General features: G+C 36.0%; 1 protein-coding gene and 1 long non-coding RNA gene across 5 annotated transcripts, besides 16 other annotated features; one reads left to right on the top strand and one right to left on the bottom strand.

Annotated features, from left to right (window-relative positions):
- Window positions 44,950-45,491: an enhancer, noted in NCBI's record as "H3K27ac hESC enhancer chr8:116680959-116681500 (GRCh37/hg19 assembly coordinates)". NCBI's record gives its function as "activates a minimal SCP1, AML or CMV promoter by ChIP-STARR-seq in primed H9 embryonic stem cells {active_cell/tissue: H9 hESC(primed)}" and the evidence as "EXISTENCE:reporter gene assay evidence [ECO:0000049][PMID:30033119]".
- Window positions 44,974-45,133: a silencer, noted in NCBI's record as "silent region_19472". NCBI's record gives its function as "represses an Ori minimal core promoter by ATAC-STARR-seq in GM12878 lymphoblastoid cells {active_cell/tissue: GM12878}" and the evidence as "EXISTENCE:reporter gene assay evidence [ECO:0000049][PMID:35858748]".
- Window positions 45,248-305,727, top strand: TRPS1 (transcriptional repressor GATA binding 1). 4 transcript variants are annotated; one of them, NM_001282903.3, is made up of 7 exons: window positions 45,248-45,678; window positions 90,465-90,608; window positions 94,163-95,091; window positions 109,221-110,350; window positions 126,619-127,222; window positions 295,771-295,893; window positions 299,139-305,727. In NM_001282903.3, exons 2-7 carry the CDS (start codon window positions 90,593-90,595, stop codon window positions 300,198-300,200), a joined length of 3,864 nt encoding a protein of 1,287 aa, NP_001269832.1. In that variant the 5' UTR covers window positions 45,248-45,678; window positions 90,465-90,592; the 3' UTR covers window positions 300,201-305,727. The 4 variants fall into 4 exon arrangements, with proteins under 4 accessions (NP_001269832.1, NP_054831.2, NP_001317528.1 ...); NM_014112.5 differs by having other exon boundaries at window positions 90,465-90,622; NM_001330599.2 differs by lacking the exon at window positions 90,465-90,608.
- Window positions 45,604-45,653: an enhancer, noted in NCBI's record as "active region_27824". NCBI's record gives its function as "activates an Ori minimal core promoter by ATAC-STARR-seq in GM12878 lymphoblastoid cells {active_cell/tissue: GM12878}" and the evidence as "EXISTENCE:reporter gene assay evidence [ECO:0000049][PMID:35858748]".
- Window positions 46,634-46,753: an enhancer, noted in NCBI's record as "active region_27823". NCBI's record gives its function as "activates an Ori minimal core promoter by ATAC-STARR-seq in GM12878 lymphoblastoid cells {active_cell/tissue: GM12878}" and the evidence as "EXISTENCE:reporter gene assay evidence [ECO:0000049][PMID:35858748]".
- Window positions 47,791-47,880: an enhancer, noted in NCBI's record as "active region_27822". NCBI's record gives its function as "activates an Ori minimal core promoter by ATAC-STARR-seq in GM12878 lymphoblastoid cells {active_cell/tissue: GM12878}" and the evidence as "EXISTENCE:reporter gene assay evidence [ECO:0000049][PMID:35858748]".
- Window positions 55,767-56,061: an enhancer, noted in NCBI's record as "tiled region #6921; HepG2 Activating non-DNase unmatched - State 24:Quies". NCBI's record gives its function as "activates a minimal TATA promoter and a strong SV40 promoter by Sharpr-MPRA in HepG2 cells {active_cell/tissue: HepG2}" and the evidence as "EXISTENCE:reporter gene assay evidence [ECO:0000049][PMID:27701403]".
- Window positions 148,790-149,346: an enhancer, noted in NCBI's record as "NANOG hESC enhancer chr8:116577104-116577660 (GRCh37/hg19 assembly coordinates)". NCBI's record gives its function as "activates a minimal SCP1, AML or CMV promoter by ChIP-STARR-seq in primed H9 embryonic stem cells {active_cell/tissue: H9 hESC(primed)}" and the evidence as "EXISTENCE:reporter gene assay evidence [ECO:0000049][PMID:30033119]".
- Window positions 202,898-204,620, bottom strand: TRPS1-AS1 (TRPS1 antisense RNA 1). Its single transcript, NR_186605.1, has 2 exons — window positions 204,497-204,620; window positions 202,898-203,174 (listed from the first exon to the last, which is right to left on the bottom strand). It is a non-coding gene; the product is annotated as a TRPS1 antisense RNA 1 (long non-coding RNA).
- Window positions 261,803-261,882: an enhancer, noted in NCBI's record as "active region_27821". NCBI's record gives its function as "activates an Ori minimal core promoter by ATAC-STARR-seq in GM12878 lymphoblastoid cells {active_cell/tissue: GM12878}" and the evidence as "EXISTENCE:reporter gene assay evidence [ECO:0000049][PMID:35858748]".
- Window positions 286,325-286,374: an enhancer, noted in NCBI's record as "active region_27820". NCBI's record gives its function as "activates an Ori minimal core promoter by ATAC-STARR-seq in GM12878 lymphoblastoid cells {active_cell/tissue: GM12878}" and the evidence as "EXISTENCE:reporter gene assay evidence [ECO:0000049][PMID:35858748]".
- Window positions 293,924-295,756: an enhancer, noted in NCBI's record as "VISTA enhancer hs919". NCBI's record gives its function as "enhancer in: limb[10/10]" and the evidence as "EXISTENCE:transgenic organism evidence [ECO:0001131][PMID:17130149]".
- Window positions 491,418-491,547: an enhancer, noted in NCBI's record as "active region_27819". NCBI's record gives its function as "activates an Ori minimal core promoter by ATAC-STARR-seq in GM12878 lymphoblastoid cells {active_cell/tissue: GM12878}" and the evidence as "EXISTENCE:reporter gene assay evidence [ECO:0000049][PMID:35858748]".
- Window positions 495,733-496,565: an enhancer, noted in NCBI's record as "OCT4-NANOG-H3K27ac hESC enhancer chr8:116229887-116230719 (GRCh37/hg19 assembly coordinates)". NCBI's record gives its function as "activates a minimal SCP1, AML or CMV promoter by ChIP-STARR-seq in naive and primed H9 embryonic stem cells {active_cell/tissue: H9 hESC(naive and primed)}" and the evidence as "EXISTENCE:reporter gene assay evidence [ECO:0000049][PMID:30033119]".
- Window positions 496,566-497,399: an enhancer, noted in NCBI's record as "OCT4-NANOG-H3K27ac hESC enhancer chr8:116229053-116229886 (GRCh37/hg19 assembly coordinates)". NCBI's record gives its function as "activates a minimal SCP1, AML or CMV promoter by ChIP-STARR-seq in naive and primed H9 embryonic stem cells {active_cell/tissue: H9 hESC(naive and primed)}" and the evidence as "EXISTENCE:reporter gene assay evidence [ECO:0000049][PMID:30033119]".
- Window positions 501,088-501,697: an enhancer, noted in NCBI's record as "OCT4-NANOG-H3K27ac hESC enhancer chr8:116224755-116225364 (GRCh37/hg19 assembly coordinates)". NCBI's record gives its function as "activates a minimal SCP1, AML or CMV promoter by ChIP-STARR-seq in primed H9 embryonic stem cells {active_cell/tissue: H9 hESC(primed)}" and the evidence as "EXISTENCE:reporter gene assay evidence [ECO:0000049][PMID:30033119]".
- Window positions 501,698-502,307: an enhancer, noted in NCBI's record as "OCT4-NANOG-H3K27ac hESC enhancer chr8:116224145-116224754 (GRCh37/hg19 assembly coordinates)". NCBI's record gives its function as "activates a minimal SCP1, AML or CMV promoter by ChIP-STARR-seq in naive and primed H9 embryonic stem cells {active_cell/tissue: H9 hESC(naive and primed)}" and the evidence as "EXISTENCE:reporter gene assay evidence [ECO:0000049][PMID:30033119]".
- Window positions 504,483-505,027: an enhancer, noted in NCBI's record as "OCT4-NANOG hESC enhancer chr8:116221425-116221969 (GRCh37/hg19 assembly coordinates)". NCBI's record gives its function as "activates a minimal SCP1, AML or CMV promoter by ChIP-STARR-seq in primed H9 embryonic stem cells {active_cell/tissue: H9 hESC(primed)}" and the evidence as "EXISTENCE:reporter gene assay evidence [ECO:0000049][PMID:30033119]".

Raw genomic sequence — 511,431 nt, 5'->3', positions numbered from 1 at the left:
GCTCACTTTGAGCATGTTGCTGTTGAGGTGCCTGTTAGACACTCAATTGTTGATGACAAGTAAGCATTTGAAAACATGGTCTGGTACTCAGAAAAGGGTCTGAGCTGGAGATATAAATTTCAGATTTGCTTTTATGGATAGTAATTGAAGCCATGTGAATGTTGGAGATTGTCTAAGGAGAATGTGTGTAGAGTGTGCAGGAGAGAAGCCACAGGACAGAGCTCTGAGAAACTCCAGGGTCTGAGGTCAGACAGAAGAGGAGCTGCAAGAAAAAACAGACAGAAAAAGTGATCTGAGCCACAGAAGAAAACCAGCAAAGGAACCCATAGAAAAGAGATTTTGGAGGAGAAAATTAATTAGAAGTGCTGGATTTGGCTAAGAGGTCAATTCAGTTCTGTGCTTTACAGAAGAAATGGCACTGAGTACTCTGAAGACTACCTTAGCCTCAAAGAGCTAACCAGTGGGAGAAATGGGCATGTCGTGAACTTCCAAACAGAGTAGAATGCATAAGTGCTTGTTAGTTTAGATGTAGGTGTTCAGAGAGTAAGCAGAGAAATGATGCTCCTGTCCAAATGATTTTGTAAAACTAGTTTTAAGAATTTTAGACAAACTTCGTGTTTCAGTGAATTTTCAAGGTGCTCAGTTTAACAATGATATTAAGAAAAATCTATTTTCCTTCATATGTGTGTTGTTTGGCTAGTACAGAGCAACTATGTATGACAAAGAAGAAAGGAATAATTTCCTGTTCAGGAATCTGAGAGTTTTTGACCCTGGCCCAACAACTTAGCTACACACTAGTATATTCAGGGAAGAATTTCAGGATCTGTTTCTTCTACAGTTGGCTTTTCCCCATCCCGGCCACTTCATAGAAATCCAGGAATTTGGCCTTAAAGAAAATTGGACCTTAAGGCAAAGGAAGATATTGTTCTTTCCTCTTCAGGGTGACAAAATGGCCCATCTGTTAAAACGCTTGGCAATAGCTGGGACAAATGTCATAGCCACTTAGTAATTCAAAATTGGAGATAATTTAGACACATCATAATTCAGTTATTACTCAAATTATAATTTATTATTTAAATATTGTTCCCAATTTTTATACATTCTATATGTATATTTCTTACTTCAATAAAATATCACAGTTCATAATTTAAACTTTAAAAAGAAATGAATGAAAAAGCTCTTTTGGTGTTGTATTGCCAATTTTCTCCAAGTAATTATCTGTCTGATGAATTTGGCATTTGTTTTCTATTCCTGATAGTAAGCATGTTTCGTGTGTTTGTTTGTTTTTGTTATTTTAGGAATACCTTTGCTGGGAGAATGCTGGGAGTATTTTTGCAATTTTTTATTCATACTTTTTAATATCTTATACTAAAAAATGTCTCATGCTTAACAGCAATGATAGTATTTCTTTAAAACTATTTAATTTAGACTATTCACTAACTAGGATGTTCCCTTGTTCTTATGACAAATTGAGGAAGCCTTACTGACTATGATTAAAATTCCCAAAGTAATTTAAATACCTTGAAAGACTTCCCTTGAATATACTTTGCTTGCATCTTACTATATAAAGTAGTAGGCAAAAGGCCTTTTGATAAACCTGCTGGTATCAAAATGCTTTCCCAGTCCGTACTCTGCTTCTTAGATTTCTTAAGCATGACACTAAAAAACTATTGTTATAATCTAAAGTTTATAACATTGAAAGTTTTTTAACATTAACATTTTAGCAATTTTATAATTTTAACAATTTATAACATTTAAAGTTTTGAAAGAAACATTTAAGAAAAGACTAGTTTTCTTGGGCATAGATAGTCGATTACTTCATATAAATGGTCCAAATTTCTTTTTCTTTTTTTTTTGAGACGGAATCTCTCTCTTTCACCCAGGCTGGAGTGCAGTGATGCAATCTCGGCTCACTGCAAGCCCCGCCTCCCGGGTTCACGCCATTGTCCTGCCTCAACCTCCCGAGTAGCTGGGACTACAGGCGCCCACCACCACGCCCGGCTAATTTTTTGTATTTTTAGTAGAGACGGGGTTTCACCATGTTAGCCAGGATGGTCTCGATCTGCTGACCTTGTGATCCACCTGCCTCGGCCTCCCAAAGTGCTGGGATTACAGGCGTGAGCCACCGTGCCCGGCCAAATGGTCCAAATTTCAAGCAAATTAGACAAGCTTTTGTATTTATAGATACATACATTGTACCAGAAGCTGTAGATCTGTAAATTTTGATGAGAGTCCACGTTAGGTGGCACTCCAGGGTCTTTCGACATGAACAAACCAGGAATTAAAATTTATTTTCTTCCTAATATTCTGGCAATATCCTTTCTGTTTCTCTGAGAAATGTTTTATTGCCATTTCAGAGTATCTGTCATGAGAGTTTATATTTATCAGCTTGCTTGGTGCTTTTAAATTTAATCCCCATCAATTTTCTCACCAGAAAAAAATAGCCATATTCGTAACATCCCACTCTGAGTTTGACTCACATGTCAGGGATTCAACACATGTGGTTTTCTCTAGGCTTCACTGTTTTTGACTCAATATATAAAGAGCTGAAGGAATGCAGGTGCCAGGCGTTAAGCTTTACTCAGGAGAGGATGCTAAGAGGCAGTCTGGAAGGGGGAAGCAGCACAGAACAGCCTGCATGAGATGATCCAATTTTTGTTTTAAGGGAAAAAAAGCAAGGAATATTTCTATGTGTTTAAACCTTCATGTGACTAAGGTAACGAAGTTGGAGGTGATAGTCGTCAACCTTCCCTATATTTTCTACAGTGCTCAAATAGATTTTATAAAAACATTATCACTAAAAACTCTTATTTTCATTTTTGAGAAAATTATGTACTCAGCTTTTTTTTTGGAAAAATGTTTCGTTCTATACTAAGCTTGAAGATTGAATTATAAGATAATTTTGAGCAAGAAGCAAGGTCTACTATTTTCTTCCTGTGGTTTTAACGTTTTTAAATGGCTGATATAAACCTGAGTTGATGTGTGAGTTTTACAATAACAGATAGCCAAGTCGATCCTGCATATTGATTTTACAGATTTTAGTTTTCAGTCAGATTTGAGAACACATACCTTCCCTACAAATTTCAATGAAATTTCTGCAACATTAATTCATGTGTGCAGAATACAGTCTCTTAAACTAAAATTTCCCTCCAACATACAGACAACTTAGAATATTCCGAAATTAACATAATTAATTCCCATCACTCTTGTAATATTTCTCCTGTCTTTCTTCCCATTTCTTTTTATCTTTCTCTTCTTCTCACTGTTGCTGCTGAGTATTCCTAAGGAAACACTTGGATAGAATGGAAAGAAATTCAGGTTAGACAACTTCGACTTGAGTCATATCTCTGCCACTTACCAACTGAGTGACCTTGAATATCAATTAACCTCTCATGTAATTGTCTTAGCTTCCTCATTTGCAAAACAGGGAAAATAGCACCTGCCTTCAATGCCTCATTGTGTGGTTGTGAGGATCAAATTACAGGATATATGTACACTATAAAGTAGCATGGAAAGGAAATGTATTCCTATGATTATTAATATTATTTTTAGTCAGTTCAGAAAGGCTGAGATCATGTATCATCACTTTAATGCCTTTATCTCAGGCCATAGAAAATAAATCAATGAGAATTTTCGAAACTAGGGTTTTAGGAGCATAGGTAGATGGTCACAAGTGTCTGAATAATAAAATAACAGGAAGTTGGAGAGAAATATGAAATATGTGAATAAAAATGCATAACTGCAGACACAAGTTGTTTTTAGTTTAGCTCAAAAAATTTCATGTTATGTAATTGATTTCTTTCTCAGTGTATTAATTTATAAAATGGAGTTAATATCTAACTAAAGAAATTGTTACACGTGTACATGTGAAAAGACCACCAAACAGGCTTTTTGTGAGCAATAAAGCTTTTTAATCACCTGGGTGCAGGTAGACTGAGTCTGAAAAAGGAGTCAGCAAAGGGAGATGGGGTGGGGCAGTTTTATACGATTTGGGTAGGTAGTGGAAAATTACAGTTAAAGGGGGTTTTCTCTTGCGGGCAGGGGCAGGGGTCACAAGTTGCTCGGTGGGGAGCTCCTGAGATTCGTTGTCCAGAAGGAATGTCACAAGGTCAATTGATCAGTTAGGGTGGGGCAGGAAAAAATCACTATGGTGGAATGTCATCAGTTAAGGCAGGAACTGGCTACTTTCACTTCTTTTGTGGTTCTTCAGTTGCTTCAGGCCATCTGGATGAATACGTGCAGGTCACAGGGGATATGATGGCTTAGCTTGGGCTCAGAGGCCTGACAGAAATCATGAGTGTACTGCCCATAGTATTAAATAACTTAGTCTTACCATCATTTCAACAGATTAAACCCAAGAAATATCAATTGATTAGTGAATATACAAAAGATATTGCACTTGGCAGATACAGAAACCACTCAGATAAATGAGACGTAATGGCTGGACAAATCATGCATTCTGAACGGCCGATGATACAAGGACACAAATAAATATGATGCAAGATGAAAAAGACAAATATATGTAAGAGGGTTCACAAATAAAATGCCATGGGATTCAAAGAAGGGAGGAATCAAAATCAAATTTGATTGTGTCAAAGTTCAAAAGCTTTGTAGAGTGTGAGATATTGATTTGAGTAGTTTGGTTTAGGTGCAGTGAGAGTTATTATTGTGGCATTGGACGTGGGACTCAAAGGATTTTTATGAAGAGAAATAAGAGGAGAAAGTACTCATTTGAAATCTATTGTGAATATATTGTTGGCCATGCATCATGCAAGAAGTTGGGACTATAAAGATGAACAAATCACACATGAGCTCTCTTTAGGGAGGAAGACCAGAGGGAAGTGAGCATGAGCATCATGCTCAGTTTGGTGGGAGACAGAGGGGAGAGGATAAGTTCAAGTGTCCTAGAGATCCTGATGGATATGAGGACATGTTGAAAAGGTCACAGAATGAACAGTCGAAGATTAAAAGACATTTTTGGATATAGGTATGAAATATCTAGAAATAATTGTTGAAAGCTTAATGCGACAGCAGAGTTCAGGATGAAATGAGAGTGTTTTAAAAACGCAAGGATATGGTGAGGACTTTATATAAATGTAAAATACTTTATATTTGTGCTTTCCTTTAATCCTTACAATAGCACTTAAAGGTAGGTACTACAACTCTGACTTTACAGGTGAGGAAGCTGAGGCTTTGAAAAGTAAAATGACTTATTCAAAAGCTATTACATTCAATAACTGGCAGGGCTGGGATTTTAATCCTGGTGTTGACTCCAAAGTCTGTAAAATTGACCTCTGCCTTACATTGAATCCCATGGAGAATGGAAGAGAAGCAAGCAGAGAGAATCGAATCTCAAATCTTTGACTCTCAGCACTGACCATGTAGCGTTCACTCATTTTCACTACCTGGATTTGGTAAGAAACTATGCAATTCATTTATTTGTTATTCTTTGGCTTATTCCTGCAACAGATTTTTATTATGCTGTGCAATATGCGAGGTAGTTAGATATGAGATCAATAAGGCAGAATATTTGTCTTCAAATAGCTTAAAATTTAGAGGAAGAGACAGACAGGTAAGTAGGCTGGTTCAAGGCACCCAGCTAAATGCTACAGTAGGAGCGAAAAAGAGAATCTATGAAGCCAAAAAATGAGAGTCCCTGATTCAGTCTCGGAGAGGATCAGGGACAGCATGCTAGAGGACCAAATGTAATGAAAAAGATGAGGAGGTGCTAGCCCAGGGGAAAGTAGTGGAGGCAAAGGTGACAGACATGGAGGCTGAGAATATGTCGGGTATTGGCAGGCCTTTAAGTAGTTTGGTACAGCTGCTGGAAGCTGGTAGAGGTATCCTTTGTTGGCTGCTGGTGGGGAAAGAGATGGATTCTAGAGGGATAACCAATAACTGGATCATAAAGAATTGCTCAGTCTTCTGGAAAAAAAAATCTACACATTACCGATAGAAGTGTAAATTTGGCCAGGTCTTCAATATGTTGCAAATGTTTAAAAAGTTTTATACCCTTTGATTCAGATATGACACTGCTAGAAAATTCCATTAAAGAAAATAATTTGAAATGTGGACATAGAATCATATACAAAGTTATCCGTTGAGGCCTTATTTATAATACCAAATGATATAAACCTAAATGTTCAACAATAGATGTGCAGTTGAGCCAATTATGGTGCTTTAATATGGCTGTTGCTATTATTATAACTTTTAATACACTATATATATTAATTACATAGGTATTTGCTATAATAGAGAGTTGATCCTCGTTATTCATGGATTCTCTATTTGTAAATTGATTTACTTACTAAAATTTATTTGTAACCTCCAATCAATTCTCCTGGCACTTTCATAGACATTTGAAGACGTGTGTGGAGCAGCCAAAAAATTGAGTCACCTGATGCACCCATTACAGCTGAGGTCAAACAAGGGGACAATACGCCTTCTTGTTTCAGCTCTCATGAAGTAGAGAAGTGTCATTTACATGCTATACTTAGTGCCACATTTTTCACATTTTTGTGCTTTTTCTTGGTGATTTCACTGTTTAGAATGTTCCCCAAGGGAAGGGCTGAAGCACTAAGTGCAAGTAGGCTGTGATGTGCTTTATGGAGAAAATACGTATGTTGGGTAAGATTAGTTCATGAATGAGGTACAATTCTGTTTGCCATGAGTTCAATGTTAATAACTCAAGAACACATATTAAATAAGTTATCTTTGAACAGAAACACACATGAGCGGAAATAAACAATACATAAGATTATATATTGACCAGTTGATAAAAATATGGCTGGTGGATGCAGGAACTTGACTCTATATAGTGCTTCAGAGTTTGCTAATCCAGTGTTCATAGCAACTTTATAGAACATAATTGTGATATTGTGATATAATAAGAAACATATATTTGGTCTTTGACCCTGGGTCCTGGCATAAACCCTTGAAATATTCTGAATAATATGGACTAAAGGAGCTTCTTTTGCTATTCGTAATAAACCCCTTTCATCCATACCTGAGTTTATGCTAATCCGATGACTCTTGGTGGACCCCCAGATATCTTCAGAATGGGGGCAGTTGCCAGAGGAAGCAACCATGTGATTAGAGGGTTGGAACTTTCAGCCCTACCTCTAGACCTGTAAAGAGGAGAGAAAGACTGAAGATTGAATCAATCACCAATGGCCAATGGTTTAATCAATCACGCCTACAATTGGAACCTTCATAAAAACCATAAAAGATCAGGCTCAGAGAGCATATCCAAATACCTGGAGAGTGGCGCATCCCATCTCCAAGAGGACTAAAACTCTTATGTTCAGGACTCTTCCAGACATCACACTATACATACCTATACACTATACATACCTACACATCACCCTATACACCCTATATATACCTATACATCACCCTATACACCCTATGTACTCTTCGTCTGCCTGTTCATTTGTATGATTCCTAATATCCTTCGTAGTAAGCTGGAAATTGTGAGTAAAGTGCTTGCCTGAGTTCTGTGAGCTGTTCCAGCAAATTACGAAACCTGAAGAGAGGATCATGGGAACCTCCAGTTTATTGCTGGTCGTTAAGAAGTTCAGATGGCCTGGACATGTGATTGGTGTCAAGCTGATGCAGTCTTGTGGGACTGAACCCTTAACCTGTGGGGTCTGGTGTTAACTCTGGGTAGTCTTTGAAGAAGGAAATTGTTGGACACCCAGGTGGTGTCCAGAGAGTTGGAGAATGAGTTGTTGGTGTGAGGAAAAAACACATATTTGGTGTTAGAATATGGATTGAAATTAGAAACAGATCTTAGTAGCAATAACTAGCACAAATAACAACTGTATACAGACACATATGACCCAAATATTAATTAATTTTGTATTTTTGCATTATAGAATAGTAATTTTTTAATCATCTTTGGTAATATTGTATATGTCCTATATTCCCAATTCAGAACAAAACAAAATGGAAACATTTAAATAAGCCATCTGTTTTGCTTTAAAGACATATTAATCTCAATATGAATGAATAACACAACTAAATTACATTTAATTTATATTTTAACCCTGCTGACGATGAGCAGGGGGATATAGCTAGAAAGCTCTTGTTTGATATTCTATCTAGGGGAAGGTGGGACAGGATTCAAGAGTCTCTTAACCTTCTTTCTGTGAAGAAAGCTGAGTTACAGGGTCACCACATAAGATCATTTGCCTGTATCCTCACACTCCTCTATAAATTATCTCAGCCATTGCTGATGTCATGAAACTTAGTTGATGACTATCTACAAACTTGTTTGTATCTCTTGGGCAAAGTCCATGCAGGAAGGGTGATTTGCTGAAGAGATAATTTGAAATATTTTAAAGATAATTCAGAGAAAAATCATTTTTGCCTTGATTAATGCAAATTTGTGAGATAGGCTGGAAAATAAAATCAACTGACTGGAATAAACTAGAGAAAACATACACATATACAAGTTACAATGGCTGTGCTTAAAATCCAAGCCATATCCCCCAGCAGTGGGATTAATCAGAGGGTTCCTTCAAGGTCCTACCACATGGACACAAGCAGTAGATGCAGATTCAGTGAGTTCTTCTAACCATCTACGGATGACTCTTTATCCTTGTTCATCTAAGCAGCAAACGTCAGGATGTCGGTTGTACAGCTAGGATCAGAATGGCCTGGTTTGGATTAGCAATACAGAATCCTGACAATGAAACCACAAGGTTCTGGAGGGGCCTGCAGTGGGTCTATGCACAAAACATAGCTCATAGGAATAAAATAAACTGACATCCTTTTTTTGTTTTTTGGGTTTTTTTTTGTTTTTACCCCTTTTGCAGGAGTGCACCAGTTTGGAGGCTGCATTGGAGGAAGCCTGCTACTGGGCCAAATATTGAAAGGGGGATTCCCTCTGTCATTTCTATTGAAACTATAAGCATAATTCCTCAAGCACAGACTGTCTAAGATACCTTGAGTTATTTATTAATATTTAAAGAGGTTATTTGGCATGAAGCATGGGTTGTAATTTTTAAAGGAGCTGACAACAGAATACATTTGTTAACTAGAAAGACATGTCTAAACTTTGCCAAAAGAAATACTGTGTGCAACAAGCACATTTGGTGAGGAGGGTGTGTGTTTTTTCTCCGGGTGCATGTGTGTATATGTGTGTGTGTGTATGTGTATGTGACTTTTTGTGAGTCTCCTCAATTTCCACCAACACATTCCACCCCCAAGTCTTGGACCCATTTTTGAATGAAATCCTAATGATAAAAGAAGGAAAGACTTTCAATGACCATGAAGACTTATCCCCTACCTGCTCCTGGGGCAATCTCTTCTAGTTTAGAATTAATAGAAGACCACCCCTAGTGTTCTCCCATCTACCTTGTTTATATTTTGTTCATTTTCTTCAATTTAATGAGGTGATGAATAAATGTGATTTTACAAGGTAAAAGGGACTGTCAGGGCTAGAGACTGGAGTTCTCTGTTCATTCATATACCAGGTAAGGTACAAACAGGCAAAATGCAAATCTGTCTGTGAGTAATCAAAAATTTAGCCTGGGGGTAGAATCTAGTTAAAAGAAGGTAGTTAATTTTTCCTCCCTGCTGCTTTATTCCCCAGCCTCTTCAGAAGGGGAGTTAGAGTGCTAGTTACTGATTTGTTTCTTCTTCCAGACCACTGTCCAACACACTTTAACTTATTTCTCTTGCAAGCTTCTTAATATCAAGGTTTTCAGCATGCACTACCAATCTTGAAGTTTTGTCAATAGCAAGTAAATACAAATCAATATTCTATATACTTGTTTTGTTGAAAATGCTCGGGAAACAGAGGTATCATAATTAAATATAGTTTAAAGTATCACGTCTAGGGATTCATGCATGCATGACAAAAACAGAAAAATAAAGGCAAGGAAATGATTAAAGTAAAAGTCAGGAGCGCGGTTACATTTGAAGAAAGCAAGTGTCTGTGATTAGGATGGAGCACAACGAGTTTTTAAGTGGCTGATAAAGTTCGATTTCTTGACCTGGGTTGTCGGTGTAAAGTGGGTGTTCACTTTATAATTATTCACTAAGCTCTTTAAAAACATTAAGTAAAAGTCAGGATAGTTGTTGCCGTTGGTTGGGAGGGGGGACCGGAAAGGAGACTGATGGGTACCTCTCAGATGCTGGCATTGTTCTGTTTCTTGTCTAGCGTAGTGGATATATGAGAGTGCTCAGTTTGTGAAAATTCTCCAGCTGACTACTTAGGTGCACTGGTCTACGTGTAAATTATTTCAGTCAAAGTGCAAAATCAAAACTAGACTTATCAAAGACTTTAAACGATTGTTAAAGTTTTGCGCCAACTATGTTTCTGCCTCCTGTAAATATCTTGGTGACTAAAACTAAAAATTTCACTCCATTTTCCTGAACTTTTCAGTGGAAAAGTCTAACCAACTATCAATAATACAAACTTTCCTGACGTTGGGGGATAGGGGTGGAGAGAGGAATTTAGAAGGTGAACTCAGAGCAAAACAGTTTATCTAGCAAATGCCATAAAGACTTCCCAAGGCTATGACTTTCCATAAATAGAAAACAACATCGAAAAACTCGAGGCAGTAGGTCAAAATAAATATATAGTAGCTTCTCAATCTTTGACCTTATATGTGTTAGGATAACCAAACAGCACTCAATGAAAGTGTTTGGATTTGTTTTTCAGTTTGCTGATAGAATTTTTCTTTCTACAAGTCTGTAAGCTCCTGTTAGGACTGAAGCCAACAGAGATATTTTAGTAGCAGAACGAATATATGTATATTTTATCCATTGAGGATGCTCCACACTGAAAGTCAGAGACCACTTAGGATGTAATCTAATCTTTTTAATAGCTGATAAACGGAACTGAATAGCTTCTTGGATGCAACATAGGTGGAGCAGGTTTGAACAGCTGGCACTCTCCTTTTTGTACATGTCCATACAAAGATGAACATATCTTCTAAAATATGGTATTGCCACAGAATCAAGCACACAGATTAGAAGAAGCCATGTTCTGATTTTTTTCCCAGCATTTTGCATGATGTGTATTGAAAACGGGGTTTGTCAAAAGCATAGGAACAGCTGTGAAAGACTTACTTGAAAAAAGTGAAAGAAAAAGAGAGAGAGAATTAGAATGAATTAGAATTAGGTAAAGTGAGTAGCTGCAAAGACTATCGGAATGATAACAATAAAAGATGTGGGAAGACGTTCTCCGGCGTCATGAAAATTAACGTGGGAAGATTGCCTTTAATCATCACCTAAACTAACAAAAAGAAAGGGCAACGATTTCTGAGTGACAAGAAGAAGGTGCTCTTTCTCTGAACCAAGATTACCATGTAGTTCCTCAAGAAAAGCCTGGGTGAAGGTAAAGGAAATACAGTTTAGTGTAACGTCCCTTAATTATTTACAGATGTTTATGAAACTCCTAGTTGTCTCATCTGTTCAGCAGGGGGAAAAACATAAACGGAAAAGCAGAGATTGTGTCCCTCTGTCTGCTATCAATTAAATCATCAAAACAAAATTATCATTCAAGTTACAATGTATCATTTCACTTTTAGAATGTTTGGGGGGGAACCGTCTATGAAACAGAAATCTGTAAACCATCAAAGCAACAAAGCAACTTTAAAGTTCAATAAGCAGTTTGTTCATGCATGTTTTAATCTAGTTAAAAAATGGAAACCATGTTCACGTGGTCAAAATAACACTTGCGTCAAAGGAGTCTTTGAGGTTCAATCCACTGAGACAGGCAAACGATTTTTGTGAAACCCCAAAATATTTTCAAGAGGGGAAAGGGCTCCCTAGAGATTGGAATACGGTGGCATTGGTGGAATTTTAATGTGGGAAAGTATCTAGCAATAAGGCAAGCTTGTTAGAGGGAGAAAATATCAAATGTTCAACTTCCAAATGTGTTCTCTTCAATTATTATGTAATTGAGAACTGTTTTTTATTTTCTATTAATATTTGGATTGTATTGTTTTCTATCATGCATATGCTAAGCTTACTTTGTATTAAGTTCTATGTTATTGTGTCTTGCCATGTTAAAGTAATTATCTGTCTCTACAAAAGAGATTTATTACCTTCATGAATCTGACCATACACACATCTTAAATAAATTAATGAACTGACAAACAAAGAGTGTCCCATCATTCTAAGTAGCTGACAACATTTAAAAAGCAGTCACATCGCAGTAACAAACATTTTAAAGCAATGGGCACTTTTGGAAGAGCAAAGGGAAATATTTTATAAATACTTATTTCGGCAAGCATCCTAACTGGATCTAAAAGTTAATCAAAGATCCATGCTACTACTATATTTTTCTAGAATACTGTTGTGTTACTGTGCTTTCAGTTGCTTTCTACCAAAAGACCATGTCACCCTGCTGTTTCTCAAGAAGCAGATCTCTGGATTGGCTTAGTAACTTTATCCAAAACATACTGAGCAGTTTGATTTAGTAATTTGAGACCAGGTATGTGGATTTTATTAGAGACGAAAAAAGAGTATTTGTTTATGGAAATGTGTAAAGTATTGGCAAAGAAAACAAACACTAGATAACCTTTAAGCAAAAAGGTTTATTCTGATACAATCTTTTTAAAAGACTGTATTTCTTTTTTCAAATAGTCTTTTGTCATATTTGAAATTTAAATGTTAACTAATACTTAGGACTGCCAAATTGCCTCCCAGTCCCCTATAGAATGGAATAGGATTAATTCTCTTTGTTTATCCATATTGTTCGTTTGAAGTTTTAAAAATAATTGCTAGAGAAAAACAAAACTGAACATTTATGATGAAAAATTATTTTGACCTGATAAAAATTTTATCATAATTGAAATATAGGTAGATAACAGAATTCTCTATGAGCCAGATTACTGTTATGGTATGTTTCCCTCACAGAGTTAGCAAAGTGCATTATTTTCTTATTAAATTTTAGATCAGTAATATGGATACATAAAACATTTAGCAGATTACAGGATCACAATGTCTCATTTTAGCATTTCAAAATCATCCTAGGAAGCAGGAATAGCGTTCATTTCTGGGCTTCACATATCACAAGGTTTTTAAAAAAATATTGAGACAAGTGTGCTTGGCTAAGTTTTACATCTGAGCAATTCCCAAACAATCATTTCTGAAGTTTGGCAATTATTATTATTATTATTTTCACTCTTAGGAAACAAGAACAAAACAAGGTTCTTAGGAAAGATTTTGAAACCCCATTCAAAGAGGACTTCTAAAGAAAATGTCACTACAAAGAGTAATTTCTCTAGCACAGAAATATCTTCAACGTTTTGTGATTTCCTGACGATGGTAAGAGTGTTTGTTAAGTTGCTGGGTTATTTCTGAGTGTTTTAAAATATATTTCGTACAACTATTTAATATGTCAGACACACATGTCACAGACTGACTACCTAAACAAAACACTGACATCCTCCTAGTGAAGTATACATAATACTTTTCCCTAAGCCACTTTACACAATTTTAAAGTTTTGCCTTCAATGGATTGCCAAGGCGTTTCTGATTTATGAGGACTATTGGATTCAAGCCGTACACTGAGTTTCTTTCTAAAAGGCAAAGCTAAATACTCACCATTGTACTTGAAAAAAAAAAACCCACAAATGTTTGTATATTTAATTTTAAAATAGCATAATTTACCTAACAATATTAATAATATTCATTGCTAGTATGTATCTGTTATATCTTTTCATGTGCTCATGAGAGGAGATCTTGAAATGTAAGTTTTTGATATTTTCTGCACCTTAATATATAAGTAAATATTGCTTGCAATTAGATACACTATAGTAATTACGACCTGTACCATGTATATTTGTATTTTATCATTATCATTATTCATTACCACCACCATCAACATCATAACAAAATGTTCCAAGTCTTTGCTGTGTGCAGTGCCCTGTGCTAAGTGCTTTGTCTGCATCATTTCATTTCTTTATTTGGCTCTATCTTTCAAGAAAATGTCATAAGATCCGCACCTGATCTGCAATATCTTAATGTGAAGTTGACTTTTGGTGGGGGAATTTCACCTGACAACGTTGATCAACATATTTATTGTTGCTATTTGAACCAATGGAGAAAATACCGTAATAGTTTTATTTTCTTGTTCTTTCCAATACCTAATAGAAAAAGAAATACTGGTGGGAGGAGGGAGTTGCAGGGAGGTCCAATGAAGACGATTGCATTTGGAGAAGGTGGAAGAGTGCTATCTATTGGAATGGAGAAAATAGGATTTTTAAAAATATTATATTTATTCTCATTACTACTTTCTTCTTATATGTAGAAGAATGCAAATTATTGTGAATGTTATTCTGAATGAATATTCAACAATTGTATTACTCGCAGTAACTCAAACATCCACAAACTGGGTATTTTGAGGCCTGTTTTAAAATTGCCATACATTTTCCTTCCCAGTAAAAGCTAGTTCTTTAAAAAGAAAATAATCCAATGTCAGCATATTTTCTTTAAACTGTGGGCATTTCTATTTTGATTGTTGTGTAATTTTAAAAGAAAGACAGTGCCTAAAACATACAACTGTCAGTTTATCTTTCATGTCATTTGATACTCCTCTTTAGTTTTATGAATTCATTTTTCTTGTATTCCTCCACAGATGAAAAAAATTTAAGTTGAGTTTAGGCTTAATTTTAATCTTTGTGCAAAAAATAGAACCTTTTAAGGCTCCCAGCCCAACTTTTTAAAAATGTTGATTTAATATTTTTAAGGTAATTTAAAAGCAGCTACTTATGAAAAAATTTTATTACCGAGGATAGTTTTTCTGTTACTAAAATTTCCTGATGTAAATCTCAGTACAAATAACTTTCTAAGAACCCTGTTTTTCCTTCTTCCCTGCTGCATTTTTATCGACCATTTTGTGTCATAATGATACTTCATAAATATTCTTGGATAAAAGGTGTCAGGTAGATGCGAATATGCTTTAAATTCTTCTTCCCCGAAGCGAGTTAAGCTAACATTACTAGGTTTACAAGTCACCGAAGAGGGTCATTTCTAGAATTAAGTTGTTTGTGGTACGAGTGGGTGCAGATACTCTGACCTCTCCCATGCATTTACCATTTCAACACTCCACCAAGAATTCTTTCCAATAAGTCCAGCTTTGCCAATGGCTCTTCAATAGGTAATTTTATATTAATGTGTTTCGAATAGAGTGCAGCCTTGTCTTCAACTTTCAAAGGGCCCAGAGTAAACATAAATACTCTACTAAGTAGCCTTCAAGAATATTATAATCCTGTCATGTATCAGAATGCAAACTCCACCTGAACAACCAATTTTAAAGAGACTGTCATTAGGAAATTGTTTTCCTTACAAAAATTTAAAGTGGGTCAATCATGCTTATTTGAATTCTACGAAGTAGTAAGAATGGTTCAAAGAAAACATGATATCTACAGAAGACAAGGAAAAGGAAAATGAAGCTGTTTCTTTAAGATAGCGATGCTCTTTGGGGGCAGTCCTCACCCATTTGGAAGAATGTAATGTGTAGACAATTAAAGACTGTTTCACCTGTAAAATTAGAGGAATTCAATCCTTAAATTGTAAGAGCAAATTATATAACACATTTTTTTCCATTGCAAAAAAAAAAAAAGGCAGTGCAAGTCTGAAAGTTATATAAACGATCATTTCATAGAAACTGGTTTGGTTCATATTTGTGACACATGTCATAATTGTGCTAAGAGTATCAATTGTTTCTTAAAAGAATTTTCAAAACCCCATAACTGCACTATCTTAAAGGGAAAACTTGATATCTCAGTTATGTAATAAGGGTCATTTGTCCGTAAACCTAGTTTATCTTTACATTTTTACCTGGGGAAAAAAGACATTAAAACCAACTGAATTTGCCTACGTGCAAACAGCTTCGAGAATAAAATAGTTACTTTTGAAAAAAGGAAATTCAGTCTGCCTGTAGAGAAGCAAGTGTAGCATATTTTTTTCCTTCTTCTAATCTTTCCACAGGTCATCAATCACAAATTTTCCCCGGTATGTTGCCGAAGCAGGGAGCAAAATGTGCAGCCGCCGATCTACCAATAGGGCCATTTCCGTACCTGCACATTTTAATAAGTCATCCAACACAGTCAGAAGGAAGCCCAAACTTTGTTTTTTACCTCATCTGTGATTGTAGCTGACATCAGCATGTTTTAGCTGAATGTATTACGCATTTCAAATAAGACGTCTGCATATTCAAAATGAAATAACATAGTTTAACATTAATACCACTTTTGCAGGAAGAGATGTTATGATATATTCTGGAGATTGCAATAAGCTGCATTTTTTATATATTTTTTTCCCACAACTCATTACTATTGAATTAACTTTGCGGCTTTAACTAGCGTACCTTCCATGTGTCTTTATGTCTTCTCTTTTCATAACATTTGGCATTTATAATTATAAATTTGTTCGTCAACATGGCATTACTTCCAGGTAATATGATATATTTTTTTCTATATTTTCAGATAATAAAAATAGGATATTTCTTTAAAGTCCATGAGCAAAATGTGCTATAAAGAAATAAAATTTCTAATTAATTTATTGAATCATTCTCTGCCACTGTTTCTGAAAGTGGTCCAACGCTCCAAGCTTATTCTGTAATTTTCCACTAAAATATGATGGCATATTTATATTTTGCCTGAAAAGGCTGATGTACTTTTGAAAGTAGAATGTAAAAAAATTTAATATGTTCAGTTTAACTCAGCAAACGAGTACTGAACATGAAGTGTATAGAAGCACTATCCTAGGCACAATGTATCACGAAGGTGATCAAGAACTTGTTCTTCATTTTAAAAAGCTTACGCTGCAGAAACAGGAAATAAGCACATAGACAGAAATTTCTAGGGACATGTGGGGAATAAAGAGTGAAGATGCTGCATATCCAAGAAGGCTTTCTGGAGGAAGAGGCACCTAAGATGAATCTTATAGTATAAGTGCATTAAAATCTGTGAGATGTTGCAGGATGTCTGGACCTAGGAAGCCAAGATTTTGATTGAGAATGCTTGAGAAAGATTTTAAGCAGAAGATATGGCCAATTTTCCAGTTCATTCTAGAATGAGTGTAAGGAGAGACTGCCAAAAGAAAGCAAATTGGAGGCAACAAGATGAGTAAAGAGATAATACCAAAGTGAGGTCTGCAGACAGCAGCATGGGCATAACCCAGGAGCAAAATCTGAGGCTCCCGCTCCAACCCTACAGAATCAGAATCTGTTGTATCAAGATCCTCTGGTTATTTGCATGCCCGTTGAAATTCAAGGAACACTTATCTAGACTGAGTGGGGCTAAGTGATGGTTTGATTTTAGGAATTATTGAGAAGAGTGAATCTAGGCCTGGAAGGGTGAAAGTGGTGTAGGTATTCCATTAGAGGCTAACACACTAAAAAACAATAGAGATAAATGTAAATGACCTAGTTTGTATTCAAAGACTTCACAAAGGAAATGTGGAGTAAGAAACAGATGAGAAGAAATAAGGTAGGGGAGATGATAATTTTAATTTTTGGATGGGAAAAATAGGAGATCAGCAATGGGAAATTCATCAGGTGTTTGGGCTTACACAACTGTAGATCCCAGAAAAGGTCTGGATAGAGATGAAGATAGGAGAGCCATGCATCTGTTTTTTGGTTGCTAAGATCAGGGGAGAGGACATGATCATATGGGGAGAATATGTTGACTTAGAAGAGCAGTGAGATGCAGAGTTCCTGAGAACAACAGGGACTGAGAGAAGAAATAAAGGGCAGTCAAAGATACCGGAGGACATCCAGGACATGTGGAGCTGAGGGAAGAGACTGTTTCAGGAGAGTGTGTTCAACAAATTCCAATGCAGCAGGGTTCCAAGAAGATTTATGTCCACTGGATTTGGCACGCGTTTTAGTTTGAAAGCAGGAATATTAATTTCTTAAGGTGACTCAAATTCATACATAGTCTTCTGCTAGATAGCTCATATTACTTTTATAAGTGAAATAGAAATCATAGCTGAGTCGGAGTCAAAAAATGCACTCTATATTGGTGGTTTTACTCAACATTGAATTTTCTCTCTGGCATTGAAAATTGCATTAAGTTTCAGTGGAATTCCCTAAGATGAGCACCTGATGAATCCAGGTGCAATGTAGCATGGTAGCCTGAAGATCCCTTGGAGAGTAAGTCACACTGTAAAGGTTAATTTCCTGGCAGATTAGCTTGCAGTGCAGGATTAGTTGTAGGAAGTGTGATCATGAGTGCAGGCTTTGAATTCAGACAGCTCTGAGGTCAAAATCCGTTTATGTCAATAACTAGATATGCTTATTTTTTCTCAATCTTATTTTGAGCATCTGTAAGATAGGATGAATAATGCTTGTGGAGTTATTGAATTGAGAATAAACACATATTTTTTATGCATACATATATGCATGTACGTATGTAATTGAATTGAGATCACGTGTATACACACATACACACGCACGCATGCACGAAATTGCATTTAAACTATACATAGAGAGAAGTCCTGCCATATAGCAGATTGAATAACCCATCCCTTCCCACTCCTGTGAATACACACTTATTTTGTAACTATTACAGAAAGTTAAGTATAATTTAAAAATTACTATCCCATCTCAAACTTACTTTAAAAATTGCAGTTTGGGTAATTATCAAAGAGGCAACAAAATGCTTCAGAAAAATTACAAATATTAGGAGTTCAGAGACCAGGATGAAAATTTCGCCTTCATAATTAATAGGTTGAGCAATAGTTATTTATCTAGCATACATGAATAAATTTGAATCATGCCCTGCATAATGACATTCTGGTCAACCATGGACCACAAATACTATGGTGGTTTTATAAGATTATAATGGAGTAGAAAATTTCCTGTCACGTAGTGATGATCCTGACTCTGTGTGTGCCCAGGCTAATGTGTGTATTTGTGTTTTAGTTTTTAACAAAAAAATTTAAAAAGTTAAAATAATATTAAATTTTAAAAATAGAAAACAAAGCTTATAAAATAAGAATATGAATAAAGAAAATGTTTTTGAACAGCTGTACAATGCATTTGTGTTTTAAGCTAGGTGTTATTGCATAAAAAGAGTCAAAAGTTTAAAAATTTAAGACTTTGTTAAGGAAAGAAGTTACAGTAAGGTAAGATTAAGTTAGTGTTGAAGAAAGAAAAATGTTTTTATAAATTGAGTGTAGTCCAAGTGTACAGTGTTTAAAAAGTCTACAGTAGTGTAGAATAATGTCTTATGCCTTCACATTCACTCACCACTCACTGACTCACCCAGAGGAACCTCCAGTCCTGCAAACTCCATTCATGTTAAGTGACTTATACAGAGGTACCATGTTTTCATCTTTTATACCATACTTTTACTGTACCTTTTTTATGTGTAAACACACAAATACTTACCATTGTGTTACCACTGCTAACAGTATTCAATACAATAATATGTTGCACAGGTTCATAGCTTAGGAGCAATAGGCTATACCATCTACCCAAAGTGTATACAATCTAGGTTTGTATAAGCATACTCTAGGAAGTCCACACAAGGACTAAATCACCTAATGATGCATTTCTCAGTATATATCCCTATCATTAAAGCATGCATGACTATATATATGGCACACCTATTATAGATCAAGTTCTTTGGTAGGAAAGGCAGAATGTAAATTCTATGATGAAAGGAATGTTTTCAGTTTAATTTATTGCTATAGCTTAGCATACAGTAATGACGCTCAAAATTTATATTTACTGGGTCTTTAAGAGTATTAAATTCTAGTTGTAGATTTGAATTATTGTAGACCTCAATTTTCTCATCTATAAAATGGCATCTAGAGTCCTTTTCAATTTCATAGCCCTGACTTTTTTTTTTTTACAGTAATGGACAGAACAAAAGAGATAGAAAACTGGATATATATGTCATAACAGAAACAATTAAATTGTCCATACAGTTAATATAATTTTTATTAGGTTGATGGAACAGGAACACCATGAATAGTCTATGTAATAATTAGATTTTTAGTGACCCACTGACTTGCTAAACAGTCAGTATGTATTTTGTGCATCTGTGATGTGCTAAGCACTGACGAGGACATAGTGGTAAAGAAGGAGATGCAGGCTTTACAATCACAGGCATACAGTTAATCTCTTCTATTTTCCTTGTGCCCAGTGGCATTAGATGTGAGATGGCCTGCAGTCAGTTTGTAATCATAGTACAGAATGAATCCAACTAATCTACCCTAGGGTTAGTCCCATTTCCCTGATTTCTTACGAAAATACAGCAGTTTGCAAAAGTTGAATTAATACTAGAATTATGTATTACTGACAACTATAATGGTCAGAGATAAACAAAATAGATTAAAATCTATTATTGTAGCATCAGCAACCTGACCAAGTAGGGGAAAATATGCAGGCAAGCAGAGAATTAAAAAGAAAAGTAAATAAAACTGCATAGAGGTAGATTCACAAGGGTGGGGAAAGAGCAAGGATGACATAAGTCATGTTGACAGCCTACTTGGACTGAGCCTGATCCAGAAGAATGTCTTTGCAAGCAACGGGTTTAAATCCCATGGGCTGTTGGTGAATGTTTTGTTGTATTTCCTGGTGTCTGGTGATAACCCCTTACGTACATCCCAGGAAGATATTCATCATTGTGTGCATAAATAAGCCTTTCTATAACTTAACAGCCATCTCCCTTTCTTTTGTAGAAGATATTTTATTATATGTTTAGAAATATTATAACTATTCCTACTGGTTGTGCTACTATTTGTTTAACTTTGCCCCACTATGACAATTTTTAAAGTGTTCTTTCAAACTTTTGTCTATTTTTGAAATATGAAGCAATATTTCTGTATATTTCCATTTTTAGAGTAATCATTATCAAGTTTGTTTAATTTATATAGATTTTCCCTTAAAAAATGTTAACAGAAATTCTTTAACATGAGAAACCAATATTAATATTACCTTTGTTTTTGGTATAATAAGGTCTTGTGTGCATTATTAATTTATCTTTAAGAAGTTTAAGTTTTGCAACTATTTTATCTGAAAATACACTGTTTTGGCAGATGTTTATATGTAAAAATAAAGTCATATTTCTCTGAAACATTAGCACTTTTAAAGCACAACTCAAAATGTTTTTATATGTATGGTTAAAAAAGTGATGTAGTGAAAGTGTCTATTTGTATGCATAGCTGCTAATTAATGTTTGCTTTAGACGGAGAGTCATATATAAATGTGTACATATTGACATGTATTTAGTATAGGCAAACCTGTGTAAATAAATCTATTTAACCATATGTTAAGCAATCAATGCATATTATCTCCTAAATACTAAAAAGAAAACCCAAAATGTCCTATAACCAGTTTACAAAGTATTTTAAGGACCTCAAAACCCTGCTTTTTAGTTTACTCCAGGATCGCTAAACCTGAGGAACAAATCTATCTTTTACAGGGTCGCATATCCATATTGCCTTCATAGAACTTCCATTAATCCATTATAAAATCTGCAAAAGGTTTACGAGTACACTCTTTACTATCTTGCAGAATATTCTTGAAAAGGAGGCTTTTCAACATTCAAAGTTTAAATCACAAAAAATGAGCATATTTGCTAATAAATCTCAAAGACTTGATTCTGAATCAAGTTTTATTCTTCAATTTGAAAACAAACCTGTCTCCTGATTTTACAGCAACTTACCAACTTTAGAAGTAAAGTAAAAGAAAATAATTTTTAGAGATCCTCATTTCTCTTAGATGGAATAATACGAAATGTAGGTTTCATCATGGATTTGTCTATATGCTAACTCTTTCAGTGATTTCCACTTTAGAGAGTCCACAGTGACCACAGTATAAGAATACCTAATTCATACCCTAATTTTAACTATTAAGACTTTTCATTATTAATAATCAAAATGGTAAAAAGAAAAATAGGCTTTTGTTGTTCTTGTTAATATTGCTATTTTGTTTTAGAACATGAGCAAGGAAGGGTTATATTCACTGCTAAGAAAAGAAGTAATGTTAAGAAACAATAAAAATTAAGCATCAGTATTCAACATTTTTTCCAGCTTTTCTATCAAGAAGCATGATCTTCAAACTGGTGAGGTTAGAACAAACATCATTATGAGGGAATGGAATTCCAGAATAGATGAGGAGATAATGGAAAGTAGCTAGCACTTCAAATGAGTTCAGGTCTCCTTATGAATAACATCCGGTAGTACTGAAAGAACTTGCAGAAGAGATGATGAAACCACTGTTGGTAATCTTTAAGAAATCATTGACAACAGGAGAGGTGCCAAAAGACTAAGATATGAACATGTCCCAATTCTCTAAAAGGAGAAAAAGCACATTACATCAACTACATGCTAGCAAACTTGTCAACCCCCAGTCAAATTCAAGATTATATTATCAAAAAGATGATGTATAAGTAAATGGGAAAAATGCAGTCATTGCTAGAAATTTTCATGGGAAGCCTAAGGATGAATATTGCCAAACTACCTCACCTTTGATTATCATTACAAATCACAACACGAACACAAAGCAATATGATATTTTTAGATGATAAAGTGATTGCTAGTTCCGGATGAGTGAAAATGTATACATCAAAAGCCATGGGAAAAGGTCTTGAGGTTTTTAATTGTCAAGATGACCAATATTAGCCAATTGAGTGACAAGTATTACAAAATGGGCCTATCACTTTCAGATGAAGGAAAGCAATATTACTATTGCACCTACAACTGATCAGAGCTCATCTGGACACTTACTTGCAATTTTTGTGGCACTAACATCTGGAGAATATTGTCAAACTGGAGCCTGTCCGGAGATGACCCAGGCTGATGAAGGATGCTTCAATCACAGTTGCAAACCACTGAGGGATTTAGAACAAAGAGATTGAAAGAATTATCTTTAGTGATGTAAAGGAGAAGTACATAGCAGAGAACAGATTGTTTTGAGCAGGTCCAGAATCCGCAGCCAGGAACAATTGGTGGATGTTGCAGGAAACCAGGGAAGGGGTTTCTTTCAATTAGAAATACCAAAAAAATGGATCCGCCTGTCTTATGAAGCAATCATTTTCCTGTCACTGGGAGTGTGCAGGCAGAGACTGAACAGAACAAAGGGATTTCTACATTGCTTGGGCAATTGGTCATGTTTTTAAGCTCCTTTGAATTCTATGATTATTTGATTCTAAGCATTTCTAACAGCTGCGTATTATACATGGGAAAAGAAAGAAAGAAGGAAGGAAGGAAGGAAGGAAAGAAAGAAAGAAAGAAAGAAAGAAAGAAAGAAAGAAAGAAAGAAAGAAAGAAAGAAAGAAAGAAAAAAAGAGAAAGAAAGAAAGAGAAAGAAAGAAAAAGAAAGAAAGAGAAAGAAAACAAAATATGTTGAACAGTCACTAAATATTACTAAAGGTTTATTGAATATAGTAGTTTTCATTGCCACAGAGAACTACATTCAGATGTCATCATACAATATATCCCTAAAAAAAGCCTTATTTAAGTTTCTTTTTGGCATAGGCCCAACATTTATGTCAGCTTAATGGACGGACCCTATATATATATAGAGGTGGTATTTTTATCTGATTTGTTGTTATAAAAGAAACATGCTTAAATTGTATACTTACACAAGCTCGGCATCACTTTCCCTTTACTGGCTTAGTTAAATAGAGATTGCTAGATTCAGAAATGAGCACTGGGTTGAGGATTCTCAGAACCTTTTCTGCTAAAAATTTATTACCAAGAAAGCTGACTCCCAATTAAAGAAAGTAGACTCCTATGTCCATGGTTCCTGACTATATTCATGGCTTATGATGATATAAAAATATAACCATGTTTACTCTCAGGTTCTATAAGCTATTCAAATTCAGCCTATATAGTAAAATATGGCTTGAGAAGTTGTATAGCTATAAAATTTTTGGACTCCAAATTCAGGAAATTTATGTCAGTTGAAGATGAAACTTTTGAAATGTATATTCAAATCAATATACTATGGGCAAAAAAGAAAAAGAGTCTAAAATAGAGCACCTCCTTTAAAATGCTAGTACTTCAGTGCATATTTTATAGGGAATGGTGAGTTTTAAGCTTTGGGGGAAAGTTAATTTACTGGTTTGAAAGATGTGAAGGTTTTCCTTTAAAATTAAAAAGAAAACAGTTCTATTGTGTATTACAAATCTTGCTCACTACACCATAAGCATTTAATAAACTTGACTATGGACTGATAACATCAAGGAATATTTTGAACATATGCAAAATATAAGAGACTTAGCTAACATGATTTTACATGTTCATTATATAAGATTCAATATTTGCTGAAGTTAGGGAGAGGTAATTTAATCATGATAGTGGAGTGCTCATAGGAGGATTATATTATAGGCAAAAGGTACTATATGTAGTTGGATAGAAAAAAATAATATACTGCAGCAAACCTCACGTATAATACATTTCATTACAACAAGAATTCAGACCTGTCAAAGGGTAAATCATGGCCCACCCACCTATTCCAGCTTTAAGACCTTCAAACTATATAAAGAAGAAAGAAAAGTTTTGCTGTACTCCTTTGCTGTTTATTTTAGGTATTACTTTCAAATCCTATATCCAACACAATAACAAATTTCATTATTGTTCAAAAATAGGAAGGGTTACTATAGATATAACTCTGTAACTAAACTAATCAAACTATAAATAGAAAAAATAATCCTAAGATGTAAAGACTTAAAAAATGGCATAATAACATAAGAGCAAATTAGTTCAAAGAAAAACAGCATTGTGCAAAAGAATTCCAAATGAAATAAAACATAAGGTAATACATTCATATTTCAGTAAAACATTAATTTTTCTTCCCAAATAACACTTGTTGAATTAGTTATCCAGCAAGAAAAATTACATGGGAGAGAGGCCAAAATACAAAGAAGAAGCTAAGTGGCAGCCTATTTTGTTACATAAAGGTATTTAAAGAAGATTACAAGTACATTTTCCTTTCTCTTCTTAAAGATGGGAGAAAGTCATCTATATTAATGCAGTTTAGATGCATGCCAACAGTTTATTAAATTGTCAACACTAAGAAGCATTTTAAAATGTGAATATGCCTGAAGACTGGAAATGGTTACCAAAATAACGAGATAAATTGAACAAGTATGAAGCAAGATATCTGTGGAAGTAAATGAAAATACACTATTTCGTTGTGAACTTGAAAATTACTTAAGAATTGTCATAGATCACTGGCTCCCTTCCTTGGGTCATGACCCAAATTAAGGATGCAGAGGGTCTACAGAAGGGTCAGGAAGAATCCTCAGGGAAAATGTGTTCCCAACCTCCTGGATCAAAACAGAATGGTGAAGGGGAAGGAGGTATGTTTTCATTCCTCACCCCCGCCCACCAGTAAAAAGAAAATAGGAGGAAAATCAGGTTGCTTAGGAGTCTTTTTCTGGGTCACAGCAGCAGGGCTGAAGAACAGGATTTACAAATCAACATGGCATAAATATCTTTCACTGTAGAGCTGGCTTGCATCTGCACTCCTCACTGCCTACCTGGATTGGGGGAGTCAGTGGCCTATGAAATAGTTTATTGCAATAATTCTTGTTATATATTAATTTCAATAAAGCAAATAGGTGTAACTTTTTAAAAAACTCCTTTAGCCTGATCAGTAAAGACAATAATAACCAGTTTATACCTTCCTTGAGAGAAAATAGAGAAGCAGGGAAGTAGATGACAGAAAATGATGGTCAGCAGTCAGTTTACAAAGAACCATATGGAAGTCCAAAAATGAAACAGAAGTGCGCTCTCTCTCTCTTTCTCTCTCTCTCTCTCTCCAAGATCCAGCTAAGGAAATTTGGGACAATTTTGATTTTTCAAAATGAGAGCCAAAAACAACTAAAATAATGAAGCTCCAAGAATACATTAGACAAAAAAAAAAAGTGTCATTTAAGCTACAGCAAGTGGAGCCTGCAGACAGATTAATGTGCAGCGGAGTCAGGTGATTGGTAAGAATAACAGTGTAACTACAATTTTAAATGTAGCTTGAATATATAGAACTATTTCCAAAAGATGATCATGTAAGAGTGCATACAGGTTTTGTAAATGAGCAGCAAAACATTCATTTGTTTAAAAGACGTTTAATGAGATACTTAGCTTAGACGGTGACTTAGTACTACGCTTTCAGAAAATAATCACATTACCAGTTGGTACTTCTTCAACAGCTAAGATTTTTATTCTATTTACACTAAAGGGAGAGGTAATTTCAACCTGATAATTTTCAGCTCTGAAGTTTTATTTTGCATGCACACTGCCAACTTGCAGACCCTCTCAGGGGTTTGCACACTATAATCAGGGTTGCAGCATTCAACACCCTTTTCCTATAACAATAAAAAACTCTCCATACCTTTTCAACTTGTCACGTTTGCAGTGCATTATAGAATTTAAACAAGCTTTGAAGATGAAAAAGACTGTACACAATGCTTAAGTGTTACTATTATTATGATTATGATGATATGGTCCACAAGATGTACAAGGGCATTTTGGGATGAATGTATTATGAGTCACAAAGTTGCAACTGAAGACAGCTGTTTGATTGCTACTTGAGAGAGTAGAGTTGAACAAGCCTGAATATGGATGATCTCATTTGGTTTTATAAAACTAAACAGAGCACAGGCAGTTAGTTGGATAATATATCTCCAAGGGAAAGAGGAGTTAGGGTAATTCATCTCTCTGTTGTAGTACATATCATGTTCTTCCTTATAAACTCCAGATATGATTTCTGTTTCCCAAGGACAGATTATCTTTGGCATGGCAACCTCACTTTTTGGTCACAACATGTAAGTTTTCATTATTGTTATATTTAAAAACTCTAATTATATTAATCATTTTCTTGTTTCCTTGTATATCCCACTACTATACTATCGTCTTACATTATTGGTATTTGCCTTTACCATTTACCACTCCCATGGGAATAAACAAAAGTTACTTAGAACATTGACTTGTATTCATGAGCTCCCATGCTACTGTAAAGTATGGAGAAAATATATTAGCTAGAAACTTACAACCCATTTAATGATTCAAGACACAAGGAAATGAAAAGTTAAATAATGATATAAGATTAAGTAGCAAGAAATGTCAAGGGTATCATGGTTAATTATCAAATATGTCTCATAGAGAACTGTAGATTTAGGCATGGAGTCTATTACAGTATGTTGGCCTGGACTATAAAGGTTATAACAAATAAATGGAACTTTTCCAAAGTCATATTGATTGAAAGGAGAAGGGTACAGCATTTTAGACTGGAGGAATGCTGTAAGAAGTCACAGGGCTGAAAAGGAAAAGGCATTTTTGTGGACTGGTGTGGTCGGAATAAAGTGCTCATGAGGAGTTTCTGGGAAAAGAGTTTGAAAGTTTGCTGAGAAAAGATGTGGGCAAATGTTGAGTCTGGGTCAATAAGATGAAACTTCATTCTGAGAGCCTAAGAAAGCAAATATCACGTGTCACATCTAATTTACTGTTTGATCAACAGATAGATTGATTTATAGTGGATGTCCTGAAATTTGTGTTAACAAAGATTATGATTGACTCTGGATAGGATTTTCAAGGCAGAGCTGGAAAAAGTATTATGAATATGGTGGCCACGTGTGTGTAGAATTCATGCTGGCTATTCACCATCTTTGAGTTAAGTATTGTGGAGTAACTGAAGATTGTGATACAGAGGAAAAACTGGAGTACAAAATTTTAAATGTACAAAATTTAAAATGTACAAAATTGTAAAATGTACACTTTCATTGAATAGTCTTGTCAGCCTTGCAGAATCTGGATGTGTGGAAGCTGGGTCAGTGAGCCAAATAGATCGTCCATCTGGGTGAATAATACAGCAAAATGGAATGGGAGGGAGTTTGATAAAGATTTGGCTGGCAGACTTGAAGAAAAGAAAATATAGTGTTAAATTATTCCTTGTAATTATGATAGTATTTGACTAGTAATATTTTTAAAAGCAGATACAAATTTTAAATGACTTTGCCTAAGTAAAGAGTGAATGTGTTACACATTCTTGCCCAAAATGTATTACAAAGGGTTGAGGAGGTAAATCCCTAAAAGACAGCAACCACTATGCTTTTGACAGCAAGCAGTATAGTAGTGGAAGCTCTGTGAATATTTCTAAATGAAGGTTTCTACCAGAAAGGAAAGTATTCATTTGATTTTTGTCCAGAAGTGATCTAACATACTATGTGAAATGAAGTCTTTCATTATCAGAGCACATAGCTCTTTAAAATGTAGCCTTTCAAGTCTGTAAGGGTTTTTACTAGGGTGTGACACTTTGGATGGCACTTAAGCTAAGTTAGGCACCAAAATATGTCATTGGGGAAGACTGTATCAATGAGGAATTGGTCAAAAAAAAATCCACCAAGCAGAACAGTGACACGAATCCTCCTTCCTCAGAATTAATCATTGAGTGTGCCCTACATTCAGTATTTGTCTCAAGTAAGAACCTCCAGAGTACAAATGGCCAAATTTACCCATCATATAATGTTATTTTGTCTAGAAATAGTTATCAAAAGCTTAGTCACATGTTTCCATGATATGTTTAAATTTATTTCATTTGTAAGAATTTCTTTTAGGGGGAATTTTCAAGAATGCTACTTGTGTTAATTTATATTCTAGTTTTAATTTGCCAACCATTTAAAGATAATTGTCAAATGTTGGGGGAAGAGGTATGCTACATGATATATGACTTAAAAATCAAATCCTGAAAGAGATAACTTACTTCTCGAAATGCCTAACATATCTAAGAATCGCTTGAATTGATATGACATAATCTAACATAGAAATGGATGAGAAAAATAGTATAGGAGCTATAACTTGGTTTTATTACTATTTTTTTTCACCAACTAGTTTTGTGCCCTTGATAAAGTTACTAAATATCTCTGGATTTCCATTTTCCTAGCTGTGAAATGAAGAGATTAGACTCGATGCTCTTTCACATAACTAAATTTTATGAGACTTTGTCACATGGAATATATGTAGATGACCAAGTAGACTCAAGAGAAACTCTGGAACTTTGGTTTAGAACCCCAGAAACACAAGGAAGTCTAGAGCTACTGGTTGACTGCTTTCCCTGCACTGCTGCATTACCCCACTGACTGTGGCACATAGAGAGGAATAGTAAATGTCAACTTGATTATAGATCCCTAGCAACCCTGGAAGATCTAGGGTAGCTTCCGCAGATGGTAGGAAATGATACAGCCCTGCCCATTGCCTCCAAGTCTCTTCAAAGTTGTCTAGTTCCCATGGGCACTTTCGTGCCATGCTGGTAAAGAGATAATGAGTACTTTTGTTCTGGAGATGATTTTGGCAATAGTTATCAGAATGGAAAATGTGTATACTCTGTATCCCCGTAATCCCCCTTCTCAGAATTTGCCCTAAGAAGATGATACCTAAGTTGCGAAAAGCTCTGCATTCAAGAATATTCATGATACTGTGGTTTACAGTGGAGAAAAATGGAGAGTGATCTAAAATGTAAGGGGTGGATACTCTAAGCAGCCATTAAAAATAATGGTGTAAATGGAATGAAAAGATGCCCACAACATCTTATTAATTATTAAAAGGAAATTAGAGGCTAGATGCCTAATAAGTCATTTATGTAAAATTGTATACATATATCTCAATGGTTATAAATGCATTGGTATGATTCAAGGTGGTTTTTACATTATTTTGGGGAAACTTCTCTATAGGGTTGAAATTTTCAAAATTAATAGGCTTTATTGTTTTAAAAACAATAAAACGAATAAAGAATATTGTGGCTTTTGGTGAGCTAAAAGTGAACGGAGAACACCTGGTCAATAGCTGTGGCAGTTGTGAGCATTCTTTTTGTATCATCTTTAAAATTTGGAATGACTTTTTAAAATAGAAATATCTTTTTAATAGAAATATATATTAAATTAAATATCTATTTTTAAAATAGAAATGTCTTCAGTGTCCAAAATTACAATGTCTGCAAATGTGAGTAAATACTCATTGTCACATTCTTACAACTGGTTCCTGAAGCTAGATAACTATCATGTCTTATATCAATGTTATTAGGATAACATTGCTCTAGTTCTTTAAAAAAATTGTTATTAATATTTTTTAAGGTAGTACATTTTGTCCTTCCTGGAAGTTCATTGTAGTATACATTTTTTTTTTCTCACCTGATGAACATTTAATCCCAATTTTCACTTTCTGGTTTTTTTTTTTTTTTTTTTTGAGACAGAGTCTCACTTTGTCACCTAGGCTGGAGTACAGTGGCATGATCTCGACTAACCGTAACCTCCCCTCCCAGGGTTCTAGTGCTTCTCCTACCTCAGCCTCCCGAGTAGTTGGGATTACAGGTGCCTGCCATCATGCCTGGCTAATTTTTTTGTATTTGTAGTAGAGACAGGGTTTTGCCATGTTGACTAGGCTGGTCTCGAACTCCAGACCTCATGTGATCCACCTGCCTTGGCCTCCCAAAGTGCTAGGATTACAGGCATGAGCCACCACACCTGGCCCACTTTATGAATCTTTATAGAGAATAAAGAAAAAAAATTTCCTTTTATAGAAGCTAATCATGTGAGATATTTACTCTTCCAGCATTCCTTGGGGTAAATATAGCCTCCACCATCAGATATTCCAGCACCAGACCTTAATAAGGAGTTATTACTACAAGAGAGAAGTGAAGAAGAACATTCTTTCTTTCTTGATGGCAGCAACAGTGGTGGCAGCTGCATGGCCAAGTTTCTGGAGGTAAAAGTGTACAAACGTCACATCTTGAGTTCAGTGGTAGCAATGGTGGTTTCTTTATCAGTCTAAGTCTGAAGATAGTTTGGGGTATTGTTTCTGGAAGGTAAGCTTTGTGTTGGTTCCCACTGATTGTTTCAGCTGCAGGGTATACTTGTAATAAATTTATTTTCTTCTTAATCATCTAGTCTGCTTGCAGCCAAGGACTTTGCCTGATACACTCAAGCTCCTCTGCTTCCCACCCCACCAAATGGACATTCAGACATTCATACTCTCATCTTTACCTTCTCTCTGACATCGTGGAGGAAATGAACCCTTCTCTATCCAAGGAGGATGTACCATCTGTCACCTACTTAAGGACTTGGCGTCTCACATTATGCTGTTTCTCCAGTGTTTCATCAGCCTCTCTTTTCCCACAGGCTCTTTCCCCTCTGTAGACAGGCTTACGCATCTGTCATCTATAAAAAAATGTCATGTCTTCACCCACACTTGCAAGGAACTCTAAGCCTCTGACTTCTGAATTGCCAAACATCCTACTATCTATGCATATTGCCTCCACTTTCTCATCTCTGATTCATTCCCCAACTCTCTTCATTATAATGTCTGCCCTCATCATTCCACTGGAACATATTGTAACCCTCTGACAACCTAATGCAATGTAACCTAACTCATGTAACTCAACCACTTAGCTTTCTCTTTATCTCAAAATACTTTTCTTTCTTTGGATTATTTGACTACATCCTTTTCTGTGTTTCTTTCTTTAACACTGGTTGATTCTTCTCAATCTCCTGTGCTAGTTGAGAAGAAATCTTTGTCTGTATGTGACCTCTGAAGTCTCAACCCCAGGTGCTCATCTTTCCTATAACTGTGAAGTAATTGATGTAATATATTTCCATGGCTTGAAATGCCATTTGTATGCTGATGACGTGTGTGTGTGTGTATCTTTCCTTCCCAGATCTGAATTCAAGACTTGGATTTGTGACACAGCATCTTTTCTTGAATGTCACATTTGTCTGACTAAAACCTGTTTCTTTCCTCATCTTTTTCATTCCACTAAATGGTATCACCATTGTTTCTCTGTTTCCTCAAATTGGTATACTGGAAGGCACCTTGAGTCCCCATTTTCTCTTATCTCTTACATCCAGTCGTTCACAAATGTCTACCAATTCTGCAAGCAAAGTATCTCTCAAGTCTTCTCACTTTTCTCTACCTCGTCGGGCATCACCATAATCTCAACCTAAGTACAATACTGTAACAACCCTATACCTACTCATGCTTCAATTCTTGGTTCCAATCTTTCCCTGGAAGATTTTAAACTGTATGAGAGAAAAATTCCTGTTGGTCCTGAATTTCTTGCTGTTATCCTATGCCTTATACATTGTAGATGTTCAATAAATTTTGTTGAATGAAAAACTCAGCAAATCAGTCAATATATTAGATTCAACTGGCAACAAGATGATCACAAACTTGTTCTGGAAAGCTGAAGAAAATCCAGTGGATAGTGAAATAAATTGGATTCAGATGCTTTATAAATAGAATTCCTAGTATCACAGCTGCCAAGAAAATACTTAAGTGCTAAACTCAAATATTCAAAGTGGTGGACTGAAAGGTACATTCATGTTAATGACATTGTAATTGATCTCATTTGCAATGTAAATCCCTCTTGCTTAAAATAATTCAATACCAGGAACTACAATTAATTAACTGATTAATTAGCAAATATGTATTGAGCACCTATTATATGCCAGGTACTATTATGAATGCAGAGAATATAGCAGCAAACCAAATAGACAAAAACCCTGTACTTATGAATCTTATAATTTAGTTAGAGAGACAGACAAATCAGATAAATACATAAAACTCAGAATATATCATAGAGTGATATGCACCAAGGAGAAGGAACAAGGCAGGGAAGGATATAAAGTGCAGCATTTTCAGTTGAGTAGCCAGGGCAGCCGTGATGAAGTTGACTTTTAAGTACATACGTGAAGTGAAGGAGAGAGCCATGGGGATACTCATGGGAAGGGCATTCCAAGCAGAGGGAACAGCAGGTGCAAAGGCCGAAAGGAGAAAATACGTTTCCATATTTAAAGAATATTGAGGAGACCAGTGGCTGGAGTGCAGTGAAAAAAGAATAGGGTAATGAGAAATTCGTTTAGAGGCAAAGTGGAGTTGGGAGTGGGATTTTTTCTGAGTTACAGTGAAGGATTTGGATTTTATGGAGAATGATGTGAAAGGCAATTGAAGGGCTTTGAGTAGAGGTGTTTGACATGATGTGGCTCAAGTTTTAAGAGGATCACAAAATGTATTTCACAGTTATTAGCCCATAAGATCTTTTGAGGGATGCCAAAATAAACCAGGTGCAAAAATATAGAACTGGTACAAATATGCATTACAGCCATGTGCTTTGGAGCGTGTTAGTTACATGACTTCTGGTAGTTTGGTCAAATTATAAAAATTAAGGAAAATTGATCAAAGATAATGAAATAATGAAATAATGCTCAAGAGTACTTGCAATAATTGTATATCTTTATTTTAGAAAAATTTATTCTAGGCCAGGCACAGTGGCTCACGCCTGTAATCCCAACACTTTGGGAGGCCGAGGTGGGTGGATCACAAGGTCAGGAGATCGAGACCATCCTGGCTAACATGGTGAAACCCTGTCTCTACTAAAAATAAAAAAAATTAGCTGGGCATGGTGGCGGGGCTCCTGTAGTCCCAGCTACTTGGGAGGCTGAGGCAGGAGAATGGCGTGAACCTGGGAGGTGGAGCTTGCAGTGAGCCGAGATCGCGCCTCTGCACTCCAGAGCCTGGGGGACAGAGCCAGACTCCGTCTCCAAAAAAAAAGAAAAATTTATTCTAAAGATTAAAAAAACACTTGATATAAACACTGTATATAGTTGGCTAATTTTTAGTCATTGAAAATATTATTTTTAACTTAGTGATATACTTTACTATATCATTAGCACATTACTATCACTAATGTACATTAGTAATATACATTACTATCACTAAATATAAAAATAATATAAAATATCTTATATTTTCTTAGGGAAACTCTGGGGCTATACTGCTTGAATTTAAATCCTAGTCCTGCCACTCACCAGTCATGTAATCTTATGTAAGTAACTTATCTCTCTGTGACTCAATTTCCTCACCTCAAAATGGGAATAATAATAGTAGCTCTCTCAAATAGTTGTTCTGAGAATAAAGGAGCCAATAAGCATAAAGCATTAGCACAGTGCTTGACACAGGGTCAATATCCTGTCATCAGAATTACTTTTGCTACTGTTATTTCAGTTGCTGATTTTTAAGTTGTTGCATTTAAGAGTGGACAGTTCTATGAAAAAATATTTAAGGAACATTTCATCGCTAACATTCTATGATTTTATTTTATTTTATTGATTTATTTTTTCGAGAAAGAGTCTCGCTTTTGTCGCCCAGGCTGGAGTGCAATGACGCAATCTCTGCTCACTGCAACCTCTGTCTCCCGGGCTCAGGCAATTCTCCTGCCTCAGCCTCCTGAATAGCTGGGATTGTAGGCGACCACCATCATGCCCGCCTAATTTTTTTGTATTTTTAGGAGAGACGAGTTTTCAGGTTTTCATCATGTTGGCCAGGTTGGTCTCACACTCCTGACCTCAGCGGATCTGCCCGCCTCAGCCTCCCAAAGTGCTGGGATTACAGGTGTGAGCCATGGCGCCCAGCCACATCTGTGATTTTATTTGGACTACAGTAAGCTAATGTTCCTTTTTGCCTCTCCACACAGTTTTATTTGTATAAGCAAAATTCCATACATAAATTGGAAATTACATATTAGAAAGTGAAAATAATGCAAATATCTTACTAGTTTAACTGAATTTATAAATTTGGCATCACATACAGGGTCTAGATACCCTTTGTTTTAGTGTCTCATTCATTGTTACACAATAACCTTGTTTTAATATGTGCTGTGTTTTTAGGTAAACATAAAATAGACACCACCAGAGCCACATTGCAGAGAGTGTAGTGAGTCATAATGAAGTATGTTGTAGGTCGGTATTTAATCACTGTTAAAACTGATAACAGAAACATCAGAAACATCGCTTGAGATTATGTCTGCTTGGGCTTTCTCAGGTCAATAATCCTTTAGACTTCAAAACTCACAACATGTATGATGTGTGTAATCATCATTTGCCTACTTAGGCTAACACAAAATGTCTAAACTTTTGATGGAACAGGTTTTAATCTGTGCTTCGTCATTTAATGAACACTAATCACTTCCTATGAAATCTTCATTTCTACATAGATCTGAATTCCTTGATCGTCTTCATATGGAGCCTTTCAAATACCAAGGATTTATCGATACATTGTGATAAATGTTTTGACCCGTTAGCCTATTATTTTTTTCAGTTCATTTTAAAGGGTATTTACAAAACACCAGCCGTTTATTAATATGATAATAATAATCTGTGAAGTCAAGGACATATGCAATTTAAGATTATTAAATAAAACTGCTGTTTAAAACAAACACATTTCCTAGAGCTTGAGAGAATACCAAAGATGCTGCTATTGTTCACAGCAGTTATTGAAATTTGTCTTTTGGGTATGTTCACTGTATTTCAAAATAATTTCTAATATCTTCATGTCTTTGCCATTTGAGGGTAAGTTTGATGCTGAATTATTGTCAAAAATTACCAGAGCCAAGTCTGGCAAGTAAGATTGGTCATCAATCTGTACAATGTCATTTTGGGTAAAAAGTATAAAAATCTATTGTTTTGAATATTATTGAAAAGCATTTATACATTTTTAAAAGTTTCATAATATTATAGTTCTGCATATCAGTATATATCTAATAATACTAAATTAAAGTCTGATATATTCATCCGAATTCTCTTTGATACCAATTCACAAAGGCATAAGCCACAAAAAAAGAGCATAACTGGAGAACTCTGGGGGTTATGGCTGACTTGAGGTGTGGCATTATTAAGGGGTCCAAAACATGCTGCAGAACCCAGAATCTGTTTCTCAATGTGTACGCTCTGCTTTCTCTGAATTAGCTCAAATTTTCTGCACCAAGACAAACCAAAGAGCTCCAGCTTTACATCTTGTCAGTCCAAGTGCAATGCAATAAAAAATCCAGACTTTCTCTCCAGTTGTCCTCCAAATCTTCCTTGCCTCCAACTGTGTAAAGATCCTCAGTGTCATTCTCTGATAAACTTCCAGAGGAAACCAGTGTGCTATTGCCAAGGAAGAGAGAATGAAAGAATGAATGTTGGTGGCTAAAAAGTAGAAAGTATTCACACACACACACACACACACACTCATAATTGCATGATTAAGTGTTAAGCCAAAAACCATTGGTTCAAGTCCCAATTCTCCCACCATAATGAAAGTACAGTTGGGCTTGGACCGTTGACCCAACTAGTTCTACACCTGACTGGTAGCCCTTGGCTATGTTATTGCTTATGACTCAGTGTCCTTATCTGTAAAATGAGGATAGTAGTGATATCTCATAGAGTGTTTATTAAGATTGACTAAATTAATATATGTGAAAAATTTGGAACCTGGCATATTGTAAGCACCACATAAGTGTAAACCATTATTATTACTTAGGAGTGTTCTTGATCATTCCAGTCATTTACTGTCGAAGACTCAGTTCCTTTATTTGTAAAATCACTGTAACATTGTAAAGTCAACGTTCCACAATTCTATGCTTTCACAGACATTTGGATGATTCTTATCCTCTAGAATCATCTTTCATACAGAGACTTTGAAGAAGGAGTCCTGAAGCCCAGCATGAAAAAGCTAAATTTCAACATGACCTCAGTAGAAATTACATAACTTTTCTTTTATGGTATTCTGAATGAGAAAAGAAAACCACTGCCAAAAATGTGGTTAAGAAATAGGTACCTTGTTAGAGTAGCTTATAGTTGAGTTATTAAAAAATCTTAATAAAGCAGAATGATCCTCAGCTAAACTGTATCAATAGAGTATTATACTGGATATGTGATGAACCACTGAGCAACATTTTAAGTTTTGTCTAATGACATTATAAAGAAGCAGCGCATACTACATAGTATGCAGCATGGGAAGACCACAAGGTTCTTACCTGTAGCCAATCTGTTCCACCATCTTTACAATACATTCCATATGCAATCTATACAAATTGTTCAGATGCATTCTACAGAATGGATTGTGTCTAGATGGCTACTTCATATTCATTTGTGACTCTTGTGGTCAAAAGATAAAATTACCTTTAATCACTTAATATAACATCAAGATATGAAATGCCACTGTCTTTTTAAATAAAATAAAATAAGATTTGGTTTGAAGTACCTTAAATTTGTGCTGGGACCCTGTTAGATTCTAATGCAGAGCAATTGGAAACTCACGACATTATTGAAGCAGTAGTTGCAGTCTTCATGTGTCCTCGTGATGGGGAGAGATAATAGGAGATACGTTTCAATTATGTTTCCTTGTTTAAAGGGGCTCAATATACATGTAAATATTTTTATGAATATGTATGTATAGTGTCATGTTATACTGCTGGACTAGTTAAGTAATTGGAATATGAGTAATTCAAGGATCTTGCTCAGGACTGCTTTCAATAAAAGAGTTCAAGAATATTGAGAACAAATTAAATAGTATTATTTAAAAACTAAGTATATGATTGTGAATAATTTTTAAAAGTAATAAATATTCCCATTTAATGAAAAGGTATTTAAATGATCATGTAGTGACCATCTGGCATGCCATTGGCATGCCCCTTATCAGAAAAGCTCAGGTGTCTTTGGGAGGGGTGAAAAATATAGTTAGAAGTCTCAGATATTACCAGTGTTCTCAATCTCTAATTTGTGAATTTTTTGAGGCTCAAGAAATTCCCCTTATTCCCAGGACTCTTACCTTGTTTATCTTGCTAACTTAATTAGCTTCGGACTATGAGTGTCCGTGCTTCTCTTTCCAGACAGAGCTGTCTCCAGAGTCTAGACTACAGCAAATTGGAACAATTGCCCAGGGCTCTGCTCTGCTGGGGAAACCCAGCAGCTGGGACTGCTACAGTAGATTTGTGAATACTTGCTACAGAGGACAGAGCAGGGATATGGGTGAGTACAATGGAGCCCAATTATTAAAAACAATTAGCGAAGTATGTAGAGCATCCACTACCCTCAACTTTTGCCCACCCCCTGAAAAGGCAGTGCCCTACGCATTGTAATCCACTATTAATGAACTCACCCTCCATACCTCAACCACCCTCTTCTCAACATTAATTCATGCCTTCATATGTTAATTCAACTAACATTTATTAAGTCCTTACTTTGTATCTTCATATTTGTAACGGATTATTCAATACTTATCATAGTCAAAAATCACTCTCTCTCTCATACGTTAAAAAGTACAATAATCACATGGTCTGCTTATTAAAATTGAATTCTCTGGTCAAAGCTCTAAGGATGCACATTCAGTAGGTGAGGCCTATCCATTGTATTTTTAAATACCCAAGATTCTTTATGAAACTCTTAATTAGATCGTAACATCCACAACGTAGGAGCCATGTCAGCTCATTTACCACTGGGGTACCCAATATCTAACAGTGTCTGGCACACAGGAATTACTCAACATATAATTGTTTGTCTTTACTGAATTAAATTATAAAAATGATGCTAGACTGTAGGGTGCAAAAGTGATTTTATCACAAGTCCTCTATGTCAATAAGAGTCCAAGCAGATAATACAAGGCACACTCAAAGGAGTAATTAAAGAGAATTTAATGAAGGGTCATTTACAGAAAGGTATGAGTAGGATTAAGGAAGCCAAAAAGAGATGGTGAAACACCCAGGGCCTAGTAACAGCCAGAAGTAGCTTCAACCCTCAGGACTAAAACCATAAGGGGAGGGACTTATTACTAGAACCCTATGAGTATAGCCATGGAAGAAGGGCTGCCCAATATGAAAGAAAGGAGACAGGGGGATAAGTACACTGATTATCTCTCTTCCTGTTCTCTGATCTAATGGTGCTCTTGGCCAAAACCCCCTGGAACCTAGATGGCAAGGGAGATCAGGCGATAAAGTGCTCCTTCTCTCATGGCACAGAGCAGAGTGAGAATGTGGAAAGTGCCTTCCTTCCAGAAACTGACAGTTTACTGTCTTCTAATTAATGTAGAGTTACTGATGAATGAAGTTTAGAGTGAAAATAATAACTAATACTTATCATGTGATCATTTAGCAATGCCTATGTGGCTCTTGATGGAGCAGTCAATTCAACTTGTCTGGATGTACTGAGGGTAAGTTAACTGTGTGACCACCAAGATGGAATGCCAGCAAAACAGGGGTTTTCATTTGCCAGATGCTCATGCAGTCCCAGACACATGCCCATGTATACACACACAAACATGTGCTCACACACACATACTTCCGTTAGATTCATAGAACATTATAATGGAATCTCTGCTGGAACCTGGACATTTGGGTGTATAAAATTAATTAAATGTCACATAAGCTTTTGAGAGTTTAACATCTGCAAAACTTGAACAGATGGAATTATGCTAAGACGATTCAATATTTTAATGGTAAACAAGAGAGAGAGAAAAAAATACTGTTAATGTCTAAAGAGTTTGCTTATTCCTACCTCACTGTTATAACTTTCTTAATTCATACTCCTGGCTTCTAAAACTACAAATAATCCCTTCCCATCTAAAATTTATCTGCTTTCAGCCTCATTTTCAATACTCCTATATTTTAATGCCTTGGATTTAAGGATCTTTTAAGTCACTATTTTTAGAGCAACATGGAATTATAAACCAAAACTTAATGATAATGAGGACAATATTTCAGAAGAGGACAAATGTCTCCTCTGATACATTGCCAAAAATATGTAGCTGAGATGAAGGCCACCCAGAAGTTTCAATTAGTACATGATGCATCAGCCCATGTGTATGAAAGAAAGAAAGAGGGAGAAGGAGGGAGAGGAAGGGAGGGACAGAGAGAAGAGAGAGAGAGACACACACACAAAGAGAGACAGAGAGAGAAAAGAAGAAAGAGAAAGAAAAAGAAAGAGAAAGGAAGGAAGGAAGGAAAGAAGGAAGGGAGGGAGGGAGGAAGGAAGGAAGGAAGGAAGAAAGAAAGGGAAGGGAAGGAAATGAAAGGATGAGTGAGCCACATAGAACATTTGAAACCTGGCCTCAAAGGTTTGTTTCTAGGTAGAATTTAAAGAGGTTGATCCAATCTCCAAAATCAATTCAACAGATGTTATTGAGTAACTATGATTTCATGATTTTCTGCCCTCAGGAATCTTTCAGTTTAGCAGGGGAGGGAGATAATTCAAGGAACAATATCATAGAAGTCACTGTGATGAACTGCTACTTAGAAATGGAAGCAAATTCTATAGAATCTTAGTTCTTGCACTGCTGATTATGATTTGGAATTTGATGAAGGTTATGAAAAAGGCAGAATCTCAGTTTGACCTTAGAAGAAGAGAGGATATGCACATGGAGATTTAGCATAAAAGTCTCTTTAAAGCCTTCGAAGTGAGGTGGCTCTGTAAGCATAAGCCAAGACGTTCTGAAATGTTAGCTGTATCTGGGGAATGGGGAGTCAATCAATGATTGAGAATGGTCTGTGTGGAAGAGTTGAGTGAAGAATGAGGCCAGAAAGCCATTTTGGACTAGGTTATGAAAGAACTTGAAGCTTTTGGGGGTTATTCTTCTGGCAGTTGAGAGTTATAGGATTTTTGTCATAAGGTCATGAGGGGTTAGAGTAGGGATGACACATTCAACTGGATGTCTTGAGAAAGATTTTAACTTTTGGGTTTGAGAAGGATCCATGTGGATGAAAAGAAAGGTGGTAACAGGTACAAACACCTTTTAAAAAGAAGCAATAGAGGACTAGTAAATGATTGGATGTGGGGCTTATGGGAGAAGGTATTGCCAAAATCCTGAGGTTTCTGGTCTGGATGACTCAGGCCTTGAACAGAGATAAGGTTTGTCTATTTCCTTCCTCCTTCCATGTTGTCTGTCTTTATAGTCTCCTCTTTCTTAATGATGATATTGGTCATATTAAATTTGAGTTTCTAGTGGATTATTTTAGTCTGAAATTTAGGCAAAATCAGATGTTGAGTTTGGTTATGTACAACTGAGAGTTTATTGCGTAAGTATGGAGTAGTGGGTGGGATAAGAGTGCAAAGCAGCAGAGGATAACGGAGCAGGGGGTAGAAATAGGAAGAAAATTGGAAAACACCTACTCTTCAATGTCAGATGGAGAAGAGTTGAATCTGGGTTAATTCAGATGTAAATGTTCTCTCTTACTTGAAAGAAAGGAAATGAGTTCAGCTATTTCCCATAGAGATTTGGTCTGAGTATACAGCACTGAATGATCTCATTTAGTTCTTTCAATCCAGTGGATAGTATATGGTTGGACATTCATAAAACCTAATGAGAAAGCAAGAATCAATATTTTTATTCTGGGATTGACCCCGGTCAGAGATTGTGTGTGTATGTCTCTCTGTGTGTGTGTCTACACCTCAGAAATTTGTTTCCCTTTTTAATTAAATAAAGCCCATGTTTGCTGGCTTTTAGGGTGGGCTGCAAGGCCCATCTGTTTAACTAGGCAATTGCCTGATATTGCAGGGGGAAGATTGGCAAGTGTAAGTGTGAGTTTGAATACCAGATACAGGCTATTTAAAGCTGAATTTTTCTTTAATAAATTCACCCAGAGGTGTTCAGCAATAGGTAGTTTGGAAAACTACCATAATTTGTGTGGAAGAGTATGTTTTTAAACGTTGATTGCCGAGTGATTGTGGGAAGAAATAAACTTAAGGTAGTTCATCTCTGATAATGCCTCTGTTCCTTCAGGTCTTACCGTGAAGGAAGGCAGAGTATTTCAATAATTGCTTTTGATATGCTGGAAGGTAAAGGGTCTTCCATTTCACATGGGGTAGGACTAACTTGAAAGCAAATAATACATAAATGTTTTCTTGATAGTATGTGTTAAAGCAGTCGGCATTTAGGACCAAGGGTTGTCAATCTTTGAGGTTTCTAAAAGGAATTGCAATTTATGACGTGTTAGGGTAAACAGTTGGATTACATTTCTGAAATACGTGTTCCATCAGGTAAAATCATTGTGATTACAGGCACTGGAACTGTAAGTAAGTAGTGTGCTAAAAGGTTGAAAATGTAAAACAAGTATGCTTGTGCTTAACTACTAATCCCTCTTTGTATCTCTGCTGAATAAACTACAAGAAAAGGGGGGAAAAGAATGTTTAAATAATAAAACAGAAAAAGTATATTATAGTATGTCATTTTGATAAATAATATGCATTAATAATACAGCTTGAGGAACTGTTTCATCAGTGCTAAAGCCACAAGAGAAGATTCCATAATTCAAAGAATTATGAAAGATTATAAAGAAATTATTTTAATTAAAATGTGCTTCTTTTGTTTGCTTTTTTCTTTCTCTTAATATCTTCTTTATTTTCTGGTGTGTCCTATAAAAGCACAGGTTGTCTTTTTAATATCCAGTCTCCATTGTTCAGAAATGCGTTGCAAATAAGGGAATGGTTTTAAGAGTTTTGCATATGTTTGACAGCAGAAGGTATTAAATGTAAATAAATCTTTAATATTTCCCTTAATTCAGTTTGTGCCATGCAAATGTCAGGACTAGAAAAACAAATCAACAAACATTTCAAGGAAAACAATATACGTAACTTATTTTATACATTAAAAACAACTGTCAAACAATTATGACCTCATGTATTAGTTGGTTGTTTTGAAATATTCCTACTAGAATTAAAAAATGCTATGAGGGCCTTTGAGCTTAAACATATTGTGTCAATCAAGAGCACATGTAATGTATCTAAAGCATGAGGTAAAAATTTTCTTCATAAATTATTTCATAAATAAATAAGTAATTTGCTTGCAAAAGTTTACAAAAATATTTGAGCTTTTATTAAGTTCTCTACAGATCCTTTGTGGTTAATGTAAATGAATTGATACAGACAGCAGTTTGATCTGCTCTACTCTAACTTGAAATACAAAAAGTAACATGAAGAGATTCTTCATTTCTCAGGCAAACTTCAGCAAGATTGAGTCCGTGAAACTTCATTCATTAAATTTTTAAGTGACCATGAATTTGTTGGCTTCAGTACCTGAAGTGTAACTTTATCCTTTCAATTAAAAGACATAATTCACCCTCAGACCTTTGGCTTTAACTTTTCATATAATATGTAATTTTGGGTACACTTAATAGTCAAATTTTGTATTATTACAGGTGGAAAAACACCAGCCATCTCAAGGGCTTTGTGCTTGCAAAAGCATGTAATTTCATTTTTTTTTTGAACCAATTTAATCAATGATTGTTTCATGTGAATAAATTTACAGTCTTGATGATTGCCTTAGATTTGTGGGTGATGGAGAGGAAGATCACTTCCCCTTTTAAAATGTCATCTAAATCTTGGGGAGCAGAAGGAGATTAGGGGCCTAATCCTTGTGATAAATTGTACTATTTAACTTTGCTAAGATGCTATAGCCTCAGATTTTATCAGTTAGATACCAGCTTCAGCAGTTTTAGGTGATATTAACCCTTTCAATACAAAACAGTCTTACTGTTCGAATACATATTTCAAAATTGATTTAATATTTTTAGTTAGTCATGGCTCAAGAATGTTTCACTCAGATCCTTATTTTTTTCCTTTAATAAAAATGCTTCTCACTGTGCCGTGCATATTTCCATAAAAGTCAGCAAGTTAATTTATGGCTTAAAAAAAGAAAATAAAAGGTCTATATTTAATATGTGAATACATTTTACAGTGGAAATTGGTGGTGGACAGTATTAAATGACTCCAGTGTGGAAATATGCAGGTGGTCATTAGTAGCTGACTATGAGATTTACTGAAGATTTTGATATTAATTTTCCCGGCATGCAGTACTATATATAAATCTAACTCTGTTCTCAAATTAATTTAAATGGATGATAACATATGAATAACTCCAGGCATATGAGGCTCATTGTCTTCTCTCTCCTTTAGGAAATATATTGTTTGCCTCATTGTGAAACTGTATTTTGACTACTTTTTCACCTGACTAGTTTCTCTATTGCAAAAGAATTATTGGTTTTCTACTCATAAAGAGTGTATGGGAAACGGTACCAAAATACTTCTGGAATAAATGTGCTACAAAAAAAAAATCACATATCTGCTTGACTAGGTATATTAAATAAAGACCATAGAGAAAAAGGAATAAGGTTCTAAAAGCACCTACTTCAGTTTTAATTTTTTAAAATGATTGGCTTTTTCACTTCTGATAATAGTATGTTTGGAAAATATACCCATCTTTTCTCTAAAAAGATGCAAGAATCATTTAGTGAAAAATATTTTGGAGGAAATTACTTCATCTTCGGCTCTCAGATTCATGATTGTACCTAAGATTCTAATTTTAATCATTTTGTAGTTTGGAAAAGGAAAGATGCTTCTCCTTTTAGCACAAAATTACTTTAAACTGACTTTCACCAGAGGAAAAACATGCCACTTAAAGTCACCCAACTGAAGAAAATGAAGTCCAAACGCCCAAGAAATGTTTACTTTGTTTTTAACACCTACTATACTTTGAATCCTGTCATGGTAATGTTTTATGCATTGTTGATCTTTAGAAGTCAAAAAAAAAAAAAAAAGCTCAATCCAGTGAACTTTATGTTGAGGCAATTTCTCTTAATAATGAGAGTATATGGAGATGTAAAGTAGGTAAAAAAGAATGTCACGCTTAATTCAGAGTTCCTTATCTGCTACTAAAACCCAAACTGCATGTATTAATCTTGCAGCATTTGAATAATGTTCCCATTTTGTCTGTTTTGTGGTACCCCCTTAAAGCACCCATTGAGTTTCTGGCTTCTCTTTAGCTCAGAAAACCATAGCAACCTCAGTCCGCACTTCTCCAACTCAGGATAGAGTTCAAGTTGTTCTCCTCAAGCCTTCTTGCCGTGAAAATCGTGGGGAATCCTGATCACCAACTAGGTGTCCTAAGACTTCTTGCCACAGATAAAGGGCGGGGGAGGGGGCGCACACGCACACACACATCCTGCGTCGTTTAATTGGGAGAGAGAAGGGAAAGTAACAACAGAAAAGGTAAAAGGACTTTGAGAGTTCTTTAAATTGTTTCTGTTAGCATCTCTGAGTGTCTGGGGAACGTCGGTTTGGCGGCCACGCACTGCCCCCCACCTGCCCCCCACTACCCCAAGGTAAGTCCTCGTCTTTATCACATTATTCCTAACGCGTTCGGATTTTTCCTCCTTTTCCAGCCCGCACGTTCACAGACGGGAGGTGGGGGAGGGAGGAGGGGGGAGAGGCGGGGCGGGAAGGTAGCCGGGTCCCTGCACCGCGCCGCTCTCATTTGCGGCGCTCCGACTCGGGCGAAGTTCTCGCGCAGCCGGCTCGCCGCGGCCGGGGCCGGTCCCGGCGGGCGGCGGCGGCGGGTGCTCGGAGCCGGGCGGGGCGGCGGCGGCGGCGCGGGGACGCGCGCTGTCTCTTTAAGGGAGCTCGGTCTGGGGTGGCGCTTTCCTCCGCGAAGGCTCCTTTGATATTAATAGTGTTGGTGTCTTGAAACTGACGTAATGCGCGGAGACTGAGGTCCTGACAAGCGATAACATTTCTGATAAAGACCCGATCTTACTGCAATCTCTAGCGTCCTCTTTTTTGGTGCTGCTGGTTTCTCCAGACCTCGCGTCCTCTCGATTGCTCTCTCGCCTTCCTATTTCTTTTTTTTTTTTTTAAACAAAAAACAACACCCCCTCCCCTCTCCCACCCGGCACCGGGCACATCCTTGCTCTATTTCCTTTCTCTTTCTCTCTCTCTCTCTCTCTCTCTCTTTTTTAATAAGGGTGGGGGAGGGAAAGGGGGGGGAGGCAGGAAAGACCTTTTTCTCTCCCCCCCGCAATAATCCAAGATCAACTCTGCAAACAACAGAAGACGGTTCATGGCTTTGGCCGCCGCGCCACCATCTTTCGGGCTGCCGAGGGTGTTCTTGACGATTAATCAACAGGTAAGGAGGGGAGGCCCGAGCGGGCCGCGGGGCCGGGGGCTGCGGGGGGCGCGGGGGGCGCGGGCGCCCCTCGGCCGGGCCCGGGGCGCCGCGACGCGAGTGCAGCGCCCGCTCGTGTGCGCGCAAAATGTGGGCGATCGCGAGCGGGGAGCCCTGGGAATTAAAAGTGACTTTCTTTGAAAAAAAAAAAAAAAAAAAAAAAAGCAGAGGGAGAGTGTGCAGAAAGCCAAGCGCAGGCTTCTCGGGTTTCACATGCATTTTCTTTCTTCCTTTTTGAGCGTGTGATTTCTTTCTTTCTTTCTTCTCTTCTGCTCCCTTTTTCCCCCTTCCTCTCCTCCTTTTGGTGGGTCTGAGGCATCTGAGCTTTGGAAACCAGCGACTTCAAACTGCAGTAGCCCCTGGAGTCAGCAGGGTCAAGTTCAGCCGCCGGGGAGGAGGAAAAACAAATCCCCATTTGCCAAAAAAAGAAGTTTCAGGCCGGTGCCCCCTCCCCCTCGCAGCCCCACTCCCCCTCGCTGTCTCTTTCTGGCTGATTTTAATTCTCTCCTACCGGGCGCAGCGGAGGAGCTGGAGGTGGTTGGACCCGAGGGGCCGCCGCCGCCGCCGCCACTGCAAGTTTTCTGGGGGCTCGTGACAAGCGGGGCGCAGACTAGGCACCAGCATGCAGAGTAGTAAGTTGGGCGAACTCGGGAGGGTCGGGAGGGTCTCAGAGACGGGCCTCCGTATGGTCTCCAAAGTGGGAAAACAGCACAGGACTGCCTTTGGCTTTGAAGAGTTTGCAAATGCAGGCTTCAAACTTTTTTCCCTTAAAGGCCCAGCTGGGCTCTGGAGAAGGCGGGTGTCGCATCCCTTGGTGCACCCGCCTCAGAGCGGCTCAGGACAGCTTGGCCGAGCGGTCTGTGCCCTGTCCGTACCATGTGGCAGGGCCTTGCAGCCCGGGCGCTTCCGTAGGGGCTGAGGAAGGGGCAGACTTCCTCTGCGATGCGGTTGATGCGCCATGTGTCGCGCGGGTCAGGGGACACTGGCCGGTGATTAAATGCCTGACAGCGGTGGGACATCCAAGCGGACAGACGCTTTGCCTTCTGTCTGGTTCCTGTTTGGGATCTAGAGAAACGCATCTTTGAAAGGCCAAGGCAAACATCGCTGTCCCTCCAAATAACTCCAGGATTATAGGACCCCAGGAATAATTTGAGGGTGAGGCGGCGGTGGGAGCTGTTTGAAGTGTAAAGCTGTTTTTGTGGCTGGGAAAGCTTTTTCGTTAGTACCTGTCTGAGATGGTGGTGTTTCCCCCTTTCCCCAGGGAAGTCAGCAACTGTTTTATGGCCCCAGGACTCTAAAGCAATTTAAGTTAGAGGGTGAGAAGGACTGGTGGGTTTCAGAGGGAATCTTGGACTTATTAAATTTTAGGACCGGCTTTACTTCCCTCTATCTTTTTAGGCCTCATATTTGATGCTTTGAAAGTTTTTTGAGTAAGCCATTGATCTTAATGATGAATCTAAATTATGATAGAATATTCATTCTTATGCCATTTTGGAAAATCACGGCTAGAGTTTAAGCGAGGTAAGTGAAGTGAGAAGCTCAGCGGAGGAGTTAAATCTGAGACAAGTTAGGCCTATTCATTGAACTTTTGTAGATTCATTGAACTTTTGTAAACACACCAGGTGAACAGGAAAGGAAAGGGTCTGGGAGAGATAATAAGTACAAAAGAAAAATACAGATAGGGCCTGAGACAAAATTACAAAGAAATGATAACTCTGGGCCTGGTTGTTGGCTAAAACTTGATTGTTCAAAGCAAAAATAAAATAGGAACCTTCCAACAATTCTTCAAAGTCCTCCAGCTCTGAAGCTAAAACCTATGGATCTTGCTGGCATCATGTTACTTTCCTGCTGGTTTTAGAAAAAGTTGATCATTTAGAAAAGGCTGCCAGAGTTAAAAATGCAAGGGACAGCAGAGGAAAGTCATGCGGGCAGCCAGTTCTTGACGTGGACAAAATGAGAATGAAAGTTTCTGAACTCACTGTTGTGAAGTTTTACATGCCGCTCATTTGCTTAGAAGGCTCTCTCAGATATTCCACCAGTTAACGTATAAAAGCAAACAGGATCTAAAATCGTGTGGGCTTTTTTTTTTTTCTTTCCCCAAGTATGCCAGGGTTGTGAATAAATACAGGGTTTGTATGGGAAGATGAAGCGTTTCCTGTAAGTTCTGATGCTGACAGGACAGTCTGGAAATGATACCAACATTTTGAGGATTTTTTTTTTTTACCTTTAAGTGAAAGTTTATTAATGATATGCTTAATCTTAACAAGTCAAACATATTCTTAGAGTTTCTCTCTCCTTGGATTTCATAACTTCCTTTTAAAGCTACACCTTTGGATAAAAACATCTCTAGATTCAGTTCAATATACAGGGCTAGTAACATGCTAAAGTTTGACGATTATTTCTGGATGTTAATAATGTGAAAATAAAACTCCTGAGGGGCAAATAGAGCCTTAATACCAACATTATAACTTGATTTCTCTGAATGTGAGGCCTTCTGAAGCTTCATTAGTACTCTGTTGGCGAAGTATTATTTACCACTGGCGAGCTGATGTTTATGGCTTCCTGATATGTATGTTATATGTTAGGATATATATGTGTAGACTGCTTTTCCATACATAATACCTAAGTCTAACACTTTTCAAATAAGTGGTGGAAAGTAGCAAGTTACTAACACAAAGTTTGTCACTCCTTTGAATTCTAGATGCTGTAAGGGTCTGTGCTACTATTTAGGTTTTGTCCTTTGTCTCTTAAAGGTAACGTTAAAGGTAAGGAGAAAAATGTCATAATAGCTGTGAAGTCTGAGCTGAATTTAGAACTTAGCATTTCGATGACTAATATTTTAAATGATTTTATAAAATTTTCTGCATACGTGTTTGAAAACCAGTTTAGGATCGGAATCAGTGTGCTAATCCGAAATAAGTTACACATACTACTACCATATTTTCAGTATTATTTAAGTCACCTACCACTCCTGAGTTTATTCTGATTTACATCATATAGATCTCTTCCTATAAGGAAATATTCATTCATAAGGAAGACCTTTAAAACAGGGAAATGCATGCATCTGTAGAAAAGCAGCTTTTACGATTCTAGTATTTCAGTGACGGTTCTATTATCACTACTATTATTAGATGTATATGTGTATGTGTGTACAGACATACAACCCACAATATGTGATTAATGATGTGTACATTTTTATTAAGAAAGCAACCAAAGACTGTAGATTTTTATAAACGCTTGTCTTACCTTCTTTGTTGTAAATAAACATTACTGAAAGTTTCCAGAGGACTTGCAGCAAATTGTTTTTGAACTAGAACTTTATTCCAAATTTGAAATTGGAATAAATGCTGATAACTGACCTTTAAACATTTTTCATAACATGAATATTTTAGAATAATTATATTTTAACTTCAGTTCTTCTTTTGATAGCAACAATAATGTAACAACACTATGCTATTACGTGTACAACAACACAGACTTTAAGAAAGTTATGGGCAGGTGTCTATAATTGATTTAAAGGAAAGATTATTTTTGTAATAAGTGATGAACTTAAAATGACTGGCTTACATTAAAACATATTCTTATTAAGATTTCTCTGGTGTGTAAAATGAAGCCATTCATTCAACAGGCTGACAACTTTCCACTTGGTATTTGCCTTTCCTTAATTTAGTTTCCGCAGGACAGCTAGTGTGGTAGTCTGCATCTGTTTTTAGCAGGCATAGAAAACTATAAACTCAGACAGTTCTGTCCCAAATATTGCAGCTCACAAGTTACAATCAATTTGATAAAAACCCGCAAGTTTTATGGGCTCGTATTTTGTTGTTCATCCTTGCTAGGTCAAGCTTTCAGGTAATAGGTTTCTTTTTCTCCCTCTTTTGCTGATGATAACTGCTAATACCATTGATAACTAATTCTGAGTCTTGTTTACTCATTTATCATCCTTATTTACCATTTGTTGAAGTTTTGGGAAATTAATGACAGCATACGTAGACTTGCGTTTACTTTGATGGCTTATCTGTGAAAATGACATTTATCTTTTGTTATTATACAGAAATAAGTAAATTCTTTGTTACCATAATAGTTATGATTTATGGAATTTTTGAGTCCCCCTTAGATATAGCATAAAGATGGTCTTCTAGCCTTTGCCAAGTAGACATTTAATCTAATTGTTTAAGAGTGCTTGTCATGTATAGAAAAGACTAACATACTTTGCAATTATTTACATTAAAAATTATGTAGAGGTTTGTTTTAGTGTAATTTTAAAAATAATTTGTCTCCCAAAAGCTGTAACCAGTGGATTAAAGTAAATAAGCTAAAATACCAAATCTTGTTTTATACCATTGTTCTATAGCAAACAGTGCTGCAGAGGATGTAACTACTTTTTAAAATTTATCCTCCGATGTAAGTAGGGCCAAAGTCATTTGTTTGTATAAAATATTCTATTAATTATATATGACCTTTATAAATAATATCTTCGATTTTATTATTATGATCACTTTTTGAGCTATCACAGTGCTCAGTTGTTCTCCTATTCCTGAGAACTGAATTTGGCCTTTAGTTTGGTTTTCTGATGGACACAATAATGTAGAACTTGACTTTGGTTAGAAAGAGATCTTTGAGCTTCAGGAATCTCTGAAGGTGCAGTAGGATCTACAGGTGAAAACCATTTGAATTGTTAAGCATTAGTTAGGTGAAGAAACTCTACTGGTCCCTGCAGCATATAGCAGCTATTATCGTAGCGGTCTACTTTTTGCTATCCCAGTTTTTTTTTTTTTTTTTTTTTTCCTTTTCCAAGAGCACAAATCCAAATAGCAAAAATGAAGGTGAAATTATCTATGTACTTCAAATTTGGAGCATCATTTGAAATCATTTTCTGATTCTAAGCTATAACTGAAATACAAATATAACATTAAGACACCCCAAAGAAGACATTAAGGATACACTTGTCGTTCTTAAGTGTGTTTCACTAAAAATAATAACAAAAAACTTTTAATTTTTAAAATGTTTCTAGCTTTTAAAAACCTGCAGTAAATACTTTACAAGTGGCTAGACACCTTCCCTGGTGGTTTAGTTTATACAAGCAGGAAACTTTCTCTCCTACTCTTTCTCTCTCTCTTTCTTGTTTTCTTTAAACCAACTGACGTAATGCCAAACTTTGCTTTAAAAGAACAGACAGAAGTAATTGGTAGCTTTTAACTTTTAATAATGTTCTGGATTGGTTTTAGTGGCCAAAATGCCATTTAAAAAAAAAAAAAAGTTCAAGTAAGAACGGGCTTGTGGCCTGAGGAAGAAAGGCTCTGTTGATGCAGTTATTTTTATTCTTGTTTTTCAATCTGTTATTAAAAATCTTTCCTGCTGAGCACTGCTGGATTTCTCCAATTGCTCTTTGTGATGGCTGGTGCATTTCAGGTTACCGTAACTTAAACAGTTTTTGGGTTTTGGGGAAAGTGGGTATTTGCGTTGCATTATTTCTTTCTTATTTGGAAAAAAAATCCATTTGTTTTTGTTTCAATGGAGATTAATTAATTAAGGTTATCAATGGCCACAGGTCAAAGAATATGTTTATATAACGAATGCGACACCTGTTAGCAAGAGCCTAAAATGTGGAAGTTTAAATGTGACATTAATCATTTTTATGTGCAGAGGAAGGAAAATAGATGAAACTTTACGAAAATGCATTTTTAGATTGAAAACATTAATTTTAAGGGTCAGTGCGTTTCTACAGGCAGCTCTTTTTTTCTTACAATTTTAGATGATAATTTTTTAACCCTATTTATCAAACAGTATTTATAGTTTCCTTTTTTTTTTTTTTTTATAAATAGTCATTTCTTTCTCTCTGACTTTGCACAGGCAAACAGAACTTTCTCCAGTTAAGAGACATCTTGGTGATGTTGATTGACATCAGGGCAACTTCAGAAGCTGGCAAGTAGGAAAATCTTTTTAGGGGGCAAAAAGATTTGTGCTAGTGTTCTCTTCCTTGGGAAAAGACACTCCACCCAGAAATTATTGGGTTTAGTGGAAGGCCCTCCGCCCCATTCGGTGGCTCAGAACTAAGTACTGTTTCGACTTTTCTTTTGTGAATTGTTCCTGAGGTTTAAATCTTACGGTTACTTGTCGTGGACTTTGCTTTTAACCCAAATTCTTCCTGATAGATTTTTTTTTTCCTTCTTTACCTAGAGCACATTTAAGGAATAATATATATAGTGAAAATTAAGTGTCACACAAGGAAGAGTACAGTCTTTAAGGCATTTATGACTATAAAAAGCATTCCGCAAATTTGGGGCATTGAAGTGTTCTCTGCTTATAAATTTGACAGTTTTGATTTACTTGATATGTTTCTCAGTTTTTCTTGCGAGAGTTACAGACTCTAGTTCAAATCGTAGGCATTCCTTTTTTGCTTATGGCTTCTTTAGTTAAAGATTTGTTTGGAAAAACTTTAGGAACTTAATGTATATGTTGTTCACATCAGCATAGTGCAAGTTTCTTGGAGTAAGTCTAGATTCATTTTATTTATTACAAAGTTTTCAAACATACATTTCATGTTATGGCTGCATCTGTTAATAAATTTTTATTTAATGAATTTTGTTTGTTGCTTCAAAAATGAGGAAAAGCAATAAAGTTTAGCAAGAAGGAAATAAGGCAAAGGGAGGTGTTTAGAGTTGCAGTCCCTTAATATCGCAGATTGTTTACTGGTAAGTGGTGGGGAGGGGTTGGTGGGAGGTTTTGTGGAAGATGATACCAAAAAAAAAAAAAAAAATCCATCAATTGCGCATATGCTCCCCTCCCCTTAAGGTTTACTTAAACAATATGTTTCGATTTTGCCGCAAACCATTCTGCACTACTTCTGCTCCAAGAATCCACCACTATCTTGGTTCCTGAGAGATTAAGGATGATGTTTTCTGTTGTATAATGAACAGCAGTATTATTTGAACAAAGGTAACACTTTTTGATTTGTGTAATTTTTTAGTAGCTTGTCATAGGATACCTATAATATGAGAGGAGTTCTAGCAATGTAATTGCCTGCAAATGTTTGAAGTACTCACGATAGCTTTGCTATGTTTGAATTATTGCCAATATATGTGCATGCTATTATAGGTGTGTTTTATATGTGGAATGTATGTAGACCGATAATACTTAGACACATCTTGATGGTGGAATTTAGAATGCTAACTATTAACTCTGTGCTTGAAATGTGAATCTTTTAAGGAGTTAACATGACCTACATTATGAAGTCTAAAAGTTTGAAATGAGTATGGAGTTTAAACATAATGAATCAATTGTTATCATAATACTTATATCTGCTCTGAATTTACTAAGGAATTTTTTTAAATGAAAAAAATTATAAATCAAAATGCCACCTTTCAGTGTATTGTAAGAAATGCTTCTGAGATCATTTTTTAAGTCTCATTTCTGTTAAGAGGAGCAGTTAAGGGACAGGACTGTTTGTGAGTATATCACTTTATGGGCTACCACTTTATAGTTTACAATTCTATCATCTCAAAACGTTATGTAGAAATAATATGGAACATGTAAAGACTCTGTACTATGACCCAATGCATTTTTCCCTAGGGTGATGGATTCTGTGCGTCACCCAAATGTGATGCTATTTGCCAGGCTTGTAATACTGGTTTTGAGGGTTGATCTATGTCCTATTTCATCAAGCAACACAATACAACAACTTTGGTATCTAGGGTAATTGACACAGTCAAAATAGTCTCTGGAAAACATTCCATATACTTTTAAGTTAAGTCAGAAGTTAATGTACATATTAAATTTATTTAACATGAATAAACAAATGATTTATTGTTAGCTATTTGTCTAATATACTAGATAGTGTTAGAAGGAAATATACAAGTATTTACAGTTTATGTTCCATTTCTTTTTTTCTTTTTTGAGGGGAGCATGGTTCTCTTGTTTGCGTTCATAATAGCTTTATCTGTTAATTACTTTGTATTCATGATAGTGAGTAGTATAGTATCATAAATCATAGTAAACATGTTTATATTATCTGCTATATATGTCCCAAGCTTGGAAAAAGCATTAATATTACTAGTTGTTAAATTGAGTATTATAGTAACCAGGAATGAATCCAGTACCGTATAAGACAATAGATAAGACATCAACTGCTATTTAAACACTAAAAATACCTTAGCTGTAGAAAAAGAAAGATCAAAAGGATTTCAGAGCTGTTTTTACTTGTAGAATTTGGACAGAATGTATAAAGCTTACAAATCAATAAACATTAATAATATAACATGTGCTTCCTGATTAGATTCTACAATACAATGTGAATTGCTATTTCAATTTCTCTACATATCATATGGAAGATCAGATATGTTTATAAATAGTGTAAAAATATATGGCAGAAATTAGTTTGTGGAATCTAATTTCTCTATTACATGATACACTTCATGTACAAAGGGATCAAGCATTACTAATCTAGTGTTAGCTTTTGCTCTCTGAGCTATGCAGAAGTGGAATATATGAATTTGTGGCTTCATATTAAATAAGTGCGTACATGTACATGCAGGATAGCTATAGTCTCACTTGCTTAGAATGTTTTTACATTACAGGCACTACATGGAATTTTAGCATATTGCATATTTTTTGAAATGACTTTAGTCTTTGTAATGCCCATTTTAATTACTTAATGCATCCCAACACCTATTTGAGGGTTAATTTAATTGTAATTTTGGTTCTGAAATGAGAGCATGATAGACAAAACAAATTAAAAACCAAATTCTACTTGTGCCTACTTTGTGATGTCATTATCTGCACATCATCTTTAGCTTTGCAAGATGTGGAAATAAAATACATCAGCCCATTTTCTCTCAATACTCTTAAGTAGCTCTGAACATATAAAAGTTCCTAAAAGAAAGTTTTGTATTTGTTTTTGCTTTGCTTTTTGATGCCAAGTTAAGACAGGTCATATATATATTAATTTTAATCAAGGCCCATATTACTAAATTTTTCAATACATATTCATCTCTTTGTTGTATGATTCATAATTCTTTATCGATTATTTTTTGATATACCTTTGAGATCTTTTAAAATGATATGTTTTACCTGTGTTTGGCTGCTGAATTTTTATATTAGTAATTATATTTAAATTATAAATTAAAAAATACGGAATATGTTAAGCTGTCTTTAAATTAATATTGGAAGTATACCTTTTTAGAAGATTATTGCAAAATTTGCTCCTCAGTTCTGCAAACTTAGGGAAGTTTTAGAAAATAATTTACAAGTAGTCAGTAAGTAGTTACACATTCAAGGATTGAAAAATATGAAATACTATTTTCTGTAGCTTATAAACCAACACTAAGAGATGTTTCTCCTTTGTATTTATAATGCATTTGAATTACATTCTTTGGATGTATGATGTGGTAAATTACTGTAAGAAACTCACTGTCATCTAAACCTCAATTATAATAAACTATTTTACTCTATCCCATCACTGTTTATTCTATTTTTAAAGTCCCGTTTTTAAGAAAACTTGTGCTTTTGAAGGAATGCCCTCATTATTTATAACATATTTTGCTTTTTCTTTTTACTTTGATAAGCTTTAAGAAAGCTGCCAGTAAGATGATTTTAGGTCATTGGTAAAAATAATAATGTACACATTTTATGTGTAAATATGTGTACACAATCTTGCACCTTCACTGTGTCTAACATTCAGCTTTTTAGTGTTATACATATTTTTATTCAACATTACACATATTTGTGTACATTTAGTGTTACACATATTTGTATTTAGTGTTACATGTATTTGTGTACATTTATGTACATCATGTACTTTTTACTCCCAGAATAATTCAGTATATCACTGTTAGCACATAATTATGGACATACATATTCTTCTCACTTCCTGAACGATTCAGTGTGTCCTTGGCAATACTAACACTTTAAAAATGAGAGTAATAATGATTAGAGCTGGAGAACTGGGGGTAGATAGTAGTATTAGCAGGTTTCCCTCCTTTTAATTTTTCCCATTTTCAGTTCCTTCTTTAAAAGAGAGATGTATATATATCTGAACAGAAGGGGGACTAGGATACTGTATAATCCATGATAACATAAGGAACGGTTGCTGCATATGGCTTTATTTATATATCTCTGACATAGAAAACTTTGACCCCTTTGCCTGTTGTACTTGGGAATTTTAGATAAACCCCACTGGGGTCACACTCATCAGTTCCGGCTTTGCGTGACTCAAGGCATTCTCTAGCTTCTGGTGCGCTACTGTGCTGTTTTCCTTCAGGAGTGGAAGGTCCTGTAAGTTCATTTGGCATTTGGAAGCACAACTAGATTTCTTCCTTTTTGAAAATCCTCTGACTGGGTTACAGAAGAGTAAGCAGAGATCATGGGCAGCATGATGTCGTTGATTTTAGGATGCTAAAGAAAATTATGCTGAGACCAAGCATGCTTCCTCTGGCTTATTCTGCCCTGCTTTATCATCATTTTTTTCTTTTTTTCAACTTCCTACCCCTCTTCCCCCTACACTGTTTGGGGTCTAATATTTTAGTTTCTGGAGGAGTAAGGATTTGCCTTCTCAGTGGAAAAATGTGTAAGCTGCAGGATTTTTACCTACCTTTCTTTATAACTTTTCCATTCTGGGGACAGTGTCTAAGAAGAGGAAAAAGCTTACATACTTTATTTTATTTTATTTTATTGTTTGCTATTGAGTAGGAGTTTGCTATTCCATTTCTATGTGGAAATGCGTTGCATGGAATTAAATAAAGTTGTATAATTTTGAAACAATTATAAGCACCAACTGTGACATAGTTCTGGCTTTTAAAAAAAGTCAATTTTAGTTATGCAGTACTTCCACCAAACTCTCTATTCCAAGTTTATAAATGTGAATTTGACCATTCGACCATGGATGATGCTTGAAAGTCATGTTTTCTGGATTTAGGGCAGAAGAATACTTGAAAGATTCTCACCATCAGTATGTTTTAGATTCCCAAGAGGTACAATGCCAAGTGTCATGTTATCAACTCTTTGAGGTCTACAGTAAGGAGTTTACTTGTTTCTGGTAGCTTATAAATTCAATAACATCAGTCACAGGCTTCTTAACGTATTTATGAGTTGAGCTAGTGTAGTTCAATAAATGATTGTACTTCCATCAAGTCGAGGGAGTAACGCAAACTAGAATAGTAGCCATCTATTAAGGATAGTTCTGAGGTTTGGAATTTGTAACTGATTTTTAGGAGCTACGACATGAATATCATATCAGGTAGAAATACTCAGAGTGATCACCTTTTATGAAAGTTAGTTCTATCTTTCATGTCTAGGAAAATATAACAGTGAATGTTTGCTTTTTGTATGTTTTGTCTCCAAGCAGAGGAAACTGACAGTTTTATGTTTTAAGTGCCGAAAGTTGTTTTTGGCTAGGCAGTTCCAGAGTTAATCACTGGGATGTTAACTTGAATTTTTGTCTTTAAAATGTTTTAGATTTTTAAAACGAAATATGCTTCCATTATTTCCAAACTGACACCTTGTGTTCTGGATTAGTTTTTAGAGAAATGTTTTCCAAATTCTCTTGGATTACTTGAAGTCCATTGATTTTGAAATATTTAGTTTAGTTTTTTTCTTTTAAAGCTTATCAGAAAGTAGAGGAAGTACTTTATCTTTTCGGGGTTTTCTTATTCCAGAAACCTTGTTATTGCCTGTAAAATGCAAATGAATTTTGCACTTATTTTGTTTTATTTTCTCTTGTGTTTTCAGAAATGTTTTGATGCATCAGAAATTGAGAGATCAGTGATTTCAGTTCTCCTGTCACACCTTTTTATGATAAAATATTTTGGTCATTTCTAAGGAGTAGTTAGAGGGAAATCCTTTCATAAATCATTTTCACTTCAAAAAAACAGTGATGTTGGAAAATCATATAGTATTCTTTGTGATTAGTTGAAAATTATGAATGGTGTAAAATAATATGACATTTAATTGTTTCTCATTTAGACATGATGCATTTTATATCTCAAAATTTGATGGGAGGAAAAAGAAAAAAAAGAACTCACAACTTTTACCAGGTTTGAAACTAGCTTAAGATAGTTCTGTGGAATTCTCCAAAAGTGATAAGAAAATTTAAAATACTGCCCAGACACAGGGTTAAAAATTAAATCTGTATGTAGAGTGGAGACTTTAATCTGACATATTTTAATGTAAAGACATTTTAGAATAAAGAAAGCTTTCTCTGGTTTTGTCGGCTGTTTTTGTTTTTCGACTGCTTTGCATGAGACGATCGGCATTCTTAAATTATAATTATGTGTAAAAACAAATAAGCTGCTACTGTAAAAAGTAACAGCTCTGCACATATATCTTGAATACTACTAGAAAACATTTTCATTAGAGGAATAAATGCATTAGGCCCTAAATAAATTTAAGATACCAAATTGCAAACTTAGTATCTCTAATACATTACCCATGCTAGTCCCTGCAAAGTGGAATTGATTCTGAGAGAGCTCATTATTTCCGTTGCTAGTAGAGTGTATTTAACAATATTTTGGTGTCTCCACCGGTAGAAATGTGGACATTTCAACCAGCTATCCCCTTGTTTGGTTCCTGTGATGTCAGGCAAACATTTTGCCAAAATGTTTGGTCCGATGTAATCACATCGGTGTTGTGTAATTAAGATAATGTGCTGATTTTGAATCTTGTTAACGTGTTATTTTGAAAGTGTAATTTTAAAAATTTGCCCATTTGGAATACAATAGAAGAGGCAGGATGATGTTTTTAGATTTAATTCAAAGCCTCTATGTACAGATAAATTATGAAAAGTTCAGTAGCTCTTTTCATCTTTTCCTAATATGGGAGAAGGTGGGGGTTTATTTTCATAAACACCATTGTAAAAATAATTGATGAAATGTTTTTTGACAAAAGATCATGTACATATATATTAACTTTCTGAGCTAACAGAATGTACATTTTATTTCATTAGGTTACATTAATAAAACCATGTACAAAAACATACAAATGGAAGAATAGATGAAATCACCTCCCTGGAATCAGATGTAGGGTAAATGGTGTAGTCTCTGAGATGACTCTCTTAGTTCTGTGATTTCACCATAAGAGCTGGCCCCCATCTATTCTGCTTTGGACACATTGTGCCAAAGTGTACAATGTTCAGCTTCCCACAAAAGGAGAAAATACGGGTTTAGGCTTAAGATTCTTCTAACATTCTGTTATGGAGAAATAGACCTTGGCCAAGGAAACACTTCTTTTCTCAATGATGGAACTTTCTTCAGCTGGTCAGTCTAAAATCTGCCATTCAAGTTTGGTTTTACTTCTTTGTTTTTCTTTACTTCAGGTATATCAAAGTGAACATTGGGTCATGTTTTATTCTGAGTGACAGAACGGACTTGAGCTACTATCCATTCTAGCATGATCTTATTTTACAAACAAGAAAACTGAAGATAAAAGTGACTTCCCCCTACTTGGTTAAAGGACTGAACTAGAACTTGGGTCCGTTCACCATCCTCATTCATATGTGAAACACTAGGTGATTTTGATGTTTGCTGAGGAAATCTGCCCACTGTTTAAGATTCATTAGTCTTTATTTTTCCTTTTGCACATGGATATGAGAATAGAATTAAAATGTCATTTATTAGGATGCAGTGAGAAATTGATGATCATAATGAATCAGTTGATATATTCACATTATTTCTTTATCAGTACTTTAGATATGGGCATCAAATGTTTAGAAGCTATCACAGAAAGTTAAAGAATTACTGTGAAAAATCTAGGCTTAATGCTTTTTTCAGACACCTTAGCAATAGTAATGTTGGATTCATTTAGATAAAATCTAATTGGTACTGAAAAACTGCTTATGAAAATGGTCACTAATAAGAAGCTAGTTTGTATTACTTTTCCCTTTAGCTTAAAGCAGCTTTAACATTTATCTATATAGAGAGTAGTATTTTTAAAAATAGTCCATTTGAATTAAGGATATTTTTATCTTCCATGAAATGGATGTTTCTTTATTCATAACAGTCATAGTTCCCTTGGCAGGTTGAAAAACTGTAGATGGCATCTGTGAGATTAGGCTTGAAATGTGCAATTAGTTATTAAAATCTGGCTGGAAAAACCATAAGTGGTGTTTTACATAAACTCCTCAGCATTTATAAAAAACTAATGAAAGAAAAATAAAAGAACCTCATTTATTTTAAATACTTTCCTTATGAATCCTGTCTTTTGAATGATAAATTTCAACTTCAAATGTAGTGAAAATAATTTAAAATATACATTTAATGCCTCTATTTTTCTTTTAAATTTCTCAACTTTCCATTTCTAGCCATGACTTCACAGTACAATATGGATGCCATTTATGTTTATTGATTATAGTTAAGCTAATTTTAATCATACTTTGTTGGAGTGGAAATACAGGAATATTTCTCTGTCTTCTTAGACTTCTGAGGTATTTTACTTAAATCCCTTGTTTCTTATCTTTCAAACCTAATAGTTATATTGTATAGTCCAAAGGGTGAATGCCCACATAAGTGAAATTCACACATTACAACCCCAATGCTATTGTCATTTTCACCTCTGGATTTTAAAGAATTGTGGTAAATACCATGCAGAAAGATGTTGAACCTAAGACAGCCCCCAAGCTCTTTCAGAGCATAGCTCCAGAAGTGTCTTTGAAATGCTGGAGGAGGTGGAGGAGGAGGTGTGTCAGGCCCTGGAAACCGCTGGGCTGGTCCAGGGTCTGTATTTGAACCCCGTTCAGTTCATCTTGAGTCGCAGGGTGAAGAAGACATTGTACTTCCATTTGCATGGATTTTCCGCTCTGTCTTTTAGCCAGAAGGCAGCCTTGTCTTTTTTGTTTTGTTTTGTTTTCTTTTTTGGTTGTTTTGTTTCTTTAATGTTTCTTTCAGGTGAAAAGCCTTTTATAAATATCTTGTAAATAGTTATTCCTTTAAATGAAACAGTTTGCTGGTGGAAAATAATCTTACTCATTCCGTCAGATATAATCAATTAAATCAGAAAACTATAGAATGATCTTTGACATTAAAAAGCAATTTTAAGATGGGTTAAGGAACTATTTTGACTAGTATGCTGATCATCCCACGTAAAATCTCTTTCTTGGTGTGGTGAGCATACTATATGAAGAAAGGCTGAAAACTTCCATTATTATTACATAATCATCTGTTTTTTTCCTCCTTGTCCTGTGGCTACTATCTCTATATAGCAAAATTTATTTTTCACCCAGACTGTGAATTATAACTTACCATTCATTGTATACCTTATAGAACCATAGGAAACCCTATCAGTGCTTATGAGCCTTAGTTTTTCTTAATGATTTTGTTAATGTTATTTATTTTTTACATAATTCTCCCCCTGTATGTAAAATATCTCGTTTTCTTCTTTGACTTTGAGAGATTGGAACCTTTCCATGTACTCTTGGCATTGCAGATCAAAATAAGGCAAAATAGCTCTTATTCTGGGCTTTGTTTATCAGAAAACACCGTTTTTTGTTGGTTTTTATAACAGGTGATATCCAGATAAGGTTTAAATAAGATGAGTTGCTGTATTTTAATGTTTATTTCCACCTCTTAAGGGATTTGCCCTCCTGATAAATCAGTATACACTTAACTGTATTTTAATTCCCCTGAATCACAACTATGCTAATGTAGTCACCTATTTTGGAAAACTCCTTTTCAGACATTCTTTAAACTATTTTATACTTGACCTCATGAGGCATATTTGTGAACACAGACTATCGTGGATATTTTATAGAAGCTAATTAAATAGCATTATCTTCTGGCTATTTGGATTATAATCCAGTTGTAGATTGATTACGGACCATTCTTGGAATCTAGGAAAAGTCCAAATGCAATTCTGTAGCTTATACATGGCTAATGAAGCTGAGAGATAGATTAGGTTTTAAGCAAGGGATGGATTTTAGGTAACAACAAATATTGAATATGGCTCCTTTGAAAGTTTAGAACAAGACAAGGTAAAACAAAACAAATGGCTACTTTTTATTTATTTCCAGATGGATTTCAACTTGCAGGTGACATGGCATAAAGTCAAAACGTTGCTTGTTGAGATTTATTAATTAGAATGTTTTTAAGTCAGATACGGAGTTTGTTCTGTTTCAGATAAAAGAGAAACCTACTCAGACATAAAAATAACCTCAGAGTGGAGAAAATATTGAATCCCCAAATCTGGGTTTCATTTCATGTGAATCTCCATTTCTCAACTAAGCGATATCTGCCAAGGCGCCTCTGTTTGTTGACATTGCTGTATTGAAGTCGCCAGTAGCCTCATGGAAGCCAAGCCCCAGTGGTCTTTCCATCTGACTGCATCTCTCACGTGAATTGGATGCTGTCAGCCATTCTCTTGGGTATCTCTTCTGGCTTGGCTTCTAGGCACTGCATCTCTGCCACACTTGTTCTAGTCTATCATTGAATGTTCTCTTAATCTATGCACTTTTCTTGGAGGGTTTTATGCTTTTAGGTTTTTATCCAAATGAAATAACTTCTGAGCCTTCACCTCTAGACCTAACTTGGTTCTGAGTTCCCATATCAGTGGCCTTCAGCCTCCGTAAGTACTTGCTTTTAAACTTGTTTATCATCCTTAATTTGGCATTCAGGACCCTTCAGTTTGCCCCCAATTTACCAGTTCCAAATGTACTACATCATGTGTCTATCCTTACTATAGTGCTTTCTAGTCCTAGAACATTCTCACACCGACTTTTGTTCATATTCTTCCCTCCTTATGAAATGCCTTCTACGCAACCTTAACTACAGGGATTCTATCTGTTCCTCGGCATGTTCACTTCTGTATTCTTCTTCCTGAAACGCTCTACCTCCGCTCATTTAGGTTAAAACATCCCCGCCTTGTGCTCCTGTTTATGTGTGGCTTTAGCATAGCTCATACCAGAAGCTACCGGGCATCATGAACCTGAGGAGAGTGAGAGCATACGTAATTCATTTTTGTTCCCTTTACAAATGACTTGGATGCAGTAGTTCTCAAAAGTGTTGCATTAAATAGGAACATAGGGGAAGAACACTTTGGCTGGCAACATAGACTTTCAGGTACTGAGAAAATTGTGAAATTGGTTTGTCAGGTTTCAGAGGAAAATAAAGATTATCTGGTATTGCATAAGTTCTAGATGTTTCTTGATGTTTGCCCTAATATATCGTTCCTAAGGTAGGATACCACTGGTTGCAACGGAGTATGTTGTATTTTGCAGTGTGCTTGCAAATCCTGCCTTTTATCGATTAATGTCATTTAGCGAAGTGGGACAGTGTCAGTGAAACTAAGGCAAAGGGGAAGCCTGAATTCATTTGAAAAGTATAAAAAAAGGAGAACACAGGCAGCCTTGTACTTTACTGATATTATATGTGAGACACTATGAACTAATCAGAGATGCAAGATGATACATGGTGTGTCCTTAATTGAGGATAACAGTGTTAGGCTCTAAGGTCATGAGTCAGAAATGTGCCTTTTTAACGTCCATGTTTTGAATGTTCTCAGGCCCAAAGGTTGTGTTGTGATGTTTGAGGACAATGGCTTATGTCTTGGCTTCAGGATGAAAGTTACTTGTAAGTGGGCCCAATGCTTGCATGCTGAGGGGGCAAGGGTGATTTAGAGTCAGGAGATCTAACATGAATATTGATGAGTAGGGTTAGGAGCTGAGCACAACCATAGGTAATGTTGCTTTGAGATGCCCAGGTTTATGGCAGCAAGAGGATATTGGATTCCTCTTTGCTCAAATATTTTTAATATTCACGTTTCCCTCAGTGATAGCCAATCAAGTGATAACTGAATAATAGCTGCTGAGACGTTTTTCATGTTGGAACAACAATGCCTCTGAGATTTCTTTGAATGTTTGATTTTTACTAATCACTTTTAATTTCATCTTAAAAGCCTGGGAACAATTTTGAAGTTTAAGAACTTTTTTTTTTAACTTAAAAGAATTATTTTATCTGACAATTGGGAAGTCCCTTTGATTTAACATTTAACTCTGTTAAGCACCTAAATATTACTTTAAACAGCTCTGGAAAATTAAGCCCTGCTATTATTGTACATTCCCAATCTCTATGGACATGGGACCATGAAGGAGAAATCAAGGAGATCTATTTAATGAATTTCTTTGCTTCTAGGACAGTTCATTACTTGTAGGACTTGCACTTATCTATGCCTTCTTTAAAAACAAAACATTCCAAAGCTTCCTAGAAACCTTAGCTAATTGCATTATACCAACATGCTTTTCTGATGTCACCTTATGTCTGTAAGCAACTTTACAAATCCTTTGAAAGAGATAGTTGGATTTTTAAAAGTAATATCTGCTTGGATTTTGCAAATTAAGCCACAGTAGAAACAGTTTCACTGTAGAGTACATGCTAGTTAATAAGTAGGGGTTTTTAAAATCCTCTGTACTTTTCCACAACTGAAAGGGTGCATACTTTTGGTTGAAAGTGAGTAGGCGAAATTTAGACCTGCTGTTCTGGTAGCCCTAGTGGCCATTTCATAATCCCTGATATGATTGTCCAGCTCTCCTGTTTGCTAAATGCAGAAATAGAGGAAGGAAATGGATGTTTTGGCTCCATTAAAATGTTCCTTATCAGACTGTATGTAGGAGTGGATGCTGTTGAAGATGCCTCTATTGCCAGCTGTACAGCATGTGTGCTGGGCTAGTTTCCTGGCTGCTAAAGCTGCGTGGTGCCCTTTAATGATGGGAAGGAGGACATTAAATGTGTTGGGCTTAGTGTTTTCACTTGTGAACATCAGGGAGCAGAGGGCATGCAAACTTTGCCCAAAGGCTGGACACGGTTTGCATAGAAATGAGCTGCGTGTAGTAATAACTGACTTGGTAGATGCGCAGCTAAGCACTGATTACTAAGTAAAAGTGAGTGCAACCTCAGGCCATAGGTGAGCTAGGTTGACCAGGGAAAGGCTGCGTTCCAAGAGGTTCGTCTTCCATTGGGGCCGCCTTAAAATGCTGATCCTGATTCACACTGGTTGAGCAGTGTGCTGTATGTTGTCTTCACTTGAGATAGAAACTGCTGTCATCTTTATTTTATAGAATGGAGAGAACTGGGTCTCAGGAAAGTATAATAAATTGCCTAGGCTACAACAGGTAGCAAGTAGCAGAGTCAGGATTTCAGTCCAGGCAGCCTGGCCCTAAGAGCTGAGGCTCCCTCTACTTTGTTTCTTATCTGGTGGGTGAACAAGATTTGAGTTGCTGTATCTTCCAAGGTAGTATTATAATGGTATTTCAAAGACTAGCTGACTTTTTAATGTTAACAGTGTTCCAATTTGCTTTCTCCTTAGGCCCTAATTCATTGTCAGAGATAAGGCCATCACCTTTATATATGAGACATTTAAACAAATGTTTTTAGTAATAATTCAGGAAACATACAACCGGTATTCTTTCTGTAGCGATATCTGCAGTCTCTTGTTATAAAAAGAACTCTATTAGTTTAAGTAACTGTCTCTTCTTGGCCCCATTACAGTAAAAAGTCTGTGATCAGCACCCTCTTGGAAGGGGAAGTTGTTGAATGACAGGGATGTGGTACTGTCCTGATAATCCTATGGCTTTGTATTTCTTAGTTTATTTATACTCCTGGGTAACTACCCCTGCTCCACATGGAGTATTGACAGCTTTGAATCTGAGGTAGCTTATGTGTGCTACAAAGACAAAAAAGAAAAAAAAAAAGAAAGCGTGGTTTGGGTTAGACTTAAAAAAGTACTTTCATCAGTTATTATCCAGCGTGTCTGTTAGATTTTTAAGTAATTTATATTTTATGAAAGAGCTTTAAAGACGCAGTGTGCTTTAGTGGATAGTGTAGCGAGAGAAATAAAATAATAATAATAAGGGACATTTTCTTTAAAAAAATTTTTCCTTTTGTTTTTAAGAAGAAAAAAGAATCAGAACTGCAGATCAGGAACAGAAATAGCATTCCATTTTCTTTTCACGGATTCTGGAGCAGCTACGGTGAGAGTGAGTTGGCTCAGTCTGGGAAGGAGGCTGCTGTCTGCGGCCCTGCCTAGGCGGCAGCGGCGACACAACAGGAGCTGCGTGTGTGTCGCTGGCGTTCGCTCTCGCAGGAGCCCCGGGCCTGCGGCCGCCACCACGCGTGCTCGGCGCCCGGGCTGTGGGCGTGTTATCGCAGGAAGTCCTGCGGAAGCAGTTGTGTGCGCCCGTTCCCTCCGGTTACCTCTCTCATCCTCGGCTGCTGCGCGGTGCCTGCAGCCTCCCTCTCCTCCTCCCTCTCCAGCGCTGCCTGCCCTGCCAGCTGCGTGGAGGCCGCCTCCTGCCCGCTTCTTCCCACTCCCTCTGCCCTGTCGCGTCGCATCCCCTGGCCAGCCTGCCCTTCTCCCCACTTCCCAACTTGGCTTCCTCTCTCCATAAACTCTCTTTCCTCTTGTCTTCTCTTTTGCTTCCTCTTTGCTGCCACCCCTCCTTGATTTGACGCTCTGATTTCCTCTTGCCAGATCCCAAATTGGGTTCATCAGCAGCTACTCATCCTTAAATCTTATTCACCTGTGATCATTGGGCAAACTGTAAGAGGCATGAGATTAATGCAAAAAAGGGAGTTCCTTACTATGGGAGGAAATCTCTGGCTATCAAAAAGTCATGCTTTTTTTTTTGTCACATATTAAAATTAAGCACTAATGTAAATACAAAAAAATTTAAAATGATGGCATAGGTTATTAATGAGTCCAGGAATAAGGCAAAGAAGGACAATCTGAAAAAATAATCTCAAATGAATATAACAAAATTGCCCATTTTTTATGGAGATAACTAAAATTGTGATAAAGTACTAGATTTTATTAATGAAAATATTATTAGTCTTTAAGTTAGTCATGTACTTTGTCATATAGCGTTTTCAAGGAGCTGCTTAAAGTGTTTCTGATATTTTGAAGTATATTTACTTACACAAACATTCTTGAGTAGATGGAAGTGTGTGTCTCATGCATTCTCAATCAGAAACTATAAATAAAGTCACTTAATCAAAATTTACCTTATGTAATAGTTTCAAAAGCACATGAAGCCTTTTGGAGTGACTAAGGCTATATATGTATATAAGGCTACTGTATTTTTAGCATTCTGGGAACTGAGGCCTTTATGTTTTTCTTAAATTATGAACTTTAAGACAGTAGCTATACGTGGATCCCTATCAAGTTTTTGCCTTCTTTACATCATCAAGCTTATTTTTAAATTAATTCTTGTTACGGACATGCTTTTTATACCCTCTGTATTAATTTCCTTTTCTAGAAGTCCATATTAGTAAGGCCATATCATGAAAATTAGTATTTTTAGTAGGGCTGTTCTGAAATTTTTCCACAAGAGATATTTTGCAATGACTGAGCTATATTGATTCATATAATTTGTATCCAACTGCTTCATTTTGCCTTGAGATTTCCAGTGTACCTAATATTAGGTAAAGAAAATAGTTGATATATGACTGGATGTGAGGTGGCCATTTTAACTTGTAGGTGACAGGATTTATCTCTTGATTTCTTCGTTAATTTTAAAATAAATAAACAAAAAACAACATAAGGAAGTTTAGATCCTTCTTTTTAATTTGTAACACTTCAACTTCTAGTATTGCTTTCTGTAGGGGAGAATTTTTCAGTTGATAACATGAGTTGATTTCATAAGTTATAGTATTTAAAACTAGAGATGTTTTGTCACAAAAAAGTTGTCCCTTTAATATATGATTTAGCACGGCAACTCTTTTTAAAGTAATATGTTTAAGAGAAAACCATGACCTTATGATAAAAATAATACTAAACCAATTATTAATAACTACAGTTTGCCGTCAAACGTCTTAGCTAAATAATTACCTTATTAGAACAAAGGTATTGAAAGCACAGCACCAGAAACACTGGCTTTAATATTCAAGTAATAAAGACTTTAGGTCCACCATATATTTTTCTCATGGCTGGAGGAGCAAGTCCTAGAGTATGGGGGGCATACTTATTACTTCAGTTGTCATAAATGTGGATCACAGTATTTTCTAAACTTTTTGTTTTATTTTGCATTTTTCTATAATTTGAGCACTTTGACCTCTTTTCAAGTTTATTTGTTCTCCAGATATGTACAATACAAGTTAAAAGAAAGTTCAGTCATCACAGTGCCTTTTGGGACATGTGATTGTCTGGAATAGACTTCTGTCCAGCTATGGTTAGAAGTCCCATAGGTTGTAGCTATGTTTTCCTTTTTGTGAAGTGGCTCTGTTGGAATAAAACCAGTCTTAAAGTAATTCTATAATTTCTCTAGAATGCAGTCTTCTCACCCATAGGCTGTGAGTAGTAGTACCTGGGCACAGGTTTTGGGGGGAAGAATCAGTTTAGATAAAACATGTAAAACAGGTTTGGTGAATGTCAAACGATTGAATATTTATTTCTATAAATAATGATAATGATTGTTCTGTTTCTAATCTTTGTAATTTCTGTGTGTCATTAACTATGGGAGTGCTTAGACTATTCAAAATAGTATTTCTAAGGCCTTATTTTATTTTTAATTTTAACAATTATATTTAGGATATTTACGGACAGGAACAAACTGAGCATTCTAGCCGTCAGCTATTGTAGAAAGAGTGGCATTATATTATCCCAAAAGGCTAGCTCAGTGTCATCCTTTGGTAGAATACATGCCTTAAATTCAAAAGCTCTGTTATGTTTGAATTTCAGTTCTATAAGCTTTGGTATTCAATAGTGCCGAGTTCAAGGTCTAAATTGGAAAAACTTGCAAGAAGTATTTTTGCATTGTTTTTTCACATTGTACATCTTTGCCTTGTTCTTTGGGCCTTTAATGACATGTGCCATCATTTTTTAAAAATATTTGTATTAGTACCTAATTTTAATACATGATTTAAAAAATATGACTTTTTGATACCCAGGGATTTCCTCTTGTAGTAACTTTTTTGCATTAATTTCATGAAATTTTTTCCTCTTCCTCAAAATGAGCACACAATTCCTCTTCAAAGTTAATGACTGTCTTATTTTTCAGTAGGTTGTTTTAATTTTGAATACCTCAGAACCTTTCTTGAGGGGTAGTATTTTAGAGATAATGTTTTGTGGTTCTCACTGGATATTTTAGAAGTTTTATTTTGATTATGTGGAATATATCCTACATGATCATAAGCACTTCGTTAATAAAAATGGTTTGTTATTACTGAGATCACCCAGTTTTTCGGCAGGAGAATAATAAATAGAAGTTGTGTGATTCCATAGCCACTGTAGGGTGTACTCTAGAGCAGAGTGATTCTGGGTTATAACCACATATCCTAAATTTCAAGCTAATAGTGTGTATGTGTGTGCGTGTGTATATATATGTAATTACCTCGTTTTATTGCACTTTCCATTTATTACACTCCACAGATGTTACCTTTTTTATAAATAAAGATTTGTGGCAACCCTGTGTCAAGCAAATCTATCAGCACCATTTTTTTCAAAAATATGTGTTTACCTTATGTCTCTTTGTCACATTTGGAAAATTCCTGCTATATTTCAGACCTTTTCATTGTTATTATATTATATCTGAGTTGGTGGTCTGTGATCTTTGATGTCACTATTGTTATTGTTTTGGGGAGCCATGAATGGTACCCACGTAAGATGGCAAACTTAATTGATAAATGTGTTTGTTTTGAGTGCTCCACTGTCTGGCTGTTCCCTTGTCTCTCTGGTGCTCGTTGGTCCTCCCTATTCCCTGAGACATAATGATTTTGAAATTCAACCTATTAATAACCCTACAATGACCTCTAAGTGTTAAAGTGAAAAGAAGGGTTTCATGTCTCTCACTTTAAATTGAAAGCTAGAAATGATTATGCTTAGTGAGGAAGGCATGCTGAAAAAGAGAGAAGCCAAAAACTAGGCCTCTTGTGCCACATGGCCAGGTTGTGAATGCAAAGGAAAAGTGCTTGAAGGAAATTAAAAGTGCCACTCTGTTGAACACACACATGATAAGAAAGCAAAAACAGCCTTATTGCTGATATGGAGAAAGTTTTAGTGGTTGGGTAGAAGATCAAGCCAGCCACGACATTCCCTCAGGGCACAGCCTAATCCAGAGCAAGGCCCTCTGTTTGATTCGGTGAAAGCTGAGAGAGAGATAAAGAAGTTGCAGAAGAAACGTTTGAAGCTAGCAGAGGTTGGTTCATGGGTTTTAAAGAGATATGTCACATCCATAACATAAAAGTACAAGGTGAAGCAGCAAGTGATGATGAAGAAGCTGCAGCACATTATCCAGAAGATCTAGTTAAGATCAGTGATGAAAGTGGCTACACTAAACAACAGATTTTCAGTGGAGACAAAGGAGCACATTCAAAGGACAGGCTGACTAGTTAGGGGCTAATGCAGCTGGTGACTTGAAGTAGAATCCATTGCTCATTTAGCATTCCAAAGATTCTGGGACCCTTAATAATTATGCTAAATCTACTCTGTGGAGCTGTGCTCTATAAAAGGAACAGCAAAGCCTGAAGGATAGCACATTTGTTTACAGTATGGTTTACTGAATAGTTGAAGTGCACTGTTGAGACCTACTACTTGGAAAAAGATTCCTTTAAAAGTATTACTGCTCACTGACAATGCACGCAGTCACCCCAGAAGCTCTGATGGAGATGTACAAAGAGATGAATGTTATGTTCATGCCTGCTAACACAACATCCTTTCAGCAGTCCTTGGATCAAGGAGAAATTTCAAAATTCAAGTCATTATTTAAGACATACATTTCATAAAGCTATACCTGCCATAGTGATTCCTCTGGTGGATCTGGACAAAGTGAGTTGAAAACCTTCTGGAAAGGATACATCATTTGAGATACCATTAAGAACATTCATGATTCATGGGAGGATGTCAAAACATCAACATTAGCAGAAGTTTGGAAGAAGTTGATTCCAGCTCTCATGGATGACTTGGAAGGCTTCAAGACTTTAGTGGAGGAAGTAAGTGCAGATGTGGTAGAAATAGCAAGAGAACTAGAATTAGAAGTGGAGCCTGAAGATATGACTGAATTGCTGCAATCTCCTGATAAAACTGGAATGGATGAGGTGTTGCTTTTTCTTAAAGATAAGCAAAGAAAGTGGTTTCTTGAGATGGAAGCTATTCCTGGTGGAAATGCTGTGAACATTGTCAAAATGACAAAAGATTTAGAATATTCCATCAACTTAGTTGATAAAGCAGCATTAAAGTTGGAGATGATTGACTCCAATTTTGAAAGAAGTTCTAGCGTGGGTAAAATGCTATCAAGTGGCATTGCATGCTACAAACAAATCATTCATGAAAGAAGAGTCAGTTGATGTGGGAAGCTTCATTGTTGCCTTATTTTAAGAAATTGCCATAGACACCCCCAGCTTCAGCAAAGACCTCCACTGAGCAGCTATCAACAATGAGGCAAGACCAGCAAAAAGATTACCAATTGCTCAAGACTCAGGTGACTGTTAGTATTTTTTAGTAATAAAGAATGTTTTTAACTAAGTGTATTTTTTAAACATAATACTATTGCCCACTTAATAGACCATTGTGTAATGTAAATGTAGCTTTTATATGCACTGGGAAACCAAAATATTCTTGTGACTTGCTTTATTGCAATATTCACTTTATTTTAGTAGTCTCAAACTGAATCTGTAGTATCTCCGAGGTGTAGTATCTCCGAGGTGTTATATATATATAACGTTAAATATATATATTTATATATATATATATTTTTTTTCACGAAGTAAGCATGCTTTTATTATCAGATAAAAACATTAACCAAATATGTCTTTTTGGGGAATAATAAAAATGATTAAACTTACTAATGTTTTTGCTGGGGTTAGATTATCAAAGCATTTTTTTAAACACTGACACAGTCATTCATATTTTCTAGGAGAAATTACCATGCACCTTTGGAGTCATTTTTTGATAGAAAAGGTGTCCCTAATTGAGAGTACCAATTTTAAATTTTTGTTGGCAGGTGCTGCTATTGAATTGTATTTGGATTATAAAATTCACAAGTTTCATAATTGGAGGCTTATGGAGTGTATTGATGAGATGATTAGAATTACTCTTTTGGTTATGTAAGTTTTTAAATAATGGAAGAAGTTCTAGAAATCATACAAAAATTTCCAAAATAAGACTTTCAGAGGCTGTGAATGATACTGATTTTCTGTCATCTTTGTCATTTAAACACAGTTCTGTATTATTTTTTTGCTCAGCAATAAAGGAGTCAGTAGGTCCATCTGTGTGTTTCTGTTGGATTCATATCGGATATATGACTATTATGTATGTAGTGTCTTGAATGTGTATGTGTGTATATATATATATACACACAGGTTTCTTTTCTTTTTTTTTTCTTTTTTTGAGATAGGGTCTTGCTGTGTTGCCCAGGCTGGTGTCCTGTGGTGCGATCATAGCTCTCTGTAGCCTTGAACTCTTGGGCGCAAGGGCTCTTCCAGCCTCAGCCTCCTAAATAGCTGGGACTACAGGCACAAGCCATCATGCCTTTGCTAATTTTCTAATTTTTTGTAAAGACGGAGTCTTGCTGTATTTTCCAGGCTGGTCCTGAACTCCTGGCCTCAAGGAATTCTTCCCATCTCAGTCTCCCAAAGTGCTGGGATTACACATATATTTTAGACTTTGGAAATTAGGAAAACTGAAAATGGAGTTTTGTTTTGTTTTGTTTTGTTTTGTTTTCGAGACGGAGACTCATTCTGTCACTCAGGCTGGAGTGCAATGGTGCAATCTTGGCTCATTGCAACCTCCGCCTCCCAGGTTCAAGTGATTCTCCTGCCTTAGCCTCCCGAGTAGCTGAGACTACAGGCATGCGCCACCATGCTCAGCTAATTTTTTGTACTTTAGTAGAGATGGGGTTTCACCATGTTGGCCAGGGTGATCTCGAACTCCTGACCTCAGGTGATCCACCTGCCCTGGCCTCCCAAATGAAAATGGAGTTTTCATTTCCATATATCACAGTTGTTTTTCAATATAGGTCTTCAGTGACTGGAAGCCATTGCTATAGGCTGGTAATTTGATAACCCATTTTTGAAATGTATTTATTGAGCTCATTGTAATTCAGTATGCCTCTGGTGAAAGGCGTGGGATGGTATAGGTTGAAAGAATAATCTGTGGTTGTTCCCTACAGAGACGCTGCTGCCCCTTTTTGGGCAGTCATCTTTAACCTGGCACCCACTAGTGTATTTGCTAAAATGGAATATTCCAAAATTTAAATGATGTCACATTTGAAAGCAATGCCAAGAAACAATGCGGCAGTTTCTAAATTTTGTGAAGCTAAAATCCCTGGTTACAAGAAAGAGTACATGTCACAGATGAGTAGTTAGTAATGACTTCAGTTTAGCAGGAAAAGAGCAATTCCCATATGCTGATTCTAGTCTCATAACAAAGAATGTTATAGAAAGATTGCACAGTATTTAACAAGCTGTGAGTTAATGTGACAGTGTCGGTGTATCTAGTTCCAGAAGGATAATCACTTTACCATATTTCTTCAAAAATATTTTAAGTTATATTCCAAAACAGAAAACCAGATACATATGAATCCAGACTGTTCCCTGCAACACCTCCCCACCCCCAAGTTAGGTAGTAAAATCAGGTTTAAGCAATTGAATTGCTTCCGACCTGCTGGCTGCCAAATACCTGAATAAATGTAGAAGTTCCATTGTCAGACTCTGAACCTCAGAGGCTTACCTGTTATATAAGGGAGAGTGGGTATAAATGAGAGTGTTACATCTTGAACTGTAATTATCCAAAACTTAGTTTTCAGCGCTTCAGTTTACCTCTAACCAAGAGCCTCTCCTAATTTGAACATAGACTACGCCCTTCAACACTTACGGATACGTTAGGAGTTGAGAAAATTAGGTAAAGTTGTATTGCTTTCAGTCCTTTGGAACACATACTGGATACAGGCATTGGTACTGTAGGTGTGTTAGTTACCAGCAATTCATTTCCAGGGTTTTTCCCAAAGACCTGCTGTTTTATGCGTGTTCATATTAGTACTATGATTTGCTTATTCCTGTGAACACGAACAACACTGACAGATAACAGTTTTGAACAGTAGACCTGTGTCTTTTAAAAGCTTAAAACTCCATGCACATCATTTTGTCGTTGCAAAGACTTCTAAAGGCAGGCATGGGGAGGCATTGTGGAGTAGGGAGAGGATATTATGTCCTTCAGTGATTTAAGGAAATGCATGTTTTCCATCATGAAAGAAAAGATAATCATTATCAAATTCAGAGGAGATTGTTTTATCATTCCCATAATGAACCTGTGTCTCTTTTACCAATTAACATATAGATGGATATTAGGAGAAACCAGGTTCAGGTAGAAAGAGGTACATAAAATTAATAATCCATCACGAGGAATTTCTGCAAAGTGCCTTTTATAGAGAATTTTTTTTCTTGGAAATTTTTGAAATTATCAAGTATAAAGTTGATGCTTAAATTATGTTTTAATCTTTCTTAAGACTTTCTCTGGATGCAGATTATGGAATTAAGGTGTTTTGATACTGTGAAAGTATGTGTTGCTAATACTGTAACATACTGTACATTTACTATACTGTCAATAATATATGTAACTACTACTGAGTATTGACTACTTTAAGAAGTTAAGGTCTCTCAGTTTGTCACAAGAGACATTAGTCTTATATCAAGGGTTTACCTCATGAAGTGACATAGGCAGGCGACTGACATTCCACTACCAGTATTAGACTTTTTATTTATTTATTTAATTTTTGAGATAGGGTCTCACTCTGTTCCCCAAGCTGGAGTGCAGTGGCACGATCTCAGCTCACTGCGACCTCTGCCTCCCAAGCTCAAGCAATCCTCCTGCCTCAGCCTCTGGAGTACCTGGAACTACAGGCATGTGCCACCACGCCTGGTTAATTTTTTTTTTTTTTGTAGAGATTGGGTTTCACCATGTCACCCAGGCTGGTTTCCAACTCCTGGACTCAAGTGGTCCACCGACTTGGCCTTCCAAAGTGCTGGGATTACAGGCGTGAACCACCACGCCTGGCCATTATTTGATTTATACTGTATTTTTAGTGTACAAGCTGTTTAAGAGAAACATTGATCTTAAAGCATAAGAGTCAATGATTTTGAAAAATGAAAACAAGGGAAATCTGGTCAAATTTGCTTTTATCCTTCCACCCAAAATTGTTTGGCTGCCTGCATTTTGTAATCATATAGTGATTGACTGTTGGACATCGTGGCTCACACCTGTAATCCCAGCACTCTGGAAGGCCAAGGTGGCAGGATGGCTTGAGCCTTGGAGTTCGAGACCAGCCTGTGCAACACAGGGAGACCTCATCTCTACAAAAATATATAAAATTCAATTAACCCAGAATGGTAGTACATGCCTGTTGTCCCAGATACTTGGGAGGCTGAAGCAGGAGAATTGCTTGAGTCTGGAAGGTCAAGGCTGCAATGAGCCATGATCATGCCACTGCACTCTAGCTGGGACAACAGAGCAAGACCCTGTTTCAGAAATAAATAAATAAATAAAATCATATAGTGATTGAATTGATCTGTGCAGAAAGTACCTCTTTCTCCCAATGGATGCTGGCATCTTCATTCAGTATATATAGAGTGGCCACTTTGTGTGCTACCTGTTAGCAGTTTATAGTCTAATGGGGGAAGGATAGGAGGAATATAAGAAATTATAGCACATTGCATTTACAATCTATTTCAGTATACATTATCTTATTCATTTAATTTGTACTCTCTTTTCTGTTTATTCCCTTTAAAAAAAACTTTGTAAAATAGGCCAATTATACATATTACTGTGGGAATTAAGAAAGTAAAGATGTGAGTAAGCTCAAAAAAAAGGGTAAAAACCCCGCCAAAACCACTGTTGGTTTTGGTTAATGTGCTTGCATAATCCTTTGAATCTGTGTCTTTCCTGAGTGTATGTGTAAAACTCTGTGTGTAAGTGTGTATATTTCTGTCTGTATCCTGTCCAACTTTGGCAAAGGGGTAGTTTTGCCCAGATTTGCTTTTGGAGCTAAAAGGAGATCTCTGCCCACACCTTTTCTGTGAGGTCTGTTACCTCACACTTGAGAACAATGTCAATTTTTGGGGCCTTAAAGGCAGTGTTGGCTTCTGCCCAAAGGTACCTTCATGACCTTAACACAAATTCACAAATCAACCTATTTTATTCATTGCACTCATGTCTTCGGGCTCTCCACTGCAGAGTCTTAAAGGAATTGTTTTGGAATGGACACAAAGATTACTAACCTCTGTGGAAAAGTACCCTGACTTTACAGCGTTCCTACTTCAAAAACAAACTCTGTCTGGATGGCAAGTCATTGGGAGACTTGAGTGATTACCGGGGAGTTTTGGTGTAAAATGGAATTTTAGATTAACCTTTAGCACCTAAATCTGAGGTCTGTCAAGTCTCCGTTTTTATAGATCTGACTTGAATTAAAGAGGTGTGTTGTGTTGAAGCCTTCCTGGCCCTTATTTTAACTACTGATTTACATGGGGTGTATAGTGGGGATCATCACTGAGTTTTGACCAAGTTCTGGGAAAGCTCCCTGTGGGACTGGGAAAATCTGGCTCATTTTGGAAAACCTAAATTTATGTTTTTAAATAATTTGGAAAACCTGGTAAAATGCTACAGGTATAAGAACTTAAGAATTATAATGGATCAGGATAAACGGGGCTAGAATAAAACACTAAGTACAGTCAGGCAGTCAATGGAAACAAACAGATGGGTGTCAAGAGCTAAGTTAGTGAGTTGATCAGCTCTATTTTTGTCTTTTCAATAAGTTTCATGAAGCTTGTTCAGCAAACATGAGTAACTTCAATAAGTTCATGCAGCAAATATTTATTAAGCAGCACCTACTCATTTATGGGATACTGTACTAAGGTGTGATAATATCAATATGAATGACAACAAAAGAACACTGTCCAGGCAAGAATACAAATAATGTAACAGATAAATAAAATATTGATAGTCATAACTCCAATATAGCTATATAAAGATGATCATAGCACATAAATTCTGGAAAAATCCAGTATCATTAATGTCTCCATTAATGTATACCAGTCACCCCATCTTTTTATCTGAACCTGTGCGATATTTCTGGGGTTTTAAAAATTCCACTTCCTTTTACGATCAGAGTTGAAGATTTGTTTTGAAACCCATCACTTTTCTTCATTTTCTACCTTTCCCTTCTTCCGTCTACATGTCACACCACATCTAGTTTAGTTTTCCTAATCTCTTCTTTTTAGAAACTTCAAGTGGCTTCCTGCTTTCTCCAAGTGGTCCAGCCTCATCAACTGGGATTCAAGATTCTGTCTTATTAACCTTGGCAACCACGTCTTCCATGTGAGCCATTTGGTTTAAACCTAGCTTCTTCTCTGTTTCTTGACATATGTTAATATTGTTAGCAACCGTTTGTTTCTCTTACTCCTGTTTGCTGGAATCCCCTTTTCTGTCCCCTGTAGCTGTGCAATTCTTACTTCTCTCTCAGGATAATCTTCACTCTCATCTCTGTTAACTGTTTCCTCTGCCATTGACCACGTTGGTTATTTTATTATGAACGAAAGAAATAATAGAAATATTAATAAAAGATAGCAAACATTTAGTACTTACTGATTACTTTTTTGTGTGTGTTTTTTTTTTGCTTTTTTTGTTTTGTTTTGTTTTTTAGATAGAGTCTCACTCTGTTGCCCAGGCTGGAGTGTGGTGGTGCTGTCTCGGCTCACTGTAACCCCCACCTCCCAGGTTCAAGCGATTCTCCTGCCTCAGGCTCCCAAGTAGCTGAGATTACAGGCACCCGCCACCACACCCAGCTAATTTTTGTATTTTTGGTAGAGAGGGTTTCACCATGTTGGCCAGGCTGGTCTTGAACTCCTGGCCTCAGGCTATCCTCCTGCCTCAGGCTCCCAAAGTGTTGGGGTTAAAGGCGTGAGCCACCACGCCCAGCCAAGTACTTAACTGATTACTTTCAAGGGAATTTACTGTTTACACTGCTCATTTTGGTGCTAAATCATGTCTCCTCCTGTATTATTACTGAAATGTTTAATGTGAGCCTTGTTTCTTTAACAAAGGTAGATTATTGCTTCTTAGAGAGCAATAATTTTCTCTTCGAATTTAAATATATGCCCAATAAATACATAATATATGAATAAATTAATTGATTGGATATTTTAGAAGTCTGAAATGCCCTTGCCCATAAGAAGAATGTATGTATGACATTTGGGGTTGCATTGGTACTTTATTTTCCAGCCTGATGGACAAGAGTGATTTTAAAACCATCAATGCCTCTGCATCTGTGGCGCAGTAAACAGGAACCCTATTGGAAATTAAATGTGTCATCTTGTGCTTCATAGCCAGACTATTAAGCTTTTAGGAAGAGATCAATTTAAAATAAATTATATGTATGTACATATACATTAATATGTAATATATAGAATATAATGATTATATTTACAGGGTTATATTTAATTCCTGATGATAAAAAAAGGACGATTGGCATTATCTTATCAGAAAATGAAAAAATGCATCAAAATCAGACAATATTTTAAAGAAAAAATTTATGTCATTTCAGTAATGCTTTTTTACTTGACATAATTATGTAGGAAAACTATCCATAATCCAGTAGTAAACATTATGTATGAAAACTTGATGTGAACTTTTGTCAATACATATGATACATTATTATCTAATGTTTTCAGGAAAACAAATTTTCTACAACATTTATGTGTTAATCTTTTATTTCCTGGAATTGAAAAATTTAACCAAACACCACAGAAATTGCTAATACCACTGAACTTGTCTCAGTTCCCTTAAGAAGCCACATTCTCTCTTCATCTGGGCCTTTCCCAGGTCTCCTGCCATTTCTTCTGTTGGAATCACTCAATCCTCTCTTTTCACCTGGCCAGTTTTTGCTATCCTTGTTTGTGTTCTTCCTTTTTACCCCCAGAACCCCTTGTTGTTATACCAAACTGGGATTAGTCACTGCTCTTCCTTGTTTATTTATTTCTTTTCTCTAGGTAGACTATAAGCTCACTCAGGGTAAGTTTCTTCTCTGCCTTGTTCACAGTTGTATCCTCAGCACCTTACTCAACACTTTACTCAATGCCTGACACATAGTTGGCCCTCAGAAACTATGTTGAATGAATAAATGTTACGTGAGTTTTGACTTAGGAGCATCAGTTATCATATCACTTGGTCAGTTTGCAATATTTGCCCAAAAATAGGATTTAGTGCAAAATGAGTGCTGATGCCAGCAGATATCTTTGACCTTGGTTTCTGGGGAAAAAAAAATTCTCATATCAGCTTGTTTGGATAATTGCTTGCAGAGTTTCCATGAAAGGGAAGTGGTAGATGCACAAATGGATAAAGTGTAGGACTTTTTGACAGGACTAACTGCATTCTAACTTATTGCATCAAAGACTATAGCAGTCATCTCTCAAGCAGTATTCTGGTCATCAGAAAATATTCTTGAACAGTGCTATCTTTTAACTGGTTAGCACTCTCCAAAGTATTTCATGTGGTTTTTTCACTGTTCATACCCTGGACTACATGGATTACCTGCCAGGGTTCATCTATTATTTTAGCTTACCTGGACTACATTGGTGAGACTTCATGAAGGAGAATTCCACTTTTATTTCAGTAAACCAGGGCAGGATATTTTGGGACCTACAACAACCTGTCTTTTCTTTCTTCTTTTTATCTTTTTTTTTTTTTTAACCTAAGAAGATGGTAAACACTTAGTAGGCTGCAATTTTCTTTCTTAATGACTGTCATAATGTCTCACATTTAATATAACTTGTTCTATTTTGATGTTAAAACAGGGCATTCTTAATGTTACAACAGGATTAAAAGTACTGTTTGGTACTCTCATGATATGTTAACTCTTTTACGAAGTCATTTAAATAACAGTATTGTATTTTCTGAATAGCACCCTGGTTTGCAGGCTCAATAAACAAGTTATCTTTAGCAGGTATGAAGATGGTGATAATACCACCAGATACCAGTACTGTTTAGGTGAAATCTGTAGTAATTTGCTTTTGAAATAATCAGGTAAAACTGTTACTATGAAATGCTGTTTTGCAAAAAGTTCAAAAGACTAATGGATGTGATTAACTTTAAGTTATCCTATAGAGTGCTACTTTTTCTTGGGTATTATGTTGCTTCTTTAACAAACATCCTTTTCTTTCCATGTGTAGGCTTATTTCCTGTAGAGAGCAGTAAAACATGTAAAGCATTATTCATGCTTTGACTTCTAGAACATGTAAAGCATTCATAGATTGGGGATCAGTCAACTAATTCTTACTTTGCTTAAACCCAAAGTTCTCAAGCTTGTTTAGGTGACTGTAGTCTTGGACTTTGTGATTCTGTCTGAGAAACTCCGTGGAATAGTGTTAAATTATCATATCATACAAAGATGGGGCAAATTATGTGCAATAAAATGTGATTGTATCATATCTGTGTGTACCTACAAAACAAAGACTAAATGCCACATGAAATAGTTTTAAGGAATAAGATTTTCAAGTTTTCTTAGCACATTTGTGGGCTGCCTTTTTTTTTGTTGTTGTTGTTTGTTTTGGTTAGTTGCTAGTACACATTAGAAGCCATTTGATACTAGAAGCCAAAGTCTTAAGAAAATATTAACCAGGCATAAAGTTGAAAACTGATGGCATTGTACCTATTAACTTATGTTTTTTATGCAAAATAAGAAACCACTCATCATTATTCTGTTTGTGAGATGGGATACCTCGGTCTACTGATATTACATAGATTTACAGCAACCACCTTAGATGAAGGTAGAATCTAGCACACACTTCATGTAAACACAGCATTTATTCAGCCTTATAAAAATATTCAGAATTTTAGATACATGAATCCTCTGAAAAAACCACAGTATTGTTTTATTTGCTCATCTGTTCCCTCCGGTCTTCTTGGGTAAGCAGGTTACCTTAACCCCCTTTCAGTTCCAGTTTCCTCATTTGTGAAATAGGACTACTAAATAACTATCAGGCTTTTGGTGAAAACCAACTGGGGAAATTACGTGAGCCAGTAAGCAAATGGCTGGTCATAATAAGTACTCAAGAAATATTAGTTCTCTTCCACCTTTATGTAGCTTGTCTTTGTCATATAATCAAGGTAGTGCATCCTCATGGAACATTTAATATCTACAGATGTGTGTCTGTGCTTGTCCTTCCACCACCACCACCACCAGCAGAATCACATACAGAGTTCTTATCCTCTCTTCTGTTTGCCTGTCTCTGATTATCTTCACCCCTGTTAGGGTGTCTGTTGCTTTCTTCTCTTGTTTTTGCCCTTCATCTCTCTTTTCAAACCCCTCACCCTTTGAAATCCCTTTTGTTCAGAACGCTTTCTTTTCAATTTCTCTTCTCTTCCTTCTTTTACCACCTGTTTGCCTGCTGGGGCACATCCTGGCCCTTTCTCCCGTACAATTCAGCCTGAGGCGTCAATGACCCATTCCACTCCATTGGATTGCTTGATTTGCTCATCAAAATATCGCAGCTCAAAGGTTTCTCTTCATTATATTACTCCATGCTCTCTGCAGAGCAACTGCTGTTTCACTGAAAAATCGCACACACACTCTTAAACTTTAGCTGAAAAGTGCACAGATCTTAAGTCTGTAGCTCAATGAATTATTACAAAACAAATACACCTGTGTAACTATCACTCATGTCAGGAAATACAATATTGCCAGTACTCTAGAAGCCCTTTGTGCTCCTCCTGGTCTCTTTCTTCGTCCTCCAGGAATCAGTCACTCTCCTGACTGCTAAACACTTTAGATAGTTCTACTTGTTTTTGAACTTTACACGTGTCCATATACATTGAAAGCATGCATTCGTTTGTGTCTGCCATGACACACTCAGCATCATGTTTGTAAAATTCATTCATGTTGTATGTAGTTTGTTCATTTGTATTGTACCATAGTATTCTGTTGTATGAACAGGTATTGTATTTTATAATCATATGCCACAACTTTAAAAAATCTATTCTACTGCTGATACAGATTTAGCTTGTTTCCAGTTTGAGAAATTCAGGAAGTAATACTGTGAGAATTGGTGTGTGTGTGTGTGCACGTGTGTTTGTGTGTGTACGCGCATTTTAAAATTAAACTTCTGGTTTTGTGTCCTTCTGAATGTTTTAAGTTTCTTGGCGTCTAATCCAGATGTTTGAGGCTTTTCTGTATTCTTTTTATGTTCCAGGCTATTCTCTTAAAAGATAAACTATTTATTTTTTATGTATTATGCTACTTGTATAGTATATTTTGAGTTTTGGAATGTTGGAGAATACAGAATGAAAAATTTGTAAATAAAACATATGTATATATAAGTGCATATATTTATGGTAAACATTATATATTTAATAAACCTATTACATACCATATGATGTTCATGTATAAAACATACATAATCATCCAAATATACAAACATGCAAATTCATTTTACTGATTATGGTACTCTTATTATAGAATTATCACTATATAGAGAATGTGCCACTTTTTAATGAACTTTCCTCTGTGTAATCAGTCTACAGATATTTTTGATGTGTAAAGTTACACAGACATTTATGGAATCTAAATCAAACCAACATGGCTGTGATTTACCATTTTAAAAAATAAATTCAGTAGTTCTTATGTCTCACGACTTGTACATTTCTTGATCTGTGCCCATGGACCTAGAGCTATGATATCTGATTCTTTTTTCAGCCGAAATAAGGAGAAAATTAATGCCTTGATTCCTTGGATGTCGTGATTTGGTTTGTTATTATGTTGTTGAGACAACTTTAGCATTTTTCTAGCTGTTAGTTTCCTGAGCCTATTTAATATCAAGAGATTCAGACTTTCCTTGAAGACAAAAGCAATATATAGAAATTTCTAAGTGTGTCAACATCCATCCATCCATCCATCCATCCATCCATCCATCCATCCATCCATGCATCTAATAAGAACGAGTGCCTTCTGTGTCATAGGCCTGTCACTGTGAGGAAGGGCATGTTAGTATCACTTGGCTTTTTAAAAACTTGCATGTCCCTTGTGCCAATATGCTATTATACTTTATTCCTCTGCAATAGTCACCATCATAGTCTGCTAGTGCTGATGATGGAAATGAGCCTCAGATGTGTTGCACCTGGAAAAAACTTGAGATCACTGATGAGATGTAGCTATTTATATATATTGAATTATTTTATATCAATATTTTGATTAGTATCACATATATGAATGGATAGCTGTTAATATTTTGAATTAACAACAATGATAATATAAATCATAATATATTTTCTGGTTTGAAGAGTTTCACAGTCTAGAGGGGTAGCCTAAAACATAAACACATAATTCTGTGTGAAGTGGCAGGTACCTTGAGAGAAGATATGCACAAGGTGCCACATGACAGTGGAGAAGACTAAGTTTTGCTTGTGAAAATTGTAGAGGGCTTTGTAGAAGTGAATCCATTTTAGAGGCATGTAGTTTGGTAATGTTGGTGATGTGTTAGGCATTATGAGGCAGATTCGAAAGTTAGGATAATCTGGTACTCTGTGAGAATATTGGGAAGATTGTATATTCATTCACTTGACGTAACTATAGAGGCAGACAAATATGTTTGATAGCAGCCTTTGTAACATGGCGTCTTGTAGATTGTGTTCTCTTGTAAGTTTCTTAAAATGTTATCACTTTTTGCATTGGTTAACTGTTGTTAAAGTGATTATGAGAAATGCATTGGGAAACCAAGTGGTCTTTAGATTCCTTCAGACCCAACTTGTTCATGTGCTAGGTCTGCACCTAGACAAGCGATTTAACTTCTCCATGTCTTAGCTGCATTATCTGTAAAGTGTGAATGATAATAGTACTTAAAGGATTGTTCATCCAAATTAAAATCAAATGAGATAATGCACTCTTGGCACAGTTCCTGGCTCATATAATAAGAACATGAAATATTTTTTATTAGCTAGAAATTCAGGTTAGAATATGTATCAACACTGAAGATCATAGGCCTTAAAAAAACCTACCTCTGACTTTTGGTTTCTTTCAACATTCAATTAAATTCTGAAAGAACTATTTGTAAAACACCTGAACCTGGAATTATATATGTGTATTTCCCTTACTCTGTTATGATAGGGGTCCACAACAAGATTGATGGAGAAACTAATAATTGGGGTGCAGATGGTGAAAATCTTTTCTAAAGGTGTGTGTGTGTGTATGGCTCTGTGTATGTTTAGATAGATTCTTAAGTTTATACTGAATTTGAAAGTGAAGATTGACGAGATTGCCTATACAAAATACTTAACAAGTGAGCTAATTTCTGCCCGAATTCTGTAGTCTTACTCCTGTATGTCACATCACTATTCTTCCTCTCATATGTGAATGTGTAAAATAGAGGCTGTGTGGGATGGGTCCAGAAGGAACTTGTGGTCATCCTCTCAGGCTTGAATCTCACCACTCTATCTGGCTTTGTGTTTACAATTAATTTAAGTTTAATTACCTGTTTCAGTTTTACTTTGACATCTACCTAACCTATTTTTTGCTTTATTTCTTTCTTTCTGATCTTTTGTTTTAATCTTTGGGGGTAAAATAATGCAATAATGATAAAACAAAATTCAAAAGCCTGTAAAGCTATGGGATCTGCTTGGGATTTTCAAGGGTGAGATAGGGTCTATAATAGACATGTGTTTACTGATTGTGACCCCAGGCATTGGTTTTCTGTCCTTCATTGTTAGGATAGGTGGATCTGGGGACACAGACTGAGTGGAGTGGAGAAGAAAGGATTTATTAATAATCAGGGAGGAGCATGTGGGATAGATCTGAGGTATCTGCAAGCATTTGAGAACTACTGATTGTAACTATATGAACTGAAGATGGCTCAGTGCAATCCTGGGTCTTTCCACATTCCATATTTAATTAAAGGCCTTTGCCATATCTTGGTTCCTGGCTCAATTTTAGTCAGATAAAATTTAAGTTATTATAAAATAATAACAAATTTGGCATATAAGGTTTTAAACTGATCACGGTAGCTGGACAGCATTAGCAACAATAGTTGAAAAAATAGAGCTTCTTTATGCAGTGATATCTGTATAATCTATTTAGCTCAAAGATAACATTGAGTTTATATCCACGTATGTTTATGAATGTGTAATTTGGACACCTGGGATTTTATTGTATGTAGATGTTTTATCCGTTCCCTTTTTAAAATCCAATGTTCTATCTGTAATGCTCTGCCACTACACATTCTTTCAAAAAAATTCTGATTCTAAATCTTTAATGATGATATGCCTCAATCTTCTTTTAACATAGATAGCTCTTCTGGAAAAAAAACAAAAAAACAAAAACAAATCCTTCAAAACAGCCCTCTTCATAACAAAACATCTTAGTCTTTTTGCCAAGTTAGTGAAGGAATACTGGTTTTTTTTGTTTTTTGTTTTTTGTTTTTTTCCTTAACTACGCGTGCTTTAAAATCTCAGTTAAATTTCTTCCTTGAGCATTACTTTCTTAGAGTGGCCTTTCCCACTGTGTTCATCAGAACATTAGTTTTGTTGGCTAAATGGCACTATGTGACATAAAGCCAAATGAGATTGGGAAATTTCAGTCTAGATTGGACACACGTCACCCTCTCCAATCCCTAGGACTTCTTAGAGCTGTAAACGCTAATGTACATTGTGGATCTCTGGGAGGGATATGTATTATACAGTTTCCATTAAACTTAATCTGACCAAGGAATCTCCTTTCATTTTCTTTTTTTGAAGCTAATATTATGGGAAGAGTCTAGAGACAAGTCTTGGGTTTCTTGTCATCTATGCTTAAACAGTTACCGTATTAAAATCCCAGGCAGAGCTTAGCTAAACTTGCAGTGAGCATGGCAGAATGTTCTGAAATACCATAATATTTTTTCAGAAAAGGTTCTTATAGTTGAAGCTTTCTAAGCCTGTTACTTATCCAACTCCAAATTATGAACGGATTATATGTTTACTTTTTTTGCCCATATATAAAGCTTTTCATATCCTAGAAGTCAGGAAAAAGTTATTTAATTTTATTATGAGAAGTTGCTTTCAAGTATATATATATTTTAAGATCAGTTTTCTTTGGAACATTTCTCCATACTTAACAAAAGAGAGAAAATGACTCCTGTGTGTGTGTGTGTGTAATTTGTTTTTGTCAGAGGGAAAAATGATGCTAATTAGGTTAAAATAAGGAGTTGGCACTAAATAGGGTGGTAGCTAAACCAAATTTTGTATTTTGTACCAAATTTCTAAATCCCTTTTGTTGCGTGAATGGATTAGCTGGTTCATTGTAATGTTTGTGTTATCTGTTGGATATGTCTATGGTTGTCCTTAGTCCATTGGTTCTCAGATGGGTGCAGGCCATTTAAACTGCTCCCTGTGGTAGAGTAGGAGTGAGCCTAGTGCTTTGTGAGTTGTTTCCTAGTTTCATGAGGAAGAACTATTGCATATGAAGGCACAAAGTTACTTCCCTTCATTTTTAGAGATACACACACATGCACATGCACACATACAGAGTATATTACAGGTATAAGTTCTCAGTATGTCTTCATAACATCTGGTTTTAATCTTATATTAAATTTGGCACTTTTAATACTACTAATAGTAATAAAACTTACTGAATATACTTGGCTTACTGGTGCTGTGAAGACAGCGAGCATTCTAATTGCACTATGTTATCTTTATGGTAAGCATCTATTAGATTCACTATACTGTATATGTGTGTCAGTTTACCAAATGGATTTGCAGTGATTGACACAGATTTATTAAGGGAGAACAAAGAAAGCTGTTAGTTATATTGGTGGATTGAGTTAATAATTGAGATTTTCTTTTCTATTGATTAACAGGTAGGAAAACAGAAAAAAGCAACATTAGTACATAAAAATATTAAACTACCTTTACTATTCAATGATAGTTTTCACCAAATGCTGGCAACATAGTCAAAGACATTCCTACAAAGCACAGCACTCGTTATTTTTGTTATGAGTGAAAATCTAATTTACATATAATAAAATGTCAATTCACATCATAACCATCAAGATAAATAGAAACATTTATACTCTTCGATGAGCTACTCTTTTTGAATTTAAGTGCTGTGCTTGGCTCTTTGCCCAGAGACCAGTTGAAATAGCCTAAGTTTAACAGAGAAGTAGGGATGAAGTTGAAACTGACTTGTGTGCAAATGTAAAGTCAGATTGGCCTATGTGAATCAACAGTTGTCATTGCAGATATTTTAATTGTGTGTGTGTGTGTTTTGAGAGGAAAACAAAAGGAAAAACTACTTTTCTGCAGGGAAACAAATGGTAACATTTCTCAATTTGCACAGTGAAATTATGATCTTATTCCAATCAGGGATTTTAATACATTTGCCTCTCACTGGTTATGAAAGGAAAAATAATCAATTCCCCTTGCCTTTTGAGGCTCCATGAGGTATTCTTGCTCTATTTTAGTTTCCCTAGTTAGTGAAATAGGTGCATTCTTTTTATATATATACATGTGTCCTACAGTGTCATTGTGACTATAGCCTAAAGTCTTTGAAAAAAGAAAGTTTTGTAATTTTCTTATAAAAGTACAGTGGTTAATGCATTTTTTCTTTAACATGTATTTGGATATATGAAGATTCATTTAGGCAAATAGGACATTTATTACTTACTTACCACACTATCTCCTTTTACCTAGACAAGTGCATTTGAAATGAGATATTTAAAATCTAGAGAACATAGCAAGATGAAATAAAAGCCTAATAAAATGTGTTTGGGCTAGCATCAAAACCTTTGAAATAGGATATCTAAATAATGTGCATTTTATCTCAGAGGGCTTTTGGTTAGTTCTAGTGTCCAGATGACTATTAATGGGCTTTTGTGCTCTGAAGCATATGTTAATAGAAATGATCATTTTGGATTAGTTTGATGTGAATTAATAAGAGATTTATTTGGTGGAAGTTGTTTGAAGGTGTTGACATTTAAAACTCAACAAGATTTAAGATGTTCAAAAATAGCTTTAAAAATTTGGGAACAGTCAATTCAGAGAGAGCAAATTAAATAGAAATGGATAGGAAAGAACAGGATCTGACATTGAGTTTACGAAGTTTGAAGCAGTTTATAAAAAAAGCGATCTACCATTGAAGTATTGCCTTGGAATCTGAAGAAATAGAAAACATCTAAACTCCTTCAGTGATTCTTGAGTTTGTGAATTGGATAAACAATGTTCTCTTGCATTTTATAGTTCACTTAAGCAATCTGATTTTGATCTGTATATATGGAGTAGACAGGATTCAAGTGTTTTTTTTTTTTCCCTAAACCAATGAGCAAACACATATGTTCTTTCAAAACTGAACTGTATACATTGTTCATATGGAAGCTATCTAGTTTGCTCTAGGCCCAAGATTTGACCTTCCTTTTATTTTGCTATCACTTGCTTAATTCTTTAAATTCTTTGTGGGGACTTTTGATCAAAAGAAACATTTTTTCTTTCTTTTAAAAGTTTTTTTAAAAATAAAAGCTACATGAAATGTGTAATTAATAACTCAGTACTCTTATGCTGATGTGTATACAAGCAAGCATGGAAGAAAACATACTTTTTAAGGCGAAGACCATCGATGACTTTTCTTTTTGTGTTAAGCTTTGATTTCAAACAGTTGAAAAGTTTTATAAGCTGGAAAAACAAAAAGAAAATGTCATCTGGCATTACATATTATGAAAATAAGAACTGTTACTTATAATTAAAAATTATGCGCAACAAGATTTGAAACTGAGGTCCAATTACAGGATCTTGCCCTCCTGATTTTTTAGAGTCTTGTTCAGAATGTGATGTGTGTGTGTCTGTACATATATATGCACACACATATTTGTTTATGAAATTATATTTAGAAAGATACTCAGAAGTGTCAGTTTTCCTTGAGGAGTTCCTTATAGTCATTTTCTTTGCTTTTTAAGCATATCTTTCTTTCTTAAATTAATGACAAATAATAAAATTAAAGTCATCTTGCTTAGTGTGTTTGGCACATAACTGAGGTTGGATATATTTACTGAATGAATGAATATTGGGGGAAGTGAGAAATTGAGGCAAAGATAGGCTTCGGTGGTATTTAAACCACCCTTGGCGCCGGTGGTTTGCTGTTCTATAGTCTTTCAGTGCAATTGGGCAAACTTTTTAAAGGTAAAATTGAAGTGCTATTAACCGGAACTATTGTAGAGTCACAGAGGTGGGGGAATTTTAGAAATAATTTATTCAAATTCCCTTATTGTACAGGTAAAGATGGAGGCTCAGAGAAGCAAAAGGACTTGCCCTTGATCACACGAGCAGGTGATTTAAATCAGGTGTAGAAACTGGATATGCAATTTCCATACGATTTTTACTCATGTTTTGATTCTTTACTTTGCTTAGGGTCAAGATACTACAAAGAATATAGAATTTATAGAATTTACACCTCTTACCTTCAAAGAGTTTCTCATCTAATGGAAATAAATTTTAGTTCACCTGTGTTGAGCTGATGCGTGATCTAAGCTCTGTTTTTAAATTACTGTGATAGTTGATTTATTTAGTTGAATAATTTATTTGATTATCTATTGCAAGGTTAGTTGGAGTAAATATGTCATTAAATGTATGCATGTATATATTTATATATAATATATGAAATATAACTAAAACACTAGTGGTTAATTTACAGTATCTAGATAATGATAGAAAACTCAAATCCCTTTTGCTGTGAAGGTGCCCTCTTGAGAACATCAGTCAGTCTTTTACAGGAGAAGATTTTTTTTTCTTATGTATTTAAGCACTTTAAATAGTGAGATAAAATAGTTAGAATTATTTTTAAGCTCTAATGCTGATTATTTCTACTGCATAAATCTGTCTAAATTATACGGTAACAGAAATAGTGCACTCCTATTTTTATAAAAGTAAACACATTTTCTAAGAAAGCAAAGCATTTAGATTTGTTTTATTTAGAAGGAAATACGGTTAATTAAGAGTAGAAATTTATGATTTTTACAGATGGAATGTCTTATATCTCAGCAATGAAAATTAATACAAATAGAATATTTTGGGAAAGCTACATATATTTTTAACCTGCCTAAATATCTTGGCGTATAATATGCATTCTCATTATATGGGCTGTTCAGGTGGAGAATAATGTAATGTAGGCCTGCTCACTATTACATAGCCCCAGAGGTCAATTTTTAATCTCACAATTAAATAGAGGACTTAAAATAGCAATTTTGAGCTTTGCTGTTCTCCTTTAAATTCTTTACCTCCTCTTTCTCAACTTCACTTTTAGCCCATCATCTAAAATGGCAATTCATAGTAGACTTACTCTAACGGGCATTTTGAACTTTTCCAGGGGTAAGGTAGACTGCATGAAGGATATTGCTATGTAGTAGGATGATAAAGTTTAAAATAGAGTTGCCAAAACTAATGACTGTGTTCATTGTTGTGATTACGTATTTTAATTGCTTTAAGATTTTCCCTATAAAAGCATTTGCTGGTGTTTACAAATTAAGATCTTTTATCCCCACCCCAATGTAGTTAAGTATTATGGTCATTAGGGTTGAAGGGGTTTTAGAGGTTAAATAATTTCACCAACATCACAGTCTGTTATGAAAATGACTTATGTCCTGTAACCTTTTATATCATGTTCCTCCTTCTCTTGTTGCTTTATTAAAACCCTGGGGAGGGAGAGGATCTTGCTCCAGATTTGCTCATGCTTTTATATCTTTCAGGCAGCCTATGATGCCAGCATATTAATATATTTTAGGTGTGATACATGAAAATATGTTTACATCATTTAGGAAGGAAAATTTTTCTTTTGCTTTGTTTTGCAGATGTACAGATCAGCTCTCAAAATGTCTTCTGTGTCTTCTGAGCGTCTTCTAAGACAATTGCATTAGCCTCCTGCTAGTTGACTAATAGAATTAATAATTGTAAAAAGCACTCTAAAGCCACATGCCTTATGAAGTCAATGCTGGGTATGATTTTACAAGTATGTGATCTATTTTTTCAAGTGAAAATGTTAACTGGAAAAGTTCTTGGCACACAGTAAAACATCGTGCAATCTGTTATTTGTCTTAGAGATAATAACTTGAGGGTGGCTATAGTCTTATGGTATCTAACTTACGACTCGCTAGGGGAGTTTCTTCCACTTAGAAGTATGACAAATGTGCTTATATTTACATAATCTGTCACTCTGAAAAATTACGATGATATAATTCCAGTAAAATTATTTCTTCTATAGCTACTTCAAAGTATAGTCAACTAAATTAAGCACATTTTTTTAAAAAACAGCAACTAAAGAACATGCCCCCGCCCCCACAACACAAAATAAAACCCAAATGACCTTTCAGAGATTTCTTTGAAGTTTTAGCAGTTTAACAGTCTTTGCAATGTATATTATTAAGGGCTCTATTCAGCATAAGGAGTCATGAGTCATAAGTGTTCTAAGTATCTGTTCTTGGGTAGAAGAAGGAACTGAAATTTTAGAAAGATGATAATTTAATTAAGTCATATTTTCTCCCAGCCACTAAAGATGCTGGTTGAGTAGTCTTTAAACTATGACCCATTATATCTCTTCAATGTAACAATAAATCAACTAGAGCTAAAGCTTCTTTTTGTTTTGAAAAATAAGTTAATTTTTAAAATACTAATGTATTTAGATCTATTCACTTTTAAGTATTTTATCTTGGTTCCCTTGCTATTTAAAATGTTGCCATTTTCCTAATCGCTCACCCTGGCGTTAACATATGGGCATAAACCATTTTCTCATCATTTTGATGGAAGGCTAACCTTAATGAATTAGATTATTTCTTCCTCATTTCTTTGTGAGTCCTGTCTTTTGATATAGGATTTTTATCTTTTTTGTGTGTGTAACCTTATTCATTTCATTTAGGTGATTCAGTGTTAAGTTCTAGTCATCTTAAGAAGAAACTGTTAAAATAGAAATGATATAGTTATTCAGTAAGGGAAGATTATATTGTAATAGTTAGTGAAGACATTATGTGTAATGGAAAAAATTAACAATCAGGAAATTCTGGAGGGAAAGGTAAGAGAAGTTGTATCAAACCTTCACAATTTTATGTGTAGGAATGTTTGATTACAACCTAAAATATCCTTTTCTGTAGACCAAGTTAAAACCATGCATATTTTGCTCAACCTTATATTTTAAATGATAACTAATTTTTTCAGTTTGCTCATTTAGTCTTTCTTTCCCTGTTTTCCCTTTATTGACTACTAGTAAAATTGCCCTTCGGTTTTCTGCATATTTTCACACATTCCCAGGGCTTCTTTAGTCACTTCTGACAAAAGAATACAGGACTCCTAAAAGGTTGACATAACACATAAGACATTGAAATGCAAACATTAAAAAAAAATAGTTTACCAGTGTTTCCTTTTTTAACAGTGGTTATCAAGTTTTGTTAATTTTAGGGCCTAATAGAATGACACCAAGATGGGAAGCTCATATTCCCCTTCTTTCCTCCAGAAGTCAGTCAGGTTTACATTGCCTCAACGCCAACACTTTCACTTGAAACTTCACTCTTCCATCCTATATATGTAATTTTGTTCCAAGAGGGAGCTTTTATAGGTATTTGGCGAATAACATTATTGATGTGTAAGAAGAACAGTGTACTTTCTTTCTTTTTGTTTTTGTTTTTGCTTTTGTTTTTTTTTTTGAGATGGAGTTTCACTCTTGTCGCCCAGGCTGGAGTGCAATGGCATGATCTTGGCTCACTGCAACCTCCGCTTCCTGGGTTCAAGCAGTTCTCCTGCCTCAGCCTCCCTAGTAGCTGGGATTACAGGCATGCACCACCACACCCAGCTAATTTTTGTATTTTTTTTGTAGAGATGGAATTTCGCCATGTTGGTCAGCTGGTCTTGAACTCCTGACCTCAGGTGATCCACCCGCCGTGGCCTCCCAAAGTGCTGGGATTACAGGCGTGAGCCCCTGTGCTTGGCCCAGTGTACTTTCTTAAGTACCATTATGCTATTTTTCACATTATTCACTGTGGCACATTTTTACTTTATAAATGATTCCTTATACTCTAGTGCACTATCCTTGTTCAGTGATTCATATAAAAATTTTGCATGACCAGCTTTTCAGAAGCAAAGGTACACTTGTCTATCCAAAGCCAGTGTGGTACTTCAGTACTTGTGAGAAATTATAGATGAAAATGACTAAACCTCATGTTATTAATTTAGATTTTCTCAGCATGTTTTGGATAATTGCGGTATAACTAACTGTTAGTCCTTATGGCGAAGTCAACTAACAAAGAAGTCTTGTTTAATCAGAATGTCACAGGTGGAATTTTCCAAGAGACATTTGGGGTGATGACTTACACAGCACTCGACAGCTTTTTAAGCTGAGTGATTAAGAAACAGCAGCCACGGAACCCAGTCCTCGACCAGCCTTTGTTAATGCATTCTTTAATTGACACTACACAAATTGTTTCTTAGTTTATTTTATATTCTTAAAGTTCTGACTCATTCTACTCCAGCAGAAGAATTTGTTCCAGTATTCTTCTTTTGACCCCAGTCACTGATGTCACTAACTTAACTTGAGAGACATGGTTGAGCTAATGTGTAAAGGTGAACCATAGCAAACTGCTAATATTTTGCTGTTTTGAACTACACAAGGACAATGTCATATGGTTCAGCTTAATCTTCTTTCTTAGTCAGTTTCCAGTGTGCTCCCAGTGGTGGAACAGGTACTGTTTTCACCAGGCTGCATATGGACACCCAGAGCTTATTAGGTTCCCCAGCATGCTGGACAGAGTCCTAGGAAAACCTGATCTGACCACTGTGATGCATAGCAGGTCTTTCTTCTGACTTTCAGGCAAGCCCCAAATGTGGCTCAAAGAAATTTGTTGGTAGGTCAGAGCTGGAACGTTTGTCATCCTCCGCTTCCTGAAAGTGATGAGGCAGTTTTCACTCTGTTTATAACATAGCTGTTTCTGTCTTTTTGACTATGAAGATATTTTGTTTGAAACTATATTTACATCCCGGTTACATAGGGTAACAATATCGAATTCCAATTTATGTTATTTATGTATACATATATGTACCATATAAATAAATGTGATGTATTCTATAACCATAAACACATATATGTATTTTATAAACATAACATGTGTACATGTTATATATAATATAGACCATATATAAATATATAAGCATGCATATATATTGTTAGCTACAATCAAAGGAAGAAATTGGGCAAAAATATATTTTCAGGAAAGAATAAGTAATAGGGAGGGTAAACCTAGTAATAAAAATAAATCCTTCATTATTCCTAAAACCACCTTAAAATAATAAATGAGCCAGTCTTGGTTACAAAAGTAATTCTAAATGTAAATTGTTTGTTTTAGTCTCAACTTTTTGCTGTTTTTAGAATGGGTTTTTTTTTTTTTCCTAGAGGAAGCATTTGATTATGCACCTTAAAAAACTCACATAAGTAAAATATTCCAGATTCAACTGTATCTCTGTAACTTTCAGATAACACTGTATCTGCCTTTTCCCTTTATCTTTGCAGATATGGTCCGGAAAAAGAACCCCCCTCTGAGAAACGTTGCAAGTGAAGGCGAGGGCCAGATCCTGGAGCCTATAGGTACAGAAAGCAAGGTATCTGGAAAGAACAAAGAATTTTCTGCAGATCAGATGTCAGAAAATACGGATCAGAGTGATGCTGCAGAACTAAATCATAAGGAGGAACATAGCTTGCATGTTCAAGATCCATCTTCTAGCAGTAAGAAGGACTTGAAAAGCGCAGTTCTGAGTGAGAAGGCTGGCTTCAATTATGAAAGCCCCAGTAAGGGAGGAAACTTTCCCTCCTTTCCGCATGATGAGGTGACAGACAGAAATATGTTGGCTTTCTCATCTCCAGCTGCTGGGGGAGTCTGTGAGCCCTTGAAGTCTCCGCAAAGAGCAGAGGCAGATGACCCTCAAGATATGGCCTGCACCCCCTCAGGGGACTCACTGGAGACAAAGGAAGATCAGAAGATGTCACCAAAGGCTACAGAGGAAACAGGGCAAGCACAGAGTGGTCAAGCCAATTGTCAAGGTTTGAGCCCAGTTTCAGTGGCCTCAAAAAACCCACAAGTGCCTTCAGATGGGGGTGTAAGACTGAATAAATCCAAAACTGACTTACTGGTGAATGACAACCCAGACCCGGCACCTCTGTCTCCAGAGCTTCAGGACTTTAAATGCAATATCTGTGGATATGGTTACTACGGCAACGACCCCACAGATCTGATTAAGCACTTCCGAAAGTATCACTTAGGACTGCATAACCGCACCAGGCAAGATGCTGAGCTGGACAGCAAAATCTTGGCCCTTCATAACATGGTGCAGTTCAGCCATTCCAAAGACTTCCAGAAGGTCAACCGTTCTGTGTTTTCTGGTGTGCTGCAGGACATCAATTCTTCAAGGCCTGTTTTACTAAATGGGACCTATGATGTGCAGGTTTGTACTTTGTATTGTCTCTTTGTACAGAAAAAGTTATTAGAAATGAAATGTGAATTCTTATATTCATGTTAAAACCAAGGTCCCAGTACCAGACAGGTAGCCTGCTAGATCTAGCAGAAGAGATGGACACACTCCATAGCTACTTCATACAAGTATATTCAGAGTTGTCTAAAGACAACTTTTAGCCTCTTATTGTGGAAAACAATCCTAGCATTTTTTTAAATTTGGGAAAGTCTTTTCATGGAATTAGCTAAGCTTCACAATTCTGGGCATATGTCATGGTAATTTGATGTTTTCACAGTCTTCCAAAAATGTTACTAATCTTTATGGTTGCACATGATAATAATTCATGCCTTGTTCCAGTTTTAGATTATAAGGCTTTTGCTATAATCTTTCTTTCAGTGAGGATATTTCCTGTATCTTGGATTAGGATTTGATTTTATATTCATCCTGACGGTTCATATTGATGGTTGCAGAGATAGTCCTGAAAAGGCAAAATAATTGCAAATGAAAACTGGGATATAACATTTTATGTTGATTAGAAAGAAGTAAATGTTATTTTAAGTATTAGGGACAGCAGAATGACCTTGGTAGGGGCCAATAAAGCATTCCTTTCTGCATTTAAGGAAAATGGCAATAATTTATGAAAGCATTTAGTAATAATTTAGATTTTTACTTTTATTAAAAACAGCCTACCTTTTTGTTCTATCTTTCTGTCTTTAGTTTATGGCATATGTGAAATGGAAAAAAGAAACTGTTACCATTTTGAATAGAACGAAACATGGAACTGAGTCTAAATAAATGTATACATTTAATTTTAGTAATTTTAGCATAGTCAAAATTCATGGTCAGCTTGAGAAAGTGTATTAGTTTTTGTTACAGTTTGTAGATTTTTATTGTATTATAAGGCCAGGGGGATTTCAAAACATATTAGCTTTACTAGTAACTTTTTTTAGGAATGATTAGAAGTACCCAGAGAACTAATGAAATAAATCCCTTAAAATATCAGTCATTTTTATCCACTTGATAGCTACAGCTCATTTGTCTCAGACCTCTCTATTGACCTAATACCAATTAAGAAAAGCAGGCAAAGAGGTTGTAAATAACAGGTAGTGAACATATTTTGCAATACTTGTAAGAAGAATCAGAAGAGAAATTTCCTGGTCCTTTAAATGTCAGAATGGCAATCTTATCACTTTAAGGGAGATATAAAGAACTCTTAAAACACCAGTTTCATCTTGGTAAAGTTCTCTAAAAATTCCATCTTAGTTTGTGATTTTCCACAGATAGAATTATTTCTGTGGAGCAGCAAATTAACCCAACATAGTTATTATGCATGAAAGCTACATGCTTTGAACTGCTGTCTATTAAAGATCATTTCACTGTCTTATGTCAGATACACTCTGCTGTCAAACTATGATTGGGAAGCAAATACTTGTTTTAGATAAAAGGGTTGGAAGTGAATAATGTCAGTATGTGAAACAGTGTTTTATAATTAGCAAGTAATATGAAGTTAATACCTGGATTTCCGGCAGGCGTTTCAGTCTGTTCACTCTAGGGACAACTTCTGAGGGAAGCTGATCTAGGCTGTCAGGGAAAACTCTAAAAACGAAAATTACTAAGGCCTATAGTTTGGAAGAATTCAGATTTTTAAACACACTTCCATTTCCCCCAAACAGTTATTTGTTAGGTTCTTAGTTATTTATAGTAAAGTTTATGTTTGGGTAGAAGGAGCTGGACACTTTTCCTGGGCAGTGATTTTAGAAGTAAAACAGATGTGTGAGCTATCTGAGTTTGAACTAATAGAACTAGAAATAAAACAGCTGATCCTAGACTATGCTGTCTGCTAAATCCTTGCAGCACACACCGAGGAAGACAAAAAGTGGTAGGAAAGAGCATGCAGGAACATAATCTTGTTAAGATAATTTTTTTCCAAGATAAATAATACTGTTAAAAATAGAAAAAAGTAATCTGTGGCAACAGCGCGTGATTATTTCAAACAAACAATTGGATTTTGAAACGCATCTAAAGGGTTAACTTCAATTTGTGAGGATAACACTGAATATACTTGTAGATCGAATGCTAATCTTGAATGCTTTGCACATATGCCAGATACTGCTGCAGAAAAATGTCTGAAGATAAGTAACTTATTAGTATCTTCATGCTGAAATAAATATTGAACAGTTTTTCTATATGCATAAAATGAATAAAAACGCATCTGAAATTTCCTTTTATACCAACAAGTTTATGTTACTGAAATGCTATTTGAGAGATTCTTTCCTTGGTGGTTAAACTTCGTGGAGGCTAAAAGCTGTGGGAGATAAAATGCTGACTATAGAATTTCTTTAATGTAGTTTTGTCAGAAATATATAGTAAGTTAATGGCCTGTGTGTATTCTGATAAAAAGATGTTGGTAAATATGAGTATTACAGACAATCGTTCAATTTTAGGAATTATATATAAGTCCATAATTTAAGCTAATTGAAGTAATAGATGAAGAATTCATTAATCCTTTTCAATTAAACTTGCTTTTTAAAAAACATTCAGAACAGTTGGTGGTTAATGATAGATTTATGACATTTTAGGCCAAAAAAAAAAAAAAAGTAACAGAAGCCAAAAGCAAAACACTGAAAGAACTCTATGGCTTTGATCTATATTTTGGTTTGACATGGATGGTTTTAAATAATTTGAATGGACTTGAGAGCAAATATGAGATATACAGTTGGGAAAAGAAGTACATAATTTAAACAAATTCGAAGATTTCCCGGTTTAAGTGCAAGTTATTTCAAATATACTTGGAGGAATAATTGAAATTTAGACATGCTTGTGCTGATAATATCCACTTTTGTATAAATTAGATCACAAATGACTAAGTCAAAGAATTACAACTTTGTAAAAATACTGCCAAATAACAATGTTTCTTTGTGCTGCATAGAAGATAGAGCCCCAGCCGGATAATGGAGGTCACTGTAAATAGCCATCAGAAAGCCAAGACTGTCCTTTCTGAGTGTGGCATTTATCAGATTCTCCCCCCAACACCTTGAGGTAGCATGCCCAGTCCTAAAAGCAGAAGACATGTAAATTCTTTACCAAGAAAACAAGAGAAGCTATAATGGCTAGCTTAGAGCTAATTGATTTGACCAGGATGTTAGTTTTCCAATTTTTCATTTATCCAGCATGTTCTATCAGTTGTCATGCTTAAATTTGTAAAAATCATAGATGCAGCATGATTGGTTAGCTTTTCATGTAATATTTACTATCTGTATTCGGCCATAGAGGCTCACATGGAGACCAATAATACAAGAGATCGAGTTCTTAAAAAAGTAATTACAGCTTCTTTCTTTTTATTTTTTTCTTTTTCTTTTTGGAGATGGAGATCTCACTCTGTCACCCAGGCTGGAGTGCAGTGGCATGGTCTCAGCTCACTGCAACCTCCGCCTCCCAGGTTCAAGTTATTCTCCTGCCTCAGCCTCCCGAGTAGCTGAGATAACAGGTGTGCACCACCACGCCCAGCTAATTTTTTTGTATTTTTAGTAGAGACGGGGTTTCACCATATTGGCCAGGCTGGTCTCGAACTCCTGACCACCCGCCTCGGCCTCCCAAAGTGCTGGGATTACAGGCGTGAGCCACCGCGCCCTGCTAGCTTCTTTCTTTTTAATCTGCTTTATTATGCTTATATTTAAACCATTACTGAATGGAGGCCTGCATTAACAACGCGGCCTTTGCTGTTTCATTAGGGTGTAATGCGCTGTGCATTGGGTGTTTGCATCATCTTTATTGGGGAGCTTTTAGCCCTCAGATCAGGTTATAAAAGTAGGAGTCTTGTCAAGTTGTGCTTCCCACGGGAAAGTGTTTATGCTATCCCAAGTTCAGATGCTTATGATATATATGTTGCCTTTTCATATTAGTGAATTCTTTTTATTACTGCATTATTCAGGACTTTAAGAAGGTAGCTACTGGTTTCCAGCTATTAAATTTATTTTGGCCCTTAATGAAATTCTAAGGCTAATAGAAGAATCACATGATTAACTTACCAAGTACTGTCTTATGTTTGAGCTAGGAGTGTTACATTTCTGTGTTGTAAATATTTTTATCAGAGTTGCACAATATGTCATGTTAGAAGCAGGAAGAACAGATTTTAGAGAGAGGAAGTCATCCTTTGGATTTGTATTTTCAACAGATTTAATTGTATGAGTTTATAGATCTTTAACATGTATCAGTACAATCGTTTGAGCAGGGGATTACAGTTTGGTTTGAAAAAAAAATCAGAGACCATTAATCTTACTGTGGTTTATTTTGACTTGTCTTGAATTTTACTTCTAAACATTTATTTTTTGCCTTGGCATTTTCTTTGATCTGGAGTAGGAGGGAAGTTGTAGATCTTAGCAGGTTCTGTTTCTTTGTTTTTCTGAGTTGAGGACAATTGCAGTTTAGAAAAACTGGTGAATGAGACTTTTATCAATTCAGACTGTCTATAGAATACAGAATGTTTGGCATATGAACCCACACTTCTTTTTCAGGACTGTGTCTCCTTAACAAGTAATAAAGTGTGCAAAATAAGACATATGCTCACCTCAAGGCCATAAAGCAAGGCAAAGTTCTGGTATTTACCAGGTTATTTTCATCAGTGGAGATGGCAGAGCTAAATAATGTAGCCACCCTAGTAGAATAGTTCAACTATCATTACTAATCCCTTTACCTGCATGACAGTTAAATCTTTTTTGGCCTTGTTCATGACAGTTGGTATCATCTTTGATTTTTGGTTTATTTGTTATCATTTAAAGGAACATGTATAATTTTGTTGAATATCAGTATTTTTCTCTATGCAGAATGTTTAGGAGAATAAATTGTGGTTATCAGTGGATTCAATCAAATTTAGCATTATTCAACTCCTAAGAAAATCTTTTACCTCTCCTATGGCCTGCTCTGCTAACCATCTCAAGTCAGGAGGTTACTCAGTGTTTTTTTATTTCTTGGATCATTGTAATTACAGCATACGTGCAGCTGTTAGAAACACAGATATACAAGTAGTGTGCCAATACGGGGAAAGTTTGGAGAGAGAAAGTTGTTCTGTTTCATTTTCTGATTTCCTTTGTAGAGTCTGATTCTGACAGTCATTAGACCATAGATGTCTTGAATTCTTCATCAGGCGATCCACATTTGAGGCAAATGTTATACGTTTTCAGAATATCATACAAACCCTTGTTTAATTTTAATTGAAAGTCAAATGTAAAATTTATTTTTCTGTCTTACATTTAAGTTGATTCATACTTCTTTCATCTTTTAGTTTACATAATCAAAATTTGTACAGATCCCTTATTTTTTTCCAATTTTGGATTCACATCTAATAATAGCTAAAATTTACTAAGGGTTCTTATGTGTGTATGTGGAGCTCAGTTTTTTACATGTATTAATGAACTCATCTTCATAATAGCCCTAGAAGTAAACACTAACCTTATGTCCATTTAAAAAAATAAGGAAACAGCATATATTAAAGTATCCTGCCCAAGATCACAGAGTTGCATAAGTAGAGAGAATGGGATGTAAACCATGATAGACAGGCCACGGAAGCCTGTCTTCACAACCACACTGATATATGGCCTGGCCAAACATGAGTCTGAGTTTACTGCCAATAGCAAAGCAATAGAGGGTAGGCCAATTGCATGTAAGGGAGGAGATAGAAGACATAAATCAGAGCTCTTTGATGCAGTCTCTCTGAATGAGGTTGATTTTGGGGACTTGGGTGATTTCTTTGAGATTATCTGCTATCTGCTCCGTGTAGTGTAATGCTACCTTATTTGAACTTACTAAGCTTCTATTCGAAATCAGTAAAAAGAAAATTAAATTTGCTGACTCATCTTTTTAAAATTACAGTGATTCCTTTTCCCTGGTACTTTTGCTGCAGGAATTAGTTCTGGTAGAGCGAATAAGGTGCAAATTTTGATGTAATCAATTAAGGATGTAATGTTTGATCCCCAAATTAAGGGACATTTCATCCAGGTGTTTGACTTTTTTTGTACTCCCCTCATTTAGAGGACTTTGTTTTAGGAATTTATTATTTAAATGATGGTCTGAAAGTTGTCTTATGCTCTTCTAGTTACCAGGCACAATTTAGGTTGTTTTTTTTCCATGCAGATTACATGTTAAGGAGATACACTCCATTCCCATTTATGTCCTCCAAGGCTGTGTAATTAAGGTTTTATCCTCCGCCTACATTCAGTGCAGGAATGGGTGTGGAAGCAGAGAACAAATCAGAATGCCTTTAGAGTGTCCAATTTGAGTGTGCTGGATTCTCCAGCTGTGCTTGGAGCTGTGTGATTTCATTGAATTCAGAAAGCAATAGACGGGTGGGACATAGTGAGGAGTTTGGGAATTCACAGAGTCTCCTGGCCTAGCATTTCTCCTTTCATGTTTAGTTGAACTGTTGATATAAGATTAAAGAATGCCTGCATCCTTTCATGTGTCCAGGAACATATCTGGGAATCTTATAATAAATGATGGTTTGTTCCAAGACCTGTTTTTCCAGCTGATGGGAAGCTCCACCTTGGAATTCATTGGCACTTCAAAGTCAACATATGTAAAAGTGAAGTTCCCCACAACAACTTTCTTTTTGCCTCCTTTCTTCTTTACTCCTGTTTTCAGCTAAGTCAGGCTGGAAATCTTGGAGTTACCTTGGATTTCTGTTTGATATCACGCCCCAAACACTTGAGCAGTGTGTCCCATTGTTCCCTTCTTTATTCTTTTACTGTCACTTCTTTCAAGTAAATCCTTATTGATTTCTTTTCTGTTGTTCTAGCTTTATCTTCCCTTCTTGTCTCTTCCTTTCCCTTCTCTTCTCACCTCCTATTCTTTCCTCCTCCTCCTCATCTTCCTCTCCTTTCCTTTGATTTCTTTTTTGTGCTCTTTCTTGTCTTCTTCTGTTTTTATTTCCTTCCTCATTCCTTCTTCTTCCTCCTCTCTTTGGCCTCTTTTTCTGTTCTTTTCTTCTGTCCTCCTTCTTTTATCTTCCTTTCTCCTTCTCTTTTTTTCATCCTCCTTCCTTTCTCTTTTTTTCTCCCACCCTCTCACCTTCCTTTCTTTCTTCTTTCCTTTAATTTTTAAAAATTCTGTTTATTGATCAGTTGTCCTACATTTTATAGCAAGTATGGGACTACTTCTGTTGAAAAGCATATCATCTAATTATACTTGCTTATGTAAATATCAGCTCTCCAATAAGACATTAACTTTCCAGATTAAATCTCACTATTCTTCCAGAAAGGATAATAGTAAGAACAAGGCTAGCACATTTATATTACTTATTACATTTATATTACTTATTACATAGCAAGCACCGTTATGTACCATATTCCATTTAACGATTTGATAATGCCTCGGCCCTCCTCAGTATTTCCTGAGAGCAGCTTGCATTGTCTTACTCTCGCTGTTGATTTTACTGGTTTTGTTTCCTTCACCTGAAATGCCCTTTCATGATCACTGCCTTTGAGGCTAACCTTCACATATCAGCTCATCTGTCCACAGCTCAGTTGTTACTTCTGGGAGCCTTTGCTGACTCCTCAGTCTGGGTTAGGGGCTCTTCCTCTGTGTTGTCATGGAACCTGTTACATGTCTCAGCAGAAGCATGTTTTCCATTGTTGTTGTCTTTTTAGTTGTGAGCTTTTTGTGCTAAACCATAGACATGTTACGATTTTTGACTATGTCATTCTTTTTGTATTTCCAGTGCTTGGCACATAGTAGATGTGTTAAAACAGCAACCTTCCCTGGAGGAAGGATGTTCTATATTTTCGGAGATTAGATTTTCTCTTTTCCCATTAAGATGCTCTTTAGAATACATGTGCAATTCTGACATATCTCCATTATGAACCAGCAGCACCTGCAGGTTGGATGCTGTAGAGGAGTGCTATGGGGAATTCACTTAGCTTTGTAACCCACTTGAACTGCATTTTGTCTTGTTTATTTTTCCTATAAAATATTGTCTTCCAATTTATTAAGATGGACTTTTTTTTTTTTTTTTTGATATGGAGTCTTGCTCTGTTGCCCAGGCTGGAGTGCAGTGGCATGGTCTCGGCTCACTGCAACCTCCGCCCCCCAGGCTCAAGCGATTCTCCCACCTCAGCCTCCCGAGTAGCTGGGATTACAGGCACCTGCCACCACATCTGGCTAATTTTTGTATTTTTATTAGACACAGGGTTTCACCATGTTGGCCAGGCTGGTCTCGAACTCCTGATCTCAGGTGATCCGCCCGCCTTGGCCTCCCAAAGTGCTGGGATTACAGGTGTGAGCCACTGTCCCCGGCCTATTAAGATGGACTTTAAGATTTATTGGTACTCTGTCATCTGAAATACCAGATAATATAGAAAAATTAATTCAGAATTATACTGAGTAAAATGAGAAAACCAGTTTAGGGTAAACTGTTTATTGCTATTATGCAAAAAGCCAATAATAAAAATCTGCATAATGAGGAATATGCAGTATTTTCTTCTTCAATGTGCCCAGTGTAGGAGTTTGAGTTTTGGTTTCCCCTGTACCCTCCCCTGCCGTTGGTTGGCTCTTGTATTATAAATCCAAATAAGGGAGTTGTTACAGTGTCACTGATAGGAATAAACCTCAGAAATAAGCTATGGATGGCATGAGAGTCAGATGATGCCATATAATTTGAGTTGTTATTGAGATTCTGAAACATTTATTCTCCATCAAAAGTATATCACTGAAGCACACTCTATATTCTAGAATGTTTTTTTGAAGCACTATACATGCAGAAAAATTCCCGATGTATATAAGCAGATTAATTCTGGCTGTAGTTATTTTCCGCTAAGATCGGCCCTTACAGACTTTTTTCAAGTTATTCGAAATATCAGTATTTGAACAGTGATTTTTTTTTAACAACTTAGCTTTTTATTTTTAAGCTTTTACCTCTTTGACTATCAGCCCATAACCTCAAGTTCTCTTAAATTAGTACCCTTATAATTGTCTCTGTTGCTATCAATTATAGTACTTGAAAATGAACCACAACTGAGAAGAGGTTTGTGTTTAGTTCAAACAACTCTTTCTTTGCTGCGTTGAAAATAAGTACATGTGTTGAAGTGTCATTTTAAGAGCTCTGAGGCTTTAAGAAATATTTTCCTTTGACATATTATTTTAGATATTATTCTTGTTAGCTTTTGCTCCATATTATTGGGAGGAAAGAAAGAAACTGAGATTAATGACCTTGAAAGAAACCAACCCTTTTATATTCTTCACTTCTACGGTAAAACATTTTTGTGTGTGTGTAAAAAGACATATGTAAATAAATTATAAATGAAAGCCATGGAAAACACTTCATGGAAGGAATAGTTTTTAAAACTAGGGCTAAAATCAAGTATAAAAAGCCATGCTAGTCCTTAGTCAGTGAAAAAGACTTTAAAATACTCTTTTTTGTGCCTTAATTGTTTTAGGTGTTTTTATATAACTTTAATTCACAATCAAAGGACTCCATAGTCAGTCATTTGCTTGTGGACAAAAGATGCATTTTGTAGTTTCTTGAAGAAGGCCATGTATGCCAGGTCAAGTCAGTGGTGAGGGTGCCATGAAGTACTGTGGCCAGCGAATCTCAGGTAACTCAGGGGCCTTGGTGAGACATTTTCATCTGCTTACATCTCCCTTCGTTCATTCATTCAGTCAAAATGCATTGAACTCCTGCTTTCTTCTAGATGTGAATAAGACTATTCTTGTAGCTCAAGAAGGAATATAAACAGAAGTATTATCTTAGTAACAGCAGATTGAACCTTTGCATTTACAGCTAAGAATATTGATAGTGACAAGTGTGTGAGTTTGTCACTGAATGAATTTACCACTTCCCTTCTATGTAATCTCTTTATCCCATTTGCAGGAAAAATTTACTTGAATGATTCATTTTATTAAATAATAATCCTACCTATGCACATGTTACTGTTGAGTGTGCTATCTAATATGGTATTCCCTAACAAAATGTGGCTATTTAAATTTTAGGCTGGGCATGGTGGTGCATGCCGTAATCCCAGCATTTTGTGAGGCCAAGGCAAGTGGCTAGCTTGAGCCCAGGAGTTCAAGACCAGTCTGGGCAACATGGCAAAACCCTGTTTCCACAAAAAATACAAAAATTAGCTGGGTGTGGTGGCATGTGTCTGTTGTCTCAGCTACTCTGGAGGCTAAGGTGGGAAGATTCACTTGAGCCCAGGAGGCAGAGGTGACAGTGAGCGGAGATCGTGACATTGCACTCCAGCCTGGGTGACAGACTGAGACCCTGCCTCTAAAAAAGAAATTTTTAAAATAAATACATTTCAGTTAATTACAAATAAATTAGTGAAATGCTGAGAAAAATATATGAAAGTAAATTTAAAAAACAGTTCTTCATTTTTACTAAGCCTACTTGTGGCTAGTGGCTACCATATTGGCCAAGGAAGGCTATGGAACATTTTTATCATCTCAGGAAGTACTATTGGACAGCACAAATCCATAGTTCTCACTTGATCCTCACGATAATCCTATAAAATGACAAGTTGTACAGTATTGTATCCATAGAGGCCAGGAGACTAAGGTTCCAAGAGGTTAAATAATGTATCTTTTCATAGAACTTGAGCTAGAGAACTTCCTCTAGAAGCAAATAAATACAGGCAGATGTAAATACAAATAAATAAAGGGTTTTATCTACAATTTTTAAATCTTACAATGTAAGTATCTTGAAGGCAGAGATGTTGTCTACCTCTTCAATATTATATGCCTAATATCTATTGCAGAGTCTGACACAAGCCGAACACTTAGTTACTACTAATTAGAGGGATAAATACGTGTAGTTTTTGGCCCAAACAGAAATTACAGTTTAATATAATTGTAAAAATTTGGATGTCTTTACCAAAGGAACTGCTGGGTTTAAAGGGTTATAATTAAAGTTCTGGTTAGTAAAAGAAGGAAGTTTGAAAGCTCTGCTCTCTATTCTGCTTGCACTCTCTTTTTAGTATAGTCACAGCTAAGAAGCAGTAAATTTTCCTACTCCGTGATGGATTCAGCCATTTGAAAAGTTTGCAATATTCTATGAACGTGTAGGCACTGTTTCCAGACAATAAGTTTCAATAAACCATTGCTGAAAACACTTATTTTGCATAATTGTTCTCACTGTGTATTTGTTTTTACCCTAGAAAAGAATAGATTTAAAATAGCATAAATGGGGCATGCAAATAAAATGAGTATGGTCAATAGACACCAGTAGTGTCTCCTAAAATAATAAATTATGTTTTATTGTAGAATGGCATTTAAATGTTGTATGTCATCTATATTTCGCTATGACTTGAGTGTACATCTACCAGTATAGAAAGTATAAAAATTGCCACAAATAGAGCTTTTAGGTGTTCTTTTTGAAATAAAAAAGGAATAGAACACTGTCATTATGTTTTCCAAAACTGCGTTTTAAAATATGTGATTCTAATATTATATTAGCTTTTAATAATATATAATACTAATATTATTTACCGATATTAACCAAAAACGCAAATATGTGACCTATAGAAGTGTCATTATTGTTCTTGCCATTAAATGAGATCCGTGAGTTTTCATTTTTTAGCTTGGCTTTTGAAAGAGCAGTCAATAGTATGAAGGTATTCATTCTTCAGCATAATTAAAATATATAGCCCTTAAAAGCTTCTTAAATAATGAAGTTGGCACATTTTCCCTGGGTTTAACAAAAAAAAAAAAACACATCTAGACACGTACACCAACTTCAAAGACCTAACTCGTTTTTTATAGCTTAGTTAATCCTAAACCAAAATGCTTTACTGATAATTTTTCACAAAGTTGCCTTCTTTCGTAGTCCCTTCTCCTGATAGTATTGATTCGTAGCCTGGGTTTTCTGACTTCTTAGGTTGTTTTTAAATAACAACAACCTTTTTAGTATGTTGGGATGCTTAGTAATAATTTAAATCCACTTCAGAATCATATGTTTAGGGATTTCTTAAGTATATGTATGCTCTTTGTTCAACCCTTTCAGTGTGGTCATGGCACATGAGGCTTAAAGATTGCAAAATCAAAGAAATAGTGATGATGCCTGGTGGTTTCTTGGGAATCTTGGGTCAACAAGCAGAAGTTCAAAGCATTTTATAATAGGGAAGCTTGGCAAGGCAGATGCAATGTGAAAGCTTAAACAAGAAAATTTTTATCTCTAGATTTTGCATACTTTCTTTCTTTGCCTGTGTTAAAGAAGGGGATACATCTGAATTTATCCCTTTTGAATCAAGTTTAAGTTCCGGAACAAAGAACCTGATTGATGGCTATCCATTTAAATATATATATGTATTTTTTTTTTTTTTTTTTTTTGGCAAATGAACCTTCTCTTTACCTCCAGTGAATTGGGAAATATATGTAGAGATTTTTACAATATTATGAATTATATTTCAGTATTATGAATTATATTTCAGTGCAAGTTTTAGTTGCTTTAGTCACTTAAATGCTAGATTAGAGTGTTCTGTGCTGTATCCTTGAGTGTATGGCTTTGAAACCTCTCACACCATTGAATGATTGTCAGGTTGCTGCCTGGAAGGGTGCCCCATTCTTAGCTTTCTGGCTGGTTGATGCTCTGTCATTGACAGACTGAAATCTATGTGATTGGGGTTCTGGTTATAGACATTGCCTAATGTGAAATATTACATCCTTTGATTAAAGGCTGTGGAAAACTTCTGTAAGATCCTATCTTAATGTACAGTAAATGTTGAGTTGTTTATATATTAATGCACATTTCTTAGAACTATAATACTGGACATAAATTTGGAGGTTGCCCCAGTTGAAGAAGCTATTGGCCAGAGAGATTAAGTAATTTGATCAAGGTCACATCTCTTTTTAATAGCAAAAAGAATACTTCAATCTTAGTCCTGTACAATAGAGGTACAAACATATCTCTCAGTGTACTACAGCAATATTATTTGCATTTCAAATAGAGCCTTTACGTGATTTTGAGATGCCTGAGACTTTTCTCATGCAGTGATTTGGATATGAACAGCGATCACACGTGTCATTTTTGAACAGCTGTTGAAGAAGGCAGAAGATGATTATGCCACTTGCTTAATATATTACATCTGGTTGCTGGGAAAATTTAAAAATTCCCTGGTGGTTGGAAGAGAAATTGTTTTCCCTTTTTGGAGTATTTCATTCAAAAAACTCTATTTTAACTCTGAATTTTGGCTGCTCAGTGGTGGCTTAATTGTACTGCCTATTGAGGTGCACACTGAGAATGGAGGAAGGATTTTATGCAAAGTGCCCTTTGAAGGCTTTCATAGTCCTGATTCCATGTAATTTCATAATTTGGGAAAGAAAGCAGAGTTGTAGTGATTTTTTATGGTGGAATTATTTTATTTTACCATTCAGACATCATGACCTACTCATGTGAGAAGTTGGGAGCCCTTTGCAATGAAACAGAACCTTAATCAAATAAGGCATGGAAGATTTTTCTTTTTTTTTGTTTGTTCTAGATGGGGAAACATTCAAAATTCTTTATTTACACGGTTCTTCTTTGCTAGTATTTCCTGCATACTCAATTCATCTTTTTGTTTGTTTCACTGTGCTTTAATTATAAGCCATTTTGGGTGGTCATTGGAGCACCTTTATTTTACCTAAAACAGAGACCTCATCTTTGCCTGCAGCCTCATTGCTGTAGGAACTGAACAGAATATTTCCTTGGAGAACATCTGCATTGAGTAATTTTTGAGCAAGTGCCTCTAGTTTTGACAGTAACGCTTCACCTTTTGAAAAGAAATCCCATGTGATTTGGATGCTTCTGTAGGAATGTGATTTGAAGGAGGCAATAGTAAAATGTACTGTGTTGAAAATTGTTTTCTTAGTTTAAAAAATGTATTATTAAGTCTTTCAAATTATAGTGCATTTATTACTTACCTTCACCTGTTACTTTGGCCTACAGTGTATAACATAATGAGCCTCTCAAAGAGTAGCTGTTGAGAAATGAAGAGTGAATTTATTTGGCTCTGATTATTCAAGTGATTTCATAATAAGCAGGAGTACTATTGTATTTTTTGATGTGGAATACTTGGCAGTACCCTCCCCCTCCCCTGCAGAGGGCCCATTGAATTAATGACACCTTGGAAGTAAAGTCCATTTCTTCTGTTCTCCAGGTGACTTCAGGTGGAACATTCATTGGCATTGGACGGAAAACACCAGATTGCCAAGGGAACACCAAGTATTTCCGCTGTAAATTCTGCAATTTCACTTATATGGGCAACTCATCCACCGAATTAGAACAACATTTTCTTCAGACTCACCCAAACAAAATAAAAGCTTCTCTCCCCTCCTCTGAGGTTGCAAAACCTTCAGAGAAAAACTCTAACAAGTCCATCCCTGCACTTCAATCCAGTGATTCTGGAGACTTGGGAAAATGGCAGGACAAGATAACAGTCAAAGCAGGAGATGACACTCCTGTTGGGTACTCAGTGCCCATAAAGCCCCTCGATTCCTCTAGACAAAATGGTACAGAGGCCACCAGTTACTACTGGTGTAAATTTTGTAGTTTCAGCTGTGAGTCATCTAGCTCACTTAAACTGCTAGAACATTATGGCAAGCAGCACGGAGCAGTGCAGTCAGGCGGCCTTAATCCAGAGTTAAATGATAAGCTTTCCAGGGGCTCTGTCATTAATCAGAATGATCTAGCCAAAAGTTCAGAAGGAGAGACAATGACCAAGACAGACAAGAGCTCGAGTGGGGCTAAAAAGAAGGACTTCTCCAGCAAGGGAGCCGAGGATAATATGGTAACGAGCTATAATTGTCAGTTCTGTGACTTCCGATATTCCAAAAGCCATGGCCCTGATGTAATTGTAGTGGGGCCACTTCTCCGTCATTATCAACAGCTCCATAACATTCACAAGTGTACCATTAAACACTGTCCATTCTGTCCCAGAGGACTTTGCAGCCCAGAAAAGCACCTTGGAGAAATTACTTATCCGTTTGCTTGTAGAAAAAGTAATTGTTCCCACTGTGCACTCTTGCTTCTGCACTTGTCTCCTGGGGCGGCTGGAAGCTCGCGAGTCAAACATCAGTGCCATCAGTGTTCATTCACCACCCCTGACGTAGATGTACTCCTCTTTCACTATGAAAGTGTGCATGAGTCCCAAGCATCGGATGTCAAACAAGAAGCAAATCACCTGCAAGGATCGGATGGGCAGCAGTCTGTCAAGGAAAGCAAAGAACACTCATGTACCAAATGTGATTTTATTACCCAAGTGGAAGAAGAGATTTCCCGACACTACAGGTGAGGCATGGGGGGTGGGGTCGGGAGGAATATACAAATAAAATAATAGAAAAAATCCATAGAAAGAGGGCTGAACCGGGAATTGTTGAGAGTGATTCCAATGACTTGGGGAAGTTATAGGAGAAGACCACATAAAAGTTCATCACAGATTTGCAGGTGATATAGTTACAGCTGTGATCACTGTAGATTTTAATTTGGTTCCTTCTTTTGGACTGTATGCTCATGTTTCATACTTGTGTTATACCATTTACTGATTGTCTTTTTAAATTCACAGTGATTCTAATAATGCTGATGAGTTTACTAATTTACCGTAGTCCATTTATTTATCCTTACTAAATATGACTCCACATCCTATATTTTTTTGACAGAGCTAAATGAAAGATGCTATTGTAAATATATCCTATTCTCTATTCTGCAAAAAAATTTTGAGAACCTGTTGCTCATTTTTATTTTAAAATGAGATTATATATTCTTCTGGCTTTGAACAATTCTGCAACATCCTTGTTTAGCATACAAACAGTAATCTAAAGGTGAGAATTTTTGTACTATGTGTGATTTTGGATGTAGACTTGCTCCTCCAAGCAGGTAAAACTGCTTGAGTTATTCCAGATTCTTAAATGGATGTGGGAAGTTTGTGTTTTCCTTCTGCTTTCACTCTATTCTCTTTATAAACATTAACTTTCCCAGTTAATCTTTTATAATATCTAGAGATAAGCATAGGATATGTATCTTTATTTCATGTATGCATTCATTCTTTAATTAATTGATTTCAAAAATCCTATTGTACCAGGCATTGAATATACAAGAGAAGACATAGTCAGTGCCCTCATGGAACTTACAGTTTAGTAGGGAAGATGAGACACTTAGATGATTACAAGAGTAATAAGTGTCATAAAAGATGAAGTACAAGGCAGTGTGTTTGAATATAATGATAACATAACCTAATATGGTAGATTAGGAAATTACTTCCTCGGGAAGGAGCATTTAAACTGAGACTTGGTTATAAATAGGAATTAGTTCAGCAAAGCATTGGTGGTACCCTGCGTTTAGGTATTATTTAGTGCTCATTGGGTACTTTCTCATTATTATGCCTTTCAGCATCAAAGTAGAAAGCTTTACTTACTATACCAATATGCTAGTCTAAAAATCTATTCAATTTCTACATCCCATGATATTAAACAGTTTCTTCCACTCCTTTTAAAAGTTTTGTGTTAGTGCAAGTGTGTGTATGTTTTTTCAGTCACCAGTAATGAAGCAGTTCATGTCCAACAATAGGCTCATAATGTTAGATGTTAATTTGAAGGGCATCCCAATGTTCACAGTGAATCAAAATGTTCAGAAAACACTTACTTGAGATTTACACTGTTTAATTTATAAGGTCAGCCCTGGGAAAGACACAGTCCTGCATCAAATATGTGTTCACACTTGCAATGAGTGTTTCTGGCTCCTCTGATGTTAGCTGCATGTTAATTTATTTCTGAGGCTCGCAGACATCAGCTGCTTTCTGAGCTTTACTAGCGTGGATATGTGTGTATGTGCACATTGTGCATGTACATGTGTTGAGTGATGTAAAAATCAGATAGTCCATTCTTTTTTTGAAAAGGACAAGGACAACTTTTTTTTTGAGAAATCTTCATGATTTTCTTTAATCATGAGGAAACCAGCCAGAACACACACACATCTTGGACCTGCACACCCACGTATGTGCGCACACACACACACACGCACACGCACTCATTCTGATACATCTAGATACCAGCTCAGTTGGACAAGTGGTTTTTCTATTGATGCAGCTGAGGCATTGCTTGAGAATGTCTGGGAAAACAGGGTTTTCACATGCTTTAGGTAAACAAAATAATCCCCCAAGAAATAAAATATGAATAAAACTATTACTGAATAATGTCAGAATTTAGTTAATATTCAGTGATGAAAGTAAGCTCTAGAGAAAAGAGAACTATTCTTTTCTTGTTCACCACTGTATCTGCACGATTTAACACAGTGGCAGGATGCCTAATGGGAGTTCAATGAGTATCTTTATGTAAATGAGATCCCTGTGAGTTTTTGACTTCACAGTAGTTATGAATAAGCTGAGATTTCCAGGTGAGTTACATTTTAATGCTTCACTATTATATGGTCTTGGAACCCTTCTGAGGACCTAGGCTTCCATGCCAAATGACAGTTGTCTGTTCATTTTGACCTTAAGTCAACTTCTCAGCATTTTATTAGCTAAAAATTGAAATAGCACTTGTCCATAGGGCATTAAAATATTCTTGCACTTATGTTTAAATCCTGATATAGTTTGGCTGACCAGGGATCCTTTAAGGTGCTGAGTAGTTATCTCTAATCTGTTTCTGAGTTCTTATAGAGATATTTGAAATTTGGAGCCTTACAATTTCAGAAGTCACAGCTTAGTAGAAAAGATAAAGAAACTCGACTGAAAGCTGAACAGTAATAGTGGCCCCAGAGATGTGAAAGAACATAGTCACGTGGATGTTTAGAACTTGATCTGCTATCAAAGCATTTTCTAAAAATGCTCCCCTTTTAAGATAAAATAAGAGGACAAGTTTACCTTATCACGTAGTATCTTTATAATTTAATTTGTTTACTCAGATTATTCATGTTGGGAAACTTCTGCCATAATTCTGTGTTATTTCTGTGAAATATTCTAGGCTTTTGAGTGCTTTATATAGAAGACTTAATGGTGTAGTAAAAATTAGCATAAGCCATGAACTGTATAATATGTGAAATCATTTAGCTATAAAATGACTATAGCTGAGAAGCAGAAGAGTTTATCTAGAGCTCTGAGTGAAAAACCTCAGTGTCGATTCTGTTGCATGGGTGCTTTCTTTAAGAGCTAAGTTAAACTTGGTGGAACTGCAAACATGATCTAGTCAGCAACAGGGACTTAGTACATTCACTTAATGTTTAGTATTTACCTATAATACCCCTAACTCAGACTATAACTGGGTTATTATATTCCACCCATGAATGGTTTTCTCACTGCATTTCTTTTATTATTTATCATTTAATTCAACTGTGTACCTGCTCTCTATTAACTGCTACTTTTCTTATCAAAATTTTCAGTGTTATAACTTAGGTTTTTGGCACGAGTAGGAGGATTACTTCCCTACAAAACAACTATACTAGATAAAACATATTTTGTAATGCATTGCCAGACTTCTACAAAGTAAGAAAAATTTTTGGAGCCTTTGTTCTCCCTTTCATCAAGAGTGCACTAAACACAGAGTAGGGAGAAGTGAAGGGTAAGCTTGGAATGTGAGGTTACACTGAGGGCAAATGCCAATGTCGATGTTGCATTTGATCTGAAGACTAAGCCTGGAGTTACTCATAGAGAGAAGGGGACGAATCTGAGTTTTGCTTTAAGCTTAGATCTTAAAGGTGGCTAGGATTTTTACATTAGTTCTTCCTCTGACTTCTGGCATAATTAAACACAAATTTGTCTGTAGAAAAGTACTCCAAATTTTACCTCCAAGATATTGATAGATGCAGATAAATCTTACATGAGCTCACTATTACGAAAATTCACCATATGGACAGGAAAATAAGCCATCATGTGTGAAATCAGTAGAAAACACAAATAATAGATGTATATACCCAGTCACTTCAGATACAGGAGTTTTCAATTATAAAATACTAATAAGCATTCAAAGATATGAATGTTACAATTAAAAAATCATCAAGCAACATGAGACTATATGAACAGGCACTTCGCAAAAGAAGATATTTATGCGGCCAATAAACATATGAGAAAAGCTCATCACCACTGATCATTAGAGAAATGCAAGTCAAAAACACAATGAGATACCATCTCATGCCAGTTAGAATGGAGATTATTAAAAAGTCAGGAAACAGATGCTGGTGAGGATGTGGAGAAATAGGAACACTTTTACACTGTTGGTGGGAGTGTAAATTAGTTCAACCATTGTGGAAGACTATGTGATGATTCCTCAAGGATCTAGAACCAGAAATACCATTTGACCCAGCAATCCCATTACTGGGTATATACGCAAAGGATTATAAATCATTCTACTATAAAGACACATGCACATGTATGTTTATTGTACCATTGTTCACAATAGCAAAGACTTGGAACCAACCCAAATGTCCACCAATGATAGATTGGATAAAGAAAATGTGGCACATATACACCACGGAATACTATGCAGCCATAAAAAAACGAGTTGGTGTCCTTTGCAGGGACATGGATGGAGCCGGAAACCATCATTCTCAGCAAACTAACACAGGAACAGAAAACCAAACACCGCATGTTCTCACTTATAAGTGGGAGTTGAACAATGAGAACATATGGACACGGTGTGGAGGGGGACATCACACACTGGGCTTGTTGGAGAGTCGGGGGCAAGGGGAGGGAGAGCATTAGGACAAATACCTAATGCATGTGGGGCTTAAAACCTAGATGACAGGTTGATAGGTGCAGCAAACCACCATGGCACATGTATACCTGTGTAACAAACCTGCACGGTCTGCACATGTACCCCAAAACTTAAAGTAAAATTAAAAAAAAATCAAGATCACCAAAAAATTAACAAATAACATTGTTTTAATTGAGAAATATAACTCTCGAAACTTAAAACATATGGATTGATTAAACTACATATTAGACAAAGAGAGCAAATGAATTAATCAAAATGAGGCATTAGACAGAATATTTAAGAGAGAGCAAGGAGGGGCAAAATATCAAAGACATTTAGTAAGATATGGAATATAATGAGCTATTGTAACATACATCTAATCAGAGTCCCAGAAGAAAGAAAATGTACAGAATAGAGAGTAGGTAATCAGTATTTGAGGAGAAAATGGAAAAAGATTTTCTAGAACCAATGAAAGACATAAATACTCAGATACAAAGAAGCGTAGCATACACTAAGCAGGATGATGTATAGGAATAAATTCAGTTACACACACATTGTAGCAAAAATGAGAATGCCAAGGCAGAGACATCCTTAAAAACAGCTGTAGACTAACAAGAAATCGACTACTCAGAAAAGACATTTAGGTTGGCAGACTTTTTATTAGCAACAATGGAAACTGGAGGAAGGAGGAATATTATTCAGAGTTTGGAAAAAACATCAAATAGTCAACCTTGTATTTTCTGCCCATCAAAGCTATCTCCTAAGAATAAGAGCAAAGCAAAGACATTTTCTGATAAGTGAAGACCAGGGAAACATCTGAGCAAATCCAAACAAACATTGCCTGTCTTGTTTATGTAGTTCAAAAAGGAACAGACTAGGCAGGGCACAGTGGCTCACACCTGAAATCCCAGCATGTGGGAGGCCAAGGCTTGAACCCAGAAGTTTGAGATCAGCCTGGGCAGCATACCAAGATCTCGTCTCTAAAAAAAACAAAAAATAAAAACATGATCTGAGTATAGTGGTGATTACCTGTGGTCCCAGGTACTCAGGCGCTGAGATGGGAGGATCACTTAAGCCCAGGAGGTCGAGGCTGCAGTAAGCCATGATCATGCCACTGGCCTGGGCGACAAAGACTAAGGTATTGCTTAGTGCTACTATGTAAGTTTGAAGGGAAAATGACTAGAATTAAGGTATTCTAAGACACCTGAATTGTTGGGAGTTAGCGAGCTAGGACTTTGTTATACATACTTGGAAAAATTTAAGGATAACTAATGAAAGAATAGGAAATGAATGCATAACTTCCAAAACTATAGAGGAGAAAAAATGGAATGATGAAATAAAGAACACCCATAAAATTCAATCAACTTTTTAAAAAATGGTGAGAAAATATGTGGGAAGTGTTAGACATGTAGACATTTTAAAGTAAAATCTATAAAAATTGTAGATATCAAAAGTCTTAACCTGTGTCTGTTAAACTTTTCCACTGAAAAGATATCAGATGATGTAACTGTATCCTGCATACTGTATATACACCTGAAACATAAGTCTCTGGATGTTCAAAAGAAAAGAATAGACTTAGTTATACCAGCAAATATAAACTAAAGGAAAATTGAGGTATCTTTATTAATCTCATACAATTTTAAGAATTTATTACAAATAGCCTATGGAGGAAAGAAGGGATCATTGCATAATAAGAGGTTTAACTTCTTCAGAAAGTACAATGGTTCTAAATACATAACACATAAATACAAATAAGTAAAGCAAAAAGTGATAGAGGAACTACAGGGAAAACATGACACACCACACTCACAATGATAAAGTTTTAGGAAAATTCCTTATTAAAAGTTAAGCACAAAAAATTTTTCAAAATTGAAAAGATTTGAGCAACAAATTATCACACCTGATTTGATAAAAATATACAAATTCTGTACCAAACAATTAGAGAATGTACATGCTTTTGAAGCACATATAGAGCAGTTCTAAAAATTGAGACATATTAAGCCAAAAAGAAATTAAATGTCAAAAAAACAGTATCTCATAGAACATCTCCTTTGACTCAGTGCAATGAAATGAGACCTCAATGACAAAAAGCTAAGGATTGATAAAGTTATACAGGGCCAATCATAACCAAACAAAAAGAAAGAGATCCCTTTATATCCCTTTATTAATCTCAGAAAACATAGATTTTACGATAAAACACCTTATGAGGGATAGAAATGGTCGGAACATACTACTTTGGAAGGCAAATTTGGCAAAATTTGGCAATATCAGATGTTCATATTCCCAGTGACTACATAATTTTACTTTTCAGAAGAAAACCTTTTCATAGGTTTGCTAGGAAACGTGCAAAAATGTTCATAATTGCATTTTTTAGAAAGAACAAAACAACCAAAACAAAGTCAGTCCAAAATAAAAACAGGAAAAAACTCTGATTGTCTTTCCAAAAAAGATTAATTTATTTGTAGAATTTTCAAGCAGTGGAATGTTTTACAGTAGTGAATTTAATAAATGACAAGTGACTACAACATAAATGAATCTTATAAGAATAATTTTGACGGAATAAAAACAGATGATAAAGACAAGTCACAGTGGGATAGTGTTTTATATAAATTCAAAAGATAAAACTATACAAATTTTCATGTTATATGTTTATGATATACATATGAATATCATATGCATGCATACATATACATACATATGTGTACATGCATGGATAAATACATCTGAAATATACACATACATAGATGTATGTATACATACATATGATATATGCACATAGATATATGTATATATGTATGCATACATATAAGTATATATGTATATGATACTCATGTATATCATATACATATACTCTACTGTACCATAAATAGTACTTTCTTTATCATATGTAATCATATCTATATCTATCCATATAGAATCTCTTCCTCTCTACACACGCATAGATCTCGATTCAGTTATGTAAAATCACATTCTATGATTCTGTAATCGCTTCAGTTTTTAATTTGTTTGCGAACTTAGATGTAAATGAATATGTGTGTGTTTATTTATTTGTATGTCACTAACATACAGTGTACAGCTTTAAAATTAAAAAATGCATCAATTCTCATCATTGCCCATGTCAAGTAAATATATGAATGAATGATCAATCTCACTATTAAATAACTTACTGTGAAAGAACTACTACAAACTCAGTAATATAATTATGGTCTAGTACAAATATTAAAATGTTCATTGTTGGCTAAAATGTGGAAAACTACACACATATTTTGGTAGTGTATGCGATGACAAGACTGTGTATTAGGAGATTTACGAATGCATTTTAAAATTTTTAAACAGTGCTTGCAACTTCCAGACGTAAAATGGGTAAAATCAGACTGAAAGAGTTGACATTGGTTGCAGTAGGTAGTCAAATTAATTTAGCTCCTGCTCAATCTCTATCTTACATTTAAATTTGTGTATGTTATGTGTCATATTTTTAAAAATAATACCTAATAAATCAGTTGCTTATAATACCTTGAAATAAACATGATAGTTCAATTAGAAAATACCCACTATGAGACAAAAAGTTACCCAGGATGTTATAGTTCACCAAACAAACAAACAAACAAACAAATAAAACCTCACAAAGCAATATTACCTTTATTTGTATACATGATTTATTAGAAATTTCGGAACTAATGCTTCTGAATACTATGCAAGAACAGTTATCAAGTCTTGGAATAAGATACATTTTAGCCACAGTTTCAATTCCATTGACATTTGTATAAATAATTTCCTATTCCTTATTTACTTTCTATTTTATTGAAAGACTTTCTACATGAACATTTTGTAGGGAATGTTTACCTTTTGAAAGGGGATTCTAAGTTTGATTTTTAAGATATGGTGTTAGTAGTGTTTTTTCTACCACTTGAAGATGTGAGCACCTCATCCCATGTCCCCAAAAGCCAGTTACTATTACTGAGCAAATCCTAATCAGATTATTTCAACTTAAAAATGCAAGATGAGTAAACAACATAATTATTTTCATCCAGAATTTCAATTTTTCTTGGATTATGTTCTGTAGACTATTTCTCCTCTTTTAACTAGTTTACAGTTCTCAAGGACTGACCTAATAATCCATCTGTAATTCTGTTTTTGTCTTTGTTCCTGCTACTCTCTTCTCGTTTTTCATTTTATCATTTTACAGTGGCAGTAATGCCACATGCCACTCATTGTAGACATTTATAGCAACAATGCATATATTACAAAAATGACTAACTTTATTAGATTTCAGACCTACTTGAACTACATTTAAATTTAAGTATTTGAATCACCTCCCTTTTCCCCACTTCTGTGATAATTTATCTGTAGTTGTTTGATTCTGTAATAACCAAAAAAAACCTCTGAAAGTCTAATCAATTAGTATTTATGATTTATTCATTTACTTTGATGCTTCATTTAGTCATTGAAGAATAAAAACTGTGGTTAAAATTATTCATTGATTGTCTTTAAGATTTAAAAAAATTACTGAAAGTAACATGCTATTATCTAGTAAAAAAGAGCTCTTCAAGTGATGACATAAATCTCAAGTTAACATTTAAAAGAAAAAAAACAAGGCATCCCTCAGCTGCAGGGTTGGTTTATTATAAAAATAAAAATATTATCAGAGCATAGTAAAGGAGTAGCATCTTTTAGCTGATTTTTTTCTAGAAGCATTCCTCAATGCTTTATGAATTATGAAAATAATTCATAATATTCTCTACTAATGAATGAAATACTACTATTGTGAATAAAGACTATTGTGCATTGAAACATGGAAGGATCAAAAAACAAATGCTTTTTTATGGCACATGAAAATTCTATAAAGTAGATAAGAATAACATTTTTCACAGAGGTTCTAAGTCACTTGAATTAAATACAAATTTGATCTTTTTAGGCAATTTGATGTCGTTTGCCTAGAGAGAAAGCATGATTTAGTTTTTTAATCAAAATTTCTTTGACTTGCCTCCACATTGTCGAATATTGTATGGGACACAGTGAGATTTTATAAAAGTATGTCCCAAATATTTTATGCAGCATTCACTAAAATATTCATTTATTATCTGAAATTTAAATTTAACTGAGCATTCTGTGTTTTATGTGATGACCTTGTGCTTATGCTAATGAGATCTATAAAATGACATCTTTTTTTCTCAGATAATATGAAGACAGTGTTTGCTGTCAGTGTGGCAGGAGGATATAGCATTTAGATTAATACAAAGCATATATTTGTAAAAAATTTGAAATTAGTTTGGCTTAATGTACCCAGAGGTTTTAGGAGTTTTTAACTAATGAAGGGTTTATTCATAGGATCACTCAAAATATGCCATCTGCAAAATATCTGTGTACATCTTAATATTTCTCTGCTGCTTTGTGACCCTACATATTAAATCCAGCATCCTGAACATCCAGAGCTGTGACTGTCCATTTCTTTGTTATTAAGCAGATACTTACTGTCAATCTGGATGTTTTGTGATGAGGGGAATCAATAGATGTGTGAGCTTTGGTCTCGACCTTAGGGTAATTACATATACTTGTAAAGTGAGGCATATGTGATTTTAATCACATACCATCTGTGATTAAAAAAATTGAAGAGGAATACAAGGATTTAGAATAACGAAGAAGACACTAGATTTATTCTTGGATTGAATCATTTGGGAAGTCTTTATGGATGCGGGGGTGGTTAAGTTGGGTCTTGAGAAATAGAGGAAAAATTTCCTGAATGTCTTTGAAGTTTTCATGTTAATGCTGATGAAAAGAAAGTGCATTTAGTAGGTTGGAGGAGAGTCCAAATTAATGTACTTTCACAATGACTAAACTTTTATTCTTGAGAAAAGTTTTCTTTTACTGGGGTTTATTATAATCTAGTCTTATTATTTGGAAGTGTGACATTACATTGAAGATCTTGTCAGTTATTATTGAGAGACTGATACATGTCAGAAAATATGCTCAAATCTTTTAGGTACTAATTCCTGAACAACCATTGCTTTAACTATCAAATAACGTACGTGAAACAGTAACCATAGACAAGAGCAAAAGTATTCTATTTTGCCTTCAATATTTTTATGTTAATTAACTCTTCTGTGCTTCCACTTCTTTATCTGCAAAATGGGGTGGAAATATATACTTTGTGTTATTGCTGCGGGCAATATATGTAAATGACCTGGCACTAAAGAATATTTAAAGACAATCTCCAAACAATGATAAAGAAAAAATGAATTGGGATTATTCCTGACAATTTTGTGCTTGTAGTTTATTTTATAAAGCTGTGAATGTTGACTCAGAAGGTGTATGTGACTTAAAAACTATAACAATGTTGCCATTCATAAAAAATTCATCTTGGACCTGAGTATGGTGGTGCATGCCTCTAATCCCAGCTACTCAGGAGGCTGACGTGGGAGGATCCCTTGAGCCCAGGAGTTCAAGGCCAGCCTGGGCGACATAGTGAGACCTCGTTTCTTAAAAAAAAAAAAATTTATTTGGGAATGTTCTAAAAGTGCTGAATATATACAGGTATATTAAGAGTACACTCCAAGCCAACACACTTGTCATGAGCTATTTATGACCATAGCTGCATGATTCTTGCTACTCAAGGTGTGGTCTGGGGACCTTGTAAGAAATACAAAGTATTATCAGGATCTGGGAAAATTTGAAATAAAAGAAGAAACACAGAATATTAGATTCTACCCTATTCTTCCAGCATCAGAATATGAATTTGAATGAAATCCCCAGGTGATTTTTACACATTAGTTTGAGAAGCCTGGTCTAAATTTTAGTATAGGTTATTGAAAAGTTCATATTGCTCCAGGCTTTTGACAGTAATGTTGTCTTTTTAATATGTTTTCTGTCCTTCAGTTAGAACTGATAATATAAGGAGAAAGGAGTTGTTCAAGTCTCAAGAGCACTTTATAGCAAATTGCCTTTTCTGCTTCACCTAGTGGTGTTCAATAGCCTGAAAGATTGAGCAGTTTAACAGTTTACTGCTTAAATGTCAAGCTTTACTCTTTTTTCATTAATAGTAGTAAGACCCAGAGTCTTAAGATTCTGAATAACAATAATAGTAAGATCATTACCTGTATTTTATTAAAGCCTTGGGAGTTAGGAGATGTCTTGTGAGTTTATTCATTAAGTTGCTTAGAGCCATGATGTAGCTAGTAATACAGTTTATGGGTACTGGTCCCTGCGTTGGTGTCATTTGAGGACTTTGTTAAAGTTAAACATTTAGATTCTCAGATTATGCCCAGGATATTCTGGTTCAGTGGGATAAGAAAGACTTGGAATCTCTATCGCTGAGAAAGAAACTCTTTGGGTTGCAATGCTGCCCAGCCTGTTTTGCAAACCATTGCTGTAGTCAGTTTCTTTTTTCTCTGTTAGAAGACCTTTTCCATCCCCTGTGTTTTCATTTGGCATATCGTCAGTAGTTAACATTTATATAAAATTAGAAAGGTAGGAAGTGGAAAGTAGAAAAATATAACATTGTTCTGGGAGTTTGAAGCCCTGTGTTCTTGACTTGATATAGATAAAATGGGCAAGGCACTCTTTCTCCATTTTACTATCTGTGAAATGGGCCGTATACTTCAGTGGAACATGAGAACCTGTAGACATGAGTGCTTTGAACTTTCAAAAGAAGTGTGAATTGAGCTTGTTTTTACAACCTTGTTGTAATATCCTTCCGTTAAAATGTGTTTTCCTTTTCGACATAAAACCTGGGTCTCACGGAAAACTTACCCCTGCACTTTCTGTTTCCTTTGTACTTTATTCCTATCCCCACTCTTCTCTGTGTTCCTACAGCTCTCCAGCACCTGTACCATGGGCGGTTTTGCCTAGGTCGGTTGGTTCACGAGGTCCTCTCCAGGATGATGACAGCAGCTCCTGCTGAGACATGCCAGGAGTCAGGGAGTTTTCCTTTGGGACAGGAACTTCAAACTAGAAAACCTAGAAGACTCAGACACCTTGTCTCAGGGTGTCATACCCTGTGATGAACTCATGTTTTGGGCAGGGACCTAGGACCTTGTATATTTAGGAAGAAGTACTAGTTAAATAATAGGTGAAGATTATGTAACTTCAATATCTACTGATTCTGCAATCTAGAAATATTCTTAAGCGACCCCTATTCCTTCATCTTTATTCAGAATCAGTAGACATTGAAGTAACATAATCTTAATTACTTAGCTATATTCCTAGATATGCCATGTTCTAAACAACTTTAATGAATACATTCATAAAACATCCTTACCTCCCAAGGTTTTAATAAAACACAGGTAATGCCCTTACTGTCTTTGTTATTTAGAATTTGAAGATACTGGCTCTGACTGCTATTAATGAAAAAAGAGTAAAGCTTGACAATTAAGCAGTAAAAGGCTAAACTGCTCATTCTTTCATGTCATTAAACGCCGCTAGATGAAGCAGAAAAGCATAGAATATATTCTACTGGGCCATGTCCTAAAGCAAAGGATCTTCTAGGACATAAGCTTGGTTTTAAAAATGTTTTTTTTTTTTGGTCATGGTTAAGGTACATGGGGGAATGGCAATGAATGATACCAAAACACCAGTTTGTAAGTTTAAACTCTTGCAGAAACAGTACGGAATGTGGATTCACAGAGAACAGAGGGGCTTTATTTAATTTTAGGATTTATACTGATTAACTCTCATTTATTTACTTATTATGCACAAGAACCATATCAAGAGACAACTTTATTTTCATTTTGCAGATGAGGAAACTGAGACAGGTTCAGTAAATTATTCGAAGTTACTTACATTGTAGAATACAGAGCCAAAGTTTGAAGCTTAAGCATTCTCCTTAAGAGTCTACACGCTTACATGTGGTTGGTCATTTCACCAGTAAGAACTGAGAGTCTACCGTTTGAAAATAATTTTGCTTTGTGGTCCACAAGAATTTTGTATTTCTTTTCATATATGTTGATCCCTTCTCCTTCTTGTCACCCTGGTATTTACAGTCTTGATATCTTGAAACAGAATCACTATGATTCTTTGGCATTTTATCACTGGAGCTACCAGTTTTGGTAGAAGTGTCAGTGGTAATTTGTAGTTTTAATTTATAGGCATGGATTTCTTTAGAGAATTCAAGCAGAGATCTCACCATGTCAAGGAACCACAAATATGCTAAAGTGGACAGTGAGTCCATTATAACCATCTTGGGGTGAAAATCAATCATGGTTTGTTAAGTGCTTTCAGAAGTTGTTGTTGCTGTTTTAATTTCCATGACTCAATATATTGTGTAGAATATATTCAGTAGGGTAATTTTGGATTTATGTGTTTATCTCCCGTTAGATTAAACTAGAATGTGTGTGGGTTTTTTTTGTTGTTGTTGTTTTGTTTTGTTTGAGATGGCGTCTCGCTCTGTCGCCCAGGTTGGAGCACAGTGTCGTGATCTCGGCTCACTGCAACCTCCGCCTCCCAGGTTCAAGTAATTCTCCTGCCTCAGCCTCCCGAGTAACTGGGATTACAGGCTCCCGCCACCACACCCAGCTAATTTTTGTATTTTTATTAGAGATGGGGTTTCACCATGTTGGTCAGGCTGGTCTCGAACTTCTGACCTCAGGTGATCTGCCCGCCTCTGCTTCCCAAAGTGCTGAGATTACAGGCGTGAGCCACCAGGCCCTGCCTAGAATGTGTTTTTGATAAGAAGCTTTTGTAGATGAGCTCCACAGAGGTTCTAGGTCCTAGATTTTAGGTATTGTCTATTGTCTTTTGTATTCTTAGTCCTGTTTTTGAATTTTCTGGCCTTGACATTGGTGGCAAGATTATTCCTCTTGTTGATAATCGTCTTCACGTTAAAGGTTAGGCTGTTTCCACTTGAGGGAATTAATTTTACTATTGTGCTTTTATGGTCAATTCATCCTCCCATTATTTGTCATTTGTTGTATATTTCTTTACTACTTAAACAATGAAAAAAATAGGGAAAAGATTGGAAACAATCTTCTGTAAAAAGTAAATATGGATATTTACTCAACAAAATGTAAGCTCTTGTATGCTACATTAAGCACTCTCAACAAATACTTGAGATTTTGTTTCATGTTTTATACCTTTGAATTTTCCTTCCATAAAATAGGAACATTCTTTTGGAATTTCAGCCATCAGACATGTCTTATAAAGGAATGAAGTTATTGATAAACATTACAGCCCCAGAGTAATTAAAACATGCATTTGAGCACCTACTCCCCAGCTGATTGCCTTCCTTTACCTTTGACGAGATCCCCTGTCCCTACCATGACCTACAAAGCTCTAGATAACCCTTCAAGCTTGTCAGTTGACATTCTTCCTCACACTTATTCCTCTAAAACCACAATGTCCTCTTTTCAGTGTCTCAGACTAGCTAGAATGTGGCTTCCTTTCCCCTTCCTCATCCTCCAAGGATAGCTTCTTTTCACCCTTTGATTTCATATATCTCCCTCAGAAAGTCCTTCCTGATTACCTACGCAGCCCTTTATACCAATTACTATCCATTTCATTCTTAGCACCTGTCACTCTTTGTACTTAATAGACTTATAGTCATGTGAAACTTCCTGTCTAGTCATTCCTGACGAGACTCTAAGCAGCAGGTGGGCAAAGACTATATATCTTTTATTCACCAATGTGTACCCAGTGCCTGGCAAGGAAATATTTTGATGATTATCTAAAATTACATGTATGAGTACATAACTTACAGTATCTTACAGCTTTAAGTAATAGCTCACAAAATTTATTTTGTTACTTTAATTTGGTAATTCATAGCAAGTTATATCAGGGAAGTAGAAAGTGTTTCCCTGATATTTATTTAGACAGCCATACACAGTTTTTATAGTTAAACAAAATATGACTTTTTCCACATCACTTGTGTATCTTTCGGGTATGCTTTTTACAGTGCAATACTTCTGTTCTTCTTTTTTAATCAAATATTTGCCCTAATGTAGCAGTCACTGTTCTCTCTTTAACAGCAGAAGATGGTAGGGAATTTGATAATAAAATTGTCTTGTTTTATGCCATTTAAAAAGAAAACACACACACACCCTTTTAATGAATATATTTGTAAAGCCTCTATTATGGTGTTTGACACTCAACAGACACTCAATTTCTTGAATGTGTTTACGTTCTCATAGATGGATAGAATTTGTTTAGAGAAAAATCATGGGTTATAAATACATCTTATTTTCTAGACTTTACAGATCAGTGAGCAATATTTAATTCACTAAATGGATTTAAATTTGATGATAGAAAAGAACACTTTATTTCTTTTTTAAAATCATTTAATAATTTGATAATGATTTATTATTTTATATTTAAATTTAGTTCCTTTTAATATATGGAAAAGCTGTACAAAGCATTTCAGCATTAGAAATTGAAGTGTATCTACAGGGGGAAAAATCCTCAATTTAGTTTAAATAACAGAAAGTGAAAAGGGCATTTTAAATCAGGTGTGAAAACTTAAGAATAGTGACTTAAATGATATAATTCATGATTATCCATCAGGGTAAACTGCATCTATCAAGGCAAAATGAACAGAGTGGGGCATTTAACAGTAATTCAAACTAACCAGTTTTAATGCTAATCACCTGGAATGTATGCGCACAAGCACGAGCAGCGTGCGTGCGTGCGTGCACGATGCGTGTGTGTGTGTGTGTGTGTGTCTGTGTTATACCTATTACTGCTAATATAACAAGGGCACTTTGAACTCTTTATATAGAACTGAAAATGCCTGTTAATTACATTCCAGTTTTGGGGTGTTAAGAATATTGCATTTCTTTCTACCTACTATATTGCATGAGTAGGTAGAAAATTCAGGTGCTTAAAGGCTATTAAAAATAAAACAACCCTTCAGAACGCTGTCTTTGCAGTAACTGTTTTCTTCTTCTCCAGGAGAGCACACAGCTGCTACAAATGCCGTCAGTGCAGTTTTACAGCTGCCGATACTCAGTCACTACTGGAGCACTTCAACACTGTTCACTGCCAGGAACAGGACATCACTACAGCCAACGGCGAAGAGGACGGTCATGCCATATCCACCATCAAAGAGGAGCCCAAAATTGACTTCAGGGTCTACAATCTGCTAACTCCAGACTCTAAAATGGGAGAGCCAGTTTCTGAGAGTGTGGTGAAGAGAGAGAAGCTGGAAGAGAAGGACGGGCTCAAAGAGAAAGTTTGGACCGAGAGTTCCAGTGATGACCTTCGCAATGTGACTTGGAGAGGGGCAGACATCCTGCGGGGGAGTCCGTCATACACCCAAGCAAGCCTGGGGCTGCTGACGCCTGTGTCTGGCACCCAAGAGCAGACAAAGACTCTAAGGGATAGTCCCAATGTGGAGGCCGCCCATCTGGCGCGACCTATTTATGGCTTGGCTGTGGAAACCAAGGGATTCCTGCAGGGGGCGCCAGCTGGCGGAGAGAAGTCTGGGGCCCTCCCCCAGCAGTATCCTGCATCGGGAGAAAACAAGTCCAAGGATGAATCCCAGTCCCTGTTACGGGTAGGATGGTTTCATTTTTAAATAATTCATTTGTTTTGAAGGGCAAAAGGAGGAACACACATTCTTTCTCTACAGGATTGTGTTGTGTGTGAAGTGAAACTTAATGATCTGTCTCAATCTGGGGATTTATACTCCTAAGGCCAAAGTGGCAGCAAGTAACTCATGTGTGTTTGTGTGTGCTGTGCACTTACTTGATACAGTGTTAGGCAGTCACTTGTTTGTCTTTGCTCTTAGCTCAGATTGAATGTTGGTTAATCATTCCTGGTGACTATACAAAACAACAAGGCCATATTTGGAGAAGGGAGGTTTAGAATCCCAGAAGGATGTACATCTGCTACACTGAAATAACTAAATGACTTTTAAATTTTAGGCTGCTATGACAATATATGGTTAATAAGGAAGTCAGAAGAGATTTAAATCACTAAGAATGTAATGTCCTTGATGAGATGTTCATACCAAAATACGGAGTTTTTTAAAACCCACGATATAATTATGTATAAATGACAATGCTTGTTGTTGTCGAGTTGCCAACAAGAGGGGGAAAAATGAGAAAAGGCTAAGTGTGAATAGTGTGAAAAGCGGCCAAAGAAGAGTGCCATGCATTTGATATGAACAGGATCTTTTAGGGGGAAAGACCTAGTTCCATGTGGAAAAAGAAAACAAAACCTCTGAGTAAGGTAAGATCCTCGATTGCTCTCTTCATACTATGTAGACTCAGCATTGTTAAAAAGTATTTTAGATTTTGAAAATTCATGAGCTCCCAATAAGTGATAGTTGCTCGATGCCTAAGACACCACCTCTTGGACATTTTACCTTAAGTCTGTGAAAGTTTTGAGCTTCTCTGGATGATTTTGAAGCTTTGTTTGTGCATAGAAGGTAGGATCAGAAACCAGCTAACCTTTACAAAAGATCCAGTTGGGAAATAGAGTTCCATTAGCCAGGTGCTTTGACCTGCGGGTCATAGACCAGTGAGTTCTCTCTGGATGTATTCTGGGGAGAAAAATTGCTCTTCCCAATGTCTGCTTGGCTGCTCTGCTCTCATTTCCTGCAGATTCTCTGAAGCCTATCTGTGCTTCTCAGTATTCTCTAGCGGAGTTGAAAAACGCCCCTTAGAGGTGCACAGTTAATTATAGAAGCTGTTAGCTTTCCCATCTGTAGTCATGCCCTGGAGCTAAGAGAAGGACTTGAATACAGAAGAGGAGATGCCCCCTGTACAGAGAGAAACAAAGAATCCTTCCTGCAGGGAAGAAGCAAGTTTATTAGGAGTAACTTCGGGAAAAAAAGAGAAACAGTTTCTGTGCCCTTCAAGAGGGGGTTCAATTTAGGGAACTCCCCTCCAGTGAATATACATGGAGCTGCATTTTTATCATTGTCAATATTTGTTGTTTTCTCAGCATGTCATTACTCTTCTGGCCTCAAGTGACTCATGGCTTCTGGTTATAAGGCGGGAATGAAATGTCCTATGTTTTATTAAATTCATACTGCATTTTGAGAGTATGGTATATTTGGGGGCCTTATATCTATATCACCGGAACCCCTTTCCTTCCTTTTTCTACTTAAAATTGGTTTCATCCATGACATCTTCATTTGACACCATATTGTTTGACTGTTTCTGGAATATTACCTTTTCTGCCATTGTTTATATACTCTAAGACTTTGAAATGACAATTTATTAAGCAATGGTATAAAAAACCTGAGCGTAGTGGTTGCATTTTTTGAGCAAGATGGAGATGTTAATACTTTTCTAAAAAGTTGTTTTTCTCAATTCCTCCACTTCCTTAAATCCCTGATTTCAAGTTTCTATTGCATCATTTTAACAGCCTTTTCAGTTCCTCCACATTAGCTGCTGAAGTAGGAAACCTTAAACAAGAGATTCCTTAGCTGTGTTCTACAATAATAGCCAAATTCCAACCCTATGATTTATTATCTTCAAAGGCTGTAATCTACTAAATTTCAGAGATCTGATAAAATTACATTAATATATACAAATACATGCATATGCATATATAAAAGGAAGAATATTGAATCATTCTGTGGTTGCAATAAAATTTAAATCTTTTAAGATTCACATTTTATATTTGAATAGTGCTTTTGGAAATCACCAATTTTACTGGATATTTGGAATAGGAAGGGTAGCCAATTTAATTTATTGGGCAACATTTAGGTTATTAGCTGTATATGAAATTTTCAATGTGTACATATCTTAGATGATGAGCTTTTTAAGACACCTAACAGAATTAAGAAACAGCCCATTCTCATTGTGAATTTGACACCAATTCTACTTTGGTGGTATTAGTTGGTATTCTGAAATTATCATACCGAATTACCTACCTCTAATTCATTACCCTACCAGTGGTAGAAAAAAAAAAAAAAGCAGAATTTTGAGGTCATGTTTACTAAAGGCCAAAAAAAAAGTACTATAAGTTTATAGTTTCAGAGGCATAGTTATTAGTGAAGATGTCCTGTAATAATTTAAAATACACCATAGAAATATACAGATATAATTTACATGTTTTGAACCCAAATTACAGTAGTGTATAAATATATGCCTACAGAATGCATGTTTATATTTGAAACAATAAAATAGAACTTGAAAGTAACTACAATTATTCAGAAATTGTAAGCAATTTAAGAAATGTAAACTATCAGATTTTAAAAGTACCTTTTTAATTAAATAGTTTTTTCAATATAGCATTAATAGAGCAAGTATATTAATACATTTATATATACAGTTTCTAATACTAAAGTAAAACTTAATCATTTAAAAATACTATACAGAGTGATATCAAGAATTAAGTATGGAAAACTTGCCCAACAGAAAATGTTGATTTAATATAGTTCAATACTATGCTGGTAAATAATGGAAACATTTTGAAATAAAAGGCTGAATGTAGTTAGGATTGTGTTACAAAGCACATAATTAAAATGTTGCTTTCAGCATATTAGTCTTTCTGATAACTTTTTTTTTTAAACTGGTTTTAGCAATGAAAGTTTGCTGTACTTCTCAAAGTGAGGAAGGAAATATAAGAATCACAAGAAGAGCTAAAATTTCGAAATGTTCTCTTCATTAACATTAGTGGTTTTCTCCTTTTTTTGGCTTATGTCAGGGTCAGTGTTTGGCTTTTAGTTTTGTGTTCAATATGATATCATTTATGTATATTTTTATTTAGTAAATGTCTATATTTTTCCCTTGTTATTAGTATGGAATTGATCTTGATATAAAAATTTTCAGTTGCATATGCCTCTGTGTTGACTTCTGTGCTTTGAGTATGACAAAAGCCACATTGCCATAAACTTGATCTTATAAATTGCTCTAGGAAAACTAGGCTTTTTTTTGCATATTAATCACACAATATTTCTACAAAATTTTTGAGTATTTTCTTGTGTTAGTAGGAAGAAGTATTAAGGGCTTTAGAATCTTTGCTAGAAATAGTCTAAGCTTATATGACAACTTTATTATCTTAACATTTCTAGAATAGATCTTATAGAACATGAATCACCTCCTGAAAATGGTTACCAACATTTACTAATAATATTTTGAAAACCCAGTGTTTTTATTTAAAGTTTAGGTCTGTGAAGAGGTTAACATGTTTAAAATTACCTGTACCAACAGTATAAGTAAATTATTTTATATATTCCAATAGATGTTTCTTAATCATTTTAAACTAAGTAGTATAGTATAGTCAGCATTCATGTAAAGTTGTATACTTTTCTGACAAGTTTTTTTTTTATGATGTACATCTACACAAAGGTATTTATTTTTTAGATAAATTTATGCAGATGCAACTGTATTAATTTTATTGTTTCCTGAATAAGAAATTCTGGATTTTATTTTTGTAATGGAATTTTTAGATTGGATATTCCATTGCAGAAAACTTGGCTTTTTATCTGATAACTACATGAATAAGGATCCAAAAATCGATCATTAAATTTCACAAAAAAATTAACCAACATTGTGTAGTTTTTCATTTGTTAATAAAATACGGAAGTACAGTTAAGCTTATTGGGTGAGTCTTTAGGGGGAGCTCATGGAAAATCAACATTCAGGTAAACTCCTCCATGTTATTTGTCAAAACGGAATGTTATAGATAACTTGTAGCTCAGGTTCTTCCATAGGTTCAAATGCTGTAGTTATTAGAGCACTTTTTTCTTGCAGCTAGAGGAAAGATAAATCTCCTTGAGATTGATCTTGGTTTCCAGTTTAAATTTCTTTAGAAAAGTCTGTCAGTTGTAACATCTACATTTTGTGCTACTTGGCTTCAGCGGAGATGCTCAACCATGGGCCTGGGGAGTTGAGTTCCAAGTTCTGGAAGTTGAGTTCCAAGTTGAGCCACTGACTTTCAAAGGAAGGGCCTCCCAGGATCTCCGTTCATCTGTCGCTTGGAGAGGATCATGCTGCCTGCCACCCTCACAGGAGTGTTGTGCAGCTTAGTTAATTAACGTTTGTCAGGCCATTTGAGATCCTCAGATGCAGAGTGCTAGATAAGTGGAAATAGTCTGATTATTTGTTCATTTTGTAAGTGTGATACCAGGACAGTACAATGAGAATGTTATTTCCCCTTTTCTTCAGCAGCGTTAAATTTATAGTTTAAAGATTGTTGATACCGGACAGACTATTGAGATGCAAAAATGTTCTTTTGGGGACAGTCCATTGGCAGCCAAACAGACGTTTAAACAAGTGACAATGTTGAATGCCTTTACAACCACTGACAGAAGACTGCAGGAGCTTTTTTTTAACTAAAGATGGTCTGAAGTGAAAAGTGATATTCATTGTTTTGCTTCATATTTAATTAAAATGAAAGCAAAATTCCAGTTATCAAAGAGGTAGCACTGACTTAATGTTTATGTACATAACTGTTTTCTCACCCGATTTGGACTTTTTACATGTGCATAAGTAAAATACCAAAGAGATCAGACTATATCAGGAAAAATGGGAAGTATATACCTCTCTAAACACTGGTTATGAAGCCATGACTTTAGGCCCTGTTGGTAGTTTCTCTTTAGGTAGCAGTTGATATTTTCTTTGCCTGAGAGTAAAATAAATGATTAAAAACTATTGACTATATGCAGAGATGAAAAATCCTTGTACATGTCTCTGCTTCTGTGCCATATAGATGTATTTCTGTTGACATCTATTTGAAAAATATATGATTTAAACTCAAATATGTTTTAGTTTAGATTTTAAAAATACAATCCATGTATCAAATTCATTATGTGTAATAGTGAACATGACAGTTCTGTTTTACCGTGTAAAAGTGAAGTAGCTTTTTCTTATTTATTGATTATTCATCTTTTACATTTATATACCATTTTTGACAGTAGAAAGTTGTCAAATTCGTTCCATATTCCATAGGTATAGAAGTTTGGTTTTATTAGTTTGATTAATGAGATTTTTAAGCAATCTAATTTCTTTTCTATAAGTCTGCTTCATTAACCCACACATTTTTTAAAGCACTTTTTTTTTAATGCACACACAATAATTGTACATATTGTGGGGAACATAGTGCTGTTGTGATACATATAATGTGTGGTGGAAGGATTAGGGTAATTTGTATATCCATCACCTCAACATTTGTAATTTCTTTGTATTAGGGACATTCACTATTCCAGCTATTTGAAACTACATACTACTGTTAAGTACAGGCGTCCTACAGTGCTACAGAACACTGAAACTTACTCCTCCCGTCTAGCTATAACTTCATATCCTTCAACAAATCTCTGCCTATTCTCCCTTTCCCCCTACCCTTCCTATCCTCTAATATCTTCTCTTCCGTTTTTGGTTTCTACAAGATAAATTTTTTTTTTTTTTAGCTTCCACATATAAGTGAGAACATGCAGTGTTTAACTTTCTATTCCAGGCTTATTTCACTTAAAATAACGTTCGCCTGTTCTATTCACGTTGCTGCAAGTGACAGAATTTTATTCTTTTTTTATGACTGAATATATTCCATTGTGTGTATTTACCTCATTTTGTTTATTCATTTATCTGTCGTTGGACACCTAGGCTGATTCCGTATCTTGATTATTGTCAATAGTGCTGCAGTGAACATGGGGGTACAGGTGTCTCTTTAATATACTAATTTCCTTTCCTTTGGAAAAATACTCAGGAGAGGGATTGCTAGATCATGTATGTAGCTCTGTTTGCGGTTTTTTTGAGGAGCCTCCATACTGTTCTCCATAGTGGCTGCCCTAGTTTACACTCCCACCCACATTAATAGCACTTGAAAAACGACAACAACAATGTTTTTGTAACCTAGGCTGTTTGTGAGGTCTGGCATAGTTCTGCTGGCCCAGGTTTCTAAAGCAGGTGAAGCAGATGTATCTTAGTGAATTGGACTGTAGGTTTGCAGCTACTGTGAAATGTTATCCTTTAGTGCAGTATCTGTTCATTATTTCCTATATAACTATCTTTTGCTTGGCTTCTCTTTTCCATGGACTGCATGAGTCAGGACATAACAGGGCCCCCAAAAGAACCCATTGTTGAGCATTCTTAGATGTTGGAAGTGAAGAGTATACAGAAGGTGGCCCAAGTTTCAGGAGCACAGGGCCAGAATGATTCAAAAATGAGGTATGTAGTGTTGATGTGAATCTGGTAATTTTCCGGCAGAGCCCAGTCTGATGGGTCCATTTTACAGGCACATTAATACCTAAAATGCCACAACGAGGTTTTATTTTGGATTTTTGGGGATTTTGTTATTTTCACCAAAAAGGTAAATATTATCTCCATTGTCTCTCATATATATATATATATATATTTTTTTTTTTTCTTCTCTCCCTTCCATTAGATACTGTTCAAAACTTTCCTTAAGTGTTTGTAAGCAAAGGCATTGATTAGTAGACTGCTCTGCTTGTTAACTCAAGGAAGCTTGGCAAGCTAGGTACTGCTGTATCTAGTTGTGTTATCAGTTTAAGGAAAGGCAAATTGTTTCATTGATGTTTGAAGACCCTTTTTCCTTTTGGAGAAGCAATACTACTTATAGACTTTTATTATGAACTATAATTTACAAATACAAGGAAGTCTGGAACACAGCTTTATATCAGTGGTTAGGAGTGAAGCAAAGGAATCTTAGTTTTGTTTTTTTCTGATGACAGCACACTTGTGATAAATTGAGCGTTTGGCATCATTGTTCATCTCAGAATGATTAAATGCCTCCCTCTCACTTGTAATTTTATATGTTAACTTGCCTCTTTTAAACAAGGCAGTTTCTTAATTTTGAAGAATTACTTTGGACATATTAATTAGGAAAAGGATAAACCATTTTCTACCATGGAAATTTATATATGTGTAACATCATGAATAACCAGAAAATGCTAAGTATATACACTATAGATATCTATTTTTAAAGGCAAAATACACTTTATAATTTTTGCTACCATTAAAAAAGGTACTGATTATGAATCAAACTTTTATGAGAATTTAGGTACAAAATGGAAAAGATTTTTAAAATAGATTTCTGGTTAAAATGATATTTTGTGTGAAGGAAGTGATAAGATCCCTGACAACATGATTTATTGAATTGCATTTGCCTGTAGTGTTACATTTAGTTTAAATTTTTATACAAGACTGATGCTTGATCATAAAAAAAGTCTTGGTAGACAAAGCACATAGAATCTCAGGGAATTAACTTTCTGATTGTAGCTATATACATTGGGTAACACAAGAATACCTGTTTGTAGGTGTTAAATTTGAATTCTTAATGAAGAAAAGAAAATCTGGTGAAACTACTTTAAAACAATTGTATAGGAAAGCATTACAAAAAATATTTGGTTAAAATAGACGGATATTTATAACTGGTTGTCAATTTAGCATTCAGTTTCTAGGATTAAGCTTACTACCTTTCCATTAATTTATTACTGGATGGATTCCTTTCATCCTCACCAGAACTCTTTGAGGTTGAAACTATTATTATCCCCATCATTTAAATGAGTAAACTGAGGCTTGGATATTAAGTATTTTGCCTAGATCACACTGCTTATAATGGCAGACATTAAATTCTAGCTCTGGCAATTCTAGAGTCCCTGCTCATAACCATTGCATAGCCTCTTTTGGTTCAATATGGTTTGCTAATAAATACTTGGGTGACTTTCTACAGTTTCAGAATTAATTTGTTTCATCTAAGCATACACGTTTTTATGTGTGTATGTACAAAACAAAATACCTTTTTGAAATTACATAAGTGATACATGCTTATTGCGAAAGAGTTGGATAATACAATATACTGTAAAGAAGATGAAAACCACTCATAAATTCCAACCTGTAAATACTTTCGTGTTCATATTTTGGCATCTAATGTATCCTTTATGTATATTTAAATATATATTTTATTCAAGTATAGGATCATGTACCTCCCTGTTTTATAATTTTCTTTTTTAATTTTTCAGTGTATTGTGGACATCTTTTCTCATCAACAAATACATCCCACAATGTTCATTTTTGTGCCTCATTATACCATGGAATAGTGACATCCTAGTATGTTTAAGACATTCCTTATTAATGAACAATTAGGCTACTTCCAATTTTTAATTATAAAGGACATTTTGAAGGACTTCCTTGTACATATTATTCTATTGCTTTATCATCTTTTTGGGATAATTTCATGTAGTATATTTCCAGTTATTTAAATGAGAAAGTACATGGTTTATAACAAATGGTATTTAACGTCCAAGTCACTGCTATCTAAAGGGGTAATTTTTAAGGTATAAAATAATTTGGCTTATAAAAAATGCGTGGGAAAAATATCCTAGAAATATTTAAGGATTAACTTCTAAATTGTAAATTGACATATTTAATGATAGATTCAAAAAATTAGGAGAAAAGCAAGTGGCAATTTTATCACATATATGGAATACAGTACATGTCCGATACAAGGTAAATAGTATAATAAGCTTACTTTATATTGCATATGCAGTATAGTTTATTCTTTAGAGAAATTGATTTGTAAGAAGAACTCATTTTCTTAAGCAGAGTTGAGTCAAGGGTTTTAATTAAAAGCAGTCTACTCAGGCTTTGCCTTTCTCGGGCGAATAATTTCTCTCTTTTCTCTGCTTTTGCTTTGCCTCCATGGATGATGCTCCTGCTACCCTTCACGCTTTGTCAAACCAGTTTTGAAGTTTTCGCCTTCCCCCGATGTATGTCGCATGTGTGGGTAATGGCATGGGCTTTGAGGGAGTACAAGAGAAAAGAATTGATTTCTCTTTTCTTTAAAAGATGGCATTTAATTATCTTTGTTTTTATTTTTTTGCTGAAATATATTAAATGCACATTGATTCCGTTAAGTATTTTTCTTTGATAAAGTTGTCAGAATGTCAGAATATGCTTTTTTTCTGTTATTGATGCATAATATTTCATACATTGGTGAGGTATACGTGGGAATTTTCTGCAAACATAGAATAAATAATGGTCAAGTCAGGGTTTTTGGGGTATCCATTACCTTGAGTATTTATCAGAATTTCAATGTGCTGGTAACATTTTAAGTCCTCTGTTCTAGCCATTTTGAAATATGCAATATATTATTGCTAACTATAGAATATTTTTATTATTTTTTATGAAAATTTGAAGAAGCAGGGGCAAGAATACTTTCTGAATTAACATTGCATTTGTGCTACCTATATGCTAAAAATACAGATTCTCAGGCCACTCTTAACCATACATTTATAAAAAGATGTATGATGTTATTTATGAATGTTTAAGACAAACAAGTTAAGCCACTCTTCTATATGGAATCTAAAAATGTACAAACACTGCATTTGAAAGAGACATTCACTTTACTTAAAAATAATTATTTGCTATTTTTTTAAAAAAAGACTCAGAGTGGGACTTTTGAGACATCCTCTTTTGTACATTGAACAGTGGAAAAAAACTTTACTTGTTAACATTTTAGAAGTATATTTGTTTGCAAAATCATGGTATAATTGAAGGCAATACTGGCTATATTTTAGGAGATGCACATATTTGGCTTATCTAAATCTTAGTGTCAGAAATTGCCTACCTGAAAGTTCCCTGGTAATATAGAAAAATCTGTCCTCTTTGCCTGACTTACAAACTAATTCTAAGAAGGTTGGATGTTTTTAAAGTGTAAATTGTCTGGATGGACAGTTTGTGGTCTACAAATTTATTATCCAGCTAATACTGTCATAACTTTATGCTGTGTGACTACTGAGTGTTTTTGAGTTTTTAAAATCAGAGCTTTCCTCAAATTCACATGTGATTAAAATATTTTTGAAGAGTCTAAAATATATACTAACCTTTGAGGTTCCAGCTGGGTTTGGAGGTAGGTATGCTCCACATTTAACTCTGGCTGTGGTTCAGGCCTGCCTGTATTTTATTTTCTGGTAAAATTAGATGTTATTTTTTCTTTTTGCTCTTCCCTTGTGATGTAGTGGAAAGTGCTCTGGATTGGAGGAAAGGAGACTTTGTGTTCTAGATTCACTTTGTGACTAACTAGCCGTGTGACCCTGGGTGAGTCACTCAAGCCTCATATACTGTTTCCTGCTTTGGAAGATTATAGTTTGAAGTATGCAGTTTCTCAAATCTCTTTACAATTGCAGAGTCAAGCAAATCTAGAGTCAAGTAAATTTCCTTTAAAACCTTAAACATTCAGATCTATGAATTGATACCCGAGGCAACTTTAAGACAAAATCTTATATTTTGGACGTAATGATGCTGATGTCCAAAGATCTAGATCTATATCTATATCTATATCTATATCTATATATATATATGAACTACAAATTCTTAAATATGATTTCCAACCAGTGGCTGAGAATCCATAAGTTATAAGCAACTGTCACACATACAGTCTGAAAGCTTCAAAAATTGTATTATTTGAACTTATCTTGTACAAGAAAGCCCATTCTTTGGAAACAACTTTGCTGCAAAAGAATCATGTCAAGGGGCTGCTGATGAATGAAGTTAAAGGAAAGTAAGCACAATGAGAAAATAATTCTATGAGAAAGTGACATGCTTAAAGTCTCCTTCCTCAGTTTCTTGGCATTGAGCGATGATGCCTGTTTTGTTCACAGTCAGATGTTCAAATCAGAATTTTGGATGCAGAAACTAATTTTAGTAGGTGGGGTGCAAATTTCTTATGAGTCCATGAATAGACTCTAATCCCAGCTGTTTCATTACAATTATAAAAATAAAATTGGCTGTGAATCATTCAAACTCTGTTTAATGGATGTGAATAATTCAGTTTCATCCCACTGAAATCTTAAAACTATAAACCTATCTTTGTTCTTTATGTTCCTTCAGAGATCATATGTCATTACTCATATATGAATTATTTGAAGTATGGGTGATCATGATGAAAGTGACCAAATTTCTACTTAGCTCCTGTGGGTTTCAGGAGAGGAGGTGGCCTCTAGGGTGAGGCTAGGGATTAAGTGGAGAAACAAATTGGGAAAAGTCCAGGAAAAGAGAAAAGGGTGTTAAATTAGGATTTCTTGGCATTATCTTTCCTATCAAGATATATGTTCATTATAGACATTTTAGAAAATATAAACAAGCAAAAAGAAGAAAATAAGTTTTCAACGTTTTTAATGTATTTACTTCTGGACACAGACACACAGGCACATGCACACTCAGACATGCTCACTCACACACATAGACATGCACCTGCAAACATAGATTTGTATGTTTATTATTAAATAACTTTTAATTTCACTTTCTAATAAATTACACGCTGTTTTATAGCAGCGTATATTCTGCTACATCATATTTATTGACTTCATAGTATTTCACTATATGTTGTACTAGTTGTCCTAGAAAAACTGTCTATCGATTTCTTATTGTTGGACATTTATTTCTATTTTTTGCTATTATCAATAGTGCCACTTTTAGTATGTTTATAGCTGAATAATTGCAACTTGCTTGCGATTTTAAATTTTGAGAATTGGCGTCCCAACAGTCAGGCTCCTCTATGGGACCACACAGTAGTAGAGTTTATTGGCAAGCATAGGTCACTTTACCAGATCATGTATATAGACTCCTGAGAAACAGGAAAACAGTATTATTTCTTGGCTTCCATTATTTTGAATTGCCTTGCAGTGATAGCTAAGAAATAGAAACCCTGAAGTTTTTTAAACATTATTATAGTGGAAAAAGTGAATATGATTATTTGAATAAGGTGCATTTCTTGAGCAGCAGCAAAGAATCAGCCAGGTATTGATTTTACTTTCATAATTGAAAGATTTCTCAGTCACTTGGACATTCAGAGAATATTTCATAGGACAATGCACTTATAAAGTTATATATATATATGGGATTTAACTGCCTTCAAAACATTTCTTAATATGTCAAATTTCTTAATGTGTTTTGGTGAGCACATGAAGTTGATGCCAGTAACTACTCAGTGAAGTGTTTGGTGCACAAACTGAATTTTGAAATATTTAAATTTTCTTTCATTTGCTTACAGCTATTTGTACAGTTTATTGTAAGATAAGAATGAAAATCAGGTGTTAAAGCAAAGAGTACAAAACTATTCTATGTCCTGTCTCTTTTCAGTTGCTTCTCCAAGCATTAGACTTCTCTAGGCAAAGTCCTTTCATAACACTAGAGATTCATTATATTTGGTAGTTCATGAAATTTTAACAAGACACACTTCTGTTTGTGGGATTGGAATGCGTGTTGGTGAGTGTCCGAATTTAAATATATTGGTATTCATATGGATTCAGGATTTATTTTCAAAGAACAGATATTCACTAGACCAAACTAACCTGTACTCAAACTTGAAAGAAATAGAAATAGAAAAAGCAGAGGATAACTTTGTGGAGTTAATTCCTGATATACTGGTCTCTAAAGTTTCTTGTTGTCCGATAAATATTAATTTAGCACCTGCTGGGTTTCAGGCAGGAACTGTGGAAGAACTTATAAAGGGTATGAAAATGAGTATATCAAGATTTCTGTACTCAAGTTATATACAGTTAGCTGTAGGTGATAAGACAGGTATGGTGACAGCTAAAATACAATCAGACTTCCATAAAAGAGGTGAAGGGAGACGAGAATGATTATGATTGTTTAAAGAGGAACAGATCACATTGTGTTGAGAAAACCGACTTAGTTGTCCCAAAAGGTTTTCTGAGCTTGTTTCGGAAAGGAAGACTGGACTTTTAGCAGGTGAATATGACAGCATGAAGGGTAAGCCAATATAGAAGAAACAATGTAAGATTACAAGGGGCATTTTCAGGATATAGGAAAGAGAAAAGCTTGATGAAAAGTTAGGTATAGTATAGTATGGGGAGCTAAGACTTGACATAAAGGTTAGGATAATTTTCTAAAATGTTTATTTGAAAAACTTTATCTCAGAAGGAAATAGGGAACCATTCCAGGATTTGGGCAAAGGATAATTTGATGAAACCTTTAATAGGGTTAATATGACCATCTTACATAGGTTGACATGGAAAGGAGGTGGACGGGGTTGAGGTGACGAAGACTCATTAGTAGGCTGATCTCTTACTCTATGAGTAATAACAGGGAGCCTACACTAGGATAATGATGTTGGGAAGTGATTTCTGTAGCTATGCTGAGCAGACAGTCTTCAAGAGTTAGCAAAGTTTATATGTGCGGGTGACAAAAAAGAGGCTTTGAGTTTTGATGACTGAAAGGAGACAAATAATAGCTAATCTTTGATAAAGACTAACTATGGGCAAGGCTTTACTCTTTGTTTGTAGTAACTTACTTAATCCTCATTATAACCCCTTTATATAGATGCTGTATTTTCTCCATTTTACAGAGAGGAAGTAGAGCCTCAGAGATGTTATGTCACTTGTCAAAAGTCACCCAGCTAGTGAATGGCTGGATCAAACTGGATCATGTCCAAGTAGCCTGGCTTCAAAGTTCACACGCTTTACTATATTTATTCTTTTTTTTTTTTCTTTTGAGATGGAGTTTCGCTCTTGTTGCCCAGGCTGGAGCACAATGGCATGATCTCAGCTTACCACAACCTCCACCTCCTGGGTTCAAGCGACTCTCCTGCCTCAGCCTCCCGAGTAGCTGGGATGCGCCACCACGCCTGGCTAATTTTGTATTTTTAGTAGAGACGGGGTTTCTCCATTGTTGGTTAGGCTGGTCTCGAACTCCTGACCTCAGGTGATCCACCCACCTCGGCCTCCCAAAGTGCTGGGATTACAGGCGTGAGCCACGGAGTCTGGCGTATATTTATTTTCAGTGTATCATTAGCAGAATTCTAGAGTCAGCTGTTCTGTGAGGGTAAAATAATGAAGCTGGTTTTGTACTTACCAAGTTTGTAAGGCATTCAGATGAAAATATCTAATGGATAGCTGGAAACGTAGGCTGTCATAGGGAATAGAGGAGTTGGAATGACTTCCAAATTAACTAACATTCATTTAATAATTGAATATAAACTGAAAGCCTAGTTTGTTCAGAATATTATAGGAGCAGCATTACCATGACTAAGCTATAGACACTGATTCTTTAAGACTTTTGCAAACCAGTAGCAAAAATAATGTTCAATAAACCGATTACAGCACAAGAAAAAAAGAGTGTCAGGTACCACAGAGTGAGAAAAAACAACAACAATAACAAAAAAAAAATAGCAAAATGTTGTAGAAATTTAAAAAAGGAAATGACCCCTTCTCAATTAATCTATCAAGACAGTGTTCCAGAAGAGGTTGCTTATCAGTTGGTTCTTGAAAAGTGGTATTTGGAAAGCTTAAGAAACATAGTACACTAGCCTACAGAGAATCTAAGCAGAAGTTGAACTTTTCACTCCAACTAAAAATCTATGTTAAAAAAAATGAGTGAGGCCCCCTCTGCAGTGAAAGTTACTATTTTGACATTTGTGAGATCAAATTTTAAGATCCTCTGGGTATGTCAAAGTCTTTTCGTAATTGATAGGATTCAGAAACACCACAAAGACATGCATGCTTTAAGTATCTTATTGTAACCAGCTAAACTAAAAGAAGAGTACGTTTTAGAACAGAAGGTGGGTATTTAAATCAAAGTCTAAAATAAAAATTTAATTGTTTAATTATGTAAATAACTTCAAAACGTTTATCTTCTTTTAAATATATAAATATATATGTAGGGTGTGTATATATGTAAATAGCGTTTATTCAGATATAAATAAAAAATAGCCCTACTACTTAGGGTCGTATATACATATTATCAAAGAAAAAAATATACATGAAAAGATTCTTGAATACCCATTTAAAAATGAATGCCGTATTTACTATGCCTGTTGGATAGATTCATTATATATAAGAACTATCAAATTTTAGTTTTATGTATTGGTGTTCTGATTTATTCGCTAATCATTTCTCTTAGATTTAACCCAGTGGCTTATTTTCAAGTCTTGTTTAATGTCTTATTTTATAATTGAGGAAAAAAGAGAAATGCTTGCCTGTGATATATCACCTGTTGTTTAATCGCTAACACTGTTACATATCTTAATACTGTATCACATTAAGTCATTTTAAAAGCATTCTGCTTTCCCTTTTGTTTAAAATTCCTACGATCCCTGGGATATTGGTAGGGGGTTAATGGAAGTCTTGATTAAAATCTTCCAAGCTTTAAGGCTTTCAGTTCTTGTAAACAATTTGGATCTGAGAGATAGGCCTATTTATGACTTTTTACTAGCCTATTTACCCATTTAATGTTAAGAAAAAAATATGCTTATTAAAAGTTTTGTTATAATAAGTACAAATTAAAATGTCTTTTAAAAAATCAGCCACACTTCGTTGTGTGATGATCACAGAATTTATGGTAGTTCTTTTGAAAATTGTCTGAAGATGTATTATAATCATTTTAAAAGTAAAGGAACTACCCTGAGTATACCAATTTTCCATTATTTTAAACAAACCTTTTAAGTTTTATATCTAGATTGCTTTTAAGTAGTTATTTCCAAACTTGAAGGACTATGAACTCTAATCATAATCAATCTGCACTTGTGTCATAATAGCTAACCTAACTATATAGTGGGTGAAAGTCTTGGAAATAGGTAACAATACAGTTGGAGTTTACACTTGGGCTTACAGGCCCAGTCCAGACGATTGATCCAGTGGACCAGCCCAAGCTAGTCTGACCTTTCTTATGGCTGGCAACACTGACTGCACAGTATTCTGGTTCGGTCAGAAGTCTTGGTTATTCTATTTTTAATGAACAGACATGCTGAGTTTCAAACATGGTGGTTTTGGTTTACATGGGATTGAGTTGGCATGCATGTAGTTTCCAGTTCTTATGATTTTAAGGTATCAATTTCATGGCAATGTTGGGGTTTCTGTGATACTCCCTGGGCTTGAAATTGAAGTTCATTGAAGTGTGAGTGTGTGTGTGTGTGTGTGTGTGTGTGTGTGAGTGTGTGTGTGTTTTTTTTGAGGTTTTTCCACTAAAAGCAAGGAGCTTTTAGACAAGTATGGGACACAGTAGAACAAAGATATGAGAGATACTGCAAATACTAGTTCTTTTAATTTATCCATTTGCAAATTTTCCTCCTTTAGCAGACTGAGAGCTCCTGAGGGCTGTGCATTTTTATATTTTTGTTTCTTGTTGGCCCTGTTATACTGCTAATCTTTTAGGAGGTCTAAAATCAATATATCTTTAATGGAATAGAATTATATGAGGAAATATGCATTTTTTAAAATTTGGAAAACCATATTTTATTTGCTGTATGAGACTGCCGTACCGCCTGTGTAAATTTTCTACCATTAAGATTATAATTATAAATTGATTATTATTTGTATACTCTTTTAGGACTGATGAATTAGTAAATTATTACTTTGTGCATTATTTCCAATAACCTTTAGGGTATAAGATTATCTAGTGAGTTACTTACTCTGGAAAAAATCAATTACAGCAATTTAGGGTTCGTATAACAATAAAAAGGATTTGAGCTTTAATGGAACATTTTAACACTTGGCATGTATCTATATCTACATATATATCTATATATATCCCTTTTTTCTGAGTTATCTGGTGAAACAGAGATTTCTTTATAGAATTTTGTGACACAGGAATCTAGAGACACAATCTGCCAGTGCATTTCTAGGTTTTAAAAGTTTCAGTTCAAACCTAAAAAGTCTATTTGTTAAATCATGACTCCAAAATTTATTTTTTATATACCTTCTTTTTTTAATAAAATTGACTCTAGGTTCAATTTTGGTTGAACTTAATCAGTCTTCTTTCTACACAGCTATATTATTAGTTTATATAGAACACAGTGCTGGCAAGTGTTGAAACAAAAATGTGAAGAATGATTTACCATACCAATATACTGCTTCCTTCTAAAGAAGGGAGATATTTTAGAATATTAGATACTGGGCTCAAGATAACCAGAAATGTGTAATGGGACCATTTATCTATATCATTTTATGGCCAAGTCAGAGAAGCAAAGGCATATAGCCCAGAAAGTGTGATAAGAAGAAGAGAAAGATACTAGTAGATTATTATTCCTTAAGTCTGCAGCATGACTTAACTAGAGACAAACCTGGATACGAGAACTTGAAAGCTTTTGTGAACTCAGGAATGCATATGATGTTTGTACTACAAACTCAACCTCATCATCTTAATCTCTTTGCCTAGAAGAGATGAATAAAAGTACAGGTTATATTTATGAAACTGAAATCTATAAAGGCATGGAGCTCTTTTCCTCAAGTGGGAATTCTTGTGTGTTTATTTGACCCTTTAGCAAATTAGTGGAAGTAAAGGAGGGAGAGAGGGTATAGCTGTATGGAAATAAAGCTGGTGAAGTATTCTGCTCTTCTGTTCTTCTTAGTCTTGATGGTGAACCATGCCTACACTATACTATCACTCTGGTACCAGATTTATTGCCTGCCAGGATTGGAATTCATGCAGAGAGGAAGGATTCATGAAAAAAATAATCAAAGTCAGGAAAGTCTTTTTCTGTAATCTTGTCTCATACAGTGAGTTATTTTTGTCTGGGTAGTTTACGGGGATGTAACTCCTTCAGTCATCTAACCGTGATGTAGTAAAAGTCATTTGCAGGAAATGAAACTCCACTTTGTTACTTTTTTCACTTAAAGGCTAATCTGATTAGCTTTAAAACATTTGTTCATCTTTTAATTCAGTATTTGTATGATGCCTATGGAAGACATATGGATTTAAATAGAACTTGGCTAACCATCTGCCAATAAGAGAAAGTGAGATGCTAAATCAGAGAGGCAGGAAAGTCTATTTCAGTAAAAGCTATTTTGATCTGAAATACTGTAGGCAGTCTTACAGAGTATTTTAATTGGGAGGATATTGATGCATGCTAGTAAAAGAAGTGTATTTGCTGATATGGTTGAAGTTATGTAATCATTAAATTTCTATATAAGTTTAGAGATGTGGAACTATGTGAAATTTTGATCCTGTTAATTATAATTTTTTTTCCTAAAAAAGCCATTTGTGGAAAAAAATTTTCTGATATATTTTTTAGAGCAGTGGCACGTTTTATATCTCATGCCAGAAACTAGAGCATAAAATATCAACTTTTCAAATAAATTAACTAGAAATAAAGAACAATTTATTCAGTGCTAATTTGTTGATAATTTTTTATAGTAAACTATGTTTTAAAAATTTAACTTTGGGGAAATTAGAAAGAAGAAAAAGAATATCTTTTCTCATGATGGTAAAATGCTGATGTATAAAGCTGAAAAATTTACAATTATGTCATATTTATGTTTTAATTTAAAATTGTGAGAGTTTAGAGTCATGTAAGCATTAAGAAAGATAAAATATCTGAATTATATATATTTGCATATATGTGCATGTATATACTATTCAACTTAACCTTTATAAATAAGCCTTATTTTTATTATTCAGATTAATTGTTCATTCTTATATAAAATGTGTCTGGCATTTGGTTTTTGCTGGGGGAGTACAATAATACATGGTATCTGCCTTCTGGGAAGAAGTACAGTAATGGGTCAGGAATTAGGACAGTCACTGTCAGTCACAGTCATCATCTCAGTTAATCCTCCAAATAACATTATGATGCTGGGCATTGTCAACTCAATTTTATTGATGGCACTAAGGTATAGAAAAGTTAAGTAAGTTGCCCCAAAATAACACAACTGGTTTAAAACTCTCAGTATGAGAGGTGTTGAAACCATAGCCTCTTACAACTAGAAGATCACTGTATTCAATACTCTAATCCCTGATATATCATGAATGCTGAAAGAGGATTTAGACTCTACTACACAGACGCCCTGAAAGAGCTGCAGGAGGCACAGGGAATTATATTAACATAGTGGATTGCACGTTAGGGACAGAAATGGACCAAGGAGCACATGAGAAGTCCACATTGATAGAGGTGCCTGGCATGGGCTCCCCTTCTCTGCCCAGATGGTGTTGGTGTGACCTGATGGGTGGCACCTTCTTGACAAGGATCCTTGCTTTAGATATTTGGAATATTTTATGTTATCAAGCTATTTAGAAATTTTAAGTCACTGCAAAAGTGCTCATTCCAAATTCTGTTTCTTGCCTTTGTCTTGAATCCATATCTGAATATTTAGGAAGATTTGGTATTGGTATAGAGAGGTATCAATTTGGCAAAGATCCTTCTTTGCCAAATTCCTGGAAGTGGAATTGCTGTGTCAAGGACAGTGCACCTGAAAATGTGGACAGGTAATGCCAGATTTCCCCACCCCCCTTTCTAATAACAGTGAATGACCTGAGAAGTAATTGTGTCCATTTAGAATTTCATTAGATTACGATGGAAATGAAGGTAGAAATGAAGAATCAACATGTGGAAAAAATATGTCTGTAACTAGGAATTGATGTACTGAGTTTTTCTGTCCATGTTGATTTATTATTCCCTTGATGGCATTTTTGAGACCAATTATTTCAACATGTGGTGAATCTTTTTATTCATCTGTCTCTCTGTATCTGGAACAAGTATATCTTGGATATACCTGAGGCCTAAAACTTGGTGTTAACCAGACTTTCCTCTCTATGGTGTAAACTGCCATAGTTGGCAAGAAATATTCCAGGGAAAGCAATGTAAATTTTCTCAAATGAGAAAGATGCGTGGGTTTATTTAGGATAAAAAGCAGAGACATAAATGCTACAAACATATATGGTATTAGAATGATTATTACATTTATCCTATCAGGTTTTGAAGCAGTATTATTGCCTTAGTTTCTTGCATCAATTTTTCTCTTCATTTTTCCATCTTATCTCTTTCCTTTCACAGAATGGTTTGATGAAATTATAGGCACTAAACCATTTTTAATTACAGATCTCTTGAAAACATATCATCTCACTAAACTTCGAGGCAAAATGAAAATGTGTGATTATCCCAATTTATTAGAACTTTTGTAGCTGTCTTAAATTTTTACAGATAGAGGTTGAAGTTGCCATTACTTAGTGAAGAGTCATTGTCCGTGGTTTGAAGAATGAGTGACAAAATTAATCAAATTCTGTTTTTTTTTCTGTTTTCTGATTTCTGGAATATTGCCATTTTCCATATGTTTTTCTGACCTTAGGAATACCAGCTGGCTACAAAAAAAAAGAAGAAAGAAAAAAATGCAAAAACAACAGCAAAACTCAGAAATCATTGCTTCCCTAAGCCATGCCATTGGCACTGCCCCTCCCTTAGTGCCACATAACCTGGAGCTCACTAGCAAGGTTCTAGATCTGCATCACTTCCATTTTCTATTTTGCCAACTGGCCTTGAGCAACAGGTGTGTATTCTTCTTGTTGCTGCAGGCTTGAAGGAACTGTAGGGTAGCTTCTGTCCACAATTCTGACCACTTGCCTTTTGGCAATCTGTTTAGTGACTTTAGGCTCTTCTATCAAGGCCATCTTGTAGACTGGGGGGTTGTCCAGAATTTTATGATACATGCAACATTCTGACCACCTGCTAAGACTTAAATGAACAGACTACATGTAGATATTCTTTCTTTCTCTCATACTTAACTTTTGCCCATGCACATTAGTATCAAAGATGTTATGGTAATTCAATATGTACAGTTTTCTTTAAAATAGGATATGGCCACGAATTTGCTAAAATCTATGCCATGGTATGAGGATAACTTACATGAAAATATGGTACAAGATTAGGTAAACAGTGTTGTTCATATGAGAACTTAAAAATTCCCTTACCTTGAAGTTTCAAGTAAATGTCTTTCGTCCTTTTAATTTGGTGTGATAAGAAATATTGCCTTTGGTGTAATCAGAATTATGTAGCATGATGCTTCTTCTTGGTGCTGTTATTTTTACTGCAGTAAATATTTATTTTAGTTGGCATTGTTGAGTTACCTCATTTGTGAGCACAGCTAGTAAAGCTATGGTTAAATTTTATTGCTTTTACTCTTAGAATCACTTTCTCAGCTAGTTTACCTTGGAGAGACAACTTTACGTTTTCCACCAAATTAAAGAAGCTGAGAAAATTGGGTGGAATTTTTTTCTTTTTTTTTCTGTTTAAAATGTGGTTACTTTGTAGTACTTTGGCGAACTCACTAATGTATGTATGAAAGCACACGCTTATCAAATGGAAAATAAAATCAAAACAATGAACTCCAGTATGTTTAGTAATAAAGAAAACAAAAAAAAAAACCTGTCATTTTTTCCAATGCAATTAAATACAAAGAGACCACTAATATTACATTTATCTAATTCATGTCTTCTCGGCAATATGAACCATTCAGATGTTCCTCCACCTCTTTTGAGAGGGATGTATGCTGTCAGACTTTACCAATGGGATACACAGTTGGGGTTTTGGAAATAATTTTGAATCTCCTTGCAGGGTAGCCTGCTAAAAGACAGGGTTGTAGAACCACTTCCGAGGGCCTTCTAAACTTAAAAAAGAAAAACACCTGTAGCTGTCAGCACTACTTTCAGCAAACAGTCCACATCGTTATGTGTCATTTAACTGCTTTCTGCTTGTCAGCAGGAGTCTTTGTTTCACACCTAAGAGTTGTCACATCAGAAATCAGAATAAAGGCCTAAGGTCTCTATTCCCACGGGGCAGTAACATGTTATGTATTATTTTCCTCTAAGTATTCTCCATCTACTCAACTCTCTCCTGGAAACCTACATGTTTATTCGAAGCCCCTATATATATAGTGTAGGGTATGAAGAAAAACGTGTTTGGCTTTTTAATGACAGTCTTTTCAAGTGTATGTACCATTATTTATAAACCTATGAATGTAACATTCAGTGGAGTTAATGTGTTCACAAGTATACCATGAGTGTGGATGGTGGCCAGAAAAGTATTATTCCTGAAAAGAACACAACTATGTAAGCAACTCCTGTATTTTGACTACTTGCTGTAGATAAACATGCTCCCCTCATCCAAGTCTGCTACAGGAGTGGACAGAAATCTTGGGGTACCAATATTGTGAGGGGGTTGGTTGAATTCAGCATTTTGGCAACAGAAACTGGAAAGAAATAATTGGCGGCCCATACGGTATGTGTAATGGGCACTATGAGCTGTTTAAACGTACACCAATTATTTTGAAGCTTTCCAAACCCATCTGTCACCATATTGTCTAGTCACATGACATAGAATTGTCATTTCTCCCTGCATAAACTGATACAGTTACAATTGATTTTTGCTTCAATCGTTTGTATAAATAGACCTGTGTCATCAGGATCTATTGTTTTTGTTTTGTTTTGCTTTTGCTTTTGTTTCCCCTACCAGTGATCTATGGTACAATTTACTTGAAAAACAAAAACAGGTATAGCTAGAGGGCCACAGCATAAAAAATAAAATTAAGTATTAAAGGCACTTAATATAGGGTTAAAAAATACCCTGTGAAAGCTACGGCACATCTTTTCCAATGTGTACAATTGAGTCAAGAAAGCATAGTTGTATCTTTATTGCAAATCTAATAATGTACCCCATAGTATTGTATTTAATCGCTGCTATTTTTCTCTCCTATTCATCATTGTGTAACGTGTAATTTGACATAAATTCCTGGCCACTGACTCTTTCTGCGGTGTTGGCAGGCTCAGTTCATAACTGGAGGTAATTGGAGTGAGATTTGAGCACTGTTCACTGCAAGAACTGAACAATGTTTAGGATACCTCTGATTCTCGTGAGAATTCTGTGGGGCATAAAGGGGAACATGAAAGAATAGGAAAGTGCACTTTTCTTTTTTTCCAACGGTGGCAGAATCAGGAGATTTCTTGGTAACTGATTCACTGGTTCCTGAGTCTGTTTTACCTCTGGCAATGTTAAATAAACCCAAGACTGCATTGATTTCCCTTAGAAGGTGTATACTCTAGCAGTACCCATTATCATTGCATGAGTTATCATAACACCTAATACCTCAGCTGGAGTTTAAGCATTATGACAGCTTGGGAACTTAAAGTGAGTACAGTAAAGACTTTAGGAGGGCCTGTGAATACAAGTTAAAGATCACGTGGTTGGCTCCCATGGAAGATTTACATTGTTAAAGTAAACTTGTGTGGTCACTTTGAAGTCATAGATTTTCCATATAAATTAATGAAGAAAAATAAATTTCTCTAAGATAGTGTTTCTCTTTTTACATTTGCATGAGAGGAAATGAAACAGTATAAAGTTTTAATTTCCCCACCTTCTGGCTAACCATCGGTTTAGTGATTAGCAGAGGAGACTTTTATATTAGGTTTGGAGCTCAGTTTCCTGGCTGCAATTCATTGAACCTTGACGTAAATCTGAAATAAGTATTTTGTAAGGGGTTAGCCTTTTGTGCAGGGTGTGTGAGAAATCCTGCTGGACCAGGTTGGTTACAGAAACTAGTGTCAAGTTGCCTGTGCCCTAAGTGGTGAATAAGAAAATGCAGACAACAGAAAAGTAGAAGAAAAAAATCTTCCTAAGAACACCCTCACCCGCCACTTCCGAAAGCCTTACTGTCTACCTTAAAAGGACTTGCAGTTCTTTTTAGTGATGCATGTTTGTTGGGTGGGACGTTTTTTCTTTTTTAGAAATTATACAGTCATTGCTAGTGGGTAGAGTGTGTCAGTACAGAAGACAAGTGTTTCATTCACATAATCCACATGTTGTGTGGTGCTTGTTGAGGCTGGTTGCTTTGCATTTAATCTACTCGATCATGCTATTTGCCTTAGGTGATCAGCAACCTTTAATGTAAATCCTAGCCAATCTAATAAACTAATGGAGAGAGAGGAACACCACACACACACACACACACACACACACACACACACACACACACACACACAGACACTGTGGGTAGGGGGAGTAGGCATGCGTTCTTTCATGGTTTATATCCACATTATCTTAGAAGGTAGAAAAGTTATGTGCCATCTCTCCTTTGATCTCTCCTTTGATATATATGCTCCTTTTTTTCTCCTTTTGTTTAAGTAAGTACACTATATTGTTTGGTAATAGAAAAAGAACATCTTATCAGCGCAGTGTCTTGAACTTGGAAACTTGAAAAAAAATTCAAAATTTTGTTCAGCCTGACTAGTCTATATTCAGTTAGTCTTAAAATTGTTTTAAAACAAATCATGTTACTAAAATTCAACAACATTTTTTCCCCTTATATAAACTGCAGTTCAGTATTGTTTAAGCTTTTTTTTTTTTTTTCCTGGCAATCACACTGACCAACTGTTTTGAGTTTTGGATTATTTTGGAAAAGAGAAGAGGGAACAATTCTTGATAATTCCAATTACAGATTTGAATTAAGTACTAAAACTTAAAAATGTGGTTTTTTTAAATAAACAACTTCTTTAAAATATTGAAAAAAGTTAGGAAAATTGATGAAAGTGAATAACCATTTTCTTTATCCATTGGAACAATCAGAGTAAAGAGACTATTGAAAGCTTCAAAATAAAGGGAATGGTCTTCCTCTTTGATATAAGTACGTTTAAATGGCTCTACAGAATTAGGATTTTTATTTTTAATATCATTGGTCTATTTTTTAAAATTACAATGTTTGTTAAGAGGGTGAAATTATACTTGCCTACAAAAATTTACCTTCTCATACCTCCTTTCATGGAGCTTTTTATTGTTATATTTGTTTTGTTCTTACTGCTATCGTCTTGATGTATTATAACTGCTTATTACTCAAGGGGCATTTATACACGTACTGGGAAAACGTAATTCTTCGTTCATCATTAAGTTTTGAAAAATATTTTTGGATTTGTCGATCATGATCTGCACATGATTAAGGTGCTTGGCTTCCCTTCCCTCTGCAAGCTCAGTTCATATTGGTAATTCCTAGGTTTTTGTTTTTACTAGCAATTGTGTTCTTTTTTTTTTAGATGGGGTTGTAAGTTTTTGGAGTATTCCAGTACATGCTTGATGGTAGTATTAATGGTGGTCAGAACAGGTTGGGTACTTTTTCTTGCATTTTTCTTGCATGCATTCGTAGCTGTGCATGACTGGAGCCAGTAGCTTGACGATGCACACTGAGTATAGATGGATCTTTAGACTTTACTCAGGTTATCGTTCCTCCTGTAGCAGGTTTCGTTCAATTTATCCTACTGTAAAGGTTACCGAGGGTAAAATTCTATTTCCATTACTTAATAGTGTTAGGTATTGTGTTGTTGTTGTTTCTACATGCCCCCAAATTGCACCCCTTGTTGCTACTGGAGTTCCAAACTAATTAAGAGAAAAAAAAAAACACAAGATTAAGGAAGTTGAGAGAACAAAATATCACCTTTCATCTGATTCAGCTAGTGTTGAAGAATGTGGCTTGTCCTGTGTTCAGATCAGCTTCCTAAAATTGAATTTCACAGCCTTGTAGAAGTAGCTCATGGCTGCCTTGTGTGTGCCAGAGACCCCAGACTGCACATACAAATGCCAAGATGCACGCCTTGCCTTCACGGTGTTTTCAGCCTGTCAGGGAAGATAAGCCATGCACACAGATGCCCAGAATATAGGTGAAGATTTGTAAATGTCAAATGCAAGGAATAAGCATTTCAAAAATTGGTGTAATATTCACACTTCTCTTACTTTGTACCACAGAGGTTTTGTTTATAAAATATTTTGAAACATTCACATAGAAAGCGTTCTGTTAGGACAAAGTAATCGTTGCACCAGTCCATGATTAATGTTAATGTTCCTTTTGTCTTTATAAAAATAAAGCTGTGGTTTTCGTACTTTGAGTTCCAGTAAATGTGTTAGAGGTAATGAGGTAGGAGAATGTTAACGTTAAAATCATAATAAGCAGAGTTAGACTTTTATTGTTTACCTCCTAAAACAAGCTTTCTGCCTTTAAGCTGAAGTTTTACTTGGTGTTACCAACTCAGTAGGGATTTTTATGCTAAACTGATGGTGTTTAATACTTCAGCAGTCGAAAGAGGAGTGAAAAATCGTTACTTGTTTTCCTACCATGGTGTCTGCCAGGTAGCATTGTAAAAATCTAAATGTGCCTTGGGTATCACTCCAGGCCATTCATCCAGTCCAGTTTCTGAAAGGACCCTGCATTTTACCCAGAGTTGATAAAAGTAAACTTTGTAAGTTCAGGAGCAGGGGCAGTTTACACCAATGTACAAATTTTACTCACAATTTCTTAAGTTAAAAGTTTCTTTTAACTTTTCTCACAGTGTGGCTAATTTTGCATTTGGGACTCCCTAAAATGGATTCAGCAGCATTTCCCTGGAATGTTCAAAATAGTTCAAGGCACAAAGTAACCTAGATATTTAAATGGCCCCTTTACACCTTAGCAACGTGGTTGTTATGATTTTATGAAAACAGTCTTTGTTTCTTTTCTCTGCTAACTTCTGGCTTTAGTCAGCAAAGATTTCTCTGCCTCATTAATGTTGTAAGGACTCTAAATAAAATTTTTCTTCGTGGATTCCTTTTTGGGCAGGCCTGATATTGATCACTGATTTAATGCTTCTAGTTTCCTGACCTGTTTTATAAATTGTGGGAATAGCCTTTTTAGATTTTGAATGCCCACAGTAGTCCTCTTTCTAGCTTTGGGAAATGATTTGAGAAATGAAGGAATGTTGATTTTATTTTTACTCTACTTTGAAAACAAACAAACAAACAGATTAATCAGATTAATAAACAGCAACATGAAGGTGGATGGAGCTGAGAAGAGAGTCATCTTTAAATTCTCTTAAAGTATAAGCAACTCATTCTTGTGCTTTGGGAACCTAGTGCCTCCCAAGAAAGTCAAGATGAAGATTTGAAATGTATACATTTATGACTCAGTATTTCTATAAGTATATAATGTTAGTAAAGGAATTGTATAAAAAGACTTAAAAGGCCAGTTCATCCATCCATTGTCTGTTATTGAAGTCAACAACTTGATGATTTGGTTTCATATAAAAGATGTACACCTGGGGGAAAGTGCATTTCAAGGGCACTTTCAAGGGTAAGATTTTACAGGAATTTGACATTTTTTAAAAAATAAAATCTTTGGAAATTTGATTCCAAATTTTAATTCATTTATAAACTCTGTATTGCCCTAAAATGATTTTCTCATATGGCATCGAATGTGATGAAGCTAGATTCATTCACACATTCAATAAACATATATCAGTGTCTGCTGAGAGCAGGGCTTTATGCTGGGTACTGGGTATTCAGTAGTGAACCATACAGAAATATCTCTCATGGCAGTTACTTCTTCTGTGTATATCTGAACATTCAAGGGTAATAAACATAAACCATTTGTGGTGCGTGAGACCTAGGAATAAATCAGAATGAGCTCACACCTACTTACTTCTTATTATAACCCTAAGATTGACACTTTATGAATTTAGTGTTATCCAAATAATGATGCAGTATCAAAGATGAATACCTAGATTTAAAATGCTAAAAGCTTGTTTTAGAAAGCCAGTGAATAATGTACTCTCACTTTTGTATCAATATTTCAAGTGCTGCTGGGTAACATATTGAAATGCTCACACCAGCCATGGATGATAATAAATATGGCATTTTTATTAATGTTAATAAACTGGGTAGCATAAATGGAGAAGACATCTTCATAGGATTTCATAATGTATTTTGTTATTCAGAAATATTAATGTACTTTGTAATGCTGATGCAGTAACATTAAAGAATAAAAGACAGAGGTTTTATCTTGAAATTGTATGGTGTTTAGTAGATTTTGAAATGTGGATACATTTAAAATAAAGTTCAAGAGCCCCTAAGGCAGCTGATAACCACGGGTATTCTGATAGCAATGTTACCCCTTAACATATGAATTTTTTTAGGTATAGCATCTTTGTAAAAGTGGTTTTAAATTTCATCTCCTTATCCTTTAAAAAAATACCACATTAGCATTCCAAAGATTCTTTATCATTTCTAGTTATAGCAGTTGTTTTATCATTAACACGGTGCTTTCTTATATCTAGCAGGTTTGATTCTAGATAATTTGATAACTCCAAAAGCGTATGCAATTTGTCATAAAACTATGTTACAGAAATATAATTGTAATTATGGATTTGAAAAATCTTAATTGTACAGAACCCCACTGAGTAGATGATGAAAAAAAGCAGTGATTAAGTACAGGCCAATAATGGGAAGATATAAATCCACAAAGTGAATTTTATGCTTCCAGGAGTAAGTGTTTTTCATACTTAATTGCTAAAATGCTTTGCAGCACTGAGAAGAAATATTGAGAAGCAAGATTAGTTGTGCCAAACTATAACCTTGAATTCTATGGAAAACCAGTGCCTGGATGCCTTAGTGGCTCAGCCTCTTTATCTAGGGGAGGTAGAACAGCTAGGCTTAAGCCTCGACTGGCCATTCCTTCCCCACTGGCTTGTTTTCTGATTTTCATTTATAATCATCTGGAAATTGAAGAGCTTTGATTGAACGCCAGTGGGAGATTTTAGCTTTATTTCATCAACCTTTCCCAATATTAACAGTAAATTACAACTATCTTTATTACTGCTAGATTAAGTTAAATTATAGTAAGATGGTTTATCATCATGTGTCCTTTATCCCTGGTCTTAGACTAGAGTTTACAGAATATCTCACAAATTTGAAGAATAATATACAATGTTTTATCTGTGTTAGCAAGAAATGCAAAGCCTTTTTTTTTTTTTTCCTGTCTGTTTTGTGAATTGAGCTTAGAACTGTCCTCGTAATTAGAAATCTGGTTACTTGGATTCTAAGCTTAGAGTTTCTTAGTTTTAAGAACACATCACCTCATAATTGTACCATAATTATGAACGTTACAAGTAGTAGTGTTTTTGTGTCTCTTACTGTCAGTGACAAGCAAAAAATTCGCTAGAATATATTACTCTTCCCTAACTCTGAGATGGAAGACAGATAATAGCCATGGTGCTTGAAACATGTGGTGCTATTGGGATGGGAAATTGTAACAGCATTTGACATGCAAGGGTCATGTTTGCACCTCTTCTTGGATCCAGTGAAAATGTATTAGTTCATTCTCACTTTGCAATGAAGAAATATCCAAGACTGGGTAATTTGCAAAGGAAAGAGGTGTCATTGACTCACAGTTCTTTATGGCTGGGAAGGCCTTAGGCAACTTATAATCATGGCGGAAAGGGAAGCAGACATGTCCTTCACAAGGCAGCAGGAGAGAGAAGAATGAAAGCTGAATGAAGGGGGAAGCCCCTTATAAAACCATCAGCTCTCTCAAGAACTCAGTCACTATCACAAGGACAACAAGGGGTAACTGCTCCCATGATTCAATTACTTCCCACTGGGTCACTTCCATGACATGTGGGGATTATGGGACCTGCAATTCAAGATGAGATTAGAGTGGGACATAGCCAAACCGTATTAAGAGGCTTTTAGATTTTGGGGGGAAAAGGAGAAAGTTTCATTGTAGTCATGACTTACCATCTTTTGAGTTTGAGACATATGAGGATGAGAAACAGGGTCTTAAATAACCAGTGATATAGTTTGGCTGTGTCCCCACCCAAATCTAGTCTTGAATTCCCATGTATTGTGGGAGGGACCTGGTGGGAGTTAATTGAATCATGGGGGCAGGTCTTTCCCATGGTGTTCTCATGATAGTGAGTAAGTCTCACGAGATCAGGTGGTTTTAAAAAGAGGGGTTTCCCTGCACAAGCTCTCTCTCTTTGCCTAATGCCATCCATGTAAGATGTGACTTGCTTCTCCTTGCCTTCCACCTTGATTGTGAGGCCTCTTCAGCCATGTGGAATTGTAAGTCCATTAAACCTCTTTCTTTTGTAAATTGCTCAGTCTTGGATATGTCTTTATCAGCAGCATGAAAGCATACTAATACAACCAGTAAACTCCAGCACTGAATCTGTTCTTTGCATGGGCTGACGTTTAAATTGCTAGGGCTAAAAATGCTAGGGATGAGGTAATAGGAAGCTTGGAAATGTGGCATACATGCATACTTAGCATCATAAAAAATAGGAAATGCCACTAGACATGATGAATTTCTGGAGATCTTAGACAGAAGTGTTCCCAACTTCATTAAGTTGCCAGATTTGCTGAATAGATATTTGTGTGTAAAGGACTCAAAAATACTAGGAATATATAGCAGTAGGATACACTACTTGGCCTAAGAAACATGCAGTCTGTTTTGTAAAGCAGAACACAGGCACATGAATTGGCACAGGAATGGCATTTGCCATCCTTTTAGACAGATATGGTAGCAGTATACCATATGAATATCAAAAGAGCACAGAATAAATAAAGGACCATGGTTTTGAATAAAAGGACGTTGATTTTCAAGACCTGTACAGTTGACTCCGAGAGATTTAAAGCTAGGGTCAGTCTTTGGATGGAGGATATGCAGGCATTGCAGGTGTGTTAATAGGCAATTTAAATATGCTGCTTATCAGTCAGTAAAAAAAAGTTCAGAATTTAGAATATCACAGTATTTCAAAGCAGCCATTCAGGCATATTATCTTTGCCATCAGTTTCTCTGTTAAAAAAAATAGTTTTGTCATTCTGTAGTTTTTAAAAGACAATTTCAAAACTTTCAGGGGGAAGCAATAATTGCCAACAGGAACCTTGACACCTAGAGGTTGCCAATGTGATCAGCCTTTTGAATGGTAATCTTTTACCATCCCTGTTTGAGATCCACATGTAGAGTAGTTGGGATATATTGAAATCACACTTAGTGTCTTAGTCTTGAAAGTTCTTTTTACTTTATTTTATTTTATTTTTTTTCAGACAAAGTCTCTGTCGTCCAGGCTGGAATACAGTGGTGCAATCATGGTTCACTGCAGCCTCCCTCCTCCCAGGCTCAGGTGATCCTCCCACCTCAGCCTCCTGAGTAGCTGGGACTACATAGCAAGCCACCATGCCTGGCTTTTTTTTTTGTTTGTTTGTTTGTTTGTTTGTATTTTTTGTAGAGACGAGATTTTACCATGTTGCTCAGGCTGGTCTCGAACTCCTAGACTCAAGCAATCTGCCCACTTAGCCCCGAAGAGCTGAGATTACAGGCGTGAGCCACTGTGCCCTGCTAGTCTTTAAAATTCTGCAATAGGTTTAGCAGTGTCTTAGCAGAAAGTGCTATTTGAGTGCTGGCGACTGGCTTGCATAGTGGAAATATACTGGCCTGAGCTCTGCCCACCTGACCACATACTGATGTCATTATCCTCCCTTCATCAACCCCCTCTGCTTCACATAGTCTTGTCTGAAGGGAATGGGTCAGCTGGAAGAAAAAAAAAAAGAAGTACTTGCCAAAGAAATCTGTTTTCTAAAATCCATAGAAAAGGTCATTAATGTTTCATAACATATTGGAAGTGTTCGGAAAAACTGTTAGGTTTTCTTTCTTGTTTTTAATAATTACAAAGGAATTCTTGATGTTGGAAGTGAGAAACAGATGTTGAAATAATCAGTTTCATTTACCTTACATACTCCTACATTTAGGACATGTAATCTTAAGAGTCCGATTGAAATTCTACCTGATATGAAAGAAATTCTACCTGATATCTTACTGAATGTTCTAAGAGCGAAGTTAGCAGTACAGAAAAAAAACCAAGTATATTTTTTAATTGGATTATCATTTAGGAACTATCCATTCAGAAGACTGTGAAAACTGTGATTGTTAAGTGTCTGTTAAACTGTGTTTGCCTTTGACAGTTAGTAGCTTCTAGGGTTTGGGTGTTTGGGGAATGTAGCTCCCACAGATACTTTGGGAAGAGATAGGAAGGTATCAGTAACTAGGAAGTAGAAAGAGAGTCCCTCAGTGTTTGAGGTAGAACCACTTATTTTCGCCCTCTTGCCCTGTTCCATTCATGCTCATTGTCAAACTGGTCTCAGTCACCCTGTTCTTCCCTTTGTCCTTCTCCTCACCTACCCCCGGGCCTCTCATCTCCCTCTTCACACTGGCACGCCTTTCAAAGGGCCTTCTCCTCTGAACCTGTGCCATCTAGAGCAGCTGCCCTTATCTCAGGACTCCATTGACTTGCCCCCTTTTCTAATCTGTTTGGAAGCCTTATCTCTTCGTTTTGGCCTCTACACTGTAATTTATTTCTGCTTCTATTATTACATTGATAAATCTCACATTTAACCAGACTTTGAGGGATATGCTGTTGAACTGATGTAAATCTTGAATCGAAAACTGCGGTGCAATCCTCATTGGTCATAATGTGTGGGCTGTTTTGCGCATAATAACTGATGGAGGCATCTCAGTTTTAAAGTTTGAGAATGAAGCATTGTTCAGTTTTGTCACCCTGAATCAATCATTTTATTTTGTGCATTGTTTTATCGTGATGTTTTTGGAATAAAGATTGGTTCTAGGAAAGGGGTGGGTCATTTCATTTGGTGATAACGGAAATGCCCTTCTACTTTTTAAGTGTCTTTGGTATGAGGTGGGGCCCTAGGTAGGGCCTGGATGTCTGACTGTCCTGTCATTTTGAAAAGCTCCCTTTTAAGACAAGTGGGACTCTACTCTTAGGTTATCTCTGAGGACTTGAAAGAAAGGGAGAAAAAAATCCTCCCCTATTATTCATTAATGACTAGAAATGCTGAGCCAGTTTCACAGATTTTCTTCTCTTGTTTGCTTTTCTATTAATATTAAGAATGCTTTTGAGGAACTAGTTTAGTGAATGGGAAAGCAATAAACACTTTTGTAGAAATGTTTATTAATATTTCATACTTTTAAACATTCCACACTCTTAGTTTCTTTAAAATTAAAAATGTTTTTATAACTTGTAGTATACAAATACATTTTAAGAATTTTTGGAAAAAAGTAAGTGTTTAATAAAGACTATAAATTTGGAATTCAAGTTTAGCAAATACTCAGCTATCAGAGCCTGATAATAAATTCATTGAAGTGTTAATTGTATGAGGAATATCATGAACTCCACATATTCTCTATTTATAATCAGATCACAAATTTAGATGATTTTCCAAATTTTAGCTATCACTTTCTAAAGGATTCAACAGTCTAATATAAATTTATTTACCTCTATGCTACTGTGAAAAAGAAGAAGAGCAATGAAAGTTTCTAATATCTATCATCAGAGTATCTTAGCCTAGAAAACTAAATGTTATTGAAAATTAAGCTGCTTATATATGTTGTGGTGACATTTACATTCTCCTAAATAATTCATTGTCTATTTACTTATGACTACTTACTTATCAAAGCTACCTTCATATCAAAGAGGAAAATAGAATATTGTACAATAACATATATTATCATAAACGATAAGCAGCAATAATGGTTTTTAACTAGCTAGAAAGGTTTTTAACAGCGTGGTCAGCCTAAACTTCATGTTAGTATATTAGTGTGTTAGTTAAGAAACTACTTTTTGAAGGATTTACATATACCTATACATAGAGTGAGTTAAACATTCAGAATGTGGATAATTCATTTGTTGATTCAGTCATTATTTATTTTTACAGACACTCTAAATGATCAAGATTCTGATCTGGGCATTGCAATTACAAAGTTGAAATATGCAAGATTCCTGCCCAAGTAAAGGTTACATCTCAATAATCTTGGTAAAAAGCAACAAAAAATACTACTTACTCAACATAATAAAAAATTTTAATATATTATGATTTATATAATGTTATGTATAAAAATATGTAATTTTGGTACTGTTTAAAAATCAAGGTTTTATGTAAACTTAAAATTGGCCCACTATCATTAGGACACACGCTTTGAGTTTCTTTAGTAGCAGATGTAATACTTTTGTGAATATTCGTCTTATTCTCTTGGACACCTTATCTCCCTATTAGGTAGTGATGCATTTTTACATTTCAGCATTCTAGAAGTGTGTAGTCTGTGACCATTGTACTAGGTCAAATTTAATTAGTTATTTCTTGGATGAACCTTTCACTGTGGATATTGCCAGGATTAAAGTTTGAAGGTAAGAGGGCTTTAGGGGGTGGGGGGAATTGCTGACAAATAAAGTACCTTCAATGAGTTGTATAAATTGGAGATTCAGTTTTTATAAGAGCTAATGGGAACACTTATTATAACAACCAAATGGTTACAAAAATTATAAGAAGAGTGTTATTGATATAGCTCAAATATGGTACAGTTTGCAGTTTGCTGGTTGTGTTTAGTTAAGTTACCAAGGAAGTTACTATGCTACAGTTTTTAATTAAAAATACTAATTTATTTATTTCTGTACTGTAACAAAGGGATATATTGCATAAATGATGGTCATTTGCTGTATAATATATTTCTGTTGAAAAGTTATGCATAAAATTCTTAGTTTAATATGCATTTGATTTTCCACTCATGATTACTAATCTTTGCATTAAAGTAACAGGATTATTGCTTTTTCATGATGTGAAGGGATAAAGTGGTAGGAGTAAACAACAGATCAGAATATCTTTTCATTTTTTTTAAAGAGGTGAAATGACTCCCTTAACAAATTCCAGCATTTTTAGATTGTAAAGTACATTATGTAACTTCATTCATCATGTAGACCTCAGACAGATACTTTAATTTTTTTTTGAAAAGGTCTTGTAGCACACTTAATCTGCAGATCTTTTCTGGCAGGAGGAAAAAAAAGCATATACTGTTAGATTTGGTGACATAAAGGTCAAAAGATAAACTGTAAGTGATACCTATGTTTATTTTTTTGACAGTGTTAAATTAGCAACCCCTCAGACCTCTCTTGGAGCAGTACAACCTGAGTAATTGAACATGTCGCTGGGGAGTATGCTTGGTTAAGCTGATTCCTATTATGTTGACTTGTCAGGGACCAATAATTAAAGCTGAAGAGCGATGCTCATTAGTGTCTGCAAGATGATTCGAAGAATGAGAAGAAGTCCTTGAGGCACACCTGCAAAAGGCAGGCATTGCATGGAGGTGAGAGCAGACGGACTGGCCTGCTTTTCTGCTATGTTAGCAAGCCAGCGATAAAGGGGATACACTAAATTAAGTGTTGCAAATGTATTCTCCCCAATTTAGATTATAAAATGCATTTTACTTCCGCCTTTGAACATAATTTTATTCCAATTTTATTCCATGTAATCATATTTTGCTCAATTATGCTTTTAATGCTATATAAGATGTTTTAGAAACTAGATATAAGTCTATTCAAAAGCACTTTGAAAAACTTTATACTATGAATCATTTCATTCATTTTCCTGGAAGCATCATAATAATCAAAATCTGCTTTGCTTCTTTGAACTCTCAATACTCTGCACGTAAAACATGTGAGTTATCCAGCTTTGATGATAAAGACTTTAGTGGCATACATTTGTCACATTTACTTCACAAAAATGGAATTTTTAAATGTGTATTTAACACGTACTAAACCACATACAGTATACAAGCATTGGCTCCCGAGAAGGCCAGAGGAAAACACTACATCATAAGTATAGAATTTATATTTATCACAACTTGAGCAAAGCTGTTGACTTTTGGAAACAATTCAAACTTTTTAGCACTGGAATGATACAGAAACTCAATCCTAAAGCTCTGAGAAGCATTTTTCTTCTTTTGAAATTTGCCTTAGGTAGGCTCACTTTTTACAAATCTATCATAAAATCATGGGATATACAAATATCCTAATATTTTGGAATATTAAGAAAAATAATTTATTGGATCTTTTTTCTGTAATCTGGTTTTGAAAAAAGTGCTTTATAGTGGTGAAGTGGCCTTTTTACTTCCAGTGTTGTGCCTGTTAAATTTATCCTGTGCACTTTGGCTGGAGGGATGCATGTGCCTTTTATTCAGAGTGAAGGCTGGAGTCTTTACACAGAAGTCCTCCGTGTTTGTATCTTCAGGAGTCACTGTGAGATTATCTCTTTGAAGAGGCCCTTCCTGAAACTAAACTTTGTAGAACTTGTATTACTGATATTCCATGTTAGCATGAAATTGTCCGTGTTTCGGTTTCCTCCAACTGAAGGAAGTCCCTCAATGGAAGGGACTGATTCTCGCTAATGTTTACATGAACAGTGGTTGGAGCTCAATAAAAGTTGGTTAAACTTAACATAGTCAAGGTGCAGAAGAGACTTGCAGGGTAGTTATAGATTTCCAAGAATACCAAGGGCTTTAGAAGTCAAATAGAACAACCTCCAACTCAATGTCAAGAATTTCTTACAGGATGTTCTTTAACAGATAGGTCCTCTCCTGGCTTGGTAGAAGATTTCCAGTACCAGAGAGGTCACTACTTTGCAAAGTAGCTGTTTCTAGATTGATCAACTCCAATTTATAGTAATGACAAATGGTAGTTAAAAGAGTTGTACTTTATATGAATTTGCATTAATTGTCATTTAGTCTTCACAGTATCCTTAAGATTTAGCCACTAAATATGATTATCTTCATTGTACAGATAAGGCTCCTGAACTTCAGAGAGGTTGAGTGACTTACCCAAAGCCCCACAGCTAAGTAGTGGCTGAGCCAGCATGAGAGTCCACCAGTATCTGACTTAAGAGCTGGAATGCTTTGGCATCATAGCCCACAGCTGCCCCTCTTTTGTTATTGTTACAGAACTATTTTTAATTACTTTCCTTTAAAAGCCCCACAAATCATTGGTTGCCATTAGAAATCATTCTTTTTTGAGACAGAGTCTTGCTCAGTTGCCCAGGCTGGAGTACAATAGTGAGATCTTGGCTCACTGCAACCTCCACCCCCGGTTAAGCAATTCTACTGTCGCAGCCTCCCAAGTAGCTGGGATTACAGGTGCCCACCACCACGCCTGGCTAATTTTTTGTATTTTTAGTAGAGATGGGGTTTCGCCATGTTGGTCAGGCTGGTCTCAAACTCCTGACCTCAGGTGATCCACCCACGTGGGTCTCCCAAAGTGCTGGGATTACAGGCATGAGCCACCAGGCCCAGCCTAGAAATCATTTTTGTTTTGTTTGTTTTCTTTAATAGAGCAAGGAGAGACTCTTGCAACATTTGTTACCTATCCAGGGTTACTAGGACAGCATTGCCCATCCTACAATTGCTGCATAGTAGTGGTATGAAAAGCACTCCCCAAAACAAATAGATTCTTGAGTTTATCCAGTAAAACTCTAATTTACTCTAATTTAACACTTCCTGTGTCTTAAATCTTAACTCCAAAGGGCTGTTTTGTTTAGCGTTTTTTTTTTTTTTTTTAATAGAGTATTATAGTAGAGAAGCTACTTGACCAAGGTTCCTAAGTCTGTCTGAGTAGCTGCAAACATTTGGGCGAACTACACAACTCAAGGAATATAGATAGCCTTTTCAGCTGTCAAAAGGGGACAGGGGAATCCCTTTTCTACTAATCGTCCATCTTTGATATTGGAGTACAATGGACTATATATGAGAACATTCTTACCAATTGATGTATTAAAACTTATAACTTTTGCTTAGAAGAATTTATGGTATTGATGTTATCATCTTATACAATATGATGTTTTCCTAGGACCTGTCATATTGGAAACATAATTGATATTGACTCTTGTTACAATTATATAATGCTGAATACATATTCATTTGCATGAAAGAGATTGACAGTGATTGAATTTAGCAGGATCTGTCATAAGCCTTGAGCATTCTTTTCTTAAAGGTTCCTGATAGCAGGGGGTTAGGGAGAGATGTTTAGACATTTCAATTTTTTAATGAATTTATTGATATACAGTAGGAACAGTTCGGCTTTCACATTAATTCATACATTTCAAAGATTTTTCTTTGTGATAGAATGATGTAAAGCTATTATATATTCTGCCCAGAATGTCTCTCATCTGTTTCTTTAAAAAACGTTAAAGCACCATTGAACCAATTTTTACGGTACTATTAATCAGTGTAATCAGTATTAATACACTACTTTACCAGCTCAGTGCCACTTGTCAGTAATATGACAGGGTGAATTTTACATCTTCTTCACAAAGGCTTTCATCTATTAGGGAGAGAAAAAGGAGATCAGGATTTTAATTGTTAGCAATCAGAAGCCTATGTGATTAAGACAGGCATTCTGAATAAGACACAGCACAGATTATACTGAGAATATTTTTCATCCTTTACTAATTCTTTTATGAATTTGAATGTAGTCTTATTTACCTGAAACTTTAATTATAGACTCAAAGGAGAGTAATATGCCTATTAGAAATATAAGAATTTAATGTTAAAGGTTTTAATGTGGTTCTGGCTGGCTTCTTTCTCTCTTTATATCTTGGCTTGCAGTGTTCCCAAATCCTCAGGTTTCCTCCAAATGAATGTTGTTGGCCAGGCACAGTGGCTCATGCCTGTAATTCCAGCACTTTGGGAGGCTGAGGTGGGCAGAATCAGGAGTTCGCGATCAGCAGGGCGTGGTGGCGGGCGGGGCACCTGTAATCCCAGCTACTCAGGAGGCTGAGGCAGGAGAATCGCTTGAACCTGGGAGGCAGAGGTTGCGGTGAGCTGGGATTGCACCACTACACTCCAGCCTGGGCGACAGAGTGAGACTCTGTCTCAAAAACAAACAAACAAAACCCAAAAAACAAAAACAAAAAAATGAATGTTGTTGATTTGGTTTCTAAAATGCCCACAATTAAAACTTGATTTCTTTAGGTTTAGGATTATTTATATATATGTATTTTTTGAATCTTGCTGTGTCACCCAGGCTGGAATACACTGGTGCAATCATGGCTCACTGCAGCCTCAACCTCCTGAGTTTCAGTGATCCTCCTGCCTTAGCCTCCTGAGTAGCTGGGCTTAGAGGCATGCGCCAACCACACCAGACTTATTTTTTTTTTTTTTTATGTAGAGATGGTGTTTCACTACGTTGCTCAGGCTGGTCTTGAACTCCTGACCCCAAGCAGTTCTCCTGCTTCAGCTCTCAAAGTGCTGGGATTACTGATGTGAGCCACTATGCCTGGCCAGGTTTAGGATTATTATGCGTAGAAGTTTTCTCTTAAAATAGAAGTGATCCTTAGAGTAGCCACAAGTTAATTTATTTCTAGTGTTTACAACCCAGCACAGTTTAGTTCTCAGGTAATTAATTCACTGTTCAAAGTAGACAACAGGACACAAAAGGAAAACCGAAATAAGTGCAGCGTAGAAGGAATGGTGGAGAGATGGCTAAGATAAAGGCAGCTACTCTTCGGGAGTGAAAGGAATGAAGCCTTTCCCGGGATGAGGGTAGCTCAAGGGACTAGGGACCGTGGCAAGATGGTGAAGAGTCTCTCTAGAGGGAGGCAGGTTGGGAGAAAACAGAGAAGCCTAAGAAAGAAGTTCTGATTGCCCTGAAGCTAATTACGGTGACTGCCTTCTATTTGAAACACTAACCTGTGTGTGATGCGTTTAATGACCAGAGAATCAAATAACTTGCTTAAAATCCTAGCTCTAGGGGCAGGTATTCACACTCAGGTCACTACCATACAGCCACAAGCTTAAACCCCATGCTTCACTGGCCCAGCTAAAGCTAAAGACTCATCAGATTATTTCAGCTTAGCACAGAGTTAAAAAGACGGAGAGGCAGAGGGAGAGAGGGCTATAGAAGGGAAGAGAGAGAGGGAGAAAGGGAAGGGGAGGGCGAGAGGTAGAGACAGAGAGAGAGAATTGAGTCATTCTTTGTTCCCTTTCCTGATTTAAAAAAGCAAGTGATGCTTAGAAAGTCAGTTTAACAAAGTATGGGTAATAAAAGCATCTTTTAATCATTTGCTATTTGATATGGCATTTTTATGATTTTATCAGGCATGAATTATACCATTTGATATATTTCTTAATATAATTAAAAAGTAAAATTAAGTAAACATCCCGTAATTTGGATGCTAGATTAAAAACTTAATTTCTAGGAAATTACAAAGTCTGTGATGAACTTCAAATGTAGTTGACAACTACACTGGCAGTTTTATTATTTAAACATTTGAACTGGACTTTGTGGGAACAGTTAACGTAGGATTGGGACGTTTTTCTTTGAATTATTTAATAATTGCCTCTTGTCCGTACTTGTGACATCTGTGCTTCTGTTTTACCAACCTGGATCTCGAAGGAACCTCTGCTCTGTGTTAAAAAGTAAGCAAATTTTAACTAAAGTTGCTTATTCAGCTCACAGTAATGAAGAGTTATGTAAACTGTTTTGCCCAAGTTTACAGATGTCTGCTTATATTAGGTACTTATAATAGTAGATATTTTGAAAAGATTTTTAAAAAGTAATTTATGGAAATAATTTATGGAAATGTTACATTAGTTAAACACTAAAACCTCCGTGGCTCTGTGTGTGTGTGTGTGTGTGTGTGTGTGTGTCACATTTTACATGCCAGAGAGTTACATTTATATTTTTTCCTACTTTATCCATTGGATGTATATTATTTCTTGAAACACTAAGGATAAGAACATGCCAAATTCAGAGTTACTTACAAAAGCAAATATTATTATGCTATCACTGTTATATCTTTGAAATTAAAAACAAATAGTATCCCAGGTATCACTTAAGTGTATTAGAATATAGATTTGATTGTTAGAGAAAGTCACCTATTAGTACGATGTTTTTATATTTTTTGTTTATTTAGCATTTTTTAGCTAGCATTGGGAATCTTGTTAAAACTATTGCAAATGCTTTTTAAATATATATGTATATAGTGTATACATATGTGTGTATTTAATTAAATGCAAGAATTTAATTTTTACATATTATATAAATATATATATTCATTTCAATTTGTTGCATGTTATTTATTTTGAAAGTTGCTTGCTGCCCACCATTGACATTTTCTAAATATGTTCTTACATATAAATAATGCTAGCTTAAGTTCACAATGTGGACAATTTGAAAAGATATTCTTTTTCTTTAGGTGAGGGATGATAATAATTAAAGACACTGTAATTCCATTGTTATATACTTTTTTGAGATCATAAACTGTTTTAGGTTATCTGCAAGTTTTATTGTACTCTGTGATATCTTAGATAAAAGAATTAAAATTGGTGAAATAAGTTGCAAAGTGTGCATTTCACTCAGATAACTTTCTATTCCTTTTCACTTCTTTGAATCTGTTCTTGAAATAAAACAATGAAGCCATTTGTCCTAAAAATAATGTTGAAAAATTGATTCATCAAGTATAACTAAAAGATAGTATGAATTTGACTGATGAGATCATTAGTTGTATTGGAATTTTTCATAAATCTGAATTGGATCTTTATCTAAAATATGAATGAAGAAATGGTCTGCCTAATTTTAATATTTTTTTAAAGTAAGTACAGTAAATAGTATAGGTCTATTTATTTGTTTTTAGTTTGGCCTTAATTTCAGATGGTTTCAAGGGTAGAATAATTGACACCATTGAATGCCTTGTGCTATTTTAATGACTTTCTGCTCTTTAAGTTAAGTTGTAGCAACCAATAATGTCCAAGGCTCTTAGGCATAGTGAAGAAGGGATATGAATTATCTAGATAGGAATTAGAGAGAATATTTAAGAAAACACAGAGTTAACTATTAAACTTGACGTCTTCCACCATCCAGTGAAAAATGCTACTGAATAGAGGAAGGAAAAGTATAATTCGTGCAGTTTAATTAGATAGGTTACCACACTGACACCAGTGGAAGAAACTCCAGTGTGAATTCAGACAGCAGCACCTTATGTTTCTTTATTTCAGCATACTCGGTCATCAGTGTATTCTTTCTTCCTGTGCTTGACTGCATTTGATAGTAGTTTCTGAGTGTGAAAGCTTTGTCAAGAAGGATCCTTTCCAACCATAAGCGTGCATCCACTTTGGAAACTACCTAGAAAAGCTGCAAATGATAATTTTGATAAAGAGAATTTTGTTTGGAAGATACTAAAAATACAGTTAACAATGAGCAAATAGCATTCTCTGACTTACTCGAAGGACCAGTTTATATGTAATTTTAGATACCTGCATTTTTAAATGATTGTATTTATTAGTATGAATTTTAGAAAAAATATTAAAAGAGGGGAACCAAAAAAAGTTATATCTTGCTTTTTTTCTTGTCCTTTCCCTCCACCTTCTTCTCCTCCTTCTCCTGTAGTTAAGTTCAATTACTTGTAAAATCTGAGGTTCATCAACTACAGAATTTCACAAAAGCAAAAACTGGGAATTCTACAGAAGTTACACTGGAGAATGATTTAATAAATTAATGAAAGGGTGTTAACGAATGCAAATGTTACAGCATTGGTGGACGTAAGTGCCTCCATATCAGGCAAAAATGGTTGTGTTTGAATCCTTGTTGATAGAAATAACATTAAGTTATTATAAATATTGTACATGAAATGGGTTTTCTTAGGCTGCTGGATGTCTAATAATTTTAGTGAGTGAATCAATAAAATACAGCTTTTTAATTAGTATTTTTAGGTGTAGTTGGAAGAATTGCTTAGCACACTGTGGTGTTAGGTATAGCTCTAGCAACATCCTCAGCAGATGCCAGGGAGGTACAGGACTTAGATTTCAGTGGCTTCCTGGCCCTTCCACCTGCCTCCAATCCAGCATTTTATAGGTCACATTCATGACATTCCTCAGGGTCAGGAAGTAAAATATTTTTATACATTAACTTACTAAATCCTCATAGTAATGCTATGAGATAGATACTATAACTCCCATTTCCCTGATAAGGCAAATGAGGCCTGAAGAAGGCAAGTGGCTGGCTGGGAGTTAAATTAGGCTACTTAGTGATGGGCTGCAATTTGAGATTTCATACTAGATCCTTCCTCTTAGCCGCTTGTTTCTTCTGCTTCCTTTCCATTGTTGTGTTCACAAAAATGCCACTTCACAGGTTTGAAATTATTCTCTTTTTAGCCTGAAATGTTCTTTACATTTCTTGATAGGAGGATTTTATTTTATGTCTAAATACATTTTCTTGTTCACTTTTGTCTTGATGAATTACAAGTAACAGTTTTTAAATTCCATGTCTTAATGTTTAGGATATTTGCATTTTTATGTTTTATTATTAAGGGAACTGTCAATATTATGTTAAACAGACATGAGCATCGAACGTGTTGTAGAGCAAATTTCAGAGAAATCACTTCTTAAATTATTTTTGTCAGGACAAATCAAAGAATTGTATAAGATAGGTAATTGATCTATAAACTGGTGAAGGGGTCATTTTAAAATCCAGGCTAATTTAAGTTAGATTCTTACTTGACTTACAGTATTGTGTTGGCTTTGGTTCATTTTTTTCACCTTCTCCTGGTACATAAAAAGAAGAAAGATTCTTGGCTTAAACAAATCGCTAAAGTTAATCTTGTATGAAGAAGAAAAAATGAGGACATCATTTTTCAATTTGCTAAAGAGTTAGCCTCAATTTTTAAAACTTTTTATCTTGGTATATAGATATATATTTTTTAAATGCTCACTTGCATATCTTAGAACCAAAGGCCTAATAACAAAAAATAAACACTTGGTTCTTTCAGAAGAAAAATCACAGATGGCAAAAAAAATTTAAAAAAAATTATTGGATCTTTTGAAAGCTAATTGGCAATTTTTATGTCATTGCTAATCTTGAAAGAGACAATAGATAAAACTCCATATTAGAGGTGGATGTGTAATACATAACCCAATAGCAATAGCAACAGAGCTGACATAGCCACAATTTAGTTTAATCCTTGTCACCTCTATGTGGTACACTGAGGTCCTGGAAGCTGTGTCTTTTCCATAAGACCATGCCTGCTTCCCTATAACAGTGATAGTGAGGATAACAACAGCGAGCCCACTTACTTATTTTCCCTTTGTGTTTCAAGTGGTGGTGAAAATATTCTCAGTCTTTTTTTTTTACCCGTCTGTCCTTTGGGCCTCCACATCCCTTAGGACACCAACCTGCTTCAAAACTGCCATAATGACTTGCTGAAATCGTTTATGTCAAGGTTAAGGAGAGTATAGATTCTCTGCTTTTTGCAAGTATAAAAGAGAAAATGTGAGTCTTCTCCCTGTATTTGTTCAATAAATTGAAAGGAGAAAGCTTAAGCTTGTGCTTTTCCCTCATGGAACTATGATTATTTCAGAGTAGGTCATATTGTGGGACTTAAAACTGTAATTATAGCATTGGGCAGTTCTCTCATAATAATAATAGTTAGCATTTATATAACCCGTTTCATCTTCAAAGCATTTCACAGGCACTAATTAATCCTCACAACATGTCTGTGAGGTGAGTATCATCATCCCCATTTTACAGATGTGGAAATTGATTCAAGTAAGTTAAGAGTCTTGCCATGGGCCATAGGAGGAAGTCAGAGTCTAAAAGCAGGGTGCAAACTTGGGAGTGGCCGGCGCCTAAATCCTTTTCCACAGCCCTAAATTAGACCTTCTCCCTTTTTCTCCCCATCTCCCCGTCTTTATTTCTTTTTTTTTCTAAGTTCTGGAAAGGACTCTGGCGTTTTTCCTTTCAGTCTTCCTTTTAGAGAGTAGTTTTTTTAACACTGCCCCCAGAAATAAATAAATCATCTTAGTATAATAGCTTTAAAGATCTAATGTGTCTAATCAGGATATAAATATTTCGGAAAGTCAGGAAATGAATTAGGTTTGGGTGCAAGAAAGGATTCCAAATTACATTTTGCCTAATAAATATCGCATCCGTAAACAGTAAAAGTAATGATAGTGATTAGTTAACAGTACCAAATAAAACGTGCATTTAAAATGAACCTGACCGGGCATTTTTGTGTCATGCTGACTGATGTGTACACAGTCCATTCTTTGAAAAATCAAGGCGCTCATTTGAATTGTAAATTGCCAACACTGCAAATAGTAAATTGCAGTAGTCTTATTGTGCTGTGATGTGACAAATTACAAATGGAATATTGGCTAGGCTTCCATATCTTGCATTTCTCTTCCACTTGCTGCTACTATCACCATTAATCTCTTTTGCAGAAGTTCTATGGCAAATTGTTCTGGACATGGAAAGGACATTAAGTTGCATTGTTGACTATTGCAGGGCTCTGTGTGGCTTCTCTGACCTCTGACTTCTCTTATTGGTGTAATCCAGTATAGTGATACTCATTTTGGGTCCTGCTGTGTGTGGATATAAGGGTTCTGGCACAGTTTATGTCTGACATTTCACTTAAATATTGTATTACGGTCAAGAATTTTGGCTGAAATGTGTCAAGTATATCTTAAAGTGGAATGTGGTCCTTTAAAATACATCCATATCAGAAACATAAACTATATTAAGGATGAGTAGCTTCTTAGTTTGGCCTTTCGTTTTACAAATGAGGAACCTGAGATTGAATGCTGTTAATAAAGATTAGTTTTTGGATATAAGGCAGGCTATGTAACTGTCAGAGCTGAAAAACAATTGATTTCAAGTGGAATGCTTGACCTCTGAACCTAATTTTTAATTATTGAGTTTTCATTTTAAAACACAAGTAAATTATGGATATAAGTTTGGAAGTATGTCTACAAAGAGAGGTTACTTTTTAAAGGTGAAAGTGTTCTATTGCCTTGGCATAACCAGTGAAAATTGGTTACACTAGAATAAAGAATAGCTATAGTTTCCTGTTCTTTATCGTTCGTGGTGAAAGCATTAATGTGTATTGAGTGGAGGGTAGAGTTGAAAATTTTGCACTGTGGTGAAAAAGAAAGATGGATATCAAAAAAGTATAGTAAGAAACCCTCCTAAGCCATCCCTATGTAACCAGTTCTCTCTGGACCTTCTTGGTAAAATGCACCATCTGATGTCCACAGCATGCTGAGTGCCTTCAGATAGTAGGCTTTGTTCTCTAATGTAACATACATTCGCTTCTGCTACTATTAGTTGACCTGTACGTTCACCAAGAGTTGTTGGGGATTGTTCCAAACCTGTTATGGTATGTGAACTTATTAATATACTTATGTAAATAAATTAAATATTATATAAGTGTATAAAATCTGAGAATGAAAAGGAAGTTCTTCAGTGACACAAAAATGAATGCTTCAGAAAGAAAGATTTAATAAAAATGTATCACTTGAGGTGTCAGATTAAGTGTGGGTGAGATAATTGTAGCAGATTGGGGAAAAGATCATAAGCATTTGAAAATTTTATTTTCTTTTTAATTTTCATGGGTATATATTAGATATATATTTATGGGGTGCGTAAGTTGTTTTGATACAGGCATGCAATGAAGAAATTTTAGAGGATCTATTATGTGCACAAGTTTATGTAAAAAAGACAACTGGTATGTAATTCAAAGTTTAGCCAAAGTATGTATTTTTTGTGTTTTGACATATAATTCCTGATTAAATAAAATAATTAATTTAAATAATATAATTAGTAATTTAAATGGTGATTACATTTTTTTTTATGATTCCCCACTTTAACTGACTTTTTCAGTTAACTGACTACTACTGATCAGTCAACTGATAAGATGAATTCTGCAGTAATGGAAGATCAAGAAATGCTATTCTCAAGATCTTTTTATTCACCTCTTCAAGAATCCTTTTTATTTTTCTGAGAATGGAAAGTTCTAACTAAATTCTTTGTTGCTGGACTCATTTCGTTTTATTGTGGTTTATTTATAGGAGGCACACAGAACCAACCACCAGTCATCCATCGCTTGTTTTGAGTTTTTCTGTTACAATATTGCTGATCTTTAATATATTCCTTAATATTTACCAATGTCTTACTACATTTTCTTATTAATTATACTTTCCCACTAGCTTTCTGATTTCACTATAACATTTGTGAATTCTCAAATATCGCTGTTAAATGTGTCCATTGTGCTGTTTTTCTATTTTGTACTAAAGCATGTTAAGCTTTCTTCCATGATGGAATTTATAACTCAAGAGAAATAAAATCAGATTATGAATTCTAAATTCTAAGGAATGAGAAAAGAATGTGGGATAGAAGAGACATTGCGGTCAAGAGGTGGTGTGTGAAGTTTGAAAGTTCTGTTGCCAAACATATGCAACTCTCATTCAAGAGAAAAACAATCTGCAAAGACTTTGAAGAATGAGAGAAACATGATTCTTAGGAGCAGGCTTTCAGATTCTCGATGATGGATCATGTAGACGGCAGATATTATCCAGCAAAATCAGGATAATTCCTGAGTCGGAGGCTGCATTCCAGCCTCTATGTCCCAGGCTGGAGCAGTGGCAGGATCTCAGCTCATTGCAACCTCTGCCTCCCGGGCTCAAGCAATCCTACTATCTCGGCCTCCCGAGTAGCTGAGACTACAGGTGTGTGCCACCATGCCTGGCTAATTTTGGGGGATTATTTATTTTTATTTTAATTTTTGTAGAGATGGGATTTTGCCATGTTGTCCAGGCTGGTCTCAAAGCCATGGGCTCAAGCAGTCTTCCCTTCTCAGCCTCCCAGTGTTGGAATTACAGGCATGAGCCACCATGCCTGGCCAAATTTCTTTATCTCAATTGACCCATCTTCAGGTTTGCTGATTCTTGCATCTACCAACTCAAATTCGATTGCTTTACTTTTCAACTACATAATTTTCATTTCGTTCTTTTTGAATAATAAATAATAAAATCAGGAACTGGGTAGAGGATGGGACTAGACATAAAATATTTAGAAATGGTGCAAAAATTAGATAGCTGAAGCTAAATAGATTGAGTTAGAGCCCAGAAATTTTTTAAAATAACATTGGAAATTAAAATGAAATTTATCTGGAACCGCTAACCTTTCTTTGAAACCCTTGTTGCTACCTATACCAGTGAACCTATCATGCTGTGTTACAGTCATGTCTTTACTGATAGGTCTCCTGCACTAGCCTAGGGAAGGGTTCTTTGCTTCTTATTCCTTATATTTCTAGGATCTGAGCCATTATAGGCCCTCAATACATTAGCTGAATGCAGTAACAAATCAGGAAGTAGAGTTGTTTTTACAGCCTTACTGTTAGGTTGACTCAGGTTTAACATGATGTGACATTTTTAAGCATCTTGGACTTACTGCGTGCACATCTGTAGTTTCTTTTCCTTATGGTTTTCTTTGATGTAGATATGCAAGGTAAGAGAATACTTTACTTTTTTGATATTATGTTGGAGAGGTTGTTTTAAAAAGTACGACTTTAGATTTAGAAGAACTGAGTTCAAACTATAGATCTATAACCTCTTACTGGCTCAGTAGTCATTAACAAGTTATTTACATTTTCTGAATCTCAGATTAATTGTCAGTGAAATAGGAGTTGTCTTCTTGTCTCTCAGTATTTTTTAATATTACAATAGAAAATACTAAATTAGAATATTAGAAAACATATGGTATCTAGCACAGAGTATGTTCTCAGTAATTTTTTATTCTAAATATTGGTCACAGAAAAATGAATGCATCTCAGAAGATACATTTGGAAGCTCATTTTTTTTTTTTATTTTCTGAAATTGAGAATTTGACCCTCACTCTCCACTCTCAGAAATTACTCATAGTCATTTGGGTAGTTGGATTGTCTTTCCATTGGCTTTCATATATAAGGCAAAAAATGTCCAAAAATACTGAGAAGCACCAAATGGTGCTAGTAATGCAATTCATGAACATTTTCCAAATTTGCTAGCAAGATAGTCGGTAAAATGTGCCATTTTCACATCTTGTTCATAGAGCAAACAAAATAATACTTAACTATGCAATAATATACAGTATTAAATCCCCCTGGGAAAAGAGTTGGTTTTAAATACTTTGAAAAGAAACTTTCAAGTTAGTGATTTACACAGTTAATTATAAACAACAAGACTTGTAATTAAGTGTTGCCATTTTGGGTTGAATTGGTTTCACCCATCACTAATCCGTCTATCCTTGTCTTTGGCTGTTGAGAGATTACGGGAAAATGCACACGATGAAAAGTTTAACTTGTCAAGTATAAATTTAGATGCAAAGTCCGGAATATCAAACACCACAAGTGATAATTATCAGCACCTGGAAATAATTTGTACCACTAAGTTAAGTAAAGAATTCTCTTTCTGCTGATGGGGAGATTTTAACCTCATGATCACTGAAGCACTCCCTGCAGTTTACAGTGATGTATCTTGTGGTTCATTCCCAGTAGTCAACATAGCACCAAGCAATTAGTAGAACACTGGAGGATAAGTGTTAGCTCTGTACAATGTGACTAAGATTAAACCGGGAGCAAATTAGAGCAAGGATAATTGTCCAGTTTTTAAGTTGCTCGAAGTCCAACTCACTTACGTATTACATTGAGGTTCCTGCAAAGCCTGGATTTTTTGTTTTTGAAAAATAATAAATACAATTTTTAAACCGTTGAATTTCCTGGATTATATTTTAGTATCTTAACATATGTATTTTCTCCTAAGTTAAAAATTTATTTTGGAGTCTCAGGACATGTCTTTTTTTTATAGGAGACTAATTTGGGTCCCCCAAAACATTATCAGAAGACAAGTTATTATAATACGTAAACATGGTATTTAAATAAATTTTGCAGAGGCATCGACTTATGGGTTTTGTGGCAGAAGTTGTCTGGATTCTCTGATGGCTTGTTATATGTGATTTTCTTAGCTTTATTAAGTTTCTGTGGTTGTTAATGAGATTTCTTTATAGTCCTCTGTAGGTAAGGGTTGATTTTGAAATTTTGGCTGCTTGTGTTTAAGATTTGATTCTCATTCTCAAACATTTACATGTATAATTTTGAGAACACATTTTATTTAACACAATATAGTAAACAGAATGAATCATAACTATGAACGTTTTCCAGAAGCATTTCTTAGATAAATTATTTTATAAAAAGAAAAACAACACAACATCTAAGATTTAGAGTGGAAGAATATACTTGTAGTTAACTTCCTTGTTGATTTAAAAAATATATTTGGATTTATTTTGGCAGGGTGGGGGAATCATCTAATAAAAAATTTAAAGCAAACTTCATTTTTTCTAACCAGAGTGAAGAGACAGGGAGAGAATCAAATATGTGTGAGCTCCCTCTGTTGCTCTGTAACAGCATTTTATTCATGATTTGTGATGTGATAAGGAAATTTTTGCTAATGTGTCAAAACAAATTCAATTTTCCTTTAAGGCAATTTATAACTTTATTTAAATGGAATATAAAGGAAGAACCCCCTATATGTAAAATTCTGACCTTCAAATTTATGTTAATATTTTTAAATTATTAAAACATTAAAAATGCATCTATTTCTCACCACTAAGAGGGAAAAAAAAAACAAAAAAAAAACTTCAGCTATATTTAGTAAGTACTCACTGAAGTCCTAAACATTAGGATAAAATGCAGGGCCTAATTGAGTAAAGTATCAACTGGGATGATGATAGTGAACAGGTTGGCAAATTTGCCAACTGGATTTATGGTACCTTTTATATTAATTACATAAGAGTAAAATGTGAACTCACAAAATAGTAATGGCAAAAATGAGGAGTTGTTTTAAAAGTATGTAAATGGCATTTTACAATGCTGTGAAATACATTTTTTTTTTTTTTTTTTTGAGACGGAGTCTCCCTCTGTCGCCCAGGCTGCAGTGCAGTGGCGCAATCTCCGCTCACTGCAAGCTCCGCCTCCCGGGTTCACGCCATTCTCCTGCCTCAGGCTCCTGAGTAGCTGGGACTACAGGCGCCCGCCACCACGCCTGGCTAATTTTTTTTTGTATTTTTAGTAGCGATGGGGTTTCACCATGTTAGCCAGGATGATCTCAATCTCCTGACCTCCTGATCCGCCCGCCTCGGCCTCCCAAAGTGCTGGGATTACAGGGGTGAGCCACCGCACCCAGCCTGTGAAATACTATTTTTATGGTAAGCTAGAATTTTAAAACTATTTCTTGCAAGTTTAGGATTAAATGAATTACATTATGTAAAATTACATCTTTGTCTGTATTACGTATTTGTATACAGTTGAATAGTTTTGGTAACACGTACCTTAGTGCTTTACATTGATTGGCTCATTAATTTTATATTTTGAGTAATAATCATCTAATTTTATTATTGTACAATTCAGTCTTAAATTATGTTATGATGTGAAAATGGTAGCTTTCTTGAGTGTATTTATTTTTGTAGTAGTGGGCAATGTAATTATCACACATAAAATGAACTGTGAGACTTTTGAGCCTGAAATATTATTCATATTATAATGCTCTGCAGTTTTATTAATAACAATGAGAGATGAAGCACTAACTTTAACTGGTATCCAAAGTAGGTGAATCAAAAGGCTTGACTCTCATATATATATATATGACAGTCTCATATATATATACACATATACATGTATATATATATGAAAAAACTTAGCATATATATGTAATTTTTTTTGTATTTTTAGTAGAGATGGGGTTTCACCGTGTTAGCCAGGATGGTCTTGATCTCCTGACCTCGTGATCTGCCCACCTCGGCCTCCCAAAGTGCTGGGATTACAGGGGTGAGCCACCGCACCCAGCCTGTGAAATACTAATTATATATATATATATATGCGCTATATATATGCGCTATATATGCGCTATATATATGCGCTATATATATGCTATATATATGCTATATATGTGTGATATGTATATGCTATATATGCACTATATACGCTATATATATGCACTATATATATGCACTATATATGCTATATATATGCGCTATATATGTGCTATATATATGCTATATATATGTGCTATGTATATGCTATATATATGCGCTATATATGCTCTATATATGCTATATATGCTATATATATGCTATATATATGCTATATATGCTATATATATGCTATATATATGCTATATATGCTATATATGCTATATATATATGCTATATATGCTATACATATGCTATATATATGCTATACATATGCTATATATGCAATACATATGCTATACATATGCTATATATATGCTATATATATGCTATACATATGCGATATATATGCTATACATATGCGATATATATGCTATATATATGCTTATATATATGCTATACATATGCTATATATATGCTATATATATATGCTTATATATATGCTATATATATGCTATATATATTTATATGCCAAGTGTTTTACTTTAGATATCTTTTCAAAAGGACTTTTTCTTCACCTTCTCCAACCTAAAGCATTCATTTTATAGAAGGCAGTAGAGTAAGTTCCTAGTGTATTTCTAACTTTAAAACTAGTATTTATATTTTACCCAAATAATTAGTAAACTGGTAGTTGAAAAGGAAAGGATTAAGTAATGTAGTTTCTTTCTCCACATTCTGCTGCTGCTTGAATCTCATTCCAAAACAGTTTAGCATCATATATTATTACCACTCTCTGAATATCACTGTTGTTGATATGCTTAACATACCTTGATCTTCAAAAAGGAAAAAAAGCGAGAAAGAGAATGAGTTTTGGGGAGTTGTCTCTTTTGTCTTTACATGACACAAAGCATGAAACATGTTTTCTTTTTCAGCAGTCCTTTGCCATGTGTTATGACTGAATGTTGCTCCCCAAATACCATCACACCGGGGGTTAGAGCTTCAACCTCCAGTATGATGGTATTGAGGTTAGAGCTTCAACCTCCAGTGTGATGGTATCGGGGTTAGAGCTTCAATCTCCAGTGTGATGGTACTGCGGTTAGAGCTTCAATCTCCAGTGTGATGGTATCGGGGTTAGAGCTTCAATCTCCAGTGTGATGGTATCGGGGTTAGAGCTTCAATCTCCAGTGTGATGGTACTGCGGTTAGAGCTTCAATCTCCAGTGTGATGGTATCGGGGTTAGAGCTTCAATCTCCAGTGTGATGGTATCGGGGTTAGAGCTTCAATCTCCAGTGTGATGGTACTGCAGTTAGAGCTTCAATCTCCAGTGTGATGGTATTAGGGTTAGATCTTCAATCTCCAGTGTGATGGTATCAGGGTTAGAGCTTCAGCCTCCAGTGTGATGGTATCAGGGTTAGAGCTTCAGCCTCCAGTGTGATGGTATCGGGGTTAGATCTTCAATCCCCAGTGGTGGTGGTTAGAGCTTCAATCTCCAGTGTGATGGTATTGGGGTTAGAGCTTCAATCTCCAGTCTGATGGTGTTTCGGGATGGGGCTTTTAAGATGTAATTAGGGTTTAAGATCATAAGGGACCTGGTCTGATGGGGATTAGTAGGCTTATATGAAGAGACACAAGAGGGCTTGCTCTATCTCTGACTCTCCCACACACAAAGTAGAGGCCATGTTAGCCTATGGAGAGAAGATGGCCATCTGCAAGCCAGGAAGAAAGCCCTCACTAGAAACCAAACCCTGCAAAACCTTAATCCTGGACTCCCAGCCTTCAGAACTGTGAGAAAATTTATTTCTGTTGTTTAAGCCACCCAGTCTATGGTATTTTGTTCTGGCAGCCCAAGCAGACTAAGACACCATGTTCAGACAGAATTTGAAAATTACTTTTAAGTTTGCACCAGAATGTAACTACATTTGATATTTAAGGGGCAAAAGCAGGTGTAGAGTTTGTAGGAAACCTTTATGTTATTTAATCCCTGTAATCATGGTACCCTCTTGAGAGTTTGCATGTTTGAAATATTTAAATTTAACTCACTCATGATTTTTTTCAGGAAAAAAAAAAAAAAAAAAAAAAACAGATTACATGTGGGAAGCGGGCCCCTTAATGTTTGGTCTTGTTCAGAATCAGAAAGTTCATATAGGTACTCCCTGTGTGGCATTGTAGACAGGATTTACCGTAATTGACAACATTAGAAATATTGGAACTAGTTTTCCTACTGACCTTGATTCACCAGAGGGTGGTGGGAGAGTATTTGGGAGGTTTTCTCAAAGAGTGTGGTGAACAACCTAGCGGATAACCTCACAGTTAAGACTGAATCTTCTGTTTTTGAGCCATTAAAAGTTTGCTCAAGCTAGAATTTACTCTCTCATATTCCAGCATTCAGTGTTGCTCCAGTATGAAATTTTAGATCCTATAGAAGTTAAAGTGCAGAACACCTGGGACTCATATCCTGTCAATCACTAATTTATCTTCTGTTTCACTCCTTTGGTTTAGACCGTGTTCTCTTTTCTAAACTCTCACAATAGCTGCTGAACTTCTCTTCTTTCCTGTGGGTTGTTGTCTCTAATCTATCCTCTACTCTGCCAACAGAGTAACCTTTATGAAATCTGATAATGTTCCTCTTTGGCTCTTGAATAAAACCCTTCTCTGCCTTCTTATCATCCTCGTGGCACCCAAAGCCCTTCATTTATTCACTACTCTTCTGATGCAGCCTCATCTCCTGATATTCCTCTCTCATGGTTTGCAGACCAGTCAGATTTATTCACTTACTACTCAGAGATTTTGAGGACTTTTTGTGTCCAGGACTACCAAGATAATTAACGTACAGTGCCTGTCTCAATATAAATATATTGGTCTCAATATAAATTCTATTCATGCTTCAGAACTCAGCTCAACCCTTCAAGTCCAAAGGGAAGTCTTCTCTCATTGGGCCTACTATTAGGGAGTAGCTCTGTCCTGTATATTTTACTGATCTTTCTAAAATGGCACCATATTATAATTAGTTGTTTACAGATTTATTTCTCTTCTAGACACTGAGCTTCCAAGATGGGGACTATGTCCTATCCACATATTCCAGACACCAAGCTTAGTGCCTGATTGAAATAATCCCTCAGCCAGTATTTGTAGATTTTAATTTACTGCAATATGCCTGAAAAGTCTTTGGGTTATAGATTCTTCATCTATTCTCTGACTTACAGTTTTCATCAGTCAAATATTTGCTGTACTATTTACCATGCCATTTACCATGTATGGTAAAAAAAAAAAAATGCGCTCTGATTTCATTCCATTTCTTGCTTAGATTAGGTAGACTTATTTCAGAAGTATTGGACCAATTATAGATATTTTGAAATCCTGGTGCAAATATGTATTTTCCAAGGTCTGATTATCTAATCTGTATATCGTTTTGTATGTTTGGTGACTCTCCCAATATCTCTCTTTATGAATATCTCAACATCGTGAGTGTCAGTAGCCCTTCGACTCCTTTTTCTTCAGATATTCACAAGCATGCAGTCCCTCAGATTTCGTCATTCCTCATGGCAACAGCCCCATACAACCAGCAACTCAGAAACCCCGATCTGTGACCACATCCTCCCATTCTTTCTTGTACCTTCTCCATTTCTTCAGCCTTTATGAAATAAGCACCCGCCTCCATCAGACGTCTTCATGCTCTGGATTCCCTGTTATGCCTCCACTTGTGCTCAGCGATCCTTTTACTGGTCTTTATTTGACTGCCCATGTTATTCCTCCCAAACAAGGCTCTTCACTTTGTTTTTTTTAACCCTTCTCAGCTATGTATTCTAAACTCTTACTCTTTGTAAGTAATATTTTATTTTACCACAAAGGCATCCCCAGCTTCCTCCCATTCCTAACAGGGAAAGGGTACTCCACCTTCTTTCCTAACCTGTCTTCTTTAATCCCTTTCATCCGTCCTTCTGACTTCCACACTAGCCTTTGATTTCAGTCTTCCTTTCTACCAATCTATTTATTTCTGCACAAAAGTATGTTAAATTATCCCCTATTTTCTTTACATTTTCCTCTGAAGCTTTTTCCCTTCCTTCAGCTCATGGCCTAGAGCTGAAAGATTCCTGCCAGGTTAGGGCCGTAGTTAATGGATTCAACAGTAATCAACAAGTATCTTGAATTTGCTAGTCTGTCTAGTGACCCGATTTGCAAACATTTTTGATTACAAGAATACTTTGACTATTTAATTTAATAGAAAGTTCAGAACTAGCCGGTTTAATATTGTCAGGAAGCCTTTCTCTATTACTTCAGTCTGCCTGATGTTTCCTTCTCAAAATTTCTCAGGCACCTATATCATTCGTTTTTGCAGTTATCTTGTTAATTCATAAAATTAACAAATCAAAAGTTCTTTAGAGACCTCTTTGTTCTGACATGAAAATCACTTAACATACTCTTTTTTTAAATTTTATTATTATACTTTAAGTTCTAGGGTACATGTATACAATGTGCAGGTTTGTTACATATGTATACATGTGCCATGTTGGTGTGCTGCACCCATTAACTCGTCATTTACATTAGGTATATCTCCTAATGCTATCCCTCCCCCCTTCCCCCACCCCATGACAGGCCCTGGTGTGTGATGTTCCCCTTCCTGTGTCCAGGTGTTCTCATTGTTCAATTCCTACCTATGAGTGAGAACATGCAGTGTTTGGTTTTCTGTCCTTGAGATAGTTTGCTGAGAATGATGGTTTCCAGCTTCATCCATGTCCCTACAAAGGACATGAACTCATCATTTTTTATGGCTGCATAATATTCCATGGTGTATATGTGCCACATTTTCTTAATCCAGTCTGTCATTGATGGGCATTTGGGTTGGTTCCAAGTCTTTGCTGTTGTGAATAGTGCCACAATAAACATACGGAAAAATCACTTAACATATTTTTTACTGCAATTGACAACCCTGACAAATGGGTTATGTTTCTCCTGTAATTACTGCATTTACCTTAGTGTTACTCCATGTTTTCACACTGGTTTGCACACGTATCTAAGTTCAATCAGGGTGGATTATTTTTGTCTTGCCTTACCCAGGACTATACACCTAACTTGTTTCCTCATACTGATTAAGTGCTCTTTCTATACCAGATCCCTAGGTTACTGGCCTATTTTCTCCCAAGACGACTTCACATTTTACCATTTCTGGACTTTGTCTTGTCTTTCACCAATACTCTTATTGTCTCTAAATTTCTCAGAACAGTGCTGAATGTGGGGGTCAATATTTACTAATTTATGTCATGATATTTATAGAATATCTGAAAACAGAGTCAGGTAAAATAAAGGTTTGTACATTATGCTGGAATATTATGGAATATTATCATGACATTAAAAGTCAGGCCTTCAAAGAATAATGACACAACACGGTCAGTTTATGAGATTTATTAGAATGCCTACAGTACTAATAACATGAACTTTTTTAAAAAAATTATTAAGTTCTTCAGATTGGGAGGAAAATATAGGAACCCGATATTCAGGCTCAGCTTTTGGTTACCCTGTCTTTACCCCTTTCTTTCTGATGGATTTTCTCATTTAATGCATCTCTGCCATTTTAATTTTGTAAAGATCTCCTATACACAAAGCACCTTTATATTTCCCTGCCAGTTACTGTTAGATATTTTGTGTGATTAGCATCCTCTGAATGTTGAGGAACTATGCTTTCTACATGCTGGTTTACCAGGTGCTGAAAACTAGAGTTATCAAGTAACTACCTGGTGTTGCCCTCTCATTTTCTATAGTTCTGCTCAATATAGTGGGCATTGTTGGCACAAAATAAATAAGTACACTGGACACTTTCTGTAATATAATACAGATTTTATGCTGTGGAAACATGCTGCAGATGACTCCAGTCTCATGCATATGAATGGGGTGCAAAATGGGTGTGGAATTTTCTGTAGGGTAAACCTTTCTCTTCTTCAGGAGAGGTAGTCATAGATGTTTACTGCACTAAGATGTTGAAAGAACCTGTCCAGTGAAGGCACATTTTTTTGTTAATGTAAAATCAATTCTTAAGAGTAATCTTTTTCAGTGATTTCCGGATCATGCCTTTTAATTAGCATAAAAACATGGAAGCAATATTAATAATGAAAATATATATCGTGTAATTTTCAATCTACATCTTACATATACAATTGTTATTTTAAAATTTGACTCAGATCGGCTTCTTCAAAGACACAGCAAAACCTTGCATAAGTTTTTGAAGGTCTACACTTAGATTTTACATATTTGCTCACCTGACCTCCACAGTTCTGCTCACTGGCATGTACACCATTTCTGTACCTCTCCTGCAAAAAAAATCTCCAGCTGTATTTTATTCCTTCTCATTCTTACCTGATAGCCAATCAGCCAAAATGCCAATTTTTTGCCAGTTTTTCATGTACATTTCCTTTTTATATTCCCTGTGTCACTGCCTCAGCTTAGTTTTTAATCGTCTCCTTCCTAGCTCATAGCATTGGTTCCTTAATTGTTTAACTGGATGATGCCAGTGATACTGTTCTTAATTTCATTCTCTTGGTGAGGTTCTTAACGGTAACCATTGTGTACCTTGTTTGTCCTCATAATGTTTAGCTACTCTGATTTGTGATTCTATTCTAGTTGACCTCACATTCTATTTTGAAATAGTTTTTAAAAGAATCATAAAAAATTAGGGAACTTAGTATTTGTCCTTTATAACTGCATGTTATACCATCTCTACAGTTGAATGACTATATATACATATATATATCTTTATATGCCTCTAGATGAGATTTTATACGTCATCTAGAGACTATTTATAATAAAGTGATTAGTAGTTAAAGACTACTGATTAATCTGAACACTGTCTACTGGGTTAGTTTTGAATTTTGTTTTTCAATTATCATTTATTACCCTAGGATTTCTAGTACCATTCTGAGGATAGTAGCTGGATTAATAATGGTCAGTGAAGTTTAAGGTGTCATATGAATGTAACACAAGAAAATTAGAGATCAGGTGTGTTTGAAATCTTTTAAAATCGTATTTAAATAAAAATGTGGCTTCCTTATTGGTGTGGACTCATACTTTATTGGTTGTAATCCTGACCCTCTCATTTTCTGTCTATGCGAGTGCTATTTAACCTCTCTCAGAGTGCTGCTGTGAGGATTAAGAGAGGTAGCGTATAACTCAAATTAATGCCATGCTTTGTGACTCTTAAGTGCTCAGTATATATTAGTTGTTATTATAACTCATTTCCTATGATAAATAGGTACACAATAATCTTATAGTTATGTACAAAGGGGAGTGTAACAACTTTTTTCACGTAAATTGCTCAGCTTGCAAATTATTATAGAGTTTAGTAAATAATCAGCCTTCAGTTTTACTTTCCCAGAAAGGTTGTATCAGTCTTTTATGGTGACTATTTAAGTTACTTACTTTTTTCTGCAGTGATTGCTTCTTAATGCTGAAATCAGAAAGAATGTCAGCAAGAAGGAGAGCAGGCCAATTTATAATTCTCCATTTGGGATATATGAACAAGCAATTGATTATGCTTTGATCTTTCCGGTTTTACCTGTCCATTGAAATCTAAGATGGCTGGAAACAAAATCGTCCTCATTTCCTGGTAATGTGTTAGAAAGGTTCTAATTTGGGGTACCTTACTCAGATTCTGACACTTTGAGAATAGATAACCATGACCGTTCGATTTTTATTTAGAAGGAACAGTTTATCTCAACCCTATTAGCTGAAGTGTAATACCAGAATGGCTTCTTTTTATTAATGCTCAATTATCCTGAGCATTTGGGGAGGTAAATGTCTCTTCATCTATTAACTGTACTTTTTTAAAGTTGACTTTTCTTCTCAGGACCATTTTCAAGTGAGGGTATAATTGGCTAGTGAAAGAGACCTTTACCTCACAGTTTCAGTTTTATTATAAATTGCCCATTAGTGCATTAGAAACAAAGTGAAAAAGTGAGAATTGTAACTATTCTTTTATTCTATTTGTTCTAATCCTGCCACTGAATTTTTTTCAACTTTTTTTTAATATATGAACTCAGTATGAAAGATGTTGGGGAAATTGAATACATTATTGGTTAAGTTGTCAGGAATAGTATGATCTTCAAATATTCATTTTTCTGACTTCAAAACTGAACAAAGCCTCACACGCATTTGGAGTTAAGCTATTTCACCTTGTATATTAAATATAATTTTGCACATCTGAAAAATAGCAGGTAATGTACTCACCTAAACGATATCATTCTTTTGTGAGGCACATATTTTCTTGGGAGATTAGAGCTTAGAGAATAAAGATTAAGTGACTACTAAAAATTAATAAGAAGGCGGAGTCAGAATGAAAAAAAAAGGCTGAGGGCTGAAGTCTTTGTTTATATCAGCTTATATAATCAACACCTTCTCTTTATCAAATTCTTGAAGCCATGAGTAATAACAATTTTATTTTATGAGGAAACGTGATATCCCCTGGAAAACTTGTATATAAATTGCACAGTCTTATGTTCCCAAAGGATGCTGGGCCCTTGAAAGAAACACAGGGTTATACATATATTAGAGGGTAGGTAAGTAGCTGGAAAAATCTATGAAAGGAAGCCTCACATCAGTGTATCTCTCCTAGAAATTAAACCATTTGGATTCTCCTTCCTAAAAATTCCTTGGTAGGAGACCAAGTTTGAGTTATTGTTCAAAATTGGGCTACTGGCAGTGTTTCAAGGGTCAATTCTGTAATTAATCCTTGTGTGACTATCTAATTTATTGCTAGTAGAAACAAATAGTCTGGTTCTTTGACACATAATTTAAGGCAGGACAGTCTGGGGATCCCTTTTCTAATGTACTAGAACTAATGTTTTGTCTTTAGCACATAGCTTATTGCCATTTCTATATAAGGCATGAATTTGTGATTTTTAACTGTGATTTTGTTATTTTAAAATTTACAGTACTTAGGCATTCTCTCTTCTCTCTTGCTTTCAGAATTGAGTCCCTTTCTAACATTTTTGTTTTTGTCCAAATTGTAGATGTATTATATTGTTGGAAAATAGAAGAAAGAAACAACAGATTTAGAATGTTGAAAGATAATAATAATACTGTTTTTTAAAATATATTACCTACTAATTCAAACATCTTCAGGTTTTAGAAAACTAGACCCATGTTGAGTCCATTCTAGTATTACCAGCATTACCAGTTTGAGTAGATGACCCAGAACATTCTTTATCTCCTTTCTTTTTTTTGAGACAGTCTTGCTCTGTCACCCACGCTGGAGTGTAAGTGGCGTGATGTCAGCTCACTGCAACCTCCAGCTCCCGGGTTCAAGAGATTCTCCTGCCTCAGTCTCTCGAGTAGCTGGGATTACAGGCACGCACTACCACACCTGACTAATTTTTGTATTTTTAGTAGAAATGGGGTTTCACCGTGTTGGCCAGGCTGCTCTCGAGACCCAGAACGTTCTTAATCATTTTACATGTTTTCATGTTAGCCTAATTTATCTTGATATTGTGTTCTGCCCTTCTTCCCACAGTGTAAAATCTTTGCAAATAATTTATTGCCCAACAGTATTTTTCAGCATGTACTCTGCCAGTGGTATCACTACCATTTTAGCTGAAAGATTTGCTTAACACACCATCATTGTTGTCTTTTAAATTATTTCCATTGGTTATACCAAACAAGTGAAATCCTGTATAGATTTCCACTACTTTGAACTCCTCCACATTTCAGTGCTCTTAGAAATTTTTGTGATGTTGGAAATTTTCTATAGTATGTGCTGTCCAATATGGTAGCACAATTTATAGAATATGTGCTTTGCATCTGAGTTTTAGAAATAGCTGTGAAGACAATATAAAAAGAATAAGTGTTGCTGTTACATTATCTTTTTGTATTCAGAAGCTTTGTTTCTAACCACTCTCTCACTCTACTAAGATGTTAATGAAAATCAACACTATAGTTTTCAGGAATCTGCTAAATAATCAGATTGAGAATGGTTATTACCATTCTACATATTAACCCATAAAATATTAAATATATTCCTGTTGCTTTTTTCTGCTGCCTGTCCCACCACCACCATTGTTTAGGATGAAATATCTTATACACTGGCATACATGGTACTTATGAACGTTCCACAACACCATGTGGAACGCTGAGTGAGCCTGATAGAGATAGAATACAGCTTCTTCTTTCCTGGCTTCTCTGTACTATAGACAAATTCTTACTTTATCTGAATTTAGAAGTCCTTAAAATTTCATTCAAATTCAATTTGTAGGGCATTGAATTAGTGGCATTTTTCTCTGATAGGTTTTCTGTATCTTATGAGAAATTTTACTATACAATCCTCGTATGTTCATAGGGAGAACTGATCTGCTTTCACTAAATCCAGAGTATGCCAGAAGATCTGACCATAAGATACTTAATTTCTGGTAAAATTGAAAGTTTTTTTTGTTCAAATAAAATGCATCAGGTGCTTTCGGAAGACTTGGTGAAGATAACAATAAATACATTTTTTATCTTTAAAAGATGTACTTCTATGTACTGACAAGAAACAAATCTTTAAAGGACACAGTTGTTTGAACTAATGACTCCTTCATTAGCAGCCATACTAAAATCTTTGTAAAAGTTCAAGAAATTATACATTTTGGAATAACCACTATTATAGTGTTACATATATCTATAAGCAACTTTGATCACTGGTATTGGCTATGTAAAATTATGTTGATCGATACTAAGATGTTTATTGAAGACAGTTAATTTAATTGCATTCATACATCATTAGATTTTTTTTCAAAGAAGCTCCATTTTAATGCCATTTTATATTATTTTAGAACTTTCTATTGTTTGTTTACCACAGATTTATATTTGAGAGTAAGAGTTGATATTAATACAAATGGCATGTGCCTTTTCTGATATTACTCTTAGAAATAAGAAGAAAATGCTGGGTGTGGTGGCTCACACCTGTAATCCCAGCACTTTGGGAGGCTGAGGTGGGCAGATCATGAGGTCAGGAGTTCGAGACCAGCCTGACCAACATGGTGAAACCCTGTCTCTACTAAAAATACAAAAATTAGCTGGGCGTGGTGGCGCATGCCTGTAATCCCAGCTACTCAGGAGGCTGAGGCAAGAGAATTGCTTGAACCTGGGATGTGGAGGTTGCGGTGAGCTGAGATCACACCATTGCACTCCAGCCTGAGCAACAGAGCAAGATGCCAAAAAAAAAAAAAAAAAAAAAAAAGGAAGAAGAAGAAAATGCAAAGAAAACAAAAATCAGAATTGTGAGTGTTTTATGTTATGAAACAATACAGTGGTCTATCAGCACATGCCAATTATTGCTGAAGAGCAGACAATAAAGCGACCAGTTAAAGCCAAATCTGTCCCTTAATGTACATATTTAGCATCTAGATGGGGAAGTAAAACACATTCTCACCCACTTATCTTATTATTTTAATAACACTATCATAGAAATGATTGAATAAATTCAGTTATGGATAATTTTTAAGAAGCTTGACCAAAAAACAATTTTCTGGACTCTGGAGTTTTTGTTTGTAAAATTGTTGTGAAATAGTGTCCTGATAGATTGTATTCTTTTATTTTTCGTGAAGGCTAAACTAGTCTTAAAACTATTTTGGAAAGAGAATGGAAGATTCTTTTCTATATCTTGATTTTGGCAGTAACCTTGTCAGCCTTCCAGTTGGCCAGGAATTTTTTACAATTCACTTCATTTGAGTAACAATCCTGACACTCAATTGATGGGCTGGAAAGAAAGCTTCCTTTTGACAGCCAAGCCTTAGCCGGAGACTCATCCATGTATCAACGGATATTGTTATCATCATGCTCTTTTAGATAGCCTTTTTGTTTTGTTTCAGGTTGGCTTTGCGATATATTAAAGCCTCGGACTACAGAGAAACCTTTAAATATTCAGAATAGAATTTAGGGATTAATCAGCAGTCTTTTAAATGCAAGTTTGCCTAGAGTTTGAGACAGCTTTCCAAATGGTTTATATGGATAGTTATTATTATTTTTGAGACAGAGCCTCGCTCTATTGCCCAGGCTGGAGTGCAGTAGAGTGATCTCGGCTCACTGCAGCTCTTATATAGATAGTTTTAATGGAATTGCTTTCCAGATACTAAACTTTCACATGTACCCACATGTTCATAACCACCTTAGAAAAGAAAAGCATAGCCATTACATACCCCAAGTCTTACCATGGTGCATATTCCTGACGGAAGGGAGATCAAACACTATTTTTTCTGGATCCCTCCTTCTGGTTTATGAAACTACCTGAAACCTTTTAAGCCCTTCTGATTTATCAAAATTACTGAAACCTTTTAAGCCTCTTGCCTTTCCCGGTCCTTTACAATTCTTATATATTTCTGTTAAGGGTAAAACTTGCACTTAACAGTATATTTTGGGATATGTTGGGATTCTCTGAGAACAATTTTTTTTTCTCCCCTAAACTCAGGATCTAATCTTGGAAAAGCAAAATCAAAAGGTTTATCACAGGGGATTTGTGTGATTCAAATAGGATAAAAGTGCCTAGAAACAATAGCTTGGCTAATTGTTAATCAGAAGGACAATGCAAATTTTTAAATCAACATGGAAGTAACATGATTGCTATGAACTGTAGATCTTTCAGAATCAAGAACTTAACAAAGACAACAACAACAACAAAAAACTCAAAGTATAGAAACTTATGGTGGTAAACCACATCCCTGTTATCTGAATTTATTACAGAAGGTAAAAAATAACCTTTTACTAATCTTTGCTGAGAACAGAGTAAATGCTGTAAGACCAATGTATTATTTTAACAGTTATTAAAAATATGTCGAATTTACATTAACATAATATGTAGTGGCAAATAATTTACATGCTTTCTTTTCTTTGATATTATTTTATGAATAAGTCTATCAACTTACCAAAATTTCACACATTTCATTATTTCCTTTCAGGCTCATTATTTTCTGGTGTTATCAAACTGAGTCAGCTCTCACCTCTTACACAACTTGTACTCACTTAAGTTTTGTCTTTCACCATACCTTTTCATATTATAAAGCGACCAGACACTTTACTTTGAAAACTTCTTTTTTAAAAAATTTCCACTTGACAAATGAAGAACATAATCCATAACTTAGTTACACAGTTGAACTTTTCTCCCCCATTGCTTGTATAAAGTGTGGAGCACCCATATGAATTATAACACAGAGAGCTAAGAGGTAGATATTTGAGATATATCTATCATTTATAGTCATTTTCACAGATATGCAAAGCTCATAAATGCCATCACACAATCTCCTACTGTCATACTCATTGATATTACACTTTATTATTGTGGGAAAAAGTACTTACATTATAATTACTCAAAGATATAGCCATGCTATAATTCTAACAGGTTGGTGATTAGTTTGTCAATACCCTATCTTACGTAGAAATTCACCAGTTATCTAAAAACGATCCATTAAATCGACTTAATTATGTTTAACCTGACAAACTACAGCACATACTTATTGTTGACATAAAAAGATTTTGGTTGAATTCATAGTTTTATGTCTTTCTCAGTGCTCGACATTGTTGTTAGCAGTAAACGTTTATAATACGTTTAAGTTTAGATTAATTCGTCTCTTCATGAGGACATTAAACCAAATTTTATTTAAAAAATAATTGTAATCTTGGAATATACTTAATATTGGTAAAATCAGGGAAAGATATATAGTGTTTTCAAACCAAAATTATAAAAAATGTCATAGTAGTTTGAATATTTACCTTAATTGCATAAACTTGGTTTATATCCTTATTCAAGAATGCTCTGAGGTTGTATCTTCTACAAATATTGCTATTTTTTAAATAAAGTATTAGCACATTTAAATTTTTTAAATACAGGTGTTTTTTATTTTTTTGGAATTCTGGGAACGTTAGATGAATGTGATTATTAACTTCTCAAAGCAATCATAACAGAACTCATTATTAGAGATATTATTGTATAATTTATTAACACATCGTGGATATAGGAAAACATCTGAAAGTTATAGTGAGAGATGAAGTCCTTTCTAAATTAAATAAACACAGAAAACACAGAGAGCTTTCAGCTTCCATTCTTCAACCTCAGCCTTGGGTCAAGAGTAAACAAACACAAAAACTCACTGCTTCAAATGTGAAATTTTTCTTCTCTTTTTTTTTCCTGTGTATGAAATATGTTCTTGCACAAACGAATCAATACAAGAAACTACAAAATACAATCTCTGTTGCCTCTCATCCAGTGGATAATAGAGAATCGTAGTTAGAGATTACCAAATGGTCAGCAGTAGGATTCACTATCATTGCCGTCACCAACTAGGAATAACTTATTTGCTGTGTGCACACCAGAAGAAGAACCAAACAAGTAGGCTAGGAACCAGAAAATAGTAACACAAACATAGAGTTGGGATAAGAAAGAGAAATAGAGAACTCTTACAGAAGGTAAAGTTCTAATATTGATAACTTCTATTGTTTGAAATTGACTCCTGGGACCAAAAAAAAGTGTGCCTTTGCTTAAATATTTCTAGTAGGTAAATCACCTCTGGGAGGCATAAGCGTGGAACCTCCAAAACTGTCGAAGAATAGTTATGAAAAGGTTTGAAACATCACACCTGTACAAATATAGAGTAAACATATGTTAAAAATTTAACTCATTAATAAGGAAAATAGTGAGATGGAAAAACTGCTTTAAAGGAAAATCAGAGGAACGTGACCTTCTGAAGCTAATACTGTCCAATAAGGTAATGGCACATTAACCTTTGAGGTTATCATTTCTTTTGGGGAGAAAATTAACATGTACTTCACAGAAGTCTAAGAACTTTAATTAATAGTAAATAGCAAAGTCAAACACAAATACATTCCCTTAGGTAATTAAATAATCCTTTTGTGAGCCTGTCAAACAGTCCCTAGTGTATATTAAAAGAACATGCCACCTACATTTTTATTTTTTGCCTAATTTCCAAGTTTTGCATAATTTTTCATAGCAGTGCTAACAGATAAAAATAATAGATGTCATCTTTAAAATATTCATGTTAAAATTAGTTTTCCAAAGCCTACATAAACAATAAGTTTGACTACTGAGTAGATTATACTTGTCATCTAGTTCATCTCCCAACAGGTTAAATGGCTTTACCAAGAATCTACAGCAAGTTATAGGGAGAAGAGCTGAAAGATAAATGAGGTGAGATGAGCCTGGAAAATACCCAGTTTTATGTTATTTCTTTTTTCTGTACTTTAATTGCTCTTTAGCCTGTTTCTCCTGATCTCCTAGGGCACAAAATGTATGGGTATGTATGCATACAGAGCATTCCTGGAACTTAAACCTAAGGATAACTGTGTTGAAACTGCTGACAGGATAAAAACCTCATGTAATTAAAACTGCCAATCACAATCAGGACATATATTAATGCTGTTTTTTTTAAAGTGGTTCCATGTCATCTGTTGATGAATTTGCAAAACAATTATGATTACATTGACAGTGAAGAGGTATGTATATGAATCAGTGTTTAGAATCTAGATGCTTATTTCCGTCTTTGCTGAATTGAATATTTTAGATGGAATTAAAAGGGAGCTATAAATTTTGCAAAGTTACTGCCAAAATATAGTTACAAATTTTACAAAAAGCATTTCTTGAAAAGCATATTCTAGATTATTTTGTTTAGCAATTTATATTTTAGAGTTTTGGAAAAACATTATATTCAATATAATTAATTCTTCTTTTCTTTTGAACTGTCATAGAACTTCACTCTGTAATCTTATGTTTTTAGTAAATACAGACTTAAGACTTTTTAATTTATTTTTCTTAGTTTTTATTTCTTTCCATATTGTTATTAATGTTGTTTACACAATATGGGACAAAACCTTTTGAATTTAAAGTTATAATACAGAAAATATTTTTATGTATCCTGTATTTTCTGACCAAATAATTTAGTAGTTTTTTTGTTGGCACCACATCTATTGTGTACTAAATACACTGGAAAAAAACAAAATATATATAATTTAAAATTCCGCTCTTAATTTTTTTAATCCAATGATCATCTATCGAAATGGACTTTGAGTCACTAAATAAATTATTTTGAAAGAGAATCTTTTTATGAGATTTTAGTTTATTCCAACCCCTTAACTGGGACATGATTTCTAAAGGAAACATATTTCAAATTTACGTAGTGGATTTCAAAATTAATTAAAAATTTAAGTTTAAAAGATGACTACAATGAGAAGTTATGCTGGTAAATCCTTTCTGATAATATTGTTAAGAAGTTATATTCATCTGAAGGATGTGTTTCTACTTAGTTTTTCACAATGCGTGCCTTTATAACTAAAATGTCATTTTTTTAAATGACATGTTTGCTTTTTTGCTTTTTTTCTTGTCCAATTTACTGTCCACGAAAATACTACTTATAAGTTAATAAGAAAAACGAAAAAGTAGCAGGCAAAAAAAAAGTTCTAAAATATTACCATAAGGATAATACATCAAAGAAATTTTAATGGAATTTTCATCACTTCATGTTGCTGGACATGTGTAACTACTGCACATATATTAAAGTGGTCCCTACCCTTTAGGAAAATGCATAGGAAAGTGTTGCATAGTAGCACATGAGATGGATAACCTTGACAATTGTAAAAGGCAAGTGATGTTCATGACCAACATACTTTACACATGACTGTATATGAGCATTTGATTTGTATCTGTTGATATTGTGTGAGAAGAAGTTTAAATTTCTGATGGTTTAGTTTGACGCTGGCAAAAGGCAATGCAGAGAAAATATCACCTTTACTCTTCTAACCTCTATTTTAAAGTGATCGGAGCTATGCCATACAGAGTTTCTTTAACTTTAATAAGTATATCCACTGTCCCTAATAATTTTCTCCATTTACACTAACATCTACAGGGGTTGATGCAATTTTGTGCAACTGAAAGCTTGTCAAATTTGGAAGCTCCACTTTAGGAAAAATAATTCATAATTTTGGATATACCTTTAGGACAAAAATTAATATTTGTGTAGAATGAGAAAATAAGTCACAGCAAATTACGGAATTTAAATTTTAACAAATAACATAGTTATCATGAAAACCCAGGAAAATAGCATAATATTTGTGTTCATTATCTTTCTGATAATCTCTATAATCTTTTTCTCTCACATTTTTGTATTTTTGCTTTTTGATCACCTAATCATATGATGAGACTTTTCTAATATTTTCTAGAGTGAGAATAGTTTTTGCTTTAGCCTGGAATAATAAAAGTGTATTTTTTATTTTTGATGTTATAGGATAGTTTCCTTTAGCTTTACAACTCATTATTGGTGTGTGATTTAAATTTATAGTATTGTCATTCCATTTGGAAACACTTCCCATCAAATTTCTTACATACATACTGTAAGGTTTGGATTTGTTTTCATTAGCTAACTAATGGCTCTGTGCATTGAGCCTGTTGCTCTTTACTACCAGAATTGTGTAGTGCTGGGCATGTGGAAGTTCTTCTGGGATATGACCTCTGGCCCTTCATTTCCTGTCCTACACTGGTGGATGTTTGGAAGCCTTTCCTACACCAGAGCGGCTTGCTGAACATCTACTGGATCCAGTTTTAGTATGGGTTCTTAAAAGTTTTACTACATAGTTAGGTAATAGTCAAAATTAACACAAATGCAATTATCAAACAAACCCAGTCAACCAGGATTGAAAGTGTCAAACAGTGCAACAATCAAGGCCATTCTTTGTCATGATCAAGAGCACAGAGCCTGGAGTCAGACTGACAAAGGTTTGAGATTGATGAAAGATTGTCAGGTGACTTTTTGGTCTCTCCTACATAGTCTGGAAATCAGAATTTGGAGCTTTAAACTTTAACATGGGTAGGATGCCAACTATGCTTTAAAGTTATTTTCTTTGATGCAGAAAGACATAATTTTTAGTATATCATAACATTAATTCACACCATTAATCTTTTTTTCTCTGCATATTGAATCATAGGACTTCTTTTCACAACAATTTTTGTTGTTATAATGTTATTTTAATGTTACTAATTAGCCCTGCAGAACCCCTATGACATCCTTTGGCATCGTCTCCCATCGTCTCTCTCTCTCTTTCTCTCTCTCTCTCATTTTAATAATAACTGTTGTATAAAAATTGCATGAGGAATAAGTTCCCAACTCCCGTGATCTGCTTATAATAGCTGTACTTTCTTCATATAGTCTTAAGAGGCATGTCTAGTTTAAGTACCTTCCAGAGAAGGTGTGTATTTATGCAAAACTTTTCAGGGGCTTGTTAAAAGTGAAGCTTTTGCATGATTTGTATAAGAAAGTAATTAGGATATCTATCTAAATGATAATAAGAATTCAATGAGTACAGATTGGCAATTCCACTTTGAAGATTATGGAAAGATAGAGATTTTATATTTTAAAACAATTTGTTAGGAATATCAAAGCAGAAAATATTCTAGATTTGGATGAACAACCATATATTTTGTTTAAAAAGCAAGAAATTGCCCCAGATTACTTCTTGCATTAGCAATGTATATATCAAAGACTCCGGAAAAGGAATTTTTTTTTTTTTAACCACTAACCACTCCTTGCAAAAATAAGGAGCATTAGGACTTTCCTCCCTACCCTTTACTTTTTTAATTCTACTAATTGTTCACACAATTATAAAATATGTAGAAGATTGTTTTATTATGTTTTTATCTGTTTGTTCAGTGATAGTGTTATATAGTAAAAGAACACTGGTTTGGGATTAAGCTTAACGGTGTTTTAGTCTGAGCCTCAAGAGACTTTATTCATACTCTTTAACCTCTATAAACCTCTGCTTCCTGCACTCCAAAATGGGACTAACTATACTACCTTGCCTACTTCTAAGTTTGCTGTGAGTATCAAATGACAAAATGTGTATGAAAATGACAAGCCAATGTGTCATCCTTGCAATTACCATAGTTGGTTAGAAAGATATTAAGCAACGGTTAAACTTTTAAATCCTGTTTTACTTGTTTTTATTATGATAGAGTTCTTTCTTCTATTATTTATAGAGTTATATATATGTATCATCCGTATCCAAACTAATATTAATGTTATGGCAACTTGTGCTTTTTGAGTCTTTCCAAAGATTTCAACATGATTTTCATAAAGCATATCAATTTTTTTCACTCACATTGTGTGACATCAGGTTAAAAAGTTACTAACTTAAATTTCTTAGAAATATTGACTAGAAGAATATATAACAATATAAAATGTAGAGACGAGTATGAAATATATTTAAAACTCATTACGATACTTTAGTTCATTTGCTATTTGTACAAAGGAAGCTCAAGTAATTTCAGTACCTATGGCAAGATTTATACATTCTGTAATTAGATATCTTTTAAAACCTACGGTGATAATTTTCTTAAAAATTGGTCTTAAAGTAACATTGTTAACACATTGGTAATAAGAGTATTCATTGCCTTTGTTTTCTTTTCCCCTCATTTTATATACAATTTTGTTAATGACTGTAGATTTAGTGGTATATGTGGTAGCTCATGTAATGCTCTAGTATGCTCAGTTTAATTATAGATTTTTTTAAAAGGATAATTGCCAAGCTTATTTGTCCTGCACAACATCATTGGGAATACTTTAAAAAGTTTTCAGGGAATCAGAGAAAACCAAACTAAAGATAATGGCCTCAGAACCCAAATTATTTTTACTCTGTCATGAATTTTGCTAACAAAATCAAAATAATGAGTACTAACTGACAAGGACCATTTAATAATCTACCCAGCTAAGGTTAGCAGTCAATATTTTACATGATATTTCACTGATAACTTATTTATCATATTTTACATGATAACTTAAGATTCTGTGGGTCTTAAGTTATGCATATTCTCTTTTATTACTTTAATAAATATTAAACCACAACATGATGTAATTTTAGCTTATTACTAAGTATTATAAGAGCACTTAGAATATAACTTTTTACAATTACCAAAAATTTTTTAATGTCTTATCAACATGAAATACTTAGTCATTTATTTAGAAAGTATAAGTTTATTAGTGGATTTACTGTGTCCTGATTTAGGTCAGTTACCTTAAAAATACGTTCATTTGTCTGTTTTTATTAATGCTACATGCCAAACTAATGACATTTAAAATCATAGGAAAAAGAGATTTGGCATTTGATTTATATTTCATGGCAAAATGCACAGGTTTGGGTAATCTCAGGTTCTTAAATTCTTTCCACATTAAATAGTGAGCTAATTCTAACTTTTTTACTGTACTTCTTCGTGTTACTGCATTAGGTTTTTGAATCTGCTTGGATGACTCCCGAAGAGCAGTTTAGTCTTTGAGAAAACCAGATCTCCATTGCTTCCATGAAGATCTTATTAATATTTAGATAATGGAGAGTAACGAAAAGAATTTGGACATTGAATATGTCTTTGTCTTCTAGCTATCATTCTCCCCAACTTAATCTGTGACCCTGAGAAAGTTACTTCATTTCTCTTGAGTCCTCAACAAATTTTTCTTACACAGTATATGCCATCTTAATTATCTTAAGTATGTACTTGATCATCTCTAGAGGTTCCTTTCTAGTCTTAGGTTGTAATAGTCTTTGTCATACTGGAAAAACATTTTTAAAAACCATCAAAATGTATTCTTTTTTTCTACACTGGAATTGACATATGGCACTATAAAGATCTTGTGATGGTAGAAGTCATACATTTGAACATGAGAATATTAATGACAGCTTGTAACCACAGTATTTCTTATCCTATTCTAAGAAATAATTTTAGTTATTAAGCTGGTTTTTTTTGGTATGTCTTGAGTTTATTTGAACGATTGAAGTATTTGGAATTGCGTCATGTAATAGTTCACTGCAAAATTAAAGTAATTTGTATGAATGAGAAATGGAATCAGTATGGTAAACTCATTTCATTGTGCAAAATATCTTTTGCATGGAAGGCTTAGTTCTATTAATAATTCAAGGAAATTTTTAAAATAATTCATTATACATTAAAAAAACTACTAAGTGTGCTAACATCTTGGGATAGACTACGGGGTAAGAAAGAAAAGAGAATATGGACTCTCCATTTAATTATATGTTATTATCTAATAAAACGAATATATGCCTTTATCTAATAAAAGAGGTATAGTGATATTACTCCCATTTTCCAGGTATCAAAATGGAGACATAGAGTGATTATGAAACATTACACAGCTGACGAGTGGCAGAGCCAGGATTCAACTCAGCGTAGCTCCGAAATCCCCTCATTATTGTGTTACACTGACTCCCACCTAAAACTAGATTTGGGGCATAAGCTTATAGGCTGTTAAAAATAGTGAGTTTTTGAACATAGGACCATGTCTTCTTTAATTCTTTCTTTCCAAAGTGAATGTTCTTATAAATCAAACAAGAGAGTATCTTAGAGAAGGGAGTCAATTCTCTCAGTTATTGGGAGAAGAATAGACTCACATATGTCCTGCAATAGGCATTTCTGGATAAAATGTCTCAGGATGTGTATTATATTTAATCTACTATGATGCAATGACATTGTTTAACTTAGATACCATGTGGATACTCCTTATGTTCACTAAGGGTACGTATAGTCTTTTGTTACCTAGGTCATAACAGAGAAGCCTTTGTGTACCATAATCTGACTCTCTAGCTATAATTATGTATCACTTTTATTTCTTTCACACAACTCTTTATATATACAACTTAAACATATATGTCTATCACAGGACACTATTCAACAGAAGACACCTATAATATAGGAGTGTGCTGTTGAGAGGATCAGGAGACTCTGATTTCTGATTTGAAAGAGGAACTATGAGAAAACTAGAAATAGTTTTCTTGCCCAGGGTGTTCACAAACCTTTTTCTATAGTAAATGTTTTAGTCTTTGAGCCACATGGTATCTCTGAACTCAACTGTGACATTGTAGTATGAAAGTAGCCATACACAATAAGTAAATGAATGGGTATTACTGGTTTTCAATAAACCTATACTTATAGCATAGACATTGGCTGTCTATGGAACCATAATTTATTAACCCTTGCTCTGTTAAGTAAAAGCCTTTACAATGGATAGAAATAAGACAGACATAACTCACACAAAAAGGCACTTCTTGTCTACTTCTTTTCTTTACAAGAAGCCTAAGGTATGAGCACCTAATTGCAAACCATACCACGTTCACAAATGAGATCATGATGTAAATAATGGAAGAACCAAATATGGTGCTTAAAATAAAAATGGTACCCAAAAATATAAGTCCTTGGGAATATAGTGCAAGAAGAAACACCAATCATTCTCCCTTCTGCTGCAGTTTGGGATTTTGTTGACATTGGTATTTCATGTTTATTACATGGATTGAAGGCAACTGAATTCATGTTAGTTACATTATATTTACAAAAGTTCAATTTAATTTCTATTCAAATACTTAATATTATGAGTGCCTGACTACATTTCAGATATTTCCAAAAGGATGGAAGTAAGAGAATAGGCAAACTGAAACAATCTTTTTTGAAAATATTTTTGTAACAGGTTTCTATAAGAAGGTGTGGGTACAAGTGTTTACATTTTGTGTGGTTAGATCCACCACAAGATTATGAGTATCTTAAGAACAGGTCCCATGCCTTATTCATTTTTGTGTCATTCCCATTCCCCATAACAATACTTGGGAAAAAGGAGTTAAATGTTTTTGAAGATGAAATAGTAATTAAAGTTCACATGTATATTGATATGTCTTTTCTGCAATAGTAAACTAATCCCATTAAGATATATATTTAAGACAGATTTTTGTAGGCAAGTATGCAGTAGTCTTACATGACCATATATTTATGGAATTCAATATATGCACACACAAACTTTAATGGAGTAAGTTTTGACCAAAATCTAAGAGTATGATAGATAATGCCAAATACAGAAAATATTCATATATATATATAGTAGTTGGTGGTGGAGACAGATAAAATACATAGTATTTTCCGGCCAAAAATATTATGGTGATTCATTGAACTTTTTCACTCATGAGCATGAATTTTTTAGCTCAAAAAAAAACCATGAAGCATAATTTTCTATTTTTCACATTCATTTTAGAGGGAAGAATGATACAGTTATTTCTAGAAATAGTTGTCTAAGAACAATGAATTTCTTCTCTTTATGATAGGGTCCATTTTAAATTATGTTCATTTATGTCCAATTCTTGAAGAAATAAGGCCAAGCTTTGAATTTATAGTCCGCAAATTTTCTTTTTTAAAAACAAACTAGTTCCTAAGGAATGCAGATTTTTTTAAAAGGCAACCAAAACCTAAAAAACTTCTCTCCTTTTTTGTCCTCTTATTGCTTAAAAAAGTACATGAACATACTGTTTTTAAATTTAGGCTTTTAAAAAATTGTCCTCATGCTGAGTTCTTGTTTGCCAAGTTTCAGCTTGGAGAGAATTTTTATAGCTTTTATAAAACCCTGAAAATAGAAAATTTTAAATGGAAATGCTTACACACCCTTAGTGACAGCCACAAATCTTGCCACTTTTTGAGAATGAAGGTAATTTTTTAGTATTTAGGGATGGTAGCAACACGTTGATGCGATAGTTTCTAAAGGACAGAGCTTTTGTTTAGTCGTATGTTAGATATGTTACATTGGTTTATCATATTAAGATTCATATTAAGATTTAGCTGTATGTTCATACATTTCGTATGTGATATAAAAGTTTTAAATTTTAGAGTGCATTTGTCCTCTACCACATATAGTTTATATGTAGAAATATGTCTTATCCATCTTTTTGATATGTCACCTATTATTTAACTTGACTAGCAATTTAACTTGCAAGCGATTCACCCTAGAAGTTAGATTTATTGTAGTTGAATAAACTGTTGTCCTCTCACTTTTATCATATAAACCAAAGGGTCAGTTGCCCTTTGGGGAAACCCAGAATATGTCAGATCTTTGTCAGGTCGCTGTGGGTCTTTGTCAGGTCCCAACTCTGTCACAGGGATTTTAGGCAACTAGAACCACAGGTGTCACTTCCAAAATTGATAGCTTGTTATACTGCAACCAGAGTCAATTTTAGATTGGAGAAGAGAAAGAAAAAGATAGGAAATGATTGAAGCTGTGGGCACCAAGAAAGGGCAGTGCTGGAAAGAGAATGAATGACATAGACACCCAATAACAGGGAGCGTTGGTCATTTTTGCATGGACCAAAACAAAATTGAAGAAGTACTGCTGATCAAAGGCCAATACAATGCACACATATCATTCTGGTTAGGTTGTCTCCTGAGAAAAATATTTCTCAGCAGCAGTATGATTTATTTTGAACAATATCTGATTGAACAGCATTCTAGTAATGTAGAAAATTTATAGACATCTACTAAATTTTATTCTAGCAGATAATCCACATTAAAAGAGACAAAAGTCCATGTTTTACCTAGAACCTCTCTGTGGCTCCTTTTCTCCACCAGAAAGACAATAATTTCATATCTGGCAGAAGTTAATGCTTTTTAAGTTCTTGACGTGTATACTCTGTGGAAGAAGTGACCTAAAAGGAAAACCAAATAGTTTGATAAAGGATAACTGTAAAGAACAAAAAAAGTAAAACAAACTACTATAAGACTAATAGTCCTTGAGACAAGCGCATGAATTAGTGATGAAGTATTGCTTTACTACATCCTGAAAATTCTTTACATTTATTTCTTCAGTTGAATGAAGCTTTCTAATATCTGTGTCTGGAACTAATTCTGATAACCTTGGCATTCAAAATGGAGATAAAGGATAGATAGCCTTCCACAAAACGCTTCAGTATGGCAAGAAGAATCATCTAATATTGACAAATAAAGCAACGTGACATCTGTGTTGAATTCCAAATTGACTTGTTGAGCTGTGCAAAAAAGTAAAAGAAGGTGCTTATTTTCAGGATGTGAAATACATTGGGAAAAGCCAAGGTCAAAGATGAAACATGACTCAATGCCAAAGATTTTCAATCTTAATGAAAATCTCTTTCAATAAGAAATTGACGATTGAGAAACAGTGTCATTGTTAGAAGTTCGATGTTCTTTTGGGGGTCTAACAGACGAAGCCCCAGAGAACTGACTTTTATTAATAGATAGCTTAAGATTTATAGCTTAGGAAGAACAGATTAATAGTTTTTGGAGTAAAGCCTGAATTATAGAAGGATGACCTGAGCCCTGGCATGAGTGATCAATCAGTTCAGTGTCTGCAACTGCACAATTTTAAGAACTCTTAAAAGGCTCTTTGGCCACTGAAAATGCATTATAAAGGATAAGTCCATAACCAGCCAAGTCTGGAATATATGTTTATATGGCTATACAGATCCAGTGTTTCTTTAAAAATAAAGCAAAGGGTATGACACAGGTTGGTTTGCTGTTACTTAGGATATGTACGATTGAATTGAGCCTAAGATAAGTGGGATGTACTGGGTAAAATGTGGATGCTGGAGGAGGATGCACAGAGGCTAATTTGAATCCAGGAGATTTTTCCATTTAGGAAATAGAATTGGAGTCAGGGAAGTAAAAATCTTGAATACAAAGCTAAGAAATTGAATTTTCCTTGTTAATCAGGGTTCAACCATTGATGTTTACAAATGAGAAAAATGTTTCATGCAGGTTAATCCTACTGCAATATTGGCAGGAAAGGTGGAGGTCAGCGGGAAGAGACCTCTGGAAACCTGTTGAAGAATGAGTACTTCCAGGGTAAAGCTACAGCAGGCAGGACAGCAGAGTGGTGGCCTAGGCATTGGAGATAAAGGCAAAGATAAAACACAGATGGAAGGAAAATTCCTAAGGCACCATGAGACACTGGATATTGAGTGAGAGAGAATCCAAAGAACGAAGAATCACTCACGTCGAGCTCAGCCTACTAGGACGTCAATGGGTTCCTTATTTGTTTTCTGTAACTCTCTTCTCAAAATGGATCAACTTCTTTCAAACTTCCCTAGTGCAAATTCTGGTTTGGTTACTTTTCTTTTCTGTAAAATGATAAGAACATTAATTAGTCTTGAAGGAACCATTTACTGCATTGCAGATGATTAGAAAATTGACAATACCAACAAAAATTGAATTGGATTCTTTAGGTTTAATATTTGGCCTAAACTAACATATTTCACCTGCCATGTGCCACACTCACTGATTATTCCTGAGATATTCACCAAACCCTTCCCCACACTTGGCAGTGAGTTCATTAATGACAGGTATTTATTTTTTATCTGTCTCCATAGCCTCAACACTTAATAACATTCCTAGCACTTAACAGATGTTCCATAAATGATGATTAAATGAATAAATAGAAGCCTAGTGTGATTCCCAGCTTTGCCTGGAATAGGTCCTGCTCCAATAGGAACTCTTATACCTCTTTAAAGAGATAAGGAGTTCGGCTTCAGGGAAAACACCTTGTAGACTCCATTTATCATTACTTTTCTAGGTTGTTGTCATACAGGAAAAAAGAAATGATCTGACACATTTCTTTCCAGCCTTACACACTAATACAGTATAAGGAGCCACAGAGAGGAATTTTAAGATTTTTTTTAAGGGAGAGTATTTGATTGGCCAAGATGTTTGTTTAATTCAAGAGAAGGAAAGCCCCAAATGCTGCCTAAACATAAACTCACAATTCAAAACATTTTAGAAATTATCTGGCAACTTTACATAGAGTCCAAATGTTTCCAGGGTATGCAGAAAGATGCCCCAAAGTCTTAAGTACCCCCAGGGAAAGTAGATCAAAGTTTAGAGACCATTTAGACTCACTTCCAAAAGGATCTGGCCTCAGAGTTTTGCAGTAGTGAGCAAAAATTCTAGAAAGGTCTAGGTTCAGAAACCATAGCAAAGTTACAAGAGAAAGGTTTTCTAGCTTCTGTTTCTTATGCCATTCAACAAGATTTAGAAGGAAATGCAGCCAAATTTAATGGTCGTTACCTGATGAAAAACAGACATCCTTTGGATTATCCTCAAGCAGAACTGAACAGAACTAAATGCAATTAGAAGACTCCACGGAGGCCAAGATGATCAGATGATCGAGGAAAGCAAACTGATATAAAATATAAGCTCACCATGTTAGGTAACTCATGTGTTTCCAACATGGTGCTATTAGAGGAGCATTAGAGAAATTTACTGTATCATGAAGTGCACATTCGTTTCCTCGGCTGAGGACAGTACTACGACAATATTTGACAGGAAATGTAGAGAATTTTTATTTCAGTCAACTCTAAAAAGAATGGCGAAATTCTTGAAGCTGTGTATGATGATTCTCTATTAATATTCTTTGTTCAATCTTTAAAATGGCGTTTATTTCTCAAAGGAAAGTTCGTGCCATCAATATTGATTCCATTATATTTGTGATATACATCAAGTTTTATCTTCAGAGTGAAAAGTTCTTTGTATATCTTTGTAGTAAACACAGATTTTGTTCTCATTTTGAACATGCACTAATTTCTACATGAACTAAATTTCTACATGAACTGGGCACATTGGCTTAATTTAAATAAACATGTTAAGGTGGTCATTACTATTCAAGAGTCACCAATGTTCTGATTTTTTATTTTATGTTCTGCTTTTTTATTTTAGACAGGCAAGTTGTTAGCATTTTTTTCAAGGAACAAAGAACAAAAATTATCTTGATAAGAACTTGTTTCTGAAAAGCTAGATTAGCTCTTCTCTGCACACCAATCATGCAATGACAGTACAATTTAGTGACTTAAGCAGTACATTAGGATTCTCAGCCTAGGCAGAAGCTTCACCCTCGGGCCAGACCTATATAATAGTTGTAAGAAAATGATTTATGTGTTGTAATAAATGTTACTTCTCAATCTGTTTGCTTGTTCAATGGTTGAGGTCCCAAAAGAAAAGGTCTATCTCAAATTAGGACTGGCATGTATTATCTGTCAACTTTATATAGTACTGTAAAAGTCATTCAGCTGACAGTAATATTAGCGGAATGTTTTATAGATTTTTGTACTGTGTGAAGCTTTGTATGGGTGACGAGAGACTTTGGGTCTGTGGTGCTCTGTGGTCCGGGATAAAGTTGCGTGTAGATGAGTCGTTTCTGTGCTTCTCTGTAAATGAACATCTGGCTCACATATTGATTCCATGTGTGAAAATGAGATCAGCCCATATAATGACCAGAATCAATCAGGCTTCAGCCGAGGAGTAACATACACTGGTCTTGATTTGTTAGACAACCAGAATTGGCAGCACCTTGCATAATTTGGCACCAATTGACAAAGATTAGGCTGTTTGGGGACCCTGAATGGTTATTAATTTGAAAACCCCTTATATATTTTGCAGAGTAAAATCAGCTGTAACTTATTTGTTCCAGCCCCCTTCTTCTCGTACGAGCCCTAATTGTTTTAGACAAACGAACGAGCTTGCAGCCTGTTCACTTTACACAGGAAGACATGAATTCTTTGATCCATACAGTATTCTTTAGCTCAACCTTGGAGCTATTTACTGAGGAGATTTATTTGCAGACAGACAGTAGAACAGTTCTTTGTGAATAGAAATGAGTACAGCTTCTATGTGTTTTCAGCTCAAGTTTCTGCTACTTACTGTAAGGGAGATAAAACTAAGCCATCTTTATTTTTAACCCAAATCATTCTTTTTTAAAATATAGTTTTAAAAACTGAAAATGAATTAGACTCTTGACCTTTTTACTTTTTCCTCACAAGTTATATTTACTAGAGCACAGATTGAACTCAGAGAATGACCAAATACCATTTCTTATTTTGTGAATTGTGTTAATCATGAAGAAAAACTTGTGAGATTTTAAAATGGGACAGGCGTTGATTGTGAACATTTTACAAATGTGTCTCACTCCTTAATTCCAGGCACAAATAAAACTACCTGTGTTGTATGAACACTAGTTAGTTCAAGAAAAGCAATAAAAATCTACTTTTAAAAATTATTACTGCCAAGTAGTTTTAAAGATACAGACTCATTTACTTTGAATTTAACTAGTAATATTTAGGTAAGTATCTAAACCAATATTTAATTTTTTCACCAATTAAATGAGAGTTATTGGAACAGTCTCTCTAAATGCTTTATATATATGAGCCAGGCAATGTAATAGTAACAATAACAAGATAGTTTCATAACTAAGCCTTTCTATAATGCCATAAGATATGAACTCCATTAGGACTGTTTGATTTCTACTTGACACAGAAGAGAAAAAAAAATGATGAGTTTGATTAACAAAATCAGTTCTAGAAGTGAATTTCAATTCTCAATTATATTTGACAATAAATTACTCAACCGTAGTCATCTCAGAGCTTAATTTGCTGAGCCTCTTGATAACCAGTATATGAAAAGTCACCCCCATGTTTTTTTTTCCTGCATGTTTTTTTACCCCATTTTTTCCCCTACAAATTTGTAGGTCATTAACATTATTCATGAAATTATTTCCTTTATATTTCTTTTAACTTAATTTTACCAATAACTTTTAGAAACCTGTGAGTAGCGTCATATAAATCTTTGTAGTTCATTAACAAGATAAATAACTTTCACTGCAAATAAATATATTTTGACTCCAAAAGAAATAATGGTAATTAAATGTTTTATTTTCTAATATACATTTTTAAGTCATAGATTAATATTGACAGATTTTCAAAGCCATTATAGTTTTGAAGTTTTCCCCTTCTACCCATATACAACTTTCCAAATTAGGAGATACAACTTTTAGAGGAAAGCATTTCAAACACTTAAACATACACATTTAAAAAAATTTGTAAGCTTTTCAGTGTAAACATGCATTCAATCTATATGTCCTACGTTTTCACAGTCTTTCAAATTGCCTCCAGAAGTCTTAAGACCTGACTTGGTAAACAAAAAGCTCATGAGTTTGTGCCAAATGCTTTACACGATCATTTTGCAAAAATTGTGAGTAGAGTCATTGGAACCAAATGCATTCTTCTAGTGGGTAGATAGGTTATTTGTTATTTGTAAAAATTAAAAGGGTTAGAAGAAAATTTCAGATAAAGAATGCTATATATAAGTAGAAATTGGTAAACCAGAAGGCTTTATAATTTCAGATCATTCAATGACAAAGTCACACGTAACACCTGTTACAGAAGATACACTATCAAGGTGTCATGTGACATCTTAAAAAACTGGTGAAGTGTGTGGTTGTCTCAAACATGAAAAAATTTTAGCGCATAGGTTTTCCCATGTCATTACTAGCCACAGGTAAGAATTCTTGTATATTAAAAATATTACCACTGTGATTTCAAAAGTGAGGCCAAGTACTCTTATTGGAATGTGTGACAATTTACTGTCTTGTCTGCACTGTAGGTAAACTGTGTTAACAGAGACAATACTTAACCATGGATTTTGTTATATTTCAAACATGGTGTAGACAGCTTTATATTTCACAAGCTACTTCTTTGTCTTTTCTGTACATTTGTTTATTTGGTATAATTCTTTCATTGAAATAATAAATCCTAATTGATAATGACAACATTCAGAGAATTCTACAGAATTCTACAGATGTCTTGGAAAGGGCTGTCTTTTATTTATTTCACTCTTATTTATATGAGTGTTTGTTTGATGTGATATATTTTTACCAGGATGACAGATGATGTGGTTCTCTATATGAATATGAAGATATATATGCTGTGCCTTATAAAAATGCCAGCCAAAGCCCTTTCCACAGCTGCTGTGCATTAAAATAAAATGTTATCCTGTGATGGTGTTACAGTCAGATATTTTCTTACACCTAAACAAGAGTTTTCATTTTGTTTTCTTTATGACATAATCTTAATATATTTTAACTAGCTAGTTACAGAATGAATCGTTGTTGTAAAAGGTCATATATTTTCAAAAGCAACAATCTTTTGTGGATTTCAGAATAAATATGCCTAACATTATAATTTCATGGAAAGTGACTCAGTGCTATCAGTATAACTCATAATCATATGGCCTGACTTATGCTAGGAAAACTATTTCCCTTAACAAGACTATTGAACCTGCCTATTCTACCACTTACAAAAAAACAACCAACCAAACACACATACACAACTGTGTTTAAAGGTAGGGCAAGGGCCAATTCTCAGTTGGGTGCATTAGGTTGTGTGCATGAGGGCACTGAATTATATTAATTTAAAAAATAGTTCAAGTTTTAATTGCAGAGGAGTTGTGAATACTCTGAAATAATCTGAACTTTATTTTGTAGGGAGTAAGAATCACAGCTCCTGGTCTTTGTTCCACCCATGTATCATTCTATAATTGATTTGCAAATATAGAATTTGCAACCATTTGTGGACAATGGTTGTTTTTATAGTAGTCCCCCAAACACTCTAGAGTTTCTGGACTCATTGTGCCTAGTTCTCATTCCCCTTGGCCTTGGACATCTACAAGACAGGCTAAAAACACACTAAATATATTTTTAAATAGTCTAAGTAAGATGTAATACATTTCTGAAGTTGGAGTGTTGTAGTGGAATTGAAGCCAAAGCACTTGGTAACCAATTGGATGCCAGTAGGAAATGAGAAGGTTTAGGGAATAAAACAAGAATACAAGGAAGTTAACCTGCCTTCCCAAGACTGTAAGCAAGTTGTATGGGAAGTATGTAGAATTCAGTTGAGCAATCTAATGAAACACACATTTGGGGATTTCACGTGTGCCCTTGGAAAAATATGTAAGTTATTGTCTATAATAATAAGAGTGCATAATTTTCGTTCACAGTCACAATGATACCAAATAAGGGGATAACATGGTTTTCAATGAAGTAACAATTTGATGGTTTGAATTATACCATTACCATATTAAGAAAGGACTGTTCATTCTTTTCTATCAGCTCATAAATAACTCCAGGATCAATCAAGATGATGACAAAATGTGTATTGCATACTGGTTTGCATCTTTGTTAATACATGAATACATGTTGCTGTCTTTCAAAGTTATTTTTAAACTCTTAGTTTTGTAAACATTCATTATAATTTTTCCAAAGTCAAGGGAACTTCATGAAATCTGGCCTAGCCTTCTAATTTTTTAGATAAAACAGAATTTTATTGTATATTCAATTTGGAGATTAGGCTCTAACCTACCCTATATTTGGCTCTGTTTCAGGATATTTAAATTTCTTTCATTGTAATTTTTGTTCCTGTATTTTTAATAATTCTGGTATTTTTCTTAAAATGTAGAAAACAAATCAAGATAGCCTTACCCAATTTATGCCTAGTCTTAAACTTTTTCTTTTTACTATTGGTAAAAAGTGTTTTTGTTTTTATTTTTTGACAGCTAGCCCTGGACAGTGGTTCAATTTTATGGTAATTCGCGTACATTGGTGTGGCATCTTTAAGTAGTATCATTCTTTTTTTTTTTTTTGAGACAGAGTCTTGCTCTGTCTCCCGGGCTGGGGCTGGAATGCAGTGGTGCGATCTCGGCTCACTGCAAGCTCTGCCTCCTGGGTTCATGCCATTCTCCTGCCTCAGCCTCCCAAGTAGCTGGGAATACAAGCGCCCGCCACCACGCCCAGGTAATTTTTTGTAGAAGTGGGGTTTCATCGTGTTAGCCAGGATGGTCTCGATCTCCTGACCTGGAGATTTGCCTGCCTCAGCCTCCCAAAGTGCTGGGATTACAGGCGTGAGCCACCACACGCAGCCTAAGTGTGATTCTTAAAAGTATTTTACCTACAGAGAGAGAAACACCATCAAGTAGGGCTTATCAGTAGGTTGTGTACCAAGAAAGTTTGACTCTTTCTGGGTCTTTGTATTGAAAATTTATTATAAAAATAATTTGTCAAAAAATTCCCACTGTGCCTGGTAATGAATATTCCCTTTATTAAATATTAAATACATGAGATGCCATTTCAAAATAATGTGTATGCATGTATGTGTGTATGTGTATAAATAGTCTAAGCATGATGAATTGGCTGGCTATTTTTAACAGTTTCACCGCCACCACTTCCTGATTGTCCCTAGCTGGCTCTTTGGCACTCACACAATTCACATACTGCTTGTTAAGTACCTACTGTGGGCCAAATACCGTGTATCATTTCTAGATAATCTTATTTCAGCTTTGGATTTTGGTGTTTGCATGGATACTTTGTAAGCTGTCATAGCCGATAGCCTTTAGGTGTTTTGAAACCTACAGTCTTACAAATGTCCACATTTCTGTACTGGTAGCTTCTCTTTTCATAACCCTATGTTTGCCTGGATCCTGCATCAAAGAAATAAGGGGAGGGAATTGATAATTGGAGGTAATAAGCCTTTCAGTATTCTAGTGTTTGAAGTTAAGGCTTATTAGGGCTCAAGTATTCAAGGTTTTCTCATCTGTTTTAAGCAATTGGATTCTATTATTTGTTGGCCTTCTCTATCTTTGATGCCTGTACTTAAGAAAACCAAAACTGTAACTCAGAGAAGAGTGTCATGACTTAATTGATCTTGCCCTGATCTTGTGACTGTATTTTGTTCTGTTAAGAAAAAAAGGCGATTCAAATCTGCAGCATATCAAGGTTGTGCCTGTAATCTTCCTGATGATTCATTTTTAGCTCACTTTTAAACCATATAGGATGATGTGTTTCCCACATATTTAAGTATGTGTTGACTGTATAATGCTAAAAAGGTAGACTTGATAAACTTTGTTGATGGTGAATCATGGAAAATGTCAAGCAGGAGGGCAAGGTCAGATGTGCATTTTAGGAGTTGTATCCTGCTGGCAATGAAGATGGACTGGAATGGGCAGCAACCAGTGTCCAGATATGAGGAGATCAGTTATAAATCAATTGAAGACCTTAATAAAAGCAATAGACTGGATTTAGAGAAGTAGGATAGGGGTGGGTTTCATAGAAATTTAGGAGGTCAAGTTACCCAGAGTTGGTGAAGATAAGATACCAGATGTGACAAACAAAAATGATTTTCTATTTTGGCTCTGGCTGACAGTATGAAAAGCTGTACTATTTACAAAGATAGAGAAATAAGAAGTAACTGGGTTTTTTGTTTGGTTTTGGTTAGAGGACTCTGTATAGTGATAATGATTTTATTTTTCGTGAGCACTTTGAACTTCACATATTTGGGATCCAGGCTTTAATACTGTCAGCTGGTGAAAATATGGGTGTAGAAGATATTTTTGTATGAACATAAAAATTTGGAAATTGAGAGTTTTTAAATATTAGTTGAAAAGTGGACATACTTGAAATTCCTTAGGTTTTAAAGTTAACACTCGTTTGTAGATAACTAGATTGTTGCCATTATACTATACCATCATTTTTACTTGCATGCTTATCTCCCTACTAGCAGGTATACACCTTGAGGACAGAATTGTCTACCTTTTTTTCAGGTTCTCTACCACCTAACATAGTAGCTGGAACATGTTCACTGGGCCTGCTCAGCTAGGTGTTTAGTGAATGAATAAATAAGTGAATACGTAGTAAACCAAACAAGAATGTAGAATGAGAAGGAAGAAATCCTGGGGAAAATATGATTTGAGATTCTAGTATTATTTCTGAAGAGTGGTCAGACAACTTTGATGAGAACCAGAAAAGAGTAGTGGGGACCACTGAAAACAAGGGAGGATAGAGTCGCACAATCAGGAGTTACTGCTCAGTTCATTTAGCTCCCTCCCCCGAAACCAAGATGAATAAATTACCTATAGAAAGATCTACATACACATGGGAAGAATGTCTGGTTCATTTAGGATGAAATTTGAGATTCCTTATCATTGTCAAGAATAGATGCCATCGCTGGACTATATTGTCATTAAAACCAAGTTCAGGTCGGGCGCGGTGGCTCCTGCCTATAATCCTAGCACTTTGGGAGGCCGAGGCGGGCAGATTACAAGGTCAGGAGATCGAGACCATCTGGCTAACACGGTGAAACCCTGTCTCTACTAAAAACACACACAAAAAAATTAGCCAGGCATGGTGGCAGGCGCCTGTAGTCCCAGCTACTCGGGAGGCTGAGGCAAGAGAATGGCGTGAACCCGGGAGGCGGAGCTTGCAGTGAGCTGAGATCACAGCACAGTACTCCAGCCTGGGTGACTGAAAACCTATTCCATGTTCTTCACACATCAAGTGATAAACTGGCAACAATGTTTAAAAATATTGTTTCTATGTCTTTAGAAATTTTCTGAAGGTACAGTTGTTCAGGGTGAAGATTTTTACAGAATTCAGTAAGGATGGATTATAATATGCTGAACATTTGGTTGCTTTTGTAATAATAGAGGTGGACAGCTGAGACAAATCTAGACAAAATCTTACACTGACTGTTTTGTAACGACATACGAATGACCCTGAACTTTTTAAGTAACTTAAGAAATAGGCCGGGCACGGTGCCTCACACCTGTAATCCCAGCACTTTGGGAGGCCAAGGCGGGTAGATCACAAGGTCAGGAGTTCGAGACCAGCCTGGCCAACGTGGTGAAACCCCATCTCTACTAAAATTACAAAAATTGGCCGGGCGTGGTGCTGCGTGCCTATAATCCCAGCTACTTGGGAGGCTGAGGCAGGAGGATTGCTTAAACCTGGGAGGCAAAGGTTCCAGTGAGTTGAGATCATGCCACTGCACAACAGCCTAGGTGATAGAGCGAGATCGCGTCTTGGAAAAAAGGAAAGAAAAGAAAAGTTAGCTGACCACTCTTCAGAAATAATACTAGAAAAGAAAAGAAAAGAAAAGAAAAGAAAAGAAAGAAAGAAAGAAAGAAAGAAAGAAAGAAAGAAAGAAAGAAAGAAATTTAGCACTTTTCCAGATGTCATCATGCCTTAACCTAGTACTACAAATCAATTCACATTGTATCCTAGCTCCCCATATTCCTTTAGTTGTACTGTCTAATTAGATATATTGCTTAGACACAGCAAACAAATCCAGTAATTCCTCTTAATCTCTGTTTATTAATTTTTTAAACCTACAAGAACACTAAAGCAGCATTTCTTCTGCACCAAGGAAATAGAATGGAAACACATTAGACAGACCAATTCCATTACTAGAGACATCTGCGAGTTTCAGGAGTCAATCCCTAGCTTGTGGTTCTGATTAGGGCTCTAATGTTCTTGTTGATTTAAACTGTTTTTCTTGTTGTTTAGAGGTAAAATCTGATCTGTAAAAGATCCCAATTTGAAAATCTTTATTAGCTTTTTAAAAAGAAGATTTTGTCTTCACCAGCTACAGCAAGGGCCCTCTCGATGGTAGGATGTTCATGAGAAAGAGAAAGGAAGGAAAGAGGAGCCCAGTAAAGACACACAAGAAGGATATTGGCCACTGGCAGTATTATTTTTATGTAGCATTATGAAAACAACGAAAAATTGTTTTATTTTCTAAAGAAGCACAATATTTTGATTCATCCATAATGTGCATATATCATTAATGTAACACATTACACTTTCTGGGAATTTTTGCTCAAGAATCATAAAATACTTTATAAGCAGACAAGAATAATTTTAACAAGCAGTTTAGGAAATAACCAAGACGTCTATGCCCTCTGAACCTACATAATCATTGTTGGAAAGTAGCTCTTCATCTGCTCTTTAGTATACTCTTTTAATAAATAAAAATGGAGATAATAGTTATAAGTTCTGCTTGAGACATAAAAATATTGTTAAATGCCAAAAATAGTATCTGATTTCTGAGAAATTTTGTATTTTTTTATTTAAAAGTACTTCATTTTCCAAAAGATTTAATAAGCAGATTAAAAGGATCAATGAACCTTTCCATTTTAGGAAGTCTATTCTGAAGTCTACCATACCTCCCAGGAGGTAGCTGCCCTGTGATAGAAACAGGTTACATTATTACAACTTCAGTTAACAACCCGGATTAACTCACTTCTGTCTGGGGTTATATTTGTTTTCTTTTAATGACAAAAGTGTATTTATAACACATCATGTTTCCATCAACCAGGGCATTTCTTCAAAGAAATATGCAGGATGAAGTTCCTTTAGTGTTTTCAGGCAAAGTTTGTTTTTCTTTACTTTGTGTGACACTAACTTTTTCTTTCAAATACATTAAATTTTGTAGCTACAGGATTCAAATATATATGCATGGCTTCTACTACATTACATCGTTTTTCTGGCTTATTAGTTTCCATATAAGTAAATTTTACAAATTCTGAAGTTACTCTCCAAGATTAAAACTGAAAATGACAACAACAAACTTGTGTGTTTTTGTTGGAAATATTCCTATAGTTGAAGCCACTGAATCAACTATATATATATATATATATATATATATATATATATAGAGAGAGAGAGAGAGAGAGAGAGAGAGAGAGAGAGAGAGAGACGGGCTCTCTCTTTGTTGCCCAGGCTGGAGTGCAGTGGCATGATCTCAGCTCACTGCAGCATAGACTTTAGAGGCTCAGGCGATGCTCCCACCTCAGCCTCCCAGTAGCTGGAACTACAGGTGCACACCACTTTGCCCGGCTAATTTTTTGTGTTTTTTGTAGAGATGGGGGTTTTGTCATGTTTGCCCAGCTGGTCTCAAACTCCTGGGCTCAAGTGATCCACCAGCTTGGCCTCCCAAAGTGCTGGGATGACAGGCGTGAGCCACCACACCCAGCCTATAATTTCTTTTGTAACTTTATTGGTATGGTAAGGCAGTAGTGCCCATTGTTCTGCCTATATTACACCTGTCCATTGTTTTTCGAGTTCTTTTGTTGGCCTCTTACAGTTTTCTAATCTTCCTCGTCATTTGACTAATATTTCTCCATTCCTGATGTTGTTAAATGACCTTACCTACTCCTCTCCTTTTTGGATGCCTCTAATCTGCTGAGGACTTCAAAACCAGAAATTTTAATATCACAAGAATGCACCTGATTGGTATATGCCCACAATCAAAACCCAGGCATATGAACAATGCCCTTTACAAAGGCTTATTGATGTAACATAATTTTAATCTCTGCTATTTTTGTGTCATATATAATGTCAAAAATTGGGCAAGTAGAGGGTCTGCCCTTTGAAACTGAGCAGCATGAATCAGAAAAGCTACTCAGATCACAAGGATGTTCCCTAAACAAAACTGGTAGAATTATCCCTTTCCACTTTCAATCATGTCTCTATTTTTCTTTTGTGTAATTTCCTGTTTTTCAGAAGAATTAGAACTTGAGCACCTGGAGCCCATTTCTGGACTTGATATAAGCCCCAAATATGATAAGGGAGTGGAGGAAATAGATGTTTCCCAAGGCTGGGGTCCCAAACCCCCAAGCCATGGACCCGTACCAGTCTGTGGCCTGTTAGGAACTGGGCCACACAGCAGGTGAGAGGCTGTTGAGGGAGCATGATGGCCCGAGCTCCGCCTCCTATCAGATCAGCAACTGCCTTAGATTCGCATAGGAGAGTAAACCCTATTGTGAACTTCGCATGAAAAGGATCTAGGTTGCACGCTCCTTATTAGAATCTAACTAATGCCTGATGATCTGAGGAGGAACAGTTTCATCCCCAAACCATACCCCTCATCTGTGGAAAAATTGTCTTCCACAAAACCTGTCCCTGGTGCCAAACAGAGTGGGGACCGCTGTCCTAAGGCACATATGAGAACTGTGTAAAGGTACTGTGTTCACTCAGAGGAATAGTCCCATGAGCAAAGTGAACATATTTGATTCCCATATTTTTTAACCTTCATTTTCTGGTATTAGTTTTTCCTCTTACTTTGGACATATGAAAACATTACTTGAAATAAAAGGTACATTTGAGTTTTAAATTTGGTAATTTTTAGCATCATAACTTTAAGCTGCAAAACTTGGGGTAGGATGTGTGTATAAGAGTAAAAATAGTTTTAAATATACACATAAATGTATATTAAAACTTTTTCTAAAATGGAGATACAAATGTAGAAAACTGCTAACTGTTGTAATAAATATTAATCAGGACTTCACGGTATAGACTACTAGTTATTTTGAAAAAGTCAGAATTCAGTGAGTTTTTTGTTGTTGTGGTTGTGAAATTGGCATTATCCTTTCTTCATAACATTTAGAAATTCACACTACCTTACATTTTTCATAAGAATTGAAATAACCAGTAAATTAGTTTAATTTACTAATTTTTTTCTCCCCTGGCACTTTATAATAAATGATAGCCTTTATGTTTCAGAATGAAAAAACAAAGTACTTGCATCTTTTTTAAATAGACAAACTCGTTATAGGATATTCATCACATATGCCTTCTTTCTGCCTAGAATGATTTATTTTTCTGTCTTTTTATATTGATATAGTTAAACAGTTACCTGTTTGCAAAGGAAACCTTATCCAGATGTAGGCTCTTCTTTTCTGTATTTAACAATTGATTGTTACAGTTAAAGAGTACATTGCTTATTTCCATAACACAATGGTCTTTATTTTGAAAGACAACCCATTGGTTGAAAAGAGCTTAGACTTTGGAGACCAAAGAGATGGGTTCAAATTGTGTTTCTGCCAATTAGTACCGGGTTCTATTGATAGTTTCTTAGGCTTTGTAAATTATAATTTTGTTTTCAACCTGGGATAAATAACACCTATTATTGCATAATTATTTTAAGGATTGGATGTAATGGATTTTTAGAAACAGCACAGGATTTGACATGTTGTAGTTAGTTGCTCAACTAAGTGTAGCTACACGTTTATTTTTTGAGCCATGAGAAGCAGAGGGGGAATTGAGGGGGTTCTAGTGGTAGAACGAGGACTCAAATCATTCGCTTTAATATAAAGTGACAATTGGAAATGATCATCCAGGAAGAAGACTAAGGGACTCCAGATACACCCTTTTTGAAGATGTCTAATAATTCAAGCATCACCCTGCTCAATTGAACTAAAAATTTGGATTGTGTAGAATTTCATTTGAACAGTAGAATTTTGTTTGAACAGTATGATAAGCTCATTAAAATCTATCACTTGTGTGTAACCTGATCCTCTGGTTAATTCCATGTGTTTTCCTATGGCCTTTTAGTTCTGCAAAAGACTGGGCTTGTAAAGACTTTGATTTCATTTTTTTTTTTAACAGATGATAGCAAAAGATATTTAGTACCTAGAAAGGTAAACTAATCCTATTTTCATGTGCAGTCACCCTCTAGTGTAAATAAGTAGTTTTCAGTCTTCAAATGGAAAACATTCCAATGTCAAATTCTTTAGGAATAGGAATAGGAAAAAGGATTCTGATGCAGTGAGTGGCTAATTTATATATGATATAAATTTATATATAATTTAAATATATATATATATATTTTTTTCCTCCTTTCTGCCATAATTTGGCTTCTCCTTTTCTGACATAAGATCTATCAGACTATAGTACAGGTTTCAGCACAGAAGTAAATAACAGCATGTTTCCTTGGGAGCAATTGAACAACAGAATGAAACAGTGCTTACTGTTTTTTGAAAGTTGTGTCAGATTGTCATGGTAATACAGAGTTGCATCATGTTGTCATAGTAACCAGAATTATAAAACGAATTTAAAGAGGATGAAGAGATACCTTGTGATTCCTTTAGCTTTAAAGATTTTGTTCTACCGCTACTTCTGTTTATTTTGCTTCCTTTTTGCAAAATGTGTCACACTGCTATTTTTTTAAAAGTAGCCATGGTACATCCTCTGCATGGCTAGAGGGAATGATGGAAATCTTTACTTCTTCCCAAATGAAGAGTTGAAGCATCAAAGTTTAAGTCATCCCATTCTCTTTGAGCCAGGTAAAATTCAGGGTCAGGAGCACATCAGATACACTGCTGTGTCAAAACATGCCAACTCTGAGCAGGGAGGAAGTTCCACTCCGAGTGGGATGAAAAGGTATTTCACCTTTCTTAATGATGATTCATAGCTTTTCTTTCAAGCGAAAAACATCCTAATCTTACTTTGAAGGAAAAGCAGTATTAAGCTTTGGGAGCCGATTCATCGAACTGTATCAGAATTGGGGTAATATTGTTTTTTCTCTTTAATTAGAATGATTTAGGTCATTATAATTCATCAAGAGGTTAAAATGTGACCCTTGAGGTGAAAAACTAATTTCAAGGCTAAACCATTTCTATTATTCCATGAGAGAGAAAGAGAGAAAAAAATAGGCTTACAAGTAAGTTGAGACTTTCGTTGCTGGAGCGCATCCAATAACTAATTCTACAAATAATAATGACTGAAGAAAAATAAATTTGTCAACTTTGAAGTCTTGCTAAAATCAATTGTTTTAAATATTCTTTCTCTTAGCTCCTACCCTCTTGGCGTAAGCAATTTGCTTTCGTTCTTTTTGTTGCTACATTGCCTCCTCTCGACTTGCTTTTTAACAAACGCTTTAAGAGCCATGCAAGTTGCAGCAAGTTTCAGGCATTAATAGTGGCCAGGTAGTATAATACTATTTTTAATGAATGCCTGTTTTCTATTCTTTACTGTGCTTTCTTTGGAAAGAGGCCCACGAAACAAAGTATTAAGAAAACACACCGCTGCCCTGGAATGTGTGTATTAGCTGCAGATTATTTCCTATTAGCAGATTAGCTGCAAGGCTATTGGCTCAGAAAGGTCTTTGAGAGTATTTTGTTTTGTAACTGATTCAAGCCATGGGAGAAAATTGCCACCATGATTGGAAAGAAGAATTAGCTACTGTTGCCATGGACACTGGAGTTCACAGTCCCATTGTTAAATCTAGGGCTTCAGAATGAGATGTCCCAGCAGGAGTTCAAGTTTTGTTAATGAAATGATCGAATATATTTTTTTCAGAGTTGTGACAGAACCTTGTGAAAGATATGTGGAATATATTTTTTATGGAATTTAGAGTTTCCTTTATAAATCAGTGTTTTCTTTCCAGTAAAATAAAATAATTCCATGCTATAGCCCTCTATGAAAACTAATGTACGCATCTATTTAAATATTTAATTACCTCCCTATTACATTTACATTTATAGCATATCTTTTAAAATTATATGTAGATTACATAAAAACTAACATAAAATTGCAAATCTTTAAGTCAAATTATTATAATATCCATGCCAGTATGGTTTCTAACAATATAAATTGATGATAGTAATGCATGTTGGATGTACCTTTTAAAAAATGCTTTATAGGCGGGGCGTGGTGGCTCACGTCTGTAATCCTAGCACTTTGGGAGGCTGAGGCGGGTGGATCACTTGAGGTCAGGAGTTCGGGACCAGCCTGACCAACATGGAGAAACACCATCTCTACTAAAAATACAAAATTAGCTGGGCGTCATGGCGCACATGTGTAATCCTAGCCACTTGGGAGGCTGAGGCAGGAGAAACACTTGAATCCGGGAGGCAGAAGTCGCAGTGAGCCAAGATCATTGCACCTCAGCCTGGGCAACAGGAGCCAAACTGTGTCTCAAATAAATAAATGCTTCATAGAATAGAAACAGGATAGAATAGTATATTAATGCTAGCAATATGTTTTAAAGGCTATATGCCATGTGACATACAGTAGATTCTAGTCTTTAAAACTGGAAATAATTCATGGAAGTTAAAAGCTAGTGGCTTATTATGGTGATAGGCTAAAAACCTGTAAGTTCAAAGATGGATCACAAAATGTTTTCACTAGCAGACTCTTGCTAATAGTCCAGGGGGTGGATATTCAGGTGCAGGCTAGAAGCCAGGCCTAATGCGCTTCAAGAAGAACTTACAGACTTGACCAGTCTTTTAAAAAAGTATCTTACCCCTCCTATTAATCAAAAATCCCTTTGTCTGGGCCAGGCAAGGTGGCTCACACCTGTAATCCCAGCACTTTGGGAGACCAAGGTGAACAGATCACTTGAGGTCAAGTGTTCAAAACCAGCCTGGCCAAGATGGTGAAACCCCATCTCTACAATAAAATACAAAAATTAGCTGGGTGTGGTGGCACACTACTGTAGTCTCAGCTACTCGGGAGGCTGAGGCATGAAAATTGCTTGGACCTGGGAGGTGGTGGTTGCAGTGAGCCGAGATCTTGCCACTGCACTCCAGCCTGGGTGACAGAGTGAGACTCTGTCTCAAACAGAAACAAAAAACACTTTGTCTCATTATCCTACTAACAATACTGTTTTGTTCACTTACTTTTCAGAGAAACGTAGAGTCCATTCATACTTTTGCCACTAACTGATCATGTGACTTTGGGTCATTTAATTATCTGTCCCTCAGTTTCCTCATCTATAAACTAGAATGACAATAGCACCCACCCCATAGAGTTATTTTTGTCGATTGAATTAAACCCATACACACACACACGAACACGCACACGCACGCACACACACACACACACACACACAGTGCTTGGCACCCAATAAATAACAATTGACAATTGTTGTATTCAGTAACTTTTGGTGGCTCCCTATTTCTGACAAAATGTTTAGATATTCTAACACTGGAACCCTGTCTGTTCCTGCAAAATTATCTGCCTCTCTAATTAACTCCTGAAAACATATCTAGTTGTTGCCTGGACACACGCCAAACACATTTCCTGAACATTCTTACCTCTGAGTCCTTGTTTAGCAAAGCTTCCAACCAAGAGCACTGTCACCCCTCTGATTCTGCCTAAGGTCAGTATTTTCTAAGACCCATACTCTTTGAAGTATTTCCTGACTAACCAAACGTCACCCCTCTGGATTTTTTGTTTCTCATCTCAATAGATTTTTTTTCTTTTCAAAATTTTAAACATGTATTAGAAGCCAAGTGAGAGTTAGTTTGAAATTAAAAGACCCTTAACCTTTCATAATCATCAAGTCCTCCTGGGTATATTTCATTTATGAAAATGTTATTACAAAAAGAAAAGCCATATCCCTAGGATATTTGCTTTCCACAAATTTCATTTATCATAAAAATTTATATTAACTCGTTTGTATTTGGATTCATTCAAATACAGATTGAATGAATCTGAACCTGTCATTGGTTTGGTTAACTTATTATCTAGATACTTATCATTGTGTAATGATTCCAGTGGCCTTGTTGCTAACAGGTTCTCAGCAACAGGCGGTTGAGGGTGGGCAGCAGTATCAGGCTTGCTTGCTTGCTTGCTTTCTCTCTCTCTCTTTCTTTCTTTCATTCTTCCTTTCTTTCTTTCTTCTTTCTTTCTTCCTTTCTTTCTTTCCTTTCTTTCCTTTCTTTTCTACCAGGTCTCGCTCATGGCTCACTGCATCCTGGAAATCCTGGGCTTAAGTAATCTCAAACAATCCTCCCTCTTCTCTTCGACCTCCTGAGTAGTGGGGACTACAGGCATACGCCAGCACACTCCACTAAGTTTACCATGATTCCTTCTGGTAGCACTGATGGGAAGACTCTCAGGTTTAAGCCAAAGCTAAAAAGACAAAAAAGCAAGCCAATTACACTTCAGGATGGAATGGGTAATGATCTAATGCGCTAACACCCTGTACATATTGCCACTTCTCTTTCCATTGGAATATCTTGGAATTTAAATCCCATGTAAATAAATGCAAAAACTCCCTTATTTGGAGTTTTATCTGGCAACATCAGCTACCTGTGATATTCTGAAAGAGGAAAAGACAAAGACAAAGGTCTCCTCAAACGTAATAGTGAATAACAAAGCTACAAAAGAGGGAAATTGGAATCGTCTTTAACAAAGTCTAATTATTACAAGGTAAAGGGTTTAGATGTCTCCTTTGTTTGTCTCCCAGTTAGCACCTCAGAAGGGGAGTAGAGAATTGTTACCATAAACTGACATCCTGAGTACAAAATTGAAGAATTTTCTGAAAAATCACAATTCAGAATATATGTCCCTCCCAGTATTTTGTTGTTGATGTTGTTTGGTCCTTCATCCCGTGTGTTTCGATAATTGTAGAAATAGAATATTATAAATGCAGAGAATCTTTTGAGTTGTGTATTCAAAGAGCTGTCATCTCTCCTGGATTTAATCTGAATAAAGGAGTGATCGCTTTCAAATTTATAAAATAATAAACCAGCCTCCAAAATTCTGGGAAAACATTTTTCTAGTCCTTGATATTAACTTAAAGGTAAGATTCTTAAGAAGATAATCACTGTTTCAAATTTCAAGAGATGAATTCTGTGGTCTAAGACAATCGAATTCTTTGGGCTGATACACCTGTGAATGTTAGCAATAACAATAACAGACAAAAGGAATGACAGCAGAAAGGTAGACGATTACTGAGACACAATATAAAAGATCGAAATGTATTGGTTATTGTACTAAGTTTATAGCTGCTTCTAGTGTAATTATGAATTTATAATATAGAATTCCAAATTATTAGAACATTATTCATTAGCCCTATTAAGAAAAAGTTATTTTTGCAAGCATGCAAAATTACATGTATTACATGCATATGTGTGTATATAGTAGATTGTGTATGGATTTTAAGGTGTGGATTATAATTTTCAAAGAACTTTAATACATATAATGGCATAATTAACTATATATCTTTATCCCCTTATAATAAAGGTATTTTAAAATATCCTCACATTAAAGAAAAATTGGAATGCAAAGAGTTATTTCACGGTTTTACTTTCTTGCTTACTACCATTTCTGGATTTTATGAGAATTCAGACATTTAAGAATTCCTTGTAAAACTTGGTCTTGCCCTAGTAAAACTTCCTTGTCTTGGTAAGATAAAAAGTTTGTTTGACAGAACCCTTGTGTGTGCCTTGCACTGATATCTATTATAAAAATACAATTGTAAAACAAAATGGAATAAAATGTAGAGATAACCATCAGCCAGATACCACAAACATTATTTCATTTGTGTTTTCTTCTACTCTTACATTTAGCTAAAAAAGAGACATTGAGGATCAGTAACTTTTAATGGAAACAAACAACACAATACATTTTTATGTATGGCATAAAAATTGGCATGTTAAAAGTATTAAGTTTAAGATGGATTGAGAAACCCATATTTGAATATTGCAATTTTACCGTTTAAAAATGGTAAGATATTATTTACCTGTTCTTTAAATATCTTTATAAAAATGATTTGAATGTCTTTCAGAAAGCCTTAATTTTAAAGGAGCTCTTTTAAAAAGCCAAATTCATGCTAATAGGGACCAATAAAGTATATTTCTAATAATATTTACCATGCTCTACAAAATGTCATGTGTGCATTTTTTTCATCCTGCCAAAAGCCACTCTTTGCTTTGAAATTCAAACATAATGTGGCCTCAGAGCATTATAATTCATGATCTTTTGATACAAATAAATGAAAACAAAATGTACACTCTTTAATTAATGTTTAAAAATCCAACTCTTTATTAGTAAACCAAGAAATATGTGATTGCTGAACCAAATTCTGCCAGACAATGGTATGCTATAAAATTTTTAACTGGGAAAGATTTCATACTGCACGAAAAATTCTGTGGTTTTTTTCTGCAAAGCAGAGTAAAAAAAGAAAACAGTAACAACACTATTTTTCCTTAAAAGCTTGTTGTTTTTTAAGATTGGGATTCAGTCCCAGTCTTTGTTTTGGTTTGGTATAATGGGAGTAACTGGACAATGTGGCTACACAAAAATGAAATAAGACAATATGTTCCCATATGCAGTGATAAAGCAAGCTGACATTTTATTGGTGTCTCATATAGTGTATGTTTCTAAGTGAAAGTGTATATACCATGTAATTCACTTGAGATCAGGTATGTATTCCATTTTGCATAAGAATGGGGGCAGGATGTGGAGGATGAGAAGGCCAAATTAAGTCATATAGATTATTTTTCAGTAGACAAAAAGGTGTTATTATAATGGAGTGGGAGTTTAAAAGTCATAAGAGCTATACTACTTATTAGACAAAATTTTTTTAAAATAGAAGTAACTGCAGCCTGCTAAAATGTTACATACTTTTTATGAGAACGTTTTGAAAGTATTGAACTATATTAATACATAACCTCATTTATAATGTCACTGTTTATATGAGCTGATTATTTTAACTCTAAATTATCCAAGTGTCTATTTTATCCTTATATATCTGTTTTCTGCCTTTTAGTATGAATTCTCCAATATTATCTTGAGTGAGAAGGGAAAATGTGGTCTCTAAAAGATTCTAGAGAAGCTCTTTGAAAAATGTCTGGTTTGTTTTTTTTGTTTTTTGGTTTTTGTTTTTGACGGAATCTCACTCTGTTGCGAGGCTGGAGTGCAGTGGTGCGATCTCAGCTCACTGCAACCTCCACCTCCTGGATTCAAGTAATTCTCCTGCCTCAGCCTTTTGAGTAGCTGGGACTACAGGCGTACATCACCACGCCCAGCTAATTTTTTGGGGGGTTTCACCATGTTGGCCAGGATGGTCTCGATCTCTTGACCTCATGATCCACCCGCTTTGGCCTCCCAAAGGGCTGGGATTACAGGCGTGAGCCACCTCACCTGGCCGGTAGTCTTATTTATATCACACAGGCATACCTTGGAGATAACTGTGGGCTTGGTTCCACACCACTGCAATAAAATGAGTATCAAAAGAAAACAAATCCCATGAATATTTTGGCTTCTCAGTGCATATAAAAGTTATGTTTACATTATACTGTAGTGTACTAAGTATACAATAGCATTATGTCTTAAGAAAGAGTGTGCATATCTTAATTTAAAAATACCTTATTGCTAAAAATGTTTATTGATTATCTAAGCCTCTAAGGAGTCATAGTCATTTGTCTGGTGGAGGATTTTGCCTTGATGTTGATGGCTGCTGACTGATCAGGGTGGTGTCTGCTGAAGGTGAGGGTGGCTGTGGCAGTTTCTTGAAATAAGACAACAGTGAAGTCTGATGCATCAATTGACTCTTCTTTTCGTGAAAGATTTCCTGTAGTATGCAATGCTATTCAATAACATTTTACCCACAGTAGAACTTCATTCAAAATTGGAGTCAACCCTCTCAAACCCTACCTCTTCTTTGTCAACTACGTTGATGTAATATTCTTAATCCTTTGTTCATTTCAACAACATTCACAGCATATTTACTAGGACTAGATTTCTTCTTAGAAACCACTTTTTTTGCTCATCCATAAGAAGCAACTCCTTATTGGTTCAAATGTTATCATGAGATTACAGCAATCAGTTACATCTTCAGGCTCAACTTGTAATTCTAGTTATCTTGCTATTTCCACCAAATCTATAGTTACTTACTCCACGTGAAGTCTTAAAATCCTCAAAGTCATTCTTGAGGATTGGAATCAACTTCTTACAAACTCCTGTTAGTGTTAATATTTTAACCTCCTCCCACGAATTACGAATGTTCTTAATGCCATCTAGAGTGGTGAATCCTTTTTTGAAGGTTTTCAATTGACTTTGCCCAGATCCATCAGAGCAGTCACTATCTATGGCCGCTTCAGCCTTATAAAATGTATTTCTTGAATAATAAGACTTGAAAAGTCCTAATTACTCCTGGGGTCCACAGGCTGCAGGATAAATACTGTCTTTGCAGGAATGAAAAAAAACACTGATCTCTTTGTACATATCCATCAGAGCTCTGGGGTAACCAGGTGCATTGTCAATGAGCAGTGATCTTTTGAAAGGAATCTTTTTTTTTTTCTGAGAAGTAGGTCTCAACAATGGGCTTCAAATATTCAGTAAACCATGCTGTAACAGATGTGCTGTCATCCAGGCTTTGCTGTCCCATTACAGAAAACAGGCAGAGTACATTTAGCATAAATCTTAAGGGCTCCAGGTATTTTAGAATGATAAATGAGCACTGGCTTGAATTTCAAGTCAGCAGCTGTATTAGCCCTTAAAAAGAGACTCAGCCTGTCCTTTGAAGCTTTGAGTCCAGGCATTGAATTTTCTTCTCTAGCTATGATAGCCCTAGATGGCACCTTTTACCAGTAGAAAACTGTCTTATCTCCATTGAAAATCTATTGTTTATTGCAGCTATCTTCATCAATCACCTTTCCTACAGCTTCGGGATAACTTGGAGTTTCTCCTTCAGCACTTGCTTCTTAACCTTATACTTTTATATGGAGATGGCTTCTTTCCTTCAACCTCATGAACCAACCTCTGCTAGATTAAGATTTTTCTTCTGCAGCTTCCTCACCTCTCTCAGACTTCATGGAATTGAAGAGAATTAGGGCCTTGCTTTGGGTTAGACTTTGGCTTAAGGGAATATTGTGGCTGGTTTGAACTTCAATCCCGACCATTAAAACTTTCTTCATATTAGCAATGAGGTAATTTTGCTATTTTATCATTTGTATATTCACGTGACTAGCACTTTTAATTTCTTTCAAGAACTTTGCCTTTGCATTCACAATTCACTGTTGAGCTCAAGAGGCCTAGCTTTCGGCCTGTCTCAGTTTTTGGTGTGCTTTCCTCACTAAGCTTAATCATTTCTGTTTTTTCCTTTAAAGTGAGACAGCTCTTCCTTTCACTTGAACACTTAAAGGCTACTGTAGGGATATTAGTTGGCCTAAGTTCAATATTGTCATATCTCAGGGATTAGGGAGACCCTTGGAGAGGGAGAGAGATGAGGGAATGGCTGGTCAGTGGAGCAGTCAGAACACACGCAGCACTTATTAAGTACGCTACCTTATGAGTGTGGTTCGTAGCACACTGAAACAATTACAATAGTAACATCAAAGATCACAGATCACACATCACCATAAAAGATACTATAGTAATAATGAAAAAGTTCGGAATATTGTGAGAATTACCAAAATGTGACACTGTGACATGAAGTGAGCACGTGCTGTTGGGAAAATGGCTCCTTTAGACTTGCAGGATGCAGGGTTGCCACAAACTGACATTTTGTTAAAAATGCAGTATTTGTGAAGCACAATAAAGCAAAGCCTAATAAGACAAAGTATGCCTGTCACTATGTAATGAAGGAGCATAATTTTATGGAGTTTTCCTTCAAATGTGACATGACTAATTTCTTCTTTTTATTTCCACTGCTCATCAGAAGCCTCTTTTCTTCTCTCCTGATTTATTGCCTACTACCTGGTCTTCCTGTTCTCTGAATTTCCTCTCTCCTGACCATCCTGCAGTTCCTGCTAAGATCAGCTTCCCAAATTATATCATCTCTTTGTTCAAAATCATCTGATGACTCAGATTGTAACTTGGGTTTTCAAAGAACCGTTTCCTATATCTGTGCCTTTTCGCCTCAGCTTCTCAGTAAACTGGCATAGATCGTGGTGAAGTTTTTTTTTTAACATTCCCTCACGGAGTGACTATATATAGTATTGATGATATATATAGGCAACATATATAGTAACTACATTGTTTGGATATGGTATGACTCAGCAAGCATGGGGTACACTGTAAAACTAAAGAGGCGTATGTTCTATTGCTGTGTGTAACAAATTACTACAAATGTAGCAGCTTAAAATACTGCAAATTAATTATCTCACAGTTTTTTGTAGGGCAGGAGACTGGGCACAGCATGACTGGATGTTCTGTTCAGGGTCTCACTACGCTGAAATTGAGATGTCAGCTGGGCCGTGGTTCTCATCTGGGCTCAGAGTACTTTTCCAAGCTCTCTGGTTGTTGGGAGAATTCATTTCCTTGCATCCATAGAACTGAGGTCCCCATTTTCCTTGTAGCTGTTGGCCGGAGACCACTGTCAAGCCCCTATGGGCAGTTCCCATGTGGCCCTCATAGATGTGTGCTTTCTTTCAGGCCAGGTGATGCACGTCTCTCTGACTTCCTCTTCTGAGACCAGCCAAACAAAACTCAGGGCTTGTGTGTGTATATCAAGCCCAATTGGATAACCTCCTGTTGTAAGGTCAACTATTTGGGACCTAAATTTCATCTGTCAAAGCCCTTCAGAACAGGTCCTAGATCAGTGTTATTGAATAACTGAGAGAAAGTGTATGTACAGGAGGACCCAGGAATCTTGGAGGTCATCTTACAGTTCTGCCTACTACAAGGAGCTGCAGTATCCATAACTGCAAAAAGAAATGTAGTTTTAGAGCTAATGCCTCAGGACAACTGATTCTCCAAGACTGGTGGTGGAAGAACATTGTGTTCTTCATTCAAGAACTACTTCTGGAAAATTTCCTGAAGTGCATCAAGCACTATTGTAGCAGTTTTTAAATGTTCAGTCAATGAGATAAAATTGGAAAATTAGTATGGCATCTTACCCCTACTGTCAGATTTTGAAAATAGCATTGTAGGACATCACATTAATTGGTGTGATTTCCAGGAAAAAAGTCATTTTTGAAGCTCTTTTAGATGAAGCTGACCTTCTCAGAAAGAATACTTTTATAATAACATTGCTAAACAGATAACAAACCCTAAATATCAAAGCAAGAAACTAAAGAAGTGAAAGGAAGCAGGACAAAGGACAACTGACTTTGTGTCCTTATTTGCCTCTTGAAGGATGTGTTAGAGAAGTCTTCAGCATCTAAGTACTATAGCTATTACTTCTATCATGGGGACATGATATTTGACTTGCCTCTCTCAGATAAAATTTGGAAATATGAAATATTAAAGATTTAAACTTTTTTGAATCTTTAATATTAGATTCTGAAATTGAATATATATTAGTCATATTATGATATTGTGTTTACCTGTATTTTGTCTAACAGATTTTTTTTTAAGCTTTAGCTAATGAAGACACATGGCATTGTTAACAGTGGTAAAGATGGGAGGAATGTTTAGATTTTCTAGTTTGGATGTAGTATGCCTTGTTTTGAGATACATTGATGTTGGTTTATTTTAATGGCAAAAGTGCTTTCATTATTCTAAACTATTTGATTTATCATGACCTCATCCCATTCTGTAACAAGAAGAAGATTGTTATATTTTTCTCCAGAATTAACATTACAATGATTAATAAGAGAAATCATATATTTTACAAAGCCACTATGAGTCAAATACACATTTTTCTGTGAAAGCATTTTTGGAGCTGGGAAATATCCTCTCCTGTTCTCTGTAGTATCCTGTCTGGAGAAAATCCAGTTTGTATCTTTTATATGCTTTTCAAAAATTACTCATCTTTAGAGGCTACTGGGAGCTGATTGTGGTGTAATTTCTTTGCTGTGTTCAATTCTGCGGATCAAATTTGCAATCTGATATGCATACATACCTCTAGCTGGCTTAGAATAGATGGAGATAGCACCTTTTCATACATGCCTGCAGTGTCAGTGTCTATCCACAAATGTTTGGGAATTAGACCAGAATGTTAATATTGACCTTGCCACTTCCTTGCTGTGAGCTTGGGCAAGTTACTTAACCACTTGGAGCTTAAATCTCATCTGTAAAATGGAGATGATTATTTATCATAGGATGATACTTACAATTAATTTTTTTTTTTTTTTTTTTTGAGACAAGGTCTCACTCTGTCACCCAGGCTGGAGTGCAGTAGCATGATTACAGCTCACTGAAGCCTTGACCTCCAGGCTCAGGTGATCCTCCCACATCAGCCTCCCAAGTTAGCTGAGAACACAGGTGCATGCCACCATGCCTGGTTAATTTTTGTATTTTTTTATAGAGATGGGGTCTCACCATGTTGCCCAGGCCGGTCTTACACTCCTGGACTCAAGCGATCCACCTGCCCAACCTCCCAAAGTGCTGGGATTATAAGCATGAGACACCGTGCTCAGCCTAGAATTAAATTAAAAAGGCATAAGCAAAGAATCTAAGGTGATGCCTAGAACATTCTAATCACCAATAAGTATAGTTTTTTACTTCCTCTCTCACTTTATCCATTCAGCAGAAAGTGACTGAGTGTTTATTCTGTGCTAGTATCTGTTCAGTTAGGTTCTGGAAACATGAGGATAAATAAGGTATGATGTCTGCTCCTCAAAAGGACAAGACCTACTTATATGGAATGACAATGTTTATGCATTTACAGTTCAAGGCAGTTAAATAAAACTCATATGTAAAAGGCAAATTGCTACTGCTTATTACTAAAGATAGTAAGTTATACAACCAGTTATATTGATCACATGGAAATAATTACATTAATTTTCTTTGTGGGTTTTCCCATGGCTTTCTGTGCATTTTGGTTTCAGTTAAGGTGGGGTTCTTTTATCTAAAATGCCCACAGGATATGGATCCTCATTATTGAGGTTGTATTCTTGTTTCTTTTGTTGCTGTAACCATGTTGATGGTCAACTGAAGCTATTTTCATACACTCTCTAGATTTGATCTTTGATGAAAAGAACCAAAAAGAAATCAAAGAGTTACCTTGCCTTAGGGACTTCCTTCTTCTATTAAATTGATGTATCCCAACTTTGTTGGGGTTTAAGGAACACTAAAAGGCCTATGTTTATTCAGTTAAACTTGAAAGTATTGGGACAGAATGTGCTCTCCTAGTATTGTGATGTTTGCCAGAGAAGATGTAGTCATTGTTAATGATTGTAATGAATTGTTTATTTTTTACTTTAAGTATTTTAGATATTCGTAGTAATTGAAATAAGGAAAACTACTTTGTAATGTAAAAAAAAATTAATTTACTTACTTATAACTGTAAGACTTTGTACAGCCAAAATTGACCTATATGTTTAGTTAGGATTCAGTGAAATCCATTTGCATATGTAGGTTAAATTTCACCTTATACATCACCAAACTGCAGCAAGCTAGGACTTTAAACAACTAAACATACACATATTAATTCTTATTTGAAATGATTTGTTTTTGCCCTCATTGAATGAATGGTTAGTTGCTATTAAAAGATATTATTCAAAGAGCAAAGCTAATGACCTGATTTTAAAGAATGGTTCACCAAAATAGATCAACTTGCAGTCCTGACTGAGTCCCCAGTTTATACTCAATCTGGGATCACTTCCCCCAACATCCACGTTATCTCAAGGATTCTTTTCCTCCTCTGTACTTCCTTAGCATTTTGCAAGGGACAGGTGGAAGCCATGTCCTATTCTGCCCTGTATTCTGTTCATTTGTACCATTATACTGTCTTCCTAAACTTACCGAAATTTTCCAAGAACTGTTTTCCTTCACTACATTCTTCACTGTGCCTTTGCATTACCTTATCTCACAGGGTACTCAGTAGAAATCTTCATAATCGAAGGCTGAAGCCAAAAGTTTGGTATTTGAGTTATACCAAGATATTTTAGAAAAACTCAGAGGGGGGAAAAACAGATGACTGTCTCAGCAGATATACTTATCCAGGTTTCCACTGTGTTCCTGAAAGCAGTTCTAAACATAGTCAATCTCTGTTTCTCAAATAGTTATCCTCTTTATTTGAGATGAGCAGACAGGAGCTTCTTCAAACACTGAAAGTAGTTGCTCAGATTTCAGAATGAATAGAATTCTCATAATAGTTTTTATGCCCTAGTTTTTTGATGATCTGGTACAGTTAGATGAGGCTCTCTAGTGTTTGAATCATGAAACAATATCACTTCACTTCCATCATATTCTAAGCCCTTGTGATAGTTAAGGACAAGTAAAAAATATAATTACTCTGTATGGGTTTTGTTGCAGAAGAGTGGGGGGGGGTTGATTTTTATAGTAAAGTGAGGGATCTATAAGCCAAGTTATAACCTCTGTTTGTTAGCACTACAAAAGTTTTGAGACAGTTTGAAATTTAAACTCAATGCATTTGATGAATAGTACTTGGCTAGTTTGCGTTTGCTTCTTAATTTCATTAATTTTTGGTGGCAACCAGCCTTTACAACAGCTATTTATAAACCTGAAATATCTGATCTGTAAACGGGCAAACAAGTCAAATCTGTGTATATCTTATTTGCCAAACCGTTACATTTTTCTGCATATTTCATCACTTTTACTTGAAAATGGGCTTGTAGAAAGATAAACAGCATATTTACAGGAAAGAAAAGGCAAATAACAAATTCTAAAATATAAATGCAACCTAATACTTTCTCTCTATAATGGTAAAAAGAAGGGCATTTAATATTTTCTCCTAAAGTATATTTAAATATTTTCTAGTCAACCTACTTTCTAACCAATGCTAATAATTCTGTCGACTTATTTTAATGGCTGACATGCACGTAAATTTAGTGTTCATATTGAATCAAATCATTAGCATGAAAAATTACACAACAGCAAGTCCTGTTAACTAATTATGCTAGATTGGCACTTCAGAAGAGGTTCATCAATTCAAGTATTATCATTTGTAGAAAGAAACCTTTTAAAAGAAGCTTTCTATTTTAAAACTTGTTAATGAAAGGGCTTAAAAATAGAGATATATGTATGCCGAAAAATGGCCCTGAATATAATATATGCATTCTTTGCATGCATGCATTTTTCGAGAGGTTACACATTAAGAGATTTGATATAGCCTTCCAGATATATTTCTGACCTATGGTAGCTTAAAATGAGGACAATAAAAATCAATCTTTACCCAGATAAAAATTCCACATACCTAAGAAGGCATCAGGTTTCTCATGCCTTATTAACATTTATTCTTCTGTGCATAAATTAGTCCATTTCATAGCATAAATTACAACTGACATTATCTCCTGTAAACTCTATAATAAAAGAGTACAGAAACTCTGCCAGCCAGCCATTTTAATGTTGATTTCTTTACTTATATTTAAACTTCTAAATAATAATAACTACCATTACTGGGTGCTTCATTTATGTTGGACACTCTGCTAGGTGTTTTGTATGGTATTTCATTTCATCTCCCTGTTGAAAGCTATAGATTAGGCAGAGAAGCTCAGAGAGGTAAAGTGAATTTCTGAGAACACAAACTTCTAAATGGAATTGGGATTTGTGCTTAATTTTAATCTGTCTGACTTTCACAGTCATCTTCAGTATGAACAGAAGAAAATCCCTGAACACCTTTGAAATTTAAAGCAAATTAAAGCAAATACTATGCCATTAGAGTATATACATATGAATATGATTCACTCCCTGTGAACTCTGCTGTATTCTCCCACCTCTAATGTGCCTCGCCTCTGCTTCATTGGGAAGTAAAAAACCATTTTACTACCTGGGAATTGTGAAGCTATCTGGTCCTTTTTAAAAATATAACACTCTTCTGAGGACTTTCTGATGCTGTGATCAAATGATGTGGAGAGAATCTTCTAAGAAATATATTTGAGGTTTACGTCATGTTGTCATTGATCATTCTGGCTTTATTTATTAAAAGCAAAACCTTTTACACATTATTGCTTTCTGTTTAAGAACTTTCCTTTGCTACTTATTTATTCTGTTGATGTATTATTAATGTCCTAGCTGTCTGTTAAATATAGACTGTTATGTTATTAATGCTGTTAAATATAGACATATTCGTATGAAAAGGGGAATATTTAGATACAAAATTTTATAAAATACCCAAATGCCTTAAGAAATTATCAGACAAATCTTTGTTTTGTTTTGTTTTGCTTTGTTTTGTTTGGTGGGTGAGGGACTTGTTTTTTCCCACTGATCAGCCCCATTCTTGGGATTAAGTTATAGGGAAAATAAGTTTTGTTTCATTTTATTTTATTTTTTCACTGTGCAAACCACTATATATTGCTTGTATCTATCAGCTTCTGGTCAGATACATTTTGTCTATGGAAACTTTCCAACTCAAAGTAATCTTTAACTCACTTAATAATTTTTCACTTGAATTGTAGTTAATGTCTTTCCTGTTGTTGCCTCCTGTACCAGACTACAAGTTACGTAAGAGCATGATAAATGTTTAATTCAATCATAGTTTTGACGAAGTGTTCAATTAATATTTGTTTAACTGACAATTGTTATTTTAATAACAAATTTATTGACTGTGTAAAGTGTTGTACTTATTGTTTAATGATTTTTTAAGGTAACTGGAAAACATAAAGGCATGCCAGGAAATTATGCCTGATTTATTATTTTTCCCCCCAAAATACTCGTGGCTTGTGCATAGTATATGTTCAAAACTGTTTATTAAGTTAGCTGAATAATATGTAAATACATATATACATATATATACATATATACACATATATACATGTATACATTTATATACATATATACACATATATACATATATACATTTATATACATATATACACATACATATATACACATCTACACATATATACACATATATACATATATACATTTATATACATATATACATATATATATACTTTTTTTTTTTGAGATCAAGTCTCACTCTCGCCCAAGCTGGAGTGCAGTGGCGTGATCTCGGCTCACTGCAGGCTTCTCCTCCCAGGTTCAAGCAATTCTTCTGCTTCAGCCACCCAAGTAGCTGGGATTACAGGCACCTGCCACCACACCTGGCTAATTTTTGTATTTTTAGGACAGATGGGGTTTCACCATGTTGGCCGGGCTGGTCTCAAACTCCTGACCTCAAGTGATCCACCTGCCTCGACCTCCCAAAGTGCTGGGATTACAGGCATGAGCCACTGTGCCCGGCCTTGAATAATATTTTTAAAGTAGAATTTTCTAACGTATCCTTTGTGCTCATGTTGAAAATTTAACTGCTCCACCCACAAGCAAGCATGGGGAAATCAAACAATGTTAAAAGGCTAGTAATACTTATAGGTTTTATGATTCAATTTACTATGTGTTTAAAATTGTTTTTTGAAAAAATTGAGTTATGTCACTAAAACTGAGTCAATACAGCTCAAAAATGAAGAAATACGTATCTCCGATAAGCATATTATGTGAATTTCAACATCACTATTGAGAAAAGGAATATAAATTTGAATGAAAATGAAACTCTATCTTTCTATATCACATTGCATAGGTGTAGGCTAGTGAGTACTTTGATGTAAATTGCTGTATCTTTTGAGGCATCTATTTGGCAATATAGATCAGAATTTTAAATCAGCATACTTTGTTTGCCAGAAATCTATCAGGACCACTTGTAGTAATTTTGTTAAAAGGAATATCAAACACTTGGATGTTCATCACAGTATTGATTGTATTAGAGGAAGGAAAGGGAGAAAGGGAGGAGAATGGAAGAGAGAAAGGGAGGGAGGAAGATTGGAAGCAATTGAGATATGTGATAGCATGGGATTTGCTGAACACACTATAATATACCATGGCATGGAAAAGCATGCACACTTAAAAAAGGACAATGTGGATGGATCTAGCTATTGACATGAGATGAAATTAAATGAAAAAAAAAAAGAATGTAGATTGAAGAAACAGTCTGTATTTTAAGATCCTGTTGTCTTTTTGAGTGTTTCCTATGTGATGTAGCCAACTAAGGATACAGAGATGAACACAAGAGCCTTTGTACTAATGGAACTTACTACTATGGAGCTGATAGAGGTTATTTTACACCTCAAAGACATGACCTGGTTCTAACATTATGAGTCTAAGCTGGAGAAGGTTTAGTGTATTGACCATACTGAACTGTGTTGGAAATTGGAAATTCACCTCTGTGCTGGAGTTTCCAATTTGCTCTTCTGTTGGAGTTTCTAATCAGCTGTGAAGAAATCATGGGATAATAGTTTAGAAATTCCTACAAGATGCTGTGGTAGAAGGTAAAGATACAGGAGCACTTCTAGACACTTGAGAGCCTCTACCAGTTGTGAAGGAACCCTGCTAGTCCAGAGCTAATGGTGCATGTATCCTTAAATATTACAATAGGACATTGGTACTACTGGCACACCTATAATTGTTTTATGCTGAAAAAATACATTTCTTATGCTCTTGTCACTTTCTGTCTATGACATATTTGTTTATTATAAATGTATTATTCTTCCAAGTGTCATGTTCTCTCATATTATATTACTTTTTTTCTAATTCCATATCTAGAAGTGATAACACACAGGTATTTCTGTGTCACATTTCTCACTTAATTCATTCAAATGTTTCAAATTTTTTTATTCCCACTTTTTTAAATGATAGGATGTGGATGAAGAGGATACTGTGCCAACCAACCTCGTGTTATTAACTGTGTTTCTGTAATGAAGGCTATAAAATTGAAGTGTAATTTATGATATGATTTTTAGATAATGGCTATAATTATTGTTGTTTTTGAGAAATGCAGACATACGAAGGAGATAGAGAATAAGTAATTATATATGAGTGTTAAGTGCATTTTCAGAATTGGAGGGCGATATTCTTTATTCCTTGTTAAGCCTTTGGAAATCAAAAGCATGGTTGTATCAGTTGTGGCTCTGAATATTTTTATGGTTCTGTCTTTTGCTTGATCATGTTGGTCCTTTTGAGATTCAAACATTTATAAAAATTCATAATTTTGTGCAAATATTGAGGACCTAAAATTGCAAAGTCTATATAAACCAAGAGCTGCTTGCTGGTTAGGCAGAAACCAAATTTCCTCCTAGCTCTGCCTTGCATTTTCAATCAGAATTACTTGTTTGTTACAATATGATTTTCTTCAAAAATAGATGCTCTGAGGCAAAAGGCGAGCCACAGGCTATATGTTGAATAGAAGGTTGATTAGTTGGCCGAACTTCAGGAGTGGGAGCCTGAAGCCATGCTTCCTAGGGAAATAACTCCCTCTCTGATAGTTTGTTTTGCTAATTACTAGTCCCAATTTGAGCTCAATATTACCAACAATTGCTTTATAGTTACTTATGAGTCAGGTTCAACATTTTATGCTGATTTTACTTGCACTTAAACAAATAGAAAGTATATTTTCTGGGCCGGGCGCGGTGGCTCACGCCTGTAATCCCAGCACTTTGGGAGGCCGAGGCGGGCGGATCACGAGGTCAGGAGATCGAGACCATCCCGGCTAAAACGGTGAAACCCCGTCTCTACTAAAAATACAAAAAAATTAGCCGGGCGTAGTGGCGGGCGCCTGTAGTCCCAGCTACTTGGGAGGCTGAGGCAGGAGAATGGCGTGAACCCGGGAGGCGGAGCTTGCAGTGAGCCGAGATCCCGCCACTGCACTCCAGCCTGGGCGACAGAGCGAGACTCCGTCTCAAAAAAAAAAAAAAAAAAAAAAAAAAAAAAAGAAAGTATATTTTCTGAACACCTCTTTTTGGTAAAGCATGTTGTATATTTGATAATTTACAATTTAGTTTGCTGTTTTCTTTTGTTCTTTGTTGCTTACTTTCTGTGCTTCAAGTTTATTGAACTTCAAGTTTATTGAGCTAGAACTTATCACAGATGGTAAATGTGGAAAATGTGATGGATGTAGAACTCCTCCCACATAGGAGTGAAATGGGAGACTACTTTTGTTTTGTAATTGATAGTATGAAGCCTTACATGGACTATCTTCAATATGCATTCATTACATGATACATTCCTGGTATTAAATTGTAATCGTCGAGATAGCACTGCTAAACGAGATAGCACTGCTAAAGTTTATGTCTGTGGTTTACTATTTAGTATAATTATTCTTAGCTTAATAAGCTTTCTGTACTATTAAATGAAATAATGGAATCTCAGATTAACATTTCTTTAAAAAAATTGTATTCAGCATATTACCATACATTTACTGAGACTGAACTGCTTTCTTTTCAATTTTCGTGAAACTTAAATGGCTTCCGTTTTTCTGTGCAGTAAATTAAAGGTGCTTACACAGTTATGATAGTTTCCAAGAAGAATTTCAAATTGGCATCAACTAATTGCAGTAGCAAGTGATCCAGGTTTTACAAGGAAGGAAAATGTGAAAGAAGCATGTCTGAGTATAATTTTGTTCCTGATAACAAATATATATATATATATATATATATATATATATATATATAACTGTGATTCAAAAATATATAGTAAAATTACCTTCCATCATCCCTAGAAGTTATTCACCTTCATTATAACTTTATAACCAGTACATAACTAGATGTGTGTTTTATGGCAAGAAAAGTTTATAAAATAATGACTTTTGCTATGGCATTCTTTTAAAATAACACTAATGCATTTTATGAACCTGGTTTTTCACTTAATCCTCTGTTTTATGCACTTAGAGCTTAAAAGTCCTGCAGTAAATATTATCATCCTTAGCTTTCCATATTTTTGTTCAGGAAGAAAGAAAGTTCATTCTACACTTAATTTTAATGTCTTCTTGATTCTGGGAACCCATAATTTTTTTCTCTTTTCTTACTGATGGGAGAAGCCTGCACCATCATGGTTTGCTACTTTTATAACTTGTGAGCAAACAGAATATTTATCTCTAGTCTCTTAAGTAGAGTTTTAAATCCACTTGCACAGCTTTTAAAATATTCCCACCTGCCCTCTCCAATTTGTTTTTACTTCTTTACATTTTGTACATTTGAAACCGAAATTTGCCTTATATTCCATGTGTAAATAACAGAAATAATTTTTTTCTGAATATTTTAATAAGTGTAATTCAATTCTGGTTAGTTTGCAACACCATTGAACATAATATTACTCACTTCTGCCCACTTTTAAATACAGACACTTTCACTACTCTTACAGAACAGTAATCTGTTCTCTCATCTCACTGACAGTGGAACAAGAAAAAAATTTAAGCTACAATATGAGAGAAGTAAAGTGCATAACCCAGTTCTATAATAGTATCATTGCTAGAAAGAGCTTGCAAAGTGCTGTGAATTTTTTTTCTCTAGAAAGTTTTCCATTTACCCTTTTATTTTATCCATCCATCCATCCATCCATCCCAGAGAATTTTCTCATGGTCTCAGTGAATTTTTTTTATAGTCCTAAACAAAGTTAAATAACAAAACTTCTGAGGTTCTAACACTATGATCTTGACAATCCAAGTGAACAATTATCAGTAAATATAACAGAAAACTCTGCCATTTACAGCACTTCACATTATCAGATTATTAAAATGATCTAAAATTATTCATTTAAATGCTAGCAGGGAAATAAATGACTCTAAATTCCCTGCATTACTCACAAATACTACAAAAAGGAATGTTCCCTGGTTTCTGTGGTTAGAAAATGTATAGAGCAGAGTATTTCATCTAAACCTAGAGTCTTCTTTTTTTATTTGGATTTGCCACTTATAACATGAATGATTTTGAAATTCCCATAGCAGAAAGCTTTTCATCATTGTCTCACTAAGAAAGACTTGATTCTAGTGCCGAAAACTGAAGAACTCCTTAGGGCATAAAGTCAGAGAACAGCAGCTTATTCCAGACCACTCCTCTAAATGTTAATGAAACTTACATAAATCATACATAACATATACTATCCCTTTGTGCTGGAAAATGCCATGTTTTTATGGTTGTGGTTGTACAGCTAGGATAATAGGAACCAAAGACATAAAACAGTAATTAATATATTTCAGAAGTGAAGTGTTTTATTGGATAGATGCTAATTAAGACTGATAGATGGCAGTGATTGAAATAAGCATAAGCCATTTGGTCAACACAAGTGAAAGATCAGCTATCATCTTGAATGCTTTAATTAAGGATGCTTTGCTTTTTGTTTCTTCTTCCCTACTCTTCTGAATATATGAAAAAACATGGAGAAAAAATAATAATAACTGCTTTTTGACAGGGAAACTGATGTGTAGTGCATGCCTGATATGGTTTGGCTGTGTCCTCACTCAAATCTCATCTTAAATTGCAGTTCCCATAATCCCCAAGTCTCATGGGAGGGACCTGGTGGGAGGTAATTGAATCATAGGAGTGGTTACCCTCATGCTGCTGTTCTCATGATAGTGAGTGAATTCTCATGAGATCTGATAGTTTTATAAGGGGCATTTCCCTCTTTGCTTGGCACTTCTCCTTCCCGCCATCATGGGAAGAAGAACATGTTTTCTTCCCCTTCCACCAGGATTATAAGTTTCCCAAGGCCTTCCCAGCCATGTGGAACTATGAGTCAATTAATCCCCTTTCCTTTATAAATTGCCCAGTCTTGGGCAGTTCTTTATAACAATATGAGAATGGACTAATACAGTAAATTGGTACCAGTAGAGTGGGGCACTGCTGTAAAGACACTGAAAAATGTGGAAGAAACTTTGGAACTGGGTAACAGGCAGAGGTTGGAACAGTTTGGAAGGCTCAGAAGACAGGAAGATGTGGGAAACTTTGGAACTTCCTAGAGACTTGTTGAATGGCTTTGAGTAACATGCTGATAGTGATATGGACAATGAAGTCCAGGCTTAGCTGATCTCAGATGGAGATGAGGAACTTGTTGGGAATTGGAATAAGGGTGACTCTTGCTGTGTTTTAGCAAAGAGACTGGTGGCATTTGCCCCAGCCCTAGAGATCTGTGGAACTTTGACCTTGAGAGAGATGATTTAGGGTATCTGGTGGAAGAAATTTCTAAGCAGCAAAGCATTCAAGAGGTGACTTGGGTGTTGTTAAAAGCATTCAGTTTTATGTAGTCACAAAGACATGGTTTGGAATTGGCACTTATGTTTAAAAGGGAAGAGAGCATAAAAGTTCAGAAAATTTGCAGCCTGACAATGCAATACAAAAGGAAAACCAATTTTCTGAGGGGAAATTCAAGCCTCCTGCAGAAATTTGCATAAGTAACAAGGAGGCAAATTTTAATTGCTGAGACAATGGGGAAAATGTCTCCAGGGTATGTCAGAGGCCTTCACAGCAGCCCCTCCATCACAGGCCCAGAGGCCTAGGAAGAAAAAATGGTTTCCTGGGCTGGACCCAGGGCCTTGCTGCTTTGTGCAGTCTCAAGACTTGCTGACCTGTGTTTCAGCTGTGGCTTAAAGGGGCCAACTTAGAGCTCAGGCTGTTGCTTCAGAGGGTGCAAGCCCCAAGACTTGGTGGCTTCCACGTGGTGTTGGGCCTGAAGGTTCACAGAAGTCAAGAATTGAGGTTTGGGAACATTGGCCTAGATTACAGAGGATGTGTGGAAATGCATGGATGTTCAGGCACATGTTTTCTGCAGTGGTTGAGCCCTCATTGAGAACCTCTGCTAGGGCAATGCAGAAGGGAAATGTGCGGTAGGAGCCCCCCCACAAAGAGTTCCCCAATGAGGCTGCCTAGTGGAGCTGTGAGAAAAAGGCCATCGTCCTCTAGACCCCAGAATGGTAGATCCACTGACAGCTTGCACCAGTTGCCTAGAAAAACTGCAGACACTCAGTGCCAGACCATGAAGGCAGCTGGGAGCAGAGCTGTACCCTGCAAACCACAGGGGTGGAGCTGCCCAAGGCCATGGGAGCCCACCTCTTGCATCAGCATGACCTACTTGTGACACATGGAGTCAAAAGAGATCATTTCAGAGCATTGATATTTGGCTGCCCTAGTGGATTTCGGACTTGCATGGGGCCTGTAATTTTGTTTTGGCCAATTTCTTCCATTTTGAACACGTGTATATACCCAATGGCTACACCTCCATTGTATCTAGGAAGTAACTAGCTTGCTTTTGATTTTACAGGCTTGTAGGCAGAAGGGACTTGCCTTGTTTCAGATGAGACTTTGGACTTGGACTTTTGGGTTAATGCTGGATAAGACATTGGGGAACTGTTGGGAAGTCATGATTGTGTTTTGAAATGTGAGGGCATGAGATTTGGGAGGGGTCAGGGCAGAATGATATGGTATGGCTATATCCCTGCCCAAATCTCATTTTGAATTATACTTCCCATAATCTTCACATGTCCTGGGAGGGACCCAGTGGGAGGTAATTGAATCATGGGGGCGGTTACCCCAATGCTGCTGTTCTCATGATAGTAAGTGAGTTCTCACAAGATATCTGATGGCTTTATAAGCGGCTTTTCCCTCTTTGCTTGTCACTTCTCCTTCCTGGCATCATGTGAAGAAGGATATGTTCGCTTCCCCTTCTTCCACAATTGTAAGTTTCTTGAGGCCTCCCCAGCCCTGTGAAACTTTGAGTCAATTAAACCTCTGATCTTTATAAATTACCCAATCTCAGGCGCTTCTGTATAGCAGCACAAGAATGGACTAATACAATACCCTACAGCCTGAGGAGGAGGTAGATAGGTGCTGAAAAGTTGGATTGACCTGATTCCCCATGAAATTGCATCACACTCTGCAAACAAATACATTAGTGCCTTTGAGGGCTCTAGACCCTGGCTCACATCAGCTCCATCTTTACGTGATATTTGCGTTAATCACAGAAGCAGAACACTATGTTGTACAGATAAGTGCTACCCACAGTTAAAGACTCTATGCCTAGAAATAAACTCTGAAAAGTTAGAAACTAAATATCAACTCCATCTAAAGAAATGCTTATTGTCTCTAAAATCATCTTAAATGCAATCTTAAAGGAATGTCCCCAGAATACAGAGTAGTAAAAACTAATGTTTTTTTCATGTCTTGTGGCATAGAGAATATGAATCATTGATATGTTAGTTTCTAACTTTAATTTTGCAGCCCCCTTTATCCATTTGGTTACATTTGTTTACCTTTTGTTGTTCTTAAATATTATATACTGCTACAGGTATATTTTATAGAAAGATTCTTCCATTTCTGCGGCTAAGATTAAAATACCTTAAATGATTAGCCTTTAATAAAACTGTATTGACCAGATGAAACAAAAGGACTTATTTTTTAAACCAAACTAATGTCTGATTCTAATGATACACAAGTACTTGTTATTCCTGTTATATACATAACATTCACAAATAAGGCAACAATAAGGTAAGATAGGCAATGATCTTTTATGAAATTATATGCTAATATATATAATTATGTTCTTAATATGTAAAAACATGCACCAAATGTTTTAAATAAATGGAATACAAGGATAAGCAAACAGCATTTCATATTTTCAAATTCTGATAGCTATCAGATCTTGCATAGAATTATTTTGATTGTGCATTGCATTATTTCTTATTTCAATGTCTTAGTCAAAGACTAGAAAGGACATTAAGTATAAAGCAAGTATGATTGAAGTCCTCTGATTCATAGAATGTTCTACCCTGAGAGTAGAAAGGCTAATAATTCTGCTAAAACAATAAAAAAGGCAAATGCATCAAAGAGAAGTGCTTAGGAAGTTCTTGAAGTTAGTATTCCTTGTGGCTAGAGAAGCAAAGAGTAAAAAGACATTGTCCTTTAAAACCCTGTCCTTGTTGCCCAATCATAGAGATAGTCAAGCTGTCAAAGACCAAAGCATATCCAAGGCTGGACATGGAAATATTCATGCTGATTTCAGTAATAGCCTTTTATGAAATTAATTGAGAGATTTACTTTTCCAGACACTTTCAAACAAGCTGGACTGTAGTCAATGGGTAGCATTGATATGGCATAGTGGTTGGTTTTAAAAAAACAAACCAGGCTGGGCACGGTGGCTCACCCTTGTAATCCCAGCACTTTGGGAGGCTAAAGTGGGCAGATCACCTGAGTTCAGGAGTTCAAGACCAGCCTGGCCAACATGGTGAAACCCCGTCTCTACTAAAAATACAAAAATTAGCCAGGTTTGGTGGCGGAAGCCTGATTTAGGGTATCTGGTGGAAGCTACTTGGGAGCTTCCAGCTACTTGGGAGGCTGAGGCAGGAGAATCACTTGAACCCGGGAGGTGGAAGTTGCAGTGAGCTGGGATCACGCCACTGCACTCGAGCCTGGGTGACAGAGCCAGACTCCATCTCAAAAAAAACAAAAACAAAAAAACCTGACTGTAGCCCATTGAATATTCTTTGAGAAGAAGCAATTATATGATTGTGGCTCATTCATTGTGGCATTATGGCAAAGCCATAGCTCAAAAAAAAATTCCTTATTTACCCATTTACTAAAGATAACACCAGGTTCTGTCTTCTTAGCACCAGTTAATGATGTTCTAGTTAATTTGTAACTTGCACAGTATCTGTTCATGCTATTGCTGCCAAACATATTGCAGATCAAGGAGCCTGTTATGCAACTGTGAATAAGAATCTTAGGCCACTTCACACTGTTTCATCTTGTCAATTGGGAGTTTTGTTTGGTTCAGCATGTGTGTGTGTATGTTTTTGTTTTTGTTTTTGTTTTGAGACAGGGTCTTACTCTGTCACCCAGACTGGAATGCAGTGACAAGATAATGGCTTACTGCAGCCTCAACCTCCCAGGCTCAAGCAATCCTCTGGTTGAGCCTACGAAGTAGCTGGTACCACAGGTGTGTACCACCATGCCTGGATATTTTTAAATTAGTTTTGTAGAGACAGGGGTTTATCTATGTTGCCCAGACTGGTCTCAAACTCCTGGCCTCATATGATCTCTTGTCCTCAGTTCCCCAAAGTGTGGGGATTACAGGAGTGAGCCACCATGCCTGGCCTTAAATTCTGATGGCTTTTAGGCAAACAAGTAATGTACTATGTATATCCCTTTTTCAAAATGTATTATGAGTTCTGTAGCTTATAATTGCTTCCTGTGTGCATATATGCTTTGTGGAGGATTGGAGAAAACATCAGTATAACAAGCAGTTCACTTGTTTCTCGAAATGCTGTGCTGGTGAATTAGTCACTCTGTTCTACTCTTCAGGTTTTTTGTGTGTGTGTCTGCCATTGAGGAGTATAAAACTTTTTTCAAAGTCGTTTACATTTGGCTTTGGCAAGGGTTTTAATTGTTCATTGGAGAGTATCTGTAACCTGAAAATTCTTGAGACACGGTAACCACAGAGTTAATATGTGACTCACAAAAGGCTGGAAACTGCCTACTTTTTCCATCCTGTCCCTCTCATCAGTTTTGCTTCCACTTTATTCTGGGAGTTAATTTTTATCAACCTTCACACAGAAGTACTATTTGTTTGTTCATATATGCAAGGGAAATTATTTTTATTCCTAAAGCATTTCTCCCTCTTAAAATCCTGGATTAGATTAAGCAAATATCCCGTTTATGTAAATAAATCATTTAATTAAGCAGAATAGGTAAGGATGTCAGAAATAATAAAACAGATGATTTGTCAGAAATAAACTGTAGGGCATATGATCCTTTGAAGATAATTGAAAATTCACTATTTAAAAATATGAATTAAAAAATATATAGAACTTGATGAGTTACAGTTACATACATTACTATGCTATTCGTATTTCGGAAATTGAAACTCAGAAACAAAAGCAGTGCTCTAGTTTGTCATTCCTTATCAGTGAAGTGTGGAATAGTGGAATCTTCATGGGGAATTTCTGTAGGCACGAAAAATCTAGAAAACAAAGGCTGTGGAGGAGGCTGCCTCAGTCATTCTAATTGATGTCGTACAGCAGGACTACTCTTGGGTAACATCTCTGTTGTGCCCAAGGTTATGGAGATTTTCTTGCAGTCATAGGAAGAAGCTCAGGTTATGATCAACCTGGGGAGAAATGATTATACTCCTTCCTTAGATAGCAGAGAAGTTTGAGGTGTACTAGAAGTGTGGGGTTATTTACACAGTGAGCTAAGAGTAGTGATAAGAAATTTTATGTTCAGGACTGCTTTCTTATCCTATTGAACGTCAGTCTCATCCCCCTTAGTGACTTTATAGCTTGCTAGCTATCACATTCCATGTTATTCCCCTTATGTCTGTTAATGTCATTTCCAGTGCTATCCTTCTAGCCTATCCCTTTTTAAAAAATGTGTCTTATTCTCTGTCCTGGCTCCTGGACACTCATATCGCAATATAGGAAAGCCTAATAGGTAGAAATTCAAATCACAGAAAAGTTCAGAATAAATGAGCTTTATTTGGGTACAAAAGGCAAAATAGAGATACTGACTTTTTTTTTTTTTTTAACAAAAGGTCAAATTGCTTCCTTTAAAGAGCATCCTCCATTCACACCTCAGTACCACTGATTTCTTTCCAACACAGTGTTCCTGGAGCATTTTTAAATCATTGAGTGGGTTTTGCCATAAAGCTTACATTTGCCACTTGCCTTCCACAGGCCAGAGCTGCTTTTTTAAGCAGGAAAGGAAAAGGACACTGCCACTTCATATGACAGAATCAAGTAACTTGTAAATTGGAATGCATTTTTTTTTTGGTTCGCAATTTCCCCAAATTTTAAATAAATCAGTGTGCTCCTTCCCTTTACATAAATGATTTTTGTGAGAAACAAGAAGCTGTTCTAAGAATAACATTCAAAATTTCTTTAAGAAAATTCAAACCTTGCTTCCAAAACAGGCCTATGGTGAGATCGTACCAACCATTACAGGATAAGATTACAAAGAGAAAATTATTTTTATTCCATTCTGAGGGGATGTCTATTAAAGTAGCGCATAATTTCCAGAGCAGTTCTCTTGAGATTAACTTTTTTTTTTTAATGGCAAAATGAAGCAATGTAACATAATGCAAATCACACTACCATTACAAAAAGGAAATTAAAGTTGGGAGAATCTGTCAAAATATTATGAAAGTTGAGGAGTTAAAGTTTATTGCTTTATTTTTAGAATTTGCAAAGGTGTTCCACTGCAGAAATGCCTCTGGGCATTTGTAAAATGGGAGGGACATGAAAAGAGCAGTCCCTACTCAAATGGCTGTGTGTTAATTGAGCTCTTTGCCCCGCCCCCCTTCTCTTTTATCCTGCTCCCTCCTTACCCTGAAATCCCTAGTATTTCTAGATCCACAGCCAGTTTGTGTCTTAATGGGCTTTGTGATTTCAGAAGTTTCCTTCGACATAAGCTCTTCGGCATACTAATTGTTTCTCATGGAGAAACTATACTGTGTTTCATTCCAAGCCCTTCTTCACTTTACTGTAGAGTTTGCATTAAAGTTTCAGAAATACAATCAAGCTCTCTCTACATTTAGGGAAAGGAAATAAAGCACTTGCCTCAATTACATTTGTCAACAATTTCCTTTTCTGAATATGCTATGACAGAGTTTATGATATTATAGAATTATGTTTCCCCTTTAACCTTTCAGTCAAACTGTTGATACCAGTTTCTTTAAAAAATATATAATTAGTGCTATCATCCAGTTTTTTGTTTGCTTCGCCTATGGCATCAGAGAGGAATGAGTTAATCCATTTGAAAAAATTGTTTTAAGTTAAGCTGAAGTTTTTTTAGCCACCACTTTCCTTCTCTCCCATGTTGATTACTGAAGCCGGATTATAATTGATACATTAAATGTAAAATATTGAGGCGATAATATATAGAACGTTTATGGTTTTAGCAGTTGGAGGTTTCTGGATTGAATTTGAATGCACAAGCAGAGTTTGAGCTACCGTGACCTTGTTACTACCTGCATTTGTACAGGAATCCTTCATGATCTAGATTGACAAGCAGTGAATCTCTACTTTCAAGTTCAATAAGCCTCTCTTTTATTGTTTTTTAAAATACATATTTAATTTTAAATTTTCCTATAGATAACAGAGACTCCAATTAATTTTACAAGTTATTGCTGCTTTCTGAGATTATAATAGATGTGAGCTGTTATAAGCTAAAATGAGCCCTCATATTTAAGTGGATTTTGTAAATGAGAGCCCAGCATTTCTGTCATATTCAGTTCTTATGGATAAAATGAAAGATCATACTTTTGCACAGAAATTAGGTCTGCTCTAGGATAATAGTGCAGTGATTCAGTTCCTTCTCAAGTGTTCAGACTTAATAATATTACCTAGGACAGTATATGTATCTTTTCAATGGATAGACCAATGGGTGTATTTAAGAGAATTTTATAGGTCAATGAACGTACATAAGAGAATACAACAGACTTACTTATTTTTTATATAAATTTAAGGCCTGGGAACTTCAAGTACTTAAAATTCAAAGCTCTGTCCCTAGTGTTTTGGAATTTCTCTTTACTACCTAAAATGTTGCCTTTGATGTTTCCTGTTGGCCAAGGCAGAGAGTGAAATGTAATATAAAGCTTTATATGAAAAATTGTAATAATATGTTTAAGGACACATTTTTGATGCTAGAACTATGTGGAATTGATTTCTAAAAGCATTGGGAATTTCTTCCTAAAACTCGGAGTAATGCTTTTTGAAATATTACCCTGATTCACCAACAAAACAGCAATTATAATAGAATACATTGTAAAGATTTTTAATTTTCCGTTTGTGTTCTCGTGTCCTTTGGTGGTTAAGTATTTAAAATCCCAACTCTGAAGTGAAATTGAAATGTTCTTAAGAAATCTGTTGTTACAAAGTCTAGGGTGGGAGAGAATAATTACACATAGCTTTTTGATAAACAATCTAAATTGTGCTTCAAAGGACAGATGTGGCTTTAATAATCTGAAGCATTTGCATTTTCAGATTAAACTTTGCTTGATTGCGTTGTACTTGATATGTATACTTAAATCTATATGTTAAATGTTATACTTTGATATAGCACATCTTGTTTGACTTTGTTCCTATGATCTGACAAGCTTCATTATATAATAACCTAGTTTAAATAAATCTTAAAGACATAAAAGTGTTCCTGACAGTAAGAAAAAATTTAAGGCACACAAATGATGTATCGGTTAGATGTTCCAGAGAGAGTCGAAGTTTTTTCATTCAAATCTTTGAACATGTGTTTTGAATAAAGCTGTAAGGCATTTTCCAGTAACCAGTGTTGTATTACAAAAATGAGTAAAGTAAAACAAAAGGAAAACATGTTTCAACATTTTATTCAGTTTTGTCACATATTGTTGCACATTTCCTACTGGAAGTAAATGTGACATTTGTAATGCTAAGTTTTCAAACCTAACCTTTTCTATGATATAAAAAATGACATAGAATATTGTGCCCTTGTGAGACAAGCACAAATAATGAACTACACTCTCAGACTTCAGACAGTTTCCTAAATAGTTTGAGTGCAATAGTTTGATGTAAGTCCATCATTATAGTTTCTGAATTTTCTCTACTGAATTCTATCCAGGAATAAGCAACGATAAACAGGTCACAGAACACTTGATCCAATGGCCTACCATTGTATAAAATCAAACAGGGAAATAATATCACTCTAGTTATACTGATTGCCAGGGTGGACAAAGCAGTTGGATAAAATAATATTTCAGTGCAATGAAAAGCAAGAAATTTACTTAAAAGTAGGAAAATCTGTGCTCTATTACTAGGCTTTCACTGTTTTATTTATTGGAAATTAATTAGCTGACTTTGAAATGCAAAAAAAAATCAAGACAGCTATTTGGTGATTTTGTTTTTTTATAATAAACAACAGCTAAGTACTAACTACTAAGAGGTAAGAATGTGAAGCACTGAGCATGTGCAAGCAATTTCAATATTTAAAGTGGGAATTGGGGAGAGAGATATTTCACATTAAGCTATAAACTACTTTGTAGGAAGATGGATGTAATTTATTTCAGTGTTATATTAGTTATTTTATATTATATATTTTATTAAAATACTAGCTTTGAAACAAATCTAAAACATGTACTTTATAAGCTGTGGTTAACACTACATTTCTACTAAGGAAAGGTGTGCCCTCTGAAATAAGGAAAACTGAAATTTCATATGCAAGCTGGGAGCATTCTCTTTCAAAATATTAATTTATTAAATTATTTTTAAATTTAAATTTGTTTTAAAATTAAAAATTGTTGAATACTTGAGAGCTGAAATCAATGAAATACTTGAAATAACCTGCTCCTTTAGCAAAGTAGTTATTTCTTCAATGAGGGTTTCCATGTTGACCGGTCATGGATGGATATTTGGTTTCATACACTCACTGAGTGTGGTCAGCAGCTGGGCAGACTCCCATGCACCACTCCATGAGGTCCCCAAATCTGACCTCTCAGGTTAGGTATATTTACATGAATTCTGTCATTGTTGTGTCTAGGAATTTAGACAGACAGAATTTATGAGGAGAGTGGCAAAAGACATTGCATTTTATTTCATTCTTTCTCTGAGGATAAAATAAATATCTCAGAAAAGGGTGAACATTTCTTTTCTTCAGTTTTCAAATTGCTTATACTAAATTTAATTTTTATGTACAGGCTTTGTTTTTAGGAGAGCTTATGTTCAGTACACCTAAGAGGAATCGTAGTCACGGAATAAGTTTCCACCTAAGCTCTGTGACGTGATTCATGATTCATTCCCTACCTTGATAGATTTATGAATACTTCTAAGTGAACCTATCTCAGCAGCCAAATGGAAGTGTTAATATCATGAATGCATTTATTCAAACACTTTTTCAGCTCTCACAAAGTTTTGTTATAAAGACGATTTTATTTCCTCTCACAGCAACATACAGAAGGAGCAGCTGTTATTGCCCTTAGTTTACAGATGAGAAAGTTGAGACTTAAAGCCATTAAGAATTTTGTGGTAGCAAAGAAGGATCCTGTATTTGGTAAATTTGGGTGTAATTATGAGTTTAATGTATGCCTTTTTGGCAGTATCCTTTCTGGCTTCATCATGCTATATCCCCATTGTCCACAACATTGACTGGTGCTTAGTAAGGTGCTCAAGGACGCATCAAATGAATGAACAAAGACTAGAGACAGAGTTGCCTGGCCTTATTCTTTAAATACCCACACTATAGGACTGCAACAAAATACAGAGCCCTAGTGATTAGAAGACTTCAAAAGTGTGTTTTCTTTTTCCAGGTGCATGCCTTTGATTTCTTGAGATGATGAAAAAAAAAAAAAAAAGAGAGAGAGAGAGAGAGAAAAGAAAAACAACAAAAACCTCTTTATTTTGTAAAGTTTTGTTTGTGGACCTAGAATTGAATAAAAGCCAACATTTGTCCTGCACTCATGTGTCGGATGTCCTCTAAGCATCTTACATTCATGAATTTGCTTAATTTGCACCATTCAATGAGGTAGATACCATTGTCATCTCCATTTTATACATTAGAAAGCTAATATATGGGGGAGGTTAACTGGATTGCCCAGGGTCACAAAACAGCAAGAGTGGATCCAAGTAACTACTGCATTAGACTGCCCTTCGCTACACTATAAATTCTCAGTCTGTTGGTTTAAGCTATCGTATGAAGATGACTAGTCACAATGATTTTTCTGCCCCAGTAACTGATAGATTGTCTGCAAAGATCTCTTCACCATCTTTCCTGGGCACTGGAGTTGCTTGGGAGCTATCTTGTTCCTTGAGAGCCAGTTGTTATCACCCAGGGTATTGTTGAGACTTTGAGAGTAAGATCATATTTCCTCAGAATACCTTCATTATGAATTTCATTCATTTCTGGCCATAAGCCTTGCTCTGTTGACACAAGAATGATATACGTTAAATTTTGGTTAGTAGCTACCTGTTGGAAAGTAGAAAGATGAAAGGTGTTGAAGATAGGTAAACAGGAAGCTTCCACTCATTGGTTCTGGGTTTGGTTTGTTTGTACTTGTGTTGTTTGTTCTTTTTTTAAGGTTGGAATTTGTTAGATTTTACTTTCGTTATATTATTTTTATTTGTCTTCAAAATAATTCCCAATTTTAAAAATTTAAGGAAAGTAAAATAGAACTGGATGTATAGGCAATCAAAGACAGCCTTTAATCTTAGCTTGAAACAAAAATAGTCTGATTTTTACTCCTAGATGAGGTTTTTAGAAATTAGTTTCTCAATGTAGAACTCAGAAAGAAAACTTCATAATATGTTTCAACTTAAAAGGCCTTTAGAAACCAACTAAATTGAAGAAATCTGAGGCACAGAAATATTAATTGACTTAAGAGATGCCACAAACATAGTTAGTTCAGGTGTTCATTAGTTCAAGAAACCTTTATGGAATGCCTACCATGGGGAAGGAAATTTAGTTGTTGCTGGGGACACATGGGTGAATAAGACAGTTTCCACAAGGGATTCAGTGTCTTTAGAGGGAAGGCATCTAAGTAAACAGATAATTATAATGCAAACTATTGATTGCTTCAACAAAAGAGGTAATTGATGGTCTATCTATCTATCATTTGTCTATTACCTCTGTCAAATATCTACCTACTTGTGTGGGTATGTATGTATGTATGTATGTATGTATGTATGTATGTATCTGTCTATCTATCTATCTATCTATCTATCTATCTATCTATCTATCTATCTATCCTTGTCTATTTATCTTTCCATCTGTCATCTATCTACCCTTAAAACATACAAAGCAGTTAGCACAGTGCCTGGTACACAGAGAGTTCTTAATAAATAACATTTGTATGATGACTATTATTACCTACAATTCCCAGATTTTTCATTATATTGTATGACATGCAGAGGTGATTCTGCCAGACTACTTGTTAACCTTATCACTGTCATGTTTGTGAGACTGTGAAACCTTGCGTGAAGCTCTCAGGCAAAACTGTTAGTGACTATGCTATTGTGGGGCCTTGTAAATACTTCTGTAGCTATAGTTACTTGGCCATATTTTAATTATTTGTAACATAGTTGAGCTTGAACTGTGAGATAAATTCATTCTAATATGAGGCATTGTTTCTTATTCATGAGTATGCCCAAAGATTAGAATATAGTATGTGATCAATACATGGTTGGCTGTTGCTTGAATGAATGCATGCTACAAAGGTTTTGGCAAGGAGGAAAGTTTGGTTAGTCGTCCAAACTACTTCTTAGACGTTTGATTAAAGAAAAGCAGTTCTGAGTCTTAATTGAATCGCATGGTCTTGGTTATAAGGCTTCACTCTAAGAAAAAAACAGTTAAGTTTCTAGATCATGTCAGTGACTGCTTTTATGATTTCACTTCAGATCTGATGCCACTGTAATCTAGTTGCAAAATTTTGCCCTAAAATTATTTTATTATTTTTGTAAGTATAATTTTCAATACATTTATTATCTGAAAATAAAAATAAAATATTTATCTATTATTCAGGGGTTTTATAAATCCCAAGATTATATAGGAAAAAAACCCTGATTTTTTGTTTTAACTCCAGAGAAACTTGATGTTAGGATTCAAATATCAATCTTAATCTGATATATGGGCTTTTCATTAAACTTTAAATAAGCTATCAGATTTTTAATGTGGGGTGTGTGTGTGTGTGTGACTTGATGTACTGGGTAAACTAAAATACTAACATTTCAGAAAAAGAAAACTTTTTCAGTCTGCAATCTGGGTAATAAATTTTACTGAGCAGGTGATTGTGTTACAGGATGGATTATTTGAAACTCATTTATTAATATACTGAACATTTATTGAACACTATGTGTAAGTCACTATTTTGGCACTTGAGATATATCAGTAACAAAAAAGAGAGAGATTCCTCCCTAAGCAATGTCTTTCTGGTAACTTAATAGTAAGCCTGAAAACAATTAATCTTTAATGAGCAGTTAATATTGTCCTTGACAAGAATTCACTAGTGTGTTATCGAAGTATATTATTATATATGTATTACATACATAATTTCATATTACATATGTATCATTTTAAACAATGTTATTATGTGTTGGGCCAACCTTTTGGACAATTTTCCTTTACTCCACTGGTCTACAAAAAAGACTTAGATATCCATTTGTATAACTCAACATTCTGGCAAAATCCAAGCTTGAGAGACATGTGGATAACTTCAGTGGTCTGAATTTGATTATGTTCTACATATGGGAAACAATCAGAGTAATGTATAGGGATTTCATAGTGTAACTAACTACATTAAAAGAAATGAGAACTCTGCACACCTAAGCACATGTTCACAATTTAAAAATTCAGGCAGGCAGTTCCACTTAAAAGATCACTAAATCAGCAGTCTAATAGTCTTTAGGGATCATCGTTTTATTATCTCACTAACTTTCTCATTTAACTTTGTCATTCTACAAACCTGAAAATTACTCAATTTTCTCAGCCTCATGTGATTCTGGTGATATCCTTCCTGTTTCAAGAGTGGCTCAAAACTTAGGTAAATGAGGAGCTATCTTAGAAATATCAACAATTGGAACTTCAGAAAATGTAAGATAGTGCACTGCAAGCTGTCTTTAAATATGACTTGGTTAAAAAAGAAAAGGTAACATCATTATTATTATTATTATTATTATTTGAGACAGAGTCTTGCTCTGTTGCCTGGGCTGGAGTGCAGTGGCGCGATCTCTGCTCACTGCAAGCTCCGCCTCCCGGGTTCACACCATTCTTCTGTAGCTGGGATTTACAGGCACCTGCCTCCATGCCAAGCTAATTTTTTTGTATTTTTAGTAGAGACGGGGTTTCACCGTGTTAGCCAGGATGGTCTTGATCTCCTGACCTCGTGATCTGCCTGCCTTGGCCTCCCAAAGTGCTGGGATTACAGGCATGAGCCACCACGCCTGGCTAAGAAAAGGTAACTTTTACAACCTCCAAGACGTGAACAAAATTTATTTTTTTTAGTTAAAAGTTATTGTGGATAGTTATTTTGGAAAGACAAAATAGCTATTTAATCATATATGCAATGAGTGATTTTTTGAAGTCTTGATCTTAAGAATTTCAAAATGTACTGCAGAATATTAACTTGGATGCAAATAAATGAAAGCTAATTACAACAAATATTTTCAGTTTTGTTTTCCTATTGAAGCAGAAAGACACAGAAGAACACAATTCTGAGCCTTCTCTATGAACACGGCATGCCCCAGTGGTTTATTCATGGAATACAGTAGCCTGCCATGCTGATTCTGTGTTCTGTGTTAATACATTTCCCTGGTGCTGGACGCCATACTAGCAGGTGCTGCCTACATGTTTGGTAAACAAATCATTACACTTGTTCTCAGTCACATCTGCTTGATTTTCTTAAAAGGGGATTGTTACATTTAAAGTATAGCAAAATTATTCACAGAATCATAGCCCATTGAGACTAAAAGGGCCATCAGTAGGATGCATCCAAACCTGTCTTTTTACAAATGAGACCCACAGAAGTCGCCCTGAATGACACCACAGCTGCTCGCAGGACCTGGACTTTGTCCATTTGATTTAATTGGTCACTTCAAATTGTTATTAATTATATGATTCAGTATGTTTATGTCTATTAAGATGATTAAAAGGATGGCATGTCCTTTAAACTTGACTAAATACTCACTTAAGAGAGATTTAGATTCATATATACCATACCCCATTTACAAAACAGTTTTTCTGAGCAGCTCAATGGTGCCTCTATTTTGGGAACACCATAAACAATCTAAGAACACAACCTCCTGTGAGTCATTCTGTTATCTACCAAATCGTATCCCTCGGGAATCCCATCTTTGACTGCCCGCTTCCATTTCCTCACATGCAGTCATTGGAAGTCAGGATTGAAAAGGAACTTAAAAGTCATATGCAAGTGTCAAAATTTCTCTTGAATTCGACCCCCCTCCCTCATTTTGGCCTTTTCATTGTCCCTGCTTAGTCATCAGAACCTCATAGACTTCTTAAAGGGACTGCAATTTTTACTTCTCCAATTTATATTCCACACTTCCTGCAGATGTCTACACCTAACACACAGACAGAATATCCAACTCAAAACTCATTAATTTCTCTCCTCACTTAAAGCAGTTAATACCAGCTTTCTTGCTGTGCCAGTCAGCACACCTGCCCACCCACCTAGGTGCCCATCTTACTGTTCCTCCAGCTCTGCCAATCACTAAATTCATCTTGTCACCATTTCCACCTTTGTAAATGTTGAATTGGGTCCAGCGTTAGTGGTCGTTTAGGATTTTGTTTTTGTTTTGCTTTTTTAACCTTTAAAGTAAAGCTACCTATATTTTTTAATTTATTATTTTTTATTGTGGTGAAATACACATCACATAAAATGTACCATTTTAATTTTGAAGTGTACAACTCAGTGGTATGAAATACATTCCTAATGTTGTGCAACCATCACCACCATCCATCTCCAGAACTCTGATCTTCTAAAACTGAAACTCTGAACCCATTAAACAATAACTCCCCATTCCCTCCTCCCTTCAGCACCTGAAAACCACCCTTCTTCTCTATCTCTATGATTTTGACTACTCTAACTACCTCATATAAGTGGAATCCTATATACTTGTCTTTCTGTGACTGCCTTATTTCACTTAACATAATGATGTCCTCAAGGTTCATCCATGTTGTAGCGTATGTTGGATATTTTTTCATTTTTAAGGCTGTATAATATTCTATTGTATGTATATACCATATTTTGCTTATTCATCTTTGGACAGACAACGCTTCCTATACTTTTTCTAATCAGTCTAAATTAACCACTTCTTTTTATCAAAACTGTTTTTGGTGCACACCACACTTTCTTTCGTTGTGGCTCTGATAGGATAATTATATTTTATGCATTCTTTTTTCTAAACCACATCATTTGAATGGAGCATTTTGTACCTCACTTGACTATAAACAAAAAATGTTGTCTAATTTGTTCCCTGCCCTGTCCTTAGCTCATAGGCCCTCAGGAAGCAGTTATTAAATGAGCAAATTAGTTTTCTCATTAGTGGAAGCTGGATTGCACAGATTTGAACAACACAATTCTTGAAAATATATATTTCTATATATTTTATAATTAGGATTTTGCTAAGTCATTCTCTTTAGCAAATTTCTTAATAAATTTTGAACCCCAGATGGTCTAAAATGGTGAGGATTTTATCATATCAAAAAAAGAAGAAGCATGCCTATACATGTTCCTTTATGTTTTTGGGGGGGAGTAAAATAGAAAAGCCATATATTTTCTTAGTATTTCTTTATGTATTTCTTTATGGTTTGCTTGTACATAAATATACTGAGAAATAGTCCAGAAATTTTTCCAATGTACAAGTCTTAAGGTGATCTTTGCCAAAGTGAGTAGTTGGTACAAGATGTTAAATTCACTTAATTTCTAAAGTATATTTATTCTGTTACTTAATCCTTGGGTCCTATAATAGTAACATTATATCATGTAAAATCGATATTATATATAGAAGATATATCTTAAAAGTTAGCAATATTTTATATGTTAATTTTTTAGTGTACAATTCAGGTTGCAGGTCAGAGTAAGAATTGAGGAAAAAAAGCAATGTCAAATCTGAATCATCAAGAAAGAAAGGGGCTAAAAATTCCAAAGCAGTAGGGAACACCCAGAGAATTTAAAGCAAATAATTCAGGGTCACGTAACATAGAATAGGATGTATACAGAGGTTCTTGACACGTTGCGTAATTTACCTAATTTTTACTTCTCCACTTTATATTCCACACTTCGTTGCACAGGATACCTAATAGAAAAAAACTGCAATTATTTATAAAAATACTTTATCTATATTTTGTATGTTGTATAAGAAAGTATTTTCTTCTTTTAGAAAGAAGCCATGGCCAGGCACCGTGGCTCACACCTATCACACCTGTAATCCCAGCACTTTGGGAGGCCTAGGCGGGCGGATCATGAGGTCAGGAGATCGAGACCATCCTGGCTAACACGGTGAAACCCTGTCTCTACTAAAAATACAAAAAATTAGCTGGGCATAGTGGCGGGCGCCTGTAGTCCCAGCTACTTGGGAGGCTGAGGCAGGAGAATGGTGTGAACCCAGGAGGTGGAGCTTGCAGTGAGCTGAGATCACACCACTGCACTCCAGCCTGGGCGACAGAGCAAGACTCCACAAGACTCTGTCTCAAAAAAAAAAAAAAAAAGAAAGAAAGAAAGAAAGAAAAAGAAAAAAGCCATATGGCATAGAAAAAAAAAATTCTGTCTTTGGAGGAAAAAGGAAAAAAGTCCCAGGTTTGAAGCCAGTTGTGGCCTCTTACTAGGTATATTATTGAGTCTTTCAGCTCTGTTTCAAAATCTAGAAAATGAGTTCAGTATTACCTGTTTAAATTTGTGAATAACGCATTGATGTACACCCTGGATTCCCTAAAACTGTCTTAACTGCGTGAGTCCAGTGGACTCAGTGCATGAGTCTAAATCCTTAGACTTCTATCAGACCTTCTCCCCTAGCAGTTTCATTTGCTCTTTAAATACAAACATTGGACACTCATGCAGAACCACAGAAATCATGTAGACAAACTAGAAATTATCGTGCACTCACAAATTATAGCTTCCATTATTAGGTAATACATGCTAAACCCTAGCAAACATTAAGTACGTGAACTCCTATTACTAAATAGTAATCACTCAAGTAAACTGGACAAAATGTCTTACGGAGGTACACATCTCATGTGAAATTAAACCATGTTGCAGGCAGTGCTACAACCTGAGATTTTACACAGTTATTTACATTTCTTTTGCCTTTGTGGCAATATGTGCCTGTTAAGATAGGCTATTAGAGAACTGAGCAATGAGAACACTTACACCTTAAAGTACAAGGAAGGTAATGTGACAATATCAGCAGATATTTTGCATTATTTAGTTAGTAATGAATCCTCAAACTCTTTGAAAACACAAAGGAACTTGGGCAGCAAGTGAGGGTGTTTAATTTAATCAGAATATCACAGAAGTTTATAAAAAGAAAAACAAAATCCACATGGTATCTGGAAGCCTAAGGCTTACAGAGACCTCACATATATCTCTGTCAACAATCTAGTAATGAATTACTATGAAAAATTTGAGGAATGGGAATACATTTTAAAAGTTTACAGAGTTTTAAAATGAAACCTTTGTACCATGAAAAATTTACATTTCATGCATTGTAACAATTTTTGGAAAGCAGGATCTTTTAATGTACTTATATTCTGTTATATAGAGCTCTTTGTTGAAAGAGCTCTATATTTCAAAATAATTCTATGAATTTCATGAAAATGACATAATAAAATTTAACTCAGCAGGCTTCCAACCAATAGAGTGTTATAGGATTTACAAATAATTCAATCCATCATATATAGTGATAATAATATCACTGTTGGCTACATCAGATTGAGATTAATCAAGCATCAGTATCTTTGGCTCAGAGGAAAAAAATTAAGTAATAGAGCATTCTATCATTGCAGTAGTGTGAATGCTGATGAAAGAAATAGTGGTTCAAATTCTCTTGTGGAATTAAATATGTCAAAACAACTTATACATAGTGGAGCTTATTTTGCTTAAAAGCCAAAAAACTTGAAAAGCTTTAAAAGACAAACAATCATAGCATGGAAGTACAGTAGTACAAGTAGGATAATTCAAAACATTACCAGAAAACTATTTGAATTTTCTTAGGCTAGCCTATTTGAATGGCTGTATCCAGGGTGATACTCAAAATACGGTATTGAATAGCCAGCATGGAGGACACTGATGGCCCCAACAAGACATACTGTGAGGTATGTCTCAGGCTAGCATAAATGTGCACATACACTGTAAAATTGTGGGGTGTAGGGAGGTTAAAAAGTAGATAAGTAGACCCCACTACCCTATAATTTCCAGGGCACCATCATAGAGTTGCCGACCTGGGGATGAAACTCAGGCATTTATCTACTTTTTGAAAGCAGCCAAGTGGAGACTAATAAATAGGAGTGTGGAGACCACTAGATTAAACAACCTATTTCAGCTTCACTGAAGTTGAATGACCACATGAATACATTTCCTTACAAGTAAAGTTTTCTCTCATCCAAAGGCTTCAAGTGTGTCACCGTGGGCAAGACCAAATGTATACACCACAACAAAATTTTATCTGTGTCAACAGCAATTTGTACATTTTATATACTCTAATTCATCCAAATCAATTGCCTGATTACAGTTTGGGTACTTTAGAAGTGGATAGTCTTATAACTGGTGCTGCAGTAGATGCATGACTCTTTGAAGGTGTTTCGGAAACCATGTTCATTTTCATGAGTTTCTCTAGTAGTTATTGCTGATAGATTTAAGTGGCTTTCCCAGGATGTCAAGACAACAATGTGTTTCACATTTTGAGCTTGTTTTCATCTTTATCTGAGACATGTGATGAACTGTCTGAAGGCAGGTGGAGAACAGGTACACTGAGATATCTACACATACATATGCAAACACACACATACTCACATGTACACACTCGTGCAAATGCATACACTTCTGTTAGCACATTGAGACATGGATTCACTATTGTGGACAGAATTTTGTTTGCATGATTGTGTACATATGTTTGTCAGTAAACGCTCAGCTGACTCTATCCAACTTTAGGTTTAAAAATATTGGAGATGGGCTGGGCGCGGTGGCTCACACCTGTAATCCCAGCACTTTGGGAGGCCGAGGAGGGCAGATCACAAGGTCAGAAGTTCAAGACCAGCCCGGCCAAGATGGTGAAACCCCGTCTCTACTAAAAATACAAAAGGTAGCTGGATGTGGTGGTGGGCATCTGTAATCCCAGCTACTCTGGAGGCTGAGGCAGAGAATTGCTTGAACCCAGGAGGCGGAGGTTGCAGTGAGCCGAGATCGCGCCACTGTACTCCATCCTGGGCAACAGAGTGAGAACCCATCTCAAAAAAAAAAAAATTGAAAGTGGAGGACAAGCAAAATTATTTTATTACTATACTGTTTCACAAATGCTCACTGAGCTTTTTTGATTTTGCTCTGTTTGATATTAGCCTAGGTTAGTTAAAAATCTGTTTCCACATTGATATATCTAGAGCGTTATTAATGGTGATGCGACATTTTATATGTCAGGCTCTTGAAATGATTTAGGTAAAAGAGACATTCGTTTTCTCAGTTTCAACTAAAATGATAAATTCTTATGTTACATCTGTGCTCGAGGAAACACCACTAATGTCATCTCATTTATATAAATACTTGTCAGGTGACTGCCTAATTTTACAGGCATCTGAGTCTTATCCAAGCATCCCAAGGCTGCGGTACTTGGAAGTTCCTTTGTATTTCAGTTAATGGCATCAAACAAGCCTTTGCCCCGCTCTACAACAAAGCAGTTTGAACGTTATCACATCAAAGAGAAAGATGCCATTGTCTGCAAACTGTCTTATATCTGTCAGAATAAATCAATTATGGGACAGAATTAATTTGACATACCATTTCTTTCAAACAAGAGACCCCCCCATTTCCTTCTCAGAAATGTAAATATATAATACATAATATATTTTTTTTTGTTTGGTGAAAAGATACCAGTAAAATGATAACATCTGGCTGTAGCAAAACGCTGCCAGCTAAGGAATGGTTTCCTCTCTGCGGGTCTGACCAGAGTCTGATGTTGTGCAGATGTGCAGCCAGGCTTGACTGTAAAAGTTATAAACATTGTCATAACATTGTTCGACTTCTCTAGTATTTCCTGTCTTCTGCTTAGCACTTTATTACTAAGTCTGGCCAGCCGCCAAGTGAAATGCAGGGAGTTAGGGCCTCTGGCTTGAAATTTAAAACAAGTCCAGAATTCATTGGGTTTAATTTGATATGCGAACTCTGATAACTCACACTTGTTAAAATAAAGCCGCTTACCATTCAAGTTAGATTTACACAGCTTTGAGAGAACATAGGAGAAGAAGGGGAAAACACATTTTTCAAAACTTTAATATTGGCCTTTAGCGCTTAAGTTTTAGAAGTGGGGGTTGGGGAGGGAGTAGGAGTCGGAGTGGGGAACAGCTGATTCAGAAGCTGGACAGCTTACAGCAAACTTGTGTTCATTTCCTGTATTAGATGCAATTCCCTGGGCAGAGAATGGGCCTTTCTTTCAACACTTCTGAGCACGTTCTTTCTCTTGGCTCATTTTCAGATTAGGAAGGCCACATGAGGCTCATTGCCTATACATCATAACAAAATGGTGAGGTGAAAACAAACGAACGATACCCCACCAGGCTGATTTTTCTGCAAAGGGTATCTTGTGCCAGGGTTGAACAGAACGTCATTGAAGCACCAGCATAAAGACATGTTAACCCAATTTTTCCTGTAATGTATACATGATTGATTGGCAATTTTTGGACCACAGGCTGTGGTTAGGATTACATCAATCAGGAAGCAGTAACTCTTGAGGGACTTCCCTTAAATGATCTAGTGTTTATTGGCGAAAGGGGTTGCATTTTTTGCAGTCTGTTTCTTTCATGTGTTCATCAGTTCCATTCCTGTTTGAAATTTGGTATCAGTGCATGAGATAAGTCACTTTTCTTCCTTTTATATCCCCTTCTGTCATTTAAAATGCAAGATGATGAACCTAGCACAATGTCTGGTACGTAGAAAATACTCATTGAAAAAAAAAAGAGAGAATGAATGTTGAATGAATGAGGAATGAGTAGTGAATAAGAATACATTTGTGTGTATATAGCCACATTTGGATTTTCCGATATTCAGAAGTGGTAGGAACACAGCATGCCACACATTTAGCTATAGGGCGCCATTCTTTTAAGTAGAGCACTGCACATCTAATATAGCAATCAACATGAATATACAGGTTTTACCTTCTTTGCATTATTATATTATGTCACGTCATCTTTGTAAATAACATTAAAAGTAAAGATGTGAAGAAGAATAGGCAAGGGGAAGAATTTGCCGAATGCTAGGAGTCCTTGTTCACTCTAACCACCCTTTTGTACACTTTTGGGGTAACAGGAAAAATTTTATCTGTAATATGTGTAATATGTCATCAGAATTCTGATGGCTCTCTTTGTTGTTCTGTGGGTTTTCGTAATGGTCTCAAACATATATAACTTGTTATGTTCCCAAAAGGATGCATTATGGATCTATGAAATTTTTGTAAGGTGTGAACACTAAAACGCTGTCCCAAGGCTCTGCTGTTAATTTGTTTTTATTGAGGAAGAGGCAAGAATGAGGCACATGTGTGTGGAACCACTTTTCACTGCTGGGGTTTTTTTCATGTATATGTGGTGTTCAGGGATGTATGGGTGTCACATGAGTTACAGTTCCTAAATCTGGGGAAGAAAGAAGTTCCTGACGCAGACCTTCCCAGGCCACAAGATTCTAAATTTATAAAAAGGAGAGGTAGAAAAGAAAACCATGTGGACTGTTACTCCCAGTTCAGGGTTAAAAGTTTTTTTTTTTTAAAAAAAGAGTCAGCGCATTAGCTAGTGATTTCGTTTAAGTGGTCCTCACAAAATCATTGGCGCTTTATTGTATTATCTAATTTTTGGAAATGGAATGTAAGGCATTTGAAAGTTAAATAGCGTGAAGAATGAAAAGCATGTTCAAAGCATTTAAGATGGTCGGTGAGGCCTGTGCCATTCAGAGCAGCTCCTGCGGACACAGAAGGACTCTGAGTATGGACTGTCTAATCTCATTGGGTTTGGAATTCACTTTCTGGCTCCATATCACGATCAGAACAGATGTTTCCCAGGCTGCATAGGTGGGTGCAAGAAATAAATTTCAGAAATAACTTACTTAAATTTTTAATCAGGTTTTTGTAAGAAAACTCTGGAATAGTACTTCTCCTAATTCTCCGTTACACACAGCCTCATGGCTCTGCACAGGATGTGACTGTGTGTAGTTGCATCACGTTCCTATATACTCTAATTTGTTTATGCAAGAAATTCCCTCACTTTTTTCCTCTTCCAAGTATTTTCCTCTGTGTGTGTATGTCTGTGTGTGTGTGTGTGTGTGTGTGTGTGTGTGTTAAATCACATATTACTTTGGCATCTCCAAGAGAAGGCAACATGCATTTTAAAGTGTTATGTGTGAAGCTCAAAGTATTTCCTGTTATTTGGGAATGCTTCTGACCATTATTTCTCTTCCAGCAGTCTGATGGGAACCCAGCATTAATTATGTATGCCATTATTGGACTGATCAGGTTAAATAGCTAGTTGGTGTTTACCAATCTCATTTGAATATTAAACAGGCAGATAAGAAAACCTCACCTTAATATTATGCTCTTCATCTCTGTAGATTGTTACAAAAGGAATATGTTGCAGAGAATATGGAGAAGAAATCATGAAATTTTGGTGTGGGGCCAACAGACCTCTAGCTAGCTGCTGGATTAGTAAGAAAGCAGCTTTCTGCTGTCAGAATCAACATTACTCAGACAGTTGCAGAAGCTCTGAAGCCTTTGGATTTGTTTGCAATGAGAGATTTGTTGTGGATTTTTAACAAGGCTCCTGTGTGTGTGCCATGCTTAGTAAATATTGGCCTTCAGGGTATTTTTCAGTCACGCTGAATGGACTGTTAGTTTCCCCAAACTGCAAAGTGCAGAAAATCCATTTCCCTGATTTTGTTGCCATTGAGATTGCATCATAGGTTTTGCACAGCAAAAGCAAAATAAAATCTAGCAAAAATCTTTTTTTTTAGAGAACTGGAAAAGTGATCAGGAAAAAGAAAGATATCTGTGATTGCATATACAAATGGACCTAGAATAGAGAAGTTCTTAATAGTTAAGTTGTAACTTAAAATTATTTCAGCTAAAGTAACTGAAATATTTTCCTTTCTTTATAACAGAGGAAATTAGTCATATTGTAATAATTGTGACTAATATAATCAAATAATGACCTTTTCAAATATTATAATAGGTTAGATCCTTCTTTTAAATCAACAAATATTATTTTTAAAAAGGAAATTCATTAGAAAGTAGAATATATGTGGTTCCAAGTGTTTTTCCTACAGCAAAGGGGTCTGTATTGACAGTTACGTTGAATCAGGATTGCTTGACATTATTAACAATTAATATTTAAAACTCACTTTCAAAAGATGATCGACGAAGTTTTATATTTGGCCTCTAAGAAGGAGTTTCAGGAGACATTATGATTTTGTCAAGGGCAAACTAATAACATCAAATATCCAGGAGTCAGAGTTTTGTTATAGTTGTTTAATGGTGATGGTCCGAAAAATAAAGTTGTCTAGTAGAATTAGTATGCTTATACTTTTTAAGTTATTTTAGAAAATGGTCAGTTCCTATAGAACATACTTGAAATGAGTGACCAGCCTCTCAAAGTTGTGATAAAGTGAGAGATGAATGCATTTCAAGTGCATTGTCTATCTCGGAATTAGAGACACCTATTTGAGGATGGAGTTTGGGAACCCTTCTGTGGCCTGCGTTTTTGACCAAAGGCCTAAAGCATGAAAGAATAGCCGGAAAGAGAGCTCTTTTCCATATGTTGTCCATTTGGCTGTCAGCACTCGTTCTGACAGAAAAGAACAGAGTCTTGAGTGACTGCTAGTCTCTCTTAAAGTATGGTAATGAGGCTAATTAGGAGAGATGAGAGCTGAACTACATTTGTGAAGGCAATTATCCATATAGCTTTTGTGCCATGCTGTATCTTTGTAAGATTCCTCTTCTCGAATTTTGTCATTTCTCAAACATCACAAGAATAATGAAAATGTCTAAAACAATACGAGCAATGTGGTCAGTAGAAAAGAATAAATTACTAATGAAATTCTGTGAACCTGATGTCTGTTTGCAGTCTTCCTGAACAAAGATTTGGAGGATGGCTAAGATAATACTCACAAGTGTTGTTGTTGTTGTTTAGTTTACAAAAATGAAAATTATTTGCACTTTATTATATTGAATCTATATATCTTCTTTGGTATGTGAACAGGATTTTGCATGGTCCTTTTATGTTAGTCATCATGGCAAGTCAGTAATTTAGTATAATTGAAAGGAAAAGACATCAGAGGCTTACTAAGCAAGCATAAAATGTATTCTCTTTTATGTGATTTAGAAAGTTGAGACATTTTCATTTCTATTTTCAAAGGTTTAATGCACTTTAACTTTCACAACAGTTATGAAAGTAAAAGAATGGACCTAGATCTCTGTACAGTGATTTCATAGTAGGTGACACTGAACATAAGTTTTGGGTTTTTTTAAGTATTTAATCACAAAAGTTAACAGTTAAAATACTTGTATTTTTTAATCTGCTGAATTATTTTTGAATGGTATTGCTGACATTTCATATTATATATATATAAAAATATGACATTCTAAAAGCATCAAACTCTTTCTAAAGTGTAACTGAAGTTTTTTCCTCCAAAAAGAAACTAGGCTGATTTAATTCAATAGGAATACCAACTGGATTTGGTTGGTAATTGTTTGTACTCACATTTACATCTGGACATAATGTTTTATTGTTTTTAAGTCTATTATAACTTTTATATCTTATATCTTTTGCTCAAAAGCTCATTAGCCTATAAGCTTCTAAAACACATAAAGGAGATAATTTTTATTTTTGTTTTGTAGGATTAAAGAAAAAATCAAATTAAGTGACACATAGGTGGAAAATCTGTCTGAATTGCTTAACAGTGTTCTTACATATGAAATTTTATTACTTTTAAATACATTCAGTAGCAAATTTGAGCAACTCCGCTTTGTCTCTTGTTTCAATCACATGACTAAGCTCCTTTGGAGCAAGGATAGGGCAAAGGTATAGTCAGTAGCTTTGATAAAGAAGATGTAGCAGAACCCAGAAGGCCATAGTACAGCTGGAGCTAAAAGACTGGAAGTGACTCTCAAACTTGAGCATGTCTGAGACTCACTACAGGAGACCCTGCTAAAAATGGCTAAAAATACAGGTTCCTGGAACTTATAACTATAGTGATTCTGATTCACCGGGTCTTGGAGTAGGGCAAAAGAAACATATTTGTAAACAAGTACTCCTGGGTTATTCTGATGAGGGTGGCATATGGGTCACCCTCACCTTTGAAAAACAGTATTGTAGACCAGGAAATGTGTCATCCCAAATATCATCATATTAGAACAAGGCTAAGCACTGAAAACTGCTAAGGAGACTCAACTAGAAACATAAAAAGACGTCAGAATAGAGCAGAAAGGAAGTCTGAATTGGTGACTCCAATTGAATAATGCCCAATGTATAAGTCAGTCTGTCAGATTTTGTAATCCCCATAACTTTTCTGGGTTCATGATTGTTATCTATAAATTCTTTAGCTCTAACATTCGAGGATTCTAGAATAGCCATGGATAGAGCGAGAATGCATGGTAGACTGTAATCAGGAAGATGTGCCTATCAGGGATGGAAAAATACAAGTGATCAGAAACCAGGCCAAGAGTGGAGAACTAAGAATTTTAGAGGAACAACAAGCAGGAAACTAAATTGATGCAAGATTCTTGCTCCTAACTGAAGCAGCCTTCTGCCTCAGGCCCAGGTCACTTTTGGTGGTTGTTTTGAAACAGGAACCAATCTCAATACTAGACAAGGTCCTGCAGGTGGAAGCAGGTAATTGGAAGCAGCTGGTGCAGGTGAAAAGTGTGAGATCAGGGGAAGAAACAGTTTTTGGGTTGGTTTTTTTTTTTTTGTCTGACAGGAAAAAAAAATATTTTTTTGATGGTGGAAGCGAAGAGTAATAAATAGAAGTAATACATACACAGCACATTCCTTTTTATGTAGATGATGTTTCAAAAAGCTTGAAAACACTTATCTGAGTGTTTTAAATGTTTCTGCTGGAAACATCCTTACATTTTGAATGAACTCTACAAAGAAACACTTTGCAAAGTCAAAACAAACAGCAGTCCATATAGCCGTACCTGCCTTATCATGAAATCTAAATGTGTGCAAGCCAAAATGGTGCATTTCACAGTCCTTTTATCCAAACTCAGACTTAAAAAGTGATCAGTGTTCGAAAGGGGGAAAAAAGAGTTATACAGGAAAGAATTGAATTTACTGGGAAAAAAACTTCATAATAAATATATTCATCATATATTTAAGTATACTTCTATAAATGTGTCCTGCAGAAATTTTGACGGGCGTGTTACATTTTATGTTAAAACCCTTATGCATTGATATTTATAGGTAAGTTTTTTTACATTGCTGTGACAGTACAACAATAAGGTATTACCTTAGTAATTTTTCGTTGCCTACTCTATCTCACCTTCTGCGATTTTAGCCTTTTATTAAAGCCATGTCTTGAAAGAAAATGAAAGAAAATTGTCTTCAAGTTAGTGTGCCTGTTTTTCTTAAATTTATATATTGAGTCATTTAATTCTTCTCATTTTGTTAGTGAACAAAGTTTTTTTAGGCAATTAAGAGTCATAGTTTCCTGCCTCTCCGAATTTGCGATCTCATACAGTAACAAACACTTGTTTTACCTCATTGACTCTTTTGTTTCCTCAAGTGAAAGAGGAATTGGGGTATAATTTAGTTTTAACATCTCTGGACCAACTTAAAAAGGAATGTAACTCAAGATGTATGGTAAGAATAGTGAAATTCTTCAACAGAACTCACTAAAGAAAGGTTTTGGGGATGTTGCAGAAAATGATAAGTAGGAAGACAGCATAAAAGGTTTAGCTGACGAGGTAGGCTTGGAAAGCATAGTAGACATAAAGCAAGTTGCCTGAAGCTTCTTAAGAAGAAGCCCTGGAAACAAAATTGTAGCATATAAAGTTTCATGGAACGTGGAGTCTTGAGCTGAGCTGTGAAGTTTACACAGGTTTCTGACAGTTGAGAGGAGGGGAGAGAAGAATGTATGAAGTGCACTGAGCTGGGAGTGTATGAGGTCTGTTTGAGGGAACTTAGAATAAACTAGTTTGACTGGGAGGGTTCAGAGAAGGGTGATGGGTAATTGAGGAATCTAGGTTATGAAGAGCCTTATGAATGTGGCACAAAGGATTTTGGAATTTATCCACTGAGTTGTGAAAAGATGAAAGTTATAAACGAAGACATGATATAATTAGGTTGTCTTCAGAAATTTAACCTAGAAATGATATCATTGGTGGATTGGAAAACAAAGACACAAGTGCAAGGAGCTATCCCCTCATAGAAGGAAAACCTCAATACTAGAAACAATCTACAGGACTTGGTGACTAATTGGATATGGTGGAGGAAGTTGGTGCCAATTTCAGGATGGTGGAGTCACACTGAATGATGAAAAGGGGAAGAAAATCATCTTTGTTGGAAAATACCATTTAAAAAAATTGTTGAGTTTTGAGATGATGAGACACAATTCATTTTATTAATTGAGGACTGATGATTTGAAAGACATACTGGGGAGACTCCCCCAAAAAAGGGTGCTCTTTGCCCTCTAGAAGCTCATAGGTTAGTGGGAGATATAGTCAAGTTTATAAACATTGTAGAAAAAGGTATACTTTGAAAATGTTAGAACTACCAATAAAATGAAATGAACAGATTGAAGACAGACAGAGATATCTTGAGGAGCTAAAAGAAGTACTTTGACCTGGACCTAAAAAGATGGATAGGAAGAACGTACATCAGTTGGATTCACTCTTCATTTATTTATTTAACGAAAATGTATTGAGCACCTGTTCTATTGTATGTACCATGTTGGACACCAGACATGATGGTAAGAAATCACATTCCTTATCAGAGCACCTGTTCTATTGTATGTACCATGTTGGACACCAGACATGATGGTAAGAAATCACATTCCTTATCAGAGCACCTGTTCTATTGTATGTACCATGTTGGACACCAGACATGATGGTAAGAAATCACATTCCTTATAAAAACTGGCAAGTACACAGTCTTTGTAGCTGGCATGTGATCCCATGTAGAGGGATCAAAGGGGTAAGGATGGGGGACCTTAGTGGAAGATAAGATGCTAATGATAAACTACATGGCGAAGGAGTGAGAGCCCTAGGTTGCTTTTCTCTAAATAATGGGGATCTTTAAATGTTTGGGGAGAGGTGAGATCTTCATTTTAGATCTATATTGAATACATTGTAAATCTATGTTTTTAGAAAGGTGACAAAATACTCAAGTTGAAGTATTTGTTTATAGATATATTAGACACTGAGATACATTTTATATGCTCATCCAAATGTTGGTGTCAGCCAGTCACAGGAGGTGTGGGATTGCTGAGTTTGAGTTTGAGGAAAGGATGGATTTCTGAAATGGAACGATCATAACCAATATTTATTGAGTACTTAATGTTATCCAATCACTGAATTAATTCCTTTAGTCCTCACCCCAGCCTGCTAGGTGGATGTCATTATTATATGCTTATACAGATGAAGACATTGCATTGAGGAGAGTCTAATCAACCTGCCCAAGGTCACATGGCTAGTTAGTGTCATAGGCAGGATTTGAACCCAGACCAGCAGGCTCCACTACCTCCAGACTACCAAGGCAGTAAAGACAGAAAGGCTTAGGATAATTAATATCAAAGGACTTGAAGGTTATTTTAGCAAAATTAATGCTGATGAGAACCGAGCAGATTGTGCAAATGTCAAGGCCAAGAGGTTTGTGGAGTGAGGAATACACCTTCTAAAGGAGGCAGTCACAGGCACCTCAGCTATGTCTTGCCATGTGAGAAAATGAACCTAGTAATATGAGACATTATAACTGTCAACAAAACCTAGAAAGTATAGATTTTTATGTCAAATCACCCACTTCTTTTCTTTTCAAGGAGACAGTCTCACTCTGTCACCCAGGCTGGAGTGCAGTGGCATGATGTCAGCTCACTGCAGCCTTTGCCTTCTGGGTTCAAGCGATTGTCCTGCCTCAGCCTCCCAAGTAGCTGGGACTACAGGAATATGCCACCACGTCCAGCTATTTTTTTTTCCTTTTTCTTTTTTTTTGAGATGGAGTCTCGCTCTGTCACACAGGCTGGAGTGCAGTGGCAAGATCTCGGCTCGCTGCAAGCTCCGCCTCCCAAGTTCACGCCATTCTCCTGCCTCAGCCTCTCTGGCAGCTGGGACTACAGGCGCCCGCCACCACGTCCGGCTAATTTTTTTTGTATTTTTTTTAGTAGAGATGGGTTTTCACCGTGTTAGCCAGGATGATCTCGATCTCCTGACGTCGTGATCCACCCGCCCCAGTCTCCCAAAGTGCTGGGATTACCGGCGTGAGCCACCGCGCCTGGCCTTTTTTTTTTAGTAGAGACAGGGTTTCACCATGTTGGTCAGGCTGGTCTCAAACTCCTGACTTCAAATGATCCGCCCGCCTCAGCATCCCAAAGTGCTGGAATTACAGGCGTGAGCCCCTGCGCCCAGTCAAATCACCCAATTTTTAAATGTTGATAACTTAAATTCTCATTTTGCACTATGCTGTGTAACCCCTTCCTTCCCCCAAACACACACATGCACACACACATACACACACACACACACACACACACACACACGCACCATACTTGGATGCTTGCTACCCAGATATGGACCTCTGTTCGCCAGCAAGAAGAAAGTATGTATGTACATTATATATGTATTAGTGCAGCCCCCTATTTATTGCCATAGACAGAATTAGAGAATTTTCCAAAGTAGTATCAACCTCACTGCAGTTTCCAATTTTAGGTGACAATTCATGCTTACCTTTCTTCCATATTCCTGCAAGCAAAAATAGAAAATTAAATGTATTTTTTCCTTCAGAAAATCAGTGGGTAAAAGTGTTTGTTGTGGCCCACACTGTGTCATGTACTTAGAGAAGTTGGCTGTTTCTATAATACCAGCGAATCTATATATGACATTCAAAGTCCATTCTCCAAGGACTCCTAAATATCTACATGCACTACATCATGTAGACTAAATAATGAACTTTACAACAATAATTTTTACTCAGTTTTACCCAGAAAAGCTAAAGTATCAGGGATCCAACATTCTTAAGCTTTGTGAACCATGGTGAGAAACCCCTGTATTTGTGAAGAAGTTTTGTAATAATAAAAAACTATAAAGTTATGCTGGTGCTTCAAAGGGAATAACATCAAAAACTTGTGGAGAAAAGCCAGAGGCTACCATCCCACCTCCAACCTGCACACACACACACACACACACACACACTCTCTCTCTCTCTCTCTCTCTCTCTCTCTCTCACTCTCAATTGGGAGACCTATCATGGTAGAATAAAGTCTGGTTCACCAAAAAAGAGGGATAATGAGGCCATTTTTCATTATTTTCCCAGTGGATTCTAAAATAGTTACCTCATAAAATAAATAGTTTAAGTTTCCACATTACTTTTTGCCTTTAATCTGTGCCTGCGATGCAAATAAATGAGTGGAGATTTTTATACTCCCAAAGGTTTATGTAGAGGCAAATATATTACAAAATGAACACCTAAACTAAGCATGATTTCTTACTAAAACAGCATCTTACAGAATGCTGTGGTTGACGGAAGGGAGACACTTTAGGAAAAGGAATCTACAAAAAGATTTAATTTTATACTCATTGTTCAAGTATATGCTACTCTTCCCGATCTTGTCTTCTCTAGATTAAATTTAAATGGAAAACTTTCAGAACTGAACTGAGCCTAGCCAAGTACAGAAATATGTATTTCGTATGTGAGCTCCTATGGAAAGGATGCACCAAAACTGTTTTTGATGTGAGTAGAGTAAGGTGTTAAGAGCGCCGTAAGTTTTATAAAATTAAAAACCCATGTGCTAAAACTAGAAATAGTTTATTGTCCTTGTTTAAGAGGCAACTGAATTAACCTAGTTATCTGGCTAATAAACATAAATAGTCCACCTTAGTGAAGCTCTAATTACAGCCTCTGAACCTTTCGGTGTATTTACAACTTAAAACATCTGAGTGATTCTGCCTTTTGAAAGCTATGTGAAGTTAGAAAGGCGGCCTAATTAAAACAAATCTTGAATAAACCACTTCATGGAGATAGAAGTTTGATGGTTGGATATATCAAAAATTGTTACCAGATGTTGTTCAGAGGCCTTAACAGTTTAAAGATCATGAGGTTTTTTTTTAGCAAAGCAAAAATATTCTAATTGAAGTTGTCAGCAGGAGTGAGACTAATATGCCTGTATTTGATTAAATAATAGTTTATTTAACATTCAGTGTGGCCCAAAATTGGCCAAAAGTCGGAAAACATTTTAGCCAGCAGACTTCAAAAGAAAAACGCAACAAAATGACAGTACTATCTAGGTAACTTTCAGGCATTGTGGTTTGATAATGTCAGTTTTCATCCTGCTTCCCATTCTTCATGTCTTACTGTATATACTCTGCAAATGCCTTTGAATCTTTATTCTGTAATGTATTTTGTATTTTATAAAAAGAAAGGAGAGCAACACAAACTTATTATAAGACTTATTGCTGAAACCTTGGCAAGGAAACACCAGGACATTTTCCATTATAGAAATGTAAACATCTATATTTTTAGGAGTTAGATATTTTACAGAGGCTGCTGTCCTTTCACTGGGACATGAGGATATTAGCTGTATCAAAAAGAAGAATGTAAGACCCACATGGTCCTGTTACAACTTACAGGCACCTTTTCCTGATGACATGAGAGGAGCACATAACTACTTCCTTCCCATTCAGTGTACAGCTGTGTGCTGCTCTCAGATGAAATGCAAGAATTCCCTTTGAAGAACAGGGAGGCTTGTCTCAGCCAGTCGGTCTTCCTATTGGCGTGAGCCTCTCTCTCCTTACATTTTCTACTTCTCAGGCATGCACCTAGCCATTAACTCCCGAATGATGTGGCAATACCTTGGTTCTTCCAGAATAAGTTTTTCAGACTTTTCTTGGACTTGGTGTACGTAAAAATTTAAGAAATCGCCCACATAGATGACTAGGAAATAAATGCATTTTAAAAAATGAATTTTCATCATTGTGACCAATTCCCAAGCTAGCGTTTGCTTTCCGTAGTACACAGAGGTCTGGATTTTTAAACTAAATTGCAGCAAACTCTGTGGCAATTATGAGAGGACAACTGCACTAGAGGGCCATTAATCATTTAAACATTCAAATAAAACTCAATGTTTCTTTTTAGATCTAAAGTGCAGCCCATAACACAATTGAAATAACATTAATAGAAGAAGGGAATGAAAAGACAGAAAACAGCTGTTGCTGTCTCTGCAATGTGCCATGGGCTCTAATCAGAGAGTGAGACACTGTATACAGTAAAGGAGAGGATTCTTGTTGATTCAATTCATTTTCTACCATCCTGAGCTTTCTCGGTTTAAAGGAAGTTAGGGTGATGTTCTTGCATGTCATAACACTGCATTTCTGGATATTCAGCAGAAGGGACAAACGGCTGGAAGGTTTAGTTTTACAGCTGTTCCAGAACAGTATTTAAAAGTTGCTTGTTAGCTGCAAAGTGCTAATAATAATGTAAACAGGGTACAAAATGTCCCCTGTGGCTAATGAGGAAAAACTGTGCTCTTTAAATGTAACTTTTTCACTATTAAAATAAATTTTAGTTTTACCAGTGATTTACTTTAAAAATAAACTTTGTAAAAACCTGAAGAACATTACATAGTTAACCACATTTGTCCTAGAGGATAGTATGGAAAATAACTTACAGCCTGGTTGAAAAACTAATGACTTCATAATGACTTTGCTTTATTTGTCTCTGCCATGTCCACTAGCTCAATGTCTGTCCATGTAATCCTCTTTTAAATCCCTTGACTTTGTAACATGATTTTTACTTCCATGTCAGTTTCACAAGCTCTAACTGTTATCCTTTTAGCATCACTGTAAACGACAGTGCAGAGATCATACCGCCCCTTTTCTAAAGCAGGTGTAAATAAATGAAAGAAAGAATCAATTAGCTTGTTCTAGTCAAAAAATAGTCCCAGGTAGGACCACACTAGAGTGTAGGTCTCTAAACTCCCAGCCCCACTGCACTTCTCACTGTGCTATGCCAGGAAGTGAAAATCACAGCAAATCACTATCTTGTAAGAATTACCGCCACTACCCCATGTCCCAGGGATAGAACAGGTGAGTAGACTCCACACTGGTTTATAGAAAAATGCATGACTGAAGCCAGCAAGGTCCTCGTCATCTATGATCCTCAGGTGCTTTATTTTCGCAGCCTAGCAAAAGGAATAAATCTAATGCTTGCTTTACTGTGAATTTACAATTTTCCTTAGAATTTCAGTGTATAGTGACTGGAACTTAGGCAGTCTGTAAATGATAAATGGAAAAAGAATGAAACAAAGCAGAAAAGGGGAATGGAACAAGGGAGGGAGAGGGAGAAGGAAGGCAGGAGGGGCAGGGAGAGGGAGGGAGGCAGAAAATGTAAATCTCAAAGCCGATGAGGTTACTATAGACCATCTGGAGAAAGATGAATTATTCTTTAAATCCTAGATCTAGAAGAGATATTAGAGATCATTTGTTGTTTATGCTCTCTGATTTCCCCCTCCCTGTATCTAAATATATAAAGAAAGAAGGAGGAAACTAGGTTACTGAACACCAACCATGTGACTGGCAGAGGTAGAGGCATTCTATGTGCTTCATATTCATGACCCTTCATCATGATTGACCAGTTGCTCTTCTTTTATTTTCCTCTGAAGCAGAACCTAGAAAATGACTTTATTAGAGCACCTATCAGGTCTTTGCTTATGTGGCTTCCCTGATAATTGCTGAGCAACTTGAGACCTTGGGTCATGTCTTTTACCATTGTGTGCCTAGTTATGCCTTTTACAGGTAGAGCATCCAACATGGTGCTGGGCCCAGGGCAGATACTCAATGAATGGCATTTAAAATGAATGAAAGAATACATGAATTACAGGTAAATATCACAGGGTTGTCTCATTTAGTGTGCCATGGCCTTGATGCTTATGCAGTCCTGTGCCTATAAAACTATATGGTACTAGGTTTACATGCTTTAGGGAGTAAGTGAACCTTGCAGTTTCCTATTTTTTTAAATTTGACTCTTGTGTATGTGTTGATGGTATTGACTTGCTTTCATTTAAATGTAGAAAAAAAATGCCATGTTTTGGTATTTTAGCCTTAATAACCTCATAAAACACATATGAGATTCGCTTGCTAGATTATAAGATGCCTTTGGTTTATAGAGGAAAATAAAACTCCTGGCTTTTCTTTTCTGGAGAAAGAATATAGAAAGTAGTCTCACGATCTCTATGACTCCGACCTGTATCCCAGACAAACCAAAACAGGAGTACACCAACTCCTTAAGGATGTGAAGACAGCAAGAGTTGACATTAATAGTAAATTTAATATTTACAATAAATATGAGATAGGGCTAGACATAGTACTGGAAATGGTACCTTTCCCCTGCCCCCCCAATCCTATTTAGCTACTTCATATAAAAGATGGCAAAAACTTCCTTCTTGTTCGTGTAGACATTCAGCCTTTCTAGAAGACAAGGATGACACTTTTGTCAATTATTTATTTTTTGACGTATGTGCCAATGGGAACAATTATTAGCCTATTAAATACTTTTTGATATTTGACCCAGGATAGTAAATACATGCATTCAGAAAAGAATCCAATGCTACCTTTGTCATCATTGTGACAACTGAAGAGCTCTAGTGGCCTTTCAAGTACAGATAAACTTTCAGGAGGATTCTCCTATGAGCTGGCCACAAGGGCTTTTATTGTGAACCTTCCAGCATATCCTGTATGCTCATTGTGAACTAAGGAAATGGCAGTGATGGCATCTCAAATAGTGGACCATGGCACCCGTCATGGGGGTATCCCTGCTTTTTGTGCCCATTAAAGGTTTGCCAAGTTCTTCTAAACAGACTCTTCAGCAGTATAGTGACCATTATACTACTTCCTCATAGTGTGGCTTTTGTAAAAAACTAAAAGAAAATGTCCTGGATTGATTTTGTCAAAACAGTTACATGAGAAGTGTAGATAATGATGGACTCTTTCAAGGATTATTCAAACCAAAGTAAATACTAGATGGCACGGATGGACTACTCAAATGTGGTCAGCAGTACTATCCAATGCTCTACTTATAAAAGACTCCTCTTTTGGACAGATAACTTGTAGAAGACTGAAAAGAAATATGTATACGTCTGTATCTATGAAATGTATTGACTTTTTTTTTATTTTTTACTGCTTTACTTCTGGTACCATTCCTTTATTTTGTCTTAAGAATCTACACTCCTTCATTTTTAGTTCATCTAGTTCAGGTGAAGCTGATTTTGCCCTAGATTCAAAGCCAAATTGTGTGCCTTACATTCTTGTTACTCAAACTGGGAGCTTACTAGACATGCCAGATCTGAGATCCTATCCCAGATCAATAAATAAAAATCTGCATTTTGACAAGATCCCAGGGTAATTTGTAACACAGATGAGAGTTTGAGAAACTTAGCCAAGTGCAGTGGTACACGCCCATAGTCCAGCTACTCAGGAAGCTGAGGCAGGAGGATCTCTTGAGACCAGGAGTTCAAGGCTAGCCTGGGCAGCACAGAAGACTCCTGTCTCTAAAACAATAATAATAAGTTTTAGAAACTGCTGTACACCAGAGCCAGTGTGGGAATTCTATTCACCTGGCCATGGTGGGGCAGGGACATGACCCAAGTTTGCCCAACAAGACCCTATTTGAGGACATTGGTTTGACCTCTCAAGAAAGTGCACTTAGTATTTTCCACGTGACTTGTTTAAAAGAGCATAAAATACTAGATATGTGGCCATTTTACCATCCGGGCCTGTCTGACTGAGACTGGGGTCTGTGTAGAGGAAGCATACTCCAGAGGAAGAAAAATGGTGCTCTCAGGGTATCACTTGAATCCCGGCCAAAATATGCCTAAAGTCAGAGTTTTTCCCAGATTTTCAGTTGCATGAGTCAGAAGATTTCCTTCATAGTCATACAATGTGAGTTGTATTTTCTGCCACACACAACTGAAGAAAAATAAAAGATAGAGTTATGAGTAATGATTAAAGGCTTATTTGAGTCTCACCACCTATTTGCATGGGCTCCTTAGCTGAATGTGTGTGTGTGTGTGTGTGTGTGTGTGTGTGTGTGTGTGTGTGTGATTTCTCATTTGTTGTAGCATTTAGAAGTATAAGAATCAAAAAAAATCCTAGTATCGAGACATGTCTGCTTTCTTGCATCGTTCTCTTAATTGCTTCATGTATATTTACCTTACTTCCCCTCAAAATTATAAACACTTCAAAGGCACTGGACTTTTCTTCCATGAGGCGATAATTTAAAGTAATAAGACGTTTATAAATAAACATACCAGAACTTATATCAAGTGAGTGTAGATTTTCAAAACCACCACCTGAGGAAGCTGCTAATTTATTCTGGTTTTGCTGACTTTGGAAAGAACATTGTAGTAACTCTCTAGAATAATGATCAGCACTAGTTTCTAAGCCCTGAGATCACACCAGTGCTTTGTTAGTTACATCTGATTTTTACTTAAAGTGACACTACAGGGAATCAATTGAACCCAGTCAGATCACTTCAATTCCCATGAACCAGCCCACCGTGAGTCCCCTATGGATCCTGCCAGCCCCGAGTACCCCACCTCTTCCCTGAGGACCTCGTGGGAACTGCTGCCATCCAGCAGTAAAGGGATAGCATGTGCCTCATGGGGAGTCTTTAGAATCCTCTTCCTTCACTGCAGCCAGCACTGGTTCTGATTTCGATCAGTCACTCATGCCATATTAATGGTTATGTATTTCATTATCACCCTTGGGTGCTACCAAGGTTGTTCTGCCACCTTATTCATCAACATTACTCTGATTAAGTTTGCCTCTTTCCAGAAATGCGATTGACATCCAGGAAAGTAGATCTTCTATTACTGTGAGAACTTCAGTAGCTAGCTAGATAGATAGGTCAATAAATTGATTGATGGAGAATATAATAACTATTTTGAATATAAACCACTGAGAAGCTTTAGAAGTAGAAACATAAGTATAAACTCGGAGGCCTTGTCATCTTTGTTTAATAGAAACTGATTAGCACTTGTATTAAATGCTGTTAATAGATCAATAATTTATAATAAATAAGTAAATAAGAGCACATTTCTTATGTTCTTCGATGTGTTATAGTGATGAAAGGTTTTGGATTTTGTGGGAAGCAGACTCTTTTCCTAAGAGAGAAGAGGAGGCAGAGTTTATAAGTAAGGTAGTAAATCCCTAAAGGATAAAACTCTTCCTTATTGATTAAATATCAGGCATTTGGGTTATAAGTTTATTCCTTTCCTGTCTGCTACCTTTAAAAGCCAAGAACATTTCGACAGGTTATAAGCATTCAAAGAAATAGAGGGGCAGAGAATGCTATGCATTTGTTGCTACGGAAAATCTAAATCAACTTAGAAGGCAGCTAAAAGAAACCAATGTTTATGGCTAGGACCAAAATGCATTTTAACTGTAATTCCAAGGGCGAATCACACCAATATTGCCAAGTTAAAAATGACTATTTCTCTAATAAAAGGAATTCCAATCATTTAAACCATGAACTCAATTATATTTTCTGAATATTGATTTTAATCAATTTTATGAACCTTAAGTGATAAAGGTAACTTTTTATAAAATGTAAGGATATTGCTGTTGTTACAGTAATTTGGTATGAATGATGCTGTTAGACTATTAAAGTAAAACCTCTTTGCTAATATTCAGGGATTATGTTACAATAACATATTGCATAGCACAATAAAGTTAATAGCATGGATCAACTTCCAGAAGTCTCTCTGTTTTAAATGAATATTGTTTTCAGAATGTATTTGTTTTGAAATATGAATTTCAGATCTATAAATATAAGGCCAAGTATTTTAATAATTGTTATTATATCTCAGACTACCAATAGATGTTACATTCTACGTAAAATATTTGTCTAACTTTTGTATTAAGTCAAACCATTTGTAATCACCTATGTAAAATACATGTTTATGTATATACATACACACCAAGGTAGTCTGAATGGATATCCTGGGCTAATTATCATGCAGCGTATGGCCTTTTGCATATTCACTTATTAACAGCAGTAGAAAGCTTAGTGTGATACAATAATCATTTTTAAATAATCCTAAATCTACTCAGGTGAAAAGATTCTGACAGCAGGCGCTTTAAACAGCTGCCCTGAGCAAAATAGACACTGCTTTCTTTTAAAGTTGAAAAGGAGAAAGGTAACAATTATCCCAGAGACACTGGAAACAAAGTTGTCTGATTTTTCCCCGGCAAATGCCTCCACCTCTTGTAAAAAGAACAGTGTATTTGAGATGTTGGAAAATGGTGGACCCATCAGAAGCAGTCATCAGATAAACAGATAATTAATGTATTAAGAGTGTAATTGAAATTAACAATGGCTTTCATATGTACGTTTAGTACTGTGCTACAATTTATTACTTGTCTGAAGTACTTTCTTGCATTATAAGTCAAGAAGCCTTGTGGAGCCAAAGTAGGATAATAACAATTAAACATAACTACCTCTACAAGATTAAACTTGATACTGAATTGAGTAGCGGTAGAAATCATGACTTAAACATTTGTTTTCTCCCTTTGTACTTCATTTATAAATTCAGTACTGCTTTTACCATTAAGAGAGAATTCTGAATAAAACCATAATTCAGATTAAATCAAACTAAATATTATTTAGTTGCAATACTAAATATTATCTATTTATCTAAAGATATTTTTAGGATATATTAAAATTCCCAATATGCCTGCAAGTTTTTGTGTTCTGTAAGAAACTTAGAGAATTTTTCCCTTGAAATTGACTATCTTAATCCTGATTTATGTTTTTTTTCAAAAGTAAAAACCTGGAAAGGGCCTTACTAACAGGCCGAACATTTTGCAGTTTCCAATGGGTATATAATGGCATCCACTCTGTGATTGGGAGTTTAAAAATCAGAACATTCAAATATTCTGATCCCGATTGCTTTCCCATTTGAATAATCGTACCTCTTTATATTAACAAACTTTATGGTGATATTTTCAAATTCTTTCTATATCACTTCTTAACTGGCCACAAATGTTTGTAATACTTGAGTGTCTTCTCTGAGTTTCAAAATGACTTGCTCAGATAGGAACTCACATTATTTTTCCATTTCTGATTCCTCCCTTCCCCCACTTTTACCAAAGAATACACATGCGTTAGTAAATTCAGCCTATTTTCATCATTAAGAAAAAAAAAAAGTCAAGTTCAAGAAAGAATAGCACAGCTGTTCACAATGTCATATCTTATAAAACAAATCTATTAGGAAGGTCAAATCCTGAAAGAGGTCAAGTTAATGAGATAAGTGGAGTAATTTGGTCATTTTCTGAAATTTGTAAACTTACACAAATCTATTTTTTTATCCTGCACTACATTTTTATCCTGCACTAGATTGACTAACTAAACCTCTGCTAATGGTGATTTTCTACTTCTTTAAAAGTTATTACTTTTATATAGCAGGCACACTTTTCTGTACCTAAATGTTTTTAATGTGAATTGAGTTCAATGTTAGTTTGATACTAATCAGTCCATTCTGTTTATTTTTGAATTACTGCTTTCATTTGGAATGCATTTAAAAAATAAATTTAAAAAAATACAAATATGAATAAAAATTATATGTCTGTATTCACACACACATTTGGTGTATGTGTGTATATCTACACAAGTTAATTAAATAAAATTGTGGACTTTTAAATAAAATTATAGATAAAATAAATTGTAAACAATTGGTGGAAAGAGGATGGCCTATGTAAAATCTAGCCACCTTACATTTCTTTCAAAGAGTACAAACATTTTGAAGCACGTAGTAACTGCACGTGTTTTAAAATTATGCATAAATAAATTCTTCGTTTAATCCTACTGCTGGGTCCTTGAAGTGTCATTGATTTACTGATTCTGCCATTATATTTTTATATTTATTTTATTTACAGAAAAAATTATCTAAGTCAGATATAACTCCTTATCTTGGGAGAGAAGTATGACTTCCATTTTTTTCAAGTTGACATTTTAAAAGATAAGAGCATTAGCCTCTGAATTTTTTAAATATATTAAACTAGAGGACCTTGAAGCTACTTTTTTTGAAAAGCTAAGGAATATATGTGTATATGCCTATACATATTATAAATGTATGTTTGTGTGTGTATTAACTATAAATGCATGCATATATATTTATAAAGTAGCCAATGTTAGTCAAATTCCAAATGGAATAAAATTTATGGATATAAATGTGCAGCTACCACCCAAAATTTGCTCAAAATTAGCAAAGTTTCTATGTCTGGGTCTGTATAAACCCAAGTGAGTCAACTTTATTTATAATCTAGGAATCAAATATCTATTTTTATATTTTGTGCGTGTAATCTATGTGGCTACACTATATGAAAGAAGAAAGCTACCTGCAGCTAGAAATAAGTAATAAAACATGCATGAGGGAATGTGATCTACAATGTGTTCCTTTATGTTCTAGAAAGGACCCTGATTTCCTTCCTCAAATTTCAACTTAGTTTGTGTGTGAGAAATATGTATCTTTAAAATGGAGGAAGTCACCACCAGAGTTATGTAATGTAATCCTTAAAGATCTTTTAGAATGCAGTCAAAAGGAGAGAATAGGAAAGAAAGAGAGGAGAGATGTATTCATATATTTTTAAATGTGTCATTGATGTAATAAACTCTTTAAAAGACAGTTTCTTATATAAGGGAGTTTTAGGGTCACCATTAATACATTTTCTCATGTTGTAAAAATAAATATGAGGCGCTTTGTATAAGTTTTGTGCATATGCACATTAACATAGATATTGAGTTATACACTTGTATATAAGTGCCAAAAGTGTATTCAGTTTTCAATATCTTTAAAATCTAATGTCTATTGAATTATTCAATCTCTTCTGAAATTAAGAGAGAAAGAAAAAATTTAATGATCTCTGAATGCCTCATATATGTCAAACATGACATTCCATAGTCTCACATACATCATTATGTTTATGTTAACTGAGTATGTATGTGAATTGAGAGAACTCCAACATAGTAATAAAAATAAGTTGGCAATAAAAATTAATCATAAGTTATCAGTGTCTTATTTTCCTCCTACTAAAGTAAATAATTATAAGGCTGACATTTACAGCATTCTCCTAGGTACTCTATTGCTTCATTTTTTTTTCAGTTTTTTAATATAAAATTAACATATAACCAATTATATTTATTCTCCACTATGTAAGAAACTCATGGAATTTCTTGACAACATTGTTGGTGTTTTAATCCCACTTATAAAATATGATATTGCTTTAATGAAAATAAAGACAACTAGTGATGTCTCACTACATGGTAGTGCTGAAAATGATTCCATTCATTTACGTGAGTGTATGTATGTATATATGTTTGTATGTACATGTATATACATAACCAACGTATGCCATTTCTACACATTTTGCAAATTGCTCATTAGCTCAGACAAGCAGGGACTGTTCCTTTCCTCTCCTCTCCTGGGCCTAAACATGGCCCAGAATTTATTAATTTTCTTTTGCATTTCACAAAAGTGAAACTGTTTTCAATCTAAGTTCTAGTTTCTGTAACAATGGCTGTCCTTCATATTTCATGAATAAAGGTATGCTTAAAGCATAATGCTTGTATGTGTACACACACACACACACACACACTCCAAAGTGGCAGTAGCATCTCTTCTGCTAGAGGTCAATTCAATTAAGCTATCACTAATTAAATGCCCACTATATGCAAAGCACTGATAATATAAAGATTAAAGGAAAAAGTAGGTCCTTCTTCAAGAGCCTCCTTTCCCCTGTGTGACTTGCACATGAAAATAATTGGAATCCAGCAGTCTGTCTCCTATACCTATACAGAGAAAGTAGGACTATTTTGTGATTTAAGACAATTCAAGATATGAAAAGCCGAGGCAAAACTAACATTCGAATGCTCCAACAGTTAAGTTTGTACCTTGTCACAAAGTTCCTCTTATGATGAAGAGTAGTTTTGATACATTTGGGGTAAATTTGTAAATGTGAAATAGCAAAGGGTAAGTCACAACTAAGCATTTTTGTTTGCTTTTCATTTTTTGTATGTGTTTTAAATTTCAGCTACACTATGAATCCTTTTTCAAAATATCTTTAAGAGCTTGGTAATTTTTTTCTTTTCCTTTAAAAAATCTATATTACTTCACAATAGGGAGAAATGACATTTCTTTAACACAGATCACTTTAAAAAATAATTGTGGGTAATTTCTTGCTATAATTTATTTACGTCTTTTGCCGAGATTGTGTGACCAATTCAGTGTGTTCATCTAGAGGAAAAATAATGCCAACAGAAAAAGAATATAAACATAAGGCAGGGGAAAATAAAGTTGTTGAAAAGTTAGTGTTATATTTTCAGAGCCCTTCTCATGAAATAAAATCTCACTCACCAGGAGTTTTGTGTCTCAAGTTGGGCTGCCAGGTCTCGGTTTTGGTTTCCTGATATTCTGCTCGATGTACAAAATGTCAAAGTGAGAAACAGCTTTAACTGTTCCTTTTGGTACGGATGACTGAGGGGCACTCTCCAGAATGCTTGATGCGATGAGGTAGTTCTTACTTTGGTATGCGATATAGTGTGATTAATAAACTCCAGATCACAGAGAGAGCCGGGTGCGAGTAAGGCTCGTATGAGTGCAGTTTCCTACCCAAGACAATGTATTACCTTGAGCTAATCTGGTGGTACTGAAGAGAGAATTTTTACGTATGTATACATAACAAAGACAATCACTGCTTTCTTCTTGAGCAGCTGCAGCCAGTCCCACTAATGGACGTGCAAAAGCAAAAACTGGCAGCATAAGGTATGTGTTCGTTTTTACAGATGGTACTGCAGACAAGTTGGTAATTGAAAAGGAAGTCGTGTACGTGAGCTATTTGACGGGGCAGGGAGTAGGGACAGCCTATTATAGGACTTTCCTGTGTAATTGACTGGGTGAGTTATTGAAGAGGTAGTTTTCCCGTGAAAGATTTCAGTTATTACAAAATTACATCATTATTGTTAAGGAAATTCATAATTCCACTTCGTCTTTTAAAAATCATGTTATTAAAACTTTAGAAATCAGCTCAGTTTCCCTGCCTGCACAGTACCTCTATCATGAAATTATCTGCTCATGGTCGGTTTCACCAATAGTGGTCACAGAGCTCTTATTTAAAGACAAATCTTTCATTTGAATAATGACATAACATTAAGTGCTTGTTTTAATCATTGGAAAGGTGTCCGTAAATACCTATGATTTTACCCGTCCTGAGGACATACAAAATTGAATTAAATGAGAGAGAATATTTTTAATGATTTATAGTGTCAAAAATAAATGAAATTCAGGTTCATTTTTTTTTAGTCTCCCACTGCCCCATTCCCCGTGTTTCTAAAAGTCAGACAGAATTGCGTGGTCCCAGAGGTATTCCCGAGATAGTCTGTGAAGTATTTAATCCAAATTGCATATTTGGTGTCAGGCTCTTTTTGTGGACACATTCATAGTTTGTCATTAACTCTTTTAACTGTTTTGAACCTCTGTATATTTAACTCATGTATTCCCGTATGTTTTTGTTGTTTACATTAAAATAAGCAGTGGTTGCCATCTTTCTGCTGAGCAGACTCAAGGCTGCGTTTTAACATCTGACTTGTACTGAATACTCTCAATTGGATAGCCTATAAAAAATGTTTAGAGTTAGGAGTATTTTTGTCATTACTCTTCTGTGATGAAATGCAAAAGTATATCACATATGAGAAGTATAATAGTAAGCTTCATAGATAGATGAAGAACATGAAGTTTTATATATAATAGTGGGGGAGTTTTTAAGCAGACATTATTTAAAATATTTTTATATTATCTGATTCTTGAGGAATTTGGTAAAATAACCTCACCTTTCAGAACTGCCAGTAATTTATCTTGAATAAAAATGATACCAAATATCACAAAAGGTCTCTGCCTTGGAACATACACATATATAAAAGAAATCTAGTAAATTGTTACCTGAACATGTGTGTTTACAGAGCATGTCAAAACCCCAGCACCATTTTTCTTGCCCCAACTCTAGCCAAGTCTTCTGCAAAAGCAAAGAGAGACTTTCATTCACAGCTAACCTCCCATGTAGCAGGCGCTATGAGAGGCTAAGTCAGTGGTGTCACCAACTTCTGCTTTTAAGCAGCGGCCTGTTTCACATACTTTTTTTATTTTTTTTGACACAGCAGGATCAAAACACATGTACTGCACCCCTCCCCCCTCCCCAGCACTGCCCCCTCCATCAGCCAAGTGCTCTGTTCCTCTGGCTATGACTGTGTCTGTCGACCTCAAAACAGCTCGTTGCCATATCTGATGAAGGATGACTCATTTCTTTCTGGTACCTCAAAACTTGCATAATTTCAATCAGCTGTTATTGGGTGGTTTGAAGAGATAAGCGTTCTTTAAGGCCAGGATATGGTGTAATATTTTTGGTAAAAATTCCCCAATCTCCTCTTTAGTAATAAGGCCTGAAACATGGTTCACTGTGGCTTTGAAGTGAGGGCAACCTGGGTTTATATCTTAGCCCTACTATTCAGCAGTTGCAAATTGCTTCTAAGCCTCAGTTTTCTCATCTATAAAGTGGAGGGAATAATAATAATAATGATAATAATACTTGCCTCTTAGGATCATTCTGAGGATATCAGATAATGAGACTAGGCCTATCATATGTTATCCTGCAAACATATGTGCAATGATGATTATTTAAAAAGGGACAAAGATAGTCAAACAAGAGTATTCTATTAAATAGTTGATTCAAAAATTCTTTTTTATTTAATTAATTTTCTATTTATCTATTTTAGAGACAGTGTCTCGCTCTGTTGCCCAGGCTGGAGTACAGTGACATGATTATAGCTCACTACAGTCTAGAACCCCTGGGCTCAAACCATCCTCTCTCCTCAGCCTCCAGAGTAGCTCAGATTATAGATGCATACCACCACACCCAACTAATTTTTTTTTTAACTTTTTGTAGAGACACGTTCTTGCTGTGTTTGCCTTGGTTGATCTCAAGCTCCTAGCCTCAAGCAATCCTCCCACCTTGACCTCCCAAAGCACTGGGATTACAGGCATGAGCTACCACGCCTGGCCAAAAATGCTTTTTAGAATATGATCCTGTCATATTGCCTAGACTTAGAGACCAGAATGTGTTCTTTGATGCTAGATAAGTCAAAGAACTATTGTCAGTTTTGTACTTCATCAATAAAAGGAGAGTAATAGTAATTAGTAATTCACCGTAAATCTGAACTGGGATAATATGTGTTAGGAGTTCTTAACCTTGGGATCTGGATCAGTCGGCACTCAAATCCACAGGAAATCTTTGGATACATTTTGTGAGGGACATGCTTTTGACCATGTTAAAGTTATTTGTAAATATTTTACACTTTATTTTTTTCTGGAGAGTGTCATACATTTCACCAAAAGATTGTATGATCCCCAAGAGTGTGAGAAACCATCGAGGAACCACTGAATTGTATATAGCTGCCTCGAGGGTGGCAACACTTCATAAACCAGTTATTATGTTAGATACTATGAAAAGAATTATTGATTTTTTTTCTGTTTTTTCCCAAAATAACCATTATATATTATAAAGGCAGCCCTAAAAAGGTGTAATACATGAAATATTAATAACTGTATCTGACTCTCTAATTAAATGCCTAGAAGCTGAGACTTTTGGCTTTTAGGACTTTTCTAGAAAGGTCTTCATCGCTGATATTTTTATTTTTAGAATATGAACCTATCCCAGAATAAATCTGCTTATTAAATATATTATATAAATAAAATATGCAACAAATTTATTAGAAGAATCAACTCTTGTGCTGTCACACTGAAGTTTAAGAGGTGCTAAAATTGTTTAACTGTGCCTCCAAAAGGCCTTTTAGTATTTTTTTCCTTCCAGTGTCAGATTTTGGCACTGGCATAGAAGAAAGTCCCCATAGAGCTACTTTCCAGCCATTGTTGTAGCTGAAGGAAGGGTGAAAACACATACAGGATGGCAAAAATAGAAGCTCTGAGAGACTTGAGTAGTTCTTTTAACAATAATGACTTTCACGTGGAATGAAAAAAAAGACAGTGCAGACATAAATTTTCAACCATATTTTTAGCTGTCCAAATGCATATTTGCTGTAAAGGCAGAACATTATTACAGAAACAGCGTGGTTAGAACTCCAGAAATCTGGGTTTTTCCAATTCTGATTCTATTATGTAATTTCATTATGACACAGGGTGTTTGGTTTGCTCCTTTACCAAATACAGGGTTAGCTACCAAATATGGGGTTAGTTAAAGAAGGGAGATGGGGTCCTCAGATCTGTGTAATAGGTTTTATATCTGTGTGATAAATTTCTAAAACCTTGAGATGTAAAGAATCTGTATGAATAAAGAGTGGGATATACATGGGGAAATAGTGATTTTCTGCTCTTTCACTCTGAGAATCACCAGTTACATCTCAGAAGAGATGGAGCTAATGTGTTTAGCACAGCAGCATTACCTGATATATCGGGTAGCTCCCTATGTGGCGACATTGTCAGTGGGATAAGTCTTAGGTGCATTCATATCTCAGTGCAAGGTATGATTACTGGAGTATGTATTGCCTCATGTCCTGGAACAAAAACTGTTCTATTGCTCTTAGCCAGAGATGCCAGTTTAGTTTACACTGGTCTCCATTATCATTGCTGATGTGTTGAGGAAGTGAATTTAATAAGCAGGGTAAACAGGTTTTGTTTCCAAGCTCTATGGTGATTATAAGATGGGTGCTTGGCTGAACCTGATAGAGTCCCTTCAGTTTTTTGGCAAGAAATCTGAGGGCAAAGAGGACTGTTTTAAAGCAGGCAAAGACATGCAGTACAGCCCATTTCAACGGATTCTTCACAATTTTATTTGAAACAAAAGTTGGCCAGGATATTGGTAAACTATTGCTTTCTGTTGGCAGAGTGCTTTCCCTGGTCTTGTTCAATTGTTGGCCAGCCTGTGCTCCTGGTAAGAGTCTGGCTATTAATCTAAAGGTGTTTATTGCAAACCACCATCTATTTTTAAGTTGTTTTAGCTCCTGAATTCAGTATATTCCATAGGGTCTACTGGTGTGTAGTCAACAGCTGGTTAATTCTATTTTGGAGGGGAAGAGGGGAGGGACATGGCCTTCGATGTCTCCTAGTGGCGCATGATAGAGATAAGAATAAAATAATATTCAACACTTATTGAATTATGGAATATCAACAATTATTGAATATCAACTACATATCTGACAGTCATGAACACATTAAGTCATGTCAACTCTATTGGTAATTAATAGAACAATGTGATTGATAGGACATTATTACTAATGTGAAAATAAGCAAGTATTAATTTGTTTCTGAAGTGACTTAAACTGTTACACGTTTTTACAAAGGAGCACAGGAAGTAACCCCTCTGATTATTAGGTAACTTTTAGCCTCTAAATGAGATTTATGAATGGGCAATACTTTGGTATCTTCAGGAAAGTTTCCACGTAATTCACATGATTTCAGCTGTCAATGTTCATGAACAATTTCTGTTTGTGTTGCTTTAGCTCCATAATTAGTATGTTTTTAGAAGATTCCACTGGAAAATCTGCAAGATTACAGACCATGTTTGTCTCACGCTGTGACCCTGGCTTGTAGCACAGTGCCAGGCACATGGTGGACACGCAATAATTACTCCCAGAACTTAATTGACTTAATTTACCACTGAAATTGTATTACTGTGAAATCGTACCAGAAGCTTTGCTCATAACCATCTATGCATTTCGCTAACATGAATGTTGCAAAGACTTTTTGATATAATCAGATAAACACAGAAAATATTTAAAGAGTTAAAAATATTTGAGGTATATTCATACTAACATTATATAAATCAGATTTCAGATTGATTCGATTTAAAATGGCTAAGATATAAAACCATAAAAAATGTGAGTAAATATTCTGCCTATCAGGGCTTGTTATGTAATTACATGGTTTCAGTATGGTTCTTATTCATAGAAAATTATTGTAAAAGATCATTTCTTCACAAATTCCTTCACCAATGGAAACCTTTAATATCTTGAAGATGAATATCCATGTCTGTAAATGTTAAGCCACTTTAATAAATCATTCAATCAAATTTACTTCATATTAATCAGATGAAATCAGTTCCTTTTCAAAATTTGGAGATTTGGAAACCTTAAAATTTTTATATTTGGCTGGTCTTCAAATAATAAAATAAAATAAGGAATAAAAACAGCCGACCCAATTTAAAATTTAAAAAAAAATGTCTTAAGTCATATCTGGGTTTCCTAACATGTATGCCAAGGCTCAGCTATTTATCAATGTTATATAGCTGACTGAAGATTTAAGTCTCCCAAAAGCAAAACTTAAATTGGAAACTTAGAGAAAATTTCAACTATTGTTACCCGCATGTTGGTGTTAGCCGTGAACCTAAAGACAAAAGGTGTTGTGTTTTGTTTGTTTGTTTGTTTGTTTTAAATACTTAGTCATTATACTTATTGGTTTACTCTAAAGGGGAGGAAAAAATTACACTGGATTTAAAGGGTATTCATATTAAAAGTTAGGTATGTCATTTTCTATATCTATTTGGATGATTGTTCAGATCCATCACCTACATTGCTGCTGTGAAAATCAGTATTGTGGCTATAATATTTGAAATACCGAAAGGGATCAAGTGCTCAAAAGACAGGCCAGTTATCACTGAAAAGCATTTGCCAGGCAATCACTGGCTTCGAAACTCCTTGCAGTTAACTGTTTGTACCATTATTCATCCTTTTTCACATAGGAAATTACCAGCCAACGGAAATGGCCTGGAGACAACACAAATGCAACCTAAATTGTACTGCTCAAAGCATTAAAAGAAAAGCAAACAATCATTTTCTCGAATTGTTGATTCCAGAATTTTTTCTGTAGCAATTTTTAGTTGAGCTGCCTCATGTAGCTTTGGGTTTTCAGCCAATCCTCCTTCACTCTTGCCCTCTGTTCAAACCACGTAGATGTGGAAGGTGAACTTAGAGAAGTTCAGGGGCAGAGATTGCAGCTACTCTTTGCGGCTTTACATGTGTGAGTGAGCAGTCTTCCCTCAGTCTGAGAGGAGAGAAAGTTTTGTGCTATATATGCCCCTCAGGAATGCCAATTGGTGTTATCGGCTAGCTACTTATTCCTATCCTTTTTCCCTCCCAGCACTGATCTTATCCATATGACCCATAATTCTTCCCTCTCAGGCACGAGGTGATGGAGGTACAAATTATTGTCTCTTAAGACAGCTTGTGGGAAAAGGAGAAATTTATTATTTAAACATAAACAGACACAGATAGAACCATCAGCAATTTGTGACTGTAATGTTAAAGATAAAAGAGAGCTGCCCCCAGCACTTAGCAAGTACCTGGCATCAGCTCCTTCTCAAAAATACATGTGGGGCTGGGTGCGGTGGCTCACACCTGTAATCCCAGCACTTTGGGAGGCAGAGGCCGGTGGATCACCTGAGGTCAGGAGTTGGAGACCAGGCTGGTCAACGTGGTGAAACCCGACCCCACTAAAAATACAAGAATTAGCCAGGCATGGTGGCGGGCGTCTGTAATCCCAGCTACTCTGGAAGCTGAGACAAGAGAATCACTTGAACCCGGGAGGCGGAGGTGGCAGTGGGCCGAGATCGCGCCACTGCCCTCCAGCCTGGGCAACAGAGCAACGCTCCATCTCAAAAAAAAAAAAAAAGTGTGGAAAGTAGGAGTGGACAATGAATTTTCTTGAATGTGTCTTCTATATCATCAACCATCTCTGCCCAACTCCAGATTAATTTGTCAGCCTGAATGGACGACATTTAAAAGGGATTTTAAGAAAACAAACACTACTTTTTTTCCTAAAATATTTTTTTTTTCTAAAAATAACGATAGAAATAGCAGGCAGGATTATTTTCAACTTTCTTAATGTTTAGCCTAACAGAGCACTGTCCTAGGTGCTTATTCCTTAGAATGTTCAGTGACGATTAGGAAACAGGATTTCTGTCCTTAATAGGCTTACTGCAAAGGAGAGTGACAAAGTATTTTAAAACTGCCATGCAGGATAAAGTATGAATGAAATAAGATCGTTAGTGCTTTTCTTTTTCTTTAAGTTAAAGCCAAGCTTTGTTTTTGAAAATAGGGCACAGGAGGCTTCTACTCTGCGTTCCTTTGGTAACAGGCTGCTTCCCTGTCCTTGATTGGGCTAAGGATGTTGATAACTTCAAAGGAAATCCCTTACTGTGTCCTGCCAGGTTACATTGTACACAGTGTGACCAGGTCAGGGCTCGCATCTGTATGGTGTTTTAGAAAGATGTGGTTCTGTAGTGACACAGCTCAGGACACTACCCACTTCTCCCACCTTCTCTGCTACTTCCAGAAATTTTAATTGCACCAAAAATAAGGTTCGACTAGGCTTACCAAAGTACTAAATTTGTTTAGATGGGAGGTAACTTCATGTGTGAAAGAATTTCTCACCTACCTCCCACTCTCCACCCCCATGCAAGCTTGCTCCTATTGAATTCTAGGTGCGAACACCTAGATATTTCACTCTGACTCAACTTTCCATTCTCATATTTGATAAGATTGGTATGAAAGAAACACATTGAACAATATCCAACCATATGCTTTAAGCATCTCTCAAATATTCAATAACAAGATTCAAGGGCTGAAAACTAACAAAATATTTTTCTCATACAAAAGAAATCACAGTTGAATCCTCTTGGCAAATAGGATTTGAGCACTTACTACATCCCTGGCACCGTTTTAATTGCATCTATTAATCTACATAAGAATCACAGTAGCGGGGCATGGTGGCTTATGCCTGTAATCCCAGCACTTTGGGAGGCCGAGGCGGGCAGATCACTTGAGATTGGGAGTTTGAGACCAGCCTGACCAACACAGAGAAACCCCATCTCTACTAAAAAATAGAAAATTAGCCGGTCATGGTGGCGCATGCCTGTAATCCCAGCTACTCGGGAGGCTGAGGCAGGAGAATTGCTTGAACCCGGGAGGTGGAGGTTGCAGTGAGCCAAGATCGTGTGCCATTGCACTCCAGCCTGGGTGAGTGAGACTCTGTCTCAAAAAAAAAAAAAAAAGAATCACAGTAGCTCACACTGTAAAGATCAGAGAACTTTAAGCATTGAAAGATTAAGTGACTTGCCCAGTGTTGTACCTGGCAAATGACAGAGACAGGTTTTGAATATCAGTGTTCTGGCACCTAAATCTGATTATTAACCTCCAAGCTCTACTGACTCTGAATAAGTGTATTCAAAGTACTCCTGATATATTTAAAATGTGATATGGTTTACCTAAAATATAGCAAACTATATTGGAGTCTAAGTGCTCCTTTTAAAGCAAGCTATGCTTTTGGAAACTAGTGCTGTAATTTCAGGATTTTCCCTCTAACTAATGAAAGGCATTTTCTTTGCAAGAGAATTAAGCACCAAATTGTGCAAGGGTTGAAACACTCACTGAAATCAGGATTACACCCACTTTGGCATGGTGTGTCAAGCACCCAGGGCATAAGGAAAGAACAGCAGGCTGGAGTGAATGGTTACACATTCACATTTGAGCCTCAGCCATATATGTGGGTTAATTTCCAAATGGACATTTACATTGCCCTTGTGTGGACCAAGTTGGTGTTTATTTGCAAACATGTTATTTAGATCTAGGAAAATGACAGGATAGCCCCAGGAAAGTTTCACAATTATAACTTAACTAGGCTCCCAGCTTACTTTGCACAAAGGGAGTCCCCAAAATGTTTGATAAACACAACTTCTAATAGTTCATTGATTTTGGGGGAAGCAGCAGTCCACTTTTGCAGTAGGCCTTCACTGGGACTTGCAGACTGACACCCAACATTTGCTATTGCAATGTTATTGAGACTTAGAAACTCATGATACATTCCTGGTCCAGAGTCGGGTGGGGGGAAGTAGAAAAAGGGGAGCCAGAGATTATCTTTGGAAATCTAGTTTTTATTACATCACCTAAAGTAGCACAACCTGCTACACTAATGAAATCGTGTTCTTGGTTTAAAAGGGCAATTGTTAGCCTGACTTTGTGCTCACTAAAAACATTCCCCCAATCTTGTTAAGTTATTGCTCTCATTTCAGATTTTTATGGCTGTGCAGCTTACCAGCCCTCATTTCTTTACGTTTCATTCATTTTCCTTGTATTGATGATTAATGGAGGATGTCGAATGTTAGAGTGAGCAGGCATCAGCAATTGCAAGATCATAATTAGTTTAGCTGACGAGAGCCTCTGATAGCACTTGCATCTGGATGGAAAAATTACCCTATAGGGAACTGGCTGCTCACCAGGTCTTTTTAGTGATACATTGTGAAACACCCGATGAATCAAATGCCCTTTCAATGCCAAGAAAGTGTTCCAGTCTTGAAGCCAAAATTATGTCTGCAGAAAGCTTTCCATTTGAAATGTATCAGAGTACAATTATAACCATTGTATTTTCTTGGCAGGGATACCACTCTTCTACAGTATGGACTTGAGTTAAATAAATTGCCTAAATTTTATGAATCCCTGAAATTTTGACTTATGGCACATGTAATATTTAATTTATAATAAAATTAGGTTCCAGCAAGACTTTTTCCACTCCTTATCTAACACGCATATTTTATCATTAAAGGCTTTGCTTCCTAGAGAAAGGAGAGCTGAACTGCAATTCAGGCTGTCTTTTTTTTTCTTTTTTTTTTTCAGCAAGAGAATTCCATTTCCTGCCTGTTAGTATTTGTGCCTACAAACACAGCCTGACTTTTGTTTAAGTGAGAAGTTTAATGGAATCATTACTTGATAGCAAGAATGGAACAAGCAATACTAATTATCTAGTTTTAAATATTCTTAGGTTATTTTTAACCTGTTGATTACAAAACTCAGGCCACTAGAATCAATTTGTATTTGGAAACCCTTGTGATTTCCAAGTCTAAGTCAAATAAAATAAATAAATAGCCATTGAAGGGTCTATGTTGCCTAACTTAAGTGGGCACCTCATAAGGGTTCTCATTAGTAATACTGTACTTTTAATTGGCTGAAGTTTCTACAAACCCTCTCACGTTTGAGGAATAGAGGAATCTTTCAGATTTTACAATTGCAAACGAAAGACCAGAATTGAGTGTCTTATATTCTCGTAATACTTACGTTACATGAATGACATACAAAAACACACAAATCAAGTTTAATTTTAAATGATTTACATTTATTCCAAACTTGACTATATTTTAAAGCTCAGGTAGCATGTGCTCCTCCTTTCCAAAGTGTATTAAACATATTGCCATGTTCTGTCTTTTTGACGTATGTTTTGACACTTTTAAAAGGTATATTTTAGGGTTCAGCATTTAGGAGCCATCATTAAAGCCATAAAACCCAAAGTTCAAAAAGTTAAAGCTGTTTCTGTGAAAAGCCTTTGGTGTTCCACACACCTCATCCATCACTGTAGGGTTAATTATAATGAAAATCAGTGGTGCCTATTAAACACAATTGAACCTGACCTCATTATGGGCAGTGTGGTTTTATACTGTCATTGTTGCTAGTTTAAAGACAAAACTCCTGGGTTGATTTGGTCTAACTCCACTGATCATGTGACTCACCTCTGACCTTGGTTTTTTTCCCCTGTTTCAGAGGCGTAGAGGCTCCGGTGTTTTTTGTGCCAATTGCCTGACCACAAAGACCTCTCTCTGGCGAAAGAATGCAAATGGCGGATATGTATGCAACGCGTGTGGCCTCTACCAGAAGCTTCACTCGGTAAGAACTTGTTCCACTCTTTCAGGAAAAGCTTTATAAAGCAGTGTTGGCCTGGTCTGTGGTGTGATAAGTCCCATTCCCTGGCTTGCAGTGCCTGCCCCCGCAGGGTTGTTTTAATACAGTCACTTTGAGTGCACATGTGATTTATGGTGAAGGGGGCTTAGATGTGATGGGGAGATAGGTTTGAGGTCATTAGTAATGCATTATGCTTCTTTTGATATAAAAGAGGAAAATGATTGATTTCTGGGAACTTCACAGCAGATAGTTGAACTAATGGTTATCAGAATTCAATGAAATTATTTTAGGTAAAAAGGAGAAAATTTTTAGAAGTTTCAGAAATATGCAAAACGTTTTAAAAAATGAAAAAGGACTCGGTCATGTTCAGTATAAAATATAAGTCAGGGAAAGAATTCGTGTTTTCTAGTTTACCTTCGGAATTCACAAGTGTTATCTTGACCGCTTTAGGGGCTGGAGGGGCACATTCGGAAGGACAGTTCTGAACTGAATTAGGATCAGAGAATATCACATGAATCTCCCCAGGGCCTTCAGTGGGTATTTCAATGAGGTATCTGAAGTTCTGAATAGCACACACACCAGGGTAGAGTAAGGTGCAAAGATACTTTGTCTTTTAAGATCTCCAGCTGGCTTTGGCTCACGGAGGTTCTTTGAATTACTTTTCCTCAAATTTTAGTTAGAATTCTGTAATAAAATTAAAACTCACAAATCCTCCATCTGAATATGGATTTGACTTACTGAAGGATTTTTTTTTTTAGTTTAGCAAGTTCATCTGCTGACAAGAGCTGACTTTAAAATAGGCATCCCCCATTTAGTAAACAAAAATTTATTTCCCTGTGCCTTTTTCATTTCGTTTGGCGTTTTACCATAGCTCTTAGCACAAGCCAGTGAATACATTATGGCTACAGGGAATACACTTTTAGACAAAATGTTCTCATATATGGACCATTAGAAGCACTCTTTAAAAAATGCATGCTGCTAACACTACTAATTGGCAGTAAACTGTAAAAACCTTAGTTATTAGCATGTAGCAAGTAGAAAGATTCCACCCCCCACCACATACCAACTTATTTTTTTTAACCTTCACCATTTAAGCATAGCAATAAGTTTCTATTTAATGGGAACTGACATTAATGATTTTAATTGAAGTCTGGCCAATCATAGGGCAAAAATTAATTAAAATACTGCTCTGCCAGATTATGGGAACTTAACCACTGAGATATAAACTAAACTATTTTCTAAAAATTATTTTAATATTCATCTCTCCAGAGGTAAGATGTTTTCAGTTTTCAGGTTTTTTAAAAAACCATACATTGAAATACATAAAGGTTATGTTCACATTTTGTGTCAAAAACTGACACAAAAGTTATGACAGTTTAAAAAAGGAATTTATGCAAATTTCAGGTTCTTTACAGTGTATAGATTAAATAATGCATATGTTTATAATGCTAATATGAACTCTTTGTAAACCTGGATATTCTGAGCAAAAGAAATGCACATGGCATAACTAAGCTATGTTGCATTTTCTTTCTTAAACTAACAATGAATTGTCAATAACAACTGTGTTATCTTTCTTCACTTGGAAGTATGTTTGTAACAACAGAAATGTTCCAAAAAGGATTTATAGTTGTACTTATTTAAGATACAAGAGGTACTCCCTTTCATTCAAGTGTATCACTTCTAGGAATAATTTACAAATTACACTTATATTTATGTTTTTTTAAATTTATATTATATTTATATTATTATAACATGTTTATGAATATTTATGTTTATATTTAAAATTTTATAATTTATAAAATTATACATTATATACACATAATGTATAATTTATAAAGTTAAATTTATAAATTATATTTATAGTCATGTTTTATGTGGAAATTATTTTCTGATTTCAGTAATCTTTTAGAAAAATCAGACTTTAGCCCATTTAAAGATTACCCTAAATTTTTAACCTATAAATACGCATTAATTTATCAAACTGATTCCTTTGATTTTATACATCAAAGAGCTCCAACTGCAAGTAAAGTTTTTATTATAGTCTTATCCATGGATTTAAGTCATATTATATAAATACCTGTTGAACATGTCCATAAATACCAATCATGTAACGTTTAAGCTAAACAAAATACTTAAGCTGAATGAAAGTTAGCACTTACTTTAAGTAAAGAGTAGAATGACAGATCAGATATTTAAACCAAAGCTACACATGAATTTAGATTTTCAACACAAAACTAATGCTTCACTATTAACAAGTAAAATCTTAGATCACAAATATAAAATATTATTAATGAGAGAGAAGTAGAAATGAGAAGAAAAAAAAAATCCCTCTCTATTGCTTTGATGACCTGATATCTTTCCTCACAATTCTGTCAGTTTATCTTTGATTATTTATGCTCTGATATTAATATTTTATATCCACATTTGCAATTATTTAGAAGCACGCATGTATTTGTTGCTTAGGTTTCCATAACAAAATACCATAAACTGAGCAGCTTTAAACAGCCGACATTTATGTTTTCACATTCTGAAGGCTAGAAATCTGAGATCAGGTTCCAGCATAGTTGGATTCTGAGGAGGGCTGTCTTCCTTACTAAGCCACCTTCTATCTGTGCCCTCACATAGTGGAGAGAGATCTCTTTCTCTTCCTCTTCTCATAAGGCCACAGCCCCATTGGATTAGGGCCCCACCCTTAACAACCTCATTTAACTTTAATTTCCTACTAAGGACCCTGTCTCCAGACACAGTCACACTGTGGTTTAGGGCTTCAACATATAAACTTATTCTGTCTGTAGCAATGTGTAATTTTTCCACTGTTAACAATATGTATCTCCTGTGTTACTCTTATATGCTGGCATTTTAGTGCACAACTCAAAAATTGAAAAAAAATTTCAGAAAAATCACATCTCTTCAAGTGACTTTCTACACCGTTTCATCACTAAATGATGCAATCTCAAAATCTGTTGCATCTGGAAAGGTTATTTTCAAGTAGATTAAAGTTTTCAGTCCCCCCTGCAAAGATGGACATGATTTAATTAGGCTAAAATAGTGCACTTTGGTTACTTCCTCTGATCCTGCTTAGGGCAAAAGGAGGAGATTTAGTAAATCTACAGCAGAAAGCCTATCCCTGCTTTGAACTTAAGCATGGTTTATATTTGTGAGGAATTTTTAATGCATTTTAATGTATTTTTTAATGTTTTCCTTTTATGTATTGTATGTGTTCTCTGCAGACTCCCAGGCCTTTAAACATCATTAAACAAAACAACGGTGAGCAGATTATTAGGAGGAGAACAAGAAAGCGCCTTAACCCAGAGGCACTTCAGGCTGAGCAGCTCAACAAACAGCAGAGGGGCAGCAATGAGGAGCAAGTCAATGGAAGCCCGTTAGAGAGGAGGTCAGAAGATCATCTAACTGAAAGTCACCAGAGAGAAATTCCACTCCCCAGCCTAAGTAAATACGAAGCCCAGGGTTCATTGACTAAAAGCCATTCTGCTCAGCAGCCAGTCCTGGTCAGCCAAACTCTGGATATTCACAAAAGGATGCAACCTTTGCACATTCAGATAAAAAGTCCTCAGGAAAGTACTGGAGATCCAGGAAATAGTTCATCCGTATCTGAAGGGAAAGGAAGTTCTGAGAGAGGCAGTCCTATAGAAAAGTACATGAGACCTGCGAAACACCCAAATTATTCACCACCAGGCAGCCCTATTGAAAAGTACCAGTACCCACTTTTTGGACTTCCCTTTGTACATAATGACTTCCAGAGTGAAGCTGATTGGCTGCGGTTCTGGAGTAAATATAAGCTCTCCGTTCCTGGGAATCCGCACTACTTGAGTCACGTGCCTGGCCTACCAAATCCTTGCCAAAACTATGTGCCTTATCCCACCTTCAATCTGCCTCCTCATTTTTCAGCTGTTGGATCAGACAATGACATTCCTCTAGATTTGGCGATCAAGCATTCCAGACCTGGGCCAACTGCAAACGGTGCCTCCAAGGAGAAAACGAAGGCACCACCAAATGTAAAAAATGAAGGTCCCTTGAATGTAGTAAAAACAGAGAAAGTTGATAGAAGTACTCAAGATGAACTTTCAACAAAATGTGTGCACTGTGGCATTGTCTTTCTGGATGAAGTGATGTATGCTTTGCATATGAGTTGCCATGGTGACAGTGGACCTTTCCAGTGCAGCATATGCCAGCATCTTTGCACGGACAAATATGACTTCACAACACATATCCAGAGGGGCCTGCATAGGAACAATGCACAAGTGGAAAAAAATGGAAAACCTAAAGAGTAAAACCTTAGCACTTAGCACAATTAAATAGAAATAGGTTTTCTTGATGGGAATTCAATAGCTTGTAATGTCTTATGAAGACCTATTAAAAAAATACTTCATAGAGCCTGCCTTATCCAACATGAAATTCCCTTCTTTTGTTATTCTTTCTTTTGATGAGTAGGTTACCAAGATTAAAAAGTGAGATAAATGGTCAATGAGAAAGAATGGAAGATGGTAAACAATCACTTTTTAAAACCTGTTAAGTCAAAACCATCTTGGCTAATATGTACTGGGGAAATAATCCATAAGAGATATCACCAGACTAGAATTAATATATTTATAAAGAAAGAGACCAAAACTGTCTAGAATTTGAAAGGGTTTACATATTATTATACTAAAGCAGTACTGGACTGGCCATTGGACCATTTGTTCCAAAACCCATAAATTGTTGCCTAAATTTATAATGATCATGAAACCCTAGGCAGAGGAGGAGAAATTGAAGGTCCAGGGCAATGAAAGAAAAATGGCGCCCTCTCAATTTAGTCTTCTCTCATTGGCCATGTTTCAGATTTTGACCTAGAAATGCGAGCTGTGGTTAGGCTTGGTTAGAGTGCAGCAAGCAACATGACAGATGGTGGCACGCTGTTTTTACCCAGCCCTGCCTGTACATACACATGCACACCCTCTCTGATATTTTTGTCCTTTAGATGTTCAAATACTCAGTAGTCCTTTTGTTTGCGGTTTAGATTCATTTTGTCCACACATGTACCCATTTTAAAAAACAATGTCCTCGATGCTTCTGTAGTGATTTCATTTTAGCCAGGTATTTCTTTCTTGTGTGTGATGAACCAGTATGGATTTGCTTTTCTAAGCCTCCTGTTGGTTACTAATCTCACTTGGCACATTATAACTAAAGGAATCCCCTCAATTCAAAAGCATAGATGGATACAAATGTCAGACCGTGGGTTTAATTTGTTTAGAACACATGGCATTTCTTCACAAGGTAACCTGCTGTATTTATTTATTTTCTTTTGGTTAAATATAATTTCCAAACTTTGTGGTCAGGCAGCGTCTAAGGTTACGTTACCACAGACTGACAGTTGGTATATGTACCAGCCAATCCCTTCATTAAATGTATACAGATTTAGTTAAGTAGCATTAAATAGGATTCTTAGAAGTATGTCCTCATAGAACTTTTAATACTTAAGGCTTTGTAAAAACTATCCATGAAGGGAAAGCTCCTCAGCATAACTGCTCAGGGAAATAGGGCTAAATAACTGAACATTAAATAATTGGTTAAAGGTGCTGTTAGTCGAGCCTCAATGCTTGCTACAAGGATGTATGTACAAGGACTGACTTTAATAATTTGCATTATATTGTCCCAACCAGTAGTTTATTTTTTGCCACGGAGATGTAGAAGATATTACAAGCTACTGGATGCACTGTCAGATTAACTTATTTCATTAAAGAAGTTGGGAGAACAAATAGGAAAAAAAAAACTTATTTTTCTAGTAAATATTAATGTATTACATTTCAAATAATGGTGCCTGACATATTGAATAATTATTTTCTACAGTGTACGTATGCAACAAAGATATTCCATCATGCATTAGAGTCAGTTCTGGCTCTGCCTAGCTGTTTACATTTGCAAATGTAGCAAACAAGGTAATGAAGCAACTATTTCTATTGCAGTAGATATCCTTTTGTGTGTGTGTGTGTGCATTAAAGTTGTAAACGGTAACATGAAACAAATGAAAGTTCTTGCTATAATGGTATGGAAAACAAGAAGGAAATGAAAATATTTTTATGCCTACTTAGGAAAAAAAGGGTAGCACTTATTCATTCCAAGTACTTTTTTTTTTTTAATTTTTAAGCTCTTAACTCACATTGTTATGCTTAAGATGATAAACATATATCCTCTTTTTATTGCTTTGTCTATGTTTCATATGAAACATTTCAGAAATTATTTTGATAAGTGTTGCTGGAATCTGCAACGCTGATTTTTTTTTGCATTCTGTAGTCGCATTTGCACTCCATTTTTACATTAATTCGCAGTTGCTTTGTATCATTGTTTTGTTTGGGTTTTGTTTCTTTTTCACAGTGCCGGGTCTTCGTTTCTTAAAGTTGGATGGCAGGTAGAGTTCAACCAGTTCGTGACTGTTGTAGCGAATGAAGTTAAAAAAATGTCTTTCTGATGTTGTGTTGTCATTTTCATTTTTGCATTTTTTTGTTTGCATATTAAAAAAAGAGAAAAGAGAAAGCAAGAGACAGAAATCAGGACTAAGTCCTCTGCTTCAGTTTCATTGTTAACGGGCCTTATTCTGATCTCACCTGTCGCGTAGCTCTAATATTCACATAAACTGAAATAAAGAAGTGGAATGAGGAGCTTTGACATTCAAATTATGTGATGTAATTTATCTTCCTTAGGAATTTTGATGGATGCATCTCAAAATGTATAGCCAGACTTGAGAGGTGACAATTAAAGATCTAAAAAAGAGAGGAGATTCCCCCAAACAACAATATTTAATTTTCTTAGTAAAAAGAATAACAGAATGCATCGTGGCAATCCTTAAGCAACATTATCTATGTGGACTGCTTAAATCAGCAAAACACCAGAAGTTTGGTTAACTTGGGCAATATGACAAGTATTACTTTTTGGGCAAAACTACTCATTAAGCAATTTCTCTAGTGTGTCGGACACAAATAGGTTCTTTATTTTTGGCATGTATGCCTTTTTATTTTCATTCAATTTTTTTTTTTTCTCAGACAGACATAGTAGTAACGACTAGCATTGGAAAATACATATCACTATTCTTGGAATATTTATGGTCAGTCTACTTTTTAGTAGAATATTTTTGGATAGCGTTGACACGATAGATCTTATTCCATACTTCTTTATTATTGATAATTTTATTTTCATTTTTTGCTTTCATTATTATACATATTTTGGTGGAGAAGAGGTTGGGCTTTTTTGAAAGAGACAAAAATTTATTATAACACTAAACACTCCTTTTTTGACATATTAAAGCCTTTATTCCATCTCTCAAGATATATTATAAAATTTATTTTTTTAATTTAAGATTTCTGAATTATTTTATCTTAAATTGTGATTTTAAACGAGCTATTATGGTACGGAACTTTTTTTAATGAGGAATTTCATGATGATTTAGGAATTTTCTCTCTTGGAAAAGGCTTCCCCTGTGATGAAAATGATGTGCCAGCTAAAATTGTGTGCCATTTAAAAACTGAAAATATTTTAAAATTATTTGTCTATATTCTAAATTGAGCTTTGGATCAAACTTTAGGCCAGGACCAGCTCATGCGTTCTCATTCTTCCTTTTCTCACTCTTTCTCTCATCACTCACCTCTGTATTCATTCTGTTGTTTGGGATAGAAAAATCATAAAGAGCCAACCCATCTCAGAACGTTGTGGATTGAGAGAGACACTACATGACTCCAAGTATATGAGAAAAGGACAGAGCTCTAATTGATAACTCTGTAGTTCAAAAGGAAAAGAGTATGCCCAATTCTCTCTACATGACATATTGAGATTTTTTTTAATCAACTTTTAAGATAGTGATGTTCTGTTCTAAACTGTTCTGTTTTAGTGAAGGTAGATTTTTATAAAACAAGCATGGGGATTCTTTTCTAAGGTAATATTAATGAGAAGGGAAAAAAGTATCTTTAACAGCTCTTTGTTGAAGCCTGTGGTAGCACATTATGTTTATAATTGCACATGTGCACATAATCTATTATGATCCAATGCAAATACAGCTCCAAAAATATTAAATGTATATATATTTTAAAATGCCTGAGGAAATACATTTTTCTTAATAAACTGAAGAGTCTCAGTATGGCTATTAAAATAATTATTAGCCTCCTGTTGTGTGGCTGCAAAACATCACAAAGTGACCGGTCTTGAGACCTGTGAACTGCTGCCCTGTTTAGTAAATAAAATTAATGCATTTCTAGAGGGGGAATATCTGCCATCCAGTGGTGGAAATGTGGAGTAAAGAAGCTGGTGGTCTGCTTCTGTGCTGTATGCCAGCCTTTTGCCTTAAGTTGAGAGGAGGTCAACTTTAGCTACTGTCTTTGGTTTGAGAGCCATGGCAAAAAAAAAAAAAGAAAAAAAGATCAAGTCGTCTTTGGTGAGCCAGTAAGGTGAAAGCTTGCTGACTGTCCAAGGCACAAGAGAAAATTGAGGAATTGAAATGCAACCTGAGTATCAAACTAAATATTCTAATCAAAGGTAGGTACTGTTAGGTGGAATTCTATCAGCAGGCAACTGCAAATGAGAAGAAGATAGAAGGACGCCCGTCGGGACTTTGGAGGGCATTGTTATTTTCCCAAAGAAAGACGGCCAAGGGCAGAGGCATGGATTCTTTGCAGAGCACTTCCTTTTGGTTTTTCAGTACTGTTTCATAGACAGTGGGCTCACATGTTCCTGATAGTGCTGCAGTTGCTTAGAAAGCATCCCAGTTAATTGCAGTAATTAGAACTTCTGGAATATGCTAGGGCAGAAGTATGTCAAGTATGTCACATGAAGAAAATGTGAAATTCAAGAGTAATCCACACGTGAGAAACTAGACAATGTACATTCATGTGTTCTCTTGAAAGGAAAGGGAGAGCTGTAAGCTTCACTCTGTCCTACACCGGAGAAAAGCAGGAATAACTTTACCGTGGAAATAATGTTTAGCTTTTATCAGAGAAAATTGTCCTTCTAGAGCATAGAGTCCCAAAACTCAATTCTGGTTTTCCCCTGTTTTTTTTTTTTTTTTTTTTCCCAACATATAAACTGCAGCATATCACTTTTTCTTTTTGTGCCTCAGGTTCCTCAGCTGTAAAATTGAAAAATATATGTATTAATAATATTATTAATAATAATAATGGTAATGTAGTACTTGTTTGTAAAGCACTTTGAGATCCTTGGTTGAAAGGCACCATAGGAGTGCCAAGTATTATTATGTGGCCAAGGGGGTTATTTAAACTGTCAGTTCCCAAAGGCCAGGAAAGGTTGGGGTCATTTTTCTTAAAGACGAGCTGTAAATATCAACTAGGCAGCCAATAGTGTTGACTATGAAGATGCAAAACTATTACTAGGCTGATAAAATCATAGTTTCTTAATGGCTACCAATAAGGCAAATATCACAATAATAAACGCCAAATTCCTTAGGGCGGACTATTTGACAACCACATGGAAAACTTTGGGGGAGGCATGAGGGGGGAACATCTCAAAATGCCAATGTAAAATTTAACTTACAGCAATATTCACCAGCAGAAAATGTCTTTCATATGGAATGATTTCATGTTGCTAAGAAAAAGAATTCAATTTGTAGTCCTGATTTGAATACTAGAATGTTGGCTATAATAGTTCTGTTCTTACAACACATGAAATTTTTTCGTTTTATTTTATTTTGTTTTCATAGTGCATGTTCATTTCTACTCACAAACATGTTCTTGGTGTATTTCTTATGCAAACAATCTTCAGGCAGCAAAGATGTCTGTTACATCTAAACTTGAATAATAAAGTTTTACCACCAGTTACACATAACGGCGTTGGTATGGTTTATATGGATTCACTTTCATCCTTCTAGCAATAGGAAATACAGATCATTGTAATATATATATATATATATATATATATATATATATATATATATATATATATATATACAGGCTCTGCTGAATTGAAATGGTGAAATCAAATCACCATTCTAAAAAATTATTACTTATATTGATAAAGCCTGGACTCTCTCAACTTGTTGTGCTTTGATTTTTTTTCTTAAACAAACACTCTCTCACTGATATATTTTGTGTAAAAAGATATATACTACTTTCTCCAGAGAGATAACATAAAAATGTGTTTATTTCAAAAACATTCAGTTGAGTATCAAATATTGAGTGTCGAGTATTGGGTAATGATTATGTTACGATGTGTAAAAACTCCTGCTTATGAAGTTTAACTTTGAATTCGGTATACTCATGTGAACATGATGCAATTCCTAATCAATCATCTCAAAAAGTTTAAATTAATATATCAAATATCTTATTTGTTTGGTTAAAATCAAATTAATCAGGGCAAGTTCCCTGAAAGATGACTTTGAAAGAGAAATGAGGCAGAACAGATCCAGATAGGAAAGGACGTTGGCAAGACTCACCTGCATGTTTTTAACCAGAAGGAAAAATACAAAAAGACAGAACATAAAGTATATAAATAATTGATTGCTTCAGAAGATTTGCTTGGAGAGTTTAAAATAATTAGTATCTCCCCTCATTATACAATCTTCATTTCTCATTTTTGGGAGCCCAAATTAAGGAACAAATCCTTCTAATTATTATTTTTTTTTCTTTTTTCCCTTTTTCTTTCCATGTTTTGAAAATAGCAGAGAGTCTTTGAGGGGCTTTCATAATGGCAATGCCCTTGCTTTGCAGCTGGAGGCAATGTTCTCTAGATAAGAGTGTAATAATAACATTTAATGTGATATACTTCCTTAAGTAGAACTTGATTCTTGTGTCAAGGACCACCCTTCAGATAAAGAATACACATGATCTCACCCAGGACTGTCAGAACCCCATTAGAGGAGGAATATGTAGCCATCAGCTATTTACCCTTGTTTGCGGGGAGAGAAGTGAGTGAGTCATCATTGTCACTCTGCTCTCACCTCTGGGTCTTCCATCTCTGTGTGGACGGAGCAGGGGTCCAGAAAAGGAACATACAAGGACACAAAGGAATAGGCAAGTAGCCTCCATGGATACAGCCAGCTGGGTAGAGACTTTGGGAACTGGAGAGCTCATTCCACACGTATAAAGGTAGTCTTTCTTCAGCCCTAAGCATTTGTGAAGGGAGAATGCTTAACTTCCGTTTGCCAGATTTTCAGTTTTTAATAAAAACTGGACAAAGGGAATTTTATTGTATGAAATCTCCCTAAGTTTTAAATGTTAGTTACTTACTTTTTTGTTTTAATACTGCAAGCTGAACAAAACACTTGCTCAGAATAAATTCCACCAGTAGATTGCCATAGTATGACCCCTGGAGCTTAAACAATAGTGAACTCTGATAACTAGCAAGGTGGAAATTGGGCAAATGGCTGAGGTTAGTTGTTTTTCCTCTGGGTTTTGTCTTGGGTTGCAGTCTGTCTCCAGCTCTACCAGGAAGCCCAACAGAATCACGGTTGTAGCAGCTGTCTGATTCCTTCAGAGCCAAATTTGCTCAAGACTAAGAACATTGGCACAGAAGAGAAATAAATCCTATTTTTTCAGCATACCGCAAATTACTTTGTACTTCTGTTCTTCATCTTTGTAACCTCAAGTACAGTTGTGTTGTTTTTAAAACATACTGATATGAACAAATTTGCCCTTTCATGAACAAAGAAATGTCAAAAACTATCAAAAGTAGCTGGAATTAATATTTGCCAATGCCCAAGATGCCCTTATAGTCAGTCCTCTCCAAGTCATATTTTAGAGTGACAATGCCAGGGATAGAAAACTAAATAGAACAATAGATAGAAGGAAGGAGTTTTTCATGTCAGAGTTGATCATATTAATGAATTAAAAAACAATTTGTATACAAAATAAGAAATTTTATAATGAAATCTTATTTCTAGTTTTATAATACTGTTATCTAATGTATTCAGGATGTCAGTAGTCCTAAGACCATCTTTCATAAATGTAGTATTTATATAAAATACTTACATGAAGCAACAGCTGGTTCTTCTCTCAACTTACGGCTTAATAATAACAAGCAGAAAACATTAACAAATATAATAGAAATTACTTAAGTTATTTCCATAAATAGAAAGTTAATTTCCAAGTTAAAACTACACAAGCACTAAACTGTAAGCAGTTTCCCAGGGATATTTATGAACCCAAACCCATGAATACATCACAGACTTTCTCAGAACATGTACCACCTCTGATGTGAAAGCAAAGCCTGCCATCACCATGATTACACACTAGTTTTTAAAGTTAATATAACATAGAACTGACAGTATTTTCTTCAGAGCTTAAATTTCCTTAGATATTTTCTTTCTACATAGTAGGTACTACTCAATGTAATTGATGTATCTTTAAAAGAATACATATATAGCGGTGATTTTGCAAAGCATGAATTGTTATCATCATGATGGTATATTTTCTATAATTATGTTTTTTACAATTACCTTGATGATTTTTTCCCTCTAGTGAAATCAGCATTGCCGTTATTTTGTTATTCATTGGTCATACTATATAGTACAAACCCAGGCTTCATTAAACAATGTCCATTTGGTCAACAGATTTTAACTGAGTATTTACTATGTGCTGGGCTCTAGTCCAGACATTTGGGATAGATCAATGAAAGAAAACAGACCCAAACCCCTGGCTATATGGAAGAAAGTCAGACAATAAACATATGTACAAAATAAGCAAATATATTAATAACATTACATGTTAGAGAGTGATAAATGTTCTGGAGAAAAAATAAAGTAGCATTAAGGCAAGGTGGGGTGAATGGAACCATATTCAATAGGCTAAACAGTAGGTTTCGTTTGAGCCAAGACTTAAAAGAGGGAACAAAGAGAATAGGTCCTAAGGTGAAAGAGTGTACCTAGTAAATTGGAAGAATATCAAGAAGACCAATACAGCGTGGCCAGGTAAAGGAAAGAAAAAGTATTTTAAAATGCACACAGAGACAAGGTGGGAAGAAGCGAGACCATTTAGAAACACTGTAGACCACTTTAAAGACTATAGCTTTTATTCTGTCTGAAGTAGGGGAGTAATTTAGTGTTTCAGCACAGGAGTGTTACGTGATTTATGTTTTAATGGGACCATTCCCTACTATGCTTAAAGTAAATCATGAGATGTGAGGAGACAAGGATAGAAGCCAGGAGACCAGGGAGGAGGCTAATTCAGTAATCTCTGTAAGAGATGAGAAGTAGAGAAAGTAATTTAAATTTCAGATAACATTTTGAAGGTAGAACAAACTAGATTGCCTAGATATGGGGTGTGAAAAAACAGAAGGGTCAAGAATTATTCCAAGATTTCTAGCCTGAGCAACAGGAAGAGTATCTGCTGTAAACAAAGGGGAAGATTATTGGTAGATCAGATTTGGTGTAGGAAAGAAAAGGAGTTACATTTTGGGCATGCTACATTTAAGATCCAAATAGAAAGGTCAAGTAGACTGTTGGAGCTGAAGAGGGAGTTGGGAGTTAATCATTAGCTTATAGATGGTATTTAGAACTCTGAGATTGGCTGAGATCATCTAGCGAAGTAAATGGAAGGAAAAATGGGTCCAAATTTGTAAATGTGGGAAACCAGGAGACTCAACAAACCTGAAGGGGAGTCTCTGAGATAGAAAGAAAAAGGAGTAAAGTATATTAGAAGCCAAGTAAACAGAACTATATCAAGAAGGAGGGAGTAATTTATCTTAAAAAAATCTGCTATTGATAAGTCAAGTACGATACTGTCTTAGTCTGTTTTGTGTTGCTATAAAAGAATACCTGAGACTGGGTAATTTATAAAGCGAAGAGGTTTAGTTAGCTCACAGTTATGCAAGATATACAAGAAGCATGGTGCTGGCATCTGCTCAGCTTCTGGTGAGGGCCTCAGCCTGCTTCCACTCATGGCAGAAGGCAAAGGGGAGCCCAATGTGTGCAGAGATCACATGCTAAGAGAGAAAATCAGAGAGAGAGAGGGGCAGGTGCCAGGCTCATTCTAACAGTGTTCTCTTGTAGGAATTAATGAAGTAAGATCTCACTCACCCTTAAAGGAGGGCATTAATCTGTTCATGAGGGACCCATCCCCATAATTCAAACATTTCCCATCAGGCCCACCACCAATGTTTGGGGATCAAATTTCAACATGAGGTTTGAAGGGGACAAATATCCAAACCATAGCAAATACATGTAGTGGATTGGCCATTGGCTTTAGCAACATGAAGGTCACTGATATGAAAAGGGAGCTATATAATTTGCGGGGCCCACAGCAAAATGAAAATTTGAAGTCCCCTTGTTCAAGGATTAAGAATATCAAGATGGTGAGAGGACATTCAACAAAACTCAGGGCCATTGTAAGGAATGGCCTCTGTGCAACTACAGAGGGTGGGGTGAACTAAGAAGAGAATATTGCATGCCCACGAAGCTGGCCCTGGTCAATAGTGATATTAATGAGAGTAGTTTTGGTGGAGAAATGGGTGTGAGAGCCTAATAGAATAAATTTAAGAGCGAGTAGGAAGAAGGAATTGGAGAACTAAGTATGAAAACATTTGGGGGAGCTTTGCTGTAAAGGGGACCAGAAAAATGAGGTAATAACTGGCAAGAGATGTTGAATTAATAGAAAGTTCTTGTTCTTCTTTTTGTTTTCATTTAGTATGGGTGAAACAAGAACATGTTTCTTTGCTAAGGAGGATGATGCAGTAGGGAGGACTGTATTAATCTAACAGAAGAGAGAGGATGAAATAGTGGGAGTGATGTTCTTTAATAGGTGAACAGGTGAAAGAAGATAGGATCTAAGACCCAAGTGCAGAAGATGACTTTAGAAAAGAAAGAAATAGTTCATGTTCATAACCAAAATTGCCAAAGCAGACTGCATGGACAGGGATGTTGGTACATGCATGGATGTGATGGTGGGATCTCCAAAAGCTGTTTTTGTGATAAAATATTTTTTATTGTGCCACTACTGTTCAGTTTATTACTCCTTTTAGAACCCCAAGTATTCCATTAAGAACTTAGGTAATTTATACAATAAATAAGTTGACACTGTTTGTTTATATCCAACGGCATTTGAATATTTGGATAAAGTTGAAAAACTCCCACTTGACTAAAGCTGGTATTTGAATCTCATTTTAAAAATTGCTTCTATAAAAATCTGCCCCAACTATTCATTTTGTTTAGTTATTTCAAAATATTATTTCTCATTTTCTTATATTTTTAAAAAGACAGCAGGCACTTTTGTTGTGCTAATAAAGACCACCATAGGAAGTATAGTATTCCCAGTTTCTCTTAATATCATCTTATAAATTCCTGAAGATGCACCCTATAAAATGCAGGTTTTTACTGAGTGCTCCTTGTGGTTGGTTTTTTGAGTGACTTCATTCATGTCTGTTGAGTACTGATTCTGGACTCAGAACTGGGCAAGAGCAATAGAAGACACAAAAGAAAGTTAAATTTTGTACCTACACTTGATGTTTTCACAGATGTGCAGGCAATGAAGTTATAAGATTGCCTTGTTATAATGTTTTCTCATTTAGGGGTATTTTCTGAACTTCAGTTGTTGAATTAAATATTGTAGTACTCTTGACAGAAAATCTTCCCATTATCTTAATATAATTCCATCGGAATTTTTGGAGAAATACGTGTATTATTACCACTGATACTTTCAAAAATGGGATAATATATTTAGTGGAAAGCCTTTGTTATTTTATTAGTTGTAGTAACTTCTAAGAAGGTGCTAAAGATATCTAATAAATTTAAAATCAAAACTTTAAAGCCTAATTCAAGTGAACCTCAATGAGCCACATAATTTTTAGAGAAGGAAATTCCTGTAGTTTTTCCTATCATGTGTTAATCCTTAAATTGTAACCCAGCAATCTTACTTTCTGCATGCTTGTAAACATGAAGTGAAGATAAGTCACCTCATCGTCAGTGGCAAATGTTTATTGTAACTGAAAAACACAATTCGGGTATGTTGTCTGTTATTCTTACATTACTGACCCATGACAGCAATTGAAACTTCAATATTCTCAAAAGCAGTAAAAAAAAAAAAAGAAAAAAAATCTGTTTTTCAGAACTAGTGCCAGCTGGTGATGATTTCTCTGACAGTCCCATATTTAAAGACAACAGTGAAGCTTTACTTTGGTGTTAAGTTGTCCGCAGCAATAGCCTAGGGAAGCCTTTCTCACTTAATGCCTTTGTGGCCTAAGCCATCTAATTTGCTTTCAAGCACTGTTATCTCACTAGAAATTTAGTGTCCAAGAAGAAATGGATTGTCATTCCCTTTTGAAGACATTGGATTCTTGCTGATCCATTTCATGGGCATTTTAAACATTATTTTATTAAACTAAAGTTTGGTACAAACACAACTTCCAGGAGCATGTCCTTTAATTCAAATAAATGTCCTCACTCTAACGAACTGAGGGTAGATAAATTATCATTTCCTTAATTGATTAGAAAGATGAGCATGTCTTTTACAGTAGTCCCGTCCTTAATGTTTCCGTCCCAAGCTGTGCTCACCCTAACTCAAGTATGAAAGCACTAAAACTTCCTCCATTTGGCCTTCCTGCTCCAACCAACTGAACATTGAAAACAAACTCTAAAATGTTTTATAGTCAACAAATACTTATTTTTTCAAGACAAGCACTAAAATGAAGCTCTGTTGATAGTTAAACTCATAAGATATTATGTCATACAGAAATATATTTTAATATTTGTTAAATGTATAAACACCCACCGAAAAATAGTACTGCTTATTGGCACATACCACTTTTCATGATGATTTTAAATAATTGATCATTTTAAGATGGACTGATAAGATAAAAATCAATAATATTATAAGCATTAATACTTTGGATTATGTTTTAAATTTCTTTGGTCTGGGAGGAAGACATGAAAAATAACAACAACAACAACAACAAAGACCACAATTTTACAAGTTGTTTTAACATGATGACTTCTATTCAGGGGGCAGTTGTAATGGAAATCTTGGAAAAGTTTTATCAACAGGTCTCATAACATCAAAATTTTCAGTACCAGTAATGAACTAGGATTCAAGCAATCATCAAAGAGATTCTTTATTTTCTTTTTTTACATTATGTTTTCCCCCAAAAGATGTTTGTTTATACATTTGTTTTTAATAGAAATAAATGGTGTTACTTTGCATTGTGCCAAATCAGTTATCATATAACCAGCAGCCATTTGTCAATAAACATACAGAGTTTATAAAAGCAGACAACCAGAACAAGCAATGCTGTCTTACTATCTTACTATAAATTCAAATGTTACTATCTTACTATAAATTCAAGAGCCAATGCTGGCCCTTTAAGAGTCCTATGCAGATTATTCTGTACGAAGAGTTGAGTACTGCATCTTCTAGGCATCTATTAATCTCCTATTTCCTAAGATGACTAAGTCAATTTGGCCTTATCCATAAACATTTCTAAAAATTCGCTTGCTCAGGGGTTACATCTTTATATACGGTATCCTTATGTATAGTGTACCATCACAATGGTTTTGGTGGTAAATAAAATAACTAGATCATTATTTAATTTTTAGATTGTTGAAATATAACTCTCAAAATGGAAAAAATGTAATTCTTACATAAAAACGACATAAATGCAACAATATAATTCTCACAGGGAAAGTGAGCTCATGGAAAATTTGTAATTAACCCACTTATGAGGAAACGTGCAACATGGCAAAGCTGGTTCAAAACAAAAAAAAAAGAAAGATTCAAAAAGAATACAGAAATTAGATTGCTAAATTAGATGCAAGATAGTTTATATCCTGCTGGGAAATAATGATCCTAATCTTTTGAATTATCGTTACTGCTAGATAGAAACTGTTTACCTCCACTATGGACATAAGATCATCTGTGTCTGAAAAGTTTTCTACAAGATAACTTTACAGAGATATAAAATATAATAGGTATATTCTTATAGAGAGTAGAATATCCCTTAAGATAAAAATGTTTTAGATGATGCTTAGTGTGACATTGAAAGGTCAAGAGGTCAGCGTTTTTGCCTTATTTCCAAATTTGGTGATTTTTTTCTTAATAAAATATAGAAGAATCTGAAAAAGTATTAAACTTTTTGCAACTTTCCATAGCTTTCACTTCTAAAAATGAAAGTTACTTCTTCCTGTAAACTGCTAAGTGTCATGAATGACAGTTATATAAAACAACATGAATGTACTATTTTGAAGAAAATAGTGAATGAATTTTATTTGCCAGACATAACTGAAATAAAACTCACCACAATAAAATTACCAGATTATTCAAAAATTATCACTACTTCTTGCATATGCTCAGCTATAAGAATGAGGAAAAAAATGAAGATTTAAAAGCTAGGATATTCAAAGTACATTTATAGGGAAACATAAATGTCTTTTTTTCCATTTTGAAGAAGCTTTTCTGCTCTCATTCAAGATTTATGAATTACTATAGCTTCCCTCTCTTTCAAAACATCATGAAGTGTACCAAAAATTCACCTTTGGGCAAAGGATATTTACTAGATTTATTTTTAGGAAATCACAACAAAATAACTCCCCTACCCATTATTTATCTCTATAATTCAAGTCATTATTTTTAAAATAAGATACTGACGATACAGATACTACTTGTAGATGAATTTCTTCTCCAACAACTTGCCTTTGGTCTATTTCAGAAAACATTTTTATATCTATCAGAAGAGGGCAGGGAAGGGAAGAGGAGGTAAACATATATTAGAATGACTTTATTGCTTACAATCAATAAGGACAGAGTTCATTTCTTCTTTGTTCTTAATTTATAACACTGGATCCAGTAATAGTGCATATTCAGTAAACATTTTTTTAGATTCAATGAGATCATTTGTTAACAGCTCTGAAAATGTTTACTGTGAAAAGAGGTTTTAACAAAAGAATAACTTTTGGGAATTATTTTGAGAATGAAACTCTAGGAATAGCTTTCTGTTTTTAAAACTTAGTATTTACTGAAATTATTTTAAACATATTAGCCACTGAATAAATACTTATTGATTAAATCATGAAGGCTCAAGGACTGGCTGTATTTAACGAAGGGCTGGAAATACAGGTGAACAATCTATATCACTAAAATAGAAACTGCCAAATCCAAGTCCGTTCTTTTTTTTTTTTTTTTTAATACTTTAAGTTCCAGGGTACATGTGCACAACGTGCAGGTTTGTTACATATGTATACATGTGCCATGTTGGTGTGCTGCACCCATTAACTCGTCATTTGCATTAGGTATATCTCCTAATGCATCCCTCCCCCCTCTTCCCACCCCATGACAGGCCCCATTGTGTGATGTTCCCCTTCTTGTGTCCAAGTGTTCTGAATGTTCAATTCCCACCTATGAGTGAGAATATGTGGTGTTTGGTTTTTTGTCCTTGCAATAGTTTGCTGAGAATGATGGTTTCCAGCTCCATCCATGTCCCTACAAAGGACATGAACTCATCCTTTTTTATGGCTGCATAGTATTCCATGGTGCATATGTGCCACATTTTCTTAATCCAGTCTATCATTGTTGGACATCTGGGTTGGTTCCAAGTCTTTGCTATTGTGAATAGTGCCGCCTACTTCCTGGTTCATCAATGGCCATCTTTTCTTTGGGTCCTTCCATGGTGGAAGGACCCAAAGAAAAGATGGCCATTGATGAACCAGGAAGTAGGCCCTCACCAGACACTGAGTCTGCCAGTGTCTTAATGTTAGACTTCCCGCCTGCCAGAGCTATGAGAAATAGATGTCTATCATAGCCACCCAGTCTATAGTATTTTCTTACAGCAGCACAGATGGACTAAGACTAGCTACTTCAAAATCAACAGAAATCCTGTAACATGCCTTTCCCTGTTGAAATGATATGGATATGTTTTAAAGAAAAGTCCTTCTGAAGTCCATCTACAATCTGTATATGGCAACAAAAAAAGTATGACTTACAGACAATCCTTAAGTTTTATTGACTGGGGAAAATTTGCTATTTGTCAGTTTTTAAACATAATTTTCTATTTCTTTCATCAAAAATTGATTTGTTTGTCAAAAGACATTTTTGATTACCTGTATCATGAAAACTATATGTCTTCTCCTATAATAAATTATGTCACTAGGTAACATTACTGCATCGTAAAAACCAGGGAACATTCCTAGCTGTCTCCTTTTTTCTCACCCCTGTGTCCAATCTTGGAAGAAGCCCTGCTCATTTTACTTGCTAAGCAGTTTTCTAATCTGCCACCTACTCTCTGCATCCCTTAGCTCTGCCCCATTTGAGGCATCTTTCTTCAGGGCATGGCCATCCCATTGTCGTGGCAGACTTGGAAATAGCTTCTACATAGCTTCCACGTGAACTTTATAAAATGCAAATCTGACCTTGCTATTCACCTACATCAAGACCTTCATGCTTCCTGCTTAGTTTACAGAATAAAACACAAGTGGTTTTGCATAGGAAAGACTTCAATGACTGGCCCCCGTTGACCTTGACAGCTTCATCACTCATTACTCCCAGGCAAAACTAAGCTGGTTCTAATTTCACAAACACATCAAGGACTTCTCACATCTGTATCATTACTTGTACTGTTTCCTCTGATTTGAATGCCCTCCCCACATTTATTTGCCTATCTTTCTCATTACTAAAGTGCTGAGGCTAAGATCAGAAATTACCTCTTAACATGATTTCCCTGAATAGGGTGCTGAAAATTCCCCTCCTCTGGACTTCCTGGCACACACCGATCTTTTCACTCACGTAGTATTGAAATAGTCTACCTTCCTATGTGAGAGCCACGCTTGAAATGTGGCTAATGTGACTGAGCAACTTTTTTTTTTATTTTCTTTACATTAAATAAGTTCAAGTAGCTAATGGCTACTGCATCAGACCATGCAGCCCTAGGCTCTCCCTGAAGGTTTACAGGTTATGTTGCTCTACTGCAGGGAAAGTAAGGACACCAGCAGCTTAATGTCCTTTCTTGCCATTTGTTTCTATGGTAAAAAGCTCAGTATTTAATTATAAACACTTTATGTGAATTAATGTTACAAGCACCAAAAAGAGTCATTTAAAAATATCAAGGATTTTGTTCTAATTTATTGAATAATTTACTTTGGTAAATATACTAAAGTCACTTTGTATCATAATAATAAGTCTCTGACTCTGTAGTCAGCTGGAACATGCTTTTCTCCATGGGCCTTTTTAACCACTGTGAAAAATTGATTATACTGCATTTGATCTCAGGTTTACAGTATCAGAGTATTCATGTATTTCTGGATATTATTGGTGGTTTTATAAAACAAGGAGAAAGAAAACCTGTGAATAATTTTCCAACTTCAACCTTAATTTCAATATTTTTAAATTTAACTGACAAGGTAATTATCCCAGAAATTGTCTTAACTAAATGATTTGTGAAACTATGATTGTCCCATTAAAATGACAGAGTACTCAATCAGGAGAGAAAAATGGTTCTCTGAGGTTTGGCCCTATTAAACAGGTTCTTTATATTATTATCCACTTCTCATTTTGAATGCATGCAGCTGTGTGTTTCTCCGTGCAGGAGGAAAAGTGTCACTGCCAGAAGATGGCTAATGTCAGTGTAGAACAGTGCAGCAGAGGGGTGAGAGTGCAGATGCTGGGGGCAGATTGCCTGACTGGAATCCCACTTCTACTGCTCACTGGTAATATGACAGAAGCAATTCAGTTGCCTACTATCTACCTCAGTTTCCTCATCTCTAAATGGGGGTGATAATTTGATCTATCATGAGGATCTGGATTCTGCTGCAATAAAAACCCTCACATCTTAATTTTATTAAAAACAGAGGATGTTTCTTGCTAACACTACATGCTCATCTCAGATTGGCTGGGCAATCAGCTTCATTTCAGTCTGGCTCAAGGACATACGTGGACATAGCAGTCACTATCTGGATGTTGCCAGTTGCTATGCTGGAGGAGAAAGAGCCCAGGAGGGTCTCACTCAAGCAAGTGTATTCATCCAGAAGTGACCTACATCACTTATACTCAAATTCATTGGCCGGATCGGTTCAAAGTCAAAGAAGTGCAGTCTTACCCCATGCTCAAAAGAGACACCAACTAGAAATATTCAAGGTGGCAATGATTCTCACAGCAGTTATACCTATATCATACAATTGAGAGATATCTTAGACAAATATCTTGGAACAGGACATGAAGTAAGTTATATTCATTATCTATGTGAAGAGCAAATGCATGATGGGAAATTAGATTATTCCAGTTTCAGGTCAAACTAAGTGATTTTGAAACCTCAACTCTTCTGAGGCCAAGTAATCTGTGGAGGAAAAACTGCTATAAAGGTATTGGTTAATATTTTACTTCCTTCAAGTGTGATATATATTAATAGGAAATTTTGATTAGAATTTTTCATTAGTAGGTCATTTATTCATTTGTACATTCAACAAGTATTTATTGAGGGCTTCTTATATAAAGACACTATGCTAAGTTCTGGGGATATAGTGGTGAACAAAACACTATCCCCTTCATGGGAGATTTAATGTTAAATATATCACACACAAATACTCACTTAGGATTGTGGTAAATGCTACAGGGAATTCCCATGGAGGTGATAAAATTGATGATAAATATATGGGGGTTTTGTAAATCTTCAAAGTAAACTGTATAATCATTCTTCCATTGTATATATTAATACAGTCAGGTAGTAAACATCAACAAATTTTATGGTCTGGGCCTGTAGTAGGCACCAGAAATACGCAGATTGCTGGGACACGATACTTTCCATGAGGAGCTCAGTCTACTTCAGAAACATCCACATATAAAAATCATCTTAGGCCGGGCACGGTGGCTCACGCCTGTAATCCCAGCACTTTGGGAGGCTGAGGTGGGTAGATCATTTGAGGTCAGGAGTTTGTAACCAACTTGGCCAACATGGTGAAACCTCATCTCTACTAAAAATACAAAAATTAGCCGGGCATGGTGGCAGGCGCCTGTAATCCCAGCTACTGGGGAGGCTGAGGCAAGAGAATCACTTGAACCCCTGATGCAGAGGTCGCAGTGAGCTGAGATCAAGCCACTGCACTCCAGCCTGGGCAACAGAGTTAGACTCTGTCTCAAAAAAGAAAAAAAATCATCTTAATTTGGCACAATAAATACTATGACTCAAATGAACTGACAAGTACTTAGGACAGGAATTTATTCCATATTGGGGGAGTGAATATCAAAAATAGCTTCTGGGAGGAGCATACAACTAAAACCAGGTTTGATACATCACTAAGAGTTCACTGGACAGAGATGGCGAAAACCATTCTAGGTGGAAATGTGCAGAGGTATGAACATGGAAACAAATGTTGTGTAGATTAAGAATGACATGTAGTTCATAGTGTTTAGAGGGTGGAAGTGGTGGGTCATCAGGCTGGAGATCCTGGTAGGTAACATCAAGGGGTAGCCAACGCCATGCTGACTTTGGGATTTCTATCAAAGGCAATAAAGAGAAATGAAGGAAGTTTAAGCAAAGAATGTGACTAGATCATATTTTCACTTTACAAAGATACCACTAATAGTAGGATAGCTAGATGGCATTCAAGATAGGAGGAAGTCAGATCAGTGAAGAGTCTGTTGCAACTATGACCAAGGGAGGATTTATTTCAGAAATGCAGTGGTAGTTCAAAATATAGAAATGAATCAATGTAATACACTTAATGTATTTGATTATGTATTAGTCTGTTTCCACACTGCTGATAAAGACATACCCGAGACTGGGCAATTTACAAAAGAAAGAGGTTTAATGGACTTACAGTTCCAAGTGGCTAGGGAGGCCTCACAGTCGTGGTGGAAGGCAAGGAGGAACAAGTCACGTCTTACATGGATGACAGCAGGCAAAGAGAGAGCTTGTGTGGGGAAACTTCCCTTTTTAAAACCATCAGTTCTCATGAGACTTATTCACTATTACAAGAACAGCACAAGAAAGAACTGCCCCTATGATTCAATGACCTCTTACCAGGTCCCTCCCACAATACATGGGAATTCAAGATGAGATTTGGGTGGGGACACAGCCAAAGCATATCAGATTGAATGTAATACCTTCAATGGAATAAAGGGCAAAATTCACGTGATTATCTCAGTAGATTCACAAAAAGCTTTTGACAATGTTAGTCACTTCTTCATGACAAAAACACTCCAAAACCTAGAAAGAGAAGGCAACTTCATCAACCTTATAAAAGGCATCCATGGAAAACCCATAGCTTTTATCATAATTAATGGTAAAATAAGACTGAAGTCTTTCCCCACTAAGATCAGAAACAAGACAAGGCTATTTGCTCTTGCTACTTCTTTCAACATTGTACTGGTGTGCACACCACTTTCTCCATCGAATATTTAACCATCAGTCTCTTCATTTAAAAATTCATTGTGGTAGAGATAAGTTACCAAAGAACAATTAAGAAAAGAAATAGAAGATAACCAAATACTATGGACTTAAAATTGAATTACCCCAAATATTTTATATTTTTTAAACAGAATACTTTTGTTATACTGCATGATCAGAGGAATATTATAATAGATATAGTATCATGTACATATAATATATCTAACATTACATATATATGCATATATATACATATATATGCTCAAATAAGTTTGAGAAGAAGTAAGTTAAACAGTTTTCTTTTATGCAGAAGAACACCTCAGAAGTGTTGGGACTCCTTTGAGGAAATGACTTTGACTTTTTTGGAGTTGACAGAAATCTCCTTGAGAAACTGTCCTGATACCTTAAATACATGGTTCACATAATTGCCTTACAGGTGGGTAAAGGATGTCACTTCTTGGCAGGCCCAAGAACCTCAAGATATTTTGGGTCCCTCAAGCAGAGGGGTATTCACCAAACTCGTACAGGTATTAGACACAGTCTGATGACAGTCCTTGGCCTGGCTCCTTAACCTTGACAGGCTGTTTTAAAAAGTCTGATTTTAGATTCCTTGTGAAAAATTCCAGCTAAGCCAACTTAAAAAAAAAAAAAAAAGCCTTATGAGAAATCACTATTCTTGAAGCACTTTATGCAAATAATCAGGTGAATTATAATAAGATTAAAACTTATTTTGCAAGTAAATTGATCTTTAGTAGAAATGGGGGACTGGAGAGAGAATAGTTATGTTTCACAAGAAAACCTATAGTACACCTCTTATTAGATTCCAGCTCATTGTTTTTGAGATTTTATTCTTTACATGCAATTTGAACTGGATCTTTATTTTTTATGGTTTCCTCTAATACCTGACTGTGAATCTCAAAACTAACATTTTAATTTCTTTTTTCTCTTGTCCTTCTGACTTGGAATCACAAAAATTAAACTTCTCTTTTCCTGCTGCCTAAAGTAGTCAAATTGGCTTTAAGGAAAAATTACCACAACAGATTATATATGGGCGAACATTGTACATGCAAACCAGAAAAATCTACCAGAACGCCACTAACCTTCTTAGCTGACTGCCCTTCAGACTCGAAAGAAACTAGCTTATAGGCTGGTTGAAACATTAACTTTTGGTTTTTTTCTGTTTCTATAGAAATGCCTCTTGTTAAAGACCTATTTGACTGCATTATATGTAGAGACCTAGCCTTGAGAACCCATCTGCAATGCCATCTTCCAAAATGAGACACAGTTGTTTAATTGGACTCACCTATTCCCAGGAATGAGAGACTTATTTATTAAGATCATTTGTCACACAACTACTACATGGATTTTTCTTTCTATGGCCAACAACTCAGCTTTTGGTGTGTAAAACTCCTAGGGATGTTTCAGTTCGGGGAATGCTGGGGCTCAGAAAATGATACCCTGAAATATGGTGCTTTGACATGTTAAACTAAAGAAGCAGACTCAAGGTCTCTCTGATCCCTTTTCCCACCCCTGTCATTGTTTGTCAATCCTTTCTTTCCCAAAGCACTGGATGATGCTCTTCTCTGAAGCTCTCTCATCTACCTGGAAACCAGACACACCAAAGAGAAACACAGTTGCTTTTCAACCCTTTTCTGAAATGTCATTAACCAGAGAAGATTAAATTCATATCACAGAAGAAGATACTAAAAATTAAACACCTTCATGCCTGCAATCCCAGCACTTTGGGAGGCCAAGGCGGGCAGATCACGAGGTCAGGAGACCGAGATCATCCCGGCCAACGTGGTGAAACACCATCTCTACTAAAAATACAAAAATTAGCTGGGTGTCTCTCCTAAAAATACAAAAATTAGCCTGTAGTCCCAGCTACTCCGGAGGCTGAGGCAGGAGAATCGCTTGAACCTAGAAGGCAGAGGTTGCAGTGAGCCGAGATTGTGCCATCGCACTCCGGCCTGGGCAACAGAGAGAGACTCCATCTCAAAATTAAAAAATAAATAAATGAATAACATGAATAAATAAAAAAAATTAAACACCTATCCTGGAGCCGAGACAAACTTTTGTCTATTCTTAGATCTCACTTAATTCCCCAAAATGATCATTTACAAACAATTGTCTGAACATGGATCCATTCTTTCCCCCCTAAAAAGTAATTATTCTTACACTTCTCATCTCCCCTTTCCCTATAAAGAAGGGTATACAAGCATCTGGACCTCAGTGAGTTATTGAGTAATCATTCTTCTGCTATTCCCTCATGTTATGCATGTTAAAATAAATTCATATGCCTTTTTCTTTTATTAATCTGTCTTTTGTCAGTTCATTTTTAGTGAACTTTCAGAGGGTGAAGGAGGAAGATTTCTCTCATTGCTCCTACAGAGGCTTCAGATATGCTAATTTACACTTTAAATTTCCAAAGTATAATATGCAACATTTCTCAAGCTTGTTTCACTATGGAATCCTTATTTCCCTACACATCTGCAATCTCTGAAGCAAATCAATTTAGAAAATGGTGACCCATTTTGCTAAGTCATAGTAGACAGAATTTTATGTCTTTTCAGTCTAGTCTATATTGATATGAAAAGTATGCCATTCCCCTGACCATTTGAATTCATCATCAAATAATATAGATATTTACCTACTAAATAATTGAGAGTTAAGTACAAATTTTACTTAACTTACCTATCTGTTATGACATCTGGATTTTTCAGTCTTACATCTTTTCTTCTTTGATTTTTGGTTTTAGAGTATGTGAAATGATTCTGCATTCCAATTCAACAAACATTTATTAGATACTCAAAATAGTTAGATGAAATACAATAAAAAATACATTTTTGAGGAATTAAAACATGGGTAAACCATATTTAGATGCCAAACCAGTGCTGAAAAGCACTTTACCAGTCAAAATCATGCAGAAAAAATACTTTATTTGAAAGCTTTACCATATCCATTTTAAGTAAGATAACATTTTGAAGTATGAAGGTTTTTCTGTCCTGTACTTCTTTGCCCTTCATCCTCTTCAAGCAGATAGAGAGTTCATTGCCTTAGGGAATAAAAACCAACATGTCAAGAAGTAGAAAAAAAAATAGTGTCTTCAGGGCTTCTGAAAGTGTCAATCTATTAGAGAGATTTTGCTTGATGCCTTTGAAACAAGCAAAAGAATAAATTTGTCTGCCCTGCATGGAAGAGAGATGAAGCAGAGGTATTCAGAGGCAACACATCAGAGAAACCTGGAAGGAGGAACCCTGTATGCACATCTGAGCCCAGAAGACTCCAGGAGCACTGTTAAGACCTCGCAAAGGGTTTGGTTGTGCGGTACGTCTAGGAAAAGGGCTACATGGACAGCTTCTCAGATATTTTCATGCTTTAACAGGGCTGGGAGGAAGTGGGATTACTTGGGTGTCTTTAGGAAGTATCTTTTAGTAGAGGTGGCCTGCAGACCTGAGGAGCTTGTGAATTCTTCTGACCAAATGCTTTGGGTACAGTGTAAATGCCCAAAACCTTTGAAGCCTGAGGAAAGTAGAAACCCCAAATAACTAAGACTAAATTTTTATGTCATACCAGCAAGATGAGAGTTTATATTAGATCATCATCAGAAAACAAAATGGTATTATCTGAATTTGTTGACTGAAATTTATAACTGCTGTACATGATAAGAAATGCATTTCTGATAGCAAAGAAATTTAATTTTAACAGGAAATATTTAATAACATTAAACTAAAGAATAACATTCTGTATTTCCCATTATTCATAAAAGAGTTTTAAACATTAAATTTTAAGAAACTAAAGAAAATAGCTTTTTACTATTTACTTGTATTGTGCTTCCAGTGCAATAGATCAAGGGTCCCCAACCCCTGGGCCACAGACTGGCATTGTTCCATGGCCTGCTAGGACCAGGCCACACAGCAGGAGGCGAGTGGCTGGCAAGTGAGCAAAGCTTCATCTGTATTTATAGCTGCTCCTCATTGCTCACATTACCTTCTTAGCGCTGCCTCCTGTCACATCTAATGTGACAGCATTAGATTCTCAGAGGAGCACAAATCAGAGGAGGGCAAATCCTATAGTGAACAATGAATGTGAGGGATCTAGGTTGTGTGCTCCTTATGAGAATCTAATGCCTGATGATTTATCACTGTCTCCCATCACCCCTAGATGGGACTGCCTAGTCCATCTGGCAATCAGGACTCCCACTGATTCTACATTATGGTGAGCTGTATAATTATTTCATTACATATTACAATTATTACAATTTAATAACATAGAAATAAAGTGTGCAATAAATGTAATGAGCTTGAAGCATCCCCAAACTACCACCCCCTGACCCCAGTCCATGGAAAAATTATCTTCCACAAAACTGGCCCCTGGTTCCGTAAAGGTTGGGGACCGCTGCAATAGATAATCATCTCTGTTGCCTTTAAGATAGTTAGTGTAAGAAAAAGCCCATTTTCAGAAGTCATGTAGAGGTATAATTCTTCAACACAGAAAGCTCATGTTGTGGAAGAGCAGAGTAGATGGGCTGCGTCCTGTGCATAGAGCATAGTTCTTAGTCTTTTGAACTACTTCTTTAATCTTTTCTCTGCAACACAAATTCCAAAAACCCAGAGTACAGGGGTTTGATGAAAAAAAAAAATAAGTTAGGGTAAATGAAAATCAGATCATCATGCTTTCCAGGTAATAGTGGTCCTGCTTCAGATGTAAGATAATTAGCACAAAGGAAAAGGTAGAAGCAGAAATATCATGGCTTGTCGTCACAGGTCATCATGGCTCATAATTTCCGTAGCTAAATACTCTGCTGAGATTGATTTAGGCTAATGACATTCCTTTAAAGCTCTTTCAACAGGCTCCACCTCCATCCCCAACTTCTATTCCTAACCTCATTGGTTTTGCTACCCAAAGATTCTCTATATAGAGAAAGAGGCAACGGTGAGAGAAATAGAAACTCTTCTAGACACTGATATTGTTGAATGGAAAGCAACCAAATAATCCTTATTCTTTTAAATAATGGCTCTCAAATGTGGCTGCATATGAAAATCACTGGGGGAGATTATAAAAAGATAACACTCCTGGTGTTAATTGTGGCTTAGTGTGACCATGTGCCTACATCAACTGAATAAAACCCTATGGCAGAGATTGCTAGTTGGCTCACAATATACATCTTCCCCTTTCATGTATATAAATGATGGCCCATGAGGAGCCAGGCACTGTTCTAGATACCAAGTATATGCAGGGGAATGGAACAAATAACTTCTGTTCACTTAGAACTTATTTTATACCAGAAGCAGCAAATTAGATAAATAAATTAGCTAAATACAAAATATGTCAGATGGTAATAAGAGCTGTGAAGGAAAACAAATTAGAGAAGAGGGGTAGGAAATTCTGGAGATGGAGAGAATGTTTTTTAAATAGAGTAGTTAAGAAAGGCATTACTGAAAAAAAAAATGACCTGTGAATGAAGGTTTGAAAGTGGTTAGGAAGTGTGTTATGAGGATGTGTGTGTGTGACTGGAAAATCTGAGGAACAGCAAGGAAGATGCTATGGCTGGACCAGAAAGAGAGGGAAGTAATTGCAGACGATGAGGCCAGAGAAGTGGGGTAGGTGGGTGTCAGACCATTAAGGCAATTGGAATTTACTCTTACAGAAATCTGAAGCTCTTGAGGACATTCGGCTAACAGCGGTCATGGGCTGGCTTTGTTTTAAAAAGGGGCACTCTGACTAGTTGTAGAAATTGACTATAGATGGGTAAGCCCTAAGCAAAGGACCCAGACAGAAAGCTCTTGAATAATCTAGGCATGAAAGGATGTGCTTAGGCAATGGTGGTAACAACAAAGGTACTTAGAAGTAGTTTCCTTCTAGATATATTTTGAAGATAGTACAGACAGGATTTTCAGATGGATTAGCTGTGAGTTTATAGAGGAAGCAAGGATTTGAGGACATTTCCAAGGTTTCAAGTCTGGAATGATTACTGTAATAATAGGCTTGTCATTTTTTGAGATGCAGAAGATTGTGGAAGAAGCTGGTTTAGGAGGTAAAAAGAGGAGTCTGGTTTTGAAATATTGCTTTTGAGATAAATGCCTATTAGACATCCAGTGGACATACTAAGTAGGAGGATAAATATATGAGTCTGTAGTTCAGAGACATTGGACAATGTATCCACTTGAAAAAGTGCATTTTAAACTCAAAGTTAGGTGTATTCATATGCCTACAAGCTGACCAATGAGATGGTGTGGACATGTCAGAGGCATTTGAACAAGAATGACTCCAACTTGTATAAGGTGTAAGGAAGGGATCCAGTTTCAGCTTTCTACATATGGCTAGCCAGTTTTCCCAGCACCATTTATTAAATAGGGAGTCATTTCCAATTTCTTGTTTTTATCAGGTTTGTCAAAGATCAGATGGTTGTAGATATGCGGCATTATTTCTGAGGGCTCTGTTCTGTTCCATTGGTGTATATGTCTGTTTTGGTATCAGTACCATGCTGTTTTGGTTATTGTAGCCTTGTAGTATAGTTTGAAGTTGGGTAGCGTGATGCCTCCAGCTTTGTTCTTTTGGCTTAGGATTGACTTAGCAATGTGGGCTCTTTTTTGGTTCCATATGAACTTTAAAGCAGTTTTTTTGCAATTCTGTGAAGAAAGTCATTGGTAGCTTGATGGGGATGGCATTGAATCTATAAATTACCTTGGGCAGTATGTTTATTGCGGCACTATTCACAATAGCAAAGACTTGGAACCAACCCAGATGTCCAACAATCATAGACTGGATTAAGAAAATGTGGCATATATACAACATGGAATACTATGCAGCCATAAAAATGGATGAGTTCATGTCCTTTGTAGGGACATGGATGAAGCTGGAAACCATCATTCTCAGCAAACTATCGCAAGGACAAAAAACCAAACACCACATGTTCTCACTCATAGGTGGGAATTGAACAATGAGAACACATGGACACAGGAAGGGGAACATCACACACCGGGGCCTGTTGTGGGATAGGGTGAGGGGGGAGGGATAGCATTTGGAGATATACCTAATGTCAAAAGACGAGTTACTGGGTGCAGCACACCAACATGGCACATGTATACATATGTAACTAACCTGCACGTTGTGCACACATACTCTAAAACTTAAAGTATAATTAAAAAAAAAAAAAAGAATGACTCCATCTTGAACAGGGGCTGGGTAAAATAAGGCTGATAGCTACAGGGCTGTGTTCCCAGGAGGTTAGGCATTCTTAGTCACAGGATGAGATAGGATGTCAGTACAAGATGATACAGGCCACAGAGACCCTGTGATAAAACAGGATGCTGTAAAGAGGGCAGCCAAAACCTGCCAAAACCAAGATGGCAACAAAAGTGACATCTGGTTGTCCTCATTGCTCCTTATAAGGTAATTATAATGTATTAGCATGCTAAAAGACACTCCCACCAGCACCGTAATGGTTTACAAATGTCATAGCAATATCAGGATGTTACCCTATACGGTCTAAAAAAGGGAGGAATCCTCAGTTCCAGGAATTAACCATCCCCTTTCCTGGAAAACTCATGGATAATCCACCCTTGTTTACCATATAATCAAGATATAACTATAAGCATATTCAGTTAAGCAGCCCATGCTGCCACTCTACCTACGGAGTAGCCATTCTTTATTCTTTTACTTTCTTAATAAACTTGCTTTCACTTTATTCTATGGACTCATCCCGAATTGTTTCTTGCGCTACACCCAAGAACCCTCTCTTGGGGCTTGGATCAGGACCCCTTTCCGCTAGCAGACATATTGTGTGTGACTTCCAGAAAAGCTCTTAAACTATGAGAATGAGCATTTCTTCTTCTCTTTCTTCTTTCTGCTGTCTAAAATGTGAATGCAGTAGCTGGACCTGACCTGGTCATCTTGAGGTCATATAGAATCACAGGAGGCAGAGTCAGAGCTAAGAGGAGCTTAGGGGGTCCCTGATAACTTAGAGGAGGCACTGGTAAAGCTCTGAGCTACCAAATTTCAGATGTTTTTAATATGAGGGGGGAGACTTCTTTTGTGTTTACTTCACTGTATCCAGTTCTGTTATTAACAGTTGAATATTACTCCTAACTGTCAAAGCAAGTATTTTAGTTTCCTATTGCTGCTGTAAGAAATTGCCATAAATTTTGTGGCTTAAAGCAACACAAATATATTATTTTATAGTTCTGAAGCTCAGAATTCTGAAGTTAGTCTCACTAGGTATGATGGTTAATTTTAGTTGTCAACTTAACTGGATTAAGGAATACTTAGAGAATTGGTAAAACAATACTTCTGAGTGTGCCTGGGAGGTGTTTCCAGAAGAGACTGGCATGTGTGTCAGTGGACTGAGTGGGGAAGATCCACCCTCAACGTGGGCAGACGCCACCTAATAGCTGGGGCCTTTGATAGTACAAAAAGGGGATTTTTGTCACTCTCCTGGAGCTAGGATACATTGTTCTCCTGTCTTTGGACATCAGAACTCCAGGCTCTCTAGCTTTTGGACTCCAGGACTTACACCAGCAGCCACCTGGGTTCTTAGACCTCCAGCCCCAGACTGAGAGTTACACCATCAGCTTACCTGCTTCTGAGGCCTTAGAATCTGAGCTGAGCTATGCTATTTGCAGACCAGGGTCTCCAGGTTGCAGTCAGCCTATTGCGGGACTTCCCAGCCTCCAAAATTACATGAGGCACTTCCCCTGATAAATCCCATCTATCTACCTATCTGTCTATCTATCTATCTATCTATCTATCTATCTATCTATCTATCTATCATCTATCTATCATCTATCTATCTATGTCTGTCTGTCATCTATCACTCCAGCCATCCTATCGTTCTGTTTCTCTGGAGAACCCTAATAGTGGTCAATGTGTCACCATGCCACATTCCCTCTGGAGGCTCTAGGGGACATTTTGTTTCCTTGACTTTTCTAGTTCCTAGAGGCTGCCTCTATTCCTTAGCTCATGGCCTGTTTCTCCATTTTCAAAGCCGGCAGTGGAGCATCTTTAAATCTCTATCTGTCTGTGACCCTTGCTTCAGTCATAACACCTTCTCAGACTCTCCCACCTCCTTCTTCCTTTTAAACAACGTTTGTGATTTTATTGGGTCCACCTGAATAATTGAGAATAATCTCTTCACTTCAAAATCCTTAACTTATCACATATGCAAAGTAGCAAACAAGAGTTTTTAGCAGAGAAGGTTATTTAAGTTGTCCTTTACATTTCTGGATCTATCTGAAAGAACACACACAGAGAGAGGCTGAGACAGAAAGAGACAGGACAGACAGAGAGAGAAAAATGAAGAAAGGGAGAGAAAGAGGACTAGAAGGAGAAGAGAGGGCAAAGGGAGGGGATGAGAGAAGAGGAGTATTTACTGATTGGAGTAGAGTGCTGGGGTTTGAGTGAAGTCAGTTATGTACATATTTAAGAAGTAGAAAAGGGAAGAAGCAGAAGCTACTTTTATCTCACGGTGCTGTGTGCTACATTACAAAGTTTGTTCAAAGTTTGTTGGACACCCTCCCTTGTGGCGCATCCTATGGGATGCTTCACCCTTGTCCTGTTGAACTGGGGCATGGCCATGTGACTTGCCGTGGTCAGTGAATTATGGGGGTATGTGAGGCATGCCCAAGACATCCTTTTTCTCCATTGCAATAAACAGCAGTATTCCTGATGGAGGCGTTTTGTCAGTCTTAGTCCCAGAGTAAAGACCAAGCAAAGCAGAGCCACCACTTGACTATGCTAGACATGATGTCATCTACGGGGATTCTGGTGTTGTTTAATACGCTGCATACCCCAGGTTATCCTCAGTAGGTCCTGTTCTCTTTTTCAAGAGTATTATTTGATGTTTTATTTAAAAATATTTCACTTTTTAATTTTATACAGTTGTTTTAAAATATTTAAATAATATAGACACATAACTTTTTTTTTTAAGTCTCTCTTTACCTCCTCCTTCTAAACTCATTTTCCTCAGGCCTGTAATCCCAGCACTTTGGGAGGCCCAGGTGGGCGGATCACGAGGTCAGGAGATCAAGACCATCCTTGCTAACACACTGAAACCCCATGTCTACTAAAAATACCAAAAAATTAGCCGAGTGTGGTGGCAGGTGCCTGTAGTCCCAGCTACTCAGGAGGCTGAGGCAGGAGAATGGCGTGAACCCGGGAGGCGGAGCTTGCAGTGAGCCGAGATCGTGCCACTGCACTGCAGCCTGGGCGCCAGAGTGAGACTCTGTCTCAAAAAAACAAACAAAAAAAACTCATCTTCCTCTTTGGAAGTCACCACGAATAACATGCTTTTACTTATCTTGGTAAATATATTTATATATATATATAAATATAATGTGCATGTAAATGTAAACATATATTTTAATCATAGTGTGACATATAGAGTTGGCCGTTTGTGTCTGGGTTCCACATCCACAGGTTCAACCAACTGCAGATAGAAAATATATCTTTAAAAAATGACGCATTTTTATTTCTCAAAATATTTCTTAAACATAAAGAAATATTTAAAAAATATTTCTTAAACATAAAGAAATATTTAAAAAATATTTCTTAAACATAAAGAAATATTTAAAAAATATTTCTTAAACATAAAGAAATATTTAAAAAATATTTCTTTAAAAAGAATAATAATACAACAACAAGAATACCAGTAAAAAACCAATGTAGTATAACAGCTATTTACATAACATTCACATTTTTTTAGGTATTATAAGCAATCTAGAGATGACATAAAGTATACGAGAGAATGTGTGTAGGTTATATGCAAATACTAAACCATATTATATAAGGAATTTGAGCATCTGTGGATTTTGGTATCCTCTGGGGATTCTTTTTTTGTTTTTTGAGATGGAGTCTCCCTCTGTCGCCCAGGCTGGAGTGCAGTGGCGCGATCTCAGCTCACTGCAAGCTCCGCCTCCTGGGTTCATGCCATTCTTCTACCTCAGCCTCCCGAGTAGCTGAGACTACAGGCATCCACCACTACACTCCGCTAATTTTTTTTATTTTTTAGTAGAGATGGGGTTTCACCGTGTTAGCCAGGATGGTCTCGATCTCCTGACCTCGTGATCCACCTGCCTTGGCCTCCCAGAGTGCTGGGATTACAGGCGTGAGCCACCACCCCTTTCCCCTCTGGGGATTCTTGAACCAATCTCCTGAGGATACTGAAGGATGACTCTATATACATATTTTATATATAATCTGCATATATATGCATTTTTCTTTTTTATTTATTTTCTATGTAATAATATGTCTTGGAGATAGTCAAATATCAAAACATACAATTCTCTTTATTCATTTAAATCATTACATAGTATTCTATCATGAGAATTAATCATAATTTAATACCCTATTGATAGATATTTAGTTTGCATCCAATTTTTCTACTTAATAAGCAATACAAAATAAGTATCATCCATGCGTTTGTGCACACCTGCAACTATTCCTCTAGGTTAGAATTTTAGAAGTAGAATTATTGGGTCAAAGAATAAGCACATTTTAAATTTTTATAAATGCTGCCAGATTGACCCTAGAAAGTCTATTCCAATGTATGCTCTCATCAATAGTGATAAGAATCAGATCTTTTTCTTTCTTAAAAAACATTAACATTTTCTTTCTATTCCTTTCACGCAAAAGTTCAGATTCTTGCTTTCCAATAACCTTAAATCATAGGTTGCAGTGCTGTGTGTGTGAGCGGGCTGGGTCAGGGGTGGCTGGGTAGAAGAGAATTACAGGGATGGAGGGAAATTTTAAACAATCCTCACTCTCCTGCCTGGTATTGTTTGTAAGGATAATGTGTCTCATCATTTTTGCTAACAATTATATTATTCATCAATGCCTCATTATAAAATGCTTTGCTATAGTGAGGGTCATTATGTCCCTTAATTAAATGCACTCATATTTTAGATCTCTTCAAGACCATTATGGCGCTTCTTCGAGAGCATTATGGAGTGTGTGGCTACCCACATACTCTGAATAGAGTCTTCCTTTCCCATGTCATAAAACCAGATCTTCTGAGGCAAGATAAGTAAGGTGAGAATGCAACACTGCATTATCCCCTTGTGTGAAGTCCTGTGGGCTCCTTTTACGTCCCTTGCACCCTGCTGCGTCAGTACCTAATGTTTTTTGCAAGGTAAGTGGTCCTACAGGATACCAGCTGACCCCCAGATGGCTACAAGTTCCTGATAGCCGCTATGGCCTGGGAAAGAGAACAAGAACCCCTTGTTCCTGTTGTTGTTTCCCTACTCTCCAGCCAATCAGCACCAAAACCCCAAGAAGCTGTTAGTTAGAAACTCAGGCCGATGGGTACCAGGGATCAAGAATTCAGAAAAAAATACAAGGTAAAAAGAATTTAATTTCTGCCTTAGGGGAGCTAGGGACTTATTAGGGTCCCACATGCACAGCTAGGCTCAAGCTTCAGCTGATACTTACCCTTTCCTCATTTTAATAGTAAAAAACACACCCCTTAGGTTGAGATTTTATATGCTCATGATACGTGTGGTACATGTTAGAACACGTAGATGCTGAGCACATGTGGCAACTGCAGCTCTACCTTTGCATACCTGACCCCACCTGTATTTTATAAATATGTATGTACAGTTCCAATAAAGGGATTCCTCGTAAGGCACTGGGGGCTGTCTCTCCCTTTGGGCAGCCTGCTCTGCCTCCCAGAGTGTACTTCCGCTTTGCAATAAGTTTCTTTGCCTACTCTTAATTTGGACTCACTCAAATTCTTCTGTGTGAGTCCAGCACACTGACAATACTTTCAGATACATTTATAGAACCCTAGACAAACTAAATCCATCGGTGGCTAATAGATACAGGACAGGTTGTATGCACAGTCAGTGGGAATCTCTTCTGATAAGCAGAAAACCTACAATAGGTTTTATCTGTTTCCCAACCTGAAGGTTGAAAGGAACTTTACTAAACTGACTTTAAATTGCAAAATATGTATTGTTCTGGTTTATTAGCCATAGACTTCTAGGCTTCCAAAATAGGTTGTCTTTTTCCCAAAAGAGTCCCCCAAAACCAATGTTTCTCACACTACCTTATTCTTCACTCCTCCTGGCCAGATGGCTTAGGACTGTCTCTCAAGCTGAGATCCAATGAAGAGCAACAGTGGGTTAACCTGAATTTCAAGTTTTGCTCTGCTTCATTGTAACTGAGGTTTAACTTGAGCTTTAAAAAAAAAAAAAAAAAAAAAGACATCCTCTTTGAACTATAATTATTTAGCCAAGTAGTTATGCTGGATTGAAAAACAAAGAGAAATCTTACCAGCCCAGTGTTTCAAACTGGGCTTCATTAATGCCAACTGTTCTCCTTGTGCCACGCATACCTTTCTTTACCTTTTGTTTTGTGGTGCCTCATGGATTTTTCAGAGCCTGATGCTACAGATGGTTTGAAGATTATGTCTAACCACTAACTGATCTATCCATGCTGTTCTTACATTTTAAATGGTTAACGGAGACCAGTGTGAGCATCTCATTTATCAGTCTATTCTCGGTGAAGGGTAATTTTTCCTCTATTTTCAAAATAGTCTCTATTCATCTGGTTGTCAAATAGTCTTCCCTGACTATGGGCAAATAGGTTATTTATTGCCAAGCTAACTTCCTCTTTGCACAGAAAATTACTGGGAAGGTGGGTTGGAAGCTGAGCTGAATCATCCTTGGGATCATTAGAAGCAGTATAATATTTTGTGGCTGTCAGCTTTTAGGCTTCTATCAGGGTGGAGAGGCCATCCTTCGGGGAGAACATAATGATCCCAGAATGTTGGCTGACAGGGTCTTGATCTGTGCTTTTATTATGTTCAATTTATCAGTCTCTTTTGAAAGAATTGACCATGGGACTCTTTTAAAACATTTGAAATCTTTGGATAAAAGCTCAGAGACAGGCTCTTCCTACTTCCATTAATTTCATAATCAATGATGTCAATTTGTCACTATTAATCATGTTTCTGCAGCAATTTTCCCCAGGCTTCCCTGAACTTAAAAGCTTCAAGATAAACTCCCCCTCCTCCTTCCTCCTTCTTCTCTCTCTCTCTCTCTTTTTTTTTTTTTTTTCCTGATCTCAGTTTTTCTCATTCTGCTGACTATACTCAAATGTACTTCACTTTTTCCCTGGTCATCAAAACTTTTTTTTAATGATCTTGTAAGACATCATGGTATAGTTTACAATACCCAGTCTAATATGAAATTTTTGAAAGCTGACAACCTGAATTATGAATGTCTGTTTTTAACTTTTTATATTTTACCCATGTGGCTCAGTTTTAGCTTTTTGGATTTTCTCACAAAAAGAATATGTAAGCTTATTTTTCAATTTATTGAGAAATTCTTCTACAATATTGCAAGTCCCTCCAATCCTGTTTGTATGATTGTTCTTTTACCTTGTTAAAGCAGAACACAACATGTGCTGCTTTTTTGTATTTGATATCGTAATGTAAATATTATTTATTAAAACTTTTCAGTCTTAAAGATGGCTAAATATAGGTTAGTATATGACAATGGTTAATTGTAGTCTGGGATTAGCACACCTGGGTTGGAACACTGCATCTGCTTTCTCACTTCAGGCAAATTACTTCACCACTCTGGGCTTTGAGTTCCTTATGCATAAATAGTGCTAATAATACTAACCTCCTAGAGTATTTTTAAAATTAAGTGACAGAATGCTTGCAGATTGTTTAGCTTAGTGCTGACATAAGAGCCCAACAAATGCTGTCTATAATAATGTTAGGTAATAGTAATATAATAGTAGCAAGACATACAATATAATTATGATGTTACTACTGTGAAAACACTTTATCCAGTAGCAAATCTTCTAAGTTGCTTTGTTTAGATCTGCTTCTAGGATAGAAAGGAGCAGGCTCACAGATCACAAAGAGCCAGGAAGCCATACTGAATTGCAAGCGGTCTGTTAAGTACAAGGTGTGGATGAGAGCTGAGAACATTATTTTGGGAACAGGAAATATGAATTCCAGGGAGTTAGGTGAAGAAAGGAGAGGAGCTTGGCTATCTAGGAGTAGGAGAGGTTTAGGGGAGAAACTCAGGCAGATGGGTACCAGGAATCAAGAATTCAGAAAGAGAGAGGGAAAAAAAGAGGTAAAAAGAATTCAACTTCTAAGCAGAGAGACTGGAAAGCAGGAAAAGGTTCTCTGGGGCAAATAAAGACAAGGACTGAGATGTGGGCTGGACCCAGGGGCAGGCTCTGGGCTGTTGTTGCTCATGCAAAACTTTGTTGGAGCAGGAGTAAACACTTTATTCCCTCAAAAAAGAAAAATTGATTCCAAAAGGCACTAGAATTGAAATTTTACTGAAGAATTTGTAGCAAAGACCAAAGAGATTTTACTCCACCAAGCACATAGCATTTCACTCCAAAATTCTCTCTCATTGTATTTTTCCCAAAATAAGCTTCAGCTTTGGCTTCTTCTGGACCCTCCTCCTCTTTATACCTATAGACTTGAAAAGTCTCCTATCTCCAGACACCTTTTTTTAAATCCTACTCTTTCCCTTATGCAGAGTAACTTAATTTCATAGGCTCTACTAATCTTGTAATCCCACATCCTTCACTTAATTTTGGAAACAACCAGCAAATACAAGCGTCTCCAGGATCCAAGATCTACCTCCTTTATTGGGTAGAAGGAAGCATAGCAAATGAATTTTCTCTGATAGCAAACACTAATTTCTTTCTGGACAAAATTATACTATTTCATATTAGATTTTTGCTTTCATTAGACAGCTTTTACATGTTCTGCTAGAAGAGATGACAAATCCCAAGGGTCCCAGATCTGTAGTAGCAAGTGGCAATAAAAAAGAAATGAGCAGTTCAGGCCGGGTGTGGTGGCTCATGCCTGTAATCCCAGGACTTTGGGAGGCTGAGGCAGGTGGATCTCTAGGTCAGGAGTTCAAGACCAGCCTGGCCAACATGGTGAAACCTCGTCTCTACTAAAACTCAAAAATTAGCCGGGTGCAGTGGCAGGCACCTGTAATCCCAGCTACTCGGGAGGCTGAGGCAGGAGAATCACTTGAATCTGGGCGGCAGAGTTTGCAGTGAGCTGAGATCATGTCACTGAACTCTAGTCTGGGTGACAAAGTGAGACTCTGTCTCAAAAAAAAAAAAGAAAGAAAAAAGAAATGAGCAAATGAGCAGTTCAACATTTTAGCAACACCCAAGTTAATTATATTCTGACCATGGCCTGAGAATTTTTCTGAAGTATCACTTCTGCAAATATAACAATGGCTAGGCCAGGTGCGGTGGCTCACGCCTGTAATCCCAGCACTTTGGGAGGCCGAGGCAGGCAGATCACGAGGTCAGGAGATTGAGACCATCCTTGCTAACATGGTGAAACCCCATCTCTACTAAAAATACAAAAAATTAGCCGGGCACGGTGGTGGGTGCCTGTAGTCCCAGCTACTCGGGAGGCTGAGACAGGAGAATGGTGTGAACCTGGGAGGTGGAGCTTGCAGTGAGCCGAGATCGTGCCACTGCACTCCAGCCTGGGTGACACAGTGAGACTCCGTCTCAAAAAAAAAAAAAAGATGGCTAGGGAAAACCGATGGTGAATTATTACAAATCCATAACTGTTATTGGATATGTGGGAAGCATATGCTTTCTTAAAAGTAAATCAGTACTTTCAGGTTCACCTATGGAGAAGACATATACCACACAACCCATCCTCAAAGCACAAGTCAGTTTGCTTTTTTCTATATGTGAATAAAAGTTTATTTAACCAAATAGTAGTGTCATATAGTGTTATTTTATCAGGTATTGAGTGTGTTTATTTCATAATACTCTAAAACATTATAGGTTCTTTGTACTTAACCAGTAATTATTTACAAAATATTCAAGGGCTATATGTTGACCTTTCTTCTATGCTAAATCTAATTCATGATCTCCCATAAACCCCAGGCTACCCTCTTCCAAATGCACTGCCTCACTAAATGGCATCAGCATCTACCCAGTTGTACAAGTCAGAAACCCAATGGTTACTCCAAGATGGGGTTGGAAGTTATTTGGCCTCCCAGTATTATACGTCATCCTTCCCTCAAACCATATATTCATATATATATATATAAATATATATATAAATATACACATAAATATACACATATATTATATATAAATATATGTATAATATATGTATATATTATATATAATATATAATATGTATAAAATATATATATACTATATATAATATATATACATATATGTATATATTATATATATACCACTATATATATATAGTGGTATATATATATACCACTAAGTAAAATGGTGTTCTAGTTAGGCAAAAATGTATCAAGGTAAGTTCTTTCTATCCACATTTCTAAAATTTCTTTTTAAAGAAATTCTGGAGCTACCAAGGCCAACATCTATGTATCCTTTTCCATTTTTAAAAAGCCCTTGAATTACCTTTTCATTAGATCTAATCACCTTAGCCCTGCTGTCAACACCCTATTCTGAAATAACATCATTGTTTATCATTGTACCGTCTGCAGCTATCCGTGTCTGGTACCGAGCAGGTGTGTAATAAATAAAATAATTTTTAATTGAACAAATGGAAAAGATACACTTCAAATCACAGATTTTCCCACCAAATACTTTGTAGTAGGTATCCTGGAAGCATAGAATTACTTTATTTCTTTGTACACACACAGTAATACTTTTTGCTTCTTTGCCATTATTTATGCTGTTCTGTTGCCTCTAGTTCTCTTCTCTCTTTTCTTAGCCTGGCTAACTTCGATATAGCTATTAAATCCAGACATCTCCTCCTGGAGGACTTTTCTGACTTCCCTATCTTGGGTAGTTAGCCAATCTCTGTACCCTCCTAACAACCAACAAACATTTCCATGTAATAAACGTATTTCTGGTTGCTCAGGTTAAAAATCATGGTTCATCTTCAACTTTTTTTTTTTTTTACAGCCTACATAAAACTCATCAACAAATCTTATCAGATCTGTCTTCCAAACATCTCCAGATTCCAAATATGACCATTTCTTATTACTTTCAGCCTTCTAATTCTGATCCTTATCTAGTCTGGCATTTTTGCTGGGATTATTGTAATAACCTCCTAACTGATCTCCTGGGTTCCACCCTTGCCCCACTACTGTCTATTTTCAACCCAGCAACCGCAGTAATCCTTTTAAAAGTTAAGTGTGCCAAAACTATGCTCAAAATCTTCTGATAACTTTCTATCTCATTCAAAGTAAGTCCAAATTTCTTACTTGTGTAGTGGCCTATAATATGGCCCTCAATGATTCTTGTCTCCTGATATGTATGCCCTTGTGTAGCCTTCTCTCATACTGAATAAGGCTGATCTATGTCACCAATAGCACATTGCAGAAACGAAGGTCTGCAACTCCTGAGAACAGGGCATAAAAGACATAGTAGCTTCTGCCTCATGATCTCTTATATCATATTCTCTAAGAAAGGTAGCTGCCATGTTGTGAAGATGCAACTGCATCCCCGTGGGGAAGTCAATGTGGTGAGGAACTGGGACCTCCTAAGAAGCGCCAGCAACGAGTTGCGAAGCATGTGAGTGAGCCAACCTGGAAATGGACCCTCCAGTCCTAGTCAAGTCTTTAGATGGCTGCAGCCTCAACGGATGCCTGACTGCAACACTCTGAGAGAACTTGAGATAATGCACCCAGCTAAATGCTCCCTGGATTTCGGACCCACAGAATCTTTTTAGATAATATATATTTATGTGTCAAGTTGTTAAGTTCTGGGGTAATTCGTTATGCAGCAATAGACAACTAATACACTTACTACCACCAATAGGGCACCCTTGATATGATGCCTAATTCCTTCACTGGCTTCATCTCTTGCTAATCTCCTCATTTGCTCAATCTGCTTTAGCCATATCAGACTTTTCTGTAAGCCAGGGACACTTCTATCTCAGGGTTATTGCCCTTGCTAATTCCTTACCCACTTCAAGTCTTTGTTCAAATATGATCCTTTTAGTGTTCTTTTTTATCACCCCACTACTCTCCCCAGTCTTTCTATTTGGTTTTCCTTTATGGCATCTATCAACATTTGATATATGATATGCGAATTAGTCTGTTCTCATGCTGCTAATAAAGACATACCCGAGACTGGGTAATTTATAAAGAAAAGAAGTTTAATGGACTCACATTTCCACGTGGCTGGGGAGGTGTCATGATCATGCAGGAAGGCAAAAAAGAAGCAAAGGCACATCTTACATGGTGGCAGGCAAGAGAGCATGTGCAGGGGAACTCCCCTTTATGAAACCATCAGATCCGGTGAGACTTATTCACTATCATGAGAACAGCATGGGAAAACCTATCCCCATTACTCAGTTATCTCCCACTGGGTCCCTCCCATGACACGTGGGGATTGTGGGAGCTACAATTTAAGATGAGATATGGGTGGAGGCACAGCCAAACCATATCAATATGCTTCACTTTTTGTTTGTTATTATTGTTGTTTCTTTCCCTCCATGATAATATAAGCTCTGTGAAGGCAGAGACTTTCTGTTCTTCTTCTTGTTCACAGCTATTTATTTACCCCTTAGAACTTAGCAAACACTAAGTGTTACAACACTATGTTGAATACGAGTGGTGACAGGGGGTATCCCTGTCTTGTGCCAGTTTTCAAAGGGAATACTTCCAGGTTTTGCCCATTCAGTATGATATTGGCTGTGGGTTTGTCATAAATAGCTCTTATTATTTTGAGATACATCCCATCAACACCTAGTTTATTGAGGGTTTTTAGCATGAAGGGCTGTTGAATTTTGTCAAAGGCCTTTTCTGCATCTATTGAGATACTCATGTGGTTTTTGTCTTTGGATCTGTTTATATGCTGGATTATGTTTATTGATTTGCATATGTTGAACCAGCCTTGCATCCCAGGGATGAAGCCAACTTGATCGTGGTGGATAAGCTTTTTGATGTGCTGCTGGATTCTGTTGGCCAGTATTTTACTGAGGATTTTTTTGTCAACCTTCACCAGGGATATTGGTGTAAAATTCTCTTTTTTTTATTGTGTCTCTGCCAGGTTTTGGTATCAGGATGATGTTGGCCTCATAAAATGAATTAGGGAGGATTCCTTCTTTTTCTATTGATTGGAATAGTTTCAAAAGGAATGGAACCAGCTCCTCTTTGTACCTCTGGTAGAATTCGGCTGTGAATCCATCTGGTCCTGGACTTTTTTTGGTTGGTAGGCTATTAATTATTGCCTCAATTTCAGAACCTGTTATTGGTCTATTCAGGGATACAACTTCTTCCTGGTTTAGTCTTGGGAGGGCGTATGTGTCCAGGAATTTATCCATTTCTTCTAGATTTTCTAGTTTATTTGCACAGAGGTGTTTATAGTATTCTCTGATGGTAGTTTGTATTTCTGTGGGATTGGTGGTGATATCCCCCTTATCATTTTTTATTACATCTATTTGATTCTTCTCTCTTTTCTTCTTTATTAGTCTTGCTAGTGGTCTATCAATTTTGTTGATCTTTTCAAAAAACCAGCTCCTGGATTCATTGATTTTTTGAAGGATTTTTTATGTCTCTATGTCCTTCAGTTCTGCTCTGATCTTAGTTATTTCTTGCCTTCTGCTAACTTTTGAATGTGTTTGCTCTTGCTTTTCTAGTTCTTTTAATTGTGATGTTAGGGTGTCAATTTTGGATCTTTCCTGCTTTCTCTTGTGGGCATTTAGTGCTATAAATTTCCCTCTACACACTGCTTTGACTGTGTCCCAGAGATTCTGGTATGTTGTGTCTTTGTTCTCATTGGTTTCAAAGAACATCTTTATTTCTGCCTTCATTTCGTTATGTACCCAGTAGGCATTCAGGAGCAGGTTGTTCAATTTCCATGTAGTTGAGCAGTTTTGAGTGAGTTTCTTAATCCTGAGTTCTAGTTTGATTGCCCTGTGGTCTGAGTGACAGTTTGTTATAATTTCTGTTCTTTTACGTTTGCTGAGGAGTGCTTTACTTCCAACTATGTGGTCAATTTTCGAATAAATGTAACGTGGTGCTGAGAAGAATGTAAATTTTGTTGTTTTGGGGTGGAGAGTTCTGTAGATGTCTGTTAGTTCTGCTTGGTGCAGAGCTGAGTTCAATTCCTGGATATCCTTGTTAACTTTCTGTTTCGTTAATCTGTCTAATGTTGACAGTGGGGTGTTAAAGTCTCCCATTATTATTTTTTGGGAGTCTAAGTCTCTTTTTAGGTCTCTCAGGACTTGCTTTATGAATCTGGGTGCTCCTGTATTGGGTGCATATATATTTAGGATAGTTAGCTCTTCTTGTTGCATTGATCCCTTTACCATTATGTAATGGCCTTCTTTGTCTCATTATGTAACGGTCTTCTTTGTCTCAGACTTTGTTGGTTTAAAGTCTATTTTATCAGAGACTAGGATTGCAACCCCTGCTTTTTTTTGTTTTCCATTTGCTTGGTAGATCTTCCTCCATCCCTTTATTTTGAGCCTATGTGTGTCTCTGCATGTGAGGTGGATCTCCTGAATACAGCACACCAATGGATCTTGACTCTATCCAATTTGCCAGTCTGTGTCCTTTAATTGGAGCGTTTAGCCCATTTACATTTAAGGTTAATAATGTTATGTGTGAATTTGATCCTGTCATTATGATGTTAGCTGGTTATTTTGCTCATTAGTTGATGCAGTTTCTTCCTAGTATCAATGATCTTTACAATTTGGCATGTTTTTGCAGTGGCTGGTACCCATTGTTCCTTTCCATGTTTAGTGCTTCCTTCAGAAGCTCTTTTAAGGCAGGCCTGGTGGTGACAAAATCTCTCAGCATTTGTTTGTCTGTAAAGTATTTTATTTCTCCATCACTTATAAAGCTTAGTTTGGCTGGATATGAAATTCTGGGTTGAAAATTCTTTTCTTTAATAATATTGAATATTGGCCCCCACTCTCTTCTGGCTTGTAGAGTTTCTGCTGAGAGATCTGCTGTTAGTCTGATGGGCTTCCCTTTGTGGGTAACCTGACCTTTCTCTCTGGCTGCCCTTAACATTTTTTCCTTCATTTCAACTTTGGTGAATCTCACAATTATGTGTCTTGGAGTTGCTCTTCTCGAGGAGTATCTTTTTGGCGTTCTCTGTATTTCCTGAATATGAATGTTGGCCTGCCTCGGTAGGTTGGGGAAGTTCTCCTGGATGATATGCTGAATAGTGTTTTCCAACTTTCTTCCATTCTCCCCGTCGCTTTCAGGTACACCAATCAGACGTAGATTTGGTCTTTTCACATAGTCCCATATTTCTTGGAGGCTTTGTTCGTTTCTTTTTATTCTTTTTTCTCTAAACTTCTCTTCTCACTTCATTTCATTCATTTGATCGTCCATCACTGATACCCTTTCTTCCATTTGATCAAATGGGCTACTGAAGCTTGTGCATGCATCAAGTAGTTCTCGTGCCATGGTTTTCAGCTCCATCAGGTCATTTAAGGACTTCTCTACACTGGTTATTCCAGTTAGCCATTCATCTACTCTTTTTTCAAGGTTTTTAGCATCTTTGCGATGGGTTCGAACATCCTCCTTTAGCTTGGAGAAGTTTGTTATTACCGATTGTCTGAAGCCTTCTTCTCTTGACTTGTCAAAGTCATTCTCCATCCATCTTTGTTCCGTTGCTGGCAAGGAGCTGCATTCCTTTGGAGAAGAGGCGCTCTGATTTTTAGAATTTTCAGCTTTTCTGCTCTGGTTTCTCCCCATCTTTGTGGTTTTATCTACCTTTGGTCTTTGATGATGGTGACGTACAGATGGGGTTTTGGTGTGGATGTCCTTTCTGTTTGTTAGCTTTCCTTCTAACAGTCAGGACGCTCAGCTGCAGGTCTGTTGGAGTTTGCTGGAGGTCCACTCCAGACCCTGTTTGCCTGGATATCACCAGCGGAGGCTGCAGAACGGCAGATGTTGCTGCTTAATCCTTCCTCTGGAAGCGTCATCTCAGAGGGGCACCCAGCCTTATGAGGTGTCAGTCGCCCCCTACTGGGAGGTGTCTCCAAATTAGGCTTCCCCGGGGTCAGGGAGCCACTTGAGGAGGCAGTCTGTCCGTTCTTAGATCTCAAACTCTGTGCTGGGAGAACCACTACTCTCTTCAAAGCTGTCACCCAGGGACGTTTAAGTCTGCAGAAGTTTCTGCTGCCTTTTGTTCAGGTATGTCCTGCCCCTAGAGGTGGAGTCTACAGAGACAGGCAGGCCTCCTCATGCTGTGGTGGGCTCCACCCCGTTCCAGCTTCCTGGCCGCTTTGTTTACCTACTCAAGCCTCAGCAATGGCGGACTCCTCTCCCCCAGCCTCACTGCCACTTTGCAGTTCAATCTCAGACTGCTGGGTTAGCAGTGAGCAAGGCTCTGTGGGTGTGGGACCCTCCAAGCCAGGTGCGGGGTATAATCTCCCAGTGTGCCATTTGCTAAGGCCGTTGGAAAAGCGCAGTATTAGGGTGGGAGTGTCCCGATTTTCCAGGTGCCGTCTGTCATGGCGGCTTCCCTTTGCTAGGAAAGGGAATTCCCTGACCCCTTACACTTCCCGGGTGAGGCAATGCCCCGCCCTGCTCCGAGGGCTGCACCCACTTGTCTGGCAAGCCCCAGTGAGATGAACCCGGTACCACAGTTGGAAATGCAGAAATCACCCGTCTTCTGCGTCATTCATGCTGGGAGCTACTGACTGGAGCTGTTGCTATTCAGCCATCTTGGCGCCACTACTATATATATGGATTTAAAAATATTTTTTACACTGGGCACAGTGGTGTGCACCTGTAATCCCAACTACTTGGGAGGCTGAGGCAGGAAGATTGCCTGAGCCCAGGAGTTTGAAGCTGCAGTGAGCTATGATTGCACCTCTGCATCACAGCCTGGGCAACAGAATAAGACTCCATCTCAAAAAAAATAATAATTTAATTTAAAATACTTTGAATAAACCAGTGACCCTGTGAAATTATCAAGGATTACTTAAAAACAATGAAACAGCACAAAATATTTGGATTTAAAAATAGCAATATTTATTATGTAGTTCAAAAACCAATTACATTTGAACTAAAAAATACATTAAACATAAAAATTGATTTTATTATATTTTAATTGCCCTTGAGATTTTTTTTTTGTTTACTTGAGCAGGTTGCATCTACCAGTTTGCAAATGAAACTGCCTTTGTAAACTGGCAAATTAAAAGTCATTAGAAAATATGAATTATTTGATAAATATTTTCAAATTTTTAGAGGAATACTGCAATTATATAATCATTTTTCCCGTACTTTTATATTTTTGTTTTGCTGAAAACAAGCTTGATAACATATGTTCAATTTTTTTTCTATGATTTTCTAGCTATTGCTGATATAAATTTGAGATGGGGAAAAAAATCAGTGAGAAATTGGATCTACCAATTTGCTTACCACTTTCTAAAGGCAATTTTTAAGTGATAAAGACTCTATTGCTTCTTGAAGCAAAGCTGCAGGTTGAACAAATTTTGGCAAATTAGGGAGTTCAGATTACTTCTCCAAAGTCAAATGCATAGTTAGAAGCAGAAACAGGGCTGCAACTCAGCTGTCTAAACTCCTGGTTAATTGTTTTGCTCACTATCCTATTCTGCTTCCTGAAGTGTTAGGGGATGTTGTTTAACAGGGGGATCTCTCCTCTGGGAGTTGAGCATGCCATTACATGAAACCACCCATTACTAAGAAAGTAATTGGGGGAAGAAGAGAGGAATATGGAAGGAGGAGAATTATGCAAATGCCTGAGCTAACTTGTGCAACGTTAAAATGCAAAATTTATAAGTTGCTTATTGTCATTGACATTCAAAGGATAACTTGGGGCTAGAGTAGGAAATAAAGGTGGGTCAGCAAGGGAAGTTGTTCTGTTTAGTCTAAGAGATGTGAAATGTTATGTTCTATGCGCAGGTGATGTTGGGGATGGTGGCGGTAAGAGTAGAGCACTATCTGAAATTTTCTATTATTATTATTATTATGTACAAAAAAAATAGGCATTCCTTATGAGAATTTGGAACAAAACATGCAAGTAATCAATAGCCATTCACGTGAGCATGTGTTACCCAGTGGCCCACCAAATAAGGCTTAATCAGTGGGGACCCTCAATGGAGTCTTATAAAATGTATGTCAGAAAGCTCTTTTCCCCACTGGTCAAGTGTGACTCTATGGACATTAACTCCTCGTGCATGTGTGCTGTCATAGTGTGAGTACCAGTGAATTCTGATGGGTCCCGTTATAATCCTGGACAAGCTCAAAGGTTAGAAGCCTGAAGGGAGGTGCTGTATGAAGCTGGTCAAAACCTTTCTAAAACAGATCCCTGCAGGAGTGGATGGAATATAGTGAGGGACCAAGAGCAGACAAGTAGGGTAGAGGGAGATGGGAGAGGATTTGGAATTGTGCGAAAAGAGTGTCTGATATAGCTCTGAATTTTGATGTCCTTATGTGGAAAACAGGCAGAAAGTTTCTACATTAGTTGCTGTGAGGAGTAACTGAATAATGTAAAATTATTGGCAGATACTAAGTATTCTGAATTGTTAGCCTTGTTTTATTGTTATGATAATGTTTAATAATAAATATCATAACTTTTATTAGAGAAAGTCACTATCTCTACTTGACCCTGTGTTTTCTCTAATCTTACTGAAGAACATGGATTTGCCTTTAAATGCAAACACTCATCAGTTCATCATTACACTCAGAGTTGATATTTAATCTTTTAGGCACAAGCTTCTATCTACATGCTAACATGTCTTCTAATTTCTATGAAAGTTGCAGATTTGGGAATTATTATAAAGTATTACAATTTTTATGAAAATTATTATTTTTATAAAATTGAAAATATTTTCTAACTTGAACCATTTCTAATATTCCATAGCTTTAGAATGAAGAGTTTAAGTTTGTTAAATCAATTTGCACATTGTTTTAGAAATGAAAAAGATACTCAGTTGAATTTTTTAAATTTCTCTGATTAAGTACACTATTTATGCATTTGTTATAGAATTATAATTTGAAAAGTTTTTAAATAATCACCTACTTAGTCCAACTCATATTATTGGGCACAATCATCTGAATTTGAAATATATGAAATATGTGTCTAAAGACCTAGGATTTGATTTAAAACCACCACATACAATACACGTGGTTAAAAAACATGTATGTGTGGTTGTGTTAACACCCATGTGATCACCCTTGATCACTAGGAGATGAGTGCTGCTGGGTGAGTTATTCCCTCTTCCATTCTCTAAGGCAGCAGTCCCCAGCCTTTTCAGCACTAGGGACTGGTTTCATGGAAGACAAGTTTTCCACGGAATAGGAGGTTGGGGGGATGGTTTCAGGATAAAACTGTTCCATCTCAGATCATCAGGCATTAGTTAGATTCTCATAAGGAGCACACAACCTAGATCCTTTGCATGCACAGTTAATAGGGTTCATGCTCCTGTGAGAATCTAATGCCGCCGCTGATCTGACAGGAAGCGGAGCTCAGGCGGTAGTGCTTACCCACCTCTTGCTGCATGGCCTGGTTCCTAACACGCCACAGACTGGTACTGGGCCACAGTCCGGGGGCTGGGGACCCCTGATCCAAGCGGACAGTGGTGACCTGCATTTCATAAAGCTTCAGTGTGGGTACCATGGGATTAGGCGTGAGTAACTCACTTGATAACACACGCTTGAGTTAGTTGTGGATATAACACTTTTTTTTTTTTTGCTGGAAAATATGTTTGATAAACTGTATTTCTTGACTCTTTCTGCCTATTACATTTAATAATTATGATATCTTCTCATGTATAATGTCTAATGTGTTTTGTTTTCCTAGTTTAGAATGCTATTTCTTAAGTAAAGAGCTTTAAATAACATGGACCCAGCTATCTCAACATGAGTTATAGTTATATGTAAGTTACACATTTTTAAAAATAATAGATATTCCAAATCTTAGTATCTGAAGGAAAATTGAATACTTATATATGTAAATATATATTTGTAGTAAGACATATGGAGATAAACAAATGCAACTAACCTAACTTTCAGTAACCATCTGCCCTTGGATCTGGCATAAACTTTGAGATTTCTATTGCATCAATACCATTACCATGTGAAGATTCTTGCCCTCCCTCTCTTATTTTCTTAAAAAATTACAGTGAATAGTTTTTGTGCCTTTAAGAAGATGAAGATACTTTATTAATACTATTTTTTCTATAAAATAATGATCTTAAAATTATCTCTAAAGCAGCATATTTAAAGGCTTAACAGTTTACAAGAAATCTTTAATCTTTGAAATTAAAATTAAATTTTAAAAATGTATTTACTAGCCTTGACCAAAAGGTACTCACCTAATCATCCAACACTCCACTTTGATCACATATCTGAAATGACAGGGAAGTAAGCTGAGTTTTGATCAATTTAAGAAAATATAAGTCTGGAATCAACAGATTCAGCCCAGCATTTTACAATCTTTACAGATATTAGTATTGGTTATTGTGATGCCTTTGAGCAGGGTTGTCAGATAAAATACAGAACTAAAGACAAAAATGATATGAGTATCTCAATAGATGCAGAAAAGTCTTTCAATAAAATTCAACATCCCTTCATGTTAAAAACTCTCAATAAAATGGGCACTGAAGCAACAAACCTCAAAATAATAAGAGCCATCAATGGCAACTCCACAGCCAACATTGTACTTATGGGCAAAAGCTGGAAGCATTCCCCTTGAAAACTGACACAAGACAACCATGCTCTCTCTCACCACTCCTATTCAACAAGAATTGGAAGTCCTGGCCAGAGCAATAGGTCAAGAGAAAGAAAGAAAGGGCATCCAAATAGGAAAAGAAGAAGTCAAACTATCCCTGTTTGCAGATGACATTATCCTCTATCTAGAAAACTCCATAGTCTCAGCCCAAAACTCCTTAAGCTGACAAAAAACTTCAGCAAAGTCTCAGGATACAAAATCCACATATAAAAATTGCTAGCATTTCTATACACTAACAAGAGTCAAGCTAAGGGCCAAATCAGGAATACAATCCCATTCACAATTTCCACAAAAAGTATAAGATACCTAGGAATATAGCTAATCATGGAGGTGAAAGATCTCTACAATGAGAACTACAAAACACTGCTCAAAGAAATTAGAGATAACACAAACAAATGGAAAAACATTCCATGCTCATGGATAGGAATAATAAATAACATTAAAATGGCCAAATTGCCCAAAGCAATTTATAGAATCAATGCTATTCCTACCAAACTACCAGTGACATTCTTCTCAGAACTAGAAAAAAACTATTTTAAAATTTATACAGAACCAAAATAGAGCCCAAATAGCCAAGGCAGTCCTAAGCAAATAGAACAAAGCTGGAAGCATCATGCTACCTGACTTCAAACTATACTACAGGGCTATAGTAATCAAAACAGCATGGTAGCAGTACAAAAACAGACACATAGGCCAATAGAACAGACTAGGGAGCCCAGAAATAAGGCTGCATAACTACAACCATTTGATCTTATACAAAGCTAACAAACACAAGTAATGGGGGAATGATTCCCTATTCAATTAATGGTGCTGAGATAACAGGCTAGCCATATGCAGAAGACTGAAACTGAACCCCTTCCTTATACCATATACAAAATCAACTCAAGATGGATTAAAGACTTAATGTAGAACTCAAAACTATACAAACCCTGGAAGACAATTTAGACAATACCATTCTAGACATAGGAACAGGCAAAGATTTCGTGACGAAGATGCCAAAAATAATCACAACAAAAGCAAAAATTGAAAAATGGGATCTAATTAAACTAAACAGCTTCTGCACAGTAAAAGAAACTATGAACAGAGTAAACAGACAAACTACAGAATGGGAGAAAATTTTTGCAAACTATGCATCTGACAAAGGTCAAATCTTCAGTATCTATAAGTACCTTAAACAAATTTACAAGAAAAAAAGCAAACAATCCCATTAAAAGGCGGGAAAAGGAAAGGAACAGACACTTTTCAAAAGAAGACATACATGTGGCCAACAAGCATATTAAAAAAACTCAACATCACTGATTATTAGAGAAATGCAAACCAAAACCACAATGAGATATCATCTCATAGCAGTCAGAATGGCTATTACGAAAAATAAAAAAAATAACAGATTTGGCAAAGAATCTGTTGCATAGAAAAGGGAACACTTATACACTGCTGGGAGAAGTGTAAATTAGTTCGACCATTGTGGAAGGCAGTGTGGCAATTCCTCAAAGAACTAAGAACAGAACTACCATTCGACTCAGCAATTCCATAACTGGGTATATACTCAAAGGAATATAAATCATTCTACTATAAAGATATATGCACATGTATGTTTATTGCAGCACTATTCACAATAGAAAAGTCATGAAATCAACTTAAATGCCCATCTGACATCCAAATCAAATGACAGATTGGATAAAGAAAATGTGGTACATGTATATCATAGAATAATATATAGTCATAAAAAAGAATGAGATCATGTCCATTGCAGGAACATGGATGGAGCTGGAGACCATTATCCCCAACAAACTAATGCAGGAACAGAACCAAATACCACATGTTCTCATTTTTAAGTGGGAGCTAAATGATGAGAATGCATAGACACATAGAGAGGAATGACAGACATTGGGGCCTACCTGAGGGTGGAAGGTAGAAGGAAACAAGAGGATCAGGTAAAATAACTAAGGGATACTAGGATTAACACCAGGGTGATGAAATAATCTGTACAACAAACCCGCATGACACAAGTTTACCTGTGTAGCAAACCTGTACATGTACCCCTGAATGTAAAATAATAGAAAAAATACAGTATACACATGCTCAGATTTGAATTTTCAACACACAATGAATAATGCTTTAGTATAAGTATATCCCATACACGTGGGACACATTTATACAAAAAAAAAATTTGCTGAATAATGATAAACACTAAGCCAAATGTGATGGGTCATGCTGGTAATCCCAGCTAGCAGGGAGGATTAGGCAGGAGGGTCCCTTGAGCCCAGGAGTTTGAGGTTACAGTGAGCTATGATGGTGACACTGCACTTTAGCCTGGGTGATGGAGTGAAACCCAAACTCCAAAATAAATAAATAAACAATAATAATAAACACCAAAATTAAAATTTAACTAGGCATTGTAAATTTTTGTTTGCTAAATCTTGCAATTTTATCTTAGTGTGATCAAGAAAATGATTATTTTTGTGGAGTACATTTGTTTAATATACCAGGATGGACCTAATGGATCATAAGATCAGAAATATGTAAAATAAGGCTTCATAATCACAACCTTTGTGGTAAATCTACACTGTGACTTCAACTATATTTAGCATCAATAATGTAGTTTTAAGCCAACTAATTAAGGTCCAAAATCAAGTTGGTGCAATTTGCAAATAAGACTCCTGGATTTGATGGGTTAGCATTCATCTGACCCTTCCCTGTTGACGAAAGTTGGGTGATGGGTTAGAGAGGTGTTGGATTCATTAAAGTAGTTGCATCTGTTGGAACTCAGATGTGAATTTGCTTTGTAATCAATTTCATTTAAAAAAGTGTTTCCACCATCATTATAAAGGTTGCAATAAAGATTTAAATTAACCCTTACTGTAATGCTAGGCACTGTTTGGGTTCTTTATACCATTAATTTCATTTAATTGAAAGACACATTTCAACATGTGGCTAGAACTGTTATTGACTTTCGATGTATTAAAGGATTCTTCTGGGATGTCTCAATAGTAATCATTTTTTTTTAATAGGAAATCATTTCCCACTCAAATACCAAAATTTAGTACTTTTTTTCTGAACAGAATCTAATGAAGGCCCCACTTCTCCACTTGTGTTTCAGATCTCTGGGAGTAATGGAGAAATTTGCAAATATTTAACACCTGCACCTCGATCTTTCATCTTCAAAAATCTTATTTTTATTTAAGAGTAGAGTGTATGACCAAGAACAACAGTTTACAGTGTTCACTTGATTAAACAAAAACATTCATGGAATTCGAGTGGTTCCATCTGAACTAGACAGTTTAGACTGATGCAGTGTGGAAAGGATGTGGAATCACAGAAGAATTAATGTGAAGTATATGATTTTGGCACTGGGAAGGCCCTATGAATACCATCAATTTGAGAGTTTTTTAAAGTATCTAAATGTGTTTACACAGCTGGATATTCAGTTTCAGCCTGATCTCTTTTCTTCATGTTTCCAGGTTATTTACAAATGTGTTTCCCTCTGTTATTTTTAATGCATTTTATTTTCCAAATTTGGATTTTAAAACCTCAGATAGCAACATAATATTGTGAAACAGTTTCTGGGACTTTTGTGTGTTACATATATCAGTATTAGGAGAAAAAGAGCCTTCTGGAATGTAAACCTTTTAAAAATATATCTTACGGCTTTACCTAATCAATAAAACAAGGATTCATTTTATAAAACATATTTATATGTGGATGATTAACTTTTTTGCAATCTTGAGTTATAATCAACATAATCCAAATTTTAGCAATATTCTGAAATAGCAACTCTATTCAATATTTATATTTTCCTTTTTGTAGATCCTTGATTTTTGTCAGAATTTTTTAAACTTAATCTAAAGTCAGTGCAATGTAAGGGATGGAGAATGTGATGTGAATTTTAAAGATCTCTGTCCATGTCTCAGGCACAATTGCTGGCTGTTTGATTTAGAGAAGTTATTTAACCTCTGCATGCCCCAGATTTCTCTCTTGTGAAATGGAGTGTTATTTTTCAACTGCCTTCTTCATTTAGTATCAGGAGGCCTAATGAGATAATGTGCCAGAATAGTTATCCTGAATCATCTTCTTTGGGAGAATGTAAGCTCACAGGCACAAAGGCCAATCCATACGAGCTGGGTAGAGGTCTTTCTCCTCCATACAGTTCCATGTTGGATTAGGGACCTTGTCGAAACTATTCTTGGCCACAGTATCCACAAAGGCACACATATATCCAGGAGAGGGAAGGGCAAAAGCCCTGGGAACTCCCAGAAAGAAAAGTGGTAAAATATAGGGGCAGAAAAATGATTAGAAATCATCAAAGACCTATAATAAAATATATTACTTATCAGCTATAGTAATTTGTTTTTTGCTCATTAAATAATTTGTTAGAACATTGATGGGCACATTTGGGGAGCTCAATAAATATTTTTTGGATGAATGAATTACTATGAATTTATCTCTCCTGATGCACTAGAATTCATCCTATAATAGACAATGTTAGCTACGTCACCTTTAAGGGTCTTTTTTCCTTTTGCTTGAGAAAACTCTTAGCATGGAGTAGTATTCAGATGCAGTATTTGTGTTATATACACCAGATATTTTTGTGCAATTGTCTTCTTATTGCTTATTGGTGTTTGTTTTTTCCAATATATTTGATATCAACCTATTGATTGAGATGATTTCTTCATAAAATTGCTTTAACTCCATTCTTTAGGAGATGGTCCCACTCTTACAGAGCATGAAATTCTGCCTTAACAAACATCTTTGCAGGCAGGTAAATAGAATACCTTGCAGCTGGAGCTGAATCTATCCCTTCTGCTGAGAAAAAATCTGTCTGGAAAGGTGACTGTGGATGGAGCTGCAGAGATTGTCTCTCTTTTGGCCCCAGAGGAGACATGGACTCCTTGGCACAAAGGAGAAAATCAAACAGTCCCATTTTTCTAAATGAGATGAATGCATTTTTCCTCTGTACTGGTGGTTCCCAATCTGTTTTGGCTTGAAGCCCGCCACGGTCTCCCCTTGCTGCAATGTACTTTTACTAGAATTCTCATGGCAGCTGCTGCTCTAACTTTTAAAAAAGGCCTCTCTTATTCTAAAGAAAATCTTAGTTAATAAATGTGTAAACTTGATTTGCTTAAATCCATGTGTCTGGCTTATGCTCATATCATCTTTTCCAGATGACTGCCATTTCAGTGACTTCACTGCCTTCTGTGCCTCCGCGCACCCCTTGCATCCATTTCCATACACTATCGTGAAATGTAACTCCGCTCCTCTATGCCAATTTTGCAAGTTCATTTTTCCTGAAGATTTATACGTGGCATGTCCTGCAGCCAATAAAGGACAGAATAACAAATAATGGGACAAAGACTTCTGTTGCTGGCATTACAGAAGACCTGCTATTCAGAGAAAGCTCTTTCAGTATCAAACACCTGAAAAATTCTGGATTAAATATTAAGTTTTATGAAAAGCATGGCTGAACGAGCAGTAAAGGAAATAATCAGTGGCCAGACATGTTCGAATCCAGATGTGTAAGCACACGCTAGATCTGACATGTGCTTGAAGGCAACTCCAATTGCTGGTGGTCTGGAGCCTGCGTTGTAATAGACATCTATTACTGGAGGACAGGACACAAAGCTGAGAGTTGAGCAGCTTTCTGAGCCACAAGTTGAGCAGGCGATAGCAAGGTAAGTCTTACATAAAATTGGGACACCAAAGAATGACATATTTTTCCGAAACAAAACCCCTTATATAGCAGAAGGACTGTGCACATTTGTGTATTTCAACCTTGACTCTGGCAGAAGCAGGAAAAAAGTGAAAATTCATAATTACAAATTTCCATTCATAGAGATTTGTCGCTGGAATTTACGTTGTAAATGTGATTTCCATCTACCTGTCTCCTTAAAAAGCTGAAAATTTAGCTTCAAGTGGTCCTAGGTTGATATTACACGTTTAACAGTGGGTACATACTAGATGTTGACAATCAATTAACTGTTGGACACAGTTCACCACATTGTGCCAGGCCTTGTGGAAGGACTGAAGGGTCCCAGGGGAAAGACCAGGGAAGAAGTTGGGGGAAGCACCCAGGGTTCTCAAGGCAACAGCTATTTACTAATTGCCATTGCTGTATTTCAGTTATTTAGTAATTTATATGGCCATATTAGCCTTAGACTGGTAAGTCACCCAAATGTTCTGAGTCTTGGTTTCCTCCTATTCTGTAGCTTGTCTGCCTCACAGGGTTTTTAAATAATGTCTGTGAAAACACTTTGTGACAAAAGAAGTAGCAGTTAATGAAGGTTCAGCTTTTACAGTTTTGCTTCAGTGTACCAGGTAATGCTTTATGGTCTGAAATAATTTACTTAGTTCCTCAAAGTGCCTAAAGTGGAGGTTTCATATGATTTTCTCATCTGAATTTCTATTGGATGAATAGTTCTTGCTGTTAAAGGAAATGTGGTGAAAGATGGTCAGTAAAGTAGGCTTTGGGGAGAAATTTCACAAAAGCGTAACTCTCTTCTTGGAACAAAGCTCTCACAAGTACTAAAAAAATGGGGATGAATGCTGGAGGTGTTAATCAGGAAGGTGACAAGTATAATGGCAACAGTCTCACGGAGACGTTGCTGAAGAGGTGCCAATACCTTATGGAGCTGCTGTTGAGGCCAAAGGGGAAGCGCTAAAAAGGGGTGCTGGATTGCATGGGCAGAAGGGGGCTCCCCTTCCCAAACAAAAAAGGAAGCCAAGAGATCAAAGGGAAAATGTTAAAGCCCATTAAGGGAAGAGAGATTAACGAAAGGTTAAATATTAAATCCAGGAACAAAAGACCCCTAGACTTCCCCACTGCATGTGGACTGAACAAAACCTCTGGTACTCAGTGTCGAAGAAACTCCCTTCTTTAAACTGGTAACCTTTATTTCCTTTAGTTGCTGGGAAGTGGAGTCCGGGTCACCAATGGAGGTCATTGGGGGTGAAGAATCAAGCAGCCAGTGACTGAGTGGTCAATCAAAGGAAGGCCTCCACAGGTGCAAAATATGAGGTAGATGATGACAAAAGTCATCCAGTGAACTAGCACTCACCTCTGCTGCAGGCTTGGGTGATCCAGAATTTCCAAAGAGCAGTGTCCTAAGGAAGCAGTGGAGTTGAAAGTACATGGTGCAGAAAGGGAACGGTGCCAGAGAACTTGTCTTGGAAATTGCTTTTGAGTAACCGGACTCAGTTTCCTATTAACAGATCCTGAAGAGGGCTATAGTAGACATTATGAGGGAGCTTTAGCTCTTCCACTCCCACTCCCTGGCACTCCTCTATGCCACTACTGGTCAGAAGAGCTGGAAAAGAATGAGGAGCTGACCTTTTGTTCTCCTGCCTAAAGGAGGATTTTTTCTTTTCACCAGTCTATTTTCATATACTGGGGTTCTGTTCTTCTTTTGAGGGTCCCTTGTCTTAAAGCCTTTATATCCTCACTGTCTTTGGAAAATTCTGGAATATTAAAACTATGACCACTCCCCTGCCATAAATATCTGAAAAAAAAAAAAAAAAAAAATAGTGAGATAAGAAAAAAGGTAGTCTTGGAGGATAACTTGTTGCCTTTCCTCTCTGTTGTATAGTACAGGGTGGAAGTATACTGGGAAAATCTTTTCAGAGACCTTAACACTTGGATTTGAGTCCTAGCCCTTGCTATTTATGCGCTATGTAATCGTGGGGCTGATCATATCATCACATTAATTCTTTTTTCTTTTTTTTTTTTGAGACAGAGTCTTACTCTGTCACCTAGGCTGGAGTGCAGTGGCACTATCTCGGCTCACTGCAACCTCCATCTTCCAGGTTCAAGCTATTCTCCTGCCTCAGCCTCCTGAGTAGCTGGGATTACAGGCATGCACCACCACGCACAGCTAATTTTTGTATTTTTAGTAGAGTCTGGGTTTTGCCATGCTGGCCAGGCTGGTCTCGAACCCCTGACCTCATATGATCTGCCTGCCTCAGCCTCCCAAAGTGCTAGGATTACAGGCGTGAGCCACCGCGACCGGCCTCATCACATTGTCTTTTTTTTTTTTCCAGCTATTAACTAAGGGTGTGGGGGCTCTTAAAGTCGACCTACATGTCCCTTTTCTTCTAAACCTTCTCAGACTAAGTTATCCACATGGGGACGAGAACAGTTTTTTGTTTTGCTTTTTTTTGTTTTCTACCTTTAAAGTTTATGACAGCAAAGTAACATATATTAAGTATAATTTCCCCTCAACTTACCTTGGGTAGGCCAGCTGCATTTCCAATTGATATTCACCCTATTTTCTTTCTCTAAAATGGAAATAAAATGCAAAGTTAGATCACATTCTCCTAAGCTCTCCAAGTCCTCTGCATTGCTCCTTTAAAATTGTCCACCACATTTCCATTTACTTGTCCAGTATATCTTTCATCCTAGATTGGAAGCTTGGTGAGGGTAGGGACCAAGTATGTGTTGTTCAACATCGTATGTCTGGCAGTTAGTGCCTGATGGCATAGTAGTTATTCAATATATATTGGATAAATGAATCAATGAATTATTTTATAAATGAAAGAGATGAAACTCTAAAGTCTAATAAGGATTGATAGAATGATTCTTTGAAAGTTTTTAAAAAACACTTAACATTCCTTGCTTTTATTATTTACAGACCATTAGAAATAATTATCACATTTATCTAGCCAGACTGGGACTCTGGCTGCTTTGATGAAAATCTTAAAGAGATAAGGGACGATTTATCTGAGTACTTTCGACTTTCTGCCTATTACCGATCTCTGTGGATGTCTGGTGTCACTTAAAGTTCAGAACACAGTCTATATCTGATTATCCCTCTGCTACCTAAAGTCCAACTTGGTGACATCTTTAGCATCTTATTGTCCCAGATACAATTTTAGAGATGGTCCCAGTCCAGTCGCAAACAACTACAGTGATTCAAAGTTAATTTGCCTTCATGACCTATTTATGTCAACCGGGGTCATTAACTCTCCTTTATGACAAGGTTTTCATTGGTAATATGACATTTGCCTGCCATATGAACTCTCTAAGGAAGTTAGATAGCTAATTTCAAAGCCCTCTTAATGTTTTCAAGTTACTTTGTTGTTTTCAAGTAATTAGTGATTCTCCACTATGCTAGTAGACGTGATCATAAAACAGTTTTCTGCCTTGGTGTGTTTATTTTGTTTATTCTTTCACTGGTCATCTTTAAAGCATCTGTATTATGTACTGGGCACTATAGGAACAATAGAAATCATGGTATAGTTCCTGCCCTCAGAGTCCTCGTCCTGCTCTCTAGTGGGGAGTGTGGTTGCACATGTCAGCTGGTCATTAGAATACAGTTAATGAATGTTCTGCCATATGCTAGCCTAGAGAACCCTGGAGCACATGGGAGAAATTATTATAAGACTGGAGAAGACATTAAAGACTTCTCAAAAGGGTGTGGGAGGAGCCAGTAAGATTTTGTCTCTTGCTCTCTCATTCACTCATGCTCTTTTTTTTTTTTTTTTTTTTTTTTTGAGACTGAATCTTGCTCTGTTGCCCAGGCTGGAGTGCAGTGGGGTAGTCTCGGCTCACTGCAGCCTCCATCTCCTGGGTTCATGCAATTCTCCTGCCTCAGCCTCCTGGGTAGCTGGGACTATAGGCATGTACCACCACGCTTAGCTAATTTTTGTATTTTTAGTAGATAGGGGGTTTCACCGCGTTGGCCAGGCTGGTCTCCAACTCCTGACCTCAGGTGATCCGCCCGCCTCCGCCTCCCATAGTGTTGGGATTACAGGTGTGAGCCACCATGCCTGGCCACAGAGTTTCATCCTTATTGCCAAGGAGCTCATTGAGGTATGATTTCTTGTTTGTTTCTTTGTTTGTTTGTTCTTTTGGAGAGACGAAGTCTTCCTCTGTCGTTCAGGCTGGAGTGCAGTGGCGCAATCTCAGCTCACTGCAACTTTGGCCTCCTGGGTTGAAGCAATTCTCCTGCCTCAGCCTCCTGAGTAGCTGGGACTACAGATGCACGCCGCCATGCCTGGCTAATTTCTTTTGTATTTTAGTAGAGATGGGGTTTCACCTTGTTACCCAGGCTGGTCTCGAACTCCTGAGCTCAGGCAATCTGCCCGCTTTGGACTCCCAAAGTGTTAGGATTACAGGCATGAGCCACCGTACCCGGCCGAGGTATGTTCTTAAATGAAAATAGTTCCTTTCCTAAGAGGACTCCTAGTATTAGTTGTTGAAACCATGTTTTAATAGACTATTATGAAGACATCTCCATTATTCCACTATATAATAGAAATGTTTTCATAGAGAAGGAGAGATTTAAGTAAAGCTTTAATGGAGAACTCTGCACATGTGCATGCACAAATTCTAAGTATATCAACAAACGATGGCAAAAACAGAGAGAGAAGCATTCATTGCATATTTTGTGAAAGAAAGAATAGACCGGTATTTTTGGAGAAAAATATTTGTAGACGTAGTTAAATATAAAGGTTTAAAGGTCAATATGGGCCAGTTTCTTCAAAGCTTTGACTATTAGACTTAAGAGTTTAAACTTTAAATGAAGGAATTTTGACTTAATTTTGAATAACAAGGTATTATGTTCCCCATCTTGTCTATGATACAACTCAAGGTCATTTACATGAATATGAGGTTCTTCGTGTATTTTCCAACTTTATTTTACTGAGCTATTTGTAGTGTCACCAACATGTCATTTGGTTTCACAATCAAAAACCTTTACATACACACATGTGCTTACCACTTTGCATATTAATGGATTTTTTCAAATTATTGTTTTGAGACACCTTTAGAACATTTTACTGTTCCCCTTTTTCTCCTTATCTCACATAAAATGAATCGTTTTATCTCTTTTACTTATAATCTTTATATAATATTATATATTATTATATTATTTTATTTGCAGATATATTATTCTTAACAGACTATAATATATAGGAGGTCAAGAACTCTATCCTCCTCCTCATCTCCTCTTTCCCCTTTTTCTTCTTCTTCTTCTCCTCCTTCTTCTTCTATTTTTGATGCCAAAGATCTAGCTCAGTGCTGGAGTTACAGGAAGCTCTCTCTGTGCATTTTTCCTGAATTAATCTGAAGTGCTATGTGACTTCGGGAAATTTATGAAAACACTTTGACTCTCATTTGTCTCATTTCAAAATAGTTATAAAATATGCTTCATTCAATTATCTCAGATATTAAATAAAATTGATCATGTAGAGCGCTTAGGATAGTCCTTTCCATTAAGATACTGTCAAGACAATTTATCTATAAGCTATTACTGGGTTGTTAACGGAATGTAATCTTATAGATGTGGGCGCCTGTTTGGTACAATCTTAGAGTAGTGTTGCAATAAAGAAAACGTAGTCCTATAGCCAAAAATAACTCAAATATTTTACATGTAGTTGTCAAAGAACCTCAAAGGAAACCCACATATAATCCACCATAATACTTTGTGACATCCTCGTTCCTTTCCTTCCTGATTTTGTCAAAGCTCAGCATACTTTATTGTTGCTCTGTCTGCAAACCACCCAGGTGAGACGAAAATAAAAGAGGGATATTAAACTATCTTTAGTGGGGTGTACCAGTTTGTGTATGCATGTATGTGGATCCAGACGTATTTGTACCTTCCCGAGTTTTAAGTCTTTATTTCAGAATATGATAAAGTGCTAGAAGAATGAAAAACAGAGAAAATCACTGTTAACTGAAGTGACTGGAAAGGCTTGATGGAGTAGGGGATCCTAAACTCTGTAAAGTTTCACTACTTATATCAGCAAGTGGAAGACATTGCAGGAGAAAGAAATAGAATGAGCTATGCTAAGGCACAGAACAAAAGACTATCAGATGTATAAGGGACAATGTGTAAAGTGGCTGGGGGTTTTGGAAAATTAAATAGGTAAATTAATTCAACACTGCCATTTGAACTGAATTTTCTCCAATAGCACTCAGAGGAAGTGTGGTAATGAATAAATCACAACAGAGAAAGAAGACCATGAGATTAAACCTACCAGATTTTCCTAGTGAGCCAATGTTTTGAGTTTAAAACAAGTACCTAGTTGTTCAAATTTCATGAGGCATGAGAACACTCAGCTGTCTAGATCCAAATTTTTTAAATTAATCACAAACACCTTCTGCCAGGACCTTTGAGGAATGGGTTCTCAATTTATAAGTGACTCAGCAAACATCAAAGTAGCATAAGGTTTGCATTTTAGCCAATTATTTCTCTTTAAAGACCCAATGCTTTATTCTGTTAGCTGCCTTGTATGTAGAATTGCCAGATAAAATACAGTTTGTAGCAAATAATTATTTAATATATGTATGTCCCAAATATTTCACTGTGTATACTTAACACTAAAAATTATCTGTTTATCTGAAATTAAAATTTAACTGGACATCTTGTAATTTTATTTGCTAAATCTGGCAAACTTACACACACTACAAGTATATTTCACAGAAAAAGATAATGGTTTAGAGTACTTAATAAAGCCATTCACATGCCCAATTAGGTATTTTTCTTTAAAATGAATTTTGAATAATCTCTTTCAACCCCTGCCATACATATGCCTACTGATTAAGGAGGGAAAAGTACACAATGGATCCTAAGGCATTTTAGTGAAAATCTTTAGCTTCTCTTCCTTAATCTTCTTTATTTGTTTAGTGGAAGTAAATTCAATTATCCTTTAAAATATCTGCCTTTTGTGTAATATTTTAACAACAACAAAAAGAAATCTGGCATAAAATATCTAGTTTTAAATATTGTATTTTCTTGAAATAGTTGCTTATTAGTCAAAGCTGCTACTTCATACAGAATTGGATCGCATGCAAAAAATAAACAACTGTATTAAAATGCTCTGTGTCTCACTTTGAGAGGCCCAGGCAGGCAGATCACTTGAGCCCAGGAGTTCGAGCCCAGCCTGGCCAACATGGTGAAACCTCATCTCTACTGAAAATATAAAAATTAGCCAGTATTCATGGCAGGCATCTGTAATCCCAGCTACTCTGGAGCCTGAGGCAGGAGAGTCGCTTGAACCCAGGAGGCAGAGGTTGAAGTGAGTGGAGATTGTGCCACTGCACTCCAGTCTGGGCAACAGAGGGAGACTCCGTCTCAAAACAAAACAAAACAAAACAAAACAAAGAACTCTGTTTCTGAAAGGAGTGCTTACACAGCATGCTTTGTCTTAAGGATAGATAGTTTTGATATATTATTCAAATATTTGTCTTAGACAAATAAAAGATATTAACATGGAATTCTTCAGATTGATACATTTATTAGGGAAACATTCCGAAGTGGAACTTTAGATTTGAGTGGGGAGTAATTCAATGTCCTCCTTTAATTTTGTATGGTTGGAGGGCTAAACAGTTTCACCGGGAAATAGTTCAGAGTAAATGCAATTTCTCTATATAGCTTACACTGAGGCTCACCAAATTAGTTTCAAAAATGGCAGTGCAACATTTTGAAACAGAGCATGAGCAGAATTTCAACCACCTGTTCTTGGTTGAGAAGATACAACTAGATAGAAGTCTTCCCTTTGCTATGCTTATAAAGTTATACTTTGGAAATGTAAAATAATTATAAGAATTATGTAAATAGAAATTGCCTTTTTATTTGATAACTTTCCCTATGTGCAGAAATAAATTCTTTTTCTAAAAAAGTAATTTGTTAAGGCCGTATATAACTAATGGGGAAGTCTGTTATTTGTCTGACAGAATTACAGGGCAAGACGGATATCCATTTCATTTCCTATCTCTAAGCAGGATAGTAGAAGAGCATTAGACAATGGAAGTCTCAATATAACAAAATTAGAATAAAATATGCAAAGGCCAAGACTATTCTTTGAAAAAGCTTTTTCAGAAAATCACAATACAAGCTGGGCGCAGTGGCTCACACCTGTAATCCCAGCACTTTGGGAGGCTGAGACAGGCAGATCACCTGAGGTCAGGAGTTTAAGATCAGCCTAGCCAACATTGGTGAAACCCTGTCTCTACTAAAAATACAAAAAATTAACCAGGCATGGTGGCATGTGCCTGTAATCTCAGCTGCTCAGGAGGCTGAGATAGGAGAATCACTTGAACCTGGAAGGCGGAGATTACAGTGAGCTGAGATCGCACCACTGCACTCCAGCCTGGGTGACAGAGCGAGTCTCAAAAAAAAAAAAAAAAGAAAGAAAAAGAAAACCACAGTACAGTACTTCCCTAATTGAAAAAAGTTTGTGTATTTTTATGATTTCTTTCACTGACAGGAATACATTCTTAAGACTTAGAGAGATAAATAGTAATGGCAAGGCATATAACTAGATTAGTAACTATGAATTAAGATAGGCTGGCATATAGTAGGTACTCAAGACATTCATGAAATGAATGAACGAATGTTATTCTGATGATTCTAATACATATAAAAATATTTTTTGAAATTTCCACCATTTAGAACCCATTATTCTAAGAGGATTGATTAATTTTATAAACTGCTTCCACAGTAAGGGAAGTGATTGAAAAAAAATAAATAAATGACTGGGCTTTTGTTTTTCTGAATGGGATGTGCAACTTTGAGGGTAAAAACTTAAATTGCTCAGAATGATAGAGGGGACTTGTTTTTAAAAGCTAGAAAAATAGAAAGAGGAAGAATGAAAAAATGGCAGTTCAGAATAGAGATATTTATTTATTTATTTATTTGGAGAAAGAGTCTGGCTCTGTCGCCCAGGCTGGAGTGCAGTGGCATGATCTGGACTCACTGCAACCTCTGCCTCCTGGGTTCAAGCAATTCTCGTGCCTCAGCCTCCCGAATAGTTGCGATTACAGGCTTGTGCCACCACGCCTGGCTAATTTTTTGTATTTTAGTAGAGACAGGGTTTCACCATGTTGCCCAGGCTGGTCTTGAACTCCTGAGCTTGGGCAATCCACCCACCTTGGCCTCTCAAAGTGCTAGGATTACAGGTGTGAGCCACTGTGCCCGGCAGAATAGAGATATTTAATGTGAAATATTCATCAAGTTTCTACTGCATGAAGAAAAGTATTTTTGTTCTTCCCTATGAAATTTTATGCAAAATATGTCCATTTTTGTTTAATATGGACAGATTTATGTTTATTGTGGTAAAATGGTTCCATGGTGGGCATTGGGCAAGAAGTAACACCAAATTTCCATAGGGGTCTTATACATCTTTAAAGTAGGCAAATCTCTTTATTAATTTACTTGCTCAAAATGCATCAGTGGCTATCAATAATCCATAGCAGTGATTTTTAAAATCAAGTGGAAAGGAAGAAATGCTGTATCAATCACCTGAGACATTTTTCAAAATACATATGGTAACCATGTGTATTTGGAAAAGAATTCCCATGTGGTTCTCCTATTTTCTTCCTAGAACTTTTGTCCATTTTTGAATGACTGGCTTACCTGATAGAACCTAAACTAGTATAGCATAGAAGGCTGTCAAAATATGGTCCATATTTTTTTTCCAAATTTACCTGGTTATTCCTGCTTTAAGCTTTATACTCCAGATATAGTAAACAAATTATATGTTTTGTGTTCAGCCCAACTCTTTTTTTTTTTTTTTTTCCTCCTTTTCAAATGCTCTCCTCTCTGCCTGGAATACTGTCTTCTTTACTAGCTTGCCTGGTCAATGCCTATTCATTCTGCAAATGTCAGCTTCTTGTTCCCGTAAAATTTTGTATGTAACTAATTTAAATGCTATTTCCATTCCTATTTTTGTTTAGACTACGAGATCTTTCAGAACTGAGGCTATGTCTTTCTACCTTTGTACATTATAAGGTCATTATAAGGGGAGGGCAGTGTAAGGTCAAACACATAGTTGGTTCTTAATAAATATTTGTTAATATTAAATGATGAAAACAAATGGAGCTTGGGGTTGATAGGGTGGTGGGAAAGACAAATATGCCATGTCTCTGTTGCCCATTTTATTTTCAAGAACGTGTCAGAGATAATACCTATAAGCCTATTTGTGAACTTTCAACCATTTAAGAAAAAGTTTCATTAAAATCTTTTCTTTCAAACATTTCACATGGGATACGTTATCGGGTACAATTATTTTTTGTTGCAGTTTACATAGTACAGGAACCAATAGGTTGGGTTATACTTTTTTTCTCTTTTTAAAAAGAAAGCAAAACTGTTATTAAAAGTGGCAACCACTTAAAAGTTGGGAGTGATATAGACATTAAGCCACCATAGAGAACACTTTGCATGGCGATGTCTTGAATCTACAATGCTTTTTGCCATAAAGGAGGACCAACGAATTGATATGTAAATGAAGTGGGAAGTAGGGTGAAGGGAAGAAAAGAAATGTAATTGAAACATTATATATGTATATTGTTGTGAATGATCCAATAGGAGAGAAAATAAAATGATTTGGGAGAGAAAAGAAAGAGGCATGGGAATGATATCTCTGAGTAGGCTGGAGGGGTGAAAAAGCAATGAATAAGTGTAGGTGGCAGGTGAGAGGACCAGGGAGGCCCCTGTACGAATGGCCTGTGTTTAACCCCAAAGCCTAACTTCTTGTGAGGAGATGCTACCTCCAGGCATGTCTTGAGCTTGAAATTAAGACTTTGTCCATTTCAGCCATGCTGACCTTGTGGAAAGGTTTGAGGTAAATCGCAAGGGCCCTAATATTAGCAGGTTAGGCCTATAGGTTGCCAGAAGAAACCGAATTATGCTCATCTCTGGGGCAAGTTGCTCTGCTGCCTGCATCCTGAAAAACTGCTCACTGAGAAAATACTGTGATAGAGTGTGACCACCGTATGTTCCTCAGACACCCAGTCTTTTTTGTTGTTGTTGTTTTATTTTCAGTTGAAAGTGACTTCTCTGAGCTATTAGGTTTTGGTGATGAGTTTTGCTCAGGTGACATTAAATAGTCCAGCAGAGGTCAGAGCCTGCAGTAAATTGATGCACTGATTTTGATGTAATGTGCCTTAGATTTTGCCAGTAGTAGGGCTATAGCAGCTCCTGTTTTCAAGAGAGATGCCATGTGGCAGCCACATTAAGAGCAGCATTAACATATGGAACTGGTGGCCAGATTTTTCTGGTTTCTCTCTACACCCTGATAATGACCAGAACTTAGTAAGCATCTCCAGTTAATTGTTAAATGCTTCACAGGAAATGTAACAACAAGAAGAACCAAAAGTTATCAAGGATGATGTCTTAACTCTTTTAATTACATTACTATATAAAATGAGACCTCATTTTGTACTTAAAGTTGAGAAAGTAGGACATATAGATTGTCATAAATATTTGCCTACTGTTATCTGTGAAGTTCACTTCCTTACTCACATATAACAACAGACTCTCAAGTTAAAATCTTGCTTATTTACTCTATTAATAGGAGATATATAGCACATTCTTAATTCATCTCAATACCTTATGGATGTAATGGAGTTGGTATTATATTCATGGCTGCTCAAGCCAGAAAATGAAAATGTATCATCTTTGTCAATATGAAATAGTTTAAAGTAATTTAAACCATTATACTTTTTTTGGCCACTGTGTCTATTTATAATCCAGTAGTCATAATGCCTTGAATAGCCTAAGGACTAAAGACTAAAAAAGAGTTTTACATGAATTTGAATTATAAGTTTGTACATTTATATTCTTTATTTATGATACTATGATGTTATCAAAAATGGGAAAATAACAAGCTTTATTGTAGTGTTCCTTCTAATTACCAAGTTTTGTTCTCCAGTATGTGAAGAGGCTATTAACCTATCTTTATGAGACTGCATAGAGCTAACATGTTGCAAAAATGATATCCATCTTTCTGCTATGTTCGTCAGCTGGAAAATAGATTATTGGATGTAGAGTCCAAGATTTGAGCTCTGGTCCTAGTCCAGTTTATAAGTACTTGTACAAATGTTGGCAAGCCACTTTTTCTAGGTTTCAATTTCCTCTTATGTAAAATAAATGGGTTGAGCCCAAGAATCTCTAAGGTTTCTTCCAACAGTAATGGTGTACGTATGTGATTCTAGTCATTTTCCCCAGTTGCATGTGTTACTGCTAACTGGCTAATGTCCAGAGAGGGTTGGCGCTTTGCTAGACTCAACGAATATTATTTTGATATATTACATTTGCTAGGAAGAACAATAGACTTCCATTAAATAAACAAATTATTGAGTGAAGACCAGTTCACTGAACAGAGGCATAAGCTACATATTTGCTGAACACTCTCAAATATTAGCAGATTATGTAAAAAGCTAACTGGCCCAGCAAAGATTTTTACATGTGTCCAGTATTTCATTCATTTGCTTTATGTATTGCTACTTTCAAAAATTCCATGGGTGTAGAAATCACTTCAGAAATTAATGGACAAAGGCATTCTATTGATAGAAGACAAAATACTTTATGGTTGAATTTTCTAGGCTGCTTTCCAGATGTTTGAGTAAGGAGTACCTGATAGACTAGAATACAAAGTAAAATTGTCTCATAACGTACCTAGAAATGACTCATTTTTATTATCCCATCTCAGCTTTTCTTTCTAACAGAGCTAATATATTTAACTTAGAGTGGACCTTAGTTATTTTTAAAAGTAAGTTTATCAAACCATCAAACAATCTTAAATATTTTCATGATCTGTTCATGAGTCATGATAGCACAATCTCCATTTGATATTTTCTTCCATCATGTATTACCGTTAAAGGAATGTAATCACTTTTCAGAAAACTATTATTAACTATATTCAAGAAGCCCATGGGTATTTAGAAATAAAACAAAAGTAATCTTGGACATTTTCAAATTATACGAAGAAGTTAAACTTGGGGATAAATGTCTCCCTTGTGTTTATTTATTTTTGTTCTTCTATAAAACAGTGAATTGTGACTTTTATTATAAAGGAATGCATACTATAGTGGCTTCATAAATAATGTTAATTAGTTATCCATATGTATGTGTATATACCCATACCAAATTTCATTTGATGTACAGAATCAGAGCTGGTTGTAACTTTCAGATGAAAAGCATCAGGCCACCCAGCTTGAACTAGTAATTACTTCAGCAAATAGCTGTATGCTTTTGTTTAGGAAATACGCATTTGAGACTACGCATTTTAGTACATTTAAAGAACAATTCCTTAATGCCTTCTCCTTACAAAAACAAATGCAAACTTTGGTGTGAAACTGTGAATTTCACTCTCAAAAAACATATATCATGTATAAAAACAGATAGCCTGCACCTTACAAAGATGGTCTAAGTTATATACCCAGCCACATTCTTCATAGACAATATCATTTTCTATTTAATTAAATAATCAGGAATGAACTATTCTACAACTTTAGTTATATCTACCTCTTCAGATATTGCAGTGTGTTAATCTCTCTACTTTTCCCAATCATTTCTTTGTCTCATCATCCAGCTGAGGTTTTATACTCTGTCATTTTAATAATCCTTTGTAATTATAGAAATACCTTTTTAATTACTTTAAACCTCCTAGTAAAACCCATTCTTCCTAACAGCCAATTCTCATTGCTGGTGCTGGAGTAGTCCTGGAGAAAGTCGCACCAGAGGCCACCTGTGTTCCACTACTGATTTGCAATCATTGCATTCGAATTAATTTTTTGTTTGTTTGTTTGTTTTGCTTTTGTTTTGAGACGGAGTCTGGCTCTGTCGCCCAGGCTGGAGTGCAGTGGAGCGATCTGGGCTCACTGCAAGCTCCACCTCCCAGGTTCACGCCATTCTCCTGCCTCAGCCTCCCGAGTAGCTGGGACTACAGGCGCCCGCCACCACGCCTGGCTAATTTTTTGTATTTTTAGTAGAGACGGGGTTTCACCGTGTTAGCCAGGAGGGTCGCGATCTCCTGACCTCGTTATCCACCCGCCTCGGCCTCCCAAAGTGCTGGGATTACCGGCGTGAGCCACAGTGCCCGGCCTCAAATGAATTTTTGATGCTCCTTGGCTATTCTCTTTTATTTCTGGTGAAGTATCTGCCTAGCTCCTTTTTATGGCCATTTTTGTACCTTGTTCTTCCTCCTTAAACACCCTAAGCACTGCCTCCACCTTGTCACTTTCAGCAGATAACACAACCTCCTATAGCAAATCCTTCCACTCACCTCTGCCAAATTAGAGAATTGCTACATTTGCGTTAATTCTTTCCTTCTCCTGGCTAGAAAAAACTGAGAGCTTTCACTTTTTCTTTCTAATGATAATTCCTTCTTCCCAGCATGGGATCCATCTTATTCCTTCCTTTTCAAAAGCTTTACCTTTTATTCTTCCCTTCTCTCTTCTATATATTCACCTTCCCTTTCTCAAGGGAATCCTCTCTCTTCTTTTTTTTTTTTTTTTTTTTCTCTGAGACAGAGTCTCCCTTTGTAGTGCAGGCTGGAGTGCAGTGGTCCAATCTCAGCTCACTGCAACATTCACCTCCCGGGTTCAAGCCATTCTCTTGCCTCAGCCTCCCAAGTATCTGAGATTACAGGCACGTGCCACCACACCCAGTTAGTTGTATTTTTAGTAGAGATGGGTTTCACTATATTAGCCAGGCTGGTCTCAAATTCCTGGCTTCAAGTGATTTGCCCACCTCGGCCTCCCTAAGAGCTGGGATTACAGGTGTCAGCCACTGTGCCCCACCTACTTCTCATTTTTAAACCTGCTCAAGTACATTTTACTTTAAAAATAATCACAAATCAATCACACAGGACCTCATAGCTGCTGCTCATCATACCTCTTTTCTCCTTTTCAGCCAATCTTCTCAAAAGAATGATTTTTTTACTTGTGTTCATCATTTTCTCAATTTTTAGCGCCTCCCAGTCCACTATGATTTGGGTTCTATTCCATCATTTCACCAGAACAGCTTTTGCTAAATTCATCAAAGAATTTAATAACAATAGGAATAGTAGTACAGTAGTGATATAACAGCAAAAAAAGTAACAGTAATAACAATAGTAGGAGCAGGATGAATTACAGGGTGATGGTGTTGACAAAGAAATCTTGGGCCGAGAAGAGATGAACATTTTGGAAGCTTGTCTCATTGATATTGCCCCAGTAGTGGGTGCTCGAAAAGTGGCTAGAATTAATCTTAGCTGAGGATAAAAAAATATGAGGATGTCTGTCGGTGGTAGTGGTGGTAGTTAAAATACTTAATATTTAGTGTAAAAAATTTCAAAGTACTAAATGAGATATGGATAAGCCAAAGCGAGTTTCCCTAAGTAATATGTTCTTAATGAGTCTTGTTTTATTAGGTTTCCATTCTGCTTTTAATCTTTTATCCAATCTGTACAAAAACGAAAAAAAATTACACTAGAATTGTAATTACATAACATTGATATAGCAATGAACCGTTGGAAAAAAATGGCTTGTCATAATTTGATTAAATGAAACTCACTATATCTAGAGGAGAAATGCTGTTCAAACAACTCTTACCCGTTTACAGTTATTATTTGTTGTTAAATTGTTCATAGAGACCTGGGGTCTTTTATTTTCTCTCTGCATATTTCGTTAAAAGCTACCAAAAAATAAAAAGAGTGTTTATATTAAAAAAGGAAATAGGAGCTAGAAATGGAGAAAAGGAGTGTTAGACTCTGAGCAGTGAGCACGTCTTATACAAAGAGTTTACGAACATAGTAGATTTGAATACTCTTAAGATCAGAAGGAAAGTTAAAGTTAAAAATATATTTTACCGGGCCGGGCGTGGTGGCTCATGCCTGTAATCCCAGCACTTTGGGAGGCTGAGGCGAGCAGATCACCTGAGGTCAGGAGTTTGAGACCAGCCTGACCAACATGGAGAAACCCCGTCTCTACTAAAAATACAAAATTAGCTGCGTGTGGTGGCACATGTCTGTAATCCCAGCTACTCGGGAGGCTGAGGCAGGAGAATTGCTTGAACTGGGGAGACAGAGGTTGCAGTGAGCTGAGATAGCGCCATTGCACTCCAGCCTGGGCAACAAGAGAGAAACTCCACCTCAAAAAAAAAAAAATTATATATATATATATACGTATGTATATATGTATATATATAAAACCCCAATTTTTGCAGGGTATTTATTGTTTATTCATGTGCTCAAATAACTATTCCAAGTATTATGCATAATTTTATCATAAGTTTGGGTGAATGTCATGTGTCTGTTTATCTAGCCTCATCTGGCTATGAGGCTTATATTGGGAAAGGGTGGAAAGGGAAAGGGGCAAAGAAAGCCATTCGTGTGAACTGACATGGTCCATTCTATGCCATACTGCATGGAAAGTTTCAGTAGGACTTTCAGAAGAGTTATAAATAAATGGTGGAAAAAAAAATTGTCATTTACATTCACTAAAAACATTTCTCCAAACAAATAAAAAGTTAAAATGGATAAAATGATATTTCAATGATACAAGGATACAGCTCAAATTGCAAAACAAAACCTAGAGTGTATAATTGCATAATATAATATTATTAAATTTGAATGTAAAAGATGGAAGTTGCTAAAAGTTGACACATCTTTCTCAAACCTAGAGTAGGAAATATATTTTCCTAAAATTGTCTGAAAAAAATGTATATATGTATTTATGGATTTGAATAATGAAATCCAGGGGTGTGAGTGATTCATGAGATACACAAAAATTATTCTTGTCAAACCCAGTTGGAGCCTATGGAATAGAAAGAATGATGGAGCTGGAAGAGGAGCTACGTGGTGTGAACCTATCATGTCCTCTCTAATGTCTCTGACTAGTCAAGGCAATTAATATTGAAAAACACAAAACTATCAGTGACATCAGTGACTTGATTGTTTTGCTTGTATGAAGTCTGGTACAGCTCAGACAACTCTTTTCCATTTTTATATTTGCCATCAGGAGTGGGTCTTCCAGGGCAAGTGAGGCATATCACTTCTGTTCGCAATTCAGTCTCCATAAAGAGCCATGTGGCTTTTATCCTATCTGCAAGGGAGACTGGGGATGTGATGAAGTATGTGGATATTTGGTAAACACTAGTTTTCCCTGCCACAATGACAGCCTTTTTTGCAGAAGGAAAATGGGGAAGGGAGGGAGAAGGAGTTATGATCAAATTTCAAACAAAAATGCTTGTGACTGAAGTGATCCTAATTGAAAGACACTAACCTCTTTGGAGGAAAAAATCAGAAGAAATATATAGGTGAAAGAAGCAGCAGCTTTGGTGAGAAAATGTTCCAAAAGGAAAATCCTGAAATCCTGCATCATGGCTACAATGTACATCTGCCTATAATCTCTTAATTAACCCCACATTATGCTCATCAAACATATGCATTAATCAGAAGGGAACAAGCACTGAAATTATGTATGGATACTGTATATGCCAGCTTTCGCTTTTTGGATCTCAGCCATCCTTTGTCCTTCCATATTCTCCCTTGTATTTCCAATGACTAGAATGTCATAAACTCCCGTTAGCTGGGTTCCAGTTAAGATCTTCCAATAAGAGATATTGATAGGACATGAAAAGGCAAGAAGAAATAACTATATTTTTTTCAATTATTTTTGTTCTGGCAAATGCTATTTTGCAGGTGACTGGGTCCTCCTTCAATGAAGGGGTTTGCAAAAATACTGTGGTGGGCAACTTCAATGAGTGACTGACAGCAACAGTGGGAGCTCCAGTTACAGTAGTGGCAGAACTGTCATTCCAGCAGCTTCAGTGGTGTGCACACTTATGGGCTCTAGGTAATACTATTATCTCCTGTTTGCCTCTTTAGTCCTACAGGTGTGAATGGCTTCCTCTACTTAGTGATCTCTATGTAGCATTGCAATCACCCATCTACTCACTCCTTCTGTTCTTCCAACACATTTTTTCCTGAAATCTGCTATTTGTAATACTTAGAGTAGTTCTTAGTGGGTGCCACCCAATACACTGCAAAGCATAAAAATTTTAAAGAAGAAATGAAAATAAGGAAAAGGTGGAGAAGACAAAAAAGAAATAAACATATAAATTATAAAATAATTTATCCAAGGAGTAAAAGGAACATTCTGGCAAGAAATATTCCATGTTTTAAAATCAATTGTAGGTGATGTGATTTACCTCAAATTAACAGCTCAAAGAAGAGATACAGGAGTTCAAAGATGATGTTAACACAATTTAAAAAATCAAAAAAGAAAATAAAAGGGGAAAATGGTGGCAAAACTCAGAAAAGAAATGAAAGAGAAACATAAATAATGCTGGAAGAAAATATTTGATGGCGATAAAATAAATTTTTCACAACGGTGAAGATCAGCAAGATCATAAAACAAAGCTTAGAATAAGGAAGATACGCAAATAGTAATAGAGAAGATAAAGATATGGGGCCGGGCCCGGTGGCTCATGCCTGTAATCCCAGCACTTTGGGAAGCTGAGGCAGGCGGATCACAAGGTCAGGAGATCAAGACCATCCTGGCTAACACAGTGAAACCCCGTCTCTACTAAAAAATACAAAAAATTAGCCGGGCGTGGTGGTGGGCGCCTGTAGTCCCAGCTACTCGGGAGGCTGAGGCAGGAGAATGGTGTGAACTCGGGAGGCGGAGCTTGCAGTGAGCCGAGATCGCGCCACTGCCCTCCAGCCTCCAGCCTGGGAGACAGAGCAAGACTCCGTCTCAAAAAAAAAAAAAAAAAGATATCGAAGATAAATTGGAAACTACGATTGATAAAGAAGATAGCAGAGCAAATAGAACAGATAACAGTAAACTTTTCTTTAAGGAAATATTCTTGAAAAAAGGAATACTTGAATCTGCAGATGAAAAGGAGGCCAGGAAAGTTATTCAACTTTAATAATGAAGAAAGAAATACATGGAGAAAACAATATGAAACAAAATAGGTCAACAGGAAAAACTTAAACTTACCAAAACTACACAGCAGTACTTAATACCAGAAAATATCAGAGCATCATATATAAATTTTTCAGGGGAGAAAAATTTCCCTCAGTAATTTTCCAGTTGTTGCACCTCAGACATAAAGGATAAGAAGCAAATGTCTTCAAGTGTGGAAGGATTAGAAGGAACCTATGTATGTTTCTTGAAAAGAACTACTTGACAACAACATCTGTTAACAAAGAGATGAATCAAATAAAGAATCCAGAAAAGGAGAAGCCATATAAATTGAACTAGTGGAGTTTATTGAATTAATTTAAGTAGTAGCTAAAACAGAATTATGGAAATTATGGTAACTGAAGTGAAGTGATAAGCCTTCACTTATATAATACACACACACAAATACATTATATTGTATTTTAAAATATAATTAATGAAAACAGGAACTATTAGGAGGAAAAGTAAGAGGAAGTGTAGGGGAACTAACTCTTTTTAACGGCAGAGAGTCAATAGATATTTTATGGATTTGAACATGTAGTTTAAAAATGAATACATATAATAGTTTTTCATATTATCTTTCCAATCTAGAATGCTATGTTTTAAGTAAATTAATAACTCTTCTAATGAAGACATAATTATATAACTCCAAGTCATGAGGATTTCTCAACTACTCAGAAACAAAGACATTTTTCTAAAATATAAAAAAGATGGGGCAAAATCTCAAGACCTCCCTGTGAGTAACATTATTTTAATTACAAAACAAGCCCATGGGGGAAAAGTTTCAAAAGAAAATAAAACAACAGTAATTCATACACAGAGGTTATTTGTAGAGTCTTTTCCCCCTCTCATACAGAAAAACAGTAAGATTAAGCCAGAGAATTGGGCACATAAATGTTACTACTACAGTATATAGACAGAACCCAAATGAGCTGTAACAAAAATTCCAGTGATGGAAATCCATTTCATGTTCCAGGATTCCTGCTGAGATGATATTCTTTGCATTTTGTTAATTTGGGCTATGTTATATAATGTTCTGCTTGTTAGTAGAATAAATGTATCTACATGGTAAAAACCAAACCAAGAATTTTATAATCTTTAATTATTTAGAGCAGTACATGAAAGGCTGGGCAACATTTCCATTAAAATCCACAATGTTGATGATTTTAGTACCAAACTCTAAATATTTCTTTCGGGGAGAACCTGGAAAATCAGAGCAAGTGCATATTTTACATGCTTAGAAGGTTACATTTACACACACACACACGCACACACAAACACACACACAAACACATCGTGGAAGAAAGTTCAATGCTTTGAGATGCTTTTGTTAAGCTCTACTCAAAACTACCTGAATGAAAATTAGGAACTTTGGAATGCATTTGGTGTATAATTTGACCTAATTTTAACAATCATATATGAATGGAAAAAAATTTTAATTAAATGAGTATTCTTGTAAGCCAGACAATTCAGCAACACCTTTAGTAGTATAAGAATCCACTATACTAATAATGCCAAGGCTGAAAGGCTATTTCATGAAAAAAAGTAATGAATCCAAAGGAATTAACACAACTTGCCATTTCAAAAATTCATTCATTGAATTGTGTAGAATAAAACATAATGACACTACAGGTATAATAGCTAACAGCCAAAAATTACAGTTCAATGAAATATGTAATTATTTATTACATTAACACCCAAATACTTCACATACGCTTTACCATTTTTACTTTTTTCATTTTAAATTTTGATGAAGAAGTTACTCTGAAAAAAGAATGAGGAGCCGGGTGCGGTGGCTCACGCCTGTAATCCCAGCACTTTGGGAGGCCGAGGCAGGCAGATCAGGTCAGGAGATTGAGATCATCCTGGCTAACATGGTGAAACCCCCTCTCTACTAAAAATACAAAAAATTGGCCGGGCATGGTGGCGGGCGCCTGTAGTCCCAGCTACTCAGGAGGCTGAGGTAGGAGAATGCCGTGAACCCGGGAGGTGGAGCTTGCAGTGAGCCGAGATCGCGCCACCGCACTCCAGCCTGGGCGACAGAGCGAGACTCCATCTCAAAAAAAAAAAAAAAAAAAAAAAAAGAATGAGGAATATGAATACAGTTTATTAAAATAAAAATAATTGTAAGCTAGGTGCCATGGTTCATGCCTGTAATCCCAGCACTTTTGGAGGCCAAGGCAGGAGGAGCACTTGAGCTCAGGGGTTCAAACCAACCTGGTTCAAACCAAACTCCCTCAATTAGGGAGAACCCATGTCTACAAAAAATAAAAAATTAGCCAGGCATGGTGATGCAGCTTGGGAGACTAAGTGGGAAGATTTCTTGAGCCTGGAGGGCAAGATTGCAGTGAGCTGTGATCGTGCCACTGCACTCCAGCTTGGGCACAGAGCAAGACCCTGTCTCAACACAAAACAAAAAAAATCATTGTAAGTTACAAAGAATAAGAATTTAGATGTTATTTTTTGAGTAAAATCACTTAGAGATTATAGTTCCCTTGGATAGAAATTATGCTGTCTCAAATATTCTCCTCTCTAGCCATTTTACTATATATACTTGTGTTTGTGTGTGAAGAACATGTTTAAGTGTGAATATATGCAGATGTAGTATTATGTGTTAAAATGTTAATATACACTATAGCACAGGTCCAAAGGAATCCCAACACTGCATAGATCTCCAACTTTAAATTTGGCAATTTATGTGTAAAGAAACCTGCATGTAGAGAAAAATGTTGCTTTTTTTGCAGGACTCAGCTTAGTTTTTAAGCTATGTGTTTAAATAAATGAAATAAACCCACCCTTGATATTTCTAGCCATATTCTCACCTATGTAACACCACTGAGTTTTAGAATGGAGACACTTCTTTTTGGGTGGAGAAATTTTTTTGTTTTTTGATAATTCAAACAAGTTTGTATTTGTGTCTTCATCCAACCATACTTAAAGACTGACATATTGCAATAGTTTATTTTCCTATAATTGAATAGTGGAAATATGAAGCAATGTTGCCCAAACCTTGTCAAGATATTTATATTTAGATGAAGCAAAAGGAGAAATATTTGAATATTTCAATTCAAGGATATAAAAACATGTTTATATTTTATCTCATTTAAATATAAATACTGTTTAGAAAATACATGGAAAATGAAAACCACAAAGAACTTTAAAATTTCTTTGAAGTATCAGTTTAAATTCTAAAATATAAAACATCAGGATAATCAATTAAAATACATGATTTGATGTTTATCTTCATGAACTTTCCATCACTCCATCGTGTGACTATGTCCAAATAAACTAGACAAGGGATTGGCAAACTAGGGCTCCATAGACAAATTCTGATTCACTAACTTCAATTGTTTTTGTAAATAAAGTTTTATTGGAACACAGTAATGCCTATTCCTTTACTTTTTTCCTGCTAGAGCTGCATTCACTTTACAGTGGCAGCACTGAGTAACTGTGAGAGATGAAGCCAGCTGGACTTCCTGGGTCCAGTGGGGACTTGGAGAACTTTTCTGTTTTACAAGAGGTTTGTAAAATGCACCAGTCAGTGCTCTGTGAAAATGCACCAATCAGCCCTCTGTAGCTAGCTAGAGGTTTGTAAAATGAACCAATCACTGCTCTGTAAAATGGACCAATCAGCACCCTGTAAAATGGACCAATCAGCAGGACATGGGCTGGGACAAATAAGAAAATAAAAGCTGGCTACCCCAGCCAGCAGGGGCAACCTGCTTGGTTCCCCTTCCATGCTATGAAAGCTTTGTTCTTTCTGTCTTCACAATAAATCTTGCTGCTGCTCACTCTTTGGGTCCGCACCACCTTTAAGAACTGTTAACACTCACTGGGAGGGTCTGCGGCTTCATTCTTGAAGTCTGCAAGACCACGAACCCACCGGAAGGAACAAACTCTGAACACAATTGCAATAGAGACGTTATAGCCTGCAAAGATTAAAATACTTATTATCTGGCCATTTACAGAAAATGTTTGCCGCCTCCTAATCTAGCTTATGCTGCAGCAATAAACAATGTCAAAATTGCTCTAAGTAGAAGAGCATTTATTTTTCACTCAAATGGATGGGCGTGAATTCTAAGTTCCCAGTTCCGGGTTGACAGGCGTTACATCTTGACATTTGCTTCTAAGCTCACAGGACTCTAAAACTTCCACTTGGAAGTGATAACACTGATTCCACTTTCTTGGGCAAAGAAAGTCACAGGACCATGCTTATCCTCAAAGGAAGCAGGAAAGTGAAATCTTGCCAAGTATCTGGAAGGAAAACTTGAATATTTGTAAATAGTGCTAACAAGTAATACTGCAGAGAAATTATCTGTATAATCCAAAGGGTAGTTATCACAGTTTTAAATTAATGTGAGATAGCAATCATCTGGCCTGGAAAGCTAAGTGTGAAACACAAGTTTACAACAAAACTATAATGTATGAAGCAGTCATAAAAGAAACTTTATTATTCACCTTACAAGCAAAGCATTTTAATGCATCTATAATATATATTTATGAGATAATATTACATATTAATTATTAATACACATCTGTAATGATTTTACAATCTGTTCCATAAATTATAAAGAAGTGATTAAAGATGTTGCGTAAAATATTTATGTGGTGGGTATTGCTATTTCATAATTGTTTAAAACTTTAATGAAGCTTACAATATTTTTCTAGATCTATGTGGTATGCCATGGATAATAAACTAGACAAAAGTTAGTCAAGTTATTAATTCAGCTTATAAGCATACATTTTAGTGCCTCGCAAATTTTCAGTGTCATTAGTGGCATAAATATAGCAGTCTATTATCTTTTATAACACACACAAAATAATCAATTTACTTAACTTTTCTACATGATTTTAAAGCACAAAGGAAAAGCTGATTGCCGTTTGAAATTCCATGCAGTACCTTTATTCATCAATAAATTGTTAAAATGTACATGTGATAACAGGACTATTTATGCTCAGTCTATCATTTATTCAAAGGTAACCATTATGTTAAAAGATTACTTCACTCACGTATGGTCATTTAACTGTCAGTTCCTTTAGCGTGTGTTCAGCTAGTATCTTGGCAGAAATTTCCTTGGATGCTGGAGGCAATACATGAATAAACTTTATAGAAACTCCAAAGAAAAGAATGTCTCTCCAGCTTCACCCCATTACAACTGTTAAAACTCATTCTATTGGACTTCTTCTTTCTCATATCCTGAATAAAATTTTGAGATACATTTGTGACATTTCTAGTCACTTGCACATAATTAAAAAATCCTCTTGACATTTTGTAACTATTGTTTTCACTCCAATATAAAATTAGAAATCTGAACTTAATAGGAAATTAATGTTTCCTCAGCTAGGATCGGCCTCAGGCTGGAACCTGCAGTGTTTTGGAAAGAGAGGTTTCCCGTTTTAGCTTCTCCTCTTTCCTCTCCCACCCTCTCACCACTAGACTACTTGTTTCTTCTAGGATTAGAGGTTAGGCAAGGGTAGGAAGGAGATGCCAGAGAGAGGAAAAATCTCATTGGAATATTCGCTTATAAAACACTCTAATTGCCTCCTCAGACGTTTCCCACTGGAACATTTACCCAAACCTCTTGTGATGTGGATTATTTCTCTCCTCTAGTTAGGCGCTATGACCTGCGTATCAGGGGTCTCCCCTTTTTGTTAGAGTCACATCATCACTCTAGGAAGTCCTTTTGCAAAGAATGTAAACATGATTACGTCCTGGATCTCAACTTGCAGTTCTCCCTCTGTCCTGCAAGAAATAGTCATTTATTCACACTCCCAACACAGCCCAGTCTGGTAGCCAGCTTCTTGCAGTTTGATTTCCCTGGTGTGTTTCAGACCACAGTCTTGTGTGCCTCAAACTTTATGGAACACCTACCAATCATTTCAGGGGTGTTCTTGAAGCTCTTCTTATAGGCTTAAGCTGAGAAGGAGGAACTCTTTCCCACATCCTATTCTCTTCCAATATTCCATTTAGATTATTCATTTGGCTGTTAGTCAAGAATCACAAATTTCTCTTAGAACACTAACTTTGCAAGTTCTGTTTAGTTAATCCAGCAAATCACATTTATAGGTGGGCTTACTTTCAATGTAATTTTGATCTAGGCATTATGTAGCCTTAAATAAAATGGAGACAGGAAGAGCCCAATGTTAATATCTGTCTACACAGCACAAATGTGTGGGTACAAATTATATGCCATTATATGAGGCAGAAAGAAGTACTGAACAAGGTCCTTCAATAAAACGATGGGGAACAGAATGACAATCAGAAAAACATAATAAAATAGTTTCTGAATTGCAATTGCGTGTTATAGAAAAAGTATAAGGAAGAATAAGTCTCTAATGGTAGACTTAGATTAAGGTGTCAAAAATACTTCCTTGAAGAAGTCATGAGTATGCTTACATAAGGATGAGCATAAGTTAACTTAGCACTAATGGGGAGTGTGAGATGTTAGAAGGTACAGAAGATTCTAGGCATGTACAGGACCAGGAAAGACCTTGGGGGCTGAGAAACAGGGAGAAAACCAATGTGGCGGGAACATAATGAGTGGAAAAAGAGGGTCATGAGAGAGAAAATGATAATTATTTAATAATACCTAATTTGTGCTACGTAACTTACCAAATGCTTTACTTGAATTCTATTTTAGTTGTAGTAAGATGTATATCGTTTATTCTGAAATCAAACGCATTGTCATAGATGAGAGAATTTAGGCAAAGAGAGGTTTAGAAACATAAATTAATGACAAGATCTATAGGTTTTAATAAGATTTTTCATGTTCTTGTGGTAAATATGTCTAACCAGATTTTTATCCATACCGTTTCACATACAAATAGAGAATAATAGGAAATAACAGATGAAAATGACTCATATCTTGATCTAACTCTCAAGAGAGTGCAGAAGTCCCAGGAAAGGTCAATAATTTGTTTCCTTCATTTTAGAAGTGAGGAACGTGATGAGCAGCCTTTCCCCTGTTACTTTTGAGAATGGTCTGTTTGTAGTTTTTGTTCCTCTTTTTACATGGATGCACTATCTCTATTTCACAGCTTCCCGCATATCGGTCTTCTGATCCCGGAACTGTAGCCATCCTGGTGTTTCTGTTTGGGTTCCCAGGACGCAGAGCCTGAGGCAAGAACTTTATTGTTGCAGGTTGCTTATTTGAGGGAGGGGATACAGGAAGCAGGAGTGAACAAGCTGGGAGAGTGAGGCGTGGAAGGAGGAAAAGTCAAAATAAGAATGTATATTAATGTGGGAAACAACGTTTCTTTTGGCCAGAATCTCCTGAGAAGTGTAAAGAATGCCTTCCTGAATTGCTGTCCTGAAGGACAAAGGTGAAAGCAGTGCTTCTTAGAGCGTACTCTGTGGACCAGTGTCTGTTCCCAGAACGTTTGTCACCAGTCACAAGACCAAGTTCAGAAAGTCAGAGTCGGCTTTTAGAATCTCTTACAGCAATCTGACATTGCTGCATCATTTAAGTGTGTGATTTTACAAAAGTGATAGTATTGGTTCCATATGGGTTAAAAACTTGGAAGGAAGGAAGGAAAGAAGGACGGAAGATAAGGAGAAAGGAAGCTGGTTTTTCATACAAATAGTTTGAGAAGTTCTGGCTGGAACATTTATCCACCAGCTCCTTTTCTTGCTTAGTAGAGGAATGCGCCTGGGGTGGTTAGCACTCTGCACTTAAGGCTGCCTTTGTTGGCTGCTGTGGCTTTTGAGAATGCCCCAGGGCAAGAAGTGCACAGCACATATTTGAGGTGAGAAGCCTCGGGTTCCAGGTGAGTCTGAGATCACATGGAATTATGCACAACAGCAGCGGCTTGGCATTGTAGACTGAGAAGGTGTGATGCAGGTCATCAGGAGCTTTTGCTACACACAGCCTGAGTTACTTCGGTGGCACTGATTAAAGTGGTCAAAACTTTTCCCTTAAAAATAACATTGAACATTAGATCTGCAGTCTTACTCATCCTACACATCTGCTACTTTATGTCCTTTGAACTACTTCTCCATTTTCTCCTCCCACCCTCACTCCTGGTAACCATTTTTTAATTCTCTATCTCTGTATATTTGACCTTTTCCTTTTTTTTTAGATTCCACATATAAGTGAGATGCAGTAATTTTTTTTTCTGTATCTGACTTATTTCACTTATAATTTTTTCTAGGTCTATCCATGTTGTGGCAAATGGTAGAATCTCTTCTTTTTTTTGGGGGGGGTGGTGGGGGACGGAGTCTCGCTCTGTCGCCCAGGCTGGAGTGTAATGGCGCGATCTGGGCTCACTGCAAGCTCCGCCTCCTGGGTTCACGCCATTCTCCTGCCTCAGCCTCCCGAGTAGCTGGGACTACAGGCGCCCGCCACTATGTCCAGCTAATTTTTTGTAATTTTTAGTAGAGACGGGGTTTCACCATGTTAGCCAGGATGGTCTTGATCTCCTGACCTCGTGATCCGCCCACCTCGGCCTCCCAGAGTGCTGGGATTACAGGCGTGAGCCACGGCACTCGGCGGAATCTCTTTTTTAAAGGTTGAATTGGCAGGGTGCAGTGGCTCATGTCTATAATCCCAGCACTTTGGGAAGCTGAGGTGGAAGGATCTCTTGAGCTCAGGAGTTCAAGACGAGGCTGGGCAATATAATGAGATCCCATCTCTAAACAAACAAACAAACAACAGCAACAAATAAACATTGAATAATATTCCATACATTTCATACCCCCACCCCCCCACACACACATCACACATTTTCTTTAGCTATTTTTCTGTTGACAGACACTTAGGTTGTTTCCCTATCTTGGATATTAGGAATAATGCTATAATATAACATAAGGACTATAGTTAATAAAATTATATTGTATAAGAGATTTTTGTTGAATAAGTAGATTTTTGCTGCTTTTGTCACACACAAAGTAACCATGTGAGATAATAGATATGTTAATTTGCTTCATTCTAGTAACAATTTATTATCCATATATCTCCCGTAATATCATGTTGTAAACCTCAAAATACACAACACTTACTTTAAAAAAAACACACACATTTTGAGCAATAACAAAAAATATTGAACACTTAGAAGGATGTCTCCCATCCCTCACCCCAAACACAACATTGAGACTGTTTTAGCCATTTTTAATTTTATTTTCTAGTTCTACTATTGATGTCTGCTCTAAATCCAGTCCCTCTCATTATGTTAGTTTCATAGACGTTAGGATTGGAACCAGGTTGAAGCACATGAGGAACCTAGGCTACTAAATTTAAGGGGGAGCTTACCCGGTGGGACTTGCACAGTCTTGATGGTGAATGCACCTTAAATATTTATGTCACTGGATTTCCATCCCCAGTGCATATTTTGGATTGGAACTCAATATCAGTGGCTCAAATTTGTGATATAGTCTTAAAGTCATTCTGAAAGTTCAAATTAAATTTTGTTTCTTCACCCTCCTCAACAATTCTATAAGCCACTTAATATGCTGTAATAAAGCCATTTCTACTTAAACAAGCCAAAGTGGATTATGTTTTCTGCCAGCGTACTATGACTTATAAAATTAAGTTTAGCATTTTCAGAGAGGACAAGTCATTTCTAGGTGATTCTTCCTGACTCTTGTAATCTGATCATATTGTTTCATGCAGGCCTTTGGCAGCCTAAAATGTATTTGTTTTTAGTCTCCCACCCACAGAAGGCTCCCTGAATTTACATCTTTTTGGGAGGGAAGGAGCACATGGTATCCAAGTAACTTGTTTAGTGGGATGCTGAATGATTAGACTGGCTAATGTCTATTAATTATATATATTTTTATATATATAGAAGGCTCTGTTTTCTTCACAAATATCCTTCTAAAGTATATGCATTTTAATAGGCATTAGCCAGTCTAACCATGCAGCATCCATCTTTATACTCATCATGCTGTGGGGACATGATGGCTGCTATGCCTTCAGCTTCATTCTAGGCAGGAGGAGCAATACGGTCAACAGGGAAAAGCGATACATCAGTTGAGTCTCTTCTTTCTTTGCCTTTTCTCCTTCCTGGGAGCTCCTGTCTGCTTACCTCTCCCCTCTCACTGACATCTAATTGATCAGGACTTGGCTTTTCCTAGCCTAGCTGCAAAGATGATTGTAAAATTTAAGTAGATTTTTTTTCTTTAAATACATTTATTGACCTAAACAGATCAAGTAGAGTGGAATACATATTGGAGTGGCAATAAATGTCTACCACTGTATCAAATAATTCATTTTAGCTTATGAAAAGCAGGTGCTAGTTCTTTTTGCATCTTTCTGATTTCTTTATTAATTTCCTTTCTACTCTTTTCACTTTCCCTTTTAAAAAAATCTAAGCTAGTTTTTCCAGGGCTATTTTGTTTATAATAAAATTAACACAATCAAAACCTGTATTTATATGCCTGATTATTTATTGCTTCACAGTGTATTCAGAAGGATAAAAAAAAATTAAGGAACTTGAGGAGGGTGAAGAGAGGACATGAGGAAGTGGACTGTTATGAATAATAATTAAATTACCTATTGAAGTCTGGCTCTGTATCTCCATCAATCTATTAACTATTCTCTCTCTCCCTCTCAACCTATCTATCTAATTGAGAGGTGACAACGTGCTAGCAGCCCTCGCTCTCTCTCGGCACCTCCTCAGGCCACAGGGTCCACTCTGGCCGTGCTTGAGGAGCCCTTCAGCCCACCGCTGCACTGTAGGAGCCCCTCTCTGGGCTGGCCAAGGCCGGAGCCGACTCCCTCTGCTTGCAGGGAGATGTGGAGGAAGAGGCACGGGCAGGAACCTGGGCTGCGCGTGGCACTCACGGGCCAGCGCAAGGGTGGGCATGGGCTTGGCGGTCCCCACACTCCAAGTGGCCGGCTGGCGCCACAGGCCCTGGGCAGTGAGGGGCTTCGCACCCGGGCCAGCAGCTGCAGAGGGGGCGCCCAGTCCCCCAACACTGCCAGCCCACGGGTGCCATGCTCGAATTCTCACTGGGCATCAGCCACCTCCCTGCGAGGCAGGGCTTGGGACCTGAGCCTGTCATGCTTGAGTTCTCCCCCACCCCTCCCGTGGACTCCCGCTTGGCTGGAGTCTCCCTTACGGGAGCCACCCCCTGCTCTGGAGCGCCTGATCCCATCCACCACCCAAGGGCTGAGGTGTGCAGGCACGTGGTGCAGGACTGACAGGCAGCTCCTCCCGTGGCCCCTGTGTGGGATCCACTAGGCGGAGCCAGCTGGGCTCCTGAGTCAGGTGGGGTCTTCGAGAACTTTTGTGTCTAGCTGGAGGATTGTGGATGCACCAATCAGCACTCTGTCTAGCTCAAGGTTTGTAAATGCACCAATCAGTGCTGTGTCTAGCTAATCTAGTGGGGACTTGGAGAACGTTTATGTCTAGCTAGAGGATTGTAAATGCACCAATCAGCACTCTATGTCTAGCTCAGGGATTGTAAACACACCAATCAGCACCCTGTCAAAACGGACCAATCAGTTCTCTGTAAAATGGACCAATCAGCTCTCTGTAAAATGGACCAATCAGCAGGATGTGGGTGGGGTCAGATAAGAATAAAAGCAGGCTACCCAAGCCAGCAGTGGTAACCCACCTCGGTCCCCTTACAGCTGTGGAAGTTTTGTTCTTTTGCTGTTTGCGGTAAGTCTTGTTGCTGCTCACTGTTTGGATCCACACTTACTTTATGAGCTGTAACACTCCCCAGGAAGGTCTGCAGCTTCACTCCTGAGGCCAGCAAGACCACGAACTCAGCGGGAGGGATGAACAACTCTGGACGTGCCCCCTTAACAGTTGTAACATTCACTGTGAAGGTCTGCAGCTTCACTCCTGAAGCCAGTGAGACCACGAATCCATCAGAAGGAAGAAACTCCAAACACGTCTGAACATCAGAAGTGGGAACAAACTCTGGATACACCACCTTTAAGAACTGTAACACTCACCGCAAGGGTCTGCAGCTTCATTCTTGAAGTCAGTGAGACCAAGAACCCACCAATTCTGGACACATAATGACCTAACATTGATGGTATCTATTCCATTTATGTAATTTTAACTATAGTATTGGTGCACTTGAATATAGATTTTAAGAGAAAATTTACGTGGATTTAACTATGGTACTTATATCTGGTCTGTGCGCACACACACCAAATGTTTTCCCATGCTTTTATGTAAGCTATATAGCAATGTATACATCTATGAATAGATATGTTATTTCATATTGTCCCATTTTGTTAAAATTCGAGAATATAGTAGATACTCCCTAATTTTGATTGTACTGAGTGATAATGACAGGAACAAAAATTTAATTTAGAAACCGTATATTGATTACTTCTGAATCTCTTTACAGAGGGTGCTTTCAGTTGACAATTTGTGTATTGAGAATGGTATTTGCTTAGACATCAGAATTCAAATTTTTTAACAGAAATGTTTCATAATACTTTGAAAAAGGTTGAGCACATTACAACAACTAATGACACGTTTACTTGGCTAATGCTATACCTGTGAATATCCCTGGTGGAAAATACTATTTCTTAGTATTTATGATATAAATAAAGCTCACTATAAATAAAAGCATCAAAACCATTCAAGTTAAAATTTTGGCAAGTCCATTCTTCTGATTTTCTTTGACCAAAAAAATCCTTTAATTTGCGTATATTTTCTTGGCATGTGGACCAGCATAGATGAATTAGGCAGTTAGTTGTATTAAAATCCACAGATTATAGTCTGCCAACACTCAAACAGTGCCATGTCATCCCTAATTAGCTGTTTGCAACATAGAGTTGAGTAAATGGAGATATCACGTGTGAAGCTGAGTGTTTTCTTAAAGTGTTGAGTTAAAATGTAAATGAATTCACATTTACCGAACTATAATGTACATATATCAATCAGTCAAGAAATGTTACGAGACACTTACTAAAAGTTCAGAACTCTGCTAGGAATTTGACAGATTTTTTAAAAAAGTGATAAATGGACGCTATTACAAAGAAAATTGTATTATAGTTGAGAAACCAGTAGTAAAACTTCTAAAACGACTGAAATTGAAATACTTACATGTAGTACTAGTACTAGAATTACTGCCACTATCACTGAAGTACAGTAACAGCAGTAGTAGTGGTCATACTAATAATGTCCTATGTTTGCTGAATCTTTACTGTTCCAGGAAGTGTACTAAACATTTTACTTATATCAGCTCACTTATTTCTCACAGCAAAACTATAAATTACTTATCAATATTAACTCCATTGTACAGACTGGTAAAAGCCTTTGCAGGGTTAAGAGAAACTTGCCCAAAGTCACATACTTAAGGATGGATATAGATAGGGCTTAAACTCGCTACTGACTGTATTTGAAATTAGGCAATGTGCTTTCAGGACATCAGCTTTTCAGCACTATACTACAATGCCACCTATCACTTTTCAGTAAATGTATAAACCCATAAATGGATTTTCTGGAGGAGAAACTGAATACCTTAAGAGCCAAAACTTATAAAAATGAAGTACTTTTGATGATAGCATTTTATAAGATGATTCACTTTATTTCTTAAGTGCAAAATGTTGAAAATAGTTTAAACTTTTTCCTGTTTGGAAATATAATGATGGCCTTTTGTTATACATTATAGTAGTCTTTCTCTTTCCATATTATCAGAATTCACTTTTGTTTCAGTGTGTCTCCCGGTAACCATCCACCTCTTTCTCACTTGTAGCGCCAAACTCAGTGTGTTCTGACATATCAGATGTAGCATCAGAAGTTTGTAAAAATGATCCAACACTCTCTTCTGTTTGGGCCCAAGTCATCTGCCTTGGGATTATTTTCTTTGTTGGACTATCCAAAAATCTGCACTTACGTGTTTTCCACTCCTCTGTCCCAAAGATAAGGGTATTTAAATAGGCTTTAAAAAGTGTGGTATGTTTGTTGAAGAGAGATGCAGAAGAGAGCTTTGCTAAAACTAACTTAATTAAAAATTCATGAGTTTATTAAACCCCACATATTTATTTGCTGAGCCCCCACTTTGTATCAGCTACATAGTACACATCAGGTACTTGGCATCTATTATTGCTAATTTTTCTAACAATTCTGTAAACAGGGTGATCATAGATGGCTTAACTGAGATTCAGGGAGGTTCAGTAACTTGCTAAATATATTTATTATTCAAGTTACCTATATCACTCATAAATGCCCAAGCTACAATTCAAACCTAGGCTGCCTGACTATCTCTCTTGGTGCCGAATCTGCCACTTCGAAAATTAAAAAAAAAAAAAAAAATTCTTTTGAGGTTCTCAACTTCATTCTAAATGTTAATGTTGCTGCAAGTTTGATTTTAAGGTCCATAAAAAGTCAGTGTAGCTCAATGTTTTTCAAATTGTGTCCCGTGGAATCCAAAGTCTGAGTGAAGGAGGCTCAGAGCAGATCTGAGGAGTAAAAAGGGGTCACATGAGTGAACTCTGAACTCATACTTTAACGAGAACACCGTTTTGTGTTATTTTTCTCTTTCTTTTCTTTTTGGGTGCTGTATTTTTATTGGGTTATATCTTATATGTTTATATTAAAAGAGTGCAGAGTGACAGGAGAAACAATGTACTTTGGTCTGTATGGGGATGGTCTGAATTGAGAAAACACAGGGCGAGGCAGGGGGAGGGATGATTTTTTATTGATTCAAAGCTTTGCCTGTTCCATTCCTTGACTATTGTCAAAGAATGCATTGCTCCTGAATGAGAATACAGTAAATGCAACACAAAGAAAGCTTTGGTAAGAAATGCTCAATGCCATGTGACTCATTTCATCCAGATGACAAAACTCTGGCAGGGTTTGTGCCTTATCTGTCTATCTTAGAATTAGAAGTCAGAAGTAGATCATTGTGATGAGAATGTGTATGCTTGTCTGAATAGGAATATCAAGTTAGATGTTTTTCCAGTAGAAAGTAATCATATTAGGCTAATGAGTCTGATAATAAAGATCAGCCGTTCTGATTAAATCATATGGCAGACACTTAAGTAAATTAAATAAAATTTCCACACCCAGATTGGAAAAAAAATCTTATTTAAAATGTGAGAAAAGTTGAAGTTATTTAATTAAAATGTTGTAGTGACAAAGTTATTAACAATAATTTTATTTTTATTTTATTTTAAATTTCATTTAAATTTATTTTATTTTAATTTTAAAATAAAATTAAAGTAAAAGAATGACAGGTATCATTAACAGTTTTTTGATAACTTTTTATAACATTTTTATGTGCTTCTATAAAATTGAAAAGTATGTGATTCTAATAACCAGGTAACAAGTCATTTTGTGAATTAGATGATATCCAGTTATTAGCTTTAAACAAAGTACAGGGAGGAGGTAATTTAGTTATCATCTGATAGATAGTTAAAATTAATTTTACGATAGTCATCATAAGATTTCTGGCATAAAACTTGGAAAGGACGAAAAATAAAAATGATGAAATAGCTATACAAAATTTTTTCTTTTCCCATCTACTTGTATTGTATAGAAGTTTCTTAGCAAATAAACTGTACCATTAAAAATAAGATTGTAATATAATTATTTTGGCTACATTCTAGCAATAAGTAATATTTATTCACACAGGAAAAATCCTGCATCATTTATCTAATTAAGTGATGCATTTTCATTGAGATGTACCTTTATAGTTATTATTTATGAAAATTTATAATTTTCAAAGTGTTTTGTCATATATTAGTAACAATTACATGCAAACATATATAAAAATATTCACATCTTTCAAAACTCAAGATTTATGAATTGTGATTTAGTAAACATTTTTCTCCTGCCCTTGCTTTATCTGCCTACTTTCCAACCCTACCACCAAAAGGTGATGACTATTGACATTTGATACGGTTTGGCTCTGTGTCTCCACCCAAATCTCACCTAGAATTGTAATCCCCACAGGTCGAGGGCGGGACCTGGCAGGAGGTGAGGCAGTTTCCCCCATGATGTTCTTGTGATAGCGAGTGAGTTCTCTTGAGATCTGGTGGTTAAAAGTGTTTGGCAGTTACTCCCTTACTCTCTGTCTCCCCTGCTGCCGTGTAAGACACGCCTTGCTTCCCCTTTGCCTTCTGCCATGACTGTAAGTTTCCTGAGGCTTCCCCAGCCATGTGGAATTTTGAGTCTATTAAACCTCTTTTCTTTATAAATTACCCAGTCTCAGGTGGTTCTTTATAGCAGTGTGAAAACAGACTAATATAATGTTTTTAGTGTTTCAGAAGTTTTGCTTATAAAATCAAGCTTTCACTTATAAATTCCAGTTTTACTTTTTCTCACACATTATTCTATAGTTTCTTTTTCTCCTGACATACCTTAAGATATGTTCTATATTAATATATAGTGAGACATAGATATAATCATTACGGGTTTTTAAAGCTGCATAGTATTCCATTATATAGAAATACCCTAATTTAACTGGGTTTCTATTGCTAACACTTTCTATTCTTTTTTACTTACAGCTTCATGATCTCAAAGTCAAAATAAAAAGTGAAATTTCAATTTATATGCATACTTTGTTATAGTGAAGTATGATACATTGATAAATGCTTTGGGGCATATTACATCACATTAAATTCTATAGCGAAACTGAAATGAAGATATAAGTTCAAAAAGAGGATGCTCTCTATTCTAAAATTTCTGATAGATAAAGAGGAGCTTGCTAGTTTATATATGTTTTATAGATGGATTATGGCAGATATCAAATCTCTATGGTATTTAGATTGCATTTGATTCATTTAAAAGAGCAATATAACAGGTTTATTTTAAAATTCAATATTTATAGCACACTAGAAATGACATATTTTACAACTATGTAAGGCTCGAATGGAAAATTATGGATGCCAATTTAAACATGAGCAAGAGTATAAGCAGCCTTTAAAAATTTTTTTAGTGGATGATATACAAATCATTTTGAGGACCAGACCTCTGGTTCCTCTCTGGCTGTCAACAGCCTCTGTTTGAGGTATTTAAGGTAAGCTTATTCGGCCTAGTCTTTGAGAGCTTCTGTTTTAGCTGCTTCTGCTTCTGAAGTTTCCTGAGGCTGTGTCTTTCCAGTTCTGTCCTTTTGCCATAGTTATGGCCTGGTGCTTGCCAACACAATTCACCATCCTCCAATTTGCCTTTAGTGACACTGTTACAACTGTACCCCTTATGTGGGTAATAGATTTTGGTTTCCTATCTATACTTTCTCTTTGTAGGATCCTATTATTTGAAGTGATCTCTCTGTTACTAGTCTCTGCTTCCTTCCAAAGATCTGTTGAAACATGGAGCAAAATTCCCCTCTATTCCTGTATCCTCAAACTACTTAGGTGATTTCTATTGACATTTTCTTTTATGATTCCCAACTCATTACAGAGTTTTTTCTTAATGGAGTTCCATCTCTGAAACCCATCCCTATAGCTAAATCTCTCTTTTCTCCTGCCTCCAGGTTTCTCAAAAGGAAAAAAAAAAGAATTCCAGAAAAGGATTTCATCTTCCTCTGTGGTAAAAAAAAAAAAAAAACTCGGAGTTATATTCTAATCTTTTCTATCATAGTTTATAGTATAACTATGACTGCCTTCCAAATCAAATTTTCTTGGAATTCAAAAATTCAGCTCTTTCTCTCTTAGGTGTTTGGCTCTTATAAATCAAAGTACTTTATATTAGACTGTTACAATGGCAATGGGTTTCTAGAGCCTATTTGGAAGTATCATGGATAAACACTAATTTAATTTTAAACGTTTAATTAGCTTCTACCTTTAGTCTAAACAAATGGATTTCCCAAATTTATTGGAAAGGCCATGGGTCAGCATACAGTGCTAGGAAAAAAAAAAATCACATCAGAGGACATTTGAAAAGTTTTGTTGCCATGTAGAAAGTAACAGTCTTCTGTAACTTTGTTTTTGCCCTTTACTAGAAATGAAATGACAACAATTAAATTGAGTGGCCAAAAGAAAAAGGCATGTTATATCCTGCCATAGAACTGGAAGGACATTTTAAGATAGAGTCTTTGCTACTGGCTACGTCACTTGATATTATCATAAAAAGCGAAAGAGATGAATGGAGTTAAATAGATTTAGGTGACTAAATTCTCTTTGTCCTCCAACTTTGTCTATCATCTTCCCAAAAATAACAAAAACCCTCATATACACTACTGGGGTGTGAGAATAATATCCATTGATTCCTTGAAATTATCTAACTATGAACATTAAACATCTATACCTCCTCCCCAAATTAAGACTTAATGTTTCCCAGTTTATAGATTTTCACGTTGGCTAAAAATAAAGTGGGAATCATTTGCTTCTGTGCATTTTATGTCTTCTACACTTGCATGAAGCTTTTAAAGGTTAAGTATTGTGTTTATAAGTTAAACGGATGAAAGGATTTTCCTTAATTGTGATCTTTCGAAAGACAAGTTGGTTGACAGCAGGAATCTTTTGTCAACCACCTCTTGTTTCTTCATCAGAGAGATATGCTAGAGGAGGTGTCAAATTTTGGATGATATTTTTTATCAGGTTTTGACTGATGCGAATTGGGTGGGCAACCTAGGTGGAGAGATACGGTCTAAAAAAATAAGAAAGTTTATAAAGGGAATTTAATGAAGATAATGAGACAGATAATGGGCATTAAGGAGAGAGGAATGAGATAAAACTGGGGCAAATTTGTGGAAACTCCTCAAATCATTGACATAGAAGAGCCTCAGGGTTTCTTGAACACAATGGCACAAGTAGGAACAGGTTTGTGGCTTAGGCTCCTACTTAGGATGTGATCGCATTTTCCCTTATAATTAGACTCTTAATTGTGCTTCTACACTTAGTGGATACATTTACAGCACCACGTAATTGTGATTTATTTCAAAGTTCTCCTTAATGTGGAACTACCACCTCTTTCATATGTATGTGCCATATTTAATTGTTGAAACTAATTGTGATATTTTCTGACTTGCTTCAACTAGACTTCGAGTAATTAAAAAGAAACAATGTTGTTCATTCTAAAGATTATCTAAATACTAAAATGTTAATGAACCTCCAATTAGACCACAAAGATGTTGAAAAATCACCAGGATATGTTATCAATATACTGGTGGAAAAATGAGGGAATTGACCATAGGATGTAATACTTCTAAATATCAAGCAACTAGGCAGGAAAAAAAACATTCTTGCCCATTGGAATCAATAATTTTATTTGTGGGAATTGATTCTAAATATATAATTAAAAATACATATAAGAATTTAGATGCAAGAATAGACAAAACAACATTGCTCAGAAGAGTAAAAAATGGACAAAACATTAATGTTCAACATAATACAGAATACTATAGAGCCATTAAAAGGCTATTGTAGACATGTATTAACTGGTGTAGGAAAATTTGCTAATAAATAATATTGGTAGGAAATCAGGTTTATTATTTTAATTTTGTAGTAAATAAATACGTATATTTAATAATATGAAAGGAAAATATGAATGAACATATACAAAAATGTTAACAGTGATATTTTTCCCTTCAAAGGGGAATGTGTTTGTTTTTTCCCCTACAATGAATATGTATTACTTTTGTTATAAAATTCAAATTGTGGCAATTAGAGATTTATTTAAATGACACCAAAAATACCCATAATAGCTCATGTATACAATAATGGGAAGACATGAAAATACAAGATTTTATGAGTACACGATGATCAAAATTAGGATATATAAAAATAAATATTATTAAGTTACATTGCAAAATTAAAAAAAAAAAAACACTAAAAACAGGCAGAAAGCTCTAAAAGAGCACTAGCCCGCCTGCTGGAGAAGTAAAACATGTTATTAAGAGACAGAGACTTGCTTAATGTAGTGAAATCCTGTAGAGAATACCAAGGACTCACAAAAATAATGCAAGCTTACATATTTTTCTTCAGGAGTTAACCATCTATAGGGTTGGGTCAACAAAGTCCACAGCTGTGGTTTAAATACCGGGAGGTATGCTATGGGTTGGAGAAACAAAAATTTATATCTGAGTGAGTGATCAAATAAGCACTGCTAGTGAAGATAATGTTCAACTGAGATATTTTTAAAAGTTAATATTTATGTCTCCCTACTTATAGAAGTTGCATGCTAATTTAAGAAAATTAAGAAAAAGAAAAAGGTAAATATGAAAGAAATAATAATCACACATCACCATGTTGTTTTTCTCTCCTTGTTTGTCTCTCTCTTTTTAAACATATATATATGTATATATATACATATATATATATAGCTAAATACACACACACACACATATGTACACATACATATATATGTGTATATATATACATAGATTTATGGCATTATCAGGTCAAACTACATAAACATCACTTACCTGATAGTCATCTGCACTGCAGATAAATGTACTTAAGTTATTGTCCATTGACTGTTATTATGATATCATACAGCTTTCATTTCTTCATTCATCCCACCAAAATTCACTTATTTTGTGCTCCTACCTTGTGGTAGATCCTGTTCTACAGTTCTAGAGATACCAGTTTGTAAAACAGACAAAGATATTTGCCTTAAAGGAGCTTGTATTTTGGGGGGGGAGGTGGAGGCGGGGAACAAAAACAATTAAGATAACAAATAATTAAATTATAAAGTATGTAAAAGGTGACAAGTTCTAGGAAAGAGAGCATTGAAAAAGAAAACAAAAAAGAGAATAGAGCAGGAAGAAGGGGGCTGGGTGGCCGATGCTCTTTTAAATAAGGTGGTAGGCCTTGCTGAGAAAGTAACATGGAGCAGATATTTAAAAGACTGGTGAGATGTATCCTGAGACTTTGCTGAAGTTGCTTATCAGCTTAAGGAGATTTTGGGCTGAGACGATGGGGTTTTCTAGATATACAATCATGTCATCTGCAAACAGGGACAATTTGACTTCCTCTTTTCCTAATTGAATACCCTTTATTTCTTTCTCCTGCCTGATTGCCCTGGCCAGAACTTCCAACACTATGTTGAATAGGAGTGGTGAGAGAGGGCATTCCTATCTTGTGCCAGTTTTCAAAGGGAATGCTTCCAGTTTTTGCCCATTCAGTATGATATTGGCTGTGGGTTTGTCATAAATAGCTCTTATTATTTTGAGATATGTCCCATCAATACCTAATTTATTGAGAGTTTTTAGCATGAAGCACTGTTGAATTTTGTCAGAGGCCTTTGCTGCATCTATTGAGATAATCATGTTGTTTCTGTCTTTGGTTCTGTTTATATGCTGCATTACGTTTATTGATTTGCATATGTTGAACACAAGCATTGTTATACACCAATAACAGACAAACAGAGAGCCAAATCATGAGTGAACTCCCATTCACAATTGCTTCAAAGAGAATAAAATTCCTAGGAATCCAACTTACAAGGGATGTAAAGGACCTCTTCAAGGAGAACTACAAACCACTGTTCAATGAAATAAAAGAGGATACAAACAAATGGAAGAACATTCCATGCTTATGGATAGGAAGAATCAATATCATGAAAATGGCCATACTGCCCAAGGTAATGTATAGATTCATTGCCATCCCCATCAAGGTACCAATGACTTTCTTCACAGAATTGGAAGAAACTACTTTAAAGTTTACATGGAACCAAAAAAAAGCCACATTGCCAACTCAATCCTAAGCCAAAGGAACAAAGCTGGAGACATCACGCTACCTGACTTCAAACTATACTACAAGGCTACAGTAACCAAAACAGCATGATACTGGTACCAAAACAGAGATATAGACCAATGGAACACAACAGAGACCTCAGAAATAATACCACACATCTACAACTATCTGATCTTTGACAAACCTGACACAAACAAGAAATGGGGAAAGGATTCCCTATTTAACAAATGGTGCTGGGAAAACTGGCTAGCCATATGTAGAAAGCTGAAACTGGATCCCTTCCTTACACCTTATACAAAAATTAATTCAAGATTGATTAAAGACTTAAATGTTCGACCTGAAACCATAAAAACCCAAGAAGAAAACCTAGGCAATACCATTCAGGACATAGGCATGGGCAAGGACTTCATGTCTAAAACACCACAAGCAATGGCAACAAAAGCCAAAATTCACAAATGGGGTCTAATTAAACTAAAGAGCTTCTGCACAGCAAAAGAAACTACCATCAGAGTGAACAGGCAACCTACGGAATGGGAGAAAATTTTTGCAATCTACGCATCTGACAAAGGGCTAATATCCAGAATCTACAAAGAACTCAAACAAATTTACAAGAAAAAACAACCCCATCAGAAAGTGGGCAAAGGATATGAACAGACACTTCTCAAAAGAAGACATTTATGCAGACAACAGACACATGGAAAAATGCTCATCATCACTGGCCATCAGAGAAATGCAAATCAAAACCACAATGAGATACCATCTCACACCAGTTAGAATGGCAATCATTAAAAAGTCAGGAAACAACAGGTGCTGGAGGGGATGTGGAGAAATAGGAACACTTTTACACTGAGTGGGACTGTAAACTAGTTCAATCATTGTAGAAGACAGTGTGGTGATTCCTCAGGGATCTAGAACTAGAAATACCATTTGACCCAGCTATCCCATTACTGGGTATATACCCAAAGGATTATAAAACATGCTGCTATAAAGACACATACACATGTATGTTTATTGCGGCACTACCCACAATAGCAAAGACTTGGAACCAACCCAAATGTCCAACAATAATAGACTGGATTAAGAAAATGTGGCACATATACACCACGGAATACTATGCAGCCATAAAAAATGATGAGTTCATGTCCTTTGTAGGGACATGGATGAAGCTGGAAACCATCATTCTCAGCAAACTATCGCAAGGACAAAAAACCAAACACCGCATGTTCTCACTTATAGGTGGGAATTGAACAATGAGAACACTTGGACACAGGAAGGGGAACATCACACACCGGGGCCTGTAGTGGGGTGGGGGGAGGGGGGAAGGATAGCATTAGGAGATATACCTAATATTAAATGACGAGTTACTGGGTGCAGCACACCAACATGGCACATGTATACATATGTAACAAACCTGCACGTTGTGCACATGTACCCTAGAACTTAAAGTATAAAAAAAAAAAAAGACTGGTGAGAGTAAGCCATGTGGATGACAGAGGAAGACCATTGCAGACGGGAGGAGCAGCAGGCCTGCTGTGTTGGAGAAACAGTGAGGAATCACCACTGTGATTAGTGAATCAAGGTGCAGAGTGAACCAAGGCTGAGGATAGTAGATGAGGTTAGAGAAAGAATGGGGTGTGGGGCCAGGTTGGGGGTGGTGGTGGTAAGGACATTGGTTTTTATGTTGAGAGAAATGGGCAGCTATTGCAAGATTTACAGTAGAGAAATGATGAGATCTAAGTTGTGTTTTAAAAGGATAATTTCAGGCCTGTAATCCTGGCACTTTGAGATGCCAAGGCAGGTGTATCACTTGAGTTCAGGAGTTCAAGACCAGCCTGCAACATGATGAAACCCCATCTCTACTAAAAATACAAATATTAGGCTGGGCGTGCTGGCTCATGCCTGTAATCCCAGCACTTTGGGAGGCTGAAGGGGTTGGATCATGAGGTCAGGAGTTCAAGAACAGCCTGGCCAACATGGTGAAACCCTGTCTCTACGAAAAATATAAAAATTAGCTGGGCATGGTGGTGCATGCCTGTAATCCCAGATACTCGGGAGGTTGAGGCAGGAGAATTGCTTGAACTGGGACCTGGGAGGCAGAGGTAGCAGTGAGCCAAGATCATGCCATTGCACTCCAGCCTGGGCTACAGAATGAGAATCTGTCTCAAAAGAAAAACAAAATACAAATATTAGCGGGATATGGTGGTGCGCACCTGTAATCCCATCTACTCGGGAGGCTGAGGCAAGAGAATCACTTGAACCCAGGAGGCAGAGGTGGCAGTGAGCTGAGATCGCACCACTGCACTCCAGCCTGAGCAACACAGCAAGACTCTGTCTCAAAAAAAATAAAATAAATAAAATTTTAAAAAAGGATAATTTCAGGAACCTGATGAAAAAGAAACAGAATAGGGGGAGAGGCCTGCAAGTGGCTGTTGGAGCAGTGTAGGCCTCAAGGGATGACGGTTTGCAGCAGGGAGAAAGCAGTGGGAACGGCATGGTCAGAAGCCAGAAGTTATGTCTGTTTCAGAGGTAGAGGAAATTGTATTTTCTGACTTATTGAAGATAGATGTGAAAGAAGAGTCAAGGATGACTCTAAGGCTTTTGCCCAGAGCAAATGAAAATATGAGGTGGCCATCAACTGAGATGAGGAAGGACAGAGAGGGAGCAGGCTTGCGGAAAGTAAGATATCAGGACTTCAGTGTCTGTAATATATCTTGTACTCAAATGTGTCATATTCTTTAGAGTCAAATAGGCCTATATGTATATTTTTAATAACTCCTGGGTTTTTGTCTTCAGACGGTATATCCAAGACTTACTTTGTTGTTAATGTTTACTAGAAACCTTTGATTTTAAAACTTAAAAAAAAATTTCCTTTAATCCATCTGGAATTTATTTTTCCATATAGTGTGAGATAAAGGTTTAACATTTTTTCTTCCAGATGTTTAGCCAGTTATAACAATAACATGTACTAGATTAAATAAAGCATTGAATTAAAATATGCCGTTGCCATATATTACATTATCATATACAAGAGAACTATTTGGCATTTCTATTATTTTGCATTGATTTATTTGCCCATTTCTTTCAAAATGACTATTTTGAAATATTGACTTTTTTTGGGGTTTTTATAGCATGCTATGGTTTCTGGTGGTAATAGTCCCTCTGACATCGTTTTTCTCATATTTTTTGGCATTTTCAGTTGTTCAATTTGCCATATAAATTTGAATATAATTGCCTTCATTTAAAAATTTTAAGTAATATTAGCATTCTAATTAGAATTGCACTGAATATATGTTAATTTTGAGAAAACTGAATTTAATTCATATGAAATGTTCTCATCCAAGAACATGGTATGTCTTTCCACGAATTCAGCTTTCGTTATTATGTTTTTCATAAAGAATTTTTTAGTAAAAAATTTAGCCTAAAACTCTTAAAAATATTCTGTTTTTTAGTATGGTTAATGAAATATCTTTCTTATTTTTGTTACTGCTTATTGTCCATATAGAGAAAAGCTATTGACAATTTTTGGAAAGAAATATGCACCAACCATGCCATGTCTCTTGTTAATTCTCAGAGGACTTTTTTGTTTTACCTGGAGTTCTGTAGGTTTTCTATCTGAACATTTGCGCTATCAGCAAAAATACAATATTTTATCTCTTGCAATATTTGTGATCCTTTTCTTAGTGTATTTGGTAGAATATTCAAAATAATATTAACTGCTAATGAGAGAGAAAATTTAAAATGCTTTTAATGTTTTGCTATTTAGAGTACTATTTGTTCTTAGTTTATCATATTTGGTTTCTATATTCTCATAACTTAGGTTTTAACAATGTTAGTCATTAAATTTTATCAACAGTGTCTTCAATCTTCACTGATATTATTTAGTTTTACTGTAATTTCAGATGTAACAAATTATGTCAGTTGATTTTATAAAACTGAACTATTCTTGCATTAATATAATAAAATTTACTTGTCATGATGCAGTATTTTGAATTAAAAATGTGCTAGATCATATTCAGTAATTTACTAGAGAGGATCAATATTAAATTTGAGATGGCAGAAGACAGATTTAGTGAATTTAAGATAGGTCAATAGAAATTTTACAGTCTGAAAAACCAATCTTAGTGTTTGCTTTTTATTGAAAATTTTGAGCATTTATTGTCAAATATAATTTAGCTAGATTTAAGGGTGATTCAATCTTTTCATGTACTACTAAATACTGAGATTATGATATTAAGTAGATATAATTTTAGCCTTTTTGAGATTACCATCGAGTGCGAAAATACAGACTAGTAAGAAAATATTTTCAACACATTCTATGAAGTGCTATGTTGGAAGTTGGAATATGTTATGTGAACACATAGGAAAGACCTCTAACCCACTTGGAAAGTAAATGAAGGATTCTCAAAGGAAGTAAAGTTGAGACTAAAATTTAAAAGATTAGTAAGTATTGTTCAACTGAAAAGGAGTACATGGGAGAAGACAGCTACAGTCAGAAAGAACACAACACGCAAGTATTCAGAGGCAAGATAAATCATGGTTATTAAGAAAAGTTAAAGTATGTTGATGTTTAAAACTTAGAATTTAAGGAGAGTAATTGTGAGAGATGAAGATGGAACAATGAATGGAGTAAAGGGTATTCCTAAAATCTTTGAAAAACATGTTAAAGATGTTTTACGTCCCTTGGGAAATGGAAAGATGATAAGCTTTTTATTGTTAACTTTTACCTGCTTTTCTTTTTTTTGAAAATCAGGGAAGAGACATGATAAAATTTTTGTTTTAGAAATATCACTCTGATTATAGAAGTATCGCTTTGTTTGAGAGTGGACAATACAGGAGACAGAGATTGTACAGGAACCCTTGCAGTCGTCCAGGAGAGCAGTGATGATGGCCACCTGAATGAGGTTAAAAGCAACGATCTGTTAGGAAAAAGAGAAGTGGGAAGATCTAAGAATGACTTAAACGATAGACGTAACAGAATTTAGGCACTTAATGGGATGTGAGAAAAGAGAAATACATCTAAGATGATGCACCCTGCATTGCTCAGAGATACTGAAACACTGAGGAATGTGAGAGACTTAAAAAATGAGTGAATATCATTGTGCCAAATAGAAAATGCTGAGTCAAAGCCCATAGTTTTCCTTTTTAGTAGGAAAATTGTTACACTACTGATTCAGTTACTTTAAAACTTAAAAGGCTATTCAATATTTTCTTCTTTTAGAAAAAAATAACTTTGTTGAGATTTTAAGCTATTTATTTTTTCGATTTTTTGATGTCTTGGCTGAAAGCAGTTCATAATATCCTATATTTAGTTCTAATGTGATGATCTTCATCTATGAAATTTAAAAAATTGTCTTTGTTGACTTTTTCTATTGTGTGATTTTCTAATTCAGTAATTTTTACTTTTATTTTTATTTAGTCCTACTCTTTGAGTTTTCTTGCTGTTCTTTTTTCTCTCCTTGAGATGATTCTTAGCAATTTTATACTTCTCTCATATATTCATTTTAGACAATATATAGTCTTCTAAATGCTTCTTTGCCTAAATCTGCAGACATATTTTGATATATAGTATTTTCATTATTTTTCAATTTTAAATATTTTTAAATTTTCATTATAATTTTCTCTCTACCCCTAGGTTATTAAGAAGTTTATTTCTTCATTTCTAAGGTTATTGGCATTTTCAGCTTTCTTTAATTTGAAAAAACATTTTATTTTGTTCATTCCTTTTCAGCAGTTTCTAGCTTAATTGAACTATAGCCTGAGAACATACTCTATATGATTTTCAATTGTTTGTATTTGTTGATACTTGGTTTATGACTCAGTCCATGTTCAATTTTTACCAATGTTCCTAATATTTTTGCTAGGAGTCTGTGGTTACTACTCCTAGTACTGCCTTAATCCATTTTCAAGGTTTAAAATTTCTGTGGACAGCATAGGAGATTAAAATTTGAATGTAATTGCAGATAAGATCTGTTATTTCTGGGACATCCCTACCTTCAAAATGCAGTCCACTTGGCTGAGTTTTCTGTTCAGCTTCCCACCTTGTACATGCCAGGCCTTAATTTCTGTCTCCTCTTACTTGTGAAGCTGATCAAAACAAATATTGTAATTTCCCTGGATCCACAAATCCTTTTAGGACAAAAGTGATTCCAAATCAACTTTCTTCCTTCAGTCCTCAATTTTCCTTCCCTTCGGACCTTAGTAATTCTTTATTGTCTTCTTACCTCTTTGATCCTTTTAAGTGTATATATGTATGTATATATTTATGCTTTATCTAGTTCTTTAAGCTCTTGGGATCAGGAATGCACTTACAGGCAAAGACACAAGGAACAGAGCATGGAAATTTTCAGGTTTCTGTAAATTTCTTTGACAGTATGAACCTGTGCCAAGGCTGATATTCAACTGGTGGGGAAGAGTTATTTATAGACAGAATCCATTGTCACTGGTTGCTGCTATAGTTGTCATCATTCTTATTAAGTATTACCCATATTGAAAAGATTCTTAAATATGTTCAATATTACCCCTTTTCTCTACTTTAAAAAAAGCCTGTAGTTCCCATACTATAAAGTTATCAAGGTAAATATATTAGGTAAGAAAGGAAGAAAATCATTAAAATCTTTGCTATGTCAAATTTCTATCTATGCCTAAGGCTACATAAGGGAGGTTAACTGCACTGTAACCACAAACAATGCAATAATTGCTATACTTAAATCTCTTTCTCAGAAAGCACTGTGGAGATTTTCATATAGCCTCTGGGATTCTACCGATGTCTATACAAATTAATAGTCAGCTTTTTGTAAAGCATGATTTGGACTCTTCTAACAGCAACTTCTTTCAACATACACATTTTAAGCTTTTCTTGATCTTGTTGCACTACTTATTCATTAACAATAGAATAATAGAGCAAGTTCTGCTGGGACTTCATGAGCCCTAGGAAAAATAATTCCCAAACTTATGTGTTCATATATATATGGTTTAATTACTGTGTGACACTATGAATAGTTTCTTAAAGAGAACATGCACATTTTTAAAAAGAAAAACCTGAATAAAAAAATGAATGTGTGATTAATCATATTAAAAATTCCTACCTACAAGAGAAATGTAGCAAGAGAATAATTGTACAGCTGTTGTCCTAAAAGGAATGTAACTTCTTACTTAAGTTTTGACCGTGTACTTGTAGGAATATCTTTACAGGGGAGGATTGTGAGATGTCATAAATGCAGAAAACCTGCTTTAATTCAGTAAATGATGGCTATAATATTATTTGCACATGTTTAGAATTAAATTTCAGAGTAACTGAAATAGTAATTGCAATGCTAGTAACTGAAATAGTGACTGAAATAGTAATTGCAAGTGCACACAAATGTGATATTTTTGATGGAAAAAATAGAACAATGGAAAATATACAAGGATAGCCATGGAGTTATACATAATTTAAATGAAAATAAAATGCCATAGATAGATAAAGAAGTTTGATAATTATATTTGTCATGTGTTGCTCTCAATAACATACTCTTAATATTAGTAATTTATCTACTTGGTTATTGGCCTAATGCTTTTGGTATATAAACTACATTATGAAAAATATAAGTTACTTCAGTTTTACCAGTTGACCAAATGAGAACTTAGTTGCTCTGCAAAATTAAATGTTCTGAAAATTTCAGAAATAGTAGGAACTAATTTGGTTTGTGTTTTTCAGATTGCAGGAAAATAATTTCTTTGGGTAATTTCTGTAATTAACACTGTGAACTAGGTTATTTTTTTTCCTTTTTCAAATAACTAAAATGTAAGCATATTAAGCTGCTTGTTTAGGGCTTCACAGAAAAATTTTGGTGAAATTTGGATCAGACTATCCAGAATGGAAGAATTCCTAGAAGGGAAAAATCAAACAAGCCCTGCCAAACATACTACCTAACAAATCCAAGCACACACATACCTCTCCAGCAAAGGTCTATTCTGGGCACTTACTGTACAATTTGAAGGTTATAGTGGTTTATTAGGTAGAAAGAATGTACTTATAACAGAAAATAGAGGTGTTAAAAATTGTATGAACAGCTCAATCCTTAAGTTCTCTTCCAAAAATTAGTTTCAGATGATTCACTTTAAGATCCTAAAGCAAATGTTAATGTTTTTCCCTTTTATGATTATTTTAAACTACTAGATTCACAAATATTGCAATATAAGGATATGTTACCTACCTCCAACTTCTTTGTTTCTAAAAGGTTCTTTTTGCTTAGCTTTTTCAGTGTCTGACATGGAGTCGTGAGTATTACATTTGTTAGTCATGCATGGGACATTTAGATCCCAATGCAATAAACTTTTACCAAAATAGTACTTCAGAAGAGTCTTTGTATACCTAGCTTTTATTTTCTTTTACACGCTGAAATTTCCCTAAGAGGGAAATATTAATAAATATTTATTAAACATAGTATGCCTATCATAATGTAAAAAGCTAACCTGTTGTTTTAATAGTGAGCATTTTAATATAGCATGAAAGTAATCCCCAAGATAGCTTTAAGACATAAAAACAGAGCTGAGTTGAATGGTTCAATCTAATGTAAGTGGAAAATCTCAAGTTCTTTCAAATCTATTCCCAAGGGAAGTAAGGGGGAAATGATGGCTATTAAAAACAAAATCAATGGTAGTACTTGTTTTTAGATCCCAGCTATTTGAAGATGAACCCTTATCCAAACCAAATCCATTACTACTTTAATTTCAGACAAAATGTCTTTATGTTTTAGAATAATTGAATGAAGAGGAGTGATCCCACTGATACATATTTTGAGACTTCTTGGGAGGCCAAACATATATGACATAGACTATTGAAAGTTAAAAAAAAAAAAAAACCGAAGGAATGGTTTCTATAGGCATAAATAACAGTTAAAAACAAGATTTTACCTTAAAAAGGTTGGAGGTAGGATGAATCATGTCTCAACTTACTCAATGTATTTCCTTGCCAGGCTGTGACACTAACAGGGTGATTTTACACCCTTGTTGCTTTTGGTGGAAAGAATAACTTGAGATTGAGTTAAACTGGAAAAGCTTTTTCTACAGTGCATAAATCATGGACATCCTGACGTTCCATATGCAACACCATTAAACAGCCTCTGGAGCTATAAAATCTAAGTGTTTTCCTTAGGGCATAAAAGTGAAATTCCACTTCAGCAGTTGCATTGGTCAGAAAAAAATCACTGCTTCCTGCACTTTTTGCACTCTGATGAATTCTTATTGACACAGCCAAAAGGCCAATCCCAGATGATTTTAGAGCAAAGTGTACCTTTAAATTTTATTATTATTTGTATATTTTCAATGGGTCTCATAGCTAAAAACCTTAGAAATGTTTTTGTGTTGAGCACATGTAGAGCAGAAAGTTGCACAAATCCAGGGAAACCATTCACAAAGAATAAAGTGAGTGGCACACCCTGGAAAATAGCATTATAATCTCTGTAAATGCTTTGTCCAGGTCACATGAATGCATTATTGATATCAATTGCATCTGGCAGTTAAGGGGAAGGACTCCGGAGCCAGACTTGATTTGATTAAAATTCTTGATTTTTTTTTTGATTAAAATTCTTGATTAAATTCTTTTTTTTTGAGACGGAGTCTTGCTCTGTCGCCATTTGCTAACTTAAATTTTTAGTGCCTCAGTTTTCTTATCTGTGCACTATGAATAATTATAGTAACTGTTCATGGTGGTGTTGTGTGAATTAAATTACATAAATACAAATTTTCTCAGTTTTCTCTTCTCAATAAAGAGCCACCACCAAATTTAGTGTCTTAAAACAACAGTAGTTTATTATTTCTTACAATCCTGTGTTTGAGTTGGGTTCAGCTAGGCAGTTCTTCTGCTATGGCTGGAATATCCAAGATGGCTTTGCCACTCACATGTCTGGAGTCTCAGCAAGGATTGCTAGGGGCTGGCTGAGCTGAGCCTCTCTCTATGTGTGTGCCTGTCTCTCTTTCTCTCTCTATGTGGCTTCTTCACATAGCTAGCTTGTGCTTTCTTACAGCATAGTGGTCTCATGGTAGTTGGACTTCCTACCTGGCATCTGGTTTTTAAGAGGGGAAAGCTGCCACCCAAGGCTAGGCCTAGACTGACATAGCTTCACTTCTGTCGTATTCTATAAACCAAAGCAAGTAACTAGACCAACTTAAATTTAGGGGGAGGTGAAAAAATAGTCACCTCTTGATTTGAGGAGTAGTAAGTTAATATAGAATAGGAAGGTACTGATGAAGGCCATCTGATATGGTTTGGCTGTGTAACCACCCGAATCTCAACTTGAATTGTATCTCCCAGAATTGAGGGACCCAGGGGGAGGTAATTGAATCATGGGGGCCAGTTTTCCCATGCTATTCTCATGGTAGTCAATAAGTCTCATGAAATCTGATGGGTTTTTCAGGGTTTTCTGCTTCTGCTTCATCCTCATTTTCTCTTGCTGCAACCATGTAAAAAGTGCCTTTTGCCTCCTGCCATGATACTGAGGCCTTCCCAGCCATGCGAAACTGTAAATCCAATTTAATCTCTTTTTCTTCTCAGTCTTGGGTATCTCTTTATAAGCAGCATGAAAACGGACTAATACAGCAAATTGGTACCAGGAGTGGGGTGTTGATGGAAAGATACTTGAAAATATGGAAGTGACTTTGGAACTGGGTAACAGGCAGAGGTTGGAACAGTTTGGAGGGCTCAGAAGAAGACAGGAAAAAGTGGGAAAGTTTGGAACTTCCTAGAGAGTTATTGAATGGCTTTGCCCCAAATGCTGGTAGTGATATGGACAATAAGGTCCAGGCTGAGGTGGTCTCACATGGAGATGAGGAACTTGTTGGGAACTGGAGTAATGGTGACTCTTGTTAATTTTTAGCAAAGAGACTGGCAACATTTTGCCCCCACCCCAGAGATTTGTGGAACTTTGAACTTGAGAAAAATGATTTAGGGTATCTGCCAGAAGAAATTTCTAAGCAGGAAAGCATTCAAGAGGTGACCTGGGTACCATTAAAGGCATTCAGTTTTACAAGGGAAGCAGAGCATAAAAATTTGGAAATTTCCAGCCTGACTATGTGAAAGAAAGAAAAACCCATCTTCTGGGAAGAAATTCAAGTGGAATGCAGAAATTTACATAAATAGCAAGGTGTCTAATGTTAATCCTGAAGACCATGGGGGAAAATGTCTCCAGGCAATGTCAGAGACCTTCATGGCAGCCCCTCCCATTACAAGCCAGGAGGCCAAGGAGGAAAAAGTGGTTTCTTGGGGCAGCCATTTTTTTCCAAATATTTTCAATCCACAGTTGGTTTAGTCCACAGATGCAGAACCCACAGATATGGAGGTCCAACTATATAATCAATGTTACTATTTTATTATCATTACCTGTGGTGACTAAATACAACTTTTTGTATTTTTTGTACTATATGTATTATTGAGAGGCATGCAAAATCAGTAGTCACAAGTATTTTCCTCTTTTAGAAATGTCCAGGTTATAATTTTAGTGAGATTATGCTTGAGCTCCATAAAATTTATAATCAATAAATCAGTATTTCACTGCAAATATTAAATGATCAAATTTGGCTAGTGTAACTCTTGATATGACTTTTCTCCACCCCCCCTACCTCTGTAGCTCAAGCAAATACATCTCATATAGATACCTGCTTTCTTTCTTCCTTCTTTCTAGTCCTTTCCCCACTCAGCATCTAGAGAAATATTTTTTAAACTTAAGGAATATCACTTACAATAGCCACAAAAAAATGAAGTACTTAGGAATACAGCTAACTAAGAAGGTTAAATACATCTATAAGGAGAACTACAAAACACTGTTCAAAGAAATCAGAAATGACATAAATAAATGGAAAAACACTCCATGTTCATGGATTGCAAGAATTAATAAAGTAAAAAAGGCTGTAGCATGCAAAGCAATTTACAGATTCAATGCTATTCCTATCAAATGACCAATGTCGTTATTCACAGAATTACTGGTATATACCCAAGAGAAAATAAATTATTCTACCAGAAAGACACATGCACTCATAGGTTCATTGCTGCATTACTCACAGTAGCAAAGACGGAATCAATGCAGGTGTCCATCAATGGAAGATTGGATACAAAAATGTAGTACAAATGTACTACAAAATACTACACAGTCATAAAAAAGAATGAAATCATGTTATTTGCAGCAACATAGATGGAGTTGGAGGCCATAAGCCTAAGAAAACTAATGCAGAAACAGCAAACCAAATACCACATGTTCTCACCTGTAAGTGGGAGCTAAACATTGAGCACACATGGACAGAAATATAAGAACAATAGACATTGTGGACCAGCATAGGGTGGAGGAGGGGAGGTTTAAAAACTATGTATTGGGTACTATGCTTACTACATGGGTGATAAGGCCTGCACTCCAAACCTTACCATCACACAATATTCTCATGTACCAGATCTGCATATGTAGCCCCTGTATCTAAAATAAAAGTTGAAATAAAAAAGAAAAATGATTATTAGCTTTTGAAATCAATGCAAATGCTTCTTAAGAAAAAAACAAGAATATCATATATCAGTCTTCTACTTCAAATATTCAGGATCTTCTTACTGCCTTTATAATATAATACAGAATCTTCATTATGGCTTTTGAGAACCCAAAAGCTCTATCTATTGCTTACCTTGTTAGGCCAGACTCATACCTCTCACTCCTCATACATGACAGTGCAATAACACGGGTTTGTTTAAGTTCCTCAAGCACATCAAGCTCTTTTCCACCATGAGGTTTTGTGACTCTTGTTCCTTCTGCCTAGAATCCTTATTTGCCCGCTCATGCCATTCCTGGCATGCCAATCAGGGTTCAACCAGAGGAGCAGAGTGTCTATGAATATTATGGCATAATGAATTTATTATAGGAATTATGACTTAATTGTGGGAGGAAATGGGGCAGTGAAAGTCTAAAAGGAGAAATTGGAGGCCAGAGAGGAGTCATGATCAATTTGAGAAGCCAAGCACATCCAGCAGCTTAGGACCATTAAGAGGGAGCTTGTAGAGGGAGTTACGTGAAGCTGTTTGCTTTGTGTAGCTATTATCTGGCTGGGTCCACAGCTAAACACATGATGGTGTGTCTGTAGCTATGATCAATGAGCTAGCTAACTAAAAGAGCTAGATGTAGACTGATGGAGCTAGAGATTGTAGAACATGCCAGACACACAAACATCTGTCTACCAAAGCATTTGCCCATAACCATCTTCAAAAAATATGACTGCTGCTTCACTTCAGCCTTCCAAATCTCAGGCCACAATTCTAATCCAGTACTATGCAGAAAAAAGGGATTTGGAAAACAGATTTCCCATCTTAACCAAGTTGACAGAGTACAGTCCGGCACCTCTGCCTAACAACTTTTCATCCCTTAAGTCTCATCTTATATTTAACTTTTTCAAAAAGTTATTCCTGCCATTTTCCTATAATTTAAAATTTTTACCCATTCTATTAAATCATGAATTAATTCTATTATTTTGTGGCATTATTGGTTTAATTTCTGTTTCTTTAATTAAAGTATAAGAAGCATGAGGGCAGAGATTATATCTTCTAGCTTATTGATGTATCTCCTGTATCCATAACAGTGTCTTGTATATCATAGGCCGCTATATTTTGGATGAATAAAGAGATAAATGAATGATATAGTGGTAGGGGTTGTCAGCTGGGAATCCAAGATCAAGGAGCCAGCATCTGGTGAGTGCCTTCTTGCTGCATCCTCACATGGTGGAAGATGGAAGGGCCAAAAGGGGATGAGTGCTGTGTTCTTACATGGCAGAAGAGCAGAGGAGAGCAAACCTTCTGCAGCAGGCCCTTTTCATAGAAGCATGAATTCATTCATGAAGGCAGAGTGCTTGTAACCTAAACAACTCCCGGTAGACCTCATCTTCCAACACTATTGCATTGGGAATTAATTTTCCAATGCACGGATCTTGGTGGACACGTTCAGATCATACCAATGTCCTACTTCATGTTCATGGTCTTGTAGGATGCGTGTGTGTGTGTGGTTTTTATTAGCAGTATCATGGGCATCTTGAGAGTAAAAAAAAAGATGGTGTGGCACTGAATACTAAAGAGGGAAATGTAGAGTATAATACATATTAGGTAGAGCTTTACCAAAAAAGATGGAAGCCAAGAATAATTTCTGTAGAGTAGATGCCAAATTCCTTCTTTTCCTGATTTAGAGCAAAAAGATCAATTCTACCTTCTAGAAGACTTAGTGCACAGACAAAATGTAAAAAGACTAAACTAGCTTCCTCCGTGAGTTAGATAATGCTGCATAACAAACAGTCACACATAATTGGTGGCAGTCAACAATAAATATTTATTTATCAAAAGCAAGTCACATGACCAGGCTCTGAGTCAGAACTGGGGAGATTACTATTTTACATGAAAAAGACAAACACACAGAAAGAGGCAATTGGAGGGGAGACATTAATAAAATCAGTCGACCTCACTCCTTCTTGTAACTTTCCATTTGAGGAATTTATTGACACTGTCCTATGGTAAAACTGGTTTGATGAAAATTAGAATAGAGGCAAGAGCTAGTGTTTTCCCCAAAAATGTATGGTGTTTTTGACAAATGAGTGGAAGTTTATTCTATTTCAGTTCAACGTTTAATTAAAAGCCTATTATGGACCAGCTAATGTGCTAAGGAGTTGGGATATGATGATGAATAAGACATATTTTTTATGCCTAATGTAAACATGTTGGAAAATTTCCATTTTCACATTTACACATAATTATTTATGTACCCAATGTAGTCTGGAAGAGTGAATGATGAGCTCAGAAACCTTGTCAAAGAAGCTCTTAAGAAAACATGGTTTTGTATTTTCAATTATTGTTGATCACAATTGGAATAAAAACTTATCTTACATTCAACATTTATGAATAAGTATGGCAGAGTCCTAAGCCTTTATGGGACAGTTCTTGTGGCTTCATTCTCCTGTGAATAATCAATAGCTTCTGACTCTAGGTAATGTAAATTATTATGATAATGTCTGGACTTCATTTTAGTACATTTTGAGAAGTTTCATGACATCACATTCTTCAATACCTCCCAAAAGAGCCATTTCCAGCCCAGCATGTGCCCCTGGGCCAGGCAGGGGATGCATTTAATTTACCAGTACTGCTGGAGAGTGGATTTATACAGCTTGCTCTCACCTAGCTTTTTGGCAGAGTCCTATCCTCATCCCCAAAAGATATGTTGGGTGGCAGTAAACAATAATGAATAAACAGGCGTTCAACTAAACCCTTCACTGATGCATGGACTGCTGTGGGCTAATCCTACCTTAAATCAATATTGCATGGTTCTGTAAGGACTCAAAAAAAAAAATAAAACAGAAATAAAAATACCATGCTGATTTACATTGTCTTCCTTCTTTTCCACTTATGACATTCATGTCAGTGGCAATGTTCCAGAAAATTGCTTGCTGCTTTGATAACTCCTAAGTTAAGGAGGACAGAGGATTATGGGACTGTTTTAGAGAATGGTATTTTATATTTCTTTGGAGAAAAATGCCTAGACTCTTTTAAAAGCCTGTTTTAGCATGTGTTAATGGCTGCACATCTGGGAATGTCAGTACCAGATTTAGTAGGATTTCTTTCTATTCCTGTTCTGCCACATGGAAATGTGAGATCTGAAATATTATTTCATTAGCCTGCATACTTTCTTAGTTCTGTTCCTGAATAAGCATATTCCTAGTCTATAAGAATAAGCATGTCTTTTCCATGGGGGAAAAATCATTAGGAATTTAGTATGCTGGAAATACGCAGTGAGGTCTGCTTTCACAGGACATTTTGATAATCCTACAAGTGGGAAATCTTTCAAGGTGTACATGGACTTTGCACTTTTACTAATAGGAGTTTACATAGCAGAGATGGAATGACTTTCACACTATGTAGAGAAAACAACTTTATCCCTTTGGCAGACCAATTTCATTGCATATTCAAAACCAAGTTTCAATTATGAGAGTTAATGGAGGAGAAAGATAATGAATATAGGAAGAAGATATTGAAGATTTTAAATTTCACATGTGTCGAAAACTTTACATCAGGCAGTAGTTTAAATATCTTTACCATCCAGTGTTGGCAAAATATATTAATTGATTTGATAAATATGTTTTTTGCCTTTCACACTCATTCTACAATTATTTTAAATATGAGTAAATGTCAACTAATTTTTAGAAATTTTTGTACTCTCTATCTGACACATTTATAAATGTTTAATATATACTCACTTATTTCATCTTCAAACAACCATAAGAATGAAATACTTATATTTATCCCATTTTATAGTGAAGAAATTAGGCATAAATTAGTTAAGTAATTTGTATAGAGCTCTATGGTTACTGCCCAAGAGAGGCAGAATTCAAAGACAGGTATTTTAGATCAGAATATAATTAACCACATTTAGCCATGCATTTAACCACTACACAATATTTCCTCTTTAGAATGGTGTTTTCCAATGGGGGATTCTCATCTGAATCACCAGAAATTCTGAATAGAAAACATCCAGTTCCCTGAGGTATCACAGATCTATCAAATTTGAGTCTCTGGGTATAAGGCCTAAGAATTAGCCCCACATTTTTGAGATGTCCCTTAATACTTTCCTCTGTAGGGCAAGAATTCTCTGGAGTCAAGGGTACATGCCTACCCTAAACCTATGCCTACTCTTCCAGCCCATATTTGAGTACTAAGGGCTGCATGGTTCTCTGCCTAGGTTATCTTCTTGATGGCATTCCGTGTCTCCACTATGCACACTTCTGTGTGCAAGGGGTAACCAAAGGGTGGCTGTTAGCAGAAAGTGTGGACAGAGCTTGGATGTGCAGTGTGGGGTGTCCACATATGTGTTAGCCTACTTGTGCTGATGTAAGAAAATAGACTGGGTGGCTTGAAAAACAGAAATTTATTTCCTCATAGTTCTGGAGGCTGGAAGTCCAAGATCAAGATCTAGCCAACTGGATTTCTGGTAAGACCTCTATTTCTAGCATGCAGATAGCTGCTGTCTCACTACATCCTTACACGGCCTTTCCTTGGTGCTTGCTCAGAGACAGAGAGTGCACACCCTGGTGTCTCTTATTATAAGGACACTAATCCTACTGGATCAGGGTCACACCCTCATGACCTCATTTGACATTGATTACTTCCTTACTCCAGATACAACCTTGTGGGATGATAAAGCTTCAACATATAAATTTGGGGTGGGGGGGCAGAAATATTCACTCCATGACAACATAGATGTACATGAAGCCCTTTACCATTCGGGATGGTGTCGGGGTGATAAAGAGAAGGGACAAAGCAGAGGAATAGAGTAGGAATTGTATCCACCAGCACTTTCATGTTTTGATATGGAACTCCAAGGAATCCAATCATTCTAAGTTTGAATCAATTCTGTGAGTTGGTAAGAAGTTCATACAGATAAACATATTCAATTTATCAGCTTGTTAGCTTGATTTGTAACTTTAAATAATGAGGCATAAGGCATGTGGGTCTCCTTACAAAGCTTAGGGGTGGACCTGTGATATGGCTTGACTGTGTTCCCACTCAAATCTCATCTTGAATTACAGCTACCGTAATTCCCACATGTGGGAGGGAGCCGGTGGGAGATAAATGAATCATGGGAGCAGTTTCCCCCATAATGTTCTCGTAGCAGCAAATAAGTCTCACAAGATCTGATGGGTTTTTTGTTTGTTTTGTTTTTGTTTTGAGACGAGTCTCTCCCTGTCGCCCAGGCTGGAGTGCAGTGGTGAGATCTTGGCCCACTGCAAGCTCCGCCTCCTGGGTTCACGCCATTCTCCTGCCTCAGCCTCCCGAGTAGCTGGGACTACAGGCGCCTGCCACCACGCCCGGCTAATTTTTTTCTATTTTTTTAGTAGAGATAGGGTTTCACCGTGTTAGCCAGGATGGTCTCGATCTCCTGACCTCGTGATCCGCCCGCCTTGGCCTCCCAAAGTGCTGAGATTACAGGCGTGAGCCACTGCGCCTGGCCAATCTAATGGTTTTACAAGGGGAAACTCCTTTTGCTTGATTCTCATTCTCTTCTGTCTGCTGCCATATAAGACATGCCTTTCACCTCTGCCGTGATTGTGAGGTCTCCTCAGCCACTTGGAACTGTGAGTTCATTAAACCTCGTTTTCTTTATAAATTACTCAGTCTTGAGTTTGTCTTTATCAGCAGCATGAAAACGGACTGATACAACCTGCTCCCTCCACTGCTCCTGTCATTGAAAGCTCTTGGCTTAACCTCCCTCCTTGTCTTGCCTTGTCTAGCCACTGTCATTTGAGAGATTAGCAGAATTGGTTTATCTAGTCAACAGTGTTTAGGACCTTTACTGAAATTTGAATTAAAAATAGTTTTAAAAATCACATGAAATTGCCTATAATGAGACTTCCTATAAGAAATCTTACCAACATAAAATTTCCTCATAGTGAATTCGACTGTCTTAAAAAAAAAAAGAAAACAAAAATGAATCTCCCTCCAAATCTCATTGATTATCTGAGATTGAGCTATGTATTAATAGAACAGTAGGACATTGTGGCATATTTCTGTTCATTGTTTTAGTTATTTCCATCTAGTACAGAAAAATGGACTCTCAAGTTCTCTGAAGTTTGTCTGAGCCTCTCTACCTCTCATTTTATTGGCCTAGTGCCCCTTTAGTAGGCATTCTTCCAAGATAATGTGCCCAGGTCCTTCTTCATTTCTTCCCCTCCTGCCCACCGCATTAAAATCCATTTAATTAGGGAGAGAGCAAACTTCAGCATGTTAAAATTTGACTTCTATTTGTATCTTTTTTCTTTTGTTTTTTTGAGATGGAGTCTCACTCTGTTGCCCAGGCTGGAGTGCAGTGGCACGATCTTGGCTCACTGTAACTTCCACTTCCTGGGTTCAAGGGATTCTCCTGCCTCAGCCTTCTGAGTAGCTGGGATTACAGGTGCATGCCATCATGCCTGGCTAATTGTATTTTTAGTAGAGACAGGGTTTCACCATGTGGGTCAGGCTGGCCTCGAACTCCTGACCTCGTGACCCTCCTTTCTCGGCCTCCCAAAGTGCTGGGATTACAGGCATGAGCCACTGTGCCTGACCTTGTATCTTTAGTGTCAATGAAGTTCAGTCATAATGTATTATCCTTAATAATTTTCCTTTAACTTTTTGCTTTCTAATATGCAGAATTATTATTTTAGTGAGATCAGGGTTGGAGAAAGGTAAAGGAGGCCTTGAAGAGCAAACCAAAGATGTCTAGCAAATGTGAGAGGGCCATTCTTTCTCCATAGCACCATAGTCTTTGATTTGTGTTTTGGGATTCAATATAAGCCAAGAACTATGGCTATTGGAAAGATACTTTTGATGATGAAATGCCTTTGGCCTGGACCTCATCCTTCTTGTCGTTTTCCTTGGCTGCTTAGCATCTGTTTTTCCATTTCACCAGAATTTTGATTTCCTTTATTAAAATTATTTTTTCCCTGATAGGTACATTACCATGAGGTTCTCCTAGTGAGTTCATGCTCATGGGGGTTTTAATGTTGTTAAGTTTTTTGGTGTTTCTTGGTCATGGAAGCGATATCTGCCAAGAGCTAGACTAAGAGGATTCTTTCTTTCGAAAATATGAAATTTTAACAGAAAGAAAAGAATACTGAAAATAGAGTTCTATCCTCTCCAAATACTAACATCCTAAGCAGCCTTTCCTGATTTGATTCTATTCCCATTTCATGCCTCTGAGCCACCTTTGTTCCTACCCATTTCCATTTCTGGTTCTTCAGCCTTTCTCTACTATGAGTCAAAAAATGTAAACTTGCTTATGTTAGTCAAAGTCAGTTTCTATTGCTTGCAACCAAAGACCCTAAGTTGTATAACATTTTAAAATAAGTCATGTTGTAATATTTCTTTTATTCTCTGTTTTCCTTTATCTTCAATGTTTAAATACATCCTCTCTTTACTTTCTTCAACCTCTGTACACCCCAGAAAAATATCATATGGTTTCTGGGATACTTGGTGTTTATTTAATTCTCAATCAATCTCATATAGCTATGTATTCCTCTTTTCAGATATACTGAACAGCCTTGCCATTATTTTTAAAGCATTTCTATCTGTTATCAGGAGTGAAATAATTAAGAACTCTGTATGTATGTGTTTCATCTTCTTTTTTTTAAAATAAAAATCTCACCTTACTGCTTTTTTAGTAGAAGGTAATTTGGATAACCAGACTGTTAAATATGAAGATTGGTTTCATGGAATGATGAACACACTTACTCAAGGATTGGCATTCCCTAAAATCATAGCAAGTATTTATTGAGCCCGTATTACTATGGGCTGGAACATTCTGTTACACACTTCACATACATGGTTAGATTAATCATTTTAAAGCCTTAGGAAATAAGTACAATGATCTCATATTATAAACAGGGAAGTAGGACTTAGAAAGTTTAAGCAACTTTATCAAGAACCTACAACTAATGACAAGCTGAACAATGATTAACTGAATATTCTTCCTTACATATGTTCACATTTTTTACATACATATATGTATTTTAAAATCACACTGTTTATCACTATGTAGGGGCCAAGGAAAAGCTTACTCTTCATCCTCTGAAGGTTCACTGAAAATAGACTGACAAAAGGCAGATTAATAGAAAAGGAAGAGAAAATTTCTTAATGTTTACATGTGTGTATGGGAGTCATAGAAAACATGAGATACAAAGAAAAAAACAGATACTTTTATACCATTTTGAGGTTACAGAAAGAATAGGGGATTGGATTGTGGAAAGAGAGCTTATGGGAGGTAGAGAGAAAGGAAGGCCTAGGGTAAAGGTGTTCTCACTATGTAGATAAAACCTTATAGGTAGCAGCTCTCAGCATAGATGGTAGCCTGTGGTTGAGTTAATTTTTCCTAAATCTGGATAAGGGGGAAGGCCTCAGAGAAAGCTTGGCTGATTTACTTTACTATTATAGATTTTTCTCTACTGATGCCAATCTCTTCCACACAAGGCAGCTTTTCAGGGCTATTCCTGTCTACAGGCCCTCTGAAAAGCCATCTCAAAATATTTCAAAAGAAGTAAATTTTGGGTAGAATATTTTTTATTTTCTTTAATTACTTTAATTGAAAAAGCAATATATTGTTATAAATAAAAGACAGTTGTAAGAATGAATACTGTAATAGTTAAGAAATCAACCTAAGTGTCCACTGGCAGATGAATGGACAAAGGAAATGTGGTATACATACACACAGCAGAATATTATTCAGCCATAAAAAGGAAATCTTGTCCTTTGCCACAACATGTAGGAAACTGGAGGTTACATGTTAAGTGAAATAAGCCAGGCACAGAAAAACAAAAACAAATATTGTATGTTCTCACGCATATGTGTAAGCAAAAAAAAATGATCTCATGGAGGTAAAGAGTAGAATAATGTTAACCACAGGTTGCCAAGAGTGGGGGTGAGAGTGATAAAGGGAGGTTGGTTAATGGGTACAACCATATAGTTAGATAGAAGGGATCAGTTCTAGTTTTTGATAGCACAGTAAGGTGACTACAAGTTAACTCATTAAATATTACAAAATAGCTAAAAGAGGAGCTGAAATGTTCCTAACACAAAGAAATGATTAATGATATGGGTGATGGATATCCTAAATCCTTGATTTGATCATTACACATTGCATGCATGTATCAAAATATCACATGTACCCAATAAATATAAACAATTATTATGTATCAATTAAAGAATTGTAAAAGGAACAAAAAGAATGAATACTATGAAAACAAACAGTGTTATTAAATTTAAGTAGAGATGCTTACCTGTAAGGAATCTGGACTTGAAGTCTGATCTTTCTTTGTTTAAGAGGAGATTAGTAAGTGTTAGAGAGGTGTTAAAATGGAAGCAGCCTTAACATCCATTGATACTTGGTCCTCATATTAATCAGGTACTCAAAAAACTAAAAAAGGGGATAATTCTCTCAGCAAGTAAATCTACGATATTGAATGTTATGTCTAGAGACTTTCTGCTATTACAGTCTTTCCCTGGTTTGATACGCTTCCCACTTCATGGCACTATATCCTGTTGACATGTGAGCATTAATACTGGCGACACTGAACTAGGCTAATTTTCTTTAGAAATGAGAGACTTATTTGTTTAATTATAGGTCCTTCCCTTAAAACTCAAGCGAAATCCCCTGTGTTCCAGGTCTTAGGGTGAAGTGAGTTAAAGTCCTAATAAAGGTGATGATAACCCCAGTTGTTGAGCATCTACTGTATGACAGGAAAGTACTAAATTCTTTATAAATATTCTTGTTTAGTATCACAACAATCTCAGAAGATCAATATCATTTCCATTTTACAATGATAGTGAAACTGGGTCTCAGAGCATGAAGTAAGCTGTTTAAGATTACACCCTTCCTTTTGGTCCACACTGTTTCTGAGCTACACATGAATTCTAGGAGTGAACTCAGGCTAAAAATTTATATCCTGCTCAAGAGACTTAGCACGACTTTTCACAGATAAAAATTCTTTCATAAATATCGTGAGTCTCACAGTTGTATATGTTTGTTTCTCTAAAAGTTTCATTTATCCCAAACTTTCAATTTGGAAATGATTTAGCTATTTTGTATCCCAGTACTTTATACCTTTTCTCCATTTTTGTCAATCTTATTTCATAAATGTATTCAAATCAAGAGGTTCATCTTTATTTTCCAAATTCATTGCCAGCTGATTTCAAAAAAGTGTCGTTTCATGTGGAACTGCTTCCCTTTGCTTAATGAAAATCCATCAGATGCATAGTTAGTCTATCTGCAGTTTGCCACATACAAAAGATTATTTACAGTTTATTTTTATTTTTCAGAATTTCCTCCAGCGTCTTGTTCCTGTGACTGTTAGAATGTTCGATTAATTGCTAGATTAAGCCTATGGTTCAGGAGTTGCCAGGTCTGAGGCCACGTTATTAAACTTCCTGCCGAGTTCCATCCAAATGCATCTGCTTCCTCCCACTGTCAGGCTTTCGTCCTCTTTTCTCAACATTTCTTTCTCGCGCGGTGTAATATTCTTTTGTGATATTTCCCTAACACTGCAAGATTCCACTTGCCAAAGTGTGGCAGAGGAAACAGCATTTGCCATCTACCTCCCTCTTTGTGGGATGGGCCACTTTTATTTTTGTAATCGATTCCACTGCTGAAAATTAGTTTCACTCGCAAAACACTCTCTGGTAGCAAGTTTGTTTTTTCCTTTGAAGCCTTTGAATTTTCTGTCCCTCTCCACCCCCTCAAATTTTGCAGGAAGCTTTTGATCTTGAAGGATTCTAAATGTATCTTCTGAATTTTTGGAGATTTCTAGAAACACCGCTGTATAGAAAGCTCTGTCTATAGAGCATCATCAGGCACACAACTCCAAAATACACCTTTTCAAAGGAAAGAAGAAAATGGCAACTGTCCCATATCCAATCAGGTAAATGGCTCTTTATACACCAAGCTGTGATAAAAAGCAAACAAAAAGTCACAGTGCTGTTGATATATGAGCCTATCTGTGACAGCTTGCTCTGGCTTTTTTGACTGGCAGTTACTTTGTACACTTTTAATAGCATTTCATCACTTGTCTGTTATTTAAACAACATCATCTTTCCCGCTGGAATATAAGTGTATGCTGAAAATTTCCACATATTTTACACGGCCAACCTCTTGCTATAGTATTTCCTGATAACAGAAAGTTGGCTGGCAAATAGAAAGTTATCTAAATTGTTCAAGTAGCTCTCCTGGTTGAGATAAACCCTTGTTCAGCACCTTGTTTTCGATTTGTAAAAACAAGCTAGATAAGCCTCTCTCGCAGAGGTTATCTCAGCTTTTTCAGAGGATTCAGACTAATTGTGCACCAATGCACAGTCTGCAGCCGAGTCTTATTTAATAATTTTCTGCTTTGCAAATGATGCACGAAAATTTAGGCAAATATGTCTTGAAAGCTCCAGATTAAAATAGGAAAAGATAACAGAACTAGATTGTTGAATTAGATAAGACATGAGAATGAAGCCTCAAGGGATCATGTTTCAGAAGATTGATGAAGAAGGTTCTCATGGTAATGAGCCAAAAATTCAAGAACTTGTTTGATAGATACAGGAAGATTTTATTTTGTTGCTTCCTTAAACAGGTAGTTTTGCCTAGACTTGAGAAGTATTACACCTGTGGAATAATCCTAGCATAAAAATGGTAGTGGATCTTACACTCTTACACATTGCGCCTTCTTGCTTCCTGGAACGCTTATCTGTACACCCACTTGGGCATTTGATTACACGTTCTGGTGACTTATTCCCACGTTTCCTATTATTCCTGTCTTTCTAAAGACAGTGAACATTTATGGAACAACTCTTTTATGGTGAACTTTGTTCTCATTGTTCTTGCATCCTTTATCTCACTCAGTACTAACAACAAATTAGTGAAAAATGTTTTATTATCTCAATTTTTTAAGACTTGGAAAGAAAACAGAAAATTAAGTCATTAAGGTGGAGAAGTCTGAACATGAAGCCCCATTTATCTGACTCCAAGGTCTTTCTCCCACACTCTGCTTTCTTAATGACATTGTTAAATTATTTGGAAGCACAGAGGGATCCCAACTGAATTGAACTTATTATTCTTGGAAAGATATTTCACTAAATCAACTCCTTCTGGGCCAAAGAGGTAGAGCAAATGAGTAGGTCACCAATATTTATAATACATTATTTGTATACATTATCTCATTTGATTTTCAAAATAATCCTGTGAGAGAGGGCTATTATTACTTGGATTTAGAGATGAAAATATGGAAGCTTAGTGAAATTAAGATTAACTAAGTCCACACGACAAATGAGGCCAAATTAAAATTCAAACTCATGTCTATCTGATACAAATTTTTAAAGTTTTATCCACTTTATTTATATGACTATTAGTGAATCAGTGAATTTGTGAACCACCGATCAAATGGCTCCCTTGACAGTATAGACTTTGCATAAAACCCTCCTTTCTCACATTCCCTGATGTTCTATGATCATGGTTATCCTCATACGTCTCTCACCATTCTGTAAATTTTTCTTATCATAACATATACTGCATATCAAAAAGCCTAGGTAATATAAACATTCATAGTAAAGGCAACATTTTGATTTTCTATTTACTTTGCATTTTTAAGAAATCAAATATTACAAATATGATTTAAAACTGTCTTTCCTATTCTCTCCTGTTTCATTCCCCTCCCTTATATAAGGCAATAGTTATCTTGAAGTTGTTGTTTCAACAGTAGTCTCTTGGTATCCGTAGGGGATTGGTTCCAGGACCCTCAGAGTATACCAAAATCTAGGGATGCTCAAGTCCCTGACATAAAATTGTGTATTTGCATATAACCTATGCACATTGCCCCACATACTTTCAATCATCTGTAGAGTCCCCATAATACCTAATACAATGTAAGTGTTATGTAAATGGTTGTTATATTGTATTGTTTATGGAATAGTGAAAAGAAAAAAAGTCTATACATGTTTAGTATGGACACAGCTATTTCTTTTTTTCCCCAAATATTTTCAATACCTAATTGGTTGAATTCACAGATGCAGATCCCATGGATATAGAAGGCCAAGTATACCTTTACTTACTGGTGTTACTCACTCGCCTTTACTTACTGGTGTTACATAGCTATTAACAAATGACATCTACTATTAATTTATTTGCTGGAAAACTTTAATAAATATATTATTCTGAATACTTTATAAAACTTTTTAAATTATATTTTTGTGATTTATTCATGTTGATACATATAGCAGCATTTCATTGTTTAAACTACTGAATTTTATTCCCTTATATAATACTACAATTTTTCTGTACTTTTATAAATAGTATTTTTTTCAGATTTTCATAAAATTTTATAATTATTGTTATTATTGCTGAGTAGAAATGCTATTGATTTTTAGAAGTTTTAGTTTTAAAATGTTCTTGCTAAATATTCTGAAATTTTCTATGTGCATAATTATATTGTCTACACATAGTATGAGTCTTTGTATTTTCTTTTCCGATTATTGTTCTTCCTGCTTTTCCTTGCCCTCCTCTTTAGCTAGAACCTTCAGCACAGTGTTACAAACTGGTGGCAATAGGCTCACCTTTAATATGCTTTTATTTTAAAGGGCATACTTTTAAAGTTTCATCATTAGATAAAATATTTGCTGTAAGTTTTTGATAGAATATTTAATCAGGTTAGAGGAATTTCCCTTTCATTTTTTGCTTACTAGTTTTTTTGTTTTATTTCATAATTGAGTGTTGAGTTTTATCTGAAGCATTTTCCGTATCTTTTGAACTTTGACTATGTATTAGTCCATTCTCACAGTGCTATAAAGAACTGCCTAAGACTGGGTAATTTATAAAGGAAAGAAGTCTAATTGACTCACAGTCACATGGCGTGACTCCTCCATGTGGCGGGGGAGGCCTCAGGAAATTTACAGTCATGGCAGAAGGGGGAGCAGACACGTCTTACATGGTGGCAGGTGAGAGAGAGTGTGAAGGAGGTACTGTCAAACACTTATAAAACCATCAGATCTTGTGAGAACTCACTCACTATCATGAGAACAGCATGGGGGAACTGCCCCCATGATCCAATCACCTCCCACCAGGTCCTTCCTTCAACACGTGGGGATTATGGGGATTACAATTCGAGATGAGAATTCGGTGGGGACACAGCCAAACCAAATTAGACTACTACTCTTCAATCTTTGTTATCAGTTCCTTTTGGAGTCCTGAAAATGTAAGTGACCCAGAGATCCTTGGTATAGCCTTCGTCTCCATCTATATTAGTGATTTGCAACCCACACTCCGTGTGCATCATTGGGGGAGTTTAGAAAACACAGATGCCTGGATCTCATCCCAAGGGACTGAATCAATTAGTCTAGGTGGAGTTTAGGCTTTGCTTTTCTTAAAAACCTCTTTAACTGTTTTTCTGCAGAGTTGAGAAATTATAAACTTACTTTAAAAATGATTGTAGTGGGAGAGAGATAGAGAGATCAAGGGAGAAGGGTGTTTTCCTATAAGTACATACATTTGTTTCTTCAAAACGATGTATCATATACTCTCATAAGATTTTTCGCTCTCCAGTGACTTCTTTTCTGGACTATATCTTATAGAATATAGGATAGAACCTCAACATTAACAAACTGTGGCTGAGAAGGGACTTTTAGATTGCTTTAACATGGAAAATTGACTTTTTGAATTTTTTTCTGAGCATTCGTTACAGATAAATATTTGCTCTTATCTTCTGAGAGAGTTTGAATATTACTCCCTTCCTTCCCTCAGACAAGTGGAAGTAATTTTTATAGAGCTGGACTCCAAGACTAAAGCATCATTAGGGTCTACTTAGATGAAATATGCAAAAAGGGTTGGAGTAGGGGTGTGTAGGTATAAGCTAAAAATAAATTGCTAAACTTGTAACTATCTCTGTGGACCACAGTAATGGGGAGTAAAAAGGATCTCCCTTTCCCCAATAAGTTTAAAGGATACTTTGTTACTCTAAATATGGTTCATACCAGCCCCGGCAGAATGACCTGGAGCTTATTTAAAATGCAGAATTTCAGACCCTTAATGAAGACCTACTGGATTAGCATTTGCAGTTTGAAAAGATTCCTGGTGATTCACCTGCACACTAAAGTTTGAGAAACATGAGTCAAATGAAGCAGCAGTTCTCTACCTTGGATGCACAACATAACCTGAGGGAATTTTAAAAATGAAATGCTTGGCCGGGCATGGTGGCTTATGCCTGTAATCCCAGCACTTTGGGAGGCCAAGGCGGGTGGATCATGAGGTCCGGAGTTCGAAACCAGCCTGGCCAACATGGTGAAACCCATCTCTGCTGAAAATACAAAAATTAGCCAGGCGTGGTCATGTGTGCCTGTAGTCCCAGCTACTTGGGAGGCTGAGGCAGGAGAATCGCTTGAACCTGGGAGGTGGAGGTTGCAGTGAGCCGAAATCACGCCACGGCACCCCAGCCAGAGGGACAGAGCGAGACTCTGTCTCAAAAAAAAAAAAAAAAAAAAAAAAAAAAAAAAGCGTGGGCCTTCTCCAAAGACTCCAGAAAGATTCAATTGGCCTGGGGTGGGAATTAGCTCCCATTGATGGATCGGAGGGTGGGAGTTAGTGCATCTCTTGTAACCATAGGTGGAGAAGTGCTATCCAAGAAGTTAGTGAAGAAGTTGAAGGAAACTCCAGGGATTTTTAAAGAGTGGCAGAAAACTGTGATTGCTAGTAATCTTTCTTGCTGCTTCATCCTTGGCATTCCTGCACAAAAGGTACTTCTTGTTGCACAAAAGTTACACATTTAGAATAAATGAAAGGAAGTAGTAACTTAAACAGGAAACTTTTGTGTAGAAGACTGATAATGTAACACAATAGTAAGAGAAAATACAAAGAAATTCATGGATAACTGACAGTGTCACTGGTATGCTTAATATTTTCGGTTAAATAAAACCTGAATCTGTATCCTTTTCTGTTTCCATGCACTGTGCACTTATTGAGCACTAACTGAATGCTAGTCACTCTTTTATCTACTGAATTGCTAACAACAACAACAACAACAAAAATCTTGTCCTCTTAGAGTTTCTATTTTAACAAGAAGCTTGCATTGCTAAGGTCCTTACTCTTCATGGTTGAATAATAACAACACACTAGGGAAGGAAATTTTAATGGGGGCTAAACTTGTTCCAGATCATCAAACTTAAGCCACAGTTCTAGCCACGAGGAATGTATCAGATGTTCCTTATCTCTTATGTGACTATAACTCCACATTGTTCTCTGTTCTATATAAGCTGTCTCAAGAATAGTGTCTTGAATACATTTAATTATTGCATCATTATTTTTTTTGCTATAAATGATTCTAGAATGTTGAAAATAGTGTTCTCAGGAAGTTACATGATTCTAGAATGTTGAAAATAGTGTTCTCAGAAAGTTACCCTTTGTGCCAAGTCTAAGGTTTAGCACAATAAAACTACATTTCCATGTCTTTGATTTAGAGTTTTGCCCATTGTATTTTGTTTAATTCATGCCATTTCAGTAGCTATTTAGTTAAGAATTTCAAGTTCATAAGTATTTTGAAACAAATTAATCAATTATATGTGAACAATGGCCATATCTATGCCTCTGAAAGAAAGAAATATCTAGACTTGCAATTCTAAATAGGTATTAAATATTTTGAGATATATTATGTAGGGTTTTCATTGTATTTGCACCCAATTCTTATATAATTATATATTTTTTTCAAATTAAGTCAATGGAGACACACACACACGCACCCGTGTGCATATATATATATGTATGTATATAAAATCCTCTGGCTTATTCACTTTTCAGTCATATGTTTCATAGTGAGAAAATTGAATTTATTTAGCTACCAGCTCATTTGGTCACTTAAATGCACATCTTTGCTACTATTGTCACTTTTAGATTGTCTTTTCGATAGCCAACATGCATTTAACATGTTTTTGTAAAAAATTATTAAACCATTTTGGACTTTCATAGGTTTCTTTCCAGATTACCAAATAGAATTATCTTTTATTCAATAGAATATCATGATATAATCTTACTTGGGTGTCAGTGCAAGAGGAATAATCTTTCTCACTCATTTTTTGGATTATTTTGTCACTGTCTTCATAATAAAATATTAGTATGCAATTATACTCTCTGCAGACTTAAATCCTCTCATTTTTCTGTTGTACCCCATTTCAAATACCACATCTGCCAGCTATCAGAATTTTTGTTTGTTTCTTTCTTATACAGTTCATGATAATGCTATGCTTCCTTTTTTTGCAGGGATTCTTTCCATTTAGAATGACATTTTTAGCCTCTGATCCTACTTCATAATCATCTTGAACATTTAATAGTTATATTATATCATTACTGAACTTGTTCTTCCTTCATCTTCCCTCATGGTCTTTTCTAACAAATTCCATCTACTTCTAGAACCATATTCCCCATTCATCCCTGACTTACCATATTCCCAGTATGGCACTAAAGAGATAGAGCTAATTCATTGATTCATGTGATTTTGCTTCTGTTATTTACTGTCTGTATAGATAAATTCACATTATCCCCTTTTATAAAATTTCTTGCTCTCTGGGGCTAGGCACTGTGACTCATGTTTTACCTATGCTTCAATTTTGAGTAATGGTTTCTTTCAACAATGATTGACTAAAATAAAATTAAAAGAAAAATATGCATTTTATTATATTTAACAATTGAACAAACCTTTACATTTTGAGTATAAAGTGATTTTGGAGAGCTCAGCTATACATTTTGACACTTTTACAAGTAGCTCTAGATTGTATATGTTGGGGCTCAGAAAACGATACCCCAAAATGAAAGCAGCAGCCTCAGAAGCAAAAGTTATTCTCTGACCTTCTGCCCTCCATCTCTCAGGCCCATTTTCCCCTGAGGCTAGCCATAGCGTAATGATTAATATTGAGCGTCAACTTGATTGGACTGAAGGATGCAAAATATTGTTCCTGGGTGTGTCTGTGAGGGTGTTGCCAAAGGAGATTAACATTTGAGTCAGTAGAGTGGGAGAGGTAGACCCACTGTCAATCTGGGTGGGCACCATTTAACCAGCTGCCAGTGTGGCTAGGATAAAAGCAGGGAGAAGAATGTGGAAGGACTAGACTGGCTATGTCTTCTGGCCTCCAACTTTCTCCTGTGCTGGATGCTTCCTGCCCTCGAACATGAGGCTCTGAGTTCTTCAGCTTTTAGACTCTTAGACTAATGCCAGTGGTTTGCCAGGCCTCTTGGGCCTTCAATTACAGACTGAAGGCTGCACTATCAGCCTGCCCGCTTTTAAGGTTTTGGAACTGTGACTGGCTTCCTTGCTTCTCAGCTTGCAGACGGCCTATTGTGGGACTTCATCTTGTGAAGATGTGAGTGGAGAGTCAGTTCTCCTAATAAACTCCCCTTCATATATTCAGCTATCCCTATTAGTTCTGTCCCTTTAGAGAACACTGACTAATGCAGATTCTGAGTAATACATATAGAAACTAGAATCTCTCTTTCCTGAGGCGGGCCATACAAACTAGAACCTCTTTTCCAAAAGCCAGCCATGAATCCTAAAAATCGTACTCTAACTTTCCCTCCTCCCTATGTAAAATGGGCCATAAAGACATTATCTGGCCTACCTTGTTTGACTATAGGTCGTAAGACCCCCATCCCAGAGAGGATCCTGCCCTACACCCAGAAGAAGTAAATGCTGCACAGAGAGACCAGAAGGAATCTTGACAGACATGCCTTGCTGGCTTTCCCCACTCAGTTTATTAATGTTAGGCTATACCCTTTTTGTCCAATCATTTTTCCTCACAGCTGTCCATACTTTGTTAAACCTAAGCATTAAAATAGGACAATTTCCTCAGTATCTTTTGGTCTCCATTCTGAAGGCTCCCATCTATACACATCAAATAAATGTGTATGCCTATTCTGCCTCATGTCAGTGATTTTTCAGTGAACCTTTAGGGTTCCAAGAGCCTTGGCCCCCACATATATACATCTGTAACAGTATGGACTTCCCTGTAAATATTATTGAAAATTCCTAATATGCTTGTCATGAGTATTTTTCCTAGTTAGGCAGCTGCAGATATAAACATCACTGATAAAACTTCCCTATGGCTTTCTTGCTCCTGTTTGCAAGGGAAGGCTGCTATTTTATGACTAAATGTTTCTATTCACTAGAGATACAAAGCTGACATAAGTCTACAAACTTAATGTCCAGATATTTAGATAGGGTGTCTCACAGCCCACTCCTACCCTGGAATTACATGATTTTTAAGAAGTTATTTTCAGAATTCCTAAAAATCCATGTGTCAGAGGGTGCGTTGGGTGAGGAGAATGGACAGAGAGGCAGTGAAGGAAAGTGAAGGGGTGGAAGGAATAGCATCATAATCAAGTTACCAACCATATTTCTCCTGTTCTTTTTCTTCCTGCTGTATAGATCCTTTAGCTCTGTATTTCCCCGAAAGAGTTCTAAGTATCCTAATGGAGTGTGCCATGTGCTTAGCGATGAGTCATTCTGGATGCCTTCTAGCTTTGCCATGTTCTTCCCAGTTCCAGATGGTTATACTGATGACTGTTGATATTGACAATGTCTGGAGCTGACTCTTGTATCACTGAATGTACCACTCCTGCTTCTGGGACTCCACAAAGGCAACACCTGTTCATTTGGGACTTGCCAGATGCCACTAGTGAAGTGGGTTCTCTCTGCATCTGGGCTGAGGAGCTAGGGCTCATCTCCTCAGAGAAGCATTCCTGATCTCCCGATCACTTTATAACAGAACGGCTGTTCCTTTATTTCCTGCATCACAATGATTATTGTACAATGCCAGACATGGTGTAATATTTGAAATAAATGAATGAATGAAGATCACCTAGGCATTTTATTAAGTATGTCTATTATTAGCCTTGGTCCACAGAGATTATGAATCATTATCTGGAGTTGATTCTAGGAGGCTGGTTGTTAAAACGCACTCTCGTATGATTCTGCAGGTGATCTATCTAGGGACCTTGGTTTAACAAACACTGCTTTAGGAGCAATAAATATAGGACTTAGCCAAATTCTACACATGAATTGGGTTCTTCCTTTGGGAAAGAAAAATTTATAATTCAAAGGAACTCCAGAAGGTAAATGACACATGGATTTACTTAGCAGTTTACTTACATGTATCTGTAGCTAATTATGTTATTTATTATACAGATGCCAATTTTTAATTAAATAACTATTTTCATAAGGAATTAACAACGCAGTAATCAGAGGTAAGGTTCTGGTCCTGGATCTCTTTTTCAAAAATTCAGTTGTGATATCTGAGTTGCTTTTCTTCTCAGTAGTAATGCGTTCTAGTGCAGTTTTGTGGCTACAGTGGCTGGTCATGCGTTCTCTTACAATCATTTCGCTCAAGTTAATGCTGCCTTTGTGACTATACTTTGCTATTTATCTCATTGCACATCAATCTCTCGTATTTTGCATTTAAACCTCCTTTATTAAATTGTACTTTAGTGCTGAATGTCATGGAACTCTGTCTAGTTAGGAAGATATTTCTATACTATATTTAGCAGATGTTACATTAGTTTTTCCTGAGCTGGGTTTTCCTGTGGGTTACACAAACCTGAGCTTTCCGCTTGTGATACTTTTTGCATGTTTCTGGAGGGGACACATGTGTTTTAAAGCATTCCTGCCTTTGTAATCCTCTATGGCAGTGTTTCTCAAACTATAATATGCCCTATTCAGAAGGTATGGGGTGGGGCCTGAAATTCAGCATTTATAACAAATTCCCAGATGCTGCTAGTCCACATATTACTCTTGGAGTAGCCAGGCTCCAAGGAACCCGAGATGGTTTTATAGCCACAAAGTCATTGAAAGTCATTGACTCCACAGTTCATAACACTCTTGAAGAAAACCTTCTCCTTGGATTCATAAAAGCCTCAGACTTCTCTCTCTGTCAAAAAAAAAAAAGGCTTTTGAATTTCTTGCCATCTTGACTACATCACAAAACTCAGTAACATGTAATCACAATGACAAGTTTTGCTTATGAACTATATGCTCTTTTCAGTTGAACTGTGTTATATCTCAAGGTTTTACCCAGATTTTAGCCGCTTCTCAATTCCTTCCACTCTTAGGTTTAGATTTTCATTGTTTCTCAGTTTATTGCAAAATGTCCTATACGCTTTTCTTTCTCCATTTTTTTCTTCTTTGTAATTCTTTTTTCCATTGCCTTCCTCTTGCCTCCTCTTTCTGGTTTCTCCTCCCTTCTGTATGAAACAGTTTCTCGTGTGTTTTGTACAAGCACAGAGGGACCCTAAGCCAGGAAGAAGCAGGCAAGTGAGCGTGAGCCTCCATTCCATTTCCCAGCACCTCGTCCTTCGGTGGGCTAGGGTTGACTGCTACAATCACCCCTCTCATTAAGTGCAAAGCAAAAGCCAGGCACACTTTACCCCTCACCTTTTGGATTCATAATTGCCTGTGTAATTAACTCTGCATAAAGCCAGTGAGAGAAGGCACATCCCTGTGGACTAAGAGGGATCAAGATCACATACGCTCAGAATGATCTGGCAACTCCAACAAAAAAAAAGGTGTATCCTATTCTCATTAGCATCATAGACTATGCTTGACTTAAACAATAGAGGTGTGTGTGTGTGTGTGCGTGTGTGTGTGTATGTGTGTAGTCTGTTTTGTGATTTGAAGCCTTCAGGACTGTATGTGAGTTTCCACCACACTGGCAGGAAGACAGAGATAACCAGATATGCTAGGTAGTCATCATGAAAGCATCCCAAGGAATTTCTAGCAATATCTGAGAGAATCTTCTAGAAAACAAGTGGACTTCTGCAAATCAAGCTGGTGGGTCCAAAAATGTTTAGATTTATAAGATATGTAATCAATATGACCCAATTTTGTACATAAAAACTGATGGAGTCTGGGCTCTATAAGCTATATATTCCCAGGATTTGTCCATGCCAAGTGGGTCAAAGATGCTATTAAATATTTCTTGAATCAATTCAAATAGTTAAATCAACTTTTCTATATATTGTATTCCACAACTTTTCCCAGGTCAGCTATATACCAGGTTGGTTGACAATTAGGAATGTGTCTTTTCTTAAAAATTATGGTGAATATTATCTAGCTTTGATTTCATTTATGTGAAAATACTTACTAATCTTCATTCTAAACTTCCAAAAATTTTGTTGAAAGCTTCATATAAGTAGTTAATATGTATTCCTTTTTAAATTGTGTTCTATGAAGCCCTAGAACTCAGCAAAAATGTTGGCGCCACTATGGGGACATGAGATCCAAGGAAGGTAAGCAGAGCTCTACCCTCCCCAGCCCATTTCATTCAGCTTAGAACTATTTCCAGTTTGATATACTGGATTTCCAAATAGAACTTTATCTGAAAAGTGGGAACTGCTCCTAAATCAAACTAACAAATAAATAAATAATATTCAAAGTTGAAATTCTACCATTGACAGGATTCTGGAGTCCATGTGGGATGTATTAGCTTTCCTGGGGATGTTCTACAAAGTATGGTCCTCACTTTTGTTTACTACCAGCATGACATTACAGAATCTTCCACTGGTAACTCCCCTGTGTTGACAGAACTCCAGCAGCTTTCCCAGGGAGCCGGGGCTCTGTAAAGTGTGTATGTGAGGAAGTTGTGTGTTCTCAGATCTCAGTGCAGCCACTGAATTAATTTGGTTACTTCTGAAGAGCAGTGACTCCATGAAATATTAACCAGACCTTAGCTTCAGGGACAGAGGTTTCATTCCTGCTGTGTCATCAGCACTTTTGAGCACAAAACTTTTCAAGTGCTGGAAAGATTCTTTCTTTACTTCATCTGTGTTAGTGTCAGTATTATCCTCCCTGGCTTTTTCTTTAGCTTGTCTAAGTGACCTTGCTATAAAACTTGCGGAACTACACAGAGGTCAAGTTCATCAGAAAGCATTTTTATTTTTAAGAGAGCACATTATCCACTATAATGTTAACTTCAAATAATTTTTAAAAATGTGATTTTTATTAATTTCATCTGAGGTTATTATCTGATAATTTATTGAAATGCTTCTTGGACTTATGTATATTTTTCACCTGAGTTACATTTTCCAATAACCACTTCCTGAAGGTAATTCAATCATTTATATAGGTTGCTGTTTTCTTTGTTTTAATTTTATTGTTTCCATATTTTAGGGATGTCTTCTCTTTATTGAGTTTCAAAATTTTAGCAGTAAACCTATATTTATCCCATTAATTCTTATCACAATTTTTAATCCTTTTATTCTTTTTTTATTATTATGGTAAAAACTATATAACGTGAGATCTACCGTCTTAGCAAAATTGTAAATTAATAGAAAATTGAAAAACAAAACAGCACTTTTTCTACTCTCACATAACCACTGAACACAGCACTTCTGACACCAGATTCTCCAGTGGACTCCAGCTGTGTGTCCTATCATTCAATTCTTATACTATCTACCTGAGACAGCACGAACTCCCTCAGGTTAAGGGCTTAGTCCCACGAAACTTCCCCCCACCCCTGCCCTATTTCACCACTTCAGATACCAGTCTCAAGGCCCAGGTTGTGACCTGTACATCTAACTGGCTACCAATTGGGGTTCCCATGTCCCCTTCCTTGAGTAAGTTTAATTTGCTAGAGTGGCTCACAGAACTCAGGGAAACACTTTACTTATGTTAACCAATTTATTATAACAGATATTACACAGGGTTTAAATGAAGAACCAGAAGGAAGAGATGCATAGGGCGAGATTTGGAAGATGGGACGAGAAGCTTCCATGACTCCTCTGGGCAGACAACCTTTGAGGTTGTTTAGATGCCTGGAAACTCTTGAACCCTGTCCTTCTGAATTTCTATGGCGACTTCATTACATAGGCATCACTGATTAAATAATTGGCCATAGTGATCAACTCAACCCTCAGCTCCTCAACCTTCCTAGGTAGTCAAGGGGTGAGGCTGAAAATTCCAAACCTCTAATCATGGTTGATTCCCCTGCCAAAAAGTCCTCCCATCCTGAAGCTATCTTGCAGTCCCCAGCCATCAGTTATACCTTAGCGTCCAAAAATACACTTATTATTTGAGAGATTTCAAAGATTTTAGGAGCTGTGTATAAGAAACCAGGGACAAAGACCAAAGATATATTTCTTATTGTATCACAATATCCCAAGATATACACTATGTTATTAACTACAGGTACAATGTTGTACAAGAGATCTCTAGAACTATTTTATCTTACATGTCTTAAACTTTATACCCATTGAACAGCAAATTCCCATATCTCCTTCCTCCCAGTCCCTGACAATCATCAATCTACTTTGTGCTTCTATGACTTTGACTACTTTAGATACCACACATAAGAAGTGGAATCATGAAATATTTGTCTTTCTGTGCCTATTTCACTTAGCATAATGTCCTCAAGGTTTAGCCATGTTGTAGCCTATGATGGGATTTACTTCTTTTTTATGGCTGAATAATATTCCATTGCATGTATATATCACATTTTCTTTATTCATTCATCCATCAATGGACATATAGGTTGTTTTCAACTCTTGGCTATCATTAATAATGCTGCAATGAGCATGGGCATGCAAACATCTCTTCGAGATCCTGATTTTAACATTTTTGGATAAATATACAGTATTAGAATTGCTGGACCATATAGTAATTCTCTTTTTGATTTCTAAAGAAATTCCATATTGTTTTTGGTAACATCGTTTCCATTTTGCATTCCACCAATAGTGCACAAGAATTCCAAGTTTTCTAATCCTCACAGTTTTCAATTTTTTTGTCTGTAACAACTATCCTAAAAGATGTAAGGTGATGTCTTATTGTGGTTTCTATTTGCATTGCTCTGATAATTAGTGATGTTGAACATATCTTCATATACTTGTTGACCATTTGTATGTCTTTTTGGAGAAATGTCAATTCAAGTCCTTTGCCCATTTTTTCAACTGGATTTTTTGCTGTTGAGTTGTGGAAGTTCCTTTTATATTTTTGATATTAGCTACTTATCAGATATATGACTTTGCAAATATTTTTTCCATTCTGGAATTTGTCTTTTCACTCTGTTGATTGTTTCTTTTGCTATGCAAACTTTTCTTAGTTAGATGTAGTCCCACTTGCCTATCTTTGCTTTAGTTGCCTGTGATTTTGGTGTCATATCTAAGAATCCATTGCCAAGACCAATTTCATGAGGTTTTCCCCATGTTTTCTTCTAGGAATTTTATAGTTCTATGTTTTACATTTAAGTGTCTGATCAATTTTGTGTTGATTTTTGTCTGTGGTGTGATATAATAGTCAAATTCATTTTTTCTGCAGGTAGATATTCAGTTTTTCAATGCAACTTTTTGAATAGATTTTCATTTTTACATGGGGTATTCTTGTACATTTATTTCTGGGCTCTGTATTCTGTTAGTCTATATGTCTGTCTATATGATGGTACTTGTTGTGGTTTGGCTGTGTTGCCTCCCAAATCTGATCTTGATTTGTAGTTCCCATAATCTCCATGGGTCATGAGAGGGACCCGGTGAGAGGTAATTGAATCATGGGGGTGGTTACCCCCATTCTGTTCTCATTATAGTGAGTGAGTTCTCACGAGATCTGATAAGGGGCTTTCCTCTCTTTGCTCGGCATTTCTCCTTCCTGCTGCCATGTGAAGAAGGTGCCTTTCTTTCCCTCTGCCTTCCACCATGATTGTTAAGTTTCCTGAGGCCTTCCCAGCCATGTGGAACTATCAGTCAATTAAACTTCTTTTCTTTTAAAATTACCCAGTCTCGGGTGTTTCTTCATAGAAGAATGAGAACAGACCAATACAGTACTATATGGTTTTTATTACAGTAGTTTTATAATGTTTTGCAATAAGAAAGTGTAAGGCCTCCAGCTCTGTTCTTCTTTATCAAGAATGTTTTGACTGTTTGGGATTCGTTGTGATTTTATATGAATTTTAGAATTCTTTTTTGTTTATGTAAAAATAGTCTTTGGGATTTTGATAGGAATTGCACTGAGTCTGTAGTTTGCTTTAGGTAACAAGGACATTTTAACAATATTAAGTTTTCCAATTCAGGAACATGGGATGTCTTGACATATACGTGTCATCTTGATTTATTTCAGCAATGTTGTATAATTTTTAGTGTACCAGTGTTTCATCTCCTTGGTTAAGTTTATTCATAAGTATTTTTATGCTATTTTAAATGAGATTGTTTTATAAATTTCATCTTTGGATTGTTAGTGTTTGGTGGGAAAAGCACTGATTTGTATATGTTTATTTTGTATACTGCAACCTTATTGAATTTTTAAATTAGTCCTTTTTTTTGTAGAAACTGTAGGGTTTTCTACATATAAGGTAATGTCATCTGTGAATCGAGGTAACTTTACTTCTTCCTTTCTGATATGGATGCTTTTTTATTTCTTTTATTTGCCCAGTTACTCTAGCTAGGACTTCCAGTTTTATGTTGAATAGAAATGGCAAGAGTGGTCACCCTTCTCTTGCATTTGATCTCAGCAGAAAGCCATTTAAATTTTCACCATTGAATATGTTGTTCCCTGTAAGCTTTCATATGTGGCCTTTATTATGTTGATGTAATTTCTTTCTATTCCCAGTTGGTTGGATATTTTTATCATAAAAGGTGTTGAATTTGTCAAATTCACTTCCTGAACCTATCAAAGTAATTGTGTGCTTTTTATCTTTTGTTTGGATAATGTGGTATATCACATGGATTGATTTTCATATGTTGAAACCACCTTGCAGCACGAATAAATCCCAGTTGGACATGGTGTATGGTCCTTTTAACGTGACATTAAATTCAGTTTGCTAGTATCTGGTTGAGGATTTTTGCATCTATGTTCATCTGTTACATTGACCTGTAGTTTTCTTTTCTTGTGGTGTCCTTATCTAGCTTTGGTATAAGGGTAATATTGACCTCATAATAAATTTGGAAGTGTTCCTTACTGATATGGTTTGGATTTGTGTCCCTTCCCAAATCTTATGTTGAATTGTAATCCTCAGTGTTGGAGGAGAGGCCTGGTGGGAGGTGATTGGATCATGGAGGTGACTTTCCACTTGCTGTTCTCGTGAGAGGGAGTGAGTTCTCATGAGATCTGGTTGTTTAAGTGTGTAGCACTTTTCCCTTGGCTCTGTCTCTCCTACGTCCCCATGAGAAGATGTGCCTGCTTCACCTTTGCCTTCCTCCATGATTGTAAGTTTACTGAAGCCTCCCTAGCCATGCCTCTTGTACATCTGGTGGAACTAACTCTTAGTTAATTAAACCTCTCTCCTGCATAAATTACACAGTCTCAAGTAGTTCCTTTTAGCAATGGGAAAACAGAATAATACACTTCCCTTTAATTTTGAAAATTATTTGAGACAGATTAGTATAAATTCTCCTTTAAATGTTTGATAGAACTCACCAGTGAAGACATCTAGTCCTGGGATGTTCTATATTGAGAGGTTTTTGATTAGTGATTTAATCACCTTACTAGTTACGTGTCTGTTGAGATTTTCTGTTTTCTCATTCTTCAGTTTTGGTAGGTTGTATGTTTTCATTGTTGGCATATATTTGTTAATAGAGTTTCTTTCAATCCTTTTAATTTTTGTGGGAGCAGTTGTAATGTCTTCTCTTTCCTTTTTAATTTAATTATTTGAGTCATCTCATGTTTTTATCTATTTAAAGGTTAGTCAATTTTGTTAATCTTTTCAAAAAGCCAACTCAATTTCATTGACTTTACATTTTTTTTCTATTCTCCAATTTATTTATTTATGTTCTAATCTTTATTTCCTTCTGCCAGTTTAGAGCTTAATTTGTTCTTCTTTTTTAGGTCCCTGAGATGTAAATTTAGGTTGCTTATTTGAGATTGTTATTTATTTTAAATTAGGTGTTTGTTCCTCTAAACTTCACTCTGAATACTGCTTTGGACAAAGCTCACAAGTTTTGGAATTTATGTTTTCATTTTATTAATGTCAAGTTATTTTTGAATTTTCCTCTTGATTTTTTCTTTGACTCGTTGGTTGTTCAAGAGTGTTAAATTTCATGTAACATAAAATTTTCAGTTTTTCTTCTGCTTCTTCTTTCATTCAAGAAATCAAAAGATACTTGGTATGATTTCAATCTTAAATTTGTTAGACTTGTTTTAAAACCGATCCTGAGATCTATCATGGAGAATGTTCTATGTGCAATTGAGAAGATTGTGTATTCTCCTGCTATTGGGTGGAATGTTCCGTGTATGTTGGCTAGGCCCATTTGGTCTATATGTTTTTCAAGTCCTCTGTTTCCTTATCAGTCTTCTATCTGGATGTTCTATCTATGGGGAATATCCGATGGGGGATATCCAGTATCCAATGGGGTACTGAAATCTCTTTCTATTATTGTGTTGCTGTTTAATTCTTCCTTCCGTTTTGCCAGTGTTTGCTTCATTTCTTTAGCTGATTGATGTTGGATTTATAACTGTTATATCTGCTTGGTGGATTGACTCTTTTATCATTATGTAATGTCCTTTGTTACTTAGGACAGGTGTTTACTTAAAGTCTATTTTGTGTGATGTAAGTATGGCCACCCCTGTTCTCTTTTGAATACCATTTGCTTGGAATATCTTTTTTGTACGCTTATACTTTCAGCCTATGTGTATTCTTAAATCCCAAATGAGTCTTGACCATTGTAGACAGCATATAGTTAGAGTTTCTTTTTTTAAAAAAAATTATTCAGCCATTCTATATTTTGTAGTTAGAGAGTTTAATCCATACATTTAAAGTAATTTTTAATAAGAAAGGACTTACAATTGCCACTTAAAATTGTTTTCTGTTCGTCTTGTACCTTATTTGTTTTTCTCTCTTATTGTCTTTCTTTGTGTTTCATTAATTTTTAAAATAGTGACATGCTTGATTTCTTTTTCATTTTATTTTATTTCCTATAGACATTTTCTTTGTGAGTATCATGGGGCATACATACCTCATACACTTATAACAATCTACTTTGATAGCAACTCAACTTCAATAATTTACAAAAACTCTACATGTTTATCCTCTCCCACACTTTATGTTATTGATGTCCCAAAGTACATCTTTTTGTATTGTGTGGCCATTAACATATTTTATAATTATAGCTATGTTTTACACTTTTGTCTTTTAACTTCTGTGCTAGAAATAAAAATAATTTATACATCACTATAATGGTTTTAAAAGATTATGTATTTATATATTTACCTCTCACAGTGAGCTTTATACTTTCATATGCTTTCTTTTTGCTGGTAGCATCTTTCATTTCCTCTTGAGAGGCTCTCTTTTGTATTTATTGCAAGGCAAGTCTAGTGGTGATGAGGTCCCTCAACTTTTGGTTTTCTGGGAAAGTTTTTATCTCTGATTCACTTTGAAAGACAATTTTGCTGGATAAGTATTCTTGGTTGCCAGTTTTTATTTTTTCAGAACTTTGAATATATCATTTAACTTCCTGTTGTACAAGTTTTCTGCTGAGAAACTAATAGTCTTATAGAGTTTCTCTTGTACACGAAAAGTCACTTTCTCATGTTGCTTTGAAAATTATGTCCTTGCATTTGACAATTTGATTACAATGTGATTCAGTGTTGACTTCTTTGGATTCCTCCTCGTTAAGACCGTTGGGCTTTTTTAATCTGGATGTCCATTTTCTTCTCCAGATCTGGAAAATTTTCAGACATTATATCTTTAAATGTTCTTTCTTTCTTTCTTTCTTTCTTTCTTTCTTTCTTTCTTTCTTTCTCTTTCTTTCTTTCTTTCTTCTTTCCTTTCTTTCCCTTCTTTCTTTTCTTTCTTCTTTATTTCTTTCCTCACTCTGTCACTGAGACTGGAGTGCAGTGGTGCAATCTCGGCTCATTGCAATCTCTGCCTCCTAAGTAGCTGGAACTACAGGAGCCCACCACCACACCTGGCTAGTTTTTGTATTTTTAGTAGAGACAGGGTTTTACCAGGTTGGCCAGGCTGGTTTCAGACTCCTAATCTCAGATGATCTACCCACTTTGGCCTCCCAAAGTGCTGTGATTACAGGCATGAGCCACCATTCTTGGCCTAAATAAGCTTTCTTTCTTTTTTCCCATTCTTCTTTTTGTGAGACTCTCATAATGTGTATATTGTTTTGCTTTATGGTATGTGATAGGTTTCTAGGCTTTCTTTACTCTTTTAATTTTTTATTCTTTTATTTTTCCTCTGACTGGATAATCTTCAAAGACCTGTCATTGAGGTCACTAATTCTTTCTTATGCTTTATTGTCTGTCATTGAATCCTGTTAGTGAATTTTTCAGTTCAGTTACTGCACACTTCTGCTTCAACATTTCTGTTTGCTTTTTGAAAAAATATTTTCTATCTCTTTATTGAAATTCTTATTTTGTTTGTCAACAATTATTTCCTGGGCTTATTACACATATTTTTGGCAGTTAGTTTGAATTCTTTGTTTTGTTTTTTCTTTTTTTTAGGTCTCACTAAAAAAAACAAGGTCTCACTGTCACCTAAGCTGGAGTGCAGTGGTGTGATCATAGCTTACTGTAGCCTCAATTTCCTAAGCTCAAGTGATCCTCCCATATAAGCTTCCAAAAATGCTGGGATTACAGGCATGAACCACCATGCCCAGACTTATTCTTCTTATATGAGTATTTGAATTCACGTATTTCTATTTCCTCAGGGTTGTTTCTGGAGATTTATTTGGATTCTTTGATTGGGCTATCTCACCCTGTTTACCCTGTTTCTTTATGCTCTGTTTAACTTTGTATTAGCATCCATTCATTTTATAAATACATCCTTCCTCTTGGTTTTTACAGACTAGCTTCATACAAGAAAAAAGTCTTCCTCAATCAGCCCTGCTAGAAATTCTTGCTTCTCTCAAATCTGTCAGTAGATGTGTCTTCTCTGAACTTGGGCATTTAAATTCCTAATTAGAAGGATTCACCAGTTTGCTTTTTTTCGTGGTTGAGCTCATAACCTCTTGCTCTTTGGTGTCTATCCACTGTACCATGAGTCCTCTGAAGAATCAGCATATTACTTGCTCTTTTTAGTTTTCAGTGGCTCCCAGGCATCTAGAGTATGTGAGGTACTGCCCACAGTCTGAGACGGGTGAAAACGAATCTAGTCCCTTGGGCAAACTCCTCCTTCGCCCAGATAAAACCTGGAACATTAGACACATGCTCCACTCTTTACTTTCCTTCTTGATGGAGAGGTTGGCAAGCTGTATTTGCCTCTGTTTGCTGTACCACCAGTCCTCTGGAGCGACAGCATGCTACCCAGATTTTCTGTTTGTTTGATTTTATGGCTCCCAGGATCTAAGTATGCTAGGTCCCATTAGCACTCCAAGATAGGTGAGACAGAAACCAATCCCGGGCAGCCCACCCTAAGATTCAAAATGTAGGATGTATCATCAGTCTTGTCTTTCCTTGCTCAGGAAGAAGCTGGGAGCTGAGAATTTCCTCTTGATCATGTGGATCTGTGCTAAGAGACAGGCTATGGTGACAGGGTGCCACAAATTTTTCTTCTGGCTTTGACACAGCTAGCTGATTTAGTACTTACTTGGGGTGTGGGAGCCTCTTAACTGGTCTCTAAATTTTTTACAAAGGGATTTGGTCTCTGTATTATTGTTAAATTAGTGTCACTGTTGGAGAAAGGAGGATCTGGTGCTTCCTATTTTGCTGTCTTGCTGATGTCACTCTTTAATAATTATAATTTGCATCTTCATAATCTGTATGCTTTTCAAATTACTCAACATTGTTTGAGCACCAATTAATGGGGAGGTGCTATGACTTAGCTACAATGATCTGTGCGTTATGTTGTTCCTTCTTGAGAACTTACCAATTACCTGCAGAGACTAATCACAGATATTAAAAATATAATAATAAAGTAGGAATTAAACAACAAGAGAAAGAAAAATAAGAAGTAACTGTTGGCAATGCTGCTTTTACTGTGTTTAGAGCCTTCTGTCCTCTGCAGGCTCAGGTCCACCTATTTCTTGTGGTCATTCTAAAGGAGGCAGGTGATCTTGATATAATCAGTGGATATGATTACAGTGTCATTAATATAGGTCTGTTGCCAGTCCTCCCATTATGACAAGATAATCCCCTTCTATTAATCAAACCATAATTGTTCAGTCAATGTAGCTCCTCTTAGTAGAATAGATTGGAACATCTTGCTACTTTACTTTCTGCAATACAGAAGACTTCATTATTAGCGTTAGCCCAAATGAAGACAGATTTTGGCATATAATGCTATCCTTTTGTGAGCAAAGCCATTTTGGGTTGTTAAATACTTTCCTAATTCTGGCTATTTATTCTTTTCCATCAGGCATGGCACAGAGGTTCCACCCTGATGTGCGGTGGGCCCCCTGTGTCATGACAATTTCAAAGCCAAAGTTAATTGACTGGATGAATTATAGTCAGCAGTTAATAATGAATTTCAAAAGACTTGAAGATTTTAGTTCAGAAAAGACTGACCACAATTCATGATTTAAAAAATCTGTCTTCAAATGGAATTGTCTAGTTTTATCCAGATCTCATGAAGATTAAAAAAAAATAAATAAAAATAAAAATAAACTTTTCTTACTAACTCTGTCTTTTAATCATGCAGTTCTCCTTTAGGCCCAAAAGTGATAGGCCTGCCAGTGTCATTTCCTGTTTTTCTCTTATCTTTTTTTTTTTTTTTTTTTTTTTTTGCATTTTTTGGTTCTGCTTTTATCTTCACGATTTCAAACTAATGAATCACTACCAGAACCTATCCAGGGTCAAATCGCTTTGCATGTACTTTGAGACTTCTTGGACACTTTGGACAAATGATATAATTTCTCTACCTTAAATCTAGGATTAGGTTTGCAAGGTGCTGTCTATATTAATTAATTTACAAATGTGGAAGTTTTGTTCAGAAGCTAAGTTAGCCTTCTAGCTGACAATATTTCTCTCAAGAAACCCCTTCCTCTGCCACCATCCACACTACCAATTTCCTGAAGTTGCTGGGTTATTTTCTTCATTAAACCATACATTTGCCCCAGTTTTCTTTTTTCTTTGAAATGCCTTTCCTTCTCTTGACTTGCTGGCAAAATGCTTCTTATCCTTCGTGCATTAGTTTCCCTGAAAATCTATCTCTAAATCTCTTTGTACTCTTTCTCCTCTGCTCCAAATGGGTGTTCTTGACAAGATGACAAGATGACATGGTCAGAACTAATAAATCACCACCACTGCTGCTCTCTGAGGATATTATTCAATCATTGTTGTCTTTGACATTGCCTTGAAGTTTTATCCTGATTTATTTCCTTGGTATAGGTTACAATACAAATAATTTCTCCATTCCTTGGATCTTGATTTTACGTAGATAGCTTTTGAATTTCCCCCCATTGCTTTCTTACAGTTTTATTTAATTGCCTTGCTGACATCCGTGCTCACCTCAAGGTGGAGACTGCAGATTGTCCTGGTTAAAAGCCTTAGTTTTACAGGCTTCCACTGTCAGTTCAGGAACTGGCTTCTTTATTTATTAACTCTGTAACTTGAGGCAATTTATTTAAAATGTCCGAGCCTTAGTGTCCTCACCTGTCTATGTATCCTTTTATTAGATTAATATAAAAATATTTGAAAACTGCTTAGGATAATTCCAGGCATTTAGTAAGTACAGATGTTAACTTACACTTTTATTATTAATTCAAGGTGAGATAGTAAAGTCAAATTTATGCTTTTCTCTGCCTATTTTAATATGAACTTATTCCCCACTAGTTTATACATAAAAGCTTAGTTCTTTATTACCTTATTTATATTTTTTGGTGTGTCCATGTACAAGCAACGTGTCTTTTTTTCTGAACGAGGAGAGCTCTTTAAAAGCCAATTCTGCTGACAAGCAACTGGTAGAAACAAGAGTTTAACTTCTCAAACTTATCTCAAACTACTTGTAGAGATTCTCCACAAGTATCTTTATATATAAAGTATATATACAAGTATCTTTATATATAAAACAATCTTTCTACTGTTTTATAGCTTATAATCTTGATAGTAAAGCAACTCAAGGAAAAGCTCATTTTGTAAACATTTTAACAGAAGGTCACATGATAAAAACTTTTGTTTCAAGTTTCTCATTTTCAATGGTCAACATTAATATTGCTTTAATTTTATATGTTCAAATTATTGCATTTTCTCATGATGTATAATTTCAAGGATTAGATAATCCAGGTTTATTGGAGTATATTCATATTACTTGTTTGGGGAAATTTGACCTTGTCCATGAATACTCCCTTGGCTCAGATCTGGGAAAAAATGGGTGTTCTTTTATTTACACACTGAATCTTTTAAAAGTTCCTCAACTTTCACAAGAGGAGAACAAAACTACTTGTGCTTGACTAATCGGTGCAGGATGTTCTTACCTCCTAGGTCCCTGTCAGGAAGAACTATATTCTCAAACTCACAGCCAGCCAATATTTTCTAATTTTTTTTTTACAATAAATTGTAATCCTAATATGTTGTGTTTTATTTTTCTAGAACTCTAAATTAGTCTTTGAATTAAGCAAGATCATGAGAGAAGTATGTACCTAGCATATGTTTTACTGGCCTCATGTAAAATTATTTTTACTTAGGCTATTGGTCTATGTTGAAAGACTTGATAAAAAAGGTATAATAACTTCTAATGTATTCACTGTAGATACAATTTTGAAGATGTTTACTGCATCAAAATGCTGTTGGGTCCATAGGCAACATTTTTGTTTACAGCAAAATCGGGTCAGCTGTGCTGTTCTTGAGTCAGTTCATTCACTTATCATTCAATTTAGCAAATACTCATTCATTGCTTAATATAGACCAGGTACCATAATGAATATGAGATAACGCAACTAACAAATAATTTTCCTGTCCCCTTGAAATTTATATTTGAATTTTGAGGAGATAGAAAACTGACAAATAAAAACCTTATAATGTGTCAAATTCTGATAAGTTCAATTGACTGAAATAAAGAAGAGTAAGTAGGACGAGGAATGCCTAAAGTAAAATTTGCTCTTTTAGGTCAGGTGGTTAGGGATCTCCTCTGTTATTTGAGCCAGCAGAGACATAAGAGAGAGAGAGTGAGTGAGTAGTGCAAATCTCTGGGAGAAGAGCCTTATGAGCGGAGGTAACAGCAAGTGCCAAAGCTCTGAGGTGGGAGTATGTTTGGTACATTCAAAAGTCACAGATGTCACGAGGAGGAGACATTAATTATATTGGTCTTGTAGGATACTCTAGAATTTCCAGTTTTATTCCTAGTGAAAGGAAAATCATTCAAAAGGTTTTGGAGTGGAAGTATTATGTATAATTTAATTCGTCAAAGATTATCTCTGGTTGCTCAGTGCAAGAAAAAATGTGGGGTAGCAAAGGAGGTTGCATAGAACACCATTTAGGAGGCTATAATCCAATTTTGAATATATTTTGGATTTTGCACTAACAGAATTTACAGATAGCTTGGAGGTAGAGTGAGAGAGAATGATAAGACTTAATAAATATTCCTAACATTTTCACCTAAGAATGGGATAAATGTAATTTATTTACTTTTGTGAAAAATAATCCACGTAGAATGGAATTTTTTAGGGATTATGGGAAAAATTTATTCTATGCATTGAGTTTGAGGTGTCAAATAAACAATTAAGTAAACATGTTGAACAAATCAATGATTATTTAAGTAAAGAATTACGGATATATGTCAAGCCTGGAGATACAGATTTGGGAGTAACCAGCATGTAAAAAGTGTATAAAATATTGACACTAGATGAAATCCCACATGGGGAGTGATTATAGATAGAGAAGAGGTCCAAAGACAGTTTCTTGGGGGAACTTGCTGTTTAGAAATTGGCAATGAAAACTGTGGTGTGGGAGAATAGAATAAATGCAAACCAGTAATAAAGTCTGAGGTGATAGAAGAAGAACCAGGACAATATGAAGTCCCCCAAAACACGTGATGATGAGTTTTCAAGAAGGGGAGGGTGTAAATACTGCCAACGGGTCAAATGAGACACACATTGAGAATTCATGGCTGGATTTAGCATAGTGTAGGTTGGTGACATTGAGATGGTGAACTTACAGTGTTGGAAATCTGATTGAAGTCAGTTGAAGAGAAAATAGGAAGCTAAATTGGAGGTGGGGATTATGAGGCCACTCTTTTGAGGAGTTTGGCAATATAGGAGAGCAAAGACATGGGGCAGTAACAGAGCTGCAGAGAAATGTGTGCCTAAGGGAGAGTTATTTTGTAAGAGGGGGCATGTCACAGCCTGCTTGTAGGCTGATGCGATTACCCAATAGAGAGGAACAAGGTAATGGGAGAAGAGAGCCTGAAAATATTGCTAAAATTGTATTATTCAGTAGAGGGAGTTAACGGGTTCTGGTGCCCAGCTGGAGTGATGGGCCTTAAGTAGTGCACCAATATTTTATTTATTCTAGATGGAGGAAAAAACAAATATGTGAGTTCAGATGTAGGCAGATTAGTAAACCAGCAAATAAAGCTTCTTTTCTGATTGCTTTTGTTTTCTCATCAGAGATTAATAAGAGGGGAGGATGTGTTGAAGATTTGAGGAAACAGGACAAAGCATGAAATAGTCATCTAGGAAAGTAAGAGATTGAATGGATTAGGGAAAAATAAATAAATTTCCATATAGCCTTAAGGACCCACTTGAGCTTAATGCATGTGTGCATTTTACCTCACCACGTTGAGCTACTCAGTCATAGCATAGAATATATAAATAATTGTATTTAATACTGCTATCCCACTATTTTTTGAAATAAAGGTAATACATTTTCTCTTGTTTACAAAAAATAACTGCACACATACACATGCAAAAAATTTATTTCTATAGGACTTTGGATCATGCAAGGCCAGTGAGAAGGTAGGAGAGAAAGACTAAGGAATTTAGAGCATATACCAAGACGTAGTTATAATGATGTGTAATACGGTCTAAGCTGGGAAAACAGAAAAGTGGGGAGGTGGAATAAGGAGCATGAAATATTGGTAGGATCAATGGAGAGTCCTGGTGCTGGTAAAAGATTTTTAGAATTGGTGTACCAGAGGGTGTGAATGAAGAATAAAAGAGATGATCGGAAAGTGGGATTTTGAAATTCAGATGAAGGATATGCTGTTTTTGGTAATGTAAGGTTGATATGTGCCAAATAAAATAATTAAAGAAGAAAAATTTAACACTAGGATGTTGGGAAGATCTTGTAGGTGAACTTTGAAATCACCAAAATATAAGAAAGAAGCTGTGTCAAACATTAAAACCAATGAGAAATAAAGGGAAAGACTTAGGAGTTAGTTGATAGAAAGAATGAGGAGTGGTAAAAGATATAATGACAAGACAGGACTGTCATCATGGTACAATCAATGGTTGATACTGGAGAGAAAATGGGTGAAAAAAAATGGTTTGGGAGCAACAGTGAGGAGAAAATAACACTTATGTTATACAATACCTTCAGTTCTCAGCTTTATTTGGAGGGAAGAGAAAAGTTGACTTGGTTGCTAATTTTATGTACATGAAAATGTAGGTAAGCGAGCATATTTGCCTCTGCTTTGACTCATCAGAGGAGAGCTGATAACCTAGAGCAGTAATACTAGAAATGAAGAAGAGGGTGTATTTTTGCAGAAATATTAAGGAAGTCAATCGGTAAGTCTTGAAATATTAGGTATATGACGCCAGGGAGAAGACCGAAATAGGGAGTCAAAGAAGTCAAGAGTGGATTTTAGATTTCAGCTTGGGTAAGACAGTGAGGTCACCCAAGATAGAAAATACTGAAACATAACTAATTTAAGGGGAATGATAAATGTACATTTTTACCTGTTAAATGTAAAATGCCATTAGACATTTAGGTAGATGGGTTGAGGAGACAATCTGAATTTCTTAGGAGAGGAATGTGGATTGAAGACTAGAGTTAGGAATCATCTATACATCTATAGTTGTTGAATACATGATGGTAAATGAGATTACCACGGAAAGGTTTTTTTTTTCTTGACGAGACTAATAGGTTAAAGTAAGTTGTTTATTTCATTTTTATTCTTCCAAAGCAGCTCTGCATTCATCTTCATCGATGCTATTTTACTAATGTAATATTTCTATTTATCCCTATATTTAAACTAAAGGAATATCACAGCCACAGCTTTTTATTGGAACAAGGAATAAAAACCCACTCAGAGTCGCTCAGGTTAGAAGAGTTATTGTAAAGTGGAGGAACAGTTACTGAGGTACTGTCAAATTTCATGTGAAATAAAACCAAAATTAGTAAAGTCAAGAGCTAAGACTCATGTCTCAGAGTCTCAAGGACTCTCCTGCCTCTCCTTTTCTGAATGAGCCTTCTGTGTTGTTGTTTCCCATTATCAATTTGCTTTCTCTCTTTGTCATGAGTCTGCATACGCCCTAGCATGATAATCACACAAACTAGTGTGCATGATCCCTTGTTTAATGAACTAGTATTGTGAAACAAGAATGGATTGGCCAAATTGATCTTTTCTAACCACACTATAGGTGTCAGGCCAGCAATAAATGGGACCCATTGGAAAACATCTGATCTAAATACCTGTGGGTCAACTGTGTAATCAAACATGTGGGCCTCGTGTGGACACGGTGATTCTCCTACAGAAACTCTGGGCAGACAAGCTTAGTCATTCAAATGTAAGCAAAATACCACCTAAATATGCTGGTACTAAATGTTCAATGTTTTTAATGATACTAAATAAAATTGAACTTATATTTTTGAATTTCTTATTGAAAATACAAATAGCTATTTGTTATAGCTATGAAGCTTGATTATAATAGCTTAATCTGGAGAAGACTGATTCTGACACTGTAGTGTCAATGTGAGCCTAACTAAAATATTTATAGTCCATTATGCTGGTGTGTTCATGATTTGACCCACAAAATGATTTTATCTGTGCTAATTTACTTTATTTGAACTATATTAGATATAATTCCTTACCGAAGCCTGCTGTTATTTGTTTTGCTCTGTTCCTTAACCACATTTATTGATTGGGCCCTTACTGTATGCAGAACATATTTCTGGTCACTCTGAGAACAACAGAAAAGCAAGACCTATCATCCTTTTATCAAGAATCATTTGGTCTGTTGAGAGAGGATTAAAAACATGTTTGAAAAATTAATTGAAAAATGTTCTTAGATTATATGAGATCCATATTGATTAAACAATACATTTAACTGCTGAGGGAATATAGGATTAACGCAGTCATATAGCAGTAGCCGTCTTTCCTCAAGCTTCAAAAAGAGATTAAAATGTGAAAAATTGGCAGTGTGCATAGCTTTCGGAGAAGTAGAAATGAAATCCTATTATTCTCACTGACTAATAGAGCAAAACTGGGGTATTATATGCCTTTTTGAGACATTAGAATTAGGAAGAATTTTATTAACTAAAGACTTTGGCAAAATTTTGGAGAGTAAACAAATATTAAATGTACTTTGATAATTTGTCTTCTGTTCTTTGAGATCCCATTGTAATAAATAGAAAGAATCATCTCTCTTAAGCTTATTCATCAGTTTTCCTTCTCAACTTTTTAGGGACATCACAATGTTAAATGTCAGAGGAGGGTATTTATTTTTATGATTATTTTAATTTGGTATGTCCAGTGTTTTAACATTTATATTCAAATTATGTGTTTGAGTAGCAATTATGGAGCAAAATATATTAATTATATATTGCTTAGTAACAAATTACCCCAAAACTTAGCAGATGAAAGCAGTGAACTTATATTAGTTTAGAGTTTCTGTGGGTCAGTAATTCAGGAGGAGTTAAGCCAGATGGGCTGGCTCAGTGTCTTTCTTAAAGCTGTAGTCAAGCTGCTGGCCCGGTCCACAGTCATCAGAAGACCTGACGGAGGCTGGTGGATTTGCTTCCAAGATGCCTCATTCCCAGAGCTGTTGGGAGGAGGTGTCAGTTGCTGACTTGCCGTGGCTGGGAGGTCTCATTTCCTTGCTGGATGTTCCAGGAAGTCTTAGTTCCTCACACCAGGGCTACTGGAGCATATTTGCATGGCAACTAATTTTCCCAGAGAAAATGATCCAAGAGAGCAAAATGGAAATCACTATGTCTTTTATTACCCTTTGGAAGTTGTGCACTATGATTTATTCAATACAGTATGGGTTGCACAGGTCAGCCGTTTTCTATGTAGAAGGGAGACTACACAAACTCATGAGTCTTAGGAGGTGGGGTCATTTTGGAGACTGTCATAAAAGTCCTTGCAGAAATACAGCCAGAAAACTCCTCACTCAAGCATAAAATACTCTCTCTTATGAGAAGCCCCTTATAGAAGCGTGCCTTGCTTTATGAGCAGTCCACTAGAAACAAGCTTCCTTCTTTGTGGAAGGCTAGTGGGGGTGGGGCAGGGAGAGTTTTTGCTCATCTTCCCAAGCGTATTTTTAACAAAGCTGTATTAGTTACCAGTAGAGATGAACACTCTCACACCTTAATTTTTGCCTCTATAGTAAAAATGTTAAAGTATATATTTCTCATAAATGTATACTTATTTATATATTACATGCTTGTGCCAATGTCAATCCACATAGTAAATATTAAAAGATTTTTTTTTTAGTTTTTAGACAAAGATCAATATAAATAGAAGTTTTACTATTTTCTCCTCATTCCCAAATGAGTGATTTTGTACCACACACCCCAATGTGTAGAGCGCTGGTCTACATGATGAAAATATGAAGATTATTATTTCACATGATGGAAGAGAAGACGAAGAAGAGGCAGTAGGTGTTAGAGAACCCAAGCAATCATGGTCAAAATGCTAGTCCCATAGGAAAAGCTATGCAAGATGTGACTTATTTCAATGGATTTTTCCCTCCTACCTGCTAATGGCAACTCTCTCCTACACCCACCTCAAGTTGCATTCCATAATTTTAGAACCTGGCTAGAACAATTGATAGCCCAGTGTTATGTCTAGCAAATATACTGACAATATTAACTCTTTGGTTATTATTTTCCTTGTACTAAAGCAGAAATCACGTGTAAATTGAGTGAGGTCCTAAACATATTCAAGATTGTTGGCCAATAACTGTAAAGACTGTAGAGTCATTAGGTTTCAATAGTTATTTGGAGTAATTGCAACATCCCACTGTGTATTTATTTTATGTTCCATGGACATCAAAGGAAGAAGACAAAAATAAAAACAATTTTTTTTAGCAATTCTGCCTCTGGTTAACCTAAGATAAAGGACAGAAAAGGATGTAAAATATGATTTCTTGACTCTGGTCTTTGTTTTTTACAAAATTTGCTCTTCCTATGAATAAATCAGAGGAGTTCAAAAATTACTAAATAACCCCAAAGTAATTTTTTCATTCTTTTTATTTAGGTGTGATTTTTGTAGACATAGCCCCTTATGGTGAAATCGATTGTGCATTTTAGAAATGAGACAACATTAGCCTTTATCTGGATGTGATCATATTCCCATATGTGACAAACAGAAATGCCATTTCTTCACTGAACAAATATAGTCACAGTTAATATACTTCAGATATTTGTAGGTGTTTATAAAAATCTCTGAATAGATGGACCCACATTCAACCACAATTACTTGGTGTGCAATTTTACTTAAAATACACCAGAATTATGACATATAATTTAACCAAGATGGCAAAATTTCTTGGCAGAGTAAAACATCAAGGAGAGTAAAAAGTCAAGGGGAGCTTATCGACTTCATTTTATTTATTTTATTTAATTTTTTTAATGCAGCAATCCAGAAAAAAAATACTACCTTGTTTCTTTGCTCAGCTTAAGGCTTCTTTCTCTCCTACTAACTGTCTAAAGAGGGTTATTGATTTTAATGTGTAGCTTTCTTATTGTACTTTTTTAAAGTAGAAAAATACATTCCCTTGGAAATGGTGGCATCTGTAAGGGAAACTGTCTTCCTTTACATTTTAAAATGCTACAAAGATTAAGAAAAATCAATGCATTCTATTGGGGAGAGTAGGTGAATATAGATGGTAGGTTTAATTTTGAATGAATAAATACTATTTTTCTGGTGTTTACATGAAAAAAATCACTGGTATTTAAAATATTTTAGAAACAAAAAAATAGGCTGAAACATTCACAATGAATCTTCCTAAAAACGGTTTACGATGGATGTGTGTTACTATGATTTCTTACTTTTTTATAATTATCTATTATTAATTTTATAATCAGAAAAAAATGTAGAACAAACTTAGGAGTGAGATAGTACATGATGTTTCCTATAATTTATAAAAGCATCTCATATTTAAAATTAAGATAACTGAGGAACTATACGGTTTTGGAAGCCTTTAATGAAAGCCCTAACACAGAATTTGGAAACCAAATAGGAAAAGTATTAGTTTGGGCTTCAGGAGTGAATACTTTCAGTCTATCATAATTGTAAGCAAAGTTCAAGATAGATGTTCATGTAGAACCAGACTATAAATGGATTGTAGTCACTCCCCTGAGTGGTTTCATTTTCAGATAAATTTAGAAAAATCCTGAATCTCTTCCTGAGTGAACATCAGTAAAGCTGGGACTCTTTCCAAGAAAGCACAGAGGGATTTGTCCAGAGTCTGAATTTCTGTTGCACTAGGAATGTCAGATAAGTACTTGGACTAAGAACATCACTATCAGTCGGTTTGCTGGGCTCTGTAGTAAATTCTACATTTATAGGCTATATGTGAAAATTTTATGACCTCAGGTCAGAGAACAGGGCTGGAATCAGCTCCTGCATGTAACAAATGACATTAAAATGAAGGGCTTTGCTAATCCTTCTACATTTGAAAGGCCCAAAATGTTATAGTCTTCATAGACAAACAAGAAAGAGAAAATAACTGATCAACAAAATAAGTCTAATTACATTTGAATAGCCAAAAACACAAAAGAAACAGGAGGGGTATGGCTTATGTTTTCTACATAGTAAGGAATAGACATTAAATAGGAGGAATGGAAGGAAGAACATAAAGAAGAAAAGCAGGGAGGAAAGAAGTAAAACCGTAAAAATCAACACTGAAGCTTAAAGCTTATAATTTGATTAAAAAACACATGCATATGTTTATATAGTATTATTCTTTTTTAATAAAACATGTTCACACCCTATGACTACATTTACTTTAATCTAAAAGAATTATTACTATATAAGAGTCTGGCAATGCTAGTAAAGCTTAATTCTAGACGTTGTAGATAGAGAAAACAAAACAAAGATTTAACATTGTTGAAGCAAAACTAAAACTACTAATAACAATGGTAATGATGACCACCACCACAAAAACAAAAGCTGAATTTCCTGGGACTGCAGTGTGAGAGATCATTGCAAAGGACATTTTGAAAATGTACACAGGTGCTTCGGCGGTGATGCCCATCTCTTTAAAGCGTTCAACATCTGTTGTGATAAACAAAGAATCCTTTTCTCATCCTATTTATCCTATTCTATAACTGAGGATATAGTTCAGAGAAGAAAATGTGCAATAAATAACATATATATTTAGATTCTCATTTGGATTATGTCAACCTTATAATAAAAGGGCTAACATTTCTACAGTATTTCCTATGCGCCTGACACCATCATCAGCTTTTAAGTATGTTAACTCTTTAATCCTTGTAACAATGACAGAGTTGATATTATTATCCGTTCTGATAAATGAGGAAATTGAGGTTCCTCAAGATCACATAACCTGGAAGTGATTATTGAGCTAAGGTTTGACTCTAGAGTCAATACTCAATTCCACTTTGTTCTTTGTGTTCTAGCTTCAGTAGCTTTCTTCTTTTTTTTTTTTCTCCAAATTTCACAAATAAGTCATGCTATTTCTCCCCTCAGGGTATCTATGCTTATTAACTATCTTTTTTTAATTCCTCCTCCTTCACCTAAGCCAGACTTGCTCATTCTCCAGTTATTTAAGTGATATTTCTTTGGAGGAGCATTCTTAGCACTGTATACTTCACCTTCATGCCACTTATAATGATTGTAATAAAATAACCTTGACTGATGTAATTTCTCTATCACGTCTTAAAATATTAGTTCCCCAGGGAAGAATGGACGCCAATTTTGTTTACCTTAATATTTCTAGTTCAATGCTTTGAACAAAGTGTGTGCTTAGTAAATAGTTGTTGAACGGATGAATGAAATGAAACAAGGCTGAATTTCTATGCTTAAATGGGAGCATAAAGTCCAGGATATAATACTTAAAAAAAGAAAAGAAAACAAAGCATATGTTTGCATTCAGTTCCAGTGAAATAGAAGCTAAGACATTTTAAAGAGTAATTAAGTATTTTTATATGCCATTTGTGCTTCTCTGTGGTAAACTTAAAAGCTTACAAAAATAACTTCCGTCTTCATTCTCCTATGATTAAAAAATTTAAGAAATCCAAAACATAAACCAATTTCATTAATAAGTTTTACATTTAGTCTGAATCAAACCAGTTGGAAACAGTAATTTTCCATTCATTGGTTGAATTCTTTGTGAATATTTCCTTTCATAATGAAAGATTTTCAACTTAATGAAGTGTTAGTTACTGGAACAAAAATTATAGCCTCAAACAGAGTAATAGTCCCACCAAATAGTGGATGCCCTTACCACAGTTTTGTTAGTAGTAGATGATGAGGGAAGCTTTAAACAAACCAGAGCAGGGAAGCGTGGAAGGAGGAGGCTTCTCATTCCCATGCATTTCAGAGCTGCGGAAACACAAAATAAAGACGGCTGTTCAAAACAAAATATAAAGAGTAATTTTTTTCACAAGATCCTAAATCCAATTATTTGCGTAAAAAACAAAAAAAATGTAGCCAATTTGTTTGCATTAAAACATCATGAAATGGCTTACATTTGATTTCAACATCATAGGGATTCAGAAAAAAAATTCTGCATTCAGACCTTGTGGTCAGTGTATTGATCTTTAAGAAAAACACCCAATTCCATAGCTCTACCCTACTTTGTGTTAGAGTTGATTTGTGTTTTTTTTTTTTCTGATTAAGGAAGTAATGACTTCACTGATTGACACTGATTATGATAAAGAAAATGGGACATGTTTTGTTTCCTTATTTCAGTGAAAAATAAGACACTAGCCTTATCTGTGTGAAAAGAAAAATCTGTAATTTTATGTAGGGAACTTTGAATTCAGTGTTTGCTGAAAGGCATTTACAGTATAAAATAAGGGACACTTTAGTTTTGCTTAGTTCTAACAATTAATTTGGGAGATACAGGGAACCTAAATAGATTTAGAAATGTTCTTTTCATAAATGTTAATTTGTTTATTATAGAATGAAATAATTGCCTATCATTTGCTAAACACAGGTGAGACTATTTAAACTGGGGCAGAGTCTTGAAAGTAGAAATAACTTGTAAGAGTGCCATTTTAAATATTTGATTTTTGTTCCAATGATAATAAAATGAATAATATAGTTTTATTTTATAAGCCTTTCGAAATAGAAAAAATATTATGAGTATATTAAATTAAAAATATTACTTTATTAATGATCCAAATATAGTTTAATATAAAGTTAAATGTTTTCTTATAGATTCATTATATTTACAGATTTAAAAGCCATTATTATCTTCTCGTTATTCTAGAATTCTATGATTCTTACAACCTTTATAGGCCTGTCTTTATAGAGGAATATTGCTGTTGTTTGTTCCAAAGAATTAGACCTAAGTATTCCGAGGACAAATTCTAGTCTATTGTCATGTCAAAACAGTCATCGAATAAGTGCTTTAGGTTATAAATACTTATAAGAAGCATTTTCTCTCTTTATTCTTCTCTCTTTTAGTTAATAGGAAAAATTCCTTAAGCTTGTTGATAAATTATGTGTGTGCTCATATATAAGAAGTATGTAAATTTAACCAGGTATGAAATAGTTGATGTGATACCTCAGTCTCTTTTGCCTAGGGTCCATGCCCTAAAGTTTTGATCATTGCTAATGATAAACTACCATACAGATAACTATTACTCTTAGATGATCAACTCCTTTTATTTTTAATTTTAAAATATTAACTTGAAATAGAATTTGTTTAAACTTAACTCCAATTTTTATTTTGAATTGAATGAGAAATTAAGATAGTTCTTTTATCCAGTTGTTCATTTGTCTTTTCTATTCTAGGATACTGCTAGTTTATTCTTTAAGAATAGGGGTGGTGCTTCTGTCCGGGTTTTCATGCTTTTTATAGACCCTTAATCCCCTTGTAATTTATCTTTATTTGTTTCGTTCTAGTTTGTTTATAGCATCTGGGGATCTGTCAGCCTTTTATTTTTGTTTTTTGTGGAGACAAGATTTCGTCACGTTGCCTAGGCTGGTCTTGAACTCCTGTGCTCAAGCGATCCGTCCTCCTTGGCCTCCCAGATTGCTGGGATTATAGGCGTGAGCCACTGTGCCCGGCCTCCTGTCAACATTTTAATTAAAAAATAGCAGTGGAATTATGGGACTAATTTATATCTAAGGGTATGAAGTTTATTTGTAATTATTAAAGGATAATCATACGTCTTAATTTGGGGGCAGTCACAATTTATACCTGTCATTTCATCATAATTATTAATAATGTGCTTTTATACTCTTAAAAGTATCCCAGATATTAAATATAATCACTCTACTGTTACCTTCTTAAACAAAATTTCCAGAATTTTCCAAATCATTTCCCACGGTTAACTTGCCAATTAATCTTTTTTTCCCTAAAAATTTTTATTTATAACAAGCTCAGATGCTTCAATTTTACTTTGCATAATTTATTTGCCCTTTGTAAGAAGGAAAAACTATCTTTTCTAGCAATAGTATTTCCATATCTTTGATCTCAACTCTTTGAAATGTTATTTGGGTATTTAATTAGTTTTCACTACTTTTGAACTGCTCTGATTCATATACCTTTGGACCATGTGAAAGGTATATGGGTCTCGAGAGGTTGGGTCTCGGGCAAGGAGATGCTGGATTACAGAAGAGTAAAGGTTTTTGAAACCAACTTCTCCCACCCCATTTTTGATGTTGATTACCTAGGGATGCCAGGATGCTTAGCCATTATAAAATGTCCTCAGGTCTTGAGACTCTGCCGTAGCTATTGTTTTACCTCTCCATTATTTGAGAATAGTAGCAACATTGTCAAATATAGGCAGTTTACTAAAAAGAAATAGTTTTCTTTGGAGGGAGCCAAATAAATTCAATATGTTGCCTAAATTAGCCACACTATGTAACACATTTCCAAACATTTTTAAACTAAAAAGACTACCCACTTACAGATTTGGGAATGAGAGTTAAGAAATGAGTAATGAGGAACTACATTGAGTAAGAGAGTAAATTATTATTATGGAAGCCCCAAATTAGAAAAAAAAAATAGAACAAATAAAATAAAGGTTAGCATAGAGAAATGGGTCCTGGATTTGTCCAGAAGAAATGCCTTGTGACTTCACATGGTGTTAACATGTGAGACAATATAGCTAGAAGAAATCGATGGTTGGTTTATGTTTTTCATGTCTCTAGAATTTAATGGGTGCTTTGATAGAATGCAAAAGAAATACAATTAGGAATAATATAAATTTTGAGAATGGGAAACCATTCTCAAATGAAGGAGTAAAATTAGAAGAAGAATGAGTGAAGATATTATAGAGATGGAGATTTTGCACCTAAATTCTGAGAGAGGAAATGGAAAATAAGGTCATTGGAGGCAGGCTGTGAAGATGAGTGCTGGGGTCTTCTGGCTATTTCTGAAGGTGTAAACCACATAAAACCCTTTAATAAATTTCATTGTAGCAAAATCTCAGAGGGACATCTACTTTTTGTCCTTTGGACATTGCAGGCTGAACTTTTAAGAAGCACCTTGAAAAGATGACTTTAATGTGTACAAATTAAAACAACAGGTCCTTTTTCAAGAGCATATTCCATCTCCTTGATGTTTCTCTGCCAAGAAAAAGTTCTAGCCTTGGGAGATTTCACCCTATGTGTTAAAGCTTTGCCAGGGATTACTGTCTTAGGGATTGAATGGGTGTTCACTCACAATTGAAATTATAACTGTGTGTTAGATCTCAGAGGTCAGATTTCTGTCTATTGAAAATATTCTAAGATTCTAAATACCAAGAAACATGTAGTAGACAAGGGTAAAAACTAAGTGGATGGGTGTGGAGAAAGCTTAAGGAATTCAAAGAATACCATTCTTTATCCCTACAGTACTGTAAGCCTTGATAGGAAGTCATAAATACTCTTCAGGAAGGTAAAAATATTGGCATCTAACATTAAGTGCAGACCAAAGTTACCTTTCCTATCATTCTAGTGTACCTATCTGTAAATCACATTCTTCTCTAAGAAAATTTGTTTTGCATACATAGCAGGCCATTTTTTTTCAGTTTATTTCTTTCTTACACAATAATATCTAAGAAGTGTTTTAATCTGTTTTCAGTACAATTTGACTTTAAAAGATAATTGTTCAAGTAATGGAGATGAACTTGTCAAGAAGAATATTTATCCCAAGATGAGAAAATGGCTATGATTAACCCGTGTAGTATAGAATACAAAGTATATTTACATATATGTACATATTTTACATATATATTACTTATGCATATATTTATACACACACACACACACACACACACATATGTATATATATGTAAAAAAGCAGTGCTACTCTTATTGAATAGAAATTGAGGGCCGGAATTCCTAATAATTAACCAGTTAAAAAATTTTTTTTTCCTCCAAAGGCTGGCTAGGGGGCATCTTGGATGAATTTTAAGCCTTGTCAGGGGATAGTTTATTCTTTTTTTAAGTTTTGGACTAATCATACTATAATTCTTTCTATCTAACAAAGCTTTTACAAGAGACATGTAAAAAATACAAAGTATTTTTGTGTTGCTATGCGGAGACTGCTAATTGTTAGTAGTATCCAGTCTCTCCTTTTTTTCAGTGGTGTGCAGGCTGACTCTGGTTTTAGCTGTGTTCATGGATGCCCATGTACACGACATGTTCTAGCCTTCCTAGTGGTTATGTGTGGTCATGTGGCTATTTTTTTTTTTACATTATTGAGTTTTCTATAATTTGTAACCCAATGTCCTAAATAATAAAGAAGTCAAAAAGATTTTGAACAAAAAGTGAAGCTAGGAAAGAAATATTTAAGCTATATGCATCTCGTAGCAAAAAGAAGATCATCCAATGTCATGAAATTCACCTGAGAATAGCTGAAAATAACTGGCAGACTATTAAGATGAGGAAGATACAGCATATGTATTGGCTGTTGGAGAAAAGAGGAAGGATTGAATAAGAAACAGTTCAAGTTAAACTTTGACATGTCTTCATGATAATCAACCATGTGGAATGAAGGAAGAGTCTGACTTAAAAAATGTCTGAAGTTTTGAGCTGTCTTTTGAGACTAAATGAATGCCGGTGTCAAAGGAAGAGGAAAGTTTGAGGTCCTGCAGTTTGCTGAGTGAGGTGCCAATACATCCCAAACAATCTGTGAAAAGTCTATATATTTTTGGTTTTATGAAAAAAAGTTGAATGATGTCTCAGTTTGCAAGCTGGAAATAATCCAAATAGGTAAAAATAATGGCTGTCATTTTAAATTAATATAATTATGATTTTCTAACTATTATTTAAAAATTGGACATACACTTGTAAATTGATACATATCTCAGAAAGACTAGATTTCATTGAGGCACATACAAGCTCCCAAGAAGATACCCATTTAGTTTTGATCTAAGTCTGAGTATTTTATCATCTCTATCTTGGATATAGACAACATTCCCATATGCTGACACGGAAAACTACCTAGCAGCTAAAAGGAGCTAGTTCTCTCTCTCTCTCTCTCTCTTTTTTTTTTTTGCATCCAAATACTGAAGTTTATTTTGATTGCCATAACATTTCGAGATTTTATTCATGATATGAATTTCGATCAATCAACTCTTTTTTAATTCATTTATTTTTTGTGAATCCTCATAATCTTAAAGTATAATTTCCTGTGTGTGTCATATTTTCTGTAAGGAACTAAGCTATCAGCTGAGTAATTTGTTGACCGTGTTAAAATTTTGCCTTTTATCAGTGAGATATTAAAACAAACAAAAAAACTGGGCAAATTTATCAAAACTGATTACAAAAAGTTTTGAAACTTGCTCTTAAAATTTGGTGCAAGAGGAAACTAGTGTAAAGTCTCAAGGTGATTTTCTAAAATCTGTTGTCTTTAATTCCTTACATCCCCTGGCTATAACCACAGTATAGCTCAGTTTGCTTAGGGACAAAATGTAAACATTATAAATAAAGTTCAAGGAAGTACTACCTGTGCATAAAAACAAAAAAGAAAAGTATCTGGAGCTTGGTTGAGTAGACTCTGAATGAGTCAGCTTAATGCCATTGTGGAAATAAGGGTAACTGATTTTATGTAGAGAAAAGAATACAACAGATAGGCTGTAAGGTAATCTTTTAATTTAATTTTACAATATTAAAAAAGGGTGAGAAAAATGGAAAATCACAAGATACTTAAAATAGGAAAAACATATTAAGAATGACTAAGGAGACTGAGTGGTGAACTTAGGAAAGTCCAAAGGGTGTTTTGATTATGATCTTTATCTGTACAAATATAGTAAACTGAGGAGGTTTGCTGAAGAGCTATTCTTTATGATTCTGGACAACAAAAACACAATAAAAGTTAGTAAAAATAAATGAAGAAAGATTACAACTAAGCACAAGGAATACATTTTTTAATATGAAGGCGATGGAATACAGCATCACCGGATATTGCAGATGTTGAGATTACGTTCATTAGACACTCAGTAAGTCTATCCTTTCCATTCCTTCCCTCCCTGAGGTCTTCAAGAAACTAGATATTTGTTCTGGATGACTTGGACATTCAGTAATCTAAAGGATTCAAACAGATGAACTTTTCAAATTCTGTCCTCTTCTCTTCCTACATCTTTCCATAGTATCTGTGTTTTCCACAGAAACTGGTAAGCTCTTTGGGTGAAAACAAATACAAATTGGAATGATGAGTGTCCTGAAAGGAAGGGGATCTGAGAAAGCTTGGAACTTTTCCTCTCCGACTTTTTTTAAGCCTCCAGTAGCACTCTGGCAAGCTATTTGAATCACGGGGACCATGCTTGTATAAAGTAGATTGGAATGGTCAGTCAAGTATGCAACCACACGACCTCTAAACTAAGTACATTACAATTATTCTGTCTTGTAGAAGCAAAATGCTTGTCTATAGTGAACCTCATTTCTGAGTCCTTTTAGAGAAACAGGATCCTTTGCAAAAGCTTCTCGTATATTTTTTGACCTACTCTAGGGTGTGCAGAATAATCTTTAGAAATACCTTAAATTTTTTCTTGAGCAACTGCTGAATAAGAGTGAGAGTCTCATCAAGGCAGGCACTTCCCTGACACGCCTTCCCTATCCCCCAAAGATAGTGCTGGAGTTATTCTATTTGCAGACACAGTGATAATATCAATATGCTATTTCCTGTTCACAGACTAGAGAAAATACTTTCTAAATGGTCATTGGGACCATCAGAGCGACTTTACAGCTTTTGACAATTTTGAGAGACAAATTAAATTCAAAGCAGGCAATATTGAAATCCAGAGATTTAGGATTAAATCATGGAATGTTTTTCTTTTCTTAGTAAAAGATCTGCGGGCTTCAAGTAAAGTCTATTTTTAATGATGTGATTCATTAGTTTTTTGAGAATTTGGAGGGTTTTTTTTCTGCTAGAAGGCAAACAGAGGAAGGCATAGAAGTACATTTGGGAGATTGAAAGTACTGATTTGTGTTTCCTTCTATTGCTAACAGGCACATGTTGAAAAAAAAATTGGAACACATAAATGAAATTAAACACACATAGAATTATAAGTTTGCTACAGCCTTTAGTTCCAGTCTTTTCAGGGGCATATTTCTCACATCAAGAAATGTGTATGGCCATGCAATGTTTGTGGCATAAGGCAAAATAAGATTCATGAGGTCATTGGGGAAATAAAATTTCCTATGTTGTGGTTTTCATAAGATTCCATGACCCTGTTATGCATTGCTTTAAAAAGAAAAGATAAATATCAATGTTCAAAGTTCGTAGGCAATTTCAGCATTTGAGGTTATTGATTTTCAATTTATTCTTGGCTATTGTGCTTTGTGCTGAATAGGCTCAGACTCTTAGCAATCTTGTTTCATTGTGGTTTTGTAAGCTTTTGGACTCTGCTTCATTTAGTTTCTATTACATCTCATGCCCTCCCAACACTTTTCTTGTTTTACTGATTCCTGCCAGGCTTTGGGAATGAAATAAATTATGATATGTAAAAGATTCGACACTGGAGTTTCTTTTAGGGTTGAACTCAGAATGCTATAATAAATACTTAAATGGAAAATTTCTGTTTTAGATGTTGATCACTAACAATTTTGGAGTCCCTTGGAGCCTGAAAGGTAAATATTTAAATTCTCCTGTTATGATTTAGGATCTTAGTGTCCTGTCTTCAGTCAAGGCAATTAGACACTGAATAGAAAAGAAGGTTCTATATGACAGTGGCATTCTTCTACTAGTAGCGGTGAACTGCTACCGTTATAGAAATGTTTTATCTGCACCAATTTACATCTTACTATCTGAAATATTTCTTTTGTTACTCACAGAAAGTAGACAATAAGTTGTAACCACTTTTTCTTTTGGAAAATAAGGCTGAAGATAAAATGGCTTTAAGTTTTGATTCTTCTTTGTCTCTCCCCACCCCACTCTCTTTCTTTCCTTCTTTCCCTCTGTCTTTCATATTACTATAAAGAATTTACAGATGCTTCTCATTTTTCACCCCAGAATTAATCAATTCTTTTTTGCCCTCACTGTACTTTGCTCAGATTTTATCATAATACATATGAAATGTCCAGCCTGTTGGCCCTCTGACCTATTTTGTGTCTTTCTCCTGGTCTGCTCTGTGTTGTTGGGAGCTTGACTGCTGTGGGGTAGATTTCTCAAGCTCTCATGTTAGCTGGTTTCTAGCTGGATTTTGTCCATTTGCAAGCACAACACACCGGCTGATGATTCAAAAGGAAAGATCTAGAAAGCCAAGGTATTTTCCCCTTCTCTTCCACGGACTGTTTTTCCTGCAGGAGCTCTGTCACCTTCATGGCTCTAGCTCTCACTTAGCTGGTCTGCCATAATTCCAGTTTCTGCTAGACAATTCTGGCCTCTTTGTCCTTTCAGCAATAACCTGACTTACTGCCGTTGTTAATCTTTGGTTTAACTGATTGCTCTCTGGCTTATACTTCTCCTATCAGCCATCTAATATTTCCTTGCATTAAATTCCTCCTGTTTTACTTAATGTGATTTTTGGTTTTCTGGTTAGGTACTGACCGAATCAGTATACCTAACATATCATTGTGCTTGTTTATATTCCCATCATATTCTACTAGACTGTAAGCTTCTTGAGAAAATAAGCTCCATTTAGGCTGGGTGCAGTGGCTCACTCCTGTAATCCCAGCACTTCGGGAGGCTGAGGCAGGCAGATCACAAGGTCAGGAGTTCGAGACCAGCCTGACCAACATGGTGAAACCCCGTCTTTACTAAAGATAGAAAAATTAGCTGGGCGTGGTGGCACATGCCTGTAATCCCAGCTACTCTCCTAGCAGGAGAGTCGCTTGAACCCAGGAGGCGGAGGTTGCAGTGAGCCGAGATCGCACCACTGCATTTCAGCCTGGGCAACAGAGAGAGACTCCATCTTAACAACGACAACAACAACAACAACAAAAACAAAACAAAACAAAACAAAAAAAACGAGAAAATAGGCTCCACTTGACTTGGTGCCTCTTATATCTAATGCAGCAGTTTCTGGCACATCTTGGGTAGTCACTATTTGGTGATGCATTTCTTTTTTTTTTGGAAATGGAGTCTGGCTCTGTCGCCGAGGCTGGAGTGCAGTGGTGCGATCTCCGTTCACTGCAACTTCCGCCTGCTGGGTTCAAGAGATTCTCCTGCCTCAGCCTCCTGAGTATCTGGGATTACAGGCACGCGCCACCATACCCAGCTATTTTTTGTATTTTTAGTAGAAACGGGGTTTCACCATGTTGGCTAGGATGGTCTCGATCACCTGACCTCGTGATCCACCCACCTCGGCCTCCCAAAGTGCTGGGATTACAGGGGCGAGCCACCGTGCCCGGCCACTTGTTGATGCATTTCAATACATGAATTAGTTGCTTGGATGAGCACAACCTATAAATTATCAAAGTGAAATGATTTATGGTTGTGTCATGTTTGGTTGTTATTATTTTTGTAGCTTTTATGATCTAGATTTTGACCAATTTTTATAATTATAAACTTTATTAATTGTCATAAATAAACAACTGATGTTTAGCAGAGAAAAGAAAGAAAAAACAAAAAAAGGAAAAATAATCTTTTAGAAATAGTAAAGCCTGAGAAATCAATAATTATCTGGGCTAAAGAGTTTACTGGAGCTTATGGAATTCTTAAGAAAAAATAAACTCTGAAAATGATAGAGAAAGAAAGCTAGAGATGTTTCACTTCTACAATTCTTTGTAGTTTCCCAGGAATTCCTACAATGTACTTAGCAAAAAGAGCCACATACTAGATAGTTGAATTTTGATTGATTTGTCTGCTAAAGACCATCCTCAGGCAAAATAAAAATTGGGATACATATTAAAATATTTTAATACTTTATTCACATTACTCTTATATTTGGCCTAAGAAATGTAAGCGAACATACAAGAAAGCTTTGAGGATAGGGGCTCTATGAGAGAGCCAAGAGATTATTTGAGTGAAGATCTGTTTTCTGAAGAATAAAAAGATTGAAAAGGAAGAACATATTTACACAAGCATGGGAAGAGATGAACAGAAAATATTGAGGTAAGAGTGAAATGTCTCTTTGTGGATTTCTGTATTGGGCAGAGGAAATTCATTTTGTAAAAAAACAGTTAAGCATTATCTTACTTTCACTTTATGTTTCTTCACTTAGAAGTGATTACACTACTGTTTAAGTATCAACATGTAGGGGCACAAAACTGGTATTTTTTATGCTTAATTACATAGTACATTAAGTGCTTGGGAGTGAATAGGGTAGAGGCTAGCGAACAAGTGCCAGAGTTCAGATCTGCTGTTTTGAAAGAGAGATTAATTCTGAGACTTATGGCTTAGTTTTCTTTCCAATATTTTTGATACAGGCAAAGAATGTAAAGAGGAAATTAAATTGATCTGAGTTTTATTCAAAAGGAAGATTTAACAATACACCTCTATTTCTCCTCATTTACATTTTTCTAATTTCCAGGGTGATCTAACAGTTGACTTTTTTAATACACTGATTATTAGGTTGTCATTTGTGGCAGGGTTTATGGCAGCGTCAGGAAGAATAATTCCTCCTGTTTTGTATACCCCTAAGAAAACTGAGATTCAGAGAGGCTAATCAACTTGTTAAAATCCTACATTTAATAAATAAAAGAACTAGAATTCTAATCCAGATGTAGTGCACTTTATATTATACTTTATATATACTTTATATTATAAAGTATTTATATTATACTTATGTGTTTTTCCACTTTTGGTGTATACTTCTGGATTACTCTATTGGTTAGGATTTGATCAGTTACAAGTAACCAAAAAATCCCATTAAAGCTGCCTTGAAAACTAAAGGAAACAAATGTTGGCAAGGGTAAGAAGCAACCTGAAATTTCATTCATTGTTAGTGGAAGTGCAAAATTGCACAGCAATTTTGGAAAACAGTTTGGCAGCTTTTTTTACAATGCTAAGCCTATGTTTACTATGTGATTCAGCAATTGCACTCCTAGATATTTACCCAAATGAGCTGAAAACTTAGTCTACACAAAAACCTTCAGATAAATTTTTGGGAGCTTTATTCATAATGCCATAATTTTAAACACCAAGTTGTCCTTCAATAGGAAAATGAATAAACAAATGGTGGTAAATCCAAACAATAAAATATTGTTCAATTCTAAAGTAAAATGTGCTATTCAGTCATGAAAAAACATGGAAGAAACTTTAATATATGCTGACAAGTGAAAAAAGTCAGCCTAAAAAACTACATCTTATCTGATCTTAACTTTATGACATTCTAGAAAGGCAAATCTATGGAGACAGTAAGAAGATCAATAATTGCCAGGGGTTTGCAGGGAGAAAGGAGTGAACAATAGTTGGAGCATAGAGGATTTTTAGGATAGTGAAAAATACTGTAATGGTAGGCACATGGCATTATACATTTGTCAAAACTGGAAATACACAACACAAAGAATGAACCCTAATGCAAACTATGGACTTTTGTTAATAATAACGTATCAATGTTAGTTCACTAATTATAACAAATGTACCACACTAAAGAAAGGTATTAGTAATAGGAAAATTTGGGGCTGAGAGGATGAGGGAGTATATGGGATCTCACTGTACTTTCAGTGCAATCTTTCTATAAACCTAAGATTCTCTAAAAAATAAAAATGTGATAAAACAAATAAAAAAATTTGGCTTGTAATAAACTTCCTGGGAACAGGAAGCTTGATCCAAAGCTCATTTGTATTACCAAGATTCCTGTATTTGGCTCTAATTTCTCAGAGTTGACTCTATTCCAAAGCATGTTCTTTTCTCCATGTCACAGAATTATTGCCTTTACTTCCTTGGGATAAGTAATAGCCTTACTTATGTCAACGTATCTACAAGGAAACACAAATTTTCTTCTCTGGTAATTCACACTGAATCCCAGAACTGAGCTTCATTGGCTTTGACTGGCTTGACTTGTGCCATGTGATTGCATCTAAACCAATAACTGTGGCTGGGAATGAAGTTTTCTTTTATGAAGAAGGAAAACAAAGCTTACCTTATTAAATAGGCATGAATTATTCCACTCAAACCACAAAGCTAGGGAAATCAGAGAATTATTAATACAGGGAGAAGGAAGTAAAATATATGTTGGGAAAGCATCCAGCAATTGGTTATTATAGTATCCATGCAAGGAATATGGATTATCTGTGCACTAGCCTTATGATTAAGCAGCTGTATACATAAATGGCTTCAAGCGTGTAAATTCCATCCCCCAAAAAATGTTTCCTCTATTGGTTTCGTGATGTTTGAAATTTAATAATTGCAACTATGTTATTTCAGCTTCTTTGATTAACACACATGCATAAAGCACCTACAATGCTCAGTTGTAGGAGATAGAAAGACAAATAAGACAAAGATTTATGCGTAGTTACTGCCCTTAAGGGGCTTACTGTCTAATGTGAGAAAGAGACAAACACAGGCATACATAAGCATAACCAAGGAGGGAATGGTTGTTCTGAAACAAGGACAAAGATAAGCTGCAGAAAGGAGCTCATAGTAGAGCTACATGTTGAAGAGCAATAGGATTTCAACAGATGAATCAGTGTGGAACTCATTTCAGCCAGAAGAAGCAAAACAAAAAACAAACAAACAAAACCTGAATAAAACAGAGCAGCATGTAACATTGTCAAGCATATGGAAATTGTTAGTCATTTAGTAAGGTTGAAATATAAGATGTAAGAGTTGTAGGAGATAATGTCAGAATATTAGAGAAGGGTTAGTTTATAGATGTTAGCAAGTACGGAGTGGGGAACTTTTTGAGGCAGAGGGAATAACTGCATAAAAATTATCTTTTAAAAAAATATTACACAAGTGTATTCTGGCTTGGATTAAAGGAGTTCCAGGCTGTGGAGAAAGGGAGATTGTTTCAGAGGCTGTTGTAGGAGGCCAGATGAGAACTTTTCAGGGTTTAAGTTGAGACAGTTGCAATAGGCATAGAAGAAGCGACTGACTTAAGGTTTTATTGCACCTATAGCTATAATACTTAAATGTATAGCACTCATTTATACTTCAGTGTGAGTTTATATAAGACCCCGTGAACAGCATTGGTTCCTTAAGAAAAATAAAGAGGGGCATGAGGACTTTGGTTATCTATTGATGACAAAAAAAGGATATGTGCAATTCAGGTACATTTTCTAAAATGTTGATAAATTGATGGAGAAAGACGATTTCTTCTATGCCACAGTTTTCTTGGAATAGCCTAATCCAATGGGATATCAAGAATGTAATAAACCTAGGTGTGAAAATAATTAGAACAGAGGTTGAGTTGTATGGCATAAGACCAACTGGTAAGCACAGATCATGGAATCTCTATGATTGAGGTGAGTCTATTTGATGTACAGTGTATATTTTCCTAAAGATGTCCCCACATGGATTTTAAAGATCAATGCTAATTCATGTCACCAAAAATACTCCAGAAACCAGATTGCAAATATGTACACTAGTATGTTTGACTGGTATATTCTGTTATAACAATCTTCCAGTGGAAGATTGTTCATTGAAACAAGTTACCGTGGGAGAAAATTTGGGGGTATGTCTTTGTTAAATGAGAGCACTGGGGGTATGTCTTTGTTAAATTACGATGGTAAATTATTGTCAGATAGTCTTTTCCAATGGAAGAATTCTAATTATAGGCAAAAATATTGCCTACAATCCCAAAAATAATGTTCTTGAACTTTCTAAATCACCACTGATGGTTTGGACTAAGAATTCCAAGTTTAGAATGATAAATAATTATTGTATGGACTTTTCATCTGGGAAAACATTGAGGCTCTATAACTTTAGTTGGAATATTATGGCAGACTGGAGGAACACAAATGTTTATTCCTTTTACTGATCATAAATTGGAAAAGAATGGGAACATTTGGAGTACAGCCCATCTCCAGCCACCATCTGCTTGTTATAACATAGCTGTATGTTGTTATTTTTTCTTTTTTATTACTGTTATTAACACACTATAAAAAATACATTTAAATAGCATTAAGTTTATAACACAAACCAACAAAATGGAGTCACTCAATCTTTAACTTTTCCGTGAAAATTGCTTTATTCCTCCTTTTAGACATTCTTTGGAGTCATGCAGTATCCTGCTGTTCAGTTACAGTAAAAACAGGTGCCTGGAAGAAATGATTACCAATCTTACATTCGGTGCTTTCTTTTCTTTCAATTCAGTCTTTTGTTCATTTATTGTGTAAATTCAGTTGGTATCAGATTAATGGATGCAAGAATGACTCAGATTAGAACTTATCAGGTCAGTGTTATGATAACTTATCCTTTAATTTAAAAATGATAATGTGACAAATAATGTAATATAATTGACTTTTAAACAAAAATTTTAACATCTATCAAGTCTCTATTTTGAGAAAGTCATATTGTAGTCACATTATTTTATATTACATCTGGTATTTTACCATCTACTAGTTCTATTACATGTTATATCCAATTAATATAATCAAATTCATGAATATAAAATATTTTAATATATATTCATATGCTCGTAAAGTTTTTCAAAATAAAAGTAGCTTTGACACGACTGTGAGAGGTCATTAAAAACAAAACAAAAACAAAACAAAAATAGCTTTGTAAAGTGATCAAATTAATATGATTTCATATAAAAAATGAGAGTAAAACTGTTAATGTTCTCTACCAGAAGATAATTTTTCTTAGTGTGCTGATCCACATGGACATCTGTGTGTGTGTGCACATATATACATGTACATTTTTACATAAAAAGAATTACACTAACATATGCTTTTCTGAGACTGTTCCTTAAAGTGTGTGCTTGTGTATGTGTCTAACATACATACATATATGACATATATGACTTGCAGATTCTTGTGTGAAAGGATGTTTTTGAGTTTCCACATTCCTGGCAAGCCAGTGGAAGATTGAGGAGGACTGTTTAATACACAAATGCATCAGCCAAGGTCCAATCGGAGAGACGTAAAACACTCAGTGTTTCAAACAGAAATAATTTAATATAGGAAATTGGTTACACAAGTATTGAAAGGGCCAAGGAAGTAAAAAGGAGAAGTGAGGTAATCTAGTGACAAATAATGGCAGAAAACACTACTAGAGCTAGATAAGCAAACAAACAAACAAAAAAGGGGATGATATACCAAGGCCCAGGGCAAACGGCTCATTCTGAGATAGTGGGGAAGGGGGCACTATACAAAGGCTTGGTTTTCTGAGGAATTTTTATAACTTCCAGAGCTCCTGCTAGAAGCAGCAAGACAGAAAGGAAAATAGAGGACAGAGGGAGGGAGAGAGACAGAGAGAAGAGAAATATGCCTTTATCATTTCTCTTGCTTGTGATCACCCACCAGGCCCTCCTATTAAGACAGGCTACAGGGCAGCCAGACTGCTAGCAGGGGAGCTGGAGAAATGTAGGTTACAAAAGTCTACCCCAACACTGTGGAGCAGAGGAGAGAAGGATGGGTGTATGCAGTGCTGAGGTCAATACTAAGTAACAAACTGCACAAATAAAAATACCTGAGAATATTTGTGATGAGAACCCTGGGTGATGACAAAACACCTATATAATTTGATAGGCAGAGTTCCAAAGTCACTAATGGGAAATCTAAAGACCTTATTTTACATTCACAGGCAGATGAGGGTTGAACATCTGGGCTTTACGTGTATGTGTATGAGAGAAAGACACTGACAGAGATAGAGACACAAATTAATGTTTGGCTCATAAAGGTCCCAAAGTGGCAGATATTACTATTTGAAACATTTTAAGTGTTTACATTTTTCATAGTTTTTGTTTCTAAATAAAAAGCAATTCTGCTGCTTTTTTCATCTCCCATTCTTTCTTTCAAAGAAAAGTAATTTAATACAGACATACATCAGAGATATTGCAGGTTCAGTTCAAGACCACTGAAATGAAGCAAATATCGCAATAGAGTCAAGTGAATTTTTTGGTATCCCAGTTCCTGTGAAATTTATGTTTACACTATACTGTAGTCTACTAAGAGTGCAATAGCATTATGTCTAAAAATGTGCATACTTTAATTTAAAAATATTTTATTGCTAAACAATGCCAATGATCATCTGAGCCTTCAGTGAGTTGTAATCTTTTTGTTGATGGAGGATTTTGCCTCAATGTTAATGACTGCTGACTGAGGCGGCTGTGGCAAGTTCTTAAAATAAGCCAACAGTGAAATTTGCCACATTTATGGACATTTCCTTTCATGAAAGAGTTTTCTATAGCATATAATGCTGTTTGATAGCCTTTTACCCATAGCAGAGCTTCTTTGAAGATTATAGTCAGTCCTCTCAAATCCTGCTTTATCAACTATGCTGATGTAATATTCAAAATCCTTTCCTGTCATTTTAACAATGTTTACAGCCTATTCACAAGGAGTAGAGTCCATCTCAAGAAACTACTTTCTTTGTTCATCCATAAGAAGCTACTTCTCTGTTAAAGTTTTATCATGAGATTGCAGCAATTCAGACACAGCTTCAAGCTCTACTTCTAGTACTAGTTATCTTGCTATTTTCATTAAATCTGCAGCTACCTTCTCCATGGAAGTTGTGAAGCCTTCAAAGTCATCCACGAGGGCTGGAATCAACTTCTTCCAAACTCCTGTTAATGTTGATATTTTGACCTCTTGCCATGAATCATTATTGTTCTTAATGACATGTAAAATGATGAATCCTTTCTAGAAGGTTTTCAATTCACTTTGCCCAGATCCATCAGAGGAATCACAATCTATGGAAGCTACAACCTTACAAAATGTATTTTTTAAATAATAAGACTTGAGAGTCAAAATTAGTCCTTGATTCATGAGCTGCAGAATGGATGTTGTGTTCACTGGCATGAAAACCACACTAATCTTGTACATCTCCCATCAGAGTGCTTGGGTGATCAGTGGCACTGTCAAGGAACAGTAGTATTTTGAAAGGAATATTTCAAAATGTTAAGTTCTACCATTTTCCCTCTTATTTATATTCTTCTTTTCTTAGTACTTTAAACCTTTTGAAACTGACCGTCACAATCAAGTCAATGTAATTGCTCTTGTGTCTATTTAGGTACATAAATTAAAAAGTATCACAATGCATGCGAGAACATAATGCCCAAATGTTCTTTCCTTCTATTTTTATATTTTATCTTACATTGTAAGGGTATAGCTTATATTATTTTAAGTGACAAGAAAGGGAGAGGTTGTTGCACTAAACGGGGTGGTCTGAGAAGAAGCCAACCTAGTCTCACATCTGGAACAGAAGAACTGTGGGAAGAATGTTGTTTGAAGCTTTGGCATATGTTTGGTAACCTGAATCTTCAGTAGTAGGCATGTCAATGGGTCGTTGGGGTCAAAGTCTTCCAGCACCTTGGTCAGCTCTAGGGCTAGAGAGCAGAGGAAAATGGCAGACCTTATGAGTGTGCCACTTGTAATACACCCTTTTGCAGAAACTTCAAAGCATTGTGACCTTCATCTTCCAGTGTCTTAGAGAGTTGAACAAAATAAATTCTTTACAAAAACTTTTTTCTATGGTTGTTTTCTCTATCTAGGATTCATTTATGAGTCCACAAGGCAGATCCAGAGGAGTAAATGGTAGAGAACACTGGCTTTGATCCTTAACAATATCCAAACTCACCTTCTCTGCTTAGCTGTTATCCAAATGGCTTTATGCTAAGATTTTGCACAGGAATTCCCTATGTCCCTCAAGAGATTCCTAGGTCTCATTCAAATAGACATCAAGTGATTCCTTTTTATAGCCTTCCAGACATGCCCAGATAGTTCATAAGCCTAGAGTAGATTTATAACCTAAGCTCAATTTTAGAAACTGTATCATTTATATCTAACAATTATTTTAGCAGTAAACGAGAAAATGCAGGTGAAATACATGAAGACAGACCATTTTATATCCTTCAGATTGGAAACAATTAAAATGTTTGGTCATTATGTCTTGGTATAAATGTGGAGCCATGTTAACTTTTAACTCTGGCCCAATATATAAATAATAACAGCCACATTAGAAAATCATTGGTGATATTCAGAGATGCACAAAATATACATGCACTATAAGACAGCAACTCTACTCTTTGGTATTATGTTAGAAAAATTCATGTGCATGTGCTCAGGAAAATTTGTACAAGAATGATTGTGATGGCACTGTTTGAATAAAGTATAAACAAATAACTTGTAGAGATAACCGATATTTTTAAGGTAGTAGTTACCTCCATGGCAGTGTTGAGATGGTGGGGAGGTGGGACTAAGATCATCAAAAGGTGCACAGGTAAGGATAATTTACCTGTTTGGCTGAGAGGTTTTATGAGTTTTGGTACATGGTTCAATTATATTTTTCTGTTAGCTGGATATGTGGATCTTATATTACATTTGATATTTGCATATGATATTTTCCCAGCTGTCTGTTAGGTTGGACCACATGAAATCACCTGTTTTCGATCTACAAAACTGGCACTTTGGTGTAGTTTTGCCTAATATTTCATTATGTATTTTTAAATATTTAGAATTTTTAAAACATTGCATTATGTAAAAATGACTAAAATATACCTAGAAATACATATATTAAAAAGTATTATTAAAATTAGATATTTGCAGTTCCAATGATGATCAGTCAATTATGCCTGTGCTACATTTGGGTTATTGTGAGTTTGCCTCTTTATATATGGACAGAAACTTGTATCCTAAGATTGAGAAAGCCTGATAAGGTAAAAAAAAAAAAAAAAAAGGCAGCACCAATGACTCTCTCTCCAGACACAATTAACTGGTGTAAACACCCAATTGACTCCACATTAGATAAGATTCCATGACTACAATTGAGGTAGGAAGTGCCTGTCAATAGTAACAGGGCTCTGTCAAGGTTTTTATTACTATATTCTTAATGTATTATGCCGTGCTTGTTTCCCACAGAAATTCATGATGATCCAGACTAGTTAAGTAGAACAACAGGGGTCTCAGGGTAAGATAGGCTCTGGGGCCATCTATTACTCATGTATTTTGACAAATTGTATACAGGGTGCTGGCAGTGAAATAGTAAGAACCATGTGAATTGTATCAATTGTAATGTTATCAAATGAGTTATTTTACTGACATAAAATATTCACATCTTGAAAGATTCTGATTCTTGCACGGACTGCTCTTCTCTCCCAGCTGACTCAATTGATGCTTAGCAAACAAGCCATTGCCTCTGAGAAACGCTTTTTGCCACTAAGTCTTCAACCTTAAAAATAATGCCAGACACAGAGACATACGACATATATTTTTGAACAAATCTACTTATTACAAGGTTTACTTTTTATTTAATATTTAATCTCTAATAAAATCTTCTTCATGAAGCATTTTCTAAGGGGCTTACGCTGATGTGGTTTCTTCCTCTTTATTTTGATGTGTCATGTCTCTGCTACTAGAGGGTGTATTTCTTCTAGGCAGTCTCTTTACGGGTACTTTATAGGACCTAGGATAATGCATTTGATCTGGTCAACACTCAAATTGTATTTGTGCCTTTACTGTGTGCTATGTTGTTTTTTGATTCTTATATGTCTCATGTTTTTCTGTTTGACTTCTTTTAGAGCATCTGTGACAGGTAGTTTGTACCTAAATTACGGGAAGGAGAACAGAGGATTTGGGCAGCCAAGCAAACTATTGTTTCCACTTTAGAGCCAAACTTTCCTAAATGTTTAAAGTATGTTGCATGTAATGTGATAAATCCTCCATCAAAGATCCATTAAAGCACGATTGCAATTCTTTAACTTCCATTGTATCTAAAGATATTACCCAGATTGATAACGTGTTAGACCTATGATTATAAGAATTGACTGCAAATTGCCTTTTTAATTATGCTTCATTCATTAATACATATGTGAAGGTACATACCAGGTGTTTGGGGAATGATTAACACACAGTACTCATATTAAAATAATGAGCTTGCAGAGATCATACTCTAATTTGTTAATTAGAACATTTAAACTATGAGATCATTTTATAGTACTAACATTTTCAAGGGGGAAAACAACCCTCCATCAAAATAGATGCCCTTATTGGAGGAATTATCTGTCCAGCACTGTGCTAGTTGCTTTACTAACATTGTTCAATTTTGCCCTTTCAACAAATCTCAGAGGGAGATATATTACATTATTTTTATGGACTTGGAAACTGAATATTACAGTCTTAGAATAACTTTCCCAAAGTCACACAAATGGTAAATTGTGAAAGCGGGACTTGAACTCAAGCTACCTGACTCCAAAATCCAGTTATCACTACACAGTTTAGACTTTGTGTTTTGTCATGGGATCGCCATTATGCATTTGTCACTACTGTTCTCCTTCTAGTGCTTTATGTCTTTGGCTTAAATGATTCTACGCTTTCTTGACTCTCCTCTATCACTGTTGCTTCTCTATCATCTTTGTGGGTTCTTTTTCCTCTTTTTGTTCATTAAAAGTGAATTTTCCCCCAGATTTTTATTCTTGAAGTACCCCTTCTCTCATTCTATGCATTTTCTGGATATTCTCATTCATTCACATGATTTTAATGATAGCCAATAGACTGAGAACTTGCCCCCTCCCCCTCATCTTATGCCACCATGTGCAATAGACACTTTGAATTCAACTAAATTCTTCATCTTTCTACTTAGCCTGGCATTTCTTCCACTGTTCTCTAGTTTTGTATGTGGTGTCACTATCCCCAGTTGCCCACTTACAAGTTAAGATGCCACCCTCACCACACTGACACATGCCCCAGATCTGATAAGTCACCAAGTATATTGTATATATTTTTTGTTTTCTATATATTGTGATGTTTTGTCATCTTAAAAACCCTTTCCACTGCCCCTCCCAGGATTAGTGTCAAATATAAACAAAGCCACATACTAGTTAAAGTGGTAAGGACAGATTTTAATCAGTAATATACTTTGGCAATAGAGAAAAAAAGCTCACGTGAACTGAACTCAACTTCATTTTGTACAAAAGTGATTGAATGTTTTAAAGGGAGAATGAGGGAACAGGGAGGGAAGTGAATGGGGGGCGCAGTAGAGTCAGAAAAGTAAAAAAATTACAAAAGCAGGAAGAAGGGCTTGGTCCTTGGGTTTGGAACTGGCACTTATTGAAGTTAACAAAGAGACTGGGAGACTAGAGTCCTATCTAAAGGTGTTGTGTTGGCAGAAACAAACTAAATTATTTTGGCAGCCTGTGTTTTCTCAGGCAGGAACTTCAAGAGGGATAGACTCATCCTAGTGATGTGGCTTTATGCTGTCAGAAGTTATGTTAATGTCTTGGTTGAGTCTTTAGAGACCAAGGTTGAGGTCTAGACAAGAAAGGGTTCAGAGGAAACTGTCTAGAGCTTGGGTAAAGAGAAAATCTTTGTTACTAGCCGGTTCTTAGACTAGCAAAAGGCTCAGCTGGGACAAAGTCTTTGATAGGCAAACTAACCAGTTTGGAGCCTTATTTCCTCTGTCTGACCTGTACATGCAAGGGGCAATGTTCCTCTGCCTTGATCATTTCCAGGACCAGGCACCAGGCTACTGGAAACCAGTCCTGTAGTTTAGAGGCTGCTGAAATTATTTAAACTAGCCAATCCTACACTGTTCACCTTGCCCTATCTTGCCTTTCTTAAGGGAACTCTAGCAAAGGCCATGGCCTAAGCTCTCCCCTGACTCCTGATGGACACTAGTACTTTCCCCTATAGCCCTGCATGTTGTGTGGTGGCCTATTCTCTGGGACCTGTGGGTGTAACACATTTCTTCCTTCCAAGCCTTGTTCTCATTTGCTCCTGTGGTTGTACCAGATTTATCACACTATATCTAACATTAACATTGTTAGAACACCAAGGCCTCCCTGTTCCATGATCCTTTCCTGAGGTCTGTCATAGCTATTCTATTCAGGGTCTTACTGCCCTAATTGAGGGTGTTTTTCCTTAGCTAATGCCTGAATTGCAGAAAATTCATCTTGACTACTTCAGATTGGTCCTCCTCAATGCTGCTGAGAGTCATTTAAAATGAACATCTATTTGCCACTTCACTATTTTAAACCTTTCAATAGCTGCTCACTGCCATTGAACTCCTACAGAAGCCTTCTGCAATGGGTCACTGCCACCTTTTTCATCTCTGCCTTCTATGCTGCCAGTCATGCACTCTAGGTTCCAGCAATTCTAAACTACTTGTATTAACACAGAACATCTTCTCGTCTCACCTCCACTCCATAATTGAGCTCACACTGCTTTTTTTTTAACTGTAATATCTTTCATTTATTATATGAAGCTCCTCTAACTGTTATGAATTATTTAGACTTTATCTCAGTAGTCACTACTCTCAGAGGTGTTCCCAGACACTATAACACAGGTGTGGGTTATTTATACGGAAACCTATTTATTTATTATATACCTGGCTCCCCCCTTACACACTGTAAACTCTTTGCAAATAGAGATCATGCCTTACTCGTCTTTCTATTCCCAGGTTTAAAATTGGGCTGGCACATAATAGGTGTTCAAGAGATGTTGAATAACTCCTCAACACCCTCCAAGTAAGTTTGTTTACAAATTTACTATCACTTCTTGCTTGCTTAGTGAAAAAAATAACATTGGAAAATAGACAAAAAGATGATAAAGTGAATAGAGTACTTCTGTTTCTCTTTCTAACAAGATCTTCTCATGTTTGCCTTCTTTAGCCACCCATCATGTTGCTAATCTTCCTCTAATATTGACAGGAATGTGCTCAGGGAAATCAAAATGCCTCTAAGAGAAACTTTAAAAATATAGAAAAATATCTGAGCTTCAAAACAACCAATTGGTACAAGGTGTATTGCATTACATTTGGAAGGAATATTGGTTATAATATTTTAAAAATAATTTTTGCCTCTATTCTCAATAATAGTAGAGGTTTTTATTTTTATTTTATTTTTATTTATTTATTTTTTTTCCTGGAGTCTCACTCTGTCACCCAGGCTGGAGTGCAGTGGCGCTATCTCGGCTCACTGCAACCTCCACCTCCTGGGTTCACACCACTCTCCTGCCTCAGCTACTTGAGTAGCTGGGACTACAGGTGCCTGCCACCATGCCTGGCTAATTTTTTTTTTGTATTTTTAGTAGAGACAGCATTTCACATGTTAGCCAGGATGGTCCTGATCTCCTGATCTCGTGATCTGCCCACCTTGGCCTCCCAAAGTGCTGGGATTACAGGAGTGAGCCACCATGCCCAGCCAATAGTAGAGGTTCTTATGGCCAGTTTTCTTTATGCCAGTATTGGTGCTAAGCATGTCACACATAATTTATTATTTAATCATCACAATCCTATGAAATAGCAATTAAAATATTGTTCTAAATTTGCATATGAGGAAACTGAGGTTTAGCGAGGTTAGGTCATTTTTCTGAGGAATACACAACTAATGACAGGCGGGGCCAGAATTCCCACAGAAGTCTTTATCCAAAGCATACAAATGTATCTGTTTCCTGATCCTGCCAGGAGTTTGCTTTTTTTCTGAAGCTATACTCACAAAGATTAAATAAAAACCATGAAGAAATAAACGATACTAGGATATTTTACTTTAATTATTTTCTCCAGTTTTATTCTTACGAAGGTAGTATTGACTTTGCCAAATCATGGATTCTTTTGAAAGCTTTTATTTCTCAATAAAGTACTCATAGTCCTAGATCTCGGCCTACGGAGAAAAAAATGAATGAAAAAAGTGTTTGGAGAGACAATGGAAACTCCTGTGGCAAAGACGATGATTCATCCCAAAGGGAACACAGGGACAGAGGCCATAAAATATAGAAAACACTTCCATCTGGGCCAAGTTCAGCTCAGCAGGACAATAGCTAGCAGGCTAGCCAGAGACAGCCTCCTCTGCTATAAACCACAAAAGTTCTGGTTCGAATCTCTGTACTTAGGATGTAAAGGACACATAAACAAGAAGTTCAGCTACCAGATGGGGACCCTTCTAATTAGTTAAGTCTGCTTTAATTTTTGGCCACCAGTTGGCAGATGCAGCAGATGCCAAGGGAGTAAACAGAATATGTTGGCAGTTTCGCATTTTAAACCAGTATATCACAAATAGATTCAATTTAGAAATATTTTCCCCTTTGGTTAAACTCTGTAACTTAATTTTGTCAAATGCCAGGAAGTTAGAGACATATTATGAAGCATTTTCTTAGACATTTTATATTTTTGCCTATAAATTGATGGCAATGAATTATGCATTTAGGCACGCTATCTTTGAATGTGTAGAGTACAACAGCAATGTTCATGTGAGAGTCATATTTTATATCATAAGTATGGATTCATGTGGCATTTGTGAATAGAAAACTCTAAAAAATGTAAGAGCTGTTTTTAGGAAAACACATCTTGAGATGAATAGAAACATTAAGAAATTAAGAGATTTGGTGACCGTAAATTTAGTCCCTTGTCTTGGTACTTTGTTGGTGTTTCATGTCTTACACGCAATTGGCGATTGTAAGCAAAGTGCCTTAATTACATGACTGATGAAAGGGCAGGGTCACTTTGACATTTTTGGACATGACTGCTTTTCTTTGAAATAATACCTCAATGATAAAGTTCTGATGTTTCCATTCTCAGGAATGATCAGCAGTTTTTCTTACATTATTTTCCCACTCAGAACTACTGTAGGGGATAGAGAGGATGATTGTTAGGTTATATTTTATTTACTATCAAAAATTGTGTCCCTGGCTGGGCGTAGTGGCTCGTACCTGTAATCTCAGCACTTTGGGAGATTGAGGTGGGAGGATCATTTTAGCCTGGGAGGTTGGGGCTGCAGTAAGCTGCGCTGTGATGGAGCCACTGCACTCCAGCCTGGGTAACAGTTTAAAAAACAAAAAGTGTCCTTGATTTTATCTGGATGTACTCAATACTTCTTTGAGAGTACTTAGTGTATGTTAGGCACTGTGATTGCCCTAGGCTTGCTGAGCTAAATGAGACACACTCCCTACTAATTTGTCACAGATATAGAGGTCTAACTATTACAATATTTTATGGCAGTTATTGAATTGGATGTAGGTCATGTATGTTATGGGTATTCACAGGATGGAACATAGAAAAGAATAAGTAATTCTGCCTGATCTAGTGGAATGGGTGTTATGAAAATCTTTCTAAAGGTAGTAATATTAAACCAGAATTGTTTTAAGAAAGTAGGAGTTGCTAATAAAATACACTGGAAAGAGGATTTCAGGAAGAGAGAATAGATGAAGGATAGAGAAATATTTGAGTATCTGGTTTTAGAAAATACATGGAGAGTTCTGTTATATAAATATTGAATTGATATTGCTAATATTCATATTAATATTAATCTGGATATTGCGTTAATGCTAATAAGAAAGGTGATAGCAACGTAACGTTTATTTGGCATTAACTTTACGCTAGATATTGTGCCAAGTGCTTCACATATACAAACGCATTAGTTCTCATTACAGCCTAATGAAATATATACAATTATCATGAGAAATCAGAAATACTATTGGTCATGGAGTTGAGAGTCAAGCCTGGGTATATTAAGTCCCTACTTCTAAATAGTTCACACAACTTAGACCCAGCTACCATGGGATTCTAGTTTGAATGTCTAAAAAGCAACTGGTATGTTATGTTTCTGGACCTTAGGAGTGAGGTTAAAGTCATAGACTTAGCAGTTATTTGCCTTTAAGTGATGATTAAAACTATAAATGGGCCAGGCGCAGTGGCTTATGCCTATGATCCCAGCACTTTGGGAGGCCGAGACAGGCAGATCACGAGGTCAGGAGTTCAAGACCAGCCTGACCAAGATGGGGAAACCCCGTCTCTACTAAAAATACAAAAAAATTAGCTGAGCATGGTGGCAAGCACCTGTAGTCCCAGCTACTCAGGAGGCTGAGGCAGGAGAATCACTTGAACCTGGGAGGCGGAGGTTGCAGTGAGCTGAGATTGCACCACTGCATTCCAGCCTGAGCGACAGAGCAAGACTCCATCCCCACCCCCCACCCCAAAACAAAAAACTATAATTGCTATAAACGTAGATTTTTTTTTGTTTTGTTATATCTTTTGCACCTATCCAGGGTAATGGTTCCCAACATGAGAGGATTATGGGTAGACTTTAGCAGTTACCATGAAATTGTAGCTAATTGCACTGTGTATTTTTCTGGGGGAAATGGTCTATAGTATTTATAACATCCTAAAGAGGACACATGATTCTACGACTTCTTCAACATTCTAAGAACTGTTGGTATGGAGTGGAAAGAGATCAACATTTACATTAATCTCTGGAATTCTCAATCCTGAAGAAACCTCTGGGGCTGCAAATGTTCTGTTGGATTTGCAAAGAAAGTGTTAAATATGGAAACCAGTCAGGATAAGAACTGTTGGAAGGGCTAACTCTGGTATGTGGAATCCTTGAGGTAAATATTCTAGAGTATTTTATTCTCATTTATCTGTAGCTTTTGTCTGGTTTGCAAGTGTAATGTGGCTTCTCTGGGGAGGTAAGTATCTGCCTCTTGGTCTTGGTCTATTTCTTTCTTTCTTAAATTGCTCCTTTGCTTCAGATATCTGGCAATCTATCAGCTCTAGTCCTTGAGATAGGTAAAGATTTGATCTTAGTATTGACAATTTTATGCCTGTCTTCCATCCATTGTACTTTTATCTCTGGAAAATGGCTTCGTGTTTTGTGACTCAATATGGATGACCACAGAGGGAAGAGGCAAACAGAAGAGAATTAACAAATGAGCTGCGTTTTCTCTCAAACCATTTTCTCTCTCTCAATTTTAACTTGGTAGCTCCATTTTATCTCTTGAATGAATTCCAGTTATTCAGCAGAATTAAGCACAGAAGTGTCTCTTCCGTTATTTTTCATGTATTCAATTGATAATTTAAAATTGATATTTTTGAGTTAAGTTTTTACACATTCTTTTTTCTTACGTTTAAGGCATTTAAGAATCCATTTTAACAACTTTAGAATTTCCCAGATAAAGGAATATGCAATATATCTAGTTATCTTTTTTAGCAAAGCAAAAAACAAAAGCAAAAGAGCAAAGAGTAATTTGTTTTGATGCCTTGAAAATGCCCTGCAGATAAGCTCTTATGTTTGATTGAGTGGATTAGGGTGAGAACTATGAATACTTAAGGACAGAAGGAAAGTATGGCATGTTTCATTTGTTGGTAGATGTGTATAATTTAAATACTAAATTAACCATAGACCACAGAGATCTTTCTTGCCACAATTATGCCATTCTCTGGCAAGTACTAATGGCAAAATTATAATCTTTCCTCTTGTCAAAACTCATTCCTTCTGCCTTGACTAATGCTGGATAAAACTGAACGAGGTGTAGGAACTCATAAAGGGCAAATTCTAAAGTCACTTTAGCATGTTCTAACATATTGCTTGTTGTGTACCAACCCCATATGGCCTAACAATGGGTGATTCTTTGTAGACATGTCTATTGTAGTCATACTTAAGAGAAATATTCAATGTTACGAGACATGTCTTCAAGATATTTTGATCTACTTTATTGTTCTTTGATTTTACAAGGTCAACTATGCTTTTCTCCCCAGAAGATAAAATGGCTTCAATCTCTCTTTAAATCATGATTTTGGCGTCTACCCCAAAACATCTTGGAAAGTGAAGTGTTTCTTCTTTGGCTGAATATTTAAAAGACAGTTATTGGCTATTTTAGCTTGGATAGAGGTAAATCTATAAATTCTTAAGCCTTAGTAAAAACTTACACAGAAGAGATACATAAAATTCTTTGTGGGTTGTTTGCTTCCCAATAAACAGAGCTATTTTAGCTTGAATAAAATATTCTCAGAGTTTTTTGATAATTCAGTTTACATATTTTTTGAATAAAAATAAGCAACATTAATTTTATGTTTAATCATTCTTTAATTATTGGTGTTTCATGGACAGCATTTACGCCGTGTTGTTGGGGCTGTGTGAGTTTTTGAGCTAAACTAATAATTTGTGTACCAGCTCCATCACTAGCTGTGTGACTCTGAGCAAGTCACTTAACCTCTTCGTTTTCTCCACAGCAAATGAGGAACATAATAGTAGCCACCTCCCAAAAGTTGTTGTGAGCTTTGACTGAGTTCATACATGCACATCACTTAGAAACATGCCTGGCAGAACTTAATAGTCCATATCTAGTGACTATTGAGTATTTCTTATTACTTTAGTTCATAATAGAATAATCTAAAGCTATTTGGTGGCAAAATTTTATATTTATTTTAATTACACATCTATTATAACTCGAAGGAAAATTAATCAAAAGAAAAAGAGCCAGGTATGGTGGTGTGTGCCTATAATTGCAGCTGCTCGGGAGGCTAAGGTGGAAGGATCACTTGAGCCCAGGCATTAGAGACCACCCTAGACAACATAGCGCACTATGTTGCTCAATCTTGTCTCAACACGAAAAACAAGCAAACAAACAAAAACTCAATGATAACAGATACAAACACAAAAAAACAAAAACAGAAAAGACAAGGGTAAATACACCTCTATCGTTACCATTCCCACCAACCATATTTAAAGCACTGGCAGAAGTCTGATGTGTATTCTTCCAGATGTTTGTTATTCATCACACGCAATCTCACTACATGAATCCTTTTAAATAATAGATAATCATCTTTATGTTACTTTTGAAATTGGTTTAAAAATAACTCAAATGTATATAGCATATCCTTTTTTTGGTTCATGCATATATATCTGCCTTATTCTTTCAATTGTGGCATACTAGTACATAGAAGATATGTATCATAAAATCTACCTTATGACTGCGATTTAATTTTTCTCTAAATATTTGCTATTACAAACAGTGCAGCCAATAACTTTCTTATTCATCCTTCAAAGATAAAAACTGGCCTCTAAAACCAGAGCAAAACTACAGATTCAACTGGTTTGGATTCCACATTGTTTAAAAAAATTAGAGTCAACATTTATTTTTTTTTTAATTTTTATTTATTTTTATTTTTTTTGAGACGGAGTCTCGCTCTGTCGCCCAGGCTGGAGTGCAGTGGCGGGATCTCGGCTCACTGCAAGCTCCGCCTCCCGGGTTCACGCCATTCTCCTGCCTCAGCCTCCCAAGTAGCTGGGACTACAGGTGCCCGCCACTACGCCCGGCTAATTTTTTGTATTTTTAGTAGAGACGGGGTTTCACCGTTTTAGCCGGGATGGTCTCGATCTCCTGACCTCGTGATCCGCCCGCCTCGGCCTCCCAAAGTGCTGGGATTACAGGCGTGAGCCACCGCGCCCTAGAGTCAACATTTATAAATCAAGGCAATTTAGATGAAAATCCAGAGTTTGGGCTTCTCTAGGAAAACCCTAAAGATCAATAGCTATCGGTCTAGTTTTTGCATTGCAAAAACTCTGCTTTGACAGAGTATAACCTGCTGCATTTATAAGTTAATACTCATTTCACTTGCTACTGTCTCTGCTTTTCCTATCACATTGCATGTAGCTGCCTTTATTCATTTATAGTATCTGCCTGGTTCTCGTGAATCCTTAAGTTTGTGATCCCTGAGATGTATCATTAAACACTTGGGCCAGTATTACTAAATGATAGAATTTAAGTAGTGGAACTTCTGGGTCAAAGGGTAGATCAGGCTACATTTTTTTAAGTACTGTGAAATTATTTTTCAAGTTGCATTAAATACCTAGAGTGCTTTTACTTCTAGGTTCTCATCTAAACCTAAAGGCAATGCAAATTAAGTAGAAAAAAGAAGTAAGAACTCTTGAGTTTCTTTGAGAAAAAGAAACTTAATGCAGGGATTTATAGACAAATATTTGGAAGTGGTATCAGTAGGTGTCCTGGCAGAAAATACAATACATACATACTCAGCTGAAATCTTGAAGAAAATTTGTTGAGGGGTTCTTTACAGAAGTATGGGTGGGACTAAGAGAACCAATGAGGGAATGTCGAGACCCCTAAGGAAGCCACTAGTAATTTAAATCTGATGGGACAGGGAGAGAGCATGGTTTTCTGGGAGTCCTCTGGAACCTAACCTCTTGGAACCAGGTTGCCACACAGGAGATAGAGTTGTTCAGGGACAGCCACTGCTATAACTTTGCTGCTGAGGTATAGTGGGAGACAGGATCAAAATTCCCTGGCCACTGTCTCCTTTCACCCTCCAATCCTCTTATGGGGCCTCCTGCTATACAAATCCCTCTGGCCTGTAGAGCTAGATGGATTGACTGCAGTAGATCCTAGGAGTCAGAACAGGGGGCTTAGAGGTTATGTAGAGCAGGAGTTTGCAAAGGGACAAGAGCTGGCCCAAGACTGTCTGGTCTCAATTGTCTTGGAACATTTTCTGTATTATCTCTTTTGTGATCATTACATTTTTTTTTTCTTAAAAACAATATAAAGTCACTACTCAACCATAACAATCTGTAGTTTATAAACTTTTATTGCATAGAAGAGTTTAAATGACTAAAGCACATGTGGGGAAACCCCCACAAGGTAGTAATAGGATACACAGAAAAGTCTTTATCAATTTGAACAATATTTATATTTTTCAAAGTCCATGTGGAATTGGTTCAACCTTTTCAGCTTTGCCAACAATAAGATAAAAATGTAATGAAAGTTTCCATATGCTGGACACAAAACTATACCAGAAATGGATTTGTCAAGGGAGAAAATTCAGGTACCTAAGTAATCATATATTTGCATAGACAGTGATGACGGTTTCAGATAAAGGGCTTTGGAAATTTGGAGAAAAGAGAAATCATATTGGTAACTTCCTTGCAAGAGCTCCACTGAAAGGCTTGCTGGGTTAGCAATGCCCTACATTCCCTCTGTAAGGCAGAGTGACTGATGTCCACAGCCAGCAGCCATTCTGTTCCCTCCTTTGGTGTTGATTCTTATCAAGAATTAGTTGCAGTTGTTTCCAACCCTTATTAAGCCAGTTTTACTAACTAATATGACTACTCAAAGCATTAAATAGTAAGTAACCTAATGATATGAATGTGAAATGAAACTTATTTTTACAATAAAATCTAAATTTAATGCATTTTTAGAAAATTTTATGTATGAGTTCCTAAGAAAAATATTGCTATCAAATTAGCCAAAAACATTTTGAGAATTGGAAAAATCAATAAGAAATGTGTTTTACAAACATTTTCAGTGATGGAGTCTGCATTTAGAGTGCTTTGCATATCAAACAGTTTGCTTCATCTTGAATAAATTAGCATCTTATATTATAAATTATGGGTGTGGTTTATGCAAAAGATCAAGAGGTAGAACTCTGATCAATGGATCTCTAGTCAAAGAAGAGGCTTTGGCTCTAACTAAAAGTTTTCAACTGAAGAATCTGTCTAAGTTCTAAAGTAAATTAACACTCAGTATTTGTGCTAAATCTGTAAAAAGTATTTGTTGCTATAATTTTTTGGATTTACTAACCAATTAGAAGACATGAATAAATAGGATATGAGGGCTTCCTCTAACTTCAGCTGTGAAGATAAGGTATACTTCCCGAAGAAAAGATATTTTCAATGGGGCGCTTGCTAGATATCGCATTACTAGTCTTATTTACTTAAGGAAGCAAACTCTTCCTAAGTGGGTAAATCAATTATATTGAGCAAACATTTATTGAATTTTCATTGCCTGCAGGATAAAAGATAAGTTATTGATCATGGCATAAAAGCGTATTCATAATCTAGTTTCTACATGCTTCTTCAGCTTTGCCTCATCACCTGACTTACCTTTATGGAATAGCAAGATAATGTGCTTGTGGATCTTAAAACCACTATTGTGTGGGAAGATTTTATGCTTTTGTACATTCACTTGCAGGGGCCTAACATGCTTATCTTGTCATCATGCAAGTGTTGAACTCTGGTTATTCAATAAAAATTCTGTTCATTAAATAAAATTCTTTCTTCTGTGAATTCTGTACCAAATTATCCTTTTAAATGAGGAGAGAGATTTATGAAGACAACTTTCTTATAATTGTTTTTGTAATAATTATATTTAGAATACCAAAACCGACTAAAAAAACCCAACATTATAGCATGGTCTAGTATACCATGAAATATAATTTCATATGATAATTATGAAAATTATGTTTGTAAAAAAGATTTAGAGTTTGCTAAAAATACTTCAAGTTCACAGAATTACTTAAAATGCTAGTTACATAAACTGGCAAAAAGCACAGTATAAGATATAGTATTAACTCAATGACATGAAGGAAAAGTAGTCAGAAAAATAATGGGAAGAAGTCTAAAATTTTATTGTGTGTAACTCTAGGTGGTGGTGTTAGATTGCAGGTGCTATTTGATTCTATGATTTTCAATGTGTCAACAATTAAAATATGATTAATAATAAATAAAACTTTTAAACAAATACTAACACTTTGTTCAATCACTTTTCTTATAGAATTTTCTTGAATCATTCATGCTTAGCATTCCTTACTCTCTCTTATCTATGTTATTTCTTTATTAGTCATAAAAACAAGTCTATCAGAGTGATTTATTTATTTATTTTATTATACTTTAAGTTCTGGGATACATGTACAGAACATGCAGGTTTGTTACATAGGTATACATGTGCCGTGGTGGTTTGCTGCACTCATCAACCCGCCATCTACATTACGTATTTCTCCTAGTGCTATCCCTCCCCTAGCCCCCACCACCTGACAGACCCTGGTGTGTGATATTCCTCTCCTTGTGTCCATGTGTTCTCATTGTTCAACTCCGACTTATGAGTGAGAATATGCAGTGTTTGTTTTTCTGTTCTCGTGTTAGTTTCCTGAGAATGATGGTTTCCAGTTTCATCCATGTCCTTGCAAAGGATATGAACTCATCCTTTTTTATGGCTGCATGGTATTCTATGGTGTATATGTGACACGTTTTCTTTATCCAGTTTATCATTGATGGGCATTTGGGTTGGTTCCAAGTCTTTGCTATTGTGAAAAGGGCTGCGATAAACATATGTGTGCATGTGTCTTCATAGTTGAATGATTTATAATCATTTGGGTATATACCCAGTAATGAGACTGCGAGGTCAAATGGTATTTCTGGTTCTAGATATTTGAGGAATTGCCACACCGTCTTCCACAATGGTTGAACTAACTTATACTCCCATCAACAGTGTAAAAGCAGTCCTATTTCATCACATCCTCTCCAGCATCTGTTGTTTCCTGGCTTTTTAATGATCACCATTCTAACTGGTCTGAGATGGTATCTCATTGTGGTTTTGATTTGCATTTCTCTAATGACCAGTGATGGTGAGCTTTTTTTCATGTTTGTTGGTCACATAATTGTCTTTTTTTGAGAAGGATCTGTTTATATCCTTCACCCACTTTTTGATGGTTTTTTTTTTTTTGTAAATTTGTTTAAATTCTTTGTAGATTCGGGATATTAGCCCTTTGTCAGATGGATAGACTGCAAAAATTTTCTCCTATTCTGTAGGTTTCCTGTTCACTCTGACGATAGTTTCTTTTGCTGTGTAGAAGCTCTTTAGTTTAATTAGATCCTCTTTGTAAATTTTGGCTTTGTTGCCATTGCTTTTGGTGTTTTAGTCATGAAGTCTTTGCATATGCCTATATCCTGAATGGTATTGCCTACATTTTCTTCCAGGGATTTTATAATTTTAGGTCTTACCTTTAAGTCTCTAATACATCTTGACTTAAGTTTTGTATAAGGTATAAACAAGGGGTCCAGTTTCTGTTTTCTGCGTACGGCTAGCCAGTTCCCTCAACAGCATTTATTAAATAGGGAATCCTTTACCCATTGCTTGTTTTTGTCAGATTTGTTAAAGATCAGTTGCTAGTAGATGTGTGGCCCTATTTCTGAGGCCACTGTTCTGTTCCATTGATCTGTATATCTAGTTTGGTACCAGTACCATGCTGTTTTGGTTACTGTAACCTTGTAGTATAGTTTGAAGTCAGGAAGCATGATTCCTCCAGCTTTGTTCTTTTCGCTCAGGATTGTCTTGGTTATACAGGCTCTTTTTTGGTGCCATGTGAAATTTAAAGTGTTTTTTTTTTTTCTAATTTTGTGAAGAAAGTCAATGGTAGCTTGATGGGGATAGCATTTAATCTATAAATTACTTTGGGCAGTATTGCCATTTTCATGATATTGATTCTTCCTATCCATGAACATGGAATGTTTTTCCATTTGTTTGTGTCCTCTCTTATTTCCTTGAGCAGTAGTTTGTAGTTCTCCTTGAAGAGGTCCTTCACATCCCTTGTAAGTTGTATTCCTAGGTATTTTATTCTCTTTGTAGCAATTGTGAATGGGAGTTCACTCATGATTTGGCTCTCTGTTTGTTTGTTATTGGTGTATAGGAATGCTTGTAATTTTTGCACATTGGTTTTGTATCCTGAGACTTTGCAGAAGTTGTTTATCAGCTTAAGGAGATTTTGGGCTGAGACAATAGGTTTTCTAAATATACAATCATGTCATCTGCAAACAGAGACAATTTGACTTCCTCTCTTCCTATTTCAATACCCTTTATTTCTTTCTCTTGCCTGATTGCCCTGGCCAGAACTTCCAATACTATATTGAATAGGAGCGGTGAGAGAGAGCATCCTTGTCTTGTGCTGGTTTTCAAAGGGAATGCCTCCAGTTTTTGCCGTTTCAGTATGATATTGGCTGTAGGTTTGTCATAAATAGCCCTTAGTAATTTGAGATATGTTCCATCAATACCTAGTTTATTAAGAGTTTTTAGCATGAAGGGGTATTGAATTTTATCGAAGGCCTTTTCTGCATCTATTGAGATAATCATGTGGTTTTTGTCATTGGTTCTGTTTATGTGATGGATTATGTTTATTGATTTGCATATGTTGAACCAGCTTTGCATCCCAGGGTTGAAGCCAGCTTGATGGTGGTGGATAAGCTTTTTGATGTGCTTCTGGATTTGGTTTGCCACTATTTTATTGAGAATTTTTGCATCGATGTTCATTAGGGATATTGGCATGAAATTTTCTTTTTTTGTTGTCTGTCTGCCAGGTTTTGGTATCAGGATGATCCTGGCCTCATAAAATGAGTTAGGGAGGAGTCTCCCTCATTTTCAATTGTTTGGAATAGTTTCAGAAGGAATGATACCAACTCTTCTTTGTACCTCTGCTAGAATTTGGCTGTGAATCCATCTGGTCCTGGGCTTTTTTTGGTTGGTAGACTATTAGCTACTGCCTCAATTTCAGAACTTGTTTTTGGTCTATTCAGGGATTTGACTTCTTCCTGGTTTAGTCTTGGGAGGGTGTGTGTGTGTCCAGAAATTTATGCATTTCTTCTAGACTTTCTAGAGGTGTTTATAGTATTCTCTGATGGTAGTTTGTATCTGTGGGATCAGTGGTGATATCCTCTTTATCTTTTTTATTGTGTCTATTTGATTCTTCTCTCTTTGTTTTATTTTGTTTTGAGACAGAGTCTTGCTCTGTTGGCAGGGTGGAGTGCAGTGGCACGATCTTGGCTCACTGCAACCTCTGCCTCCTGGGTTCAAGTGATTCCTCTGCCTCAGCCTCCCGAGTAGCTGGGACTACAGGCACATGCCACCAAACCTGGCTATTTTTTTGTATTTTGTTAGAGACGGGATTTCACCTTGTTGGCCAGGATGGTCTCGATCTCCTAACCTCGTGATCTGCCCATCTCAGCCTCACAAAGTGCTGGGATTGCAGGCATGAGCCACCATGCCCAGCCAATTCTTCTCTCTTTTCTTCTTTATTAGTCTGGCTAGAAGTCTATCTATTTTGTTAATCTTCTAAAAAAACCAGCTCCTGGATTCACAGATTTTTTTGAAGGGTTTTTCGTATCTCTATCTCCTTCAGTTCTGCTCTGATCTTAGTTATTTCTTGTCTTCTGCTAGCTTTTGAATTTGTTTGATCTTGCTTCTCTAGTTCTTTTAATTGTGATGTTAGAGTGTTGATTTTAGATTTTTCCCACTTTCTCCTGTGGGCATTTAGTGCTATAAATTTCCCTCTAAATGCTGCTTTAGCTGTGTCCCAGAGATTCTGGTATGTTGTGACTTTGTTCTCATTGGTTTCCAAGAACTTATTTATTTCTGCCTTAATTTCGTTATTTACCCAGTAGTCATTCAGGAGCAGGTTGTTCAATTTCCATGTAGTTATGTGGTCTTGAGTGAATTTCTTAATCTTGAGTTCTAATATGATTACACTGTGGTCTGAGAGACTTATGATTTCTGTTCTTTCACATTTGCTGTTGAGTGTTTTACTTCCAATTATGTGGTCAATTTTACAATAAGTGTGATGTGGTGCTGAGAAAAATGTATATTCTGTTGATTTGGGGTGGAGAGTTCTGTAGATGTCTATTAGGTCTGCTTGGTCCAGAGCAGAGTTCAAATCCTGAATATCCTTGTTAATTTTCTTTCTCGTTGATCTGTCTAATATTGACAGTGGGGTGTTAAAGTCTCCCATTTTTATTGTGTGGGAGTCTAAGTGTCTTTGTAGATCTCTAAGAACTTTCTTTATGGATCTGGGTGCTCCTGAATTGGGTGCATATATATTTAGGATAGTTAGCTCTTCTTGTTGCATTGATCCCTTTACCATTATGTAATGCCCTTCTTTGTCTTTTTTGATCTTTGTTTAAAGTCTGTTTTATCAGAGACTATGATTGCAACCCCTGCTTTGTTTTGCTTTCCATTTGTTTGGTAAATATTCCTCCATCCCTTTATTTTGAGCTTATGTATGTCTTTGCAAGTGAGATGGGTCTCCTGAACACAGCACACCAATTGGTCTTGACTCTTTATCCAATTTGCCAGTCTGTGTCTTTTAATTGGGGCATTTAGCCCATTTACATTTAAGGTTAATATTGTTATGTATGAATTTGATCCTGTCATTATGATGCTAGCTGGTTACTTTGCCCATTAGTTGATGTGGTTTCTTCATAGTGTAGATGGTCTTTACAATTTCGTATGTTATTGCAGCTTTACTCAAGTGTCTTTCCATTCAGACAGAAAAGTCTTTGAGAAAAGGGTCTGCTTCATATATTCTCTGTATAATTGACATGTTATAGTACTACCTAATACATATTTGGAGCTCAACCAACATAATATGAACATGATCACTTTTAACAAAGTTAGTAATATTCTCTAAATTCCTGACAAAGAGGATGAGAATGAGGCTCCCTTTATGATTTCTTATCAGTAGGCCCCAAATCAGTCCTGGAAGACTTTATGTTCTCATCCAAGCTCAAGGCAGCACTAAATTATTTCTAACATCATTAGGCTATTAATATTATAAATGAAGACAGTGTTTTCCCTGAATTTATGCAGAGTTGCTTCAAATACTTCACTTTATGTCTCTTAAGAAAAAGCCTAAGGGAATCATCATATTCTTTATTTTTCAAAAATTATTAATGTGTCAGAGTTTTATTTAGTTTTTCACATTAGCCACCATTAATCTTTAATCATTACTTTTCTCCCATTTTCTAGTAGAAAATAATGTATATTTATTTTCTTTAGAGGATATAATGTCACACTTGGCCCACTAATATTTTATTATTGAGAATTAAGGAAATTTCATGACAGCTCAACCAACTTTATGAAAAAGAGACTAACATCTTAATTTTTGGTTTTCAGACTAATGTTCAAGTTACCTCTTTTTCAGTGTTTCAATTGTAATCAATAAACATAAATTAAGCACTTTTGTATCTAACTCTCTACTTGATTATAAAACATCAACGATGAATAAGAAAAGATCACCCCAGCAAGGCAAATTTGAATCTCAGGCTGTGTACTACATTAGAGTTGAAACAATAGGCTTCAGGAGTTACAAAGAAGAAGTGGATAATGTTGTACAAGGTGAATAATGTTGCATAGCCAAATGTGAGAAATGGAGAAGATGACCTGGGTGCTGAACAGCAACAGAAGGGCGGGTGTTCTAAACTGAGATGGTTAATTTTATTTGTCAACTTGACTGGGCCAAGGCATGCCCAGATAACTGATTAAACATTATTTCTGGGTGTGTGTGGGAGAGAGTTTCCAGAGGAGATTAGCATTTGAATTGGTACACTGAGTAAAGCAGATTGTTTCCACAAGGTGAGTGGGCATCATCCAATCTGCTGAGGGTGCAAATATAACAAAAGAGGTGAAGGAAATTTGAATTAACACTGTATGACTGTTCACTGGGATATCATCTCCTGTCCTTGACTTGTGGATCTCAGGCCCTCAGACCCAAACAAAAGTCTACACTATCTGTCCTTCAGCTCTGAAGCCTTCAAACTATAGCACTGGCTTTCCTGGGTCTTCAGCTTGCAGACTGCAGATCTGAGGACTTTTCAGTCTTCATAATTGTGTAAGGTATATAAGGTTATTTATATTATATTACATGAAGTCTAATTTATTATACCTTATGACAAATCTTTTCTGAGGGAGATATCTATTTATATCTATATCTATATCTATATCCATATCTATATCTATATCTATATCTATATCCATATCCATTTATCTATCTATCTATCCATCCTATTCTGTCTCTCTGGAGAACCTGACACATATATAAACAGAGACAACAGAGTGAGCAAAATCACAGAGGCATTAATTTTCAAGATATATTTGTAAAGCACTGTTATGAAGTTCTCTGTGTGTGTGTGTGTGTGTGTGAGTGTTTGTGTGTGTGTGTGTGTGTGTTTCAGGCTGCATTCTCTATTTTGGGTATAGGTAGTCCATTTTCTGCACTGTTGAAAAAGGGATTATCTGTGAAAGGGAAGTTCAGATGGTCTGAGAAGACTGTGAAGGCAGCTGTTCATGAAGCCCACTCACTTAAACAAAAAATACTAATGGTGGCTAATACTCTACATTTTCGCAAGATGTTATCAATATTAAATGATATCAATTAGTATCACTTAATTTTTATAACAATCCTGTGAAGTTGATGCTATTATTGCCCCAATTTTACAGATAAAAAAATAAGACACAGAATAATTAAGAAACTTGCTTACAATAATAAAATGAGTAACTACTGGACTACTCACTGCATTAAATCATACCTCCCTGGGCATTTTGTTTAACCTCTTTAGATGACCACAATCCTCAGTCCCAAGTTTTCTAGGTTTATTCTCTAATTTTGGTGTGAACTCTGAATTTTTTTCTAAATTCTTTCCCCCTTTTCTTCTTTCCTTAATTTTTATATTTCTCTTATAAAACTTTATTCCCTTAAATTATTATATTAAATTCATAAATTATTATTTTAATTGTAAAGATTTCCAGATGTACTTATCTCCCTTCTTTCCCTTCCTTCCTTCCTTCCTTCCCTCCTTCCTTCTTCCCTTCTTTTCTTTCCATGCATCTATCAAATCATCCACTCATTCAACTATTTAAGTTGCTTATTGGGGAAGACAGATACTGAATAATTTATTAAGATGAATGTAAAACATGAGTAGAAGAAAATGATAATTTAGATTTATATATAACCATGTTGGAGAAGAAGGGAAAGCCATGGGACCATATAGTGTAGGGAAAGGGAAGATAGCTAATCATATCTCTGGATATAAGAAAAGCTATTTTTAGGATATGATTTATTTTTGAGAAATGAAGAGAACAAAATGTTTTAAATAGAAATTGGATGAAAGGAGTGAGTAAGAGGGAAGAGTCAAAGCTTACTACCCCAGTACTGGCTTGGGCACTTCTGTCAATGAGATGATATGACTGGTCTTAGAAAACTTTTTTGAGATGCCTGAAAGATATCTCAAGTAGAGATATGGACCACAAATTTGGGTATATGGGTCTGAAGGTTAGACAAGATCAATCTAGACTAAAGGTGAGATTTATTGTAAACATGGATATATGAGAGATAATTTGGGGAGGTGCATGGAGAAAGAGGAGCATGGAGTCTTCGGGATAGTGCTGATAAATTCCAACCTTTAGAAAATGGGTAGATGAGGAGGAGCCAACAAAGAGATCTTGGCAAGACAGCTAAAGACGTAGGTGGAAAAGCAGGAGGTTGTGGTGTGCTGACACTGAGTGAAAAGTGTTTTGTTATTTCTTTTTTTAAAGGAGGAAGTGGTTAGAAAGGTCAAATGCTATTGCCAGGTCAAACAAGAAAAAAACTGAGTCAGCTGTACTTAGACATATAGATGATTATTGACTATCTCAGCAAGAATAGTTTCAATGGAACAGAAACCTGCTTTGAATGAGTTAAAGAGAAAAGGAGAAGTGAAGAAAGGGAGATGCCAATTGCAGATAACTTCTTTGAAAATTGCGACTTTTAAGAAGATAAGAAGATAAAATTGAAGCTAGAAGGATGTGTGAGGGGAGGATTTTTTTTGTTTGTTTTTCTCACTTTCCTTTCACATTTTACCATGTGGAACCTTTATCACGTTTGTATATTTGTTACTGGCAGCTAATCCATACAGATTTGCAGCAACCTCAATTCATGCCTCCTCAGAAGAAAGAATTCAACCGAGGGTGCATAAGGCAGAAGGAGGGACTGAAGCAAGTTTTAGAGCAGGAGTGAAAGTTTATTAAAAAGCTTTAGAGCGGGAAGAAAGCAAGTAGAGTACACTTGGAAGAGGGCCAAGTGGGTGACTTGAGATCTCAAGTGCATGTTTTGACCTATGACTTGGGGTTTTATACGTTGGTATGCTTCTGGGCTCTTGCATCTCTTCTCCCCTGCTTCTTCCCTTGTGGTGGGCTGTCCACATGTGCAGTTTTGGCCTGCTAGCACTTGGGAGGGGAGCATGTGTAGTGTGTTTATTAGAGTTGTATGCAAGCTCACTGGAGGTGTTCTTCCCTTACCAGTCTAGCATTCCTAGAGGAAGGTCATATGCCAGGTAAACTCCACCATTTTGCCTCTTGGTGTGCATACTTGAGCCCACTTGTCCAACTCCTGAGCTTTTATTGGGAAACTGCTGGTCACTAGTTCTGGGATTTTTCTGTGTATTGGGAGACTGCCTTTCCTGAGAGCCAGTTGAGACTAATTATTATTTTAGAGATGCAGTTTAACAATTGCCTGACCATCACCTGATTGATGCCTGACATTCCTGGTGGGGCTGGGCTCTCTCCTGCCCTGCTCATATCCGACTATAACATATTGAAGTGGAGAAACCAGTGGAAAGGGGCAGTGTAGCTACAGAAAAGGATGGAGATAATTAAATATGAACTACAGCAGGTGAGACTGGATGAGATTTATTACACAGACTTCACCTTAGTGAAAAAGCAAGACAAATCTTCCATTAAGTAAGAATGATGTGCAACAATAAAGGGCAAATGGGGAAGTAATGAAAGAAAATTGGTAGATTTGGTGACAGGAAGCCAATGGAGTATGCCTTTTGATATGACTCCAATGACTGGAGGAACATCAGGGTACTTTGTCTTGTGCCAATTAGATAAACGACACGGACACACGTGGAGTGGTTTTAAGGACTGAAGAGTTTAATAGGTAAGAAAGAAGAAAAAACTCCCCCATGCAGAGGGAGGGGGGCTCCTAGTGGAGAGAGACTTCTGCCCACCCCCTCCCCCCTACGCCCACCAGTCCCGTGGAAAACAGTGGGTTATTTAGGAGGCTGGAGGAGGTGGTGTCTGATTTGCATAGGGCTCAGGGGATTGGTTTGACCAGGTATGTCATTCACATAGCCTGTGAGAAAACTGGCCCTCCCACCCTAGCCTTTTAATATGCAAATGCAGGTCACCATGATGTCCTGCACACATGGAATTATCAGGAGGTAGTCATGATGCTTGGCACAGTGGTGACAAGGAGAAGAGGGCAGGAATCACCATGTTGGATGGACTCAGTTTCTAATTGCTGGCATTTGTATATCAAATCTTGCCCGCCTGGCTATTCAAGCCGTTTTTCTATTAGAAAAGAAATGTTTCTGGGGCTGTTTTTATTAAAAGAAAAAACCTTACCAAGGACTCCTTACCCTCTCTATCTGCCTAAAATAACTTCTTAATAACTCCTGTATTACTTTCATGAAAACATGGGCTTTAGTAAGGAAGTTTGCTGAGAGAAAAGAGTATATTCGGCAGGCTAGAAACTTGAAAAGAGGGTAAATGGTTTAGTAACTATGATCTGAATGCTTGGGTCCCTCCAAATTTATTATGTTGAAACTTACTCACTCCCAGATGTGGGTGTTAAGAGGTGGAGCCTTTGAGAGGTGATTAGGTCACTAGAGCAGAACTTTCATAAATGGGTTTAATGCTCTTATAACACAGGCCCAAGGGAGCTTGTCTTGCCCCTTTTGCCATGAGAAGATACAGCCAGAAGGCACCATTTGTAAGGAAGAGAGCTCACATCAAACACTAAGACCGCTGGCACCTTAATCTTGGACTTCCCCATCACCAGAACTAAAAAATAAATATTTGTTGTTTATAAACCACCCAACTTATGATATTTTTGTTATCATAACATTTTGTTAGTAGCTCAAGTGGACTAAGACAAGAGTCATTACTATGAAATGTTGGCTTAGGAAACCTACCATAGTAGCATTTTCAAAGTATCTTTAATTTAGAGTTCATTAAACCTTGTTTTGTTTCTCACCCACGAGATTCTTCAACAAAGAGCAGATTCATGGAAAGAACAAAAAGAAATTTTCACCCTGTTTGCCTCCTCTTGTCTGATCTCTAATAAGGTTATGAAAACTGCTTTAAATTTTTTGTACCTAACTTTGCTCTTGCTCTGGGTTCCCATGGTGGTTTATTCTCTGTGATAAAGCAATTGTTAGAGAGAATTAATGTCACAGTCACTGGTGAGAACTTTTAAGGGGAGGGAAAGCTTGTAAAAGCCAACAATTCTATCTGCAATAAACAGCCAATTTTTATGAAACTTCCTTGGTCATAAGAAAAAAAGAGAAAACAAAACTAAATGTAAGGGAATCATGAATCTGTAAGAGATCTTGGGAGGTCATTTTGATATGCACTGTGACTCCATTTGGGCATGGTTTTCCTTGATCTTTGATATTTGTTTCCTTTGGCACATACTAATAATGATAATGCTACTATATGCTACATACTGTTTGAATTATTTTACACAAATTAACTCAGTTAGTCCTCAAAACCATTCCTCTAAGGTAGTGTGTACTATTGTTCTCATTTTAGAGATAAGAAAACTAAGACACAGAGAGGTTAAGTATCTCGTCCAAGGTAACACAGTTAAGATTAGAGCTATAAATGAAAGCCCCAAGTGATGTGGCTGTAAAGCTTGTGTTCTTATAGGCACTTACTGGGTGAATTGATTAATGCATGCCTTCTTGCCTTTGTTCACCTGGCATAATCTAGTATTCTGATTTTACAGATGAAGTCCAAAATCCTATTCAAGATTGGCCAAGGTCATACCGTAAGTGACAGAGCAGGTATTTAACGTCAGCTATTTTGACTCCATGTCCTACTCTTTTTCATTATGCCATAATTGCCTCTGTATCTAATTCACGTCTGGTGATTCTCTTTTGCCCTGAGTTTTGTTTGCACCTCCAGCCTGTGTACCTCCTGCTCAGTAATGATCTAATACTTACTGTGTGGGCTTCAAAGTTTATTTGATTTGGAGCAACCTAAACGGCCAGTTGGCAAGGTCTAAATATAAGATTGTAAATACAGGGACAAGGATGCATATTTCTGGCCTGAGGGGATCTCACAATTATGGTAAAATATTGTGAAGTATTGGCAACTGTTGGCACAACTGAAATGGATTTTTCAATTCTAAATATTTGTGGTATGTTATATAAATTCATATAAAGGGAGAAACTCCAGAATTATGGTAATAAACCTTAATATTTTGTATGTATTACACCAGTTTAAGAAAGTGGGATTTTTAGTTTGAAAAAGTAATTAATTTTGCAAGAGTCCTGCCTTGACAACACACATGAGGGTTGCTATTTTGCACAGTGCATGCACCTTGCAGTGTTCAGAATAGGCTGCATTTGTTGCTACCACCCTTGTTTCCTCGCAACATCCTGTGTTGTGACTGGGTAATACATTTTGCTACACTGATTTGACTGAGGGAGGGAGAAACCACAGCATGGTGTGGTTTAAATGACTCATTCAGTCTTGTAAAAGTGGTCTGTGTTAGAGCCAGAGTTAGGATTTGGATCTTCCATCTTGAATGCCATGCTTTGTGTTAAACCACATGGTGTTCCAATATATCATCTGGCCCATTTAAACCGCATGGATAATTCATTTTTCAACACTCTGGTTATATATCATCTTAGCTGTCACTTCCATTAGCTGCTTACACACCTGCATGTAGCTCACACCAGGCTCCTTTTCTGCCGGTTCTGACATCACAAGTGGTGCTCATTAAGCACTAGAAAAACAGTTAAACAACAACAACAACCCTCCTTTGTTCTGCCTTACTGTATTTTACTTTTGGTTTCTGCTCAATGGAATTTAGTACCAGTTTTATTATAATGCCTGTCTAGGGGAACTCCGTTTTTCTTGCAAACTTTCAGAGCCTTTTCTTAGAGCAGAATAGAGATTTTACATTTATGTTCAATGGAGCTTGGGAGATATTAGGAAACTATCTTGGTGAGGTAGCACTAAAGGAGCCTGTAGTGAGACCCAGATTTCAACCTACCACCCCATGACAGATTATCTATTTTCAGCTTAGGTTTGCCACCAACACAATTCTTAGGCAGAGGAGAAACAAGAAACTGCATTCTTAGAGTCCTTCCTCATATGGTTCCTGTTTAGTGTCCGCCAAAAAGAGGCATTCATGTGAAATTTTGAAGACAGAAGGAAAAATGAACACAAGAGAGATTGATCTTAGATTTATACATTTGTGCATTCAACAAATAATTATTTCTATCCTACATGTGGTAGGCATTGTTCTATATCCTGAGGATATAGCCCTTATTCTCACAGAGTTTGTGTTCTGTGAGTGGGTGAGAAGACAAAAAACAAACAAAAAAAACACCAACAGGCAAGTGAAATATAAGTATATATTTCAGATCATGATCAGTGTTATGAAGGCAAAACAGAAGTAAGATAATATATTTTAGAGAAGATAGTAGGAATAGTATAATTTTTGTTCAAGGATGTTTTAAAGTTCTAAAGCATGTTCCACAATTGATTTTTCCAGGGAAATTTTAATTTCCTAAACCTTTCTGAAATTTTGTCTTGTTAATTATCCAAGTTTGAATTTATTTAGTTATCATGTGTTTCATGCGCGTCCGTGTGAAGAGACCAGCAAACAGGCTTTGTGTGAGAAACATGGCTGTTTATTTCACCTGGGTGCAGGCAGGCTGAGTCCAAAAAGAGAGTCAGTGAAGGGAGATAAGGGTGGGGCCGTTTTATAGGATTTGGGTAGGTAAAGGAAAATTACAGTCAAAGGGGGTTTGTTCTCTGGCGGGCAGGAGTGGGGGTCGCAAGGTGCTCAGTGGGGGTGCTTTTTGAGCCAGGATGAGCCAGGGAAAGGACTTTCACAAGGTAATGTTATCACTTAAGGCAAGGACCGGCCATTTACACTTCTTTTGTGGTGGAATGTCATCAGTTAAGGTGGGGCAGGGCATATTCACTTCTTTTGTGATTCTTCAGTTACTTCAGGCCATCTGGGCGTATACGTGCAAGTCACAGGGGATGCGATGGCTTGGTTTGGGCTCAGAGGCCTGACATTCCTGCCTTCTTATATTAATAAGAAAAATAAAACAAAATAGTGTTGAAGTGTTGGGGCGGCAAAAATTTTTGGGGGGTGGTATGGAGAGAGAATGGGCGATGTTTCTCAGGGCTGCTTCAAGCGGGATTAGGGGCAGCGTGGGAACCTAGAGTGGGAGAGATTAAGCTGAGGGGAGGTCTTGTGGTAAGGGGTGATATTGTGGGGATGTTAGAAGAAACAGTTGTTGTATAGAATGATTGATGATGGCCTGGATACGGTTTTGGATGAATTGAGAAACTAAATGGAATAACAGAAGGAGAAAAACAGGTATAAAATGTCTAAGAATTGGGACGACTCGGGATATCTGATTAGAGAGTGCCTAAGGAGATTCAGCATAGTCCTGCCAGCAAAGATTATTTATTTACTTCAAGAGTTAAGAGTGGCAGTCTGGGGATAGCACCAGGAGATATCAGCTGTGATGGCTTGGAAAAACAGTGTAAACTAGCAGTGTAAACAAGAGCAGGGCATGTATGAGTAGTTGAGAACGGTGAATAGGAGTATGACTAGAGAGAAGATAGCAGGGATGACAAGTTTTTTTTGGGGCACAGTCTGAGTTGGTCTGGTGTCTAGAATGAGACTGGGGCCTAATAAAAAGGAGCGTCTATACAGGAGCTCAAATGGGCTGTACCCTGTAGCATTCCGAGGACAGGCCTGAATTCTGAGAAGGGAAAGTGGTAAAAGTATTGTCCAGTCCTTTTTAAGTTGGTGGCTGAGCTTGGTGAGGTGTGTTTTTAAAAGACCTTTAGTCCATTCTACTTTTCTTGAAGACGGAGGACCATAAGGGATATAAAGGTTTCACTGAATACTAAGAGCCTGAAAAACTGCTTGGCTGTTTTGACTAATAAAGGCCCTTCTGTTATCAGACTGTATTGAGGTGGGAAGGCTAAACTGAGGAATTATGTCTGACAGAAGGGAAGAAATGACTGCGGTGGCCTTCTCAGACCCTGTAGGAAAGGCCTCTACCTATCCAGTGAAAGTATCTACCTAGACTAAGAGGTATTTTAGTTATCTGACTCAGGGCATGTTGAGTAAAGCTAATTTGCCAGTCCTGGGTGGGGCAAATCCTCGAGCTTGATGTGTAGGGAAGGGAGGGGGCCTGAAGAATCCCTGAGGAGTAGTAGAATAGCAGATGGAACACTGAGAAGTTATTTCCTTGAGGATAGGTTTCCACAATGGAAAGGAAATGAGAGGTTCTAAGAGGTGGGCTAGTGGCTTGTACTATAGCATAACCTGCCTTTGCTGGTGTGTGGCGATTAGGCCTGGTGGAACCGCCATCAATAAATCAAGCGTGATCAGGGTGAGGAACAGGAAAGAAGGAAATTTGGGGAAATGGGGTGAATGTCAGGTGGATCAGAGAGATACAGTCATGGGGGTCAGGTGTGGTATCAGGAATAATGTGGGAGGCCGGATTGAAGTCTGGGCCAGGAACAACGGTAATTGTGGGAGACTCAACAAAGAGTGAGTATAGCGGAAGGAGCCAGGAAGCAGAAAGTATATGTGTCAGGTATGAGAAAGAAAATAGATTTTGGAAGTTATGAGAAATGTAGAGAGTGAGTTGAGCATAGTTTGTGATCTTGAGGGCCTCTAAAAGTATTAATGCAGTGGCAGCCGCTGCACACAGACATGAGGGCTAGGCTAAAACAGTAAGGTCAAGTTTTTTGGACAGAAAGGCTACAGGGTGTGGTCCTGGCTCTTGTGTAAGAATTCTGACCACGCTAACCATGCCTAGGAAGGAAAGGAGTTGTTGTTTTGTAGAAGGTGCTGGGGTTTGAGAGATCAGTCGGACACGATTGGCAGGGAGAGCACGTGTGTTTTTATGAGAATTATGCCGAGATAGGTAACAGATGAGGAAGAAATTTGGGCTTGATTGAAGTAATGGGGGCTGTCTGTGAAGCTTTGCAGCAGTACAGCCTAGGTAATTTCCTGAGCTTGATGGGTGTCAGGGTCAGTCCAAGTGGAAGTGAAGAGAGGCTGGGATTAAGGTGCAAAGGAATAGTAAAGAAAGCATGTTTGAGATCTAGAACAGAATAATGGGTTATAGAGGCAGGTATTGAGGATAGGAGAGTATGTGGGTTTGGCACCACGGGGTGGATAGGCAAAACAATTTGGTTGATAAGGTGCAGATCCTGAACTAACTTGTAAGGCTTGTCTGGTTTTAGGACAGGTAAAATGGGGGAATTGTAAGGAGAGTTTATAGGCTTTAAAAGGCCATGCTGTAGCAGGCTAGTGATAACAGGCTTTAATCTTTCTAAAGCGTGCTGCGGGATGCGATATTGGCGTTGAGTGGGGTAAGGGTGATTAGGTTTTAATGAGATGGTAAGAGGTGCATGATCGGTCGCCAAGGAGGGAGTAGAGGTATCTTATACTTGTGGGTTAAGGCTGGGGGATACAAGAGGAGGACGCAAAGGAGGCTTTGGATTGGGAAGAAGGGCGGCAATGAGATATAGCTGTAGTCCAGGAATAGTCAGGGAAGCAGATAATTTAGTTAAAGTGTCTCAGCCTAATAAGGGAACTGGGCAGGTGGGGATAACTAAAAAGGAGTGATTAAAAGAGTATTGTCTAAGTTGGCAGCAGAGTTGGGGAGTTTTAAGAGGTTTAGAAGCCTGGCCGTCAATACCCACAACAGTTATGGAGGCAAGGGAAACAGGCCTTTGAAAAGAAGGTAATGTGGAGTGGGTAGCCTCTGTATTGATTAAGAAGGGGACGTGCTTACCTTCCACTGTGAGAGTTACCCGAAGCTCAGCGTCCGTGATGGTCTAGGGGCTTCCGAGGCGATCGGGCAGTGTCAGTCTTCAGCCGCTAAGCTGAGAAGATCTGGGAAGGAGTCAGTCAGCGAGCCTTGGGCCAGAGTTCCAGGGACTCTGGGAGTGGCTGCCAGGTGAGTTGAACAGTCCGATTTTCCGTGGGGTCCCACACAGATGGGACGTGGCTTAGGAGGAATCCCAGGCAGCGGGCATTCCTTGGCCCAGGGGCCCGATTTCCGGCATGTGTAGCAAGCTCCTGTGGGAGGAGGTTCTGGAGGAATGCCTGGCCACTGCAGTTCAGGCGTTTGGAAGTTCTTATGTGCTGGAGATGTGGCTGGGGTTTGTCTCACAGTGGAGGCAAGGAATTGCAACTTTTTTCTATTATTGTACACCTTGAAGGTGAGGTTAATTAAATCCTGTTGTGGGGTTTGAGGGCCGGAATTTAATTTTTGGAGTTTTACTTAATGTTGGGAGCAGATTGGGTAATAAAATGTATTTTGAGAATAAGACGGCCTTTTGACTTTTTAGGGTCTAGGGCTGTAAAGTGTCTCAGGGTTGCTGCCAAACAAGTCATGAACTGGGCTGGATTTTTATATTCGATGAAAAAGAGCCTAAACGCTATCTGATTTGGGATAAAGAAAAAGGAGCATTAATCTTGACTATGCCTTTAGCTCCAGCCACCTTTTTAAGAGTAAATTGCCGGGCAGGTGGGGGATGGCTAGTCACGGAAGAAACTGTAAGCCGGACTAGGTGTGAGGAGGGGAGGTGATAAAAAGATTATAGGGTGGAGGAGGGGAGGCTGAGGAAGAATTGGGACCTAGCTCGGCCTGGCGAGGAGCAGCCTGGGGAGGAAGGGAGAGGTTAGGTGGGTCTGTAGAAAAGGAAGATTAGAAAGACTCAGCGACGCTTGGGGTTGGTACTGAGGGGACAGGCGGGAGGGAAAGAAGAAAGATTTGGAGAGACTAGGAAGGGACTGATACGTAAAAGAATGCCTGGACGTCAGGCACCTCAGACCGTTTGCCTATTTTACGACAAGAATTATTTAGATTTTGCAGGATGGAAAAATTCAAAGTGCCATTTTCTGGCTATGTGGAACTACTGTCAAGGTTGTATTGGGGTCAAGCGGCATTGCAGAAGAAAAGGCATTTAGGTTTTAGGTCAGGTGTGAGTTGAAGAGGTTTTAAGTTTTTGAGAACACAGGCTAAGGGAGAAGAAGGAGGAATGGAAGGTGGAAGCTTACCCATAGTGAAGGAGGCAAGCCCAGAGAAAAGAGTAGAGACACGGAGAAGGGGTGGAGGGTTCTTGCCCTCCAGAAAAGCAGAGAAGGGGGTTGGGGCACGGAAATAAGTGACTGGGGCACAGAGATAAGAGGTCAGGGTGTGGAAATAAGGGATTGGGGCACAGAGATAAGAGGTTGGGGTGCGGAAATAAGCGATTGGGGGTTTCTTGCCCCCTAGGAAAGCAGGACTTGCCGCTAAGGGTGAAGGAGAAGGGGTTGAGGGGTACTTGCCCCTCTCCCAGAAAAGCAGAGAAGGGGTAGAGACAAGGAGAGAAGTGGTTGAGGTACTTGCCCCTTCCCCAGAAAAGCGGGACTTGCCGCTAAGGGTGAAGGACAAAGGCAGGTGTCCCTGCGTGGTCTGACACCCTTGAAACGTGGGTGTATAATCAGAGAGGCGTCCCTGCAATGATTAAACACCAAGGGAAGGCGGCCTTCCCAGTCCGTGACCAGGCCGGAGTTTTGGGTCCACAGGTAAAACGTGTCTCCTTTGTCTTTCCCAGAAAATGAAAGGAATTGAAATTAAGAGAAGGGAGAGATTGAAGAGTGGAAAGGAGAAAGTGGTTGAGGGACAGTGAGAGAGGTTGGAGAAGAGAGTAAGAAGAGGCCGCTTACCTGATTTAAGATTGGTGAGATGTTCCTTGGGCTGGTCGGTCTGAGGACCTGAGGTCATAGGTGGATCTTTCTCACGGAGCACAGAACAGGAGGACAGGGGATTGATCTCCCAAGGGAGGTCCCCCAATCCGAGTTGCGGCACCAAATTTCATGCACGTCTGTGTGAATAGACCATCAAACAGGCTTTGTGTGAGCAACATGGCTGTTTATTTCACCTGGGTGCAGGCAGGCTGAGTCCGAAAAGAGAGTCAGTGAAGGGAGATAAGGGTGGGGCGGTTTTATAGGATTTGGGTAGGTAAAGGAAAATTACAGTCAAAGGGGGTTTGTTCTCTGGCGGGCAGGAGTGGGGGTCGCAAGGTGCTCAGTGGGGGTGCTTTTTGAGCCAGGATGAGCCAGGGAAAGGACTTTTACAAGGTAATGTCATCACTTAAGGCAAGGACCGGCCATTTACACTTCTTTTGTGGTGGAATGTCATCAGTTAAGGTGGGGCAGGGCATATTCACTTCTTTTGTGATTCTTCAGTTACTTCAGGCCATCTGGGCGTATACGTGCAAGTCACAGGGGATGCGATGGCTTGGCTTGGGCTCAGAGGCCTGACAATGTGTTTATGCGGTTATCAGTGGTTTCTTTAAATAGTCTTTGTTAGTATATCCAGTAAGGGCTGCTAAACACTGTCAGTCTATTTTCTGTAGCATATAACAAAATACCTGAAACTGGATAATTTATAAAGAAAAGGAATTTATTTCTTACAGTTATGGAGGCTGAGAAGTCCAAGGGCAGGAGGTCGCATCTGGTGAGAGCCTTCTTGCTGGTGGGAACTCTCTGAAGGGTCCCAAGGTAGTGCAGGGGATCACATGGGAGGAGGTTGAGTGTGCTAACATGCTAGCTCAGGTCTCTCTTCGTTTTCTTGTAAAGCCACCAATTCCTGTCCCATGATAACCCATTAACCCATTAATCCATTAATCTGTGAATGGGTTAATCCATTCATGAGAGCAGAGCCTTCATGATCCAGTCACTTCTTAAAAATTCATTTCTCAATGCAAGCACATTGAGGATGAAATTCCAACATGAGTTTTGGAGGGGACATTTAAGCCATAGCACTGATATTATGATCAGAGTGATGTCTTGATCTCTTTGTTGAGATGCTGGTTTGTTTGTTTGTTTGTTTTTAGTTCTGACAGCCTGTCACACTCTCCATTTCCATAAACCCTGTTGATTGAGGAAAGAAATGGAATTTTAAAGGAGTCACCATAAGTTACCAATGGGGACTATGATTGTGTTTCACCAGTTTGCTTTCCTAAGTTTTATATGAATTTATTAGCATGCTCTCCCCCAGGTCAACTGTGTCCTGTATAAGATTCTATAGGAATGTGGTAACATAAGCATATATCTCAAGAACATTCTGGATTGACTCAAATATGGGAGAGTTTACCCAAGGTCTGTCTATCCCTCTCCTTAGGAAGTGATAAACAAGCATGAGGCCTTACTTCTATAGATAGAATTGAGCATATCTGCTTTGGAGATTGACTTTGATTTATGGTTGGGTGCATAGAGTGTGTCCTAGGGCATCAAGCTGTAATTGCACTCCTTCAAAGTGCACTGTTGTGCTCTCATCCTTCAAATAAAGGGGAGCTGCATAATTCTCTGTGTTTATTTAACTTATGATTTATTTCTTTTGAAAGGATTATGTCTTTTGTTAAAACATTCTTTTCAGGGGAGATGGAGATTTAAGGAATAAAGAAGCTTTAGTCTTAGGAGGCTGCTCTTTTCTGTTAATTCTGCTTACCTGTAGAATCCTTTTATTTAGAAAAGAATTCCATATTATTACAGGAAAGGGGCCCAATCCAGACCCTAAGAGAGTGTTCTTGGATCTCATGCAAGAAAGAATTCAGGGCAAGTTCATAGAGTAAAGTGAAAGCAAGTTTGTTGAGAAAGTAAAGAAATAAAAGAATGGGTACTCCATAGAAAGAGTAGCCCTGAGGGCTGCTGGTTGCCCACTTTTATGGTTGTTTCTTGATTTTATGCTAAACAAGGGTGCACGCCTCCCCTTTTTAGACCATATAGGGTAACTTCCTGATGTCACCATGGCATTTGTAAACTGTCGTGATGCTGGTGGGTGGGTAGCAGTGAGGACAAACAGAGGTCACTCTTGTGGCCATCATGGTTTTGGTGGGTTTTAGCTGGCTTCTTTATGGCAACCTATTTTATCAGCAAGGTCTTTATGACCTGTATTTGTAGCGACGTTCTATTTCACCCTGTGACCCCTTCGAATGCCTTAACCATCTGGGAATGCAGCCCAGTAGGTCTCAACTTTATTTTACCCAGCTCTTATTCAAGATGGAGTTTCTCTGGTTCACATGCCTCTGACAATATGTCTTATATGACATTTGGCCACTTTGAGGCCTATAGTAAAAATTGTTTTAAAAATTCTCCTCTCACCTTTATCACCTGCCACCATATCTTCCCTACCTTTCACATCAAATTAAGATTACATACTTAAGTGTGCTAGAAAAATTGTCCTTTTCTTTCCAGTTCAGCTTTGATAAATGAAGCAAAGAGAGTTGGATTTTAGTGTAGGCTCTGAGTTTGATGTGGTAACCTGGGGCCAGACACTTATCTCTCATGTGAGGGTCTGAGTCACATTGTCTTGTGTGTGGAAGGAGGAGATTATATTAGAACATCAGTTCTTAAAGATTGTCTTCTTAGGACAACTTTACACTCCAGAAGTAGGGTCCTATAGAGCTCAGCCTGAATTCCACTGGCAGCTTCCTTGGATCTCCAGCTTGCAGATGACATATTGTGGGACTGTTCAGCCTCCATAATTATGTGAGCTATTTCATATTGTAAGTCCTATCTTATCTGTCTATATCCGATTGTTTCTGTTTTTTCTGGAGAACCCTGGCTAATACAAATATTAAATAGATTATTTTTCAAGTAATATATGAATGATATATTTACAATGCAGTGTTTTGGTAGAGGCTGTGTATGTTTTCTTTTAAAAAAAGCAAAGCCATTCTTGAACTAATTAAATGGTTTGGAATTTAGTTTTCGGCCAAATTAACAGGAAAAATAAAGTTAAAAAAGGTAGAATGAAAAGAAAATTAATTCCCTAGCTCCCTCCTTTTGACGAACCTGTTTGATCTCCCTCTGTTATTTTTTTCCAGTTGTTAATATTTACATATCTAAAAAGTGGATTTGTTAAAAAAATGTTCTCCAAAGTACAGTTGCTGAAGATGACACATTGTAAAGTAGACAACAAGTTAGGGCTCTTGTTCCTGTTTTTCTCTTCCTCAAAGACGCATCCAAGTGTGCAATCAGAGCTAGCTAGAATGGCAATTTAATGATGGTGAAGATGGCTTTTTTTATGTTTTGTTCCTCTGCCATCTTCAAGCTGTTTCTCTCATTTGCATGGTTAAAGATTAGTATCCTAACCACCTTCCAGCCATTAAAGGTAGAGGATCCGAAGAGCAGGACAATACAAATCAGGAAGTATCCTGTTTTACTTAAGCTCACCTTCCATTTGCCAGAATTTATTTCCATGGCCATGTAGGGGCAAAAAGAATTTTTCTTCATCTCCTTTTGAAGGTTCAATAATCTGAGTCTATAAAATAAATGGACAATAGGGAGATCAACAGGAGAAAATGCATACAGATTTATTACATGCACACCTGTGCAAAGGAGACACGCAAAATGTGAGACTCAAAGAACGGCCAGATAAATGAAGTTTTCATATCCTACAGAAAGGAATAAGGGCTTGGGGCTTCTGGAGGGTGGTGGCAAAAGATTATAGAAAGGTCAGTGGAGGAAACACATGGTAAGCAACACTGTCTTGTTATGAAATCTCTTAGATAAAAGTAGTCAGAATGGGCGGCTCTCTGTGACAATCTTAGTTTTGGGGAGATGTCAGAACATCATGTCTCCTTAGAGAGATAAATGGAGCTCCAAAAGAAACCTCTGCTTGCATCCACTGTTTACCTTAGTAAGGTAGAAACATGTAAATTTCGTTTACAACAGGACAGTTTTTCGGAGCTATTCCTATTTTCAGGTCTCTGGATTTCCAATTCAAAATATGCCAAAGAAGTTTATTCTGGTCTTCCAGAGTTTTCCTTTTGAAACTTTATTTTCAGAAAGTTTCATTTATTAAAACCTCCTATCAGTCTTGTAGTCCTGATAATTAAGTTAGTTCTGTCCTGAGAATAGGTCAGTTCAGTTAAATAGTTGTGTCTCATTTGAGGAACTGGCGTTGCAGTTGGGCTCCCAAAGTTAGGCCTCTATATCTTTCAATAAAACAGGTATTTAATAAGAGACATTTCTAAGGAAACAAAATGAAAACAAAGGTTAATGCTTGAAGCAGTCTAAAAACTAACATTTGAGTTTGAAGGGCAGCCAGCTGAGATTTCTAGATGTTGGCTCAAAGCATCTTCAGTGAAAGCAAAAGCAGACAATGGCAATCTGACAGATTTTCCTGATTTGCAGTTTAAATGCAGCTGACGTAGTAATTTCTCTGAGTGTATTTATCAAGTTGACCAGTTTTCTGCTTGCAAGGTTTTAATGTTTGTGATTCCAAGTCAGAAGAATGGGAGAAAAATTGGTAAAATTAGTTTGGAGACTTACAGCCAAAAAAAATTTAGAATCCAGTCCTAATTGCAGGTAAAGAAAAATCTCAAAAATAATGAGCAGGGTTGAAATATAATAATGATTGTACTATATAGCTTTCTTCTGAAACCTAATTTTTCCTCTTTCCATTCACACCAGTTTGCATAAAAGATAATCATAATAAGATGAATTTATTTGCAAAATGAGTTTAGTCTCATTGAATGTGGCCTGATTATTTGCATAAGGTGCCACAAGAATGATGATTGACCATATAGGCTCTTTTAAAATTTTGTTTTGCTGGAATTTTTCATAAGGAATCTCAGATTAGGCCTTTAAAAACCACTCATTGCTATGAAGCTAAGCCAAGAACTTGCCATCAGGTTTTACCTGTATTACCTAGGGAAATTCCTATCTTCTTGAGGTTTCTAAAATACTCTGAAGTTCCTTGAACTGTCGGGAAGTAACATTCTTTACTTAATGCAAGGCTGGGAACCCTGTAAGAAAAGCATGTATTCAAGATACCAGGCCAGTTTTCCAAGGGCTTCTATTGGCTTCATAAAGTCAACCTCAGTTTCTCAAGGCTGTCTGAGCATATCTAAGAATATGACATTCCAGTCACTATCTTGGTAATGTAACCAGTGTTACCAATTGTCCTGTTACAAAGAGCAGAGATTCTTATTGAACTTATGTGGATAAAAATATTGCCATAAAGTAAGAATACTGATGAATGGTTTCCATATTTTGGATAAATTAGGCAGGGAGAAAAATATAAATGTTTAAATTCTGTTTATAAAAGCATATGTTACCAGATTGCTGTAAGCTATAGAAAGCTTAAAAGAAAAAAGTTTCCTTAAATCTAGAAAACAAAACACAAAAAGAAACAGCAATGTTTCAAACAAAAGTCATAAAATATAGTCCTTCATCAGTTCAGTCCCACATAATTAATTTTTCTTTCTTCTTATCAGATAATTAATTATTTCTTTAATGCAAATTTTGGGCTCATAAAACTAGATGTTGGGTTAGCAGTTTTATGAGTCCTTTGTTAAAAAATTATTATTAGAGTTCTAGAAATCTTACCCAGTCTAATAATATGGTTTAAAGTCATCAGAAAGTGTTTCAGAGTACCTGCCAGAGTCCTTACCATAAATTTTTTGAAGAAGCAATTTCGCGCTGTAGCTAATTGCAAAACATTTATAGAGATGAGTCAATGCCATTATCTGTAGATGACAAAAACTTAGAATGGCAATGGCTAAAAATCAAATGAGTTTACTATAAATAGCCATTGATTAAAAAAGTGGTTATTTTTTTCACGTAGAAAACTATAACAAAATAACCAGAATTATGACTGACAAAATATCAGAATTCTAGAAATTTCATACAATTTTGGATTACTCATATCAATAACATACCCATATAAATATCACTCAAAGAATGTTAAATATCATTTCCAATTTTACAGTGCTTACTATATAATTTATATTAAATAGACCTAATTGGTTTAATATCTCTCTTTTGGACTTCTAGGGGTCATTCCAGAATACCCAAAAGGTACTTGAAAGCCAAAAAAACCTTAATTTTGATTTTGGGAAGTTTGTCAGAAATAAAGGTTCTAAACACTTCATCAAAATAGAATTATAGGTTACTGCAAAATAAGTCATTCTTTTAATCAGAGTGAGAATTAAAACATTTTAAAAGCAAACACAGGAAGTTACATAGTTGTAAAAAACAAGAACAAAGCAAAACAAAAAACCTTTACTCTTTGATAGAGAGAAGAGAAGCAGTTTTTCCAAGTAATCAAAAGACAGGATGCAGTACACAGAATCTGTTTCTCTCTCCCCCCTTTTTTTTTCTTTTTGCAGTTCTCTGAAAAAGGTAAACAAAAATTTTTTTTTTATCATTCCCTATCAATACTAAACAAAAATCTTGTTTAAAAGAGAGGACCAAATTCTAGTTTTATATTAGTCTCCTTTTGATATTAAGGCTAATTTAAAAAAAACATAAATAATTTCTTTTTATTCTTAGTCAACTTAATCATACTTAAATTCTTCTTTATAAGAATCATCTTTCATACACCTTTCATAACCTATCCATTCAGTTTTATCAATATCACTCTTATGTTTATTCATTCTGAAACAATCTTTAAATATCCTTCTAAATGGTCAAAATTGCTTTTTGCTCAACAAGAACAGCCTCATGCTTGCTTTATAACTTTATTAACCAACACCCCATCTTACTTTCCTTGTATGCTTTGAATACAGAATTGTTTCCTTTATTTTTAGCAGTTTTAATTACATACGGTAATTAAAATTTTTACTGTTAGTAACCTTAATTTCTATTGAAAACCTAAAAAGTAAGCAATTAAACGGTCACATACCAACTTATTTATTTTATAACATAAAAATATATGCTTGATTATTGTGTAATTTTTAAATGTGGGTCAGGACCTATATACTTACAGACCCAAATATATTTTGTCTTTTATAAAATTTAAGAAGCCAAAAGCAAATAAACATGTTCAGCAATGAATGTTTCAATATTTTATCAAATTTGGAAATGATCTAGATATTCAATGACTATCATTTGATTTAACTTAGCAGATTTCTAAGGGTGTAGTTACCAAAGAGATTTGGGAAACCTATTTAAGCAAACATGTTACAAAATAGTTACTGTTAAAAAGTGCATTTATAAACTTTCATCCCACTTATATATATTTAGTTTTCTTTTTCTCATTAAAATGCAATAAGACATTAAATGAAGTAAGTTATTACCCTGCTAATGATTTTTATAACATGTGTAAGAATATTAAAATTAAATACACGAGTATTTTACTGATAATTCAGAAGACTTGTCTTTTTTAAACCAATGATATTAACCTAGTCTTATTTACGAAAGAGCCACCCAATTCACATGAACTTGAAAAGTATTTAAGTTAATTTCTATATTTTTATTAGTTTTAGGATTTAAGTTTATTAGGGCTCATTTATCTAAATTCCTTCAAGGGATTTTATACCAAGTCATCACCACATATATCATACACATATATCATACATGTACACATGTATAAATATACAGAAACATAGAATTCAGTTAACTGATAAGTTCCCATAGAAAAAACAGGATCTAAAACACACAACAAAGACCTTACACACACACATACACACACACACACACACACACACACAGAAAGAGAGAGAGTCTCAATATTAGCTTTTAATTAAGCCAATTTCTGACCATAGATCATAGAGCTCTTTTCTTTAAATTAAAAAAACTTATTATCACATTTTAGCAAGGGCAAATAGCAGTATTAAACTGTTTTATTTTTTTCTTTTGAGAATCATTTCCCTCAAATTTGCATTTTAAATGGAGTGGTTTCTTGGGCAAGACTGGTTAGAAAATTTTCATCTCAAAGGCATAGGGAAAGAATGCAAGTTTTTCCAAGAATGACTTTGGAGGGACATATTTGCATGTTAGACATCTTGTATAATCAGCATTCAATTTTTTTTCCATTTCTTAAGAGCAGGAGAGTCTCATTTCTAATGCTTTGATTTTTTATAGTATTTTCAGACATCTTAAGATAAATAACTGCAGTTCAGTGGTTAGCAAGAACAGGTGGGCTTTAAATTTCTATCAAAGAAACATTTCTGTTTTTTTGAAATATTTAACTTGTAAGACAAAGACAGTTGCTTTTAATTCCCCTAAAAACTGTGTGGCAACCTGAATGATATCTAGATGATAACCCATACATCCAACAGTATCATCTTTAATTTGCTCTTTTATAACAGGGAGCAGATTTCCAGCTAAGATGCAAATCAAAAGATTTCTCTGTTCTGTACTGAAAGCTGTTTGCTTTTGATATGTTTTAATAAATTATTTTCTTTTATTCAGAGTATGTGGTTCCATTATGCTTAAGGGAGAAGGCTAAACAAACAAAATAGCATGTTCCTATTGCATTCTAAATAGAAACCAACGTTTTATATCAAAAATATACCTACAAGTGACTTGAAATCAAAATAAATAAGCATACATGAGACAAAAGCAAATAAACTTTATGACTTTAACCAAGTCTCTAAAGAGGAAGCAAAATAAAATTCAGCCCTTTCAAAATCCAGACAACTGCCAAAGACAGGGATAAAGAAAGGAAAGCTTAAACAACCATCAGTATGCTACTCACAAATGGGGTGCAACTTGCATTTCTGTCTGGTCATATTCTTGGGGTTCCCAACCTTTCAGCTGGGTGCCTACACATGAAGGCTTAATAATCCATGTGCTACTGATAGACAGAAAATAAAAATGATACAAATAGGAAAACAAAAGCTGTTTATGGGAAGAAAAAGATTACTAATAAATGGGTATCCCAAAAGATGAGCCATACAAATTCAAAACAAATATTTCTAACTAATTTCTATAAAGTAAATGTTTCTCTCATGAGCTAAAGTAATTTAGTGAGGAAAGGAATTTATGGAGGGTTCAAAAGACTTTAAGTCTGCCTTAAATCTGATTTCTGTTCAATTAGGTATAGTGACTGTCTAGTTAACTCCCTGAATGTTTACATTTCAAAAACATGGCAAGATTTACATCTCCAGGAGACTGAGAAAGGCCTGGAGATTCAGGCTGAAGTGTCTTTTGTTTAAATTTGATTTTCCGTATGTACCAATAGGACAGATGGTTAAGATAAGAACCCTCTAACATTTTTTCCTTTAAATATAACTAATTTATTTATTCCTAAGGTGATTCCAACAAATATAAGAACTAGTTTACATACACACTTCCATCTGTTAATATAGATTTGTAAAGATAAAAGGGACAAGAAGACACTCTTACCACCCACATCAACCAGGCACTGCAGGCAGGGACATGAGACATCGGAAGAAATGTTTATCTTTCTTTGCTGGTTTTTTTGTAAGTTTTCCCAGGATCCCATCTGCAGGCTCCCAATGAGTAGAGTGATTTGTTCTCTTGGCTCACCAAATCTGTAGGGGTGAAGAAAATTTTCTTCCCTCCTTCTTGAAGACTTGATAATTTGAGTCTGTAAAACAAACTGACAATAGACGGATTAACAGAAAAGACATACAAATTTGTTATATGCATATGTGTGCACGGGAGCCATACAAAATATGAGACCCAATGGCCAGATAAATGAAGTTGTTATACTGTACAGAAAGTGATAGGGGGGTGGGGTTCCTGGAGAGTGGGATGGCATCAGCTATTTATAGAAGGGTGAGGGGAGGAAATGCTTGGTGAGCAAAGGCCGTCGTGTTATAAAATCTTTTAGGTAATAGCCATCAGAAGAATTGGTGACTTCTCAGAACTTTATCTGGGAAGATAAAGATGTTTGAGGGCCATCTCTGAACTTTATCTTTCTTTAGGTAGGTAAAGGGGCCTAACAGAAAAACTAACTTGCATCTAGTATTTATCTTAGTAAGATAGATACATGTAAATTTTTTAAATCAAAAGGACAGCTTTT

Source organism: Homo sapiens, chromosome 8 (assembly GCF_000001405.40).
Source record: "Homo sapiens chromosome 8, GRCh38.p14 Primary Assembly".
NCBI lineage: Eukaryota > Metazoa > Chordata > Mammalia > Primates > Hominidae > Homo > Homo sapiens.
The sequence above is the reverse complement of the archived record's forward strand: the minus strand, read 5'-3'. Positions and strand labels throughout refer to the sequence as shown.

Coding starts and splice junctions, on each gene's coding strand:
- TRPS1 (NM_014112.5), top strand. CDS start 90,586: ATGCCTTATGAAGTCAATGCTGGGTATGATTTTACAA. Junction 90,623..94,162: donor TGCTGGGTATGATTTTACAA/GTATGTGATCTA, acceptor TTATCTTTGCAG/ATATGGTCCGGAAAAAGAAC. Junction 110,351..126,618: donor GAGATTTCCCGACACTACAG/GTGAGGCATGGG, acceptor CTTCTTCTCCAG/GAGAGCACACAGCTGCTACA.